The sequence below is a fragment of the Elephas maximus genome, chromosome 22 (genome assembly GCF_024166365.1).
Source record: "Elephas maximus indicus isolate mEleMax1 chromosome 22, mEleMax1 primary haplotype, whole genome shotgun sequence".
NCBI lineage: Eukaryota > Metazoa > Chordata > Mammalia > Proboscidea > Elephantidae > Elephas > Elephas maximus.
In genome coordinates, this window is record NC_064840.1 from 7,547,300 (window position 1) to 8,124,015 (window position 576,716).

Consider the following 576,716-nt stretch of genomic DNA (forward strand, 5'->3'; position numbering starts at 1 on the left):
TTAGCTTCTCTAGCACCCCTTCTCTCTTTTTTGCTTCTTCAGTCCTTTTAACACCTTTATAACCAATTTCTAGCATTAAATCCTTCTTTGGTTGAAATATCTAGAGTACGTCCTATTTTTCTGACTGGACACTGAGTGACACGCTCTGCAGCAAAAGCTATACGCATACTGACTTAGTGTTAACATTGAAAAGATTGTTATTTATATATATGGAAGAAATAGGATATAATAAGCTGCTTTTCTTGAGTGGGGAGCAAAATATTTTTGCATTTTCTTTCCTTTGTATATGGTGCAAACAGTTGACAGTCTATAGAAATTATATAAGTCACCATGGCAAAAAAAAAAAAAAAATCTGATTTATTAATTTAGGGCATGAGTTCAATATGAGACAAAATTATGCTAATACTAAGCATCTTAGTTATTGTGGGGTAACATCTAACAAACAGCTGTATAACACTGAGCACACAATTTTAAAGCCATAATAAATATGGTCAGTTAACAGTAGACTCCAGACTTCCTCTTGACCTTGAAAAAGGTTTGATGATTTACTATAATCCACTAAGAAACATCTAAATGGGAAGAAACACAGAAGAGGTTTTTATGAGTGTCACTTAGTTTTTTTAAAAATAGAAAATGGACAGATTAGTTACACTATAGAACTTAAGATTTAACTGTATTGATAAAAATCTATGTATAAAATTATTAGGCACTTTCAACAGATATGGCTAGAGGGAAAGATACATTTTAAGGGCTATGAATTTGTCTCCAGAATAAATATTATACCTTGTTGAAGAAAAGTAATTAATCATATACCATTGACTACAAGAGACTAAGCTAATGTTGGAAGTTATTAATGGAAGTTAACAAAACGTAGGCTTATTTTGGTCAGTCATAAAAGGGCAAATACTGTATGATTCGACTTATATAAATATCTAGAATATGCAAGAGCACAGAGATCAAAGTTTATTGGTTACTAAGGGTGGACAGGAGGGAAGAGGAAGGGGGACTGACTGCCTAGAAGGTACTGAGCTTCCATGACTGACAATGGAAAAATTGAGAGACAGTGTGATGGTTGTGTAACACGATGTATGTTATCAATGTCATTAATTGTACATGTAAAAAACACTGAAACGGCAAATGTTTTGTTACACATATATTTACCACACACACAAAAAATGTAGGCTTATTTTAATACACCTGATACGAACCAAAGGAGAAAAAAAAGAACAATACTTTGGTTTACTAAAACTACTAGAACATGATTAAAGTAAAAAACTTACCTGATATTTATGTCCAAAATAGGAGTAAAAGTAATGTATGTGCATATTCTATACATGAAAAACTTTGGGAGGATGCATACAACAAAATGACAACAGTGAGCCTGTCTCTGGGTAGTGAGATGTCAAGAAATTAGTTTCTTTTTTTGCCCTTCCATATTTCTCTTTTTTCTAGAGTGAACATGTATGTCTCAGGTCATTAGGAAGAAGAAGAAATAAAAGTAATTTATACCCAAGGAAGACAGTAATTAATGCCTTTTAAAATTTAGTTTTTCACTTGCTTCAGTATCAAGAACAACACTTTAAAATAGAGAATGGAGGGAAGGAGTGTGCTGTCTCATTAGAGGGAGAGCAGCTGGGGGTATATAGCAAGGTGCGTCTAAGTTTTTGTATGAGAGACTGCCTTGAATTGTAAACTTTCATTTAAAGCGCAAAAAAAAAAAAAAAAAAAAATGACACTTTAATGAGGAATCTGAGACCATTTCATTTACATACCTGGACCCAGGGACAGATTACCCAATAAGCAAGGTACAAGCAAGGTACGCACGGGCTTAATTGGGCTTACTTACTAATCTCTGGTGCACAATTTTCATTAGTTTTTCATCATATCAAAGAGGTGGCAACACCTACATGAAATCAGGCACTAATTAGTAAGTAAACACAAGTAAGCCTGTGCGGGCCTTGCTTACTGTAAGCCAGTGTGTACCCTGCTTACTGGTTAATCCATCCCTGCGTCCCAGGTATGTAAATGAAACCCCACATAAGTTAAATGACCTGCCTGAGGCCACATGACCTGCCCAAGGGCACGCTGCTGCTTAGCAGCAGAGCTGAGATTTGAACCATGGTCTCGATCTGGTCTAGGCCTCTCTTACACAACAAGGAAAAATTTTAAGCGTGCACTCACACATTGAAAACCACATTCACCTCCAGAATACTAGAAAAGGCTGGGCCACTTTCAAGACCCTTGAAATATAAGTCATGTCAGCCAAGTTTACCTTTATAATTTCACAGGGAGCAGCGTCTGGGGGCACAGGTTTCCCACAATGCTTTGAGTATTCCATTATAAAGACTGAAGCTTCATCTAAACTATGAAATCAAAGAGAAAAAGAGAGGGACATGGAAATGTTGGGGGTGACAAAATTTGTTCACCTCCTTAACTATGGTGATGGCTTCACAGTGTATACATTCTTACCAACTTGTACACTTAAATAGTACATGCAGCTTATTACGTAAATATCGATTACACCTCAAAAACAATACTGGTTCATCAACAACAGTAGGTAATTATGGTTGGATCACAGATGAGAGCCAAGAAGGAAGAAATCCATGGCACAGAGGTCAATACAGTCAGACCAAAGGTAGGGATGGGTCAAGAATATCCTTTAGTCCTCACTGAGATTTTCTCTCTTAGGGCTGGCCTGTTTCTTCCTTTTCCTTATCACTTTCCATATCCACCCTTCCAGCCCCATCCCATGAAGCTTACTGCTTCTAAAGTAGGGGTGCTGGAAAATTAGATAACCAAGCTCAGCAAACACTGTACGTTACATAAAGCCATCGATTCTCTCAGCAGGCGCCTAAGGAATAAAGCAATAATTTAGGATATTAGAGCAGGACTGTGAGACACCTATTTTGGGGGCTCAGACAGTTTGTCTGTTTCTAACTTCATTTTCCAAGAGCTGAATTACAAAACAATGAACCTCTGGGTACAGGCCGTGTTACAGCTTCACATTTACAGACTTTGATTACAACTGAATTGTTTGATATTCCCCCCCTCCCAAAAAAGATAAATTTTTAGGAAATTCTATAGCAGTTAAGTTTTTTTTTTTAAATTAACTTACCTTAACTCTTTTGCCAAGTAGTTGACTAGCTCAGTAATATCGTTAGTGTTCATCACGTGCAGTTTCAATGCTTGAAAGTGTTTTGTCTTCGCCAAAATCCCAAACTCCTTCTTATTTATGATGTTATTCAGAATCAAACTTCTAATCTACAGAACGACAGATATCATTATATTAAAAACGGGTTCAACTCTAGCTCTATTCAATACCGAAACATTTCTGATAACCAGAAGCTAAATTATCATTGCATTGTGGCTAGGCATCCTTCTTATGAGGGTGGGCATAGCAGAAGGGGAACTGCTCTGGCCCATTTTAGGATACAGTAAAGAAATAAAAAGCAGTTATTGTCGTGCACACTGGGACTTTTTATGAGGAATAAAATCTGTTTATAATCATAAGCATTTAAGCCTACAAATTTTCTGCCGAGCACAATTTAAAATGTATTCCCTAAATTCTGGTATGTAATGCTGTCATTAATCTTCTAGGTAGTTTGCAGTTAGGATTTTGATTTCTCTAAGAGCTGATTAGCAGATAATTTAAAGATATCCTGATGACTGGATGTTTTGGAAACGGGTTGCCCTTTCTGCTATTAATTTCCAGTTTTCTGGCACTGTGGTTAGAGTGTGGCTGTTGTACCATCCAAACTTAACCATCCAAACAACACGCACTCACCAAGTGTCTTTATATACCAGGCATAACGCTGGGCCCTGACGATACAGCAGTGAACAAAACAGCCAGCATTCCTGCCTTCTGAAAAATTTACTGAGGTTTTAAAAAAGCAAAATAATTTTATAAATTAACAAACAGCTAGAGATACTAACTTTCAACAAGGAGTACGGACCAGCTTATTCTTGATTTGGGGAAAGTTATTACCTGCCAATACAAAATTTTTCTTAGCAAAAAGGAGATGAAGTTGCCTCTTACTTGATGTGAGAATCCTGCTAACTGGCCGGTATTCATATGCTCCTCTAATTGCTGTAAAATGATCTGAGGATCGCAGGAGCCCAGAAAGTTCTGGAGAAAAGGGAGGCCATGTTTAATGGAAAAGTATTATTACTACTAATTTTTTACGTTTGTAAGAATTTCATTTTAAAATATCTTAAGAATTCCTAATAGAGAAAAAACACCTATATCAACAGAAATCAGTGAAATAAGGAAAAGAGCATTTTATAAATACTTATTCCAACCATAAAAGCTGTATATCAGGCATGTTGACGTTCTAAGGGCCAAAGTGAATCTATTTAAATACTGAAACCATCTCTGGAAACTACCAATGAATGAGTTCACGCATAGTCAAGGACAAAAGTGAGTCAAAGACAAGCATAGATGGGTTTGAAATAAATGCAAGAGACAAAAAGCCAAATACACAAATTTGAACCAAAAAACCAAACCCCATAGGGTTTCTAAGGAGTGGCTGGTGGATTTGAACTGCCGACCTTTTGGTTAGCAGCCGAACGCCTAACCACTGTGCCACCAGAGCTCACCACTTATAAAACCCCACTCTGCCCCCACCCCGTTCTCTCTCACAGCCAGTCACTAAGTCAAGCTCCCTTCCTTTGTAGTCTTATCCACCTAGACCATTGGCATTGCCACCACCCTACTTTAGATACTTATCTCTTCCAGGTTTCCCCTTCCCATCCACAAGGTTGGTATGTATGGATCAGGTGAGAGCAAATCCTATTCAAATGAAATAGCTCCCCAACAGGTTTCCCTTCTTGCCATCTCTCTCCTCAGATCCTACATGGCTTATTCTTCCTAAATACTACCTTGATCATTTCACTTGACTCTTCAAAGAATATCTATCGCTTTCCACTGATAAAAAAATCAAGCTCCAACCTCTCTTAAGGCATCCCTTGGTGACCTTAATGTACCTTTCAGTTTCAACTCCCATTAAACTCCTACGCCCACCTTCCACCCACCCATAATGTGCTCCTGCTTTATGGGCCCGGTGAAAAGAAAAGACTGCTTCTGCAAACCAAAACCAAACCCGTTGCCGTCAAGTCGATTCCAACCCACAGTGACCCTACAGGACAGAATAGAACTGCCCCATAGAGTTTCCAAAGAGCGGCTACTGGATTGGAACTGCCATATTTTTGCTTAGCAGCCATAGCACTTAACCACTGCACCACCAGGAGTCCAATATGAAGCCTTCCGTTTCTTTGGCAGCCCAGGAGGAATAATTTACAAGATACCTTAATTTGCTGGTGTCTTTTTTCCGAGTGGGGCATGAGCATGAGACAGGCCAACGCAAAAGCTGGAAGCTCTAGCTGGACATACTGCCTGGCAACACTGATCATGTCGAGGTCATCTGAAACTGGACATCTTCAAGAGAGCACATTAGCTAGTTAAGAACCTGACAGGATCACCAGATTATACTGGCCTTTATAGCTTGCCACAGTTGTTACCTTTCTAGGCTTCCAACAATTTTAAATACTAAAGTGCTAAAAAAAAGTGCTAGAGCCCAGCATATGCTTAAAGAGTAAATCAAGTCCTTCCGGGCATTCTTCATGGAATAATGGTCTACCTACAGGAACATAGGTACTATATGCTATCATGATTATGCCTGAAAGCCTCTGTGCCACAGAGTTAGTTCTGAACCATAGCAGCCTTGTACATAACAGAACATTGCCTGGTTGCGCTCCATCCTCACAATCGTTATGATTGAGCCCAGTGTTGCAGCCACTGTGTCAATCCATCTCATTTAGAGTTTTCCTCTTTTTTTATGGACCCTCTACTTTATAAGCACGACGTCCTTCTTCAGGGACTGGTCCTTCCTGATAACGTGTCCAAAGCTCCTGAGACAGTCTCGCCAGCCTCCCTTCTAAGGAGCATTCTGGCTGTATTTCTTCCAAGACAGATGTATTTGTTCTTCTGGAAGTCCATGGTGTGTTCAATATTCTTTACCAACCAACACCATAATTCAAAGGCATCAATTCCTCTTCAGTCTTCCGTATTCACTGTCCAGCTTTCGCATGCATATGAGGCGACTGAAAAATCTATACACTGAAAGCCTACACATGCCTAAAGATAAATTCTCAGAAGACTCAAATCAAAATCATGCGATTTAGGGTAGTCACAAAGGGTACCCTATGCTTACATTAAAATTCAGTACTAATTTTAGACAACGCTTATTAAATATGTTTACTAATTATACTGTACTTGGAAAACAGACATTGTAAAAACAACAGATATTTTATTATAAAAACAAGTGGGATGCTTAGCTTCCCCAAAAAATTGCTCATAAGAGATGTGTATTAGAAAGGATTTTTATAAGCAACACATTTTATATTTTTTTGGTAGAAAAACAAGTCTTTTACTTACTCTAAGACGGCGATGAGACTCTCACAGCAATCTGATAACTGATTCGGACTTAAAGGGCAAGAGGCTGAAGATAAAAACAACAGTGATATATACACACTTACACAGTATTAAATGATACTGTCAGCGTTTCATAGGACAAAAAAAAAAAAAAATACCTGAAAGCAGTGGTATCTGTATCACGCGCTGCCACGCTTTGCTAAAGTAAGGAACCTGTGGAGATCAAGGTATTCAGGAATTCATGTCTGAGAGATTAAGAACTCTCTTCATTTTCCAGGCACAGAACTGTATACTTAAAGCTCACATTCTGGATGCTAAGACCAAAGTCGTAAATTGGTATTGCCTTCTTTGAGGCCATTAAGATGCTAGGTCGATTTTCCTTATAATTTTATAGCTCAGGATCTTACTCTAAAATTCTGGCTGATTCATTATTGTTTCATTTGGCAAAAAGGGCTAGAACTCAACTTAGAAACCAAAATTTACACAAGCCTGTTATGTGCCAGACTCTGTACTAGGACTACAAGAAGGGGAAAGAGGGCAAGAGAAAGAATTTGAATAAGATGAATAAGTTAACATACATTTCCAGCAATCAGAGGAGTGGTTAAATAAACTACAGTACATCTATATTATGGGGGTTAATGTAAGAGTTAAAAATAATGAGATACTTCCAAAGAGTTACCATATTCTCTGCAATTCCCACTGCTAGGTATACACTCAAGTGAGAACATGTCCACACAAACACTTGTACACAAACGTTCAGAGCCAGTGAGTGGTTCTTATTCACAATAGCCCAAATGTGAAAACAACTCAATGTCTACTAACTGACGAACAGATAAAGAAAATATGGTACATCCATAAAATATTATTCAACCATCAAAGGACACGCCACGACATGACTGAACCTTGAAAACACGATGCTGAGTGAAGAAGCTAGTCATAAAAGGCCACACGTTGTATGATTACATTTCCATGAAATGTCCAGAATAGGCAAATACACACAGATTACTCGTCGCCAGGGGCTGGGAGTAGGGAGGGACGGGGAGCGACTGCTAACAGGTATGAAGTTTCTTTTTGGGGTGATGAAAATGTTCCCAAATCAACTGTGGTGATGGTTGAACAACCATGTGAGTCGACTAAAAACCAATGAACTGTACACTTTAAAAGGGTGAATTTTATAATATGCGAATTATACCTCAATTAACAAAAAGAGAGATAGATCTATATGTGCAGATATGAAACTATCTCCAAGATACTATTATATGAAAAACATTTTGTTTAGAACATGACTGCATTTATATATACAAAAGTGTGTGTGTGTGTGTGTGTGTGTGTGCCTTTATGCATATACAAGCATATATGCTTGTATGTTAATAGGAAAACTCTAGAAGGATTCATAAGAAATTGTAAACAGTGGTTACCCCTCTGGGGAGATTTTCATGTTTTATGCCATATACTTCCATACTGTTGTAATTTATTTAACTGAAGATAAATCAAGCATTTAAATATAATACATATTACAATGATGACTGTATGTGTAGCTTGTGAAAGTTAAAGTCTCGAAGGTCCCTGACTTTAAAGATCTTCAAAATCTAAGACGAGCAGTCTAACATGCAATTAAAATAAATCACGCTGTGACAAATGTTGTCGTTGTGGAGACATAGCATTTTGAGAGTGCAGGTGAAGCTGTGATCTTTGAGGCCTGGAGACTTGGGGAGGCGATGCTGTCAAGGAGGCGACATCGGAGCTGGGTGTTCAGGGCCCAGCACCACTCTAATGGAACATCAACCACCTGGAGCAGGTCATGCTGCTCTTTAATAAGAAGCCGGTTACTTAGGCCCTCTGTGCCCCCCAGTCACAAGGCCAGAGAGTGTGAAGGTTAAATTCAATACATTTGCTTTAAAACTCACATACCTGCCATAAAGAATGGATGCCAGAGATGGCTGTTAAGACCTTTCTCAGATAGGGAATCTGCAAAAAATAAAATGAAGAAGTGGCGAAAACCACAAAAACAGAAACCTTGATACAAAGTATCAGGTTCCTAAAGTCACAAAAGAAGGTATCGGTAAAATTAATCTCTGGTGAGAAGTGCCAGAGAAGTTTTGCTTACAAATTCTCAAATGTCAAAAAAGGCCAGGGAGCCTCCGTTTTTCACAAGCGACGGACGCCATTTTTTGCATGTGCACTTTCTCTGGCCTGACACCAAGTTCTTTTAGGTTTGGCCTGAAGCCCACGAGAGTGACTGTGTTTTCAGCATACATCTGGTTCAATAAGCAGCAGCAACGAAAGCGCCTGGGGAGTGCTGTGCGAGAGCCAGGGAACAGACTGCGGTCTAGGGCACTGAGTCTCCTTACCATGCTGAAGCCAAGGAGCTTCTGCAGAAGCCCGTTCCAAAGCTGCAGGTCATAGACGCTGTATTCTAAACAAAGCTCTGCCACCAACCGCACCGCCTGAAGCCAAGCAGAAAAACATCACACCACTGTGAGACGTGAGTCATTCAAACCCACACTGAGAAAGGGAGGGCAGCTTAACATAAAATGTGCTGGTAATCTAGGTGTCTCTACTGCCTAACATCCAAGAAGGCCCCCAACTCTCTAACGGGAGAAAAAAAAAGGGGGATTATTTTTTTCTTGTCATCGTGGACTCCCCAGTCAGCATCTCAGACCTTCCCCTTTATCTTCCTTTTATCCAAGTAGAATTTGCCCTTTGAGTCCACACATCCTCCCCACAGAAGGCTGAATTTCCACAGGTGGCCGGGAGGAAGGAAAACCACACTCCTCTCTGTGCAGAACCACCACCACCGCTACTGGCTGCTGTGCAATCAGTTCCGACTCATGGCAACCCCAAGTACGTCAGAGTAGAGCTGTGCTCCGTAGGCTGTTTGATGGCTGATTTTTTGGAAGCAGATTGCCAGGTCTTTCTTCCAGTGCACCTCCGTGTGGACTCAAACCTCCTACCTTTTGGTTAGCAGCTGAGCGCTTAACCATTTGCAGTACCCAGGGACTCCCCACATAGGACAGCCAACCTCTTCTCCCTGTCTAGATTATGGCACGCCAGGCCCCGGGGAAGGAATTATCAAAGTGCTCTCCCTTGTTCGTGAGGATGACTTTTGGCCTTGGGCTTTAAGGAAGAGGGGTAAGGGACCTTCCAAGTTGCCTTATTCACCCTCCAGGACAGTAAAGTAGACTTGTTCAGGAACAATGAGTTTCTCTTGTTGTGTCTTTCAGAAATCTGAGCATTGAGGTGGGCAAATGAATAAATACAATGGTGTCTGCCAAGATGGCAGCCACTGTGAGGTTGCTCGGGGTACATACCATGGATTCGTGGCTATGGTTTTTCCACAGACCCTTAATCATTCCTTCTTTGGGGCTGTTGCAAAATAATTCATATGTGATGGGGATATTCAAAGTCTCAAATGATGCCAGAAAGGTTATACACTTCAGATACGACCTGGAAAACAACAGGCATTTATAGGAATCATTCTTACAGGTCATATTTATATTTAAGATAAAAGCTACCAGGTGGAGATATTAGGCCAGTTTGTTCTTCAAAGTTTACTTTGGGTTTCCAAATATTGAATACTAAAATTAATTTGAGCAAGATGAAGGAAACATTCAGCTTTTAAATGTCCCTAAGAAACATTGAAAACAAGATGTTTTCAGTGGTCTGTTTCCCCTTTGCCAAAAACTCAAGGATATTCTAGGCAACAAAACTATAGACACACACTCTCCAATGCCTCTTACGAATTAAGGGGCTTCAAAGTTACAGTTCTCTAAAATGATCTGTTTCCTATTTCTTAATATGAGTTTTTAAAATAATTTTTATTGTGCTTTAAGTGAAAGTTTACAAATCAAGTCAGTCTCTCACACAAAAACCCATATACACCTTGCTACACACTCCCAATTACTCTCCTCCTAATGAGACAGCCCACTCTCTCCCTCCACTCTCTCTTTTCGTGTCCATTTCGCCAGCTTCTAACCCCCTCCACCCTCTCATCTCCCCTCCAGGCAGGAGATGCCAACATAATCTCAAGTGTCCACCTGATCCAAGAAGCTCACTCCTCACCAGCATCCCTCTCCAACCCATTGTCCAGTCCAATCCCTGTCTGAAGAGTTGGCTTTGGGAATGGTTCCTGTCCTGGGCCAACAGAAGGTCTGGGGGCCATGACCACCGGGGTCCTTCTAGTCTCAGTCAGGCCATTAAGTTTGGTCTTATGAGAATTTGGGGTCTGCATGCCACTGCTCTCCTGCTCCCTCAGGGGTTCTCTGTTGTGTCCCCTGTCAGGGCAGTCATCGGTTGTAGCCAGGCACCATCTAGTTCTCCTGGTCTCAGGATGATGTAGTTGCTGGTTCATGTGGCCCTTTCTGTCTCTTGGGCTCGTAATCGCCTTGTGTCCTTGGTGTTCTTCATTCTCCTTTGATCCAGATGGGTTGAGACCAATTTATGCATCTTAGATGGCTCCTTGCTGGCATTTAAGACCCCAGATGCCACTCTTCAAAGTGGGATGCAGAATGCTTTCTTAATAGATTTTATTATGCCAATTGACTTAGATGTCCCCTGAAACCATGGTCCCCAGACCCCTGCCCCTGCTACGCTGGCCTTTGAAGCATTCAGTTTATTCAGGAAGCTTCTTTGCTTTTGGTTTAGTCCAATTGTGCTGACCTCCCCTGTATTGTGTACTGTCTTTCCCTTCACCTAAAGTAGTTCTTATGTACTTTCTAATTAGTGAGTGCCCCCTCCCACCCTCCCTCCCTCCCCCGTCGCGTAACCACAAAAGAATGTTTTCTTCTCAGTTTAAGCTATTTCTCAAGTTCTTATAATAGTGGTCTTAATCAGCATAATGCCTTTCAGGTTCCTCCATGTTATGAAATGTTTCACAGATTCCTCACTGTTCTTTATCGATGTGTAGTATTGCCTTGTGTGAATATACCATAATTTATCCATTCATCTGTTGATGGGCACCTTGGTTGCTTCCATCTTTTTGCTATTGTAAACAGTGCTGCAATAAACATGAGTGTGCATATATCTTTTCTTGTAAAGGCTCTTATTTCTCTAGGATATATTCCAAGGAGTGGGATTGCTGGATCATATGGTAGTTCTATTTCTAGCTTTTTAAGGAAGCACCAAATCAATTTCCAAAGTGGTTGTACCATTTTACATTCCCACCAGCAGTGTAGAAGTATTCCAGTCTCTCTACAGCCTCTCCAACATTTATTATTTTGTGTTTTTTGGATTAATGCCAGCCTTGTTGGAGTGAGATGAAATCTCATTGTAGTTTTGATCTGCATTTCTCTAATGGCTAATGATCGTGAACATTTCCTCGTATATCTGTTAGCTACCTGAATGTCTTCTTTAGTGAAGTGTCTATTCATATCTTTTGCCCATTTTTTAATTGGGTTATTTGTCTTTTTGCAGTTGAGTTTTTGCCGTATCATGTAGATTTTAGAGATCAGGTGCTGATCAGAAATGTCATAGCTAAAAACTTTTTCCTAGTCTATAGGGAGTCTTTTTACTCTTTTGGTGAAGTCTTTGTATGAGCATAGGTGTTTGATTTTTAATATGATTTTTTTAAAAACTCCAATGATTTCAGTTTTATTGTTCACAGTACCACATAGTTACAGTGAGCACTTTATATGCATCTCAATAAAGTTTGAAAATTTTACTTACTTTACTTCTTCGATTGGTTTTTTGAAGAGAGACTCTACAGTTTGCTTGTCAGCCAAATACAGGAGACACTGAAGAGCCCGTGTTCTGTGGGCAAAAGTTAACTGACGTGTCCCCAAAGTCTGTAAAAGCAGAAAGGTTTGGAGTTACACGCCTGTGATGGGGGTGGGTACACAAGTTTCCCCTTAAGTAACGCAGCATGAAATCTGAATGGAGACCTTTTTTTTAAAACTAAAGTCAGTTTCTGCCCTCAAGGAACCCACAATACAGAACAGCAGTTCTCAAGGTGGGGTCCACGGATCCCTCTGAAGGGGGAACAGGTATCCCTATGGCCCTTTGAGGGGGAGGGGTCAAAATTATTTTCATCATCATAGTAATAAAACCACCAGTTGCCCTCAAGTCGATTCCGACTCATGGCAACTCAACGTGTATCAGATAGAACTGTGCTCCATGGGGTTTTTAGTCGTTGATTTTTAGGAAGTAGGTCACCAGGCCTTTCTTCCAAGGTGCCTCTGGATGGACTCAAACCTCCAACCGTTTTGGTTAGCAGCTGAACATGTCAACCATTTGTACCACCCAGGGACTCCTCCATAATAATACTAAGATGTATCTTCCTTTTTCACTGTGTTAGTATCTGCACTGATGGTGCAACAGCAATGGCAGGTGAGACTGCCGGCACCTTAGCATGAATCAAGACGGGGCAGCAAACTGTGCAGTCTTCACCAGCATGCATGCACAATATTAAAAACAAAAGACACTTTTCACTTAAGAATGTTCTTGATGAAGCAGTGATCATTAACTTTATTAAATCTCAACTCTTGAATGTATATAATATTAATATAAATTCACATTTGAATATATATTTGGATGTATGTTAATATTAATTCACTGAAGTGTATTTATTAATAGGGAGCCCTGGTGGCACGGTGGTTAAGCACTTGGCTGTGATTCTAGTCCACAAGCTGTTCCTTGGGAGAAAGATGTAGCAGTCTGCTTCTGTAAAGATTACAGACTTGGAAACCCTATGGGTAGTTCTACTCTGTTCTATGGGGTTGCTATGAATATGAGCTATAGACATTACAGTCTTGGAAACCCTATGGGGCAGATCTACTCTGTCCTATAGGTTCCCTATGAGTTGGAATCGACTCCATGGCAATGGATTATATTTATTAACATTCTGGATGACAAAATGGGGTACACATACGAAGCACGTATGTTGCATACTACAGAACAATGGTTTTCTCAAGAAAAAGCACTTGTAGGATTTTTTGAGTTGTGAATTGAACCAGCCACTTTTCATGAAACACCAGTTTTACTTGCAAGAATGACTCACAGAAAAACTAAGGCTGTTTGGAAATGAGTATTTGGCAGACTTTTTCTGGAAAATGAACAAAGTGAGCCTGTCACATTAAGAAAAACAATTGACGGTGCTTGTAGCCAATGATAACATTTGCGTTTTCCGGTGAAAATTATAATTTTGGAAAACTTGTATCCTCCCCTGTAAGCTTCACAGCTTTTCCTTACAAACTTTCCTGATAAGGCCAGCGGTGAGGGTAATGAACATGCTTTTTTGATACTTTATAGTGAAATATATCAATATTTGGGAGATGTGCCTAACTCAGCAAACCAATATCTTCCAAAATCAGGCATGGGTAACAAATTCATTTAAAACACAAAATAAAGCTAGAGATTTTAGTTTAACGGATTACTAAGAATTCATTTATATCATTTCAGATTTTGATTTGCGGCTTTTTTTTTTTTTTTAAACAGAACTTTCACTCATCAAGTCGTGATAGAATATGAAAGAATATCCATAGTTATCTGAAAAGGCTATTAAAATACTTCTCCCTCTCCCAACTACGTATCTGTATGGAGCTGGCTATTCTTCATATCCTTCAACCAAAACAGAAGCCAATGTGAGAACTTGCTTTCTTCCACAAGACAGATATAAAAGACGTTTGCGAAAACATAAATCAATGTCATTTTCTTATCACATCTTTTAATTTTGGAAAATATAGCTATTTTTCATAAAAAATGTTAGTATGTAATAGGTTTGGTATTTTTATTTTTAAATGGACTAACAGTTTTTTTAATTCTCAGTTTTACTTTCTAATATGGTAAATACTGGTAGATATAACCACATCAACAAAAGCTTCCGGCGGCGGGGTAGGGGGCCAGTAATGCTGAAGAGTCTAAGGGGTTCCCGAGACCAGAAACTATGAGAACTGCTGGTTTGGAGGCAACCACAGAGGTTCAGATAAATAGGTAAACCACTCACTTTTTATGAAACACCAGTTTTACTTGAAAGAATGACTGACAGATGAACTAAAGCTGTTTGGACATGAGTATTTGGCAGACATTTTCTAGAAAATGAACAAAAGCAGCCCTCAGGAGCTGAGAGAGCAGAGAGAGTCATCTAACTCAGTGTGGCCACACAAGAAGTGCCTCCAGCAGGAAGTGAATGGAATCCGGAATGAAGAGTAATTATTAGCTACCGGAGAGGAAGGAGGGAGAGAATCTGCAAGACAGAACCCCAGGCAATGTGAACAACACATGCAAAAGCCTGAAGGGCAAAGGGGTCACTGCCTTTAGAGGAAACTGAAGGTGCAGTGTAGCTAGTTTAGAGGGTGGGGAAGGTGGTGTGAGAGCAGTCTGTCTGGCCCCACAGTATTAGGAACGTTGACTAACCTTATACCATGGGGAGGTAATACCTGTGAATGCAGACAACCCGTGGGAATTGTCAGTAGGTGGACTATTCCGTTTGCTAAGCAGGATGCCACGGGAGCCAGCACGAAACTGAACATGGCACGTGACAATCCTTGCCTATGAAGGAAGGTATGCTTTGAATAAGTATGAGAGTGAGCGTTGTTATCTTAATCGTATGCTAAGGAAATCAGGCACGGTAGGCATGCAGGGAAAAGAATGAAAGTTGCGATGCAAAGATGAGCTTTGGCCACGTTTCTAGGACTCACAGTTGTAGCAGATGTTGCAAACACAAACAGCATCCTTGAGCTGTAATCAATAGGGCGAGACAGAAGGAGATACAGGACTCTGGAAAAGACATGTTATAAACATTACATTTACTCCGTTAAGGGTGGCGGAGAAATTCAGGGATGGTTAACGGAAAGGGTCTGAATGTATTTCATGCCACTGAACTGAGCACGTGAAGTTTGTTGAAGTGGTAAATGTCTTGTTACCTATGCATTTAAAAAAAAAAAATTTTTTTTTTTTACCACAATAAAAATCATAGTAACAATAACAAAGTTACATTCATATTTTAATGTGGCGATAGATTACCAGAACAACAGACCTGTTTTACTGTCCATAGAAAAAGTCATTAGACACACCAAATGTGGTCCTGAAGGATTGTGGGTGACATTTTTGCTTTCCCCTTTAAGGGATGCTTCATATTTTCTTAGGAGCCCTGCTGGTGTAACAGCTAAACTCTCAGCTGCTAACCCCCCCAGCCACTCTGTGAGAGAAAGATCTGGCAATTCACGTCCACGAAAAATTACATCCAAGAAAACCCTATGGGGCAGTTCTGCTCTGTTACATGGGGTCTCTATGAGTTGAGATCGACTTGATGTCACCTAACAACAAAAATCTTTTCTAGAGTTCCTTCGTAGCTTAAAAAAAGAGTCAAACCTGTTCCCGTCAAGTCGATTCCAACTCATAGCAACCCTACAAGACAGAGTAGAACTGCCCCATAGGGTTTCCAAGGAACAGCTGGTGGATTCGAACTGCCAGACTCTTGGTTAGCAGCCAAATCCTTAACCACTTGCACCACTAGCACCCCTTCATAGTTAAAGAGAACAATAAATACAATAAACGCAGGTTTCAGTCTCCTTAATCAATCTCTGATTATTTAAAATTCCATTTAGGAAATTAATATACAGCATTGCTATAAAGTACACTGAATACTCCACATGGGGAATTCTGCATTTTAGTACACAGGACCTCGTGGCTAGCAGCACATTTCAACCTCCAGACTCAGGATGCTTGACTCCTCCCAGAGGCATGCAAGATAAATCAGGCATACTGGAGAAGTGGGTGAGCCTTCGGCGGGAAAGGGCAGGAAGGTAGGAGCTTGGCATGAAATACTCTTTTGAGATTTCCTTCTTGGAATTTTTTTTTTTTCCTCTCTGAATTGCTACTAAGATTTCCCATGTGGCTGGTTCAGTTAGACACTCAAGGAACTACCTCTTGCTTGGACAAAGGTGACCCTGCCCTTAACAGCAGGACCAGGTGGGGGGAAAGGAAAGTATGCAGTGAGTGGCTCGGCTAGGGTGCCAGAGCCAGCAGTTCTGCTCTAAACCAGGAAATACCATTTTCTTGAATTTGTCTTTCCATGGTTCTTCTCACCATCAGATCTCCAGGGCCAAGAAAGGGTAGAGGCCGTCTTGACCTACTTTTGATCTAGGCCAGGAATGGCAAAACATTGGCCTGCATGCCTCCTCCACTCCCCCCATCTGTGCCTATGCCAAGCATCATTAGTGGATTCCCACACTCTCTGATTTGGGCCCAGATAGACCCTTCTCATCAGAACAAGCCCTGACCAATCAGACTTGGCACATTAGAGAAAACCAAATTGCCTTTTTTGGTCTTAGTCTTAGATTTGAAGGGCAAAAGGAATCCTAGTGGCCCATATCTGAACCGGCCCAGGTCAGCAGGGTTAGTGACCATTTAGGGGTCTGGGGCCAAAGTCCTAGCTAATAAAAGAGTTTTACTTTGATTGAGGTGTAGTCTCTGCTAACAGTGTTCTAGGGGCCTTCAACATTAGTGGCAGCTTGTTGAGCCTTCAGAAATTCTGGATCTTGGCTGTCTCTTTATTTTTTCCATTTAAGATATTTATACTCATAGCCATATATCAAAGAATCAATTCTTCTGAGACTCTGAACCAAGTTATACCAAGAGAGTCTTTTCAAAACCAGCCTGATGAATTTATTAATTTATGAAGATTCCTACTGAGCATCAACTTATAGGCAAATACAAGAAAAGGAAAGAGTACCTTCGAAGTGCTTCATCTTCTTGAAGTTCAAATAATTCTGAAGGTTTCTTTGAAAAAGTAAAAAACAAAGTAAAAAACTGAAGAAAGTTTATGACTATGTAAGCTTATGAAAATATCAGATGAAAAACCCAATGTATAAAAACTAGGGTTACGTAGAAGAAATTACAATGTAATTAATTACTTTATGAAAAGATTTTTTTGCTTCAGATGGGTTTCCTCACATTCGTTAACTTAAAAAATATTTACTGAGCCCCTAACTATGTACCAGGCACAATTCTAGGCACATGGGTTGCCTGAGTGAACAAAACAAATATTCCTTTGCTCATGGAGCTTACATTCATCGAATGACTTTTAGAAGGAAAGGACTCCACGAATGGAAATGAGTCATTCACTAATTCAGTACATAGTTATTGAAAGTTATGAAAGTACTGTGCTATATATAGACTAAACCTCAGTGAACTTTCAGTTTAGTACTCAAAATTTATGTATAAGTTAAAAGTCTCTATAAATCCTGGTTTCTAAGAACAAGCTACATATTCTGTGTGGCCCAGATATACTACTAACCCCTCTGTCCCCACTGAAGCACAGTCTTTGCTCTCAGTAAATACTTAAAAATACTTGCAGAATCAAAAGCCAAGTGATAAAAAGTACTCATTAAAAACCTAATGTCATGTTAGTTATACCATTTCTTTAAAAACAGGTTTTTTTTAAAGGTATCTGCCTAGGTGGATATAAGAAATATAGACCACCAACTAAGTTCTACGTGAAAACTTGGAAGAAGCAGTGCAGAAAATTCTATTTTTGGACTGTTAAATTCTATCGTAAATTTTCAACATTAATGATACTTTTTTAAAAAACTGACTTTATGTGCCTCCTGACGTGATACACTGAAAAGAACATATCATCATAAGCTGAAAAGAACATATCATTGATGTCATATTCTTGCCAAAAATATATAATCTGAGTTGAATCACAGGAAACATCAGGAAAACCCAAAATTCAACAATTTACAAACCAATGGCCTGTATCCTTCCTCCTCTCACAGGTAAATAGGTTCAAATAAGAATTATCAATTGATGCGAAATGGGTGGGAAGGGGAGTGTGAAGAGGAAGGGATATTACTCCCCTAATCAATTACAAAAGGAAAAATGTTAAGTTTGTAGTGGAGATAAGGACAATACCTTAACCAAGTTATCTAAATTAGCATCGCCCATTAGGAGCCCTGGTGACGCAGCAGTTAAGAGCTAGGGCTGCTAACCAAAAAGTCAGCAGTTCAAATCCACCAGCCACTCCTTTGCAACCCTACGGGGTAGTTCTACCCTGTCCTACAGGGTCGCTATGAGTCAAAATCGACTTGATGGTAATGGGTATTAGGGGTAAAATAGGGGTAAACTGAGGACAGAGTATCGCTTATGTCAAATTCTAGCCCAAAATGCTTAATATGAATCTTATTATGAGGAAGTATCCCAACCCATTGCCAAACCCATTGCTGTCAAGTCGATGCTGACTCATAGCGACGCTATAGGACAGAGGAGAACTGCCCCATAGAGTTTCCAAGGAGCACCTGGTGGACTTGACCTGCCAACCTTCGGTTAGCAGCCATAGCACTTAACCACTGCGCCACCAGCGTTTCCAAGAGGAAGCATCAGGCAAACCCAAGTTGTGGGACAGTTCATAAAATAACTGGCCTGTACTCTTAAAAACACCAATGTTGTGAAAGACAGGAAAAGCTGAGGAACTGTTTTAGATGAAAGATATTAGACACACGGCAAATCAATGCGACATTTAATCCTCGACTAGAGCCGGGACCCAGGTGAAAAAAACACTAGGAAGTACAGTATTGGGCAATTGGTTAAAATGTAGCATAGTCAATAGATTCAAGCATTGAATTAACATTAAATTCCTGGTGTTGATAACTATACTGTGGTTAAGGAAGAGAAAGTCCTTGTTCTTAGGAATATTAAGGGGCACAAGGGTATGATGCATGCAATTTGCCCCCAAATGGTTCAGAAAAAAAGTTATGAGTATGTACATTATGACATATTTGAGTTATGATGACTCACACGTACGACCGTCTGTTTTTGGAGGTTTTTTTTGGTACATCTTATCATTAGTAATATGTACTACATACAACGTTGCAGCGCATGATTGCTGTTATCATTCTCATGTTAACCTCCAAAGACAAATAAAGATGAGATTTATAAAGATACTGATAATAAAAAGGAATAATAATGAAAACTAAAAAAAATGAGATGTCCGTCTTACGTCACAACTGACCTAACAACGGAGCTGTTAGAAGAGAACCCCGTTTTAAGTCGGGGACTATCTATACATAGAGAGGGACAAAGCAAGTATGACAAATGTTAAAAGTTGGTGAATCTGGGCAAAAAGGAAAAAAAATAATATCATTAAAACTCATCAGATAACAGAGGCATTAAGATGAATAAAATGCCTTCTTTTAAGATTCTGTTTTCTAATTAAAAGGGTGTATTTAAGCCCTGGTGATGAAGTGTTTAAACTGCTGGGCTGCTAACTGAAAGGTCAGTGGTTGGGGCCCACTAGCTGCTATGTGGAAGAGATGTGGCAGTCGGCGGCCGTAAAGATTTACAGTCTTAGAAAACTTCTGGAGAAATCTACCGTCCTAAAGGGTCACTATAAATTGGAACCAACTCAATGGCAATGGGTTGGGTTTTATTTAATCTTTGAGAAGGGCATTGACTCACACTTAGCAGACACCCTCAGGCAGTGAGCACTTACTTCACCAGGTTTTGTTGTAGGGCACAGCCATTTTTCCAACAACATGTCCCAGACTTTTTCCAAGTTCAGTTCATTGACTTCAGCTATTTCTTTAGCTGCTGCATGAATATCTAAGATATTCAAGGCAAAGAATCAAAAAAAAGAAAAATGCAAGCTTTCAATGTAAGATAACTAGGAATCCTAATGATAGATTCCCTTTGACAAAAATAAGAGTTTTGTCCTCACCGGGGTAATCTCTGCCTGATGAGTTCTGAATCCTCTGACTTACGCTGGGGTGCTCATACAGACTGACAATGAGGTGGGCTGGCTTCCCGATCGCGCGCAAATACTCGGCGGTGTTCAGCTTGTGGGCAATCAGCACGGCTTCGGTGCCTGATCGCCGGTACTGGATATGAAGCTTCTTCAGTAGAGCCTCGGCTTTGTCGCGGGTTTCGTCCTTTAAAAAATTCCAAGGCAAAAGAAAACTCCATTTTCTGAGTCTCAGCTGAGGCTAAGAATCCATGCTAACCAGTGAAGGTCCCTCCCTACTTTTTATACACCAAGCCTCCACCTTCATTCTCCCCACAGGCATGCAGCCCTTGAAAAGGCCAATCACTAGGGCATGGTGAAAGAGTGTGTGAAGCAAACACAATTTAAAGGGAAAAGCCAGAAAAAAGAAGCCCTCCCTCTAGCCCTGACATACCTGAGCCGGGATATTCTGTAGCCATCTCTCAGCTAAATAAAGGCAGAATTTCAAACTAGACATTTTGAAGGAACCTAAAATAAATATTCATAAGCAGATCTTAATCCTTTCAAAATAATATATTTTAGCCAGGTTAGCAAGTTTATTTTTAAATTACAAAAATACAAACTCATAGTACAAAACACTATAAACACCATAGGACATAAAGGAGAAAAAGCTCACGGAGGCCCCCCTCTCCCAGCCTCCGTTCCTATTCCCTGTTGTTGTTGTTAGGTGCCATTGAGTTGGTTCTGACTTATAGCAACTCTGTGTACAACAGCAGGAAACACTACCCAGTCCTGTGCCATCCTTACAGTTGATACGCTTTTTTTTAGATTTCTTCCAGAACTTTTCTGTGTGTGTGTGTGTACACACATTTGCGTGTGTATTTAAAAAAACACATTAAAAAACCAAAACCCAAACCCAGTGCCGTCGAGTCGATTCCGACTCAGCGATTCTATAGGACAGAGTAGAACTGCCCCCATACAGTTTCCAAGGAGCGCCTGGTGGATTCGAACTGCCGACCCTTTGGTTAGCAGGCATAGCACTTAACCACTACGCCACCAGGGTTTCAAAAAAAAAAAAAAAACCACATTATTGTGGTAAAATACATACAAGAAAAAATTTGCCATTTTAACCATTTTTAAGTGATATTAATTACATTTACCATGTTGTGTAACCACCACCACTATCCATTTCCAGAAGTTTTTCAACACCCCAAACGGAAACTCTGTACCCCTTAAACGAATTCCCCCATTTCCCTCTCCTTCCCGTCCCTGGTGGCCACCAATAAACTTTGATGTCTATACACTTGCCTATTTTATATATTTCACATAAGTGGGATCATACACTATTTATCCTTTTGTGACTGACTTATTTCACTCAGTATGTTTTCAAGGTTCACCCATGTAACGGTGTGTATCGGAATTTCATTTCTCTCTATAGCTGAATAATTATTCCATTGTATGGACAGACCACATTCGGCTTATCCATTCAGCTGATGATGGACACTTGGGTTGTTTCTACCTTCTGGCTGTGACTAGTGCTGCAATGAACACTGGTGTACAAGTGTCTGTTTGTGTCTCTGCTTTCAGTTCTGTCGGGTATATATCTAGGAGTAGAGCTGCTGGATCATATGGTAACTCTGTGTTTAACTTTTTGAGGAAGCATCCAACTGTTTGGTGCACAATTTTACATTCCCACCAGCAATGGACAAGGGTTCTAAATTTTCCACATCTTCACCGACGCTTGCTACTTTCCGTCTTTTTGATCACAGCCATCCTCGTGAGCGTGAACTGCTGTCAGTGGTTTTGATTTGGCACGTGCGTTTTAACCCCAATGGGATTATACCATACATACTGTTGTACAACTTGCTGTTCTCACATTATATTTTTCTTGGATCACTTTCAAAATCAACTACATGGTATTCCAGTCTATGAGTACGCCCTCTTTTTTAAACTGGTTCCTGACTGACAAACAGCTTTTTAAATAGTTGTTTTCAACTTTCGTTAAAACTAAAAATACGGCAACAAATGCCTGGATTTGTGCACTTGTTTGATTATGTGAGAATATCTAAGGATTCACTATTCAAAGTAGCATAAAAGGACATTAGGAAATATGTACCCATTTTATATTCCCACCAACAGCCTGTAGCCCTTGCACAAACGTTGGGAGTCTTGCTTATTTCATCTGAGCCTTTTTAACCTTCGGCAATGCCACAAGTGAACAAAGAGGGCAAATCCATTTTACTACTGTCGTACTACTTTTCCTTAAATATACAGAAACCAGCTGCCATCGAGTTGACTTCGACCCACATGTATCAGAGTAGAACTGTGCTCCAAGGGGCTTTCTGAGGCACCTCTGGGTGGATTCAAATCACCAACCTTTGGTTGGAAGCCAAGAGTTTAACCATTTTTCATCACCCAGGGACTCTAGTACACTTTTTTATTATTATTTCAAAATACAAAACAACCAGCCATTTTGAGCCCATTAACGGAAGAATCCATACCTTCTGGAATATCCTGGGCAATACTGATAGCAATAGCGACAGCCCACTCAGGATTAACTATAGACAATAAGTAGGATTCGATGGTTTGAGTGATCTTGGTTACTTCCTTGGTCATCAGAGTTGAGGATTTAGCTTGTGATAACTTCAGGAGCTTTGGCTTCAGTTTTTTCTCAAAAACATGTTTGGCTGTTGACACGTATAGAGTGTCCAAAGAAAACTTTGAAGAGAGGAAAAGGTAAGGCTGATTTATAAGGGTTTTACATGAAAGGAGCATAAAGTTTTTCTACCGGGGTCAGAATTAATTATAAGATAAAGATGGGCCGTACTGACTTTTAACCCTAAAATTACCTTCATTAATTTAGAAATTAAGAGCAATGTTGGGAATGATTCTTCACTGAGTTCTGTGGCTAGAAAGGAAACAAGGAGAGTATGATTTGCTTAAGAAAAAAAATTTGTCTATTTAATAAAATACATAAGAAGTTAATGAACATACAGAGAATTTTCCAGAAGTTCTGTGCTGTGCCAAAGAAGATTAAGTGAAAAGGAAGTCTGTTTTGGGCAGCTGATGGCAAAGTTATTACATGCTCCAACATATACTGATATTCTAGGTCCACTGGAGGAGAAATCCTTTTGTATGACTTCAAATGTTTCAGAAGGCTCAGTGCCTGTATTAAAAGAAAGAGTATTTTCCTGTAAGATTAACCCATATTATAACTATTTTAAAACTGTCCTAACTCCACACCATCACAGGATGCCGTTCTGAGGCAGTTTGGTTTTCACTAAAATAATCAGAACCTTTTCCAGTTTCCCTTTAATGTTATCCTTCTAAACCATAATTTATAGGCTCATTAAAGAAATCATACTAGGAGAAACTAGTGATGGTGTCTGTTGTTGGTAGGATGTTTGGTAGTTTTCCATACTCTTCATATAGCTTAAGACTTACCTCAAAAAGACTTAATTTCATTTTAAACAGGCAGTACAACTAAAATTAACTCTCTAGACTCTTTAGCTCTCTTATGCATATATTTTACATGTGGGGACTTGTCTAACCTTTTGAATCAATCCATTTTCTTTAAATATTTTATCGTGTTTTTGGTGAAAGTTTACACAGCAAATTATATAGGTTCCCATTTAACAATTTCTTTACATAGTTTGGTGACATTGGTTACATTTTCTACATTGTGTAAATAGTCTCATTATTCCCATTCTGGTTGTTCCGTTTCCATTATTCTAGCTTCCCTGCCCACCTGACCTTCTCCTCTTTGCTTTAGGGTAAATGTTGACCGTTTGGTATCATGCAGATTTTTTTTTTAAAAGGAGCACAGTACTCATGGGTGGTATTATTTATTTCATGAGCCAATCTGTTATTTAGCTGAAAGCTATCCTCCAGGGGTGGTTTCAGTTCAAAGTTTAAAGGGTATCTCAGGGCGATGGTCTTGGGTATTCCTCTAGTCTCTACTGGCCCAGTAAGTCTGGCTCTTTTTTTAGGAAATTGAGTTTTGTTCTACAATTTTCTCCTATTCTATCCAGGACCATCTATTGTGTCACTGGTCAGAACAGTCAGTAGTGGTCCCTGGGCACCACCTAGTTTTTCTGGTAACAAGATAGATGAGGCTGTGATTCACATAGGCACTTAGTTCTGGAGCCTAGCTTCTTCTTTGAGTCTTTGGTTTCCTTCTTTCTTTTTTGTTCAGACAAGTGGAGACCAACAGCTGTATCTTAGGTGGCTGCTTGCAAGCTTTTAAGACCCCAGATGCTCCTTATCAAACTATGATGCAGAAAAAATAAACTTTATTAACTATGTTGTACCAATTGACTGAGCTGTCCCATAAGACTGTGGTCCTAAGACTTCAAAGCCATCACACCAATCCTGCGAGGTGTTTGGTTACGTCTAGGAAGCATCTGTGACTGTGCCCCTATGTGCTTTATTATATATATGAATATATATGCAGCACATACATGGATACGCATGTGCCTGCAGGTACACATATAAACTTTCCTATATACTTTGGAAACCCTGGTGGCACAGTGGTTAAGAGCTATGGCTGCTGACCAAAAGGTCGGCAGTTCAAATCCACTAGGTGCTCCTTGGAAACTCTATGGGGCAGTTCTACTTTGTCCTGTAGGGTCACTATGAGTCGGAATCCACTCAACGGCAATGGGTTTGGGTTTTGGTTTATACACATATGCACACATATCTAACTACGTAACCACTCACGTGTTGTTTGGTTGTTACTGTTGTTGTTTCAGAATTGTATGTGTTATACTATTTACCAATAACATTCTTTATTCTAGTGAGCTTAAGGTCATAATCGGCCTTGGTCAAGTTGTGCAAAATTCATCCATTTTATTTTTAAAACAATAAGAAAGGGATATAAAAGCTACTCTGACCAAAATCCAGAAATGACGGAGAAGTTACTAAAAGTTCTGAGATAGGATTGACTGAGTCCTGGACCTGCCTGTTAATACACGAAATGGAATCTACCTCTGGTCCCCATGTATTTTTTTCTCTCTTTTTTTTTTGGTCCAATGGCTAATAGTTTTGCTTTCTCTCCTCCGAATCAGTCCTTTAATGATGTCATACTCTAGGACAGCAAATTTAAATCACACCAATACAACAAAATTGAAAATATGATCAATGATGCCACATGCGTATCTTTTCACTTGTGCATACAGTTTAAAGAAAGGGATTGAGAATAAACTGTAGAGTTTGAAGGGAGCTGAAAGGATAGCACAGAAAGACACTGGATAACTGTAACTTTTATGATCCAGATAAGAGCATAAAGATGGTTCTCTGATTTTTAATATATTCCTTATACCTGATTAATATTAATGTTGGTTATCTTCTCATCAGCTCTTTCTATAACTTTCAGGACAACTTCAATCATTTCATAGTCATAAGGATCCAACTGTATAAAAACAAAAATATTTCAAAACTTGAGAAGACATTTCCATGATGGTAGGTGGTTTTATTCAGTTATGTTCCTTAGTACAGATTACAAATATAAGCTCTCAATGCACTGTGATATTAATTTATTTTTTTTAAATGAACTAAAATTTTCCTCTAAATTAGTTCTATCAGGATAAACATACATGCTTAAAAATTTCTCAGAGTATAAAAAAAGCTACACAGGGCAGTAGTGCTTTGACAAAGAAAGATTTCCTCAGGGTACTTGTTACTGCGTGATGTCGAGTCGGTTCTGACTCACAGCAACCCAGCAGGACGGAGTAGGACTGACCCAGAGGGTTTCCTAGGCTGTAATCTTTATGGGAGCAAATCACCATGTCTTTTCTCCCGCCAAGCTGCTGACGGGTTTGAACTGCCAACCTTTAATAGACAAGCACTTAACCAGGCTCCTTCTTAGGGTACTACAAAGTTGGAAATAATAAACATGATCAAAATTTAATTATTTCATACCATTTTTCTTAAAATTCTATTTCTTCCATTTATACTAGGAAAATCAGAAAAGGAGGGAACTGACCTTTCCTTGGAAAAGGTATAGCTAAAATTGTGGGCTTCCAAGCAAAAATCCCTCACAGGTTTTCATTCTAGCTCTAAGCATATGTTACAAGAGAAGAATTAATTGGGTGGCATTTATGTACACTTATAAAAGAAAGGAAGCATTCACTTTGTTCTTTACTTCTGCCCACATACCATTACCTTGTTCTACTTTTATGCCAACCAGAGTCATGCTAGTAACAACACTGAACAAAACGGAAAGGTCATCTGTAGTACCCAGAAATTCTGAGTAAAGCTTTATGATTTATGGCTGAGTTACAGGTGAAATATAAAACCAAAGTATTTCTTACAGTCTTATAATCCTATTTGCAGCAACCATTTGTAATATTTAAAAACTGGAAATAATCACCCATTGGTCAGGGGCTGGTTAAATAACTTATCCTTACAAAGGATTATCACAGAGCCAGTAAATATGAAGAAGATCTATATAGACTAATGATGACAGAGGTATTGCTAATTAATCTTCCACCCACCCTCATCCCACCAACCAAACGACCCTTTATCCTAAAAATACCAATTCTTAGAAGTTCCTTGAAAAAAAATCATACAAGAGTGTAAGAATGTATGCACAAAGATGATCACTCTATAAATTTAAAATAATGAAATTTACAAACAACTTAAGCGTCCATCCATAAAGAGTTGGTTAAACACAGTACGTCTCAAGCATACAGTGGAATAAACATGCATCTGTTCAAAATGGGATAGATGTATACATGCTGACATGTAATGACATCCATGGAGCAGCATGTTCAGTCTAGGGTCTTTGCCAAATTGACATTTCTATCTCAGGGGAGTGGGAATATAGGAAATTTTTACTTTTGATTTATACCTTTTTCCTTTCTAGCTTGATCCTTTTTCAAAGAATAGGTGCTACTTCCAGAAATAAAAAAAGGGGGGAGGGGTGGGCTATTTTTATTTTGGGAGGAAAAAAAGCAAGACAGGAAAATCGCTGCATTAAAAACATAGAAGTCTAAAATTATTTCAAAATTAAAGTTATAAAAAATACAGGAGTTAGGTTTTCAGTACGTTAGCACGTGTATCTAATTCAGCATGGGAGGAACGTTCATAATGACTGGTGTGTTCATATACCATTCACCTACCTTGTGCAGGATTCCACTGAGGCTGATGACCAAATCTTTCGTGCTCGTCAGTAAAGGGACCATTTCGATGGCTTTGGCCAGGAGTTTGGGGTGCTGCTGCTTTGTGAGCTCCACAGCCGCATCCCCCTGGCCTTGGCTGGCGTTAGTCTGGTGCAGCAGAGTCTCGATGAACAGCTTGAGCGCTGCATCGCAGTCCAGCTGGAAGGCACTGCGCCAAGTACTCAGTTACACACATCACCCCACACTCCCGAGCGTCCAACTGAACACTAGGCATGTGCTCCCATTCCTGAAGTTTAACCCCTGCCCCGTCCACTCTCATAACCTGCCTGTCATTACAGCTAATTGTTACCTTTTAAAAATCAGATATTATCATTGATATACATGTGAACTGGGACACTATTGGGGGGAAATGGGTCATAAAATAATATTCGTATCCCTTGGTATAGCAATTCTATTTTCAGGAATTTCACAAACGTAGACTAAGATACACTCATGTCCACAGCAGCAACTATGTGTGATACAACCATTTTGAAGCCATTCTCTGATATTCTAATAGGTCCTCTAAATGAATTGCCAAGGAGGGGCCCGGGAATGTGCATTTTTAATTGAGTGCCCTAGGTGATACTTCTTATCAGGCAAGTTTGAGAAACACTAAACAGTAAACAAAAAAGGTGGTATCAGAAGACAGTTAACAGGGCTTTGGATTTACTTATTTTAGAGGTTAGCAAAAGAAAACATCAGAAGTCTATGGGGCCACATGTAATTATCATTTTTATTATGATGTCCTTGCTGTAAAGGTTACCGGTTTATTAAGCTAATAATAAAAATACCGCTGAAGTTTTGAGAATTACCTGCAATACTCCAGAATGAGGCTTGTGTCCATATCTATATTCTCCACAAGAGCTTTAATGAGGTCTTTCTTGGTTAAAAAGTGTTGCCTGAAAGCTGGCTGAAAAGAAATCTAGAAATAAAAAGAGCAGGGGGAAAAAAAAACCCCACAAATAACCTATCAAACGGAATGTATGAGGGTAAATAAAGACACCATTGTGACTTGTCTTTTATTACTACCTTTTTTTTTTTAATAAAGAAAACATTTTTCTATAGCTTATCCAACTTTAGTTTTACCACACTCTCCAACTCGATCAGCATTGTGAGATTTCAGGAATATTTGGTTGTGGGTCAAAAAAATCCCTCTCAGCCACCCTCAGCCCTTGACTCTTCATCTGTCAAGTGTGGTTGTTAAAGAGAGTGGGGCACCAGTCCCCTTACTGCACAGGAACTAGGCTTCAAAGTACACACCATTTCCACAATGGTTACATTCCTGATAAGTCAATGTTTACGGTCATGATAAGGGCCAAAGAAAACAGAGGGGTTTTTTGCCTTTTTTTTTTTTTTGCAAAGTAAAAAATAAGGATCACTCGCTTTTCTGTAATGCAAGTTTTTAAAGTTTGGTATACCTGTCTAAATGTGTTAATATTATCTCTAGCCAAACAACCGTAGCAGAAAACAAAAGTGTGAGGCTAAAGGCTAGGCCTAAAATAGCACGACTGTCAATTAACACTCTATACGTATCTGCCACCCATTGTCAGTGCGTCACACTCTGAAAGCTTGCTGGAAATTATGCCACTGGTACTTCCAATACCAGCTGGGTCACCCATGGTGGGGGAACAAAAAAAAAGGAACTTGAACAATATAGGCCAAATGTTTTCAAATGGAGAATCCAGATTAAGACAGAGTAGGAAGAAAGGCCTGGTGATCTACTTCCAAAAATTAGCCAATTAGCTCGATGAAAACCCTACGGATCACAACAGAATACTGTCTGCTCCAGTGCAGGGAAGATGGGCCCTCGAAGTCAGAAAGCACTCAAGACACACTGTGGCTCCAACAGTGGACTCAGACGTACCAGCGACCACAAAGCTGGCAGAGAACCAGGCGACATCTCGTTCTATTGAATGCTGGGTTGCCACGAGTCAGAGCCAATTCAGTGGCAACTAACAACAACATATGTGTGTATGTATATATGTTTGTGTGTGTGTGTTACGAGAAAGCTAAGCAGGCGAAAAACGTCAAGCCTCTTTTTATTTCCTTAAAAATAAAGGGTCTTTATCTCTGTGAAAACACCAGCTATGGATTTAACATAGCTATAATTTATGAGGAAACCCTGGTGGCATAGTGGTTCAGAGCTATGTCTGCTAACGAAAAGGTGAGCAGTTTGAATACACCAGGCATTCCTCGGAAACTACGTGGCAGTTCTTCTCCGTCCTATAGGGTCGCTATGAGTTTGGAGTTGGCTAGATGGCAGAAGGTTACAGTTATACTTCGTGAGTTCAGGATATATACATCCTCTCTCCAAAAGTAAGGAAAATGAGATCTTTGTTTTAAATTTTCCAAATGGGTAGTTATCAGAATGGATGAAACCTCACAGCAGCATGAAGAATACTCACACCAAGCTTGCTGAGACGGACACCCCACTGGGCATCAGTACTGAGTTCACAGAACTGAAGTTCCATTTCTTTGTCCTGATAGAGCCTGGCCAGCTGAGAGCCCACCAGAGATATCGCCTACAAAATTAAAATAGAATGAACTTCCAATTGCAAGTCGAATAAGTTCTTCTAACTAACACCTTTTAGGTGAAACCCAATGACAAAAATCATAACCTTTCTTTGAGATAGAAGTGTAGACTTCTACGTATAGCTTTGTACACAGTCATTACTGCTTACACAATACCCAGGTAAGTCAGCTTTTCATAGGGTACCAGAAGTATGATCTGGCTTCCCTTCCTAAGAAAAGGCCGAGTTTTAATTATCTTGCAAAACTCTCACAAAAGGCAAAATTTTAAATAAGCAATATGCAAAAACAAGTTTCTCTGCCCCTTTCAACTTGTTCTGCCAAAAAGAACTGGCTCCTGGGTCTAGGATTTCAAATGCACGAGAATGAATCAGGTTTTATGGCCATGCACATGCAGATTTTAAAAAATAAAAAGCACCAGTAATTCTTTGGGGCAAGCAAAGCTTATGACAGGCTGTACATTCATCACGACACCACCAGTCAGGGAAAAGCTGGTAGAAATCACGGGAGTCAGCCAAACATTTTTCCACTAAATCTTGAAGACCTAATGGCAAAGCTAACTTCATTTCTTGCCCAAAATCTTTTGTATTTTGTGTTCAAGAACCGAAGATGCGTTTCCTTTGGTCATACCAAAATTTTGTCGTAATTCTGCCATGCTTTGTCTACGAGCTTCCAGAGGTTTTCAAACACTTCTTTTTGGGGTAAGAGAGTGCAGTAACCCAAGGCCAAGTCCAGGTCCACCAGGCGACAATTGAATACCTACAGGAGCAAAGCAGCACAAGAAGCCAGTTCTTCACAATCAAAACAGATTTAAGTATCTATAGGATTATTCGTCAGTAAACTTAATTAAGACCCATACGGACTGAATTGTGCCCCTCAAAGATATGTGTTTTAAATCCCAAACCCCTATACTGGTGGACACTATCCAATCTTGGAAGAGGAGTTTCTTTGTTGTGTTAATGAGATCATGATCACTATATTAAAAAAAAAAAAAACCAAATCCATTGCCTTCAAGTAACCCTATAGGACAGAGTAAGCTGCCCCATAGTGTTCCCAAGGAGCTGCTGGTGGACTCATACTGCTGACTTTTTTCAGCAGTCTAGCTCTTAAACACTAAGCTACCAGGGCTTCGTTATCAGTATAGGGCGTGTCTTAAGCCAATTGCCTTTGAGATATAAAAGAGCAGATTAGGTACAGAGAAGCGCAAAATCAGGGGAAGACACACAACACATGCAAGTTACCAAGGAACTGAGGAACAGAAAAGAGACAAGGACTTTCCCCCAGAGCTGACAAAGTAAGAAAGCCGTCCCCTAGAGCTAGTGCCCTGAATTCTGACTTCAAGCCTCCTAAGCTGTGGAAAAATAAATTTCTGTTCATGAAAGCCGCCCATTTCTGTGTTATTTCTGTTACAGCAGCACTAAGAAATAAAGACAAGGTCCTAGGAATGCACAAGTGTTGAGTGAAAAGGTATGTGTAGTAACATAGTTCTGAGTTGCACACTTTTTGATTAATTTTGCTTGAATTGCTGTTGAGAATATACACAGCAGAACATACACCAATTCAACTGTTTCTACATGTACCACTCGGTGACACTGATTACGTTCTTCAAGTTGTGCAACCATTCTCGCCCTCCTTTTCTGAGCTGTTCCTCCCATTAACATAAACCTACTGCCACCTGAGCTTCTTATCTAATCTTTCTGAGTTGCTGTTGTCAATTTGACCCCATATAGATCTCCAAACAGCATAATGCTCGAAGCAGACATTTTTTATTAGTTAAACTAAACTTCAGCTTCAATATTGAACTTGTCAAGGATTTCATTTTGCTTGGATCCACAATCAACACCCATGGAAACAGCAGTTAAGAAATCAAACAACGTACTGCATTGAGCAAATCTGCCGCAAAAGACCTCTTTAAAGTGTTAAAAAAACAAAGATATCCCTTTGAGGACTAAGGTGTGCCTGAGCCAAGCCATGGTATTTTCAATCATCTCATATGCGTGTGAAAACTGGACGATGAATAAGAAAAACCACAAAGAATAGTGAATATACCACAGACTACCAGAGGAACAAACAAATCTGTCTGGGAAGAAGTACAGCCAGAATGCTCCAACTGCATCACTTACTGTACCCTCTTACCCTACTTCACTTTCTCCACAGCACCTATCACTCACTATGTGAGATGTTATCTATTGGTCTGTGTTTCTGTTTACTACAGAATGTAAGGTCCGTGAAGAAAGGACCTTTGTCTTACTCACTACTATATACTAAGGGCTAAGAACAATCCCTGACACACAACAGTTGCTTGTTGAATGAATAAATTTAACATCTAGGGCTTAACAATAACTGAACTAAGAATAGAGCAGTGACCTGTCTGACGCGAGACTCATGATTAAGACAGTTTTCTGATGCGAGTGGGCATCTGAAAGCAAAATGTGGCATCTTAGTCAAAGTCAGTATTCTCTAAAAAAAAACACACTGAAAATACAAGAAGAAATAGAAGAAACTTCTGGGAAATCTGCACATAATGCTAAAGACTTCTCATGGAGCATAGGAAAAGTGACAAGCTCTAGAAAACTATAAAGAAAGAGCACAGTGCTATCACCAGGCACTGACATCATTTTTCAACTTGCATAGTAAAGATTGTTCTGGATCAAAACTGACTAAGAGATGTTTGCTAAATGTAATATGTCAGGAGTCAACAAACCTTTCCTTAAATGGCCAAATAGTAAAGATTTTAGGCTTGCAGGCCATGTAGTCTCTGTCACAGTACTCATCTTTGTCCTTGCAGTGTGAAAGCAGTCATATACAGTATGTAAATGAATGGGTGTGGCCATGTGCCAATAAAACTTTATTTACAAAAACCAGTGGCTGGCTGGTTTGCTGGCCCCTGCAATACATGATCCTCAGACTGGATCTTGTACTGAAAGGGAAAACATGCTAGAAAGGACATTATCCGGTTGGTAGACAAAATTGGAACATGGGTAGCAAATTAACACAAGTTTTGTATCATGGTTAAATTTAACGAAGCTGATAACTGTACTGTGGAAAGATAATACTCCTATCCTTAGGGAACAAACAGTGAAGCATTTGGGGTAAAGACCCAAAATGGTACGCCACTTCTTCCTAAATGATCTGAAAAGCATAATACAGAATACAAAATTATGGGAAAGAGAGAGAAGGCATGTGGCAGCAAATGATAACGCTATCAGTGAGCCTCGGTAATGGGGGTACAGGAGGTTTTTGTACTATTCTTACAGATTTTCTGAAACCTGGAAATTATTACCAAACAGTAAGTAAGAAAAAAAAAAAGTGACTTGACAAATGGAAACTAAAATGCCCAATGCAACCAAAAGCCTATTACCGTTATTACTGTGTACCATTGAGTCAATTTTGACTCATAGTGACCCCATGTGATAAAGGAGAACTGCCCCACTGAATTTCCTAGGCTGTAATCTTTACAGGATCACCAGGGCTTCGCTTCCATGAGGCCGCTGCTCAGTTCACATGGTCAACTTTTCAGTTAGCAGCTGAGCATTCAACCATTGTGTTGCCAGGGCTCTTTAAAAGTATACTAGAACCTTTTTAAAAATATTAACTATTGGAAAAACAGCATTTCTGGATTAGAAATCCTGGAATATAAATAAATTACAGCTAGGATCACTGAAATGCTTTAATCCGTAGAATAAAATCTGGGGGTGGAAGTGAAAAAGGTTGATTACCATTTTAATAAACTGCTCAACAGAGTGTCAATGACCATAATGAAACAACACAAAAAAACAATGATTAGCCATTACACAGGTTCTCGAAGTTGTTAATAGCAGATCATCATGGTATTGGATAATACGATGCACTGTTGACAGGTAAAAAGCAAAAGAAAGTTCACCAAGAACAAATACTCACTTTGTGTAAGAGTGTTGTAGCATTTGCCCTGATAAACATAACGGCTTTTTCCTTCAATTCCATAACGACATTCCTTGATTTAACCAATGTGGTTTCTCCAAACAACTTTTGAAAAAGAACAAAAGAATCTTTAGGGTTACTTCTCCGTGTCAGTCTGGAAATATTAAGGAACTTTTAAAATATATCACTGTATGCAAAAACGACTGGCATTTAACCTACAGTGCTAGGAAGCGGGGGCCAAGAAAAATTTACTGGGAAGGAGCAAAAAGGAACCTTTTAAAATATCTGCATCTTGAATGTAGGGGTGGTGATAAGCTGTATACACTGGTAAACGAAAAAACAAACCCACTGCTGTTGAGGCGACACTAGAAGACAGAGTAGAACTGCTCCAGTTTCCAAGGAGCACCCAGTGGATTCAAACTGCCGACCTTTTGGTTAGCAGTCGTAGCTCTTAACCACTACGCCACCAGAGTTTCCAATATACATTGGTAGGTACACTTAAAACGTGTGTAATTTATATCTGAAAGGTATACCTCAATAAAGTTGATTAAAAAAAAAGAGATTTAATAAATATAAACAGAGTTATAGAAATGAAGGTAACCCCCCTTGCAACCCAGCTCCCTAATCAGTGACACTGATCACCTTCTTTGAGTTGTGCAACCTTCTTTTTCTGAATTGTTCCTCCCTCATTAACACTGCACCCTAAGTTTCCCATCTAATCTTTCAAGCTACTTTTGCCAGTTTGATCCCATACAGATAGTTCTTCAAAGAGCACAATGCTCAAGACAGACATTTTTTACTAGTTAAGTTAAACTATTCTTTGGTTTTAAGAAGACTTGAGGGGATATTTTTGGTTTACTTCTGGAGTATTTTAAATGATGTTGTCAATGAAGAAATAATTATAGTACTTTGGGCTACAATGAAACAAAGAGCAAACACATATATTTGATTTAATGTGGCATTCTCAAAATTACTCCGCACTGGAGTCCCACTCAACCCACTGCCATGGAGACAATTCTGACTCATAGCGACCCTATAGGACAGAGTAGAACTGCCCCATAGAGTTTTCAAGGAGTGGCTGGTGGATTCAAACTGCCAACCTTTTTGCTTAGCAGCTGTAGCTCTTAACTACCACGCCACCAGCGTTTCCACTGAAGTCCCAAGACCCGGGTTAATATTTCAGCTCTACCACTTGAGATCTGAATCCTTGTGTAACTGCCTCCCCAATCTAAGTCTCCTAACTTGCAATACGGAGACTCTCGGTTGTAAGGATTTGAGAGAGAAAATGTGCGTAAGCGCCTTGGACCACACCTGAATCTTAGTAGATGCTCAAAAGGGATTTGTTAAAATCTGACGAATTATTGATTTCCTTGTTACACGGCCCAGATATTAAAAGGTGGACTTCAAAATCCTTAGTTTGGCAGCTCTTCTGTATCAGTATCTATCCAAAGTCAAAGTATTTGTTCTCGAAACCGTACCTTTTCACTCAAACTGTCATTCATGAAGTTTGACACCGAGTGCTGAAGACAGGTGCCAAAGGAACCGATTACGAATCGGAGGGCCAGCTCCCACTGGCTAGATTCCTGGAGGTTCTGAAGCAGGGCAGAGATGGAACTTATAATTGGTAAAATGAGGCTCTCTCCTGTGAAATGATAAAAGTGCACTGAGTAAAAGTATTTCAATATTCAGATTTTTTTCTTAAACAAAGAAAGATCTTACTACTAGAAATTGTTTCGGGGCACCATACTTCTTCAATGCAAGTAATCATAGGATTTATTTCAAGGTTAGTTAATAAGGGAGCTAACACAGGTTTGATTTAAATCACAAAATAACTAAATCCACTAGATAATGAGGTACTTCTATTGTACTCTGCCTATTTTAAATGAGCGGTTTAAGTCGTCACTGTTGTTAGTTGCCATCGAGTTGACTCTGACTTGTGTGCAGAATAGAACTGCTTTATGGGGTTTCCAAGGCTGTGTCATTTTGGAAGCAGATTGCCAGGCCTGTCTTCCGAGTCTAACTTCAGTTAGTAGTCGAGCGTTTCACCATTTGTACCACCTAGGGACTCCCTTAAATAATTGGCTGACGGAAACCATTTCTCCATCTGAACAACCAAAATTTACGAACAGGCTCATAAATGTTAAATGCTTTAAGCCAAATGACACAATCTTCTGATGCTTTGTAAGTATAACAATGTACTAAGGATTAAAAAAGGATTACAGTAGGGATATTAAGTCAGATTCGTATTCAGGATGTTAGCGAATTTCTATATTTGTATATTTATAAGATCTAAATACAATCTGTACAGTTCTGATGTTAAATACCGTCACTAGATGAGCAGTATGGCAAACTTGCAGAATCCAAGGGATGTTTCTTGCTTTCTGCAAAACAGAATAGCAAATTACAAAACACTAAGTAAAATAACTCTCTTAGAAAATATGTATATGCAGTGATATTCAAGTATTGTGCTATTATCGAATAACGTTGTAAGGCAAACTGCTACTTGAAAAAAAAAATTATTTTCAGCTGAGTGAGTTAACCTTTGCACCACCCAGGGACTCCAAGTAAGCTATACACAAGGAAAAATGTGCATTGAAACATACAACTTGGCACATTTTTACAAGCTGACTATATGCAAATGGCAACATTCAGATCACAAGACAGAGTATGAGCAGCAACCCAGAAGCCCCCTTCTTACCCCCTCCAGTCCATGCCCATGACCTATCCCCAAGGGTAACCGTGCCCTATCTTTCACCAGCACGGCTTAGTTTAGCCTGCTTTTGTACTTAATGTAAATAGGATTAGCTAGTACACATTCTTTTGTGTCTAGCTTTTTTTGCTCAATATTATGTCCGTGAGATTCATCTATGTTATTGTGTGCAGTTCTAGTTCCAAGACTCTACATTTTAAACTTCCGTACTGAAGAAATACACATAAAATAATGACAAAAACAGGATTTACCAGTTAGAGGCACAAGTGATGAAATCAATTCATAAATAACAGGTAGCACCATCTGTGACTCAAGGACAATTCCATCTTCATTGAAGAAGTCGCTATAAGACCACTCTTCATAAGGATCTTTATGTGTTCCAAAAGAAGTCTAAATACCAGACATACAGAAAAGATACAAATTAAAACAGCGCAAAACAGGCACCACCTTCACCAAGCGAACCAGAGCTAGCGTGTCAGTGCCAAACGCAGTTTTGATGGTCAAATACAACTGTGTAGCTGGCTTCTTCCGGTTTAAAGCTTATAATAACGCCATCTTAAATTAAACTGCTAATCTAAGTTAAGGACCCAGGGCAGCAAGGCCTTACCGAAGGCCCAGTGTTTCAAAGGATAGTGCAAACCAAAGCCAATAACTATGACCAGAAAAGCTAAAAACGAGAAGAGTCCTCTTGCCTGTCAGCTGTTTTTCAGTTGGAACAAGAAAATACAACAGAAGTAGACTCAGTATTTCTGTAGATTTTGCAAGTGATTTTACATTGACACACGATGGATTTTGCAGGGGTTTTGCCAGAGGAAAAGAAATGCAAAAGTGACTTACTTTCATTAGAATTCCACAGTCATCCATCTGGCACTGTCTGGAAAGTTCCACTGCTGTTAAAGTATATTTACATAGTTCTAAAGCATCCAGTAAAAAATCTAAAAAGAAAAAAAAATAATTAGACTAATATTTCGTATGTTTACAATGATACAAACAACCTTCTAATAGTTTTAGCGTTTAAAATTCTAAGGAAGGCCAAAAAACAGACAGAAAGGTTTGTGTATAGTTTTCACTACCCTAGGCAACACAGGTCAACATTTTTCTTATGCTTGGCTTGAAAGTAAAATCAGATATGGGGAGGAAAGGAATTTCACAATTCTATGGAAGTCAGTATTGTTAACAGTCGACAGTTACATTACAATCCCCCAAAGTGCGTGAGTTATATTGTCCCTTTGTAAAATGGAGAGACCACCTACTCTGTAGTTGCTGTACTTTTCAAATGTAAAGACACAGCACTTGGGAGGCAAGTACGAAATGAACCGCAGAACATAAAACTTCGCATTACAAATCTTGTCACCTGGGCTACAGATGGTGGCAGCTTGGCAGGCTAAGTCATGTATCTCTGAAGGAAGATTTATTCCCACAGGTATTATCATTGGGACGTCGTTAGCCAACATATGACAAAGCTTCTGGCATGTCAAAAACAGCAACTTCCCAGTGTCCGCATTGCAGTGATACTTAAACAAGTCTCTTTGGAGGAAAGGAAGTGTCAGCAGTTAGAATACACGTATTGGAAACAAACGCATTTGCTTTTTTGGATTAACACATAGCCATCACCACCAACACTTAAAATGTCTTTAAAATGATTTCGTGGTATCAAAAAAAGAAAAAAACAAACTCATTGCTCTCGAATCAATTCCGATTCATAGCGACCCTATAGGACAGAGCAGAACTGCCCCATAGGGTTTCCAAGGAGTGGCTGGTGGATTTGAATTGCAGACCTTTTTGGTTAGCAGCCAAGCTCTTAACCACTGCACCACCATGGTATAGAGTACCATTAAATGTCAAAGGATACAGGAACTGAAATTCAATGATTATGTTACTGTTATGGATTGAATTGTGTTCCTCAAAACATATGTTAAAATCCTAACCCCTGTACCTGTAAATAGGACCCTGTTTACAGAAAAGAGACATTTTCTTTTGTTATATTAGAGACCATACCAGGGTAGGGTGGGTCCTAAACCTAATCCCTTCTGAGTGGTGTCATATAAAAAGAACAGAATAGATGTGGACACACATACAGGGGAAAGACAGATGCTATGGGAGGACCTGTGTACAAGTAAAGGAACACCAAGAATCAATGGCAGATACCAGAAACTAGAGGAGAAGCCCAGAGAAAGAACTGATATGTCCAGATAAATTTATGTTCTTTAAAGCCACTCACTTTTGATATGTTTTGTTACAGCAGCACTAGGTAACTAAGACGGTTACTTAACTACGCCGTTATCAGCTATTTGCCTTCTATGCTACTACTTTCCCACGGAGCGGCTGAAAACAGGTTCTCAGGACAAGAAACGAAGAATAGCCTCTGTGATTATGTTACTGTTACGGATAAAGTGTTCCTGGCACCACCCCTGCTACTGAAGAAATAAAGGAAGCACACGGCAATGGAAGGTAAACTGTGCAAGGCAGGGAGCTGGAACATCACCTGCATTTTTTCAGCACTGTTTCGACTTGCCCATCATTTAGGGCCCTCAGGGTCAGCTTTGCCTCCAGCTCTTGTTCTGACACCTGCAGCGCCAGCGCCTGTCTGTGCAGCTTTGATTCTGCGTGCAGGCTCTGTGTCCCAGCAGCTGAGGGCTCTGGGGACCTCCTGGGTTTGTGCTTAGCCTGAGCAACTTCATAAGCTTGAATGTGCTGTTCGTGGAGATTTGCCACCAGGGAACTACTGCTGTAATCTTCAAATGAAAGGAAGATATCAAAGTTCTCCTGTAGCAAAGGTAAGCAAGACAAAGTCATAAGTCTCTCTGACTTATCCTTTGTTAAAAATCATGATCTTTCCAATCTTTCCAACAAAGAGTTATTACCTCTCCTCAAAGGCTATTTCCCATAAAGTAAGAATTTAAGGTCTTATTTTTCAAGTTACAAAAGTTACAATATTATTAAAAAGTTTGGAAAATAAGAAAACATCACTTTAACCCAGGGTTTCTCAATGTCATCACTACTGACATTTGGGGCCTGATGAGTCTTTTTTGGGCGGAGGGGCTGGTCCTGTGCATTATACGACGTTGAGCAGCATCGTTTAACATCACAGACTTTGACCATTTTCCTGGTATTTCCTTTCACCTGCATTTGACGGCTACATGCATAACCTCATGTTACTTTTTCCAGTTAACATTATGTAATTTCCCTTTTTCTTTGTCCTTACACAGACTTCATAAATATTATTTTTAAATGGTTACATATACATAATCTATGGTGGAGCCAATATTTACATAATACTACAAAATTTTGAAACCAATGTTTTCCCCCAAAAAATATTAGTGATCTTTCCCTGAAGAAGCTGCATCATGCAGAAACAGTAACGTACCGAAATAAACCTAAGAACTCACTGCTGGTGTTGACTATAGGTGTGCTGCTGAAGACTTTATTCATCATATCTCATTGCACCCTCTTTAGGAACCATGAAAGAAATTTTCCTCGTGTTTCAATGTTAGGACAACTGTTTTATTTCTTTTTGTATGACTGGTTCCTTTTATATTGATTATTGGAAACCTCAGAGTAAAAGTGAATTGCAAAGTACATAAAACCCTGAAGAAATAAATTTAAAAATACACATATATATATACACACACAAACACACACACATACATATACCTGTTGCTATTGAGTCGATTACAGCTCATAGTGACCCTACAGGACACAAGAGAACTGCCCCATAGAGTTTCCAAGGAACAGTTGGTAGATTTGAACTGCTGACATTTGGGTTATCAGCTGAGCTCTTCACTCTTGCACCACCAGGGCTCACACACACACACGCTTGTATAAGGAGGCCTGGTGGCACAATGGTAAAGTGCCTGGTTGCTAACTGTAAGGTTGGCAGTTCGAAGTCACTCAGTGGCTCTGCAGGAGAAAGACCTGACAATCTGCTCCCATAACAGCCTAGGAAATCCAGTGGGGCAGTTCAACTCTGTCGCATGGGGTCACCATGAGTCAAGTCACCTCAGTGGTACCTAACAACCACAAACATACGTTTGTAGAACCACAGAAACCTCTGGAAAGACATGTAAGAAACTGGTAAGAATGGCTGCACCTGACATGTGAAACCAGGTGGCCGGGCAGCCAGGGTAGGAGCGAGACTTATTTTTCACCGTACACTCTTTCAAACCTTTTGAATTCTGCATCATCATAAACTTATATAACTCTTTTAAAAATAAAATGTAAGAATAAAGAAATAATTTCTTTGTAAAGCATTAGTCACCAAGAAGTTTCTCTTCTTCTAATGTGCATCATATCCGAAGGAGTGCATTTCTGGGTATAGTCAATAAATTTCATGACTTTTAAAGGATTTTTTTTTTAAATCTTGTTTTAACTGTTTGATGTAGATGAGACAGTATGAGACAGAGTAACAAGTAAGGGCGGTGATATCAGACACGCTGGGGTCTGAATGGCGGCTGCAGGGATCAGCAGCAGCGTCTTGGACAAGCTGCAGGAGCTTGCTGAGGTTCCGTTTTCCCACGCACAGAGGGAATGGAGACAGGGGCTACCTTGCAAGGTGATGTGAAGACTGCAGATACACATCAGACCTGGCCAACAAATGTTCAATAAATAGTAGCTTGATCAACAGACATGAGTTTGCCAAGAACAAAATCATTGTCTAAAAATACTCTAATTTTCCAGTTTAAGAAAAAATGCAGAGAGGTTAATTTATGCTGACACCCCAGATGTTTTTCAAGAAGATATCTATTGTCTAATTCAGTGGGTCTCATGCTTTTTGGTCAAATGACCCTTCTACACTCTGAAAAATTTCTGAGGACTCAAAAACTTTCGTTTACGGGATTATACCTATCAACATTTGCCGTATTAAAAATTAAAGTGAGAAATTCTTAAAACACAAGAATATACAAAAGTATACATCCCATTAGTCCTCAGAGCAATGATGTCATCACGTCACAAAGCCTCTGAAAGGCTCCACTGTATAGTTGTCAGAGAACAAGAATGATAATGCAGATAAGGTTTTAGTTTTGTTACGAAAATATTTCTGACCTCACGAACCCCCTGAATAAGGTCTTAGGGACCCTCAGGATTCCACGGACCATACTTTGGGAAACACTGGTCTAATAAGCTATAGTAAAGATTTCATCTTTACATACTTTGAGATAATACAGCTGAGGGTTAGATCTGCCCGTGTTCATTAGAAATATTCATGAAGAGGTTCTCGAATTTACCCAATTTTATATTTGATGAAACTTACTAGTTAACTTCAAAAGCCCTTTTCTTTATAAACCATTTTCACATTGGGAAGGATTTTGAGCCAAAATATAATAAATTTCAAATATCAAATTTTAATAGTGGATCAACTCAAAGTTAACAGAAATTAATTTTTAAGAAAAATGGAACCATCTAGAATGAAAAAAAAAAGGATGAAGCTACATAGAAAAAAAATCTAAGCCATTTTGAAGTAGTAGATGGTAATTTTTTGGGCCAGTGTTTACAGAGAGTTCATAATACTTCACGATACCTCAAGACAGTATGCCCTAGTGGTTAAAAGAACTTACTAGTTTTGTGGCTAAAAACAAAATGAAACAAAAATCCATTACTCCCAAGTTGATTCTGACTCATAGTGACCCCATAGGACAGAGGAGAACAGCCCCATAGTGTTTCTGAGGCTGTAATCTTTACAGAAGCAGACTGCCACATCGTTCTCCCACAGAATGGCTGGTGGGTTCCAACTGCTGACCTGTTGGTTAGCGGCCAGGCATTTAATCACTGCACCACCAGGGCTCTTGCTTTGTGGCTAGTGAGCTATTTAGCCTCCCTGTGCCTCAGCTTCCTCATTGGTAAAAAGGGAATTACAGTAGCGCTTACTGCAGAGGGCTACTGTGACAATTAAATAACATACGTGAATCCCTTGGAATGGTACCTGGCACAAAGTAAGCAGGCAAGAAATGGTACCTATTGTTAGTCATTATTCAGGCCCATCTGACATAAGTAAAACTAGTCTATACAGGCCACTTAAGTAAATGCCAAATACTTTAAAATGAAGCATTAACTAGGATACAACTTTAAAAAGGGAGAGAGGGAAAGCCAGGCGTATCTAAAGACCCTGAAGAACTACTACAAAACATTCTAAGGAGGGATTGCTTATCTATGTCAAAGGCACTGACTGGTCCAGTAATGACTTTCAACATCTTTACCTGCAAGCTGGCAACAGCTTTAAACAGGTTTAAGACTTCCTCACTTTCATCCTTCTTCGGCAGATTGTCTGTAATTAAAAATTTTTTAAAGTTATAGCAGAGATGCAAATTCCCATATTACCAGAACTTAAATATGCTGAAATTTTAGATTTGGTGCTCATATCTGAAGCCTTTAGTAGTCCCTTACGGATACTGAAATAAGAGAATTTCAGTTCAGAAAGAAATCTAACTCTTCTTTCTGAAGGCAGAAAAGAGGCATTTACGGAGGCAGGAGGAACAGCAATTACCTTGAAATAAACTGTAGCTGTTTTTTTCCTCCCCAGAAAGTTACATTCAGAATTGTTTGGCTTAAACTCAAGTTTAAATGTGTTTTCATTCCTTGATCATAGCCACCTGGTAAGTGAGGAAAACGGGCAAGAAGAGCAAGGCATGAGAGAAACCTAGCCTAGCAGACGTGTACCAACACAGGTGAATACATGCTGTTGATTTTAGATACTGTGTCTTATAGTATGCTAGTGAGCCAAAGAATGAGGCAAGAAGAGCTTTTCATGAAGAAAAATGGTAGCATCAATAAAGGCGGAGCCAGGAAAATAGTAGGTACAGGCGGGAGCCACTGATGCTTCCTTCTGAAAAGGACAAGCTTTAGAACAAAACTAAGATCAGGGAGCACAGGGAGAAATTACCTTTCTGAATGTCGCAAAGTGTTTTAAGAATGTCTACTGACGTCTTCGCTACAGACATTCTCCAGGTCTTGTCCTGAAAAGAAAAATATAAAATGAAATCTACCTCTCTTACTGGCCACTTCACATGGAAGGAAACACATAAAAACCATGGCATCAGAAAAACTGAATAAAAATGCTGAAAAATGAGAAGTCCATGTTAGGGGAGGTTGAGCAGCAAAGAATGGAGTCAAAAGTGAACACAAGCTAAACATTAAAAACACAAGTATACACTCTCGGGTATATGGTTTAGAAATACCATAGAATATGGAAATACCCCAAATAATCTTTCAGCTACACTATGATTAAGAGAAGTCATCCCTTTTTCATAGTTTATTTACTATTTGAAAAAACATTTGGAAAAGTTCTCTGGGAAAGTTAAGGACTTAACTGAACTTGTTTAGCCTAGAGAACAGCAGTCTACGAAATAACTACTATCTTCAAGACAAAAACAGATTTGAAAAACGGGGTAGGGGAAGAGACAGACAAGAAAAACAAAGGGGCAGAAGCTTTAATTAAGAGCGACAACGTAGGTAAAATGCTTACTAAGGGTAAAAACCCATTGCCGTCGAGTCAATTCTGACTCACAGCGACCCTATAGGATAGAGTAGAACTGCCCCATAGAGTTTCCAAGGAGCGCCTGGCAGATTCGAACTGCTGACCCTTTGGTTAGCAGCCGTAGCACTTAGCCACTACGCCACCAGGGTTTCCCTTAGTAAGGGTATGGCCCATAAAAAGTACTCAACATGTACAACAGTTCATTGCAAAACTATTCTTAACGGCCAAATGGTGGAAGCAACCCAAGTGTCCATCAACAGATAATGGATAAACAAAATGTGTTTTATCCATACAATGGAATATTACTCAGCCATAAAGAGAAATGAAGTTCTGATACCTGCTATGACATGAATGAACCTTGATTAACAGTATGCTGAATGATACAAGCTAGTTGCAGAAGGACAAATATTGTATGATTCCACTTATATGAAGAAGGCAAATGTACAAAAAAAAATAAACAAAACCTGTTGCCATCAAGTTGATTCCAACTCATAGTGACCCTGCAGAACAAAGTAGAACTGACCCATTGAGTTTCCAAGGAGCGTCTGGTGGATTTGAACTGCCAACCTTTTGCTTAGCAGCCGTAGCTCTTAACCACTACGCCACCAGGGTTTCCAGGCAAATGTATAAAAAAACCAAAATTTATTAGGAGTCCCCAGGGCTGGGTGGGAGGGGGAAAAGTGGAGTCACTGCTTAGGGGGCACTGAGTTTCCATTAATCTTGGTGAAAAAATTTGGAAAAGGGTAGTGGTGATGGTTACACAACATGATGAGTGCAATTAAGTCACTGAACTGCGTATGTGAAAACTGCCGCATCAGCAAATGTTTTGTTATATACACTTTTACTACACACACGCACTAAAGTACTCAACAAATATTCTCACCACAGGATGCAGTACAGCAAGCGGTGAAGAACAGACTATGGTATCAGACAGAGTTTGAGTAGAAGCTCTGCTACTTTGTAATAACCTTGGACAATTCATTTAAATTACAATTTCAGTTTCTGAATTTCACCAACAAGGAGCTAATGACAAGATGCAATGGTTAGTTGATTTAAAGCATTTGGCCTACTGCATACAGCATAATAAGAGCATAATAAATATTGTTATGTGCCATCGAGTCCATTTTCAAAGCACAGAGATCCCAGGTGACAGAGTAGAACTGCTCCATAGGGCTTTCTAGGCTGTAATCTCTAATCTCTAGGCATTGGTAAAAACTCATTTCCCTAGAGGTAAAAAATGATTAAAATGTACTGCTGAGAGAGATTGGGAGGTTATCTATTACCAAAGGTTTTTAAAAAACCAACTATCCTGGATAAATTATTCAATTCTTTATTACTGAAAAAGTGTATTGGCTCTCTTCAAACTGTTTCCAAGTTTCAATGTTCTCACATTATTGAGATTAACACTGGGTCTGTGGCGGGCGTTACTATTTGACAGCAATTACTCTTTCCCATCCAACACGAAACCCTGGTGGCGTAGTGGTTAAGAGCTACAGCTGCTAACCAAAAGGTCAGCAGTTCAAATCCACCAGATGTTCCTTGGAAACTATGGCGCAGTTCTACTCTGTCCTGTAGGGTCACTAGGAGTTGGAACCAACTTGACAGCAACTGGTTTGGCTTTGGTTTATACAACACGAAGCATTATTAACATTGCAAGGCTTTACTGGAAAACCCTTTATCCACAACAGCTACTTCAATTAATCCTTCTAGCTGCCAGATCCTAGATTATTCAGTGTCGGCTCAAACCACCGCTCCGAAGCAACCATATTTGGGTTTTTTTTTCTACATAACAAATTTACACAAAAAATTTACCCAGCAGTAGGAACAGTAGATCTTATTTGTACTCCATCTTTTCTATGCTATTGATTAACATCCATAAAGATTAGATTTATTTATATTGACTGTTTAGTAATGAAAATCTCACCTCTTTGGAATCATCTGGTTCTTCCTGTAATGCCAAACGTGCCCATATGATCACTCTCTCTGCAGTTTTCTCAGCTTCTGCAGGGGGCAAAGACCTCAGTAGATGGAGACATTCTTCACCCTACACACAGTGTTTGGGAGGAAGAAAAGCGGCAGCATATGCAAAGAACAGTGTGGACTCAGCTCTTTGTTTTCCGTTTAAAAATGAAAAGGCATCATTATAAAAATTACACTACAGCCCAAATTTTTTAAGAATCTGAAAATTTTGTTTTTGACGGCAGCAAACATTAAAATAAAAGTAAATTACAACCCTATGTAGTAAAGAGTAGTTTCAGCATTAGGTAAGCCTCTGGCTGGAGTTCCACAAAAATAAAGACACTTGGGGATTACTGAGGCGTCACTGAGTTTTTGTTAATGGTTGTGGAACAATTTGGAAAAGAATAGTTCTTCCATATCATGACGAACGTAATGCATGTCGCTGAGTTCTGTAGGCAAGCTGCAGCATTGACAAATGTTTTGTTATATATATATCTACCCCAGTAAAAAAATATATAAAATAAAAACACTTAAAAATACAGAAAAGAAAACCCACGTCCTCTGTTGGAATCAAAGGGTCATACAACATACATGAAACTTAAGTCTGAGTTTTGTTAAGTACCAAAGAATATGGAAACCCATTCGCTGCACACAAAATACTTTTAAAGAATCGACAGATATGAAAAAAAAAAAAAAAAGTGGTCAATCTTACAACTTTATTTTGTGCGTATCTATTTGGACAATGTGATTGCTTTGAGTTTTTAAGGGTTTGGGAAACAAAGAAACCATTAAGAAAGAGCAATGTAAATCCTGCATACCTGTTCTCTATCAATCAAGTCGATTATCCTTAGACTGTAGATTTCATCATCAGACAACATGTATGCTTGTGCCACCTTCAAAGCATCCTCCAGAGAAGAGGGGACATCCTGCTTGAGAATGTACCTGACCACCCTCTGGAACAGAGACAGTACATACGTTTTCTTGACTGATGAAATCTCAGAGAACCCAGGGATCATGTGCTCATAAGGGCAAAGTAGCCTTCAAATTAAAATAACGCAGTAAGAAACTAAACTGAATGAATAATGAAAACCTGATTTATAGCCTTAGTTTAGACAGTCTGTTTTCTTCCTCCTTTAGGTTCTCAATTTATTATTTGTGGTCCTTACCGCTCTACAAAACAACTGAAAGCCCTATTTTAGAATAGAAAGCCTCCTGAAATGTGCCACAATGAGCAGAAACGGAATGAAGGGGGGAAAGAGTCTTCAGCTGTAATACTTGCCATGATTTCCTTGTTTAAGAGATTCAGCTCCCTTATTCCATAGCCTCGTAAAAGTTTCTTCATCTCCATTAGTTTGTAACTTTCCTGTAATAACTTGACTCTAAAAGTAAATTTATTGATATTAACATGGACTGTCCTTTTTATGAGATACTGTGTAACAAGTAAATGGATTAACCACAGAAATGAATGTCAGCTGAAAACATGAGGCTTATCCAACACACACACACACACACACACACACACACACACACACACACACACACACACACACACACACACACACACACACACACACACACACACACACACACACACACACACACACACACACACACACACACACACACACACACACACACACACACACACACACACACACACACACACACACACACACACACACACACACACACACACACACACACACACACACACACACACACACACACACACACACACACACACACACACACACACACAGAGTGTCTGGCAGACTTTCGTCTTACTTGGGATGGTCCATTTCGAAGTGCTGTTTCACCAGCTGCTCTACAGCGGCACTCCAAGGAACCACAGCCGCGTACATTATCTTAAGGACAGCATCGAATATGAGCTACAAAGAGACAAAACATGCTGATGAAGGATGTGGCCCCAGTTACCATCTCATGTAAATTAATAGCACCGTCTAACCTACAGCAGAGGTTTTATTTGAAAATATTTCATCTCCTGCCCACAAAGGCATATGTTTCTTTCAATGCTCACTCATAAAGAGCAATTCCATTATTTTAAAAATTTAAGTATGTCCACTGCTAAAACCTAAGCCACGCAGATTTATTACTTTCTGCAGACTCATGATTTTATTCATATTTTATTATGGTAACTAATAATAGTGTAAAGTCAAAATAAAGGTATATTTCAATATATAAAATGTCCCCAGGCTTGCATAAATATAAAAAAACTTGAAAAGATATGCATCCAATTCTCCCTGGTGGTTCCACTTTTTAATTTCCATTATTAAAGAGAATCATGAGTAGTTTTTTTCTTTTTCTCTCTCATACTACACAAATTTTTAGCAAATGCAGGTTGTCTCTGTGAACAGAAAAAAGCTTTAAGAACTATGTTAGTCAGGGAGGAACAATTTGGGAAAAAGAAAATGAGAATGGTCACACAACTTGAAGAATGTGATAAATGTAACTGGATTGTCTGTAGAAACTGTTGAATTGGTTTATGTTCTGCTGTGCATATTCTCAACAACACAGAATAAAATTAATCTAAAAAAAAAAAAGCTTTAAGAAAAGATTCAAAGCTCAAAAGTAAAGCCCAATGGTCACGATTTACTTACATCTGTGTCAGATAAACAACCTATTACTGCCATGGCTTTTGCTTCCCATGCCGTTTCAAAGAGTGACGTAGACTTTGAGCTACATCTCTCCAATAAATCCTAAAAAGGGATGAACACATATATTTAAAAAAAAAAATTTTTTTTTTTTTAACTCTAACTTAAAAAACACACACAGAGAGATAGGTAGGTAGTTAGGTAAGTAGACAGGTAGATAGAATGATAAAATGATAGATTAGATAGATAGGTAGCTCTTATGGACATGTAAAAAAAAAAATTCTAATTGTCATGAAGGTTGAATAATTGTCAAAGAATACAAAACTGCCAAAACTTTAGCCTTCAGTTTTACATGGTACAGAAAACTTAAGAAGGAAGCATTCTTGAACAATCTATAAATAAGACTAATGCAGCTTACTAACGTCTACAAAAAGTAACTGCCAATATTTATTGAGCTCATATTTCCATAATCTCACAATAAACCTTTGGAGAAAGTACTAATATTATCCTATTTTATAGATGAAAGTTTCGAAGGTTAAATAACTTTCTCAAGGTTCCAGTCAATTAGTAGTAGAATTAACCCACATTCTCAGCCAACACAACCCGTTGCATCAATCCCAATGGTAAAGCATGACACTGCTTAAAGAGTGAAACATTCAGTACGACAGCATGTCCATATATCCAGGAAACGCGACTGCACTGAGAGACAACGTTACCTCTATGTACAGGAGGAGAAGCTCCTCCTCCTGCAAGTCATGTTCTCTCATGTAAACTCTTATAAACTTCTCTAAGGTGGAAGGAATAAGCTCTGGGGCCAACACTTTATCAAACATTCGGAACACTATGGTTGTTGTATTCTCCTGGATGCCAAAAGAAAGACTGCGTGAATGCAAACTCTGGCCATAACTGGACACAATAAACAAAATAATTCCCTTGAGACCGGGCTTTTACCTTCTCAAAATCAGAGAGGGCCAATTTGCAGTTGTATTTCCTGTGCAACGTGATCAGCTCTCGTAAGTTATTTACCAAAGTCCTTAACTGGCATACTTCCTCTGTGTTTTGATAATCCTTCTAAAACAAAAGCATTAAAAGTTGTTTACAATACAAGCCCAAATGGTCAACAATCACTTTAAAATGATGATGAGATGGTAAGGGGTCAGGGAAACCACAATAATGAAAATGAAACAACCAGGACGGAAATGATGGGAACGCTCACACATCAGGAAGAATGTAAACAATGTCACTGAACACTTTGTGTAGAAATTGTTGAATGAGAACCTAAACTGCTGTGTAAACCTTCACCGAAAGCACAATAAAATATTACTAAAATTAAAAAAAAGTAGACTTAATTGATAATAGCCTTCAAAAACTAATCTTAATGCGTTATTAAGCCTTGTTCTTTTAGAGGCATTCTGAAGCACCGCTAACGCAGAAAATACCAGTTACGCTACTCAGAAGTATGTTTACATATTGCTTTTTGGCTGCCTCGATAGAAAAATGCAGTGCAATGAAATGGACGAGGTTGTAACGGGAACACCAGGAATGCAAAGAGAACATTTTCCTTTTCGCTGATTTGAAAAGTAGACAATAAAAGAAAACAAAGCAAAGCAGAAAATTTAAGAAACAGACATATTTCCAGAAATTTTTCTCTATATACATGCAGACAAATCCTTTAAAATAAATTGAATGTTTCATCACTAAAAATACATTCCACATATCATACCAAGGAAATCCAATGCCAAGAAGACACCAATCCCAACTCATTTGGTTTTTCTGCTGTAAAAAATACCTCTGCCAGTTGGAGTCCATTTTCTGGCCAGTTTGCCTTTAAAAAAATATTAGAGACCATTAAAAACAATGATTTATGCAGTTGGGAGTGTGGGAACTGTCTTTTCAGTGTTAATTATGTCAATATTACCTTATCAGTTAATTCGAGGTTCCTGGCTGCTTGCTCCAACCATTTCGCAAGAATTTTCTGAAACACATACAGCATTTGAAAATAAAATACTCAACAGACAATCACTGAAATAATGACAAACCTCAATAACAATCTTTTAAAATAGACCCTTAAAAGAAGGAGCTGATGTTAACATGACTTAATTTTCAAGGATCTAAAGTAAAAAAATAAAATTAAATCATAAGGACTAGAAATACTCAAAACGACTCACCTGTCCTTCTGGTACCGTCTTTTGCACAAATGGAATGACATCATTTTTAAACCACAGACAAAGGTTTTGCAAAGAGACTGGAGTAGAAATTGAGTTGAGCAACCTCTCAAGCATTTTCACGTCAAACCTGCTTTCGAAGTTGGCCTAAGTTACAGAGTGAGAAATTGAGATTTATTCAACAAATTTAAGCTAAGTGACGGCCTCTCAAAAGGGAAAAAAATCTATTATGAAATAATTTCAAGACATATCTTACTGATCTAATAATGAGCTCTATATACAAGTGATTCAAGAAGGAAGACACGAATCCCGTTATTTCCATAACGGCCATGACCTCATGTCCAAAAAAAGCCCAGTGCTGTCAAATCGATTGACTCATAGCGACCCCATGGGAAAGAGTAAAACTGCCCCATAGGGTTTCCAAGGAACAGCTGGTGGATTCAAACTGCTGAGCTTTTGGTTAGCAGCTATACCTCTTAACCACTATGCCACGAGGGCTCCAAACCCATGGCAGTAAGTGTCAAATAATAAGTTATGCAACAGAGGAGCTGGCAAAAATGCCACTCTAAGGAAAACTGAACTGGAGGTGATAGTATAAATCCTAACAGTGCATCTGTTAACAGCATCACAACAAGATATTACTTTTTGGGCCTAACGCTACAGCCAACACCAGCCAACACTAAGGAGGTTTAGAGGGCAATCCTTGGCCACAGTCTGAGCTGCAGCAGGAACAACCTCCTCCCTGGTAATAGAAAGCCCAACAATATATCACTTAATAAAATGTTGCCTTTTAAGCAAAGTTGGGGTTTTAATTAGAGTCTTAATAAAGAGTTAAAAATCAGGTACTACTGTATCATTACAATAGTTCTTCTGATTTAATATCATCAGAGGACAGTTTTCTCTGGGAGAGGTCATATTTTATCAAGCAATCTGAAATGAGTCCATTACCCAGTCATACTTGTCACCACCTGTTGGTCCCAACACTGATTCAATCGCCTATAAAGCCATTATGAATAAAAAAAGCAAAACGCATTACCCGATGTCTGAGCCAAAGGTACTGTGCGCAAACAAGGTTTCCTTCTCGTAGCTGTAAAAAAATATCCTTAAGATCATCTTCATTTTTCAGAAATTCAATCCAAGAACTACCACTGTAAAATTGAGAGGAAAATAGTAGTTAAAAAAAAAAATTAAGGTTATACCTTACAAGGGGTATCAAGATGTCTTTTAATGAATTTTTTTTTTTTTTACTTAGAAGGTTAAAAAGCAAAACAGTTTCAAAAAAGTAAGTTTCTTTCTTCTCTAGATCCATAAACCAAAAAACCCCAACTCATACCAACCACATAGACCCCAACTCATACCAACCACATAGGACAGAGTAGTATCGCTCCATAGGATTTCCAAGGCTGTAATCTTTACATAAACAGACTGCCACATCTTTCTCCCAGAGTCGCTGGTGAGTTCAAACCGTTGACTTTTCGGTTAGCAGCTGTGCACTTAACCACTGTGTCACCCAGTGCTTCATTTCAGACCTATAGGGCTCCAATAAAGAGCCCTGGTGGCGCAGTGATGAAGTGCTCGCCTACGACCCACAAAGTCAGCGGTTTGAACCCATGAGCCACTCTGTGGGAGAAAGATGTTTCCATAAAAATTACAGCCTTGGAAACCTAAGGGGCAGTTCTACTCTGTCCTGTAGGGTCAGTGTAAGTCAGAATCGACCTGACGGGCAACGGGTCAGGACTCTAATCTCTTCTCGCAAGTCCTTCCTGAGCCAACCACTACATATACAAGCAACTTTTTTACAGTGAGAGTTTTCTATATATATTGTTTTGTACTTTAGTAAAAATTAATTTTTTCTTATCTTGATGCTTACACAAACCAGCACATATGAACAACACTGTTTTTAGGAACTAGTATCCCACGTGGATTATAATTAATGGCATGGATTTACTATAATTTATTTATCTCCCATAGGTCTTTTCCTATAACCAAACAATGCTGCAAGAAACATTCAGTCCTGATTACAGCTCAGAAATAGATGATGTATATGTCCTTAATATGATTAAAAACAAAACAAACAAAACCTGTACCACGATTGAATGATAAAACAAAAGAAGCACTTCTAAAGTCAGAAGCAAGAGAAAAAAAATACAAGAAAATTTATTTATAATCTTAAGAGTGGGCAATGCCTTTTCAAACAAATATAAAAATTCTGAATTTTTTTTTTGTGTGTGTGGTAAAAAACACCAATAACAAAATAAAAAGATAAACACTAAACTGGGGGAAAATTCAGAATCCTGACAAAGGCCTTGTACAAATCAAATTAAAAAAAAAAAACAAAAAACCACAAGAGAAACCTGCCCCAAGGATGTAAAAAGAAAAACAATGTGGCTTTTCATCTCAAGAATAAATGTCTCAACCAAAATTGAGAATCAAAAACCAAAGGAACGCAGTTGTCTATTTTTGTACTACCTTTTTTCACATATCAGATTAACAAAAACTAAAACTATTACAGTGTTGCTGAGTGAGTGAGAAAACAGGCACTCTTCTACACCATCCACGGGAATGGATACATTTGAAAGTCAAATGTGAATGCATGTATCTGTTGCCGTAGCAATTTTACTTCCAGAAACTGATCCTATAGGTATATTCACAAGTGCACAAAAAAAGATCATTACTTACAAATATGAAATATAATCACCTTAAAGATAGGACAAGTCTATTTATCTGGATGAATTAACAGTGAAGGAATGTGAACCACTAGAAGATATCACAGGAATATAACTATAGACAAAGGCGGCAGATTTGTGTAACACAAATGACAACTAGCAGACTTAGCCAATCATGGTTTTCCATAATTCAACCCCCCAGAAGCAAATGTAGTCAAAGAAATCCTCTATCTTTTATGTCATTCAAAATGAGAAATGTACAAACCTGAATTTCTCTGGTCCAAATGCTCCATAAAAAGTAGTCAACTTCGCATGAGCCTTTAGTACCTAATCGGACAAAACAAAAAGGTTATAATCTCGAAGTTGTGAGAAACAAGAGTAAAATTAAAAAAATATAAAAAATTAGGCATCTGTTTGACAAGTCTTGTAGAAAATCTCATTTTATCCCTTATTTCAGCTCAACTCCCATAAACATGACTGACCTTATTTATCACAAAACATAACAAAAACTTGGAATAATGAAAGCATTTCCAGTCACATTCAATGCAATAAAACACTGTAGGTGTCCTTCAAAACCAATCCATTGCCCCACTGGTTCATAACGGTCCTTCTGGCAAAATTTAGCTGGGTTACACCAAACATTTACTGTGAGATAACAATTTAAAAACTACATGCGCACACAAACATGTATTTTTGGGACCATCAAAATCACCATCACAGTTTACATTTATTTGAAGCTTAACAGGTGCCAGACACTATGCAAAATGGTTTTTGGGAATTATTTTATTTGACCTCAAAATGACCCTACAAGTACTATTATTATTCCCATTCTACAGATAAGGAAAGTGACGTATTCAGATGATAACTTGCTCTTGGAAAAATACAGACTTACCTTGAATAGAAAAAAACACATTATGAAGGTACAAAAAAACAAACTCTCTGCCATCGAGTTGATTCCAACTCATAGCGACCCTACAGGACAGAGTAGAACCCCACAGGGTTTCCAAGGCTATCTTTACGGAAGCGGACTGCCACATCTTTCCTCCTTGGAGTGGTTGGTAGTTTCAAAACGTAGACCTTTCAGTTAGCAGCCAAGTGCTTAACCACTGCACCACCAGGGCTCCTTTCTGAAGGTGTATTTGCCCCAAATTAACCTATAAATATAATGTAATTACCTCTTTCAGGCCATCGGAATAGGCAGTAACAGCTTTATCTTCTTTCTTCAGAAGCTAAGATGAACCATAAAAAATAGAATGTTTTGCATAAAAGAAAATAAATTTTCTGTGAATTTTCCTTTACAAAAAAAAAAAAAACTTCAAAAGTGAAATGGCATTTAAATCTGAAATCAACAGTGAATAATAAAGAAATGACATATTTTTTTAAAGATGCATTTCATGAAAACAGCAACGGCACTCATTAGAGGGGAATGACGTACAGCAAAAACAGCATTACTTGCATATGTTTGTTAAACGAGGTCTATGACAGAAAAATAATTCATTTCTTGGAAATGATTTTGTTTGCATAAGACAAACCAACACTTACAAACATTATAAAAGCTTACCCTGGTTTTGGCATAATTTAGCATCTCCTGGGTTGTTTCATAGGTTATCCACTGCGCCTTCAAGCAGTAATTCACCACGAATTCATCGTCCTGTTTCACAAATGCCAGACATGGTAAAGCACTGTGACGCTGATCACATCAATCTGAATACCACAGACGGGAAAACGTACCTTGATTTTGTGCAGATTTTCTTTAGCTTCATCTACAAGCGCTTGCCATTCGGTCCGCTCACTGGTGTCCACGGAACTCAAAGCTAGCTTCTCCAGCATATCGTTTGATTTTACCTTGTAAACAAGCTGTAATACAAATGTGCCAAATCAAGTAATTCGAAACACAATGATATCTGAGGAAGACTTTTTAGTTTTATACAGCGAGCTGCATGAAAGACTCTATTATGCAAAAGGGTCAACTCTCATGTGGTCCGGGAATAAGCTTTTAAGACCGTAATACCTAGATAAATGAAAGATAATTCAGTTGATTAAGAGTTACAGAAACCATTTCTATTAGTCAAGCAATGTACTAACTGCTTTATATGTCTTATCAAAGAAGTAACCATTTACACCTCATCACACAATCCTCCCATTTTATAAAGGAGAAAACGACCACTCAAAGGATGTTAAGTGATGTGTCTGAAATTACACAGTTCAAAAGCAATGGAGCTGGTTTTTAACAGATGACTACACAATTAACGTTTCATGTTTAATTTCTTAAGGCTACCAAAGGTTCTTTCAAAAACCAAAGCCAAACCCACTGCTGTCGAGTGGATTCTAATAGCGACTCTGTAGGACAGAGTAGAACTGCCCCGTAGGGGTTCCAAGGCTGTAAGTCTTTACGGAAGCAGATTGACACATATTTCTCCCACAGAGCAGCTGGTAGGTTCGAACTGCCAACCTTTTGGTTAGCAGCCAAACGCTTTAACCACTGCACCAAAGGGCTCCTTAAAGATTCTTTAGTGGCTAAAAATACCATGAGTTAGAAATACCCAAAATTTCGCATTCCTCTTCCTATGGATAAAATACCATCTTTGACACGGGCTTTCTGGTTCTGAAAAATACAAATTATAAGAATTGTTTCTCTACTTCTTTTCTCCATTCCCTGTCATCTCTTTCGTTAGACTGCTGATTTTTTTCTTCTATTCACTATTTTTAAATATCAGTTACTATGAGATCTTTCAGATGTTCACATAAAAATTCTCATGTCCTTCTCATATAATCTAAGAAATAAAGCACCTTATCAATACACTTTAAGCCCCCTTTATCTTCTTCTCTGGAAACCCTGGTGGCATAGCAGTTAAGTACTACGGCTGCTAACCAAAGGGTCGGCAGTTCGAATCTACCAGGTGCTCCTTGGAAACTCTATGAGGCAGTTCTACTTTGTCCTATAGGGTGGCTATGAGTCAGAATTGACTCAACGGCACTGGGTTTTTGGTTTTATCTTCTTCTCTAATGTATTATCCTCCCTTTAACAACCAGCAGTATCCATTATCCCAAATGTAATGCTTATCATTCCATTAATTTCTTTATTTTTTACTCACACGAAGTTTCTAAACACAGAGAATTATTTGACATGTCTTAAAACTGCATATTTTTAAAACAACAAACACATTGGTACCCACCACCCATTTAGGATATATTCATTCTTTAATCAACTACAATCAGGCTTTCTGCTCATGACACCCCAGGAAACAGGCTTCTCAAGGATTATCAATGCCCTCTTCATTGCCAAATCCAACAGACATGTTTCAGTTTCTACACTTGATCTTCTCTACAGTATTTGAAACTGCTGATCACACCCCACTTAACAGTTTCTCCTTCCTTAGCTTCTGTAATCGTACATTCTTGGGGTTTTTCTCCTGTGGCTTCTTCCCTAGTATCTTTTTATGGCTCTTCATCCTCTGTGTGTCTCCTATACGTAGGTGTTTCCTAGAGCTCAGTTCTCTGCTTACTCTGCACATTGCCCTTTACTGGTCTGAGCCATTCCCCTGGTCTCATCTACCTCTAGATTGAGCTCAAAAGGAGCCCTGGAGATGCAAAAGAAGTCTTCAGCTGCTAACTGAAAGGCTGGCGGTTGGAACCCACTCAGCAGCTCTGGGAGAAAGATTTGTGATCTGCTCCTATAAAGATTACAGCCTAGATAACTCTTTGGGGCATTTCTACCATGTTACACGGGGCACTATGAATAGAAAATCGATTCGACAGCACCTAACAACAGATTTAGTTCAGATCACTCTGCAATTTCCTATCAGACATCCCGTCATCTTACCACAGATCCCTCACATCGAATTTTTATAAAGCAGAACTCATCGTCTTTCCCCCCTAACTTGCACTTTCACGCACTTTCTTCATTTTAGATAATGTCACCATCGTCCATGGGTCAAGTCCTCTCTGCCCCCTGCTGACATCTGGTCGCTAAACCCCACCAATTCCACCTCCTATGTGCTACTCTTCTCAGGCCCTTTCTCCTGTACCTCTCCACTTCACTGCACTACTTCAGGTCTCCCATAGAGGGCTGCTTAGTTTTCCCATTGGTCTTTGCACCTCTAGGCTTGGCCTTTTCCAAACAATTATCCATCTTTCTAAAATGACAACCTAATTAAAGATACCTGTCATGGATTGAGCTGTGTCCCCCAAAAATATCTATCAACTTGGCTAGGTCATGATTCCCAATACTGTATGATGGTCTACCATTTTGTCATCTGATGTGATTTCCCTATGTATTGTAAATCCTCTCACTATCATGTCATGAGATGGATTAGTGCAGTTATATTGATGAGATCTACAAGATTAGATATTGTCTTAAGCCAATCTCTTTTGAGATACAAAAAAGAGAAGTGAGCAGAGACACGAGGGGGACCTCATACCATCAAGAATGTATAGCAGGAGCATGTGTCCTTTGGCCTGGGGTCCCTCTGCTGAGAAACTCCTCAACCAGGGGAAGATTGATGACAAAGAACTTCCTCCAGAGGCAAGAAAAGAAAGGCTTCCCTTGGAGCCAATGCCCTGAATTTAGACTTGTAGCCCAGTAGACTGTTAAAGAGAATAAATTTCTCTCTGTTGAAGCCATCCACTTGCGGTATTTCTGCTATGGCAGCACAAGATGACTAAGACAATACCCCTCTGCTTACAACTTTCAGTAGCTCCCCATTACTAACAGAATAAACCTGGATCCACTGTGATTGTGGGGCTAACTAACTTCAGGAAGGGAGGGGGCCTATTGCAGCCATGCATATTCATTGATGGAATCAATCATAACTATGCATTAAACCTGAGTCATGCATATTCATCGAGGTCCCAACAACTAGGGGACTCCAGAGCAGAAGCACCACATCCCTGGGGACAATGGAGGTCCCATGTAGGGAACTCTCCCAGACCTAGCCTAATGCATCTCTTCGCTTGTATCCCTTCTAGTTATAATAAATGGGTAACTGTAAGTATAGGTCACAATCTCCACGAATTTTGTGAGCTGTTAGAATTAACGAACCCACAGGGTCAATGAGCCAGCAGAGGCTAGCAGTACAGAGTCGATTTGTATAGGGCCAGCTCTGGGCAGCTGGGTGATGGAGAAAGGCTACATGGGCAGATGACGAAGAAAGATAGAGTCCTTCTAGCTTGTGCCTAGTCCCAGGTGATTGGAGAGAAAAAGAGAGAGAGAGGGAGGCCAGCTAGTGTGAAGTACAGGGAGTTGTGCAGACTCCTGAGTCTATTGCTGTTCCCCGATGACTTGGCCTCGGGGGGTCAGGGATGTTTTGACCTGTCTCAGTATAGCCAGAGATGTGGTCTGATTTAACTCTGGATGGTTAGGGTCAGATAGAGAGAGCGGAATTGCAAGGGAAGTGATTGGCGACAGAGTATAAAGATGTGGGAAGGTAAGGCCTGGGTCCGTTTCCAGCTGGGAACTAGATTCATGCTGATCCTTACCACACGGTGATAAACGTGGGGTTTCCCCACCTCGCCCTTTTTATACTGCAGTTAGTAACAGTGTCCTCCTCGCAGTTGGTGATGAGGATGGGATAGAGGTAGAGTTTGCCCACCTTGCCCCTTTTATAGTGCAGATGGTAGCATTGTCCAGACAGCGATCCATACAAGTCTGCTTCCTGCTTCTCCATCGTCATCTCCTTCTGCTCCTTAGCCCATATAACCTACACTGGAGCCCTGGTGGTACAGTGGTTAAGAGCTCAACTGCTAACCAAAGGGCTGGCAGCTCAAATTCACCAGCCGCTCCTTGGAAACCCTATGGGACAGCTCTACTCTGTCCCATACGGTCACTGGGAGTCAGAATCAACTCAACGGCAATGGGTTTGGTCTTGGTTTGGTAGTCCTATCTATTCACCATGAGTTCCTGGAAGCATCATAAGCGTCCCTGACTATTCGTGGTGTCCTTATACCTAGAATTCTCTTCGTCTCCCTGCAGTACCTGGAACTTCTTCAAGACATGACACAAAAGTTTTCTCCTTAATGAAGTCTTTCCTTCCCACTACAGAATCTCTGCTATATACTTTGGGTATATATATAGGCCCTAGCACACTAAATTGCAATCAGGATATACATGGCTGTCTCCCCAGCCTCTAGTACCTAATGAAATGTTTGTTCAATGAAGGGATGGATACATGAATGATTACCTCAACATCTAGTCCAAACTGAATGGCAAAGTTCTCAGCTTCAGCAAATCTGTGTTTGTGGAGTAACCGGCTCAATCTGACAAAGCAGAAAAGACATTTCAAGGAAATGATTAGTAAACTTAAGTTTTTCACTAAGGGTAAAGGCTTAAAAGAAAAGAAGAAGTTACCTGTTTTCTGGTAAAGCTTCCGTAAGACACCGAAGTACTAAGACAGAGGCTGACTCTTCAGATAGTCTGAAAAGTTTTTTTCAGTGTAAATGCACTTGTCACTTAATATTAATCAGTCAATTTTAACACCACTGTGATTTAACAACTTATCTGGTAAAAGAAAACATGACCTACTTGGGATCATTTTTGCAAATTCCCTCCAGAAGGTATATGGTATCCTACAACAAAAACAAAAACATAATTAAAGTTCAAATATAAAAGCAATGCATTTTATAATTATTAGAGTAACAACTGGTGCAGCCAAGAATATCAATCAATGGATTCTAAGCAGCTGGAAAAAAATTTGTTAAGGGTAAAGGATATTCCCATAGTTTCAAAATATCACCATATAGATTACTTACTAATTACAAAGGTGAAAATGTATGTTTGCAATGGAGAAATCTGGCAGAACTGCCTTCACCAAGAGCTCAGATTTAATATCACCAATAGCAGGACAAATGGTCACCGTGAGCCCCTTCATGTGCTGCACTTAGCAAACACCATTATCTATGTAGTATTCTTGTCAAAAAAACTCAACACAAATCTAACTAGAATGAAACAATCAGACAAATCCAAACTAGAGGGACATTCGATGGAACAACGGGCTCAAACTCTTCAAAAATGTCAACGTCTTAAAACACACAAAAAAGAGGACCTGTTCTAGATGAATGTAGACTACAGTGACAGGAAGGAGCCCTGGTGGCGCAATGGTTAAACACTCAGCAGCTAACTGGAAGGTCTGTGGTTAGAGCCCATAGGCAGCTCTACAGGGAGAAAAGCCCTGGCAATCTGTTCCCGTAAAGACTACAGCCTGGGAAACCCTAATGGGCAGTTTTACTCTGTCACATACAGCCACCATGAGCTGGAATTGACAAGATGGCCCCAATAACATCAGTGACATGACAAGTAAATGCAATGTGATCCTTGACTGGATCCTGGATCAGGAGAAAAACAGCTTTAAAGTAACTAGTAAAATGTGAGTATGGATGATACATTTCCTAATCCGTTGCTGTCAACTATATTCTGACTCACAGCGATGCTACAGGACAGAGCGGAACTGCCCCATAGGGTTTCTGGGGAGAACCTGGTGGATTCGAACTGCCGACATTTTGGTTAACAGCCAAGTTCTTAACCACTGCACCACCGGGGCTCTGCATATTTTATAACAGTTATGCATTAACGTTAAATTTTCTGAGTGTGATACCAGCAAAACCAAATCCACACCGTCATGTCAAGTCCACCTCGTAGTGACCCCGTAGTACGGAGTAGAGCTGCCCTATAGGGTTTCCAAGGCTGTAATCTTTAAAGAAGCAGACCACCACATCTTTCCCCCCAGGAGCAGCTGGTGGGTTGGAACCACCAACCTTTTAGTTAGCAGCCAAGCGCTTAACTACTGCGACACCAGGGTTCCTTCTGAGGGTGATAACTACTATAAAAGAATGCCCTTATTCTTAGAGATACCCACTGAAGTATTTAAGGATAACATGTCATGTCTGTAAGTAATTCTCAAAGGGACCCAAAAAATATGCCTGTGTGTTAAAAAAAAAAAAAGATGAAGCAAATGTAGCAAAACTTTCTTTTTAAAGATCAGAATTAAAATATAAATAAAGCAATGCCTCCCAAATTAACTTTTAATTTATAGTTCCAGTAATGATACCCATTGCCACTGAGTCGATTCTGACTCATAGCTGCCCTACAGGACAGAGTAGAACTGTCCCATAAGGTTTCTAAGGAGCAGCTGGTGGATTTGAACTGCCGACCTTATGGTTAGCAGCCCAATGCTTAACCACTGTATCACCAGGCCTCCAGTAGAGACATAAGGAAGTTGAATAAGCAGATGACTGATGTTTCGCTTAATCAATTTCCTGTTTTTTATTTTTTAACACGAAGAATGACCTTGTGTAAGTGTATCTGAGGACTTTCTGGGAATGATAAATACAGTTATAAAGCTAAACTCTATTTAGGTATTCCACTAGGTTTCATTCATACTTAGCTTAGTTAACATTTTTTATTATAATGTGTTTTTAAAACATGTGTAAACTTACTGTGCTAATTCCAGTTTGGACCAGTGAAGAAACACTAGATACTTCCAAAGAATATAGTATTTCCATTGTAGGTAATGTATAAACTGCAAGATTTTTCATCTAAGAAAAACAGTAGAGCAGTAAATTTAGTACATCAGCATAAGCCCACTAGTACCAAACGGCACTTCACTACTGGGGGTAGAGATTTGCACATGGACAAAGTTAAATGCAAAAAAATCATTTTATAATATAAATCTGTTACTGTGTGACTTAAATGTTGCAGATAAAATTATGCCTATCCTTCCTTCCAAAACTGTTGAATGAAAAACCACATACCCAAACCCACCGTACAATTTGTATTGAAGGTGAGTGTTAATCCCCAGTGCCAGAACTATAAAACTCTAATAAACACCTTTTCGATTCTTGAAATGCTGCCTAGAATGTGGAACTGAGCATACTGACGGAAGTTAATCAGCGGTTACCGGGACAGGTCGGGGGGAGAAATGGGGAATTATTGTTTCAGGGGTCCGCAGTTTAACAGTGATGGAAAAACGTGGAGGTAAACAGTGCCAATGTTTGTAGGATATGGCGATCATAATGTCACTGAATAGTACACGTAGAAATGGTTGAAACAACAAATGTCTCGTTACATATATTCTACCACAATAAAGTTTAAAAAATTAAATTTCAAATGTAGAGCTGAGATTCATATCCATTTTTTTTTAAAAGAAGAAAAAAGAGTTGTTTTTCATTTGTCAAGCATTTGAGTGAACATAACTCTAATATGCTATGAGCATTACTTAGTACCTACTTCTGAATAGTTAATGCTGTTCTCTAAAACATTATACAGACAAACATACAAGAAAATTTTCTAATACCTTCTTATTCGTAGTAGTTGTCAGAGCTACTAGTTTGAGATTTGTGATCCCTTGCCTAAAAGACAAAAGAAGCTTCAAGTAAATCAAATAATCTTTGTCAATGGCCAAGATACAAGTCAATGTGATATTCGTGCATAAACCTTGAAGCTGGTTCACACAGAAGACATCAAATTCTATTTCTGCACGTTTAGGGCTCAGACAGACAGTTTCTAACACAATTGCTTGGAAGTTCACATTGCCACATTCTTAATGAACTTGACAAACAATTACTCAGTCTTGACTCTTGTCAGAATGTTCACAGTGTGATTTAGAACTCAATACATAAAGAACAATATGGACATAACCAGACAACAAACCTGTTTGTAAGAGAAGTTACGACTAGGGTCATAACATACCACGTGACTGAAGAGGGAGAATCTGCTTCTGTAGTAAGGAGAAACTCTTCGATGTGAAGAGAGGGCCAGTTCCACACGGGAGTTAGAGTGTAAAGATCCCATAAGCTTAGCACATTCTGCAAAACAGACACACATCTCATTCATACATCTTCTTAATGTTTAAAATACGTACGTCTCAGGATACATATTTTTTTTGATCTGTATATGAAAATAAAGCACAACACATAAGATAGTACTCTACCCCGTCCAAGTCCTTGTCTTTGTAAATCTGACCACGTTTTTGTTGTAAACCATAATAACCAAATGAAAACATTTAAGAAATATCATGAACATACTTGTGTATCAAGAACAAAAAGTAGATTGTCTATGAGCTGGAACTTCTTTGCACCTACAAAAGAGAAAGCAACAAATCCAAGGATTGTATCTCACTGTTAACATTGCTGTCTTTAAACAGGAAACTCACAAATCTATGGAAAGGCAGAACTACAAATAAAAAGTTTCCACTGTCACAAACAAAAAAGTTCACATTCTCATTTATTTCTGCCTCTATTTCCCTGTTTGTTTGTTTTTTTTTTTAGGTAATCACTAAAATGTAAAACCAAACTATACCCACTGCTGTCGAGTTGATTCCTACTCATAGCGACCATACAGGACAGAGTAGATCTGCCCCACAGGGTTTAAAAGGCTGTAATCTTTATGCAAACCCACTGCCACATCTTTCTTCCACAGAGTGACTGGTGGGTTTGAACCACCAACCTTTCAGTTGGCACCTAAGCGCTTTAACCACTGCACCACCAGTGGGTAAAACCTCCCAAAATGAAGAGTGACAACTGTTACATACCAAGATCAGTCACCTATGTGGACAACTATCAGCCTAATCTGGCTTGTTTCAGAATGATACAGCAAAACGGCTCATGCCAGACTCAGTAGTCTGACATGAAAATTAAAAATCACTAATAATGATCGAAGTAGTTTCATTAATTTATTACATAAAAAATTACTTTTAATACATAAGAATTATATATATATAACAGTGAAATACATGTAATTATATAAGGAGCCCTGGTGGCACAGTGGTTAAGTGCTCAGCTGCTAACTGAAAGGTCAGCAGTTCGAACTCATCAGCAGCTCCATTGGAAAACGATGTGGCAGTCTGCTTGTGAAAAGACTGACAGCCCTGGAAACCCTATGGACAGTTCAACTCTCTGCTATAGGGTCACTATGAGTTGGAATCAACTGGATGACAACGGGTTATACGTAATAGGTCATGTATATGTATAATAAAACTTATATAAAATAAAGATTACTTTACCTTTAATAATCTCTGAATCAACAAGATTCTTGACAACCATTCCTTTCTTGGAAGAATCCGGTGCCCATTTTGTGAACGCACAATTACCAGTTCCCTAGAAAAGTGAAAACAGTACACCAACTGCAGATTCAGTTCTTAGACCCGAACTTTCCCCAAAGTAAAAACACCAGAGTTGTGCACAATGTTAATTTCAAAATGTAATTATATATTCATGTCCAATTAGCTTTTATATCCCAGTTTCTGTCTTAGTTCGTTTCCAAAAGAAAAGAATGAAAGAACATTGACCTGCTGTTGTCGGCTATAACATGAGTATTGAATGGCAGGCATCTTCAGGCTACTCACCAGGAAGACGTGGGGAGGGGGGTGGACGCTAAGACTTCCTCCAGTATTATGAGGTAAATGTAATCTCTGTTTGTTAAATATGTTCATTAAAATAGCCACAAACATTTGAAAAGCATTTTCTAAATATTAATTTTAAATTATTAAACACGATACACACAATGTGGAAATGTGAATACTCCTTAATAAATAATGTCAGTTTGGCTAGTAAAAATGTCATATCTGCTATAATTACATTGAATTTCTGCCTGCTCCACCTTGAATATTAGATGTTTTCTCCCCAAATTCAAAGAAATTATGACCACAGCAGAAATTTCACATATATGGTAAAATGTTACCTTTCATGTATCCATCATTAAGGAGCCCTGGTGGCACAAGGTTAAGTACTTGGCTGCTAACCAAAAAGGTCAGCGGTTCAAACTCACCAGCCACTCCACAGAAGAAAGACCTCACGATCTGCCCCCATAAAAATTAAAACCCTCCAAAAAGCAAACCCACTGCTATCAAGTCAATTCCAACTCACAGGAACCCCACACGACTGAGTAAAATTGCCCCGTAGGGTTTCCAAGGCTGTAAATCTTTAAGGAAGCAGGTTGCCACTTCTTTCTCCTGCAGAGGAGCTGGTGGGGTCAAACCAGCAAGCTTTTGGTGAGCAGCTGAATGCTTTAACTACTACAGCAGCCTAAGAAGCCCGACAGAGCAGCTCTACTCTGTCACATGCCTGGCTATGAGTTAGAACCAACTAGATGGCAACTAACAACAGCAATATCATGGACATTATACGAGAAGGTATGCATTTTAAGTTTTCTCTGCAGTGATGGTGAATTGCGCTTCTTTATACTCTGGCCCAGTTTTCTATTTTATTAACACAAATATTTGCAAGTAGCTTGGCTGCGAAACTAGCTAAGAATAATGTGGAATCACTTAACATGCAGGTACTAAAGCAAAGACCTTGTGTCAGTAGGATCATCCTCCATCTAGAAGTTCTGGTATATTTCAAGAATTCAAGGAATCTGTCTACTTGGATGGGGAAAAAATTACATACTAATCTCTATCTGAAATTTACCATTACTTTCAATTCTAAAGATAGGCCACAAAAACAAACAAAAAACCACAGCAGAATTAGCAGTGCCCATGACTTCATTTCTATGTACTATAATTTTAAACTAGTATGGAGTGTAAACAATATTTTGAGACAGCTGCAACAATCTGAATTTTTAAAAAGACCTGTGACTTCAGTTGCTGACAAAGCGACAGACATTACTAATTATATTGTGGGTTTTTATTTTCCTTTCTTTTTTGCCTACCTTCATAATTGAATGAAATTCTAAATTTCAGATAGTATTTATGGAAAACAAAGATGTATCTTTTTTTCCAAAATAGAAACTTAGGCTTACTTATTGAATTAATTTTATATGAGCTTAATTTTACCATTTCCCTGATGCTGTGATATGTTACATATTAATCTGTAGCTTAACCAAAACTACGATGTTTTACTGAAGAAACACTCTGGTTACAAAAAAACAAAGTTTTATCAAAAGAATTACCCCAATTATCACAGGGATTTCACTCGCTAAATCTCCAACCACAAGACTGAGACAACCAAGAGCATGAAGATTTTCAGTTGATATAAAGGTGGACTTGATTTGTCCTTGTAACTGCAAAATTCAAAACAAAAAAACAAAAAATTATACATATATACGTTCATGCTCTACACTCCAAATAACTTGATGAGATCAACAAAAATCCGTTTCAATCAATCCGTTACAGGTGTGTTTTTAAATAGAAGCGTTACTAAAATACTGTATCATAGCAATTCCTAAAACATGAACCCGTAGGTCAACTATATCCAGAAACACTCTCCAATATTTACATTAATTTGAAGTTTAAAGATGGCAACATGGTTTGATTTCCTTACCTTTTTTGCTGTATTGAAGTCTACATTCTCAATTGCTGCATTTAAAAAAAAAAAAAAGGCAAGCTAAATTTAGAGTGTTAATCTATAAAACTCGTAGAAGTCAGCCCTTCTGTGTCAAGGAAGTGAAACTATATACAATCTAGTGAAAAGAACACTGGTCAGAATTTAATGAAGCAGTGCTGACTGTTTAGTTTTGCTCTTGGCCAATGATACGAACCGTGACTATATTCATATTCAAGGCACCAGCCAGGCTGCCTGAGGGCCCCAAGGTATCTTTCCTTAGCACGCTTCTTCCTGCTAAGAGGGTCTTCTCCCAGCTCTCCAATGCCCCACCTCCTATTCAAGCTCTCAAGTCCTGTTCCGTCAAGTTCTCAGCACTCGTCACTCTGTTTTGGAATAGCTCTCCATTTGCCCAGCTCCTTCACTGAATTATAGAGAACTATGTGGTTCTCTATAGTGGCATAGTGGTTAAGTGCTACAGCTGCTAATCAAAGGGTCAGCAGTTTGAATCCGCCAGGCACTCCTTGGAAACTCTATGGGGCAGTTCTACTCTGTCTATAGGGTCGCTATGAGTCGGAATCCACTCGACGGCACTGGGTCTGGGTTTATGTAGCTTAGAAGGAGCCCTGGTGGTTAAGTGCTCCACTGCTAATCAAAAGGTCAGCAGTTAGAACCCACCAGCTGCTTCGCAGAAAAAAGATGTGGCAGTCTCCTTCCATAAAGATTTACAGCCCTGGAAACCCTATGGGGCAGTTCTTCTCTGTCCTATAGGGTCACTGTGAGTCAGAATTGGCTCGATGGTAATGGGTTTGATTATTTTTTTGATGTGGCTGAGGAGTTTCTAGGTGGTGCAACCAGTTAACATGCTTGGCTAACCAAATGGGTGGAGGTTAAATCTACCCAGAGGAGCCTCAGAAGAAAAGCCTATGGATCTACTTCCTAAAAATCGGCCACTGAAAACTCTACGGAGCACAGTGCTACTCTGACACACGTGCAGTCTCCGTGAATCGGAGCCGACTGGGCTGCAACTGGTTTTTTGTAACCTATCTTAATCCTTGTCATATCCTCTGGACTTAGAACAGGCTTGGCACATAGCAGGTGCTTTAAAAACGTTCGCTGAATACATGCCCTGAATCGATTCCTCACTCTCCCAGCTCAGAGGGATGTATATTATCCATACCACTCACTCAGCACATATCGTAGATTATTGCTCTGCATTAGTAACACTTAGTCATTTCAGCTTTTAGGTTCATTTATTCCAGCAAAAATCATTTATTATTGCGCTAGTGTGTACTTTTTTTTTTTTTTATTGTGCTTTAACTGAAAGTTTATAAATCAAGTCAGGCTCTCATACAAAAATTTATACACACCTTGCTATATACTCCTAGCTACACTCCCCGTAAGGAGACAGCACACTCCTTCTCTCACTCTCTATTTTCGTGTCCATTTGGCCAGCTTCTGACCCCCTCTACCCTCTCATCTCCCCTCAAGACAGGAGCTGCCCACATAGTCTCATGTGTCTGCTTGATCCAAGAAGCTCACTCCTTACCAGCATCCCTCTCCAATACACTGTCCAGCACAATCCCTGTCTGAAGAGTTGGCTTCGGGAATGGATCCTGTCCTGTGCCAACAGAAGGTCTGGGGGCCATGACCTCCGGGGTCCTTCTAGTCTCAGCCAGACCATTAAGTCTGGTCTTATGAGAATTTGGGGTCTGCATCCCACTGCTCTCCTGCTCCTTCAGGGGTTCTCTGTTGTGTTCCCTGTCAGGACAGTCATCAGTTGTAGCCGGGCACGTCTAGTTCTTCTGGTCTCAAGCTGATGTAGTCTCTGGTTTATGTGGCCCTTTCTATCTCTTGCGCTCATAATTACCTTGTGTCTTTGGTGTTCTTCATTCTCCTTTGCTCCAGGGAGGTTAAGGCCAATTGATGCATCTTAGATGGCCGTTTACTAGCGTTTAAGACCCCAGACGCCACTCTCCAAAGTGGGATGCAGAATGTTTTCTTAACAGATTTTATTACGCCGATTGACTTAGATGTCCCCTGAAACCATGGTCCCCAAACTCCCACCCCTGCTATGGTGGCCTTCGAAGCATTCAGTTTATTCCAGAAATTTCTTTGCTTTTGGTTTAGTCCAGTTGTAATGACATCTTCTGTATTGTGTTGTCTTTCCCTTCACCTAAAATAGTTCTTGTCTACTATCTAATTAGTGAGCACCCCTCTCCCTCCCTCCCTCCCCACTCTCGTAACCAACAAAGAATGTTTTCTTCTCTGTTTAAACTATTTCTTGGGTTCTTATGATAGTGGTCTCATACAATATTTGTCCTTTTGCAACTGACTAATTTCACTCAGCATAATGCCTTCCAGATTCCTCCATGTTATGAAACGTTTCACTGATTCCTCACTGTCCTTTATCGATGGGTAGTATTCCATTGTGTGACTATACCATAATTTATTTATCCATTCACCAGTTGATGGGCACCTCGGTTGCTTCCATAGTTTTGTTATTGTAAACAGTGTTGCGATGAACATGGGTGTGCATATATCTGTTCATGTAAAGGCTCTTATTTCTTTAGGATATATTCCAAGGAGTGGGATTCCTGGATCATATGGCAGTTCTATTTCTGCTTTTTAAGGAAGCGCCATATCGATTTCCAAAATGGTGTGTGTGTACACTTCTTGATGGCCATAACCCACAATCCATTGCCAGTGAGTTGATTTCAACTCATGGCAACCCTGCAGGTGAGAACAGAACTGTCCCATAGGGTTTCCAAGGCTGTAATCTTTACAGATGCAGACTGCCACATCTTTTTCCCATAGAGTGGCTAGTGGGTTTGAACTGCTGACCTTTTGGTTAGCAGCCAAGCACTTAACCACCAAGCCACCAGGGCTCCCTTGATGGCAATAAACAAATTCTAGTTCTTCAGATTTTGTTACAGCCCCAATAGTGGAAAATCAGTATACTCTGAGTACTCAAAAGTATACTCGGTGTCACAGAATATAGTTAAACTAAACTAATACTCATCAGGAGAATATGTAAAAATTTATCTGAAAAAACAGAAATATTCCTGCAAATCAATAATAAGAAAATAATGAGTGACTTACCGTGCTGAACTTTTCCAAGCTGAAGGTTCGTAACATAAAAAAATCCATTGTTTGTAAGGAGCAGCATATAATAGGTACCTGTTAAAATAAAGTCAAAATTAATGTCTCTAAAAAGGAACACAGACATAAAATCTAAACCAATATCCTGAACTGGCTTAAAATATGCCAGCGTGTTCATTTAAATTCTAATCATCAAATAATAATTATACAGATAAAGCTTATTTATAAACAAAATGACAAGTTAATAAGCTTATTTATAAAGAAAAAGATAATAAGTTACTTGTTAAAAATAATGCCAACTTCTTTCAAACTTCTATAAAAAAAACAACTTCACTTGCCAGGAAAAAAAAACAAAACTCAGATACATCAAAATAAAGGAAGATCTGGTCAACATTTGTTGAAATCGAAATATGATAAATACGCTGAAACCTATAAAAACCTCTTAAAGAACATAATGCCTCCTTTGTAACTTACGGAACTTTCAAAACTGGAAAAACGTGTTTAGAATATTACGTGTGAAATTTTACACATTTAAACTTCTAAAAAGAGCTAAAATGAAAAACTTGTTATGTACCGTGGTGGTATTTACAGCATCAATAGAAAATGTTGGTGATCTACAGGTAGCATAACAACATACAATGTATTGTTAACCAGAAATTCGATTATTTTTTGTTTGATTATTAGTCAGAAATTACCATCTCAGTGAAATTCAAGAAAACTCACCTTCATTTGAACCATCATTCTCAATAACAAGACTCTGGTAAGTACGCTTATTTTCATCGTTAGCCTTCTGAACAAAAGCCTAATTGCAAATTAATTTCAAAGGATAAGATTAAACTCAGAAAAATGCAATCAAAGATTATATTCTTTAAACCCTAGAGTCATCAATTACCATTAGCAGTAATTCTGCCTATATAGCAAGGCGTTTTGTTTTAAAATGGAAAAATATTTTCAATAAGCATACTCAGAATATTTCTAAAGCTTCCTTTTTCATTTTTGCATTCATTTAATCAATGTTTCTGTGATAACGTCTTTAATTTAATAAAACAGACTTTTTTTTTTAAAGTAATGGTTTGCTAGGTGTCTGAGAGATTACTTAGAAAGTAGATAATGAAAATGAAAAATAAAACAAAGTCTTACATTAGTGAGTAACGTTTGCTTTGATGTTACATGAATAAGGTGCACATTGCCATTTCTCTCACCAACCAAAAGAAAATTTCCTTTTTGACAGAGGCCAACCACATCCACATCAGTATCTGAAAATTACAAATCAGAGTTACAGGCTTCCTTCAAGAAAGTTTGTTCTTACCAAAAAAACCAAATTCTGTCATTAAGAGTCAAACTTTCAAGCTTCTGAATATTGCAAAAAAGTTGTGATGAAAGTAAAGAAGAACACTACTGATGTGTTTACCGAGCTCTTAGTATATGCCCAGTGTTGTTCTAGGCCCTACAGCTGTATCTCAGAATAACAAGATTCCCAACCTCAAGGAGCTCAAATTCTAAGGCAGAAATAGATGACAGACAATCAGCATGACAAGTAAGTAAAAGATATGGCACGTACAAAGGTGATCCTACGGAAGAAAAGAAAAAGTAGAGCACAGTAAGAGAGACCAAATGAGCTGTGTGGGACACAGTATTAAATAGTGGTCAACACAGACTTAATAGTCTGACTGAGACTAGAAGGACCCCAGAGATCATGGTCCCCAGACCTTCTGCTAGCCAGAGACAGGAACTGCTACCAAAGCCAGAGAGGGATTGGACTGGACTATGGGATAGAAAATGATACTGGTGAAGAGTGAGTTTCTTGGATCAAGTAGACACATGATACTATGTTGGCAGCTCCTGTCTGGAGAAGAGATGAGAGGGCAGAGGGGGTCAAAAGCTGGCCGAATGGACACGAAAAGAGAGAGTGCAGGGAAGAAGTAGGCTGTCTCAATAGGGGGAGAGCAACTAGGAGTATACACTAAGGTGTATGTAAATTTTTGTATGAGAGACTGACTTGATTTGTAAACTTTCACTTAAAGCACAATAAAAATTAAAAAAAAAAAAAATAGTGGTTGACAAGGGCGGATTAACCAGTAAGCAAAGTACATGTGGGCTTATTTGTGCTTACCTACTAATCCGTAGTGCACAATTTCCCATAGCATACACATCTCAGATGTGGTGAAAAACGAATTAGTAAGTGAGTACAAGCAAGCCCGTGCGTACCTTGCTTGTTGGGTAACCCACCCCTGTTGTTCAGGATAGGTCTCTTTGAGAAGGTGAGATGTGAAGGAAGACTTGATGGAAATGAAGAAATTAGGCAAACGGAGGCTGGGGGAAGGCCATTCCTGGGAGAGCAAGGACTCCAAAGCAGAGGATGCCTGATGTGCACGCAGCAGAGTGAGAAGGCCACCGCAAAAACCACTTGCCATCAAGTCAGTTCTGACCCATGGTGACACCATTCATGTCAGAGTAGAACTGTGCCCCATAGGGTTTTCAATGGCTGTGTTCTTTCGGAAGTGCTTTACTGTCTGCACCACCCAAGGACTCAGCAAGGCCAGAAGGGCTGAAATGGAGGCAGAGAGAGGAAAGGTGGAGATAAAAGCCAATAGTATACAAATGGCTTGTGAACTAAAATTACTCAACAGCAGTATCTTTATACAAATCTGTAACAGGTTAACATAACCCACTATTTCATTAGTGAAACTGTGAATCTTGTGGACCAATCAGTGAGATACATTAAGATCCTATAAAATATTAGTTTCTAGCCCCCATATTGCAATCAAAATTGTGTTCTCAAATGTATGCCTCCTGATTCCTTTTCAGTCGTCTAAATTCTTACATGAATATTTCAACAACCATTTTTCCCTCAAAATTTCTACTAAAGATCCAGAAAGAAACTTTCATGTTTTCCCCATTTTCTAATACAATCACTGACTTATTCCTTAATTCACTGTTAAGTACTTATCTCCATGTACTAAAAGTCCTCTCACTCAAAGAACTACTTCAAAAGTATTTCAGTGGCTGTTTCAATGGTATACATTCGTGTTGTTGTGTGCCATTGGGTTGATACTGACTCACAGTGACCCTATGAGTCAGAGTAGAGCTGTCCCATGGGGCTTCCTTGGCTGTAATCTTTACAGGAACAGATCAGCAGGTCTTTTCTCCCAGAGTAGCTGGTGGGTTCAAACCATTGACCTTTCGGTTAGCAGCCAAGAGCTTAACCATTGTACCACCAGGGCTCTTTTGTTGTTATTGTTGTTAGCTGTTGTCAAGTCGATTCCAACTCATGGCGACCCCACATGGGCAGAGTAAGGCTGTTCGGAAGCAGGTCACCAGGCCTGTCTTCTGAAGTGCCTATAGGTGGGTTCAAACCATCAGCCTTACAGTGAGTAGCCCAGTGCTTAACCGTCTGTGCCGCCCAGGGATGGTATACACTGTAAAAGTATTTAAATGTTTGATGATGATACCAAAATTACGTACAAGATTCAGGTACGTGAATACTATGGGGCTGAGCTGCTTTCTACAGCATTCTAACACAAACTTTAAGCAATACAAGTTAATTAGCTTGTTGCTTTACATGTATGTTTTCCCTTAGAATTATTGGGAGAAGGTATCATTTCAGCATCCTTTGAACCTAGTATCCAGCACATAATAGGCACTCAAGATTAATTTATTGAAATTAGTCTAATTTTGATTCTTAGAAATAACGGAATAAAGAAAATGCAAGGAGGTAGAAACTGAAAGCTCATTTGCAAGATATATTTGGCTTCCAATTTATGTGATTTCATTACATCAGACTTACCAAATATGAGATGCAACTGAAGTGATCTACAGAAGCTGTCAAGCAGAATCACTGACTGGTCTGCTGTAATGATAAACCCATCACTTAAGCTGCATGCTTGTATCTTAGGGTTTAATGAGGCCTGCGGCAGGGGGAAGCAATGATTAACAACTGAAACATTTTTATACATGTTTAATAATACTTATGAATAGTGTCGTCACAGTTCCAAACACCGAAATTTACTGCACTCGATCAAGCGGCTAACGAACACATGAAGAGACGCTCCCGATCATTAGCCGTTACCCACTGCCGTCAAGTCGATCCCGACTCATAGCAACCCTATAGGACAGGGTAGAACTGCCCCATAATGGTTTCCAAGGAGCGCCCGGTGGATCTGAACCGTTGACCTTTTGGTTAGCAGCTGTAGCCCTTAACCACTGTGTCACCAGCGTTTCCCATTAGCCATTAAAAACCAAACCCATTTCCATGGAGTCATTTCTGACTCATACAGGGTAGAAGTGCCCCATAGAGTTTCCAAGGAGCGCCCGGTGGATCTGAACTGCCAACCTATTGGTTAGCAGCCATAGCACTTAACCACTACACCACCAGGGTTTCCCATAGAGACGCAAATCAAAACCACAATGAGATACCATCTCATCCCTGCAAAAATGGCACTCATCAAAAAAAAACCAGAAAACAACAAATGCTGGTGAGGTAGTGGGGGGACTGGAACTCTTATACACTGTTGGTGGGACTGTAAAATGGTACATTCACTTTGGAAAATGGTATGGTGCTTCCTCAAAAAGCTAGAAATAAAAATACCATATGATCCAGCAATCCCACTCCTACGTCTATATCCTACCTAGAAAAATGAGCACTGACACGAATTAGATACATGCACATTTCCACCAGGGCGTTACTCTGAATTATTCAGAATAATTGCAGCATTATTCAGAATAGCAAAAAGATGGAAACAACCTAAGTGTCCATCAACAGACGAATGGATAAACAAATTGTTGTATATACATACAATGGAAAACTAAGCAATGATAAAGAATAATCATGACTCTGCGCAACATAATAAGGATAAATCCAGAGGTTATTACTCTGAGTGAAATAAATCAATCACAAAAGGCTAAATATTGTATGATATCACTTTTATAAAGCCAGGAATCAAAAATAGGTTTGCACACAGAAAGCAACCTTCCCAGATGGTTACCAGGGATGGGAGGGGGAGAGAGGGAGAATCACTTACTAGATAGCACGCATATGTTAATTCCAGTGAAGGGAAAGGCAAATGGTTCCAATGCATAAACCTGTGTTTTCTAAGGGTTGGTCTTTTCCCATAGCATCCATGCATTAACATAAATGAAGGAAGTAAGACCGGCATAGTGACTCAGTGTATGGAATACAACAGGGAGGGGGCCAGTAGTGAACCATAAACTGCAGGGTACAGGGTATAAACTAGAGAGCAGAATCTACTGAACACCAGCCAGAGCAAAGCCCCACGGAAATGCAACCCTGGCCAGTGTCCTGATTATCAGGAAAAGCTGGGTCTTTCTATGAAATGTTCTAATTTTTAAAGCACTAGCATCTAAGTCAATATTTTTTAAAAACACTATGCATGCCAAATAGGAGCCTGCAGTTTTTAACTTCTGTTATAACTGCCTTATTTCACTCAGCATAAAGTTTTCAAGGTTCCTCTGTGTTGCAACATGTATCCGGACTTCATTTCTCTTTATGGCAGAGTAGCACTCCATCATATGTATCGTCCTATCTTTTTATAGACGCGTCCTAAACGCCTGAAAGAAAGCTATGAAGAGGTGGACTTTAGAAATATTGAATCTAAGGTGATGTAGGGAGAATTCTCATGGAAATTTCCAGTAATATGACACTGAATCTGGATCCTCTGACAAAGTGCTATATTCATTCGTAAAATATTTAACGTGTGGCCAATAGGTCGACTAAGCACTCAGTACAATTCTGCAGATGAAAACCGTTGGCATCAGAATGATTACCTTCTTGGAGGAGATCTTCGCTAGCAGATCTACTTGGTATAAAGCAGTTCCATGTTCTTTTCTTGAGCCAACGCTTAGGTACCCACTTCCTGTGTCATCGTTTGTTAACAGTTCAATATCATTCCACATGTTTCTAAGACTGTCTTCCTGAGTCAGGAACAACTGCTTTCCTGGTGACGACATGCAAAATTAGAGAGCAAATCATCTTGTATAGCATCCACTTCCTTGGGAAATGAAAGTGCTTACCAAAAAAAAAAAAAACCCAAACTAATAAAAGCATTATTGACGAAGACTTTTTTGTCTTCGTGTTACTTCTGTGGTCACTAGACCAATAAGATAAATGGAACTAGAGCTATGATTATCAACAGAACACCACATTGGCTTAGACATGCAATCAATTCTGATCTTACCAACGTATCCCAAGGGTTCTAATACTTTGCCTAACTTGAAATTATACCAAGGGTTTCTTTAAAATAAACTTTTAATCAGCATAGCAATATAGAACATAGGCTCCAAAGTCAGACTGTCGAGGATATCTTAGGGTTGTAAGATTCCAGATGAACTTCAAAAAAAAGTACGTTAACGTTTCCACAGTATTGTCATACAATAAATTAAAAAAAGGGGAGGAAGAAAAAACTCCCTTAGGTTTTGGACTAGTCAAGCAGTACGTACACTAACCTTAGGAAAGTCACTTAACCGTTTAATCTCCAAAGACTTATATAACTCATTATCTGTGGTCTATGTTGGAATGCGAAAATGAAAAACAATCTCTGGATCAAATCTGAGTTACCCTGGGTGATGCAAATGATTAAGCACTCGATTATTAACTCAAAGACTGAGGGTTGGAATCCACTCAGAGGCACTTCAGAAGAAAGGCCTGGCAATGTGCTTCCCAAAGGTCACAGCCTTGAAAACCCTATGGAGCGCAGTTCTACTCTGCAACACACAGGGTCACCATGAGTTAGAATCGACTCCATGGCAAGCGGTTTGGTTTTGGATCAAATCTGGTGGGCAACAATAAACAAATAATTATAATTGGTCTGATAAGTGCTAGCAGAAGTATGAGGAGCCCCGGTGGCACAGTGGTTAAGTGCTCAGCAGCTAACCCAAAGGTTGGTGGTTGAACCTACACATCAGCTCCAAAGGTGGAAGACCTGGCAATCTGCTCCCGTAAAGATCACAGCCTAAGAAACCCTATGGGGCAGTTCTACTCTGACTACGGGGTCACCATTAAGTCAGAATCCACTCCGTGGCACACAACAACAGCAGAAGTATGTTGTATGTTGAAAAGCTTTGGAGACGCAGCTCAGAGAAGGAGTGATTTTTGACTTAGTGCTCTTCACATTTGCTAGCCAGTTGTTCTTGGACAAGTAACTGAAAGTTTTTGTCCTCAATTCTCTAATTTATAATGTAAGGATAAAACTGTACCTAATTGAAAAGGTTATGAGCTTTAAATGTTCACACCTAGAACCATGGTTGGTTCAAAGCAAGCACTCAATTTAAGTATTAGCTAATTTAGTTGTTATTCTTAGTGGCAGGTAATATTTAGGTTGGGAATTTCAGGTTGTAGGACCTTTTAAATTAGAGGAAAACAGTTCTTTTTAAGAGAAGAGCATAAGCAAGAGCACAGACACAAAACATGTGGGAGAATACAGACCAGTTTTTTAAATGGCTGGTGTTTGATTGCGAGTTGGGAGGAAATTAAGACAGGAGGAACAGGTTAGAGTTAATACCTTTCTGGGTCTCAGTTTGCCACAGTTATAAAATAGAAAAATATTATTACCAACGACCAGGGCTTCCATATTCATTCACCCGACAGATGTTTACTGAGTGCTCAGTATGTGCGAGGTGCTGTTCTAGGAGCTGGGAATACGGCTGTGAACAAGGCAGAAATAGTCCTTGCCATTATTAAGTTTATAGTCTTGTGGAAAGCTCGGACAAAAAGAAAACAATAGTTCACACGTATTGAGTGTTTCTTGCAGGCCAGGAACAGTTTTGAACGTTTTCCTTACTTAATCTTCACAATAGGAAAAAAGAGCCAGGGATTAAATAAAAGGCCAAGGTCACCCACAGCTCCTAACAACTGTTATACAGCTTCCCTACGAAAAATGCACAAATAGAGGTCTCACGTGGAAGAAGAGGAAGGCGGGCGCTTAAGAAGGGCGTGTATTTGGGAGCGGAAGGAGGTGACATTGAGCAAAGACCTGAATGACAAGAAGCCAACCATGCAAAGCTCCCGGGGAACACAGCCGCAGGCAGAGGACACCGATCGCAAAGGCTGGGAGGCTGGGGGTTTGATGGGGTGCGCGGGCCTTAGCCGAGTGGAAGACAGCTTAGAAGGGTGGGCCCAAACGTAGCGGCAGCTGGGTTTTACTCAGCGCAAAGTGGGTGACCTGATTTCATTAGCATTTTCAGAACACTTTGGCTGCGGAGTGGAGATTAACGAATACGCAATAATAAGCGACATAAAACCAAGTGTCAGTTAGGCCTCCACTCAAAAAAGCTCCCAGCTGGACACCAACCTCTCCCGCCAACGTCTTGAGGGAAAATCACCCCGACCTGAACTGCAGCAGCTAATACTTGGAGCTGAACTCACACACCCCCAACTCCCTACAGTCGTACGGCTCCCCCTCCTCACCTGCAATTGAAGAAACTAAAGAGGAACACTCGACCTACTCCGCCCTCTTTCCGACTCACACAACCGCCCTAATCTTAGGTTCCATCCCTCGGGTTTAAATTGGCGGGAAAACGCCAAGCCCCACCCCCCCTTACGGCGGCTGAAGGAAGCCAAGAATGTTTTAGAACCGAAACAGGGCGTTGATCACCCTAATTCCCACCCCCATGGCGACCCTAAGGCTGCGCGCTCTAAGGCGTATTCTTGGCCCTGCCCTCTGTTCCGGCCTTGCACGCTCGCTTCGAAAGAACAACCAATCACCGCCTCGAGCCGCGTTGCTATAGAAGCCCTTTTCTCCACCCCTTTTCCCCCCAGCATGCTCTGCGACACGCGAGGCCTCGTCGCCTTTGTGCCATCCGGGTCTCTCGCGCGAGTGATTTAGTCTGTGGCGAAGCTTCGGGAAAGGCGGTACTGTTGATAAGCGGCAAGCTGAGGTGCCGCCTTAGCGGCCGGGACTCTAGACTATGGCGGTACGTGCTGAATTTGAATTTAAGACCAGGGATATTTTTCTGCTACTCTCCAAGGAGTGGGTGAACGGCTCCCAGAGCGGTTGTCTGCGCGTGTGTGTGGACAAAATGGCGCCGCGGCCTTCTTCTGTGCCTGCCGTCATGGCTGCTTGCTGTCGGGAGGGGGAAGTAAGGCGGTGCCGGTGGGGGTGGGGAACCGCTGGGAGTATCTTATTTTCCAGAACTTTCCTCGTCCTTTTCGGCCCATAGACCTCCCTCCAATTTCGCTAACTCACCCGGGCTACAGTGGATTCGGATCTTCCTCAGGCATTGGGAATTTATGATGTTCCTGGTGGAAAGGGACTGGGGAAGAGAAAAAAAGGATCCGGATTCGTCTGTGAAAAATATTGGGTCAAAGAACGATGCAATGTGAAAACAGCAATCTTGTAGAGTTTTTTTTTTTGCCTGCGTTCAATGAGATTATTTTAGTTGCGTAATTTTAACTAGTTTTTCGTCTATGTAAATCTTAATTTATGTCTTCATAAGGAGCTGAGGGGTAGGTACTGTTGAAAGGGAGTAAAAATTCTACTTAGGTTTTGAAACCACTGATTCTGACCGGTGGATCGGTTTCCGAAGCGACTGGTGATGTAATCAGATTTTGAAGTCTTTGAGAAACATGTAATCAAGTCCTGTCATTGGTGTCTTTTCTTTAGTTTTAAGAACAATTTCGTTGATCCAAATCAGAATTATAGTTCTAAATTGCCTCTACTGAAGAGTAAGCCTGCCTTGTGTATAATGTCCCCGATCTGATAGGCGGTCGCATTGTTGTGTGATTACTTCATTTTTATTTATCCTCTTAGAAGAAAAATATAAGCATTTTGCATTCTTTCCCACTGACCAAAAACGTTCCATCTTCTCATTTTCGAAAATAAATTGGACAATTAAAATTAATGAAAATTTTTAAGTTTATCTTTCCTAATAATTGGGATATATGGTCTTAGAAATGGTTGGATGCCTTTTTGATTCCCCTTCCTTCACCCCAACCCCCCCCACACATCTAATTGATTGAATTTTGGACTTTTTTTTTTTTAATACAATTTCAAACAGTTGGTAAACTGAAATATGTGGAACTAAAGGGTTTAATGCTTTCCTTTGAGCTGTGTTTTAGGCCTTTTAATATACTTTAAAAAATAGTTATACTTGGGTGCGAATATTTTAAAGAGGGAAATCAATTCCAACGTTTATTTTTGTTTCTGCAGTACCTTTCTTCGGTAAAGACATGATGCCTTGGAGAAGTGACCTAGTATTGAATCCTTATCTTCTTTGGCCGGAAAAAAGATTTGTATTCATGAGCATCCTTAGGGTTTTCAGCAAGTTGTAAATTCAAAGAAATGAGAGTGGGTTTCTGATAGAGCAGATACTAGAAGACAGTTCTGCAGTTGGTGATTAAGATTTATCCATAGATCAGTATTAATTTGAAATAAAGCCACACTCAAAAATTTTAAAAGAAACTTTAATATTCAATTGGTATTTCTTCTGAATACCTCCATTGTGCTATCATAATCTGCTTAGGTATGATTTAGACTGAAAGTGGCCATTTAGTGTAAATTTCTAGCCTGTCTTCCCTATTGCCTCCAAGCATGTTTTCTGATTGACAGAAAACAATTGCCAGTGCTAAGCTCTGGCTTTTCCATGGAAAGGTGGTTTTCAACTCTAGTCATGCTTGTGCTCTGTAGAAGTGTGCCTGTGATCCAGGAATTCAGTCCCTTTGGCTGAAAAGTGGCATGTACTAAGAGAAGTGATGCCACTGCTGAAAGTTTCTGAGATGGCATTTATTTTACCAAGTAAAAGCTGTACTCATGCTTAGACATCATATACATGTCTGAAATGGTCCTTAAGGGTTGTGAGAAGAACAAGAATAAAAGTAAATAACATTGGTTATGAGAGTCAGAATCACTCTTAATTGTCTGATACAGTATCACTTATTAATACTAGACACAGCAGAGAAATACAGATACAGTATCAGCTTAGATAATCAGTTAGTGTTGCAGGATCTCATCTGTAAAATGAGAAGGTCAAACTCAGTGGTTCTAAGGAACTGAAAACTGTTCAGCTTAAAAACTCTGTTTCCAGAAATCACCTACCTATACTTAGAAAACTGGAGAAGGACAAATAAACATAGGACCGCTCTCCAGTTGCTGTTTCTTAATGCACTTTTTGTACCTTTGTAAAGAGGCTTAACACACAATTGATCTATTTTTCCCCCAAACCAAACCAAACCAGTCGCTGAGGAGTTGATGATGACCCTATAGGACAGAGTAGAACTGCCCCATAGAGTTGCCAAGGAATGCCTGGTAGATTCGAACTGCTGACCTTTCAGTTAGCATTTAACCACTGCACCACCAGGGTTTCCTTCTAAACTGTGAATTTTGTACCTTTTATTATTCCCAGAGGCTAGCATGGAGTGTGGCACATTTTCTGATCCTCAGTGAAGAGTTGTTGGATTAATGCAATCTCTCACACCTCCTTTGTTAAAAGTAGACCCTGTTTAATTTACTTGAGATGAGTTTTCCTGACTAATCTTTCTAAGGGAGGGGGCAGTTCATTATCAATGTGATTCCTCTCGCAGGAGAAGGTATAGCAGTTCCCTGTTTATCCAAACCAGGTTCATTTACTTCTGATTTCAGAAGTTCTTAAACTTGCTGTAAAGGGCCAGGTGGTTAATAATTTAGACTTTGTGGGTTGCAAAGTGTCTGTGTTACTTTGCTTGCTTGCTTGTTTTTATCCGCCTTTTTTTAAAAAATGTAAAACCATTCTTAGCTGAAGGGCCCTACAGAAACAGTAAGTTTGCAAACCCACCCTAAGTAGTCAGCTCCCCCACTTTCCACATATTGCTGAAACTTTTTCCCCTGCCTTTTGTCAAAATCTAATTCCAGGTAACTTTGAGGTTCTAATTTCTCCACGAGGCTTGAAGCTTTTTGTATGACTCCAACCTAAATCAGTTTTTTCGTCTATGGTACTCCTGTTTTAATTAGGCCACACAGTTCAGCAGAGCCACAGAGATCTGTTTTTAATGAAAAATAATAACTGGAATTCTTCAAATATTTGATTGATTTCTGTGCTGTATACTGTTAGGAGGGGAAAAAAAAAAACATTGCCTTCAAGTCAATTCTGGAATTCTTCAAAGATATGCTTTCTGTACTGTATACTGTGTTAGGAAACCTTGGTGGTGTGGTGGTTAAGTGCTATGGCTGCTAACCAAAGGGTAGGCAGTTTGAATCCGCCAGGCGCTCCTTGGAAACTCTATGGGGCAGTTCTACTCTGTCCTTTAGGGTCGCGCTGAGTTGGAATCGACTTGACGGCACTAGGTTTGGTTTGATTTTGGTTTATACTATGTTAGGAGAAAAAAAAGAAGAAACGTCATCAAGTCAATTCTAACTCATAGCAACCCTGTAGGACAGAGTAGAACCACCCCACGGGGCTTCAAGGGGTGGCTGGTGAATTTGAACTGCCTACCTTTTGGTTTTTACCTTTTGGTTTTGGTTAGCAGCCATAGTTCTCAACCATTGTGCCATCAGGGCTCCATATTAGGAGCAAGGTAGATTAACTTGCTCTCTATGAACTGGAAAACAACTGATATTTAGATGAAGGAACTTAGTCTTAGGTAAATCAAGTCTCTGGAAAGAGTGTTACATTTTTTTTTTAAGCGCTTTAAAACAAAAATAACTTTGTTTCCATAGCCCAGAGCATATGTGAGGAGAAGCAGGCCATGTTTTGCAGCAGCACTGTGCCAGGGGACTGTTTTCATTAAAGAGGGTTAATGAAATTAAGATGGGTACTCAGGTTGGTAATTTAATTTAATGTTCATTCTCTTAAGATATTCTAGAAGCATTATCATGCACTTTTTTTTAAGATCTTATATACTTAAGTGTTTTAAATCTAACAGCTCATTAAAAATGCTTTTTTAATGTATACTAGTTTAAGATAAAGGGATTGTTTTGTAAAGTCATCTAAAAGAATTTAAGGAAAAAGACTTGGATGTTTATTGGAAATATTTACAGTACTTACCATCCCCTCCCAATCATCTTAAAAGCTGTTTTTAAAAATTATGATTAAAAACTTAAAGGACACATCAGTCTGAGTATATACGTTTCTTTTTGGTATCAGGTTAGTCATAGCACATCATTTGAGTCTTATTTCACTGTAGAAGTCTTAATTAGCTATTGGGAAATTTTTTTAACTCAAGGATGACCATCTTCCCCCACTTTTCTATTTTAAGAAGTTGGAAACATTTTAAATGCATAAGAATTTGAATCATTTTCCTCTTAAACTTTTAGGCTAGTGATACAGAACGAGACGGACTAGCCCCAGAAAAGACTTCCCCAGATAGAGACAAGAAAAAAGAGCAGTCAGATGTCTCTGTTTCTCCTAGAGCCTCAAAGCACCATTATTCAAGGTCAAGATCGAGGTCAAGAGAAAGAAAACGAAAGTCAGGTATGAATTGTTGGAAATGCAGTAATTATCATCATTTCTTATAGTAATACTTTAAAATGCATATTCCAGATAGTGGTGTATTATTCCGAATTTCCTTAACACCCTGTGGAATAAGCTACTGTTTTTATACGAGAACATTTTTTGATCTTGTCTTTCTTTTTAGCTTAATGTTACGATATTTCTGAAGCAAGAGAGGTTTGGAGTTTCAGAATGCTCCACAGAAAACATGACTGCTATGCTATTGAAAAAAATGGCATTGCTATTGAATGAAGAGGTTAAGTGAGAAGTACAATAGTATTTAGTTTCAAAGTTGTAATTTTCTCTCACATTCAGTATTTTTATTTTTCTGACTTATTTCCAGTAAGCCCCTTGTTAAATTTGCTGTGGACTAGGAAACAAGATGGGCTAGTCAGAGTATTTTGTAAAATACTACGAATCTGTGACTGCCTGAAGACAACGCTTGTTGATTCCTCAGGAAACGTTTTTGCTTACTTCCTGCCCTTGATTATGTTCTGGATTGTTTAGATTGCTGATTTGTTTCATATGTGTGTGTGAGATAGTCCAGCCCCACCATCAAAAAATAGTTATTGGACAATGACCAGTAGAGTCTGCAGTTAGCTAAATGGAGTGGAAATTGTTCTTTACAGAAGTATGAGAATTTGTTTACTAAGGTGAGATGTTCTTGTATTTTTGCTTATAGTGAATGGTGAATTTTTTTGTGTGCTTACAGAAAATGAAGGAAGAAAACACAGGAGCCGGAGCAGAAGCAAAGAGGTAATTAATACTTTGTAGTGAATAGGTGCTTTAAAATACTTGTAAAGTATCTGGTAGAAATGTTTGTGTGAATATATGGTATTGTCAAGGTAAGTACCAAAACTTGAAATTTAAAAGGTTAATTGGGTTATAAAATAAGCATGATTCATCATTTTTTTCAAGAAGATAGTTGTTTTATGAAAAGTACATTCAGAAACTATTAATTTTATTATGCTGTGAAAGTATTCACAATAAAATTTTCATATGAAGAATATAATTGGTTTTTTAGGCCTGTCACAGAGCTTCCATTAATTTGAGGTCCCAAGTCTTCTCGTGCCTGACCACTGCTCAGGATTTTTAAATAACTATCTTAATCTTTAAGTAGCATTACTCTAGATATCTATGGGCTACTTTTTCTTTATGGCAGATAGAGTCCTCTTTTCTTTAGTAACTAGTTTGATTTCCCAGATAGTAGTATTGTATCAGTGAGGGACAGCTAAAAAGGTGGTGGTGACAGCAGAAGTTGAGGAAAAAAAAGGTATCAGCTGCATTGCAGAGGAGATGACTTGCTCACTCACCTGAGAAGATGAGAAACAACAAGGAAGAGCAGAAGTAACCAAAAAGGGAGGAAGAGAGTTATGGGGGCTGGGCGAGGGACTCCTGAAACAGATGTGGGCAGGAACTTCCTCTTCCCCTAATGGAAGCTCTGTTAAATTTTTAATTTAGGAGAGTTTTTGTGAAAATGACTATTTTGTTTAGCTCACATGATAACATTTCTATAATAAATCATACTCAGCGTGCTAATGCGCGAAGAGACTGAACTGAAGACGCTGCAGACTCAGATAGCAAAATAATAAGCCTACTTCATGATAAGGTAACTATTAGTCATTCAAACTCCTATTTCCCTTAAGTATATCTTAAATCAGTTAAGGGTTTTAATAATGTTTTTGATGGTTTTGTTTTTTAATTATCAGTAGTAATGTTATGTTTGGAAAACTGGTTTGGAATAAACTCTAAAACCTTTGGAAGTTAACTACTTAATGCTTTTCCAGTTTGCCATTTTATTCTGCAAACTCAAGACACTTAAAAGATCATTTTACAGAGAACTGGCAATGAAACTAAAATTTAGCTGTGTCTCCAGGTCTCTTGTTTTTCTGCAAAATAATAACTTACTATGATTGTTTTCATAGATATCATCATGCATGTTCCAAAATGATTGGCCAGATTATTTTTAAGAAAAGTTAATCCAGAGCGGAAAGAAATATACTATGGCCTATTTTGGGAAACATGAACTAAGTGTCCTGTATTATGGTGAAAAGCAGTGGCGTAGGAATCACAGGAACCTAGGGCCTAGGTCCAGCCTTACCTGCTGTGTAGCTCTCTGACCTTAGGTCTTTGTAGAATCACATGTAAAATAAGGCAGCTGAGTTAGAGAGTCTGAGTTTCCTTCCGCCTGTAAAATTCAGTTATTACAAGAATGTCCAGGATTTTAAACTTTGACTACGAACACAATTTGACAAATCTGCGTGTGGGGAAATCTAATATTTAGCACTTCCTTTGGGCTCATTATGAGTCTGAATCTACTCGACGGTGATTGGTTTTTTGAGTGGTAGGGTGGGGACTTACATAGTTTGTTTTCGCTGAGTCTCTGCATATTGTTGTGAAAGCCTTTGTTACTATTTTTCAGACAGCAAATGATGGCAGGCCATTGTTAACCTAGTTTGAAAACAGATTCAGCTACTGTTTTCTCTACCCTAGGTACCTGAGCCAGAATAGAACTCCAGACCTGTTGGGATAGTGCAAGATGAGAAGTGATTGCTTCAGTTTAGACATGGGGAGAAAATCAAGAGCTCTTTTAGAGGGGATGTGGCAGTATAGCTATAAAAGGGACATTGCAACTCTGCGCAAAGTAATTTGAAACTGCAGAAGATAATTGATGGTTAATACGATTAATTTTACTTAGCTTTACTTAATTTAAAATGCATTTTCTGGTGCATTTCTTTGTGTCCTTATTATTTCCGTCCTTTACTTTTTAAACTTAATGTGTGTACTCTGGATTAAGAAATGGATGTGTCTCCATGATCTTTCTCTGAGAGGTTTGTTGGGAAAACTTTAAGGTTTAAATACATGTCTATGCTTCCTTGTTCTTTTAGATAAAGGAGACATCAGGGTTTTCTCTTTGTCTGATATGGTTTCTCATTATTACAACACTGGAAATTATTCACTGTTTTTATTGTTGTATTGAAAATAGTATTTGGGGGAGGAAACTGCATTTTGGGGGGTTATAAAGGAAAAAGTGAACTTAGTAATATACATCTGCAACATTCGGGTGATGTGAAACTAGATCGTTTTTTTACTTGAACCACACACTCCTAAGGTTACTAATGTTGCATCACAACATTTTTGTCTGCTGATACCCATACTAACTCTCTTTGTTGCACTATTTTCCTGAAAGAACCAACTTCTTCTTAAAACAGGCAAGAAGACATGAATCCAAAGATAAATCCTCTAAGAAACACAAGTGTGAGGAACATAATGACAAAGAACATTCTTCTGATAAAGGAAGAGAGCGACTTAATTCATCTGAGAATGGTGAGGACAGACACAAACGCAAAGAAAGAAAGTCATCGAGAGGCAGAAGTCACTCCAGATCCAGATCCCGGGAAAGGTAAGTGATTCGGGTGTTATTACTCAGTGCCTTCTAACGAGCTCTAAGTTAACGTAAAGCTTCTGATTAACCCAGCAGTACCCAAACCAAACCTACTGTGGGCAAGTCGATTCCGACTCATAGTGACCCTGCCTCATAGGGTTTCCAAGGCTGTCAACTTTTATGGAAGCAGACTGCCACATCTTTCTCCCATGGAGCAGCTGGTGGGTTCAAACCATGGACCTCTTGGTTGCCACACGAGCGCTGTAACCACTGCGCCACAGGGCTCATTTTCCAGCAGTACCAAAATAATCATAATTAGGAAGTTGACGTTTTTGCTTGCTTTGCCCACCGGTACCCATTAATATCTGAAGCCTTTTAGGCTCTGCTTTTTGAAAACTGTTAAAATGGTTTCCAAAACTGTAGGGTAAGGGGTAATTATGATTAGCATGCTCAGTTAGTGGCTCCAGTTCTTCTAACTCTTGATTGATCTGTCTCCTACAGTGAAAAAATGATACATTGTTGAATTAATATTGATTTCATTTAAGCTAATTCAACAATCCTTTATGTTGATTATAGTAGCAAGAATGATATAGTTAGAATGTATCTAATCTAGATTTTTTTTTTTTGTGGTGTACAAATTTTTTAAACTGAGTCATGGCTCAAATATGTAGGGTTTTTTTTTTTTTGCTTCATTTTGTTTTTTTAAGAAGCTAGCGTTTAACGTATTTGGGGACTCTGGGGAGTATACATGTGGTATCAGAAGCAAAATTTTTCAGTAACTTGATTAAATATCCTTAAGCTTTGTAAATACTTAAGTAAAGCGATAGATTTTACAATATTAAACAGTTTTTTGCATAAGGAGCACTGGTGGCAGAGTGATGACCAAAAGGTTGGTGGTTTGAGCCTACCAGCCGCTCTGCTGGAGAAAGCAGTCTGCTTTCGTACAGATTACAGCCATGGAAACCCTATAGGGCAGTTTTACTCTGTCTTGTAGGGCTACTGTGAGTGGGAATCTACGTGATAGCATACAACAGCAACAGCACCACAAACTACAGAGGTTTATTGGCTGTTTTAATTGTATACGTTAAAGATAATGAACTCATTGTATAATTGAAAAGGGACAGCTCTTAGTGACTACAAATTTATGTACTTTAATTTCAGGCGTCATCGTAGTAGAAGCAGGGAGCGGAAGAAGTCTCGGTCCAGGAGTAGGGAGCGGAAGAAGTCACGATCCAGAAGCAGAGAGAGGAAGAAGTCACGATCCAGAAGCAGGGAAAGGAAACGGCGAGCCAGATCGCGTTCCCGCTCAAGATCAAGACACCGGCATAGGAGTAGAAGCAGAAGCAGGACAAGGAGCAGAAGTCGGTAGGTGCTTGTCATCCTGAACAGAATTGACGCTATGAAGTTTCTCTTGATTTAGTGCATGATCTATATGGCCTGCCGTGTGCTAGGAATAGGCCCCTTACAGGATCTGTTTATCTTTTGTCAATCTGAGGATATTAAAATTTGGAATCAGAATTGTAGTTTAGACTTATATTTTTATCATATCTCGACCGGTAAAGAATGTAGTAAATACCTGTGTAGCATTCTCACATATCTCTGTTTGATCATTAGAATTCCTCTATAGTACAAATAGTCCTATTAAAATTACTTCAGTTGTTTTGAACACTTGAATTCCTAGCATTTATAATCACAGTAGCTAACGTCGGGTGCCTATTATGTGTCATATATATTTGTGTGTGTATATATGTAATGCCAAAGCTCTTCACATGTATTAACTCATCGAATCGCTAAAGCAACCCTGTTCTTACAGAAGTCTGTCACGCTTAGATTAAGAAATTGCCCAAAAAGCCCAAAATTATACAGTTATTAAGTGGTACAACCAGGACTGGATCCCACATTCTGAATGCAAAGTCCATAGATGTACTTCACCCAGTACACAATATATCATCTCAGGTGTTTAATGAATTAGTTTAATTCAAATCTTGATTGGGAAAAGGCTATAATTGGTTGACATAGGGCATACAGTAAAGCATGTGAGAAAATTTTTCACTATATACTTCAGGAATATTTTCATTTTCACATACTACAGTTATTCGTAATGTATTACGGATACTCACCTATACTAATGTTAAAGTAGTACAAATGCATTTTTGTTAATTGTTGTGTAAGTCAAGCAGTGTACACAAAGATTAAAATGTAGGTAAAAACAGTTTATCAATTTTTAGTCAGTTTTGGCTTATAATAGTATAAACTCATTTTCAGGTTGAGATTAGTGAATCTAAAGTGAATGAGTCATTCATTAGTTTTTTATTTTGCTAATTTCGTTTAGTGGTAAATACTTTGCATTTTTATAAAGTGTCTATGAATTCATTGTAGATAAAACACTAGGAACATTGACCTGTCAGTCCCACTTGTGGAAATATATCCTACATACTTAACTACACAAGTACAGAATGGTTTACATACAAGGGTAGACTCTGCAACCTTGGTTGTAATACTCGAAAAGGTTGGAAGCAGCCTAAGTATTCGTCTGTAATGGGAGTGGTTAAGTGAACTTCTAGAAATATTGACCATATACAAAAGAAACTTGTCATACTGGTCGAAGATGTGAAACAGGTGAAAGGGAGGAAAATGGCTGAAACTCTGTCTTATTGTCCCATTTTTATTTGGTGTGTAATGAAAATAAAGGTAACAAAATATTTGCCATCTCAACGTTTTTACATGTATAATTCCACGACATTAAGTACATCCATCATGTGAAACCACCACATGTGCCTTTCAATTTTTAAACCATGTAAATATGATTGATTTTGATTCAGAAAGTTCTTGTTATTACTTGGCCCTAATGAGCGATGTAAAATATGATTTATTGCAGAGATAGAAAGAAGAGAATTGAGAAACCAAGAAGATTTAGCAGAAGTTTAAGCCGGACTCCTAGTCCACCTCCATTTAGAGGCAGAAACACAGCAATGGATGCACAGGAAGCCTTAGCTAGGAGGTACGTACATTTTTTCCTTACTGCTACTCACTTTTTTTGCTAATTAAAAAACAGTTGCAGCAGTTCGTCTACAGGGAACTGCCAGAAATTCAAGCTGAATTCAGAAGAGAAGGTGAAACGAGGGATATATCATTGCTGATGTCAGATGTATCGTGGCTAAAAACAATACCAGAAAGATGTTCACCTGTTGGTTTTTTTTTATTGACTACGAAAAGGCATTCGACTGTGCGGATCATGACAAATTATGGAAAACATTGCAAAGAGTGGGAATTTCAGGACACTTAATTGTGCTCATGTGGAACCTGTACATAGACCAAGAGGCAATCATTTGAACAGAACAAGGGGATACTGCGTGGTTTAAAATTGGGAAAGATGTGTGTCGGAGTTCTATTGTTTTACCATATTTAATCTGTATGCTGAGCAAGTAATCTGAGAAGCTGGACTATCTGAAGTAGAACAGGGCTTTAGGTTTGGAGGAAGATTCATTAATAATCTGCGTTATGCAGATGACATGACCTTGCTTGCTGGAAGTGAAGAGGACTTGAACCACTTACTGATGAAGATCAAAGAATACAGCCTTCAGTGTGGATTACATCTCAACATAAAACGAAAATCTTCGCAACCGGACCAATATACAGCATGATAAACGGAGAAAAGTTTGAAGTTGTTATAATTTCATTTTACCGGGATCCACAGTCAGCACCCATGGAAGCAGCAGTCAAGAAATCAAACAACATGTTGCCTTGGGTAAACCTACTAAAGACCCCTTTCAAGTGTTAAAAAGCAGCTTCTGAGGACGAAGATGGCGCCTAACCCAACCCCGGGTGTTTGTAGTCACCTCCTTAGGCGTGTGAAAACTAGACAGTGAATAAAGGAGACTGTGAAGGATTGATGTCTTTGAGTTCTTGTGTTGGCAAAGAATATTGACTAACGTGGACTGCCAGAAGAAGAAACAAATCTGCCTTGGAGGTACAGCCAGAGTGCTCCTTACAAGTAAGGATGGCGAGACTTCATCTCACGTACTTTGAGCATGTTATCAGGCAGGACCATTCCCTGGAGAAGGACATCGTGCTTGGTAAAGTAGAGGGTCAAGAAAAAACTGGAAGGCCTTCAACAAGATGGTTTGACACAATGGCTGAAAGGATGAGCTCAGACATAGCAGTGATTGTTGAGAGGATGGCACAGGCCCGGGCTGTGTTTCATTCTGTTGTACACAGGATTGCTACGAGTTGCAACCGACTTGACGGCACCTGACATTTTTGCCTTTGCCATTTGAAGTGGATAAAACTTAGAGTGGACAAAATGAATGCTTTCAGTCAGACGATAATACAAATAAAAAAACAATTGAATCTAGCCGTAAGCACTTTAACAACTTTGTGACCTAGTGCTAAGTGGTTTATTAATTCTCATCTTAAATTTTCACTTGAGACTTGCACAAGTGGAAAGATTGAGGTATTACCAACAGTTCTGTATTTCCCTCATGGTTAACTGTTGATTTTTGTTTTCTCATTTTTTTCTTTTCAAGAAATCTATTCCCAGCTGTTTCAATTTTTGATGAAATTTTTTAAGTCTTAAATTTGATTCAAAGAACTCTAGTTTTGCCTCTGAAAAAGGCTTTTTGTCTGTATTTTTTCTTTCTTTGTCTCAGGAATACAGAGTATCTTCAATGATACTTAAATAGAATTCTGTCAACAGTTTCCATGTTTTGAAAGTAGCAAATATGAAATATATGTTGTAAGCCAACATTGTATTTTTTTTTTTTTTTTTTTTTTTAATTCTCTAGTGGTTCAAAGGTGTTTGTGGAACCACACGCGATAGCGGGTGTCTGACTGTTATCTGCATAACTGTAAGAACTGCCTCGTATGGAGAGGCAAGAAGTAAAATAACACCCGAGCAACTTGTTTGCAGGCTTTCTTACTTTCTGAAAATTACACTCTGGATGTTGTTTTTTTTCTTTATGAAATTTTGTTTTGTGTTTTTATTACTATTATAAAACTACAGTTATCGCGGTGTAAGCTGATGTGCTGCTGTGCTGAAATCAAGCCTGGTAGGGACTTCAGCTAAGCAGCCGCAGCCGCAGAGGTGCAGGCGCCCCCTTTGTCATTCCATTCACCCAAGTCAGTGGTGTTAATTCCAAACCTGCACGGCATTGTAATACAGGCAGTAGTGGTCACTTATTTTTTCTTTCTGAAACACAAACAGAATTAGGAAATAATTTATTGCAGAATCTGAACTAAGGTGTAATTAATGGTTCATTAATTCTGACAGTATTTTTTAAACCACAGAGTTTACTCTTACGTAGTAGCATAATGGAAATGCTGGTGGCTAGTGCTGCAGCTGCTAACCAATGGGTCGGCAGTTCGAATCCGCCAGATGCTCCTTGGAAACTATGGGGCAGTTCTACTCTGTCCTATAGGGTCGCTATGAGTCAGAATCAACTCGACAGCGCTGGGTTTGGTTTTGGGGGCTTTTTCTAGTAGCGTAATATAAATTCTATTTTAATTTTTGGGTTTTATTAAGGTTGAAGGTGTTATTAGCATTTAAAACTTTCTTGACTTAAAAATAATCTAATTAATGATTTTTCAGATGACAGGTTTGCATGAAATCTAATTTCAGCATACCAGGTTATTCCTTGGCTACCTCGAAATTTGAAGGAAAGTTTTTCGTTAATAAGAATCTACAATATGTAAACCGTTTTGTTGTTTTGTTTATTTCAAGTAGCAGAATTTTATGTATTTGAATCTTATATTTTAATGTTAGTCCCAATTATAAGTTGTATTCCCAAATGCATGATCAGATCTATACTGTCTTACTTGCATGTGCGCTCAGTAAGAGGGAATAAATTGTAGGTGGTTATGTTACTTTTATTTAAATGTCAGCGATTGATAAATTCCAATTCACCACCAGTATATTGTACTTTAGGTGAAAGCTTACAGAGCAAATTAGTCTCTGATTAAACAGTTAACACACGTTTTTTGTGACCTTGGCTGCCTGTGCTGCTGTGTGTCCGCTCTGACTTTCTCCACCCCAGGTTCCCTGTTTCCACTCATCCAGTTTTCCTGTCCCATTCTGCCTTCTCGTCTTTGCCCTTGTGCTGGTGTGCCCGTTAGTGTTGCGTACATATGTGTTATTGTTGGCCCTGTAGACCTGTTTAATCTTTGGCTGAAAGGTAAACCTCAGTAGTGACTTCAGTACTGACTTAAAAGGGTTTTCCAGGGGACCACTGTATTTTATTATCCATAGCCCATTGTTCTGTTTACATCACATTAAAGGGAGAGATGACCTTTACCTTAGAATTGTTAAATCAGGGCTCCTTAGGAAGAGAAGGAATTTCTCTTTCAGGAGCTCATTATGAAGATAATATAATACTCTTCTCTGAATAGAAAGTAGATACTGATTTGGCAACATGCTTAATCCCTGAGTGGAGCATATGGTTTAGTGCTCAACTACTAACCAAAAGGCTTGTGGTTTGAATCCACCCCAGAGGCACCTCTGGAGAAAGGCCTGGTGATCTTCCAAAAGGCCGCAGCCTTGAAAACCCTGTAGAGCGCAGTTCTACTCTGCACACACGGGATTGCCATGAGTCGGAATCGACTTGCAGGCAACTGGTAACAGACTTGGCAGCACATTGAGGACGCATATTCGTTAGTGAATTTAGGGTGAGCTGGAATTTGTTTTTATTGGAGATAAATTTATATTTCATGTTTTTAGTTGTTAATGATAAATTTTTTGAATTGCTAGAAATAATTTCTTCCTAATCTAGAGGGCTCCTTCTGTCTTTCTCTCATACACACATAGAGAATGGTAGTTAGGATTTGCTTGCTCTTTTATATTTGGCTATTTTCTTAAATTTATTTGAAAAACCGTAATAAAGGCTAAGTACAAAAGTCAGTATCTGAATATTTTGATTGGCCACATTTTGGCTCAGCCTCCTCCAGGAAGCATTTGTGTAGTTCTGTGGACTTATATTTGTTTACTACTCAACAAACCTAAGATTTTCTCAACTCTCATTATGTTGTTTGCAAGATTTAATTTTATCCTTCCTCTTGTAACCAGCACTGATAAAGATTGAATAATTTTTAGTTCTTTGTTCTGTGGAAGCTGCATAGAAAAACTGTTCCAGTTTTTTGCCTATTGAGTCAGTTTCAGAATCTTTAAAATTGATACTGAAATGTTCATTAACTGTGTGGCTGGTACCATCTTAAGAATGATTGCATTTCACCACCTGCAGATGTCAATTTCAGAGAGTGGTAAATTTTTGTCTTAACATATACAGAGAAATATAAAGATATACTTTTTATGTATTTTATATTAAGTGTTATGTTTATTTAAATTGTCATTGACAGGCTGGAAAGGGCCAAGAAATTACAAGAACAGCGAGAAAAGGAAATGGTTGAAAAACAAAAACAACAAGAAATAGCTGCAGGTAATATATTTTTTCTTTATTATGAAAGGAAGGCATATTCTTAGAAAATTTGGAAAATCCAGAAAAACAGTAAATCATCTGTGATCCTGCTGCCCATCAATACATTGTAAACATTGTTAGTATGTTAGTTTCCAGCTTCATAAAATCTGTTAATTTTTTTGTGCTTTAGGTGAAAGCTTACAGCTCAAGTTAATTTCTCATTCAAAAATTTATATACATATTGTTTTGTGACGTTGGTTGCAATCCCACAGTGTGACAGCACGCTCCCCATTTCCATACTGTTCCCTGTGTCAATTCATCCAGTTCCTGTCTCTTCTTGCCTTCTCGTCCTGCTTTTGGACAGGAGCAGCCCATTTGGTATTGTATATTTGATTGAACTAAGAAGCACGTTCCTCACGTGTATTTTTTGTTTTATAGGCCTGTCTAATCTTTGTCTAAAAAGTGGTCTTCGGGAATGCTTTGAGTTCTGGGCTAGAGCAAAGGGGCCATAGTTTCAGAGTTCCTCCAGTCTCTTTGAGATCATTAAGTCTGGTTTCACCAAATCTGTATGCCTACATATTTCTGATTTGATCCATGCAGAGAAATTTTTTTTACAAGTAAATGGTGACTTCTTTTCATGAGGTACTTTAGCCTTCACTTCAGATATTTTTTAGTTGAAATTTTGGAAAAAGTTTATTAAAAGTTGGTGAATTGATATGGAGTAGTATATTACTTTCTGTTATTTTAAGAAATCAAGTTTTTAGATATTATGCAAACATCGCCTGTGGGTGGTTGAAGGTGATCAGAGCAAACTTAATATGGAATTCATATGGAATGAATCTAGAAGGTGTTTTGTTTTTTGCCATTCACACTAAATAATCAGGGTTTTTTTTGTTGTTAAACTCCAGATTTTTACAAAAACAACTTTTGTAGCTGGGTTCCTATAATGTTACTAATTTTGAAACTTTTCAAGGTTATATTCTGAACTGTTAAATGTATAATCAGTATATGGGTCAAATTCCTGACTGTGCCACTTAACAGTGGAAATCCCAGGCTTGTCACTTACCCTTATGGGCCTGGGTTTTTTGATCTGTTAAATCTGCTTAACAGCTTTAAATGTTTATGAGTTTCAAGTTACGTCTGTGAAATCATTTTGTAAAGAGCCATGCAAATATAAGATTTTACTGTATTTCAGTATGTTTACACGTACTACAGTTCATTCCAGTGAAATCATAGACCTTATTATTTGCAGAACTCTGTTCTTTCTCAGAAGTAAATAAGGTTTTCATGTATGTATTTATTATTGGGTATATATTTAGTATATACCTTAGGGATAAATTTTTCTAAAATACTATTGTTTTGTAAGCTAAGACTCAACCATTTCCTTGTTTGGCGGAAATAATCCTACCTTTTGCAGATGAGTAGCTTTTCAGTGTGAATAATGAATTTATTGCTATGCATCTGGAGATCATTGATGTGTTAATCGTCGTACTTGTCTTCAGCAGCTGCAGCTACTGGAGGTTCTGTTCTCAATGTCGCTGCCCTTTTGGCATCAGGAACGCAAGTAACTCCTCAGATAGCTATGGCAGCTCAAATGGCGGCCTTGCAAGCTAAAGCTTTGGCAGAGACGGGAATAGCTGTACCTAGCTATTACAATCCAGCAGCTGTGAATCCAATGAAATTTGCTGAACAAGAGAAAAAAAGGAAAATGCTTTGGCAAGGCAAGAAAGAAGGGGTAAGTTCTTTTATCACCTCTTCATAACACCAAAGAAAACCGAGCTTTAGCTCGGCTGCTAACCAAAAGATTGTCAGTTCAAATCCACCAGCTGCTCCTTGGAAACCGTATAGAGCAGTTCTACTCTGTCTTATTAGAGTCGCTATGAGTCAGAATCAACTCATTGGCAACAGGTAAAATGGAGGGAAAAAAGTACTTAGATGATTCATGAGGTACTTGCATTTATTTTTTTGCTTTATTATTACATAACAGAAATCTTTAATTACAAACCCCACTGATAGAATGTCATAAATGCTGCTGCTGTTTTTGTTGCTTAGACTGTATTATGGGAAGATTTTATATTCTCATAAAACATGTTAAATTATTACAGATTCTAAAATGTCTTATTTCTTAATAGGACAAATCCCAGTCTGCTGAAATCTGGGAAAAATTGAATTTTGGGAATAAGGACCAAAATGTCAAATTTAGAAAATTAATGGGTATTAAGGTGAGTTATACTTTGTATTAAACTTCATATTAACTTCTATTTTCAGGATAACATTATTATATTTTTACAGAGATAGCACACGTTATACTTTTTTGCCAGCCAGGTCCTTGTGTGTGATTTTCCTGTGCCGGCTGTACACGTTATTTGTGAAAAATAAGGTAGTTCACAATTTAAAGATAATTTCAGTGATGTGTCAGCTCTGGATACTTTCTGGTGCTTTTCTGGTTATGATCTCAGGATTAATTGCACAGAATTAACAACCTGTTGTTTTCACTGGTTGACAATATAAATTGTTCGATTTAAGTCAGAATATTTGTTGATTATTACTAAGTTTATACCTTAGATGAACTGGATTCAGCATCATGAACTTCTCAGTAAATAAAAATAAAATCCTAAGAAAGAGTTAATGATTTTAAATAAGAGTTGGGGTTCTTTTTTCTTTTAGGATTAAGTGTACCTAGAGGGGTGGAACCGTCTTAATTTTTAAAGGTTCATTGAAGCTTATTTTAAACATGTAGAAAAGAGGCTTTTATTGATTGAAGTGTGCGTATACTGTATTAGATTTCTACCAGCAGCCCCACGGGAGAAAGATGTGGCAGTACGCTTCCGTATAGATTTACAGCCTTGGAAACCCTGTGGGGTCGCTGTGAGTCAGAATTGACTCAGCGGCAGTGGTTGTTGGGTTTTGGATGTTAGGCTTAATACAAGCACTTGGAAGGGTCCACAAATGCTCAGACTTTGGTTATTACTTAGAGGGTTGGTTTTTATTGACGGGATTCTTGGCCTAAATGAAGTACTTACAGAAGAATAGACACTGCACTAAGCTTGCTTTTCCTCTTGCCTGTTTGCCAGAGGACCTTTGCACTTGCTATATTCCACTCTGGAACATTCTGCCTTCTGATGCCTGCCCGACTCTTTCTTCATTTTGGTTTCTGCTCAGATGTCACCATTTTATAGTCCTTTACCACCAACCTTTTTTAAATAGCTGGCATCCGCACCCTTGGAACACTCCATCGTCATTCTCTTTTTTTCCATGGCACTTATATACTATATAACATGCTCTACATTTTTATATGTTTTTTGCCTCCACCGCTATAATATAGTGGATTTTTTGTTAACATCCTGCTGTGTCCTCATACCTAGAAAGAGCATTGCCTTGTGCCCTATAGGCACTTAGTGACTGAATGGAAGCTAAGTAATTGAGGTCAAATAGGAATCCAGAAATTTTGATTTGTCAAGTTGGAAAATCTTTTTATCTTCACCTGAGTTCTTCATTTTAATTATTTTATATATGATATCTAGAGTGAAGATGAAGCTGGATGTAGCTCAGTTGATGAAGAAAGTTACAAGACTTTGAAGCAACAGGAAGAAGTATTTAGAAATCTCGATGCTCAGTATGAAATGGCAAGATCACAAACCCACACACAAAGAGGAATGGGGTTGGGTTTCACATCTTCAATGCGAGGAATGGATGCAGTTTGAAAAAGATCACACTTGTAGAAGCTGGGGACTTTATAGACTTTTCTTGTTCTGATGTCAGGTCCTTGTTCACCAACAGCTAGCATTCTAGCTTGCATGGGTGTTGCATTGACTTTAATTTATTGAAAAATACGATTTTTTGTAAATATCAGATCAGTGATACTGGTGTTAGTGTTGTAATCAGGTTAAACCCGCTTCCATTAAACTTGACAGGTCTATAGAAGGACAATATTTTTTAGTCATGAATTCTACTTTTCAAATATATAAAAGCTGCCGGTGGGATAAAAATCTTGTACATGGGTTTTTCGTGTCCACTGTCTTGTGTACTTTTGTACTTAACCTTGTACAGTTCTTTTCATCTCTTGAAACATGAAAGAAATGTAGATGTTCTTTAGATGATCTGGCCATTTGGTACATAATCCAGCATAAATAAGCTGGGTGGTGATGATAATAAAAATGGTTTTCTCAAAACTGGTGTTAATTTAAATTACCTAAAATTCTTGTTTGAATTTATTTTATGGTTTCTGTAGCATTTGCAATTGCTATTAGAAAATACTGACTAGAAATCCCTCCCCCCCCCTTTTTTTTTAAGAACAATTAACTATGCTATAGGCAATACCATAGTGAGCAAAAATGTACAAGGAATGTGGGAAGAACAAGCAAAAGAAAACTATTAAAATACTGTTTCCTACTATCATAAGGGACAGAATTGGTGTATAGTATTTGTTAACTATTCAGTGTTATTCAAGAAATAGATTAATGCATTAAAGGGATATGTAAGCACTTTTATTTTAATAAAGTGCCTTATAACAAGTCCTTTGTATGCCCTTTGCTCATTATCCTGTTGAAGTCTTCTCCTACATAATAAACTAGTCTGAAATACTAAAGCAAACTACGTTGTCACTAAATTGAATAGGGTATAAATTTTGTGGTGTAAGGGAAACTACAAAACTGGTACTTCCATTACAACAAAGTAGTAATTTTTTTTTTTTCATGTTCTTGCCTAAAGCAATTACAAGTGTATTTCACTGATATAAATACATTCCAAATGAATAGTACAGTTTTTCTATGCATAGAACACAATCCATTAACATTTACTAAAAAATTCTTTGGAAAACATCTCCACGATGTAGTAGCACATACAAGGGAGGACTGCTTATAGAGTCAAAACTTACACCCTTATTTGAAGAACTGGAATTAGTAAGTCTTACCAACTTGCTTGTTAGGTTTGTCTTTGTGACACATGAAAATCAAGTGATCAGATTTTTAATGTATTTTGTTAAATGTTCAGAATTAATTTTCTCAGAACAAATTCTCTGAAAATATCTATGCTTCAGTGTCACACCGAAGCTTTCTGGGGAAATGACACCATGGGTTCTTTTGGGGTCACCACAAACTCATTTCTCAGTTGAGGTCAACCTTCTGAAAATTTGTTGAAAGATTTCATGCATCTGCAAGTCACTGGGTGCAAAATTGCACAAGAACTGGTGCTGATGTCTCAAAAATATTTTAGGAGCAGGCCATATATGCATAATGAATAGTGTGGTCTCTCCCATGTTCATGTATGGTAGCATTGTCCAAAAAAGTACAATGTAACCCACAGAATTTAAAATTTTTTAGTAGCCAAATTTTAAAAATTCAAAGTGATGAACTTTAGTTCAACATACCAAAATATTTCAACATGTAATCATTTTTAATGTGAAGAGGACATTTGCCTATTTAACAATTTCTGCATGTATAATTCAGTGACATTACAGACATCATGTTGTTCCACCATTATTTGTTTTGAAATTATACCACAACATAAATTCAGTTTTCCCTAAGCAAAAGCCCCTTTACCCCTCCCTTGCATCTCTGGTAACCACTAATAATCTTTGGTTTCTGTATATTTCATATAAGTGAGATCTTACAGTATTTGTCCTTTTGGAACTGACTGACTTTGCTCGGCATAATGTCTATTGACTGTAAGAATTAAGTTGCCTGAGGATACCGCATGACCGAAATTGAACTCCTTTGCTCGCAAACCTTGTCCATATCTGTTGTAATCTATCTCAAATGGGCATTTATTCGACCAGTTCCTTAAAATCCTGGAGAACGATCTTTTTCTCATTCCCCATATCCAACCCATCAATTGGATCTGCTGCTTCAATTTTATCTTTTAAATACCTTCTACCCTGAAGGAGCAGGAAAGCAGTGGGATGCAGACTTTGAATTCTCCTAAAACGGTCTGACGTAATGGTCTGAGACTAGAAGGACTCTGGAGGTCATGGTCCACAGACTTTCTGTTAGCCCAAGACAGGAACCATTCCCAAAGCCAACTCTCCAGACAGGAATTGGACAGGAAAAATGATACTGGTGAGGAGTGGGCTTCTTGGCTCAAGCAGACACATGAGACTGGGCAGCTCCTGTCTGGAGGGGAGATGAGAAGGCAGAGGGAGACAGAAGCTGGCCGAATGGACACGGAAATAGAGGGGGGTGGAGAGGAGTGTCCTTTCTCCTGAGGGGGAGAGCAATTAGGAGTATAGAACAAGGTGTATGTAAGTTTTTGTATAAGAAACTGACTTGATTTGTACACTTTCACTTAAAGCACAATAAAAATTTTAAAATAAGGTCCCTGGGCAGCACAAACGGTATGCAATTGACCAATAATCAAAAGGTTGAAATTTGAACCCTCTTAGTGGTGCTGTGGAAGAAAGGCCTTCCGTGAAGATTACAGCCAAGAAAACTGAATGGAGCAGTCTGCTATGTAACACGTACGGTTGCCTGAGTTGGATTTGGGTTTTTTCTACTTTTCTCCTATTCACTATTACTACTGTCTTAAACCTAACGCTCCTTGATACAACTACTACAATAATCTCTATTGTCAATCTTCACTAGCCTCAAATAATTTTGCTCCACCTCTAATCCTTTCTCTACCCTGCAATAAGTACCATCTTATCAAAATGAAAACTTGTTGATCACAAACACTTCCCGTTTAAAGTGTTAAAGTGATTACCCAATGTGGATGCGAGGGAATCACTAACGTGGTCGGCAAGTGTTTGCCTAATGTTCCAGGTTAAGGTTGTTCCATTCTCTGCCTTTTTATTCCACGAATGCGTTCTTCAGCCTAGAATGCTATTCGTTCCATCCTCCATGCTGTGACCACCAACTTTGCGGTCCTAATCCTTCATATTTCAGTTCAAACCTCATTTCATCACTTCCCTGACTACCACAGACCGTCAGGCTTTTCTGTCACATATCCATAGCTTCCTGTGTTATTTCGCACATTTATTTGATATGATGAATACCCATCAACACCTCACTCGACCCAAGAGCGGCGACATAAAAACTATAGTTATTATTTCTCTTGCTAAACTGTAGCCTTCATGAGAGCAGGAGTTTGTCTATTTTTCTCACTTTAATATCCTCAGGTCCTAGAATAGTGCCTGGGGCATTGAAGGTGGTGAATAATATTGGTTGAATGAATGAGTGATTGAATGAGAGAAATCCCAGGAAACCGCAACAGATAAATCTAAAATAGTCTAATGATATAGCTAACTTCACATGAAAAAAAGTGAAAGAAGCCAAATAATCTGACGTAGTTTGTCTAAGATCACAAATGTAGTCTGTGGCAAAACTGGAGTTCTTTATTCCCTTGCGGCTGTTTGGCACACACCACAATCCGTGATAAGGCATTCGCCGGGCTCTGATTTTCAGCCTTAGATGCACATGGACAACCCATATTGTTAAATACATTCCGATCCAGTCACCCTTTCTTCGCGTTTAAAAAGGACCAATCCCAGTATGCAATGCGAACAATGCGTTAACTGTCGCATAGAAACCACAAGTCCCGGCATGCCCTGCTCCCGAGCACTCTCGGAAGTAGCGCTAGAGACGCCATTGCATTCTGGGAGTTGTAGTCTCTCGGACTGGCCCGCCCCCTTGTGCAGCCTCGGCGGCCTACGTTTGGAAAAGCCCTACAGGGTGGCTTAGCGTGGCCCGAGCGCTAGTAAGCGGTGCCGCCCTACAACCTTCGCCCGGGCCCGGTGGCCGGCTCCGCCTCATCTGGAATCTTTTCGCCAGCCCAAAATGGCGGCGGAGGTGGATTTTGGCGACCTGGAGCTGTTCGAGGCGTTTGAGCACCCCGAGGAATCGATTCCAAAGCCCGTTCACACCCGTTTCAAGGACGACGACGACGAGGAGGAGGAAGAGGAAGAGAATGGAGTCGGCGACGCGACGCTGCGGGAGCGGCTTCGGCAGTGCGAGGACACCATCGAGCAGCTCCGCGCCGAGAATATCCTTCCCGCTTGCTGGGCCGTGTCAGAGCGGGCGTACGGTCGGGCCTTTCCTCGGGGAATGGGACGGCGGAAATTCCAACAGGGCCAGAATTCCAAGTAATTCCCCTCACCCCGCAGGCGGACTGCGAATCTGGGGTTCGTGTGCCGTAAACTGCTCCCGGGCCTCGGCGCCACTGCCCCTTCTGGGTACCCCAATCCTGGACTGGGTTCGCTCCTCCCGCCTCCTGACTTGTATTTTAGGGTTACGGTAGACTGTTCCGACTGTTAGATTGTTGAATACTCACCAGTGTTCACCACTTGTCCCCCGCGCTGTGGGCCATTATCCGGTTGCATTTCTTTTGCCCCCAAGCTAAAGTTGTCTAGCCATCAAACGTTACAGTTTATAGGAGGAGATACCTACCGGGCTCTTGGACCTTGTCCCAGATCTGTGTTTAGGGTGGGGCAAAAAGCTAGTCGTCCTAAATATGCAGAGTTGAGGGATTTAAGGGTTCCGGGCATGCAAAGAAAAATGGTTAAATGCTGGATGAAGATTGGGATTCGCCCACTTTGCGCTAGCTTCTCTGATGAAGATAGATCGCAACGCTGTAGGAAAAACGCGCCAAATAAGCTTTCGTATTCCTTTAGTTACATGATGGCAACTTTCCAACAAGATTTGCTAGTATCTGTTTTTACATTCTTAGAGTTTGTCTTTCACTGTGCATGCAGATAATTTTGGTTCAGGTAGTTTTCCTTTTGAAATTTGAAAAGAACCCTGAGAGCAGTTTAGGAGACTGAAGTTTTTCAAAGTCGCATTTTTTTTTTTTTTTTAGTGATTCCTTTATTCTCAACAGGAGACCCTGGTGGTGTGTAGTAGTTAAGTGCTACGGCTGCTAACCAAAAAGTTGGCAGTTCGAATCCGCCAGGTGCTCTTTGGAAATTCTATGGGGCAGTTCTGCTCTGTCCTGTAGGGTCGCCATGAGTCGGAATCGACTCGACGGCAGTGGGCTTGGGTTTTTTATTATTATTATTATCCTCAACATTTTATGGAAAATTTCAAAACACAGGAAAGTTTAAAGGATTGTACAGGGAACATCATAGGTTCCACCTTAGATTCTTCAGTTAACATTTTGCTAGATTTTATTTGCTTAATTTCACATCTCTTGATGCTTTGACTTGGAGATTTTTCTTTCAATGAATAGTTGTTGGCCATTTAACTTTTGACTGGAATACCATTATTCGCATAACATTTCTGGTTCCTTCTCTTAGTCTCTTTTGAACCACGTGCCCATGTTGTAGAATATATGTTCAGAAGAATGAAAATTGAAATGCCTAGATCTATATGCCTACCGGAAGGAAACCCTGGTGACGTAGTGGTTAAGTGCTACGCGGCTGCAAACCAAAGGGTTGGCAGTTTGAGTCCACCAGGCGCACCTTGGAAACTCTGTCGGGCAGTTTTCTGTTCTATAGGGTCGCTATGAGTCGCAATCGACTCGACGGCACTGGGTTTTTCTGGGTATATGCCTACCAGCAGAACAGCTCAGTAAATGAGTTCTTCGGGAAATATGTGTGGGCCTTTTAATGTTTACAATGTTTTGACATCAAAAGTGAAAGTAGTTGAATTTTAACAATATTTGCAATTCTTTACATTTTAACGATAGTTTATATTCCTTGGAGCCCTGGTGACGCACTGGTTAAGAGCTAGGCTGCTAATGGCAGTTCACATCCACCAGCTGCTCCTTGGAAACCCTATGGGGCAGTTCTACTCTGTCCTCTAGGGTGGCTGTGAGTCAGAATTGACTCAACTGCAACAAGCTTGGTTTTCGCTTTTGGTTATATTCCTTAACAAGTAATAACATCAAGAACTTAAAAGAAAACTGAACATTCTGACTCGACCAAGGTATGAGGCATTGAAATTATACCATAGTTGTTCCTTATTATTTGTCCTGATATTTCTATTTAATCACTTTCTTTGTAAAAAGAGTGTTTAGAATTTTTGTATCATGTTTATTTGTTCAGCATACTTTTTTTTGAGAAGTCAGAGTAATGATCCTTCCATTTTAATTTGTAGGGATAAAAATTTGAGTTCTCATAACTGCACGCTGAGGTTTGAAACTGATTTATTGGGTGAAAATATTTGTGAAATACAATCCAGAACTTTTTGACTTAATGTTCAGAGCAGGCAAGTTGTCAGCCCATATGTTCCTATACTATAAACGTTTCCCTGGAAGTTAGAATTGAAATTACAGTTTTACTGTAGCTGAAGGCTTACACAATGAAGATGTGTACCTGAGGTTGTTCATAAGTAGAAACAATGTAAGATATGGCATTTTAGAAGAAGAAAAATAGTAGGCTTTTGACAAAATTAGAAGAAGTAGATTTGCATTCAGGCATCCAGTTTTAACAGAAAATTAAATGCTGGTGTCCATTAATATAAACTTATTTAACAGGTCACTAAATTTAAAAATATGTTAAAGTACAAGTTCATTATGTAGAACCGTGTTCTCAAGCTTACAGAATTTGAGACTGCCGTGATGTAGTTTCATACACTTTTTTAGGAGCCCTGGTGGCGCAGTGGTTAAGAGCTCAGCTGTCAACCAGAAAGTCAGCAGTTCGAATCCACCAGCTGCTCCTTGAAAACCCTATGGCACAGTTCTGCTCTGTCCTATAGGGTCACTATGAGTCGGAATCAACTTGACGGCAACGGGTTTGGTTTTGTTTTGTGGTTTTTTTTTTTTTGTCTTTAGTACCAGCTGGGATAATCAGCTATATTGGTGACTAACAGTTTAAACTTAGAAATTTAGAAGTATTTCCAAATAACTTCCCCATGCCCTGTCCCTCCTTTGTCTGTCTGAGCACACTTTGTGGCTATAAATTCGTTTTTGGTTACGTATTGAATGTATTAATTACAGCTAGGACTCCTTGTAAAAGTCATAATTTTTGTGGATTTAAAAATATTTTATGTCGATTAGCACAAATTTTCTAATGGAATTGATTGTTTACACGTGAGGCATATACTAGAAAGGGGTGCTGGTCGTCTGGGTTCAAATGATTATGGCGTCATAGGGTTTGGCAGTTTTCAGAAGAAAGCATCAGCATCATAAAAAAGGAAAGAAATTATTTATCTAGAATTAGTAACCCTCATTGTGTCAGAGTGATAAAGTGTTCAACAGAAAACCAAAGAAGAACGAGAAATAGAATTATTTGGAGAAAACTTTATCATAAAGCTCTTGGTTTAATCCTTACTATTCTGAACTGCCATAGTTGGAGGTGTCTCCTCTTTTTTGAAAAAAGAAACATGTATTTTTAAAAACTGAAGTTTGCACACATTGAAACAAGACCCTGAACTTTTTCATATTTTAATTTTATTGCTTTCCTTGACGTGAACAATTCCAAATACAGACTGATTCATTTCACGTGCTAGACAGGTAGAGGAATATGGGGCAGGTGAGAAGAGGAGGAATCGGAGGTTCAGGAGGCAGCTCGTTGCCACAGGGATATAGCACAGGTTTCCAAACTGCCTTCTGGTTTTATTTTCTGCAGTATTTGAAAGTCAAATCCCAAAGCAGTTTACTTTTTACAACTCTGTTCTAGAATCTTGGGTTGGAGATATTTAGTGCAGTGTCTGTTGCCCTGCAGGAGCCTAGCCATTTATAACGTGTTTCCTTCTCCTATATACTTCCTAGTGGAAACTCACTGAGATTCTTATAGAAATGTACTTACATGTTCTTGTAACCTGCTGGTCTGTCTAGATCCTGTTTGCTGTCTGAAGAAACTAATGACTAGGTGAAGAAGCTTTCTGGTCAGGAACTAAAAGATTAAGTAGTTTTTCTTTTTGGTGAAAAAAAATTTTTTAAATACGTTAAATAAAGGATACCACTGTGTAAAACAGCTTAGAATAAGTAGAGTAAAATTGAGCACTTACTTGTTCTTGACTGTATTTGTAAAAAATTAGATGATCTTTGGTACTTAAGAATTATCAAAGTTGTGTTTACAGTATATATGCAAGTTTTTCTCTTCTAAGAATATACTTTAACTTCTGTTTTAGTGGAATATTGGTGAACAATACTAAGTTAGATGGACCTTTATTACAGATTCTGTTTATGAACAATGCTATCTCAAAGTAAGTGATTTTTTTCTTTCTTACATATAAGTTAATGTGTTTGTGTATGTCTTTATAAAATTGCTGTTTTCATTTGCCCTAAAATTACTCTTTTACCAAAATGTCCTTAGTGTTAAAATTTATAGAATAATGATTAAAGCAAGGACATTGGAGTCAATATAGACCTGAATTTGAATCTGAATTCCTACTTTCTACATCTGTGAACCTGGACAAGCCCCTGGACCTCTCTGTATATCAGTTTCTGCACTGAAAACAGGATATGAATCTTAACTAAAAGCACCTGTAGGTGTTTCTGGGTGGCTCAAACGGTTAAATACTCAACTATTAGCTGAAAGGCTGGTGGTTCGAACTCACCCAGAGACACCTCAGAAGACAGGTCTGGCGATCTGCTTCCAAAAGGTCACAGTCTTGAAAACCCAGTGGAGCAGTTCTACTCTACACACATTGGGTCACCATGAGCCGGAGTCGGCTAGATGGCACCTAACAACAACGAAGAGCTCAGTAAATAAAAAACCAAAGCCGGTGCCATTGAGTCGATTCTAACTTGTAGAGACCCTATAGGACAAAGTAGAACTGGCCCATAGGGTTTTCCAAGGCTGTGATCTTTACAGAAGCAGACTGCCATATCTTTCTCCCACGGAGGGAGCAGCTGGTAGGCTTGAACTGCCAACCTTTTGGTTAGCAGCCGTGCACTTAACTGCTGCCCCATGAGGGCTCCATCTGCTCAGTAAATAGCCTCTAATAAAAATAATCACTGCAACAACAACAATAATAATGTTAGCCATTTCTCTCTCAAAATCAGGTAACTGAGTTTTCCATAATGGCTATCTTTAAAGCTTGCCCGCAAGATGATTTTTAATATCAAAACTAGAGCTTGGCAAGCCTTCCAGCATGTTTGGATCTGGGGTGACTCCTGGTATTCCTGCAGTGCTTGCCAGAGTGTTCTGAAGTGGTTTGAGACCTGGCTCCGTCCCTTGCTTAGAGCACAGCCACAGGCATTTCAGACAGTTGCTCATTCCCTCTGAATCACTTAATCAGGTTATCATCTTATGTGCTGGGCAAGGTAGAGAGAAGAATATATGTGGTGTTACTTGTGTGCCAGGCCGTTACCTGCTTCTTCTCAGCAGAAGTGGAACCTGAGGCTCTGTGAGGTAGGGAAGCTGAATGGTGGTGCGTGTAGCATCAGCAAGGTGCCGGGCACAACTGGGTCCTCATACTGCTTTCTCCATCATTCTGGAATACATATCTACTGTCACTTGTGGCAGTCCCATATCTACACCATATACGTGGCGTCTTGCCTGCAGAAATCCGAGACTGTCAGGGCTAGAAGAGACCTGAAAGATCGTGTAGTCTATGAAGGGGAAGCTAATTCTGAGAAACTGTGGCTGCCCAGTGGCAGCTCAGCAAGGCCTGGGCTCCTTTAGCACCTTCTGAACTGAGCAATAAAGAATATTTCATGAATGTGGCTTTTAACTTGGAGGAGTAGAGAAAGCAGACCTCAGTATTTTTTCTTATGTTGCTTTTTGGGTCAGTTTTTTCCAGTTTATGATTCATATGGGTGTTTCCTTATATATGCATAAAGAATCTGGGAGGAGGCTGTATAAGGACTGACTACATTGTTTGCCTTTGTATTATAGAAACAGATGGCTAGGAAACAGGGTAGGAATGAAACCTCATTACGTAACCTTTATTTCGTTTGAATTTTCAACTATTGACATGTATTATCTATTTGTAAATTAAATAGATTTCGTAGTTTTAAAATAAAATCATTTTGCTTTTTGAACAAATATTTGGCAATCATTATATGCCAAGCACTTTGCCAGGTTGTCATAATCATTTCTTTAACTCGGCAACAATGTATATCTTTTCCTAAGGAGTAGGTTCCTGAATGTTACAAAGAATCAGTGATTTGATAAACTTTGAAAAAAACAATTTACATATGGCCTCTTATAACATGCATAAGATTTGAACCTGTTAAATGTTTTTCTGTGTTTGAGTTCTGACCGTTTTGTCCTCCTCTGCAGGCAATATCATCAAGAAATAGAGGAATTTGTATCAAATTTAGTAAAAAGATTTGAGGAACAGCAGAAAAATGATGTGGAAAAGACCTCCTTTAATCTTTTGCCCCAGGTATTTCAAACTTAAGAGACTTTAAGATTAGTAGGTTATCCTGTTCACTGGCAATTAAACCAGAATGTTTGTTGAAATTGTCTGTGCACCTCACATCCTGGAACTGGCATCCAGGCACCCTGGTTCACAGTCTGGCCAGTGCAGCCATCTGGCTTTCTTTTGGACTGTGGCTCCTTTGGCCAGGGGAGCCCTATGCAGGTCTGCTACACTCCGAAGTAAAGCTTGAGCACATGGTTTTGGGGTCAGAAAATTAATTTCAGGCCAGAAAAGAAAAAAGACTATATTTCTGGAGTTTGTAACAGATAGATTCTTTTATAAATTTTTGTAAAACTTTGTAATTCTTCTATCTAAAACTGACAGACTCCTGTGATAAAACAGTTACGGTCCTTTTTTTCTTTCGCTTGTTTAAAAGAAAATTGATAGTGTGCCCCAAAAGGTCTTGAAAATTTTATTCATGGGAATATTAGCAAGTGAATATCTGTAAAAAAGAATCAGAATTGTGTTTTCTGTTTTTGTTTTTTTAATTAAAAGTAAGTAGAGTCTCTGAAATAAACTAAAAGACTTTTTGGTTATTTATCATCAGAGGTTGGAAAATGAAGTGTTCTGATTAAATTTTTTGCTTATCACTTATCGTTTTTACCTATCAAATACAATTTTTAGAGAATCAAGGAACAAAATACACTTGACAGTATAAAAATCATAATGAATGTTATTAATTTTCGATTCAGACACCTCAGAATATTATAGTGCCTTGAGGGTTACTGTGAACATTGGTATTGACCAGTGAAGTGAAATTATATATGTTTTCATCTTTCTGGTCGTCTGATCTCAAGATAAACTAAAGTCTCTGGTCAGTGTAAGTTGAAGTTCCGTCACTGGTGCTCATGAACACAAGAGGCATAGTCTGTGCAGTTGCTTCAGAAGAGGCTGTCTTTGTAGACCTTCTTTAATTTTCTAAAATTTCCCACTTGTGACATTTCTTTTGTAGACGTCCCTAGCTTAACTTCGAAACTCACTCTAATTATGACAGTGATAGGTCCAAAATATTATATATCCTATTGGTATCTATTAGAAAATAAAAGAAGTGTGTTCAGATCTCTAAGTTTTGAAATTTAAAGTAAAAAATCGATAACCCTTTGTAACATGTGTTTTTTCTTTGTATTAGGCATCCAGTATCGTACTAGAAGAGGACCACAAAGTAGAAGGACCCTCTGCCATTACAAAGAACCAGGAAGCGTTTAGCGTAAGTTTGGACATGTTGGTTTTGAATTCTGCAGATCGATGTTTCCCATCCTGTGGTGGTTGGGTGGCATTTAACTAATGAAGTGGTATGGTCATGTGTCATCGAGGATCACAACGTTCTTTGGTTGAAGTAATTATAAACAACAGCGTAGCCTTCAGACTCTTAGTATTAGAGCCTGCTTTTTAACAGCTATTGCGCTGTCTGCTGGAAGCCCAGCAAGCATACTCTGGAGGACTTTGTTTTTGTCCTGACCTCTTTGCGTTTGTTTCCAAGGGCACGGATGAAGATACAGAAAGCACGCTTGTTGAATTTACAAGTGGCTGAAGCTGAGGGATAGCAAGCTGATATGACAGCTGGCAGATTTGAAACGCAGAAATTGTAACAGACTAGAATAGTGGGTGCAGACTGAGGGAAACCGAAGAGGGATGAACCTACGAGTACACGCGAGGTTCAGTAGTGTCAGTGCAACCTAGGGATGTCACTCTGCAGCTTACTGTTTTCTTAAAAAGATCAGGTACTCTTAGATTTTATTAAAGGAACAATAGATTTCATGCCTATGTATTATGCCCCGCTGGTATACCATAATTTTAAAAACATTGGGTTGCTGAGTTGATGAAGAGCCCACAAACCTTATTGAAAAGCAAATTAACTAGAGATGTAAAATATCTGCAGATATCATAAAGGTTGTTCTTTGGAAAAGGTATCGTTTTCAATCATCCTTTATAGTGCCAGGCGACGGAATTAGGACCAGTGATTAAAGTGGGTAGAAGGAGACACATTTCAACTCAACTCTTAGAAAACTAACATTTCTTATAATAAGAGATATGAAAAATGTAGTGATACGTCTCCTTAAAAAAAAAAAAAAATTTTAAGTGAACTTCCTGTATTCTGCAGAGAGTCAGACTGAGATGCTGTCAGGGTATTGTAAAGAAAGATTTCTGCATTTGAACTAGGTAACTTTTCACTTACCTTCTAACTCAAAGGTTCTGGGATTTAAAGTGGCACTTGCCTAGAAATTGAGGATTTCATTTATTGATTTAGTTATTTAGCAAATACTAATAAAAATTTCCTGAATGTTGCTCTGTAGCGGGGACTGTTCTAGGATCCAGCAACACAGCAATAGAAGAAAACTACGTAAAGCCCCTGTTCTCTTTGAATTACATTCTAGTGGGAGAGGAGGTGCTCTAAAGCAGAATAAAACAGGGCAAGGAGTTAGGGGTAACTGTGTGGTAGGTGCTTTTTATAGAGACTGGTTAGTGACAGCCTTGCCGAGCCAAGACCTGAGTGAATTGAGTGAGTCTGTTGCCGTTTGAGTGAAGAGTATTCTAGACAGTAGGAAATGTAAATTGGAAAGCCTTGAGGCAGAGGCCAACACTTCAGTCTTGATTATTGTGTACCAGATTCTGTTCTAAGCTTAACATACAACTCATGAAAGTACTGTTATTCACCTTTTACAGATGAGGAAGCAGACACACAGGCAGCCCCCACATTACGAAACTCCTGACTTACGGGACTGCCTGTAGAAAGCTAAGGGGCAGAGCCAGGGTTTGAATTCAGGCCATGCGATTCTAGGGTCTATGTTCGGAATCCCTAGGCTGTCTTATAGCCCATAGTGAGGACTTTGGATTTTAGTCTGAGTGAGATGAGAAGACATTGGAGGGTTGTAAGTAAAGATGTGTCATGATATGACTTGAACTTTTAGAAGAACTGGCTTCTGTGTGAAAAATAGTCCACATGTAGTTAAGTGTGAAAACTGAAAACGAATTAGGAAGAGAAAATGTTGGCTTTGACTAGAATGTTGGTAGTGGTGATGAGAAGTCATTAGAACTTAGATATACTTTGAAAGCAGAGCTAATCAAATTTATTAATGAATTGAATGTAGAATCTGAGAGAAAAAGAGTAGTCAGAATGACTCGGGTGTTTGGCCTGAGCACCTGGAAGAATGGAGTTGCCTTTTACTGTGATGGGGAAGACTGGAGGAGGAACAGGTTTGGAGGAGGTCAAAAGCCAGTTTGGTGTAAGTTTAAAATGCTTGTTACACATCCAGGTAGAGCTGTTAAATCAGCCCTTGGATACATAGGAATGGAATTTAGAAGGGCCAGGATTGGACATTTGGGGGTTGTTGGTGTATAAATTATATTTCATTCCATGGATATGGGTAAATCACCTAGGGAGTGAAAGAAGAGAGGAGATGTAAGGACTGAGCCCTAGGGCACTCCAGTATATAGAAAGATCTAGCAAAGGAGACTGAGAAGGAGTGGTCAGCAAGGCAGCAAGAGAACCGAGAGAACGGAGTCCTAGAAGGCAAGGAAAGAAATGTTTGCCATTGGTGAACTCATCATCAAGAAGCTTAGTGTGATAACAGGAACAAAAGCCTTTCTGGAGAAGTTCAAGGGAGAATGGCAGTGTCATTTGGGAAAAAAAAAGTGACATGGGGGGTCTGTTCTAGATTAAAAGAGACTAAAAAGGTGTAACATCTAAATGGAATGTGTAAACTGTAATCAAATCCTAGTCTGGGTGCGAAAGCTATCAAAAGCATTTTGGGGACAACTGGGAAAACTGAATATGGGTTGGATATTAGTTGACATTGGAGAATATCATTGTCTTAGGTGTGACAACAGTATTGTGGTTTATAAGAGAGTGTTCTTAGAAGATAACACATGGAAGTGTTTAGGGGTGAAGTGTAATGATGGCTGCAACTTTCAAATTGTTCAGTAAAAAAGCATGTGTGCATGATACATGGAGAGAGACATGCACAAAAATGTGACAAACTATTAACAATGGTTGACTGTGGGTAGGGAGTGCATGGGTGTTATTCACTGTATCAGTCTTTCAAGTTTTCTCTATGGTGTTTTTTCAAAAAAAAAAAAAATTGGGGGCAAAAGAGAGAATGGGAGGAAGGGAAATGGAAACACTAAATATAGACAACTCTCCTAAATGTCTTGCTGTAAAAGGGATGCAGGGAAATGGGAAGTTGGAGGGAAATGTGAAGGTCAAGGTTTTTCTCTTGTTTGTTCTTGTTCTAAGTCTGACGGAAGTGCAGCAGATAGTAGTGATCCAGTGGAGGGAAAACTTGATGATCTAGGAGAGAGAGGGGAATTTGAAGGTGTAGCTTTTACTTACACGTCAAAATCTGGCTCGTGTAATTAGGGAGTTCATTATTTCTAATAATTTCATCCAAAAATAAATTGTTAAGGCAATTAATCATAGTCTTACATTATTCAATGTCTTTTTCCTTGCTTAAATAGCAATATCTTTTGACTTGTTTTCTGCAGGTTGTAGGAAGTGTCCTGTATTTTACTAATTTTTGCCTTGATAAATTGGGGCAACCGCTACTAAATGAAAACCCTCAGCTTACGGAAGGATGGGAAATACCCAAGTATCCTACATAGTGAATGAAGATCTCTTGTACAGCTTGCCATTAAGTTCACCTTAAAAAATTTGTTACCAAATTTTGCAGACTATGATAACTATTCCTTAATACAATTCACTAAAGGTACCAGCAAGTCTTCAGCCAGATTGTTTCTCTAGAAGGGCAAGAAATACAAGTAAAGGCAAAAAGGTTTGTGTGGGGAGTTGTTTTTGTTTTATCCTTGTGTTTTTTTGTTTTTGTTTTTAACCAAAACCTTTAAACTTGAAAAGTAAATGCTCTTTATTGCTGGCTTACTATAAAGTAAATTACAGATTAAGAAAGAATTTTAATATGTATATTTAAATCGATCATCTCTTTATTGGAACTTATTGGTTTGCGCCTAATGTGCCTGGGTGGGTGGAAAGGTAACTTCTGCTGTCAGTTTGAGTGCTGTCTTATAACCGTCTGCCTCTTTCCATGTTACCTAAAGGAATCTGTTATCTGTTTGCCTCAATTCTTCTGTTATTAACCACTGTAAAAACCCAAAGAGGTAACAGATTCCATCAGAAACGTAAGGGTTCTTGGGTAAAAGACCATACCCCGCACTGTGAAGTAGGGGAGGTGTAGGTTAGTAAGGGCATTTTATCACTGCAGATCTTAGTAGTCTGTGATCTATTTGCTTTCTTGTCTCTCTGGTACAATTTGCTGTCATAGGGAATTTTATTGATTTGCTTTTACATTTTCATTTACGTCTTGAAAATCTTTGTCTTTTGACCAAATAGGCCAAAGTCTCACTGTTTCAATTGTGGTTCGGAAGATCACCAAATGAAAGATTGCCCAATGGTAATTTTTTCTCATATAAAAAAATGTCTTTGAACTGGAGCTTTCTATTGTTCTCAACTCCTTTATAGAACTGCGCAACATGAAGACGCTTTCTCTGTTACTTTCCTGTGATCCTTTCATTTGAAATCTTTTCACATTTCAAATCTTTATATTTTAAGACATCCGTTCTTTAGTTTTTTACTGAAATTGTTTATTACAGTGCTCTCTCTGTGTAAGATGTGTGCAGCAATTTTGAGAGTTGGTTTTTAGACAGTTTACTCAGAAAAGTTAATTTTTTAGATGCATGACAAAAGCACGTGTTTATGTTATAGTAATACTGAGGAAATAAGAAGTTGAAGGAACTGCTTTTCTTCCTTGCTTGTTCTCTGAAATATTCATTCTTTTTTACATGTCGTTCCTTACACATTGCTTGACTTAAAAAACTGTGCTTATTTTTATTTAATTTCTGGAATATTTCTAAAGTACTCTTTCAAATGTATTATGATACCATTCTTTTCAAACATACTCTGATCTAGCCTCGGAATACTGCTCGAATAAATGAAAAGAGAAAGGAGTACCTGGATGCCTGTGGTGAGGCAAACAGTCAGAATTTTCAGCAGCGGTACCACGCAGAGGAAGTAGAAGAAAGATTTGGAAGATTCAAACCAGGAGTTATTAGGTACCCCCGTCATGTCCCCAGTATTTGAAACATCCCATGTGTCTTCAGGGTAATTGTCAGTATGTAGATAGGCGGTAGTGAAGCCCTGAGTAAATACATCAGTTCATTCAGAAACATTCATGGACATCCCTAAATGTGCGTTCGCATGCTGTATATAACGTAAGACCCAGAAGTGTTTTAAAGTAGCAAAATGGTATATCTTCATCTGAACAAGAATTTGTATTTTTTCTTCCTCTTTTATTTTTACTTAGTGAGGAGCTTCAAGACGCACTTGGTGTGTCGGGCAAGAGTCTTCCGCCTTTTATATATCGAATGCGACAGCTGGGATACCCTCCAGGTTGGCTCAAAGAGGCTGAATTGGAAAATTCAGGGCTCGCACTCTATGATGGAAAAGGTATATATAGTTTGTCAGGTTAGATAAGTCAGCTTAAGTGTTAACTTTTTTTTCCTCATTAAATAGAAAGAACCACATCAAAATGTAATAGGGACCTCTGGCTTATTTAACATGTGCTTCGTAACTGAAAATATCAAAATGATGTTTCCTCTGTTTTGCAAGGAAGTAACTAAAACTTCAGTGAGCAATTAGAATGACTAGATGGTTCTCTGGGCTTGCTCAGTGACTCCAGCTCGTACTCAAGGTCTCTTGTCTTTCTTAGTAATTGCCTTTCCCGGCAATGGCAGCAGACATGTATCTGTCAATGTCAGGGGATCTATACAATTTAAGACTGCATAAATCCTCAATTCTAAAATTCCTCTTATGCAGCTAGATCTGTATGCTCACATGTGTACACAAGGAAATACATACTAGGATATTTCTGTAGCGTTGAATATGAGAGTGAAAAATTAGAAAGAACTAAAAAGCTGTAAAGAGGAATGGCCACATAAACTAGTTGATCTGGGCTGCAGAATACCTATAGCATTTAAAAAGAGTGAAGGATAAATTCCTCTGAGCTGACATGGCAAAATCTCTGAAATACAGAGTAAAAAAAAGTAAGCTTCTGAACAGCTTACATATGATTCCGCTTATCTTTTAAAAAAAAAAAAAAAAGACAAACCTACGTGGATGAAACAGTACTGTATTTTCTCACAGACTTGTGTATTTTAAAAGTATTATTAAAAGGTTTGGGCCAATGTAGGCAAACTCAACAGTGGTCTCCACTGAGAAAGGGAAAGAGTATTGGACTAAGAACTTTAATTTTATGTCTAATGCTGTGCGTTTTTTAAAATGAGAATGTGTCTATGTGTTACTTTGGTAATTAAAAATGTAAAAACAAAAATTTTTACCAATTCCACTCTGTCCCCCAAATAGCACTAAAAAGATACTTGGCGTGGCCCTCTTAATGAGTCCCAAAGTCTCACTAACTTTTGGACTATCCTATATTGGCATCTAGCAATAGTAACACCTTTGATGGTCTGTGATAGATGGTGCTGATGGGGAAGCCGAAGCTGGCGAAGTACAGCAGAACAAAAGCGTGACTTACGATCTCACCAAATTGGTAAACTATCCAGGTTTTAATATCTCTACTCCCAGAGGAATTCCAGATGTAAGTATATTGTTTGTTAGTTTCTTTCTTCTGGGATGTAACATTGTTAAAGATTGTTCAGCGTGTTAGCTTATGTAGCAATTACTGTTACATAAAGAAGTAGATACAGTGGTAGATAGGCTAAATCTGATGATGAGATTTATCTTCCTAATTTTGTGATATTAGCTTTTCAAATTTTAGGAAAATGTATAAACTCTTAAATGTGTATTTTTTAAAACTAAATCAGAAAAAGCTAATACTTTAAAATCTGGGATGAGTATAAAATGTTAACAATGAGGGAAGCTACGTGTGGAGAACACAGGAATTCTGTACGATCTTTGCAACTTTTCTATAAATCTTAAAGCTTTTCTAAAATAAAAAATGGGGTGTTGTTGGTGTTGTTTCATTTTTAAGTCTGGGATGGTTCTGAGGCAGTATCACGAATTTTACAGAATTACCTAGGAAGTTAATTCTGTAATAAACCTGTAGTATACTCTAACTCTTTTCCTATTCTTTCTTCCCTCAAAGTAAAATTTCTCATTCTGTACGAGAATAGTTTCCAGAGAGGAGTGGAGAGTTAATACTTAAGGGGTGCTGAGTTTCTATTAGGGGTGATGAAAAACTTTGGGAACAGATAGTGGTAGCAGTTGTACAATATGGTGACTGTAATTAATGTCACTGAGTTGTGCACATGGCACTGGTTGAAATGGCAAATGTTTAGTTACTTTTTTCTCCACAATTAAAAAAAGTAAGGAGGAAAAATAAGAATAGTTTTCTCTACTTAATCATTTTGAAATCTGACAATCATATGGTCTACTGTGCCGGAACTGACAATTGAAGAGGAATGGCATCAAAAAGAACATTTCAAGATCTATCCTGAAGTACAACACAGTCAGTGACAGGATAATATCCATATGCCTACAAGGAAGACCAGTTAATACAACTGCTGTTCAAATTTACGCCACAACCACTAATGCCAAAGATAAGGAAACAAGATTTTTACCAACTTCTGCAGCCTAAAATTCATCAAACACACAATCGAGATGCATTGATAATTACTGGTGATTGGTATGTGAAAGTTGGAAACAAAAAAGAAGGATCAGTAGTTAGAAAATTTGGCCTTGGCGATAGAAACCACGTCAGAGATCGCATGATAGAATTTTGCAAGACCAGTGATTTATTCATTGCAAATACCTTTTTTCAACAACATAAATGGTGACTATACATGTGGACCTCACCAGATGGAATGCACTGGAATCAAGTCGACTACATCTGTGGAAAGAGATGATGGAGAAGTTTAGTATCATCAGTCAGAACAAGGGCAGGGGCCAACTGATAAACAGACCGTCAGTTGCTCATATGGCAAGTTCAATTTGAAACTGAATAAAATTAGAGCAAGTCCACAAGAGCCAAAGTACAACCTTGAGTATATCCCACCTGAATTTAGAGACCATCTCAAGAATAGATTTGATACATTGAACACTAGTGACCAAGGACCAGGTGAGTTGTGGGAAGACATCAAGAACTCATTCTTGAAGAAAGCAAAAGGTCATTAAAAGAACAAGGGAGGAAGGACCCAAATGGATGTCAGAAGAGACTCTGAAACTTGCTGTTGAACATAGAGTAGCAAAAGTGAACAGAAGAAATGATGAAGTAAAAAAGCTGAGCAAGAGATTTCAAAAGGCAGCGCAAGAAGACAAAGTAAAGTATTATAATGAAATGTGCAAAGACCTGGAGTTAGAAAACCAAAAGGGAATAACACACTTGGCATTTCTCAAGCTGAAAGAACTGAGGGAAAAATTCAGGCCTCAAGTAGCAATATTGAAGGATTCTGTGGGCACCAAAGTCACTGTACCAAAAACAATTGGTCGATGTTCACCAATTTCAGGAGGTAGCATATGATCAAGAACCAATGGAATTGTAGGAAGAAGCCCAAGCTGCACTGAAGGCATTGGCAAAAAACAAGGCTCCAGGAACTGACAGGATACCAGTTGAGATGTTTCGACAAATGGATGCAGTGCTGGAGGCGCTCACTCGTCTGTGCCAAGAAATTTGGAAGATAGCTACTCTTCCAACTGACCAGAAGAGATCCATATTTGTACCTATTCCAAAGAAAGGTGGTCCAACAGAATACAGAAATTATCAAATAATATTATTAATATCACACCAAGTAAAATTTTGCTGAAGATAATTAAAAAAACAGTTGTAGCAGTACATCGACGGGGAACTGCCAAAAGTTCAAGCTGGATTCAGAAGAGAATGTGGAATGGGGGATATCATTGCTGATGTCAAATGGATCTTAGCTGAAAGCAGAGAATACCAGAAAGATGTTTAGCTGTGTTTTATTGGCTATGCAAAGCCATTCGGCTGTGTGGATCATAACAAGTTATGGATAACATTGTGAAGAATAAGAATTCATAATACTTAATTGTGCACATGGACCAAGAGGCAGTCATTCAAACAGAATGAGGGGGTATTGCGTGGTTATAAAATCAGGAAAGGTGTGCGTCATGGTCGTATCCTTTCACCATACTTAAACAATCTGTATGCTGAGCAAATAGCCTAAGAAGCTGGACTATATAAAAAAGAAAGCAGCATCAGCATTGGAGGAAGGCTCATCAGCAACCTGCGTTATACAGATGACACAACCTTGCTTGCTGAAAGTGAAGAGGACTTGAAGTACTTACTGGTGAAATCAAAGACTGCAGCCTTCAGTATGGGTTATACCTCAACATAAAACAAAAATTCTCATAACTGGACCAATAAGCAACATCACGATAAGTGGAGAAAAGATTAAAGTTGTCAAGGATTTCATTTTACGTGAATCCACAATCAACATCCATGGAAGCAGCAGCCAAGAAGTCAAATGATGTATTTCATTGGACAAATCTGCTGCAAAAGACCTCTTTCAGGTGTTAAAAAGCAAAGATGTCACTTTGAGAACTAAGGTGCACCTGACCCAGGCCATTGTATTTTCAATTGCCTTGTGTGCAGCTGGGCAGTGAATAAGGAAGACTGAAAAAGAATTGATGCCTTTGAATTATGGTGTTGGTGAAGAATATCGAATATACAATGGACTGTCAGAAGAACGAACAAATCTGTTTTGGAAAAAGTAGAAGCAATATGCTCTTTAAAAGCGAGGATGGCCAGACTTTGTCTCATGTCCTTTGGACATGTCCCTGGAGAAGGACATCATGGTTGGTAAAGTAGAGGTCAACAAAAAAGAGGAAGACCCTCAACAAGGTGGATTGACACAGTGGCTGCAACAATGGGCTCAAACATAGCAATGGTTGTGAGAATGGCGCAGGACCAGGCAATGTTTCATTCTGTTTTACATAGGGTCGCTGTGAGTCAGAACTGACTCTCTGGCACCTATCAATACAAAAACACTTATTCTTTTCTACCTTGAATCTTGTGTCTCAAGATTTAGTAAATTGTTGTGAACGTTGGTGTCGTTTTAATAAAAAATGCTCTATGCATTTTTGGGAAGCAAGTGTAGAGAAGAAACCTAAAATCTGAACTTAACAGTATAGTGAAGAAACAAAGTAATTCATACAAGACAGTACCATTAAGGGCTCAATTGCATGAAACAGACCGTCAGTGCTAGAAGCACCAGCCGTGTCTCAGGGTGCTCACTTCAAATGGACATCCTTGAGCTCCCCGCCCCCAACAGACTTAACTGACCCAGACCCCAGAATCTTTGACAAGAGAACCACTGTTGAATGTGCTATTGGAGCTGAGAGAGAAATGGGCATTGTTGAACCTTAAAGGTTAGTACTCAATTTGGAAAGAACAGAAGATAGGGTTTTCAGCATGAGTAAATGTGTAAGGAGAAATAGGCAGTGAGCAGTCAGTTAGCAGTACCATTGCATGATGGGAGAGAGACTGGAGCCAGGGAGGCCCTATAGGAGGCTATGTCATCACTGCCTAGAACTTCTGCTTGTAGTAGGTAGAACCTTTGTGGGCCAGGTGATTTTTTCAGGTAGTCTTTTCATAGCCAGGTCTGATCAGTCTGCTAAGATTTCTCGGCGTTTTTTTCTCCCCTTCAAAGCACCATTACTTTCCTTAATTTCCGATAAAGGAAGAGTCATATGAAACAGAAGTGTGATGTGAGACTTCCCCTTTACCCCTGTTGAGTAGAATCTCAAAGCATGAGATTTTCAAAATGCACACTTGTTTCCTTCTCCTTTCCCCTTTAGGAATGGAGGATGTTTGGTTCCATACCCATGCAGGCATCCCAGCAGAAGGATGTGTTTGCCCACTTCCTGAGTTCTACCTTCCAAGCGGTAAAGCGGTTTTCAGGGTGTGGCTTATAAAAGGTTTTTTCATAATTCTGGGAGAATTTCATTAGTATTTTACTGCACTTTCTTGTTTTGTGTCTAAAGAGTTCTGTGTTATCTGGGGAATCAGAAGGAATGGGTAGCTAGATTCACCAGTGACCTAGACTTAGCCCCAGATTGGTTTTCTGTAGCATATTTAAGTGAAGGGATGGGGCTTAATTCTTAGGCTACCCCACCTAATTGGTGTTTGGTGTGGTCCCTGCATGCAGCCAAATGTGAGATCCAGCAGTAAGAGGTCTTCATCTCAGTCAAGCCCTTGTAGTCCAAAGAAGGAGAAGAAGGAAAGCAGCTCAGAAGCATCCCCCGCCGACATGGACCTCGACTCGGGTAGGTTTCGCCCTGTGGTTTTGATTTCATTGAGAAGGTCGGATGGATTTGTATGCTCCCAGGTTCCACAAGAAGGGGAAGCTCTTTATGAAACATAACATGATGTGAGCACTGACTAAATATTAAGTCTTTTATTTATTTTTGGAGACCAGGTCATTGCTATTATTACTGATTAAAGCTGAACTGAAAGACACAGCCTGGTGGGAGAACCTCCTGGGCCAGGCACCTGAATTCCTGAATTAGGGAGACCTATCAGAATATATTCTATCCCTCACCCAAGCAGTGCTCAATCTGTACTGACCCCCTCGAGTGGTGCTCTGGGGTGGGCAGTGGAAAGTGCAGGCCCTTCCGGCAGCTGGGTCCTAAGAGGAAGGAGGACAGAGCTGATTCAGGCTTTCCCAGTTATTCTTCCCACTTGTATTAATCCAACAAACCAGTCCTCTTCCCCCAAAAAAGAGAGACCGTGAAGTAAACCTGTCCTCCTGGAAACCCAAAATGGGACAGAGGCGTTGCCGTCTGACACTCCCTTAGCTGTTTCTCTTCACTGTCTGGGCTTATCCACGGAACCTATGGCCGGCCAGAATTGTGATGCTTCTTTTTTAGCCAGTCAGGAGTGTATCAGGACAGACTTCCTCCCGCCTTTTTGAGGTTCCTCACTAACAACCACTGTTTCTGCGGCTTTCCTTGGGACTCTTGATGGGCAATTTAGATTTTGCCCCTAGAAGGCTCTGAAGTGAATCAGAACTTTGTGATAATTGTATAAATTTCAAGGCTGAAAATTCACTCATTGTTCTCTTGCCCATCCCAAATCCGGCCCAGCCTCTTGGTCCCACATCGCATGTCAGAGTTCTGAAGTGAGATTAAATTTCAGCATTAAGATAAATGGCATGAAGATACTCTGACAATAAATAAAAAGCCAACAATTTAAGTTGCCCCAAATTTGAATGTGGACCCCTCCTCCCATTTTCACATTCCCAGGAAAGTTGTAAATGTCGAGGATTAAATCCTCTTAAAGGCCAAGGAATTAATACCCAAAATTGTATTATTCTGCACAGGGGACTTCAAAGTCCCAAATTAAAGCTTCCAAATCACCTTCTCAGATTTCTTACTCTGCTTGGTCTCGGCCACAGAGGCTCCCGATGCCTGGGATGAGTTCACAGCCTGGCCGGACGGACCCTTACTACAGTATTCAGCCTTGCTTTCAACAAGGCCGAAGAGTTAGTGGGAAACAGAATTATCACAGCCCTTGCTACATCTCCATGAAATTGGGAAACAGCCAATTCCTAAAGCCGTTGTCCCAGACAAAATTCCATTCCATGAGTCCAGCACTTCAGTGTTATCAAAGCCCTCAGCAGAGAGTCAGTGTTTTCTGAGTGTAAGCAAAAACCATGGTTTCGGTCTCCAGGGTGCTAGTCAGTTGGTGCCAGTTATCTGAATCCACTACTTGGGAACCTCAGTTCAGTTGGAAGTAATCACCGGTAAGAAGTTAAATTTGGTCTTACCCGTTTACTTTATCTGTGGAAGAAAGCCACCTGAGCTTGCTGTTTTGAGCCATTTAAGACATAGTTGCCATCTCTCAAAGTTTAGGGATTTTCAGTGGTGGCTCCCCATCCCCAGGTCCACACTCTATGTGCAGGCACGTCCAGCCTGTGCACTTATGGAAGTGTAGTTCAAGGTCCCAAGGCCACTTACTGAAGACCCTCTGGGCCCAGCCACCTGCAAAGGTGGTTTTATTTACTCTCTGCCTGCCTCTTGGCTAGCACCCTCGGAGCTGAAGCCTCTGCATCTGGAAACAGCCACACCAGTAAATGAAGCCACCATAAGGGGCAATCACCTGCTGAGATCAAAGCCACAGGAGTCGCTGGGTGGTGCAAGAGGTTAATACCTTCAGCTGCTAACCTTAAGGTTGGAGGTTTGAGTCCACCCATAGGCTCCTTGGAAGAAAGGCCTGGTGGTCTCCTTTTGAAAAATCAGCCATTGAAAACCCTGTGAACACAGTTATACTCTGACACACATGGACTCACCACGAGTCAAAATCAACACAGTAGCAGCTGGTTTTTTGCTGAGGCCACAGACTTAAAAGATTGACCAGCATGAGCCTTATAAAGTACCCAGATCAGAACACTGACCGCACACTAAAGGCCAAGGCTGGCAGCTGCATGTCTTGTCCCCACTGTGTGTGTGTACCTCGCCACCCCCAGGACACCCTTCTGTTTTTACTTCTCAGTGTTCCCAGCCACACACCAGATGTCAGGGTCTCTGAGAGGGGTTAATAGCACCCCTGTTCCCCACCTATGTAACAGATCAAATTATCAAGGCCAAGTGTTAGACCTGACTAGTGAAAGAGCCAGGGGGACTGACTGAAGTAGGTTAGCTCATCAGCACTCAAGTAAGATAGTCCTGAGTCAAGGCAGGCCCTTCCCACCCACGTGCCACCCAGCCACCCTCCTACCCAGCTTCTTCCTGCCCTGCAGGGCACAGCTCCGTAAGGAATAGCAGTGTGAGTGGTGCCTGTGGGCAGCTCACTCGCAAGAGGAAGAAGAAAGATGAGTCAGTCTAATTTAGAGTCAGTGTGATTTTCACTTTCCTGTAGAAAACTTTATTAGTAGCGAATAATTAATGTGCCATAAGCACGTCACAAACCTGTGGGTGTAATGTTTCAGTTTGGAGCTATGAAATATAGCTACCTGAATTTTTTCCTTCCCTTTTCACAATCTTATATTATTTTGATAGTTTGTATAAATTGAACAGGTTAAGCTATTTGGCCACAGTTTATCCTTAAAAGCATAATATGGATGTGTTATAAAAGAAATAACTTATTAATTCTGTGTTCTCTGCTCTCCTGCCAACTGGCTCCTCTTTTTTTTTTTTTTTTTTTTAATTGTGCTTTAGGTGAAGAGTTACAGAGCAGATTACTGTCTCACTAAACAATGAGTACACGTATTGTTTTGTGACATTGGTTGCCAACTCCACAACAAGTCAGCTTTCACCTTCTCGAACTTGGGCTTCCTGTTATCAGCTTCTTTTCTCTCCCCTCCTGCCTTCTCATCCTTGTCCCTGGGCTGGTGTGTCCATTTAGTCTCGTTTTGTTTTGTTGGCCTGTCTGATCTTTGGCTGAAGTCCTCTTTTTCTTTTTATGTACTTTTTGTTGTAGTCAGTAGTACAGTGTTCCAACTGCATCGACATTGAAATTTCATTCGTTTTCAACTCCCTCCACCCTTAACTTCTACCCTCCGTTTCTAACCAGTTACCAAATCCTAACAGTATCTCAGTAATTGCCTCTTACTTCAGCCCTTTCTCTTGTTTGATTGCTCCTGTGGTTTTTTGTTTTTTTTTTTTTAATCCTTCCTTGCACCTCTCATCCATTCTTTGCCCTTCAGAGGGACTTAACTTCTCAAAACCTAAGTGACAGTACACTAGTCTCGTCACAAACCTTACTGCCTGTGTGGTGAAGTTCAGACCGCTTTTGCGTAGCCTTTCAGTTTCTCCATTCCTCACTTCAATTTTCTAAACTTTTAAACATGTGCTGTGTTTCAAAGCTCTGTAGTAGACCCTGAGATGAATGAGACACAGCTCCTGCCCTTAGCTAACCACTCACTGTCACCTCCGGGTGGCAGAGACATAAATATCACTTTATCGGAGTGTGGGGCCTCTAGTGGTGCAGATAGAGCGATGGCAGAGCGAGCTGCCACCAAGTGATCGTACAGTGGAAGGGCGGCACACGAGAAGAACTGAGCTGCTCTGTCAGAGGAAGTCGCAGACCCTCACCAGGGATGCCTTGAGCTGCATCTTGAAGGGGGAATCTAAGCATTTGCCAGGTAGCTGAGGAGGACGAGGACATTTGAAACAGGGAAGTGCAAATGTGGAAGCGTGAGACATCACACACATCGGGCAGACAGCTGCAGTAAGATGACACGGTGGAAAGAGGCAAAGTTTTGGTTGGAGACCAAACCAAACCCATTGCCGTCCAGTCGATTGCAACTCATAGCGGCACTATAGCACACAGTAGAACTGCCCCATGGGGTTTCCAAGGCTGTAATCTTTACAGAAGCAGGCTGCCATGTCTTTCATTCATGGAGCTGCTGGTGCCTTCGAGCTGCCAACCTTTGTATTAGCAGCTGAGTGCTTTGCCACTGCACTACCAGGGCTCTCCTTGGTGGGAGAGGGCCCTAGAAAGAATGCAGGGGTTTGAACTTCATCCTCTAGGCAGTGGCGAGGCATCAAAGTGTTTTTAATTGCATCAGGCAGGTTAATAGAATCAGATTTGTGCTTTAGAAAGACTAATCTGGTGACAGGATGGATACAATAAAACCTGAGAAAGCTGGGACCTGTGTAAAGTGGAAACCTGTCAGGGAAGGGCAAATGTAAATAATTTCCACTAAAGTGAACGATAGAGAAGTGGTAAGACTCCACCCTGTCAAAGGTGGAAAACTTGCAAGGACCAGAAAAACAAGGCAGTCCCGGTGAGTTCCAGCTCTCACAGGTTTCACTGTGTAAAGAGGGTAAGTTCAGAGGCAGAAACTACTCTTAACCATCCTGGCAAATGGTAACGGGCCTGCAAGAAGGCCGTGGCTGTGGCCGGGTACAGGAGCGTGGACTCAAAAGGGTCAGGGTGTGGGCCAGGAGGGAAAGGAAGGAGTCTTACGTGACTGGCACACTGCATTAGAGCCTCCAACCAGATCCCACTGGCCGTGCCGTTCACTGGAAGAGCACATAAGATAATCAGATTTTAGGAAAAGACGCTTAGTTTTGGATAGGCTGATCTGCTGTGTGAACAGGCCATGTAGGTGGTGATGACAGTGAGCACTGGGTCTGTGAGCCCACAGTTCAGGCGAGCAGGCTAGACTAGAGGCACAGGACTGGGGAATCGTTGGTCTAATTCGTGTCTTGGCCCTTCAACCTCAGCCCCTTCAACCTCCCCACTCTGTCATGGAGCCACCTGCATTTCCAGGCACAGTTCCTACTCTGGTCTCCTATGAGCCTCTTTCTCACTGGCGGAAACCACTCTTTCTATCTCCGTGCCATTGTCATGGCTCCTCAGTCTAAAATGACAGAAACTGGTTTCCCAGGGTTAGGTTGAGTTTCTAGTGCCGGAAGGTCCTGCATTGAAAAGATGTGCTTTTCAAGTGGATTGAGGAAATTAGATAATTGGTAGTTATGGTAGGCGAGTCGCCATAGAGTTTCCCCCTTCTCCAGCCGTTGAGTCTCCGATCACGCTTTGTTTAGTTCCAACAATAAATGTTAGTGCAACCGAGTATGATTACACCTTCTAACCTGTCTCTCCACTTCCTTGTTTTCAGATGTGGAGGTGCCGCACGGTTCTCAGGGCAGTGAGGCTTTTCAGTTCCAACCCCCACTGCCTCCTGGCACCCCTCCCATCTTCACGCCACCTCTCCCCAAAGGTACCCCACCAGTGACGCCCAGTGACTCACCCCAGACCCGAGCAGCATCTGCAGCTATGGACGAGGATGCCCTGACCCTGGAGGAGCTTGAAGAACAGCAGAGGCGGATATGGGCGGCTCTGGAGCAGGCCGAGAGTGTCAACAGTGATTCTGATATCCCCGTTGACACACCTTTAACTGGGAATTCTGTTGCCTCTTCACCTTGTCCAAATGAACCAGACCTCTCTGTTCCTGAGGGAAAACCATCAGAAAAACAGATGCCAGTTGAAGCCGAGGTGCCACTTGAAGCCGAAGTGCCACTTGAAGCCGAGATGCCACTTGAAGCCGAGGTGCCACTTGAAGCTGAGGTACTGCTTAAAGCCGAGGCGCCCAACACTTGTATAGAGAAATCTCAAGTTGAACATTCCCCAGCGAGTCCAGATGCAGAGGCTACGTTGCTTTGTCCGAAGGAAAAGGAAGAGCCTGCTCAGGTTGACTCTGAAGGTGTCCTTCTCAATAATGGCAGTGTTGTATCAAACTCGGACATTAGCAATGGGGGCAGCCAGAAGCTGCTCCATCCGGGCACCAGTCCTTCTACAACCACTAAAACTCATAGTCCCATACCTGACATGAGCAAGTTTGCAACAGGAATAACTCCATTTGAATTTGAGAATATGGCAGAATCTACTGGAATGTATCTCAGGATAAGAAACTTGTTAAAAAACTCTCCCCGAAACCAGCAAAAAAACAAAAAGGCTTCCGAGTAAGGCTTGCTGGAACACCAACAACTATTTAATTAATTGTCTCTCACTTTTTTTGTTCTGTCAATTAATTCTAAGTGGACAGATAAAATTGTTTTCCTATTTGTCCCTCTCGTGTTTAAAAATCTATCCCAGGCTTAATTGTGGTCTACAGCCAAGCCTGTTTTTAAGACTAGGCCTGCTAGTTTACTATATTTTATTCCCTCCAGCAAAAACTTGGGTTAGGAGCAGGTTTAGAGATAGTTTGTTAAGGTTTATACTATTTTTGGATTGTGAGTTTCGTCAGAGTGATGGTTTTTATCTGTCTTTTGTACGTTGTTTTCCGTTTCTACGTTTTGCTAACTATCCTGTACATAAGTTTAATATATCACTTTTTAAAAGAAAAAAAAAAAAACTCTAACCATTTTAAAGTCACATTTCAACTCCAGCAACCAAATGAGTAAAATCAGGGAGGAGCAGCTTTGTCTTATTTGGGGTATTTTTGTAAGTGATTTACATGCATCAATTTTAATGACACTTTTACTTTTTTGTAACCTCATTCTTCACATAAGCCTGCGATACAGGTATGTTCATGTTTGTGGACAGAGGTTTAATAAATTAGCTTTCTTAAACGTAATCTAAGACTTTGAATATGAAAAAAAGTGATTCACAGTGAAGTTAGTATATACAACCATAAATCTGAAAGTAGATTATGTGGTTGTAAAAATACGAAGCAAATATAGTTCTAAGAAATTACAAATTTGGGTGTTTTTAGTGGATTTCAGCCTTAAATCTAAAAACAGTACAATCTTTCAAAGTAATCATTTCAAAAAAAAAAAAAAAATGGAGGCAGCTAGCCCTTGTACAGCAGTCTTTTCTACATTTGAACCCTAAGATAATTGATAGTTAAAAATATATTTAAACAACTGTCTCAATTGACAGATGAATAAGACAGACTGAAACTTTGGCTTTCGTCTTGTGTGGGATTTCTTCACACCTTTATACTAGGTCAAGTCCCTGAAAATAAACGTTTAGATTATTTTGAATTACTAGTCTCCCATAGTGTAATCCAGCTCTCTGGCCAGCAGAGGGAGCAAAAGGAAACCACTCTGAAGTTAGTGTTTAAGAATTTCTGTAATCAAATGTATGGTTCTACAAACCATATACGGAAGGAAAACAATAGGAAAAGGGCAAGTTGCATTTGAAAGCCCTCACAGAATATGCTAGAAATAGAACAAAATGTTACTTTTGGCATCTTTCTGTGTTTAAGTACGTGGTAAAAATGATCTTTTACATTCGTTTACATTGTGTTCTTACATACATTATATTACGTACCCAACATTTTTGTCAGGTAAATATCACCACATTGTGGAAATAACATAAGAGAACCAATGCATAGAAAGGTTCACGGACTTGTCAACGTTCAAGAAGTAGTTATGGAGAGATGTCAAATCTTCAGTTAAAGACTTGAGTATTCCTGCTATCAGAAGTGGTCTTAAAAAGAAAACTCTGCTGCTGCTGATTCGATTCCGATTCAGCCACCCTGTAGCACAGAGTAGAACTGCTCCATAGGGTTTCCAAGAAGAGGCTGGTGGATTTGAACTGCCAGCCTTTTGGTTAGCAGCCGTAATATACTGTAGCTCTTAACCACTGTAACCTCAGGGCTCCATAAAAGCAATGGTTTCTCAAAAAAAAAAAAAAAAAAAAAATTTCCTGTTTCTTCGTTTGTTCACTTAGTTATTAAGAGCACACTTGTAATAAGTGTTGTTCAACCCCCTCAGTTACGATGAGATCCAGTAAAGAACTTGGGCCATTTGGTGGGAGAATCACCTAGGGAGGAAGTAGCTTCAGATTAGAGAACCACTGGTTTAAGTATTCGTTCGGAAGGTATTTGAAGACTTTTGGAGAGAGATTACCCTTGAGCTAAACCTTAAAGACTAGGTAGGTAAAAGGAAACCCAAGACACATTGAAGAAACTCATCTACAGGATCAACTGTCTGCATGAGCCGTGGCCTCATCTACTGTGAGACCAGAAGAACTAGATGGTGCCCGACTACCACTACCAGTCATTCTCATCACAGCCACAATAGATGGATCCTGACAGAATGGGAGAAAAATGTGGAACAGACCTCAAAATCTTAAAAAAAAGTCCAGCGTTATCGTATTGATTGATAGTGGAGGACTCCCCAAGACTAATTCCGTAAGATGACACTCTTTAAACCTTGAAATGAAACTCCCCAGAGATCATCTTTTAGCTGTATAACAGATTGCCTCACAAAATAAAGAATATCACCCGTGAGTACTGCATTTCTTTAAGAAATCATATATATGAAACCAAAAGGTCAGTTTTTTTTTTTTTTTTTAAATGAGCAGGTTAAAAAAAAAAAAACCCAGTGCCGTCAAGTTGATTCCGACTCATAGCAACCCTATAGGACAGTAGAACTGCCCCACAGAGGTTCCAAGGAGCGCCTGGCGGATTCGAACTGCCGACCCTTTGGTTGGCAGCTGTAGGAGGCAGGAAAACTAGATGACTGGAAACAACATCCAGAATGGAAATAATGAGAATGTTCATACATTGTGAGGAATATAACCAATGTCACTGAAATATATGTGTGGAAATTGTTGAATGGGAACCTAATCTGCTGTGTAAACTTGTACCGAAAACACAATAAAATATCATCTAAAAGAACAAGGCTAGGTAGAATTGCCATAGACAAAATGAGCATTGAAATGGGCAGGAAATGGCATGAGTCAAACAGTATAGGATGGTATCAATTACTCTTTGATAATAACTCTTGATTGCTTTGTTATGGGGTTTGAATTTTAATAGGGAAAAGGATGGTAAAGATGGTTAAGTGGGGAGATGACCTGATCTTAGTGGTATTTCGGGAAGATGAATCCTAACACAGAATTCAGAATGAGTTAAAGAGAGGAGACAGTTTATAGAAGGGAGCCCAGAAAAATAGGCATAGTTGCCTTGAAGAGATGCCCCATTATAAAAAGTTACTCAATGTGCTGTGTTTGAGTATTGTGGTGACAGTGTTGGGTGGAGGAACGAGTTCTTGTTTGGACTTGCCTGTGCTGGGACAGGTCTCCAGGTGTGGATAGGTGAGATCATAAACAAACACCTATACTTCTAGTTGGACTTGGAGCTTGGGTGGGGACCTGTTTCTTGCTTTGCCTTATGTCAAAAGGAATGTGGATTGTAACACAGGTTGCTCAAACAAGGACGGCTCTGACATCTCCTTGGCCAGGTACGTGGGAAGAAGATACTGCCCTTACTAAAATACCAAATGAACTTTTTTTTTTTTTACTTATTTCAAAAGTTTACATTTCCTTAAGTGATCAAAAAAGAACAACCTGCTTTCTACCAATAAGAGGCTTCCTAAAATCCTAGTTGATTTTATTGTTCAAGTTCTCTGCTAGAATCCTCTTGCCCTTCTGTCTTGTACTTTGTATCATTAGCAGGTAAAACCAACAAGGATGTCTTAACAATTTGAGTAGCCAAGTTACTTTTAAGGCATGACTCAATTCCCAAGAACCCAATGGTGTCTTCACACAATCTGTAGGATTTAGGAAAATTCCTTTTCCTTCACCTTAATATATTTGTTTGATTTAATGATATAAATTCGCTTCAAAATGTTTAGGGTTAAATTACTGTTTTTAAACGGAACCAAAAAAAAAAAAAAAACCTGTTGCTATTGATCAATTCCAACTCCAGAGGACAGAGTAGAACTACCCCATAGGGTTTCCAAGGAGTGGTTGGTGGATTCAAACTGCCAACCTTTTGGTTAGCAGCCATAGCTTTTAACCACTACACCACAAGGGTTTCCTTTGAAAGGGAAGTGTTTATAAATAATCCTTAAATTCAGAGCCATTTCTATATTCTTAGTAAATTAGAAGCCTCTGAGCGGGCGTGTTTTATAAGTCACCAACAATATAGATAGAATTTTTATATGGGGGTGGAGGGAAGAAAAGTGACAGCTATCTAAAAAAAGGAAAAAACATTTTTTTGGTCTTCTAAAGAAATAACTACATTTTGAGGGAAAAAATGGAGTGAGGCTGAAAGATTTAATTAAAGTGAGTGACCTCCCTCCCTTTCATATAGTTGCAGAACTTGTCTTTTTCATCCACGTTTAGGTTTTGAAATTGTGGGTTTTATGATTTAAGAAATAGCCCCTCTGTAAAATTCACACCCTTACACTTCTGTTAGCTGAGGTTGTCTACATACAAGATACAATTTCTAGTATACTAGCATTTGCAATTAAATTATACCCTTTCATAACCATTTAAGGAATAAAATGTGATACTGGATTTTTCTTTGTTTAAAATGTTTACTTTTTATATCGTAAGCAGAAGGAATAATAAAGCCATAAATATGAAGGAAAATAACCCATCAAGGAAGGCCCACGCATTTTTCTTCATACAGTACAAAGAAGTTAGTTTTATCACTAGGCATTTTTTCTAAACCCAAAGCCTTTTTTTTTTTTTTTCCAAAATGGAAATTCTCGATTTTGTTTCTGATTACAAACAGTACATGTTTAGTGTATAAAATTCTAATAGAAAAGAATACTATAAAGATCCTTAAATGTACGTTTTAACAAAATTCAGATTATGTTATACTTTTCATGTTGGTATTTGAAATGTAATTATTCTTAATGGCTAGATAGTTGTATACCATATTTTATTTATTATTGTTTACAGGATTTTGCTAGCAGTGTGCAATGAATATTCCTAAAGAGAAGTTGTTACATATTTGTGGAAATATGTGCATTGAATGTATTCCTGGATTATAAATCAGATTGGATATGTTATGTTTATTAGCAATTTGTATTTCTTCTATGAATTTTTATATCCTTTGCTTGTTATTCTATTGGGTTACTTAATTATATACACCAACTCATTATTAAAAATTACGTAGCTTTTGTTAGATAAGCTATGGAATTATTCTTTCAATTTGTCATATCTGTTTTAACTTGTTTATGCTATTTTTGGTAGTATAGAAGTTTCAAGTTCTTACAAGTCAAATCTTTGACTCTTTTATGAATTTTCAATTTTGGTGCAATATTCTATTTTCAAAAAGGCTTTTTGTTTTGAAAGTTCACCATCTGATATCCAATAATGTAGTTTCTTGTATTCTTCCTTACAGTGCTCCAAGTTCATTTTCATGTAGATGATTTTACGAATTGTTGTCCAGATCTGGCTGGTACAAATGATGAATGCCCTTGGCTGCTAACCAAAAGGTTAGAGGTTCTAGTCCACCCAGAGGTGCCTTGGAAGAAAGGCCTGGTGATCTACTTCCAAAAAATCAGCCATTGAAAACCCTACATAGCACAGTTCTGCTCTTTCTGACACACATGGGATCCCTATGAGTCAGAAATGATTGGACATCAACTGGTATGCTTGAGTATATCACTGTAGTTACGTATTTACGGTTTCTTTCTGAATAAACTGGAAAGAATGTCATTTTCTTTTGTTGAATGATTTTTTACATACAGATTAAATGGACATCTATAAAGAATGACTATAGCAGAATGTCAAAAATATTTTATAACCTAACAAAAATATATATATGCATATACATGTATGCTTATATATGTACATATGTGTTTGTGTGTATATATATTCACATATATGTGTGTATGTATATATATACATTATACGTATATAGCTTCTAATCTTTTTATTAAGGAGCCCTGGCGGTGCGGGGGTTAAGAACTTGGCTGCTAACGAAAGGTTGGTGGTTCGAACTCACCAGCAGTTCCGAGTGAGAAAGATGTGGCTGGCTGCTTGCCTAGAGATAACAGCCTTGGAAACCCTATGGGGCAGTTCTACTCTGTCCTTTTATTGTATTTATTATAATTTCCCATGATAATTGGCAATACAGTATTTGAGAAATTCTAGATATCAGAAATACAGTTTTTAAATTAAATTCACTGTCTGTCTACATTTGGAATTTTTGCAATACAAGGAATTATTGAAAATGCAAGGGGTGTGATGCTTACTCAGCTCTCTGCCATTCCTGACAGCTGAGATTGTTTCTCTGCAGTGGGTGACATCATACCAGACGGAGTTCTTAGTATTTCCAGTCCTGGAGACAGGCTCATTAGTCACAACTGAGAATGACAAATGAAACTGGATTAGGACAGGTTGTGAGATTAGAGCAGGGCAAATTTCTCACGAGCTTCTAACAAGTTTCTCTCTGTTCCTTCCAGATATCTGTTATGCTAGTCCTGATCTTAGACTCCAAAGGAATTTCTATGTTGTTTGTTGTCTCAATCCAGTTTAGTTTTAAAATGGTCATATATGAATATGTGGGGAAATATCAAGCCCTAAACCGGAGCTTAAGAAATAGGTCCATTTGAAAGCTAAAATATTCCATGGTACAGTGTAGCAAGTATGAATATTAATATGTTTTAGTACTCTTTTGAAACGCACCTATTTTGGCAATATCTGAGATTAAAAATAGGTAATTCCAGAATAGGGAAAAATATGAAGTGGGATAAAGTAGTGTTTAAAATCAGAAAGTACTGGGATAAGAAGGTCAAAGAGTAATATTAACAAACCAACCTAATTTTAGTGCAGGAAAAGAAAAAAACACTCTAAACTTATCCATTTGGCCTGCAAGAATGGGTTGCTCTTCCAAAGAAGTGTTTGTTTTGTGACTGGCCCAGAGGACCACGTTAAAGTTTAAAGTCAGATGTTTGAAGTCACTGAGGACTGATACGAGCCCTGGTGATAACAGCGGCTAACAGCTTCGCTGCTAACAAAATGTCAGCCTGGAACCTGGAAACCCTATGGGGCAGTTCTACTTTGTCCTATAGGGCCATTATGAGTCAGAATAGACTCGACTGCAACAGGTTTGGTTTTGTTTTTAAGGACTAACAAGGGGCCAGTGGTTGCTCCGAGGTAGAATTCTTATCTTCTTTATGGAAGACCTGGGTTCCATTGTGGCCAATGCACCTTATAAGCAACCACCACCAATCTGTCAGTGGATGCTTGCATGTTGGTATGATGCTGAACAGGTTTCAACGGAGCTTCCAGATTTAGATGGACTAGGAAGAAAGGCCTGGTGATCTCCTTCTGGAAATCAATCAATTAATACCCTATGGATCACAGCGGTCCAGTGCACAAGCAATTGTGGGGATGGTGCAGGTCTGGGCAGCATTTTATTCCATTGTGTATGGGGTTGCCATGAGTTGGTGGACAACTAAGCGAGAGCTGCTAATGAGGATTGCTAATAAGTAATAGACGTCAGTTTGATAAAATTTAAAGTTGCCCCAAATTGAATCCTATCCATATAAATACGATAGTAGATGGCACAAATATTTAAGCACCTACCATAGGCAGTACGCTTTCCTGAGGCCCCTTGGCTTATACAGAGAGGAATAAGACCTCTAGTCCTGGTAGGAGATAGAAAGAACACGGTAAGCATCATATGCATACTACGAAGTCCTATGGAAAGTTCAGAGCAGACTGAGAATTCTACCACTCGTCAAGGTCCATTTGATGTTAGTCAAATAGAGGTGAGAGGCACAAGAATAACTTCAGAGAAAGATTAAACTTGTTGAAGCCATAATATAATGGAAAACATAGAAATAGATGACTTTAACAGTTAGAATTGGTCCTTAGAAATAGGTTAGAGGTACTGTGTGCTGGGCTGTGTTTCTGTACAATATCCTGAGAGGGGGATACACAAAGTTGGTACCAGAATCAGAGCCAGTTTGAAGACGTGACCACTGGAGCATCTGGTATCACCCAGTAAGTGAACTGATTAGCCTGCTCATATTGTTATGTTGTCAGGTGCCATCGAATTGATTCCACTCATACCAACCCCACGCAACACAGTAGAACTGCCCCATAGGGTTTCATAGGCTGTAATCTTTATGGGGGCAGATTGCCAGGTCTTTTCTCCCATGGAGCCGCTGGTGGGTTCAAACCACTGACCTTTAGGTTAGCAGCCAAGCACTTAACCTTGTGCTACCAGGGCACTTAGCGTGCTTATAGACAGGCTGAAATCTGTTCCATTTTCATCCTCTGTGGTTTTCCACCATCTCTGAGTGTTCAGAGACTTCCAGAGAGCGACAAGCATCTCGTAGCCAACATTTTGACAGTCCATACCTTTCCAGGTATTGAACGTGGCCAGCCCTGCAACAAGCCCTGGGGCCTATACCATAGCAAAGGTTCTCAAATTAGAATGAAGCACAAATTTTCTCTAAGGGGTCAACAAGTTCTCTACGAGAATTTTTCCATTTTGTAGCAATCATTTCTAGGATAATCCAAAAACCAGATAATATAAGCCTATTCCTGGTCATCTTGATGAGTTACCTTATAACCAAGCACTGCTGTGCAGTGTCAGTGCCCACGTTTCTGTTTGTTTGCTGTCATGTTGCTGCAAAAGTAATTCCTAAAGCACCTTCTAAATGAAGTGCTTCTCAAGCACAAACCACAGTCTCAGGGGTCTATGAGCTTTTCAGTGTAAGAAATACTAGCGTGGTGTATTTCACACTAGTGTTAAACAATAAATTTCCTTTTTCTTTCAACTAGTCTGAGTGAGGCTACCTGCTAAAATCATCCTGACTGATATAAACCCAAAACCAAACCCACCACAAGTGAGTCAATTTCAACTCATAGTGACCCCCGAGGGTTTCCAGATTGCCACAGGTGGCTTAGCAGTTGGTTGCTTTAACTACTGTGCCACCAGGGCGCCTTCCTAACTGATACAAACACTATTAAAATGTAAGAGGATTTTTGGCTAGCAGACCATGAACCTCAACATCTAACTGGCACGGCAAATGTAGGCACCCTTATATCTCCTTTTAGCTTTTGGAATTTCCCTTAAGACTCAAAGAGCTTTATCTGGCAGGAAGATATGCTTAGTTATTTCCAGGTAGCCTCTGGTTACCAGTCTTCGATGGGGTAATACTGGTTTTGCATTTAGGAGTATAAAGTGGTTCAATCTTTTTTGGAAGGCAATTTAAAAAAATTTAAACGTGCATGCTTTTTATTCAGCAGATATAATCTAAGAGTTAATCCTACAAACATATTGTATAAGCACACAACAAACATGCATATAAAGCTTTTTATTGAAGGAGTACTTGCATTAGCAAATGCTGAAAATAACCTAAATGTCTGTCAATAACAGCCTGGTTAAATCAGTATATACATAACCCTTTAGTGCAATAATTAACAACAAAATAAAAAAACAGTAGTTTACATCTTATGACAGGAATAAGGATCTATTTATTCCCTTGATAATATGTGTTAACTAAATAGTGTGTGTGTCCTACTAAGTTAATATGTATTATGTAATACGTTGGAAACCCTGGTGGCGTAGTGGTTAAGTGCTACGGCTGCTAACCAAAAGGTTGGCGCTTCAAATCCACCTGGTGCTCCCTGGAAACCCTGTAGAGCAGTTCTACTCTGTCCTATAGGGTTGCTACGAGTTGGGATTGACCCAAGGGCAATGGGTTTGGTTTTTTATATAATATATAAATTAATGTATATTACCATACATTATATATTAACTTTTATAACAATATACATGTTAACTAAATTATACATATTGAATTTATATGGTTAAGAAAATATGTATCGTATTGTTAGAAGATTATATATGTGTATATATATATTTATATTTATATACACAATTTTGATTTACAGCCTCAATATATATATTTATAAACCATTTTGATCCCCTACTTCATACCATACACAAAAATTCATTCTAGAATAAAAGATTTAATGTATAAAACAAGACTTTAGAATTTTTATGAGAAAATATAGGGAATGCTTTGTGACCTTGAGTTTTAAAAAACTGTTAATTGAAAAACACCATTAAAAAAAGGAAATAGGCTTCAGACTGGGAAAATATATATATATATATGTGTGTGTGTGTTTGTGTTTATATATATATGTATTTTATGTATAGAATCAATTTTTTTTAAAGAAACAGAATAATGAGCAAAGGGTATGAGAAGGCAATTTACATAAGAGGAGGTACTGAATGGCCAAATGAATAGATGCTCAAGCTCATTAGTTATCAGGAAAATGCAAGTTAAAACCACAATGAGAGATTATTTCAAATCTTTTAGATAATGTTTATTGTTTTAAATCATTAAATTTGGGGGCAACTTGTTACACAGCAGTAGGTAATACAGAGGGCAGTGGTTCCATGTATAATGCACATAATCTCAATTTAGGAGTTAAACCGGATTGTCAAGGACCTTCGTCTTGGATGCCGTTGCAAAGAGATGAAATACATTGGTTTGGGATTGACACTGGCACAATCCTACAATAAATGTGAACAGACGATTAAGTTGATCCATATGAAGTTGCCATTTTGTGGACAAAAACAACCGCATACCAGTCATTCCATGTGGTTCAATCTAAAAGTTGCCAAGAGTCTGAACGCAGACAAGCACACTGGTCAATTTTGTAGGAAGCCGGCAAACTCTGAGTTTATATCTCGATTGACTTTTACCTAGCCTCGAGCATTTAATTTACTTGGTCTCAGTTCTTTAATCTGTGAAATGGGGATAACACTTTACTTCCTGTTCTCAGAAGGATATAGTATTGTAACAAGTTATTAGCCTTTCCTTGCTACTCAGATTCTGAGATCTGAAGCAGCACATTATTGCTTGTTATTCACTATGGATGTATTTTTAGCTTGAAGACAGGGAAAAAATATCTGTGGCTGGCTTTCTCTGCCAGGCAGTGTGTTTTATGCAGTTTTTTTTTTTTTTTTTACAGGTAGATTAGCCTACACTTGGAAAGTTAGCTTTTTTTGGCAAGGAAAACATTGTATTTTTTCTAGCCCTTGAGCAATACCGTTTTGTCCATCGTCATATGCTCTGCTTTCTGACAGATATACCATACGTGAATAAATTCACTCAGATGAAATCTATTGTGTGACTGCATTTAGCCTTAAGGTACATGTACACGTATATTTGTTTGCTCATTGTTTATTTTTTAGTGCTAAACCAGAAGTAATGTATAAAGATTATATCATAAGAAAAAAATACAAACTGTTTTTCTCTTGCTCTTAAGCTCCTTGAAGTAAAACAGAGAAAGGAGACTTAACTTTAGCAAACTGAAGTCTTGTCATGTGGTGACTAAAGGAAGATGTCGTTATTCTTAGGTGCTACTGAGTTGATTCAGACTCACAGTGACCTCATGTGACAGAGTAGATCTGCCCCACAGGGTTTTCTAGATTGTAACCTTTCCAGGAGCAGATCTCCAGGTCTTTCTCCTTTGGAGCCGCCGGGTGGTTTCAAACCACCAACCTTTCAGTAAGCAGTTGAGTGCTTAGCCATTGAGCCACCAGGAATCCTTAAGGTAGCATAAAAAAGTTAGCTTCCTCACCAGAGGTGACAATTTTTGCTTTTCATCACTATATTTTTCACATAGTTACGAAGTGAAAATGCACTGTGGTACAACTCATTAGAAAATGGATTTAAGATGCCAAGATTCTCAGGTCTTAGGGGCTGATGGATGAACAGTGAAATGGAAGATTGAGATGATGAGTTCTAATACCAACTTGTGATTTTTTATAGGATAATGACAATTTTTTTTTGGTGTAAAAATATCTGTAACACAACTGTTTTAGTTATCTAGTACTTGCTATAACAGAAAATACCACAAGTGGATTGCTTTAATAAACAGAAGTTTATTCCGTCACAGTTTAGCAAGCTAGAAGTTCGAATTCAGGGTGTTAGCTCCACGGGAAGGCATTCTCTCTCTCTCTGTTGGCTCTGGAGGAAGGTATTTTGATCAACCTTCCCCTAGTCGAGGAGCTTCTCAGCTCCAAAGGATGTATGTGCTCTTCTGACTCTTCTTGCTTGGTGGTAATGAGGTCCCTCTCCTCTCTGCTAAAAAGAGATTGACTCAAAATATAACCTAATGGTGTAGATTGAATCCTGCCTCATTAACATAACTGCCTTTAATCCTGCCTTATTAACATCAAAGAGGTTAGGATTTACAACACATAGGATAATTCCATAGAACACAAAATGGAGGACAGCCACACAATACTGGGAATCATGGCCTAGCCAGGTTGACACACATATTGGGGGAACACAATTCAATCCATGACAATATTTGCCAATTTAAGTTTTTCATGTCTACCATTTAGTGGTAGTCTGCTTCTGTAAAGATTTACAGCCATGGTGTGTGAAGTGTTGCAAGCGGATTTTGTTTTGTTTCATTTAGATTTTAAGAAAGAGGATCTTGAATGTATTTACATACAAATAAGGGATCAGGAGAGGGGGAAGGGTGGAAGATACTGGAGAAAGATGGGTAATTAATGCATATGGTTGGCGTCGTTGTTCAACCTGAGACCTGCCCAGGTGTGCAGAAAGTTAAATTACCTTATCTGGGACAGAGGCCAGAACAATGAGATAATTTCTGTGTGAAAGTACCATTCCTGCTTGCATTCATAGGTGGTTTACAGGCATTATTAATCCAAGTGTTGTTTGAGGATTCTCCACTGAAGTTGAACTCCTATAACCAGCCTTAGTTCTCCCCTGAACCAATGCCCACCTTGGAGCAGGATACAGGACTACATAGCAGCCCCCAAAAGCATGTTCAAATTCACAAAGCATTCATAAGTGAGGTACATTTTCTGAAAATTTTGGACTAAAGCCCAGAAAGATGTTACACGTGTAGTACTAAAATAATACAAATCTTTACTAGCAGTTTCGGTTTTCTTCACGAAGTTCCTTTTCAACTAGCCTCTTAACCATTGATATTTATTTAATTCTTCCAGTTTCGGTTCTTATCAGGGTCTTTGCTCAGATAAATAGGTCTCTCCCTGTTGTTGTTGTGTGTTATCGAATCAATTCCAACTCCCAGTGCCCCTGACATAACAGAGACCTGCCCCATAGGGTTTCCTAGGCTGTAATGCTTACACAGAGCTCATTCCAAGTCTTTTCTCCATCAGGGTGTCTTTTCTACCAAGAGCAGCTGATGAGTTCGAACCACTGACCTTTTGGTGAGCAGCCAACCGCTTTAACTGCTACCCCACCAGGGCTCCTTAAGTCTCACCTCTCTGCTCTGCCATCCTTGGCCTCTTGGTTTTGTCTTCCTGATCATGACCTCAGAATAACAGCATTGCTACATCAGCTTCAGAGAGTGCGTTTGTGGCCATCCCCACCTACCAGGGAAGCAAAAGCTTTCCCAGAAGTGCCTCTAGGAGACTTTCCTAAGGAAACTCATAGGAAGTGAGCAAAAATTGTTGGGCAAGTTGCCATGCCAAAGATAATCAGGATTTGTTCAATAAACAGAGAGAAATGGATATTGGGACTTGGGTGGGCAATTAGCGATGTCAGCCACCTCTGACTCCTTTTAAGTGTGGTTGTCCTGGTTCTGGGTGTTTGGTTGGAGTTTGCTGCTAACATATGGTGTTTCTTGGCCCGGTCAGAGCTCAGTGGCCTCCTCCCTGCTGACTCAGCCTTGCCTGCTCTTGCTGGCAAAGCAAACACCTCTGAGTCTCTGCCATGCTGCTGCCACAATGGGCCCCAGAGCAGGTACACAAAGCTCTCACTGAGGCATTCATGCCTCTGATTATCTGAGACAGGCCGAGGAGCACAACTGGATCTTCCTGATGCCTGACCATACCACACCATCTTAACAATGTTGGCATAGAGACACCACCCTACAGATGAGTGGACTCCTTCCAGAGTTTCAAATGTGGAGTGGGGACAAAGGCTTCCTCTCCTAGATCTCAACCTACATACTTGTCTCCCTCATCTTTCTCTCTTCTTCCTCTCTCTCTATCACTTCCCAGGCCTAGAAGGGCAGCACTTTCTCTTATTTCTTCGATGTCATATCCTGCTTCCGCCCGTCTCCAGTCCCCTGGCTGAGACACAAGAGTGTCTTCCATTGGATTTCCACATGTAGAAAATGAAACAGGATCCATGCCCAGGGGCGGACCATCCAATAAGCGAGATAAACATACTTTCTAGTGTGTAGTAAACAATTTCACATGGGTTTCACCACATCTTTGGTGAAATTGTTCCCTGAAGACTAGTAAGTAAGCACAAGTGAGCCCATGCTTATCTCTTGATTTTTTATTTTTAGTATCTATTTTATTTATTTATTTTTATTGAGGTGAGATTCACATAACAAAATGAACCATTTTAAAGTGAATAAAAAGACGAAATAAAGTGAACAATTCACTGGCGTTTACTGCATTCACAATATGGCACGACCTCCACCTCTGTCTAGTTCCAGAACATTCTCCTTATGCAAAAAGTTACTTTCCATCCTCTCCATCTCTCCAACTCCCCCAGCCCCTGGCAACCAATATTCATCTGTCTCTATGGATTTGCCTACTCTGGGCTTTTCATATAAATGGAATCCTACAATATGTGGTCTTTTGTGAATGGCTTCTTTCACTTAGCATAATGCTTTTGAGGTTCTTCCACGTTGTAGGCTGGATCAGAACTTCATTCCTTTTTATTGCTGAATAATATTCCGTTGTATGGATAGACCACATTTTGTTTACCCATTCTTCCTTCGATGGACATTTGGGCTGTTTCCCCCTTTTGACTATTGTGAATAGTGCTACAATGTACAGTCATCTATGCATATTTGTTTGAGTCTTGCTTGACTTTTGCTGAAGATAAGCTCAACTCTTCATGCATCCAACAAATGTTGAGTTAGAACTGCTGCCTTAATCCCTGATTTGACTAGTGTTTTGCTTTTACTGGATAAGAGTCACAGGATCTCAAAAATTTTTGTGATGGGAACCTTAGAAGCCGCAGCGTTGAACCATCATGAAACTACACACACTCAAAGCACTAGAAGGCCTTAAATACAGTTCACATCAGGATGTGCGGCCTCACTGGCATTGTTCTTTGTTAACCAAACGTGTACAATTTGGCTTTTGTTTTCACAAGATGGTTTTCTTTGACCAGGCGATCGTTATGAATGCAAATGTTGTAGCTTGTCATTCTCTCATCGTTTAGTTTTTTTTTTTTAATTCCACGAAACCACTATCATCAGCGTTGTTTGTATAAAGTAGATACAGCAGACAGTCTTATTTGGATTCAGTCCAAAATTAATTTTCCATCCAGATAATGAATGCTTCGTTATGTGTTTCGGGATTTATTTTTGTTGTTGTTGGTTCCTTTCTTTGTACTTCAAGGCTGCTTTACTCTGGTTTAGTCACTTTTGGATTTAATGAACCAGCACTAGCTCCTTAGCTTTGCAAGGAAATGGTAATATTCCCCAAAATTTCAGACACAATTAAACATTCCTCTTGTAAGGGTTTTTATAAATCTCTTCCTAAATTTTTGTTGTTGTTGTTGTATGCCGTCTACTCAATTCTGAATCACAGAGACCCTATAAGACAGAGCAGAACTGCCCCATAGGATTTCCTAGGCTGTCATCTTTAAGGGAGCAGGTCACCTGGTCTTTTCTCCTCTGGAGCAATTTGTGGGCTCCAACTACTTACCTTCTGGTTAGCAGCCGAGCGCTTAACCATTGCACCACCAGGGCTCCTTCCCTAAATTTTTAGCAGAGCTGAAATAAATTCGACAAGTGGTGTGGTCTATTGTGAACATAAATCCAGTGGAATTCACAGACCAGTGATCATTACCCACCCACCCCTTCCCTGGTTCAGTAAACCAGGTAGCAGAAGTCAGCGGTTGGAGAGCAGGGGACTTGATCTTCACTGCTGTCTCCTCCGCCTTCCCAGTATCTGGAGCAGTGCCTGGGACACAGCAGGAATTCAATAAATATTTGTTGAATGAGTGCACGAAATTAATTTGACTCTCATTTTTGAAACAACGCTAATAGAAGTTGATGTAATTTTAAAATATACAACACATCTGTTGCTGTCAAGTGGATTCCAACTCATAGGGATCCTACAGGACAGAGTAGAAGTGCCCCATAGGGTTTCCAAGGCTGTCATCTTTACAGAAGCAGACCGCCATGTCTTTCTCCCATATAATGGCTCGTAGGTTCTAACTGCTGACCTTTCGCTTAGCAGTGGAGCACTTAACCCCTGCACTACCAGGGCTCCTTTTTTAAAAATAGCATACTTAAATAAATTTCTATGCCTTTTCATAAAGACTATTTTAATCATAGACTATTTCTTAGGAGTTAAATTTTGAATTGTTTCCTACCTATCATGGTTCAGGAACCTCACCAAAAAAAGAAAGAAAAAGATTATTTTTAATTTAAAAATTGTTTTTGTCCTTGTTTTGACAGCTTTTTTTTTTAACTTTATAAATCCTCACATCTTTATAAAAAAAAAGCAGTTTACAATTTACAAAGTACTTTCCACACACTATTTTATACTGAATGTTGTTCTTGAATGGTCAGAAGACTTATTAGTGTCTTAGTGGGAGGTTTAAAAATCTTTCTAAACGGTAATGAATTATTTTTAAAACATTGTTTACAGTAATCGTCCCTGGAAGTGTGGTATTACAAATGTTATGTAATGAACATCTACGGTTCTTTAAAAAAAATTTTTTTTGAGTTTTCAGAATAACTAATGCATTTTATTTTAATTTTGTACTGCACTTTAGATGAAGGTTTACACAGCAAATTAGTTCCTCACTAAACAATACACACATTGTGTTGTGACATTTGTTGCCCACCCCATGACATGTCAACACTCTTCCCTCCTTGATCTTGGGCTCCCCATTAACCAGCTTTCCTGTCCCCTCCTACCTTCTCACCCTTGCCCCTGGGCTGCTGTGAAAAAACATTTTTTTTAAGGAATAAACACAAAGTACAGGGAAAAAGTCCCCAGTTATGTAGAAATGGAAGTCTTACAATCCATCTCTTTTTAAACTACTATGGACCAATCATTATTTTTTATGGACCAATCATTATTCTAGTAGGCCTGAGAATACAACAGTGAATAAGAGTCGACAACCTCAGCCTCTGTGGAATTTACATTTGTGTGTGTGTGTGATAGCCAATAAACAAAACAAATTTGTATGTACTGCAGAAAACTGTCAGAGAAAGAATTCATGCTACAGAGCTGCACAGAAACAAACCCCGGATGCCTACCATTTTGTGGAGGCAATTCTCTACCTATTTTGATTGAGGACCTTAAATACTTTTATTCAATTTGTTCTTATTGTTGTTGGATGTATACACAGCAAAACATACACCAGTTCAACAGTTTCTACATGTACAATTCAGTGACATTGATTCCGTTCTTCGAGTTGTGCGACCATTCTCACCCTCCTCTTCTGAGTTATCTCTCTCCCATTAAAATAAACTCACTGCCCCCCAAGCTTCTTATCTGACCTTTCCAGATGCTGTTGTCAAATTGCTCCTGTATAGGTAGTTCTTCAGAGGAGCACAGTGTTCAAGGCAAACATTCTCAACTAAATTAACTAACTTACTGATTGGTTTAAAGATGACTTCACGGGATATTTTTGACTTAAGGTTTAAAGATTACCTCAGGGCAACAGTTTTGGGGCTTTATTTACATCAATGGCTCCAGGAAATCTGGACTCCATGATGAGAACTTTAAAATCATGGCTTCAAACCGGTTCCGAAAGGTTCAGTAATTGCCAAGGTAAACATGGGCAGCTTAAGTGTTGCACAGAGTCACTACGAGTCTGAATGGACTTGAAGACATGGCTTCTGCCACTTCCCTTCCATCTTCCAAAGTCCTTTCAGTTGAGCTGTTCTAATACTTTTATAGAAGACATTCATATAAAAATGCACAGTGGCTTGATCTAAAAACAGAATCTGAATGTTTATTTAGAGGTAGGACTGAGCAACTTCTGTGGTTCTAACACTGGCCACTCTGAGACTCAGCACAGCAGTGCTCAGTATAGCAGGGCTGAGGCTAGGCCTAGGAACAAAATTTAAGGGGGTGCTAAAAAGTCAGTCCTCCTGAGAAACCCTATTTCAATGCAATATTTTAAAAATATCAAAGTTAGTGCAAAATAATCCACGACGGACAAATTACCAACATTTTAAATAAAGACAAGCTCAACAGAGTAAGTAGAGTCCAAAAGATAAAAACATTATTGTTCGTCACACCCCACCATGAACGGCAATCTCTAGATGCCGCAGGTTACAGACTAGAGCTGCAAAGATTGTCTAGATGAGGGGGTGAGATGTGTCTCCCAGATCAGGAATATGGGTGCTGGATTTCAGGGGTACGCCACCACCTGATCTTGCAGCTTGTAAATTAGTGTGATGCTGAATTAGGAAGCACGAAGGGAGGAGGGGAGGGGAGGGGCCGTCAGATAAATGGACTTTGTTCACAACTTCTGCACTCCCTTTCCCTGCTCTGTGCACGCCTGTCGGTTCAGGGAGTACGGTGCTTTGAAAAAAGGTCAGGAAGGAGGTCACCCTCTTGATTATTCTCCCCTACCCTGGAGGAGGAGGGAGCCCCGGTTCCCCCTCCCCACCACTGAGTCGTTGCAGAGCCTGGGGTCCCCCGACAGCTGCAGATTCCCCGGCAGAGCGGCCCATCTGGGGTTGCCGTGGTCCACGGGAGTGCAATGCTGGCCGCTCTCTGCTGCACCAGCCCGAGCGGGCTGTTTGCTGCCGCCCTGCCAGTCGCTTTCAAAAGCTTTTAAAGGAGATCCCTGGGGCGGAGGAAGGACGACGGGACAAGAACCAGGGCTTCGGTCCAAGCGGCTGGGGCGAATAAAAGAGGCTTTTCTCAAACTCACGGAGCCAGTCTGGGTGCTAAACCCTCGGTTTTTCCCTGGAGGGGCGGGGAGGGCAGATGGCCCTTCCCAAGCCTAACCTGCTCTGGGCAGCTCCTTCCAGTTTGTTTCAAAGGATTTCTCACCCTGGGAAAAGGGCTCCGTCCTTAACTAAGAGACTGTGGTCAAGATCGCACGGAGCTATGGGGTGTGACTTGCAAATTCTAGGAACACTTCCAGAAAACGGGGAATTAGCCGAAATGATGGGAAGCGCCTGAGTGCAGGCCTCTAAGGTTTCCCTCACACCTCCCGCCCTGGGAGGAGAATCTGAGGGGCGGGCTGCGGGCGCGGGGGTCGGGGTCGCGGCTCCCCGGCCGCCGAGGCGGGGGCAGAGGGCGGCCGGTGGGGGCGCGGGGGGCGCGGGGCGCGGGGCGCGGGCCGGGGCCTGAGGCGCGCGCGGGGAGGGGCCGCCGCGGCGTCTTCTCCCGGCGGCGAGCGCCCGCCCTGCCGGCGCGTCACGCTCCTCCACGCCCCTAGCCGACGAGCCGGGAGGCGGGAGGCGGCGGCCTCGGCGGCGGCTGCTGCTGCGGTGGGGCAGGTGGCGGCGAGCGGCGGCGGCGGCGGCGGGAGGCGGCGGCCGGCCAGCGGTGAGCGGGCGCTGCGCGGACCCTCTCCCCTTCCCCGTCCCCCTCGCGTCCCGCCTCCCCGGGCCTCTCCTGCCGGCGGCTCGGGGCTCATGGCCCGGCCCGGCGTCTGTGAGGGGCCGAGTCCCGCGCGCTGGGGCGCTCCCGAGGGGACCCCGAGACCTTCAGGGGGCGGCCCCGGAGGAGCCAGGGGGTCCCGGTCCTCCCTGCCGAGCCGGAAAAGTGGCCGGCCCTGTCGGCGCGCAGCCGGGCCTTCCCTTCCTGCGCCCGCCTCAAGATGGAGCTTGGACTCCTTGCCCCCGCGCCGCTCGGGCGCCGCTCCGCCCGGCCGCCCCGCTCGCTCCCCTTCCCGGGGCCGGGCGGAGTCGGGGTCGGCGGCCCCCGGGATCCGAGGCCCGCAGGACCTGTTGCCCCGGGAGCGCCCCGTCACCTGGGCAGTCCCCGGGCCCTGGGCACCGGTGCCGGCGAGCCGGGACGGAGGCACCGTGGCCGCCCTGGCGTGGCCGCCTGGCCCCGTGGCCTCCGGCCTGGCTGCCGTGGCTTTTGTTTTCCTCCCGAGTGGGGCTGTGGTTCTCGGAGAAGGTGGATGGGAAGAGGTGGGCACACAGCTCCCGGATTTCTGAAATAACTGGCCAGTAACCCTAGCCTCCTGCCTCGGCAGGACATGGGCTCAGAAGACAGATGACACTTATCCAGACGTTATGGTGAAAGCCGAGCCTTCTGATGTCCCTAATTTTGCGATCCCGTGCTTCAGAAAATGTGATTTTGGTTTGGGGTCGATCCTGAACGCGGCTGTGTCTCCACAGCATGTGGCTTTTCCATTTGGCAGGATGGGTGCACTCTCCCCTCCCCCCTCGCAGCCCCACCTCTTCGGTAGGAAGAAATTATACTTTAAGCCTGTCATCGTTTTAGATACCTGTTTTTAGCAAAACTTGGGCGCCCATTATTGTGTTTAAAAAGGAGGGTGGAGAAGATTCTACTTTTTAAAATTCTGATTCAGCTGTCTCGCCTTCTCCTTTCTCTTTAGGGTTAGGACCCTTCCTGGCCTCTAAAGAGCCCCGGAAATACTAGCGTTGTTGCTGCTCTCTTTCAGGTTATGGTTCTGATTGTTTTATTATTGTGATTATTATTACCTGTAGGATCCATAAGTCAGAAGCCTGAATGTGTTTGACTTTTGTGTTTAATGATAACCTTTTGCAAGCATCCTCAGGCATGTTGTTCCTCAGCCTTGGGGCATTTTTCTTTGGAAATAATAGCAATTAGCATTTATTGAGGGCTTTCTGTGGCCAGACTCTGGGCAAGTCTGTGTTTTATCTCATTTCATCTCCCCAGCCCAATGAGGTAGGTGCTATCACCATCCTCATTTTATAGAGGAGACGTAGGTCAAGTAACTTGCCCAGGGTCACATGGCTAGTAAGTGGTGTCTGGATTTGAACTCAAGCATTCTGAGTCCAGTTGCCTTATTATTCAATTAGTATAGTGAGTATCTGGCAAAGAGCAAAGGTGGCTTTTATTAAAGCGAAGAAACTGGGTGATGGCTTGTACAAGTGCTTGTGTTGGCTTTTTTAGGTTCAGAGAATGCTGTGAAGTATGCCTTAGGCTTCCTATAGGCCTGGTTGGAAGAGGTAAAATAGCACAACTGGGCAGGATCTGGCCTAGGTATTCTGAATGATAATTAAGACCTTGCCCTTCCCTACTTTTTCAATGATTGCTGTTGGTCCAACTTGAGGAGCACAGCATAAGCCGATCTGATTTCTGTCTTTTAGGAGTTTAGAATTCAGTGCTCTTCTGATTTATCCTTTTTTTTTGGTCAGTCACATCCCATGTTGTCATCATTGTTAAGTGCTGTCGAGTCGCTTCCGACTGATAGCGACCCTGTGTACAACAGAATGAAACACTGCCTGGTCCTGTGCCATCCTCACAGTTGTTGCTGTGTGAGCCCCTTGTTGTAGTCACTGTGTCAATCCATCCTGAGGGTCTTCCTGTCTTGCACGGACCCTCTACTTTGCCAAGCATGATGTCCTCCTCCAGGAGCTGGTCCAACGTACGTGAGACAAAGTCTCTCCAACCTCGCTTCTAAGGAACATTCTGACTCTACTTCTTACAAAACAGATTTGTTTGTTCTTCTGGCAGTCCATGGTATATTCAGTATTCTTTGCCAACACATAATTCAAAAGCATCAATTCTTCTTCGGTCTTCGTTATTCATTGTTCAGCTTTCGCATGCATGTGAGGCGATTGAAAATACCATGGCTTGTGTCAGGTGCACCTTGGTCTTCAAAGTGGCATCTTTGCTTTTTAACACTTTAAAGAGGTCTTTTACAGCAGATTTGCCCAATCCAATACATCATTTCATTTCTTGACTGCTGCTTCCATGGGTGTTGATCTCATATGACCCACAAAAGAGTGTGAACTTAGTAAGGATTGACTCTAGTACTGCCTCTGTTGGGGTTTTAAATCCAGTGGATGGTGTGTAACGGATGAATTGGTCTCCTCTTATACCCCGTACACAGGGAGGCCTGGTGGCGCAGTTGTTAAGTGTTCAGCCACTCTCCGAAAGGCTGGTGGCTGCAACCCACTAGCTTCTCCACGGGAAAAAGATGTGGTAGCCTGCTTCCGTAAAGATTAAAGCTTCGGAAACCCTATGGGGCAATTCTACTCTGTCCTATAGGGTTACTAGTAGTCAGAATCAACTTGACAGCAGTGAGTTTGGGTATATCCCATACAAAGGTAATCCCATTGCTGTCAAGTCGATTCCAACTCCTAGTGACCCTATAGGTCTGAGTAGAACTGCCCCATAAGGTTTCCAAGGAGTAGCTGTTGGATTTGAACTGCTGACCTTTTGATTATCAGCCTGAGCTTCTAACCACTGCACCGCCAGGGCTGCATACAAAGGTAGGTACCTTTGAATTTGTCACATATTGGCTGCGTAATGTTCATTATTATTCATAGATATATTTCTGGTCTTCCAGACAAGGGCAGGGACCTTGTCTTTCACTTTATAGCAGGATTTCTACAGGGTTCTACAGTCCCATGTGCTCAGTAAATGTTTATTACTTAGATAATTGAAAATATGAGGTCCATAAGTTTCAGGGCCAGTTTTATAGAAGTAAAAGCTAAAGAAAAAAAGGAAACTAGTGTAGTAAAGCCACAGGAAGATGAGTTTATTATTTGTTAACATTAAAAGAAAACTTTGTGGAAACTCCCTGAAGGACTAGATTACTGGGCTGAGGGCTATGGGGACCATGGTCTCAGGGGACATCTAACTCAATTGGTATAACAGAATTTATAAAGCAAATGTTCTACATTCTACTTTGGTGAGTAGTGTCTGTGGTCTTAAAAGCTCATGAGTGGCCATCTAAGATGCTCCACTCTTAACTCATCTCACCCTGCCTGGAGCAAGGGAGATTGAAGAAAACCAAAGACATAAGGCAAAGATTAGTCCAAAGGACTAATGGACCACAACTACCATAGCCTCCACCAGGCTGAGTTGAGCACAACTAGATCGTGCCCAACTACCACCACCAATTACTCTGACAGAGATCACAATAGAGGGTCCCAGACAGAGCTGGAAAAAATGTAGAACAAAATTCTGGCTCACAAAAAAAGATCAGACTTACTGGTCTGACAGAGACTGGAGAAACCCGGAGAGTGTGGCCCCCGAACACCCTTTTAGCTCAGTAATGAAGTCACTGCTGAGGTTTACCGTTCAGCCAAAGATTAGACACAAAAACCCAGTGCCTTTGAATTGATGCCAACTCATAGCGAGCATAAAATATAACAAGACCAAAGGGGTGCAGCAGCCCAGGGGCAAGGAGGAGAAGGCAGGAGGGGACAGGAAAGCTGGTAATGTGGAACCCAAGGTTGAGAAGGAGAGAGTGTTGACATGTTGCGGGGTTGGCAACCAGTGTCACAAAACAATATGCATATTGTTTAATGAGAAACTAGTTTGCCCTGTAAACGTTCATCTAAAGTACAATAAAAAAAAAGTCACGTTGTCAGTGAGGTCTCCTCTTATCACCCCATCTAAAATTTCCACAGCCCCAACCCTATTCCCAGAACTTTATATTCTCCCTTCCCTGATTTTTTTTTTCCCTTATCTTTTATCACTTTCTAACATACTACCTATCCAGTAGCTCCATGGGAGAAAAACCTGGCGATCTCTTGTAAAGATTATAGCTTAGAAAACTCTGGGGCTGTTCTATTCTATGAGTCAAAATCAACTGAACATCACCTAACAAAAAAACAACATACTAATATACATTTTATTTACTTAATTTATTGCCTGCCTCCTCTTCTTGAAGAAAGTTCTAAGTGAGCAGGGATTCTTGTGTTTTATTCACTCTGTACCTCCAGCACCTAGAACAGCATTTGGCACAGAGTGGCTGCTCAATAAATATTTGTTGAAAGAGTATGAAATGAGACCAAATTATAGCCCATAGCTTCCAATATCACAACACTTCAACAATACTGCAAAGAACTGTAGGCTCGCCATGACTAATGAACAACATTGTCCTCTCTTTATATCAGAAAAAAACACACTCAACCTCAGACCTCATGTGTGCAAGGAGGGGAGAGAAAAAGCCCATAACTTGGATAAAGTGGAAAGTTAAGTGAGGTAAAAAGACTCATGTTTGTTAACATTGTGTTGACAAAGTTTTATTATGTTTTTATTGTACTTTAGATGAAGGTTTACAGGGCAAACAAGTTTCTCATTAAATAATACACATAATGTTTTGTGACACTGGTTGCCAACCCCATGACATGTCAACACACTCCCCTTCTTGACCTCGGGTTCCCCATTACCATACTCTCAGGGTTTCTCCAATTTCTGTCAGACCAGTAAGTCTGGTCTTTTTTTGTGAGTTAGAATTTTGTTCTACATTTTTCTGCTGCTCTGTCCAGGACCCCCTATTGTGATCCCTGTCATAGCAGTTGGTGGTGGTAGCTGGGCACCATCCAGTTATGCCGAACTCAAGTCTGGTGAAGGCTATGGAGAATGTGACTTTTGAGTAGAGACCTAAAGGAGGTAAAGAAATCTAGATCCTAGAAGGAAGAACATTCTAGGAAGAGGCAGCAGCAAGTACAAAGTTACTGAGGTGGGAGCCTTGGGTGGAGTTGGGGTAGATAATTTAAGGCCTTGTAGGTTTGGAGCCCTGGTGGTGAAGTGGTTAAGAGCTCAGACTGCTAACCAAAAGGTCAGCAGTTTGAATCCACCAGCTGCTCTTTGAAAACCCTATGGGGCAGTTCTGCTCTGACCCATAGGGTCCTTAACAAATGTATGTGTTAAATTATTTAAACGTAGTAAAAGATACATAATAATTGTATACCATGTTATTAATTATTTTGGTAATGACAATAATGATGGTACCATTTATCAACTGGCCTAGTTGTGGGCTGACAACTTGTCTACCTTCTCTTTCTTAGTCCTCACGATAATGCTGTTGTCGTTTTTGTTGAGTTGGACTTCTAAAGAACCAGTGTGTCAGAGTAGAACTGCCTCATAGGGTTTCCTGGGCTATAATTTTTATGGAAGCAGATCACCAGGTCTTGCTCCCACAGAGTCCCACTGGGTGGGTTTTAAACCACCATAATGTAGTACAGTGAAATCTGTGAGAGCCTTAATTCACAGGCACTGCCTTGTTTTTCCTGGTCTTGCAAGTTTTCTCCCTTTGACAGGGTGCAGTCTTACCACCTTTAAAAAAAAAATTTTATTGTGCTTTGGGTGAAAATTTACAGAGCAAATTAGTTTCTTGTTCAAACATTTATGTACAAATTGTTTTGTGGCATTGGTTTCAATCCCTCCATTGTGTTAACACTCACCCCCTTTCCATCCTGGGTTCCCCGTGTCCATTCATCCAGTTTCCCTGTCCCTTCCTCCCATCTCGTCTTTGCTTTTGGGCAGATGTTGCCCAATTTGGTCTCACATACTTGATTGATCTAAGAAGTGTGTTCCTCACGTGTTTTATTGATTTATAACCTAAAAAAAAAACCTAGTGCTGTTGGTTGAAAGGTGAACTTAAGAGAGCGGCTTCAATTATGAGTTAGAAGGGTGTTCAGGGGCTACAGTCTCAGGGGTTCCTCTGGCCTGTGTCAGATCAGTAAGTCTGGCCCTTTTTGTGTGTGTGTGAATTTGAATTTTGTTCTACATTTCTCTTGTTCTATCCAGCACCCTCTATTGTGATTCCTGTCAGAGCAGTTGGTAGTGGTAACTGAGCACCATGCAGATTGTTTTTTTTGTGTGGGTAAAACTTTTCTTGGGTTTTCATAATAGTCGTCTCAGTATTTGTCCTTTTGTGATGGACTTATTTCACTCAGCATAATGCTCTCTAGATTCATCCATGTTGTGAGATAGTTCACAGATCCATCATTGTTCTTTACTTTCGCGTAGTATTCCATTGTGTGTGTGTACCATAATTTATCTGTTTATCTGTTGATGGACACTAAGGGTGTTTCCATCTTTCTGCTCTTGTGAACAGTGCTGCAGTGAACATGGGTGTGCACTTACCACTTTTCTATGGCTAGTTTCAGTGGAAAATAAAAATTTGGGTTTTCCTTGTCTGACAGGGTTCCGCCTTACATAGGTTCTGGCTTTTGCGGATATTACTGCAAAATGATTACTGCTAATGATGGGGGCATTGAAGCTCAAAGAATTTCAGTAACTTGCCCGAAAGGCCAACAGTTAGTGAATGCAGAGCTACATGTTGAACGCTGGCTTGCGTTCCTTTACATGTTACACAGAATAAGCTAACGGTGGCACCTAAATAAGTGTCCAACAGAAACGTCAGCCACAGTACTTGATGTGCAGACTTTCAGTTGAATGTATGCTTTCCTGTTTGTATGCATCTGTTCAGCATTTTTGCTCAACCCTGGGAGTCCTTGTAACTGACATCTGCATGTATAGCCTTATCCTGGAATTGTCCTCCTGACAGCAAAACCCTGGGTCCTTTTTAGTTAAAAGTTTCCTGGTTCAAAATCTGTTTGATACAACCTTTAGGTAAGTCCTCTCAGTGTTAAATGACATGCAGTGTCTGTACTACCCTGGATATGAATTTTTTACATAGCCATTTAGGGAGGCTCTAAACTATTATAGAGTCTTACGTATTGTTAATATACACAGTGTGTTTCCCATCTGGGTGGAACTCACTTCGCGTGCTGTTTGAGTTATGCGTGCTTTTAGGGGAAACTCAGTGCAGAAGTTATGACTGATGATGGTCATGAAATTGTGACAACAATTTCAGGGAAGAACGACCTCTTCAGATTTCAGTCACCGTAACAAAGGCAGGCTTTTTTTTGTGGGGTCGGGGGGAGGATGGGAGAGGCGTACATTGGCAGGCTGTAATTAGCCAACCTTGAATTTGGCTAGGACATCTGGGTTCATATAATATCCTGGCCCTGGCACCAAGTACCAAGGAATCTTGGCCACGATTCATAAGGACTTTTTTTTTTCGAAATCTCCATCTGGCACTTCCAGAAGGATAGATTCCACTAGCCCTGACTCAGTGGGTGGGTCTGTTTTTCCTAATTGTTGATCTTACTGTGGTCCAGCAACAAAATCTTAATTCTTTGAAAAATCTTTCCTGACCTTGGAATGCGAAGAGGAAGTAGTCCTATTACAGAATCCCTGTTGGGAACCCTCTGAGTATCGCTCTCCCTGGGGAAATGTGCTCTCATTTACCTCTTCTCAGGAATCCTAATGAGACTACAGACGGACATTTTGCTGGCATAAGGCTTTATATAAGGATAAGATCTAATATACTTCCAACTTGAATTAAGTAGTTTGATATTTGTATTCTCCTCTGCTTACTTATGTCTAAATATGCCTTGGCTCCCATCCCAGTGTAACTCTGCCCATTTTTCACACTTAAGATTGCCAAGCCCTTGGTTTACTATTCCTTCTCCGAAGTTAAGGGCTTGAGGATCCAGATGGTCAGGACGTGCGAATCTTCCAAAACTTGAGTTCAATGTATAAAGGGAAGGCAACTTTAATGAGATTTTTTTCCCCCTGATTCTACATATCCCTTCTTACAATTAAGTAGTGACATTTGGCATGTTTTTCTCCTTTTTTTTCAGGCAACGTAAGAGATTATTTGGGATGTTTTCCTGAAAGTCTTTTAATTGAAACTTCTGATCTTCTGGCCTCTCTTTTTTTCCTGATTTATCCCATAAAATGACTTCTTATTGGAGATGTTATGTTCTCACTCCTTACAGTAGGAAGGGGCCAGTTTAGACATTTCCTATTTAGACTGTAGAATAAATGTACTTTACAGGCAGGGTAATTTTTTTTACAGCTTAAGTGAAAAAGCTTTTAGCACTGTTTCTTTCTTATGTGGATGACTAGAAAAAAGGTGTGTGTCTTTATCACATGAAACTATATTACCAATTTCTGTTGTAAGTATACGAATCTAGTAGTAGAGTCAAGTTTAGGTTTTAGAGAATGTTTTCCAATGAAATTATTTTTTGATGTTCTTGTGTTTCTTTTTTCTCTTTATGTACCAGGTTTACAATGGCCCTTTTTTTTTTTTTTTTTGCTAAAAAATTTTTTTTTTAATCCATTTTATTACATCACAGTGATAGGATTTACAACACATAGGGAAATCACATCAGATGGTAAAATGGTGGACAGTTATACAGTCATACAAGGGAATCTAGACCTAGCCAAGTTGACAGATATTTTTTTGGGACACGATTCAATCCATGACACCTTGCTTGGCACCCTCACCCGCAGGGACACCTGACAGTATTCTAGAGGCAGCAAAGAGCTTGGCTTACAGAAGGCACCAGAATCCTCCAAACTGTTGACCAGACACAAGACTGCTTAGGGCTCAAGCATCAACCCTGAGAGAGAAGAAGAAAATACCTGCCAGATTCCCATATCTTCTTCAGACAGGGTGGGAAACTTCTCAGAAATATTTCAGCCAAACCACACATCATGGATACCATTAGCTCCATCAGTGAGAACCCATCTGTTATATTCAATATGCTAAATAACGAGCCCCACTTTCGCCAGTGGAAACCCATTTGGAACCTCCATTGAGGTCATTAGCAAAGTCTGTTGACCTGAGCTCAGAGATAAAGACACATGAAGAAGCCCGTGAGGGGACCGCCTCAGGAGTGGGCTTTTTCTAAGTAAATGCTGGGATCCACTCCCAGAGTATAGATTCCAGATCAGGACAAATGTGCCCCTAGAGTGGGACATAGATATAATGTCAACCTCTTTATACTGCAGGGTTTGAAATTAAATAATCTCAGTTAAAGTAGGCAGGGGCAGAGTTCCTCTGTCTTGGGAGGGGTGAGAGAGAAAGGAGGCTGGCAAATTTAATAATCTGATTAACCAAGAGTGATCTTATGCTTCATATCAGGACTGCCAATGTCCTATCAAATATATGTTAGCCTTTTATACTCAAGATTGCTTCAGCCTTTTTAGGGAAGACACCCAGACAGACTTTCAGCTTGGCTTGGGGATCTCAGTGTGCAGCTACAAATTAGCAGTTTCCTACCTTTTCCAGTGAGACGTCCCCAAATTTCAATAACCTCCCCTAGATGGGAAGCCCGAGTGGCACAGTGCTTAAGAGCTCAGCCACTAACCAAAAGGTCAGCAGTTCAAATCCACCTGCTGCTCCTTAGAAACCCTGTGGGGCAGTTCTACTTTGTCCTACAGTGTTGCTACATACTTTGTTGTTGTTAGGTGTTGTCGAGTCAGTTCCAACTCATGGCGACCCTGTGTACAACAGAACGAAACACTGCCCGGTCCTGCCCCATCTTCACAATCGTTGTTAAGCTCGAGCCCATTGTTGCAGCCACGGTGTTAATCCATCTCGTTGAGGGTCTTCCTCTTTTTCGCTGACCCTCCACTTTACCAAGCATGATGTCCTTCTCCACGGACTGGTCCCTCCTGATAACATGTCCAAAGTATGTGAGACGTAGTCTCGCCACCCTTGCTTCTAAGGAGAATTCTGGCCGTTACATTTTAATAACATGTATTAGTTTTGTTCTTATACTATGTGTGCTTAATGCGTAGTTATAAAACAGCCACCCATTGCCACTGAGTTGAATCTGATTCATGGTGACCCAATGTGTTACAGAGTAGAACTGTCCATAGGACTTTCTGGGCTGTGATCTCTATGGAAACAGCTCTTCAGGGCTTTCGTCCGCTGAGCCGCTGGGTAGGTTTGAACCGCCATCCTTTAAGTTAGCAGACATCGCAAACCACTTGTGCTACCCAGGCTCCTTATATAAAACACACACATATACAAAAACACTAATTACCCATACAACTGAAAAAAGCTAATTACCCATACTTCTACTGCTCCCTGAAAATAATTTTAATATTTTAGATGTGCCCTTCCAGTCCTTTTTTAATGCTTTTTTTATAGTCGTGTCTGAATTTTTAATTAAAATTTTTTAAGTAATTAAAAATTACTTTTCACTGGAGCGTTTTCAGCAGAAGTATTGTCAGTAAACCATCAGTCTGTCATGAGACAGATGAGAAGTTTGAGGAGCTGGATTTGTCGTAGCTCCACCTCTGCTAGTCCTGTGGCCTTGGGCACACGCTTTACCCCCCCTCAGTCTGCTTCTTGCTCTGTAAAATGGGGTAGCACCTGCCCTGCCTACCCCATGGGGCTGTTGTATGGATGAAAGGCGGGCGAAGGGTGGGCCTTGATGAACTGTGGGCCTCTAGATAGCACTGTCAGGTGGCAATAATGTGCAGGGAGTCCTAAAGGCTTTCCAGTACCAGGGAGGCTGAGGAAGACGAAGACTGAGGAGAGGCCAGTCCTGTATCACTGGTTGTCTTTGAGTCACCTGTGTTTATTTCATGCATGGCTAGTTGTTTTTTTATTTTGTTTTTAACATCTTTTTAAATTTTCCTTTAGAACTGCCCCCTAGAGTTTCCTAGGCTGTAATCTTTTTTTTTTTTTCTACTGTAGGTGAAGGTTTAGAGAACAAACTAGCTTCTCATTAAACACTTAGTACCCATATTGTTTTATAACATTGGTTACCAACCCCATGACGTATCAACACTCTCCCCTTCTCAACCTTGGGTTCTCTATTACCAGCTTTCCTGTCCCCTCCTGCCTTCTATTCCTTGCCCTGTTTTTAACAGCTTCATTGAGCTATAAGGAGCCCTGGTTGGAATCCCTGGTGGTGTAGTGGTTAAGAGCTACATCTGCTAAGCAAAAGGTTGGCAGTTCAAATCCACTGGTGCTCCTTGGAAACTCTGTGGGGCAGTTCTACTCTGTCAGAGTCAACTCGACTACAGCGCGTTTTGGTTTTGGTGGCACAGTGGTTAAGAGCTTGGCTGCTGACCAAAAGGTTGGCAGTTCAAATCTACCAGGCATTCCTTGGAAACCCTTTGGGGCAGTTCTGCGCTTTCCTATAGGGTCGCTATGAGTTGGAGTCGACTCGACTGCAAAAGCAACGGGTTTTGATTTGGTGGATGGTGTGGTAATCAGGCACTCAGCTACTAGTCTAATAGTTGGCAGTTTGGACTCATCCAGCAACTCTGTGGGAGAAAAGACCTGGCGATCTGCTCCTGTAAAGATTACAGCCCAGGAAACCCTATGGGAGAGCTGTACTGTGAGTCAGAATCAACTTGATGGCACCCAACAACAACATTGGGATATAATTCATATACCCTACAATTCATCCATTTAAAGTACACAGTTCAGTGGCTTTTGGTATTGTATGGATAAATTTACAGTAGGGCTTTTCAGATGAGTGTGACTAACAAAAGTGTCCTGAAAACCCCCCAGAAATGCCAGTTTATCCAGGGTTTGTTGGGTCTGTGAAGGCCTTGTGCTGGGTACAAGAACCTCTCTGCCTCTCAAAGTGAGACAACCTACCCTAGATAGATATGGGCTAAAGCTGAGGTGATGGGGCCACGAAGATGACCGTTTCATTTTACTTGGGTATGTAGGAACTAACACTTGTCTTTGGCTTTGATGGAGATGTAGGGATTCTAGGCAGGGATAGGTAAGGTGAGACATTCTAGGCTAGAGTGAGCAAATGGGGCATAGAAGTAGCATGCTGAGGTAATCGCAGAGAGCTGACTCTTCCACGGTTTGATGGCAGGTGATGGGAGATAAAACTGGGAAAAGATGTTTGGGGTTTTCTCAAGGAGAAGCTTGCATGCCCTGATCAGAAGTCCATCTTTTTTTGTAGCATCTCATCATCTTTGAGTTTTCGGCAAGTCTTTTTCTGATGCTTGGTCAAAATATTGGGTTATAGGTGGTAAGCATGAGTGCTGCTGGATGTACCAAGGATCTTTTGTTTAATAAAATATGTCAAAATATATTTCACATATCATACAGCTTACCCACTTAAAGTGTACACTTCAGAGGTTTTTAGTATATTCATAGTTGTGTAACCGTAATCAATTTTAGAACATTTTTGTCACCCCCAAAAGAAATGCCATACCCATTACCAGTCATTCCTCGTTTCCTCCCCCAGCCCCTGAGCCCTAGGCAACCACTAATCTACTTTATACGTCTGTGGATTTGCCTCTTCTGGACATTTCTCATGTAATATATTGGCCTTTTGTATCTGGCTTCTTTCATTTAACATAGTATTTTCAAGGTTCATTCATGTCGTAGCGTATATCAGTACTTCATTCCTTTTTATGGCTGAATGATACGGTATGAGTATACCACATTTTATTTATTCATTAATCAGTTGATAGACATTTGGGCTGGCTCCACTTCTGGCTATTATGAATAATGCTACTACAAGCTTTCATGTACAAGTTTTTGTGTGGTCATATGTTTTCAGTTCCCTTGGATATATACCAAGGAGTGAAGTTGATGGATCGTATGATAACTCTATGCTTAACCTAGAGGAACTAACTGTAAAACTGTTTTCCAAAGTGGCTGTACAATTTTCCAGTCCTACTAGGAATGATGAGAGTTCCAATTTCTCTGCATCCTTGTCAACACTAATTATTATCTGTATTTTTTATAATAGCCATCCTGGTGGGCCTGAGGTGGTAGTTCATGGTGGCTGTGATTTGTGTTTCCCTGCTGGCTAATGATGTTGAGCATCTTTTCATGTGATTAGTGGTCATTTGTATAGCTTCTTTGGAAAAATGTGCCAATTAACCTTTTAACTCCGTTTATACATCGGACATTTATTGAGCACTTACTGTAGGGAGGCACTAACCTAGATGTTGGGGGTACAAAGATGGGTAAAACAGGCACGCACCCTGCTGTTGGGGAACCTGTAGCTGTTAACCTAAGGCAGGGAGAGAGCAAGATTTCAGTCCTTCACCTAATAGCAAATCACAATTCTGTCACTTTATAGAAGACTTTGAGCAGATTGTTTAGCCTTTTGGCACTCAGTTTTCTCATCTGTAAATTGGGGGCAGTATCTCCTTCATATGGTGATTGTAAGGTTTAAATGAATTAACGTATGTAAAGCATTTTAAATGATAGATCTCTTCCTTCTTTTCATTCCCAGGCTTTCTCTCCCACTGCCAAAGGAAGTCAGATTTCAGCTCCTCAACCTCTACCTTTGATTTAAGTCAGAATGGAGGAAAAAACCCACTTTTACTAGTGTGGGACACGAAGACCTCTTTTCTTGCCATGTTTTAGAAAGTTAATTTGAGCGTATTTAATGAACAGTTGTCACTGAAGGGCTCGTGTTATGAGGGGTTAAATATTCGCGTAGAAAAGCAACTCTTGCTTCTCATGTCAGAGCTTGTGCTTTGCCCAATTTCAGGCTCTTCTGTATGTTTGTCATTTTTTATTTCTCACAGTTTAATTAAGGGTGGAATGTGTCTATCTAAGCTCTGGTAGAACTCCCTGTGTATCTGTGTAGAAGCTACCTAAACAGGTAAAAATGGCCAACATTGCAGTTGGGTTTTAAGATCCAAATGAAGCTAATTCCTACTTCGCACTCACAGCTTCTAGGGTGGTTGTACAAAAAAAAAAAAAAGCAACGGACTTGTGGGTACATTTAGTGGAGCAGTGTCTTCTCTTTGAAATAGCTAGGGGCCCTGCAGTTTTGTGAAAATAGAAGCCTGGTTATTTTTTCCATTGTATATAAAGAGCTATGGCAACTATTAAATTTGTTCATTTGCCAAGCAAAGATGAGAAAGCTTCTATAAAGAGAAAAAAAGGAAAAAGCAATAAGGGAGTCATAATCCCTCTGTGAGTTGTCTTAGTGCCCTTTTCTTGTTCCGAACAGACAGCTGATGTGCTGTTTGCTTTTAGCATGGCCAGTGTCTGACTGTTTCACTAAAGGGCAAGCAACAATATGCCTAGTTTTCTTCCTTTGTGAAGATGGAAAGGGAAGCCAGTTTTAACTGGCCTATTCATCTCAGTGCTGTACACAACAGGTCAGAAACTTTTATACATCAGCATGCTTTCGGGTTAGCAGTCTTTAATCTGGAGATTGGGGTTTAAGCCCTAGATGGTTAAGTAGCTGTGACCTTGAGCAGTGATTTCACTTTTTAGAATCTGTTTCCTCTGGTAAAATGAGGAAGTTGAACTAGATTGCTCAGGTTACTTCTGATTCTAAAATTTTATGATGCTATATTTAAGCACATTTGCTCCTTTTTACACATTAGTATAATTGGTTGCTGTGGACCTAATAAGTAAGTTCTTCTGGGAGATATTAACCAGGCCTCGTATTTTCAGCCCCTTTTAAGGCCTTCTCTAAGAGTGACATACATCAGAGTCACAGGAATTTTGTAGAAGCTTTGCGTAAGTGAATGAAATAACTCTAAATTATTCAGCTTCCGTGTTCCCATTTGCTTTTAAAATTGTTTCGCAGAAGTAGGAACTTTGGAAGGCTGTTTATTTTCTGCTTACCTAAGTTGTTGGAACGTAAAATAAATCTTCACTCAAACTGATCTGTACAGAGACATTCATTATTGCAGCCAGTTGCATCATGGCCCGGAGTTCCATCTTTAAAAAAAAATTGTCAGATGCCCCAGGTCTCTTTGCCTTGTTTTTTAGCCACCTCCGCCTCTTTTTTTTTTTTTAACTCTGGGTACAGCTTGTATCCTGTACTATGTCATTGCACACTTAACGTTTAAAAAACATGTAATTTGCAAGCACAAAATACTTTTTCAAAGGGTTATGACTGTCTATTAATGTTCTATCCTGACTTCATTCAGTAAACACTCTAGACTGAGTGTTTTATCACCTAGAGCTCTACTTCTCACTTTGATGGAAAGGTATTGTAAAACTTTCTATTTGCTTTCTGCGGGTTATTGTATGATACTCTCAAACCAACACTTAACTTTGATAGACTGATTTTGATAAATTGCCCTGTAAGTGTTCTACCAGTTAGAAATCAGAGGTAAAATTCCCTTGTAGCATTGTTTCAGTTAAGGAGCCGGTTAATTTTCTGGCCCTTCCTGGCTGGTGTCAGTCCTTTGGTGTCTAAATGGGCTTTTCACATTGATCTTTTAAGCAAATAGCAACTACGTTATTTACTTATGTTTCATCTTTTGTACTTTCTCCTTGCAAGATGTAGGCAGTTTCCTTTTTTTTTTTTTAATCTTGCGTTGATTTTAAAGCTGTTTGTGTCAGGCCTATTTAAAAAAGTCACAGACTGCAGTGTGTATGAAACATACATAAATATATATGTAGATAAATATCAGTGAAAATAGATCTAGTGGTCCTCTGATCCAGTAAGGCACCACGAGCTTAAAAAAGACCTAGAATCATGACTCCTGGATTCTTGAAAAACTTTTTGGACTAGGTATTATGGATTGAATTGTGCCACCCAAAAATAGTATTGTAAACTCAAACCCCTATACCTGTGGTTATGATTCCATTTGGGAATGGGTTTTCTTTGTTATGTTTATGAGACAGCACCAGTTTAGGGTGTGTCTTAAATCAGTCTCTTTTGAGATATGAAAGAGAGTAAGCAAGAAATTAAGCAGAGCTGGGGGAAGATAGATGCCACGCCACATGAAGATCACCAAGGAGCCAGGGAACAGGGACCCAACCCCCCGCCCAGAGCTGACAGAGAGAGAAATCCTTCCCCTAGAGTCGGAGCCATGAATTTGAACTTCTAGCCTCCTAAACTGTGAGAAAATTAATTTGTTTGTTAAAGCCACCCACTTGTGGTATTCTGTTATAATAGTACTAGATAACTGAGACACTAGGATACTTATGAAATCGGGGTGATGACAGCGACAGAATCTGTAGAGATGCGTTAGAACACTTGGTGGGGTTATTCAGGGGCTGAAAGTCTTTGAAGGATTATTGATGCTTATGAATACTCCTAATGACGGAATGATAAAAGGGATAGGTTGCATGACTTTAATATTCAATAAACATTTAAGAAGGAGCCCTGCTGGTGCAGTGGTTAAGCACTTGGCTGCTAACCAAAAAGTCGGCGGTTCAAACCAACTGTCCTTTCTACGGGGGAAAGATGTAGCTGCCTGCTTCTGCAAAGATTAAAAAACAAATGAACCTACCCATTGCTGTGGAGTCAATCCTGATTCATAGCGACGACCCTGTAAATATTATACTCTTGGAAACTCTGTGGGGCAGTTCTGCCCTGCCCCGTAGGGTCACTATAGTTGGGATCACCTGGATGACAAAGCATTTGGTTTTAATGGGAAGCATTTAAGTAATCTACATATGAAAGAGACACCAGTTGGAAACTAACAAGGAAAAAAAAAAATTTCCCTTTTTGCGAGTGGAGACAGTGAGGACCATGTATTGAAGGATAGCTATGAGTGCTATGGGGCAGTTCTACTCGGACATACAGGGTTGCTATGAATCGGAATCGACTCGACGGCAGTGGACTTTTGGTATGAGTGCTCTTATCCTGGCACGTAACTCTGTAGAGTTAGTATAAGTAAGTCCTGTAAAAAGAAGGTAATTTATTCTAATACACTTGTTAGAGATATGGAGCTAAATGGAAGTGTTGACAAGCGGCACTGTAGTTAAGTTGGTAATTTTTACTTTTTAATTCCACCTGCATCTTCCATGTCTTCTTTTCCCTTTAATTTATTATTTTGCAATGTACTCTATAGTAATTATTGAAATGTATAAACTTAGCAGTACACAAATAAAAATTGTTACCAGCCCAGTCTTCATCTTCAGCTTGTGGATTAACTGCAAGTTTGTCAAAAGCAGTACAAAAATAACTTGAATGAGCTGAGAGAGAGGTATAAGACAACTTTCAATCCTTTTAAGGTCCTGTTTCTTCAGCCCAGTGGTCTTTGCAGAATGCTGGTGACCTTCAACCTAGACTAAAATGCTGCTTTTTCCACTTTATATGAAACATTAAGTAGTGGTTTTCTTAATTTCATTTTTCACTTTATATAAGTGTTTGGAAACCCTGGTGCCATGGTGGTTAAGTACTGTGGCTGCTAACCAAGAAGTCGGCAGTTCAAATCCACCAGGCGCTTCTTGGAAACTCTATGTGACAGTTCTACTCTGTCCTGTAGGGTTGCTACCAGTCGGAATCGACTCGACGGGCAGTAGGCTTGGCTTTTGATTTTTATAAGTGTTTTTAGTTTGTTTGTTTTAAGTCTCAGGCCCCTGCTTCTGTATAGTTAGAAATTTTAGACCTTGTACTGTATCTCATTACTTTATGGTATTCCATTAAGGAGACCACTATTTCCAGATGCCTTGGCTGTTGGATAGATTAGAGAAGCAATGCTGCATCCTTTCAGGCATACGTGCCCCTTGGGAGGGCAGAGCTAGCTCTCTGAAAGGAGATTCTGATTCTGTCCCTTTCCACTTTGATGGGGAAACTGTTATATTCCACTTCCCTGCATATGCTTATTTTTGACCAGAAAAAAACAAAACCAAACCCACTGCCATCCAGTTGATTCCAACTCACAGCGACCCAATAGGACAGAGTAGAACTGCGCCATAGAGTTTCCAAGGAGTGCCTGGCGGATTTGAACTGCCGACCTCTTGGTTGGTTAGCAGCCGTGGCACTTAACCACTACGCCACCAGGGTTTCCTTATTTTTGACAGGGCCGGCTAATCTCTTCATTATTTTTCAGCCTTAGAATGCCCTGCTGGAGAGGGTGGGGTAGAGGAACGGGGGAATTAGGAATGCCATCTTTACTCTTTCATCATCATAGGCATCCACGTTAGTGAACTCACCATTCCATAGATGAGATTTTATTCTATTCAAATCAACCACTTAATTGTTGCTCAAACCGAAAGGCTTCTGTCCTCTGCTTTATCTTCTCTAGTTTATCTCACATATAACAGTGACTTGAAGCAGTGACTCTTCTGTGGCCAGTGCTCTAAACTGTGTTTGGTGACATCATACACATCTTCTCTGTGTTCACGTGGCAAGCTTCCGGGAGGCCAGAACAAACGATGGCCTTAGGGCACTTTGTGTCATTCATTGTCAGTTAACATCGACCATTCCTGTGCTTACCAGATACCCTACCTAGGAATAGATGCTCCCCTTCCTATTGCCCCTGGTTTTACTTTCTGGGTCACAGGATTGTGAGGGCAAATATTCTGACCAAGTCCACAATGTTATCATGTCACCTGACCACACTCTGCTTAATGTGCACAAGGAGTCTCTGTGTCTTCATTCAGAAGACTAACACGTTTCCCAGATGTTAAAATGTGGGACAATGAAGCGGTTCTGCTTTTTCTTACCTGGGCCTTACATTTTAAATTATCACTACTAGACAGCAGCGGGCTGTCCTAAATCAGAGATAATTTACTAGAGTTAGGAAACAAAAATGCAGGTAAGTAAAAAATGAAAAACTATACTAGATGGCAGTTCACAACAATAGACTGTATCTAAATCAAAGGCAGTTTACTAGTTTAGGGACCAACAACAGACTGTTTCTAAGTCAAAGGCAATTTAGAGTTTGTTGTTGTTGTGAGCCTTCCAGTCCAACTCATCGTGACCCTGTAGGGCAGAGTAGAACTGCCCCATAAGGTTTCCAAGGCTGTAAATCCTTACGGAAGCAGACTGCCTCATCTTTCTCCCACGGAGCAGCTGGTGGGTTTGAACTGCCCACCTTTTGGTTAGAAGCCAAGCACTTTAACCTCTATTCCACCGAGGGTCCTTTTACTAGAGTTCAGGGACCACAGTATCAGATAAGGGAGAAGTGAGTAAGCAATGCTGCAGTCACAGTTACATCCTTGACCTTTTCCTCCTGCAGTTTTCCTTCCGGGCCCCCGAGCCTATCTTTTCCACCTGCTCTTCCCGCTCCATCCCGTGACCCTGCGTCCCTATCCTGAGATCAGAAAGCAGCATCCTGTGACCCTGCGTCCGTGTCCTGAGAACAGAAGGCAGCAGCTGACCGTGATGCTGCTTCGCTAGACTGGTGCTCTGCTCCCCTTTTGTACTTGAAATGCTGCCTCCTGCCGTTCTGGCCGTATGTCTGTCAGCCGCTAACTCTTCTGGCTCCTTTGTTGTGTCTTGAAATGCACTTTCTAAATATTTCATCTGTAATTCAATCTCTCACCCGTGCTTTGAGCTCTGTGTAGGTGTGTTTCCAAACTCTCACTGTCGAACTGTCAGTTTGAGGGGGCAGTGCCTTGTGCCACAAGCAGGGCTTCTTTATGCATTTATGCACTCCTGTTAAATAGGTATTTTAAGATTCCTTCTTTTTCCTTTTATTATTCTAAGAGGAATTAGTAAGTTTTATATTCAAGAGTTTAGATTTCTCTGTCTTTCACTCACACATGTGTTCTAATAGAGTAGAAAAAATGAGTGTTGCATACCCAGCAGCATTTGGGATATCTGACTGGCAGCTTTATTATCAGTGCCAAGAGGAGAGCTACTTTATATTCAGTCTTAAAGGTAATGTCTAGACAGGCACTGTCCAGTACCGTAGCCACTAGCCACATGTGGCTGTCGAGCACTTGAAATGTAGTTAGTCCAAATTGAGATATGCTATAAATATAAAATACACAATGGATTTCAAAAATCTAGTATTAAAAAAAGGTGAAATAGCATAATAATTTTTACATTGATTACATTTTGAAATAGTATTTTGGATATATTGGGTTAAATAAAATATATTACTGAAATTAAATCCACCTGTTTCTTTTAGATTTTTATAATATGATAATTGGAAAATTCAAAATTACGTTTGTCTCATGTTATATTTCTGTTGAGCAGTGCTGTTCTCGAAAGTATAAGGCCTCTACAAATCTAATTATCTAATTTGACACTTAAGCTCTTGTTATTATCACTCACTGGAGGTAGCAGTTGAACAGTTTGCCCATAATCTCATTGGCCAAATTCTTTTTTTATTAACGTAAATAGTTTTTAAAAATCAAATAGCTCCATAAAATTTACAGTTTAAAAACATAGTCCTAACCTTACCCCTATTTGCCCTCAAATCCCACTCTTTAGAGGACAACCGGAAACCGTGGTGGCATAGTGGTTAAGTGCTACGGCTGCTAACCAAAAGGTCAGCAGTTTAAATTCACCAGGTACACCTTGGAAACTCTATGGGGCAGTTCTACTCTGTCCTGTAGGGTCACTGTGACTCAGAATGGACTTGACAGCAGTGGGGTTTGTTTTTTTTAGAGGACTACCACTTGCTATTTTTATATCTGTTTCTTCTGGTATTTGCTCTGTTTTTTCTAAATGGCACGCTTGTCTTAGTTTACTAGGGCTTCTATCACAAAATACCACAAAGGGTGTGGCCTTAAAGAACAGAAATTAATTTTCTCACAGTTCTGGAGGCGAGAAGTTTGAATTCAGGCCTTGGCAGGGCTGTGCTCTTCCTCAAGGCTATGTGGCCTAATTTTTTAAGAGACCTGTGAGGGCGGGAAACCCTCTAATACTGTCCTCTTCACCAAGTGCTTAGAGACTGAGATACAGTTCCGTAATGATTTAGTTGAAAATCACAGTATTGCATCATTTTATGGGTTCCTGTTTTGATGTTGAGTCACTTCCGCAAACTTTTTTGCACTCTTACTGTGTACCAAATCCTTTTTTTCCCTCTAAATTGTATTTATTTTGTTGTTGAGAGTATACACAGCAAAACACACCAGTTCAACAGTTTATACATGTCCAGTTCAGTGACCTCGATTATTCTTCTGATTCCACAACCATTTTTACCCTCCTTTCCTGAGTTGTTCTTCCCCCATCAACATAAACTTACCGCTCCCTAAGTTTCCTATCTGATTTTTTGAGTTGCTGTTGTCAGTTTGATCCTATATAGATAGTTCTTAAAGAGCATAATGCTCAAGGCAGAACTTTTTTACTAGTTAAGCTAAACTGTTGTTCTGTTTGAAGATGACTTCAGGGGATATTTTTGATTTAAGGTTTAAAGATTTTCTCAAGGCAGTAGTTTCAGGGGTTCATCCACCCTCCACGGCTTCAGAAAGTCCAGACTCTACGAGAACTTGAAATTCTGTTCTGCATTTTCTCCCTTTTGATCAGGATAGTCTTCTGTGGAATCTTTGATCAAAATGTTCAGTAATGGTAGCCGGGCACCATCCGTCCTTCTGGTCTCATGGCAGAGGAGGCAGTTGTTCGTGGAGGCAATGAGCCACACATTTTCATATTCTCCTCCTGTTCTTCACTTCTTCCTCAGTTGTTCCAGGTGAATAAAGACCAGTTGTTGTGCCTTGCCTGGCCACTTGCAAGCTTTTAAGACCCTAGGCACTATGCAACAAACTAGGAGGTAAAACAGAAGCACTAAACATGTTATTAGGTCATTTAACTGGGATGGGATGTCCCATGAAACCAGGACCCTAAACCTCCAAACCAAGGAACCAAATCCCTCCAAACCAAGGTGTTTGGCTGTACATAAGCAGCCTCAGCAGTTACTCTTTTTTTTTTTTTTGTCATAGTTGTAAGAATATCAGTCACACAACTTTTGCCAATTCAACTATTTACAGGTATAGAACTTATTGACATGATTATAATCAATGACTGTGCAACCCTACCCTTAATCAATGTGATTTTTCTATCGCTGTTCACCCCTTCCCCCTGACCCCTTCCAGCCCCAGGTACCACTGATAAACTGTGTTCTTTCTGCATTTGCCTTTTTAAATAAGTGAAGTCATGTAATATTTGTCCTTTTGTGATTGGCTTATTTCACTCAGCATAATGTCTTCAAATTCCATCCATACTGTAGCGTGTATCAAGACATCATTTCTCCTGCTGACTAAGTAGTATTCATTGTGTGTATGTCCCACATTTTGTTTATCCATTCATCTGTTGTTGGGCGTTTAGGTTGTTTCCACCTTTTGGCTATTATGAGTAGTGCTGGAGTGAACATTGGTGTACAAGTCTCTTTTTGAGTCTCTGCTTTCAAGTCTTTTGGATATATACCTAGGAGTGGAATTGCTGGGTCCAACACCAAATACTTATTTGGGTCATTTGGACGCAAAGACAAGTCAGATATTATCCCTGACCACGAGGAACTTAGTCACAGCAAGATATGCAGACAAGACAGCAGGAGTGTGATTCATCACTCTGTAATGGAAGGTCACACAGTAGCAGGCGTGGCCCCGGGAAGGGAGAGAGAGGGCAGGAAAGCTCCTCTGAAGAGCCCCTTCCAGGAGGTGAAGCTGCTGCTTTTATTCCTGCAGAGTCATTGCCTGTGTCCCCAGGAACGTGCTGGATGTAGCTGTAGAGTGATGGGGCTTTGTTGTATAAACAGTGGGAGTGAGGCATGAGAGGGGACAGCTCCCACCCAGGGACCTCAGGTTCGTTTCAGCTGGGGTACAAGATGTTTTTAAATTGGCCCCAGCCGGCCTGTCCACTTACTTTTTTAGTCTGCTGTGAAGGCAAACTACTTCACCAGCCTTGTTTTACTCAGGAGTGAAAAAAATATGCAAATGTTCTTCCATTTTATTCAGACCAGCCTTTTCCAGCCTCTTCTGTGTAGACAGAAATAGTAATGTGAATGAAATTGAAAGAGGAACAACAACAACAACAAGAAAAATCGAGTAACTCGCCTTCCTTTAGTGGAAATAGAAGTCAGTTTGGAAAGCTACCGGAGTGTTGTGTAAGTGTTTTCAGCGGCTGCCGACAGGCGCTCAGGTTACACTGCACCTCCTGGGTTTGGGGGTGGGGAGTAAGGAGCTAGTGACACAGCATACAGCTGACACTTACGTAACGGTGACTTCAGGGGACAGGACTGAGCTGTGAATGAACCATCCGAACCCAGATGTGTGATACTAGAACACAGCCTGTGAATTCTCCTCTCAAGCTTGACTTGAAAATCATCTTCGAAAACAGCTTTTTCTAAAACCAGCCTTTCCATTCCTCTCAGAATTTCTTCCCCTTTCCATTCTCTTATTAAGTTCACAGGTACATAACATTTAGAATTAGAAAGGAGCTCAGAAGTCTCAGAGTGCAGCTGTCTGCAGGTAAGTCGCTTAACCTGCCTGGTGTGGAATTTCCTCAAGGTCACCTGGTAGGGCCGAGTTGAAGCCTAGGTTTCCAGATACCCAGCCTGGTTTCTAGGGGCTCAGTGTTAAACTCTCTGCTGGCAGATTATATTCCCTGCAAATTCTTCAACTCTCCTTTGCTTCCCAACAGAATTTTCAGATTTTAGTAAATAAAGAAGTATTTTCATTTTGCTGATGGGGCGAAATGGACTAGAAAGGGACCAGGCGAGGTGTAGATCTGTGGTTTGCATAGGGCAATATAATGGCACTCGGGAGACTGCCAGCAGACACCGAACTTGCTGGAAGCTGATCTTATCAGATTTGGGCTCTGTCTTCACTAATGGCAGGGAAGTCTTACTTTGGCAGAGTTACAGCCACAATCACTTTGCTTTCGCTTTTGAATCCTTGTCCTTTGGCTTATAGAGTATTTGAAATCCAGAATGGTTAATGGAGCCACAGAAAGATGGAGCTAGAAACTTACTTAGTCAGTTTAATCTTATTTCATCAGCATCCTCAGGTTATAAATGGGGATACTGAGGTCCGGCAAGGGTTAAGTAAGCTGTTCAGGGTTATCTAGAGGGGACAGAATCCAGGTGTCTCAGTTCCCAGTATAGCCCTCTTTTCACACTGCTTTTATTTTCTTAAGCTACAGTATCATTTTTTTAAAAATAAGAATAAGCAAAGTCTTAAGAAATCAGATAAGCCATAGGAAGGCCCCTATTCCTTTTCCTTGGAACATAATTTGCATTGTGCTTGTTTTTGGGAACTGCTTGCTTTGAGGAACCTTTCGTTTCTGTAGATTGCTTAAGCTTTTTTTTTTTTTTTTAGAGCTTCAGGGGTTAGGGAGAAGGGCAAGACTGGATTTAACTAAAATAACTTCTGTAATAAAACTTTTGTCTATTACAGGAATTTCAAACATACGTACCAGTAGAGAGAGGAGTATAATGAGCCCCCCTTTTTTTTTTTAAGTACCATCACTCACCTTGAACCATTACCAAGTCATGATCAATCCTGGCTTATATAAATTTTATTATGCTGTAATGGAACCTACATTTTTTAAAACATTTTTTGCCCTTGTGAGTAAAATACCTTTTACTTTTGAAAGAATATAATACTTTCATTTATTATTCATAGTATTATGCTTTTTTTTTTTTTTGTATGAAGCATTTCTATCTCACAGGCTTTTTCTAAAATCAAATTTTTGAGCAGTTTACTTAGCCCAGATGATTCCAAAGCTCTTAGCAAAGTTTTTCTGTCTTTGCTTACGGTATTAGGGAAGATAAGCTAGCTGCTATAACAAATAACCTCACCATCTTCCACCAATTTTAGTGACTTAAACCTATAAAAGTTTATTTTCAGTTATGGCAAAGTCCAGGGTGGGTATTTCCTGACTGAGGAGCCCCCCCAAGAAGTGATTCAGGGATGCAGGCTTATTCCACGTGTGACTCTGTCATCTGCAACACGCTGTCAAGGTTGCCAAGCCCAGCTTGTCAATCCAGCGGAAGGGCGGAGAGTCGGGAGAATCACACATGGAGGTTTGTATGGAGCAGGCCTAGAAGTGGCACACGCCCCACCTGCTGCTCTCATCCATTGGCTAGCGCTCGGCCACATGGTCACACCAAGCTGCAAGGGAGCTGGGAGACATGGGGTAACTGTGACTCCAGGAAGAGGAGCAAATGGGTTTGGTGAGCAGCTAGCCTCTCTCGGCATCTCCGCTTCTCGTACTGGCTATGCTGGGCTGGATTTTTGTGCCTGTGTAGAAAGGAACCAAGAATGTTTCCTTACTCTCTCAGCTACAGCCACCTTACTGTGGCTCAAAAGTAATTAATTTTTTTTCCTGCTTGTGAAATTATACCTGCTCATTAAATAAACTTTGAGAAGCTCAAGAAAACACAAAGAAGATATAAAAATTACCTATAACCTCATCATCTGGAGATTACTATTATTAATCCTTTGTTAGATTTCTTTCTAATTTAAGAATCAGTTTTAACCACTTAGAAATAATAAAATTTCACTTCTTTATTCTCTCCGGCTTTCAAACTCCAAAACTGGTAAGAGGTGGGGAAAGCTCCTACCACCAGCAACCTGGCAATTTTGCCTTTTCGTATCAACTCGATGGCACTGGGTTTGGTTTTTTTTTTGTTTAGCAAAGATATACTATTCCAGAGCTGCGATGAGGCCCTGCGCTTTTAACACTCTCACAGTGAACTTTTTCCTTACGTATCTTAATCTTCTCTCTTGGTAAGTAGAGGACTAAGTATTGGATGTGGGTGATGTTAACAGCATATAGCATGCCCGGGATCATTAAGGCAAGGTAAGTTTTCAGTTTATGATTTATTTCCTACTCAATGTTCAGAATTTTTATATAGCTTAATTTTCCAGGAGAGAATACTAAGAAAAGCTGTATGAAACCAAACCGAAATAAGTACTTGTAAACTTGAAACCTGTTTGCATACGTTACCCGCATTGAGCTGAACACGTAGGTGGATGTAATTTTCTCTGCTTAACTTGCTGTGTTGCTTATGCCGGTCGGCAGTGGAGGAAGAGGCCGCTAATCTTAAGTGTGAGGGCAGTTTCTGGGGAGAAGGTACACCCTTTAATCATCAGCTCCAGATCTGGGGAGTCAGAGCCCTCTGCCTTTCCCTTAAAGTGGTGAGGGTGTAGCTAGAGGCAAACCAACATCAGAATTCTGGTTTGTGATATCGTCGTCATGACCTCACAGCCAGGTTTGCTCAGAGTGTTTGCCCAAGCTTCTGTCAGAACATGGGCTTCTGAGGCCTGGCCCGATTCCACAGACATCATGAGGTATCAGTTTCTCTTCTTTTGCTAGATTTTGGCCAACTTTTTGGTAACTTTCTATAAATATAAGTAAAGAAATTGACATTAGGCCCGCTCTGTTTTACTGAAAAACACTGTGTAATAATAAAATCATTTCTTAAGTATCTTCTGGCAGAATGTTTAAAAGCAGAAAACTTGGTAGTAATAGTAGAACCACAGAAGTATTTCTGCCGAGGGGGGCGGCGGGGGGTGGTTCCTCAGTGCCTGTAGTTGCTATGTAATTTGCTGTCATGTTTCCCTGGTCTCTGAAAGTAAGCATACCGTTTTTGTTCTGTGGAAATCTGTCAACACTACCGGACAGGCAACCATTTGCAATGCTTAGACTCAGTTATCCGTGTAATAAATTATTTATGACCCAGAGGCCTAAATCCAGACACATCACAAGTGGGATGTTGTCACCACTTAGTTTTGAATATGTTACTTTGCTGTTTGTACCTGTTTCAGTTGGATTTGGGAGAAAAAGTGTAGGTTGATAGCAAATATCCAGAAATCTAGTCACTGAGGGTTAATACAGTTTTCTCAAGGCTTGTCCTCCTACAAAGAAGCAACCAATCGAATTTCAGAACCCTGTGTTCCTGTGTGCTGGGTGCTTGTAGGTGATCAATTATCCCCTCTCATCTTTTATGTAAGTAACACAGTAGATATTAGACCCTTCTTCTAAGTTTGGTTCTATGAGCTTAAATCGAGAGATTATGTGGCAAAAATATTTTGTTACTGCTTTTTCCTCCACAAAGTGTGTCAGCATCAGAGAGCTTAAAACCAAAACCAAACCCACTGCCCTCGAGTCGCTTCCAACTCATAGCGACCCTATAGGACAGAGCAGAACTGCCCCGTAGAGTTTCCAGGGAGCGCCTGGCAGATTAGAACTGCTGACCTCTTGGTTAGCAGCTGTAGCACTTAACCACCATGCCACCAGGGTTTCCTCAGAGAGCTTAATCATCTGATTTTCTGAAGTAGACTGCTCTTTTTTTTTTTTTTAAATATATTTTGTTGTTGCTGAGAATATACACAGCAGAACATCCACCAATTCAGCAGTTTCCACATGTACAGTTCAGTGACATTCATTACATTCTTCTAATTCCACAACCATGCTCACCCTCCTTTTCTGAGTTGTTCCTCCCCCATTAGCACAAGCTCACTGCCCCCTAAGCCTCTTATCTCACCTTTTGAGTTGTTGTCAATTTGATCGCATATAGATAGATCTTAAAAGACCACAATGCTCAAGGCAGACATTCTTTACTAGCTAAGCTAAACTATTGTTTGGTTTTAAGAAGACTTCAGGGGGGTAGTTTTGGTTTAAGGTTTAAAGATTATCGCAGGGTAATAGTTTAATCAGGAGTTTATCTAGCCTCATGGGTCCAGGAAGTCTGGAGTTCATAGGAATTAGAAATTCTGTTGTGCATTTTCCCCCTTTTGATCAGGATTCTTCTATAGAATCTTTGACCAAAACGGTCAGCAATGGCATAAACGGTTAAGCACTTGACTACTAGCTGAAAGGTTGGTAGTTCGAAATCACCCAGAGGCACCTCAGAAGACAGCCTGGCAGTCTGCTTCCAAAAGGTCACAGCCTTGAAAACCCTATGAAGCAATTCTGTTCTGTAGACATGGGGTAACCAGGAGTCAGAATCGACTTCACGGCAGGTAACAACAACAAAAAGTATGTTCCGTTTCAAATGTGCCTTTAACTTGAATGTCTTTAAGATGGCTTTTTAGAAAGGTATCCTGTACAGATTGGCAAACTTGATATTGCCGATTCAAAGTGAATTTTAGCTGTGGGTACCATATTTAACTGATTTGGATACATTTTTATTATTAAAAACATCTCTGCTTTCAGCATATATACACACATATGTGTGTATGTGTGTACATACATATATATATATATAAACAAAAAAAAACTAAACCTATTGCCATCGAGTCCATTCTGACTCACAGCAACCCTATGGGACAGAGTAGAACTGCCCCTTAGGGTTTCCAAGGAGCGGCTGGTGGATTTGAACTGCCGACCTTTTGGTTAGCAGCTGTAGCTCTTAACCACTGCACAACCAGGACTCGTGTATGTGTGTGTGTGTGTGTGTGTGTGTGTGTGTGTGTGTGTATGTATATACACACACGTATATGTTTATATGTAGGTGGAATAGAGCTGAATCTTTAGCTTTTGAATTCTCATTCCCTTTACTGGGTCTCTTTCATGGAAGGGTAGTTGTTGAAATGGGGTCTCAATGGTAGGGGGTGTTGGCAAGGGGGTGATCCCAGAGGCACTTTGATGTGGTATTCTGCAAGTTTCTGGGGCAGCTGGAACAGTTATGGCTTCTTTGTGCTTTGTGTAATTTCTGTGTTAGCTGGTACTAACTTCACCTCCAAACTTTAGCATTAGTTACTGGGGTCATGTTTGTTTCTGTCTTTTTTTCCCTTCAAGGTCCTGTTAAGTAATCCACTCTTTTCTACTGCTAATACATTTTTTCTTTGTTCAGATATTTTGAATATTCTTACCTTTATGAGACAGTTTTATAGGTGATTGCTTATTAAAAGGAGTAATATGTTTTGAGAAGGCTGTAGCCTTGAACTGTTTACCCAACCTCTGGAATTTTGTTTGTTTAAAATGGAAGACAGATTTTTTTGTCATTTTTTTTTTAGATAGTAGGGAGTGAGAAAGGTTGTATCTGAGAGGAAATGGGGAGCCTTGGATCTTTAGAAGTAATCGTAGCTCACATCTGTGACGCTCATTGTGTGCTAGAATTGTTCTGAGCACTGAAAACATACCCCAGATGCTGATATTTCCCAGGCCTTAAGACTCTGCAGTATCTAACACAGTATCTAACCTTGACTTTGTAGAGGATAGAACACATTTTTTTCCCCTTGGGTGAAAGGAGAATAGTGTTCTTTCTCAGAATCCTAACTTTGGTAAGGCTGACATCCTCAAGAAGTAAAGAGCACTTTTTTCCTTGCAAAGACCAAGAAGGGTAGATCTTCTAGGGTTATTTCCTTCCCTGAAATCTTACCCTTTCACCTGTGCTATTTAGATCAGTTCTCAGGATTAAATCGCAAGCTCAGGATATTGAGTTCAAAATTCTTGTTTATTTCAGGCCTGGCTTCTTTGTCTCCTGAAATAAACCTGTTGGTCATACACAAAAAAATGGTTCCTCTAGTGCTGATGTTTAGCACCAAAGGTTCCTGTTTTCAGATGGAAACATAAGCCTTTTAATGAGAAGAGAGAGCCAGAAGGGACTGTAAATGATCCATGTTGGGGAACCCTTTTGCCCTGGTGTGTAACTCTTTCTCGTTTATTGAAGTTGGTGCTTGAGAATTGAACTCCTTCTGTGAGTCTCCCATTTGTGAGAGTAAGGCACAAACACAAGCAAAATAGTAGCTTTTTTTTTTTTTTTTTAAAAGAGAGGACTCTTGGTAAATGTATAGGTAGCAAAACATTTGCCATTTCTGCCATCTTCACATGTACGGTTCAGGAATGTTTATCATGTTCACCTACTGCCATTAACCTTTCCGAATTTTTCCATCACCCTTAACAGAAGCATAGAAGCTATTTTTGACTTTTCAGGGTGAGTTGTCAAGTTCTAGAGATAAACATTTTGCAAGTGGGCTTTCAGTATAGATAGATAGAGGCTTAAAAATAGAGTCCGTGTTGTAAGTATAGGATTCTGAGGGTTTATGTATAGGTAAATGTTGCAATATTATAGTTTAGAAAGCAAAATTATAAAGCAATGTGACTGACATTAAAAAATAAATGGACTTATACATTCACATGCACGTTTTCATTATTTATTACAGTAATGAAACCAAACACATTGCCGTCGAGTCGATTCCGACTCATAGCGACCCTATAGGACAGAGTAGAACTGCCCCATAGAGTTTCCGAGGAGCGCCTGGTGGATTCAAACTGCTGACCCTTTGGTTAGCAGCGTAGCTCTTAACCACTGCACCATCAGGGTTTCCATTACAGTTATTAAAAAAAAAAAGTTATAGTCATTAATAATTTTTGGAATAATTTTGGAATCGCCTTATAAGCCTTGGATACATTTTTGCCACATTCAGTGGTTGCAAATCTTTATATTTTTGAGGGCTTTTGATTCAGATTTTGGAAACAGTCAGCCATGTTTTAGAGCCGCATCAAATGAGGCACCTTAAGAGATTGAGGTGTCTATTATTATTTCTGATTGCCAATAAAGTGCAACTTACAAACTGTCTCAGAAGTTACTTCTAAAACAGGCGTTAAAAAACATTTTGACCACAGGAGAAAAGTGGGGTGCAGAACTCAAATTCTAGTAAAAAGACCAGGCGTAATGGTCTGACTAAGACTGGAGGGACCCTGGAAGACAAGGACCCTGGCCACTCTGTTGACTCCGAACTGACTCGACTATAAGACATAAAATGACACTGGTGAAGAGAGTGCTTCTTAGCTCAGGTAGATACATGAGACTAAAGGGGCAGCTCCTGTCCGGAGGTGAGATGGCAAGGGAGAAAGGGACAGGAGCTGGTTGAATGCACACGGGAAATCCGGAGTGGAAAGAAGTGTGCTGTCATATTATAGGGAGAGCATCTAGGGTCACATAACAATGTCTGTATAAATTTTTATATGAGAAACTAACTTGAACTGTAAACTTTCACTTAAAGCACAATAAAAAAAAATTCTTAACTACAAAAAAATTTTTTTGACCAAAGAGGTATCATATAAAATGACATAATTTCCTCGGATGACCACTTTGAAGGACATCATTCATTGGGGAAGTGTGGATGGAAGAGATTGTACAACACTGCTCTCCAGTGGAACTTTCTGGGATGATGGATATTGTTCTATATGTTGCACTGTAGCTATTAAGCCCTTGAAATATGACTCGTGTGACTGAGGAACTGAATTTTAAATTTCATTTAATTTTAAAAGAATTTAAAAGTTAAGCTATGCATATGTGGCTAGTGGCTACCATATTGGACAGTGCAGATCTAGAACATGTAGCTTTCAGTCCAATTTATGATTGAGGCAAGCAGCTTATGGTGAGCTACCACAAGGTATCAAGGGCAAGGTAGGTTGTAGAATATCTGGCCCCCTTGCAGAGTAGTGGAAAAGGCTGGGCTTTGTCTTTTGTAGTCAGGAGTATTTAATCTTTAGAGCTTTGCCAGTTGATCCTTGCTAAGGTGTTCTCCAAAGAGTTTAAGAGGAGACACAGACTCTTCTCTTGTATTTGAATTTTAATCAACCTTTGATGCTCCTGGCTCTTCTTCCTGAAATTTAAGACCTGCCCTGGCAGCCCCCACCTGTTACCTGCACCCATGGTTGGAGTGAATGAAGGCTTGGGCTGCTACTAGAATAAAGCCACCAACCCTTGGCTTAAGCCTTCCCTTGATAGTGCTAGTTAGGTTAAGATACCTGAAATGAATAAATGGAATGAATATAGAGCTTAAGGGGAAACTCTAGACATTGTTCATGTTGTAACAGTAGAATCTTGAAGAGGCTTTTCATTTGAAGTGTGAAGTAAGTAAAGCTGGTCAGAGTAAATGCCTTAAATTGCTCTCTAAGGCTATTTAGAGTCTTCACTTAATCTTTGTAACTTGATTTCTTACAACTCCTCTGTTCACCACACTGAGCTTCTCCCTGTCTCTGTCACATGCTTCATGTATTTCTTCCTTCTTCCTTTGTCAGGAGCCCTGGTGGTGCAGTGGTTAAGAGCTCAGCTGCGCACCAAAAAGTCAGCAGCTCAAACCTACCAGCCTCTCCTTGGAAACCCTACGGGGCAGTTCTGCTCTGTCCTATAGGGTTGCTATGAGTCTGAGTCAACTAAATGGCAACAGGTTTTTCCTTTGTTCTGGCCTACCTCCTTTTCTGAAAATTTTTCCCTCTGCCTTTTTAAAAACCCTGACTGCCAACATCTATAAAATATTGTTTGTTTTTTTTTTTTTTATACTTTAGGCTCCCATGAAGCATTTTCTTTCTGTCCTAGTCTACTCGGTCCTCTGATCTTCTAAAACACTTCCAGGATTATCCCATGGTTTGGTATTTCTTATATATTCCATTTTATTCTCAGGTGTTTTTCATATATGTGGGTCTTCTCTCCCCGCCTACATTACAAATTCCTTAAGCTTAAGTCTGTCATATATTTTTCCATTACCTCTAGCAAGCACCGGCTGTAATTTTTTATTATTAGTTTTTAAATAGTAGATACTCCTTAACTGGTTTGAAGAATCATTTTAGAAACTATTTTCTCATTTGAGTCTTAAAAAAATACTGTGCACATTTGTTTTGTTTAGTAAGCACTGTGGGAAGTATAAAGATGACTAAAATACCATCCCTGTCCTCAAGGAATTTATGGTCTAGTGAGATCCATAGTCTACCACACACACAGCTGAGTGCAGTAGGTGCTGTGAGACAGCGATGCAGGATGAACAAATTAATGTCATTGGTGAGGCCTGGAGGCGGTTCTGTGCAGCAGTGAATGCCTGAGCTTGCCCTTGAATAAAGTTTCAGCAGGTGAAAACAACTAGACTTGCAAAGGACATTCAAGGCCGAGTGGACATCCAAAGACAGAAAGGAGTGAGAGCTTCGTAGTGGTATTTGGGAAATCTGTTTCCGGGATGATTCATGGGCACTTCATTGTGACCCTCAGGTTACTTTTCTTGACCAGTAGTTTAGCAGTGGTTTTAAACTTTACAGTTTCCTGGAGGGCTTGTTGAAATGCCGATTGCTGGGCCTACTCCCAGAGTTTCTGGTTCAGTAGGTTTGGGAAGGGGCCCTGTGTTTTGTATTTCTAACAAGTTGCCCGATGTTGCCCAAGCTGCTCGCTCTTGAGGAAATTGTGAGAACCAGTGATTTAGAAGACCAATGCCTCTGATAACTGCCTATATAAAGGTCTGTTTTACACATAAAAATACCCAAATGTTAATACATGATGTTTTCTTGTTGCCTCATGTGCATACGTCTGGTTTTCCCATAGATTGTAAATTCTGCGTGCATACGTCTGGTTTTCCCATAGATTGTAAATTCTGCATGCATACGTCTGGTTTTCCCATAGATTGTAAATTCTGCGTGCATACGTCTGGTTTTCCCATAGATTGTAAATTCTGCGTGCATACGTCTGGTTTTCCCATAGATTGTAAATTCAGGCTTGTATCACTCAACCCCTAACACAATGTTGTAGCCGTAGCAATGTAGTAGTGAATGCTAGAACTGCTAACTTGGCATCCAAGTTTATACATATCCAGACCAGAGGCATAAGGGAAATGCTGGTGGCATAGTGGTTAAGTGCTACGGCTGCTAACCGATGGGCCAGCAGTTTGAACCCGCCAGGTGCTCCTTGGAAACTCTACGGGGCGGTTCTACTCTGTCCTATAGGGTTGCTATGAGTCGAAATGGATTCGACGGCACTGGGTTTGGTTTTTGGTTAGAAGCACAAGCTTTTGGAAATCCTTATGGAATGGGAGTTTTAAACCTTTGTGAGCTAGAATATAAAGCAAGAATGAATATAGCAGCAGTCCTGAAACTTTTTTTTCCCCCTCAGGATCCCATTATAGTCTTAAAAATTATTGAAGTCTCTAAATAGCTTTTGTTTATGTGGGTTATATCTGTTGATATTTACTACTTTAGAAATTAAAACTGAATATTTAAAAATATTTATTAATTCATTAAAAATAACAGTAATAAACCCACTACATGTTATATAATTTTTATGAAGAGTAACTGTTTTCTAGAACAAAAAAATTAATAAGACAGCATCGTTTTACATTTTTGTCTCTTTGATGTCTGACTTAATAGAAGGCAACTTGATTCTCATATTTGCTTCTGCCTTTAATGTGTAGTAATAGGTTGTTTTGATTGAAATATAGGAAGAAAATTGGCCTCACACAGATGTGTAAGAAAAGAGTATTTTTAAATTTTTTTTGGATAATTATCTATTTTCTTCTTTGATACTACTCCAAGAACTTGGAAGTTATAATTTCTTAAAGGTGGAATCTAAAACGATATGAATGAACTTTTCTAATTATTAGGTAAGATTCCATTGGTCTGCCTTGCCTTTTGAAGGGACCCTTTACCCATGAATGATTCTGTAACATCATACCGTTTAGAAAATATTGATTCACTGAGTTAGAGTTCTTCCAAATGTTGACACGTTTCATTAAACAGTATCAAAAATTATATTTGTTAATGTTATCAGTCTCATCAGAGAAGTCTTTCGTATTGGAAATTTTCTAGCTCACAGTGGATGATACAAATTTTCTAAAAGTCTAACTTCTCTTGAAGGCTTAAACAAATATTGTTAGTTGTTTTCCATGAAGTGACAGGCTCACATAATTTATTTTCAAGAAAATGTCTGCAAACACCCAAGTGTGAGTAACAATAATTTGTCATTTTTTCAAGTAAAAATAGTGTGCCATGATAAAAGTGGTTAGTTTTGCTTGAACCTTAAACAGCTGCACAAGTACCTTTCTCTGAGACGGCCATACACCGGTGAACAGCAGAAGTGCTCTGTATGTACTTCCTGTTTCATTACAGAGTGTTAAAAACCCATGCATTCAAGGTGGAGATTTAATTAAATTAACCATTTTTTACTGCGTCATCAAGGATGTTCTTCAGTGAAAGTGCTTTTTTTTTTTTTCTGCACGTGCTGGTGGTGAAGAATACGATGACTACCTGTACAGTTTGATTTCATTACCTTTAAAAGAGTTTTTATCCACAATTGCTTTTGAACAGTCGGTGTAAATGTCAACATAATGAAAACAGCAAATAACGTCTTGTTATTAGGAAAACAGTTTTGACCCCCTGGAAGGGTCTGTGGGTGCCCTGAGAGTCCAGGACCACACTCGGAGAGCCTCTGTATTATAGTAATGAAAGTCCGTGTTGGCAGGGTAGCATATCTCACTGTCAGGACTACCTAAGAGATCTACCCTCAGCTCTGTAAACTCAGAAACTCGTTTTTGTATCTATTTACTCAGAGATTAGACTCTCAAATCACACTAACAAATTTACATACTGTAGTTTATAAAATATAACTTTGTGTATTTATAATGTGAGAAATGCCAAAAAGACATCATTCCCCTTGGTCGTTGTGTTTCAGAGTAAAACTGCCCCAGAGGGTTTTCATAGCTGATTTTCAGGAGCAGATCACCAGGCCTCTCTTCTGAGGCATCTTTGGGTGGACCTTGAACCTCTAGCCTTTTGGTTAGCGGCCAGCCCAGGGACTTCAGACCTGCTATCACCACCACTGAAATCTGTTTCATGCGTTTCGCTCTGGCCACCACCTTTTACCTCTTGTTACTCAAAGTACAGTCCTCAGAATGGGAGGGGATTAGTGTCCCTTGGGAGTGTTAGCAAAGCAGAATCGGAGGACCCAGCTGAGTTTAACCAGCTCCAAGGAGATCTGTGTGCAGTTTTTGAGTATCCACTGCCCTCAGAGTAACAGCTCATCACCCTGCTGAGAACTCTGATCTATTGGCCTTACCCCTTTTTCACTGTCACCCCCATCCTGTCATTTCCCCTTTGCCCAGCTGGATTCCCTGTTCTATTATAATCACTCTTTTACCATCACCATCAACTCTCTTGCTTCTGCCTTCCTTTTAAAGATTACTGGCAATTTTTTTTATTATAGTTGAACCCAACTCTCTACCTTCTTTATACCTGTGCCTGAACAGGTACAGAAGCTTCTTATTAGAAGCAGTGAAAAGGGATTTCACCTTAAATTCACGACCACAAACCTGAAGTGATGGTGCTCTTTGGGAATGTTACTGAGTTTCCCTAGTAAGCTCCCCTTTCTTTGTTCAAAGACAAACATTTTGTGGGTTCATTACTGCCGCCAAACCTCCCACAGGTTTCTCCCCTCCCGCTCACGTCACCAGCCGATGAGAAAATAGAAAAACGTCTTTTGCATAGCAGTTTCTCAGGAAATACTTGTTGAATGAGTGGGTGACCATCTTGTAGGAAGATTTCCTTCAGAGCTAATCTATCAAGAGGCAACACACCAGGTTCCAGGGTTCCACTCATTTAGTTGTGTGACCTGGGGAAAATCACTGAACTTCTCAGACCCTCCGTTATCTATAAGTGGGGATAATTGCTCGCCTGCCCTCACAGAGTTGCTGTGAGACAGAAAAAAGGCATTTTGATATTTGCACTTTGTGACCTCTTTGATGCTATACATCTATAGGTCATTTTAGTAATAAAAACCAAACCCTTTGTCATTGAGTCGATTCCAACTCATAGCGACCCTATGTGACACAGTAGTACTGTCCAAAGGGTTTCCAAAGCTGTAATCTTTATGGGAGCAGATTGCCAGGTCTTTTCACCTGTGGACTGGCTGGTGGGTTTGAACCCCCGACCTTTCAGTTAGCCGCCAAGTGCTTAACCGCCGTGCCACCGGGCTCCTAGTAGTAATATTTTTAATCTTGGCATATGGTATCTCCTCAGTTTGAGTGCTAGGTTTAACAAAAAGAACTTGGACTTTGGAATCGCATACCTGTGTCCAAGTCTGTGCTGCTCAGCTGAGTGACTTGAGGTGGCAGGCCATTAACAGATGAGGAAATAAATCCGTTAGTTTCTTCACTTGTTCGGAAGGGATAATAATAACAGTAACAGCAACTAATACGTAGTATTGTAAGGCTCAAACGGGATAATAATATCTATAAAAATGATTCCTAAATCTAAGGCTCTGTGTTTTATGGTCTTTACATGTTGGGAGGGAGGGGTAGAAGGGTGGTTTGTTGCATTTTGGGCCCAAAGCCCTTGATTCAGTGCATCAGAAATTCAAATATGCTCACTGTATTAGTGAAGCAGCTTTCTTTTTTTTTCGTCGTGTCTTTTTTGGAATTGATTAGTTTCAACATGACTTTAACTGACCTTGAAACATTATGCAGAGATGCTGCTTCCTGGTCGTTACGTTTTGTGGGTATCATGACTAAGACTTTGATCTTTTGTTTCTCAGTGAATTGATTTTTTAAGCAAGCCTGACATGCCATCCATTAATAATGCATGAAGAAGAAAATTAAATTGGAAAATTAAAAAAAAAAAAAAAAAAAAACAACATTGGTGTTGTGACTCCTATTTCTGTTATTGAAACAGACTAGATTCTTCTCCTTCATTAAATCTTGGTCACAGTTCCCTGCTTTGGGATTCAAGTAACTCAGATGGACCAAGACCAGAGGAATGAAGATTAAAAGACAAAAGTCACAGAATTTGAGTGTGTGCTTACTCTTAGGTTCATAATAACCACATACTCTTGGCATCTTAGGCATCTTAGGTTTTTAGATGATCAGATTTTTGTGAGTTTATGATGTTGGGCTGCAAGGTTTGAAACTGGTTGAGGCTTGCCTTGTGAGTTAGCCTCATTGTTTATCATGGTGGTTTTCAGAATTTACTTTAGGGAATACTTGACCTAAGCCTAAGAATTCGATGTTTTGCCCAAGCGAATTATTTTAAAGGGAACTTCATTATGTCTTCTTGCCACCATAATAGCCTTTCTAACACCATTATATCTTCCCCTGTCTGTTCTTACTTCCTTGGCCCATGATACTTTAAGATGCTGGACCAGGATGAAGATAAGGGAAGATATAACAAGGCCCAAGGGTCATTTCTGCACTTAGCCTATCCCCATTTGCCTCAAAATTTTTGGACCCATATAACCTTTCTCGGCTTTATCTGGTGGAGAGCATCCAGACCATCTGTGTAGGGCAGTAGCAGGAGCAATAACTCAGCTGGAAACTTACTAGCAGTGGGTGGTGAGGGGCTGACAGTCCAGCAGTGATTTCCAACCAGACTCAGAAAGAGAACCTGCTGACCTGGCACGCAGATCCCATCCCACCCCACTTCCCTCGTCCTTCTCGGCAGTGATGGTGATGGTGGAGGTAGTGAGGTGCCTAGGAGGTTGTATTTGTAGTCAGAATTGTCAACCACCGTCTTCAAGTACATAGCGGTCCTTCCTCTGTTGATTAGAATCTCTCCCAGACCACACGGTTTACTTTGGACATTTATTTAAAAGCCTTTTGTACCATTTGGTATCCTCCCAAGAACCATGGAAATCTACAGAGTGAGGCTAATGAAGCAAGTGCCTTGGCTTGATTTCTATTCAGTCTGAGTATCTTCAGACAGAAAAGCTTACAAGGCCAGATTTTCTGCCAGCACTTGCCCTTGCTTGTAAGACAGGATGAGAGGGTGAGGTCCCTGCTTCGTTTTGCAAGCTCTCGTTGTTGTTGTTGTTAGGTGTCATCGAGTCGGTTCTGACTCATAGCGACCGTACGTACAACAGAACGAAACACCACCCGGTCCTGCACCATGCCCACAGTTGTTGTTATGCTTGAACCCATTGTTGTAGCCACTGTGTCAATCCGTCTCGGTGAGGGCTGCCTTCTTTTTCGTCGACTCTGTACTCTACCAACCATGATGTCCTTCTCCAGGGGCTGATCTCCCCTGATAACACGTCCGAAGTATATAAGATGTAGCTTGACCATCCTTGCTTCTAAGGAGTGTTCTGGTTGTACTTCTTCCATGACAGATTTGTTCATTCTTTTGGCAGTCCATGGTATTCAGTTATTCTTCACCAACACCACAATTCAAAGGCGTTAATTCTTCTTCAGCCTTCCTTATTCATTGTCCAGCTGTCACATGCATATGATGTGATTGAAAATACCATGGCTTCAGTCAGGCGTACCTTAGTCTTCAAGGTGACATCTTTGCTTTTAAACACTTTAAAGAGGTCTTTTGCAGCAGATTTACCCAGTGCAGTGCGTCTTTTGATTTCTTAACTGCTGCTTCCATGGGTGTTGATTGTGAATCCAAGTAGGATGAAGTCCTTGAGAAGTTCAATCTTTTCTCCGTTTATCGTGATGTTGCTTATTCATCCAGTTGTGAGGATTTTTGTTTTCTTTATGTTGAGGTGCAATCCATACTGAAGGCTGTGGTCTTTGATCTTCATCAGTAAGTGCTTCAAGTCCTCTTCACTTTCAGCAAGCAAGGTTGTGTCATCTGCATAACACAGGTTGTTAATGAGTCTTCCTCCAATCCTGATGCCCCGTTCTTCTTCATATAGTCCAGCTTCTCAGATTATTTGTGCAGCGTACAGACTGAATAGGTAGGGTGAAAGGACACAACCCTGACGTACGTCTTTCCTGACTTTAAACCAATCAGTATCCCCTTGTTCTGTCCGAACAACTGCCTCTTGATCTATGTAAAGGTTCCTCATGAGCACAATTAAGTGTCCTGGAATTCCCATTCTTCGCAGTGTTATCCATAGTTTGTTATGATCCACACAGTCGAATGCCTTTGCATAGTCAATAAAACACAGGTAAACATCCTTCTGGTGTTCTCTGCTTTCAGCCAGGATCCAGCTGACATGAGCAGTGATATCCCCGATTCCACGTCCTCTTCTGAAACTGGCCTGAATTTCTGGCAGTTCCCTGTTGATATACTGCTGCAGCCGTTTTTGAGTGATCTTCAGCAAAATTTTGCTTGTGTGTGATATTAATGATATTGTTCTATAATTTCCACGTTCAGTTGGATCACCTTTCTTGGGGACAGGCATAGGTTTGAACCTTGCTCTTGCTTAAACCAGGCCTGTCTTATCTGCTCACATAAAGATTACAGCCTAGAAAACCCTGTGGGGCAGTGTCAATGGAGTCTCTGTGAGTTGAAATTGACATGACGGCATCTAACAACAACAACTTGTTTAAGGTATCCATGGTTTTATACAGTGAATTGCATAATTCTTCGGATTTTTAAAAATCTGTATTCAAAAGAAAAAAATAACAGGCACAATTAATACAAGTTTGTGGTAATAAAAATTCAGCAATATAGCAGTGAATAATGTAAAAAATGAAGGCTCTCTCTCCCTCCCGCGTTAAGTTTGGTGCAAATCTTTCTGAGCCTTCTTCTGTGGGCCCTGCGGTTTCAGGCGCTGTGCTGACTTGTAATGTCACACACCTTAAAAGGAGAGCGCGTATGTTGTTATCCCTCCTACTTGTTTTTAGGGTAATAAACTGCCTTTAAAGCCATCTCAGCAGCATCTTCTTGTTTTTAATATCCAGATCATTTCAGATTTCTGGATTCAGTGTGGTTTCCTATCACATATAAGGAAAAATTTAGACCGTGAAAGTTATTTTAATAATAACTGCTGTTTCTCCTTTTTCCTCCTGTAGATTCTAAAATCGTTTCATGTTTTTCTCTCTGCAGATTTAACCCGGAAACTGACTTCAGTATAGAAACAGCCACGGTTGTATCAATGTTTGGGAGAAGATAGTGGCAACCGGCAAAGGGAGACCAGCTCTGACGTAGCAAGGACAATGAGTATGCTCAAACCAAGCGGGCTCAAGGCCCCAACCAAGATCCTTAAGCCTGGAAGTACAGCCTTGAAGGCAACTGTTGCTGGTAATGCTTTGTGCTCACCCTGCTGAAATAGCAAGTCAGTCATCCTCATACATGAACGCTCCAATCTGAAAGTTTTGCTTATAAAAAATTGTCTTCTTGAAAACAGTTGAAAAAGGTTTTAATTAAAAGACATAGAATTTTATATACCAATGTCTTAATCAGTGAAGAGTTTACTTTTTTGTAGATTATCTTTTTATTGAATTTAGTTGATTTAGTGCAAGGTGCTACCACCAGATTTCAAGTTAAGCACTTCAGTGTTCAACCTTTAAAGTGTTAAGGTATTTCTTTAGTGTTTTTTTCTGTCATATATCTCCCTGAACTCATCAGGACTTTCCCTTCCGGTGGATTCCAACTCATAGCGACCCTATAGGACAGAGTAGAACTGCCTCGTAAGATTCCAGGGAATGGCTGGTGGATTCCAACTGCCGACCTTTTGGTTACCAGCTGAGCTCTTAACCACTACACAACCAGGACCCTCCCTTCTTCAGGTTTAGAGATAGAGAAAACAAAGACTACTCTGGCTTTAAAGATTTATGACACTAATTGATCTGAAGTTGGCCATTGGTGTCCAGGCAGCTGGCAGTACGGTGTCTCAAGTCTAAGTCAACGAGGGAAACCTATGCCAAATGTTTTATATGTGAAGCCCTGCCTTTTATTGTTATTAGCCATCTATTCGTCATGTGTCCTCTACCTTCTCATCAATCATTTCAGTTTACATCCCATAATGAACACCTAAGGTCTTTAATAACAGAGACAGGAGGGAGGGCATCTTTTATGGACCCTTAGGTGATTTATATACTATTAGATATCTTCCTGATGTTTCTAGCCATTCCAGACATTCGGGTACCCTCCATAATATATTAAATCCAACATTGTTTCTTCAGGTTCTTCCATAGAGATGCTCATTGGTGCTACATGAGGCCAGGGATCTATTTTTTCCCACTGCTGCTATATCCCACATACCTAGAACATTGCCTGACAGACAGCAAAAGCTCCGTAAATGTTTGTTGAATAACTGGGGGTCCCAAGTTAATGTATGTTTTATGTATCGGGATAAAACTGGGCTTTTATCAAAGAAACGTCTTAGATGAGGGGAAAGGTTTACTGATAAAAGACTATCTGGAAGTGGATTTGTTTCCAGGCCTTGGGGAAATCAGGGCAAAACTGGTGTTGCTTATTCTCCTTCCCCTTTTTGAGACTCCTTCCAATGCCAGTTCTTCTGTCAAGCCTTCTATTGTTATAATCCACCCCCATTTGAGAATTGTCCCTTTTTCATTTTCAGCATTTTTTATGCACCCTCCTTAGCATATAAAGTAGTTGAGTCCAGGGATCATGAGTAGTTCAACTCAGTGTCCCTAACAGCTCTTAGCACACACTAGATATTTTTTAAAGAGTAAAGCAGCTTATTCGTATGAAAAGTTACATGCTTAGGTCCTTCTTAGATCATTGCCAAGGAATTCAAGGCACTTTTGTAAGGATTGTTTTTCAGAGATCCATGCTTACAGCAGCCTGTGAAGGAGAATTGTAGATGAACAAAACTAGAACTGACTCTGAAACTCTGACTGGCTGGCCTCTGGCTTTGGCAGATTAGTATCTGTTCTGAGAGCCTCTATTCTCTTCTAAAAAATCCTCCGCAGATGGGAACTCCGCAATCTCTCTTTCTGTGTTGGTTAAAGAGCTGTTTGTCTCCTGGTCTAAGCCTGCCGGACTGTCTTCCCCCCATCTTTGCATGGTTCACTCCTTTTTGTCAGTCAGGCCTCAGGCCAGATGTCACTTCCTCCAGGAAGCCTTCCTTGACTGCTCTGTCTCCTCCGTAGCACTTAGACCTGAAATTACGTGGTGTGTTGCTGTACCGTGTATCCCCTACTTCTAGACGCTAAGCTCTATGAGGGCATGGACTGTGCTGTCTTGCTTTGTCCCCTTGTCCAGAGCAATGCCTGGGACTAGCTCAGTAAACACATGCAGAGTGAATACATACAGTATTTTATTTAATCTTCGTTTTAAAAACCCTCAAGATATTTTTATTCCCTTACAGATGAAGAAATTAAACTCAGATCGATCATGTAACATTCTAAGATCACAATATGCCTAATAAATGGTAGAGTGGTTAAGAATGGGGGCTTTGCAAATTTATACTGAATTTTTAGTACATGTTAGATGAATGCATAAATGAATTTCCAGTGTAAATATCACTTTCCTGGCAAAATACAACTTATGTCTTTACCATAGGGTAGAGATCGCTCAAAGTTAAGTTGCTTTAACAGGAAATTTGGCCAGATGCTGCCTTTTCTTCTTTGCTGCAATTTCCACTTCTGCTAACAAAGGAGTAGGGTTTCTTTGGCTTTCTTGGAGTAATGATGACAGGGGCTGCAGCACCCAGTCCCCTCCTTCATTAAGCCTGACTGTGGATCCCTGTGCTCACATGGTCATAGTTTGTCAGCTTTAGTTGACTGCTCACATAGAGGACTAGAGCCCATAAAAGGCGAATGGCGATTTGCTCGTGATGGTCTGGGTGGGAGTGGAGTGAAGAATGAGATCAGGCCTATACTATGAACTCAGGGAAGAGGACTAATTTCGTCTTGCTTTGACTTCTTCCCATCTTAATTGCAAATAAGGAATAAACCTTGCCATTTCAATGATTTATAACAACATTGAATGTACTCTTTGCCTTCTTGCTAAAAGAGAAAAAAAAAACACAAAGAAAATGAAAACCCCTTTAGAAGAGTTGTGGGCTACTCCTGGCACTATTGGCTTCCTCTAGTTCCTTTTATTTTATTTTTCTAGGTCTTTTTTTTTTATTTCATTATGTTTAGGTGAAAGTTTACAGAGCAAATTAGTTTCTTATTAAACAAAATACACAAATCATTTTGTGATACTGGTTGCCACCCCTACGATGTGTCAACATTCTCCCCTTCTAGTTTATTTTTTAAGCTATGGATTGTCTCCTCGAATATGAAATTGAATCTTTTCTGATCCTTTCTTCTGTTTTTCAGTTGTAGTTCCGGTAGACAAAACGATATCCAGTGAAAAAGCATCAGGCGCCCCCTCCTCTGAGACACAAGAGGAATTTGTGGATGACTTCCGAGTTGGGGAACGAGTTTGGGTGAATGGGAATAAGCCTGGATTTATCCAGTTTCTTGGAGAAACACAGTTTGCACCAGGCCAGTGGGCCGGGATTGTTTTAGATGAACCTATAGGCAAAAATGATGGCTCAGTGGCAGGAGTCCGGTATTTCCAGTGTGAACCTTTAAAGGGCATATTTACCCGACCTTCAAAGTTATCAAGGAACATACAAGCAGGAGATGAAGCTAATGGCCTGCAGACGACTCATGCTTCCAGAGCTACTTCACCTCAGTCCACTTCTGCAGCCAGCGTGGTATCTTCCTCCCCAGCAACCCCCTCAAATATTCCTCATAAATCATCCCATCCTACAGCAAAGGAACCTTCAACTACGCCGCAGATCAGCAACCTTACAAAAACTGCCAGCGAATCTATCTCCAACCTTTCAGAAGCTGGCTCAATCAAGAAAGGAGAGAGAGAGCTCAAAATCGGAGACAGAGTATTGGTGAGTGCGGACACATTCCAGGTCATTGTGTAGCACTGAGGCCTAATCGCTGGTGAGGGGTTGAAATGCACACGGAGGGTGCTCTTTGGCTCAGGGTCTCTTCTGGAAGGATGACCACACATTTCTAGAGAATTTAATCAGCTTTTCTAGTTATTCAGTTTATGCATAAACACGCAACAAAATAGGAACCAGCTACATAGTGTGTGCGTGGTGTAAGTATAGGTTTGCAATGACGGACTCTGGTTTTATCTACCACCTTATCCAAGTTGAGTGTAGAATTTGTCAATATTAAGGCAACCATACTTGACAAAACATGCTTAGAGGTGGACTTAGGTATGTTTGTGAAAGTTTTTTTCTACTTTTTTTAATGGGGTGTTTTATTATTTTTTAGTTTTATTTATTTTGTTGTTGTTAAGAATATACACAGCAAAACATACACCAGTTCAACTGTTTCTACGTGTATAATTCAGTGACACTGATTACATTCTGAGAGCTGAGCAACCATTCCCACTCCCCTTTCCTGAGTTGTTCCTCCCCCTTTAACATAAACCCACCACCTCCTGTTTCCTATCTAGTCTTTCAAGTTGCTGTTTTCAGTTTGATCCCGTGTAGATAGTTCTTAAAAGAGCACAGTGCTCAAGGCAGACATTCTTTACTGCTTAAGCTAAACTATTGTTTGGTTTTAAGAAGTCTTCAGGGGATATTTTTGATTTAAGTTTTAAAGATTATCTCATAGCAATAGTTTTGGGGGTTCATCCAGCCTCCATGGATCTAGGAAGTCTGGATTCCATGACCGTTTGAATTTCTATTCTCTATTGTCCCCCTTTTGCATAGGATTCTTCTGCAGAATCTTTGATCACATTTTTCTAATTTTCAGTCGTTGCTTTAGGGAGAATGTGTGGGTATATGTAAGATCCTGCTTCGTTAAACGCCCTGGCAACACTCACCTGCGCATTTCAGTGGAGGGTGTTATTTCAGAATTTCTGGTCCTTTTAAATGATCAGATTTAGATCCAGGAAGAGAAGGAAATGTACAGTGTTTTTGTTCTACTAATAAACAGGAGAAACGAGATACTAAGTCTACATGCTATACCCTGGGAACTTCTGAATTACAACGTAGTGATTGGTTTGCCTGCTTTTGTGTGTAAGAAAACAAGAGGCAGTGTACACGGTGCTGAAGAACACAGCTTGAGTCCCAGCTTCCCCATTGCGGCCTTCTTAGTTTCCCCCAGGGCTTTGAACCAGTTCAAACCAGTTCAGTAATGGCCTACGAAGCAAAATTGGAATAGATCTAAATTTTAAAAATTTGGGTGAAGCAGAACGATAACCAGAATTGGAAAATTAAAGATTGAAGCCCTGGAATGGGAGACTCAGAAGAGGCCTAGTGAACCCTTCCAGGAGCCTTGATGTGGGAGACTGGATAATTGCTAGGACGGGGGAGAGCCACACACATTGAAAACGGCTTGCGTTGCCACTAGCTTTGAATGAGGCACTTCTGTTCCCAACTCTGCAGGTTAAAAGATTTGGTTGCTGTGGAACGCATGCGCTGCTCTTGTTTTGTAAGAAGGAGATTAAGTTTCTAGCAGGGCTTCAACTCATAATTTTTCCCATTCCGCTTATCCTTCTGCTTCACCCAAATTTTAAAAATTTGGGTCTGTTCGAGTTTGCTTTGTTGGCCATGATGGAACAGGGCAGAACTGGTTAGAAGCCATGATTTCATCATCTGTAAAAGTGAGGTTAATACTAGTACTGATGTCATAGCATTGTTGTGATGATTACCTTAGATCATATGTATAAAATTCAGAGCAGAGTGCCTGGCGCACAGCAAACAGTCAAGAAATAGTAGCTGTTTTTCTCACTGTTGGAAGATGCCATTTTTTTTCTTTATTTATTATTGTACTTTAGATGAAGAGCTACAGAACAAATTAGCTTCTCATTAAACAATTAATACACATATCATTTTGTGACATTGTTACCAACCCCACGACATGTCAACACTCTCCCTTCTTGACCTTGGGTTCTGTATTACCAGCTTTCCTGTCCCCTCCTGCCTTCTAGTCCTTGCCCCTGGGCTGGTGTGCCCCTTTAGTCTTGTTTTTTGTTTTTTTAAATTGTGCTTTAAGTTAAAGTTTACAAAGCAAGGCAGTCTCTCATACAAAAACTTATATACACCTTGTTATGTACTCCTGGCTGCTCTCCCCCTAATGAGTCAGCATACCTCTCCTCTGCATCCTGTATTCCCTGTGTCCATTCAACCAGCTCCTGTCCCCCTCTGCCTTCTCATCTCACCTCCAGACAGGAGCCGCCCACGTAGTCTCATGTGTCTACTTGAGCCAAGAAGCTCAAACTTCTCACCAGTATGGAAGATACCATTTTAATGAAATATTTAAAGCTTCACTATTTCACTCTTTTCAACATTTTCATCAATTCAGTTCAGGGCATGCATGACATTTATCAAATATCTTTAACCCTGTTCTCTTTCAATTTCCTTTTATTTATTCATTTGCTTTAATACACCTCAGGGCCTGATGACTATCAGTGATCTGATGGGAAAACAAGAATGATCACTAGTCCTTTGAGTGTACCGTGTGTCTCATTTAATGTTTGACTACTGGTGTAGAGTGCTCCCATGACATTGACAAGGAAACTGAGGCTCCGAGAAGTGAACTCTCTTATCCAAGGTCTCACAGCCAGAGAGGGGTATCTGCAATCTAAACTTAGATATTTTTACCCCACAGCCTACCATGCAGAGTCGTTGATTGATGGTATGATTTTGAAATTGGAAGTATTCTTCGTAATTTTTTTGGCTTATGAATAACTGTAAGCCTAGAAAAACGTAGTGACTGCTCACAGCCATATAATGAGTTCTTGGAGAATTTTAGGACTGGAACTCAGGCTTCTGTCTCCTGGTCCTGTAGCATCTCAAATCCAGGAGTCCTCAGACACCTATTGTTGTTAGGTGCTGTCAAGTCAGTTCTGGCTCGTAGCGACCCTGTGTACAATAGAACTAAATGATGCCTGGTCCTGCACCGTCCTCACATTCGTTGTTATGTTTAAGCCCACTTTTGCAGCCACTGCGTCAATCCATCTAGTTAAGGGTCTTCCTCTTTTTTGCTGACCCTCATTTACCAAGCATGATGTCCTTCTCTAGAAACTGGTCCCTCTAGATGATATGTCTAAGATAAACGAGACAGAGTCTCTCCGTCCTCACTTTTAAGGAGCATTCTGGTTGTACTTCTTCCAAGTCAGATTTGTTCATTCTTCTGGTAGTCCATGGTGTATTTGGTATTCTTCCCCAACATCATAATTCAAATACATCGGTGGTTCTTCTTATTTGGATCCGCAATTAACGCCCTAGAAGCAGTAGTCAAGAAGTCAAACAACGTATTGCATTGGGCAAATCTGCTGCAAAAGACCTCTTTAAAGTATTAAAAAGCAAAGATGTCACTTTGAGGTCTAAGATTCCCCTGACCCAAGCCATGGCATTTTCATTTGCCTCACACACCTGTGGAAGCTGTTTAATACCCGGTAAGGTATTAGGGATCCCTTAGTTTCAAAGTCAGTAGTTTCCCTTTTCCAATTACAATGATCATAAATTTCAGAGAACGATGCTTCAGGACTTAGCACATCCTAAAACATAGTATTTCAGTGCTGTGCAGCTAGCTCAGCCTCTCCTGTTTGTTCAGCTGGTGCTCACTGCACCAATTTTGATTTTGGTACAGCTACTTTTCTTTTGGAAACCCTGGTGGCATACTGATTAAGAGCTATGGCTGCTAACCAAAAGGTCAGAAGTTCGAATCCACCAGGCGCTCCTTGGAAACTCTATGGGGCAGCTCTGCTCTGTCCATAGGGTTGCTATGAGTCGGAATCGACTCGATGGCCGTGGGTACTCTTTTGTTACCACAGAGATTCTTTGCTGTTTTATTCCCCCCTCATTTTTACTGTGTAAGTATTGCTGCCATGAATGCTTTTTTTAAAAATTTTTTGTATCAATGACTAGGTGAAAGGATATAAATATTTTTAAGGCTTACGGTACATATTTGCTAGTAAGCTTGGGTTAATTCAGAGACCTGTTAGATCGCAGGTTATATGCAAGACCATTCCGGTGGCTGAGCTGTAAGCTCCTTTCTTTCCCGTTCACTAAAGCGCTGAGCCTATTTTCAGATCAAGAACTGCTTCGCCTCAGCCAGGTTGAGAAATAGCTGATTAAAGGCTATTCAGGTAACATGCCGCTGGGCCCCGGAAAGACGTGAAATGACACGCTCAGGATAGCTCGACTTATAACAGAAGCCTTCCATGAGGAAGTCACGACTAAAGTGAGACCTGAAGAGGAATAGGAAGTGGCCCGTCAGAAGAAAGTGGTGGCGCTGAGAGGGAATGTTCTAGAAGAGGGAAGAGCAGGCGCCAACTCCCTGAGGTGCACAGGAGTTTGAGGGTGAGGCTAGTGTCCTTCCCCAAGTGCCATGTAGTGGGAGGCGATGAGACTCGCTAAGCAGGTGGGGTCTGCAGGGACTGGTGACACGGGACACGAGGAGAGTTCATGTTAAGGATTTCAATTTTGACCTTCAGAGCAATGAGAGTGAGGAGTGATGTGATTGGATTTGTATTTTGAAAGGATCACTCAGACCGCTGTATAAGGAGTGGATTAGAGGTGGGTGGGATGGATTTGGGGTAACTAGTCTTTTAAGAAGATGGATTTTGAAGCTGAGTAGAGCGATCAGGCTGCTGCTGGAGAGAATGTTGGGTCTAGGGAAGGTTGTTTCTCTTTCAAATGGCAAAGTGCAGAGTCTTCCTATCCTGGCTGAGATGGTCTAGATTGAGGCGGAGGTTGAAGCAATCGGCAGCAGATCACCGATGGAATGAGGATCCCAGGGAGGGGGGAGGAGGTGACACCCTCAACACACACAGGGAGGCTTCCTCTATTTTTTTAGGAAGGCAGAAGGAGAGTGGAATCCCTGGGTAGTGCAAATGGTTAACATGCTCAGCTGCTGACTGAAAGTTTGAGTCCACCCAGGGGTGCCTCGGAAGAAAGACCTGGCCATCTACTTTTGGAAAATCAGCCATTGAAAACCCTGTGCAGGATAGCACTACTCTGATGCCCATGGGGTCGCCATGAGTCAGAATCAACTTGAGGTTAACAGTTCTTTTTAGAAGGAGAATCTGAGATGCAGTCTGGTTTATAGAGGTTTGAACAGCATATTTGTAGGAAATTTTGAAATACTTTTTTTTTTTAAGCAAAAAGAAAGTTTTATTCAGCATATATTCAAAAAGGCAAAAGTGGGAAGCAGACAACCCTGCTGCCAGAGCCATGTCTGCCCAAGTCCAAGGAAGTATTATAGAATAAGAATGCAAAAACGGACAAGCGCGCTGCCACAGCTGTGTCTTGAATCACATGTTTAAAACTAATTTATTTGGAACAGCATTTAAATTAATTTGAATCTGAAAAATAACAGTAGCGTGTTATTGAGGCAATAAAATTATTTACTGCCTTTAGTTAGTATTTCTAGGAAAAATTACAAGAGTACCTTAGAATCACAGCATGTTAGAGCTGGAAGGGATCTTTTGAGGTCTCAGATGCCTCAGACTGCTTAGTATACTGCGGCTCAGAGAAGAACAGAGACCTGCCGGGTCACAGAGCTGGTTAACCCGTACTTGTCACGTGTCCTCTTGTGCCTCTGCTGTTTTGTTTGTTTGTTTCATTTCTCCTTTAACATGCTGCCCTGTTGAGTAGAAATCTTTGAATCAGAAATAGAAAGCGTTTTGACTTCAAAATTACTTAAAGAAATTTGATTTACAAATCTAAAATACCCGATTTGGGATTTTCCTGATTAAAAAAAAAAAGCCTCTTGATAAAAATGCTTAGGGAACTAAGTTCTGTGAGGATTGGTCCAGAGTTTTCCCAGCCCTGCCCACGGCCCTGGTGGTTCCTGGCCCTGCTGACAAGTGTAGAGCAGGCAGGAGCCCAGACTTCTGTGCTACTGCTTGCGGGAGGGGAGGAAAGGGGATTCCTGCAGCAGGAATGATGTTGAGCCAGATGCCCTCTCTAAGACCCAAATAGGAGCCCCTGAGTCATGGGCCTGTAAGGTTTTTGAGGAAGCGGTCAGGGAACTTGGGGAAGTTCCCCCTTGTCACCATCCCCCTCCCCCACCCTATGCTCATTGTCCTCAGTGGGAAAGGGGAATGACAGAAATTATGGGAGTGTTTTCATAACAAAATGTTATAGATTAGGTCGACCCCTAAAGAATTAGACGTAAAGTGAGTTGTGCTGATTTGGGTAGTATCTGGAGATCCAAGGAGCATCAGAAGAGCTGTTTGTAATAAACCCATCTGTGTCCGCACATCTCTCAGGCCTCCCGTTTTTCCATTTGTTCTCATAAATACTGCATGGCTCTTAATAGTTGAAGATTGCTTCCGCCTGTCGTATGTGATGAGTTTCTTTGTGGTTGGTTTGCCTCTCAGATACCCGTTTCCAGACCGGGACCCCTGGGGTAACTAATTACTCCGGATGTTTTTTGAGATGGTCTTGCTGCTTTCCTGTTATCTCCTATACATTTTCGGGTATATTGGTATTTCACGGGTGTGATTTCAGACTTTTAAGAAACTCAACAGATGTCCAGCTGTTGTGTTTCAGCGTGTTTGTGTCTGTGTCTGGACCTTGGTGTTCTACCCTGAATCCTTAGCTTCTGACCATATATAAGGAGGAGGGCTTTTTAGCGTTTAATTTTAAAGTGACGGCTGCATCTCACGATGAGCCGTTCCCAGGGCTCTCTCGCTATGACTCTTAGAGCGTTTTCTTTTGTTCTCAACACTTTTCCCACAGGTCTTTTTAGGACTGTGAATGGGGGAAAAAAATCTTCCTGAGATTTAAAGCCAATCTTTATTCACACACATACGTACAGGGAAGCCGACAAAAGTGCACTGCTGGGTGAAGCTTTACAAAATGAGCACGCCTTGTCTGAGTACCTAGATCAAGAGATAGCACGGTACCAGCAGCCCGGAAGTCCCCCCCAGTGTCACCTCCTGCAGACAGACATCCCTCTCACCTCAAGGGTAACCAGCGTCCTGTCTTGTAACTCTCAGATTCATCTCGCTTAAACCTTAAAAAACTACAGTTCATCCGGCATGCCCTTCTTTGGTGTATTTGTCACAAACATGATGTTCGTGAGAGTGATCCGTAACATGTAAATTTCAAACCCCCACACAGTGGGGTTTTATCATGTTTATATACCATTTCACAATATACTTTTATATGCTTTGCACATTTCTGTGCTAGTAAATACAGCTTTTCATTAAAAAAATAAACTGCTGTTTGGCATGACACAGCTTGTAGTCATTTCCCACTTCCAGCCCCAGCCAATCACTGATCTGACGTTTTCTGTAAACGGAGAAATCATACAGTATGTAGATTTTTTGCGTTTGCAACTTTCACTTAACGTAACGTTGTCAAGGTTCCTCATGTAGTAGCATGGGTCAGTACTTAATTGCTTTGTATGGTTGAATATATTCCATGTTATGATACAGTGAAACCTGTGAGAGCTGGAACTCAATCCCCCGCCCGTTCTCACTCCACTCCACTGGCCTCCTTGCTGTTTCTTAAACACCCCGGATTAATTCCCACCTTAGGATCTTTTCTTCCTTCTGCTGGAATGTCCTGCCCCCGGGTCTTCTCATGACTGGAGCCTTGTAGTCATTGAGTCTTGGCTCCAATAGCACCTCCTCAGGCATCCTTTCCCTGGCCCCCCAGCTGAAGACACCCCCCACTGAACTATCACATTCCCCCCTTTTGTTTTCTTTTTAGCCCTCTTCACTATTTGAAATGACCTTTTCATTTATTTATGTGCTCGTTTCCATTTCTCCCTGCCCAGAATTTAAGCTGCCTGAAAGTATGGAAACCTCACTGTCTTGTTCCTTATTGTATCCCCAGCACTTAGGACAGTGCCTGGCACATAGTAGCTACTCAATAAAACGTAGACGGTGCTCATGAAAGAATTGGAAGGTTTTGAATACAGCTGTCATGTTATTTACCATTGATGAGGAGGAGTAAAATTGTAAAGTGTAACAGGAGGTAGAAGTAGGACCAATGAGTAAAAACTGGGGAATGAAGATTTTTACCTTTCTCTATGACAGTTGTGTATGACAGTTGCCTGGTAACTAGTTAAGGTAATATAAAGTATTGATGCTGGGCCCTTCATTTCACAGGTGATTAAATTTTAAGTCAGGGCTAAATTTATATTTAGTAAACACCAATTAGCCATATTTACCTGTTTTAATAAGCTCCTTAGAATATGGCAGATAAGAAGTCACTTAGCAAATTCTTGTTGCTCGCAAAGTCCCTGTGACACCATCCCCATTACCACTCATTGGTCATTTTATAGCTTTATAAACCAGGGCACCATGAGATTCAGTGGCTTGCTTAGGTCTTGATAATGAATAGATGGGAGAGTCCAGGCGGAATTTGATGTTTCCTATTTCCTGTTTTTGGACCCATTCATTAGGCTTGCACAATTTCTCGGTGTTCTTATTTTTACCAGAAGGATATTTGTTTCTGTTCTCACAGAACCCTCTTGAAGCACTTAATCACTTTTTATTGTAATTATTTGAATCTCTTTCTCCCTCAGTGGCCAACACTGTATTCTATTTATCTTCATACCCTAAGGGCCCAGGCACTCAAGAAATGTATGTTGAATGAATGAACGAGAAGTTAAAAGTCTGAGATTTCCTAAAGCATGAAAATAGTGGCTAGGTTTTCCTTTTGTTGAGCTTGTAGTTTAAATTGATTTCGTGTCCAGTAGTGACTTGTAATTTTGACCTTGTTGACCACAATGTCAGGAGTTTTTTGCTTGTATTTTTAAAGAGAATGAATGGTAGTTATTTCTGTTTGCCATGGGAATCTACCTGTCTATCTGTCTGTCTGTTTTTTGCTTTAGTATACTTTTTTCTTTTCTTTTTTTGAGATTTATTTTTGTTGTTGAGAGTATACACAGCAGACCATACCTCAATTCAACAATTTTTAGAAGAAGTGTGAGAAAACTGCCTAGTAAATCATGTATTTCAAATAAACTTGATGGCATAGTGTATTTTTTCTCAGGGTGAATGTATATTGCATTTACCTGCATTTAGAGCAAGAGCTGCTAATCTGTTATTTGTGGTTATTTTTTTATAAAGCTGCTGATTTGAATAAAGCCCGTGGTTTGCTTGGAGAATTCCTGACCACAGCCTGTTAGACGCCTTTGGAAAAAGTGTTCATGACAGCGATTTAGACTCACCCCCCAAGAACCCAGAGGGTTATGTGAACAGATTGCATCATCTCTCACTAATGTGCTGTGTTCTGCTCATGTGATGTTGCTGCTGAGAGGGGTGGGGGGCAGGAGGAAGGAGAAAACCCAGGCGTTTTTTACGGGTGACTTCGTGGATTCCATGAGTATTACCAAGCATATGAAAACGTCACACTTGCCAAATCTAGAACTAGTAGTCTTGTCAGCATGCGCAAACTAGCCGTGAACACATATACACTGTCAGACCCTGTGCTAAGCAGTTTTATGTGGATTGTCTCATTTAATCCTCAAAGCAGCCCTTTAATTATCCCCATTTTACTAACGAGGAAACAGATTTAGAGATTCAGAAAACTGACCTGTTAATAGCCAGCGCTTGCAGTTGACCTTGCCCCTCCTTAAGCCCATGCTCTTTGTTAGCAGATCTTCCTTAACTTGTTCCAGAGAAATCAAATTCATCCTCAGCCAGGGGGATATCTTTTTTTGTTCTAACTGGTTAAATTTTAAGAACGTGGAAAAGTGGCCTTTTTTCTGTAGGTCCCAACTGAGGTGGTTGCCTTTCATTCATTCAGCAAATTGTTTGTGGTGTGACTGTCCTGTGCTCCACTGGGCATTGCGGGTTGTAGTGATGGACACAGCAAAGTCCTTGCCCGTGGACTTTCCCCCAAACTACAACTTGATGTGTCCCAGTGACACCTGTCATGTCCCTGGGACGTTTCTTTATTATCCCTGTCTAACCCTCACGTGCCCTTCCTCCCTACTTGTTGTTGTTAGTTGCCTTCAAGTTGATTTTGACTCATGGCAACCCCATGTGTGCAGAGTAGAACTGCTCCTTAAGGTTATCAAGGCTGTGACCTTTTGGAAGCCGATCGCCAGGCCTTTCTTCCAGGGTGCCTCTGGGTGGGTTTGAACCACTGACCTTTCCCTTAACAGCTGAGTGTTTTAACCACTCTGCCAACCGGACTCCCTCTTCCTACCTAGAGTACCTTGATATTACAAGTCCTTTGGTTCCTTAAATCAGTTTCACAAAAAATTCTTTCAGAGAAATAGTAGCCTTGGGGCTTTAACATGTTTCGTCTTTAACAAGAGGGTAAAACAAAACTGAAAAAAAAAAAAAAAAGGTGTTGTTTCAAAACCCACAGAAAGCTTTATTGGAGAAAAAGTATAAACAAATACCTTAAGTATTAAAAAGAAAGACTAAAAATAAACTTAGTATTGGTCTTAAGAAATTAAGACGAAAAGAATAAGCTACAACAAAGGAAAAGGGAAATAATAAAGATAAAAAGTAAAATGAACACAACATAAAAAGGGAAAGTTTAAAAGCTGGCTCCTTGTAAAGATAAATAGGTAGTAACTTCCCAAGGTAATCTGAATTTAATATGATCTCATTAGACTTTTTTTTAGCATTTACCAAAATTACTTTACGATTCTTAAAAAAAAAAAAAAACAGAAAACAAAACCTGTTTACTCTCAATGTCTGTCAGCAGGGGACTGATTGAATAACCTATAATGCATTTATATAGTGGAATAACATGTAATGGTAAAATCAGGTAACTTCTCATTTTTAAAACCTAGCTTCGAAGACTTCATGTGAATGGGAATTTTAATTAAAAAAACAAAAAAAAACCTGTCGCTGCTGAGTCGATTCCAACTCAGAACAACCCTCTAAAACCCACTGCCGTCGAGTCTATTCCGACTCATAGCGACCCTATAGGACAGAGTAGGACTGCCCCATAGAGTTTCCAAGGAGTGCCTGGCGGATTCAAACTGCTGACCTTTTGGTTAGTAGCCATAGCGCTTAACCACTACGCCACCAGGGTTTCCAGAACAACCCTATAAGACAGAGTAAAACTGCCCCATAGGGTGTCCATAGAGTGGCTGGTGGATTCTAACTGCTGACCTCTTGGTTAGCAGCCAGACTCTTAACCGTTCTGTCACCAGAACCCAAAACCAACCCAGTGCCGTCGAGTCGATTCTGGTAATTTTAATAGTTGTGAGGAAACAGAGCATCACAGTGGGAAATATCAGTAGTCATTTATTTAAAAGTATTTAAGTCTTTATGTAATACATGATTAGAGAGACCAAAAACAAATGTGTGTGTGTGTGTGTGTGTGTGTGTATTTGCCCTTGATATGTATATCACTTTCTGTGGATAAAGATGTGAAAATAAACACACCAATTGTTAAAGCATAGGGATTACGGGTGAATTTTGTTTCCTTTTAATGATGTGAGAGTTTTACTTTTGTGTTGTTGTTAGGTTAGGTGCCGTTGAGTTGGTTCCGACTCATAGTGACCCTTTGCACAACAGAACAAAACGCTGCCCGGTCCTGTAGCAAATATTTATTTTGAAGCAAGAAAATCCGTCTGCAGTAATAAGAGTATTTTTTTAAGGACGGGAATAATTAATTTGGCGGATGATCTTAATCCCCACGTATTACTTAGGCATTTTTGTTGTTAGGCTGTATCAGGTATGGAATCACTCTGGTGACATAAATCAGCCAGCTGCCTGCCAGCCTTTCTTCAAGAGAACTCTCAAGGGGTGGAAAAAATGGTAAAGATAGAACAGGCCACTGATGGAAATGATGGGATACCCTCCTCAGCTGCTGGTCAGATCCACAAAAGATTGAACTCTAGCATTATGTTCGTCTCTTTTCATTTTGACGTTTTCTTCTTTCAGGTTGGTGGGACCAAGGCTGGTGTCGTCCGGTTTCTTGGGGAGACGGACTTCGCCAAGGGGGAGTGGTGCGGCGTGGAGTTAGATGAACCTCTGGGGAAGAATGACGGGGCTGTTGCCGGAACAAGGTTTGTCTGGGATCGTGCAGCGTCTTGTCTCCCCCCTGCACATAAAGGTGCTCAGGCAGGTCTCACCAGGTGTGGAATACCGTGGAGATAAGTGCTTCTAAGCACTGCCCCTTTTTTTCCCTAAGACCCAGAAGTCGTTGCTGTATAGTCGAAGACCCAGCTACTTTTTCTTCCCCCACTAGAACTGGGGTTGTTCTTTTGACTGCCTCTTTAGTAACACGTATAATACATCTGAGTAGATCCTGAAAAAGCGTTCAGTTTATTTTCCAACATAGAAAGGAAATATTATGTCATCCTTTTGGCTTCTCTCCGTTTTGATAACAGTCAATCTCTGACTGAGTTCCTGGGTGTCAGGGTCGGGGGGACAAAGAGCAGGAAGCTACCGTTGTTAGGAGAGGAAGGTAAAATGTGTCTTCGTGTCTGACGATAGGAATTCCATCCTATGTAAGGGAGCAGACAGCAGGCATACTTCTTTTAGAAAGATAACCCAGCTCTCTCCTCCCAGAGGTAGGATGGCCATTAAAGAATAGAAATGAATGCAAGGAGGAATTTTCCACCCTCCTTTTCAAAAGGTTTTGAAGGCACTGAGGACAGGCATGGTATATGATAACATTAGTAGTCCCCGTTGCCATCGAGTCGATTCTGACTCATGGTGACCCTATAGGACAGAGTAGAACTGCCCCATAGAGTTTCCAAGGAGCGGCTAGGTGGAGTAGTATATATTAATGGATTGCTTTGAATATTAAAATGTTATTGTTCATGTATTACTTATAAAACATATTGAAATTGAGTATAAGCATATGGGCTTTATCTACCAAATACAATAATAGTGCCTCATAGGTAGGTATCAAAATCTCTTGATGCTACAATGATTATGAAGCCATCCCTTCTTGATATTAAAACATTATAATTCTCTAGAGTCATAAGGTCTCCAGCTAGGGAGTTTCCAACCTGCTGTTAGCTGATATTACAGGTTAATATTCTCCCCGTTGACTTTAATGGATCTGCCAGAGATAGGTGCCTGCTTGATTTTCTTTCCCTTTGTTGGGCATGGTTTTTTTGACTAGGTTGCTATATTGTTGACCTTCTCTCCGTTACATTGATCAGATGGTGGAAGTATTTATTCCTTTTGCATGGAGCCTTAGTAACAGACGAGTAACCCTGTCTCTGGGTATCCCATTGTAATTTATTACTATGTTTTATAAAACATCACCGGGAGTTCTTTATCAGTCTGCATGCATGTGAATGCTGCACACTAGTGTATAACCCCAGCTTTGTTGTTAGGTGCCCTGAAGTCGGTGCTGACTCATAGCCACCCTGTGTACAACAGAACGAAATACTGCCCGGTCTTGCACCATCCTCACAGTCCTTGCTATGCTTGAGCCCGTTGTTGCAGCCACTGTGTCAGTACATCACGTTGAGGGTCTTTCTCTTTTTTCTTGACCCTCTACTTTACCAAGCGTGACGTCTTTCTCCAGGGACTGATCCTTCCTGATAATATGTCCAAAGCATGTGAGACAAAGCCTTACCATTCTTGCCTCCAAGGAACATTCTGGCCGTACTTCTTACAAGTCTTTTTGGTCTTTTGACAGTTCTTGATATATTCAGTATTCTTCACCAGCGTAATTCAAAGGTGTGAATTCTTCTTAGGTCTTCCTTATTCGTTGCCTAGCTTTCACATGCATGTGAGGCAATTGAAAGCACCATCCTTGAGTCAGGTGCACCTTAGTCCTTAAAGTAACATCTTTACTTTTTAACACATTTGCAGCAGATTTGCCCAATGCAATGCATTATTTGATTTCTTGGTAGCAGTCAAGAAATCAAACCCCAGCTTAATGGTACAGTTCACAGCCAATCAATCATGAGTTATGAGTTTGGAGAGCTTTTTGGTAGTAGTTGTTATTTCTTGTAATTAAGTTGGCTTTTTTGTTAACCGTTTTTATTGTTGTACTCTAAAGGTATTTTCAGTGTCAACCCAAATATGGCTTGTTTGCTCCTGTCCACAAAGTCACCAGAATTGGTTTCCCTTCCACGACACCAGCCAAAGCCAAGGCCGCAGCTGTGAGGCGAGTGATGGCGAGCACACCTGCCAGCCTGAAGCGCAGCCCTTCGGTCTCCTCGCTCAGCTCCATGAGCTCCGTGGCCTCCTCCGTGAGCAGCAAGCCCAGCCGGACAGGATTAGTAAGGCTCCCTTTTCTTACCGCGTGCCTCCTACTTCCCAGGCACGACGAATGCCCACTGCCCGTGCACCTGCTTTGCTTTAAAAAAATATTAATCCCCCCTGTCTTTGTGCTGAATGTTAGCTGTAGCTTGCTTGAACTTCCCTGTAAGTAAGTTTCAAAAAAATGTAACTCCAGGCAGAATATAATTTTTGAAACAGAAAAAGTGTTTAACAGCCTCTTTCAGATTCTTAAGACTTTAAAATGTACTATTTCTCGATAAGTCTGTAGTAACTGCCCCTTAGGCTGACATATGAGATGTCTTTTTCTGAAGTTGTTTTGGGCATGTCAAGAAAGACAGGAAAATTGGAAGGTTCCTTTTCCTCAAGTACATAGGCCTCTTTCTCTTCGACTTTAAACAATTTAGGAACTAAAGTATTTTGAGAAAAGGTGTATTCTTAGAATCCTGATCTTAAATTAATACATTCTAACCCACTGAAAGCATTAATGTGTGGAGTGTTCCTGATTTGGGCCAGAGAATGCAGAGGGAAACTTCTAGAACTTCAAAGAAGCTAGGAAAGGCCATGTTTTTTTTCGTTTCCTGTTCTGTTCTCTCTTCTCCGTTTTCCCTCTTCCCCTCCCCTCACCTCCCCTCCGCTTTTTATCCCATTTAGTGCAGTAAACATAGAAACAACAGAATTAAAATAGGCAGTACCTCATTCTGTTCATTAATGTGGTGTTGTATTAGGATCGAAAACAATAGCTTTTTGGCCTCATGCCCTGCCCTTAAGTTTATTACTTGACGTGAGGCAAATACTGTTTTATATTTGAAAAGGCAGCATAAGATTCTACCCAACTGAATGTAAGACCTGTGCTTTATGGTGGTGAATGACAGACCAGAGCTAGACTGTGGAGTGGTGTGACCAGGGAAGTCAGGGTGTTTGCCCGTGGTCTCCTTTTGCCTTAGCTTCTCGTGTAGCCGGCAGGGAAAGGAGAGGTGGTGGAATCTTTCTTCTATGTGGGGGTCTTGCTCCTTTGCCAACCCACTGGATTTTCTTCCTCTTACCATTTAAGCAAAATAAATACCTGCCCAGACTATTCAGTTTGCACATGAAAGAGAAGATCTGCATATTCATCAGAAAAGTCAGAAGTGGACTTTTATGAGAAAAACACAACAAGAACATGCAGGTGAAGAAACACCTTTGTTTGGACAAAGCTTTGTTCAGAGTGGGTCAGCAAATGCTAATGTGGACATCTGGTCTACTTTGCTAATCTAGGAACAAATCCATGGCAGTATCTCATTTGGATTGGAAATCTCACTTGAGTAATTTTTCTTGCCTTATAATACAAAAAAATTAAAAATGTCCTTTTCTTTGGAAAACATCAAGCTCTCCCTGCTCCCCCTAATATTTCCTCTTTCTTTTCAGACCAGTTCTTAGCTCATCTCATTCAGTGATGAATATTGACAGAAGACAGATGAGTCTCTCTCCCTTTTAAGACTGCTTAGTTTTGTCTGTCTTGGTATAGGGTAGCTGTAGTTTTTAAGCAAGGAGTTACCAGAAAAATGATACGACAGGGACATAGAATAATTGAAATCCTGACTTTCCAGAAATACATCTCCGAACATGTCATTGTTGTTGTTGTGTGCCATTGAGTTGATTCTGACTCATAGTGACCTCATGTGACAGAGTAGAACTGCCCCCTGGGGTTTCCTAGACTGTAATCTTTATAGGAGCAGATTGCAAAGTCTTTTCTCCTGAGGAGCAACTGGTGGGTTAGCAGCTAAGCTCTCAACCATTGTACCACCAGGGCTCCTCTGAACAGTATAGTCCCAGGCATATATGGAAAAGTCTAAAGATTCTCTAATGCAAAATGATTTTCTGAAAGTATTGAGCACAGAGGTTCCCAGACTTTCTGGATTCATGAACCTTTTTATTTTTCATCTTGCCCCGGGTTGGAAGAAATAGCTAAGTTCTGTTTATTAAGTAATTAGGTTCAAACAACTTAATATTTATGCCCCAAGGAGCCATGGTGGCCCAACAGTTAAGCACTTGGCTGCTACTAAAAGGTGGCTGTTAGAACCCACCCAGCAGCTATGCAGGAGAATGACCCGGCAATCTGCTCTCATAAAGATTACAGCCTAGGAAACCCTATGTGGCAGCTCTACTCTGTCACATGACGTCACTAGGAGTAGAAAATTGACCTGACAGCACCTAACAACAACAAAAAAAGTAGCCATTTGAAGAGAAATGATACACATAAGTTGAAAGAAAAAAAATTAATATTTTTATTTCAAAATAATCACAATTACTGACTATTGGGTATAAGTGCCTGTTGGGCACTGCAGATCTTCTCAAACCTTGAAATCATATTGAAAAATGCTACCCTCCTTGTCCAAAGTGAAAGAGAAGGAAACCAAAGACTCAAAGAATAAACTAGTCTGCAGGACAGATAGTCTACATGAATAGCAGTCTCATCTATCCTGAGACCAGAAGAACTAGATGGAGCCCGTATACCACTACCAGCAATTCTAATCAAGGCCGCAGTAGATGGACCCTGACAGAATGGGAGAAGAATATGAACAGAACCTCAAAATCCTAAAAAAAAAATAAACATACACATACACAAAACCAGAGTTTCTGGAGGACTCCCTGAGACTCTTGCCCTGAGATGCTTTTCAAACCTTGAACCAAAACGAACCCCTGAGGTCACCTCATAGCTAAATAACAGGTTGGCTCTCCGAATAATGAATATCAACTGTAACTACTGTGCTCCTTTAAAAAAAAATCACCTGTATGAGACCAAACAGTTAACAGTTTCTTTAAAACAAAGATGAGACTGTAAGGAGGCAGGGAAACTAGATTAATGGAAACGGAACAACTAGATTGGAAATACGAGGATGCTCACACATTGTGAAGAATGTCACTGAACATGTGTAGAAATTGTTGAATGGGAACCTAAACTGCTGTGTAAACCTTCACTGAACACACAATAAAATATTATTTAAAAAAAAAAAGACATAAATATTAAAGGTAAACTAGAAAGCTAAAGAAAACTGCTGCCCTCATTTCCTGTGCCACATTGATTTTTGCAAAGTACGTTTTGATCATAGCAATAGCCAAAACCCAGCTTCGCAAAGATATGACGCTGTCGAAAGAAGTGTAGTACCAATCTCATGCTGAAACTGAACTGCCTTGAGGTCTAGTTTGCATGGTGTCCAGCAGGTGTCAACTGTGTTTTCCTTGAAAATTTAAAATATCCCACAGTCCCCCTGCTTGGTGCGGTGCCCTAGGGGATCTCTGTACCTCGTTTGGGAACCTTGGATTTAGTATTTTCAGGTATAAATGTTACTTACTAAGAGAAAGTCTAATTTAACCACATAATGAAATTGGAAATTGAAGGTCAGGTGGTTAAAAGAGAGAACAGGAATTTCCCCCCAATCCGTGTAAGTAATTAAACTTCACCAAGGACAATGTAGATTTGATTGGATTCCTTCACTGTCGTAGTTATCAAGCTTCTTAATTATTAATTGATGAAAGAGACTTGCTGTAATCTGCGTCCTGCCACGGGGGCTCAGATGCTTGGTTGGACTGATTAAGAGAAGACCATTCAGGCGACAAACGGGCTGCGATTGCTGATGATGGCGTCGGGGCTGAATTGATGTAGAGCCAGCTGCTGCTAAGTGAATGGCCTGGAACAAATGCTGCCAAGGGCTGAGGCCTTTTCTGAGCCACCTACCACCTTCTGGAGTCAAACGTGGAGGAAATGTCATTCAACTCGACGGATTGCCTGCTAACATTTCACAGGATGTTAAGTGTTTTTTAACACTTACTTCCCTCTGCGTTGTAAAATGACCATTAGTCTTAAGATGGAGGAATCAAGCTTGTGAAGCAGCAAAGATCAACAGATGGACACACAGAAACTTTCTTTCTCCACCTGCACCCCCGCCCCGTCTCTTTCCATCCCTCCATTTTGTTTTCCCAGTCCTCTCTCCATTATTTCTCTTCCTCCTTCCCCGCCCCTATTTCTCTCTTTCTTCCCAAACTTCTTTTTTCTCCCTTCTCCCTGTATCTGTTTTCCTTCCTTTCTCTTGTGTGTTCATGTCCAGAGATACAGGTGCTCGTGGACTCCCCCGCTCAGCCATACTCTTAATCTTATCTATATAAACCTTTCTGGGGATTCGGATTCAGGTCCTCAGGACTGGTTTCCTGGGTGAAAGCTCCTATGCCTTTTATGTTGAAAGAAAGATGAAGAAAATCCTGACAAAGATCCAACTATTTAATCAATCAAAGGAAGGCTTGTGACTCCAAAAGTGACCCCTTGCTTACTATCTAGAAGCTTTAGAAATTGGGAAAAAGTCTCAGCCTCAAGTTCAGGCATCAAGAAATTGGCCAGAACGTCATAACAAGAAACAAGTATGCATGAAGCTCAGGCAGAAATGGAGTTTAGGGGAGCTTGCTAAGTGAGTTCTGTGGGGTTTTTCTAGATTCCTACAAGGTCCTGCCAACTGAGCTCAGGGTGCCTTTGATTTGAGCCATGTATTCCCCCTCCAAACACCTTCCTGACTGTTCTGTGACCTCCTTACATTGTTTGATTGTTCCGTGACCTCTTTACGTTGTGTGATTGTTCCGTGACCTCTTTACTTGGGTTCTTTGTGAAAGTTACTGACAGCAGCCACGTCCCTCCTTGTGTTCTTGACGACAAGCCTTTCCTAGTAACGGGCAAGGCTGTGAGCTGGGGCAGCGCTTGTGCTTTGCTGAGGAGCCGCCTGCCATGCATGCCTCGCTGCCGCCCCGCTTCCCTGATAGCATCATGGCCCTTCACTTCTTTAACTTTCCTTTGCAGTTGACTGAAACCTCCTCCCGGTACGCCAGGAAGATCTCCGGCACCACTGCCCTCCAGGAGGCCCTGAAGGAGAAGCAGCAGCACATTGAGCAGCTGCTGGCCGAACGGGATCTAGAGAGGGCGGAGGTGGCCAAGGCCACGAGCCACGTGGGGGAGATAGAGCAGGAGCTAGCTCTGGCTCGGGATGGACACGATCAGGTGAAGTCTGGCGCTGGTCTTGTGGTGGAGATGGTGATGGTTCTTAAGTTGAGTGAGGAGGCCAAAAGGCATGCCTGGTGCTTGGAGCCAGGGAGCTAGTTTTGAGAGTACTGGAAATGAGTGTGAATTTCCCTGCTGGGCTTGTCTGAAAGCTGTGGCCCATGGTACCAGTTTCCATCATCTTAAAGATGAAGTTTTGTTCCTCTTGATTCTGTTGTAGTCTTTTGTTTTGGTCTTTACGTCCAGAGCCTCTCTATGTTAGGCCACCTTGTTTACTAGGACCTCATCTGTGATTACAAATACTGTTTTGTAGATTATCCTTTGTATGCGTTTCAGCTTGAAAAAAAGGGAGTTGTTTTAACGTTGCCCTCTGTTGCACTAATGGTATGGTTTTCATCATCTAGTTTCCAGGAAAGCTGCTGAGAGTAACCCATTAATGGTCACATAAAGCATTTGAATGTGGAAAGGTTTTAAAGTAGTGCCAGCCCACGGTGGTACCACTTAGCCGTAGTTTTTTGGAGTTGTCCCTGGGCCTGTGTCTGGATCCGAACTTGCCCCTCACTGCTGTCCCTGTCTTCCCCAGCATGTTCTGGAATTGGAGGCCAAGATGGACCAGCTGCGAACAATGGTGGAAGCGGCTGACAGGGAGAAGGTGGAGCTTCTCAACCAACTCGAAGAGGAGAAAAGGTGATCCCAAACTGTTTCCTGGTGCAAGTACAGCCTTTTCCCTTTAAAAGATCTGAGGAAAATTTTCCCACTAACAACCTCATTGGTGTCAATCCATAGAGCCAGACAAATAACTCTGTGTAGCAGAAATCCAACCCTTCCTACTGTGTGAGGAGGGTTTGCTTTGTTTCTTCTCAAGAAATGTGGAATCATCCAGACATGGCCTGATTTATTGAGCACGTGTTTATTGAGTGTCTGCTGTGTGCCAGACATCCTTTTGAGCATGGCCGAAGTGTTTTAAGTTCATGCAAACCCACTTCCACCCAGATCTGTTTGCCGTGAGAGTATGTTCCAGGCCTAAGTGACCTAGTGTTTATAAAACACCTTCCATGTAGCATATAAAAGTGTACTGTCTAGTGAATGATGCAAGGTCCCTGTCCTTGAGAAACTCTGTCCGTTATTATGAAAACAAAACTCTCACATGAGAAATAGAGAATTTTTCCCAGTCAGTACAAAATCAAGGGCTAAATTGTGTGAGACAGCGAAGGCAAGGTGGGTTCTTCCAAAAGGGAGGCTTCTTGGAGCAACGTAAAACGTGTCTGCACAGAAATCATTGAAATGTCCCTGGAGAATGGGAAGCTTGTGTGCTGTAGCATTTAATGCCGTCTTTTGTCATTTCTGAGAGCAGCAGCATACTTCAGTAATAATCTGGTGTTACTGTGTGCTCGGGATGCTCATAACAACTGTGGTGGTAAGGGGGTACGGTGGAGGTATAACACTGCCTCTCACCAGGAGGAGGGAGAAGTACCTACGTGGGAAATTCACCTAGTAGCCAGAAAATGGCTTCATGTAAATGAGAAATAGTGAAGGATTCTTCTAGGCCCTTCTGAATGCCCAGGGACCAGTATTGTTTGCTTCTGTTCTTAAGCCAGCTGTTATTCTACAGACTTCTGGGCAGTAAAAATGTTGCTCAGCTCTGCAGTGAGCTTGCAGATGACATTTCTGACTAACCTGAGTAGGGTTTTTTAATTCCTGATTTTGCTAGAAGTGCTGGTGACCTGAAAGGATTTTTTTTTTTTTTTTGCGTGCATGTTATGAACTTTGTCCCTCTTTTATTCTTCTCTTACACCCAATTTTGTAAAGATTTGTAATGTGGATGTTACCTAGATTGTGTGACTCTTCAGAATATCATATTTCATCTACTCTGACGGCCTTGTGGAAATCACACGTTACAATATCAGACATTTTTAAATGTAAAAATGATGTGCATTTTAGAATCAAGGAAATGGGATCCTTGATTGTATCTCCCTCAAGTCCAACCCCAGTGTCCCATTCTGGGAGCAGAGACTGGTATTGTCATACAGGGTTAAGACTGGGGGTCTCTTGCTGAGGCAGCTTGTGGCCTGGGTTCTGTACATAACGGGTACTCCGTGCATGTTTGGTGAATATATGTGTTCTTTTTACCCCAAAATACCTGATATGTCGTGATATAAAGAGAGATTTATTTTCTATACCATTTTTCCCTATCTGCTCTTACTAGAAAGAAGCAATTGTTGACTTGAAATCTCAAACCTAATTCTGGGGTAATCAGAACTTTTCTTTCAGGCCGATCTTGTCTCAGTTAGATCTCTCTGGTATCTGTGACCAAGGGGACCAGTTGATATTTCGTAAGTCTTACCTCGTGATAAAACTTGGGAATTTCCTAAATAACTAGAGTAGAGCTCTTAGATTTATAAATTGGAGGACTGTTTTCTTTGTCTTCAAAGCATTTCTTTCTACTTTACTTTCTTCTGATCGTGAACTGAATTCACCAGGTTGTTGAGTGTAGTTTTTCTTTGTTTTGTTAAGTAGGCAGATGTGGCCCTCAGTTACTTCTCCTAAACACTTCATTTGGGTTTCAATCCACAGGAAGGTTGAGGATCTTCAGTTCCGGGTTGAGGAAGAATCCATTACCAAAGGTGACCTTGAGGTAAAACCCCTCCAGCTCTCTGAAGCTTTCCTGGTGCGGGTATTCAGACGTGCGGGGGAAGCAGCTATGCCAACGGAGACGCATGGCCAGCGCAGCAGGCAGAGGGCGTGGTGGCGGAGCCCCAGCCCCTGTGGCCCAGTGGGTTACCAGCATGGCTGTGGTCTAGGGGAACGTGTCAGCCCTTGAGCCTGTCACTGTGGTGGCCCAATTCCTCTGCAGAAGAAAATTGTCACTACTTTCTTCTCCTGCTTCAAAAGTTCAGAACCATGAATTGGATTCAGTTCAGTCATACACCTGGCAGTGTGCCTCCCTGTAAAGCAGTCCTCTGTAAGAACACGTATGCTCCTCTGATTATTAGAAATCACATTTTAAAATTTCCTCGTAATAACCCATAACAAAACTTTTGGCTTTATCTCAGTTTTGCTTTTCAAATGAGCGGGTTAATTCTATTATAACCCTGTAAAAGAGATAAATATACGCTCTAGTAGTTGAATTTTTTTTAAGTCATCACCACAGCAAAAAACAAGAATAATTTAGATTTCAGTTTCTTTTACTTCTATGGCATGTTTTGAATTCATAGAGATTTTCCTTTGACGTAAGTATTCTCAACAATTAGTCACATTAATTTTTGAATTAGACTCCAGAATTACATGGTTTTGATGCTTTTGAACCACTGCTAGGTGTATGACAAACGTAAATTATTTAACTTTTCCAAATTCTGAAGACTTTCGGTTCTTTACTCCGTAATGTTTTAGTAATAATTATTCTTATTTGTACAGTTCTCAGAGTACACATTTTTGCTATCCTTACAATTTTAGAGACTATTGGTTGCCCACACAGTGCTTACATTTCAGGGGCCCTTCCAAAACAGGAGCTCTTATTTCTTTGGAAATAAATACGTTTTTATGGTTAACAGAGAGTAAAGGGAACATTTTCTGAATTCTATAGGACCCAGAATTTAATAGATGATTAGCGATTTAGTACCTTCTTTGCTCATTTCATATACAGTCACATTCCTTTAAATTACTTTTGTTTTGTTCTCATCCATTAAAAAACACCAAAGACTCGTTAGAAGTTTCACATCATCATCTAATTCATATAAGATATAGCCTACAGTGTTGGGGGACAGGGGCAAATTAAAATATTTACATCAGCACCGGGCGAGTATAGTCTGTCTGGTAAACATACTTGCAGTGAATCAACTGAAGTTATCTGGAAACCCTAACACATAGGGAAACTTTAGTTGAATCTCTTGTTTTTATTCTTTAATTTTTTTATTTTTTTACTGATAGCAAAAGAGCCAGATTTCTGAAGATCCCGAGAATGTAAGAGGGCACTTAACTGTGTGGATATTTCCCTTGTTAACACACATCGATTACAGATTAAAATGCTTATTGATAAATACTAACTGCATAAGCTGACCTTGGAACGTTGGCCTTAATGTTTCTGTGCATGTGGCTTTCAAAGCAATTACATCTGTACCCTGAAGAAACTGTATGTAATGACTAAACCAAAAAAACAACAACAAAATAACCAAACCCATTGCCGTCCAGTTGATTCCGACTCATAGTAACGCCATAGGACAGAGCAGAACTGCCCCATAGGGTTCCCAAGGAGCCGCTGGTGGATCCCAAGTAATGACTAAGCTCGTTAAACTCATTTGTTTAACAAATAGGCAAACGTTTGCTTCATAAAAAATTTTGTCGAAAAAGAAAAAAGAATTTTAACTAGGAGCCTGGCCTTCTTCAGCTAGTTTATAATGTATTCTGATCTTAGAGCTATTCAAAAAGAAATGGTAGCTGACTGAACCATAAAAGATGTTTGATGAAGGAGTCGTAGAAATTCAGGGGAGAAATCCCAAGTTCTCTGATTTTATTTCCCATGTGGCCAGAGGGAACTGTGAAATTCCCGGGATTCATTGCCTTTTGTGTGAGCTCCCCCTCCTGGGCAATGCTTGCCATGTACCTGACAAGAAATTCAAACTTTCCTTTGTTGGCACAGCTGTGCTGTCAAGTTGATCCCGCCTCATGGCAACCCTATGTGACAGAGTAAACTGCCCCGCAGGGTTTCCTAGGCCGTAATCTTTACGAGAGCAGATTGCTAGGTCTTTTCTCCCACGGAGCCGCTGGGTGGGTTCGAATCGCCGACCTACCTGGTTAACAGCAGAGCTTTTAACCACTGCACCACCAGGGCTCCTTCCTGTAAAACGTGAAAAAAGAGGCAAGTGTTCTTCAGTGAAGACGCTATGTCTTTTATTACATTTGAAGCGAGATTTTTTCCTAGTAGCTGTGCTGCTAGGCATGGAGGTCTTTTTTATTTTCCTTCCTCCCTCTGCTCAACACCGAACAACCTTTCCAAAGTGGTCTGCAAAGCATTGCTTCACAGTAGACCCCACCAGCTGTGATGCTGTTTGAAAAGAATCCAAAAATTGCTTGCTTTGATTTACCACCACAAGAGAACAAAATTTAAACGAGGAACTACTCTTCCTACCACCTCCTGGCAGCTGCAGTAGATAACTCAAGACTGAACTTAAAAAAACAAAAGACTGTGGTCAGAGGGTTCGTATTTTGGGAAGCTCCTTCAGTGATCTGGGTCTCTTCTCGCCTTCCAGAACAGGCTCCTGCTGCCCGGTGTCAGTCTGCATGGGCCTGCCCTCCTGCCTCTTTGTGCGCTTCCCGCAGAACCTCTGCTTTTCTTCTTCTCAGTTCCTGCCCTGGGACTTTCCTCCCTGAAGACCCCACATTTTATTCTAAGAAGTTTAAAAGGAGGGTTGTCCTATTCACGCATGGTGTTTTTACTTCATGCTATGACCCCCAGAGCTTTGTAGGCATAGCCATCAGTCGTTGGGAAGATCTCTGAATGGGGAGATGATCTCAGTGAATGGATAGTTGCGTTTTCTCTGGAAATACTGACCTAACTCGGTGTCCAGAGGAGAAGAAAGGTTCTCTTGGCTTTTTCTTTGTCCTGTTGGTCTTGAATTTCAGTCCCTAAGGCCGTGACCCCAGTTATGTAGAGCTGGATTAGATTCTCTTCTTGTCCAAGCAGCTGAATTGAAGGACGTATGTTTAAGGCACATACGGACCGAGGCACTATCTGGACAATTAGGTTTGGAATTTTATTTCGTTATTTTTGTTAAGTGTAAAGAGCTGAAGCAGGTGAAGAGTTTTCTTTTTTTTCGGTTCACTTTTTAAATATCCCATGGGAGTTTATACCTGGTTCACAAGCAAAGTGATCACTGGAATGCTCTGAAATCCTCAGAGTACCACTGGAATGAGCAAAGATGTTCACAATCTTTATGTTTACGTTCCACCTTCTACTGAAGCTCTGCACTACTTTCTTTTGAGTTTGTTGTCATTTTTCCTAAATGTGCAGACTTGATAGGTCAGAGCTGTTAATGCCACGTGATATTTAAATTAGTACGAGTCGCTGGCAGCTGCTAAGAGCAGCTGGGTCATTAGGTCTCATCAGTTCATTATACTGGTCAGACCCTCTTGGGTAGGAGAGGTAGGTGGGGGAAGAGCTACTTTTGGACTAATGTCTAGATTATTTCCAATTATTAAGATCCTGCTGCACTTCTACCTGTTAGAGAATATCTTTTGAGTTTCCCTCCAGATCACCCCTGAGTACATGATGGTGGGTGCTAGAGAGTACCTTGAGACCTCGGAGGTTCTGAACCACATTAGACTATCACCACCTCTTGCTGTGATTCACACTCATGCCATTGTCACCGTTTCTCACCTCTGAGCTGTAAGAACTACTTCATCTTAGGAGAAAAATAATAAGCCCCTCACCAGTTCCAGCTGAGCTTTTATCCTGCTGAGGCTCTAATTAGCTTCAGAAGTGAGGGATGTGAAGGAAAATTGTTATGGAATTTTCTCTTTGTAAATCTGATTTTTTTTCCTTCCCCTGATGACAAAATAATAGCCTTCGAAAAATCGGCCTGCCATAGATGAGAAGTTTGTTAAGACTCTCAGACCCTTCTCTGAGAATATCTTCCCGTATCTGCAAAGGCACTGATGTGATTTTCCTCAGCTCTAGTCTTGGGATTCCCTCCATCAGGTTTCATGGTCGACCCGTGTTCATGTCACGTTGTATGCCAGAGGGCAAGGCCCCTTGTCCAAGGATGTATTGAGCACTTTTAAGATTTTTGAAGCTGTCTTTTTCATGTTAGGTGATAGTGATTATCGTTTTGGGGGACATTCTACTTTTTGTAAAGTCACTGAGTCAGTTACATACACATTAATGTCAAACAGCCACTGTGGGAGGAGGGAAGATGATAGTTTAGAGGAATATTAACGAGTCTAATTTGTGCTGATCAACTTCACTTATCAATATAACTTATATTTGGTTGCATGCATCTGACACCGTTCATCTTGCCTCATGTGTTCTTCATGTTGCTCTCTCAATAGACTAGCCCATCTCCCTGCCCACCATCGTCCTTGTGTCCATAGTGTTCATCCTCACCCCCAGCCTCCTCATCTCATCTCCATCCTCTTCCTCTCTCCATTATCCCTTTTGTTCATCCTCTGGCGAAAGGTACTGGTGGCTCAGCCTGCATGCCGCTCTCTTTCCTCTTGTGCTGGCACGTGATGGTGGCACTGTTGTGTTCTCTTCCTCTTCCTTTTTACTAACAGACGCAGACCAAACTGGAGCATGCCCGCATTAAGGAGCTTGAACAGAGCCTGCTCTTTGAAAAGACCAAAGCTGACAAACTCCAGAGGGAGTTAGAAGACACTAGGGTAATGGTTTTCACTATTTAACGATGAAGACCCATGTGTGTGAGTGGTGGACACCTTGAGTGATATGCCACGCTGTTGGCCCGACCCTTGACCCAGTGGTTCCACCTGAGTTCTGGTCTTGGTGCCGTTCAGGTGTTCATGAGCGTAGGCTGATGGGTAGACTGATTTGTTCTCTATCAAATCTCTCATGAATTATAAAGGCTCAATTCCTTGGTTAACCAAAATTGGGAGCAGAAACTTTCCAACTGTATAGATGACATGGAGCTCCACAACTGCATTCAAGGTTCTTTGTATTAATACCTTGAAATGCACTTCTCCAGTTTGCCACACACAGCCAATTGTCCTCTTGTTCTCATATTCCTAACTGTTGGGTTTTCTGAGTTATTCTTTGTTATCATTGTTTTACTTTAGCTCTCTTTTCCTGCCTTCTTCCCTGACCTCTTGGGAGAAGAGAATTGAAGCACTGGCTCTTTTTATTGAGAGTTAAAGACTCTGTTCCCAGTAATCTTTTTTCTTTTACCTGCTCCCTCTTTGCATCTCCCACCTTTGTCCCCCGGGAGGTTGAAATCTCAGCGGTCAGGAAGGAAGAGTGTGTTGGAACCAGAGCGACTTGTTACCACCATAAGCTCACTCTGTGGCCCTTAGAGCCAGTGTGTTACCAATGTTTTTGTGTGTTTATATATTAAAGCACTGATGGAGCACTTGCTTCATGCCAGGCACTGTTCTGAGCACTTTACAAGCATTAACTCATTCAGTCTGTATACAACACTAGGGGTAGGTAGTATTATTGACTCCATTTTACAGATGAGGTCACTGAGGCACCAAAAACCCATTGCCATAGAATCAATTCTGACTCATAGCGACCCTAGACAGAGTAGAAATGCCCAGACTGCCACAACCTGGCGGAGTGGCTGGTAAGTTTGAACTGCCAACCTTTTGGTTAGCAACCAAGCTCTTAACCACTGTGCCACCAGGACTCCCACTGAGGCACAGAGAGGTTAAATAATTTGCTAAAGGCTGCACAACTAATAGTCAAGATTTTCATCCAGGCCATTTGGCTCCAGAGGCTGTGCTCTTAACCACTACAGGATGGAGTCTATTATGGACATAGATTTGTGCCAAAAGCTTTAAGAATCATGACTCTGAGTACTTTACATATGAGAAAATATATACGCATGTACGTATTTTAAATCACAAAGTTGACTGTCAGTTGCTGAATTGCCCAGATCTTAACTTTTAAAATTTGAAAAATTACTGTCTCTGACCAGATTTAGTATCTTGATTTTTTATTTTTCTCTTGAGTTATTAGTGTTTTTAGAAATTACTCCTGGTGAGAAATCAATGACTAATCTAAAAATCTAGACAATTGAGTAACTTTTCTCAATCAGTTTTATTTTTTAAGAAAGAAAGGAAGTGTTCTCAGTCAGCCTCAAAACAAAGATTTCTCTGGTGTCCTTGGTAAGAAAAAAAGAAAGGGGTGGGGCGGGGGGGGCAGCTTGGTCCTGTCTCTTCATTACCTGAGAGCCGAAGACTTGATCTGGGAAGTAAAAGGAACTGATGAGTTTGAGCTCCTTTAGTGTTAACTGGCTGTTGAAATAAGGATTTTTTTTTTTTTTTCTGAACCCTTCTTCCAATCAAAGCTTTGTGAGCAAGTATCTTTGATGTTTTCTTTTTGCTGTGAATAAAAAGATATCGTTTACAGCATGGCTTATCCAAGTAGTTCATGTTCAGCAGCTGTCTTTCTGTAAGAAGTGTCCTCTCTAGACCCTTACCTTGGTGTCCCAAGTGGCAAATCAACTGAAAACTAACCAGCAACTACATGAGTTTCATATCACCCACATTCCTTTCTAGGAAGTGCTTTAGAATTCCTTTAAGGAGCCCTGATGGGTCAGTGGTTAAAGCTTGGCTGCTAACTGAAAGGTTGGCAGTTCAAACCTACCAGCCGCTCTGTGGGAGAAAGATGTGGCAGGCTGCTTCCAAAAAGAAAACCACCTTGGAAACTCTATGGGGCAGTTCTACTCTGTCCTATAGGGTCGCTATGAGTTGGAATTGACTCGACAGCAATGGGTTTTTTTTTTTTTTAGAATTCCTTTAGGCCAATAAATTCAGTTTGTTAACAGTGTGCTTGGTGCTGTAGAGATATTAGCAAGAATACGAAATGATTCCTGCCTTTTGGGAGGCAGACCTATAGGTAGTTTCTATTGAGGGCAAACTCGGGAAATGAGAAAAAAAGTAAAAGTTCTGTGAAAATGCTATGCAAAGTAGAATTGTATTATTTTTACTTACTTTCTACTTGGCATTTTCTTAATTTGACTGTTTTGTGACTGGTTAAGAACTGTTGCCTTACTGGGTTTAATTTTTTTCTCTGTATTGTAGACCTTGCAGCAATGGGTTTTTTTTTTTTTTTTAATGTTTTGTATCTTATTTTGTGGTAACAAATTCTCAGACTCCCCTTCCCTAGAAAAAAATTGGATAAGTGAATCAGCATCTTTAAACAACAGTGCACAACAGTTGTAGTCAGCTCTGAAATACTGAGTGACTTGGTTATGCAGTTTTGGAGATCCAAGTGCTTTCTTCTCCTCTTCTCTTGTGGACATTTCCATCTTCATCAGTATCACAGCCTGTAGATGGACAGAGGAAATGAAAGCCATACACATTGGTTATTTTCTGTCTCGATAAAAGGCAGTGGTGTTTTTAAATTATTCATGTTTCCTTCTATTCCTCAGGTTAGTCAAATAATTAATTTTGATGTCTGAAGCTACCATGTTTCATGTATTCTGTGTACCGTACTGACTGCCTAACAGATAGCAGAGGGAAATATTTTTATTCAAATGGTTGGACACAGATCAGGAAAGAGTTCCTCCTAGCTCGGAGGTGTCTGTTGAAAAAAACACCAGATTCCTAGGCCCTACTCCACAAGCTCAAATAGGATGAAAATACCTGGGGGTAACTGGGAATCTGCATTTTGAACATACATCCCAAGCGATTAACGCACCCACTGAAGTCTGAGAACCACTGGGTTAGGGGGACAAGATGTGTACATCGGAATGTGGATAGAATTAGAAGGGGGGTTCTGTGTGAGAGTCTTATGTACAATTGCAGGTAAGTAATCATTCTTAAACTTTGTTCTCTCTTTAAAAGGTAATGAATTATTTCTCCATCATCTACTTGAGGCTCTTATCCTATAGTTGCTGTGTTATTTACTGAAACATCCCATAGGTCATTTTAGGCTTTTTATACCAGCATGATCCCGTGGAAGTATAATGTGAGCCACAGATCTATAATTTGAATTTTTCTGGTATCTACATTAAAATCTTTAATAAGTAAAAAGAAACAGGTGAAATTAATTTTAATAATATATTCTGTTGAAACCAGTATATCCAAAATATTATTACATTATGTAATCAATATAAAAATTTTTAATGAGACACTTCATGTTCTTTTTTTTCCTAAGTCTTCAAAATATGATGTGTATTTTACACTCACTGCACCTCTCACTTCAGGCTAGCCTCATTTTAAGTATGTGGCTCGCGGCCTCTGTACTGGCCAGCACGGCTCTGTCAGATCACCTCCACCAGATGGAGAAACATTTATGCATCCCGGTGTGGGCAGGTGACAACAGCGCAAAATAAGGAGAGTTCTTCCTTCCGGGAGGCAGCTACCTCTAAGAACTTGGAGTTTTATTGTTTCTGTTAACTTACTATCAGTTAAGGGATCCTTCCATGATTTAAGCTTTTTAGAGGAAAAAGAAGTATTTGTGCTTTTTAAGGTTCCTTTAGCATCTCAAAACGGTGGAGCTTTGCCAAAGATTATAGTTTGAGTTCGAGCAGCCAGAATTGGACTTCAGACATTATTGCGGTTATAGATATACTAAGATGTAGTCATTTCTAGTAGTTTAACTGCTGCCTGTGATGGGGTCATCATTAAGATCTTTGGGGTTAAAGAAAGCCATCAGTGATGTGTTATTTAAATGCTGTCTTTTTCTTTGGACTGTCGTCAATAGGTGGCTACAGTGTCAGAAAAGTCTCGTATCATGGAACTAGAAAAAGACCTAGCATTGAGAGTGCAGGAGGTAGCTGAGCTCCGAAGAAGGCTTGAGTCCAATAAGCCTGCTGGTGATGTGGACATGTCACTTTCCCTTTTGCAAGAGATAAGTTCTTTGCAAGAAAAGTTAGAAGCCATTCGTACTGACCACCAGAGAGAAATAACTTCTCTGAAGGAGCATTTTGGGGCCCGTGAAGAAACGCACCAGAAGGAGATAAAGGCCCTCCACACAGCAACGGAGAAGCTTTCCAAAGAGAACGAGTCATTGAGAAGCAAGCTCAGTCACGCCAACAAGGAGAATTCGGATGTGATAGCTCTTTGGAAGTCAAAGCTGGAGACTGCCATTGCATCCCATCAGCAGGCGATGGAAGAGCTGAAGGTGTCCTTTAGCAAGGGGGTCGGAATGGAGACAGAAGAATTGGCAGAGTTAAAAACACAAATAGAGAAAGTGAGACTAGATTACCAACATGAGATAGAAAATTTGCAGAATAGACAAGATTCTGAACGGTCTGCTCATGCTAAAGAGATAGAAGCCCTAAGGGCTAAACTGATGAAAGTCATTAAAGAAAAGGAGAATAGTCTGGAAACCATCCAGTCGAAGCTGGACAAAGCAGAAGACCAACATCTAGTTGAAATGGAAGACACGTTAAACAAATTGCAGGAAGCGGAAATAAAGGTAAAGGAGCTAGAGGTACTGCAAGCCAAATGCAATGAACAAACCAAGGTTATTGATAATTTTGCATCACAGCTCAAGGCTGCTGAGGAGAAGCTCTTGGATCTTGATGCACTTCGGAAAGCCAGTTCCGAAGGTAAATCGGAAATTGAGAAACTTAGACAGCAGCTTGAGGCAGCCAAGAATCAGATTAAAAATTTAGAGATTGAAAAGAGTGCTGAGAGTGGCAAGGTTTGTATTGACATCTTCCATCTTTTTGTTTTCCATTTGGTGTTCTTATTTTGCATTGTTTGTTACTTTTGAGTTGAAATAGTCCATCTTCCAAATTCCTGATTAAATGAAAAGAAATTGTTTGGTGTTAACTAATTTCCCAGTTGAGTATAATATCTTCTGAATGTCTTGAGTATGGTTTCATTCAAGGAGATTAGAGAAAATGATATCTCAACTATAAGAATTGATTTTAAATGTTGGTTTTTCTATTTGGTTACTTTATTACTTTATCCCTGGGCTATGTTCTGATCTCCTGTTGGAGCTTGGTTCCAGTCTAAAATCTATTTTTTTAAAATAGAGAACTCCCTAAATTGATGGTATTGAGTTAAAGTAAATGAATGAATGAATAAGATAGAAAGTTACGAGATCAACTCCACCTACACAATTGCCTTGTCTATAGGGTTATAGATAAAAGCAGAATGTGAAATCTGAGTTCTACTTAACATTCTATGACAGATAATATTCACAGCAGAAGTCCAGTTAAGCGCCTGGAGCCCTTTGAGTTGCTCCTTCTTCTATCTCATAGGGGTTTTTACTATCCCACAATGAGAACACCATCTATTCCCCACTTCTTTGAGGAAAGACTGGTTAAGTGTGCTTTGTTCAAGGCATAAAAATTATGGGAAATATGAACTAGCTACATTGCTTGCTTACTAACCAGCCTTGTTAAATGTCATCTTCATTTTAAAAGCTTGTTTGAGGAGTGAGAACCCTTTCCCAGTCCTCCTGCCACTGGTTAAAGAGCTGGTATTGATGCTGAATGTTCTGAGTGTTTTTCTAGAGCATCTGCTCTTTTGACAAAGAAGGAAGGGTTGTGGTGGTTAAATGGGGAGAAATGAGGACGGACAAATGGCGAAACATTGCTAAGTAACTATCATTGAAGGTGACAACCTGGTTACGGGAAATTTTTCTCCAGTCTCCTCACGTGGTTCCAAAACACAAAGCCTAACTGAAGAGACTGTGTAGCTAATGGTTGGGCCATCTTTTTTATTTACATAAAGATTTAGTGAAAGCCAAGTTCTGCCTTTCATTTTTTACCTCAGGGATTTCTCAAATTTACTGAAATACTTCAAGCCTACCAGAAAATACAGATAATAGTAACACAGGCAACTTGTACCCACCATCTGTATCTTAAAAATTTTAAGACCCAGAAAATGAAAATTGCTCAAGTAGCTCATTTAAAAAGTAAGTGTCTGTACTTCCTGCTTTGGATCATCTCGATAGCCTAAATATTGGGGTAGATCAATAATCTATTTTGGCTGTTTTAAAATAGCCATTAGGCAACTGTATCTAGAACTGATAGTTTGAAAAGTCATAGTTTAATAACAGCAACTTAAAAACAAAGAACAACTTTTACCCATGCCTTTATTGTTTTCAGTTTTGTTATGTTTGTTTCTCATGAATTTTTTACATTTGTTTTATTTTTTCCTTCTCATTCATTTTTGTTTCCCTTTTGTTCATTTGCCTCTATACCATGTAACTCTGTATGTTAGGCTAGTAGCATTACCAAAGAGCTCCAGGGAAAAGAGATAACGCTTACTAACCTTCAGGAAAATTTGAGTGAAGTCAGTCAAGTGAAAGAGGCTTTGGAAAAGGAGCTTCAGATTTTGGTAAGTACCTCTCAGAAATGTGAATCTCAGGGTTCATGGCCAATTGTTCCTGTTTAAAAACAAATATCTCCACAAAGAAATATTGCAGCCATTTCCTTTCTCCTTCAAAGTATTGATTTAAATTTAGTCTGTTAGTTACTGGCTGATAAACACCTTGAAGGGAATCATATCAAACTGAAACTGGCAATAAAGGTAGGTATTACTTTTTTTTTAATCTGTCCTTTGTCTCTGGGAGTACACTGCTTCGGAATGTTATTGAATTCCGCTTCCCTTCGAGTCAATTCCAACTTATAGCGACCCTGTGGGACAGAATAGAACTACTCCATAAGGGTTTTCAAGGCTGTAATCTATACAGAAGCAGACTGCCACATCTTTCTCCTGCAGAGCAGCTGCTGGGTTCGAACCACCAATCTTTTGATTAGTAACCTAGCACTTAACCGCTGTGCCACCAGGGCTCCTTTAAGACCAATTTATACACGATTTAGTTTAGTGTTAATCACAAGAACCTTCCAGATTACACATCCAATACAATTGTGTGTCATCTATGACAAGGACATGTCTGTGTGCCTTCTCCTTGCTTCAGGACTGTGTGGGGTAGCAAGCCAGCAAGCTGTCCTGGGTCACCAGCGCCTTCTCTTAGTGAGGCAGGCTACTGTCTAATTCAGTGAATTCAAAGAATTCTTTCTTATAAGTTTATCCCATCTTGGGAGATTACTTTTCCTTTTGTGTATGTCCTCTTTCCTTAATCCCAAGTGGTAACAAATATTTTCTTTCTTACCTTTTCTTAACTTTTTTCTTTCCTGCCTTGCTTCCTGCACCAAAAGACAAGCTTCGTCAAGGCTGATAAACATGAGCAGTACCAGTGGTACTCACATATCATAGAGAAGGAAAATCGTAGGTTCACGGAGGAACCAGATAAGATGAACAGTACCTACAAGGGATGAAACCAAAAAACCCATAGCCGTTGAGTCGATTCTGACTCATAGCAACCATATAGGACAGAGTAGAACTGGCCCATAGGGTTTCCAAGAAGCGGCTGGTGGAGTTGAACTGCTGACTTTTTGGTTAACAGCTGTAGCTCTCAGCCACTGTGCCAACAGGGCTACTTACAAAAGATCAGTAGTCTCAGATTCCCCAGGTACCTAGTTCTGTGCTAACACCAGGGGTGAATAAAAGTGTTTTTGTTTTTTTTTTTTCCTTATTTAAAGGCTAATATTACAAGTTTCTTTTTTTTTTTTTATGGTAAGGGTATCGCCACACGGTCGAATATGGCACCCATTATCCACACATGACTATGTAATTTTAAATTAATACAATTAAATAAAATTTAAAATTTAGTTCCTCAGTTACGCTAGCCGTGGTTTTAGTGCGCAGTAGTCTTATGTACCTAGTGGCTACCATATTGGATAGTGCAATATAGAACATTTCCATCATTGTGGGAAGTTCCATTGGACAATTTTGAGATATAGTTTTTCAGCTACAGTCTGAGTAAAAGTTGGTCTGGGAATCACCGTTTTGTAGTGTGGTTTTCTCTCAGAAAGTGTTTTTTGAGTTCCAGATCATTCCTCTGCCCTCCTTCCCAAACTTTGAGAATGCCTTAGAGTATCCCTTTTTGTAGTCTGAAGAGAAAGCACGACACCTGAAGTCTGGTTCTGGGCATAACATAGGTGGTGAACCTCCGGGTGGACTTTTGGCATGTACACCCATCTTTTTATAACCCTAGTTAGAAATAGCCATTAAAAAATTCTCTTGGTATCACTAGCCCAAAGTTCATCTCAGGGCAACCAGGAGAGTGGTTTTCTCATGTTTAGAAAAGAAGACTCGCAGCAGACAGTAGGCAAGCAAAGGACCCTCTCACTTTAAAAGGGTACCCGACACAGACCCAGATTCACGATATTAGGCTCGGGTTACTCTCAGATATAGAAGATTTCAGAACTCTGTTCACTGTCTCAAACAGATTTCTAAAGAGAAGGTTTGCTCCGTGAGGGTAGCAACGTGAGGAAAAAGGACACACATGAACCCCACGCATACTAACACATACACATGAACAGCATGGGCACACACACGTATACTTACACACGTGCGTATCCCTACACATGCACACTTACATGTGTACCCACGCATGCACAGTAGCTTGCACGTGCATATGCAAGCCTCATTCACACGTTCCCATACACGCACGTGTGCACAATATACGGATGGTAGTAATTGATGCCTACATGTGTGGAGCGTACATTCATTTTAATGAAACAAAGTCAGCAACAAAAAACATATAGTAGTCCCCCTGATCCGCGGGGGATATACTCCAAGACCCCCCATGGGTGCCTGAGCCGCAGAGAGTATGTTTTGTCCTATATGTACATACCTGTGATGAAATCTAATTTATAAATTAGGCACAGTAAGATGTTAACAACCATAACTAATAATAAAATAGAACGATTATAACAACATACCGTAATAAAAGTTATGTGAATGATGGAGCGTGATGGCGTGAGATTTCATCGTGCTGCTTACTCATTTCACGTTTTCGAACGGCAGTTGACCGTGGGTAACTGAAACCGCAGAAAGGGAAACCAGGGGCAAGAGGGGACTACAGTAGTGACTGTAGTGTTGTAGGGATAACTGATAGGAACTTTTTGTCTTCATACTTTGAAATGTTGAATTCTTTCTTTTCTGAATATCCCACTCTTTAGAAAGAAAAGTTTGCTGAAGCTTCGGAGGAGGCAGTCACTGTTCAGAGAAGTATGCAAGGTATGTCTTAGTGTTTAAAGTATGAGCAGATGGCTTTAGAGGATGTCGCGTTCTCAAGCTGGACCTGTCCCTGAAAACACAAAATAGATGCTACCTTTAGTCTAATTTCATATCCTGGAAGTTCCCACAGCTCGAAGGAATACGGGGTTCCATTGGCTTCCTGAAGCCTCAGGCTCCTCATTAATGCTTTCTTCTTTTGACTTAAGGCTTGTCCCACATTAAAATGTGAGTGCACTTGGGAAAAGTATTACCATATTTAAGCTGTAGTCGTTGGTAGCTTTACTGACTTGTAGTTGGAAGGAGGAAAGAGATGACTGGCTAAGGGGATACCTGGCACCTGCTTGATCTACGGGCTCAGGGAGGCAATGGAGAGATGCCTGCCTGCCCCTTTTTAATCTTTTTTGGATTACCATACCGTGATTTGATTTTTAAGGGGACTTTTTAGGTCCTGGCACCTCACTCTCATAAGCACATGATTAGATTTGGCTGTAAGATAGCCAAGCTGTCGCTGGCTTATTAAATACGAAATATATTAAACTTGCTACTTTATTCTAAATAGAAACTGTAAATAAATTACACCAAAAAGAAGAAGAGTTTAACTCGCTGTCCTCTGAATTGGAGAAGTTGAGAGAAAACTTAGCAGGTAAGAAGACATCCCTGATGACTATGCATTAGATATAGTAGGCGTCCTAGGATTTGAGATAGTTGTAGGATGTTACAATAGCATATTGGCTTTTCAAGCTTAACCTCTTCGCTTATTATTGTGATATAATGTGATAAAATGCTTGTTTGAGATCTGTGACCTTCAGCAAGTCCTATTTGCTCTATCTTCAAAATGTAGCCAGAATTCAAGTGCTTCTCATGCTCCCACTGCTATCCTTGGAGCAAGTCAGCCGTCATCTTCATCTGCATCGGTGTAATAGCTGACCTGCTGGTCTACCTGCTTTTGTTCTTGTCCACTTCAGTCAGTTCTCTACACCACAGCCAGAGCAGTCCTTTTAAAGTGAAGCCAGATCATGTCACCTCTCTGCTCAAAAACCTCCCGTGGCTCCTCATCTCACTGAGAGTAAGAGCCACGCTCCTTACCCAGTTAGGTGTCTGACTTCACCTGTTCCCCTTGTTCATTCTGCTCCAGCTGTGTGGCCCTCCTTGCCGGGCTGGAATGTGTCAGGCTGATTCCTGCCTCACCGCCTTTGCCCCGGCTTTTCCTTTTGCCAGCAGCCCTCTCCCCAGACACCCACACACTTCACTCCCTCTCTGCCTTCAGGTCTTGACGAATTCAACCCCCACCGTGTATTTATTTTTTCCCTTCTTTATGTTACTTTCTTGTCTCTTTACTTTTTAAAATTTACCTTGTTTACTGTCTGCCTTCCTTGGTAGGATATAAGCTTCATGAGGGCAGGGATTGCTATGTGCAGATATTGTAGAACAAGGTTGGCATTTAGGAGGCCCTTGGTAAATTTTAGTTGATCCCCTGAAGTCACCTTTTAACTAACAGGTTAGCTCAAACATTAAAGAATGATACCCTTGAGTGCAGTGCTTTTAAAGAAGTATCTATATGAGACCAAATGGTCAACTGTTACTCTAAAGCATGGGTGAGACAGTTGAGACACAGTGAGACTAAGTTAATGGAAATAGACTATCTAGAACAGAATTAATGAGAATGTTGACACAATGTGAAGGATGTAACCAATGTCACTGAAAACTGTGTGTAGAAATTGTTGACTAGGAACATGTTTTTCTGTGTATACTTTCACCAAAAATACAATAAAATATTTTTTAAAAATCTCTTGGTTATAACACAACAGTGCGATTTTTTTTTCTTCCCCCTATATATAATCAGACATGGAGGCAAAATTTAGAGAGAGAGATGAAAGAGAAACGCAGTTAATAAAGGCGAAGGAAAAATTGGAAAACGACATTGCAGAAATAATGAAGATGTCGGGAGATAATTCTTCTCAGCTGACAAAAATGAATGATGAATTACGTCTGAAAGAAAAGTACGTATGAATGTGTCCATGGTAGTGCCTGCCTTAGATTAGGCCCCAGAGCAAGATCTAGATGGGAAGGGAGCCAGTACCTTCAGGATTGTTATGTGTTAAAGTTTCCTGTCTCTTTTCCTTTCTCTTACTAGCTCCATGTGTCCTTAAGTAAACTAGTTAACCTTCTAAAATGGGTTTTTACCTGTTCCACTAGTCAAGAAGGATAGACCTTTTATTTAGAAACCTTTTGATGACTTGTAAAGAAAAGTTAGTGGTTTATCAATGCCATTGCCATCTTTTACATGCTGTTAAAAATATTTTTAAAATTTAATGGTACACGCATACCCATTGCAATCAAGTTGATTCCGACTCATAACAACTCTATAGAAAAGAGTAGACCTGCCCCATAGGTTTCCAAGGCTGTAATCTTTATGGAAGCAGACTGCCACATCTTTGTCCCACGGAATGGCTTATAGGTTTGAACCGCTGACCTTTTGGTTAGCAGCCAAGTGCTTAACCACTGCACCACCAGGGCTCTTCAAATGTGATGATAGGAACATTTATTTCGGCCTCACTAAGTGCTATGCGGAAACCTGGTGGCGTAGTGGTTAAGAGCTACAGCTACTAACCAAAAGGTCGGCAATTCAAATCCACTGGGCGCTCCTTGGAAACTCTGTGGGGCAGCTCTACTCTGACCTATAGGGTCGCTATGAGTTGGAATCGACTCGATGGCAGTGGGTTTTTGGTAAGTGCTATGCATTGTACTAACTATGTGGATTATGTTTTCTAATTCTCACAATAATCATATGAGATGAATACATTATTATAACCATTTTAAAGAAAAAGGAACTGGGGTTTGCTGAGGTGTTCAGTGACTTGCCTGAGGTCCTGCAGCGTGAAATGGCAGAGCCAGGTTTCCATCTAGACAGTCCGATTCCAGAGCCCTTGCTACACTGAACCCCTGCATTTGACTTCTTCAGCACTGAAGCATCTTGTATCTTAGCACCTACCTGTTCCAGCCTTTGTTCTGAGGTTCCCTTTGCTTTGATTTTCTTTAAATAGTTGTTCTATTAAAAAAAAAAATGTTTTATATTATTTTGTAAGGCAAAACATTTCCAAGGACATTTTAGGACCGTTGGAATTCTGGCAGAGTTATATTCAGCCCACACACAATTCGGAGCCAGTGGGCGATGGGTGACTAGACCTTGGTTGGGCGACTTTGTTCAGACCAGCTGTGAGGCAGGCGCACCCTGCACAGGTAGCTGTGGCAGAGTGTCTTTGAGAAGTTCCATTTTGGTAGGTGTTTTGTGGGTATAAAACCTAGAGGTACCACTCTAGTTTCCCTCCTGCGTTCTCGTATTCATTTAATAACCCATTCTCTAGATGGCTGTTCCATGTTCTCTGAACATCTTTGTTGACCTCATGGTTATCTTTAACTAGAACTTTAAATTATGTATTGTCATTTTTATGTCTCTGGTTCTCAGAAGGCACTAGAATGATTTTTGATAATTGGGTCTGCTACAATTTTGAAACTTTCTAAATACTCATTTCCTTTAATATGCTAACCTTTTCACTAATTTTCTCCTTACTGATCTATTGATTGCAAAATAATAAACCTTCATAATTACAGTGGTTGTTATCCTAAATATTGTATTTATAACTAATCAAAATCATTCAAATTATTCTTCAGGGCAAGTCTTTTTTTTTTTTTTTTGACTATTTTGGATATTAATTACTCATAACTTTTATAATCAGCATATTTCTAAAGTGTAACTCAAGAAGTTAAAGTGTGCTTAGGAAAAATTTGGCATCTTGTATTGAAACCTGTTCTAGATATGTAGAAGAATTACAGCAAAGACTCACAAAGGCAAACGATAATGCCAGTGTCCTGCAGAAAAGTATTGGGGAAGTAACTCTCCAAGCTGAACAGAGCCAGGAAGAAGCAGCTAAAAAGCATGACGAAGAAAAGAAAGAACTGCAGAAGCAATTGTTGGACCTGGTAAGGAAAGAAGGAACGGGACTGTGTGCGGGCAGGGCAGGAGGGGGCAGTAGAAGCATGCTAGATGACTTCTTCTTTTCCTTCACGTGGGCTCTCTGCAGGAGAAGAGGATGGAAGCCAGCCACAACCAGTGTCAGGATTTGAAGGCCAGGTACGAACAAGCCAGTTCTGAGACAAAAACAAAGCATGAAGAAGTCCTGCAGAGCCTCCAGAAGACGCTGTTGGCTACAGAGCAGAAGCTGAAGGCAGCTCAGGAGCAGAACAATGACTTGTTGCTGGAGATGGAGGAACTGAAAAAACAAGCTGACAAAGCCAAAGTATGTTCTTGGCAGGGGGAGGGTCATCATGTTATTTTGTTTCTGCTCACCCAGCTCTGCACCAAGGCCGTAAAGGGGCTTAGAAAGCAGAAACCAATGGGATGGGAGAGCCTGGCCTTTAAAAATGTTAACCCTTTGGATATTATTAATTACTCATGACTTTTATAATATTAGCATAACTGCTATTAATAGCATATTTCTAAAGTGTAACTCAAGAAGTTAAAGTGTAAAAATAAAATTTTTTTTTTTTTTTTTTTAAAGTGTAACTCAAGAAGTTAACGTGTGCTTAGGAAAAATTTGGCATCTTGTATTGAAACCTATTCTAGATATGTAGAAGAATTACAGCAAAGACTCACACAAAGGCAAACCTGACAGGACGGTGAATTACCTTTCTGACTGCTTCAAGTGTTTCGTCCAAACTGCCAGTCCTTCCCAGGGTTGATGATGGCTACAGGCCCTCTTCCCCTAGACCGTACCGTGTACCTGTCACCCCCTCCGCTGCTTGTTTCCCAGCTGCCACAAAGACCCTTCCTTTGCTGAGCTTTCTCTGTCTGCTTGCGATAGAGCCTGTTGTGTGGAGACGCACGCTCCTCTAGTCCTGGCCATTACTGCTGCTGCCTTGCACCAGGGTTACCAGAGACATGTAGCAGACAGGCACCAGCGAGAAGCCAAGCAAAGCCAGGGAGCAGGGAACAGAGAACTGGAGAGGGAGCCTAGATGGGGGAGCAGAGCTCTCCCAGGAAGAATTAGAATACTCTAGAAAGGGCTTATCTATATTCCCAGGAGGGTACTATAAGCTTATTAGCTGGGTTCGAGGGCAGTGAGGAAACCACATACTACTAAATCAAGTAGAAGTTGATATATTGAATTTCGTTTTATGGTGTCATGATTGTATCTGTGCCCCAGTATGCATTTTGACTCTGGTGACTAGATGAGGTTCAGCCTTCCTGCTACAATTTAACTTTTTTCCATTCAAAGAAAATACTTGTCTTTAATTCTTTTTACGGGTTAGAGAAGTGTTTATATAGAAATTTAATAGAAAGAAAGTATAAAAGAGCAGCGTAGGCCTTGAAACAAATGCCATTTAAAACCTCCTGTTAGGTGGACTATGACACACACACACACAAAGTAGCCCCTATTTGTGAACTGGCTCATGTCCTTCAATGTCAGCTGATGAATGGATTCTATATTTATGTTATTTATACAGAATTTACTCCAGAGTTCAGCAGACTTCTTCTAGATAGTAAATATTTTAGGCTTTGTAAGCCATAAGGTCTCTGTCACAACTGCCCAGCTCTGTTATTGTCCTATGAAAGCAGCCACAGACAGTTTGTAAGTGAATGTGCGTGACAGTGTTCCAATACTTTATTTTAAAAAAAAGGGTCCGCCATTATTTGCCAACCCCTGAGCAGTTTATGATTGGCTGCTAACCTCAAGGTTGTTGGTTTGAGCCCACCCAACCTCTCTGCAGAAGAAAGACCTGGTAAACTGCTTTCATAAAGATTACAGCCAAGGAAACCCTATGAAACTCTATTCTACTCTGTAGTGCATGGGATAACCATGAGTTGGAAGCCAACGCTGCGGCAGCTAGCAACAGTGATGTACTCCGTGCCAAGCACTGTGCTAGGCTCTGGGGAGATGGTAGTGCACAGGATATAGTTCTTGCCTTCAAGGAGCTTACAGTCTAGTGAGCCAGTCTGGCCAGTAAACAGTTGTTCTAGTCGGGGTAAACAGAAGGCACTGTGGAAATAGGAGGTGCACCTACCCTGGTCTGGGGAAGTAGTGTTGGTGTGGTCAAACAGGGTCTTTTCAGAGAGGTCTTAAATGTTTTAACATGGTTAGAACATTCTGATTTTGGTGATGATTGACTGGTCCCTTAGACCAGCTAAACATAAACATTAACCCTTGTTAATTAGGTTTCTCCTTATCCCCACTCCTCACTTATCAACTGTCTTGTTACCCAACACTTCACATTTATGACAATAGTAAGACATCTACTACCTGACTGCTTTGAACATTAACAATGTATGTCTGGCAGTAACCGTGTCATGACTAGTGGGGCATATGGTGCCCACCTATATTTGCTCCTCATCCACATTATATTTTGTGATCTGCAGGGGTCATCCTCCACTTTCGCACAATGCCAATTTTCATATAACAACCAGGTCTTTGGAACATTGCCAAGTGAGGAGTGGGTATATTTTGGAATGCATTTCAGATGGAAACCTTAAATATACTTAGCATAGCCCATTATGGGTTATTGTTCTTAGAGTTAACTTATTAAACATTCAAGGTTTGTTCTAAAATTTTTATTTTTGTCAATTCCATATAATTCAAATATAGACATTTTCCTTCTTCACATTTTATGTCAGTAAATTTTATTACCCACTTAGTACAGCTGTATGATATCAGGAATGTTGTTTTTTACAGCTGTATAGTATCAGGAATGTAACAGAAAAACCTTAATGAACAACACTAGTTTCCCGTTTTCCTCCTTGCTTTCAAAGGAAAAAATCTTAGCATTTAAAACTGATTTTGCTGCTGTTGTGCGCCATGGAGTTGATTCTGACTCATAGTAACCCTATATGACAGAACGGAACTGTCCTGTAGGGTTTTCAGAAGAGGTTGCAGAACCAGGGATATCATTGCTGATGTCAGATGGATCCTGGCTGAAAGCAGAGAATACCACAAAGATGTTTACCAGTGTTTTATTGACTATGCAAAGACATTTGACTGTGTGGATCATAACAAATTATGGATAATGCTGTGAAGAATAAGAATTCTGGAACACTTAATTAGGCTCATGAGGAACTTGTACATAGACCAAGAGACAGTCGTTCAAACAGAGCAAGGGGATACTGCATAAAGTCAGGAATGGTGTGTGTCAGGGTTGTGTCCTTTCACCATACCTATTCAATCTGTATACTGAGCAAATAGTCCGAAAAGCTGAATGATATGAAGAAGAACGGGGCATCAAGATTGGAGGAAGACTCATTAACACCCTGCGTTATGCAGATGACACAACCTTGCTTGCTGAAAGTGAAGAGGACCTGAAACACTTACTGATGAAGATCAAAGACCACAGCCTTCAGTATGGATTACACCTCAACATAAAGAAAACAAAAATCCTCACAACTGGACCAATGAGCAACATCATGATAAGCAGAAAAAATATTGAAGTTGTCAAGGATTTCATTTTACTTGGATCCACAATCAACAGCCACGGAAGCAGCAGTCAAGAAATCAAAAGATACATTGCACTGGGTAAATCTGCTGCAAAGGACCTCTTTAAAGTGTTGAAGAGCAGAGATATCACCTTGAAGACTAAGGTGTGCCTGACCCAAGCCATGCCATTTCAATTGCCTCATATGCATGCAAAAGCTGGACGATGAATAAGGAAGACAGAAGAAGAAGCGACACCTTCAAATTGTGGTGTAGGCAAAGAAGCCTGAATATACCATGGACCGCCAAAAGAACAAACAAATCTGTCTTGGAAGAAGTAAAACCATAATGCTCCTTAGAAGCCAGGGTGGCGAGACGACATCTCACATACTTTGGACATGTTGTCATGAAGGATGGGTCCCTGGAGAAGGACATCATGCCTGGTAAAGTAGAGGGTCAGCCAAAAAGAGGAAGATCCTCAATGAGATGGATTGACACAGTGGTTGCAACAATGGGCTCAAGCATAACAACTATTGTGAGAATGGCACAGGAACAGGCAGTGTTTCATTCTGTTGTACATAGGGTCACTATGAGTTGGAACTGACTTAATGGCACCTAACAACAACAACATAGAGTTATTGGCTATAATCTTTACAGGATCAGATAGCCAGGTCTTTTCTCCCATGGAGCCGCTGGTAGGTTTGAACTACTAACCTTTTGGTTACCAGCTTAGTGGCTACCTGTTGTGCCACCAGAGCTCCTTAAAAGTGATCCCAACAAATTTAGAAATCTCTTGTATAATAGTGTAGAGCCCACATCCATGAAACCTCTGCTTCAGCCCGGCTGTAGGAGGCTCTCATGACCTCAGTAACATGATCCAGTTTTGGGAAATTTTTAATTTGTAAAAATATTTTCATTGCATCCAGTCGAAATCTGCTTCTCATCTTGTATATAAAAGATGCCTACATTTTCCCTCTTACACATGCTGGCTGTCAAAACTTTCTCTTCTCCATGTAAAATCCCTCTAGTTTTCTGAGCCGTTCAACATGGGATATCATTTCCAGGTAAACTTTTGCCTATGTGGTCCTTTTTCTGGACAGACTCCCATTTTTCAGTGTTTCCCATAAAATGGGTGAGCCTGACCACACTACAGCATTCTAGTAGTTTGTGAAAAGTTATGTTAATTTTGTTGATTTTTTTTTTTTAAAGGGTCATTGGCTGAAATGACCAGGATTGTTCTCCCTCCATTGATGTCTGGATTTCAATGGATTTCAGTTTGTCAGCAGCACTGGCTCCCAGACTCTTTTGAGAATCTGATGAAAGCTACAGATACTTTCCCCAGAAAAGTTACATTCTACTCCAGTCTCCAACTTTAGGAGGTTCATGGGACCCATGAAGTGTCCATCTTCCTTAGTTTAACAGCCGAAGGTCTATAGCTGCGTTGTCCAATACAGTAGTCACTAACCATGTGTGGCTGCTCACATTTAAATTAGTTCAATAAACGTTAGTTAAAATTTAATGAAAGTACAAATTCATTTCCTCAGTTGCACTGGCCACATTTCAAGTCACATGTGGCTGGTGGCTACCATATTGGACAGTGCTGATATAGAATATATCCATCATTGTAGAAAGCTCTGTTGGACAGTGATTAGGCGTAATGGTCAAATCATTTTATAAATCAGTACGTTTGTCGAAGTCCATTTTAGCCACCAAAGGCTAGCAAATTAGACTGCGGTTTAATCAGTCATATGTGCTATTGGGACTACATCAGTCTTGGGCCAGTGGTTCTCCTTAGCAAGTAAGATCCTGCAGCTAATTTGAAAATACAACTGTTTCTCTTCCCTTGCCCCTATTTTTGGCTAAAAAAATCCTCATTTTTTCTGTAGCCCTTTGAATTGTGTTTTAAAAAATAATTATGAATCATTTCTATGCTGGAAATAATGAGAATAGCAGAAAAGAATCTTATGACTGTATGTCAAAATCAACCTACTGTTTTTATCTAATACCTCCAGCTATCAGGAATAATTTTCCAAGTTGTTTTGAAGACAAAGTAAGCTAGTAGATACGTAAGCACTTTGCAAAGATAACCTTACTTTGTGTTACCCTTTTATGGGTTCTGTTCTTCCCCTAGTTATTGAAATAGTTTCGGTGACGCTTATTGTAAAAAAAAATAATAATAACCTTTTATGATTTAGTTTGCATTAAGTTATTTGAGCTTGCATTTGTCTGCTTGATTTCATTTTTGTTTCCATTCTTTCCATCTTTTGTTTCTGTAGTCGCTAACCTATTTGTTAACATCAGCCAAAAAAGAGATTGAACTAATGTCAGAAGAGCTGAGGGGTCTGAAATCAGAGAAACAGCTTCTTGCACAGGAGGGAAATGCTTTAAAATTAGAGAAAGGCTCACTTTTATCAAAGCTCATAGAGGTGGAGGCCAAAATAACTTTGCTTCAGGAAGACCAGCAGGAACTGTGGTCAGTAAATGAAACTCTTAATTTAGAAAAGGAGAGAGTCTTAGAAGAAAAGCAAGATGCTGAGAAGCTGTATCGGCAGGAACATCTCAGTAAAGAAGCTCTGGTCGTTGAGAGAGAGAAATTGCTTGAAGAAATCAACCTTGCACAGGAAGAACTCTTGAAGATAAATATGGAAAATGACTCTTTGCAAACTTCGAAGACGAGCATGCAGGCACTCATAGAAGAGCTTCAGTTCAGCCATGAAAGTTTGATTGCTGTATCTAAGAAAGACCAGGAAGAGAAAAGACACCTGGAGGATCAGATCAAGAGGCTTGCCGCTGAGAACCTTCTCTTGGCTAAAGATAAGGATGAAATTATTCAGAAGCTTCAGAGCTCTTATGAGGAGCTTGTCAAAGACCAGAAAGCCTTGGTACAAGAGATTGGAGATCTCACAGCAGAGAAAAAGTCAGCTTTAGAGAAACAGTCAGATCTTGATGCCATGTGCCTGGCCCTAAAGATAGAAAGAGATAATCTCCTTCAGAACAACAGAGATCTACAATGTGAGAAGGACATGCTGCTTCAAGGTCAGGAAAAGCTGAATGCCAACTTGGAGGCCACCCTCCAGGCCAAGCAGCAGCTCAGCACAGAGGCCAGGGAGCTACGTACACAGCTGGACAACACAAGCAAAGCTCTGAGAAAGGCTGAGCTGGAAATCCTGCAACTTCAGGCCACAAACACACGCCTCACAAAACTCCTGGAAGAAATTAAGGCCAGCCGGGAGATCACAGACTCTGAGTGCATCCAACTTCTGCATGAGAAAGAAACCCTGGCCTCATCCGAGAGAAGGCTCTTGGCTGAAAAAGAAGAGCTTTTAAGTGAAAATAGAACCCTCACAGAAAAACTCAACAAATGCTCAAAAGAGACTGTCCGTATCGAGATGAGCCTGAGTGAGAAGATCACATACCTAACTTCTGAGAAGGAGACGGCTTGTCAGAAAATTACGAAGCTCAAAAAGCAGCATGAGAGTCTCTTAAGGGAAAAATCCACACTGGAAATGCAAAATGGGGATTTACTTGCAGAGAGAGAAAATTCCATCAAGGCCATTGGAGACCTTAAAAGGAAGTATGATCAAGAGTCCGAGAACAAAAGAATAATCGTGCATGAGAAGATGAAACTACTCGGTAACCTGGATGCCCTGAAGAAGGAGCTTCAAGAAAGAAAAAAGGAAAACCAAGAACTAGTGGCTAACAAGTGTGATCTCTCCTTGATGCTGAAAGAAGCTCAAAATGCCAGAGAGAATCTAGAAAAAGAACACAGTAGCATATTGCAGGCCAAGGAGAGTTTGGATGTTGAACTTAAGAGTTGTTGTTCTGAAAAGAACATTTTGCTGAGGGATGGGCTGAACTTGCAAAACGAGTGTCAGAAATTAAATGAGGACATCCGTGCAATGCAGCAGTCCTTGCTCCTGGAGAGAGAAGCCAGAGCAAAGGAAAACGAATCATCCCTGTATGAAAACAATAAGCTCCATGGGACAATTGTGCTCCTGGAGCAGGAGGTGCAAGAGCTAACAGAGTGTACTAAAGAGCTTCAGTCTGAGAAGTTTGTGCTAATCCAAGAGAAGACCAAATCGGAGCAAAAAGTCACAGAGATAATTAAGGAAAAGGAACTCTTGAGTGCAGAAACTGCTCAACTCGCCACCAACATTGAGACTCTGAAAAGCGATTTTGCCACCTTGTCCAAATCCAAGTTAGAGTTGCAGGAACTGCACAGCTACGTCACCAAGATCCTGGAAGACCTCCGCCTGAAGCACGAGGTGACCCTGGCTGAGAAAGCCAAGGTGGTGCAGGACAACGAGGACCTCCGGACCGAGAAGAGAGAATTGATGCTGGAGAAGGACGAGCTCCTGAAGGAGAAGGAGAAGCTGGCAGAGAGCTACTTCGTCCTCCAGAAAGAGATTAGCCAGTTGGCCAAAGCCAACAGCCATATCTCAGCCAACCTCCTGGAATCTCAAAACGAAAACCGTACTTTGAGGAAAGACAAGAGCAAGCTTACTCTTAAAATTAGAGAGCTCGAGACTCTTCAGACATTCACGGTAAAGTGAGAGGTTCAAATATCACGCACCTGGTTGTACTAACACTGGGCACTAACGTTAGTGGCTTAGGGGATTTTTCTTCATTTCCACATACGTAAATCCACCCCATCAAGTCAGTTGCTTCTATGTGTCAAGCCGTGTATTATAATATGAAAGGGCGGTTCTTTACTAAATGTCTAATTGCAGTAGTCCCTACCTTTTTGAAAACATTTTAAATTGTGAATAAAAAAGGATTTATATTTTAAGTGAAGGAGAAGTTTTCATGAAAGAGTTAACTGTAGTTCTTAAAGGCTTAAGAACAACAGCCTAATGGGCACATGTTGAAATAGTATTTTCTGTTTGGCTATTATTGTATTTATCCATTTGGAGGTGGAAGATTCCAGTGAAATCTCCATGGCTGATAATAGAGAGGGTATAACGCAGTATTCCCATAAACTTTATCAGACCAAATGAAATTGTAAGCAAGTGCCTAACAAGATTTGATTTTTATTACCATTTTTGATACTGAACAGCTCAAGCTCTGCCTCCATATGCTATTATATTTTTTTATTCACAGCCATGTTTATATTCCTTACCCACAGCCTGTCTCATGGATTTGTCCATTCTGTACTTCTCATTAAACACATGAGCCTTTTGTTATAATTGCCCCAATAATTTTTAGTTGAAAGATTCCCAGCCTAAACTGTGAGTGATTTCAAAAGCCCCACATTTGAAGTAGCAACAGTAGTATTTTAAACTTAACAGCAATGAATATTGTTAGGAGCAGCTCAGGAGAAAGTTCAGCTATGTAGAGGCTACTCTGTTATCGCTGGACAATTTCTCAGACATAAGTTATAGAAGTGAGCATAACTATCAGTATAACTTAGAACTAGCAGGTTTTGGGAGGTCTGAAAATACACAAATCTCATAGGACAATTGACTGATGGAAAAATGGCGTGGGAAGGGCCTGTAACTTTGTTCTGCTTCCAAGTAAAGACCTTCCATGTCTTGGTCTATTTGTTTTAGCCTTGGATTGGGGCCTGCCTCACATTGTTGGGACTCCCTTAACCACACAGACACTGAATGAGGAACAGGCTGTCTGAGAGAGTAGCCTGACTGTCCCCGGCGGTGTGGACGAGGAGTGTCCTGGTTTCTCATAGCTCTTTTTTGTGTTTAGGCCGCCCAAACTGCGGAAGATACCATGCACATCGTGGAGCAGATGACCAAAGAGAAGACCGAGACTCTGGCCTCCTTGGAAGATACCAAGCAAACAAACGAAAAACTCCAGAATGAAGTAATCAGATTTAAATGGCTTTTTGTACAAAGAACAGCTTACCGACTTCACGGGAGTATTTGATCCCTGGCCGTATGTTTTGAAGTGTGGCCTTGTACAGGTTTGACGTATGTTAGTGGAGTTGAACGGACGCTGGAGCCCTGATAATATCTAATAAACTCTATTACTTCATTACTTATTTGGTAGGATCAACCTTAAAACGCTGAGGAGAAGCCCCCAATAGCATGGCTTTCTAGGATAACTGCTGCATGATAGAACTAACGAGAGGAGCTCCAGGTGGCCTTCCCTAGTTTTCGTATCCTTTATCTTGAATCACACATATTTTTTCCGCCACCTTCTCTCCAGCTTTGAACCACTAAATTCCATGCTTCAGCCCGAGTTTAACATGGGTCTTTTCTGGGCCTAATCCAATATGGATTCCCTTTGCATCATCTTGAATTAGTCACTCCTGGGGCTGTGACAGATTTGTGGCATCAAGATATTTTGATTCTGTCCGCAATTAGCATTTCTCATTCTTTTACCTGTCATTGATTCCTCTCCTCCACCTTCTCAACTCATACCAACCCTTTCTTTTTTAGAAAGTTATTACTATTACCTAAATCCTAAGCAGATTGATTCACTAAAACAGTTGTATGAAGTTCTGCTGAACTTCAGATACTTTTTTAAGTGACAGGCAGGTCAGACATTAAGGAGTGAAAGCGGGGCAAAAACCAAACCAAACCCAGTGCCGTGGAGTCTATTCCGACTCATAATAACCCTATAGGACAGAGTAGAACTGCCTCATAGGGTTTCTAAGGAGTGGATGGTGGATTCAAGCTGCCAGCCTTTTGGTTAGCAGCCAAACGCTTAACCACTGCCCTACCAGGGCCCCTAAAGGAGGGCGGGGGTGGCCAAATTGAATAGCTGCTGTTAAAGACTAGGCCTTCCCATATGAATGGCCAGAGATTGTATTCTGTGAAGACATGACTATTTTGAGGTAATTATAGGGCAAATAAACAAAACTTCACATAGAAGAAAGTACATTCATAGAACTGACAATCCAAAGACTTAAGCTAAAAATATAAAAACATTTTAAAAATCATAGATGATAATTAGAAGCTAAAGTAAATGAGAATATTTTGGGGCATGTCCCTGACCTTTGAGGGTGGAATCAGGGAGAATCGTGTCCTTCCGTAACATACCCTTTGGTGTCTTTGTTGTAGCCAAAACACAAGGCTGGACGAGTCATCTTTTGGACCCATTATATTTTGTTTTCCTTTTTCTGTCATTTTGGAACGTTAGAAGGCCTCAGAAGGAAGGCAGTGGTAGTAAAATGAGCAAGACACCCTCTGAAACTCCTGAGCGGTGGTCTGTGACATGGCAAGAGTTTCTCTGGCTGTAGGAGACAACTACACAGCCCCAGAAGCCAGGATGCCCTAGGAGCACATTCTGTAGTAGAAGGTCCATAATGAGCCCCTCATCCGGAGTCAGGGCCGCACACCTAGATGCCAGCCACCTGAGGAAGCGTGTGGGCAGTCACTCTTGTTCCAGTAGCATGTCTGGCTTTTCTACCAGGTGCCAGGCCCTAAGCTGTCTGTGTCCCACATGGGCAGGTGGTGGACCTGAGTATGTGAATTCCTGTCGGTCTCACCTCATGGCCTTTTGTCGTTTCCACAGATCACTCAATCTTTTTCCATCTGCGAATATTTTGAGCCAAAGGAATAGTTTATTTAGTGAGGACTATGTTAATTTATGTTAATTTGGTACTGACACTGAAAAATGCCCTATTCAAAATGACTAATCTATAGGGAAGGAAAGAAATTTTGTTTCATTGCAAAGAATAACCCTTGCTGATGTCAAGCCTTTGCATTTCATTTTGTGATTTATTTTTTTTAAGATGAATTGCAATTTCAGTGACAAAAAAAAAAACCAAGACCTGTATACGAAGCAAAATAACATTGTGGTTTTAATTTAGCTAGCAATTTAATTTGGTGTATTGGTCAAGTACAGGAAATGCCTGACTAAGGAGGAGATTTGCCGATATAATAGACTTGGTCATTTTAATGTCTTCACCTTGGTGATTCCCTTCTGCTTTTTCCAAGTGACTAATCTTAAACATGTCTTTTTGCTACGAGTTTTCATGAGTAATTTGTCTATCTGGACATGTCATCGGAAAACGAAGTCATTTCATGAAGTTTTTTTTCTCTTGGTCTTTAAGTTGGACACACTTAAAGAAAACAACTTGAGAAATGTGGAAGAGCTGAACAAATCAAAAGAACTTCTGACCGTAGAGAATCAAAAAATGGAAGAATTCAGGAAAGAAATGTAAGTTTATCCCCTTTGAGGGAACTCATGGTACTTTCTTTACATTGCAAAAGTGAAAACAATGGTAATTATTTAAAAGAATCCTTGAAAAGTATATAAAGTAAAAAGTAATTGTCACCCACCTCCCCTGCACCCCAAACTCCATTGGATACCCCAGAAGTAACGATTATAACCACTGTTAAGTCAGAACTACAGCTAAGGTAAGGGATTGGAATGAAAGTGGTACAAGCGGGTGAGTTAGGACATTTGGGATTCAAAAGGCTTTATTAAGTCTTAGAAAAATACGAGTGGAATCAGAGTTTTAAAATACTATGTTTACAAGGTAACCAATCTTAACATTTGGAATCACCAGACCCTTTATTGATAAATCCCTTAAAACTCTACAAAAAAAGCATCAAGGCACTTTCGGGCTTATTGGTAATCCTGATTTTAAGAGTAATCAAATCTTCTGGCTCGGTCATTAAGTGACCAGGATTTTGGAAGACTCTTTGTAACTAAGATTTACGCATCAGTCTGCTACTAGATTTTGAGCATATTGATGGTTCACGGTTCCTTTGCAGAAGACTCCACTTAGTCCTTGCCATTCGCGTTTGATGACTGTGATAATTGGAGATTGGTATTTATCTGGCTTATTAAATGATGGTGACCCTGTAGATTTCATCTTCCTCTTCTGTTTTGATAATTAGGTTATCAGTTGTGTGATATTAAAAATTTAAAAGTTAGCTAATCTGGTTGTTATTGAGTATGTCCTTTGTGCTGAGCACAGTTAAGCTAGGAAGGACACAAAGATGATTTACACGTGGTCCTGTCTTCCAAGAGTTTATATTATTTATCTCTAGTTCTAGTAAAACAAATAGATGAGATTCAAACAAAAACAAAGGCATCACCCAGAAGAACTAGATGGTGTCAGGCTACTACCAACAACCTTCCGACAGGAGTCACTATAGAGGGTTCTGGACAGAGCAGGAGAAAAATATAGAACAAAATTCAAATTCACAAAAAAAGACAAGATGTACTAGTCTGACAGAGAGTGGAGGAGCCCCCGAGACTGTGGCCCCTGGACACCCTGCTAACTCAGAACTGAAACCACTCCTGAACTTCACCTTTCAGGCAAAGATCCGACAGGCCTATAAAACAAACAGCACACATGAGGAACACGCTTCTCCATTCAGTCAAGTATTCAAGACCAAATGGGCAACACCTGCCCAAAAGCAAAGATTAGAAAGCAGGAAGGGGCAGGAAAACTAGAGGAGTGGACACAGAGAACCCAGGGTGGAAAGGGAAAGAATGAGAGTGCTGACACATTGCAGAGATTGCAACCAATGTCACAAAACAATTTATGTATAAATTTTTTAATAAGAAATGAACTTGTGCTGTAAACTTTCACCTAAAACACAACAGAATTAAAAATAAGGAGAAGCACCAGTTCCAAACTGCTGCTCTTCAATAGCCGTCCTCAATGCTATTGTTCATCAAGCTTAGATTAAAAGAGTGTTTGTCTAGTTCTTCTGAGAGGCGGTTCTTAAGACCCTCCTAGAAATAATATGGTATCTGAGCCCCTCACCTGAGGAGATGCACAGATCCTGATACTAAATGCTTGATCCCTTCCTCAGTCTTAGTCTGAATGATACGCATCTAGATTAGGTTTAAGAATCCCTGGTGGCACTGTTGTTAAAGCGTGCAGCTGCTAACTGAAACCTCTGCAGGAGAAAGATGTGGCAGTCTGCTTCCGTAAAGATGATAGCTTTGGAAACAATATGGGACAATTCTACTCTGTCCTGTAGGGTTGCTATGAGTTGGAATCAACTCGACTGGAACGGGTTTAGATTAGGTTTAATCAGTTCCCAGGAATCCATTTACATAGATTTATATTGTTGTGATCATGGCCTTTGGGAGATCCTTAAAGCTCTTTGCCTGCCAGAGCCAGATATTGCAAATAGATAATGGGTCACTGTGACGGAAAACCAATCAGGTATCCACTGAGTTACGTTCAGAGAGGGCGGGTGCACTTAGGTTAGGAGTGTTCCGCCGTGACCCAAGTGGTTGTGGTAACTTGGCGCGTTCTGGAACACTGAGCTGACTGTAGTTCATTTGTGTCATACAGGCAGCTGGTGAGGGAGGAACTGAGCGGCAGGAGGCGGCTCCCCCACCAATTTCCCACTGCCATAATCCCACCTCTGAGCTCTTGGGGCCACACTAGGTAACTGGAAGGGGCAACCCAAGTGGTGCTAGTCAGGAGAGCTCCTGGGAAGTAGATATGAAACTCTTCTTTCCTGCAGTACTACTTAGAAGTGTTTTAAAAATTTTGTATTTTATTGTGGTAAAATGTATGTAACATCCATTTTGCCATTTCAGCCATTTTTAAGTGTTCACTGGTATTAGTGACCTTTATCATGTTGTGCAACCTTCACCATCTAACTTCTAAAACTTTTTCTTCGCCCCAAACAGAAATTCTGTACTCATTCAACAATAACTCCACATGCCCCTCTCCCTCCAGCCCCTGGTAACCTAGAAGTCTTTAGTAATGGTCATTATATGGGTCTAGTATTTAATTAAGTGGGGTCACCATTTAATGTTCAAAATCCACACTAAATCCTTATGTAGTTAATTGCCCACCCTAATTAGTGTGGGATTCTTTTCACCACTATTAACAGTTAAGTTATTTTTTGTCCCTCCTTCTTTGACTTGTTCCATAATAACATATTTAGCTCGTTAATTAATAGACTGACCCAAGTCATGGTATTTCAGTCACCTCATGCGCATGCGAAAGCTGGACAACTAATAAGGAAGACCGAAGAAGAATTGATGGCTGTGAATTGTGGTGTTGGTGAAGAATATTGAATATACGATGGACTGCCAGAAGAGTGAACAAATCAGTCTTGGAAGAAGTACAGCCAGAATGTTCCTTAGAAGCAAGGATGGCAAGACTTCATCTCATGTACTTTGGATATGTTACCAGGAGGGACCAGTCCCTAGAGAAGGATATCGTGGTTGATAGAGAGTCCGCGAAAGAGGGGAAGACCCTCAGTGAGATGGATTGACACAGTGGCTGCAACGATGGGCTCAAACATAGCAACAATTGTGAGGATGCACAGGACCGGGCAGTGTTTCATTCTATTGTACATTCTATGAGTCGGAACTGATTCGATGGCACCTAGCAACAACAAATTAAGACAGGCTGGATTGACAAGGAGGATGTTTGGAAATTAATATAAATAATAAAGTGTTAGTTTCATGCCTATGGAAGCAAAGAATTGACAGCAGAAGATTTTGACCCCAGCTGCTGTTGCTCTTGCTTGGCCTGTCCTCCTCTATGGTGCTGCACTTTCCTCTGACCCCTGAGAGAAGCCACCCAGGTGAGGAGGAATAGACTGCAGAGCAGACAGAGTGGGCTGGCGGCTTCGGATGCTATACTGTTCTGCCCATCACACCTTGGCCTCCCGCGGCAGGGTTCTCAGCAGGAAGGAGGCACGTGGGAGACACAGCAGTAGCAAGTATCAGAAGCAGATGGGGAGACAGCAGGGAGTACCGGGAGGAAGGAGCACAGAGCTTGGGTTTAAAAAGCTCTGGCACCCGTGAGCTCTAGACTGGGTCAGATTGTAATGACCATCTGACATAAAAGGAGCAGTGCATCTCAAAAAAACAAACAAAAACGCAACAAACAAGAAAGTCATTTTGGTGTTCCTCAGTCCTCAAAGCCGGAGAACGAGCAGGTATTTGGTTTTTCTGTGGTTTAGCCTGTCTGTGAGGTTCTTCGTGTCCTCCAGAGCTTTCTTAGTATCTTCACCTAGCAGGACTGAGGTTCCTGGAGGAAAAAGTAACACCAGTGTAGACATAGGGCTTCTAACAGGAACTATCGCCTATAGAATATGGCACTGGACACCTGTCCCTTGTAACTGTTCCTTTTCTTCTAAACTGCATACTAGACTGGCTTTAGGAAAACGCTTGAGTTTTGTTAACGAGCTCTTATTTTCAGTTAGAGAAAATAAAATGGTTTCTCTCTGGGGTATAATTAGGGAAAATGGCATAAGCAGTCTAATTTTTGCCTTTGATTGCTCACCTGGCACAGTAATAAATCTAGAACATATTTAGTGTGGTAATGAAGAAACTTCAGACAGATTGACAAGTAGAGTGTTTGGAAATCAATATTAACAATATTTGTTTTGCCTTTCGGTTTTAAAACTGACAGTTTCTTCATTTCTGTTTCAAGATGGCTTGTTATATAAAAAGAGACCAAAAAAAAAAAAGCCTAAACCCATTGCTCTCAAGTCAATTCCAACTTATATCAACCCTGTAGGACAGAGTAGAACTTCCCCATAGGGTTTCAAAGGAGCACCTGATGGATTCGAACTGCTGACCTTTTGGTTAGCGGCTGTAGCTCTTAACCACTACGCCACCAGGGTTTCCATAGAAAGAGAAGTAGTTTTAAAAATTGTTAGAAATATTTTTTTTGTAGGTGTTTTCAGAATTATTCATTAGACTCTTCCAGAAATTTGATCGTTGAGCCTCATTCCTCTGTGAAATATGTGTACCCACTACCCGCCCACTAGAGAAAAATGGAAAGGTGTTCTTATATTTGAGTCATATGAGTCCCATCTGCCGGTTGTAACCCCAGTTCTCCTGGTCTTACTACTTACCGGTTCTCTCTGTGATTGGGAGCAAATCTTTCACTTCCCTGAGCTTCAGTTTTCTCATCTTTTCTAGTGTAAATAATAACGTTAGCCTTAGCCTCCCTGGGCTTTGGTGAGGCTTAAATGAGAAAATGCACGTGAAAGCATTTTGTAAGTTTTTAAACGTTGAACAAATACCGTTTTTATAGATCAATACCTTAGGACATTTTACCCATTTTTATACTTTTCAACATGATTGTTTCTTTGGTTCCTCATGTTAATTTTCTTTTCTGTGAGCTTTTATTATAAAGCAAACATGTACAAAAGTTTAAAAGATGAGAACTTAAGCGAGAAGGAACAAGAGCACAGACTTACCACTTTGTCTGGCCACACAAATGCCGAGACCGACCAGCCCCAATGACGGGCAGTGACCACCTGGGAATAAAATAGTTGTCTGACAACAGAAGTTTCACCTTAAGTAAGATCTGATTGGTCAAGGATTGATGGCCTTTGGCCCGAAGATGAACTTAAGCTGTATGTGTGTGCGTGCGCGTGTGTTTTTTCCATGATTAAAATCAGGCCTCCCAGTTTTTGAATGACTCATTACCTGAAGCTAAAATTCCCCCTTAGTTTTCTTCACTGGCTGAATAAGCGTCTCCGTAAAAAGCCTAATTTAACGTGTGAGGAGAATTTAGATTTAGGAGATCTATTCTCCTGAATCTTGATGAGGTCATGCTGGCGTGTATATTATAAGTAGATGACTATCCGCAAAACTAAAGCGGCCAAACACCGCCACCCATTAGACAATCGAAGTTAAGAATAGATGTTCTCATGCTGCAGCAGATGGTCACACCCGGATGGCTTGATTCAGAACTCACCAAGCCACAGCTGACTAAGCGGAGTTCAGCCAGCACAGACTCCCTGAAAAGGCATAACTGCATCACAGCCTTCTATGGCGTAAAACTCAAATCCAGTGACCAAATAAGTTACCCTGAATGTCCATCTGTAATTTAGAATGTGTATTTTGGAGTAATTTTAATACCGGAGAGATGTTTAATAATTATACCTACCCCGTGGTTATTTTATATGCTGACGTTCCTTCAATATGTTAGGCTGTATGATATTCTTATTTGCTTCTTTTAATTACAAATTAACATGGGAGAGAGAATCCAATAAAAATGAAACACCTGTTATATAATTAGAAAACAGCATTTCCTGTGGGCATTTCGCTTCCAGTTGCCCTAAAAATATGCTCAGATTCATGTCACCACTTGACTCCGGCAGATACTGACAAATGGGACCACTGGGTTTTTATTTTTGTCACAAAAAAAAAAAACAGATTACAGATCTGTGCAGTTAAAAGAGTGCCTTGGCAGCAAATTCAGTAACTTTATCAACGTTTCAGTGTCGTCTGATGGAAATACTCCTAAAGACAGGAGGGCTGCGCTGACCGTTCGTTTGCTGTTTATTTTGTGGTGAAATTCCTTTTTGCATGGGGAGTGGGGGCAGTAAGTGTAGATGGTGGAAGTGTGGGTGTAGTGTTTATTAGGTTTTTAAAAAAAAGTAATAATTGTGGGCAGCAGTCCTCCTTCTGAGAGGTTGCAGCCGTTTCGCCCCTCCCGCAAGCAGATCCTCCTCAGTCTCCTGTTATTATAGATCCTATCAGGCACGTGACCCAAATGTATTTTCCTCAGTGCTGTGAGGCTGGTTGTCTCCCACAGTTTCCTTGCCTGTCTTGTTTCTATGGTAACCCTGCACTCACTGTCCTTGCAGAGAAACCCTAAAGCAGGCGGCAGCACAGAAGTCCCAGCAGCTCTCAGCGTTGCAGGAAGAGAACGTCAAACTTGCTGAGGAGCTGGGGCGGAGCAGGGACGAAGTCACAAGTCATCAAAAGGTCAGTGGGCCTTCGCTGGGGCTGCCTGGCTCTGCCAGGCTGATGTCTGCACTGGGAGGTTGGGTCCTTCCCGATGGGATTTTAGGTTTCCTGCGTTATGTGTCTCCTTGTTCTCAGACATGCTGAATTGACAGGTCTTTAAAACACACACACAGACACACACAAGACACTGAGAACTTGCAAGAAAGTAGAAAATAAGATCTTTATTAGACATTGTTATAGCCATGCATTTAACTGGAAAAGAAAAACAGTATCTTCTCTCCACTACTGCTTGGATTTCAAAAATCTCCAAGATTTTTTTTTTTTCTCAATCTCTCATCAGAATCGTTTTTAAGGCAACAGATTTGAAGAGTGTGGATTTGGTGCGAGGGTTGGCAGCTGTTTTTAAATAGAACTCTCCTCTTTAAAATTAAAAAAAAAAAAAATGTTTTCAGCATTTTCTTATGGAGCTATGTACGTGAGTATGCGCGTGTGCACCGATAGATGGAATGTGTGTTACAACTGGGATGAAAGTACAGAGACTTCAGACAGCTTACCAAACACTGAAACATAACTGATTGTAAAGAAATCTGTATTCTGCTTTTTATTCTCTTCCAACATCTGAATCAAAGTGTTAGACTGTTAGTTCATCTGCCCTCAAAGCAGCAGCTCAAAATTATATTTTTTTAGAAGAATTTTGCTGTGTAGCCATTAATTTTTGAGCTTTACATTCCAGTGGGAAGGCATTTTCCCCCCAATATACTTTGCAAACATTGCTTTACTCACTTGGGATGGAGTACTTTTGGGTAATTTCATCAAGTCCTCACTGACCTGGTGCAGTTTGTGCTGAAAATACTTTTTGGAGCATTGATTTTAGGCTTTAGAATCTTCATTGCAGCTTTCCATACTTTTCTTATTTCATCAAAGATATGCCACGTTTTCTCCAGTCTTCCAAGATGACGATGGTGCTACTAGTGATAATAAAGCTAACGTGAATTGACCCTTACTGTGTATCTCACTGAACCCTTACATTAAGTCTGTGAGAGGGCACTATTACTACCCCTGTTTGTAAAGGAGGAGACAGAAGCACAGAGAAGATCATAACTTGCTCAGCATCGTTCAGCTTGCAGGTATCAGGAGATATGTCATCTACTGATTTTGGTGAGGAAACAAATTAAAATGTCCTGTCATGATTAGGATTGCCACACTCGGCTTTGATCAGAATGTGAGAAGTTGGAATTCACGGCAAACAGAAACCCTTTCACCAAACTAGGTTCCTTTTTTTTTTTTTTTTTTTCTGGCGCAAACTAAAGCATCTAAAACATCCTGCAGCTCCAACATCACTGTGTCTGTAAGGACTCCCAACAGAAGGATCTCGGCTAAGTGCTGAGTCTGTTCCCAACTCATGTTATCTCGTTTCGCTGACTGTGTTAGAGACAGTGGGAACCGTCACCCCGAGTCTGGATCCCAGAAACAGAAGGGACACAGCTGTCGCTGACTTGTTTGATCTTAGGACCTTTGCTGGGCTGATGGTCACACTTCTTCTTCCTACCACTTGGGTAGAATTGGGGAGGGCTCTGAGGAAGCATCGTACTCCCTTGGACACAGGTCTTCAGGGCTCCTTGCCGTCCCAGCAGCTCTGCCCTCTTTGCAGATTGAGATTTGAATCCCCTTCCTTTTGAAAAGGTTTTGTGACCAAAAATTTGACAATCAGTGACTTTCAAGAGTGTTAGAAAATAGCACTCACAGGGAACAGCTAAGGAAGTGACTTGTCTTGAAGAAGGGGATAGCACGATGTGGGCTTTATAGTTTTCCGTGTTTTACTCACAAGAGAGAAACAAGTGGGTGGGAACTAAACCGCGAAAGGCTCTGCTGACAAAGCATATTAAAAAGGAAATAGGCACCGAGAGATGCCAAGCAATTCTCCCCTTGATAGCTTTAAAATGGAGAGATTACCCATTTAAAATATCTTAGAAGCAACCACAGTTTAACGAAGACTTTGATTAACTCATTGGGCTTCATTACCGCTCTATAATCGCCAAGAGTCTGGAAAACTTCAAGTTGTGACTTTGTTACTTTGTATACCCAGACACACTATTGATCAACTGTGTTCAGGAATATACTACAAAGCTACAGCGTTCAACAGAACCTCTATTTTTTAAAATAATTTATTTTATTTTGTTATTGTTGAAAATATATACACCAGAACATACACCATTTCAAGTTTCTACGTGTATCGTTCAGTGACATTGATTACCTTCTTCCAGTTGTGCAACCATCCTCACCCTCCTTTTCTGAGTTGTTCCGCCATTAACATAAACTCACTTCCTCCTAAAGTTCCTATCTAATCTTTCAAGTTGCTGTTGGTAATTTGACTCCATCTAGATAGTTCTTAAAAGAGCGTAATGCTCAAGGCAGACATTCTTTCCTATTTAAACTAAGCTATTTTTTATTGTTTGCTTTTAAGAAGTCTTCAGGGGGAAACTGCAGAAGGGAATTTCAGATTCTTATGGACTGCAGACCCGGAAACTGTTGCCCTGAGATAATCTTAAAACTTATCTTTTCTGGATGATGAAAAATTTATGATGATTGTTGTTATAATTGCTGTTTGTTCTTATTCAGTCAGTGTCCTGATTGATGCCCTCACTGGTTTCCTGTTGCTTCAGGTAGTTGTTTGCTTGTTTGTTTGTTTTCTGGTCAAATACATATAGCATTAAAATTTGCCTTTGTAATCATTTTACAGTGGCATTTAGTACATCCACAGTGTTGTGCGACCATCAGCGCTATTTAATTCCAGAACAATTTTATCCCCCCCACCAGGAACCTTGTACCTGTTAGCAGTCACTCCTCATTCACCCGGGCCTCCCCTCCTCAGTCCCTGGCAACCACTAATCTAATTCCTGTCTCTATGGATTTCCCTCTTCTAGGCATTTCATACTAATAGACTCATACATATGTGGCCTTTTGTGGCTGGCTTCTTTCACTCAGTGTAAACTTGCCGAGGTTCATTCGAGTGTCAGAACTTCATTCCTTCCCATGGGGAGAATAGTATTGCCATTGTATGGGTGGACTACATTGTGTTCACCCATTTGCTTCCTGTGTTTCATGTCTCCTTTCTCCAGTCAGGCTGTCACCTGTGCCTCCTGACCCAGTGTCCTGCCTACAGCAGCTCCCTCTAATCTCCGCACTGGGGTCTTCTGTGGGCCGGGAATCCTCATTTCTTTAACAGCAGTTCTGTTCATACTTACAACCCTATCTTTTCCTTTTCTTTACTTCCACACTTTTAAGAAGGCTACTCTCTTTTGTGCCTTTATTCCTCACCTCCCATTTGCTTCTCAGCCCCCTCTGGTCTGCTCTTTGCCTCTATCAGTGAGCCATGAAATGACTCTTGCTGAAGTCCCCACCTCCCTAGTAATTGCAAAACTCTGTGCCTTCCTCTCCACTCTCTCTGAACACACATCACTGACCGCCTGTGTTCTGCACATTCTTCCTTGGCTTTTTCATCCCTGTTTTTTCACATTTCTCCATCTCTCGCTGTGCCTGGTTACTTACCATCCACATGTCTGCTTTTCATCCTTTCCTCTGCCCTCCCCATTTGGTGAACTTTTCCTTATCGTTAGAGGCCCACACTAAATCTAATGCAGAGTTCATAGCTGCCTTCTCTACGTTCACAGAGCATTGTCCATAGCTCTCTGTCTGGGTTCGGGCTTCTCCCCACGCAGACTGTGAGGTAGCTCGTATGTAGGGTTCACAGAGCATCATCCACAGCTCTCTGTCCAGGCTCGGGCTTCTCCCCACACAGACTGCGAGGTAGCTCCTGCATGGGGCTCACAGAGCATTGTCCACAGCTCTCTGTCCAGGCTCGGGCTTCTCCCCACACAGACTGCGAGGTAGCTCCTGCATGGGGCTCACAGAGCATTGTCCACAGCTCTTTGTCCAGGCTCAGGCTTCTCCCCACACAGACTGCAAGGTAGCTCCTGCATGGGGCTCTCAGAGCATTGTCCACAGCTCTCTGTCCAGGCTCGGGCTTCTCCCCACGCAGACTGTGAGGTAGCTCCTGCATGGGGCTCACAGAGCATTGTCCACAGCTCTCTGTCCAGGCTCGGGCTTCTCCCCACGCAGACTGCGAGGTAGCTCCTGCATGGGGCTCACAGAGCATTGTCCACAGCTCTCTGTCCAGGCTCGGGCTTCTCCCCACGCAGACTGCGAGGTAGCTCCTGCATGGGGCTCACAGAGCATCGTCCACAGCTCTCTGTCCAGGCTCGGGCTTCTCCCCACGCAGACTGCGAGGTAGCTCCTGCATGGGGCTCACAGAGCATCATCCACAGCTCTCTGTCCAGGCTCGGGCTTCTCCCCACGCAGACTGCGAGGTAGCTCCTGCATGGGGCTCACAGAGCATTGTCCACAGCTCTCTGTCCAGGCTCGGGCTTCTCCCCACGCAGACTGTGAGGTAGCTCCTGCATGGGGCTCACAGAACACAATGCGCAGGTGGGAGTGAGTGTGTGCACAGGTGTTGAAAGTTCTCACTTTCAGTGAGGAGTCTTGTTTTAAGGAATAAGACACAGAGATTGGTGACTACTGTATCTGCTTTTTTACATGATTCCTGTTACTTCCACTTTCATAGCTTTGTTGCAGAGAGTTGTGGTTGCCAAAAGCCCGATTACCAAGTTAGTGGGGCATTTGCAGTGCGTGGATGGCAGAAGCAATACAGCATATGCAGGGTCTTTCAAGGTCAAGGTGAATGGAAATCATACATAGCATTATTCTCCTCTCATAGAGAATGCTAGAAATAACCATAATGTGAGTTCTTCTATAGAAGGCGTCTTGTCTGGTAGTCATTTTTGAAATGTCTGATTTGTCATTCCGAAACCTCACATGTTCCACCTTGTAGGGATTGGAAATTACACTGAGCTGTCACTATGGGAACAATACCGATCTCCCCCTCTGGCTATTTGCAAAACGAGCTTACAGTTTGCATGTGGAAACTGGACAGGGATTAGATGACTCAATAACTGTATTTCATCAACATCTTTTCCTGACAGAGGTTACAGCCATGCAGTAGACAGAAACCGGGGTCATCATCTAAATTGATCCATGATCGCCTGCCTCTTAAATAAGGCCAAATTCCCAGACAAGAACTTTAAAAAGAGAAAGGTGTTTTTATCTTGTCGTATTTTATTTTGGAAAGATGGTGACCATCAGCCATCATGATTTTAATCTGAACTTGGGGGACTTCTGGTTTAATAGGGCCGAGTGAAGCTGCACCAGAGAATCTGTCTCCCACAACACTTAATGAAATGAATAGAATCTTTTAAATATTAACAAATGTCGCCAGGAGTAGCCAGCAAAGCTAGTCACCTTCATGCTCTAAACTTCATAGTTGGCAACCAGGAGAAGGAACAAAATTGTCATTTGGCTGTATTTGGCACTGTGTTCCCAGTGGTAGGAGAAAGGAAGACAAGTAGCACAATCTGCAGGATTCTCACTCTCGTTTTCCCATCCACATGCCCAATCCAGTTTGGAGAAAATTAGACTGAAGAAATGAGCAGGCAACCCAGAGAAAAAGCCACCCACGGGGGAATCTTTGAGACTACCTGCCCTTTTCTGCCTCTTCGGGATTTTATCAGAGGCAGGAAAACTGGGAGTAGTCATTTTTCCAAAGTTAGCCTAGCCAGCAACAGTGGGTTAAGTAAATGGGAGGGGGCCTTTTTCTCAAATGATGATAAGTCCCAAGGTAAACAGTCCAGGGTGGGCGTAGTCACTCAAGAATGTCCCCCAGGACCTGGCTCACTTGTTCTGTAGTCCTTACCCTATAGTTTCCATCTTGATCATCAGATGGCTGCTGTACCTCTAGCCCTTGCAAAGCTTCCCAGGAGGAAGCTGGAAAGAGAAAGTGGGAAAGGCAAAAGAAACTTCGCACGTGGTTTTGCCTTCTTTATTTTTGGAGGAAAGTTTAGGTCTCTACAATGGTGTTACCTAATTACCTCCAACCACAAACGAAGCTAGGATCCCCTTATGGGAAGGGAAGGCAACATAGAAGGAGGTGAGAGCCAACCCATAGTATCTGCCTTAAGGCAGAAGCCTGAGGACATTCTCCTGCGGGAGTAGAATTGCCTCTGGTGGAGTCAGTAAGATACAGGACATTCAAAGAAAAGTCTCAGAAGAGAGACCTCTAACAGAGTCTGCACATAGCCCCAGTGGCACTGTCCTGGTCCTTCCTGCTCTCCCCAGGGCCCTCTGGCTACAGAAATGTATTATTTACAGTGCCTACCTTTTCACCTGTAGCCAGGAGATGAAGGTGAAAGCACCAGGAGAAATTCACTTACATTAAAAAAAAATAGTTGCCTATAATAAGGTAGACAGTTGATGTATATTTTGCCAAAAAAGAAAAGGAATATAGGAATCCGGTAAAAGACGAGGAAGTCAGGCTGTGAGAAAACATTACTCAAAACAAAAAAAAAGTGCTTTGCCTTATGTAAAAACTTAGGCTATTTGAATAAAACAAGCGTTCAAAGATAAGAGGATAAAATGATACAGTAAGTTGGAAAGAGAGATCAAAGAGTTAAGGAAACAAATTGAAGACCAAAACCACACCATATCAAAACTACTGAATACGCCTGAAACAGGAAGAAACCTAACGAACATTTGTAAAGGTAGAAAGGGAAGGCTTGAAGTAGTCATAATAAATACAGAGGAAAGAAAAGATAAAAAGCAATTAGAGGAAAGATAATAAATAATGGAAGACAAAGAGAATCCAAATGAATGTGATTAGCATCCCTAAAGTAGAGAGCAAATGTAGTAGAAAAAGTATTAGGAGATACAATAAGGACATTTGCCCCAGAGGAAGGAAGAACAGTATAGAATTTAAGGGCATACTGACTTTCATGAACACAGGTACACAAACCCAGCAGGGGAAATTGGCCCAAAACAGTCAACACCAAGAAATACCCTGGCTACTATTGAAATTCAAAAATGTGGAAATAATTCTTGAGATGTCCAGGCAGAAAAAAACAAATCCTTGATTAAAAGGTTAAAAAAAAAAAAAGATCCACCAGAGCCACATTCAATGTCAGAAAACTGTGGTGCGGTAATTTCCAGAGCCCTGAGGGACAGAAAATATGACCAAGAACATCATATTGAGCCTTATTCAAATAGGAAGACAGGCAGATGGTTTTAAATATGAAAGGACTTCAAAACTGTAGCGTCTCTGAGTCCTTCTGGAAAATAGCCACTTAATGAAATCTAGCCAAGCAAGACATGAATCGAAGTAAAGGACTTAGCCAAGGAGGATCTATGGCAGAAACACTGGTGGTGAGTACTGAAGCCACGTCAGTGGAGAGCCAAGCTCACAGCTGTGGGGATTGTGGATGCAGAGGAAAATGGTTTTCTTCGCTTTTTACTTGGAAATTCCAAACTTTCTGAAAAGTTGTAAGAACAGAACAAAGAATGCTCATATACCCTAAGGACTTGTTTTTACATAGCTACAGTGCAGTTATCTAATTCAGGAAGTTTAACCTTGATAGAACATGATGATAAATGGAGAGGAAATTGAAGTTGATGACGATTTCATTCTACTTGGATCAACAATTGACATATCCCCAGAAGCAGCAGTTGAGAAATCAAACGACGTGTTGCATTGGGCACATCTGCTGCAAGACCTCTTGAGGTTTTAGAAAGCAAAGAGGCCACTTTGATGACTAAGATATCATTTAACAAAAATAATAAAGCTCTTACTCTTTAAAAAAATCATAATAACTTAACCCACAACTTAGAGACTCACTGAAGCCAAATCCTGTGATGATACAGGGAATCCTTTCACCCAGTCAGGCACGTTCAGGCCATGTAGGCAACGGCCAGGGACATGTTCAGAACATCCTACATGTTCTCTTTCTGCATCCTTTATTTTAAATTTCTTGCTTGACGCCTCCTAGACTTCCCCAGAGCCCTCTTCATCTCTCCAGCTTTTGAGAGGGTTCATAGAAAGCTGTGGTCTAGCTCTGAGGCACCATACGTCTGTAACTGACTGCCCGAGTCTCTAGGGCAGCGGATGCTGTCTCCTGCTGCTGCCTCTGCGTAGTTGAGGGTGTATGCGGCCGGCCGCAGAGAGGACAGGCTTGTATGATGCTAGAGACAAGCTGTTTTAAATGAAGAGGAGCTGCTGTCTTTTCAGCACCCTGAGGTAAAAAACTAAAGAACAAGGCGACACGTGTGCACTGTGTAAAGAATGACGTCAGGGGTATTTGTCTCACTCAGTCACAGGCTTCCCACTCTATGGTCATGCCATCGACAGCATCCCCTGATGAAGGACCGTGATACCTGTGTGTGTGTATGTGAGGATGTGAATATATTTATATATATACCCATGCACACACGTTTGTGCCCACACTCATATATTCACACATACATATTTGTGTATTTAATATACATACTCATATGAATGCAAACCAGTCTCCAAGACATGAGATCTTCCTGTGTGTTTTAAAAATGAACATCGGTAACTTAATGTATCCTGTTGCAGGTGAGGCTCCCTGGGAAGCAGGCTGAGAGTGTTCAGTGTGGGTGATGTTTATTAGTGATGTTTATTAAGGTGTGCCCTTGGGGCAGACCTGTGAAATGGAGGAGAAGGAAGCAGGATTGGGCAGAGGGAGGAGCTGAACCATGATGCAGTCCCAGTGCCAGTCTTGTCCGAACCCACAGGGAGCTTGGAGCTAGAGTGGCCTTCAGATTTACCTTAATTTGAACTGAGATGCCCAGCCTTTTGTATTTTCTCACTGATCAGTTGTTGGGTATGATCCACCCTGGGGTGCGGCATGACCCTGGGAAGGGAACTGTGTGCACTGAAAGGGCTGACAGCTGGGCAGCAAGGCCTCCCTTGAAGGAGTCTAGACAGCGCATCACTGCGTCCGCTCCTCTTTCCTTCTTCCGCTCCTCTTTCTTTCTTCCGCTCCTCTTTCCTTCTTTCTTCTCTGGAAGGGCTTTACCACAAAAATGAGTGAATCTTCCTCTTCCTCCCCCTCCCCCCACTACCTTTGCGTTTTCCAAGAGCAGAAGTCTGTCTGTCTGTGTGTGGGAGGTGAGACTAGAAAGCCTCAGACACAAGAATGTGTTTTGTGCTGTCAAGGTAGAGCTGCTATTTTGGACCTCAGAACGCTTCTCAGAGAGGAGACGAGAATAGCCCAAATGCGAAGCACCTCATGGGGGAGATGGATGAGGAAAGAGTCAGCTTCACAGTGACTTGACTAGACTGGTGCAGCAGGCATAGCTCCTCATTCTGTGAGAACCCTGGCTTCTAAGTGCCACTGCTAATTCATCCCCATTGAAAGCGCTAGTTTACTGACAAATGACACATTTACCCACTCAACACATAGTTATTGAGTGCCTACTGTGTGCCTGGTGTGTTCTAGAAGTAGAGGAGACAGCAGTGAACAAAACAGATATGAGAATGGTTACTCCTCCCTGAAGACTTTTATCCAAGTGGTTTTACTGAATCCACAAAAGCAGGAAGTTCCTGAGTGCTACAAATGGTAAAGGCCACCCAGATGCTAACTGAAATGTTGGGGTTCGAGCCCACCCAGTGGCACCTCTGAAGAAAGGGCTGGTGATCTACTTCTGAAAAATCAGCCATTGGAAACCCTACGGAGTCCTACTCTGACACACATGAGGTTACCGTGACTCGGAATCAACTTGATGGCAACCAATTTAACTGGACATTTGTGGCTCCATCACAGTTTGTTTATCCATTTGGTCATTTGGGTTGTTCCAGCTGATGGCTTTTGTGAGTAAAGCAGCTTAGAACATTCATGAACCGACCTGGGCAAGTGTTTTCATTTGTTTTGGGTGAACACCTAGGAGTAGGATCTCTGGATCTGAGGGTATGTGTCTGCTCAGGGGTTTTCCAAATGATTACCTTTTATATTCCTGTCAGCAATTGATGAGATTTCCAGCTACTTCACATACTTGTCAGCACTTAATGTTGTTGCCTTTTTATGGTTATGCATTTTATTCATGTGTCGACTAGGGGGCCATTGGGGTGGACCCTCAAGTGCCTCCAAGTGGCATTTGGAGTGATATCTCAGTGTGGTTTTAGTTTGAATTTCCCTGATGGCTAATGATGTTGAGTATCTTTTTATCAGCTTATCAGCCATTTGTGTTTCTCTGGTGAAGTATCTGTTCAGATCTTTCCCCCATTTTAAAAAATTTTGTTGTTGGTCTTATTGAGTTGTGAAAGTTCTTATTATGTTCTGGATACAGGTTCTTTATCACATGTGTGTTTTGCAAATGTTGTCCCCCAGTTGTGGTTTATCTTTACACTTTCTTACCAATGTCTTTTGAAGAGCAGATGTGTTAAATTTTGATGAATCCCATGGAGAGGGTTTAGAAGCAATGACACCCTGTTGACTATGAGCACATCTAGCACCCAGATGTTAGTTTCTAAATCCTCTTCTCCACTAAAATGAACGAGGGCCTCTTAGAGAAATGGCTGATTCGGGGGTGGAATGGAGAGAGTATAAGATGAACCTGGAGCGTCTTATACCAGAAGGCAAGGAAGTGCTCAAAGAATAATGGGGATTTGTCAAAAGGACATCTGAGCCATCCTGCAGGGGCTTCCACTGGCCAAATCGGGGGAAATTTGAACATCAAAAGAAATAATGATAGTAACCAATTATAACTTATTGAATAAAATAGGAAACCATGAGTCTATACAGATAAAAATAAATAAGTGGAGGAAAATGAAAGCCTTCCTTACAGTAAAATGCCAATTAATACATAGAATGATGGAATTAGAAAATCACCATTTGGTAGCCATTATGGTGATAACTTATTCAGGCAAGAATTTTCAATCACCATAAAAACCAGTGGGTGAAAGTTTCTTCAGGAACAGGATATTTACATAGTTTCAAAGTATCTCCCCCACAAAAGACATATTAATTACAAAGAAAAAAAAAAAATGATACCTCTAAAGTGGGAAAACATGAAAGATACTTCCTTAACGAACTGATCAAAAATGGAACAAATCGACAGTGTGTGCGTCCTGATACCATGTTCTGTAGAGACCCAGGATCGCTTCTGTGGTGACTCTAACCACGTGGAATCATCAGGTGAATACAAATAGACGGACTTTCTACAGAATAACGGGGCTACTCTTCAAAAGTGTCAGGCCCACAAAAACAAGAGTCAAGAGCTATTCAGATTAAAGAGATGTGACTACCAAATGCAATTTTTTATTCTGGGTTGTACTGTGGACCTGAGAAAGAAAAGAAAAATTGTTTTCTGTGAGGAATCAGTACACACTAATTATCCCAAACTTCTGTTCCTTTGATGTTCAGACACAGTAGATCTGCCAAGAGAGAGGAAGAGTGTCTGCATGCTGCTTTTTGCAGAGGTTGAATGATTTTTCAAATGTTTACTAGTAATTTATACTTTCTGTTTTGAGTTATCTGCCATATCCTTCCTTTATCCATTCATGTATTCATTGTAGACACTTCCCAGTCTTTATCCATTCATATATTCATTGTAGACACTTCTCAGTCTTTGTTGATTTTCTTTCTTTTGTTTAATTTTTTTAATTACAAAAGTAAAACAGGTTGCTTGTTTAAAAAAATAAATATAAACCATATAAAAGGGCATAGAGGAAAAAATGGAAGCCCCTCACATCTCCACATCCCACTCTCCAGCTGTTCTCTCTGTTTCTTTTTTAAAGTTTGCCTCCCACTCTTTTTGCTTCCTTTCACTCTTTAAAGATTTCTAACTATTTCTGTGAATTACTCATGTGGCAAGAGCGTATATCTTAATGGACCAGGAATGTAGAGTCAACAGTAAAAACAAAAAAACTATATATTGATCTCTATAGATTTCATGATAAATGTATTTTAAAACATATGTGTCTGTGTACATTTAAGAATGTTTTTAAATATGAAACCCATAGAGTAAAGCATGTACATGACTGTGATGACACAGAGTCAGTCAGTATCTTGAATTCTGGGTAATTGGAGGCCTTTACATAGTCTCTGGTATTACCCTTGATTTATAAAAACACATGAAAGAGTTGAAATTGGTACTTGCTTAAACACTTTGTATTGCAGGTTAGGGGTAGAGATGAATCTTTTCTCATAAGATCAACTAACTGAACCTTTTTATTTCACTTATTATTTTTTAATCCTTCATGGAATAATAGAATTTTGGAGCTATTGGGCCCCTGGAAATTCTTTTGTAACCTTTTTTTTTTTTTTCAGATGAGAAACAAATGCCTAGAATGTAGTGGCCATTTGTCTCAGTCTGGGTTCTCTAGAGGAGCAAAACCAGTGAGGGGTATACAGATATTTATATATAGAGAGAAAGTGACTTCAAGGAAATTACTTACGCAGTCATGGATCAGGCAACACACCGAAGACCTCTGCTGGCTCACATGGTTGCAGGGGCTGATGAACCCAAAATCCTCAGGCCAGGCAGCAGGCCAGAGACTCAGGCTTACATCCCAAGGACTGGAGGTCAGGGAACAAGAAGAGTGCAGGGTCAAGAAAGAGAGTGAGCGTTGCCAGAATATTCATTTATATACTGGAGACAAGCCACACCCTCCAAGGAAACTCCCCTTTCAGCTGATTGGCTGTTCACATCAGATCACAAAAATGGAAAGTAATTACATCGTATCTGCCAAACCACTGAGAATCATAATCCAGCCAAGTTGATACATAACATTAACCATCACACTATTCAGTAAATATTTGTTGAGTTAATGGGTGAGTAAAATGAGGCCCTTATAGGTTAAATGACCTGTTCTCAGCCCTCCGTGAGTAGGTGACACTTGACATCTGTTAATATCAAAGCTTTCCCTCATTCACTCATTCAACAGACATTTAGTGATGCCTAAGATATGGGTCAAAGAGCTGCTGTTTGATTTTTTTTTTAACTCCAGGCCCAGGAAGAAGGGGTATCATTGAGGGCATAAATGATTTGTAAATTAATAGTGGAATGCCCTATGATGCAGTGGCTATTTGGCCATTTTCGTTGCCTGCAAGGAAAGCGAATTGCTTTTGCTGCCCTGGAGCTCGGGAATGTGACATGCAGAATGAGAAACTGTCCTTTTTGTGGGCTTGTTATAAACTGAACTTTTCTGTTTTTATTTATTTATTTTTTTTTGTCTCCCCAGCTGGAAGAAGAGAGATCTGTGCTCAATAATCAGTTGTTAGAAATGAAAAAGAGGTAGGCTTTCTTTTTTTTGTTTATTGGTGTGTGTGTGTGTGTATGTGTGTTTCATAAGGAAAATGCCAGAACACGATGTGGACAGTGACTCAGAAAACAAGAGACCTTGTATTCAGAAAATTGCATTGTGGTAGTTTGATGTACTCATAAATGGATAAATTATGAAAAAATTATTTACAAAATTTTTACTATTACTAAAAGAATAGTCGAATTTTTAAGTCATGTCCAGTTTCTATTTATTTTCTCGAAAAAGACTTTTGTTATTTATTATTCTTTTATAGTAAGATTGTTCAAACAGAAACCTATTTTTATTTCTCCAGTACTTTTGAGTAAAGATGAAAGTGGCCCTCAGGAATCATGGTTTTCGAAGCCTGATGCTTGTGCATCCTGACGGCCCCTGCCTGCTCTTTTGAGTCGTGCAGCTTGTGTCTAGGGAAGCTCTGGCTTCACATAACTGCAGTGTGTACCGTGGCTGAGGAGCCACACCCTGTACAGCCCACCCACTGCCGTACAGTCTGCGGTAAAATACTGAACAGTGCGTATCACAACAGTGGCGTGCTTTATTTATTTATTAAAAAAAAAAAAAAACCTTTAAAAGTAGCATAACCAAGAATTCCTCTATGCTCTTAAAAACCAAAATCAAAGCCGTTCCTGTCGAGTTGATTCTGGCTTATGGTGACCCTATAGGAAGAGTAGAACTGCCCCACAGAGTTTCTAGGAAGCAGCTGGTGGATTCAAACTGTCGACATTTTGGTTAGCAGCCGAGCTCTTCACCACGGTGCCACCAGGGCTCTGTGCTCTTGCAAAATATTTTTTCTCTTACTTGTCAGGACATAAGAACATTTCCCACTGACATACAGGCAACATGTTTTCCATGGGCAGTGTTCTTCCTGCCAGCGTGGCAGTTGCTTAGGGATTTGGGGCTTTATTTAGCCCACGAAGCTGTGTGAGTTCCATAAGCTGTATTCTGAAGGACATTAGGCTCGTCCCCAAACCCATTGCTGTCAAGTCACCTCCAACTCATAGGCTTGGGCCAGGGCGGCTTTTCTTGACGAAGAAATGCTTAGATTCAGCAACTAATATCACAAAACAATTTATGTATAAATTTTTTTGTGTGAGAATTAACTTGAGCTGTAAACTTCCACCGAAAGCACAATTTAAAAAAAAAAAAATAGATGCATTAAGATCCCACCAGGGTGGTGGTCATATTCTGGAACGCATGTGTACCTCACCTCTGCTGCGCCCCTGGTCTAGCCAGGTGTCCTCCAGGTGACCAGGAGGTGTGACCGGCCTGCTGTGCTGCACCTAGTTCCTGCGTACAGGCACAGCTCTGCCCCAGGGCAGGCCCAGGGTATTTAATTTTACATAAATAAGGCTACGTCATCAGTTGGCACTGGGGTTTTTTTTTTATCAGTTACTAAGGACAAGTGAAAAAATAAACACGGCTTCTTCCTATGGCATTCCAGCCAGGAGACATGTAAAAATGGCTGGTGTGTACGGGCACTCCCCTTACATTTGTGTGGTGCTAGATGACTCACAAATTCATCTACTCTCTAAACGACCCATGAAATATATGGTGGCCTTGCATTTTAAAACAATGAAACTAAAGCCCAAAAAGTTAGGTAACTCGGCCAAGGACTCAGGTCTTCAGATCTTTATGTGGGTTCTCTTCTCACTATACTTTCAAGATTCTCATTTATTAATTAGTTAAACTTTTTAAAGAAGGATACTGTCCTTCTTTAGAACTTACTGTGTGACCTTAGCTAAATCACGTGCCTTCCAAAATGTGGTTAGGCATGCCACTTTTTTCATGGCTTAAAAAAATGGAACCAATCTGGGTACTGTGAAATGCTCTCTCCTTACCTGATGCCCTGTGGAAGCCCTGGTGGCATAGTGGTTAAGTGCTACGGCTGCTAACCAAAAGGTCAGCAGTTTGAATCCACCACGTGCTCCTTGGAAACTCTATGGGGCAGTTCTATTCTGTCCTATAGGGTCTCTATGAGTTGGAATTGACTTGATGGCAATGGGTTTTTTGGTTTTACCTGACCATCTACTCTTGTTTTAAGTCCTGGATATGTTTGGTTATTTTGTTCGGTAAATGAAGATAAAGATGACTTTTTGTTTGTTTGTTTGTTTGTTTTCCTTTTTGGAGTGATAATTTTTAAAACCTCCTGGTTTCTCGTATTTAGAGCTGATTTTTTGCTTGTTTATGTGTTAATTAACCCCTATGGAAAAATATTCCTGTTTTAGAAATCTGAACATAAATGTATTTTAGCTAATCATTTGGGCCCTAGAAAGTCAGTTTGGTAAAGGATTTATATATAGGTCTATGTGTGTGATGGTTAAGTAAATTTATCTAGCAAAGAGTGCTAAAAACAATTTATAGTATCTTCATTTGAAAGTCTGGAAAATACGTAGATCAGGAAGGTATTTGAAATGTTGTTCATGTAAGAATTGAGAGCCTGGTCTGCAGTGTAGCTCAGAAGTGATCATTGGACGGTCAGAGCCAGGGCAGTGTACGGTCACTGCATCCAGATGGTCAGGTTACACCTTCATTGCCTCTCTTTAACTTGTAGGGCCTCTGACTATAGGATGAAACTTGTGATCATTAAGGAGTTAGTTGCCTACTCCAGTATTTGCTGTGGTTTTTCAGAAACTGCCAACATTGGGTAGCAAGCCATATGTAGTAAAGATTTTTCTCTGAATTTAAAAATGTAATCATTTCTTTGGAAAATTGGTCTCCCGAGCTAGGCAGACTTCCTTCAAAACAGGTTCCAAGATGTCTAATAGATAAAGCAGAGGAACCCTTGGATGGCTTAAATTGATAGAACCGGAGAGGTTCATCCCTCGTTCCACTCAAGCCTAAAGCAGAGTTGGGAACCTGTCTGGCTTCCCTCCCCTCTCTGGGCTTTTTGATGCCAAGGAAGAGACTCCAAAATCAAAATCTTAGATGTGGAATTTTGGGGATCAGAGTTAATTCTGCTAGTGCAGGCACCCAAGTTCTGCCAGGTACAAAAGCCAGTTGACACCACCGTTTCCCACTTGTGTAGAGGCCGTGTGCTAGTCCTGCTCATGAGGCGCTCTGTGGGTTGCTGACTGTCTGACTGTCTCCGAGCTGGCGCTACTTACCAATGCTCATTCCACTCCTCTCTCTTCCCTTGCCTACTCTTGCTTCCTTTGCTATATCTGTGTGTCTTTAATGGTAAGACTAAAGAAAGTCTATCCACGTTATAATAAATAAACTTCATATATTTTTAGTAAACCAAGTTGTTGTACATATTTTTTGGCTGCCTTTGTCCCTCTGTGTCTTGCTTTTGTTTTGTAAAATAGTCTCAGCAGTATACACACACATATACACACACACACACACACACATTCCTTTTTTATATCTAAATATAGCAAAGAACTTCAGTGCAAATTTAGTTCTCCTTACTGTATTGGCATTTCTCTTCATGTTTTTAATATTTGGTTCTCGTTATCTTGCATTTTTAAAGCTTGCCCAGTAACACTGTGAGGTACTTGCTTCATTACTGGAATTTATTTCTGATTGAAGTAGTAAGCAAAGAATCTGAGTAATATGTTCCCTTGGGGTTTGGGGCGAGAAAAGGATTTCTGGCCCCTGTAGCCCTTCTTTCACATTATGAGTCTCTTTGCTTCTTGATCTTTTCAACAATGCCAAGTCAACACCTGGGCAACATAAAGTCATAGGGGCTCCCTATCAGTCTGATTTGTGACTCAGAGGGTGGTAACTTTGGCATAAATGGTTTGATTTTGCCCCTCCTGGTGTGTGCAGTGGGATTAGGGCTTAGATGTGGCCTGAGAAGCCATCGGTGGAGATCTGATGAGCCTCTGAGGTCTATTTGTCATGTCTTTGGCAGAGAAACCGCAAGTCAGGTCTCTTTCTCAACCATGCAGCTATTGATAACTTGTATAGGAAACCTTTTGCTCACCATCTTCTCAGAAAGCAGCCTCGCTTAGATTAGAGGTTGTGTGTGTACGTGATTGTGAGCAGAGTGTCTGGCTGGTGGCACCAGAGAATGACATTCATTCCCATTTCCTTCTGCCAGCTGTGTTTACTCCACCCCAACACAAAGAATCTGCAGGATTTTGGCTAATTTGAGTCCTGATTCTAGGAGAATGGAAATCTGTTAAGCAACCACCAAATCCTGATTTTTTTTTTTCCTGTAAAAATACGTCAAATTACATTTTTCAAAGACCAGGTGGATTTATAACAAGGGTAGCCTTCGAAATATTTTCACGATAGAATAAACTGTCAAATAAGTTTAACAGAAGCGTAAGAATCCTAGGATTTGTCAGATCTGTGGATGACACCAGATGTTTACTTTGCAGGTGGCAAAAGGTACTGTACACTCCTTCCGTTAAAATTTTTGCTTTGTTTTCACCAAAACAAGATCCTATTTCCCAGCAAGGTGTGTGTCACTCACTTAGTAATTTCACAGCACTGATGTCCACCCCTTTCCAGTGTACATAGAAAGCTTGGGTGTGGGATTCAAGAAATTCCTATAAGCCTCAGATTCTTTTCTTACTACTTATCATACTGGAGCGTTAAATGTAAGCCACACGATGAGATAAATACAACACTTTTCATCTTTGTGTAGAATTTCCATTTACCATGAATCATGAGAATTCTGTAATTCGTGTGCCGGATATCTTGGGTCTCACTAACCAGACATACATCCTGCCATTTCTAACCTGGGCCTCAGTCTCCTCTTCTTCCAGTTAGTTGTAAAATGGGCGGAACCATTCCATGCTCTGCATTCACCCAGTTACTTCCAGTAAAACTAAGAGTAATTTGACTTGTTAAAGTTACGAACACTCCCTGAAGATGAACCATTGCATCAGCGCGCTGTCAGAGGTGTGGGACGGTAAAGGTGGGATGGCCAGAGGACTAGCTGGGACATTTTTCTCCAGTTTCATTTTTCCCCACTATTTTTGTGATACAGGGTCTTTTTCCTCCAGTGTTTCATACTGCATGTAATTATTTTAAATGCCTTTTTTTGTTTTACAGAAGAGTTGAAAAGTTGCACAAAGAGTTACCCTATATCCTTCACCCCACTTCCCCGAGTGTTAACTTCTCACATAATCGTGGTACATTTATCAGTACTAAGAAATTAACACTGGGACACTCCTAAACTCTAGACTTCATTTGGATTTTCCCAGCTCTTCCATCCAAGTCATTTTTCTCTTCTAGGATCCAATCCAGAAAGCCACATCGCACTGAACTGCTGTAGCTCCTTAGTGTCCTCCAGTCTGTCTCAGCGCGCAGTCTTTCCTCGTCTCTCTAAACTGGGCGCTTTTGCATGCATGTAGCTTTCACAACCCAAACATGACTATAAATAGAACACAGGTACTAGCCCGACCTTTTGAGTTGGGCCTCTTGTGTCTCGCCCTCCCTCCCCTTCTTTCCCTCAGCCTTGCCTGTCTTCCCCCACGCCCTTGGATCGTAGATAAATATTTCCGTCATTAAAGGCCTCACCCCTGCCCCCTGTTACACTGCTAGCCAGTGCTGAAGGGGTGCCCCTGAGCCAGCACCCACTCAGGTGGGTCAGCTGAAAACATAAACCCAGGTCCCCAACTCTGTCCCTCCAGGCTCCCATGCGTTCATTCTACACCTGAAAACCCGTTTTAACATCTTCTGTTCTAGCCTTTACGTAATTACCTTTAATTTCTATGAGCAACTGAATGTCTTCTTCAGGTTCTAGGGTTGATAAGCAGTAATCCTTCAGTTTGAATAGCAGTAATAATCTTTGCTACTGTTTTGGCCCATAATATCTCAAAACCACATTTTTGGAACTTGCTAAAAGTTACTGAAATTAGTGAGAACCAACGGATACTTCCAGCATAAACCGCTCTGCATGACATCATACACAGTTGCTTTGCATGTGAGCTTTTTCTTAATTGTTGTAAGTGCTTGGTAATAATTTATTCCAGAAGTAACAGGATTCCACTTGGGGCTAGATTTTAGTGGCATTTTGGTGGGGGAGGGTGCAACAGTTTTTTTTTAATTCTGCGTCTTCCAAATTAATAACTGTTTCTTTAAATTCGAATGGATACAATGATACGCAGATTCTGGCTTGTCTATGCATAGGTACACTTTTCTCCCCTCACGGTAAGTAAAATTTTGTAAGCATAGTAGTCTTAACCCCTATAAAACTTGCCTGTTACACGTTTTTTGTTTCTGGGTTTTTTTTTTTTTTACATTAACTAAATGTAATTGTGTGGTTTTTTGTTTTTTGAGTTTTTATTTTTAATTTTTTTTTTAAGCACAGTTGTATACTGACCACTCTCCTGGCTGATTTCTGGAACTTTTAACTCTTTGGTCTTCTAGAGAATCCAAGTACAAGAAAGACACAGATGAAGAAAAAGCTGCCCTGCAGAAATCCATCAGCTTCACCAGTGCCTTACTCACAGAGAAGGACGCGGAGCTGGAGAAGCTGAGAAATGAGGTAGAGTGCCCCCTGGGGGGGCACGCCCGCCGCCTCCCCCTGCGTACGCTCGGCACCTAAGCCCATGCCTGCGTTTCAGGTCACAGTGCTCAGGGGGGAGAACGCCTCTGCCAAGGCCTTGCACTCAGTGGTTCAGTCTCTGGAGTCTGACAAGGTGAAGCTTGAGCTAAAGGTCAAGAACCTGGAGCTTCAACTCAAAGAAAACAAGCGGCAGCTCAGCAGCTCCTCAGGTAAAATGTCAGCTGCGGGCCCTCCCCGGCACAGTGCCTCCTGCAGAGGCGCGGTTCCCAGGAGCCTTGAGCTGTAAGGCAGTGGTGGGCTGCCCCCGGCCTGCACCACCTGCCCGCGGTGCTCCATCGTTGAATCAGATGAGGGCCGGTCACGACCCAGGTCCAGCTTCTGGGGGAGCCTGCTGTTGTCCCTGTGCTTTCCCGAGTGTAGCCACAGTATTTGGCAGGTGATAGCTGCCATCATAGCAGCAACCATGGTCCTGGTGGTGCACTAAGTGGAGGGAGACAGAGACGGGCCCTTTGTTAGAGTCCTCCTAGTTGGCCAGCGTGCAGAGAGAACACCCAGGTGGGCAGGGCCAGGTACTCTGGGACCCTTCACGGTCCAGATGGGGGATGGGAGCTCAGCGCCACGTTCTGTAAGAGGCACCTGGGAAATTCCACGTGAAAATGGGTTTCAAACAATGGCCCTTTAGCTTCAATAGCAAGGAAAACAGATTGTAACTCGTTTTCTAATCCCCCCCCCCCCCAATTATTTGTGTGTGTGTGTGTTTGTTTTATTTAATATAAGGTAATACTGACACTCAGGCAGAAGAGGAAGAAAGAGCCCAGGAGAGTCAGGTAATCTTCCTTCCTTACTGCTATGCTTTATTGCAATTTTAAAAATCATTTAACCTTTTAAAATGGTAATACATTCATATGGTCCAAACATTACATAGTATTAAAAAAAAGTACAGAAAAAAGTCCCTCTCGAAACCCTGTTTCTCTTCCCAGTTCCCACCCCCCAAACAGGTAATCACTGTTAATAGTCTTTCCTTTATCTTTCCAGAGACTAAAAAGAATGTATATGTAAGCCCATTCTAATAGCATCTGTTCCTCCTTTTTTCTTCTACAAAGTACTGACATACTACATAAACTATTCTGCCTTTATTCTTTAGTACAGCTGTGTAGTATTCCCTTATATGGATGTACCGTAATTTATTTAATAAGCCCCCTATTGGTTGGCATGACATTTGGGATATTTCTGATCTTTTGGGTCTGTTATAAGCAACGCTGCAATGAATTCCCTTGGACATCTTAAATGTGTACTGGAATTTCTGTAGGATAAACTTCTTGAAGTAGAATTGACCTGTCAAAGGGTTCCATGTTTATCTTTACCTTAAAAAGACAGGCTCTAAGAAACTCAGTTTCTTAAAACCAAGATTAACAAAACAGTCTTAGTTTTAAAAATAGGATCATATGTAGGGAAATTATTTTATATTTGGAATGTAAAGCAACAGACTTCATCTTTTATTCCTAATACCTTCAATTTATTTATACTCTTCAAAACTGAAAGGTACAAAAGCCAACTCTCATTTTTAATTAAAAGGAAAACTTAAATGCATCTGAGAGTAGTTTTATCCGAAGACTTTTTTGAGAGGATCCAACGAATGTACTAACACCCTGGAATTTAGCATTGTTAGCTTACTTTGTATGTCTAGTAGGCATAATACTTATCTAACAGTGTTTCCTCTTTCCCCCTTTCCTTTTTGCTTCCGTTTGTTTCTGCTGCTGACAACACTTTTCTTCCATCAGCAAATGGTTCGTTTTATGTTTCCTAACTTGTGTGTGTATGGTTCCCCACTACACTTACATCCATTTTGTGGCTTTTTCTTCTTCCTGAAATGGAGCTCTTAACAGGATAATGACTTCTAAATATCCAAAACGCAGTTGGAGAAGTGAAAATCGATTCAGTGGCTCTGCCTTCACAGCTGGCCTCATTGGTGCTGGAGGGTGGTATTCTGGAGGGAGAGGCCTCAGTGGTGGAGAGCTTTGTCTCATCACTTGCACCAGCAGGAGGAGGAAAAAGCCAAATACATATTTCTTTAGAAAGTGAATGTGTGTGTGTCTGGTTTTAATATTGTTAAGCGGGTCTTTCAGTGGACGCTTAGAGAAATGAGGCCATTTTAGTATTTGCAGAAGGGGAAAGAAGGGCCCTTGACTTGAGATCAAGAGCAGTTCCTCCTGACAGTCCTCGAACTGCCCCATTGCCCAGTGAGTCTTGGCACAGGGCTCTCCCTCTGTCCATGTGGCATTCTGAACACAGCCCCGGCAGCATGTGCCAACGCATTTCTCCTCTTGATTCCGACTCATAGCAACCCGAGTAATTCCAACTCATAGTGACCCTATAGGACAGGGTAGAACTGTCCCATAGGGTTTCCAAGGAGCGCCTAGTGGATTCAGACTGCTTTGGTTAGCAGCCGAACTCTTAACCACTACACCACCAGAGTTTCCAGTTAGTTCCCAGTAGATTTTAAATGGTGATCTGATGTGAATTTCCATGTACTTTTTTCAAATCCTCAGAACAGAAAAGTTCTGGATTGGTTCTAAAGTTTAGTGGAATAACTAACTGGTTATGCTTCTTTGCAAAATTGTGCATGTAGTTTCTATGTGGTAGAGGGAAAAAACAATTTAGGCTTACAGCATGCCATATACCAGAAATATAAAATTACGACTTTCGGAGAATTTTCGGTTTTTTTTCCTATTGAAATAAATGTTTTTTACAGTTTCCCGTGAATCCGTAGCACTCCATCAGCCCACAACTTAGGTAGTTAAGTGTCATTCCATTTGCCGCAGTAACAAACAAAGCTTCTTCACTTACAGTCAAAAAACATCCGATGAAATGTAATTTAAAACTTTTTTTTAACAAAAAAATAGCATTTAGTCCATAAAGAAAATTTGAAGGATAGGAAAGAAAGGGAAGACAAAAACTCCGTCGCCCCATCACCTAGACATGGCTCTAGCTCTTTAGTCAAACCAGTCCCAACACTCCTATTCCTCGTGAAGCTTGAAAACATGATTCCGTGATGGCTGCTCTGGGCCCCTGCTAGGACATCTCCCGCTCTTGGTAGCCGTAGCACGAGAGTAGGCTCTCACGACTGCTTGATACTCCAGCTTACGTGTGTTTAAACATTCTACACATCTCATTGTTGCTTTTTTTTTTTCCCCCTGAACAAATAGATTGATTTCCTAAATTCAGTCATAGTGGACCTTCAGAGGAAGAATCAAGATCTCAAGATGAAGGTAGAGATGATGTCAGAAGCAGCCCTCAATGGCAATGGGGAAGACCTGAACAATTATGACAGGTATTTCACACTAAGCGATAACTGATTCGGACCTTAGTTCCACTGGGGAAGAAAAAAAGGGCCCAATTGCTTTGTGGTTACTTGGCCGTAAATGTTGTCGTCAGCTGCCATCAACATGGTGACCCCATGCACAACAGAACGAAGTGCTGCCTGGTCGGTCCTGCGCCATCCCCATGATCAGTTGCAGATTGGATTGTTGTGATCTATAGGGTTTTCAGTGGCTGATGTTTGGACGTAGAGTGCCAGGCCTTTCTTCCTAGTCTGTCTTAACCTGGAAGCTCTGCAACATCATAGCAACAGGCAAGTTTCCACTGACAGCAGGTGGTGGCTGCATACGAGGTGCATTGGCCATAAATAGATTTTTGATCTCAAAGAGAGCAATAGACTACAGATGGTTGGACAGAAAAAGAAAAAATAGGGATACTTAATACTTGAGGCTCACAGACTTGGCCATAACTAGTTCTTGCTTATTGTTTTACTCTTTGCAAGTGTTACTGTCTCTTAAATTTCTTCCAAGATGAGTTCCTGATTATGCATGTTAACATTCGTAGTGATGACCAGGAGAAGCAGTCCAAGAAGAAACCTCGCCTCTTCTGTGACATTTGTGACTGCTTTGATCTCCACGACACAGAGGATTGTCCTACCCAGGCGCAGATGTCCGAGGACCCTCCCCATTCTACACACCACGGCAGTCGGAGCGAGGAGCGCCCATACTGTGATATCTGTGAGATGTTTGGGCACTGGGCAACCAACTGCAATGACGACGAGACCTTCTGATGAAGCCGGAAGTCGAGGGCTGAGCTTTGCCAGACGCACTTAGATCTTGCAATTTAACACCAGCATTGTGTGTGCAGACTTCAGGAGAACTCACGTTATTTTTGATGCCCCCGTCAACAAATCTAAGAAAATATTTTGATCTTCAACAAATAGCCATTTTAGTTTCCCTTTATTATAAGTTAGAATAATAAATACTTAAGTAGGTGAGTTTTCACCTCTCATTTTGCTGTCTTGATTTTTAAAAGTTTGAACAAGACATTTGCACCAGATGCCATTACGTTTATTGTCCTTGGTAGAACAATCCCTATCCTTACCTTATTTAAATAACTTTAAATTATGCTGTTACTTTTCATATTTGCACTAAAATATTTCCAGGCTGCATTTGTATATTTAGATTTTTTTTTTTTTTTGGTTAAGCTTTGACACTGGAAGGAGTTGAAAAAATGTGCCATTTTGCATTTCCATCTACTCATTTAAAGTATTTTACTCCTAATCAAACAAGTATCTGAGCTCTTTGCACTACCTGATGTCAGTAGTGCCTTTGTTTTAGGCTTGATAACACTTAGGTGTGATTATAAAATCATGAAATAGGTAAAGGGAGGGGGAAGCCCCAGAACTGCTGTGGGGATGATTGATTGTCTGTATGCTGCACCCACTCACTCTACTGTGGTCTTTTGTTTATTGGTTTTGCATAATTTCAGCTTCTATATATTATATGTATATATTTTTTAAAAATCTATATTTTGGGAAAAAAATACACAATGTGTCTTTCTTTCAGATTTTTACCTTTATGGAAAAAAAATTAAAACGTTCATCAAGGCCTAACCGCCTAGGTCAGAAATAGCATCATGTAGCTTTGCCACTATTTTCTGTTTGTTTGTTTTCATTTTGTTTCTTTACCAGAATTAAATAACTGGGAGAATGGTCTCTGAATTTTTTTTTTTCTTTCTCTATCAGATATTCCCAGCAGTCAACGAATTAGATAATAAGCCACTATAAAACATCCAGATTAACCAATATACAGTCTTCCTTTTTTAAGTATTTATTTTCTGTGTTTTTAGATGAATGTACGATGAGAAATTCAACATTGATAATTTTGGATTTTCTTATCACAAAAAATAAAGTGAAGGACCTCAACAACCAGAACAGTTAATCGGTCAATTAGAATCTATTTATCTTCACTTGAATGTCTTCTAGAATATGTAAAAAGTAATAATAAAATGTATCTTCCATGCTCCATGTATTATAAGAATTTCTGTAATTGTACATATTCCTTTGATGTCTCTCCCCACAAGATGATCAACTGTGCGTTTGACAAGTGAATATTAAATAAATCTGTAATCAGTTGAAATTTTTGGTTATACACATAATAGGAGTTGTTTCACAAACAGAAAACATGTAAAGCAGTATTAAAATTTGAACAAACAAGTGTTCTGTATCTAATAAATGGTTATTCTTTTTTGCCAGTGGTACTAAATCATATTATTCTGAAGTTTATTTGTCATAATGGCTTTTCTTCAAACAAGCAAGCACAATAGACCCAAATAACAATTCCTAGTACAGTCTTTTTCCTAAACAACTTTTCAGAAATTGGCATGTCCTTCTTATCTCAAAGAGTTCTGTGATCCATTAGCATAAATTACTTAAATACCTCAGGTATTCACTGCTATATCACACCATATTATCTAACAGAAATATAGGTGGCACCATGTAGTACCACAAAGTTGCTGTGATATTTACAAAAAGGATTATTGAACCAATTGTGGGCTAGGTTTTTGAACATCTATTTTTAGATATTTAGGTAGATATTTCCAAAGCAGAGTTACTAGTCAAGCAAAGCATATTGCTTTTACCTAAATAATACCCTACGATAGTAGTTCTCAGGTTTGCTGTTGAACTTGGGGGACTGAGAAACTAAGGGTAAACAAGTGTGCAGTATTTATAGGTCAACTACAGCAGTACAGCAATGTCTTCCATGATCTATGAAAGCACCCCTGTTACCTGATCACCTTCTAGCAGCCTGGTGCTGTTTGAGGAGGAGGATTTATCATCCTAGTCTTATTTACACTCATTCATGCTTGAGATTTCAGTAGCTTTAGGCCTTTTACCTCTTCCAGTGAATTGTATATCGTTGAACACACGACATGGCCTGCTGTGTTTAACATTTATTCTCACAGACGGTGCTAGAATAATACACATTCTCAGCTGAGCAAGCCCCCACCACCACGTGTGAGAAGTTTGACACAGATTGAGAATCACTGTGAAAACCTGGTTGAGAACTAGGGTGTGGAACTAGTGTACGTGTGTGATTTATTTTTAAGTTATTTTAAAATCTAAATGGTTTTGATAGGATTAAGAAATTAAAAGTGGGTGTAAGTAGGTACTTAATTTTTTTTAATTTTTATACTCTTCATATATTTAAAGTATTAATTTTTGGTTTTTCCGCATCATCCCCAAATTCCATTCTGTGCTTACTCAAACTCCATGGTATTTAGCTGGTGGCGTAGTGGTTAAGTGCTACGGCTGCTAACCAAAGGGTCAGCAGTTCGAATCCGGCAGGTGCTCCTTGGAAACTCTATAGGGCAGTTCTACTCCGTCCTATAGGGTCGCTATGAGTCGGAATAGACTCCATGGCACTGGGTTTGGTTTTCTGGTTTTCTTCATAATAAGTATATAAAGAATATTGAGGGGAGCCACGCGATTAACGGGTACTCTTATCAGCCTAACGGCGATCGTTATCATTTATTGCGCTCTTAGGTGCCAGGCACCCTGCTCATAAATCTTTTAGGTGAATTACATGAAAGTCTACATCCCCTTTGATCCTCACAACAGCACATGAGGTAACATGCAAATTCTACTGATAAAGCAAGTGGTGGGACCCTAGATTCCAGCTCGGATAGTACAAGCGTAAATACCAGGACCCTGTAAAAACCAGGGCTAAAAACGGAAAAGGGACCCAAGATCCCCTCGGCCCCTGGATATTTTTGTAAAATCTTAGCCCACAAACTAAAAAAGCCTTCATGAATGCAAAGTGGAGGACCTTCTGATTGCTACACTGTAAACGATTTCAAGATTAGCCTCATTCCATTTTACAGGGCGTACCCTTGCTAAATAATAATAATAAATTTTTTTTTTTTTTTTTTTACCCTTGCTAAAAGGGAAGTTGCGATTTTTAATGGGGACGAGAGATCTAGTCTCCATCTTCAAATTTAATCCGACTACTCCTGGACTGACGGGGCATCTGAAGAGCCGGGAGGTAGAAGAACAAGCTGACGCCAGGGCCAGAGAAGGGATGAACAGAACCTGACCGGTTCCGGTTTCCGGGTTTGTCGTAGTCAGCGGCCCGGGTCACGTGGAAGGGCCGTCACGTGACTACCCCGCGGCCCTTGCATAAAACGAAAGCGGAAGTGGTTGGGCTGGACAAAAGGGGCGGCAGGGCAATATGGCGGCGCACCTGTCCTACGGGCGAGTGAACCTGAACGTTCTGCGCGAGGCGGTGCGTCGCGAGCTGCGCGAGTTCCTGGACAAGTGTGCTGGAAGCAAGGTGAGGGACGGTCCGGCCTGGCCTAGTCCGGTGCCTGACCGCCTGAGCTGCAGGTGTACCAGGTCGTCCCTGGGTAGGCGGCAGCGATGAGGCGGGGACAGGGGCCTGCCCGTGGGTCCTGGAACTTACAGCCCGTAGCTGGCGTGGCATCGCCGTTGTTTTGTGGCAGCAGAACAAAGCGCCGTGAGATTCCAGCTCTTAGTGAGCTCATTTACGAGAGGTGCGCTCCAGTCGCCGCGGGACAGAGCTGGTTGAGGCATGGAACAGATGGGTGTGCTCGGCCCAAGGATGTAGATGTAAATTCATTAGGACGAGCATCCGTGTCATTCCAAACCATACGTTCGAAAGTCTGAAGTACCAACATCTTACTACTTACTGCTCAGATTATGAAACAAGTTGTAGTTATTTGGGGTTTAAACCTGGCACTCCTAAAAAATAGTGTTGTTTCTCCTGTTAGATTTTTACTAGCATTCAGCTCACAAGGGTGTCAGAACCAGAAGACCAGGGACCTTATAGGATGTTTTCAAGCACTGTAATGACCTCTCTTCCTTCGGATTTATCGAGAGCTGGGGGAGACTCGGAAACCAGTCTTGGGGTGTTTAAAACACCAAAGAGGTAGAGTGGGTACTAAAAGCCATTGAGAGAAGAAGAAACGTAGACAGAGTCCTAGGAGCTCGGTTTAGGCTCATGAAATAGCACTGAAATTGTATTAAGATTATGAGATTGTATCCTTGTTGTGATACTGTACATACTAAAGCTTTTCAAAATGTTACCATTGGAGGAAACTGGGCAGAGTGTACAACGGATCTCTATTATTTATTTTTTACTGTGGTGAAAATACACATAACAAAACACTGTCAATTCAAGTCTCCACATGGACAATTCAGTGACATTGATTACATTTTTCATGTTACTCAAGCTTTATCACAACCCTTTTCTAAATTATTCCAGCACCTTTAACATAAACTCAATACTTCTTAAACAAAACTCCCCTTTTCCCCGCTTCTTCCCACGCTGGGTAACCACTAATAAACTTTGATTTTCATGTGTTTGTTTATTTTATATAAGTGAGATCGTACAGCCTCTGTCCTTTTGTGACCAACTTACTTCACTCAACGTAATGTTTCAAGGTTCATCCACGTTGTGTCATGCATTAGAACTTCATTTCTCTTTATTGCTGGGTAATATTCCATTGTATGGATAGACCACATTTTGTTTATCCATTTGTCTGTTGATGGACGTTTAGGTTGTTTCCACCTTTCGGCTTTTGTGAATAGTGCTACAGTGAACACTGGTGTGCAAGTTTCTGTTTGAATTCCTACTGTCAGTCCTTCCGGGTATATACCTAGCATTGGGATTGCTGGATCATAGAGTAGTTCTCTCTTCGACTTTTTGAGGAACCATCAAACTGTTCTCCACAGTGGCTGCACCATTTTACATTCCCGCCAACAATGGATGAGCGCTCCAGTTTCTCCACAACCTCACTGAAACCTGTTGTTTCCCGTTTTTGGTCCAAGCTAATCTAATGAGGGTGAGGTGATATCTTATTGAGGTTTTGATTTGCATCTTCCTAATGGCTAATGGGCAACCCTGGTGGCATGGTGGTCAGCAGTTCAAATCCGTCAGGCTTTCCTTGGAAACTCTATGGGGCAGTTCTGCTCTGTCCTATAAGGTTGCTATGAGTCAGAATTGACTCGACGGCAGTGGGCTTGGCTTTCTTTTTTTTTTTTTTGGTTTAATGGCTAATGATGTTGAGCATCTTTTCACGTACTTGTTGGCCATTTGGATATCCTTTTTAGTGAAATGCATAGTCAAGTTTTCTGCCATTTTTTGATTAAGTTGTTTGTCTTTTTGTTCTCTATTATTTCTTACAACAATCTTCTACAATTGTTTCAACAAAAATTTTAATTAAGACAAAAGAAATGATGGAGTTTAGCAAGAGGAATATCCATAGGAGCCCAGAGCATTGACCTGCATAGTAATCCTTACTCCCTTCCACACGTGTTATATGGCCTTGGATGTACTAACATTTCTGAGCCATTTTTATTACCTCTTCTGTGCTAACCAAAAGGTTGGTGATTCGAGTCCATCCAGAGTCACCTCAAAAGAAAGGCCTGATGACCTGCTTCCAAAAAATGAGCCACTGAAAACCCTGTGGAGCACAGTTCTAGTCGGCCACACGAGTCGCCATAAGTCAGAATCAATTCAACGGCATCTATTTTTTTTCAAATAAGATTTGTAATATCTATATCAGAGGTTTTAATTTTATATAATTGGATCATACGATATATATATAAAATACTACTTTGAACCATATGGAACGTGCCATGGTGATTTCATATGGTTCAGTCTAATCCTTAATACCATGACACATAGATACACAGCTATCTATAGTTTTATAGTTCCTTCTTTTTTTTCCAGGATAGCGACTAACTCTTAAGTTTCCTGTGATCAACAGTATCATCCCTTGCACCTGGTGGTATTTTTCTTTAGCCCCTTAGGATATTAATGTGGTCACAGAGCCAATTAAAATTTTTATTAATTCAGAGTTTGAAGCGAGTGTTAGTATTGTGTGCGACTGCTGTTTTCTGCTGATACTGTTGAAATTCCTGATATTAGCTATAATAAGAGAATCTTTCTCTCCTCCTTCAGGCAATAGTTTGGGATGAGTACCTAACAGGACCGTTTGGGCTGATTGCACAGTACTCGCTACTGAAGGTAAATGAGCTGTTTGGGGACTGTTGATTCATTAATTTCACAAGGATGATAGGGTTTTACATATCTTCCAAGTAACTGGCTTGCAATGAAAGCCACTGTTTGTTCCTTGTAAGCATTGATACTAAGGTGTTGTTAATACTTTGTGGATGATTCTGTAGGGAGCTTGATTCTCGCGGAATTGCTGGTGTTACATTACCTGATGATTACCCAGTATCTTTGATAGCTTATCCCCTGAGAGCCCTTTGAATGCGGATACAGTAGCAGTGGCTTTATCCTGATACTTGGTCCTTTACACATTGGGCTATGAGGGACCTAATTTGATGATAAAGTATTAATGTGCATTGGATTGTCTGGGAGTCTTTGTGTCTCAGTCTGGAAGTGAAAGGTACATTCCAGGTTTATGTTCACCTGTTGTGTCTCTGTTTCCCTAGGAACATGAAGTGGAAAAAATGTTCACACTTAAAGGAAGCCGTTTGCCGGCAGCTGATGTCAAGAACATTATTTTTTTTGTCAGACCCAGGCTAGAATTGATGGATATAATTGCAGAAAATGTGCTCAGGTATCTCCGAGCTTCTGTTTGGTTCCAGAAAGACTGGTCCTTCTGTTGCAAACCCTTCCCCACCACCCAGTGCACTGGAAGGTGACCTTTTGGAAAACTGGGCCAGGAATGGAAGAATGGAAGACAGGAGATGGTAGATCTGAGAAGTCCAAGCAGTTGGAGGGGGATCATCATATAACCCCATTCTTTTAGGACTTGTATCATTAGAAACCAGTTACCATTGAGGTGACTCATTGGCAGCCCCGTATGTGTAAGAGTAGAACTGCACTCCATAGGGTTTTCATGGCTGTGACCTTTTAGAAGTAGATTGTACGGTCTTTTTTCTGAGGCACCTCTGTGTGGGTTCAAATCACCAACTTTTTGGTTAGTAGCCAAGCACATAACCATTTGCACCACCCAGGTACTCTGACAGTAGAAAAGATGCTTGTTAAAAAAAAAAAAAAAAAAAACAAGCATGACATAGTTTATGAAGAAAATGTTCTACATCCTACTTTGGTGAGTAGCATCTGGGGTCTTAAAAGGTTGTGAGTGGCCATCTGAGATACTCCACTGGTCTCAACCTGTTGGGAACAAGGGAGAATAAAGAAAACCAAAGACACAAGAGAAAGACTAATAACTACAACTACCACAGCCTCCACCAGACTGAGCCTAGTATAACTAGATGGTGCCCAACTACCACCACCAACTACTATGACAGGGATCACAACAGAGGGTCCCAGACAGAGCTGGAGAAAAATGTAGAACAAAATGCTAACTCACAAAAAAAGACCAGACTTACTGGTTTGGCAGAGACTGGAGAAACCCCGAGAGTATGGCCTCCAGACAACCTTTTAGCTCAGTAATGAAGTCATTCCTGAGGTTCACCTTTCAGCCAAAGATTAGACAAGCCCATAAAACAAAATGAAACTAAAGGGACACACCAGCCCAGGGGCAAGGAGGAGAGGCAGGAGGGGACAGGAAAGCTGGTAATGGGGAACCCAAGGTCGAGAAGGGGAGACTGTTGACATGTCGTGGAGTTGGTAACCAGTGTCACAAAACATGTATACTAATTGTTTACTATGAAACTAGTTTGTTCTGTAAACCTTCACCCAAAATACAATAGTAAAAAATAAAGCAAGAAAACAAAAAAAAAAAAACAAGCAAACAAGCAAAAAACCTATAATCATTATTTTTTAATATGTCGAACATAGTGTGCTTGAATTTCATAAGCAAAATAAGCAAGGACTGATTAAAATTTAATGTAGCCTCCAATCTATAGAGGAAGTACTCACAGCCCAGATTGCACTCATGGTCCCATTGATTGATCTGGCCCCTAAAACTCCACAAGCTTGTGGGTTATTTGGGGAAATCCACTGTCCAGGAGAGTAGAAATGGGAGGACACGGTGACCTTGTGTTTTAACTTAGGGCTCCATGTTGCTATATTGGTTTGGCCAAAGAACCATTTGTTTTCAACAAGACACGGATAACCTGCCTCAACGAACCTGAGAGCTTTAATGTGTCATAAATAGTTTAAGAGAAAGCCAGAAGATGCATCACAAAACACTGGCTATGAATTAGTGCTGCTTTCCTGCCAGAAAAGCAAACCAACAAACATGACAGCAAGTGGAACCATAGGGTCCTGGCAGTCAGTGTGTTTATGTAACCAGCATTTGCTTAGTACCTGCTTATGCCAGGCAGAGGGTTAGGCCTGGGGGTAAAGTGAGCAAAATTGTCTCTGACTCTATGGAGCTCATAAGCTAATGTGTTCCTTCCTTTCTAGCGAAGACAGACGTGGCCCAGCGAGAGATTTCCATATTCTGTTTGTGCCACGCCGCAGCTTACTGTGTGAACAGCGGCTGAAGGATCTGGGTGTTTTGGGATCCTTTATTCACAGGGAGGAATATAGCCTCGATCTCATTCCCTTTGATGGGGATCTCTTGTCCATGGAATCGGAGAGTGCGTTCAAAGTAAGTTTGGCATTTCTTTTCAACATCAGACTTTAATTTTAGCCCAATCCATGAGTATGAAATAGTGTCACCACATTGCTGCCCTTTGTACTTCCATGATTTCGAGTGAAGCTCTGCCTCTCTTCACGTGTTGACGTTTAAGATTTTCTCTTCAGCAAATTGCTTGTCCATTTTCTTGCCCATATTTTTTTCCTTTTTAAGGAATTCCTTTTATATGCTGTTGTTAGGTGCCCTCGAGTAGATTTTGACTTATAATGGCTCCATGTGACAATGTAGAACTGCCCCAAAGGGTTTTCTTGGCTGCCAACAGAAAGGTTGGTGGTTCAAACCCGCCATCTGCTCTATGAGAGAAAGATGTTGGAGTTTGGTCCCATAAAGATTTACAGCCATGGAAACCCTACGGAGCAGTTCTACTCTGTCCTATAGGGTTGCTATGAGTAGGAATCGACTCGACAGCCATGGGTTTGGTTTTAATCTTTGCAGGAACAAATCAGATACAAGTTCCTAAAACAGACATGATTTGCAAATATTTTCTCTCATTCTGTGGGTTGTCGCTTCATTTTTCCTGATAGTCTCCTTGGAAGCACAAAAGTTTTTAATTCTGATATGTCCAATTTTTTTTTTTTTTTCAATTGTGCTTTTATTGTCATTTCTGAGAAACTTTTGCCTAATCCAAGGTTATAAAGGTTTACTGTTTTGTTTTTGTCTAAGAATTTACATTTAGGTCTCTGATCCATTTTGATTAATTTTTGTGTATGGTGTGAAGTAAGGGTCCAACTTCATTCTTTTACGTGTGGATGTCTGGTTTCCCAGCGCCATTTGTTGAGAAGGCTCTTTTCCTCATTGAATTTTCTTGGTACCCTTGTCAAAAATCAGTTAACCATGTATGGAAGGGTTTATTTCTGGATTCTCAATCCTAGTCCATTGATCTGTATAACTGTCCTTATGCCTATATCACATTGTCTTGATTACTGTATCTTTTTATTAAGTTTTAAAATTGCAGAGTGTGAGTTCTCCAACTTAAAGTATTTAAATGTATCAATTTGTTTTCTTTCAGCTTGTGCTTCTTGAATCTTAGTAAATCCTTCTCCACCCTGAAGGCATAGAAAATCTTATATTTTCTCTTAAAAGTTGTCAAGTTTTGCTTTTCATACTCAGGTCTTTCATCCAGCCTAATGGTGTGTTTGTGTGTGGAGTATGTTTGTGTGGTGTGATGTAAGGAGCTAATTTTTTCTCCATATAGATAGCTAGTTTTTCCAGCACTATTCTTTCCCCAGTGATTTTCTTTCCAGTATATACACCATATTTTTACGCAAATAATGCACGTATTATATGTTTTTTTCCAACAGCGATATATGCACGCAATATTAATTTTTTTTACAGCAACACATAAAAAAATTAGCATATGGCATTTATGAAAATACCTCGCAGGTGGGAGGGCACCGTTGGCAAAAAAAGTATCACATGGGTGTTATCTGAGTAAAAATACTGTACTTATTAACAAATGTGCATATCTCTGGCCTCCGGTTCTGAAAGATTTTTTACAAATGTAATTTTACATATTTGTTGTAGGTACCATCTTTATTTCAAGAAACACTGTCTCTTGTAAGAGTGTTACTTTGTCTTTAAAAAGAATAATTTAAAAATGGTTTGTAAAAGTACTCCACGCACATGGTAAGTTCTTGCAGTAGAAAGGGAGGGAGACCCCAGTCCTGTTCACCAGTTCCCTCCCAGAAGCAATGACAACTACCGACACACTTATTTTTTCAGAGATGCTTGGTGCAGGTACAGCACGTGTATATATGTACATAAAACCCTTCCCGCTTTTATGTCAATGGTTGTTACAGTTGGCTGCTGTCAAGTCGATTCCAACTCATGGCAGCCCGGTGTGAGGGAGTAGAACTATCCCATAAGGTTTTTCGGGCTGTAATCTTTACAGAAGTAAATCACCAGGTCCTTTTCTCTCGGCATCGCTGGCTGGTTTGAACCGTCAACCTTTTGGTTAGCAGTTGAGAGCTTAACCATTGCACCACCAGGGCTCCTTATACAAATGTTAGCACATGCTGTATGCTTTATTCTCTTAATACTATATCATATGAAAATGCTTCCTTATTCTCATTTAAGACTACATAGCACACCATTGTTGGGATGAACCCACCATACTTTATTAAACCAGCCCCCTTTGAAGGGCATTTCAGCGTTTCTAATCCTATATTGTTTGAAGCAGCGCTACCGTGATTAGCCTCACACGGAGATCACTTTGCACGTGAGCAAGTGTATCCATAGGCTGTTTTTCACTCTCCTTGTCCATTTACCTTTTGACTTTGCTAATGGTGGTTTTTGTTGTTGTTGTGTTTGTGTGTTTAGTGTAATCAAATTTATCAGTATTTCCTTTTTTGATTTGCGGTTTTGTGACACTGAACTTGCTGGCCTGGAACTCTCGAGATCCACTAGCATAGTATGTAACATTATTTGATACCTTTTCTTCCCCGATACGCTGTTACACTGATTGCCACCTTAAAAAAGTTGTTTTGGGGTTCCCACTGCCTAATAGTATAAGTGAGAGAGCTTCTCCACCATTCTTTTGTGTTCTGAGTTTTTGGTTTCCTTGTATTACATCTCATCCAATAATGTACAGATTTCTCCCCAGCATTTTCTATGAAGAATTTCAAACACAGAGAAGATGAAAGAATTATGCCATGAACATCCATATACCCACCGCTTAGATCCTGTAATTAACATTTTGCTCTGCTTGCTTGATCACACATCTTTCTATGACGGTGCACTTATATATAATTAATCCACATCTGTGTAATTAATGTGAATTGGTAACAGCAGAGGGAAACTTGTCCTGGCATGGTAAAACCTGTCCAGAGGAGAGACTTCCCTATTTATTTTACTCATCATTTGCAAAGAAATGCAGTGTTATTTTCTGTGGAGAATTTCAAGGCTTTAGCTTTGTACATTTGCTTAAGATTAAATTTAGAAATCAAGAATTTTGCCTGAATGGTAAAGCTAAGAGCTCTAACCTTATGTTAATTGCAACCCCAGTTTATGATGGAGTTGAGGCAATTTTACTTCTTCGTGTATTTTTTTTTTTAAATGAAAAATTTTGGGGGGTAAAAATATACCCAACAAAACATAACACCACTTCGGCAATTTCTTTGTGTACAATTCAGTGACACTGGTTACACTTTTCAAGTTGTGCCATCTTTCTCAACCTTTTCCCAATGATTTCACCATCACTGACACAAACTTACTGTCCCTCTAAGCTTCTCATCTATCCTTTTGAGTTCCTGTGGTCAATTAGATGACATAGATAATTCTTTAAAAAAGTATACTGCTTAATGCAGACATTCTTTTCTTATTAGGTAAACTATTACTTGGTTCAAAGATGACTTCAGGGGATAGTTTCGGTTCAAGGTTTCAAGACTTCTTCGGGGTAATAGTTCCAGGGGTGGGTTATTTGTGTGTTTTTAAATGATGGGCATAATGTCGTGTTTCTTGGTACCAGTCGGCACATCTGGACCTTGCTGTGCCTTCAGGGCATGAATGTGACCATCTCCGTCATCTTACTGTACAAAATGTGTATCTTAGTTATCTCGTGCTGCTGTAGGAGAAATACCACAAGTGGATGGCTTTAACAAACAGAAACGTATTCTTTCACAATTTAGGAGGCTAGAAGTCCGAATTCAGGGCACCACCTCTAGGGGAAGGTTTTCTGTCTCTCCGTCTGCCCTAGGGGAAGGTCTTTGTCTCCTTTCATCATCTGTAGGGCCAGTGTTCCTTGGAGATCTCCATGTGTCTTGGCATGGAGTCTTCCCCAGGGTGTAGGAGCTTCTTAGCATAGGGACCCCGGGTCCAAAGGATGCGCTCCACTCCTGGCTCTTCTTTCGTGGTGGTAATGAGGTCCCTCTCTCTGCTTGCTTCACTCTCCTTTTATCTCTTGTAAGATAAAAGGTGATGCAGGCCACTCCTCTTACATTGGGAAACTCCCCTTACACTGAATCAGGGCTGTGACCCAATTAAGGGTGTTACATCCCACCCTAATCCTCTTTAACATAGCCTGATCTTGCCTCATCAACCACAGGCAGAGATTAGGATTTACAATACGTAGGATGATTGCATCAGATCACAAAATGGAGGACAAGCACACAACACTGGAAATCATGGCCTAGCCAAGTTGATACTTATTTGGTGGGGAGGGTGGGGCACAATTCAATCCATGACAATGTGAAAATTAGGCTTCTGCTCAGCTGAATGTTCAATAGCAGTGCTCAGTATATTGGGGACCTCATTCGTATATATAAAATTCAGCATATGTAACATCCATTTCATCCTTTGTACAAGGTGTGGTTGTGTGGTTGAGTGATACGATGGAGTCAAAAATATAAGTGCATTTCCATGTTAGTGGATATTAGCATTTGTCCTACCCAAGTTTACACTCACCACCATGAATGAGAGACCCCATTCCCCAAAGTAAGTCTTTATTAATCAGTGTTTTAGTCAAAAGCTGATGAACTGAGCTGGCATAATGGGTGAGCACCTTCCTCTGAGAGTCCCCAGCTCTGAGTTCCCCAGAGTCCCCAGCTCTGCTCCAGGAGAGTCGATGGCTCCCCGCACTGCACCTGACTGCAGAGCTGTGTCTTAGACAAACAGCTGTGTAAATGGATTCGAGGCCCAGCTTCCCACCTCCCAGCGCTGGGAGCCGAGGCAGGCCCCTTGCAGGCACCAGGCATTGGCTATCCACTGACCTGTGGGTAACCTGCCTTTCCTCTGCAGGAGTGCTACCTGGAGAGTGACCAGACGAGCCTCTACCACGCGGCAAAGGGGCTGATGACCCTGCAGGCCCTGTACGGGACCATCCCCCAGATCTTCGGGAAGGGGGAGTGTGCACGGGTGAGAAGGACAGGCATCTTCTGGGGGTCAAGGAAGGGCCCCTTGTCCCCCAGAAGGGGGAGGGAGTGGGAAACCATTTATGAACCAACACCTGATTTTATGGCTTGTTGGGAAATGGTGGCTGCCCTTGGCTAGAGTGTAAGTGTTGGGATGGGTGACCAGCAGCAAATGCTTTCCAGTCACTGTTTATTCCTTGTCAGTCATTCCACGGCTTTTCTCCTTTTTTTTACTTTTTGAATTGTCTTTCTGTTTTTAGCCGAATCTTAAAATCTGCTAGTTCCCAGGAGGGCCCCACCTGATCCAATGTTTTGTTTCCAGCAAGTGGCCAATATGATGATCAGGATGAAGAGAGAGTTTACAGGAAGCCAAAATTCAATATTTCCTGTGTTTGATAATCTCTTGTTGCTCGATCGAAATGTGGACTTATTGACACCTCTGGCTACTCAGCTTACGTACGAAGGGCTCATTGACGAAATTTATGGCATTCAGAACAGTAAGTAAAAAACCAAACCAAACCCATTGCCGTCGAGTCAATTCCAACTCATAGCAACCCTATAGGACAGGGTAGAGCTGCCCCATAGGGTTTCCAAGGAGCGGCTGGTGGATTCGAACAGCTGACCTTTTGATTAGCAGCCAAGCTCTTAACCACTGCGCCACCAGGGCTCCGTTTTTATGTTGCATACTTAAGCATTATTTAAAGATTGATTTTCTAATGATGATTTCAAAGTATAGGTTAATAGAAATGCTTTAAAAAGCAATTTGGCAACACACAGAACTTTTCTGACTCTTGGTTGCTAGACCTTTATGAGGTATGTGATTTGCCAGTATTTTCTCTCATTCTATGGATTCTTTCCCCTGTCTTGATACAGTGTCCTTTGAAGCACAAACGTTTTTAATTTTGATGAATCCAATTTATTTCTTTCTTTTGTGAAAACAAAAAGTTTAATTAAAAAAAAACACCCACGCAGGCTTCATGTGATGTACTTTGGTGTTTTCCATTCTATTTTTGCTGTCGTTTTTGTTCTGTTTTATTTGTAATGTTGACTGCAACCCACCAGATTCATTTCATGGTCCCTTAACCAGACATGGCCGACAGTTTGAAAATCACTGGAGGGCAGTGGGGAGACCTTTGTAGTTCTTTGAGTGGAAAAGTGACCCAGTCCCTGAGTAAGTTTAGGAATTGGGCATTGCTGAGTGATCTATACAAGTGCCTCATGAGAAAATAGTTTTTGTTGTTGTTAGCTGCCATCCAGTTGACCTCCACCTCAGGTGACCTCATGCACAACAGAATTAAATGTTGCCCAGTTCTGGGCTATCTCCATGATCAGTTGCAAATCTGGCCCTTGTGATCCGTAGGGTTTTTGTTGGCTGAGGTTCCGGAAGCAGACTGCCAGGCTTTTCTTCCTACATAAGAAAATTAGAATAATGATACTAATATTACGCAGGCATTGCATTCTATACTTCGACTATGGGAAAATCAAAAGCTCGGTGCCATACACAGTATTTTGTTTTGTTTCTAGCCCATCTGAGATTCACTTCTGAGCTGGCCAGTTCTGCTCTGTGCCTGCCTGGGCCTTTTCTTGATTAGTTCTCCCAGTAATCACACGCAGAACTTTTTTCCCTCCCACTGTCGTTCAGGTTATGTGAAGTTACCTCCGGAGAAATTCACACCAAAGAAGCAGGGTGATAGCGGTAAGGATCTTCCCACCGAAGCCAAGAAGCTGCAGCTGAATTCTGCAGAGGAACTCTACGCCGAGATCCGAGATAAAAACTTCAACGCAGTGGGCTCCGTGCTGAGCAAGAAGGCAAAGGTCATCTCAGCAGCCTTTGAGGTGAGACACGGGGTGGTCGTCAAGGTGGGACTGCCCACCCTGCGAGGAAAACGAGAGCCCCACAGCGTACAGGCAGGAAGTGGGACTTCAGTGTAGCCGCCCCTTTCCCATCTTACCAAACCAAGCCAGTTGCTGTTGCACCCGCTCCAACCTATGGCGACCTCATGTGTGTCGGAGTAGAACTGAGCCCTAGAGGGTTTTCAATAAAGTGGTCTTCATGGAAGCAGATCACCAGGGCTTTCTTCTGTGGGTTCGAAACACTAACCTTTAGGTTAGCAGTGAAGCACAGGCCTTTTGCATCACCCAGGAACCTTTCTCATCCTGTATTTGTCCACCATCAAGTCAATTCCACCTCATAATGACCCTAGACAACACAGTAGAACTCCCGCATACGGTTTTCTAGGCTGAAATCTTCTTAGGAGCAGATCACTAGCTCTTCTCCCGCAGAGCGGTTGGTGGGTTTGAACCACTGACCTTGCACTTAGCAATCAAGAGCTTAACCATTGCACCACCAGGGCTCCTTTTCTCATCCTAAGTAATTGCAAATTCAGTTACTGGAGGCTGCAAGGTTTTCTTTTCAAACTTTTTCCTAGAGCAATGACAAAAAAGTGTGTTAAGTTTTTCTCCCCCGCCCCCTTTTTTAAAAAAGTATTTGCTGTTTACAAGCTTTCATCATAAATTTTTGTTTTGCCTCCCTTTAAACTATTTCCTGCCTCACTGCAGAGGAAGCCAGCTGTGCTGTAAATAAACTGTCCTCTGTAACAGACTTTGCCATTCAGTGTGAAAGCACCAAGTTTAGACAGCATGACCGTGGCCGGGAACCCTGCTGCTGCGGCCGGTGATAATGAGCTTGAAATCCCCAGCAGGACAGCTTTTACATTCGTGTCTTCATTATCACCTCCCCGCCTCTTCCTGCCTGTTCATGGACTGTATTCCTGGGGGAGCTCATTTCTGAAACGAGGGAATTCAATACCGTGGTAAACTCTGCATATCTCATCTTTGGAAGGAAACAGAGGGAGGTTTTGAAAACTTAACTTTCTGCTGAGTATGTACTTCACAATTTTACCTTTCTTGGGAATCACATTCATTGATTAATGTTGCCTGTTTCTGAAGTTACTTTTGGCTTAACTCATCAAATTTTGCAATAAGAAAAAAATGTTTTCTCATCACTCAGCGAGGTTCACTTTGTTTACAGACAGTAGTTAAAGCTTTCGATGCAGCAGCGAGACTGGATTTGTGTGTTACAGAGAAAGAAACTTTCTGCTGTTCCGTGATCCCCTCTTACAGTATTGTTTTCTTTTTAGTTTTTTTATTGAGAAGTTTTCTTTATTTACCTATTACTGTCCTTCACCAAAGGAGCCCTGGTGGCACAGTGGTTACATGCTTGGCTGCTAACCAAAAGGTTGGCAGTTGGAACCCACCAGCCGCTCCCCGGGAGAAAGTTGCGGCTCTCTGCTTCCGTAAAGATTTACAGCCTTGGAAACCCTATGGGCAGCTTCTCCTCTGACTGATAGGGTCGCTGTGAGTCAGAAGCTGCTGGACTGCAACGGGTTTGGTTTTGATCGGCCCTCCATAAATACTCAGATGGCCACAAGGTATACTGATCACAAGATACGAGCTGGTGGCTAGGAAAGGAAAGTTGGCCTCAGGCTTTGCTCTCTGAAACACAGTGTGGTAGACCAGCTCTCTACTTTTAGGGATATGCTTATTTTGACTTTTTTCTGTGTAATGTTGGAACTGGATTTGGCCTGATTTATTAGTATTCCATTCTTCTTTTCACCTTAACATACATGAAATGTACACATTCCCTGAACAATAGAAATAGCCAGGCACTCTGAAATAAAATCTCTTTGCTACTTGACGGTTCTGCTGTTTTATCCCTTTCAGGAGAGGCACAACGCGAAAACTGTCGGGGAGATTAAGCAGTTTGTTTCACAGTTGCCCCACATGCAGGCAGCAAGGGGCTCCCTGGCAAACCACACCTCGATCGCAGAGTTAATCAAAGATGTGACCAGTGAGTATCCCCCGGAGTGGTTCTCTCCTTCCGGGGTTGGACATACAGTGTCCAGCACCTCGCGCGTGGGCACCGTGACGCCGCCTTGGGAAAGCGTGTTCCATCTCAGTAAGGTATATCATTCTTAGCGGTAACGAAATACACACACGTTCGTAGTTTAAGAAGTTGCATTTTGAGTTACCTCAGTCTCTTCGTTATTAAAATAATTTAACCGTATGGCAAAGTACTTGGAACGTAGATCAGAAAATTCATCCGTAAGTCTACCACCATAATACGGTGTGGTTACTTTACTTACTCTAGCTTTTTTTCTTTTTTTTTTTTCGTTGTTAAAGCCAGGCGCTGTGGAGTTGACTCTGACTGCTGACGCCCCCGTGTGTGTCAGAGTAGAACTCTGCCCCTAAGGTTCCCCAGGCCCCATGAGATTGTCAGTGGCCGACTTTTCTGAAGTAGATCACCACACCTTTCTTCTGGGGCACCTGTGGGTGGACTTGAACCTCCAGCCTTAACAGCCAGGATGTTCCCTGTTTACACCACCCAGGGTGCGATGCGATGTTTCTGGGTTGTTTGGGGATTTTTTTCCATTTGACACCTTTTTGCAGAATTGTTACAGAGAACATGTGTTGAGTTTTTGGAAGGAGCTCGGAATGTATATGCGAAACCAGATGCCAGCTCGTTAAAACAGGAGACTGTAAGAGCTGAGGAGACCGTTCAGGGCCCAGTTCTGTGAGGTGTACTTTACATCTTAGCTGGAGCACAGTGTGGGGAACTCAGTCCTCGGGTTGCACATGAATAGAAGGAGAAATTGAGACGAGATTGAATCTGATGACAGAAATGAAATGCTCTTGGGAAATGAGCTTGCACTAATACTGAGGCTCATTTTGCCAATTTCTGAGACCTGACAGCACGGCAGAGGGCTATAGCCATTGGCCGTACCTGAACGTCACCTAGGAGTTCAGGGCTTATGGGCTGTTCACGCTTCCTGGAAAATTCTCTGCAGGTGATGGTTTGAACTTTTGCTTGCTTGCTTTTCTGCATGTTTTGTTTCTGAATCACATTCTTGTGTATAATAGTGTATGAATAAGCACCCCACTCAGGTAAATCCACATTGATTTAATGTCTAACTTGCAAATTTGCTAATTGGATTTTAGCTTCTGAAGACTTCTTTGATAAGTTAACAGTGGAGCAAGAGTTTATGTCTGGAATAGACACCGATAAGGTATGTGAACGGTAGAGCTGTTACAACAAATAACACTGGTTTAGCAAATGTAAGATTGTAACCCAAAGCAGTTGCTTTGGTTCCCGTGCCTTGCCTAAATATTTTTCAGAGCAAATATAAAATGTGAAAATAGAGACTTTTATCAAGTAACAAGTATATATATAACTTATGTCGGAATCGACTCAATGGCACTGGCACTGGGTATGTATAGGTATAATATAACTTTCTGCAAGGTAATTCCTGTGATAGCACAGAGACAGGAGCCAGCCCTGATACCAAAGATCTTTAAGGACTATAATAGATTAATTCAGGTATTTGCTTGTTGAGAGAGTTTGTCATATAACCCTTTGAAACTCTAATAATACATTTAAAATCATTAAATTTATAAAAATTCCCAACTTCTGAAAAAAAGCCCTGTAACTTTATGTTAGAGAAATTGCTGAGATTATTAGAATATGCTGGGTCACCCAAGCCCAGAACATGTGGGAGCCGTTCGGGAGGTTTCCCATAGAGACAGACATGTCGGGGCAGCCACTGGCTTGCCTCGCTGGCCGCATGCTCCTGTGGCCTGGCCCGATTGCTGGTGTGTTTGTGTGGGGGGATCGAGACTAGGGGGTAGGCTGGAGGAGCTCCCTGTTCAGGACGGGGTTGTTGTTGTTGTGTGCCATCACTTCAATTGACGTGATTCATAGTGGCCCCATGTGACAGGGTAGAACCGCCCCACAGGGCTTTCTAGGCTGTAATCTTCACGGGAGCAGATCGCCAGGTCTTTTCTCCAGCGGAGCTGCTGGGTGAGTTTGAACTGCCCACCTTTCTGTCCGTAGCGAAGCGCTTAACCCTTGTATCACCAGCACCAGAGCTCAGAAAATGAAAAAAGCATGAGCCATTTTCCCACACGTGGCCTTCATTTGACTTTGAAAAATAATAGTAACTATAAAGTGTTGCCTTTCAGTCCCCAAACCAGACACTTAGCACAAGTCTATTCTTTGTTTCTAGGTCAACAATTACATTGAGGATTGTATTGCCCAAAAGCACCCCTTGATCAAGGTATTGAGGCTCGTTTGCCTCCAGTCCGTGTGTAACAGTGGACTCAAACAGAAAGTTTTGGACTATTACAAAAGAGAAATTCTCCAGGTCAGTATATTTTCAAATTACTAATTTGCCAAGGAGGACACATCTTTTTGCTTGTTTTCTTTTCCTTTTTAATACCTGCCTCTCTCCCACCCCAGGTAACCACTAATGTACTTTGGTCTCGATGCTTTTGCCTCTTCTGGATATTTCATACAAGTGGGATCATACAACGTGTGTCTTTTTTTGTCTGCCTTCTTCTGCACGGCGTAATATTTTCAAGGTTCATCCGTGTCATGGCATGTATCACAACTTCACTTCTCTTCATGGCTGAGAAGTATTCCATTCTGTGGGTACACTGCATTGTGTTCATCCCTTCATCTGTTGATGGACATTTAGGTTGTTCCTACCTTTTGGCTATTGTAAAAAGTGGTGCCATGGAGGACATCTTTTTTAAAAGTACTTCACGAAGCTACTGTTTTGATATATTGTTACTGCCGTCATTTTAGTCTTTAAACACCTGGAGGAATTGTTCTTGGAATTTATCCTTGTTGACTGTGTCTCTCATTCTGTGTAATGATAACAGTAGCTAATGTTTACTGAGCTTTCTGTCTGTGTCAGGCTCTGTGGGAAGGAGCTGTAGGGGTATCGCATTTATTTCGTCCTCACAGCTCTCCTGTACTTAGGTGCTGGTGTGATCCCTGTTTCATGGATGAAAACACTGAGGCCAGGGTAGTTATATAATGTGCCCACGGTCACCCTGCTAGTAAGGGGTAGCGCCAGGGGTAAAATCCAGGTAGTTTGGGATTAGCACTTAGCCAGATGCTAGGCGAGAGAAAAAGAGAACTTTTTGCAAATTTGGAAAAAAAATGGAAATGATAGTGTAACCTGTCTCAGGGGTTGTATGAGAGTTTCTGAGTTAATGTGTGTAAAGTGCTTAGAGCAGTATCCAGGACACAGATGGTGTTATATATACAGGTGGTGGCTATTGTCATGTACCTTATCTTCTGTTATTTCTTAACAGAAATAAAATTCTATTCTACATCAGAGCACGAAAACCTGTTGCTGTCCAGTCCATTCCTACTGATAGTAACCCTACGAGACAGAGTAGAGCTGCCCCATAGAGTTTCCAAGGAGCGCCTGGTGGATTTGAACTGCCGACCTTTTGGTCAGCAGCCGTAGCACTTAACCACTATGCCACCAGGGTTTCCATCTACTCTACATAGCGTTCTGTAATTACTTTCCTCTTGCCCTTAAGACTATATCCGGAAGATTTTTCTTAGCAGGATGCATAAATCTGCCTCATTCTTTTTTTATGATTATGTCCCATATATGACTATAATATAACTTACTTGGAGCTATGGTGGTCCATTGTAAGAGCTCTGCTGCTAACCAAAAGGTCGGCAGTTCGATTCCACCAGCTGCTCCTCAGAAACCCGATGGGACAGTTCTACTGAGTCCTATAGAGTTGCTATGACTTGGAATCAACTCAATGGCAACAGGAAGATTTACTTGATGTTCACTCATGTTGGTTCCATAAATTCTGATTTAAATGACATTTTAAAGTCTCTTTGAATCGCTGAGCTGGATTAATTGTAACGGGCAAGCAATTTTTACATAACTTTCGCCCTTCTTCTTGTCCCCTGTGCCCATCACAGCCATTGCCTGGACTTTGGCAACCTGCCCTGGAGAAAAAACCAAATGGATTTGTTGGAAGTGCTCTTTATAGAAAATAGCGGAAACCCTCTTCCTGATCTGACATCAAGGCCATTGTCTTGCAGACCTACGGCTATGAACACATATTGACCTTGTACAACCTAGAGAAGGCGGGACTGCTGAGACCACAGACGGGGGGCAGGAACAACTACCCGACTATTCGGAAAACGTTACGGCTCTGGATGGATGATGTTAATGAACAAGTAAGACACTCTCCACCCCTTCAACTCAGTTTAATTACTGATTAATGGTTTTATATGACAACATAAAGGAGCCCTGGTGGCTCAGTAGTCAAGCACTTGGCTGCTAACCGAATGGTTGGTGGGTCAAACCCACCAGCCACTCCTCTCAAAAAAGATTTCAGCCTAGAAAACCCTACGGGGCAGTTCTACTCTGTTCTGTAGGGTCGCTATGAGTTGGAATCAGCCAAACGACACAACCTCAATGACAAAATAGGGCCAGACCCTAGGAGGTGCAAACGGTTAAGCATTCTACTACTGGCTGAAAGGTTGGCAGCTCAAACTAGAGGTGCCTTGGAAGACAGAGCTGGCGATCTGTTTCTAAAAGGTCACAGCCTCAAAACTGCAATGGAGCAGCCGTACTCTCCACACTGGGCCTTACTTTCTATAGATAATTTCTGATGTTTTTGGAAAAGCGTTGTCTTCGTGTGTTGTTTCCGGCAGGAAGCAGACGGCGCCTTCAGACTGGGTAGTTTGAGGAGAGTTCAATAAAGATGTGGGCAGGGGTGGGGAGCCTAGAAGTCGTAGTTCCGGGGGGAGGCCTTACCACCTGAAGGCAAGGAGCCTGTTCAGGAGCCTGGAGAGAAGAGCTATGTGTGAGGCCATCTCTTCAGATGAGGGACACAGGTAGCTTCTATCGATGTCTCAGGGAGAAAAACAGGGCTATAGAAACCTGGCCCTCATGCTGCTACCCACCCTCCAGTTTCCCTCTGGGGCCTTCCACTGGCCAAACCCAAACTGAGGCACAGGACCATGATGGAATAGAGCCTTCAGGTCTGCCCCCTGGGCACAGGGCACTGTGGAGAAGGGCAGGAGTGTCGGGCGGGGCGAGGGGGGAGGGAGCAGGCAGGGCTTCCCGCCTGTGTGGTAAAAAGTCAAGTATGTTTCCTTCCACATCTTAGCCGTTTTGCCCCAGAGGCAAACCTTGTAATCAGTTTCTCTTCTGTCCTCCTAGAAGGGTTCTCTGTATATACAAACATTTGACACTATGTGGCTGTACTTCCGCCACACCCCCCCACCTGCCTTTTTTACACAAATGGTATCTATTCTGTACCGTTGGTCTCCATAGTAGGGCACACGTAGCTTTACATTTATTGTCTGTTTTAATCTTTCTAAAGTTATTTTTGAATTCTTTTTTTAGTATTTCATAGAGGACTTTATTAGGCTTTTTCTTGCAACAAAAGCTCGTAACTGAACAATGTCCTCTACCGGTAGCAAAAATGGATTTTTCTCCCCAATGGGAAAATGTTGGTTAGCTGCCATCGAGGTGGCCCCTGACTTACAGTGATCCCATGTACGGCAGACCAAACACTGCCCAGTCCTGTACCATCCCCGTGATGGGTTGTGGATCGTACCGTTGTGCTCCGCAGGGTTTTTGTTGGCTGATTCTGGAAATAGGTCACCAGGACTTCATTTCTGTGTCGTATAATGTACATGATAGTAGAGCTCTCCTCACTGTGCCAGTCTTCCATCTGACCTTCCTGTCCCCACCACTGAATACCGCATCTCCCGGACCCTTCTGGGATACCACACTCTTTTCACTTGCTTCATAGTGGTCTGTTTTGAGGATGTACCTATTTTATTTTTTTGTATGTATTTTGTGATGTAACAGATTCCTCTTGAAGGAAATTCAGGTTGTTTCAAGTCTTTTGCTGTTACGTATAGTGTTGCAGTTCATATGTTTGTGCTTTGGTCTCCAAGCACCTCTGTAGGATAAATACCTAAAAGTAGAATTACTGGGTTCAAAGGTTATGTGCATTGTTACTCAGCTAGAGAATGCCAGCTTACCCTCTAAGAAGTTTCCTGTAGTTTATACGTCCCATAATACCTGATAGATCCTGGGTGGTGTAAACAGTTAGCACACTCAGCTGCTAACCTAAAGTTGGAAGTTCAAGTCTACCCAGAGGCACCTTGGAAGAAAGGCCTGGTGATCGGTTTCTGAAAAATCAGTCATCGAAAACCCTGTGGAGCACAGTTCTACTCCAGCACACAGGGTCATCATGAGTTGGAATCAACTTCTATGGCTTCTATAACAGAAAAAGCACAAGGCTTTAACAAAGAGAAGTTTATTCTCTCATAAATTCAGGGTGTCAGCTCCAGGGGAGGGCTTTCTCCCTCTGTTGGCTCTGAAGGACGGCCCTTGTCATCGATCTTCCCCTGGTCTAGGAGCTTCTCAGGCACAGGGACCCCGGGTCCAAAGGACACGCGCTGCTTTCTTAGTGATATGAGGTTCCCCTACCTACTCTCTCTGCTCGTTTCTCTTTTTTATATCTTAAAAGAGATTGGCTTAAGACATTATCTAATTTTGTAGATCTCATCAACACAACTGCCGGAAATCCATCTCATTAACATCATAGTAATACGATTTACAACACACACAGGAAATCACATCAGATGACAAAATGGTGGAAATCACACAATGCTGGGAATCATGGCCTAGTCAAATTGGTACACATTTTGGGGACACAATTCAATCCTCGACAAATGGCAGCTGTTTTTTTTGTTGTTGGTTTTTAATATGTGATACTTTGATACTTTTTGCCAAACCAAGTAACAATTTTTCATCTTCAGAACCTGGAAAAACTTCAGGTGGCTTTTATTGGCCACTAAAAATCAAGCCCAGCTGGGGTGGATTAGAGGAGGACATTGGGGGTCTGTGTTTCTACCTTTCAAAGCCAAACCAAATGATTTTAGCGTACGCAAAAGGCCGCGATGAGGTGGCGCTGTGTCCCTTTATCCCAGGCCTTCGTCCTCTCCTTATGTGACAGAATCCCACGGACATATCCTACGTGTACAGCGGCTATGCCCCTCTCAGCGTGCGGCTGGCCCAGCTGCTCTCCCGGCCCGGCTGGCGGAGCATCGAGGAGGTGCTCCGCATCCTCCCAGGACCCCACTTTGAGGAGCGGCAGCCACTGCCCACTGGACTGCAAAAGAAACGTGAGTCTCGCCGGGATCTGCAGATAAGGCTGGCTTGCATATCTTAGGCAGTTGCTTTGTAGAATACATTTGTAAAGCTCTTAGGAGTCCTAGGCCAGTATACCTCTTCTGTTACGTGCCTGTGTGTATTGTGAGCACTCGAACCGTATCACTCCCCCAGGAGTAGCAGCTTTCAGCCTCTGGGTTGAGGATTTCAGTAGTTAGAAGACACAGGAGATCGACTGAGTTTCCAGTGAAATGATGTCTGCCCCAAGACGCTTCTTTTTATTGGTTTTTTTTTTTTAATGAAAAGATTTTTTAAGAAGTGGGAAGAAAATCACCAACCATAAACGATGTTGAAATCTGAAAGGTTTCCTTCCATTTCAGGTCAACCAGGAGAAAACCGAGTCACTCTGATCTTTTTCCTCGGGGGTGTGACCTATGCGGAAATTGCCGCTCTGCGGTTTCTCTCCCAGCTGGAGGATGGAGGGACCGAGTATGTAATCGCCACCACGAAACTAATGAATGGAACCAGTTGGGTAGAGTCGCTAATGGAAAAGCCCATCTAGAGTGTTCCAAGCAGACTTAACAAGTGAGCTGCAGAATAAGCCAGCGCTTTGAAGAAGTTGCTGAAAGGAAGTGAAGCAAGCCACATGGGAGAAAAACGGAAGAATACAGAGTTTACTTTGGGGTCAGCTTCTTAAATTATACTGCTATTTTCTCCTTTCTGTTTCTCTTTTCTGTTCCTAATATTTTGGAGAAAGAAGCATAGAGGAGACTCAAGTTGGGTAGAAGAAGCACCAGTTTTGAATTTTCTTAATTCAGGACCCTCATTAGAAGTCTCTGGAAATGCATTGAGGACAGCGGGGATATAGCCCACAGGGCCACGTAAGTTGGGCCAGTTCTTAAGACGGCAAGGACTGAGGCACTAAGAATGAAAATAGATGTGAAAAGTCTCACCCCCGATAAAGAGTGCTGTATTTCTACAAGGTATGTCTTACTCAACGACAATAACAGGTGTCCCTGGGGCTAGGGCTAATGTTATCATTGGGCTGAGATCCTTTTTCTTCCCTGCAGAGCTATGGGACTTTATATTTCGTGTCTCCAGTCTCTGTCTTACCTGCTCTTTAAGGCAAGTTTTGTTTTCTCTTGCTTCTTATGAAGCAAGAGTTTTGGGGGAGCTTTTCTAATAAAAACAAAGTTTGTGATCTCATAAGGTAAATCTGTGTAGTTCCATACCTGTTAAAGGTGTTTTACATTGAAACCAAAAACCAAACCAAACTCATTGCCATCGAGTCATTCCAACTCATAGCAACCCTATAGGACAGAGTAGAACTGCCCCCACAGGGTTTACAAGGTTGTAGATCTTTGCAGGAGCAGACTGCCACAGCTTTCCCCCTCAGAGCAGCTGGTGGGTTAGAACTGCTGACCTGTCAGTTAGCAGCTGAGCACTAACCACTGCACCACCAGGGCTCTTTCATTGGGGAGCTACTTTCTGGTAATTTAACCATTCAAAGACTGTTAGCGCACACATTATCAACTTGAAGCAGTTTCTGTGGTAGGTGCCTCTGTTGAGGTTTCAGTATCCCTCTCTGCCTGTCGTGGGTCCCAGCCCCCAGCCAGGCCCACTTCGGGCAGCAGTGACTCTTGCTTCTTCGGCTTCTTGACGTTCTGTCTCTGTGGTAATTGCCCACATGGGCTTCTCTAGCAGTCTGCGGCCGTTCATACTCAACTTCATGGATCTGTTTTGCTTGAAAACACCCAGCTCTGTTTTAGTCCCTAGTAACCTTGGCCCCCCAGCACAGCTAGCCAATGATCTTGGTATCCAGTGCCACTGTTAGGCTGTGGCGGAGAGGAGCAGGGTGTTGATCAAGAAGTTGGAGATGTGTGCATCTTCCCTGTCTGCCTTCTATCCCGCATCCCATTGTCGGGAGCAGTCAAGGGTCCTTCCCTAGGTCTCCAGCTAAATTAGTGCTGGGCAAGGGACTGAGGTTCCCCGCTTTGCTAGGAGACCAAGTCAGTGTCCTTTCTTAGGTGCAGTTCCTCTTATTAATTAGTAACCACTAGTTTTTTTTCCTCAGTGGATTTCTGTTGGGTACAGAAAGGTGCAGGGCTGGGCAATGTTTTGTTCTGTTGTACACAAGGTCACTGTGTGTGAGAACATACTCGACGGTATACCTAACAACAACATTGTGTTACGTGTGAAACAGAAATCCTGTTATTTAAAAATCTCTTTAGCAGGTCTCTGGGCTGCATAAGTGATTTGCACTCAACTACTAACCTAAAGGTTGGCAGTTTGAACCCTCCAGTGGCACTGTGGAAGAAAGGCCTGACAACCCGCTTCCATAAAGATTATAGCCAAAAAATCCTATGAAGCAATTCTGCTCTGTAATGCATGGGGTTGCCATGAGTTGGAATGGACTTGACAGCAATGAGTTTTAATATATGAATGAAGAGTGGAAGAGGTAATATTTAAAAGCTTTGTCTCTCATGGAATTAATTTGCTTGCTTGACATTCAATATTTGAAAATGTCTTAAAGAAAACTATTCCTGTTATAGAAAATCCTTTCTCTGGTACTTGTTATCCCAGGGAGATTAGTTTATACCTTCCAGCCCCAGCAGTTGTCAGCCACAGCTGCCTTAGAGAATGAAATCCAACTTTTTCTTCAATGTTTTTGGCTCCTGGGATTCAGTTCAAGTCTGGTCAAGTCTCCTTGGCTGGGGCTTTTGTCCTGTGAACAGACATGCAGTTGTAGTCTCATGTGTCTGCATTCACTTGTGACTCTATGCTTGCTTGCTCAGAGCATAGCAAGGTCAGCTCGTAAAAATGGGTTCAGCAGAAGACTTGAAAACATCAATTGCTTGGTTGGTATGCAAACAGAAACCTTTGGATAATTAAACATTACACTCCATTGTGTAAGTTCATTTAATACTTGAAGCGCTCTTTGTCTCGGGAGTATACTCTTACTGAGAGAGGATATGTGAATGGTATATTTATTCTTGGAGAAGGCGGATTGTTTACATCTTGTCTGGCCTTTTGTCTGGTTGGGTAGACAGTTCTACTATACCCACAGTCCCCTTAATAAAGATGTCTACATGGACAATGTTTTGTGTCTTACTATATCGTTTGAAATTTTAGCCAACAGAGAATAAGTATCTGAACTGTAGTTTTAACTGGGTTAAAAGCAAGAGAGTAATGGTTAAAAGAGGAAGGATTGAAAACAGCACATTAACTGGTGGCGAGCTTGGTGTCTTCCTCTTCCTTTCTAGCCCTGTCCTCACTGGAAGTATGATTAATATGACCTGCTGGCCTGTCTCCTGTTGTTCTTGATTGTGCATTAAAGATAAGCCTGTTACCAGGAGGATGCATTTGTATTCAGCAGAGCTGCATAGAAGAAGAAAATACTTTTTTAAAAAATACCGAAATGAACTGGGTGTCTAAAGCAGACAGGAAGAGGTGCTGTGATAAAGACGGCAAGGCAGAGAAATGTAGAAGTCATGTAGACCATCTTCTTCAGACTGTGAATGACGCTCGGAGCCTGATATATTCAGTCAGGGCATTTATTTCCTAGGGCTGCCATAACAAATTACCACAAACTGGGTGGCTTAAAACAGAAATTTATTCTCTCATACTTTTGGAGGCTACAGTTGTTATATGTCGTTGAGTCAATTCCAACTCATAGCGACCCTGTAGGACAGAGTAGAACAGTTCCGTAGGGTTTCCAAGGCTGTAACCTTTACAGGAGCAGATCGCCAGGCCTTTTCTCCCTCGGAGCCACTGGTGGGTTCAAACTGCCAACCTTTCGGTTTGCAGCTGAATGCTTTAACCGTTGTACCACCAGATCTCTTTGGGGGCAAGTCTGAAATCAAGGTGTTGGTAGGGTGGTTTCTACTGGAGACTCTGAGGAATAATCTGTGTCATGCGTCTCTCTTAGCTTCAGGTCATTGCCAGCAATCCTCAGCGTCCCTGGACTTACACGTGTATAACTGCAGTCTCTGCCTCCATCATTACGTGGTGTTCTCCTCTGAGCCTTCTTCACGTGCGTTCTCTCTGTGTCTTATAAGGACACCAGTGGTTGGACTTAGGGCCCACCCTAATCTAGTGTCTTAACTGGAACCCAACTTAACTTACATCTGCAAAGACCCTATTTCCAAATAAGGTTGCATTCACAGATATTAGGGTTAGGGCTTTAACATGTATTTTGTGGGACACAATTCAACCTCCGACAGCATAGCTTAAAGATGATGTAGAAAATAGAGGATACCTTTTTGTCAGGCAACAATCGATGAAAAAAGCAGTAATGGAAAATTTCTCTGATCCTCTTACTTCAAAATGGATTCATTTGAACTTCACGCCACATAGTGTAGTTTCAGTTACTCCGCTGTTACAGAATGACCCAGACTGGGTGGTGACTAGAGGCTGCAAAGGCTAGAACCCATACCTGCCTTGGGATACACATTTGAAGGGTACAAGAGTGAAGAGGGCACAGAATCAGGCCTATTGTAACAGGTGTTTTTTCTTTGTTAGCTGTGGAGTCGGATGAGGTATAAAGGTATACAGCTCATCCTCACTTTCTTCCCTGTGACTGCAGGACACAGAGGCCCCTTGGATGACCGGTTCTCTAGGGGAGCAATTACTCCAGCAGGCTTCCTGAGCAGCTGGGTAATGCTCTGCTCCTGTTTTCAGCCAGGCTGCGGCTGAGGCAGTGATTTGATAATGAGAGAGCCTGATCGGATTAGGGAGCCATTTGCTTCTGGATGATGATGTTGATAAAAGGGTTGATGTCCACGCTGCCTGCTTTTTTAAAGGGTCAGAAAAGTATTCTTTAACTATTACAAAAAGCAAAATAGCCAGAAGCAGCATAAAGTTTGTGCTTTCTTTCCGTTGTTACATCTGTGAAACAGGCTTTTTGTTTGCTGAAATCTTGACTGGCACCACTTGCCTCCTATTTGGAGAAGGTGAAGTAGGTATATTGGGAAGATGCTTGTATCATGAGTCTCTGAACTGCTAAACTGTACAAATTAGACTCAAGCACTCTGGAGCTTGTGGCTCTCACACGCATGCTCGCTGTTGCAGGCTTTTTAAGACAGCAGCTTTTGCTATACTTGGACAGTCATAAGTGAATGTTGTTCAGTGATTCTTCTGGTCCCCAGACTCCGAGTAGGAGGGGGCTGCTCTCAGTGTGAACTTGTTAGGGAAAGAACTATTTGGTGATATTCCATCTGCAGTGCTTAGAAAAGCAAGACAAGAAGGGGCTTGAATACCCCCTAGTGTACTGCTTTCTCAGCCCACCTAAGTCAAGGGCTTTGACAACAACCGCAGAGCCTGTGAGCTGTGGCAGAGACACCAGCGAGGGTGGGCAGGGTTGCCAATGCCTCGCCTGGCCTGGGATCGCCTGTGCGCAGCTCCCTAATAGCCCAGGGACCACGCGGAGGTTGTAATTGGTCTCTGGACCACACCTAGTTGGCAAGCGCAGCTGCTGCTTGAAAACCCCACAGCTCTACCCGATTGCTGGAGCGTGCACAAGCCTGCCTTCGAGCACCAGACGGAGACGAGCCCAGGAGCTGTGGCGGTGGAGGAGTTCTGGAAACTTTGCCGAGTGAGTGAACGGGGGACAGAGGGAAGCTAATGGCGGTCACTAAGGGGAGCTGCTGGGCAGGGCAGCGATGGAGGTAAAGAGCTGGTTTCTGATCTCTACCATCTGAGTCCATCTGTTGTGCAAGGCAGCAGGGCTGGGACGGATGCAGAAGAGTGAGGTAAGGACAGAGGTAAGGACAGAGAGGAGCCCAAGATCCAGGGGATGGCCACCACTTGGCACCCTAGCAGTCTTAGCTGGTCCAGAAGGGCAAAACCCATGGACCCCAAGCGAAGATCCTTAAACTGCGTATTAACAGGCCTTGGGGCCAGGGGGATCGCAGAGGGTCTCCAATAAGAGCTGCTGCCTTCCCCCTGCCCTAGTGGGTCTTTCCTTTCTCTTACCGTCCCCAGCAGGGCCGACAGCGGGGGCTGCAGCCTGACTGATGGGAAAGCTTCCCTCCAGCCTGGAGCCAACAGCCCATTAGCAGCACTCACAGCATTAAAAATGCAGGAGTTGGGTGGAGGAGAGGGACGGGGGCTGAAACTAATGCAGAGGCCAGGTGGAGCAGCCAGCCCAGCCCCAGTGCTGATCTGGCACCGAAGGATGAGTAGAACTTTTGCTTTAAAGGAAATTCTACAGCATAAATGCAAAGAGAGCATCCAGATGGCTGTTAAGGAGAAAAACAGCACTCTGGGCTTCCTCAGCTTTCCTAGCGTGTCCGCTATTTTGAGGCCAGGACCTGGTCTGCAGCTGCTGACAACAGTCCGCGCGGCAGCGCTCCGCTGATGGCCGATGCACGGCCTGTGGGTGGGAGGACGCGCTCCCGGTCCGTGCTCAGGGCCTCTCCGCGCCGCCCGCAGGTCCTCGGCCCTCGGCCCTCGGCCCTCGGCCCTGCGCTGGCGATGCCGGCCCCGTCCGCCATCCATGTGCTGCAGTTGCTACGGGAGCTGCTGGCCTTCGTGCTGCTCAGCTACACGGTGCTCATCGGGGCGCTGCTGCTGGCCGGCTGGACTACCTACTTCCTGGTGCTGAAGTGACAGCGCCCCGGCCGCTCGGACCCCGCCCCTCACAGCTGCAGGGCCTGCACGTGAACTACCCCCTCTCGAGGCGTGGTGCTCCCGGGCTCAGTTCCACCCCACCCCTCACGGCGCCGGACTCCGCTCCGCCGGCTCGCGCCCTCAGGCCCAGGGTCCCGCCCACCCATCCGGGGCGGAAGCTCCAGCGGTTGGACGCGGGGCGCGGCCGTTACAGCCGTTACCCTAAGCCACACCCTCTTCCTCCCCGTCTGGCCAATCCCGACTGTTCCCCCAGGGGGCGTGGCCATGGGGCGAGGCCTTCTCCGCTGGAGGCGGCCTCGCCCCGCCCCCGCCTTGCTGCGTGGCGTCATTTCCGGCGTCTGCGTCCGGCGTTCACCTGTCGCGGGATGGCGGCTCTGAGGAGTTGGCTGTCGCGGAGCGTCACCTCCTTCTTCAGGTATCGCTGCGGGCTTATAGGAGGGCAGGGACAGAGGGAGGCGGCGCAGAGAGCGCTGCAGCCCCGAGCGCGGCCCCGCCCGTGCTCGCGCGGTCTTCCTTCGTCGGCCGAGCGGTCCGCGGCATCCCGCCGCCCTGAGGAGAAGTCTGGCTTCGCCGCTCCTGCCCGAGGCCGGACGCTTCCCGCCATCATGGTCCGGCCGCAGGTTCCTTTTCCACGGGCAGTTTTTCAGGGATTCTGTCTACTACAAGCGCGTCACCCAGACCTCGGGCTGTCTTCTCGGGTCCCGTTGGCTCATGGAAGTCTCGGAGGAGAGTGCGGGGAGGGGAAAGAGGACGCGGCCAGGTGGGGGGCGGCCCGGAAGGTAGCGGCCTGTCGGAGGCCCTTTGTCCTAAGAGCGGAAGAGGCCCCAGGAAATGGGGGGTCATCTCTCGCACCCTGCTTGCTCCGCTCGGGGCGCCTCCAGGGGCAGGGCTCCAGGTGTTCTCTAGCGGGAGTATTAGAGACACCCCAAACCTTAGGTAGATCCTTCCTGCAGAAGCGTTAGTTTGGATATTAGGTTTTTGGAAGGCTTTGAGACAACATTTAAACTTCCTCGTCTGGCATCTGCTGAAAATTCTGAATCCACTGTGCCCGCATTCCTGCATGGGGACGGCTCGCTGGAGCTAAGTAGTGGTTGCCCCTTTGAGCATCACACTCTCTATCCTGCCCTGGCATCCCAAAGTTGACCCTACATGTCACTTAGGGTTCTGCTTGGCCCGAATTTGAGTTTCCAACCTCTGCAAATAAATTGAAGAGAGTTTTACATATTCGTGATTCAGCCTTGTTAAATTTGTTTTCTGTTTCTAGGTACAGACAACTTGTACCTGTCATGGCTAACTTTAAGAAGCGCTGTTTCTCAGAATTGATAAGACCCTGGCACAAAACTGTGGCAGTTGGATTTGGTGTGACCCTGTGTGCAGTCCCTATTGCACAGGTAAGTTAATGTAGTATGGATCAGTATCTCTTGTCTTAGGGTACTGTGTGCTCTTGAAGTCTCAAGTAGGCAATGAAGCATCAGATAAGCTATCACAGTTTTACCCAGTGCTTACACCCAAACCCCTCCACCAAATGACAGTATGCTTTTTACTGTACTGGCAGCTTTTCTTTTTCTTGTTTAATTTTATTGTGCTTTGGGTGAAAATTTACAGCTCAAGTTAATTTCTCATTCAAAAGCTTATACACGTATTTTGTGGCATTGGTTGCAGTCCCCAGAGTGTGACAGCATGCTCCCCCTTTCCACCCTGGGTTCCCTGTGTCCATTCATCCAGCTCCAGTCCATTCCTACCTTCTCAGGCACGGATGGAGCGCTGCTGCCGTCAGCTGTTGTCAGCAGCTGCAGACTAGGTCCTGGCCCTCTTGACTTTGGACAGGAGTTGCCCATTTGGTCTCATATATCTGTTTGAACTAAGAAGCATGTTCCTCACGTGTGTTATTTTTTGTTTTGTAGGTCTGTCTAATCTTTGTTTGAAAAGTGGGCTTTGAGAATGGTTTCATTTTTGAGTTAGCAGAGTGTCAGGGGACCATAGTCTCGGGGGTTCCTCCAGTCTTTGTTAGACCAGTAAGTCTGGTCTTTTTTTATGAATTTGAATTCTGTTTTCATTTTTCTCCCATTCTGTCTGGGACTCTCTGTTGTGATCCCTGTCAGAGCAGTAATTGGTGGTAGCCGGGCACCGTCTAGTTCTTCTGGTCTCAGGCTGGTAAAGTCTTGGTTCATGTGGTCCTTTAGTCCTTTTGGCTAATCTTTTTCCTTGTGTCTTTGGTTTTCTTCTCCTTTGTTTCAAAAGGATGGGAGCAATAGATATCTTAGATGGCCGCTCACAAGCTTTTAAGACCCCAGATGCTACTTACCAAAATTAGATGTAGAACATTTTCTTTATGAACTATGTTATGCCAATTGACCTAGCTATGTCCTGAGACTATGGTCCCCAGGCCCCAGCCCCTCTGTCCGTCAGAAGAATTTGGATGTGTCTAGGAAACTTCTGTGCTTTTGCTTTGGTCCATTTGTGGTGATTTCCCCTTTATTGTGTGGTGTTTTTCCCTGTACCAAAGTTGACACTTCTCTACTATCTAGTTAGTGATTTCCCCTTCTCACCCTCGTAACCATCAAAGAATGTTTTTTTCTGTGTATAAACTTTTTCTTGAATTCTTACAATAGTGGTCTCATACGATATTTGTCTTTTTGTGACTGACTGACTTCACTCAGCATAATGTTCCCCAGATTCTTCCGTGTTGTGAGATGTTTTGCAGATTCATCTTCCTTTATCGTTGCTTAGTATTCCATTGTGTGTATGGACCATAATTTGTTTATCCAAGCATCTTCTTTTCATAGTCAAGTACATATATTCCCATTTTTATTGTCTTGTTTGGTAGGAGCAGCATGTCATGTATAAAGAGGGGAAGAGAGGAATAAGAAGAGCATGTTATAGTCCCTCAACAAAATAGTTTTTTATTTAACTAAAATTTGTTGAGTGGTGTTTATGTGCCACACACTGGGAATGCAAGAGTGAGCAAAACAATTCCTGCTCACATAGAATTTGTATTTTGGCAGGGTGAAAGGAGAGAAAATAAATACATCAGGTGATGATAAGTGCTATGACAAAAACTGAAATAGGATAAGCAAATACGGAGTGGTTTTATTTTGGAAAGGATGGTGAAGGAGGGCTTCTCTGAATGACCTGGGAGAGTGAGCCATGGTAATATCTGGGGGAAGAGCTTTCCAGACAGAAGGCCCAGAAACAAGTATGTCTGATACGTTTGAGGAACATCAAGGAGGTCAGTGTGACTGGAGTAGAATGAGGAAGGGAGAGTACGAGTTGAGGCCAGAGAGTTAGCTGAGGATCAAATCATGTACTGTATATTTTGTGGGCTATTGTAAGGCTCTAGATTTTATTATGAAAAGGAAATCATAGAAGACATTAACACAGGGCTGTTATGATCTGGAAGGAGCCCTGGTGGTCCAGTGGTTAAGTCCTTGATTGTTAACCGGAAGGTCGATGGTTCCAACCTACCAGCCTCTAGGCTGGAGAAAGATGTGGCAGTCTGCTTCTGTAAAGATTTACAGCCTTGGAAACCTTATATAGGGTCACTATGGGTCTTGGGTTTTTTTTTTTTTTTTTTTTTTTTGGTGTATTATGATCTCCCATAAGTTTAAAAGGTTTAAGCATTTTAAGAAGTTGCTGCATGGAACTAGGAAGACCAATAGGCTACTCCTCTAATCTAGGCTTTCGATGATAGTGACTTGGGCTAGCATGGCAGTAGTGTAGATGGGGGAAGGGAACCTAATCTGATGGGCAGGAGTTGCCGATGGGTTGGATGTGGGGTATACAACTTAGATCCCAAAGTTTTTAAAAAGCTGAAGGTTCCTGAGTGGCACAACGGTGTGTACTTGGCTGGTAATCGAAAGGTTGGCAATTTGAATCCACCAAGATGTAGGATAACTGCTCCACAGAATGTTTTTAATCATTATAATTTTTAAAAACTTATTTTGTTGCTGCTGAGAATATACACAGCAAAACAAATACCAATTCAACCATCTCCAGTGTACAATTCAGTGACACTGATTATATTCTTTGAGTTGTACAACCATTCTCATCCTCCTTTGCCATAGGGTTTTCTTGGCTATAATCTTTAGGGAAGCACATCACCAGGCCTTTATTCTACATCTTGAGTAAAATAAGTCAGTGCTCCCTAAGAAATGGCCCCCCCGTTTTGCTTCCCTTCTGCCTCTAGTAACCACTAATAAACTTCGGTCTGTATACCTCTGCCTGTTCTAGATATTTCATGTAAGTGGGATCATGCAATATTTGTCCTTTCGTGACTGATTTTACATAGCATAATATTTTCATGGTTCATCCATGTTGTAGTATGAATCAGGATTTCATTTCTCTTTATGGCTGAGTAATTACCCATTTATCTGTTGCCGGACATTTGCGTTATTTCTGCCTTTTGGCTTGTGAATAGTGCTGTAGTGAACACTGGTGTACAAGTATCTGTTTGTGTTCCTACTGTCAGCTGTTTTGGGTTAAGACCTAAGAGTGGAATTGCTGAATTATCTAGTATTTCTGTTTCACTTTTTGAAGAACTGCCAAACTGTTTTCCACAGTGGTTGTACCATTTTAAAACCCCACAAGCAACAGACAAGGGTTCCAGATTTCTGCACATCCTCACCAACACTTGTTTTGTTTTTCTGATCATATCCTTCCTAGTGTGAGTGAAATAGTATCTCATTGTGGTTTCAATTTCTCTAATTAAGTTGAGCATCTTTTCATCTTCTTTGATGAAATGTCTCTTCACATTCTTTGCTCAGTTTTTGATTGGGTTATTTGTCTTTTTGTTGTTAAGTTGTAGAAGATCCGTATTTATTCTGGAAAATAAAGCCTTATTCAATATATGGTGTCTCTAAATTTTCTCTCAGCTGGTAAACAAAGTCCTTTGATTCTATTTTGTCTTTTGTTGCTCTTGCTTTTGGTGTCATATCTGAGAATCCTAAGAATCCATTGTCAAAAGCTAGATCCAAAAGCATTATTTCTCTGTTTCCTTCTAAGAGTTTTATGGCTCTTACATTCAGGCCCCTGATCCATTTTGAGTTATTTGTTTATATGGCATGAACGTTATTCTTCTGCGTGTGGAAATCCAGCACCACTTGTTAAAGAGACTGTTCTTTTCCCTGCTGAATGGGCTTAGCACTCTTGTCGAAAAATCTAGATTCCTATTTTATTGCATTCATTTTTCTAATTCTCTTTGATCCCCTGTCATCCTCCTCTCCTTGCCCCTCCCCTTTCACCTTTCTGAAATCTTAGTGGGCAGAGACTGTATATTATCTTTATATCCCAAACATCCAGTACTATGGTGATGAATGAATTATAATTTCATGAATTTGTAAGTTATAATCACTAATGTTTATTTTATATAAAGAAATATTTAACTCTTTAGAGTACAGGGAGCATGAAGAAAAATTTAACATAATTTTACTAAAAGTTAATCCTTGAGTTAAAGCTTGATCTTTAGGTTAGAAGTTGAATGACAGTGTTTGTGTCTTTCAGAAATCGGAGCCTCATTCTCTTAGTAACGATGCATTAATGAGGAGGGCAGTGTCTTTGGTGACAGATAGCACCTCTACCTTTCTCTCTCAGACCACATATGCATTGATTGAAGCAATCACCGAGTATACTAAGGTAAGTGTTCTCTTGTTAAGTCTTCTCTAAAAGGGAAACAGTTTTGATTATCTAAACCAGAAGTTAGCCAGCGATGACCCATAGGCCACATCCGGCCTGCTGCCTGTTTTTGTAGTTTCACTGGAGCATGGCCAGGCTTATTGTTTACACATAGTTTCTGGCTGCTTTTGTACTACAGCAGCAGAGGTGAGTAGTTGTGACAGAGTCTGTAGGGCCCACAGTGCCGAAGCTATTTACTCGCTGACCCTTTACAAGAAAGGTCTCAGAGCTCCAGTGTAAACCACTGGTTTTTTAGACTTTCTCCAGGAACCCATTTTTAGGGCAAAATCTTATCTAAGGCAGCCCAGTATATCAAAACAGGGGAGCCAGGCTGGTTCAGTTAAAACTAAAGGGGTCCAGAGACCACCACCAGCAACCTTCTCTGTGAGATCAATTCGAGAACCACTGATCTAACCTAATGGGAGAAGAGGAGAATATACATATAATCAAAATTATTTAAAAATCTCACTTTTACATTTATTTTACCTCTATTTTACAGTTTTTTTCTCAGCCTGTTGAGTTTTCCCTCTGCATCATGTTCTCTTTCTATGCCTGAATTGCTGACAAGCCTTTAAAAATACAAGAGTTGACAAGTGGAGATGCTGTCTGTACTTCATACAATAATAGTGCAGTTTCAGTGAGGCAATAGGGACTTCATCTCCTTGAGGTGTGAGTCTCAGTAATTCTCCTAGTAAGTTCCACTTATTTTACTCAGACCTGTTTATTCTACATTTGTAGGCTGTTTATACCTTAATCTCACTGTACCGACAATACACAAGTTTACTTGGGAAAATGAATTCACAGGAGGAAGATGAAGTGTGGCAGGTGATCATAGGAGCCAGGGTTGAGGTAAGCAAAAAGTTATCAGACATTTCTGTACTAGTGCTCCTCCCACATTGTGGTATCTGCATTATTCAATCATATCTAACCCCTAACTATTCTCTAAATATACAGTTTTGAATAAATCCATTCAAGTGTTTAATCTCTTCATGTCATCTGAAGTACTTTGCTTAATTTACAGATGACTTCGAAACAACAAGAATACTTGAAGTTGGAAACAACTTGGATGACTGCAGTTGGTCTTTCAGAGATGGCAGCAGAAGCTGCATACCAAACTGGTAGGTTAAATTTTTCAATAGGGAGGCATCGTTTGAGTTTTTATTTAGCTGTAAAAACGGATTTAGAGAGGAGAGAGAGAGGAATGAGGGAAAGAGATGGAGCTGAGGAGGATATGAACAGAAGGAAAAGACACGGAGAGGCATATAGAGGAGAAAGAGATGGAGGGAGAAAAAGGAGAGATGGAGGACTAGAAAAGATAAACAAAAGAGACATGGAGAGGCACAGGAGAGTAATGGAAAGAAATAGATGGGCGAAGATAGATGGAGCTGAGTGGGAAAGAGGGGAAGAGAGAGAGGAGATATGGAGAGGCACAGAGGAGAAAGATGGACAGGGAGAGATAGGAAGAGAGAGAGGGAAAGATAGAGAAGAGGGATGGGGAGGGAGGGGATAGAGGAGAGGGCTGGGGGGGAGAGTGAGATGTAGAGGAGGAGGTAGATGGAGAGAGGGATGAAGGAGAGACATGGAGAAACAGAAGGAGTGAGGGAGAGATGGCGAGGAGACAGAGAGAGACAGATGGTAGAGATGGAGAGAGCATGGTGGAGGTAGAGATGGAGCTGAGGAAGAGATAAATGAAGAGGAGGGCAATGGAAAGAGACAGATGGAGATAGACAAATGGAGAAGGGGGAGAAGATGGAGTTGAGTGGGATGGAGAAGGGGAGAGAGAAGAGATACAGAGAAACACAGAGGAGAGAGATGGAGAAATAGGCATGGGGAGATGGAGACAGAAGAGAGGGGTGGAAAGGGGGAATAGATGGAGAGACGGAGGAAGAGATGGAAGGAGGAAGACGGATGGAGGGAGAGGAGAGATGGATAGAGAAGAGACAGACAGTGGAGAGATAGTATGATGGAGGGGAGAGATAGAAGAGAGAAGATGGAGAAAAAGAGATGGACAAAGGAAGAGATAGGAGAAAGAGAAAGACGACATGGAGAGACACATAAAGGAGAAAGATGGAGAGGGAGAGACATGTAGAGGGGGAAACAGGGAGAGATGTAGAGAGGGGAAAGGTGGAGGAGAAGGGGTGAGAGATGGAGAGAGAGAAAAAAGGACAAATAGAGGGAGAGAGGTAACTTACTCAAAAATTGGGCCCTGGTGGTATAGTGGTTAAGAGCCTGGCTGCTAACCAAAATCCACCAGCTGCTCCTTGGAAACCATATGGGGCAGTTATGCTCTGTCTTGTACGGTTGCTATGAGTCAGAATTGATTCAATGGCTATAGGTTTTGTTTTGTTTGATATGTATGTTCATGTATGTGTGTATATAGAGAAAGATTTAAGGAATTGGCTCATGCGAATGTGTAGGGCTGGCAAGTTCAAAACACATAAGACACATTGCGACTCCTACAGGCTTGTGTCCCAAGTTCCTTAGGTCAGGCGATAGAAAAAGTGAAGAGCAAGCATTTTGCCAGAATAACTATTCATAGTCTGGAGCCAGAACACACCCTAAGGAAACTCCATTTTCAACTGCTTGATTACATTATGGAAGGACATCACGTCACCATATCAACTAGTGTTTGGCTAAACCAAACATGATCTAGCCAAGTTGACACATAAAATGAACCATCATATCACTTTACCTTTCTGACCCTTGGTTTAATCACATGATAATACTTACCTAGCAGAGCTGTTATGAGGTCCGGGGAAGCATAGCCCACAATGTAAGGCACATGATAAAAAAGCAATCAGCAGTAATAATGGAGCCAGGAGTGGTATGAATCTGCAACATTGTTGACAAGGATATCGGCAAGGATGTGGCAGAATAGAGGTGGTGTTCCGTTTTGGGGGTTAATTTTCTTCACGTCTAGGTATGATTCTGTTACATACAAGCAGAGATGGTCTAAAGGACTGTTACAATACTTTTGTTTTCTGATTTCAGAATGACAGACTAGGGACTCTAGCACCAAACTTAAAAAGGTAATTGAATACTTAGCCATACTGTAAACAAAAAAGAATTCTTAGTGGACCAAAACTGGAGGAATCAGAGATTCCGAAAACAGACAAGAATGGAATGAAGAGTGATTACCTATGTAGAAGCAGCGTTATAGTCATAGTACACCAGAGGTGGTAGCAGGGTTCCCAGGTGTGGTGAACAGGGAGAAGTGCTATGGCACTGCATCAGGAACATCCCATCAGACCACCTTAGCCACTCCCCAAGCAAGCTTAGAAGAGAAGGGAGAGTGTCGTGTAAGTGTTCTCTTAATTAGTTTCTCCAAACTGATTGAAAAGGATCACCAATGTCCAGAGCAAAATTCTTTTTTAAAACAAGCAAAGAACATACAGCAGAAAAGATTCAGAATATAAAGTACACAGAGAAAAATTCTAAAAGCTAACAAATTAAAAACCTACAAGCGAAATCAGTCAATTGCAAAAGGACAAATATAAGACCAACTATTATAAGAACTAGAGAAGCAGTTTAACAGAGAAGAAAATATTCTTTGATGGTTACAAGAGCGGGGAGGGAGGGAAAGAGGGGTATTCACTAATTAGATAGTAGATAAGTTTCATTTTAGGTGAAGGGAAAGGCAATACACAATACAGGAGAGGTCAACACAAATGGACTAAACCAAAAACAAAGGCGTTTCCTTAATAAACTGAACACTTCAAAGGCCAGCGTAGCAGGGCCAGGGATTTGAGGACCATGGTTTCAGGGGACATTTAAGTCAATTGGCATAATAAAATCTATTAAGAAAACATTCTGCATCCCACTTTCGAGAGTGGCGCCTGAGGTCTTAAACGCTAGTAAGCAGCCATCTAAGATCCATCAATTGGTCTCAACCCATGTGGAGCAAGGAAGAATGAAGAACACCAAAGACACAAGGTAATTATGAGCCTAAGAGACAGAAAGGACCACATAAACCAGAGACTGCATTAGCCTGGGACCAGAAGAGCTAGATGGTGCCCGGCCACCATGACTGCCCTGACAGGAAACTCAACAGAGAAACCATGAGGGAGCAGGAGAGCAGTGGGATGCAAACCCCAAATTTCCATTAAAAAGACCAGACTTAATGGTCAGACGGGGACTGGAGGGACCCCGGAGGCCATGGACCCCAGGGCAGGAACCATTCCCAAAGCCAGCTCTTCAGACAAGGATTGGACTGGAATAGGGGATGGAAAATGATACTGGTGAAGAACGAGCTTCTTGGATCAAGTGGACACATGAGGCTGTGTTGGCATCTCCTGTCTAGAGGGGAGATGTGAGGGCAGAGGGGGCCAGCAGCTGGCTAAATGGACATTAGGAGAGAAAGTGGAGGGAAGGACTGTGCTATCTTATTAGAGGGAGAGCCATTAGGAGTGTATAGCAAGGTGTATGTAATTTTTGTATGAGAGACTGACCTGATTTGTAAACTTTCACTTAAAGCACAGTAAAAATTAAAAAATAAATAACCTACAAAGGAACTAGACTCAGACATCACTTTTCTTAGCAGCAACATTAGGTGCAGGATGACAATGAATTAATAACCTAGAATTTTGTAGCCAGCTAACTGTCATTCAATGTGAGAGTGAGGTATTTTCAGAGATATAAAGACTCAGAAAGTTTATCACCCTCATGCCCTTTCTGAGAAAACTACTTCAGGAGGAAGGAAAAATTATTTTAGAAAGAAGCAATTGAGATACAAGAATAATAAAATAATTTAGTAAAACTTGTCAGAAGCTCTGATTTTTAAACAAATTTTAAAATAATTAAACCAGTTTGAGGGAAAAGTGAAATAGGCTTAGTTTTTTAGGAGGAGGAGATAGACGTTGGTTTAACATTAGACCTTTGTAAGCACTACAGTACAAAAAGAATTAGTAGAAAGGGGACAAATAAAACTTGATAAATTCGATTAAAGCAGGAAAGGTTTAAAAAGAAATAAAGCCTATTAGAAAATACAGATAAGATATAAGAACAAATTCACACACATCAGTAATCACAACAGCTAAGAAGAGATTAAATCTTATTTAGTAAATGACACTTTTAGATTGTGATCAGAAAATAATTCTAGTTAAAATTGTTTGAAAAAGGCACATCTAAAATGATACAGAAAGTTTGAAAACTAAGCGATAGAAAAAGACGAACTGAACAGTTATTAACAAAAGAAAGCTTTGAAAAGAATCTGGTAGAGAGGACTCTGGAACAAAATAGTGACATAAGCAGCTGCACGCTCCTACCCCCTCCACAAAACACCAAAAACCCTCAAGCAGAAGTAAGCAGAATCCAGGGTGTCAGAACTGTGGAAAACAGTCAGAGTGGTACAGCAACTAAGCAAATGGTGAGACTTCAATGCGCTACTTTGGATGGAATATCTAGACAGAAGATCAGTAACGAACTAGAGGACTTTGACAACACTATAAACCAACTAGACCTAACAGACATACATAGAACATGCTACCCTGTTCTATGACAGCAGAATACACATTCATCTCCAGTGTATATGGATTATTCTCCAGGACAGACCATATATTAGGTCACAATAAGTTTTAAAAGATTGAAGTTATACAAAGTATCTAAACCAACCACAATGGAATGAAACTAGAAGTAAAAAAAAAAAAAAACTCGAAATTCCACAAACATATAGAACTTATAACAACACACTTTTAAACAACCAGTGGGTCAAAGAAGAAATCCCAAGGGAAATTAGATAGTACTTTAGAGGTTAATTAAAATTAAAGCACAATATACGAAAGTTTATGGAATTCAACAAAGGCAGTGTTCAGAGAGAAATTTATGGCTATAAACACCTGCATTAAAAAAAAATTGACATAGATTCTTAGATATGGTGCCAAAAACATGAGCAACAAAAGACAAAATAGATAAACTAAAATTCATCAAAGTTAAAAACTTTCGTGCAGAGGACTTTGTCAACAAAGCGAAGAGACAGCCTACAGATTGGGAGAAAATTTTGTGGAACCACATACTGGATAAGGGTTTAATTTTCAAAATATATAAAAAGAAACAACAAAAAGACTGCAATAAAAAAATGGGCAAAGAACTTGAATAGATATTTCTCCAAAGAAGATAAACAAGTGGCCAACAAGCACATAAAGAGATGCTCAAGGTCATTAAAAAAACCCAAAACCTACTGCCGTGGAGTAGATTCCGACTCATAGCGACCCTATAGGACAGAGTAGAACTGCCCCATAGAGTTTCCAAGGCACGCCTGGTGGATTTGAACTGCCAGCCTCTTGGTTTGCAGCTGTAGCACTTAACCACTACGCCACCAGGGTTTCCTCAAGGTCATTAGGGAAATACAAATCAAAACCACAATGGGATACCATTTCACTCCCACTAGGACAGTTATGATGAAAAAGAGAAAAGAACAGGTGTTGAAGAAATTGGATCCCGCATCCTCTGCTGGTTGGAATGTGAAATGATACAGCCACTGGAAGACAGTTTGGCTGTTGCTCAAAAAGTTAAACATAAAATTACTATATGAACCAGAAATTCCACTTGTAGGTATGTGCACTAGAGAGCTGGAACACAAACAGATCATTGTACACTAGTGTTTGTTGTAACACTATTCACAGTAGCCAAGAAGTAGAAACAGCCTAAATGTCTATCAGCAGATGAATGGATAAACAAAATTGGTATGTACATACAGTGGCGTATCATCCAGAGACAGAAATGAAGTCGTGATTCCTGCATTGACATGGATAAACCTTGAAAACATTATGCTAAGTCAGTCACAAACAGACAAATAGTGTATGATCCCTCTTGATACGCAATATCTAGAATAGGCAGAGGTATAGAGACCAAAGCTTATTGGTAGCTACCAAGGGTAGGAGGGAGGGGAACAGGGGGACTCAATGCTTAGGGGACCAACCAAACCAAACCCAGTGCCGTTGAGTCGATTCCAACTCATAGCGACCCTATAGGACAGAGTAGAACTGCCCCATAGGGTTTCCAAAGAGCGCCTGGCAGATTCAAACTGCCGACCCTTTGGTTAGCAGCCGTAGCACTTAACCACTATGCCACCAGGGTTTCCTGCTTAGGGGACACCAAGCATCTATTAAAGGTGATTTGGAAACAAGGGCAATAGTTGTACAACATGCTGAACATAACTAATGTCACCAAAGATTGTTAAAATGTCAGATGTTATATATGTATGTACCACAATAAACAAAAGAAAGTTAAGCATAGAATTACCATGCCATACCCATTGCTGGCAAGTCGATTCCAACTCATAGAGACCTTATAGGACAGAGTAGAACTCCCCCATAGGGTTTCCAAGGCTGTAATCTTTACGGAAGCAGACCGCCACATCTTTCTCCTGTGGAGCCGCTAATGGGTTCAAACCATCGACCTTTTGGTTAGCAACCTAGCGCTTAATCACTGTGCCACATGAGCTTCTAGAATTACCATATGACCCCGTAATTTCACTCCTAGGTATATACCCAAAATAATTGAAAGCAGGAATGCAAACATTCTTGTACACCAGTGTTCACTGTAGCACTACTCACAATAGCCAAAAGGTGCAAACAACCTAAATGTCCACCGGCAGATGGTAAACAAAATGTTTATACATATAATGGAATATTACTCAGAAAGAGAAATGAATTTCTGATACATGCCACGACATAGCTGAACCTTGAAAACATCGTGCTAAGTGAAACAAGGCAGTTATAGAAGGACAAGTATTGTATGATCCCACTTATGTGAAATATTAGTATAAGTAAATGTATAGAGACCAAAGTTTATTAGTGGTTACCAAGGGCAGAAAGAAGGGGAAGGGTGCAGTTGTTGCTTAGGGAACACTTTGTTTCTGTTAAGGGTGATGGAAAAGTTTGGAAACAGATAGTGGTAATGGTTACACATGATGAATGTAATTAATGTCATTGAATTGTATGTGTAAAATATGTTGCTATGGCAAATGTTTTATTTTTTATTACAATAATTAAAAAATGTGGTACTGGCATAAGGATAAACATGCACCAATAGATTAGAATTCAGTGACCAAAAATAAACTCATACATCTATGGTCAGATGATCTTTCACAAGGCCACCAAGTCCATTGAATTCGGAATGAATAGCCTCTTCAAAAATGGTGCTGGATCACTGGGTCTTCACATGCAAAGGGATGAAGTTGGACCCACACCTCATACCATATACAAAAAATTAACTCCAAATGGCTCAATGACCTAAATATAAGAACTAAACCATAAAACTCTTAGAAGAACACACATGGGTAAAGCTTTCAGACCTTGTTTTTGACAGTTGATTCTTAAATGTGACAACAAAAGCATGACCAAAAGACAAAATAGATAAATTGGACTTCATCAAAATTAAAAATTTCTGTACATGAAAAACTATCGACAAAATGAAGAAACCAAACCACCTAGAGATTGGAATAAAAATATTTGGAAGCCATAGATCTAATAAGGGTTTACTATCCAGTATATATAAACAACTTCTGTAACTCAACAAAAATACCAACAACCCAACTAAAATGTCTATTTTGGAGAAAAAGACATATATCCAAAGAAGACAAATGGTCAACAAGCACATGAAAAGACGCTCAAATTATTAGTCACTATACCATTTCACCTCCACTTCACCTCCACTAGGACAGCTATGATCAGAAAACAAGGCAGGGATATGGAGAAATTGGAACCCTCATCTATTGCTGGCGGGAATATAAAATGGTATAAAAGAAAAAAACAGTTTAGCAGTTCCTCAAGTATAAAAGAAAAAAACAGTTTAGCAGTTCCTCAAAAAGTTGAACATGGAATGACCATATAACCGAGCAGTTCTACTCCTAGGTATGCATTTAAGAGAATTGTAGGCAGAGACTCAAATAGATAATTGTACCCCAACGTTCAATGCAGGAGTATCCATAAGACAAAAGGTGGGAACAGCCTAGCCAGTCATCAACAGTGAATGGATAAACAAACTGTGGTACATCCATACCATGGAGTAATACTCAGCCATAAAGTGAAATGTCCTGATTCATGCAACAACATAGATGAACCTTGAAACCATGCTTTGTGAAATAAGTCACAAAAGGACAAATACTGTATGATCCCACTTATATGAAATATCTAGAATAGGCAGAGGTATACAGACCAAAGTTTATTGGTGGTTACCAGGGGTGAAAGGGAGGGGAAAAGAGGGAGCCATTCCTTAGGGACTACTCAATTTCTCTTAAGTGTGATGGAAAAAATTCTAAACAGATAATTGGTTGTACAGCACAATGAAGGCAGTTCATGTTACTAAATGGTACATGTAAAAAATGTTGAAATGGGAAAAGTTTTGTATATATTTCTACCATGAAAAAGAAAAAGCCTCTGAGGGGAACTGGTCTGAGATTAAAAGTCACCAGGTGTGCTGACAATTTGTGTATGTATAATTATTAAAAGGAGGCTTGTAAATAAATATCAGTCATAGGAACTGTGGTAGCAGTCTGTATAGGCTACATACAGTGGGGGCACACATAAGGAAGCAATAAGTTCTATGTTGAGTGGTGATAGCTTAGAAAAGGTTTCAGAGAGCTGAGGATTAAGCTGAGTGTAAGAAACTCAGTGGGTGAGTGGGAAAGGGCAGTTCTGAGCAGAATGAGCAGTACAATCACAGTCTTGGGTTGAGGGGGGATGCTTTACTCTGACCTCAGCTATATTATATATGTATTCTTTTTAAAAGTCAATATGCCAACCTCAAAATTTAATGGAATGTGAAAAACCAATTTGAAATGGATCGAGGTCTAAATGTGAGAACTAAGATCATAAAATTCTTAGAAGAAAACAGAGAGTCATGGCTACAGGACCTAGTTTTGAACAGTGGATTTTCAGAGATGACACCAAAAGCCCGAGCAGCAAAAGACAAAACAGATTATTTAAATGAGACCTCATAAAAATTAAAAACTGTTGTTCATCAAAAGACTATCAACAAAGTGAAAAGACAACCTACAGCTGGGAGAACGTTTTTGGGAACCATATATCTGATAAGGGTCTAATATCAAAAATGTATTAAAAAATTCTACAACCTAACAACAAAAAGACAAACAACACAATCAAAAAATACACAAAGGACTTAAAGAGACATTTCACCAAAGAGGATATACAAATGAATGGCCAACAAGCACATAAAAATATACTCAATATCATAAGCCATTAAAAACCAAACCTGTTGCTGTCCAGTCGATTACAACTCATAGCAACCCTATACAGAGATGGAAGTCAAAACCACAACGAGATATCACTGCACCCCTACTAGAATGGCTACAATTTATTTTTTAAAACAACAGGTGTTAGTGAAAATGCAGAAATTGGAACCTTGATCCACAGCTGGTGGAATACAAAATGGTACAGCCACTGTAGAAAATAATTCGGCAGTTCCTTAAAAAGTTGAACATTGAACTGCTATACGACCCGGCAATCCCAATTCTCAAATCCACTCCTGGATATATACCCAGAAGATTTGAAAGCAGGAACACAAACAAACTTTTACAATGTCATTAAAAAAAAAAAAAAACCACCACTGCCGTCAAGCTGATTCTGACTCATGGCAACACCATGTGTTAGAGTGGAACTGCTCTGTAGGACTTTCTTGGCTATAATCTTTAGGGAAGCAGATCACAAGGCCTTTCTGCATGGTAAATGGGTGAGTTTGAACCACCAACCTGTAGGTTTATAGTTGAGTGCAAACTTTTCACCACGCAAGGACCTGATTTAGCCATTTGAAAAAAAACCCACTGCTGTCGAGTTGAATCCAACTCAGCAACCCTATAGGATAAGGTAGGTCTGCCCCATAGGGTTTCCAGGGCTGTAATCTACCGAAGCAGACTGCCGCATCTTTATCCCGTGAAACGGCTGGTAGGATTGAACCGCCAACCTTGCGGTTAGCAGCCGAGTGCTTCACTACCTTGCCACCAGTGCTCCTTCCATTAGCCATTAGGGAGATGCAAATCAAAACAACAGTGAGATACCACCTCACTTCCATTAGAATGGCTATGAGGTAAAAAAAAAAAAAAAGGAAAACAAGTGTTAGCGAGGATGTGGAGAAATTGAAACCCTCATCCATTGCTGCTTGGAATGCAAAATGGTACAGCCACTGTGGAAAATCATCTGCCATTTCCTCAAAAAAGTGAACATAGAACCAACTACCATATGACCCAGCAATCCCAATCCTCGGTGTATACCCAGAAGTGAAGACAAACAGAAACCTGCTTACCAGTGTTGGTGGCAGCACTATTCAAGATCGCCAAAGTCCCTCAGCAGGTGAATGGATAAGCAGAATGTGGTGTATACGTGTAGTGGAATAGTACTCAGCCATAAAGAGAGGTCAGTCCTGGATGAACCTTGAAAACAGTACGCTGATACTGTATGATCTCGTTTATATGAAATAAGCAAATATATAGAAACCACAGATAAGTGGTTACCAGGGGTGAGAGGGAGGGGAAAGTTGGAGTTAGTGTTTAGGGGGGCACCGAATATATGTTAAGGAGCTCTGGTGGCACAGTGGTTAAGCACTCAGCCGCTAACCAAAATGTAGGTGGTTGGAACCCACCAGCAGCTCCATGGGAGAAGGATGTGGCAGCCTGCTTCCACAAAGATGATAGCCTTGGAAACCCTATGTTTTCCTCTGTATCCTAGAGGGTTGCTGAGTCAGAAGGGATTCCACAGCAGTGGGTTTCAGAATTTATGTTAATGGTGGTGGAATAAGTCAAAAAAGGATAGTGACAGTGGTATAGCACGAAGAGTGTGATCAGTGTCACTGAATTAGACATGTAAAAATCATTGAATCGGGAAATGTTTTCTATTTTACCACAGTTTTTAAAAGCTGGCAGAACAATAATAGAATCAGAAAAAGAACTCAAGGGACAGAACAACTCATCAAGAAGATACCAAGTATGAAATGTGTACCTAACGAGGCAAAAACTGGTAGCATTACAAGAAGTTGAGCTTTATATATACATCTTGGAAAGTCACTGATCAAGAAGACCAGAAAATTAAAGCTGTTAAGTAAGGGTTGGGAAAGAGTGGTTTTAACAAGCTTGAAAATAAATGTGTTTCATTTTGCTCTATATATACTTAAGAGATTGAAAAAAAAAAAAGAAATGACACCATATATATGACACTATATATTTATATGTAATATATGGTATGTTTTATATATATAAATTATATATAAAGATATAAAAAATACATATTATATATGTATATACTTTATCCCTCAAAAGAAAATACATTCTTTCAAACACAGAATGTGTACAGAAATTGATTTTGCACCATGTGACAAAGGAAGACTCAGCAAATTGCACGAGAAGGTTGATAGGCCACATTCGCTAACCTTCAGTCCCCACCAAAAGAAATTCCTTACATCTATAAAATTTTAAAACATGCTTGAAGAAAACCACAGGCTAAAAAAGAAACCAAAATGGAAATTTAAAAATATTTTCATTTTTAAATAAAAATGTAGAACAGTGATGGCAAACAGTGCATAGCAGATGGGAGTGGAGGGGGTAGCCAAAGTAGTATTTAAACCCAGTGAACCCAGTGCCCTCGAGTCAATTCCGACTCATAGGGACCCTATAGGATGGAGTAGAACTGCCCCATAGAGTTTCCAAGGAGCGCTTAGAGCTTTACATTTTTAACGGCATTTCTCTTAAATACAAAGAACAGCAGCCACGGATGACAGGTACGGGCCACTGTTAACGTGAAGTACAGAAAGTAAACTTTTAATTCGATAAGTTAGAGAAAGTAGAGTCATGATAATAATAGTATAAGAAGAAATTAAGTAGAAATAGTTGATTATAAAAGGCAAGCTCTAGTTTTTTTGTTTTTTTTTTTAAAGATTGAAAAATAGGCAAAGATTTGTCAAATACGACTTTTTAAAGAATAAAAGTAGCATCAGGAAGGGGTGTTTTAGATACGGAGTGGTCTTTTAATTATGAGAATATTATCTGTATGTAAATCCTAAATTTGGCCAAGTAGTGGAGAAGAATCTAAGTAAGACCAGTACACATAAACAGGTTGAAATAGGGTTCAGAGTTTGTGCCCCAAAAATGGACACCAGGCTAAGGTTGTTTTGTGGGAGAGTTTAACAAATATCCAGGAAAGATAATTCCTGTGTAATAGAAAGTATACTAGTATATAGAAAATGACAAGCCTTGCAACTATTATAATTTTATAAAACAAGCATAGCCCTGATCCCAAAGTGGGCTAGAGCACCACCCCGCCCCAAAAAAAAAACAAACTGTAGTTCAGCATCACTTACAGATGTAAATCAAATGTTATGTGCCCTAAAAATGCCATGATGATCAACACTGAAAAAGAAAGCATTAACATAATTCACTGTTTGAGATCCTCTCTACAATGGACTAAAGGAGAAGCGCCATGTAATCAAATGAATATATGCTGCAGACTCTTCAATAAAATGCCCTACCCATTTCTGATTTAAATCTGAGTGCAATTATGAATAGAGGGATTTTTCTTAGCATGGTCAGTTCTGCATACTAGTGAACATTATACGAGTCAGAAATACGAGGTGAGTGCTGTTCTCTTGCAGTCCCTTTCAGCATTGTACTGAAGGCCCTCCTTGGTACAGTAAGACAGAAAACAACACCCCAGACGTTCTATAGATAAATTGAAAAATAAGCTTATCCGTATGATGAAATACACTAAAAGGCCCTCCTTGGTACAGTAAGACAGAAAACAACACCCCAGACGTTCTATAGATAAATTGAAAAATAAGCTTATCCGTATGATGAAATACACTAGCAGCAGGTAAATGGAATAATAGAGCTAAGAAACATTTTTAAATGAAAAAAGCAATTCCAAAGTAAGTTCAATGATTAACTTTTATGTCATTATGTAAATTTATAGGAACAAAATATTTGCATCTCTTTGCATTCCATATATAAATTTTTAAAAGGAGGGAAAGACACTCTCGAAACTCCCAGCAGAGGTGATCTCTGAAGATTGGGTAGGGCAATCAAAAGAGCTTCGATAATTAGTGAGCTTTTTTCAAAAAGAGATGTATAGTTAAAACTTTAATAAAACATCTGTACTAAGCTGTGTAGCTATAAAAATGATTGGGGGCATTGCATTCAACAACTGTAATAATGATAGCTGCTGATAAGAAAAATACTGGGGGTTTTGACAGTGAGCACTGATGACTGGCTGCAGGCCTGAGCGGGGATGGATGTGGAGGGGGCGGAGCCGGGCGCTGGGCCCAGACGACGCGCACAGAGTCCCAGGCTCCACGTGTCCACTCGGGCCCGCTCGTCGAGCTGAACCGTCCCCTCTTTTGGCAGGAGCAGACCAGGCCTCGATCACGGCCCGAAACCACATCCAGCTGCTGAAGTCGCAGGTGCAGGAGGTGCGCCAGCTCTCCCAGAAGGCAGAGATCAAGTTGGCAGAGGCACAGACAGAGGAACTCCGGCAGAAAACTCAAGAGGACAGAGAGGAGAGGGCCGGGCCGCAGCAGGAGGCCTACCTGCGCGAGGATTGAGGGCCTGCACCACTGCCGTATCTGCTCACTGGAGTTAGGGGAGCCCGGGGCCCCGCAGTTTACCCTGCAGAGGAGAGGCGGCAGGTCCTGGCCCCTCAGGCCAGAGGCATCTGTGAGTTGAGTGCCTGCCCCTTCCCCTGGGGTCTCAGGCCTGTACTGGGCCTGGTTTCTGGCCTTTGGGCTCTGTACCCTGTTTAACAGTTCACCCCACTTGGCACAGCTGCCCTCTCACCCACTGGTCTTGTTACCTCACCCCCAAAAGCATCTCACCAACTTGGCCCGGGGGAGGGGAAAGGGGGCTTTTTGTCATGCCTGTAAGTTCAGTAGCTGTTTAACCTCAGTTTTCGATCTTATTCACGTTTTCAAATATGTAGTATTTGCACCCTCCAGAGGGATGTGAGTTTGGAGCAGGCTGTCCTGTTTCTAAGCTTTCTTTTTAAGTGTTTCTAATGCCTTCTCTGATCTGGCCCCACTGCCTAGTAAGGACAGCTCAGGCCGAAAGTGACAAGCTCATCTTGGAAGGAATGAGTGGTGTGAGCCGGTGCTCTCAGCAGGACCTATTCTACCACATGCCTCGGTTTCTTTCTTTACTGTGAGTCTCCCTGTTGTATCCAAAGGAGAAAAAGATTTTTTTTTTCCATTTAAAAAAGTGTGTGTCTCTCTCTTAGCCTCCCTCCTCCAGCCCCAGAATGGCAGAGCCCCAACTTGCTCCAGGATTCCTCCCATTCAGCATACACCATACAAGTCAGCCAGCTTTCAGTGATTTTAATCCAAGTTAGCAGGGTTGGGAGGAGGGGTTACAGAAACGGTTGCTTCCTACAGACCAGCAAGGGTCAATTTTCAAGGTGCTCCGTTTCCCATCGTGATAGAAAATCAACACAGTCCACTCTGAGGCTGCTGTTCAACTCGTCCCTCGGGGCTGGGGCAGGGGAGCGGCACAGCTGAGCCCCTCATCTGTCACCAGCGCCCACATGGTCCGCATCTCCAGGGGGCTGAGGTGGTGTACCAGCAGGAGCCCTCTGTACAGGCGGGGGTCCAGGGGCCGCTGTATCCCAAATGTCTTGAAGCCAGCGTGGTGTGTGGGGCTGACACCCAACTTCCTCAGGCACATGCCCACGAAGACGTCGTCAATGGGAAAGAGTTCAGCTTCCTCCACGGCTGCTCGCAGGCGCCACACAGTGGCTCTGGACATGACGTAGCCTCCGCCCCCAGCATAGGGCGGGTAGTGGCGGGCTCTGTACGTGGAGGGTGGGATGAAGTATTTGACCTTGGTGTTCCTGTTGGGCAGAGCCTGGCAGATGACATCTCCCACCAGGAGGTCCTGGGCTGGGTCCCAGCCGTCCAGGAACTCCAGCACATTGGGGATATGGACAAAGATACCGTCATCTCCCTTTAGCACCAAGTGGGCCTGGGGGCAGGCTGCCGCCACCCAGCGCTGCAGGTGCAGCTCCTTGAGCGTCAGGTTGAAGAAGTCCTGCACAAAGTCCCACTGCAGGATGTCATCAAACTCCCGGCTCTCATAGGCCAGCAGCTGGGCCGGGGGCGTAGGTCCCGCCACTCCTAGGAGGAACACCAGCTTCAGCCGCCGGCCTCCAGCCCGACCCCATGTGCTTCGAATGGCTGCCCGCCGCTCCACATGGCCAGGCTGCGACTTGATGGCCAGGAGCAGGAAGGTGTCCTGGGCACAGCCCGAAGGCTCCAGCAGGATGGAGAAGTTGCGGCAGTGGCGGTAGGTCAAGAAGAGGCGGTGGCGACTGGGCAGGGACAGGGAGGCGTTAGCCACCGTGTGGTTGGGCAGACACTGGCTGTGGCGGTGTCCTGGGGGGGCCCAGAAGGGCTGGCTGGCCACAGGGCCCCCCGCCAGCATAGCCTCCTTCTTGAAGAAGAGCAGGCAGCTGAGCAGCGGCACCGCCAGGCTGTAGAGGACCAGCCAGCCCAGCCTGCGCAGCATGACTGTCCTGCAAGGAGAGAGCAGTGAGCACAACCCCACGCCCTCCTACCCCCTGGCATGACCACATCTATGTCCCTCCTGCCTCTTGGACTTCCTTCTGTTTATTCTTCCCAGTGTGTCTTCTGGCTCTTTCCAGAGCCCTGTTCCCGGAGGGCGGGGGGTGGGGGGTGGGGGCACAAGCACACAGCTAAGCTTCCCCTCCCTTCTGCCACATCTGGGATCTTGGGACAGCTGTTTCTACAGAAGCGCTTGCAGCTGCTCTAACACTGAGGCCCACAAGAGCCCTCAGCGTTTCCCAGGAAACTCTAGTACCTTACAAGTTGTAGTGAAAATGCAGAGCTTAGTTTTTCATTCTAAGCATGAAACCTGACATCTGATCTTCAGGGCTCTCAAGCCTAAACTTAAACCCCTTCTGAACTGCTTCTGCCTGTGTGGCAGTGACCACCCGAGAGCATAGCCCTTCACAGCTGCCTGAGCCTTAGCGGTCTGAGTTTCCTTGTGGGACCAGTGGAGTTGGGCTTTCACGGCATGAAAGGAAAAGCTGGAGACTGTACCAGCTGGGCTCCTCTGAGGCTCCTCTTCACCTCTCTTCCCTCCACTTCTGCATTCTGATTTTCTCAAGTCTCAGCAATCCACAGAGAAGGACCAAGAAGCAGCAACTATAGAGTAACCTGCCCAAGGTCCACAGTAGCAAAGCAGGCCTCGAGTTCCCATCCTGTCCTTTTCGTCCCCCCTGCCCTAGATCGGCTCCTGCTCATGTCCACTCCCAGGTCCTGGCCCAGCAGGCCTTCCTCACTAGTAGCCAGTGCACTTGCATTAGCCTCACCCCTGGTGTCCCTGCCGCCACTGCCAGAAAGTGACTCTTCTGGCTGCTAGGGATGTGGAAGGGTGTGACAGGATCCCTGCCCTCACAGAGAAAAAAGCCCCAAAGAAATGCTGCTGAAAAACAACTGCTGGTGCTGAGAAGTGTAAGGGTACAAAGTGGCGGGGAGGGGTACTTTAGTCCAGGGTGGCTAAGAAAGGCCTCCTTGATAAAGGGACATCTGAGCAAGAGCTGAGTGAAATGAGGGAATGACGCGTGCCAACACCTGGGGGAAGACGGTGCCAGGCAGAGAGAAAAGTTAGTGAAGGGCTCCTGAAGCGGCCCGCGGACACACTGGAGGACAGAACCGTTGAGTGTGGTTAGCACTTGGCTGCAACAGTGGACTCTGAGCGTTCCAACAATTGTGAGGATGGCCCAGGAAGGCAACGTTTCCCTGGTTTACAAGGTCTCCGTGAGTCCCAGCTGAATGGGAGGCAACTGACAACCACAGGGTATAATGAGCAAGGAGGAAAGTGAGGTTGAAGCAACAACAGCAGGGCCAATCATGAAGAGCCGGAATGGTCAGGATGTGACAATAACACTGGGGGCTTTAGCAGAGGAGGTAAAAGAATGTGCATTTTCTAAAGGTCACTGCTGCTGCTGAGATCACGGATTGTGGAGGGGCAAGGGTGGAAATAGACCGGCTAAAACACCGTTCCGTCAGTCTAGAGGACAGACGGACTCAGGGCCGTGAGGAGGGAAGGGCTAAATGGGTTTCAGGTGTGAGGTCCGTGGCTGTGGGAGGGGGGCCCAGGTGAACATGGTGCCATTTACTGAGAAGGGCCAACAGCAGGTGGTTCGGTTCGGGAGGCTTTAGAGGCGGCTGCGCAGATCTGATCGCCCCAACCTGGGGCTCGCACCCCCCACCCCCGGCGCTCCAGCCACATGAGACCTAATCCCTGCCCCCCAGGCCCGGACCTAGCCAGCAAGTCCCTTTCACAGGGACTTGGGACCCAGCCTTCCTTAACTCCGCAAGTCCGTTCCCGGGCCATCCCTCGGGCCCCCCAAGGCCTGGTTCCTGGCCCGGCTGCAGGGGGTGCGCGCAACCGTCCAACGGGAGTTCCCAAGTCCTCACAGGACTCGGGGACACAAAGAGGGCTCAGAAGCCGCTGAGGCAAGGAGAAGGGCCGAGGAAGCTGCATTTCATTCCCCGCGACAGTCTCTACAGGGCTCCTGGGGGCGCACGTCAGCGGGCACCCGGGATCCCCACAGTGGGGTCGCCCTTGTGGCCGGCGCAGCGCTGCCGACCGGGCGTCCGGGGAAAGCGGTCCCCGGGTCGGCCAGGGCACGACGCCCGCGGGGCGAGCTGAGCAAGAAGCCGCGAGCCGTGAACTGGGGCGCCCCTGAGTCCAGGTGTGCGCGGTCTCCCAGGGTGGCCACGGCAACGCGGTGGCAAGGGCTGGGTGCGCCGGCCGCGGAAGCTCAGGGCGACTCCGGTGCAGATCCTCGCGCACAAGTGAGATACTACCCCGGCTCGGGGCCCCGGACGCGCGTTCGCGGGCCTACCTGAGCTGTGACGAGGGGCCAGCACAGGCCAGGAGCCTCGCGGCTGACCTGGGACCCGACGCCCAGGTGCACAGAGCTCGGGCGCGAGGGGCGGGGCTACTGGGGGCGGGGCTACTGGGGGCGGCCGGGCGGCTCGAGTGATGGGGCGGGGCTCCGATGAGTGGGCGGGGCTATGAAAAGGGGGCTCCGAGGAGGGGCGGGGCTCTGGTGACTGGGCGGGGCTATGAGGAGGGGGTGCTTGGGGCGGGGCTCTGATGGGCGGGGCTCTGAAGACTGGGCGGGGCTATGGGGAGGGCGGGGCTATGTGAGGGCCCGCCCCCCGCCCCGTCCTGGCCGCCCCGCGCGCGCACCTGCAAGCGGACCAGCCCCACCTGCCCGCGCCCCCGCTCGACCCGCGGCAGCGGCCAGACAGACACCGAGGCCCCAATGTCGGAACAGACTTTAAGACCCGCCCTAAATGGAGAAGGCCTTGAGCGCCTCCTCGGCCGTGCGGCACTGGTTCAGCTGGATCTGCACCTCCACCGTGAGCGGCTCGGGCTGGTGGTTGTCTTCGCTCGGCAGGACGTCGGTTTTCTTAGCGTCTAAGGAAGAGACAGAGACTGAGGGCCCGGGAGGCGCCCCGGCCGCCCTCGCCGCGCCCCAACCCCAGCCGGGTCCCCCCGCCGGCCCCCCGCCGCCAGTCGCCTTGGGTCTCGATCACTGTTAAATCCCGTTCAGTTAGATGCGCCTAATAAATCACCGTTATTAACAAAAAACACCGACTTCCGATTAAGTCCGGTTTATCCTAGAAAATCAGGGTCACTAACTGCAGAGAAAAGAAACTGTCAGAAGGCTGAGGCCGCTCCTCTTTCTAACCTTTTGTCTTGGGAAATCTAATACACATCTGCATGACCACGGAAGTCCAGCTCAATGAATGGTGAAGTTAATGCCATTTCAGCCACTCCCCGGGTCAAGAACACTGTCCGCACCCCAGAATCTACATCCCCCCTTGCACGCTTTGATGGGAATCCTTTCCTGGCTTAACTGTATAATACCAAAACACACAAACCAAACCCACTGCCCTCCAGTCCATTCCAGCTCGTAGGGACTGTATGGGACAGAGTAGAACTGCCCCATTTGGTTTCCACGCAGCAGCCGGTGGATTCGAACTGCCGACCTTTTGGTTAGCAGCCGAGCTGTTAACCACTGCAGCGGCCAAGGCTCCGACTGTGTAATATAACTGCCTAAATGCACATTTTTCTCTCTCTCTCACTTTGAACTTCATGTAAATTGGATCATTTGTACTATTGTAAAGCTTCTGTGCTTTACCTTTTTTTTTTTAAGATTTATATACATTGTTTCTCTTAACTAGTGTTTGATCATGTTTATTGCTGACAAAGTAAAATTTTGCTGAAGATCATTCAAAAACGGCTGCAGCAGTGTATCGACAGGGAACTTCCAGAAATTCAGGCCAGTTTCAGAAGAGGACATGGAACCAAGGATATCATTGCTGATGTCAGATGGATCCTGGCTGAAAGCAGAGAATACCAGAAGGATGTTTACCTGTGTTTTATTGACCATGCAAAGGCATTCGACTGTGTGGATCATATAACAAACTATGGATAACATTGCAAAGAATGGGAATTCCAGAACACTTAATTGTGCTCATGAGGAACCTTTACATAGATCAAGAGGCAGTTGTTCGGACAGAACAAGGGGATACTGATGGGTTTAAAGTCAGGGAAGGTGTGCGTCAGGGTTGTATTCTTTCACCATACCTGTTCAATCTGTATGCTGAGCAAATAATCCAAGAAGCTGGACTATATGAAGAAGAACAGGGCATCAGGATTGGAGGAAGACGCATTAACAACCTGCGTTATGCAGATGCCACAACCTTGCTTGCTGAAAGTGAAGAGGACTTGAAGCACTTACTAATGAAGATCAAAGACCATGGCCTTCAGTATGGATTACACCTCAACATAAAGAAAACAAAAATCCTCACAACTGGGCCAATGAGCAACATCATGACAAACGGAGAGAAGATTGAAGTTGTCAAGGATTTCATTTTACTTGGATCCACAGTCAACACCCATGGAACCAGCAGTTAAGAAATCAAATGACGTATTACATTGAGCAAATCTGCTGCAAAAGACCTCTTTAAAGTGTTAAAAAGCAAAGATGTCACCCTGAAAACTAAGGTGTACCTGACCCAAACCACAGTACTTTCAATGGCCTCACATACATGCAAAAACTGGACGAGGAATAAGAAAGACCAAAGAAGAACTGATGCCTTTGAATTGTGGTATTGGCAAAGAATATTGAATATACCATGAACTGCTAGAGGAACGAACAAATCTGTCTCAGAAGAAGTACAGCCAGAATGCTCCTTAGAAGCAAGGATGGCGAAATTACGTCTCACATATTTTGGACATGTTATCAGGAGGGACCAGTCCCCGATGAAAGACGTCATGCTTGGTAAAGTGGAGGGTCAACAAAAAAGAGGAGGATCCTCAATGAGATGAACTGACACAGTGGCTGCAACAATGGGCTCAAGCATAACAACAATTGTGAGGATGGCGCAGGACTGGGCAGTGTTTCGTTCTGTTCTACATAAAGTCACTATGAGTTGGAATCGACTCAATGGCACCTAACAACAATATTCCATTGTTTAATGCTATTTATTCATTCCATTAAAGGTGGGCTTCCGGTATTTTACTATTGTGAACAACATTCCCATAAATACTTTTACACATTTCCTAGTACATCTGTGGGGGATAAGCCTAAGAGCAGAACTGCTAGCTCGTGTGTGTACCTTCAGCTTTTTCAAATAGTTGTACCAGTTTACATTCCCACCAGCAGTATACGAGAGTTCCAGTTATTCCATGTTTGTTATTCTTTTGAATGATATCCATTCTAGTGGGTATGTGGGAGCCCCTGGATGGTGCAAATGGTTAACACACTCCGCTGCCAACAGAAAGGTTAGCGGTTGGGGTCCACTCAGAGGCACCTCGGAAGAAAGGCCTGGTGATCTATTTGCAAAAAAGCAGCTATTGAAAATCCTATGCACGCAGTTCCACTCTGACACACATGGGGTCAGCATGAGCCAGGATCAGTTTGAAGACAACTGGTCTTACTGGTTTTTGCTGGCTGTGTAGTCTCATCTCATTGTGGTTTTGGTTTGACTTCCGACGAGGTTAAACACATCTTCGAGTGTTCATTTCCTTTCGGTTTTCCTCTTTTGTAAAATGCCTGTACAAGTTCCTGTCCATTATTCTACAAGCTGCTTGTTCTTGATTTCTTGAGATTCTTTGTGTATTGCAGACCTCAGCCCTTTGCGGCTAGCACGTGTTGCAAATATCTTCTGCCATTCTCTGGCTTGCTCTTTCATTCTTTGTTTTTTAATTGTATTTTTTTTTTAATTGGGGTAAAATATACATTAACATAAAAAGTCAGCATTCATCCTTGTCTTAGCATGTATCAGAACTTCCTTTCTCTCCATAGCTGAGTTAGTCTTCCGTTGTGTGCACAGGCCACACTTGGGTATCCATCCACTCACCATTTGCTGGGCTTCTGGGTTGCTGACACTTTTGAATAGTGTTGCTGTGATTTTGCTTCATACTTGTGCGACCGCCTCCAGCTGGTCTCCCAGTCTCCAATCTCTTCCCCCAAACCAGAGTGATCTTTCTAACACTCAAATCTAAAATTTACCTATTTCACACACTTCCGAAACGGCCCACTGCCCACAGACAAACCCAAGCTCCTCACTGGGCAGACAAGGGCTAACGATGGAAGCCTGGGCCAGACCACGGTGCACCAGAAAGGCCCTGGCCTGTCCCCACTCTGCACCCTGCCCCACCTGCTCCTGGCTCCAACCCTGGACCACCTTTTCCTACCCCTTCAACCTCAAGCAGGCAGTTGCGTCCACTGGGGGCTGTGGGGCAGATACAAATGTGGGTCCTAAGGGTGGGCATGGTCTGTCCATGGGCGGGCAGATTGAGCCACCGTCCCTCTATCCCTTTGGCCCCAATCAGAGCTGACCCCTCGGTTGCCATCGTTGACTCTCACCTCTTTTTACCGCTTTCTTACTCTTACTTTTCTTCAGGTCCTGGAGAAAGAGTCATGAACAAGCCACTCACTGGAGAGTGGGGTGCTGGGAAGGGGCGGGTGCAGAGTCGATGCTGCCTCTGTGGGGGGCTCCTCCCCTTTCCCAGGAGGCTGGGCTGAGTCTTCCACAGGGCATGGACCTAACCTACTCCACCTGAAACCCTCCTCACACCTGAGGACAGGCTGCCACCTGGGCCAGGAACCCTGGCTGGGAGCCCCACCGACCTCACCGTGTGACCCGGAGAAAGGCCCTCTCCCTGCTGGCCTTCTGGTGTGTCTGAGGCTGCCAAGCCTGGGCTCCCGGAGCTGGTGCGGGGGCTCAGAGCCCTCCCTCGCCTCCCTGTCTCCCATGAGCTGGCCCACTGCTCTCCCTTGCTCAGCTGAGGTTTCTGGGGGGAGGAAGAGGGAAGTGGCGACCCCCCCGCCCCATACCCTGGCAAACGTCAGCTTGTCCGATTCGATGGTGCGGACCACACCAAAGTTGCACACAGTGGACACCAGTGACTCCCCGGCCAGCAGGGACTCCAGGGCCACCAGGCCTCTGCCCAGCACCGTCAGAATGGGCGGGTCTTGCCGGAGCTCCTTAGGAAGCTCCTTCTTCTTCTTGGGCCCCTTCTGTTCCTGGGGGGTGAGGCAGGTGGGGCAGAGCAGGGCAGGGCAGGGGCTGGTCCCCAGGCTCTCCAGGCAGCCCACCACCACCACAGGGGCAGGGAGCAGGCAGCCCACTCATGCCAACTACCTTACTAGCCTCTTTCTCTCCTTTCCCTTTCTTGTCATCTTTGCCCTTCTTGTCATCTTTGCCCTTCTTGTCATCTTTGCCTTTCTTGTCGTCTTTGCCCTTCTTGTCTTTCTCCGGCTTTCCTTTCTTGGTTGCTGAGGGACTCTCGGAGGGAGGAGCGACAAGCGGCCAGGAGAGAATCTAGGAACAGTCACGGGCGTGTGGACAGAGCCAGGGATGGGCCGGGGGACTGCCATGTCAAGCTTCCTTTTCCCCACCCTCTGGAAAGGCCCGAGACCACTCCCGATAAGGCAGAGGAGGGGAAGAGGAGGAAGTGACCGTGTGGATTCCGCAGAAGCAAGTGGAGGGATGGCAGTCGGCAGCCCACCTTTTCCTGCACAATGGTCACCGTGGTCCCTGCCAGCAGAAAGGCCTTGAGTGGCACCAGGTCCCGCAGGGTGTGCTGCATCTCGTAGTCGCAGGCAATGACGTCGCTCCAGGGCTTGCGGACCGTGCTGAAGAGAACTGTCCTGCGGGGAGATGAAGAGATGGGCACCGTTCCCAGGGCCGGGGTGCCTGAGACTCACACCCAGGCCTATGTATACACTGCCTACCACCCACCAACCACTGTCCACTGACCATCATCCACTTTTAAATTTTCTTAAACGCTAGCAAGCAGCCACCTAAGATGCATCCATTGGTCCCAGCCCACCTGAAGCAAAGGAGAATGAAGAACACCAAAGACACAAGGAAAATGCAAGCCCAAGAGAAAGAAAGGGCCACATAAGCCAGAGTCTTCATCAGCCTGAGACCCGAAGAACTAGATGGGGCCTGGCTACCACCAATGACCACCCCAACAGGGAATACAACAGAGAGTCCCTGATGGAGTAGGAGAAAAGTGGGGTGCAGAACTCAAATTCTAGTAAAGAGACCAGACTAAATGGTCTCACTGAGACTGGAGGGAACACAGAGGTCATGGCCCCTGGATCTCTGTTAGCCCAAAACTAAAGCCATTCTCAATGCCAACTCTTCAGACAAAGATTAGACGGGATTATAAGACATAAAATGATACTGGTGAGCAATGAGCTTCTTAGCTCAAGTAGACACATGAGACTATGGTGGGCAGCTCCTGCCTGGAGGCAAGATGAGAAGGCAGAGGGGGACAGGAACTGGTTGAAAGGACACGGGGAATACAAAGTGGAGAGAAGGAGTGTGCTGTCACATTGTAGGGAGAGCAACTAGGGTCACAGAACAATGTGTGTATAAGTTTTTGTATGAGAAACTGACTTGAACTGTAAACTTTCACTTAAAGCACACTAAAAAAAAATTAGCAAAAAAAAGAGTGGTAAATTATTTTATATGTAGAATTGATACAGATGTATAAAGGTTAACCCTCAAAATCGCCCAGGGAAGGGGTTGATAGGGTGACACCATCTGTCCTCAGAACGTCATCTCCACTGCAGTCATCTTCCTAAAATGCAAATCCAAATTTGTTACTCCCTTGCTTAACTTTTTAGTAGTTTCCACTTTGGAGAAAACAGGCTCTGTCTACCTGTCCAGGCCTATGTCTTGCTAATCCCCACCTTCCTCCATATTTTTCCCAAGTCTAGACTGAGGCACAGACAACCCGTGTGTTTCTCCTAACGTAGCAATTAGTACACGTGGTGCAATGAGATGACTGTCTGTCTGTCTCCCTCAAGAGCAGGTAAGGGCCCCAGTTTCCAGGTGCTCTTGAGTCACTTCTAACTCACAGAGGCCCCATCTGTATCAGAGGAGAACTGTACCCCACAAAGTTTTCAACAGCTGATTTTTCAGAAGTAGATCAGCAGGCCTTTCTTCTGAGGCACCTACAGGTAAGCTTGATCCTCCAACCTTTTGGTTAGTAGCCACGTGCCTTAACTGTTAGCACCAAAACGTGGCAAACATGAAACCCGTGGGATGGACCAGACAGGACGCGTTCAGGCAAGAAAGAACCTGATGTATAGGTTACAATATCCTTACCGCATGTTATATTCCCAAATCAATTCTAGATAGAACAGAAAGTTAAAGAAAAGGTTTTCAACTGTGAAAGCTGAAATGAAGGGGGTTTCCCATTTGCCATCTCCCAGTTGACTGAAGAAACTCAATTGCTCAGAGAACCTGGAAATGGGATTTGGCTGCATTTGGCCCAGACTCAGGGGAAGGGTGGAGAGTGAGGTTCTGCTACTGCTCGCTGGGGCAGCCCCGTCACACCGCAGTGTCGGGCGGTCCTCGGGGCTGGGACAGAGGTGGGGCTGAGACAGCTCCATGCACTGGAGTGGGCACCCCCCGTGTCCCGGCAGAAGGAACACTGAGCCTGCACGCCGCACACGCGCATGCACGCTCGGCTACCAGCCCCTGACAGCCGGGCGCGGAGTCACTCAGGATCTGACCCCAGGGGACGGCTCTGCCCCTAGCCAGAGCAGGGGAGGCTGCAGGTGGGCTGGTGGCTGGCTGCGACCCTTGTGCCCCTGGGACCCCCGCGGGTTTGCACCCTTACCCTGGGGAGGGGCAGAGCCGGGGATCAATGCGAGGCCGCAGCTTTGCCAGCTCCTCCACTGAGTCAACCGACCTCGGCAGGACAGCCGAGCCTCCCACGGAGACCGACCCCTCCAGCTCCCCAGACTCGGTCATCCCGCCTGACTCCACAGACTCCTCGGCCTCTTCAATGTCCTCCTCGGGAGACTCCTCGGGCAGGATCTCTGTGCTGGACGAGGGCTTGACGATCTGCAGGGGGGACACATGCCCAGAAGGTTCTCCCCTGAGGGCTCCCGCCTCCCGAGTGTCTGCTTAAACAGACAGCAGTGAACGTTTGGATAAGTCAAGCCAGGGGTGGCACAATGACTTAGAAGGCAGGAAGGTTAAGCAAGTGCCAGTGTTGTTGCTTCTGGAAGTTCTCCATCAAGAGAACAAGCTGAGGCTTACTGGCGGAGTGGGGTGCCGCTGGGTACTTGCCCGCAGAGGTAAAAGAGCTTTGTAACACTTGCCTGAGCAGGACAGAGGCCAGGCCGAGGGGCCAAGGGTCAGAGAGAGCACTGACTACAACAACCAGTTCCCAGTGAGACAGGTCGTCCTCAGGGTTCTCCCAGGCAGGTGGTAAGCATCCCTGGGCTTTCACTGATGTAGAAGGAGACCAGGTGGGGGAGTGGGGAGGGGCTGGGCAGTCGCCCCAGCTGAGGGTCTGTGTGGCTCCTGTGACAGGCCATTTGCTCAGATTCCGAGGGGAAGGGGAGTGGGCACAGCTGAGAGTTACTCCAGCTGCAGGACGGGCTGAGCCGAAGCCACTTCAGGCTCAGAGTACAGGTATGGATCAGAAGGTCCTACATTTGCGGTCTTCCTCTGCCCCAAGAAGCTGCTCTGCCTTCCAAAGAGCCCCACGGGCCCGACAGCAGACCCCTGCCCCTGCCCCCAGGAATGGCCGGACACTCACACACCTCCGCCAGCACCCCGGCGTATTCACTTCCTCCACCTTCTTCATCTTCCACAAAGTCGTAGGTCACATAATAGCTGTATGCGATAAAAGGTCCTTCGGGCCCTGGTTCCGGGTCCAACACAGAGGAGTCCAGGACCCCTCTGACATTCCCAATGGTCACCACAAGCTGTGCCTCATGGGCCAAGAGATCTGCAAGGGGGACAGAAGGACTCAGGGAAGCCGTGGGCCTGAGACGTGGAAGACAGGGCTCCAGAGAGGGAGGAAAGTGTGGACCATCAGTCATCTCCCCCACTGAGGGCTGGGCGTTAGAGTCCGGTGGGCTCAGGTTCAAATCCTGGCTCGGCAGACTTCAAACGAGCCCTCTTAAGCCTTGCTTAAAATTTGTACGGTGGGAACAAGTGGTGAAGGCCCCAAATTAATATCATGTGCTGCTGTGACATCTGAATCCAGGATGACCTTGAACAGCCTCTCTGCAAGTTCCCCCCCCCCTCCACTCTTCTCCCAAAGGTAAGGTCCCCTCTACAAACAAGCCTCCTTATCAAAGGGACAGGGAGCAGTTCCTGCTTATCTCTGAGTAGCAAGCTTCAGGTCCCTGCCTGTGTGCAATTAATCAACAAGCCAATCACATCCTTCCATGGGAACCAAGGGGCACCCCACCCTCTTGATACTACAAAGCCTGCCTCCCACAGCCTCCGGTTGTTCACTCTGCCCTGAGCACCACCCTGCATGGCCCTGCGTGGCGCAGTGTCCTCCTCCCCTGGTCTATGAGTGCATGTGACCAGTACACTGCTGTCACTCTCATCTGTCCAGTGTTGGGTGTCATGTGTCCAGCCATCCCCACAACCCTAGGGTGGGAATTCCTCCCTCACCAACTGAGTGAAGAGGATATGATCAAAACAGGATAATCAGAACAATAATCAAAAACAGGGATGGGTGCAGTGAGGGTTAGCCTTCAAGAACATCCGTCACCTTTGCCAGTGCTTGGGCACACGGTAGGTGAACCCTTACTACTGGTATTTTATCACCCTGACCTTGAGGAGGCCCTGGTGCAGCTTGCAGCACCATCCACCGGGGGGGGGACCTCAAGCCACCATGGAGGTTAAGAAACTGGTTTAAGACAAGGGTTTCCCTGTCACCTAGGACTGCAGGGGATGTGACACACTGCCTGCCTGCCACGCCTTTGCCCAAATCCAAACCGCAGGCATGAAAATTGGGGTGAAACCTCTGGCTGCGATGATGATAATGTACCTGACTGGAGTTTGGGTCCGGGGGAGTGGCCAGCGATGCATGGGTACACACCTCCAGGAGGGTGGGTGGGCAGGTGAAGCAGGGCTCTGGGGTCAGACCCCCTCCACCACACACACAGTGTCCTCACCCCCATTGATGCTGAGCCCCCGGAACTGATGCTTCTCGTTGGGAGACACAGTGATGTCGTCGAGCACGCAGAGTCGAGACAGGGTGTCGACGGTGAGGCCTCGGTAGTAGGGCACCAGGGCCAACGGGTTCCCCTGCAGCACCAGCAGCCGCAGCTGCCGGAGGGTGTGCAGGCTGTCCACCATGCTCTGCAGGTCCGTCAGGTCATTGAAGCCCAGGTCCAGGGAGACAAGGTTGGGCCTGCAAGGGGTGCAAGGCCACCCAGGGTCAGGAAGCTGGGAGCTCCTCCTACCCAGAATCCCAAGAGGCGCATGGCTGCCTAGAGTCAGAAATTCAGGGCACCTGCCCTGCCCAGCACCCCGAGGGGCGCATGGTCACCTGGAGTCAGGAAGCCAGGTGCTTCCCTACCTAGCACCTAGCAACTTGTGTCTGGGGCAGACTGAAGGCTGAAGGCTGGACATCAGAGCAGGAGCCTCTGCCCACCCTGCACACCTGTCTGCCCTCTACCCCAATGAGCCCCCATCTGGAAGGGCCTCCTGGTTTTCCGTCCCCTTTCCCAATCTCTCCCTAATGCTCCGCATCCTCACAGACTGTCACAGAGCCCTTCCTACTTCTGCCTAACTTCTAATTACACGGACGTTCCGTTCTGGGCTATACATCTTGGTGTCTCCCATCAAGCCTGACCCAAACTATTACATCCAGAAAGTTCTCCACAAATGTTTACCGACAGATGGAAGAGGGAGGCAGAGGGAGGGCCCTGTGGGAGAGCAGTGAGGGGGTAAGAGAGACGTCTACACAGGAGTGTCTAGGGCCCTGGGAACAGGTGTGTGAGGCTATGGGGTGGAAGGTCTAGAAGCTGGCGAAGGCTTTGCCGAGCCAGGCTGGCACATGATCACAGGGAGCCATGTGGCTGGCTTCCCGGGTAATCCTCCAGTGAGGGTACAGGAGGTGTGCACCCCAGCCTGGAAAGGAGGACCCAGAAAGGGGGAGAAGACTGGTCTTCAGGCCCAGGAAGGACCCACTGCCACAGACTAGAAAGCAGACTGATTTCCGCTCTGAGGAGACAGACAAAAAAAACACAGAGGCCACCTCGCTGGCACAGTCTCACACAGTCAGGCCGACAATTTCCCTCTGATTAAACTCAGCTACTTCACTTCCTTTCACGGCCGTCCTGCCTGTGAGGTGCACCAGCCAGGCAACGGGAAGTACACGAGAAAAACACATCGTGGGGACTGGCGTGATGATTTCACCCACCACACACCTTCTCCAGGACTACCGTGGCAACGTCAGCCAAATCTCTTCGTAAGGAGCAAACCCTCCTTTTAAATTCCGAAACAGTGAAAATGGCGGTTCCGGATATATGTTTCTATGAAGCCCACACTCTGCGCTAAGCAGGTTGCCCAGGTTGATGGTTAGTGTGTTTTCTGAAAAAAAATCAGAACACCTGGGACTCTGCTGACGGACTGAGAGTCTGAAGTCAGCTGTCCCAGGAAGATCACGTTGTACGGTATGGCTTCCGTGCGATGCCACCCTTCCTGCCCAAAACCAGTTGTCGTCAAGTCAGTTCTGACTCGTGGTGACCCCACATGTGTCAGAATAGAACTGTGCTCCATGGGACTTTCAATAGCTGGTTTTTCAGAAGTAGATTGCCAGGCCTTTCTTCCAAGGCACCTCCAGGTGGACTCAAACCTCCAGCCTTTCAGTTAGCAGCCAAGCGTGAGAATTATCTGCACTACCCAGGGAATCCACATTCCCTGACAGCTGTGGTCAAAGGGAGAAAGGAATGCTGAATCGTCTGTGGCCAAGACTGTAGCGAGGCAGCTTGGCTGGGAGTAGACTAGACGGGGGAGGAAAAAGGAAATTACGGACAGAGAGAGGAACTCCCCCGTACTCACTAAGTCTTCTCCCTCCAAGAGCTTACACAAGATGGGCCACGTGAGAGACGGCTTTCCAGGCTACCTGGGGGGAGGAGGAGAAGAGATGCTAACCCACACTTTTTGCTCTTTCAGCCACAATCAACCAAGCCCATGGAAATGCTACGCAGGATGCTGAAATCCTGGGGATTTTCCCAGCATGCTTTGAGAAGCTCTCCTGGCCCAGTTGCCTTTGATGGCCTTTCACTGGTGGTCACTGATCCTGCCATACGTCTCGGATGCCAGAGCTCCAACTTTTCTACTCCTGACCCACCAAGGCCTCCACCCGTCTGTCAGTGTGTCACATTGTGGTGGCCTGTGTGTTGCTGTGATGCTGGAAGCTATTCCACCGGTATCCCAAACACCAGCAGGGTCACCCACGGTGGAGAGGTTTCAGCAAATCTTCCAGACTAAGACAGATTGGGAAGAAAGACCAGGCAACCTACTTCCAAAGATTAGCCAGCGAAAACCCTATGGATCGCAACAGAGTAGTGTCTGACAGTGCTGGAAGGTGAGCCCCCTAGGTTGGAAGGCATTGAAAATACACAGTGGCTGCAGAAATGGACTCAAGTGTCCAACGATCATGAAGACGCCACAGGATCAGCCAACGTTTTGTTCTGTTGCCCATGGGGTTGCCATGAGTTGGAGTCCACTCAAGGGCAGCAAACAACACAGCCAGCACCAGCCAAGGAGACAGAGTCAAGCGCAAATAACGGGGAGGACTATCACGCATAACCCCTAAAGCACACGGAACTTCCAACAACAACGAAACCTCCAGATGGAGCCGAGAGTTGTCTCTCAGGAAGTTCTCATCTAGGGGGCAATTCTACCCCCAAGGGACACTCAGGGAAGCCCTGGTGGCGTAGTGGTTAGGCGCTACCGCTGTTAACCAAGAGGTTGGCAGTTCGAATCCACCAGGCGCTCCTTGGAAGCTCTATGGGGCAGTTCTATTCAGTCCTCCAGGGTCGCTGTGAGTCAGAATTGACTCGACGGCAGTGGGTAGTAGGTAGGGACACTCAGAGATGCCTGGAGAGCTTTTTAGTTGTCACAAGTGGTGCCACTGTCATCTGCTGGGTGGAGACCAGGGATGCTGCTAAACATCCTACCGTGTACAGGACAGGCCCACCACAGAGACTCATCCCGTCCAAGATGTCAGTGCTGCCAAAGTCCAGAATCCCTGCTGTAAGGCATGGCATCCAACCAAGGGTCTGACTCACTCCACCACCAAGTATCCTTCCCTGGGGCTCAGTGGGATTTCTTTATGGGGTCACGGACATAAATCCTGAGTCTGGATTTAACAGCCAACCAGGAGTTATTACAGAAAAAAGTAGAGCTGAGTTCTTCAAGCCACCAGGTTAGAATTGCCCAAACCTAACACTTCACCCATCCCTCTCCCTTGCCATCCGGGGCTCCCACGTTACCAGTGATTAGCGGTGACGTATAGGCTTTCCAGGGCTCCCAGGAGTTTGTTGTGGCCTAAACCCAAGTGCTGGAGGCCTGGGGGCGGGTGGGCGCACAGACACTCCACACTGGTGATCTCGTTGCCATAGAGCTCTAGCACCTGGGGAGGACAGCGGACAGTGACCCCCAAGACAAGCAACGTCAAGACCAAGGGCAGCGCCCTTCCTTCCTCCTGCTCTGGAACCGTGGGAAAGGAATGACAACCTATGGAGGGCAGGCTTCCCGGTGTCCAGCTGGGCTCCCTTTTGAAAATCCAAGAAGGGAATCTTCTGCAGCAGCTTTGGGAAGTTTCTTTTCCTTTCGGGAAGGAAACTTGGAAGTTTGGAATGACAGTGACGTTTGTGTAGGGTGGGAGGGGAGATGTATGACACTGTGACAGCTTCTCAGCCCATGGGACGTCTCTGGGGGCATCGAAGGGGGCCTTGGTGGGATAAGGAATGAAACCCAAGGATGGCAGAGCATTCTTTTCCTCTCTTGTGTTTCTCCTCCAAAGCCTCACCTGGTTTTTCCTTGAGCATAGGAGACGGCCATGTTTCTGAGTTCCTTCTGTCACCAAGTCAACTCTTGTCAGCATTTAATTTTAAAATGGAGACCGTTTTTGATATGCTCAGCTGGAAGTTCATAATAAAGCCCAGCCTACATTTTACAGGAGTCCCTGGGAGTTATAAGTGGTTAAGCTCTTGGCTGCTAACTGAAAGGTTGACGGTTCACGCCCACCTAGAGGTGCCTGGGAAGAAAGTCTGGTGATTTGCCTCCAAAAGTCATCCCTTAAGAACCCATGGGACACAGTTCTACTCTGACACACATGGGGTTGCCATGAGTCAGCGGGGTCGACTTCATGGCAACTGGTCAAGCTTTTGGAAGCCTGGCCCTTACCATGCAGCCCCAGCCACACTGGCCAAAACTTCCATCTGTGGAGCAGGGAGGGCAGGGCCTCTGGGCAGCCCCGGCTCGAAGGCCCTAACGGAAGCTCACCTTAAGAGTTGGGGGCAGATTGCTGGCTTTCACCTCGTTGATTCGGTTGGCACTCAATACCAACTCTTCAAGCTTCAGAAATTTCAGGAGGCCTTTGTCCACCATGCTCACCTGGAAGGAAGGAAGGTAGGGGCTCTCGTGAGCAAGGTGCGATCGGAGCAGAAACTGTCTAGGTTAGGAAAACAACAGCATATCCATCTTCAGGAAGGAGCCCTGATGGCACAGTGGTTAAGCGCTCAGCTGCTAACTGAGAGGTCGGTGGTTCGAACTCACCAGCCGCCATGGGAGGAAGATGTGGCAGTCTGCTTCCGTAAAGATTACAGCCTTGGAAACCCTACAGGGCAGTTCTATGCTGTCCTATAGGGTCGTTACTCCCTGACAGTCCCATCATTGCCCCAGTGTCCCCCAACACTGCCCCCTTCAGGCTTTCCTGCATTGTTTGGCCTGAATCCAAGTTCTCAGCCCTCCCAGTGACCCTCTGCTCCCAGCCCTCATCCGTCCTCTGACTATAGAATTTTGTGATTGTCAGGCCAGTGTCCCATGTTCCTCATCAGACTGTGTGCTCCCACAGGCAGGAATCCTGTGTTCTGTTCTCCCCGACCCCCAGCCCCGTGAGCCCTAGGCCCAACTGACCGACTGGCATTGAAGTGGGCAGGCCCTAGGGATCAGTGTGGTTTACACAGAGTGGGGTCAGGCCAGAAGCCTCAGGCCTACCCATGAACACTCTGTTCCCTCTATGTGTCCTCTAAGGCATCGGGGGTCCTTCCTGGCTGGGCCTTTTGTCCCTAGGGTGGCCACCTATCCTGGGTTACCCAAGTTTGAGGGGGTTCCCGGGACACGAGACTTTCAGTGCTAAAAACGGGAAAGTCCCAGTCACAGTGGCAGGAGCTGGCCATCCTACTCGCCCCCCAGGACTACTGCGCAGGTTAATCATATCCCTGGGGAGGGGGAAGCAATGGCTCAGGATGGCAGAGACCTAGTCTCCGTGCAAGTTTTGGGTTCTATTATAAGCAAAGAAGGCCTTTTAATCACAGAAATTAATGAAGTACTATGCCAATCGCCCCTGCCCCGCCTTTACAGTTTAAATGGAATAAAACCAATATGGGCTCTTTGGAAGGTTTTTACTAGAAGCCACAAGGATAGCCACAGACCAGCTGTAGAAGGAACACAGTGGACTCCTTCCAAGGTGAAGGAAGCAAGGTACCTAACCAAGAATCACCTGGCTGTGGCCCTGCTTGGTAGACAATCTGGGGAGGTGAGTGCGGCTCAGGGCACAGTTGACCTCGTATCCACGCCCCAAAGCCCATCTCCTGAGGGGCTGTGGAGAGGGTCCCCTCTTCCCCACCCCATCCCCCACTACGCCTGGGTCTTACCAACAACTACTGTACAAAGATTAGACAGGAGCCTTAGGGGGCAGTGAGTTTACATTAATGGGGGAGGAACAACTCGGAAAAAGAGGGTGAGAACGGTCACACAGCTTGAAGGGTGGAATCAATGTCACTGAATTGTACATGTAGAATCTGTAGAATTGGTGTATGTCCTGCTGTGTACATTTTCAACAACAACTAAAATAAAAAAGAAAAGAAAACCCTATGGAGCACAGTTCTACTCTGATACATGTGGGGTTGCCATGAGTCGGAACCCACTTGGTGGCAACTGGCATTAAGGTAGCAGTTTGGAATCTTCCATAATGCTAAAATTCGAGCCTGTTTGGGTGTTTCAGAATGCCAGAGAGGTGAGTGCCTGTTGAAGCATTGTCTCCTAACAAAAAGTCAGTCCCATATGTTGGCCATAACAATAATTTAAAAACCAGTGAGTGTTTTTAGAGTTTACAGAGCGCTTCCATCATATGGAAGTTTCTTTACCCCGTCCTACGGATGAAGGAAATGAGGATCAAAGGGCTAAGAAAGTGAGTTACCCTGGTCGACATTTTGTAGTTAGCAAACCCAGAACTTGACTATTTTTAGCAGAAAGAAAACACCGTTTACCTATCCTTGTAAGAGGAGAAGCCAGAATTTGTTCTCCTGCTGTGACTCGGCCTCAGACACTACGTAGAGGAGCTCAAGTAATATTAAAAGTTAAATTAAACAGCTTTTAAAATCGTATCCTAAAAATAATAATAATAATAACCACTATGAGGGGAGAGGCCACCATGACGTAATGCCCTGGGGTCTGGTCCCTTCCCGGCACTCACGCCCTTATTCACTAGGCGCAGGGACCGGAAGTAGGAGTAGAAGAAGGCATCTTTGATCATCAGAGGATTCTGGATGGCCAGCTCTCTCAGGAAGCAGTCTTCCTCACTGGAGTCCCTCGGCAGAGCCCAGGGTGAGTGGGGGCTGCGGACCAGGCCCAGCAGGGCCTCCACCGTCTCCTCCCCGGCGCTCACCGCCTCTTCCTCTTTGGGCACCAGCTCCCGCCATGTTCGCCAAGTTTGTGGGAGGAAGCGAGACTTATTCTGCAGGGGTGGAGGTGGAGAATTTCTCTGTAAGACTTAGCCATTGCTATGGGTTGAATTAAAAGGAGCCCTGGTGGCACACTGGTTAAGCGCTTGGCTGCTAACCACAAGGGAAAGGTCAGCAGTTGGAACTCCTCAGCAGAAAGATGTGGCAGTTTGCTTCTGTAAAGATTACAGAATTGGAAACCCTATGGGGCAGCTCTACTCTGTCCTATAAGGTCGCCGTGAGTCAGAATCAACTTGATTGCTATGGGTTTTGGGTATGGGTTGAATTGTGTCCCCCACAAACAGATACGTTGAAGTCCTAACCCTTGTATCTTTGAGTGTGGCCTTATTTGGAAATAGGGTCCTTGCAAGTGTAATCAAGGCAAAATGAGGTTGTTAGGGTGGGCTCTAATCTACCAGAGCTGGTGTCCTTATAAGAAGACAGACAGACAGACATAGGGAGAAGGCCATGTGACAACTGATGCAGAAACTGGAGCAATGAGTCTGCAAGCCAAGGAACACCAAGGATTGCGGGCAACACCAGAAGCTAAGAGAAAGGCACGGAACAGATTCTGCCCTGGAGCCTTCAAAGAGAGCACAGCCCTGCTGACACCTTGATTTTAGGCCTCTGACTTCCAGAGCTGGGAGAGGATAAGTTTCTGTTGTTTTAAGCTCCCCCAAAACCAAAACCAAGCCTGTTGCCATTGAGTTGATTCCAACGGATAGCAACCCTGTAGAACAGAGTAGAACTGCCCCATAGGGTTTCCAAGGAGAGCCTGGTGGATTCGAACTGCTGACCTTTTGGTTAGCAGCCAACTCTTAATCACTATGCCACCAGGGTTTCCTGAAGCCCTCCAGTTTGTGGTAATTTGTTACCGCAGCCTTAGGAAGCTAATATGAGTCATCTGAAGGATTTGAAACTCTCAAAATTCAATAGCTTATAAAATAGGACAATTAGGGATAGAGAGTTAGAAATTTAGACAATAGGAAATCAATAATTTTGACTGATTATTTACCATGGATATAACCACAGATGAGGGAAATACAGAATCCCCAAAAGGCCCAATTCCTTTCTTCACTTTAGTTGGAAACCTTGAACATACAAGTATAAGTGATCAGACAGTACCTAAAGCAACATGTCGGTGTAGTGGTTAAGAGTTCAGCTGCTAACCCAAAGGCGGGCAGTTCAAATCCACCAGCACTCCTTGGAAACCCTATGGAGCTGTTCTACTCTGTCCTATAGGCTCACTATGAGTTGGAATTGACTTGATAGCAATTTTTGTTTGTTTGTTTGTTTTTTTTAAAGCAACACGGGGGAGTCCCTGGGTGGTGAATGAGCTCAGCTGCTAACCAAAAGGTTGGAGGTTCGAGTGTGCCTCTGAAGAAAGACCTGGAGATCTATTTTCAAAAATCAGCCATTGAAAACCCTACGAAGCACAGTTCTACCCTGACACACATGGAGTCACCATGTGTCAGAATGGACTCGACAGCAACTATTTATTTTTTCTTTTTAAGGCAACAGACCCACTGCCGTCGAGTCAATTCCAACTCATAGTGACCCTATAGGACAGAGTAGAACTACCCTGTAGAGTTTCCAAGGAGCGCCTGGTGGATTTGAACTGCCGACCTCTTGGTTAGCAGCCGTAGCACTTAACCACTAAGGCACCAGGGTTTCCAAGGCAACAAAGAGGTGCAAAATTTACAGGCTACGAGCCAGAAGGTACAAAAGGCAACACGTGGGATATAATTAATCAGGGAGGGGTTTTTGAGGAAGAGATGGTAAGACTGAAAATGTAAATTCAGAACTTTTACACAAAAGGAAGGAGCCCTGGTGGAGCAGTGGTTAAGTGAGCTCGGCTGTTCACTTAAAAGTTCAATGGTTTGGACCCACCAGCTGCTCCCGGGCAGAAAGACGTGGCATTCTGCTTCCATAAAGATTTCAGCCTAGAAAACTCTATGGGGCAGTTCTACTCTGTCCTATAGTGTCTCCACAGCACACAACAACAACAACACTCGATAGTAGATGAGGAAATGGAAGGCGAAGGATTCGTTCAGGGACTTTACTCTCTCTTAAGCCTCTTCCAACAGCCTCTGGAGATACATCTTTGAAACCCTACAGCCTAGCACAACACCCGGCACATGGCAGATGCTCAATCAATACCTGCCGATTAAACAAATAAATGAAGAATTTCCCTCATGGGTGTCTCCGTTTTCTCTATAAAAATTTAACACCAGCTGCTCTGAATTCCTGAATGCTGGCAAGTGTGCGTGTGCCCCACATCCAGCCAGTTTCCCTGGAACACTCGAGACTCTCAGGACATCTGGCAGGCACTTGAGGAGCCTACAGTTCTAAGGTGCTGCTCCTCCCCGCCCCCTGTGCAGCCAGCTAAGGAGGACGCCCCCCGCCCACACCCGTGGCAGGGTCCTATGGCAGGCACTACTCCCAGGACTGCAGTGGAGTAAGGGGGAGAAGGACCCTTTTGGGCAGCAAAACCACAATTTCCTTCTGCAAGCTGTCACAACTACGCCCGACACTGAATTTCCTTCAGTCTCCCCACAGCCCCATATGTGGGGGGCAGGCGCACCTGCTCTTGCCTTGCTGAACATCATGGTCCCTGGGGTAAAGCCCTAGGGGGAAGGGTCTGGACTTCAGGGACAGAGACAGGAAGGGGGGTGGGAGTCGCTCCCTCAGGCCCTGAGAGGTGGAAGGCCAGACCCACCAACCTGGGGAAGCTTAGGCCAGGGCCTGTTCAGGACTGTCCCACACAAATGGCTCCATGGAGTGGTTTAGGGCTCCTTGTGGATTCGAAGCTTTTCACCCAGCAGAAAGCTTTTAATCCAAAAAGGAACCCGGAGTCTGGGGTGTGTCTTTAAAAGAGTGAAAGACCCTTCCCCAGGGCAGCCTCAGGCTGTGGGTCTGGCCGGCTTGGGCCTGAGCAGGGCCCCTGCCCTCCAGCCTGGGTCATGTGGGGGGCCTATTCCATTCACTCCTTCAGTGTCCCCCACCCACCCCCGGTCATGCCGCTCTCTAAATGCCCCGATGCAAACCTCCTGTCATTCTTCTCCAGGATCAGACCGCCCCTCAGCTCCCAGGCCAGTCCTGACCTGACCCCTCGGTCCTTCCCCTCGGCCAGTCCCCCAGGTCCCCGCTCCCCGGCGTCCCTCGCCGCCCGCACCCAGCTGCCAGTGCCGCACGGGAACTCCTTGAGACACAGCTGCCGCAGATGCTCCCGGACCGCGGCGCTCACGGTCCCCGGGGGCGCCTGCATGTCCACGCGGTCTCGGCGCCCAGCCGGTTGCTAGGCAGCCGGGGACGCGTGCGCGCTGCCGTCACGCAAGCGTGCGCGCGACCGGGCGGGACTCGTGCTCGACGCCGGCGGAGGCGTGCGGTGGCCCACGGGCTCCCGGAGTCCCGGCTTTCATGGTGTGCAAACCTGCCCCGGAGGAACATGTTATGGGGTGACAGTGCCCTTGCCCCGGTCACCCGACGGGAGGCTGTAACTGCTGTGGCTCCCCGCAGGTACCGAGCGCGCCCGCCCCTACACCAGCCTGTTGCTGTTGCCCCTCCCGGCCACCCTCGGAGACAGACCTGGGAAGGGGGAACGCGCCCAAGGTCAAAGGAGCGCTGGACTCGGTCAGCGGATTCCAGTGTAGAGCTCTCCGACCCCGTGTCGCGGGTTTCATCACCATCACGGATATAACCGTTGTAGACTGGGGTCTACAGGGCACTTAGACTGCTCCAGCCTTACTCATCTCTCCGCCCAGCACAGCGTCTCACCCGCTGCCGGCCAGTAGGGGCTCCTGGGCAATGGTTTGTGAAATTAATGGAATGAGCTGGTTCTGGGTCCTATAAATTGGAAATGCAACATCGTATTGAGATAAAATTTATATACCATAAAATTCACCCATTTCAAGTATACAGTTCTGTGGTTTCCAATATATTCACAGTTCAACTATATTCATTAGGCAACTATCACTATGACCTAATTTTAGAACATTTTCATCATCCCAAAAAGAAACCCGTTAGCAGTCACTGCCCATCCCCTCACCTACCTACCCCCTGCCCCTGGCAACCACTAATCTACTTTCTGTCTCTATGGATCCAATTATTCTGGCCATTTCACATAAGCTGAATCATTACAATACATATTCTTTAGTGACTGGCTTCCTTCACTTAGCGTACTTTCAAGCTTCATTCATGTTGTCCTCCATTCCTTTTTATGGTTTGATAATATTCCATTGTGTGGATAGATAGAGCTCGTTTTGTTTATCCATTCGTCTGTCGATGGACACTCGGGTTGTTTCCACCATTTGGCCATTATGAATAGTGTTGCCAGGCACATTCATTTACAAGGTTTTGGGAGGACATGTTTTCATTTTTCTTGGGGAGACATCTAGGGGTGGCATTGCTGGGTCATATGGCAGGTATATTTCACATTTTGAGGAACTGCCAGACTGTTTCCCAAAGCTGGCAAAGGTATATTTTACAGTACAAATCCTATTAACCAAAACAGGGAGTAGATCTCATTGCCATCAAGTTGATTCCGACTCATAACAACCCTAGATAGTGGACCAATATTAAGGTTATCTAGTTAAAATGTCACTGCAAATATTAAACATTAAATATTCCTTACGGGTCAGGCATGGTTTAAAATCAAGAAAGATGTATGTCAGGGTTATATCCTTTCACCATATATATTTGATGTGTGTGCTGAACAAATAATCCAAGAAGCTGGACTATATGAAGAAGAATGTGACATCGTGACTGGTGGAAGACTCATTAACAACGTGCGATACGCAGGTGACACCAGGTTCCTTGCTGAAAGTGAAGAGGACTTAAAGAACTTATTGATGAAGATGAGAGACTACTGCCTTCAGTATGGATTGCACCTCAACATAAAACAAAAATCCTACAACTGGTCCAACAAGCAACATCATGATAAACGGAGAAAAAAGGAAGCAGCAGTCAGGAAATCAAATGACATATTGCATTGGGCAAATCTGGTGCAAAAGACCTCTTTAAAATGTTAAAAACCAAAGCTGTCACTTTGAGGACTAAGGTGTGTCTGACCCAAGCCATGGTATTTTCAATCGCCTCATATGCATGCGAAAGCTGGACAGTGAATAAGGAGGATCGAAGAAGACTTGACAGCTTTGAATTATGGTGCTGGTGAAGAATATTGAATATACTGCGGACTGCCAAAAGAACAAACAAATCTTTCTTGGAAGAAGTACAGCCAGAATGCTCATTAGAGCAGTCTCACGTAGTTTGGACATGTTATCAAGAGGGACCTTTCCCTGGAGAAGGACATCATGCTTGGTAAAGTAGAGGGTCAGTGGAAAAAGTGGAAGACCCTCAATAGAATGGATCCATACAGTGGCTGCAACACCGGGCTCAAACATAGCAACAATTGTGAGGATGGCCCACAGTCAGGCAGTGTTTTGTTCTGTTGTACACAAGGTTGCTATGAGTCAAAACCAACTCGATGGCACCTAACAACCATAACAACATGGGTCAGGAGCTGACTGAGAAGTGAAAAATACTACAGACCCTACCTTCAGGGCACCTGCTGCCCAGTGAGTCTGGAAAGCAAGGGCTAACCTGGAAAACTCCTCGTGGTTCCAGACTTTCTTAGAAATCCGTTCTCTCGGGACACATGCCCATGGAGTGCAGAGCTGCCATGTGCAACGTCTGACTGCCCTGAAGCTGCACTGCTGGAGAGACCCATAGACAGAGGAGAGACAGAGGGCTGAAGAGCCCCGCATGAGCCTCCCTGGACTATTTGAGTCTTCCTAGCCCAGCACATGGGAGTGAGGGAGCTTTCAGACGACTCGAGCCCCAGCCACCACTGATGGCAACCGTGTGGAGACCTGGTGAGAACTGCCCAGCTGAGCCCAGAGGTGAGAGACAGAATGCTAGAGTGGTGGCTGTTGTCTTAGACCACTGTTTTGGTGTGGCTTGTCAGAGGAGGAGTCTGGCTCTCTGGGCTGCACCAGCCCCTCTGGCAGCACACCATCACTCTCAGAAGTCGATGAAGTGGAGATTGGGCTGACAAAGGCCTGAAGTTGCTTTTTGGTGAAATCAGCTTGCTTTGCCTGCGCTTGCCCCATAAGATTTTCTGTTCATTTCTTTTGTTCTTTCTTGCCACAAAAAATGGAGGGGTGACCAGCATCACCCCTCTCCTAGGACAAATGCTCTGCCTTCCCCAAGGCCAAGAAGCCCCCTCTGTGATACAGGGAAAGAATGGTGGGGCAAGGGGGAGGCTGACTGCCTCCCACAAAGCTGAGATTAAAAAAAAAAAAAAAATTCCAATTCTCTTTTACTTAGCAGGAGACCAATATGGGTCTCCTACTGTATGCTAGACACCGTGCCGGGTTTGGGCAAACAGATGCCTTGCTCGTAAAACGTTTATTCGTTACCAACATATTTACTGAGTACCTCCTGTGTGGGAGGCACCATGTGGGGAACACAGTGACTGTGACATACTTGGTCCCTAGCTTCACCTTCCTAGTGGGGGACACAGAGAAGCAATTACAAAGCAGTGATGCGTGAGGCCGGGAGGCACAGAAGAAGCACTTGGTCTGAGTTAGGGGAGTATGAGGAGGGGCTTCCTGGAAGAAGAGGTTTCAAGCTGAGACTTAAGGGATGAGTGTAAGCTATGCAAGTGAGAGAGGTAGGGGGAAGGGTGATCCAGCAAAGCTCCAGGTGCCCTGGGAGAACCAATGAGTCAATGGGTAAAAATAGAGCCATGAAACAGAATCAAAAAGCCCAGACCTATTGGACTGGTGGAGACTGGACGACTCCCTAAGACTGTTGCCCTAAGATGCTCTTCAAACCTTGAACCAGAACTTAACCCCTGAGGTCACCTTGTAGCTAAATAACAAATTGGTTCAACAAATAATGAATATCACCCATAAGTACTCTGCTCCTTTAAAAAAAGTCACCTACATGACACCAAACAGTCAACCATGACTTTAAAACGAAGATGAGAATGTAAGGGGGTAGGGAAACTGGATTAATGGAAACGGAACAACCAGAACAGAAATAATGAGAATGTTGATGCGTTGTGAAGAATGTAACCAAGGTCACTGAACAACTTGTGTAGACATTGTTGAATGGGGACCTAAACTGCTGTGTAAACCTTCACCAAAAACACAATAAAATATAATTCAAAAAAAAAAAAGCCATGACAGCACTGTGATTTTCGAAGGGTAGAGCTGGAGAGACACGTGTGTGCACAGGCGTGTACGATAGCGGATAGCACCGTAAGAAAACACAAGACCTTGTGGGATTTTAGAAGACTGTGCAGAGTTCTACAGGGCAGTGGAGAGCATCAAAAATTTGTTCTCTTCCTCCACATTCCAAACAAAATACTTTCCCTCTCCCCTATCTTGCCCCCTTTCAATCCATCCACCATGCTGCAGCCTGAAAGATTTGTTTAAATAGAGGTCATTCGTGGACCCTGTCCATCTTAAGCATCTCAGTCAGTAGTGTGTTTGGAAGGACGTTCTCATCCCCGTTAGCAAATGGATGGTCCCTCCTTCTCCCAGGAGGAGGCACAGTCTACCCCTTCTCATCAACCCTCCCCTGGGGGACAACGGTATCAAGGCTTCAGTTGTCTCAACTTCCAGATCCTGTAACTGCTGAACTTTTCGACGGCAGCTGCACCATTGGTATATGTACACCAGCAAGGCACAAGCGTTCTAGTTTCTCCACATCCTTGAAAACTCCTATTATTTTCCAGGTGTTTTGCTATAGCCATCCTAGAGGTAGTCAGTGGTGTCTCATGGTGGTTTTGATTTGCATTTGCCTGATGACCAATGATGTCATGTATCTTTTCATGTGCTTTTTGGCCATTTGTATATCTTCTTGGGAGAAACGTCTATTCAAATTCTTTGCCGTTTTCAAATTCAGTCATTTGTCTTTTTATTATTGAGTTGTGTTCTTTATATATTCTGAATACTAGCCCTTATCACCCCTTCCAAATATTTTCTCCATTTCTTTGGGTTGTTTTTTTTTTTTACTTTCTTTCTTTTTTTAAATTTTTTTCACTTTCTTGATAAATCTTTGATGTACAAAAGTTTTTAATTTTGATGAAGTCCAGTTTATCAAATTTTTCTTTGGTCGCTTGTGCTTTTGGTGGCATATTTAAGAAACATTGGCCAAATCCATTACATAGAGTTTTGAGAGTTCTCCATATATTCTGCTCACAAGTCCTTCGTCAGATATATGATTTGCAAATATCTTCCTCCCAGTCTGGGCTTGTCTTTTCATTCTCTTAACAGGATCTTTAGAAGTTTTTAGTTTTGAGGAGGTCCAATTTATTGGTAGTTTTCATTTATGGATTGTGCCTATGCTGTAGTATCTAAGAAATCTTTGCCTAATATAAGACACAAGGTCATAAAGATTTCTCTCATATTTTCTTCTAAAAGTTTTATAGTTTTAGGTTTTACATTTAGATACATGATTCATTTTGAGTTACTTTTTGTATATGTTGTTATTTTTCTTGTTGTTAGGTGCCGTCGAGTCGGTTCCTACTCATAGCAACCCTATGCACAACAGAACGAAATACTGCCCGGTCCTGCGCCATCCTCACAATCGTTGCTATGTTTGAGCTCATTGTTGCAGCCACTGTGTCAATCCACCTCATTGAGGTGGATTTTTCTTTTTATGTATGAATATTCAATTTTATATATGAATAGTCAATTGTTCCACTATCATTTGTTGAAAAGACTATCCTTTCCCCCACTAAATTGCCTTTGTACTTTTGTCAGAAATCAGTTGCTCATATATGTCAGTCTATTTTGAACTCCTTTTTCTGCTCCATTGATCTAGTCATCTCTCTGATACAATACCTCACTGTATTGACTACGGTAGCTTTATAAGAAGTCTTGAAGTCAGGTTGTGTGTGTCTTAGAGTGTTCTTCTGTTTTAAAGTTGTTTGAGTTAGTTTAGGCCCTTTGCATTTCTATATGAAATTTGTAATCAGCTTGTCCATTTCTACCAAGAAGCCTGCTTGCATTTTGATTGGGATTTCACTAAATCCATATATCAATTTGGGGACAGTTGACATTTGTCTTAGTCATCTAGTGCTGCTATAACAGAAATACCACAAATGAATGGCTTTAACAAAGAGAAATTTGTTTTCTCACAGTCTAGTAGGCTAGAAGTCCAAATTCAGGGCATCGGCTCTAAGGGAAGCCTTTCTCTCTCTGTCGGCTCTGGAGGAAAGTCTTTCTCATCAGTCTTCCCCAGGACTAGGAGCTTCTCTGTGCAGGAACCCTGGGTCCAAAGGACGCACTTTGCTCCAGGTGCTTCTTTCTTGGTGGTGTGAGGTCCCCACTCTCTGCTTGCTTCCCTTTACTTTTATCTCTTGTGAGATAAAAGGTGATGCAGGCCACACCCCAGGGAAACTCCCTTTACATTGGATCAGGGATGTGACCTTAATAAGGGTGTTACAATCTCACCCTAATCCTCTTTAACATAAAACTACAATCACAAAATAGAGGACAATCACACAATACTGGGAATCATGGCCTAACCAAGTTGACATGTATTTTTCAGGGACACAATTCAATCCATGACAACATCTGAATAATATTGACTCATCTGATCAATGAACATGATTTATTTAGATCTTCATTAACTTCTCTCAGCAATATTTTATAGATTTCAGTGTTCAAGTATTACACCTTTTGTCAGATTTATTCCTAAGTATTTCTTATATTTTGATGCTACTATAAATGATGTTTTTTAAAATTTTAATTTCTGATTATTCGTTGCTAGTATATAGAAACACAATTCATTTTAATATATTGACCAAGTATCTTGAAACATGGCTAAACTCACTAGCTCTAGTAGCTTTTTTGATAGAGTGCATAGTATTTTCTATGTAGACGATCATGTGTACTGCAAATAAAGACAAATTCAACTACTATTTGCTAACCACCAGGATGGGCCAGGAGATCTAGTGGTAAACAAGACAGATATGATCTCTGCTCCTCAAGGACCTTACGTTTCAGCAGGGAATACTGATATTTAATAAAATATCAGGTAGTGAAAAGTGCTTGAAGACAGTAATAGATGGGATAGAGAGTGACGGGTGAGATACTTTAGGTCAGGTGAAAACACATTGCCACGGCATGAGAGGAAAAGTGGTTTTCAAGGAGGAAGAAATAACTGGCATCATCATAGGCCGCAGAGAGGTCATATAAGATAAGGGCTGAAGACAATTACTAAGTTAGGCAGTGAGGTCACTGGGAACTTTGCTGGGGGGAATTTGAATAAATTGCTGGGGTGGAAGCCATATTGTGGTGGCTCGGAGAGTGAGGAAAACATGAGTGTAGCCACTCTGTCAAGAACCTTTGATGAGAAAGGAAGAGACAGCAGTAGATGGAGGGAGACTTGGGATTAAAGGTGTGTCTTAGGCTGGGTTCTCTAGAGAACCAAAACCAGTAAACCATATATAGATATAACCAAAACCAAAACCAAACCCACTGCCGTCGAGTCAATTTCAACTCATAGCGACCCTACAGGGCAGAGTAGAACTGCCTCATAGAGTTTCCAAGGAGCGCTTGGTGGATTTGAACTGCCAGCCTCTTGGTTAACAGCCGTAGCACTTAACCACTACACCACCAGAGTTTCCGGCATATATATAAAAAAAAAAATTGGATAAACCAAACTCGTTGTTGTAGAGTCAGTTCCAACTCATAGCAACCCTATAGGGACAGAGCAGAACAGCCCCATTGAGTTTCCAAAGAGCAACTGGTGGATTTGAACTGCCAACCTTTTTGGTTAGCAGCCTGAGCTCTTAAACACTGCGCCACCAGGGCTCCATATGTACGTATACATACATATATATATATACACATATACATATATATATGTATATATATGCTCAAATAGGGCAGTTCTGCTCTGTCCTATGGGGTCGCTATGAGTCAGAATCAACTCAATGACAACAGGTTTGGGTTTTTGTATATATATATAAATATATATAAATATATATATGTGTGTGTGTGTGTGTGTGTATGGAGAGAGATTTACATCAAGGAAATGGCTCACACGGTTGTAGAGGCTGGCAAGTCCAAAGTCCATGGGTCAGGCATCAGGCTAGAGGCTTCTCCTGACTCACATAGCTGAAGAGTCTGATGAACCCAAGATCAGCAGGTCAGACGGCACTCTGCTGGCTCACAGGCTGCAAAGGCTGACAAATTCCAAGATTGGTGGGCAATACAGCAGGCCGCTGGCTCAGGCCCCAAGAATCGGAGGTCAGATGATGATGAGCTGGATGCAGGATCCAGAGCGAGCAAAAAACAGTGAGCTTTGCCAGAATTTCCACATATATTGGATACAGACCACACCCCCAAGGAAACTCCCCTTACAACTGCTTGGCTGATCACATCAGATCACATCATGGAGGTGATTACATTTTATCAAAAAATGGAGGATAACTACCTCATTACATAACTGCCAAACCACTGAGAATCATGGCCCAGCCAAGTTGACACACAACCTTAACCTTTATAGGGTGGAAGGAGGTTCCTGGCTGTGTTTCTTCTTGTGCATCTAGGGTTGAACAAACTTCTCCAGACCTGACCTTATCCCTGAGCTCTTGACTGATATTCAACTGCCGACTTTACATCTGGACATCTTGAACTTAACATGTTGAAAACGGGACTCATGCTTTCCCCTGTCCAGACTTCTCTTCCTTCACTGCATATCATTCGCCCAGTTTCTTCATCAAAACCCAGGAGTCACCTTTGGTTGATCTCTCTGATTCATGTCCCACCTCCAGCCCATCAGCTAGTTCTGTGGACTCCATCTCCGTCCACTTCCACCTGGGTCCAAGCCACCATCGTCATCTTTCACTTGCAGAGCTGCTAGAGCCTGCCACTTCCAGCTTAAATTGCCACAGCCTACTCAACAGCACGTCTTTCTCTCTTTTTTAAAGTACACCAGAGCCTATACTTCTCTGCCTTAAGCCCTCCAGTGGTGTTTCATCATACGGGAACAAAACCTAAGCTTGTGGTCATGGCCTAAAAAGCCTGCCACTGTCTGACCTTTACCGACCTTTGCAGCACTCTCCCCTCTCACTTCACTCCAGCCGCCATGACCTTCTTCCTGTTCCTTGGGCACACCAAGCTCACGTGGCCTGAGGACTTTTGTACTAGTGTCCCCTCTCCTTGGAACACTCTTTCCCCAGATCTTCCCAGGGCCAACTCCTTTCTCATCCTCAGGTCTCAGCTTAAATGTCACCTCAGAGTGACTTTTCCTGATCCTCTGACCTAAAGGATCTCACCTGACACTTTCTATCCCATGATCTTATTTTATCTATTTTTTAATGTATCAAGTTCTTATCATTGCCTGATACTTTTGTGGCCTCTTGCCTGCTAGAATTTTGGCTTCATGAGGTCAGGGACCTTATCTGATTTATACGTCGCCACTCCTGAGACCCTAGAACAGTGCCTGGTCAAAGGTACCACTCAGAAAAATGAGTAAGTGATTTCAACAAAGTGCTCTGGGCACGATTCTGGTTCTAAGACCTGGGGTTCCAAAGACACAGTTGAGAATCCAATGGTGTTCAAGTTCAAGTAGAATGGGGACAAAGCCTTTGACTCATCACATTCACAGTGGTTACCAGGGCCATCCCCACACCTTGCATACTTCAGAAATTTCCAAAGATAACACATTGTGCAAACCCCACACCAGCTTTATGCTTAGGCACACTCACCGTGACCCTCCCTAGAAATTTCCTGTGGGTCACGGGCCCTCAGCCCCTGTAAGTCAGCTGTTGCCTCGTGGTTGTGTCTGTCAACGCAGGTTAGATCACTGAGCTCTTTCCAAGAAGAAATGGCAAAGATGTGTGCCTTCCTCTGTACTAAGTCAAGCATCTGCCTATCTTGAGGGTAACATCAGTACTTCCTTCCCCCAGCACTGCTTTCATCCAACCTTGGGTGGCAGAATTTAAAAGTATTTTCTGGAGAAAAGCTGAGCAATGATTTTGCCATGGGCGGGACATTGGTTGTTCTTCCTTCCCACGACTGGCCCTTTATATACCCTGACGACCAAGGTGAGCACGCTGGTCTTGTTGCTGAAGCTGTTGCTGAATCAGGCCTTGCTCTCATTCACCATGGTCTCCCATTCAGGTACCACTACCCTGGGTATAGTCTCTTCTCACCAGACAGAGAGGAAGGCCCTGGAGGGGACTGGCCTGTTGGTCAATGGCTCCCATGACTGCAGCTAGAGTGGGCTGGGGGGTCTGACCCATGTTACTTACAGTGTTGCTCTCTTTCTCCAGGACCCAAGAAATTTGCTCTGTTCCTGCTCTGTTGTATGGGAAACTTGCTCTCCTCCCATATGTTATCCATCCTTCGGCCAGATGCAAAAGACCAACAAAAAATAATCAAGGAATTACAATACTTATCTAAGATACTTTTGGAGGAATATGTAAGTGCCCTAGAGATTTCTTTTGTAAACTATTTTTTTTTAATGCTCTCAATTGCCCCTTTCCAGATCTGAAGATAGCGTTGTGCATGGGCCAGGGAGAGGTTCCTAGGACCTTGGCAGCCCTTCAGACAAACACAAAACCCCACTCTGTAAGTGAATGTGTGGCTGTAAGACAGGCCCACAAAGAGCAAGGAGCTGGCCTGGAAACCCAGGTGCTCTCCTTCGCCAGCGTCCTGAGCCATGGAGCTCCTAAGAGCAGATTCCAGAAGGCTCTGGAGACCTCAGCAGGATAGGCAGAGGAGGCAGGATAAAGCAGTGGTTAGAGGCTTTGGCATCACTGGCCAGACCTGGGTGGAATCCTGGGTCTGCCACTTGATCTTTGCTCAGCTTCCTAAACAGATTGGGATACTGCTGGTCACAGACACACGGGGTTGTTGTGCCAAGAAGGAGCTGGTCAGGGTGATGCATTTAGCACAGGCCAGCCACAGATGAAGCACTCAGGTGTTAGCTGTTGGGGTTTTAGCTGCCATTGCAAACGTAATGTTCACCAGTTTCTCCCTTCGCCCCACAGCGGGAAGCAGAGAAAGGAGTGCCGGAAAGCACAAAGTACACACTGCCTTGTTCGACCTCTGACCCCCACCCATCAAACAACATCAACAGCTCAGCCATCCTGCCATACTTCCAGGGGATCAAACAGCATATAAATAACAAAAGTGTTGTTGATGAAATCACAGGACAGCTGAAGAAACTCGTATCTCAAGACACATCAGAAATAAATGTCTCGGTGCCTACAGATCCCTTTGAACGTAAATGCTTCATCTTGGCAATTTTACAACAGTTTGCAAAGTGCGTGGATGGCAAAGCAATGAACTCTGAGGACCAAAAGGCCAGTTAAGGCCATCTTGGTCAACTGTTCCTTTTGGAATGGCAGAAAGAAACTTCTGGAGCCTTTAAAAAAAGTGACCAATGGTTAAGTGTAAGAACTCTCCTGTGAGTTACTCATTATTCCAATGAATCCACAGATGGGCCATTCCTGAGAGGACGGAGATTTTAAATTATTAATTAACCCGAGAAAAGATTTCAATTGATGTCATTGTTATAATTTGGTATTTATAGGGTGTTTTTCTTCTGTGGACTTAAATCTAAGTTATTCCCACTGTACCCTTCCAAGGGGTGGACGTGGCAGCTATGTGAATTTGTTGATGTTTTTTGTCCCCAGACTTGTTAATGCTCCTTGGGAGAGCCCTCGAGACCTATTTAATAAATTAAATTGACTTTTTCTCATGAGCTGCTTTGGGTTTTTTGAGGGGGGCTGAAGTTAGCGAATGGGAATCCAGGCTGGGTGGGGTGTGGCCTGAGGAACGGTGGGGGCTTCTGTGGAAACAGATACTAGTCCTGTCACTGCTGTCTCCCCAACTGCACAAACTCAATAGCAAATGATACAAAACTAGCAGCAACGGCCATCTATTAAACATTTCTTTTTTGTGTGGTCCTGTAAGTACCATTCTTAACCCCCTTTTACAGTTAGGAAAACTGAGACCCAAAGACATTTAGTCTCTTACCCAAGGCCACACAGCTGTTAAGTGGTGGAAACAGATTCAAGCTTGCTCTTCAACAGTCAACCCAACCTTTGTCCCTGTTTTCGGTAGATCACCCTCCCTGGGCAGTGACTGGGTCTCATTGTGTGCCGTCGAGTTGATTCCAACTCATAGAGACCTTATAGGACAGAGTAGAACTGCCCCATAGGGTTTCCTAGACTGTAGTTTTTAAGGGAGCAGATCACTGGATCGTTTCTTCCGTGGAGCCACTGGTGGATTAGAACTGCTGACCTTTTGGTTAACAGCCGAGCGCTTTAGCATTGTGCCACCAGGGCTCCTTTGACTGAGTCTTAGTGCCTTAATGCTTTGCCTGGCACAAAGTACTCAAGTGTCCAAGCGTGACTCCCTGAATTCCCAGTGGTTCTGTGTCTGCAAAGGCCTCTTCCATCCTTTCACCAGTGACAAGTGACAACAGCCAAAGTTTTTATCATTGGGCTGAACCTGGAGTCCAAAGCTAAGAGATCATCTAGACTAATGGTTCTCGGAGTGTGGTCCCTGGACCAGCATCATCTAGGAACATGTTAGAAATACAATGTCTTAGGTCCCAACCCCAGACCTACTGAATCAGACACTTTGGCAGTACAGCCAGCAACCTGAGTTTAACAAGCCCTCCAGGTGACTCTGGAGCCCTGGTGGTACAGTGGTTAAGAGCTTGGCTGGTAACCAAAAGGTCGGCAGTTTGAAACCACCAGCTGCTTCTTGGAAATCTTATGGGGCAGTTCTACTCTGTCCTATAAGGCTGCTATGAGTCAGAATCAACTCAACAGCAATGGGCTTTTTGGTTTCCAGGTGATTCTGATGCATGAACAAGCCTGAGACCAGGAATCTAGAGTTGACAGGCACCTTCATCTTATCTTGGGGAAACCGAGGCCCCAAAGGAGAATGTGTGATTTGCACAAGTTCACATACTGTGTGTGTTTAGGACTCTGAGATGTGCGGTTCAGTCTGGGGTTTCTCCTCATTCCTAATCTTTTGGGTATTTCTACTCTAGTCCCACATCTGATTTTTTTTTTTTTTTTTTGGTGCTTTAGGTGAAAGTTTACAGCACAAAGTAGTTTCTCATTCAAGAATTTATACACAAGTTGTTTTGTGATGTTGGTTGCAGGCCCCACAATGTGTCAGCACTCTTCCTCCTTCCATCTCGGGTTCCCTGTTTCCACTCATCCAGGTTTCCTGTCCCTTTCTGCCTTCTTGTCTTTGCTTTTGGGTGTGTGTTGCCTGTTTGATCTCGTACATTTGATTGAACTAAGAAGCACATTCCTCATGTGTGTTATTTTATAGGCCTGTCTTATCTTTGGCTGAAAGATGGACTTTGGAACTGGCTTCAGTTCTGATTTAGCAGGGTGTCCAAGGGCCATAGTCTTGGGGGTTCCTCCAGTCTCTGTCACACCAGTAAGCCTTGTGCCACACCTGATTTTTAAGACCCCAAATACTGGTCTCCAATGACAATGTTTTGGGTGATCCTTCTAAAAAAACCAATATGGTGGGCAGATGTCATTCTTTTGATTGTCCTGTATCAGACCACCTCTACTATTGTTAGAGAAATTATCTAAAACTGGGAAATAAAGCAAAAAGATGACCATCTATCTTTCCAAAGAATGAAAAAAAAAAATTCATGAGTCCACACTGACATGAATAAATGACTGGCTAAAATAAATGGGGGAAAAGGAACAAATCTTACAGAATTCCAATGAAGAAACACAGAAGGAGTGAGGGAAAGAGAAAACCACCATTACAGCACCACAGGAATCATGATGATGGGCAAGATCCACAAACCAATGTGAAAATTAGGGAGGGCAACTTTGAAGAGAAACAGGTAACCTGCATAGCCTCAAAGTATCACCCTCAAAATATTTGTTAGTCACTGTGGGGGCTTTAAGACATGTTCTCAAATCCTATGATATTCCTCCCTTCAGGTGATGCTGAGCTCCCCTCCCCGTGAGTCTGGTGGACTTGGTTACTCACTTCTCAGGAGAGGAGGACAGAAATGAAAAATAGCAACCTGAGAGTGGAGAAATACGGCAGACTCCACGCTCCCATGGGATCAAGGTCGGTCTCACCAGTGCTGAGTGGCACTGGCGTTACATGTACCACTGGACACTTGAGCTCTGCGATGTTCTTCCCCAAACCCATAAAAAAAAAAAATTTTTTTTTTTTTTTTTTTAAGCCCAGTCTAATCACGAGGGAATAGCAGACAAACCCAAACTGGAGAACATTCTACGAAATTCCTGACCAGTGCTCTTCAAAAGTGTCAGGATCGTGAAAACAAGATGGAGAACTGTCACAGATTGGAGGAGACTAAGGAGGCAGAACAACCGGATTAAATCCTAGGAGAGAAAAAAGATACTAGATACCATGGGAAATCTAAATTAAGCCTTTTTTCCAACTCATAGCAACCCTATAGGACAGAGTAGAACTGCCTCATCGGGATTCCAAGGGGTGGCTAGTGGATTTGAACTGCCAAGTCTCTTAACCACGGTGCTACCAGGGCTCCAAATTCAGCCTAGAGTTTATTTAGTAATGTTTTACCAATGTTAACTTCTCAGTTTTGATAAACGTACTTTGATAATGTAAGGTGTTAACATTAGGGGAAGCTTGGGGAAGGGTACTATCTTTACAACTTTCCATAAATCTAAAATTATTTCACACTAAAACCTTTTTTTAAATTCCATTTCTCAGTGATACGAGCCACATTTCAAGGGCTTTACAGCTGCATGCGCCCATACCGGACAGATACAGAACATTTCATCAGTGCAGATAGTTCCTTCAGACAGCACAGCTCTAAGGGAATGTAACTTTGACATATTATTGATTATTGATTAGATCCCAGAGTCTGTGGACTCGTAGAAAACTGATAGGATGAAAATGATGTCTACTGAGTAGAGACAGTAACCTCCAAGGTTTTGGTTTTACTGCCTGTAGGATGTTAACCAGTCAAGCATCTAACTTAGCCATTAGTCTAGCATCTGTTCTCTTCCCTGAGGATGGATAGATAGATGAACAGGTATATACAGATACTAGTTTCTCATATCCTCCTCTGAATTGGTTGCATTGTTGGGCTGATTTCTCCTTAATGAGTAAACAGAACCTGGACACGTGCCCGCCGTGTCTTTGCACAAGGAGACTTCTGTTTGGTGGACAGCAGAGCCTGCTTCCTGCTACAGAGGCTGAAATGCCAGCAGTTTGCTTCCCTCGTGGCTCGGATGTGGGCCTGTGCTGCCGCTGTACATCAGATTTTGAATCAGGGGCTAGTGACATGAAGCAGCGGGGAAGGTGGAGAGTGGGTCCTTGCTGGCTGGGGGATTCCGCCACTGCCTGATGACTAAAACCACCTCCCTACTTTCGCAGGGAGAGGCTTTTTGGAGGTTTTGATTTCTCCGTTCCTGCTTCCAGCTCCTCCACCTACGGCTTCCCTGACGTAGAGGCAAACCTGATAACCAAACTCCCCTTCCTTCCTTACTTGGGACAACCCAAACTTCAGACGGGGGTGCAGGGTTGGCTTCGTGGGCCTGTGAGTGGTGCAGCTGCTCTGCGCTCAGAAGGGCCCTCACTCAGTTAACTGCTCTGGTGTTCCTGTCTTGAAATTCTTTTTTTTTTTTTTAAACTTTATATTGTTGATGTTGTTGTTGAGAATATACACAGCAAAACATACACCAATCCAATCATTTCTACATGTACAATTCAGCGACACAGGTTACATTTTTCGAGTTGTGCAACCATTCTCATCCTCCCTTTCTGAGTTGTTCTTCCTCCATTAACATAAGCTCACCGCCTCCTAAGGTTCCTATCTAATCTTTTGAGTTACTGTTATCAATTTGGAAACCCTGGTGGCAAAGTGGGTAAGTGCTACGGCTGCTAACCAAAGGGTCGTCAGTTCGAATCTGCCAGTCACTCCTTGGAAACTCTACGGGGGCAGTTCTACTCTGTCTTATAGGGTCGCTATGAGTCGGAATTGACTTGACAGCACTGGGTTTGGGTTATCAATTTGATTCATATAGATATCTCTTAAGAGACCATAATGCGATATTTACGATCAGCATCTGATCTCTAAAATCTACATAATACTGCAAAAACTCAACTACAAAAAGCCAATAACCAAATTAAAAAATGAGCAAAGGATATGAACAGACACTTCACTAAAGAAGGCATTCAGGCTGCTAACAGATACATGAGGAAATGCTCATGACCATTAGCCATGAGAGAAATGCAAATCAAAACTACAATGAGATTTCATCTCACTCCAACAAGGCTGGCATTAATCCAAAAAACACAAAATAATGTTGGAGAGGTTGTGGAGAGACTGGAACACTTATACACTGCTGATGGCATTGTAAAATGGTACAACCACTTTGGAAATCAATTTGGCACTTCCTTTTAAAAAACTAGAAATAGAACTACCACAGGATCCTGCAGTCCCACTCCTTAGAATATATCCTAGAGAAATAAGCCTTTACAAAAACAGATATATGCACACTCATGTTTATTGCAGCACTGTTTACAATAGCAAAAAGATGGAAGCAACCAAGGTGCCCATCAATAGATGAATGGATAAATTATGGTATATTCACACAATGGAATATTATGCATCGATAAAGAACAATGATGAATCTGTGAAACATTTCATAACATGGAGGAATCTGGAAGGCATTATGCTGAGCGAAATTAGTCAGCTGCAAAGGGAAAAATATAGTAGAAGACCACTACTATAGGAACTCAAGAAATAGCTTAAACAGAGAAGAAAATATTCTTTGATGGTTACAAGAGAGGGGAGGGAGGGAGAGAAGGAAAGAGGTTTTCACTAACTGGATAGTAGATAAGAACTATTTTAGGTGAAGGGAAAGACAGCACACAGTACAGGCGAGGTCAGCACAACTGGACTAAACCAAAAGCAAAGACGTTTCCTGAATAAACTGAATGCTTCGAAGGCCAGCGTAGCAGGGGCAGGGGTTTGGGGACCATGGTTTCAGGGGACGTCTAGGTCAATTGGCATAATAAAATCTATTAAGGAAACATTCTCCATTCCACTTTGGAGAGTGGCGTTTGGGGTCTTATATGCTAGCAAGCAGCCATCTAAGATGCATCAATTTGTCTCAACCCACCTGGAGCAAAGGAGAATGAAGAACACCAAAGACACAAGGTGATTACGAGGCCAAGAGACAGAAAGGGCCACATAAACCAGAGACGACATCAGCCTGAGACCAGAAGAACTGGATGGTGCCCGGCTATAACCGATGACTACCCTGAGAGGGAACACAACAGAGAACCCCTGAGGGAACAGGAAAACAGTGGGATGCAGACCCCAAATTCTTGTAAAAAGGCCAGACTTAATGGTCTGACTGAGACTAGAAAGACCCCGGAGGTCATGGTCCCAGACCTTCTGTTAGCCCAAGACAGGAACCATTCCCAAAGCCAACTCTTCAGACAGGAATTGGACTGGACTATGGGATAGACAATGACACTGGTGAAGAATGAGCTTCTTGGAACAAGTAGACACTTGAGACTATGTTGCTGTCTCCTATCTGGAGGGGAGATGAGAGGGCAGAGGGGGTCAGAAGCTGGCCGAATGGACATGAAAAGAGAGAGTGGAGGGCAGGAGTGTGCTGGTGTCTCATTAGGCGGAGAGCAATTAGGACCATATTTTTGAGAGCAAGGTGTTTATAAATTTTTGTATGAGAGTCCGACTTGATTTGTAAACTTTCACTTAAAGCACAATAAAAATTAAAAAAAAAAAAGCATATTGCTCAAGACAAACGTTCTTTACTAGGTAGGCTAAACTGTCGTTTGCTTTTAAGAAGACTTCAAGGGATATTTCTGGTTTAAGGTTTAAAGATTATCTCAGGACAGTAGTTTCAGGGGTTCATCCACCGCCTTTGGCTCCAGAAAGTCTGGATTCCATGAGAATTTTAAAATGTGTTCTTCTGCATTTCCCACCTTTTGGTCTGGATTCTTCTACAGAATGTTGGATCAAAATGTTCAGTAATAGTAGCCAGGCACCATCCAGAGTCAGTTGTCCCTGGAGACAACTAGCCACACGTCATTCCATACCCTCCTCCTCTTCCTCCTTTTTCCTCTGTTGCCCCAGAGACCAACTGTCATGCCTTGGACGACCACTTGCAAGCTTTTAAGACCCCAGGCACCATGCAATGAACCAGGAGGTAGAACAGAAGCACTAAACATGTTATTAAGCCAGTTAACTGGGATGTCCCATGAAACCATGATCCTAAACCTCCAAACCAAGGAATCAAATCCCATGAGGTGTTTGGTAGTACATAAGCAGCCTCAGCAGCTACCCTTTTCTTTTTTGTCATTGTTGTAAATATATCTATCACATAACTTAGGACAGTTCAACTTTTTACAGGTGTACAACTTTTATTGACAGCAATTACAGTAATCGGCTGTGCAACCTTACCCTTACTTAAGCAATATGATTTTTCTATCACCTTTAACCCACCTTCTCCCCTTGCCTCCTGCCCCTGGTAACCACTAACAAACTTTGGTCTCTATCACGTTTGCCTTTTCTTGTCTTTTTATGTGTGAGGTCATATAATATTTGTCCTTCTATAACAGACTTATTTCACTCAGCATAATGTCTTCAAGTCCCCTCCATATTGTAGCATGTATCAAAAGACTTTGTCTCTCCTACTGGCTGAGTGGTATTCCATTGTATGTATGGACCACATTTTGTTAATCCATTCATCTGTTGATGGGCTTTTAGCTTGTTTCCACCTTTTGGTTCTTCTGAATAGTGCTACAATGAACATTGGTGTACAAATCTCTTTTTGAGTCTCTGCTTTCCAGTCTTTTGGGTATGTACGTAGGAGTGGAATTGCTGGGTCATATGGTAGTTTGTTTTTTTTTTTGGTATGGTAGTTCTATTTTTAATTTTTTGAGGAACTGCCACACTGTTTTCCACAATGGCTGTACCATTTTGCATTCCCACCAGCAATGGATAAGGGTTCTAATTTCCCCACATCTTTGCCAACATTTGTTATTTTCTTTTTTTTAATTTTAGCCATCCTAGTGGGAGCGACATGGTATTTCATTGTGGTTTTGATTTGCATCTCTCTGATGGCTGATGACGTTGAACATTTTTTCATGTGTTTGGAGACAATTTGAATGTCTTCTTTAGTAAAATATCTATTCAAGTCCTTTGCCCATTTTATGATTGAATTATATGTCTTTTTGTTGTTAAGTTGTCCAAGTTCAACACATATTTTTGTTATTATATTCTTATTGGATATATAGTTTCTGAAGGTACTCTCCCAGGCAGTAACTTGTCTTTTCACTTTTTTGGTAAAGTCTTTTGATGAACAAAAATTTTTAACTTTTGTGAGGTCCCATTTATTTATTTTGTCTTTTGCAGTTTGTGCTTTTGTTATTATATTAGATAATTCATTGTTAGCAGCTAGGCCTGACTTCGCCATCTTGAAATTCTTTATAATTTTTCAAAAAGGGGCTGCACGTTTTTATTTTGCACTAAGCTCCACAAATTATGGAGCTGGGCCTGTTGAGGTGTTTGGGTACAATGCAGATTCCTGGGTTTCATACCCTGAGGCGCTGATTTAATAGGATTGGGCTGGGCCCTGGGATCAGGATTTTTTTTTAAAAAGGATTTTTTAATATACCATGATTTATAGACCATAAAGCTCACCTGTTTAAAGTGTATAATTCTGTGGCTTTTAGTATATTCAGAGTTGTGCAACCATTACCACTACATAATTTTAGAACATTTTCATCACCCCCAAAAGAAACCCTGTGCCCATTAAGCAGTCACTCCCCACCTCCTGCTCTCCACAGCTCCTGGCAAGCACTAATCTGCTTTCTGTCTCTATGGGTTTGCCTATTCTGGACACTTCATGGAAACCTTGGTGACGTAGTGGTTAAGCGTTCAGCTGCTAACCAAAAGATCGGCAAAAATCTACCAGGTGCTCCTTGGAAACTCTATGGGGCAGTTCTACTCTGTCCTATGTGGTCGCTTTGAGTCAGAATTGACTCGGTGGCAACGGGTTTGGGTTTTTTTTTTTTTTGGAATCATACAAAACATGGTCTTTATGACTGGCTTCTTTCACTTAGCATAGTGTCTTCAAGATCTGTCCAGGTTGAAATGTGTATCTGTACTTCACTCCTTGTTATTTTCAATAACATACGCAGAACCCAGTGCCATCGAGTCGATTCCGTCTCATAGCGGCTCTATAGGACAGGGTAGATCTCCCCTGTATAGTTTCCAAAGAGCGCCTGGCGGATTTGAACCGCTGACCCTTTGGTTAGCAGCCGTGGCACTCAACCACTATGCCACCAGGGTTTCCTCAATAACATAGAATCAGTATTTTAAAACAAGTTTCTGATGCGGACACCAGGACAGTGACATTTGGAGAAACTATGCCTTGAATTCCCCACAGATTCTCAGGAACAAGAATAATTTGTGGGGGGAGATGAGGGAGGAGATTAGGGGCAGAAATTCACCTCTAAATCAATCCAGACCACCTCTCACAGCGTAAGGCAAGAGGAAGAGCCCAATTCATACTTGCCTTGCCTGAAGCAGCTACATGGGACAGAGCAGACCCTGGGTAATGAGGGTGGCAAATCCTGAGTTCCCTGGAAGTCAACTAATAAGAATTCTCGAATAATTAGAATTTCTTCTGATAACAATCTGCCAAAATTTAAGAAGAGGAAAAAAGATAAACATTCTCTGATAAACTCAGTATCTCCTCCACCAAACAATTTCCACGATGTGTCTTGTGGTCAATATGCTCCTAAATAACGAGTTTAAATCAAGCACCTACTGACTCAGAAGAAAGGAAAACAAACAAAACAATCAAAGTTCACACAGGGGCGAAAAGTAACACGATCGTAGGATTTCTTCATTTCAGGAGAAACTTTCCGAGACAGAGTAAAACTTCAACTTGCCCAATTTATAAAGCAAGAAAAAGGGGATGTAGAGTCGTGGGAAAAAAAATTTAAATAATGGCATTTTCTTATTCTGGAGAATGAAGAGGTAAGAACAAAAATAAAGAGGAAATCAGATAATGAGAGAGAAAGCACCTACATGTAAAAAGAAATCAAATAGCCAGTAAATGCGAAACTATGTTCAACCTTAGTAAGCAAGAAAGGCAAATGAGCAGAAGGCCCCATTTTTTGCCCTCAAATGGGCAGACTTTACAAGCGATAAGGATTGATGAGGAGGTTGTGGTGAGAAAGGCCGGCTCAGACGCTTCTGGAAACATGTATCAGAGTCTTATAAATGGGTTATAACCCTCATCCAGCAACCCCTCTCCTGGTATTCTGCCCTGACACAGTTTCCCTAGGAGATAGCCGTGGATTTGGGCAAGATTATACTCGAGCGTGTTCAGAGCATTAAAGAACATCAAAGCCAAATGAGCACACAGAACTGGAAACAGCCCCTGTGTAGTCCAGTGGCATTGCTAGGGAGGTGCCGGGGTGCGGACCCCACTCCCTGAAACTGTCAGAGGGGGTGTTATGGATTAAATTGTGTCCCCGCAAAATACGCATCAACTTGGCTAGGCCATGATTCCCAGTATTGCGTGATTGTCCACCATTTTGTCATCTGATGTGATTTTCCTACTCATTGTAAATCCTACCTCTATGATGTTAATGAAGCAGGGTGATAGGCAGTTATATTAATGAGGCAGGACTCAATTTACAAGATTAGGTTGTGTCTTAAGCCAATCTCTTTTGAGATATAAAAGAGAGAAGCTAGCAGAGAGATAGGAGGACCTCATACCACCAAGAAACAAGAGCCGGGAGAATAGCGTGCCCTTTGGACCTGGGGTGCTTGTGCTGAGAAGCATCTTGACCAGGGATTGATGACAAGGACCTTCCCCCAGAGCTGACAGAGACAAAAAGCCTTCCTCTGGAGCTGGCACCCTGAATTTGGACTTTTAGCCTCCTAGACTGTGAGTGGATAAATTTCTCTTTGTTAAATCCATCCACTTGTGGTATTTCTGTTATAGCAGCACTAGATAACTAAGACGCAACCCAAATGACCTCAGGGTTCACGGAAGGTGCAGTAGGGGGGCTGGCGCTGCTGGGGGAGAGGCCACCAAGGCAGGGGTGTCACTAGGGTTGGTGTCACCCAGTGCGGTAACTCATTATACCTGCCCTTCTTCCCCCCATAGCCACTAGTCCAGGTGTGGGAGGCCAGGCCGTGGCAGGTGCCACTGGTTGGACAGGAGGGTCTCTGCCTTGGCCAGTAGGAGAGAGGAGAAGTTGCAGGGAGCCATGGAGGGTGGGAGCAGAAAGGGGGAGGCCAGCAGTGCCTGCATTGGGGCAGGATGGGCTGTTCTACCCACCCAAATGTGGGGTTGTGTGAGACACCATGAGTTACTGCACTGGGTGACACCAACCCTAGTAATGCCACTGATGTAGTCTGGTCCTCCAACAGGCAGACACCAAGATGGAATTAGCCACTCTGAGCCTGTGATGGAAAGTGGGAGGGAGTGGGAAGAGGAAGAGGCTGGCAGGACAGTGCAGGTAGGACCCCTGATATAGAAGAAAGAGAAGGAAGGAAGGTTGGTGGATGCATCTTACAGTGCAGGGCAGCACTAAGAGCGTTCAGCAAGGCCACTGGGAAACATTCAAGTCAAGGCCACTTGTCAGAGCAGCCTGCACCTCCCAGGAATGGGCCAGTATCACTGTTGTACTGTCATTGGTTCTACCTTTTGAGACTGAGGCAGCTCTCCTTCCTGTGCTCCTTGTCTCTTCAGCTTCTGCTTCCTGGTTCCTTGGCCTCTCAGCCCCTCAGCCCCTAGGCCCCTTGGACTGGCTGGTCTCTGCCTTGCTCGGGCAAGTGCTACAAAGCTCTTTAGCTCTACCGATCAGTGCCTGGAAACACTCCACTCCACCAGTAAACCTCAGCCAGAAGACACTCAGCTCTCTTGCTCTGTGGGTCAGCAAGCTAGCTCCACTAATAAGTGCTGGGAGGCACCCCACTTTGCCCAGAAGCCTCCTGTGAAAAGGCACTCAACTCTCTAGCTCCATGGGTTGGCTCCAGCACTGTGTCCCAACAGTCTCCTGGTTCTGCTGCCCTCATGGTGGGCAGTGGGTTTCAGAGCATGGAGATACAGACTCATTCAATGACACTTCCTGAAGTAGATTTTCACAGCCACCACACAACCCAAATGAAAACAGATATAATGTTATTTTATAAAAGCAGGTTAAAAATTATATTATAGTTATATAAATTATGTAAATATATAATACAAAAAACCCCTTTACCATTGAATCGATTCTGACTCATAGCAACCCTATAGGGCAGAATGGAACTGCCCCATACAGTTTCCAAGGCTGTAATCTCTACAGAAGCAGACTGCCACGTCTTTCTGCTGCACAACAGCTGGTGGGTTCGAACAGCTGAGCACTTAACCACTGCACCACCAGGACTTCTTAATACATAATATTTATTGTTATCTTGTCCTTAGGTGCCGTCGACTCTATTCCGACTCATTGCGACCCTATGTACAACAGAACAAAACACTGCCCCGGTCCTGTGCCACCCTCACAATCATTGCTATGTTTGAGCGTATTGTTGCAGTCACTGTGTCGATCCATCTTATTGAGGGTATTCCTTTTTCGATGACTGTCTACTTTACCAAACACGATGTCCTTCTCCAGGGACTGGTCCCTCCTGATTACATGTTCAAAGTATGTGAGACTGTTTTGCCATCCTCACGTCTAAAAGAGCATTCCGGCTGTACTTCTGGAACAGATTTGTTCATTCTTCTGGAAGTCCACAGTATATTCAATACTCTTTGCCAACACCATAATTCAAAGGCATCGATTCTTCTTCGGTCTTCCTTGTTCATTGTCTACCTTTTGCATGCATATGAGGCGATTGAAAAATACCATGGCTTGGGTCAAGTGCACCTTAGTCCTCAAAGTGACATCTTTGCTTTTCAAGACTTTAAAGAGGTCTTTTGGAGTAGATTTGCCCAGTGCCATACGTCATTTGATTTCTTGACTGCTGCTTCCATGGCTGTCCATTGCGGATCCATGTAAAATGAAATCTTTGACTTTGGTTCAGTTATGAGGATTTTTGTTTTCTTTCTGTTGAGGTGTAATCCATACTGAAGGCTGTGGTCTTTGATCTTCATCAATAAGCTCTTCCATGTCCTCTTCACTTCCAGCAAGCAAGGTTGTGTCATCTGCATATTGCAGGTTGTTAATGAGCCTTCCTCCCATCCTGATGCCCCATTCTTCTTCATATAGTCCAGCTTCTCAAATTATTTGCTTAGCGTACAGATTGAATAAGTATGGTGAAAGGATACAACTGTGACGCATACCCTTCCTGGTTTTTAACCATGCAGCATCCCCTTGTTCTCTCTGAACGACAGCGTATTGGTCTATGCACAGGTTCCTCATGAGCACAATGAAGTGTTCTGGCGTTCCCATTTGTTGCAATGTTATTTATTAATTTATGATCCACACAGTCAAATGCCTTTACATAGTCAGTAAAACACAGGTAAACATCTTTCTGGTATTCTCTGCTTTCAGCCAGGATACATCTGACATCAGCAATATCTCTCATTCCATATCCTCTTCTGAATCTGGCTTGAACTTCGGGCAGTTCCCTGTCGATGTGCTCCTGGAACTGTTTTTGAATTATGTTCAGCAAAATTTTACTTGCATGTGATATTAATAATATTGTTTGATAATTTCTGCATTCTGTTGGATCACCTTTCTTTAGAATGCACACAAATATGGATTTCTTCCAGTTGGTTGGTCAGGTGGTGGTCTTCCAAATTTCTTGCCATAGATGAATGGTTCCAGCATTGCATCCATTTGTTATATACTGTATTATATAAAAAATATTGTCTCAGTCATCTAGGCTGCTATAACAAAAATACCACAAATGGAATGGCTTTAACGATGAAAAATGTATTCTCTCATAGTCTAGGAGGCTAGAAGTCTGAATTCAGGGTGCTGGATCCAGGGGAAGGCTTTCTCTCTCTCTGTCAGCTCTGAAAAAAGGTCCTTGTCATCAATCTTCCCCTGGTCTAGGAGCTTTTCAGCACAGGGACCCCAGGCCCAACGGACTCACACTCCTGGCTCTTCTTGCTTGTGGTAATGAGGTCCTCTTGTTTCTGCTGGCTTCTCTCTTTTATATCTCAAAAGAGATTGACTAAAAACACAACCTAATCTTGTAGACAGAGTCCTGCCTCATTAACATAACTGCCTCTAATCCTGCTTCATTAACATCACAGAGGTAGGATTTACAATGGGTAGGAAAATCACATCAGATGACAAAATGGTGGACAATCACACAGTATTGGGAATCAGGGCTTAGCCAAATTGATACACACATTTTTGGGGGACACAATTCACGACAGAGACCATTTAGACAATGGCCCTGCCCTCCAGACTCTGGGTGTTGGCCATACTTTCTGGATTCTGGGTGGAGTTCTCTTGGCCCTGGGCTTCAGCGCCACCTTCCAGGCCCACTGGAACAGCAACTCTGCTCCCTGGGTTTTGAGCACCCCAATTGTCCTAGCTGATCTGAGTGGCAACTCCACCCTTTGAGACCCCAGAGGTTATGGTCCTACCTTTGTGACTGAGCTCTGCTTCCTGTGTTCCTTGTCTCTTCAGCTTCTGATTTCTGGTTCCTTTGCCTCTTGGCCCCTCGGGCCTCACCACTGGCATCTGTCCTGCTTGGGCAAGTGTTCCAAAGCTCTGTAGCTCCACCATTAAATGCCTGAAGGAACCCCACTCTGCCAGTAAACTTTGGCCGGAAGGCATTCAGCTCTCTCGCTCCGTGCGTCAGCTCCAGTGCTGTTTAGCACTGGTCTTCTGGTTCTGCTGCTGCCTCTCGCCATCTGCGCTGTCTCCAGTGTAACAGCTTTCCTCAGTTCTTTCTGAGTCCTTACCAGAATTGTCTTTCACGTCCATAATTGCACTGACAGTCTCTTCAAGGTGATCTAGGCTTTTACTATTAGGCACTTTAAAATTCTTCCAGCCTCTAACCATTCACTTTTTAAGTATCTGTTAGAGCAGCATCCCACTCTTCCAGTACCAAATTCTGTCTTAGTCACCTAGTGCTGCTGTAACAGAAATACAAGTGGATGCTTTAACAAAGAGAAATTTACTCTCTCACAGTCTAGGAGGCTAGAAGTTCAAATTCAGGCTGCCAGCTCCAGGGGAAGGCTTCTTCTGTCAGCTCTGGCAGAAAGTCCTTGTCATCAATCTTCCCTAGTCGAGGAGCTTCTCAGCACAGGGATCGCAGGTCCAAAGGATGTGCTATTCTCCTGGCTCTTGTTTTTTGGTGGTATGAGGTCACCTTGTCTCTGCTCGCTTCTTTTATATCTCAAAAGAGATTGGCTTAAGACACAAGGTAACCCTGTAAACTGAGTCCTGCCTCATTAACATTACAGAGGTAGAATTTACAACAAGTAGGAAAATCACATCAGATGAGAAAATGTTGGACAATCGCACAATACTGGGAATCATGGCCTGGCCAAGTCGACACATTTTGGGGGGACACAATTCAATCCCATCCATGACATGTATTTATAGTGATTCCCACTGAGATACATGTGCATATGAGGCAACATCTTGATAAATGGAGAAAAGACTGAAGTTGTCAAGGATTTCATTTTACTTGGATCCACAATGGACACCACGGAAGCAGAAGTCAAGAAATCAAATGATGTATTGCATTGTGCAAATCTGCTACAAAAGACCTCTTTGAAGTCTTGAAAAGCAAAGACATCACTTTGAGGACTAAGGTGCACCTGACTCAAGCCATGGTATTTTCAATCGCCTCATATGCATGCAAAAGCTGGACAATGAGTAAGGAAGACCAAAGAAGAATTGATGCCTTTGAATTACGGTGTTGACGAAAAGTATTGAATATACTGTGGACTGCCAGAAGAATGAATAAATCTGTCTTGGAAATACAGCCAGAATGCTCTTTGGAAGCAAGTACAGCAAAACTTAGTCTCATGTATTTTGGACATGTTATCAGGAGGAGCCAGTCCTTGGAGGAGGACATAGCGTTTGGCAGAGAGTCATCGAAAAAGAGGAAGACCCTCAATGAAATGGACTGAAACAGTGACTGCAACAACGTGCTCAAACATAGCAATGATTATGAGGGTGGCACAGGACCAGACGGTGTTTTGTTCTGTTGTACACAGCATCGCTATGAGTTGGAATAGACTCGATGGCACCTAACAACAACATATATATATATATACACACACATACATACATATATTTATCGTCAGCATGTTTGGTGTCATATCTGAAAACATGTGCCCAGTCCAAGGTTGCAGATATTCACATCTATTTCCTTTTTTGGGGGCAGGGGGGGTTTATTTCCTTTTAAGAGTTGTGTAATTTTAGCTGATTACATGTAGATCTATGGTCCACTTTGAGTTAATTTTGTATATGGTCTGAGACAGAGGTCCAACTTCATTCTTCCGCATGTTGTCCCAGCACCATTTGCTGAAAAGACTACTGTTTCCCCATTGAATGGTCTTGGCACCTTTGTTGAAAATCGTGTGACCATAGATGTATGGGTTTATTTCTGGACTCTCAATTCTATTCCATTGGTTTATATGTCCATCCTTATGCCAGTACCACACTGTCTTCATTACTGGATCTTTCCAGTAAGTTTTAAAATCAGGAGTGTGAGCCCTGCAACTTAGTTTTTTTTTTTTTTTTTTTTCAAGGTTCTTTTGGCTATTATGGGTCCCTTGCAATTCCATATGAATTTTAGTGTCAGCTTGTTCATGTCTGCAAAAAAAAAAAAAGCCAGTTGGAATTTGAATAGGGATTACATTGACTCTCTAGATCAATTTGGGAAGTATTTCTGTTTTAGCAGTATTAAGTCTTCCAATTCATGAACACGGGATGTCCTTATATTTAATCTTCTTTAATTTCTTTCAAGAATTTTTAGTTAAGGTGAAATTCACATAAAATTAACCATTTTAAAGTGTACAATTCAGTGGCATTTAGTACATTCACAATGTTGTGCAACCATCACCCATGTCAAGTTCCAAAACATTTTCATCACCCAAAATAAAACCCTGTATCTATTAAGCAGTTCTTTTTTCCCCTGTTCTTCCTGTCTTTAGGCCTGACAGCCACCAACCTGCTGGTTGTCTCTATGGATTTATCTATTTGGGAATTTCATATATTTTGTGTCCAGCTTCTTTCACCTAGAGTAATGTTTTTGAGGTTATTTACACGGTAGCATGTATCAGTATTTTATTGCTTTGTATGGCTGAATGGTATTCCTTAATGTTTTGTAGGTTTCAGTGTACAAATCTTGCACTTCCTTATTCTTAGGTATTTTATCTTTTTTGATGTTACTGTAAATGGAACTGTTTTCTTCATTTTTGAGTTGTTTGTTACTACTGTATAGAAATATAACTGATTTTCATACATCGACCTTGTGTCCTGGAACCTGGATGAACTTGCTAATTCACTGTAATAGTAATTTAGTGGGCTTTTAAAGGTTTTCTATAGACAGGAGCATGTCATCTGCAAACAGAGATAGTTTTAGTTCTTCCTTTCCAATCTGGATGCCCAATTTCTCTGGCTAGAACCTGCAGTATAATGTTGAATAGAAGTGGTAAAGGCAGACATCTTTGTCTTGTTCTTGATCTTGAGGGGCAAGCTGTTAGGTTTGGGTTTTTGGTAAATACACTTTGTCAGGCTGAGGAAATTCCCTTCTATTCCTATTCTGTCGAGTGTTTTTATCATGAAAGCCAAGCCTCAGTTTTCTCGTCTGTAAAATGAAGACGATAATCCTTACTATCTAAGGTTCTTTGAACAGCGAAACTGTGAAAATGTAAGTGAAATGTCTAGCATGGAAGCTGACATATGTCAGCTGCTATTTTGTGGGAGGGGCTCGGCCCTTGATTCAGACACACCTTGGTCTACAGCTCAGCTCCACACTTGGCAGTGGTGAGGCTGGGCCAGTTATGTAGCCTCTTTAAGCCCCATTTCCTTATCTTTAAAAGAGGATAATAACAGTACCCACTTCACAGGGTTGTCGCAAGGATTCAGTCACTTATCATTGTCCCTGGCAGGTAGTGGTAGATACGGTTTACGTCACTAGCTTACTAAGTGCCCAGGACATAGATGCTAAGTGCTATGGTAGATGACTGATAAAATGAGATGCAGTCCTTGTTCTGAAGATGGGTGATGCTCTGAATGCAGTGACATTGCCAAGTAGAAAGTGCCATGTGACAAAAGTGACAGACGTGGAACACTGGTGGGAGTTCAGTCCAAAATGGGGTGGGCCAGGTCAGGGAGGAGAAAGATTAGCAAAGACACAGAGGTAAGAAAGCATGGGGCATGTCTAAGTAACCACGCGAGTTCCCTTTGCCTGCAGTTGAGGCTCTGTAATCAGGGAGTAAGGGCAGATGAAGCCAGCGTCTTAGCGAATGCCAAGCTAAGGCCTGGGGGCTATAGAGAGGAGCAGTGAGCTCTCGAGTATGCCTGCTGGGGCACAGTTCTGAAAAAAGGATGGATGCGTGTTAGGAAGCTTGAATGCTATTTCCTCACCTTTTCTGGATCACAGCTGGGGGAGTTTCGTTAAAAGATAATTCAACTCTGATCTGTGATAGCTGTGTTCATGGCACAGACTGGGACCACGGTTAGTGACATTTTGAAGAAAGAATTCACTGCACAAGATGTGGTGAGTGACAAGGGGGAGGTATCAACATCACTGTCATTAGGGAATTGCAAATTAAAACAGCCATGAGATGCCACCACACACCTATTACAATGGGTAAAACCCAAAACAATGACATCAAGTATTGGAAAGGAAGTGGAGAGCAGGAACCCTGATTCATTGCTGGTGGGTATATATAACGGTACAGTCACCTTGGATGACAGCTGCGTCGTCTTCTTACGAAGCCAAATTTGTCGTCTTACCATACGATGAAGCAATCACGCTTCTAGGTATTTACCCAAATGAACTGAAAACTTATGTCCACAAAAAACCTGCACATGAATATTTACAGCAGCTTCATTCATAATTGCCCAAAATTGGAAGCAACCTTCAATAGCTGAATGAATAAACTGTGGCAATCCATACAATGGAATATCATCCGGCGATAAAAACAAAGGGGTCATCAAGTTACAGAAGAACATGGAGAAACCTGAAATGCACACTGCTAAGTGAAAGAAGACAGTCTGAAAAGGCTACTTACTGCATGATTTCAACTATATGGCATTCCGGAAAAGGCTAAACTATAGAGACGGTACAAAATCAGTGGTTGCCACGAGTCCTGGGGCTGAGAGAAAGGACGAATAGGTGCAGCACAGGGTATTCTTCAGGGCAGGAAACTTTCCGTATGATATTATAATGGCAGGTATATGACATGATGTGGCTTTTAAAACCCACAGAGCGAATTCTAATGTAAGCTATGCGCTTCAAGGAATAATAAGGTATCCACACTGGTTCATTGATTGCAACAAAAGGACCAACCATGTCAGTGCAAGATGTTAGTAAGACAGGGAGCTGCAGGGAGGAGAGGAGGAAGAGGGGATACGTGGGCACTCTGTACTTTCTGCACAATGTTTCTGTAAAACTACAAGTGCTATAAAAAATGTCTATTAAAAAAAATAAAAAGGAGGGGCAAGACACTGAGGAGGAGGAAGAATTCACAAGGACTCCAGGATCTTAGGAGCCCTGGGGTCACAGCGGTTAAGAGCTCGGCTGCTAACCAAAAGGTCAGCAGTTTGAATCCACCAGCTGATCCTTGGAAACCCTATGGGGCAGTTCTACCCTGTCCTATAGGGTTGCTAGGAGTTGGAAATCAACTCGAAGGCAACGAGTTTGTTTTCTGGTTCCAGGATATTAGAAGGGCTTAGGAAGATGGCCTTCGTGACAGAATTAATAAAAACTGAAAAAGTTGGAGAAGGATAAGATTTGTTGCAGATGGGGAAGAAAGCAGGGCAAGAGAGACTAACACAAAAAAGCTAACATCATAGGAGCTTCCTATATACCTGGCACGTGGGGTAGGTGTAATTATTATTCACATATCATAAATGAAGAATTTCAGGTACAAGAAGGCTGTCACTTGCCAAGGGCAGTCAGAAATCAGGTCACATTGGGTCTAGTAGGTCCTGACAAGGAGCCCCTGGAAGTTTGAGCAGGCGAGGGACTTGATCTACTAGCCTCTGCTTCTTTAAAATCATCATTCTAGCTGCATGGAGAACAGATGGAAGAGCAGGGAGAGGTGAAATACGGACAATATTATGGTCATCCAGGCAAGAAATGACAGTGGTTTGGGGAATTGCAATGGTAGTGGGGATGGGGAGAAGTGGTTGGAAGTGCAGTTTACTCAGTCAGTATAAATGGTAGGACCTACTAACAGACTGAGTGTGGCAAGTGAGGGCAAGGAAGAACCAAGGATGACATCTCAATGTTTAGTCTGAGCAACTGGGTGGGTGACAAGGCCACTGACTATGATGTGGGAGATGTGAGCATAAACGAGTTTTGGGCAGGGGAAATCCTAAGTTCAGAGAAACAGAGAGGTTTGAGAAACTTGAGAGCAGTGAGGAAAAGAAGGAGAAAATTGTGAGAAGAGATAAGTGACAAGAACTCCCAGGGTGGGAGAAAGGGAGTAGGTTCCAGGGATCTAAGACACACATAGAGATGATATAGTTGACTGAATTTCCTCTGACATTTGCCCTTTCCTCTGGGTTTCTGCATCTGAGGGTCCTTGAGCGTATTCCCACCCCGCCCCACTTCGCCTGGACAACCTCTCTTGTCCTTCTGTTCTGAGCTCAGATGCCACCAGCCACAGGGCACACACCCTCGCGGGATCCTCCATGATTTCACAGCCAGCGTCTACTTCCACCACTCGGTGTCAGGACAGATTTTACCGTCTCTCTGACAGTCACTGTTCTGTACCCTGAACCTAGTTCAAATGAGACTGCAGGAAGAAGGAAAAGGTGGGTAAACATACAGCAATCACCTACGTGCTCTGCATGTAAGGGGTCATCACCATTGACACTGATGGGTGGGAAGATGAGGGAGCCTGGCCGGACTGATACCCAGGCTCACTCGTGCCCCACCCCCACCTCGATCTGTAATGGAATCAACTAGCCCCGTTGGGGCACTTCCCCCAGGAGCCAGAATCAGTCAGACTAGATAAAGAGATTAGACTGCCTGCTCTATCATACCCTTTAAGGCAGGAGAGTAGACTTTTAGAAAGCTTTTCCCCTCACTAAACAATCAGGGTTTTCTAGTGATTGATTCGGCGAAACAGAAAAACTCCCCACTTCCAGGCCTTATCATTAACCGGGGCTTTGTCACTTTTCACGAAGACTCCGGGAGCTTTTGAATGACCAACACTGCAATTACATGTACGATTCTTAAAATGTATAAACACATTTTCAGTATTACAGATGAAACCCATGTGGTGTCTGTGGTTTGCTTCAAAATGAGGGCAGGAGAGATATAAGGCAAAAGTGGCCACGAGTTGATGGGTACATGGGGGTCCAGGATACGATTAGCTCTTAGGTCTGTGGGTATTGGAAGCTTTCTAAGAGTAAAAAGTCAAACTTGCCTTAAAAAAGCATATTTATTAAAATCTAAGACAAATGCTATCACAAACCCTACACCAGTCTAAATTTATACCTTATGGCATTCAAAAAAAGAGCTTCTAAAAAGAAGTAGGTAAAATGTTCTATAGAATCATATCCAAGATGAAATGCTTTCAAATGCCATTTGGGTTACACTTATTGTATCTACGATCTAAATTACTAAAGAAAAAGTTTTAAAATGAAATACGTAATCTTAGGAGTCAGCCTATAAGCCTTGTGCAACACCTACTTGAGCCTGACATTAACTATCAGTCCATGTCCGCCCGCTAATTCCGACCTTCCCTCCCTGAAGTCTCACTCAGAATTCCCACCGCCTCCACCCTCTTGGACTGGATGGGCTGGAATGCGCACAGGCTCACAGCTCACTCACGAATCATCTGGGTGAGTGCTGTGGGTAGTTTTGTGCTGGGCACAGCAGTGACTGTGACATCAGGTCTTTACCCCAACGGGCCATGTAGTCTCCTGGGGAGGATCAGCTGCATTGTCAAAACAGGGATGGGGTTTTGAGGAAACATAGGATGTTCTGAGGCCTACCTTTGTGTCCATACAGTGGAGCAGACGCTTCTTAGGAGGTGACATTTGAGGAAAGCCCTGAAGGAAGAGCTAGCCAGGAAAAAGAGCAGAGACGAGGAACGGGTTTGGGGCTGAGGAAACAGACCTTGGGAAAACGTTATGGGGGGAAAACAAAACATAACACGGTATATTCACAGAACTGAAGAAAGCAAAAATGAGGCGGGAAAGGCATGTTGGGGCAAGAAGGGCCAGATGAGGTGAGGGCCTTACATTACTGGTTTTGGTCTTTAATCTGGAAAGCCCTTGAAGGATTTTGAGGACAGCGTTGTGATTAGACTTGGTCTTTTTAAAGCTCACACTCACTGTGCAGTAGAGTGGGCCAGGGGACGCCATTATGTGAACTGGTTGAGAGATGATGGTGGCTTGGACTTGATAATGGCAGTGGGGATGGAGAAAATGGATGATGTATTTGGAAGAAATATGGGAGACAGACTGACAGGACTTGGTGCTGGAGGGTGAAGCAGGGAGGGACGTACATCAGGATTGTCACTTGACAACTGGTGGAGAGACAATTTTACAATAAATGACGCTTTTACATTCTCTGACCCATGCAGCCTGTTACCTTGGAAATGACAAGTTTCTTCATCTATAAAATGGGAATAACCATACCACCAACTTGGGAGAACTGTGTGGAGGGCTCTAGGAACTAGTGGGAGCCTGTGAATGGCCCCAACACAGAACACCAGCCCAATATCCACCTGAGGGACAGGCATCTCTAGTGCATCACCTTGCTCCTTCTACATTCGGTTCCTGGCCTGCATGCTTCAATTGTTACTCCCTCCCTAGTCTATTCAAACTCGACCTTCTCCGAACTACGCCCCTAGCATCTTCTAACATTACATACACAGCATGGAGCAGGCTCAAGAAATGGAAACCAACAAAACATACATGTGTTGCTCAGCTTGATGAAAACCAAGTTCCTTCTAGCCAAAAGGAGCCCACGAATTGCATACCTTTCTCTCTAGGTCCCGGGTTCTCCAGGTCCAAAGTCCTGCTTTGTGTCATGAAGGTTTTTTTACTTGGGTGAGGCATAGGAGTTTGATCAGACATGAGCCTATGTCAACCCACTGCAATTTAAGTCAAGAGATACAGATCTGGGTGTCGTTTGGTGAAACAAGCTGGCAGCCTGCACAGGGCCAGCACAGCCTCGGAGGGGCACCCCGGGTCTTCTCACTGGATCACCCTGCCTAGGCCCAAAGGCAGGGAGAAGGGAGAATGGGGTACAGGCAGATGGCATGGAAAAGAGAAAAGCTTCTATGTTAAACAGAGATGACCAGATTCTCCTCAGCACCTGAAAGAGGGAGACACCTCTACTGGTCAACAGTCATCAGGGAGGCTACAGTCTCATGGTGTCATCACCATGACCAGAAGCCTTTCAGAGCTGGGGCCAGAGGCTCGCTGTCCTTATAACCTACGCTTTCTTAGGACAACGTTTCATGGCTTCCTGATCATCTGATGATTTTACACCTCACAACCACCTTGTAAAACGTGCAGTGCAGGTACTATCTGCCTAAGTTCCAGAGAAGGAATGGGGGCTTTGGACAAGCCCCGTGAGCCCCCCGTTCTCCCTTTGCCCACCTGTGAAAGCCCAGGAGAAGCCGCTGGCCCATGAGGCCCTGGTGAGTTTGTGGTGGAATCTCTGATCTTGGGCCTGCCAGTGGGGGGCTCTCTTTACGACCACACCTTTCAGGACCCACCCATGACCTCCACTGCAGACTGAACCAACACCACGCAGGGCGGAAGCAGTCTACTGGCTGAGGACACCACCTCTATCTGACCTAACCATCTTACCGTCTCTCTAGAGCTCAAAAGGGTAGCATTTAAGGTCACACAGCACAAGCATTTCAAAAAAATAAGGTTTTTATTGTCCTGGATGCAAACATTTTTAAAAAATGCATTGTAGTGTTGAACACAGCTGGTGGAAACGTGCTTCTCAACAGCAGAGTATCAGAGGGTGACGCTCAGGGTGACACATGCCAGAGGGGGCCCCTGACCAGACAAGGCTCTTCTCTGGGTGATTTTTTGTTTTTCGGAGTGCAAGGTGTAACTGTTTCCTCAAAGGAACCCTGAAACAGTCACCAAAACTCATGACAGAAAAAATGAACCATTTAAACAATAAACTGAAACCTGAAAAAGGCAAAGAGCACAGTGTTCCAGCGGTGGTGCTACAAAACAAGCAGATTAATACACTTTCCTTTCACAGCTGGGTGACAAAGGTCCGGCTACAGAAACAACATGGGCGTGGGGAGGAGAGCTGTACTTCTGCCCACCGTGGGAAACAGCCTGGGAACCGAGCATCCCAGGGCTGAGCCCTTCATACCTTTTTAATTGCAGGATGTAAACTCTGTGGAAATGTAGAAAACTTCCGATTCTCCCAGCCCTCCACCATCTCCTGAAACCACCAGGTCTCTCTGAAGAAACCCAGAAGAGAATTCTTCCCGTCATCACCGCTCAGGGCTAAGGCTGTGGTACCAGAGCTTTGACTGGGAGCTGGAGTTGCGTTTTGCTACATAATTGGAAAGGAATTTTACAAACATAAAATTCCATGAAGTAAACACACACATGCAGGCATGTGTAAGTGCGCGCGCGCACACACACACACACACACACACAATCCAACATTCAACATCCCAATTTCCCTTTTCCTTCTCAAAGGTTGGTTTTCACAAGCTCCAACAAGGAAGCAGTCCCTCATTTGGTAAACCGAGCCTGTCACATCCTCAGAATGAAAAGCCAGTAGCCGACCTGTCTGTCCGCCCTCTCCCAGGCCAGCCCGGGCAGAGGCCCACGGGAGGCCTGGACGCTTCTTCCACATTCCTGGAGCCTCTGCCCCACTTCCCAGGGCTTCCAGGGGCGTGGATTACAGAAGCTTGCCCGACAGATCACGGTGTCTACTGCATAGTACACGTAAGCAGCTGAGCTTCATGACTTCAAGCCCCAGCCTCTCTGTCCCCTCTCCTCAGACCCAAGCTCTTTAACACCAGGAGGCACCAAGGGCTCCCGCCAATACCACGTCTCAAGGGCTCACACACACCTCCCAGCTTCTTCCCAAAAGAGACCATGTCCCGGAAAGGGAAGTTCCACCACGTGGTGGGTGGGTTTCACCTATGGCAAAGAGTGCGATGGGAAGCAGGTATCTCTAGGGAAAGGCAATTTTCCCCACCACAGAAAAACCGAGCAGCCCAGCTCACACACAGGTTTGTCAGGAACCACAGGCAGGGGAGCCCCAGCACACAGGCAAAGGCCACTGGGAGCTGGGTGACAACCGCAAGAGAAAAGGACTTCTGAGGGTGGGGAGGGTGGTAAGAGGTGACTGTTCAAACCGGGCAAGGCCAGTCAGGGCAGGGATGAGGGCTCAGCACCCACACCAAGGGAGACAGCGGCCGCGGGACCGAAAGACCCACGGGGCAGACCCAGCTCCACTTCTGATGGGTGCTGAAAACACAGTCTTTTTCAGCTTGCAGTCTCTAAATTATCAACAAGAAGCCTGCCACTTATGGTGCTAGCCTCAGGATTTCTTCCAGCTAGAAAGCCAGGGCCTTCAAAGAAGGGGCACCCTCCAACCTCTCCTTGGACACCCATAACTGGGCCCAGGCAGCTGAGGGGGAAGCCAGCTGCACCACACAGTGACAGGCAGAGCTGGGCGAGTTCTCCACAGCCAGATCTGGGGTGGGGGTGCAGGGGGTAGGCAGAATCAAGCAAGGGTAGCGCCAGCCAGTGCATGTACCACCACACCCCTCACCTAGGGCAGGATGAAGGTCCTCAGCACCTCCCTCGGGTTTGGGGAGCCATGTCCTCTAAGAATCCACATTTACATTTCTACCAGCTAGAGCAGAAAAAGCCTGAGGACCGACCTCTAGAAAGGGAGGTATGGACCAGGTCACAGGACAGGTAATGAGGAAATCTGGAGCACAAGCTCATGAGTGCACAGTGGGGCGGCAGATGACATCCTTGCCCCTCTCTGGTCCTCCTGCCGGGGTGGGAACCCAACCGCACTAGGAACTGTGGGGGACCCCCCCTTTCTCCTCCACAAGACCCAGTGCTGGGCCTGCTTCCCTTGTGCCTGCTAAGCATCCTCAGGCAGGCACCCCAGTTCTGTAAACAGTCTGTGACAGAGGGACCAGCCAGCCTTCAGAAAGCCCGTGTGGTGCCAGCTTTCTGTCCTTGCACTTCCCACTCATTATGAAAAAGCCGCAGCATGCAGAGAGCTCTGATGGCACAAAAAGATTGCACAGAAACACCCTTCCAGAGATTTCTGTGCCTCAGAGGCTTGTTTTTTTTCTTTTCAGATTGATTTTCTTTTTTCCAAACTGTTGGTATTTAAACTTTTCTCTATGGATGTAGTGGCCAGAATGGGGGTGAAAATGAGTGTAAACAAACCAGAGTGGCTTCCGCCCAGGGTGAAAATCAAGGCCCAGCCTCTCTGACTGGAGTCCTCAGACAAGTTAACTGCAGGGCCAAGAAACAATCAGCTTTGCAGCAAGAGGCACAGCTTTGTGGCCTGACAGCCACGGTGGCCATCGGGAGCACCAAGAGAAAAGAACTGAAGTAGATCTCTACCAAATAAAAGCAGGCATCTCCTTAGCAGTCTGCTGGGACACACACACTCAAGTCTCACACAACCTAATAGACTGAAATATCTGACGGAACGTGGAATCACAGACGTTAATTCAGCCAAAGGGAGAGGTAGGCCAAAGAAGCAAAAGGCCAATTTTATATCCCACAGAGTTTTAAAAAAAGAAAATTATTCCCCAGCAAGTGGTGAGGAGAAAGCTATTGACGTAGGAGAGTCCTTGGCTTGGCCCCCACACTGGCCAGTTAGTCGGTGGTCTGCATGTTTCACCAAGAAGGCACAGGAGTTGGGGGAGGGGCTGAGCTGACAGCCCCCTCGAGGCCCTCACAGATATATGCTTGTTGTGTTTTTTTTTCCCTTTTGACCTTCAAGGAATTCTTACCAAGGTCTTCACCTTTTGAAGAGTGACCTCATGGTTCCTCCTGGGGTAGAAGGAGAGTTCTGTTACCATTTCCCAGAGAACTGCTGAGGACCAGTCCACTGTCTGGGGCTCAGCCCTCAGGAAGGTTCTAGAACTCTCAGGAAGGTTCTAAAAGCCTGAAGACACAGTCTCTGGGAGGCTGAGGTGGGAGCTCCACACTGATCTCTCTTGTGCAGGGCTGAACCACAGACAAGGGAGTGGGAGAGACAGTGCCTGATTGATGGTGGACAGAGAAAACCCTTCTCTGTCTCCCACGACCCCAGACAAAGCGAGCAGCTGTGCCCCTCTGAGCAGAAGCCTCTGGGAACCAGAGGGAACTGTGAACACTACTGAACTTTAGGAAGCCCCCACAGCGCCCCCTTGTCCCGTGGCTCCAGGCTCCTCAAAGCCACCCTAGATTCCTGTGCCACCGACAATGGCAATGCCTACTGCTGCTCTGGATGCCCCAGCAGGAGGTTAAATCAGTCTCCAGAGAGGAGGTGCCATGTTGGGCTTCCTGAGCTTCACAGCGGGCGTCCTGCCATTCAGAGGGGGAGGACGGCTAGGACTGGGCCTCCTGCAGCTCCTCCATCCATCCTTTCCTCCCTTCTGATTGCAACACACACTCCAGAATGGCCCACAATCCTTTGCAATTCCCTACTTTGAGCAGACTTGACGCTAACGCTTGACAGTCTGACCTGTGACCCCAGGTACGATGCAAGGGTTAACCCCTCAGAGTGCTGCCAGTCCACGTTCAATTTCTTCATCAAAACAAAAGGCAAGGCTGACTTTGGGCTTGATGACATCTTTGGTCCAGAAACTGCTATGGTTTGTGGTTCCAGCTGAGTGATGGCAGAGAGTGGTCAGGCCGAGGGCAGCGAGGTGGAGCCCAGACTTCAGAGGCTACAGCTTGAGGGTGGGAGCTTCCATCCAGCACCACTCAGGGGTGGTAGAGAACCTGGGCAGTAGGGCCATGCGTGAGGTGACCCTGAGAGGGCCCTGGGTGGAATCCTGCCCGTGGCTCCCAAGTCAGCGAGGCTATGCACGTTCAGTGTCAAAGGAACCAGACTCTGGTAAACAAGTACACCACTCAAGTGTCCAGGCCAGAGCACAGCCGTGTTGCTCACACTTCCGTTCCACCCACGTGCATTCGTGGTCTCAGCCCACTGTGCCTGAGCCTGAACTCAAGTCCAGATTTACTTACGAGGTTCAGCCTGTGACAGCTCATCAGGAGGACAGGACAGGAACGTGAACCACCCAGCAGGAGGGGAGAACTGCAGCTCAGATGGAGCTGGGAGGTGCCTCAGAGTCACCTAACCTGAAGAGCAGGCTGTCTTCTCCCATCCAGATACTCCATTCACAACTGCAGGGGCCTCCCCCTGGCAAACCACCGCGGCAGGACAGGACAGAGAGAGCAGGTGTGTCCCTTTGTCCGGGCTCCCTGAGGGCAGAGGGACTGGTGACTGAGGTCGCTGAGTGAGAGAGTTCACAGCAAAGGGTCCCCAGATCTGGGCTATTGCTGTTGGCAGGACCCAAACCTGCTGCAGACCTGAGCGTGGTATTTGGGATGGCCCGGGGGACCGTCAGTGTGGGAGGGGTCCTGAAGCTCTGCGTCAGAACAGCTGGGGGCGCAGCCCCCCCTCCACAGGCAAGAGTCTCCATGGCGTCTCATGCAGCCGCATGCCAGCTAAGCGCTAAGACTCGCCTGTTCTCTTGCCAATTCTGGTGACAGCCTCAGAGGCCTGCTTGGGCAGCTGGGCTGGGTCTGTCAGAACGGAGGTGGTGGTACTCAGGTGGCGGAGAGTGTTCAGCACCACTGCAAGACAGGAGTGGGGTGAGCGGGAGATGAGTACACGCCCCTGTAAGCCCCACGTCTGGGGCAAGTGTCCTGTGTACACGCCCCGTGTGGTGACCCTCCTGCACTGCAGCGTGGGGACCACTGAGCTAGACTGAAGGAGGGAGAGATGGAAGCCCTGGGCTGACGCCTGGGCACTGCATCTTTCTGCCTTTAGGATACTCCAAAGCTCTAGTGGGAACTGCAGACAGGTGAAGAACCCTAAATTTTTCCTGCTTGCCACAGGTTTTTCTCCACTTGTTTCCATATTAAGCTTCCATAACCCTAATTTGGAACCCCTGGGTGATGCAAATGGTTAAGGCACTTGGCTGCTAACCAAAAGGTTGGAGATTTGAGTTCCAGCTGGAGGCACCTCAGAAGAAAGGCCCGGTAATCTACTTCTGAAAACTCGGCCACTGAAAGCCCCATGGAACAAAGTTCTACTCTGACACACGTGGGCTGCCATGAGTTGGAACTGACTCCGTGGCAACTGGTATTGCCTTAATATACGGAAATAGCTTTGTTAATTATCACAAGAATCAAACAAGTACCTGAGAGCGCCTGACACAGGGCCTGGCAGATAGGAGGTGCTCGATATAAGGAGGCTGAATTTGGTCAGGGACACACACCCTGACCATAGGAAGCCAAGGTGAGGACCTCAGAGACCTGCTTACCGCTCCTCCTCCAAGTGGCCTTTCTGGCTCAGGGCCACCTGACTAGCACCATCCTCCAGTCCTGGGCATTGTTCACGGGGCTCCTTACAGGGGCGGGCTAGGTTTTCTTAGGTCCTGCCTTCAGCTAAGGGCCTCCAGGATCAGCATCCAGGGTTTGCTAGGCCCCGGCCCCCGGCCCCCGGGCCCCGGCCCCGGCCCAACCCCGCCGCACTCACTTGGCCTGAGGATGGGCAAGGAGCAGCGCTGGTCGAGCCAGGACAGCGCTGTCCGGTGGAGCTCCTCCAGACTGCTGGTGGACACCATCCCCTTGAATGACTCAAACAGTGGCTTGATGATGATACTGAACTGCACGACGCTTGGTTAAAGAAAAGGTCTTTGTGGGGAGGCCTGGGACGTGTACCCAATTCCGGTTATGAGCCAGTCACACCATTAATGGTTTCCCTCAGGACTGGCTGGTAATTGTCCACAGAAAATTAAGAAAAAGAGAGGGTGAGAAAGTGCTCTAGATGAGGTCAGGGTGCCCTCACACTGGCTGGCATGTTTGCATCTGATCGGTCCTAACCCCGGAGCAGGAAGGAAGCAGGGACAGGGCGGGTCCTTGAGAGGACTGGGTGGTCGTACAGTGCTGTGAGCAGGGCAGGAACGTGGCAGGCACAGAGGGAGACAAGGGCACCTGTCTAGACATGCCAGCCTCCTGTTAAATGTGGCAGCTCTTGATCATACTCTGCTCAGTCTCCCAAACCCCCTGAGAAAACAGGCTCAGTGAAAGCATGAGGCCCATGTCCTCATCGATTCACCCTGACCCGAGAGCACGTCCACAGTCCCCACTCTGCAGCCATTTTACCAGGATGCACCTGACTCATGCCATGAATGGCAAGGGCTCAGGAGCAAACAGAGTAAAGGCAGGTCGGGGCACTAGGGCTGGTGGCAGTCGCCCCTTCCTGCAGTCGCCCACCAGTGTGCACACATCCCACCTGCCCTGCCACCATCGATGGTGGTAACGGTTCTCTCCTCCTGCACGACTGTCCCCTCAGACCCTCAGACCCGAGGCCCCTGAGGCGGTAGCTGACCCACCAGGTGTGCAGGGCACAGGGTAGCCTTGGCCCCAGAGACAGACCTGGCACTCCTTACCAGTCAGACCCTGCGGCTTGGACAGAGAGTGGCGTGAGGGAATGGGCTCCAAACCCAGGCTCTGCCCTTCTTGGTCCCCCCCCCAAAGCCATCTGTCCCAGCAGGGTGGCACCCTCCTTGTGCTGCCAGGATCACTGAGCCTGCTGCCAGCTCATGGGGTCCCTCCCTCTCCCACTTTGCTGCTCTGAAGTGGCTGAGCACTGTCTTTATTTTTCAAGGACCCGTTCTGCCTCCCTGCCCTTCCGGCAAGGTGCCCAGGAAGCCCCAACCCTGATGTAGTTGACGACAACAGCCCCATTCCACACACCAGACCAGGCCTGCTCTCTCTTCTGAGACAGAGAGAGACACAGGGACTCAGTGCTCCTGTCTAAAGATAATCTTTCTCAAGAGAAGAGAGGCTCAATGTCTGCTCTTTCGCTGCACTGGCTGGGGGTGGGAGAAGCCAAGAAAACCAAAGATACAATCCAGAACTTCCAATTCTGCAGGGTTCGGCTCTTCACATATTCGTCAAACATGTCTTTCATGTGATCAAACTGGCGCCGGGTGACAGGGACACCGGTGGCAGGGAGCAGCTGCTGGCAGGAGCTGAAACAACAAGTGGCAGGCTATGGAACAGCTGGGGGCTTGTCGGGCTGGCTGCCGGGGGCTGCAGTGTGTAGGAGGGGAGGACCCTCGCCTGGCCCGGCACTGCCCACAGCCTCACATGATGGTAGCATTCAGGGCCTCAATCTCCTCCCGCAGCCGCCGGGCCTCCTCCTGCAGCTGGCTCCTTTCCTGCTGCAGCTTGGTGATGTACTCCACCGTCTTCTGCAGGGTGATGGCGTGGCTGGTCTGTGGGAGGCAGCCGAGTCAGGGGCAGCACCCCGAGGGAGCCTGGGTTCCCGGCACCAGCAGTAGCTCAGCGCAGGGCAGAAGGCATTCTGGCCAGTTCCCCAGCCACCTCCACACACTCAGTCAGCCTACCAGTTTGGAATTATTAGAAATCAGACTATTCAGGGTGTCAAAGCCGATCTTGATGTTGAAGCGCCTCTTCTGCTCGGCTGAAATGTGCTTCATCTGCCGGTTCTGCTGAGGAAAATGGCCGTCACTGGTGACATGGGTGAGGCAGGCCGGTCACACACTAGGCCCAGCCCTGCACACGTCCTGACCCCATGCGAGGCTGTGGGGCAGGTTAGGACCGAGGGGCGCCCACCAGGCCAGGCTACAGAGGGGTGTGGAGGGAGGGAGGAAGCTGACAAAGAACTAGGCTGTTCCCAAGAGGAGCCAGGAGGGGGCAGGACAGGGAACACTGGAACACCATCACTGCCAAGTGCAACAAGCAAGCCGGTAAGCGGCTGTCGAATAAATGTGCTGACTGGGCCTTTGGACTCAATGTCCAATCATCCCTCTCCTGGTCCCGTTTTTTCCAATGTTCCCTCCCCCTTACAACAGATGATGGTCAGAGGCGATTACCAGCGCTGCACGGGGACTACGCCGTTGGCTCTGGGCTCAAGCCCATGCAGAGGTCTCCGACATGTCCAGCACCCCCACTGGGCTGATTGTGGGGAAGCCAGCTACTGGGTGGGGAATGGAGGGGCCAATGTAATCCCAAGATTAAAGCAGCAACCCCCAATGTGCCTGACACGCCCTAGACTGCTGCAGCCGGTCATTCTGTGCCTCTCCTTTCCAGCATGTCCCCAGTAAGGGTACAGCTGACCCAAAGCCTCCACAGTCTTCTCCCCACCCTCCCGAGGGAATCCAGCCACAAGAGATACCTTTAACACAGCCACATTCTTGGGGTCTGCAGGAGATTTCCCTGAGCAGTTGTTCTGGGGAGACTGAGGACTGGGGCTCTGCTCAGATGCACATGGAGAGGCCTGCCCGGAACTGGGGCAGTCACGACCTGAGAACACCGGAGACTCACCTCAGGAACAGAGCCTGGGAAGTGTACGTGGCAAACCAGGCGAGAAGGGCCACCCCACCAGCAGTCTTCACAGACCAGGGAAACCTGACAAGTCCCAATACTTGGAACCTTGCTTATAACTCCCAGAGGGGCCCCCAAGAAAAAATACACACTCTGGCCTAGATAAAGTGGTGCCCAGCTGCCCTGGGGTGTGTGGCTTGGCTGAGGCAGGATCCAGCCTTCAGAGGAGGAGCAGACGTGCCCTGGGCTTGGCCTGTTAAGACTCAGAATACCGCCTCCAGGCACCCAGGGTACCTGTGGTGTCTGTAAGGCTCTTGCCCTGTGCAGCAAGGAGATGGGTGTATTTTCATTCTTTAAACTGTATGCATATGTCTTCTTACTCGTTTTACCATACCTGCCCCCCAGACGTTTTCTCATTAGAAAAACAAAAGCATCCTTTCGCCCACACAGAGAGTGACAGAAAGGCCCTGTGGCTGGGGCAGCCACGTTCCCGTCTCTGTCTCTGGGGTCTGGGTAAGGGACGCTCTCTAGGAGGATGTGGTGGCTCCCTCAATGTAGCAAAGCACCTGAAGTTCGTCATTCTCTACCATGTGATTTTTCCCAAATGACTTCCATCCAGTGTCACAGCCTCCCTCTGAATACCATGGACGAGGCACTGCTCACCCCTGCCTCTCCCTGATGACTATGCCGTGTTTTTATCTTCCAGACTGAAAGTCCTGACCTCTCGATCCCTGCTTGGGCAGGTCCCCCCATCCACTCCTTTCAAGTTAGAGACCTTTCCTCATTGGGCCTTCTTGACACGGAAGGAAGACAACTGTTTGCGTGAAGTTTCAGAACAGCAGTCCAGGGCACCACCTGGCCCTGCCGTCTTTCCAGATGTAAACTGGGCAGTCGGTCCTGTCCTGAGCACCTCATCAAGGCTAAAATGGGCTGGCTGACGTGGACTGCTTTCCTCACCGTGAGGCTGGTGCCGAGAAAAGGCTGGGAGCCTCTGGGGCCACAGTGGCTTCGCAAGTCCTTTCTGGGATCAGAACTGGCTGCTGAGGGGCAGTCATTTCTGAAGCAGAGTTTAAGAGTACTTTCCCAAGGGTGCCAGCTGCCTACATCTAGAGGCTCCTCTCCTGCCTCAGTCAGTCCGACTGCTGCCTATGCGGATGCTGCGGAGCACCAGCCTGAGGTCTCACTGATCAACCTGAGGGCTCCCATGCCAGACCTCACAGCCTAGTGGCGGGATGCCCACTGCACCCCACGCTGGACTTCACAGCCCGGGGGAGAACACCCACTGCACCCACACCAGACCTCACGGCCTGGTGGGGGGACACCCACTGCACCCCACGCTGGACTTCACTGCCTGGGGGGGAACAGCCACTGCACCCACACTAGACCTCACAGCCTGTGGGGGGGACACCCACTGTACCCACACTGGACCTCAGCCTGGCGGGGCAGCTCCTGTGCTCTGACAGAGCCCCACCATCCCAGTGGAGTGAATACTCACTGGGACCTGCAGTGGGGAGCTGGGGGCCGCCCCCATGCACCAGGCCCTGCTCGCCCTTCACCAGGGTGTCTGGCACGGTGCCCGGGGAGAAGAGGCGGGAGACAGGACGCTGGCTGCCTGGGCTATGGCCGAGGTCTGCCACTAAGATGCTGCTGTGGAACTCCGTGACTCCAGGAGCCTACAGTGACATGGAGAGAGTGGTCACCTGACAAAAGACACGTGGCAGAGCAGGAGACCAGTCATGTTACAAGGGCATGGAGGGTCTGCCCAGGGCCCCAGCCCCTCCCCATGACAAGCGAGCTGGCGTTTCTCACCCTGGCAATGGCAGCGGGTGCGATGACCACGTTTGACTGGGACATGGTGGAAGCCAACATCCCTTCTCTCTTCAGAGGGCCTGATGTCATAATCACTGCTTGTGGTTGTCCTGGAAAGGCAGCTGACAGAGCAGGGAAGGGTGAGGGCCCCAGGTCATGCGGTGGTCAGCCTGGTTCTGCAGACTGCATTCCGGTTACCACTGAGCAGCAGGGCTGCCCAGGACCAGGTGACCCCTCCCGCCACCGAAACACCTGACCCTCAGTGCAGGGAAAGAAAAAGCCACCCAGGCAGCAAAAACACTCCTGCAACTTGTGCCTGAAGGGGACAGATTACAGACCCAGGAAGGAACAAGATGGTCAGGGCCATGAGTTTTCAAACCATGGGTGAGACCAACGTACAGGAAAAAAAAAAAATCAACTAGAATAGACAACACATCTGTATTATTTCATGAAACTTGCGTTTCACTCACATGTGGGCATGGGGGTAGGGTACACGGCCCCCTGCCTGGCTTGTAAGACCTGGGAATGCAGTCAGCCTCAGGTGCAGCTCCACTTGACTCACCTGGGGTGATGCAAGCGTTCTTCAACACCAACGACACAGGCTCTGGTTTGGGAGCAGGCACTATTTTGGGAGGCTGCTTGGGCCTCCCCCCAGTCAAGGATACAGGTTTGGGGGGCACAAAAGTTAAACGGGGTTGGGGGGGTCCAACCATTGGTGGCTGGATGACAGGAGACAGGGCCAGGCCACAGGAGGAGACCGAGGGGGTGGGGGGACAGGCGGTGATCACCAGGCCCTGGCTGTGGCTGAAGGTGGTGGCAAAAGCGTCATGAGTGAGGGTGGCAGAGGCTGTGTGGGTGATGACAGAGGGGGGTTTACTGACTCCAAACTTCTGTGCCTGCAGGAAGGCAGAGGGGGCTGGAGGGCTCAGGGCAGTGGCGGGAACCGGAACCAGTGGTAACGTGGGTGAAGCAGGTGTAGGGGCAGGGCTGGGAGAGAGTAAGGGCATGGTAAAGACGGGCAGGAAGGGCTGGGGCACACTCAGTGCGGGCTCAGTGGGGCCAAAGTCTGTGGGCTGGACGAAGGGGTCCCCGGTACGGGGGCCATGGTCACAGCTCTGCTGCTCTGAGGGGTCCAGGGAAGCAGTCGCAGCGGGGGCAATGAAGTTGTCTGTGAGGCTCACAGTGGGGAGAGCGGTGGCTGGCAGGATGCTCTCCTGAGAAAGTAGGTAGAGGAGGAGAGAACAAAGGCTGGAGTCAGACGTTCGCTTTTACTTTCTAGAGCTACACACCACCAGGACAACAACGTGCTCCAGGCGCCAGATGATTCCTGGACAGGGGGACCAAGGAACTGCCTTCCCCCATCACACTGATCTCTGGGCACAGATCTGCATTTCCCTGGGTATCTGCAGGCTCCAGTTTCCACCAGGAACCAACGCTAGCACGGAGCTCAGATGGCAATTGCTCCATAGCTGGATGCCAGCCAAGGACTATCCGGTTTCTGAAGTCCAGCAGGGTCTCCCCAGGGCCTCTGCCATCTCCCATTACAGGACAGACGCAGCATGGATCACAGCTGCTCATGGGGTCCCCCAGGACCATTTCATGTGTCAACTTCTAGAGAGGTCACCTCTTCCTCAACAGGAGAGGCTATGAGGACTCAACTGTTTCAACCCCAGTCTCCACAGAAGACATTCTTCCCAGAGCCAGATGGAAGAGGACAGTGCCAGGTTACTGGAGTCTCACTGGATATGAGTGCCAGCCCGAGAGCTCCTTACGGATAGGGAACCATGCCTCACTCAGCCCTGCGGCCTAGAACTTGGGAACCAACTTTTGCTAATTGAGGAGCAAAAAGGGAAAGAGATATGCAGAACTTGGTTTTATTAATGGCCTGTGTTTTCTGTCTAGCTAATCCCATCTTAACTGGTCAGAACAGGAGTGCACACGGAATACAGGGAGCCCTGGGCAGGCACACGTTTCCCGGCAGAGCTTCCATTGTCATGGACACTGAAGGGCGCTCTCAGGTCAGGAGAACTTCATCATACATTACATGTGGGTCAGCACGCGACGGAGCAACCCCGAGAGCGCTGCTTCCAGCCGCGTGGTCCTGCCCTGAGCGGAGCCCTGGTGTACGGCTCTGAGGACGAGCCTCATACCTGAGCAGGGGGGCTGCTGGGATCGGGTGCAGGGGCAGGGGTGGAGGCAGGCAGCATGGAGCCAAAGATGGAGCGGCTGGAGGAGAAGAGGTCTGAAAGACAAAGTTGGGGGACTTGTGAGCTTCTCGTGCCCACCATTCCCAAGGTCCAGACTAAGCAGTGACCCCGCCTTACCCAGAGGAATGCCATGTCCCGCTGTAGAGAACTCTGCAGAGGCCCTCTCGTCAGAACTACACATGCTGGCAACTAGCCTGGGCTCTCAAAGACTCCCAGGCCGGATCTTACAGCCATCTCTAAGGTGCACAACTGCTGCATGTTGGCTGTAGCATGAGCGCCCCCTCCTGCCTAGAGGGGGAACTGCTTATACCCAGAGCCAAGCCTGAACCTTGGGGGACAGAAAGCAGATTTCTTAGAGAACACTGTTCCAGAAAAACTTCCCAGGCTGTGCAGCTACTATAGAAGAAAGGTTTAGTTTTCACTAAATCCTAAGTCTGTGCCTTGCCCATTCTACCCAATTCTCTCGGAAAGGGAGGCTCCTATATGCTTTGTCCTGGCAAAGGGAGATCCAGGTAGTGGCTGTGTTCTCTGCCCCAGTGCTCACCCTGAAAAGGCTCAAACGTGTCCATGAAGTCCAGGTTGGGCTGCAGAGGAATCAGCCCTGGCTGGATCATGTCTGCGTTTCCCAGATGTGCTGTGGGAATCAGACAGTAGAAAGGTGTCATTCTGCCTTCTCAGGTGGCGTGGTAGGAACACAGAAAGAGGCTGGAACAGAGCTTCCTGGCCCTGCTACATTCTAGATCCTTTCCAGGGGAACTGGTGAGAATTTCTACCTCTGCAGGTTCATGGCCATTCCCCCACTCAGAAGGCAGGAGAGAAAGGTCAATGGAGTATCCAGGAATAGACACCCCCAAGAAGCCGTGAGCAGCTAAGCAGAGATCCCTGTGGCTCGGTGGCTCTTCCCTCAGGGTTAACCTCTCAGACCTCATGCCACCAAACTAGGGGCCATGCCCAGGAATGCTTCTGATTTCTATAGTGAGTCACGCCCCCAGCCAGGGGCCAGTGTTAGAAACATGTCTGTTCTCACAGTGGGACCGAGGGACTGACAGCTGTCTTGGCAAGGTTCCTCTGCAGCCCCCACCCCATCAAGTGCACGTAGCCTCATGTAAAATGGCGCTGGCCACTCCTTCACCTCCTCACATGCCTGCCCTAAGCAAGGGACCTGCAGCAGGCCAGAGCTGGGCCTGAAATGAAGCCTGGCCCAGGGGCCTGGAGGGGAAGCAAAAGCACAGGGTCTTCAAGTTCAAAGGGCTTAGGTATGGTTACCTATTTCCCGTGGGTTAGGCCAGGCCACAGGCTGGTGTGAAGACAGTGTGGAGAAGAGGGTGTCGCTGAACTCAGACATGAGCATGTCAGTGTCCAGCAGTGGGTCCTCCTCCATGGGGACTGGGGTCTTCCATCCATCCCCATGTTTGTGCCAATAGAGCAAGTCATCATCCTACCTCACAGAGGGGGAGGAAAGGTGAGAGGGGAAATACGGTGCTTGGGTTTCCCAACCTTGTGGCGCTGGGGAAGGCGCAACAAGGGCTGTGCTGTTGAAAAAGGTGAGTGGTGAAAGCTTAGTCCAGCCCCTGAGATGGTGAGGACTGGGCTATCCTGGGCCCTATAATAGACCTTCCCATGAGGAGGGAGGCAGCCCCTTCTCTAGCCTGAAGGGGAGTCCAGGTGCCCCCACCCCACCCACTGCAGAGCTCATGGCTCTGTGCAGGCAGTGGAGGCTCCCATGAGGGGTGCCCCAGCCTCTCTGAAGCATACTCACCTGCGCAAGGCTGGACAGGTCTTCATCCTTGTGCTGCTGTAGCTGCAGGGGCGGGAGAGCAGACGAGGTGGTCCCCTCAGGCCCTGAGCAGGGTCAGGCCCTCAGCCCCACCTCCCTGGGAGTGAGGGACCTCTCTGGACATAATCTGGGGCCCTGGGAGACAAGCAGGGAGAGGGAGCCTGCCTCTGTTATCCCCAGGCCAGTGCCTGGCCCAAAGGAGATTCTCAACCAGCGTGGAGTCAGTAGCCCCAGTCCACAGCTGGGGAAACTGAGAGCAAAGGGGGCGTGACCGTGGCAGGCCCATCATTTGGGCTGAGACCAGAGCCTTGGATCCTGCCTTCTCCTTGACTCTCCAGCCCCAGGTGGGGAGCTCGAAGCCTCTGGCACCTGGGAACAGTGGCTTCTCTTCCTTCCCTCCCCTGCAGGGCCTTCCTGAACATGCTCTTTAGGAGCCAATGCCGGAAATACCCTTTTCTTGAAGTAGGTTCTCCACTTGTGATATTCCCTGATGACAATCTCAATGCGGCTCTTCCAGTACTTCCCTTCCGTGGTGATGGCCTGCAACAGGGACAGAGGGTAGGAACACAGCAGTTTCTTGGTTGATTACCAAAACTCAGTGTGTGAAAGCAGAAGAGTCAGACACTGGAAGTCCTCCTGGGTGCCAGCTCAGAACGTATTTACAACGTCACTCACAAAGGTGTCCCATCTTGTCTGTGCTACAACCAGCCCTCCAACTGAAACTGCACTTTCATCTCGAGACCTAAGGTACCCCAGGTGCCTCGGCGGACTGGTCCTGGGAATTCGGGTTGGAAGTCCAGGGCAGAGCAGGATGCTTGGGCAGAGAAGCAGCCCAAAGGCTCCACTCCAGCCTTTGAGGAACTTGCAGAAACTCATAGGCAGCCCCTTCCCACTTCCAAAGGGGAGAAACTAAGGGCCAATCACAGAAGCTCAGGTGGAATGTAAACTCTGAGCATCTGGTCCAGCTTTCTGTCATGGGAGGTAGAAATCCCTTTCACAATATCCCCTAACTCATCCGCTTATAGGGTTTTCCCTCCCTCCGCCCCCCAGTTGCCGCTGATTCAGACTCGCCGCGACCCAATGTGCGTCAGAGGAGAGCGAGGCTCCGCTGGGTGTCCAGTGAGTCATTTGTCAGAAGCACGTCACCATGTCTTTCTTCTGAGGCACCCCTGGGCAGACTAGAACCACCAACCTTCTCGTCAGCAGCTGAGAGCATTAACTCTTTGACCACCCGGGGATGAATTCACCACGTCCTCAGACAGCTCCCCTTACTTTTAGATTCCTGTTTTTCCTTCTTCTTCTTCCGGCTAGGCTATTTTAAAGCCAGCTTCCCACATGAATACGTTAGTGTGTGTCTCTAACTGCGAGGAACCTTTTCTGAAGCGTGATTACAGTATTATCACCACACCTAACACAACGACATTAAGGCCAATACTGGAACATGTCCAACTGTCTCAGAACTGCCTTTCGTTAGGTTACTTTTTAGATTGGGTGTTTTTTTCCTTGTATCGTAAAAGACATGCTTGAACAAAACTACAACAACGCAAAAGAGCCTGAATGAGGGTCTCCGCTCCTCTGGCACCCCACTTGACACCACTCCCCAGAGTACCCTCTGTTAAACGAGTTCTGGGTATCCTTCTGGACGTTTCCTATGCAAGTATAATCAAAAAGATAAACACGTTTAAAAATTAACAATGAGACTAAAAACACCGTTGTGCTACTTCCTTTTTTTCATTTACTATTTCCTTGACATCCTTCCATCTCAGTACATAAGGGTCTGGAGATGAGTCACTCTTGAACTGCTAAAAACACCTGTCTTACACTGAGTCCAAACCCTCCATGTTGACTCCCAGAAGTAATACTGATCTCACATGACAGCAGAGGCTACGTCCCGATCGGAGAACCCCTCAATTTTGGGTCAGTCCAGCCTGAAAAGGGGGGAACCCCTGTGGCCCATGGGGTGTCAGAGACCACTTGCTGCTCATGTCCCTTCTCAAGGTGGTGCTGGCTGAAGAACACATAGTCCTTGGTCTCCCATCACAGAACCCAGCCCTCCCTCCTAGCCCTCTAAGTGTTTCCTCCTAGAACTAGAGTGGCTCTCCTCTCTCCACCACCATGGCCACTCGCCCAGTACCTCTGGCCGGCGATGCTCGTCCACGTCCACAGAGCCGTCAAGGGGAGTAACAAAGTGGCATACGGGATTCTTGCGCTTCTCCAAATCTGGGGGGAGGGAGGGCGAGAAACCATCACTATAGCCAAGAGCCCTGAATGAGCTCCATGCCCATCTGTCTCCACCCCTTCCCACGGTGCGGGACCCTCCAAGTGTCCTCCCTTCTCCTCCCTTGAACAACTGGGGAAGTCAGGGAAGCCAAGGAGCCAAGTTAGACGACAGGAGCCTGTCAACTATGCGTGGGTGGGAGGGGCGTCTGGCTTTTCGAGAGCACACTCATCTTCTGAGGACAGTACCAGGCCCGACAGCACTTGTACCAGCTGTGGATGGAGGAGAGGGCCTGCGCCTGCTTCTCAGTCCTGCTGCTCCCTGACCTTTCAAAGGGCACCTCTCTGCTACAGCCTTCCTGACTCCTGAGAAGAACGAGTCCCTCCCTCCTCTTCTGCCTTGACAATATGGGGCTTGTGTCTCCATCATAACTCTGAGCCCATTACACTGGGTCCTACATCAACACACCTGCCTCCTCCAAACTGAGGGCATCTGCTCGGCAGAGGCCCCTCTGCTGACGACAGTGTCTGACGGCTAGACTAGGACGTGCCTTAGCCCTCCTGCCTCCAGACTGCACGAGAGACACTGCTGCTTGGAGCGCAAGGTTCCAACGCTCGGGGCCCCCTGGGTGCTCAAGCAGCACTCACACTGCATGTACCACGCCCGCCAGATGGCGTTATTGAGCCGGATCTTGTCCCTCCACTGGAGCTTCAGGCCTTTGAAATTCTTCCACTTTGGAGACACCAGCTTCCCACTGAAAGGCAAGACAAAGAGCTTGGGAAACTCAATGACTCCTCTTAAAACAAAGTAAAATCAAGTTGTGCCGTTCCATCATTTCAGGACCCAAACTCTGGATGGATCCGTTAGAAGCCCCGGGCAGAATACATGAGTCACTCGCCAGGCTTTGTGGTCACTTCAGCATGACACCAGGTGGGAGGGGGTGGGGCGTGAGGAGTGGTGGTGGTGATGGGGTAAGATGTGGAGGGAACAGGACTGGCCATGGGTGGACAACTGTTGGAGCGGGCAGACGGTAAATGGGGTTTACTACACTATTCTGTGACTTAAAGCTTTCAAAGGCTTCCCATTACCCTTGGGATACTGTAGGGCCACTCAGGCCCTATGGTAGTCTGGCTTCTCCAGCTTGTCTACATCAGCTACTTCCCTGCCTCCACCACACTAGGTGGTGGTCACTACCTTGACCAGGCCACATTCTTGCTCACCTCAGGGCCATCCAAAGCCAGTCAGAAAGCACAGCACGGTCCTCCCTCCTCCCCTTGGCTTAGCTAGGGTTTCCTTATCCTCTAGGCCTTTACTTCAACATCACTTCCTCCAGAAAGCCTCTCCTGACTGCTCAAGCTTGGTTAGCTGTGCCTGCTGTGTGCCCCACAGCCTCTCTCTGCTCTAACACTCCGAACACAGGCTGTGTAACTTAGGCTTCAGAACACTGGGTGCTCCTCAAGGGCAGGGGTCTCGCCCCCTTCCTCAGCCCTTAGCGCGTGACGCAGGGCAGTCTCTTCACACTTGTAGACCGAGTAAATGTGGCCCAGGCTCTGCCTTCCGAGAGTAATGGGAGCAAAGAGGCAGGCAGGGCACCAAAAGTGGGCGCCTTGGGTGTAAGCTTTTCCTCCTGAGGAGGAGGGGCCAAATGACAACAATGGGGCAAATACAGAAGAAAGGAAATGAATTACAGGCCAGGAGGTCGTGTTAAAGGTCAGGTCTCTTGGTAATAACTTAAACCTAGATAATCAAGGTAGATTAATAGCTCACATTTCTATTGTTTTAGGGTTTGCTGTGTGTGTGTGAGAGAGTGTGTGTATACATTCATTTAATCCCTATTAAAACTCTCTGGGCATGGTGCTGTTATCTTGATTTTAACCTAGGAAACTAGAGTGCCAGAAAAGTGAAGTGGCTGCCCAAAGGTGCACAGCTCATATGCAGTTACACACAAAAACTCTAAACCCCACACTGCTGGCAGGTGAAGCTAGGCAAAGCTGATGAACATGGAGGCAGGTTAGAAGTGCCCTTGGACTGGGGACAGAAGTGTCCACTGAGAAGGGAAGGAATTTTGTACATTTGAGTTTTATCTATTCAAAAAATAAACAAAAATGTTATGATCAGAAATTTTAGTTTTCTGTATCTACTCGTGCACAAAGGGGGGAGAACTACACATTTTAAATTGTATTAGTTATTATGTGTAATAGTAAAAAACTGAAAATAATGTAAACGCTCATCAATAGGGAAACAGTTAAATAAGCTACGGTATGATCATACCATGAAAAACTGTGCAGCGATTTAAAAACAGAGAGACAGATCTACGTGTTCTCACACAGACAAAACTCCAGGACATGGTGTTAAAAAAAAAATTAATTAATGTGTAAAATATATATACATATGTGTGTGTGTATTTATATATATAAAACCAAACTCGTTGCCTTCGAGTCAATTCCGACTCATAACAACCCTACAGGACAGAGCAGAATTGCCCTAGAGGGTGTCCAAGAAGCTGCTGGTGGATTCAAACATGCTGACCTTTAACAGACAAGCTCTTAGGCACTGCACCACCAGGGCTCCATATATACATACATATACACATACACACACACACAAACGAATATATAAAGAGAGACCACTCCTTGCTGCCTTATGGAAAATGGACCAGAAAGGCGGTGCAGGAGTGCCTGTGCGCCCTGTTAGGAGGCTGCAGCATCTTGGTGTCACCCCTCCTGGCTCTTCACACAAATCGTGTCACTAGCTGTAGCCCCAAAGCATATCAGGTCCCACTTCTGGACAGAGCCAACCCTCTTTCCCCTCCTCTACAAGATCTTCCAGCAACCTGATGTCTAGCCAGGCAGGTAGTTCCTAGGGGTAGGGTGGGGAGTACTGTCCTTAGTTTTTTATTTTCTTAAGGAAAAAACCCATAAACTTTATATCAGCACACCTTCCTCATGTTGACACCCAGAATTCAGTGGCCCTTCCTCTGTGTGTAAGACAGAACCAGATCCTGACCAAGCACTTTTCACCAGCAAAGACAGTGGGAGACGACAAGAGCAGAAGTGAAACAATGGGAAGTAAGGGCACCTGGGAAGAGACCACTTTGGTGTCTTGCAGTGATCTGTGAAGAACTAACTTTTGGGCTTATAATATAAAGCCAACCACCTCTGCTTTGTTACTTAAGAAAAGCGAAGAGCATGTAAACAGTAAGAGCACCTTCTCAGAGAAGCCAGGTCACACAACAGTTCAAATACAGCAAAGGGGCGGGAAAACACAGCAACAGAGAAATTAACCCTACAGCTGAGAAACCAAATCTGATGAGTTTAGTTTTGGGATTTTCCTCTTCTTCTTCTCCCCTCGCTGAAATGTTTCATTTTTCCTTGATGTTTATGTCAAATACGGTCAAACTTCAGCATGAATACACATTATTTCATAATGTCCAACTGGTACCCCACTATCACCCCCAGGCTACTGTAATATCTCAATAGCCAACAGGTGGCGCTGAATAAACACAAAAAACAACAAAACCTAAACCATTCAACAGAAGAGAGTCAAAGACCAGTGTCAGAGATGTTTTAACGGCGACTGACCTTCCTCCCCAAACCCAGTAAGAAGCACCCATGGTGGGTGCTCCTCTACTTCCCTCCCAGCCCTTCCCCAACCTACTCCTCTCCCAGACACCGTGACTGGGACGCTCCTTAGTCTGAACTCAGAATCACAGCGTATTCCTTCTGTAGAGCCACTAGAAGCACATCAAGGGCATTTCTGTAGAAACAATGGCTGACTTCTTCCTGCCTTAACCTCTCAGACCTACGTCCTTGTAGCTTGGGGCTCCCCACTGTGAGCAAGGACTACCCTGGAACACACTGGTCCATTTACCTAACCCCTTTTGACTATGGACCGCCAAAGTCTAGCCTGACTCATCTCAGTGTCGCAAGCACAGTGCTCAGTATACACTGTTGTTTGTTAGTTACTATCGAGTCGGTTCTGACTCACAGTGACCCTATAGGACAGAGTAGAACTGCCCCATAGGGTTTCTTAGGCTGTAATCTTCATGAAGCGGATGGCCAGGTCTTTTCTCCTGCTGAGTGGCTGCTGGGTCCAGGCTGCCGACCTCTGGGTTAGCCACCGAGCGCTTAACTGTTGTGCCAGCAGCGCTCCTTGCCTGGCACATGGTAGGTGCTGAATAGGAAGTTACTAAGTGAGCGCTGAACTCTTCCAGAAAGCAAGTTCTTCACACTCCCCTGCCGTGGCTACCCTTCATCGAGGCAGGTTTGTGAAGCGAAACAGGAAATTCAGCACAAAAGAGGTCTTCTATAGGGTCCCTCCGAGTTAGAACCGACTCAACAGCACACAGCAACAACAACAATTTTAATGCTGGCCTAACCGTTTAAAATTTCTGAGCCTTCAGATCCTTTCTCACTAAACAGGGGCTAAAAGAAATCTTTTATTTAATTCCCAGAGATATTTAAGGTTTAAACAAGAAATATGTATGAAAGGATATGTAACTCACTGCCATTATTGCTTATATTTTCCATTAAAATAAAAACTTAATAAATACACATACACACACAAAGGTCTCTCTCACAGCTTCTGTTGGAAAGAAGTAGAAAACCAGGAATTCTTCAGAGGTCTAGCAAGAGACTGCTCTGGGGTGGAAATTAAATGGCAAGCCTCCCACAGACAGGGGCTGAAGAGCGAGCCGGGAGAGCCCAGAAGTGGGGTAAGGCAGGACTGAGCCAGGCCTTGGGATTCTGTCCGTCCCAGGCTGGATTCTGCTGACTCCCAGTTAGACCATTCTGCCCAGAAGAAAGCGGCCTGAGAGGACTCTGGGGTCCTGTGTTATAGCTATCAGTACACGGTAGGGTCAGTTCAGTTATTACTCATCCAGCCACCTATGTTTGTTATGGGCCAACATTTCTTCCCCATTCCTGAGGCTTCCTGGAGGAACATTCAGGAGCATTCCTGGCCTTGCCCTCAGGCCCTGCCACAGATCAGTAGAGAGGATGAGGAGAAACCAGCATGGGTAGCCCAGGCGCGTCCCCTCCTCTTCCAGGAGCTGGTTCCTAGTCCAGTACTGCCGCGCCTGGGCAAAAGGTACTTTGGGGCTCACTTATAAGCCCCCTCCTCCAATATCAGCTATATCGACAATAAAGGTAGTAGTACTGTGGCCACCCTCCGCTGTTTCCTTTATCTCTCAATCAGTTGAGAGCTGAGGCAGAGAAGACAGGCCTTATCACTGAGTTGGCACTGAGGCAGAAACAACTGTGAAGCTTGTTGGAGGGCAAGGTGATGACTGCCTATCAACATCTGGAAGGCACATCCCTTTGGCCCACAATTCTGCTTCAAGGGATTGAATCTATAGACCCACTTGTGCAGGGGCATAGGACATTAAACCGTGGCACTGTTAGTGGGAGCAAAAGGCTGCAAACAACCGGGATGTTCACCAAAGGGCACAGGCTAAAGGAAGGGTTGTACCTCCACACAGGGGAAGACTATGGGGCAATGAAAGAAAATAACATATATTGATACATGCTGATACTGTACAAAACAAGATCTCCAAAATGCATTGTTAGGGGAAAAAACAAAACAAACAAGGTACAAGATATGGCTGCCATTTGTATTTTTAACAGGGAGACACACACTGAATGACTCAGGAACGACACACAAGAAACAACACCGACACAGGAATTTCCTTCTAGAGAGAAATGGAGAATGAAGGGACCCAGGGAGATGGAGACAAAGAGACTTACGTTTTCATTGTTCATCCTTTTGTACTATTTAACTATAAAAATGCATTACACACACACATACTTTCCTTCCCCAAATAAACAAGGAAAAAGCCCAGGCATGGTCCAAGACCTTATAGGGCTTCAGTTCATTGGAGAAGGCAATTAATCACACGAACAGATATGAAAGTTATGAACGAGGTTTTTCTGTGCCCCAAATCCAAACATGAGGACTCTAGTTATTGAGAAGTTTCTTCAAGGCATGACTGGAAGAACGGATGCTCACACTGGTCTCCCTTCCAGGGCTCCAACTATTTTTCTTCAAGAGTACGCTCTCTGATGGCTTTTCCTGGGGATCTGGGCCTGGTCTACAGGCTGCTCGGAGCCAAAACTAACAGGCCGCAGAAGACAAAGGTTCATTGAGGAGCCCAGACGTGGGGAGTGGCTACAGCCAGAAGACTGGCAGGACGAGGACAGCGTGGGTAAGAGAATCCCCCTGAGCCAAGGGCCCTCCTCTCCTGGGCCACCCCTAGACAGGAAGGCTGAGGGCTCCAGGCCCTGCTCCCATGCCCACATGGTGTATTTATCTCTTCTTACATCCAAAGAAAGGCCTGAGGAGAAGCTCATCTGAGGGCTGTGGCAGCAAGACAGGAACACGGCTCTTGAGGCCTTCGTTCCAGCTCTGTCCTACTTACATGAGTGTGAGAGACAGTACACGTGGGCACCTTAGTGCATGGAGATGTGTAGCTGCAGACATGTGAGTTTGTCTGTGAAGGTTTGTGTCTGTTTCATTTAAAAAGCAGGCAGGAATCCTGTCCATGACCATAAAAAACAGAGCAACTTATGGGAGTTGAAACCAGCCAAAATCTGACTAGCTACACTGGTGACTTCTCCTTCATCCTGACCGTGAACTCCGGTGACCCATGTCCTTGCTGAAAGTGTGTCCCTCCTGTGTCCTGGTCTCCTACTCAGGGAGCGACACCACCACACAGACACCATTTCTAAGCAAATGAAGAAAGCGGAGTGGCTTCCACTTGTGGACTAAGACGCCTGCCCAAGCCTCGTCCCTGTGAAATGTGACCACGTCCACCTCACAGGAGAGCAGCAAGAGCGGACCGAGTCCACGGGCTGGCAGAGAGGAAGTGCCAGGCGGATCTGGTCTACGTTTCTGAATTTTAGTTGCCTTTTGGTTGATTCCTGGGCATGTTTCTGAGTTTTAAAGTACTGAGTTTCCTGTTGGATTCCAGCCATAAGCAGACTTTCAGGCAGGAGCAGGGCCACTGGGCAGGGCACCAGTTAAAGCCATATTCTTGTGTTTACCTGCCAGGAGATTAAATACTGAATCCAGAGCCCTGGGTGGCACCTGACTCCTCTGCACTGGGGCTGGGACCAGACTTAGATAAAAAGTGATTTCTCACTTCAGTTTGCACTGTTGTTGTGTGCCTTGGGGTTGGGATGGTTCCCATTCCCAGCACCATGTGACAGAGAAGAACTGCCTATAGCAGATCAGGGTTCAGATCACGAGGTCTTCTCACTGGAGCTGCTGATGGGTTCAAACCACCAACCTTTTGGTTACCAGCCGAGGACTTAACCACTATGCCACAAATACTTTTAAGAATTCGTATCGTTAACCATTTGTTTCTCTTATTTTATAAACTGTTTATGCCCTTTGTCTTTTTTTAAAAAACATTTTATTTTGAAATAATTACAGGCTCAGGAAATCACCAAAGTAGTACAGAGTCCCATGTACCCTCGGCCCTGCTTTCCCAAAGGTGACGTAGCTGTAGTAGGGAAGGATCAAAAACAGCAAACTGGCCCTGGTTCGTGACTGTTAAGTGGACTTCAGATCTTACTCACTTTTCACCATCCATTGAAATGTTAGTTTTTTTTTCTTGCTATGTTATATTTGTGATATGATATTAATATCACAAATATAAAATGTTTGTGAGGATGGCACAGGGCCGGTCAGTGTTTCGCTCTGTTGTACACAGGGTTGCTATCTTCAGAACCGACTCAACAGCACCTAACAACAACATAATACTAATGACATTAAACCTGTGTCGTTTTTGCAAATGCTTCCCTAGCTTTTTGATTATCTTTCACTTCTTTTTATAACATGTCTTTGAATAAGAAGGTATCTATTTGTGTAGTCACGTCTACTGGTCTTTTTTAATAATTTATTTTATTGCTTCCTGACTGCCCACCTACTCCATCCAGAGAATTTATTTTCACTGGCTTTTTTAGTTTTGTTGATTTTTTAAAAGAATTATATACCAGCATTGGAAGAAAATTCAAGTGATACAGAGCAGTACAAGGAATAAAAGCAAAGTTATCTGCAACTCCATCACCTAGAAGTGACCACTGTTTGAATTTTGGTGATAATATTGTGTCCCTTACCCCAAGAAAGGTTTGGCCTTTGCACTCAGCTACTGGGAAGTAGTCTCTAGACCCCTGGAATGTCCTGCCGGGTAAAAACGTCTTTGCTTGCCTGAGGGCTTTGGCCACCCAACAGTCTAACAATGTGATTTATTTTAGGAGCTGTGAGCCATGTGGTGTCAATTCCGATCTCCAAATGCATCCTCAGACTAAAGGTATTAGCCTGACCTCCAGGAGAGGCTGGGAACTAAAGGTCATCCATGTGGACAGTATGAGATCGAGCCCCAGTAAAAACTCTCAATACCCAACAATCAGGAGGGCTTTCCTGGTTGGCAATATTCTGTGTGTGTTGTCACATATTGCAGCCAGGAGGTACCGCTGTCCAGGACTCCACCGTGAGAGGATGACCACAAGCTCCACACGTGGACCACTCCTGGACTCTGCCCTACGCACCTCTGCCCTTGGCTGATTTTAATTTGTATTCTTTCCCTATAATAAACTATAACCATAACTATAACTGTTTTCAGCGAGTTCTGTGAGTCCTTCTAGTTGTGTTGGAAACCTTCAGAACTGGCAGTTAGTGTCTGTCATGAGTGAGGGCAGTCTTATGGACCATTTAACTTTGTAATTGGGCAGTAACTTCGTGTAATGTATACTGATGTGATTATGCATATACACAGATGAAGATATAAATACATAAATGTAACACTTAAATATGTGAGACTGTACCATTATTATTTTGTAAACCACTTTTCACTGATATATTACAGACATCTTATTATGCCAATAAACATAGTTTTATGTTATTTTATTGGCTATAGACTATTCCACTATATATGTTTACCGTAACAGAGACCTACATTTACATCAATGGACATATGTTGCTTCTATTTTTCACTATTATAAACAATGTTGTGATAAACATCCTGGTACTTACATCTTCATGCGACTGCATGACTGTGTTTGTAGGGTAAATTCCTAGAAACGGAAAAGCTGAATCAGAGGGTATGTGTACATTCACGATTTTGTCACAGTCAAATCTTTCAAAGTTTATACTAATTTACACTCCCTCCAGCAGAGAATAAGTACCTGTTTTCTCAAACCATCACCCGTATTGAACCAAAAAACATTAATAATGTTCACTAACCCGACAAGCAAAAATTTAGTCCACTAATATTTTTATTCCCATTTATATGTTTATTAGCCACTGGACTTATTATGTTAATTGCATCTCTTTTGCTCACTTCCTGTTTATTTCTCTTGCTGGTTTATGAGAGCTGTTAATCTGGAGAAGTTATCTGCCGTACCTATGGCAGAGTTAATACGCCGTTTCCACTATTTGTGCTGTTTTGTTTTATGCTACATTTAACTTTTTAATGTATGGTGAGGTTTTGTTGTTATTTTCAGTAGAAATTTTTCATTAATTTAGTCAAATTTTAAAATGTTCATTTTATTGTCATACTTAAAAAGCCCTTCCCTACTCCAAGACTGTGAAAACACTTATGTGTATTTCCTTGTACCTTCACAGTGGCATATTTTACACTCACATCTCTGCTCCATCTGGAATTTATTTCAGTGTAATGAGTGATATAGGGATCCTTCTTCAGTCAGGAGTTCTATTTATTTACTAAAAAATTGTTAGTAAATGTGTGATGGGTTCCTTTTATATGGCCTTTCTCACCGTGGTCTTTTAACTCCCATCAAATGACTGGGTGGGACGATACAAATATGGTGCTTTGTGGCCCAACAAGGGGATTGGACAGCTTGCTAATAATGCAAATAAGGCACAGGGCACCCTCTGGGGGGGCGGGTGGGACCATGCAAATAAGGTGTACAGAACCCTAAAAAGGGGATTGGTCAGTTTTGCCATCCTGCTAGGTTTAAAATAAGCCATCCCAGAGGCGGGAAAGGGGACCTAACTACTTCCAAGTAGAAGAGACATGAGTGGGACATGTCCTTTGGACCCGGGATTCCTGAGCCGAGAACCTCATAGACCCAGGAGACAGAGAGAGAGCAAGCTGTAACACAGGAGACAGCGAGAAGCAGAAGCAGAGAAATGGCATCAACAGAGGTGGCAGAACCAATGGGCTTCCTGGTGGAGTGGGGTGCCCCCAGGCACTTACAGGTGGAGCTAAAGAGCTTTTTTTAACACTTACCTGGGCAGGGCAGAGGCCTGGCCAAGAGGCCAAGGGCCAGGGAGAGACTTGCCTGCAGGCACGGCTGAGAAGAAGCTGTCCTGATGGCAGAACTGTATCCTGAGTAGTTTCTGATCCTGGATTGTAACCTGTTACTTCCCCAATAAACCCTATAATCGTGAGTATTGTCTGTGAGTTCTGTGTGGCCACTGCAACAAATTATCGAACCTAGCAGAGAAGTAGAGAGTGCCGTGGGAGGGACAGACAGCTATGTTAGATTTAGTAAAAAAAGGTTGGAGAGAGGAGGCATGTTTGACCTTCGCCTCAAAGGAATCTGCCTTGGGCTGTTGATTTTGATTCTCCTTCCTTGGTGATGCAGTAGTTAAAACCTATGGCTGCTAAGCAAAAAGTTGGCAGTTCGAATCCATCTAGGCGTCCCTTGGAAACTCTATAGGGCAGTTCTACTCTGTCCTTCAGGGTCGCTACGAGTCGGAATCGACTCGACGGCAATGGGTTCCCCCTTGTGAAGTTAGAGGAGGTGAGATGCGCCACCACACCATTTGTACATAGACTAAAATACCATCTTCATCACATATCATATTCCCATATATATACACTTGGAACCACTTCTGAGCTCCTATTTCTTTTGGTGTTCTGTGTACATTGTTTTTAATGGTTTTATTTGTTACATTCAACTGGGTGGTAATCAGTTTAGTTCTTTAGACAGCCCCCTAAAAGAAATTCCAAGTAGCTACTGATTGTCTTAACTCCCCCTCTCCCACTAATTTATGGCACTGCTATTAACATATATTATTAAACTATAGCTTACACTACGGACTATTCTTAAACTATGTTCCACCGATTTGTGTCCAGACGTGTGCTACCATCTATCACACTGACTCAATAATTACAATGCTATGATAGGTTTTACTTCTGGGTAAGGTTAGTTCCTATCGTTACTTTTTTTTTTTTTTAAAACAAATTTTAGAATTCTTGTCTATTTATTCTGCCATGTAAATCTTACAATCATGTTGTTAAACTGCTGAACTATTCTGGCATTCTGACTGAGGCTGCACTTACCTTATAAGTTAATGTGGGCACCACTGATCATTATCATTTGTTCATCTCCACCCTAGATCAGGGAGTTGTGGTGGAGCAGTGGTTAAGAGCTTAGCTGCTAACCAAAAGGTCAGCAGTTCAAATCCACCAGCCGCTCCTTGGAAACACTAATGAATAGTTCTAATTTCTCCTACAGGGTCACGATGTGTCAGAATCAACTCACAGCAACGGGTTTTTGGTATCCAAGATCATGATACGTTTCTTCACTTACTCAAGCTACTTAACCTGCTTAAATAAGAGAAACCTGAAGCTGTCTCGTGTTCTACCATTTTCTTCATATATGTCCTTCACGTTTCTGATCATAATACTTTTATAACATTATAAAATCATGTAGAAAGAATATTTAGAAAGAGAAACCAGTAAAAAAAATTACATAGTTACACCACCCAGACATAAGCACTGCCACATTTTATTGTATTGAACACAGCCCCATCTAGCTAATATGGCAACTGGACCTCGCCCAGACCAAAGTAACTGTGCCATTATATATTCAGTGTTAGGAATAACTACTCCCTCAAAATAGAGCCCTTTTCTAGCACCTTCATCCATGTGCCTATGTGAAAAGGCAATTAGTAGGTTAAATATTCCCAAGGTGAGGTTTATAGAGAAAGAATTAAAAGCCCCACCCAATTGCAGACATCTGGCTTACACAGGAAGTAAATCAACAGTTTCCCAGCCAGAGTACATACCAGAAGTCAAGAGTACAAACTGGCTACCAACGATGTGACAAGAATAGATCATGCTTGCAAATGTTTCTGAGTTCTTTTGAAGACTGGCAAGAAACAAATTTGTTATTACCGTCACTATTTCTCAGTTTCAAGGCACTGCAGGCTACATAACCTATTTAGCAGCCAGGGAAACCTGAAGCTGTCTGATGTCCTGAGAGGATAAGGTAACACTCCCCAGGCAGCCAAAACCTATAAAGAGGCTTTGCAGGCACTGGCTCCTTTTCTCTAAGTCTGCTTCACCACAAAAGAAAACCCATCAACCTGTCCTCTATTGAATTTGAAAGCCCAAATCTTGGCTTTGACAATAACTAGGGTCACAGAGCCATTACAGTAAATGTGGGTACATCTATGAAAATCTAATCTTTCTAGGGACAGGAGCTGAAGCTAGCAGTTAATATGATGTAGCACCTATTACAATGTCCTATGCAATATGGTGCTTAAAAAAGAAATGGATTGACAATGATAAGAACTGAGACCCTCCCCAGTTGCACGTGGGCTACACACAGCATGAATACTAGAGCGAGATTAATCTGGCTGAAACATCACTTTCCTCAGCATACTTCCTGATTCACCCACTGAATGAATCTCCTTAGCATTGTTCTAGATGCTAAGGGTAGACGGCGACAAAAGAAGGCCCCTAGCCTCGTGGCATTCACATTCTGTGGAGAAAGACAGGCAGCCAAGTCACATATGTGCTGTGTCGGGAGGAAGAAGTACTAGGGAGCACTCACTTAGGGCTGAGGGAGCTGGGGTGCTATTTGTGTTGAGGGGATTTGTGAAGGTGACACTTAAGCAGACATGAAGATGGGCAGCAAGGAGCACAGCTGTGTGGCAGATCCGGGCCGGCTTCAACCTCAAGATGCCCACGGAACTCTCTTGCTGAGGATGCTGATAACCTCCACGGGGTCAAATCTCAACGGTCACTTTTCAGACCTCCTCTGATGTCTGGCCCCTCCTTCTGCACGGCCACATGCTCACTGCTCTCTCCTCATCTTGTCCTGCCTCCCCTTTGCCAGCTCCTCCTCCTCCTCCTCTCAGCCCCTAAGGCTGGTGTCTTCAGGCCTTAGTTCTGACTCTTCCACCTCCACTCTCTTCCTCTTCTCCCTCCACACTGGTTCTCCACGCTCCCACACCAGCTCTGCCAATGCTTCCCCCAACTGGTATCAGCAGTCAGACTCCCTCCTGCACTCAGGATGCAAAGGCCAACTCCCCTGGTGCTCCACAGGCCCCTCAGGCTACGCAGCCTCCTCTCTAGGCTCTTCCCTCTCTCGCCCTCTCTACCAGAGACTGCCACCAGAATGCCCTTGGCCATACACTTCTGCTCCCACCTCTCCCTTGCCTAGACTCCCTCAGGGCTGACACCCACTTGTAAGGCAGAATAACCAAAAAGCCAACTGCCATTGTCTCAACTCCAACTCATAGCGACCCTACAGGACAGAGTTGAACTGCCCCACAGGGTTTCCAAGGAGTGGCTGGTGGATTCGAACTGCCAACCTTTTGGTTAGCAGCCAAGCTCTTAACCACTGTGCCACCAGGGCTCCCTGTAAGGCAGAATAAAAAAACAAAACCCAACCCCGTTGCCATCAAGTAGATTCCCACTCACGGCGACCACTATGCCAGCAGGGTTTCCAAGGCAGAATAAGAATCCCTAAATACTAACCAAAGTGGAACCCCACCCAGCTGCCTACATCTAGTTTAAATAAGACCTCATTTACCTGTCTCATTCCTTCATCTTCCGGATATTAAAACCAGTTGCCATTGAGTCCACTGCGACTCATGGTGACCCCATGTGTGTCAGAACAGAATTGTGCTCCATAGGGTTTTCAATAGCTGGTTTCGCAGAAGTAGACTACCAGGCATTTCTTCTGAGGCACCTCTGGTGGACTGGAACTTCCAACCTTTCAGGTAGCAGTTGAGTGCGTTAACCATTTACATCACACAGGGACTCCTACCAGGTATTAGCTTCTTAAGGAAAACTTCCTGGATCATCCTCTATCTAAATTAGCATATTGGCTAGGCTCTCTCACAACACCTGCACCCACCACAAATATGCAAAGACACGGTATGTGTCTGTCTGTTCACTGTGGGTCTCCACAACCAGCCACCTTAACATGAGGGCAAATAACCCAAATAACCTGCCTGCTGTGTCCACCACACGTATCCGGCACCCAGCACAGCGCCTACCACACACTGGGCCCTCAGGTACTGGGTGACTGAATGCCAGCAGGGTGGACTTTCTTCTGCATTTTTTCCCTACTGCCTACAGGCCTTCACTTGATTGGCACTGCCCTACCCCTCCCATCCTCTTTACTGGCTGGGTGCAGCAGTGGTCCCAGCCCTCCCCGGGGTCCCCTATACTTCACTCACACTCTCCTTCCTGTGAACTCACACATGCTCACATGTTCACTATCCACTTATTCTTGGTTTATGGTTTCCTCCCATTTCACCTATCTTCTCTTCCTACCACTATCTAAAATCACATACATAGCTTTGTACATTAACTGACAGTAACCTTTTCCAGGCTTGCTTTGTTTTAGAAAATACTCCCCAATGAAAAGGAGTCCTATGCTACAAAGAGAAGGAGACCTGACCAGGAGTCAAGATGCTGCTGAGTTCTAGTCCCAGTTTTCATGCTCAATGGCAGTGTGGCCTTAAATGGGGTACTCTCTCTGCCTGACACGTACTTCTCCTTGGCCTGCAGTTTCCCTTTTTTAGATAAGAGACGACTAGATCACCTTATTTCCAAGTTCTAAGGGTCTAGAATTGCACCCCACTCCAGAAAGGGAGATGCTCTCCCTAAAGAACACAAATGAGAAGTACCCCAAGTAGGAAGATGTGCTCTGCAAATACCAGCTACCATCAGGCCAAAGAAAATAGGGTCTGTAACCCCACAACCACAGACTTCTGGCTTATCTCTGAGGAAGGGGATTTTAAAAAGCATACATGCAAACAAAAAACACCGTACTGCCTGCCTCACATAATGGAAATTCCAAAATAGAATCTGTCTACCTGTGCCAGCTAAAGATAACTTCCCTTCCACCTGCCACTGAGCATCCTCAGTCTCTGCCTCTTTCCATCCTCCTCCCACATAAGTTTCTTACTCAACATGTTAACGTCTCAAGTAGCAGGAGTTTGGGATGGACAGGAGAGTCCATCTAAGAAGCTACAGGCTCCCAGTCAGCCTGGTGTTGGATTCAAACACCCTAAATCTGCACCTGGGACCCAGGAGAGACGGAACAGCCCTTCTGCTGGCTGAGACAGGAAGGTATTACATCTTCATCAGCTTTCAAAATGCTTCCATTTTTTCTTTCGTGATACACTCATATTCACTATGTCCTTTCTGTCAAAAGCAATAGATTTCTTATTCACAAAATCAAACTGAAAAACAGCGGTGGAAGGTAAGATGAAGCTTCCATTTATTATGACATTCCAGTTTTAACCCCAAACCTTTATGCATTGTTAACCCTTCTGCAGCTATTTTCCATCTTCACTGCTAATGCAAATGGTTAACAGGAAGAGTATTTTATAGCTCCCTACGAGGGTGAACACACCTTTAGTTACTGCAGTGCTATAAAAACCAAGGTCGGGTAACTTATCTTTCATTTTCTCCTGCTTCAAGGCCTCCTGGGAAAATACACCAAAATAAAATGAAGATGCCTAAGGCCTGAATAATTTCAGAAAACAAACTACAGAGCAGGAGAAAAGCCAACACGGAAAGCAATGTAGATTTATTTTCTCAAAACTGAGGTCCTCACGTGCTGACTTTTCCCTCCACACTCACAAAGCAAACCAACAAATAGGCCCTGCAGGAGCTCACGGTGAAATGAAAGACTCGGACCCACTGGAAAGAGATGCTGTGCTTTCTTATTCCTGCTGACTTCGACTTCGGGGAACAGTGTGCACTTTGAGGGGCGGGGGAGGAGGCAAGAAGGGAGGAATATGCACGCAAACTGCAGCCAGCCATTCACACTTCCTTCCTGACTCTAAAGTTTCTGAGTCTTCATATGATCGCAGGGGCCTGGTCCTCAGGGCCTGCTAGGCTCTCCTGGCACAAGGCCAAAGGATAATGTCTGATTCCTCTGAAGTCGAAATCCCTGGTTTTCTGGAGGAAATCTGATCCTGCCCACTGGGGCTGTCCTAGAGCAAGGCAATTCATTTTTTTTTTTTTTTTTATCAGCAGAATCTTCATAACAATTCATCTCCTCTCTCAGCAGACTACCAGGCAAGTGCCCTCCATGAGGGACACACAGTGTACCTTCCTGTAAGGGTGGCCCTGAAGTGCAAGAGTAGCTTGTCTAATCAGAAAGCCTTGTAGTGGCGTACCAGGGTGCTTTCATAACCATCCCGCTACCTGCCAGCCACAGAAGGTGAGGGGACAGTGTATAGCCCAACTAGGTGGTCCTGGGCACACCTGATCTTTCAGAACTTCACTTTCTTTGGGCAACAACCTACTTCACAGTAAGTATTAAATGGAGGAGGGTATTCAGAATAGATGAACATGTCCAGAACACAGAATTTCTCAATAAATAATTTTACGTATTCAGCGACATTTCCCTCGTTGTGCAGAAATGCTGTGACCAGTTGTGCTGTGGTAAAGCACAGTTAGAGGCCTCTAGGCCTAATGCTGCCAGGCTTCCCAGCTACTCTGGAGACAGAAGAGACAGGCTGACTGGGGGTAAGGGGAATGAGCAAGGGCAAGGTGATCATGAGAGAACTCTCTCACTCAGAGAGGAGTTACCAGGCTCTTGAGTGAAAATGCAGGAGAACGTCATCAGAATGGCAGCACAGACAGACTTGTCTTTTCCCCTTCCCTCTCTGACCACCACAGAAGAGAATCTGTGTGGTAGAGAAGCCTATAGCTTCCAACAGGAACGAAGTTGGGGGTTCCAGCCATCCCGCCACCTGTACCGCCAGCACCCCTCCTACTGCTGACAGACTCCTTGCTCCCCTTCAACATCAGCTCTAAGGTGTCCTTCACTGCAATTTCCTTCATCGAGCACCACTTAGCGGGACAGAGCATGGAGAACCTAGGAGAGGGAGGGAGGGAAAAAGGAAAACGCAAGGAGAGATGCTAGTGATGTCCAAATGCTGCAAGTGCTCTCAGAAACAGGGCAGGCCCTAGTGGATGCATACATTGGTTGTGCAGCTGATTACCAGTCTCTTTCAGCTCAGAGTCCTCAATTCTAACACTGCGGGAATAAATAATGAACGGTACTGCAGTGCGATGGATCGCTTTTATACGGCCTTTCTAGCCATGGTCTTGTAACTTCTACCAAACTCTATTCCTCTGCTAGGTTTGATACTTTGTTGCAATGGCCACACAGAACTCTCAAACAATACTCATGATTATTGGGTTGGACTATGCAAATAAGGTGCTTGTGGCCCACCAAGGGGATCAGACAGCTTGCTAATAATGCAAATAAGGTGCATGGCACCCTTGTGGATGTGAACCACACAAGTAAGGTGTGTGGAACCCTAACAAGGGGATTGGTCAGCTTTGTCATTCCACTAGGCTTAAAATGAACCATCACAGAGGGAGAAAGAGGGGGCCAAGAAAGAAGAGCAGGGAGCAAAGCACATCCTTTGGACCCGGGGTCCCTGCGCTGAGAACTCCTAGAGCCAGAAGGCAGAGGAAGCACGCTCTAACACTGGAGATGGCTCGAGATGGCGAGAAGCCACAGCAAGCATTGCAGAGAGCAAGCAGCAGCAGAACCAGGAGAACGGCAGGAGATGGTATGGTGGGCTTTCCAGACCACAGAGCAAGAAAGCTTAGTGCCTTCAGGCAGGTGGCTTGCCAGTGGAGTGGGGTGCCTCTGCACACTTGGCAGAGCTAGGATCACCAACCCAGGGAGCTAAAGAGCTGAGCACCTTCGGGCCGAGGCTTACTGGTAGAGTTACAGAGCTTTGTAACACTTGCCGGAGTAGAGCCAAAGGCCAGGGAGAAGCCTGCCTCTGGGCACGGCTGAGAAGCTGTCCTGACCAAAGAACTGTATCCTAATTCCTGAGCCTGAAGTGTAACCTGGTACTTCCCTAATAAAACCCATAATCGTTGAGTATTGTCTGTGAGCTCTGTGTGGCCACTGCAACAAATTATCGAACGCAGCAGAGGAACAGAGTGCCATGGGAGGGATGGTTGGAGTAGGAATTAGTAAACAGGTTGCAGAGAGGAGATATGTCTGACCTCTGCCTCACCCACAGGGCTGCTGATGCTGATGACTCTCTCCCCCTCCCCTTGTGAAGTTGGCTGAGAAGGTCTGCCACCCCGCCACACCATCTTTACATGTGCCGAATAGGACCGATACCCTAGGTTATGCAGCATAGTGAACACAATGTCACTGAACTGTACATGTAAAAAATGTTGAAATGGCAAATGTTTTGGTACATGTATACTATCAAAAAAAAAAAAATCAAATACAGGCAATGGAAACCCAAACCAAACTTGTTGCTATCGAGTTGATTCTGACTCACAGTGACCCTAGAGGACAGAGGAGAACTGCCCCATAGGGTTTCCAAGGCTGTAATTTTTACAAAAGCAGACTGCCACATCTTTCTCCCATGGAGTAGCTGGTGGATTTGAACTGCTGACCTTTCGATTAGCAGCCGAGCACTTAATCACTGCATCACCAGGGCTCCTCAGGCAATAGAACAGAGAAAGAAAGAAACAATTACCCTAGAATGCTGAGAAGCCAGCTTTAGGGCAGCAGCAACAGTTACAAAGGGAAAGACTAAAGAGCTTTAAATTCCTCAACTGCTCCTAAGTATACAGATAAAGGCATGTTTTGCTAAAGAGTCAGCAATTTAGTCACGATTTCTCCACTGGGAATCAAAAGCAACCACACCTTATGGAAGAAATCAATGAAGAAATGACTTGCTGGCAGGAAATGAACTACTGCAGCAACATTTACGACGTGCGTGCGGGCGGGGCTCTGCACTGAGGACAGGTGACACAGCCCCTACCCCGCCCTCAGGACCTCACAAGCTAATGGAGCAGAGGGCTGTCTTCCAGGGAGTGTGGGAAGGCTTGCAGGAGCGTCTGGAGACTCACCCGCAGGGCATTCAATGGAGTCTGTGGGTCCAGGACATCTTCCTCAAGTACAACACCTAAGAGGGACCTCCAGGCATGAGCAGGGGTTAGCCAGGGAAAGGGAATGCAGAGAAAAGGCTCTCAGGCAGAAGGAGTACAGGAGGCCTTTCTCAAAAGAGGAGTCCCTGGCTGGTGCAAACGGCTGGCTGATCGTACACAGGTGCTAACCAAAAGCTTGGAGGTTCGAGTCTACCCAGAGGCACTGCGGAGGATATACTTCAGAAAAATAAGCCAAGGAGACCCAATGGAGCACAGTGGGGTCACCACAAGTTGCAGTCAACTTGACAGCAACTAGTTTTTTGGTTTTTCAAGATATTAGCAGTTTGAGCTTCTGCTTCCTCTCCCCCACCTCCAGTGCCATAAGTAGGCCCCAGCCTTGAAGAGAGTAGAAACTAAGCCCAGTGATTGTTTGGGGCCTTAGGATCAAGGTCCCAACCCTGCTGCTGATGTCCCCTTTGCCAGCAAGATGGCACCAGCAACAATAGAGGCAAGTTTTTGGAAAAGGAGGAGAGAGCTAGGAGAAAGTCAGTAGGCCCACAGCTCACCTCTGGTTGAAGCAGAATTTTGTGAATCCACAGTCCAAAAAGAGAACAGAAAAGTTAGCTTGGCATACCGGTTTCCTCCTTTTGAGGTTTAAAGTAAAGCAGAACAAGAAAGAAGAGCGAAAGACAGGGAGAGAGGAAGGAAAGAAGGGGAAAGAAGAGTTTGGAAAAGGGAAGTTATTTTAGGGATCACTTTTGTACTCTTGGCGGTTTGACTATATAAAAGTGAAGACTCTCCTCTAAATAAAAAACTCCATAACAAACTTAGACGATGTGTCAAATGGCAGGATTGTGAAAAAAATTTAATGTCTTTAATATATATTTTTAAGAAACCCGTTGCTGTCAAGTCGATTCCAACTCAAAGCAACCCTATAGGACAGAACAGAACCACCCCTGTGGTTTCCAAGGAGCGGGTGGTGCATTCGAAATGCCCACCTTCTGGTTAGCAGTCTGAGCTCTTAACCACTGTGCCACCAGGGCTCCTAAGGAGCTCTATAAAGAACAGCTACGGGTTGCTGCCCCGTCAATTCCGACTCATAGCAACCCTTTAGGGAAGAGTAGGGTTTCCAAGGAGCAGCTGGTAGATTTGAACTGTTGATCTTTTGGTTAGCAGATGAGCTCTTAACCCCTGCGCCACCAGGGCTCCACAAAAACCAGCTAAACTCCCCAAATTATTCCCTAATTGCCGAGAGAAAAACATACCTTTACAACAGAAACCTGTCAGTCAATACCTTAATGAGCCAAATGACTCAATTAGCATCATTAACATAATGTACCTTGTGATGTGAGCACCTGTGAAGGACTTTCACCAAAAACATTTAACCTAAACTGAATCAAGCCTTTTGTGGTGTGCAGGAAATACAGGCACAGAGGTCCATGTTACAGGCCACAATGAGAAAACAAACCCAGAAGGTAGGGCAATCTTCAAGGCAACTGACAGTCTCTTCAAATAGTCAGTGTCTTGGGGGAAAGAGGTAGGGCGGAGGAAGACTATTAAAAGAGATGAAAGAGACACGAAAACATTTGAGTCAGACACAAAGGACAAATCTTATATGATTCCATTTATATAAAATACCTGGAGTACGCAAATGCATACACACCAAAGTTTATGACCATATTTTTTCGCAACAGGCATATTACACATTTTTGACAGCCACGCAATTCCTTCCCCATGTTATTTTCATAAGTGTGCTATGCCGATTTTTTTTTTTTTCACATGCTGCTGAATTCAATTTTTCATTTCTGATCACAGAGAAACTTCATTCAGACTGTGGTTGTTAGGTGTTGTCGAGCCGGTTCCAACTCACAGCGAGCCCATGCACAACAGAAGGAAACACTGCCTGGTCCTGCATCATCCTCACCATCGTTGTTATGCTGGAGCCCCTCGTTGCAGCCACTGCGTCAGTCCATCTCGTTGAGGGTCTTCTTCTTTTTCACTGACCCTCTACTTTACTGAGCATGATGTCCTGCTCCAGGGACTTGTCCCTCCTGACAACACGTCCAAAGTATGTGAGATGAAGTGTTGCCATCATTGCTTCTAAGGAGCATTCTGGCTGTACTTCTTCCAAGACAAATTTGTTCATCCTTCTGGCAGTTCGTGGTATATTCAGTATTCTTTGCCAACATCATGATTCAAAGGTGTCAATTCTACCTCAGTCTTCCTTATTCATTGCCCAGATTTCACACACATATGAGGCTATTGAAAACACCATGGCTTGGGTCAGGCGCACCTTAGTCCTTAAAGCGGCATCTTTGCTTTTTAACACTTCAGGTATTATTACTCGAAATTTAAGAGAAAAGCATTTACCTGTAGATCGAAAGTGATATACAAAATTTTACTTCGGTAATTTCCTGATAAAATAGCATCATCATTCTCATGAATGGAGCAGTGGGACACCATGTAGAAACCAAAAAGTGTGAATGCACCAAGAACTACAGATTAGTAGGTAAGAAATGATCCTAGGCCTAGAGCAAAACGAACAAGATGTCTGTATTTCATCGCTTTCATAAATCTTAAACTGAAACATAATTATGATCAAAAGTAACATTTTTGCACTATTTTTATACACATAAGCAGGAGATCAAAGAAAATGAACACAATGAAAGAAAATGACCAGAATGGTCTGATTTACCTATAATATGGGAGGAAGGGTGAATAAGGCCGAAATTCACTTCTGGAAAATGTCACAAGGCACAGGAGGTATATGCATGGGCATGCTATGCCATAATTGTTTTACTTATTTTCATCATTTCTGCACGCTGTATGTGGGGGCATGTTATTTATGTGGGCACGTTATTTACATTATTACAACAGTGGTTACCAGGGGTGGGTGCCCAGGAAAGTTATTTATTGCATGAGGACACTGAGTTTCTATTAAGGGTGACAGAAAAATTTGAAAATGGATAGTGGTAACGTATTTCATGTCACTGAACTGTGCACATAAAAATGGCTGAAATGGCAAATGTTTTTTATATATTTTACCGCAATTAAAAAATGCAAAGTACAAGCCTTGATTGAGTCATGATTCATAAAAACTAGTCACAAAAGGCATTTTGGGGAAAATGGGAGAAATTTTTACATGGTCTGCATATTATATCATATTATAGAATATTAACTTTGATATGAAAACAATGATTATGTATGGGAATATTCTTCTTTTTAGAAATAAACTGTCATGATGTAAGCAAGATTTTCCTGAGTCACTGAAGAGAGACAGCTACATAAGCCAAGTATGGCAAAAGTTAACAAATGCTGGCTGTATGTGATGGCTGTAAGGGTGACAACTGCATTATTTCAACTGTTCCATTAAAATTTTTATAATAAAAAGTTGGAAAAAGATACACACATCCCAACTAAGAAAAAAAAGCAAAACAGAAGAACTGAAAGGAAATTCACAAATATAAATTGTCACACTTAGGAAACAAAAGTTCGAGCTCATCAGAGATCAAAGAAATTCATACTAAAACACTAGAGATGCCATTTTTTTGCCTAATAGACTGGCAAAGATTTTTTTAAAGGCACAGTAATACTGGCACAGCCATTTAAAAAAAAAAAATATATATATATATATATATATATCTCACCCTGAGTACTGTGCTCCTTTCATTTAGAAAAAAAAAAAAAATACATTTGAGACCAAACGGTCAACATTTACCCTAAAGCAAAGATGAGAAAAGGGGTGCTGGGGAGGGACAGGGAAGCAAGAATAATAGAAGTGGAACAACCAGAGGGGAACAATAAGAATGTTGACATAATGTAGAAAATGTAACCAATGTCACTGAACAATATATATAGAAAAATGTAGCCAGTGTCACTGAACAATATGTATAGAAATTGCTAAATGGAACTCTAATCTGCTGTGTAAACTTTCACAAAAAAATTCAATAAAATATCTTACAAAAGAAATCTAGTTTTAAAAACAAATGAACCGTGCAAAGTGAAAACAAAACAAAGATTCGGAAAATCCTGGTACAGTCATTTTTGGAAAACAATTCGGCAGTTTCTTATGAACCTAAACATACACTTAGCATGTAACCCTACAATTTCACTCCTGTACATTTATTTACCCAAGAGAAATGAAAACACGGGGTCCACACCAAGACTTGTACGCAAAAGTTCATACCAGTTTTATTCACAATATAACTGAAAACAACAAAACTGAAGACAAAACAAACGTCTATCAACAGGGGAATGGATAAAACAAATTGTGGTACTTCCATAAAATGGCACATTAACTGATACATGCAGCAATATTAAAAAGTCTGCTGTTTCACCACAATTAAAAAATTTATAGGTAAAAACAAAAACGATTATGCTGACCAAAAGAAAGCAGACAACAGGGGTACAAACTGTATAATTCCATTTCCACAAACACAAGGGAAGACAAACCCTCAGGGCAGATGGGGAGGGCAGAGGCACGCCTAGGAAGGGGTAGCGGGAGCCTTCTGGGGTGAAGAAAACGCTCTGTATTGTGATTGTGGTGGTTACACGTGGACGTACATTTGTCTGTCTGACTATAAATCGTACTCCTAAAAGGGTGAATTTTATTGTTTATACATTATACCTCAATAAAGCTGATATAAAACTTAAAAACCAAAACCCATTCCAACTCATAGCGACCCTATAGGACTGGGTGGAACTGCCCCAGAGGGTTTCCAAGGAGTGGCTGGTGCATTTGACCTGCTGACATTTTGGTCAGCAGCCATAACTCACTGTACCTCTTAATCACTGCTCCACCAGGGCTCCATAAAACTTAAAAGTATAGTAAAAATACCCAGTGTTGGGAAGGATGTAGGCGAATAGACCCTCTAACGGGAATATTACTTCGTACGACTTTTTTGTTAGGATGTAATTCAAAACCACACCATTCACCCATTTAAACAGTACAATTCAATGGTGTACTCACAGAGCTGTGCAACTACCACCACACCCAATTTCAGAACATTTTCATTATCTCAGAAAGAAACCCTGCATCCCTGTGCTATTACCTGCAATGCTCCCACCTCCCTCCCCAAGCTCTAAGCAACCACTAATCTACTTTCTTTCTCTCTATGCCTGCCCACTCTGGACAGTCCATGTAACTGGAATCATACAATATGTGTGTTTTTGTGTGTGTGTGTCCGTCTGTCTTCTTTAACTTAGCATAACATTTTCAAGGTTCATCCATGTCACAGCACGCATCAGGACTTCATTCCTTTTTGCAGCCGAATACTATTCCACCATATGGATAAACCAATTTTGTTTATCCATTGATCAATTAATGGACATGGGGTTGTTTCTACTTTTGGCTATTATGAGTAATACTGCTATGAACGCTTGTCTATAATGTTTTGTGTAGACATGTTTTTGATTACCTTGGATATATATACCTAGAAGTGGAACTGCTGGGTCATGTGGTAATTCTGGAAACCCTGGTGGCATAATGGTTAAGTGCTATAGCTGCTAACCAAAATGTCGGCAGTTCGAATCTGCCAGGTGCGCCTTGGAAACCCTGTGGGGCAGTTCTACTCTGTCCTGTAGGGTTGCTATGAGTCAGAATTGACTCCATAGCAGTGGGTTTGGTATTTTTTTTATGGTAGACCTAAATTCAACTTTTTGAAAGACCGCTAGACTGTTTTCCAAAGTGGCCACACCATTTTACATTCCACTAGCAGTATCTGAGGGTTCCAATTTCTCCATATCCATACTAATACTTACTATCTGACTTTTTAATTACAGCCACCTCAGGGGGCTAATGGTTAATCGCACAGCTACTAGCCAAAAGATTGGCAGCTCGATTCCACCAAGAGGCACCTCAGAAAAAAGGCTTCACAATCTACTTCCAAAAGGTCACAGCCATTAAAATCCCTTTGGAGTGCAGTTCTACCCTGACGCACTTTTGTCTGTTTTAATAGTGGGTATAAAGTAGTATCTCACTGTGGTTTTGATAACCAATAACATCGGCACCTTCTCATGTGTTTATTGGTCATTTGTATACGTTCTTTGGAGAAATATCTACTCAGATCTTTTGCCCATTTTTCAGTTGGGTCATACATCTTTTTATTATTGAATTGTAAGAGTTTTTTATTTAATATAGACGCAAATCCCTTATCAGATATATGATTTGTAAATATTCTCTCCCATTTTGTGAGTTGTCTTTTCTAATTGATGCAACTTCTAATTGATACAATCAGTCTAGCAATTTATCAAAAATTTCAGCATGGAAGCCCTTTGATCTTGCAGTTTCATTTTTAAAAATTTATCTTAAAGAAATAAAGAAGTGGAATGAGAGAACTTTCAACAAGGATACTTATCAACATACCACTAAAAATGAATCTTAACCCTTACCGCACACCATACACAAAAATTAACCCAAAATGGTGTGAGAGACTGACTTGATTTGTAAACTTTCACTTAAAGCACAATAAAAATTATTAAAATAAATAACCCAAAATGGATGATGGTGCTAAATGTAAGAACTAAAACTATAAAACTTCCTGAACAGGAGAAAATCTTACAGGCCTTGGGTTTGGCAAACCTTTTGTAAATAAGACACAAAAGCATGAAGTATAAAAGAAAACAAACAGATAAATTGGATCATTAAAATTAAAAACTTTTCATTCTGCACCCCACTTTGAAGAGTGGCATCTGGGGTCTTAAACGCTAGCAAGCAGCCATCTAAGATGCATCAATTGGTCTCAACCCACATGGATCAAAGGAGAATGAAGAACAACAAGGACATAAGGTGATTAGGAGCCCAAGAGACAGAAAGGATCACATGAACCAGCGACTACATCATCCTGAGACCAGAAGAACTAGATGGTGCCCGGCTACAACCGATGACTGCCCTGACAGGGAACACAACAGAGAACCTCTGAGGGAGCAGGAGAGCAGTGGCATGCAGACCCCAAATTCTCTTAAGACCAGGCTTAATGGTCTGACTGAGACTGGAAAGACCCCGGTGGTCATGGCCCCCAGACCTTCTGTTGCCCCAGGACAGAAACCATTCCTGAAGCCAACTCTTCAGACATGGATTGGACTGGATGCTGGTGAGGAGTGAGCTTCTTGGATCAGGTGGACACTTGAGACTATGCTGGCATCTCCTGCCTGGAGGGGAGATGAGAGGGTGGAGGGGGTTAGAAGCTGGCGAAAAGGACACGAAAAGAGAGAGCGGAGGGAGAGAGCAGGCTGTCTCATTAGGGGGAGAGTAATTGGGAGTGTGTAGCAAGGTATATATGGGTTTTTGTGTGAGAGGCTGACTTGATTTGTAAACTTTCACTTAAAGCACAATAAAAATCATTAAAAAAAAATTTTTAACTTTTGGTCTTCAAAAGACAATTGGAAATGACAGTACAGGTCTATTTTTTCCTATATGGGCAAAGGAAAAAGTAAAAAGGACACAGTGCCTATCATGGATTGAACTGTGTCCCCAAAAATATGTGTCAACTTGACTAGGCCACGATTCCCAGCACTGTGTGGTTGTCCTCCATTTTGTGATCTGATTATCCTCCAATTTGTGATATGCTATAAATCCTACACACTATACCTGTAGTTATCGTCCCATTTGGGAGGGAGCTGTCCAATATGTTAATGAGGCAGAATTCGATCATGTTAATGAAGATTAGGGTGGGATGTAACACCCTTACTCAGATTACAGCCCTGATGTGACATAATGCAAGTTTCCCTGAGCTATAGCCTGCATCACCTTTTATCTGATGACTGATAAAAGGAGAGAGAATCCAGTAGAGAGGGAGGGACATCCTGTTACAAAGCAAGAAGAGCCAGGAGGGCAACACCTCCTTTGGACCAGAAGTCCCAGTGCCGAGAAACTCCTAGGCCCAGAGGAGAGTGATGACAAAGACCTTCCCCTAGAACCCACAAAGGAAGAAAGACTTCCCCTGGAGCTGGTGTCCTGACTTCAGACTTCTAGCCTCCTAACCTGAGAGAATAAATTTCTGTTTGTTAAAGCCACCCACTTGTGGCATTTCTTTTACAGCAGCACTAGATAACTAAGATAGTGCCCAGAACCAGGGTGCGCCCATAAGTCCAAGAGGAGTGTTTCAAAGGATGTGGCTTGCTTCTATCTTTCTGAAATGTCTGAATTCCCCACTTGCTGAGTATGCATTTCTACATAATGGGGCAGGGGAACCTCCACAGAACGATTTCCATTCTGAAAAGGGGGGAAATTAGATTTTCCCCTAACACTCAATAGAAAATAAAGTTCAGTTAGCCTGGGAAACTGTTTACCAGCTTGTTTGGAAGTATTCTTTATTTGCCACATTTTAGAAATAAGAATACAATGTTATTTGTTACAAGTTTAATATCTTCACCCCTTTATGCCATTTGTAGATAATTTCTCATATCTACAAATCAATCTGGTCAACAAATCTGACTCAGTGGTGTTCCTGGACAATAATGGCTTACAACTATTCTAGAAAAGTAGTTTATACATACAGTATTATTTTACAAGTAGCCCTGGTGACAGTGGTCAGGCACTCAGCTGTTAATTGAAAGGTAGGTGGCTCAAACCTGCCGACTGCTCCATGGGAGAAAGATGTGGCAGTCTGCTTCCATGAAGATTCCATAAAGAGACCTTACGGGGCAAAGTTCTACCCCGTCCTATAGTGTTGCTGTGAGTCAGAATTGACTCGATGGCAACGGGTTTAGTTTTTTTTTTTTAATCTCACAACTATCTGGATCTTAGCCATCTTGAAGTAAAAAAATTAATTCAAAATAGTAAACGTCTATGAACTTGACTCAGAGGAGATCTCTAAACCCTACTAAATTTAATTACTCTTATTTTAAACTCAATTTAACAAGTGATGCAAGCCCACAGGAAATGGGAAGCGTTCTTTGAAATGGGATGGTAAGTGACAAACTGGGAGCAGAGAAAGTGGCAACTAACAGCCTGGAGGAGACACTCCACCATTAGTGATCTGAAAACCTAACTCCCAAGAGAGCCTGGGCCTGTTGAGTAGAGAAGCAAAAATGCATTAATGGTGTAAGAATATCACGAAATTACTACACTAATGTAATAAATAATGTCCAGAAGTAGGCCTCTAAGTAACTAAAAGTTATATTATACTCTTTATGGTCAAAAAAACAGCAAATGTGGTGATGGTTGAACAACATGATGATGTAATTAATGTCACTGAGCTGCACCTGTAAGAATGTTGAAATGGCAAATGTTTTGTTAAATATGTACTTATCATAACAATAACTTATTTATATATATAATATATACAAAAAAAAGCAGTGAATATTATCATGCGTTTAAGAAGAACAAAGTAGGAGGACTTACACTCCCTAATCTTATTATAAAAAAATAAAAAAAATACAGCCAAAGAAATCAAAACAGCCTGGTACTGGTTCAATAACAAACACATAGACCAATGGAATAGGATTGAGAACCCAGAAATAAATCCATCCATGGGCAGCTGATTTTCGACAAGGGGTCAAAGTCCATTCAATGGGAAAGAGGCAGTCTCTTTAACAAATGGTGCTGGCAAAACGGGATAGTTATTTGCAGAAAAATGAAACAGAATCCACACCTAACATCACACACAAAAACTAACTAAAAATGGATCAAAGATCTAAATGTTAAAGGCAAAACTATAAAGTTCCTAGAAGATAATATAAGGACAAAACTAGGGGACCTAATTTTTTTCAGTAATACATTACCAAACACAACTACAAAGGAACGAGCAACAGAAGACAAGTTAGACAACTGCGACCTCCCGAAAAATTAAATACTTACGCTCGTCAAAAAACTTTATCAAAGGAGTAAAAAGGGGACCTACAGATTGGGAAAAGATCTTTGGAATGATATATGTGATAAGGGCCTAATCTCTAAAATATATAGAAACTTCAACAGCAAAAAGGCAAAGAACCCAATTAAAAAATGGGCAAAGGACATGAACAAACACTGCCACCAAAGAAGACATTCAAGGGGACAACAAACACATGAAAAGATGCTCATGACCATTAGCCATCAAAGGAATACAAATCAAAACTACAAAATGAGGTATCATCCCGCCCTGCAAAAATGGCAATTAAAAAAAAAAGCAAAAAACAAATGCTGGCAAGGGTACAGGGAGGTTGGATCTCTGCTTCACTGCTGGTGGGACTCTAAACTGGTTCAACCTCTATGGAAAATGGCGCTGTCTCACAAAAGCTAAAAACAGAAATACTCTATGATATACTCCTAGGATTAACAACCTGCGTTATGCAGATGGCACCACCTTACTTGCTGAAAGTGAAGAGGACTTGAAGCACTTACTGATGAAGGTCAAAGACCACAGCCTTCAGTATGGATTGCACCTCAACATAAAGAAAACAAAAATCCTCACAACTGGACCAATGAGCAACATCATGATAAACGGAGAAAAGATTGGAAGCAGCAGTCAAGAAATCAAAAGATGCATTGCATTGGGCAAATCTGCTGCAAAGGACCTCTTTAAAGTGTTGAAGAGCAAAGATGTCACCTTGAAGACTAAGGTGCGCCTGACCCAAGCCATGGTATTTTCAATCGCATCATACGCGTGTGAAAGCTGGACAATGAATAAGGAAGATGGAAGAAGAATTGATGCCTTTGAATTGTGGTGTTGGCGAAGAATATTGAATATACCATGGACTGCCAAAAGAACGAACAAATCTGTCTTGGAAGAAGTACAACCAGAATGCTCCTTAGAAGCAAGGATGGCGAGACTGCGTCTTACATACTTTGGACATGTTGTCAGGAGGGATCAGTCCCTGGAGAAGGACATCATGCTTGGCAGAGTACAGGGTCAGCGGAAAACAGGAAGAACCTCAACAAGGTGAATTGACACAGTGGCGGCAACAATGAGCTCAAGCCTAGCAATGATTGTAAGGATGGCGCAGGACTAGGCAGTGTTTCGTTCTGTTGTGCACAGTGTCGCTATGATTTGGAACCGACTCAACAGCACCTAATAACAACAACATACTCTTAGGCATATACTCTAGAGAACTAAAGCTACTGACACAGACAGACAGGTGCACACCTATGTTCACTGCACCATTATTCACAACAGCAAAAAGATGGAAACAACCTACCTGCCCATCAACAGGTGAGCAGGTAAACAAGCTGTGGCACATGCACACAACGGAATACTATGCAGCCACGAAGGATACTGATGAGTTCTCAAAATGTACTGTAATGTGGATCATTCTGGAGGATATTACGCTGAGTGAAATAAAGCAATCACGGAAGGACAAATGCCGTACGATCTCACTATTTTAAAAAGACAAGAATCAGCACACGTAAAGAAACCAACATTTTTGGGTAGTTACCGGAGATGGGAGGGAGAGGGAGGAGGGATCACTTTCTAGACAGTAGACACCTGTTAGTTTTGGTTATGAGGAAGGCAATACCCAGTAAGACTGAAGTCAGCACAACACGACCAAGGTAAAAGAAAACACCGAGAAGTATTCAAGAATAAGGGACAATTTTGGTAAAATCCACCCAAACCCAGATCAAATCCATTGCCGTCGAGGTGATTCTGACTCATAGCACCACAGGATAAAGTAGAACTGCCCCACAGGGTTTCCACAGCTGTAAATACTTATGAAAGCAGGCTGCCACGTCTTTCTCCCACACAGCGGCTATCAGGTTCGCATCGCTGACTGTTCAGTTAGCAGCTGAGCGCTTTAGCCGCCGCACCACCAGAACTCCTTATAAAAGCCACAACACATACAATCTTGCAAGAATAATAACAACCAAAAACACTGTGTATGGTTACATAGATATGTACGCTTATATATGTATGGCATTGTTGGGTGTCATCGAGTAGGTTCCAACTCATAGCAACCCTATGTACAAGAGAACAAAACACTGCCCAGTCATGCCATCCTCACAATCGCTGCTGTGCTTGAGCCCATCATTGTAGCCCCTGTGTCAACCCATCTCATCCTCTTTTTCACTGATCCTCTGCTTTACCTTCATGATGTCCTTCTCCAGGGACTGGTCCCTACTGATAACATGTCCAAAGTGCACAAGGCTGAGTCTCGCCAACCTTGGTTCTAAGGAGCATACAGGCTGTACTTCTTCCAAAACAGATTTGTTCATTCTTCTGGCAGTCTGTGCTATATTCAATATTCTTCACCAACACCATAATTCAAAGGCATCAATTCTTTGGTCTTCTTTATTCACTGTCCAGCTTTCTCATGCATATGAGGCAATTGAAAATACCATCACTTGGGTCAGGTATACCTTAGTTCTCAAAGTGATATCTTTGCTTTTTAACATTTTACAAAGGTCTTTTGCAGCAGATTTGCCCAACAAAATACAGGCATACCTCATTTTATTGTGCTTCACAGATACTGCATTTTTACAAATTAAAGGTTTGTGGCAATTCTGCATCCAGTAAGTCTATCAGCGCCATTTTTCCAATAGCATGCGCTCAATTCGTGTCTGTGTCACATTTTGGTAATTCTCGCAAATATTTCAAACTTTTTCATTATTATTATGGCTATTATGGTGATCTGTGATCTCTGACGTTACTGCTGTAATTGTATAGGGGCACCATGAATTGAGCCCATAAAAAATGGTGAACAATTCATAGACGTTGTGTGTTCTAACTGTTCCACCAACTGGCTGTTCCCTGTCCCTCTCCCTCTCCTCGGGCCTTCGACACGACAATATCAAAATTAGACCAATTAATGACTCTGCAATGGCCTGTAAGTGCTGAGGTGAAAGAAAGAGTCACAAGTCTCTCACTTCAATTCAAAAGCTAGAAATGATTAAGCTTAGTGAGGAAGGCATATCAAAAGCCATGACAGGCCGAAAGCTAGGCCTCTTGTGCCAAACGGCCAAGTTGCGAATGCGTGGGAAAACTTGAAGGAAATTAAGTGCTACTCCAGCGAACACATGAATGATAGTAAGTCGAAACAGTCTTATTGCTAATAAGGAGAAAGTTTTAGTGGTACAGATAGAAGATCAAATCAGCCAGGACATTCCCTTAACCCAAAGCCTAATCCATGATGGCTGAGAGAGGTGGAGAACCTGCAGAAGAAAAGTTTGAAGCTAGCAGAGGTTGGTTCATGAGGTTTAAGGAAAGAAACTGTCTCCATAATGTGAAAGTGCAAGGTAAAGCTGCAAGTGCTGATGTAGAAGCTACAGCAAGCTACCCAGAAGATCTGGCTGAGATAACTGATGGAGCTAGCTCCTGAACTACAGATTTCCAACATAGACAAAACAGCCTTGTACTGGAAGAAGACGCCATCTAGGACTTTCACAGCTACAGAGGAGAAGTCAATGCCTAGCTTCAAAGGACAGGCTGACTCTCTTGTTAGGGACTAAGGCAGACGGTGACTTTAAGTTGAAGCCAATGCTCATTTATCATTTTGAAAATCCTAGGGCCCTTAAGAATTATGCTAACCCAACTGTGCCTGTGCTCTATATATGGAAAAACAACATCTGAATGATAACACATCTGTTTACAACACAGTTTACTGAATATTTTAAGCCCACTGTCGAGACCTACTATTCAGAAAAAAAGATTCCTTTCAAAATATTATTGCTCATTGACAATGTACCTGGTCACCCAAGAGCTCTGATGGAGATGTATGAAGAGATTAACGTTGTTTTCATGCCTGCTGACACTATATCCATTCTACAGCCCATGGACCAAGGAGTAATTTCAGCTTTCAAATCTTATTATTTAAGACACATTTTATAAGACCATAGCTGCCATAGATTGTGATTCTTCTGATGGATCTGGGCAAAGTAAATTGAAAACCTTCTGGAAATGATTCAGCACTCTAGATGCCATTAAGAACATTCATGATTCATGGGAGGAGGTCAAAATATCAAGATTAACAGGAATTTGGAAGAAGTTTGTTCCAACCCTCATAGATGACTTTAAGGGGTTCAAAACTTAGTGGAGGAAGTGACTGCAGATGTGGTAGAAAAAACGGGAGAGCCAGAATTAGAAGTGAAACCTGAAGATGTGAGTGGACTGCTGCAATCTCATCACAAAACTTTAATGGATGAGGAGTTGCTTCTTATAGGTGAGCAAAGAAAGTGGTTTCTTGAGATAGAATCTACTCCTGGTGAAGATGCTATGAACCCTATTGAAATGACAACAAAGGAATTACAATATTACATATAATTAGTTGATAAAGCAGCAGCAGGGTTTGAGAGCACTAACTCCAATTTTGAAAACAGTTCTACCATGGGTAAAATGCTATCAAACAGTACAGCATGCTATAGAGAAATCTTTCATGAAAGGAAGAGTCAATTGATGAGGCAAGCTTCATCGCAGTCTTATTTTAAGAAATTGCCACAGCCACCCCAACCTTCAGCAACCACCACCCTGATCAGTCAGCAGCCATCAACGTCGAGGCAACACCTTCCACCAGCAAAAAGATTATGGCTTGCTGAAGGCTCAGGTGATGGTCAGCATTTTTAGCAATAAAGTATTTTTTAGGTAGGTACATTATGTTTTTAGACATAATGCTATTATCATACACTTTATAGACTACCATACAGTATAAACATAACTTCTCTAAGTAGCGGGAAACCAAAAAATCTGTGTGGCTTGCTTTATTGCAGTGGTATGAAACCAAACCCACAATATCTCCGAGGTATGCCTGTACATAGTTGGTTTTCTTGACTGCTGCTTCCATGGGCATTCGCTATGGATCCAAGTAAAACGAAATCCTTGACAACTTCAATATTTTCTCCATTTATCATGATGTGGCCTATTGGTCCAGTTGTGAGAATTTTTGTTTTCTTTACATTGAGGTATAATCCATACTTAAGGCTGTAGTCTTTGAGTGCTTCAAGTCCTCTTTGCTTTCAGCAAGCAAGGTTGTGTCGTCTGCGTATCACAGGTTTTTAGTGAGTCTTCCAATCCTGTCTGGATGACTCTGCATTTTCTCCTTCCGAGGTCTTCCAACGTCAATCCGTAACCACAGTGCATCTGGAAAGCTATCGCTTCAAATGTGAGAAACTAAGTTCCCGACTTTGGGAAGAAACGAAGTCTCAATCTTCTCACTATAAACACCTTCCTGTGTGAGCAACCTCCATTCCAAATAAGTCCTGAAGTCCTTGCTCCATGAGGACTGGGAGTTTCACAAAGACATCCAAATGTGACTAATCTGACCACACAAATATGACGCTTAGCTGGGGGGAGAAGTCAAACAAAGCCACCTAAGTCAGCAGTAGACAGACCCAAACCCTGAGTCTCTGTGGCCATCTTGAGGGCCTGAGTCTGGGAGTTCAGCCAGAGGCGTTATTCTCTGTTGCCGATTAACTACAGCTGGAAACGTCGTGCACAGCTAGGGACAGATGCCAGGCCAAAAAGGTCAGCGGGAAGGTAGGCTGGGGCAGCAGCGGCAGCAGGAGCGAACCTGGCCAGAGCAGGTGGTCTCATGTACGGAGCAGGCAAATGCCAAGTGAGGCCGAGGTCATGGCAGCAGCGTCATCTGCAGACACGCAATGCTCCCAGGGCATTACCAAGAGGCCAGGGTGGCTGCAACCTGGCTGGGGCCCAGCCCACCGGGATGCCCACTGAACCAGGAGCCAGCTGTTTCCTGGAGTGGTGGCTAATCCCCCTAAGTTGCTGGGGCTGCAGCTGAGAAGGGAGGGAAAGGGGAGGTAGTTTATTCTCCGGAACTGGCCATCCTCCTCCCAGCCACCCCCCAGGAATGGTGGGTGAGGCTGAAGAAAGGGAGCCAGTTTCAGAGCACCGGAGCGGAGCGATTCAAACCAAACCGACTGAGCTTTATTCAAAACAATGATCGCTTTGTAAAGAGATTGCAACAGCCCAACCAGGGCTGGTTGAAAAACTCACCATCCTAATTTCTACCTTCCAGTCCCCATGACTTTGAGAAATCACGCTGAAAGGGGGGGAAAAGTTCCATACATAAGCCAACAGCAGCCAGCCCATGTGACCTGAGAGAAGGCAGGCCAGCTGCCCTTGGAGACAGAGAGCGTTCAGCCCTCTATACCAGGAGTGGATTATCCAATAGGCCAGGTGAGCATAGTGCTTACTTTGCTACCAGACCATCTGCAGTGGACAATTTCACATTTTGTCACCACATCAAAGACTCTGCTTCTAGGTACGGCTGGCAGCTGTTTCTCGCCCAACCCCCAGGACCCTCCTACAGAATCAAAGCCTCTTTTCAAATTTACAGTCCCTGACAGGGATGGATTACCCAGTGCGCAAGGTAAGCACGGACTTACTTGTGCTTACTTCCTAATCTGTAGTGAACAATTTCACATGCTTTTCACCAAAAGCCATGTGAAACTGTTCACTACAGATTAGGAAGTAAGCACAAGTAAGTCCATGCTTACCTTGCTTATTGGGTAATCCACCCCTGCTCTCCATGATGACACAATGATCCTTGGGGCCAACTAGCCAGGGTCTTCCCAACCAGGAGCTGACATTCCCAGCGCGCATACTGAGTCTCACTTATTGACAAATTCGCAGTGATCCTACCCGACAAAGAACAATGGGCTGAAATGTTGCATTTTCTACAACGTTCCTGTGTTTTGGGTTGGGCAGCTACCTGGATGGAGTGGCTGAGCTCCTAAGTTTTACCAGCCTGTATGTGGCTACCCCGGGTCCCCTAGGGCACGAACCAGAAAGAAATTATCCCTGCAGGGAAGGACTAGGGGGAAGGGGGAAAAAATTACAATATTGCTCACACCACACCCTGCCCTGCTCACTACATCCATATTTTACCAATCAGCAGCAATTATCTCCAATACTACACAAACACACCCATAACTCCAAGGAGCCAGCAACAAGAGCAAAACAGAAATAAGCAAACAGAAACTTGGCAAAAATCAGCTGGCTGCATACAGGCCAGGCCAGCCCAACTGTAGTCAACAGGTCTTTGGTAAGGCTGGCCCCAGAAGCACCTGCAGGAGGCCGGCACACTGAAGGTGAATTCCCCAGCACCACCTGGCTGCTGGCTCCCACTACCACACAAGGGCAACACCAAGGACAAGCCAGAGGCTGAGCTGATAACTGGCTTCTTTGCTTTTGTGAGTGCAGGCTTTTGTATGGGACATCGCCTTCTGCCAAGGTTTCTCACAGGGGGTAAAAAGAAATCATGGGACTTCAAAGTTAAAGGGAACTGGAGATAGAACAGCCTGAGAATGATGAAGGAGGCTGGGAGCCAGGCCTCTGCTGAACTAAGACATGGAGCACTCAGTAAGAGAACCGAATTGTGAGCAAGAAGGCAGCAGGTGGACAGCCAAGGCCCAAGGGGGCAGCCTAACCCCTACACTGGGCGTTAGGGAGTCAGGTCAGGCCTGATCCAATCCTTAAGACAGAGCCCAAGTCCTTGTGTCTTCGATCAACAGCTCCTCATCCCTGCACTCTTCAATGGTGAAGACGGTGAGACAGATGGAACCACAAAAAGCCTCAACTGATCAAACTGACTGGTAAGGCTGCCAAAGCAGAAGAGATCAGCATCTCAAGACACGATTTGACAAAAAGTATTTACATAGTTTTTGAGTCAGCTTTTCCTTCCACACATCAAGTCGTATCTCAATTTTGCAACTCACAGAAACATGCACACACACACTTTGCCATCACAGGTGAGTTCACCACAGCTGAGCTGACTCCCACTTGGAATCAGATCCTCTCATGAAGCTCTGTGGCTCTCCCTACCTCTGAAACAACAAAAAAGCCCAGGGGCACCATTCACCTGCCACCATCCCCACAGAGCATCCAGTGCCTCAAGGGTCTGCCTGTCAGCCAGCCAAAACCAAACCCACTGCCGTCCAATGGATTCCGACTCATAGCGACCTCATAGGACAGAGCAGAACTGCCCCATAGGGTTACCAAGGCTGTAAATCTTTGTGGAAGTAAACTGCTACATCTTTCTCCCACGGAGCAGCTCGCGGGTTCGAACTGCCCGCCGACCTTTCTGTTAGCAGCCAAGTGCTTTAACCACTACACGACCAGGGCTCCCCGTCTGTTGGCCAGAAGGACCAAGACATGGACATGCAGGCTCAGGCTTCAGTCGAGACACTCCAGTAGCACCTGCTCTAATCCCACCGGCACACAGCTGACATGAAGGTAGAAGACCATCCATTCTGTCCTCTGCCCCTTAGATAGGCTATTGGGACACATGTATCTTTCAAATCAGCACCCCTGAACACCAGAACAAAGGCCACTTTTCAACTGGGTACCTGCTAGCCATCATTCCTCCCCAGAACTTTATCAGTGTGGGTGGAAGGGCACACAAGCAGGAGGTGGTACTTAATTTTGCAACATGAATTTCTGCCTTCCTTGAAGAGTCCTAAAAGTTTCCAGGGTAAAGGATTCTTCTGTCAGGAAGTATAAGGAAGACGACAAACATTTTCAGGGAATGTAGCCAACCTGGGGTACGGTAACAGAGATGAACGGAACAAGGGCCCAGAAATACCTTATAGGTTACAAAATGATATCATGGAAATAAATATTCTCAACAGTCAACAGACAGAGATTAATAATAGTACATCCACACAATGAAATGCTGTTATCACAGATGACTGTTTTGGTGCTTGGAAAGATGTTCACAACCTCTTAAATGGGGGAAAAATATACCAACCATGCCACCCCCCAAAAAAGTCTGGGAGAACAAATACTAATGAATCAACAGTGGTTATCTCCGGGTGTTGGGATTTTTATTTCTTGTTTTAGCTTTATCTAGATTTTCGAAAGGTGCCCTCGTGGTGCAATGGTTAAAGCACTTGGCTGCTAACCAAACGGCCAGCAATTTGAATCCACCTGCCACTCGGCAGGAGACACATGTGGCAATCTGCTTCTGTAAAGATTTACAGCCTTCGAAACCCTACGGGGCAGTTCTGCCCTGCTGCTATGAGTTGGAATCAACTCGATGGCAAGAGTTTTTTGTTTTGTTTTGTTTTATGTTTTCTGATTTTTGTATGATAATATAAAAATAATTTAATTCTGAAATGGAAAAGACATACTATGGGACATGGAGGAAGGATCAATGATAAACAATAAAAATTGGAAGGTCTGGAAAATGAGGTCAAATTCCAAAAATGTCCTAAATTTTGAAGACTAATTTCCAAACTTTTCAGTGAACATGTCTCAGCAGAGGATACACAGCTCATCTGATAAACATGAATTCTATTTTAATCTGGCTCAGAAGCAGAACTTGTGGCATTTAAGAACCATAAAACAATTTGCCAGCACTTTTATAAATCAGATCAAAAACAGAGACACAGAGCTAAGGAGCCTGTTCAGGTTGGCTGCACAAGCTGTACTTTCTGTGTATGGGGGAATGTGTACATGAGGGAGAAAGCTCCAGGGCACGTCCGTGCCTTTCTCACCACACCAAACACACACACGTACACACTGAGGAAACGAAGCCAGAGGTAGAGGTACACGTGCATGTTTACAACTTTAAACAGGACAATCTTCAAATTCATATGGAACTGCAAGCCTAAACAATCCTGGAACCAAAGCTGGAGGGCTCATACTTCCTGATTTAAAAGCTTACTACAAAGCAACAGAAATCAATACTGCGTGGTACGGGCCTAAGGACGGACATGTAAACCAGTGGAATAAAATGTGAGCCCAGAAATAGAAGAATACATCTTCATGGTCTTAGGTTTGGCAAAGGATTCTTAGATATAACACCAAAAGCACAAGAAACAAAAGGAAAAATATAAAAATTGGACTTCAACAAAATTAAAGACTTTTGTGCAAAGGCCATTATTAAGAAAGTGAAAGCACAATAAAAATTAAAAAAAAAAAAAAGTGAAAAACAACCTAAACCTACAGAATAGGAGGACATACTTAAAAATCATACATCTGATAAGAATCTTGTACCCAGGATATATAAAGTATTCTTACAACCCAACAACAAAAACACAACCCAATTAAGAAATGGGCAAAGGACTTGAATAGTATATGAATATGCATGTTCATACCAGCACTATTCACACCATCTAGTAGAATCAGCCCCAGTGAACCTAAACTGTGGTATAGGTAATGCAATAGAATATTATTCAGTTACAAAAAGGGATGAAGGACTGATACCTGCTACAGTGTGCATGAAACTTTAAAACACCATGCTAAGTGAAAGAGGCCAGGCACAAAAGGTCACACATATTGTACGATTCCATTTACATGAAATGTTCAGAATAGGCAGATCCACAGAGAGAGGCCCCCACGCATCTGTCAGTCTGTCAGACTGTGGGGACTCGGGTGCTGCCGCGGTACTTGTGTGAAGCTATGCCACTGTGTTCAAACACCAACAGGATCACCCATGGTGGACAGGTTTCAGCTGAGCTTCCAGACTAAGAGACACTAGAAAGAAGGACCTGGTGGTCTACAACACATGACACAACCTTGCCTGAGGAAAGTAAAGAGGACGCGAACGAAGCCTTACGGATAAAAATCAAAGACCACAGCCTTCAATATGGATTACACTTCAACAGAAGGAAAACAAAAGTCCTCACAACTAGATCAATAAGCAATAGCACAATAAGCGGACAAAAGACTGAAGTTGTCAAGGATTTCATTTTATTTGGATCTACAATCAACACCCATGGAAGCAGCAGTCAAGAAATCAAATGATGCATTCCATTGGGCAAATCTTCTATAAAAGACCTCTTTAAAGTGTTAATAAAGCAAAGATGTTACCTTGAAGACTAAGGTGTGCCTGACGCAAGCCGTGGTGTTTTCAATCGCCTTATATGTGTGCAAAAGCTGGGCAATGAATAAGGAAGACCAAAGAAGAATTCAGGCCTGTGAACTGTTGTACTGGCGACGAACATCGAGTATACCATGGACTGCCAAAAGAGCGAACAAATCTGTCTCGGGAAAAGTACAGCCAGAATGCTCCTTAGAAGAAAAGATGGTGAGACTTTGTCTCACATACTTTGGACATGTTATCAGGAAGGACTGGTTAGTGGAAAAGGACATCATGCTTGGTAAAGTAGAGGGTCAGCGAAAAAGAAGAGACCCTCAACAAGATGGACTGACAACAGTGGCTGCAACAATGGGCTCAAGCGCAACAACTGTGAAGATGGCAAAGGACCCAGCAGTGTTTCATTCTGTTGTACATAGGGTCGCTATGAGTCAGAAACTGACTCAACGGCACCTAACAACGACAACAACATAGAGACAGAACAGAACGTAGATTGGTGGTTGCTGGGGGCTGGAAGAAGGGAACAACCTCTTAATGAGTACAGGTTTCCTTTAAGAGCGATGACAATGTTTTGTAACTGGAAAGTGGTAGTGGTTGCCCAGCACTGTGAATGAACTAGATGCCACTGGATTGTTCACTTTAAAATGGTCCCATTTTATGTTATGTACATCTCACCTCAACTAAAAACAAAAATGAACCAAAAGAAGCCTCCTCTGCTAACTTAAAGTTATAATTTTGTCTCGATGGTAACTGAATCATTATAGAGTTAAGCAAAAAGGACCTCTCTCCCCTGCCCCACTATCACCCTACTAAAACAGCCCTGCCCCTGTTAAGTATGGTGAAGAAGTTGAGGGGTAGTTCTCCAAAACGGACCTTCCATTCCCGAGACAAGATGATTTAAAATAATTGCCCTAGCTCCTCTTTAATGTGGACTGTTCACTATGAGCACGCAAACCTGTGAGGTTTACCAGACAGACAGCTCTAAATTTTGTATTCACAAGATTATGGTCCTGTGACTCAATAAGAGCACAGGCTTGATGCTGTGTGTTGTGGAGTTGATTCCAACTCATAACGACCCTATAGGACAGAGTAGAACTGCCTCAGTTTTTTTCCTAGGCTGAAATATTTATGGGAGCACATTGCCAGGTCTTTTCTCCTGCCGAGCCGCTGGTAGGTTCAAAATGTCGACCTCTCAGTTAGCAGCCCAGCACTTAATCATTGTGCAACAAGGTCTCCTGAGAGCAGGGGCAGGAAGGTATATATAGGAGTGAGAACACCTAAAAAATGTTTCCTGTAGTAAAGTGCAGAACACTCTTTCGTATCTTAGGCCATACTCACATCTAAACTAAATTCAACCTAGATTAAACTCATTCCCCCAGAGTATCTCAATTCAGACCTTAGATTAAATTGAACCAAAATTTAAAAGTTCAACACACATAAGCAACGTATTTCTTAATTCAACCAAGTATATGAGACCAAATGGAAAAAACCTGCCCAAAAGCAAAGAAGAGAAGGCAGGAAGGGACAGGAAAACAGAATGAATGGACACTGAGAACCCAGGGTGCTAAGGTAGAGAGTGCTGACATACTGCAGGGTAACTAACGTCACAAAACAATGTGTGTATAAAATTTTTGAACAAAAAACTAATTTGTGCTGTAAACTTTCCCCTAAAATACAATAAAATTTTTAAAAAGTAGAGTTCACATAAAAATCCAGATTTCTTCCAATTTTTCAAACATGCCAGATATAGTAATACTGGGCTTACATTCCCAACTACCAAGAAGCAGCTGGAAGTGAGTGATGGCTGCCCCTTTAGACCAGGCAAAGGCTCTAGTTCATCACAGTGCCCACCGCTCCCCACTGCTCTTCAACACTGAGACCCAGAAGACCAGGGATTATGCTGGCAGTTTCCATAACAAAGAAACCTTTCTCTGCAGCCAAGGCTCTATCAAAGGAAGGAAAATCAAAGCTGCAAAAGGTCCTCTTAGTCTTACAGGTGGCCCACTTTCCTGATTTCCTGGCCCTTCAGGGCATTTGAGCTTGTGACCTCTGAGCCAGGATAATCTTAGAGAGGGTGATTCAGCAGGCCGGCTGTGCTACAAGATGGAGAGGCCAGTCCCCCCAGTCATTGTTGATTCAGGGAAGGTGACTTTTCCCACCAGGCCCTCATTCACTACACACAGAAGAGACAGATGAGGTGGCATCATGGAATTTCTAGACATTGACACAGTCAGGGTCTTTAACATCATTTGGCCCACTGCTTCCTAAGTCAGATTCCCTAAAGATAATATGGAAAACCTAAACTGTTCTAGTATTTTTTAAATAACGGCTTTATTGACATATAAAGTCCACTCTTTATGGTATGTTCAGTGGTTTTCAGCACTTTCACAGAGTTGTATGACCATCACCATTACCTAATTTTAAAATATTTTCATCACCCCTCCGCCTCCTCAAAAAAAAACCCACACCCATTAGCAGCGGCTCCCTCTCTCCAGCCGCAGGCAACCACTAATCTGATTTCTGTTCTAAGCATTTGCCCAATCTGGACAATTCATATATAACGGGCTCATGCAACATGATAAACAAAATGTGGTACATCCATACAATGGAATGCTAATCATCGATAAAAAGGAACAAAATACTGCTACGACATGGATGAAACTCAAAAACATGCTAAGTAAAAGAAACCAAACACAAAAAGCCACATACTGTATGATCCATTTACATAAAATGTCCAAAAAAGGCACATCTATAGAAACAGAAAGTAGATTAGTGGTTGCCTGGGGCTGAGGCTGGAACTCAATGGGCTGAGGGACTATTCTAAAACTGGAAGGTGACAGTGGCTGCACAAAGCAGTAAATTCACCAGAAGATCAGTGATCTGTACTTAAAATGGATGCATTTTATAGTACGTAAATTATAACACATTAAAACTGCTTTTTTAAAAAACTCATCTATCTACAAGTAGACGAACCAGTAGTGATCCAAGGCTCAGAAAGACCTGCTGGATAATTTAAAAAACAAAGGTGGCAATTAAAAAAAAAAAAAACCCTGCTATTTAATTGGAAAAGAATTGTTTAATACAGTGAACTAATATAATAATGTACTGTCTTAAGAATTCATTGAAAATGTTTCATTTTAATAAAGTAAAGATTTATAAATTTACTTTCTCTAAATAGCTTAGGATCAAGCTACTCTGGGCAGGTCCCAAGCGCCAATCATGACAGGTGGTCTGTTTGCAAACGGGCTAGTTACCACATGAGCAGATGAAGAACTTCTTTAGGATTTTTCTTTTTAAAAAAAACTAGAGTACTGGGTATCTATCTAAAAACTAGGTTAATTCTCCTACTTTCTACACGACAAGCTGTTTTTTTTGCTTCGATGACTGGTGACAGACCAATAAAGGCTGTCTTAGTCATCTAGTGCTGCTATAACAGAAAGACCACAAGTGGATGGCTTTAACAAAGAGAAGTTTATTTTCTCACAGTAAAGTAGGTTAAAGTCCAAATTCAGGGCGTCAACTCCAGGGGAAGGTTTCTCTCTCTGTCAGCCTTCTCATCAACTTCCCCTGGACTAGGAGCTTCTTCGCACAGGGACACAGGATCCAAAGGACACGCGCTCTGCTCCCAGCATTGCCTTCTTGGTGGTCCCCAACGCTCTGCTTGCTTCCCTTTCCTTTTATCTCTTGAGAGATAAAAGGTATTGCAGGCCACACCCCAGAGAAACTCCCTTTACACTGGATCAGGGATGTGACCTTGTTAAAAAAAAAAAAAAACCATTGCTGTTGAGTCAATTCTGACTCATAGCAACCCTATAGGACAGAGTAGAGTAGAACTGCCCTGTGGAGTTTCCAAGGAGTGCCTGATGGATTCGAACTGCCAACCTTTTGGTTAGCAGCTGTAGGTCTTAACCACTATACCACCAGGGTTTCCTGTAACCTGGTAAGGGTATTACAATGCCACCCTAGTCCTCTTTAACATAAAATTATAATCACAAAATGGAGGACAACCACAGAATATTGGGAATCATGGCCTACCCAAGTTGATATGCACATTTTTGGGGGGACATAATTCAATCCATGACAAAGGTCATCATCTTCCCTATGCCCAAAAACCTCAAAAGGAAGGAATCATTGCTAGCTTTCAAAACTGATTCTCCTGCTCTCTCGGACTATTCCTCAACAGTGAGGCTGTGCTCCCTAAATCCCCATGGTTTCCTTTCTCCAATGCAATTAAAATCCTCCAAAATCTTTCTTTCTACCAATAGCCTGATCGCCTCAACTATCCCTTTTTATGAGCTCTTAATCCTTGGCTTTTATTTTTCACTATTGCCTGATACAGATTCTTTAGGTTCACTTCCGAGAGCCAAAAGCTATTGACTAGAACCCTGTTTCTGGAATTATTTCTCCAGTTGGTGGCCCTCTTCTACCCTACCTCCTTCTAGAGGTTTCTGATGTTGCAGTCTGACCCCAAATACATGGAGAATGCTAGATTTAAAGCAGCTTTATTAGGGCGTCCAAGACCAGACAGCACTCCTCCAACCACAACCAGACCCACACCAGTAGAAATACCACTCAGGATGTATGATAGTGTATGTTCACAGGGGGGAAAAAAAAACAAACAAGACTATTCAGAAGGCAAGTTGGAGCAGCAAACTGAAGAAAGAACCCCGGCTGCCTGAATTGGTCAGGGCTAGGCGGAAAATTGCTCTGGAGCTAGCCAGGACCTCCCTGGGCTCTCCCCCAACCCCACACTGACAGCCCCTTCCAGGGAAGCTGCCCTGTCCATGGCTCTGGCTGTCAGGGCAGCACAAGGCAGCCACGTTTTATGTGCAACTGTGTCCTCAGTACAACCTATACCAGCCACACAGTTGGCTGGTCCTTTCCTAGGCCTCCTCAGTTCAGCAGTGCACCCACTTGCTCAGGCCAGAAATCCTAGAGTCGTGGTTGATTCCTTTCTTTCTTTCATCCCCCGGGTCCAATCCATTAGCAAGTCCAAAAACCACCTTGCATCTGCCCACTTCTCATCACCTCCATTGCTACCATCCTAGTCTGCAAATGCTACTCAACAGCCCTCCAACTGGTATCCTTGCTTCTACTCTTGCCCGCCTATAGACTAGTCTCCCCAGAGCAGCCACAAGCACCTCTTTAAGAAGATAAATCCATATTTCCCAATGCAATGAGAATAATATGCTAACTTTCTACATGGCCAACAAGGCCCCTCGCCTCTTCAACCTTATCTCCTACCATTTGCCCCGTCCTCAACATTTCAGCATGCTGCCCTTCTTTCTAGCCCCAAATGTGCCAAGCTCATTCCACCCCGGTGCCTTTGCCTCACCCTCCTCCACTGCTTGGAACAGTATCCACACCTGGCTTCCACTCGCCACTGAGGTTTCAGTTCAATCTGAAATGTCACCTCCTCAGAGGACTTCTCTGATTAGCCTAGATACAGTATCTACCCCACCTCCATCACTTTTGACCCCGTTATCCTGTTTTATGTTCTTCATTGCACTAACTATACAAAATCTTGGTTGCTAGTGGATTCTCCCCACCCCAGTCGCCAGACTGTTGGCTCCATGAGAGATAACGTATCTATCTTATTCACTAGTGTATCCCCAAGGGCTAAAACAGTGCCTCACACATAACAGAGGCATCATTCATATTTTCTGAGTGAAGGAGCACTTGTGCTAAGGGCAGCCAATCCAACACCCATTGTCGGACTCAGGGTCTGAAGCCCATGCGGTTCTGCTCAGAGTGGGAGAGGCCAGGCCAGTTTTACTCTCAAATGTTGGAAATGGGGAAGTGGGGCCAATTAGACAACTGGCAAAGAGCACTGAGCAGGTCCTTACATGAAACATAGGCTACAGGCAAACTCAAGCCAGCTGGGTGCAAGAGCTCCCCAAAATTAGAAGCTTTAAAGTAGCAGAAGAAACAGAGTAGGAGAGAGAGCCAGCTGTCAGGGCAAGAAGTAAGACCATGAAGAAGGTAGAGCTTGAGAGTGGAGCCAAACCAGCAAGCGCATAGTAAAGAAAGGTAAACTTCCACTGCTGCGAACCTAGAGCTGTCTGGACCCCAGTTCCAGTCTCCACTAAGGTCTGGTAGTCCTAGGAATTCTGTGATTATCCTGAGATTACCAGCACCCTTCCTGATCCTTGCCACGAACCCCCATTTCTTGGCTCCTGGCTCCTTCCTCCATCTTCAAAGCCTGCATCTTTGGCTAAGTCCTTCTCACACTGCCATCTCTCTGGTTCTCTCTTCCAATTCCTTCTTCTACTTTCAAGGACACTTGTGATCACACTGGGTCCATCCAGATAATCCAGGATGAACTCTCTACCTTTAAATCAGCTGATTAGCAACCTTAATTCCACCTGCAACTCTAACGTCCCTTTACCATGTGGCCTAACATTCACAGGTTCCAGAGATTAGGACATGGACACTGGGAGGAGGTGGGGGCATTCATCCGCTAGCACACCCAACAAAAGTGTGTATCCCGTTCTCCCACTCCAGACCAGTATTCCCTAAAGCACTATTCCACAGAGGCTGCATCTGTCTCTGCAGAGCTGAAGATAATCAAGGTTTGCCAAAGGCAAAATTAGGAAATTGGCTTCCAGGTTCCTGAGCTTTTCTTTTCCATTCAAAGAATGTTTATTAAATAGGTTCTGTGGGGAAGCCAAAGGTGAAGGCAACTGGAATCCTGGTAAACCTGGTCTACACAGCAATGACATAAAAACTGAAGCAATTCCAACTCATGGTGACCCCATGTGTGTCAGATGAGCACCGTGCTCCACAGTTTTCAGTGACTGATTTTTCTGAGGCACCTCTGGGTAACTCGAACCTCTCACCTTTTGGTTAGCAGCTACGGGCATTACCCATCTGCACCACCCAGGGACTCCAACAATGATACAAGGCAAAAGCAAATAAGGGCCCTGCACTTAGAAGCAGCATGGTGTCAGACTCTTGGGAAAGGGAGGCAGCCTAAAGGCATCCATTTCCTCCAGCAGGAGAGGAACTGGCACCCCACCTCCTCCAAACAGAATTTCAGGCTTCAGTGAGTAGACGAGGAAGGTAACCTTTCAGCTCAAGACATTCCTTAAGCAAGTTACCTAAACTCTGGGAGAAAGACCAAATTAACTTCTGGGGCTGGGCTTCCTCTTTTTTACCTTTTTTTTTAATTTGAAAAATGAGGATTCTACCACCACCTACCTGACAGGGTAATTATGAGAATTACTTAAAACAACATAGAGACTCTGAAAACAGTAGGTGTTCAGTTAATGTGAATTCTCTTCTTCCACCCTCGCAAACAACCTCCCTCCAACTTCTCCCCTATCCTCTTTTCCCAGACACCCTGTTCCTGATTCTATCAACCTTCCCTGTTCTTTCATCAGGCCGGCAATTTGCCAGTCAGCCTCTATATAAAGTGGAAATTTGGTCCTGGACTACTGGTGGAGAGAAGACAGGTAGAAGCAACGCTGGGCTTCCTGTTGAGGAATGCAATCCCTGGTATTTTACAGTTAACATAACACGGGGAAGAGAAAATATGCGGTAAGTTGATGTCAGGGGGAACTGTCCACACTGATACTAGTTATGGAAACACACACACGCACACACATACTCTCTCTCTATCTGGTTTAGGTACCCTTCCTCAATAAGGCCATTCCACCTGGTACACATTTTTATCACAGCCCTTACTGTTCTATAACTCTCTGTTTATCTATCCCTTGCCCCAAGTTTGTGAGTTCTTAGGGACAGAGATTGTTTCATCTCTGTAGCTCAACCCCCACCTTAGTGCTCACTATGTAAGGATTAAAGACCAAAGAGAGCACAAGAGAAGAAAAACTACTTCTCTTTGGCAGGGCTGTAGAAGAGTAAAACTAATTTAGTCATTCATGTAAATGGTTTCCCTTTACAACTAGTGATCATTACAATGTTCCTCCAGTGAAAAATTAAAAAAATCGGAGGACATGCTGCTGTAAACCTTCAGCCCATGCTATTCCTCAGCACAGATCCCACCTTGGGTCATTAATAGGAGGTAACTACACAGAGCTACATCCAGGAAACTTCTTTTCCCAGTCTACCTTACAGGCCCTAGTTAAAAAGTCTCCTCAAATATCCACTTAAGCAGAAACCCACTTTCCAGGAAAAAAAAGCTACTGCTTATCTCTAAATACATAAAAAGATGACCCCCCTAAGACATTTCACACCAAGACTTCCAGATGAGACGTTACTTAAAAAGGTAGAGAAGTGAAACCAAAACCAACCACAAAAAGCTATACGCTAGATGTGTCCAGAATCTGTGTGGGTGATTTTCATGTGTGGCATTCCTTAAAATGTTAGGAGGGCAAGAATCATGAACTATGTTCTACAGCACATAGCTCCATTGTGGAGTTGTGGAAAGGATCCGGCCAAGCCAAGAATGCTTCTATTTAGTATTTGTGAAGCAGGCATTTGAACTCGACACAAAAAGACCCCAGTCAGATAAATCATTTTCTTCAGTGTATACATGAGAAACTTGGGTTCCTAATAAATGTCAGCTGAATGAAGATGGAGACCTGAAATTCTGTCATCACCAACCTGCTACATTCAGCCTATTAAATCTTTTCATGCCTACTATTTGCCAGGTACTAGCCACATTCAAAAGGGTGGTGGAATGGTTAAATACTCGGCCGCTAACTGAAAGGCCAGAGGTTCAAACCCACCAGCAGCTCCATGGAAGAAAGACCTGGCAATCTGTTCCCATAGATTCCCAAAAAGCCCACTGCCAGCGAGTGGATTCCAATTCATAAAGTGACCCTATAGGACAGAGTAGAACTGCCCCATAGAATTTCCAAGGCTGTAAATCCTTACAGAAGCAGACTGCCACATCTTTCTCCTGCAGAATGGCTGGTGAGTTCCAACTGCCGACCTTTTGGTTAGCAGCCAAACATTGTAACCACTGCGCCACCAGGGCTCCCTCCATAAAGATTACACCCTAGGCAGCCCTATGAGGCAGTTTTACTCTGTCCTACAGGGCCACTATGAGTTGGAATCAACTTGATGGCATGCAACAAGAACAGCCACATTCAAAAGGAGCCCTGGTGGCACAAATGGCTAGGTGAAAAGTAGGCACTTCCAACCCACTCAGAGGCTTCTGGGGAGAAAGACGTAGCCATCTGCTTCTGTAAAGATTACAGCCAAGAAAACCCTAAGGGGCAACAGTTCTACTCTGTCACATGGGGTCACTATGGCTCGAGATACTCAACAGCACCTAGTAACAACAAACTACGTTCACAGACATTACCTTAGCCAACCCTCACATCCACCCTGTAGAGTTTTATCCTCCCTTTATAGTGGCAGACAGGAAGGTTCAGAGAACTTAAGCCACGGGCTTTTTTTGCCCTGTCATCTACCCCCAAGTTTTACTTTGGGGAAAGACAACTTCTTCCTCTCCACAACAATGCCACTGGAACCCCTTCTGCCATTACTTACCCACAGCCCCTAGAGGCAGACCCCTGGGCACAGAATCCCTAGGCCACGTCATAAAACCCTTTGCCCTGGAGTTGATTCTGACTCATAGTGACCCTATGGGACAGAGTAAAACTGCCCCATAGGAGTGGCTGGTAGATTCGAATTGCCCAGCTTATGGCTGGCAGCCGAGCTCTTAACCACTGCATGACCAGGGCTCCAACTCATAGGAAGGGGAAAAAAGTGACCACAACTTCCCCTATACTTGGTTCCTCCCCAAATAGCTGTTGAACCTCATCTGGAAACAGCTGGGAGGCAGTAGCAGTTAACAGGAAACCAAACCAAAAAAAGTACAGAGCGTACCAGGGAGAGTTAGGCAGCTAGAACGCAGAGGCCAGGGGACAGACAGGAAGTTTGAAGTTAGAAAGAACCTGCGCCAGAAACTTAAGAGGAGGAGACCCAGCTGGCCTTCCTCTCAGCTCAAGTAGAAGAAAAACCTGGAAAGCCGGCGGTGAAGGCTCGAATCCTATGGACATGGAGGACAAACCATCTCTGCAGTCTTCACTGAGGTCAAACACTTCTGTTCGCTCTCTTTCTGTGCCAGAGGCCACAGCTGAGACAACTGGTTTTGAGTCATTTCTGTCAATCCGTACTACACTGCCAACTACGCTCAGGGGTCTGCCAGGCTGGCCTCACAGAGAGACAAAAGCACCTTCATGTGAGATTACTAGGCAATACCCATCCCAAGACCTGCAGCACCAGTAATAATATGAGAAGGGCCAGCAGGGCTGATGCCTGGAGGGGCAAGGTAAGCTTCTCGCACCAAACTAATAGAGCATTTTGCAATCTAGAAAGTTATGTGAGCAATGAATGGCCAGCCGCCAAAAAATTCTTGAAACAAATGGAAAACAAAAAATGCCATTAGTAAAATTCTTTGGTGTTATTTAATAGTAAGCCTTTAGGTTATCCAAACTGAGGGCAAAGGGGAGACTGGTTTATTTTGCCTTTAGCAGAACTTAGGTGAGACCTTTCTCACCCAGGCCTCCTGGGATTCAATCATCCACCTTCTCTGTACATCTACAAGTTTATACTAAAACAAAGAACAGGGTTTTGCTCTCTTAATAAAACGCATTCCTGTCTGTCACCTCTCAAAGTGTAGCATATGCTGTAACCTGGCAGGGTTTGATTCCAAAGGGACTCAAAATTTGAGGCTGAGTAAACAGAGCGACAGAAACCTTGGTGGAGCAGTGGTTAAGTGCTCAGCTGCTAACTGAAGGGTTGGCAGTTTGAACCCACCAGCTGCTCTGCAGGAGAAAGATGTGGCAATCTGCTTCGGTAAAGATCACAGCCTTGGAAACCCCGTGGGGACAGTTCTACTTTTTCCTATAGGGTTGCTGTGAGTCGGAATCAAATCAATGGCAATGGATTTTTTCTTTTAAGCAGGTGTGATGAGTGGGCGCAGGGCTATGTCCTCAATACGATTTATCCTTATTAAAAAACAGAACATTCTCCCAGGCTCAGAGCCAGCTCAAACCGGCAAGACCAGAGAACCAGAGCAGAGCCTGACCAAGCAGCACGGAAGGAGGACGGACGGAAGGGAGAGCTCTGGGTGATGTGTTGCAGCCATGTGGCAAAGAAATCATCAGGGAAACCTCCGCGAAAGGAAACGGGGCGGGGGCAGGGGGTGGATTTCAGGAACATAACAAAGGAACAAGTTGACGAATCACTTATTCCAGAGGGAGATATGCCCTCCAGAGCCAAGTATCTAGCGTTTTAATGGCAGGCAGTGAGGAATGTTTTAACTTGGATATAGGGCTCACAGAGATCCCCAAGAAATAAATAAGTAAATAAAGGGAAGAGGGAAATATCCTCGCTTTTCCTTACACTGCTTTTGGAGTCTCCCAGGAAACTGCCTGTGCGGCTGCCTGTGGAGCCACTCCTGTCACTCAGGCAATAACCCTGCTCAGCAGAGATCCTATCGCCAGCCTGAGCAGGGCTGCTTAAGCTGCTGCAGCCAGCCCCAAAAGCGCTGGTGCTGAGCAGAAACGTTCCTAGCTACCTGGAGAAAACGCCTAATTGAAGCACAGGAGAATGAAGAGAGACTGGAATGCCATTTTAGCACTTAAGGGCCAGGCATTTCTGTGACTTGGAGAAAAGAGATCTCCAGTCGGAGCTGGTCCACTCACATGTGAGGCCGGTGTCCGGGACCCTTGCCGAAACCCTGATATCGTCCCCATATCCTGTTTCAAGCCTGCTGGGGCACCCTCCAACTTGCCAGGGCAGACTGCACCTCCAACAGCTGTGGCTCTAGAAGGCTTCCGAGGAGGCACCCAGGGTCCCCTCTCAAGATGGTGAAGGGCCTCCCAGGAAGCGTGACAGGAGGGGACGCCTGCCTCTGCTGGGACAGTCAGGAAAGCAGCCAATGTTTATCAGACATGGAAGGATGTGCTAAGTCTCCGGAATACGCATTCCACCTATCTCATTCCATCCTGCAGGACAGCCCCAAGTGGCAGACGCAACTGTCATCCTCTGTATAAAGGAGGAAATTGGGGCTTCAAGATGTTACACAACCACGAAATAGCGCAGCCAGGACTTAAGCCAACGGTGACAGGTGGTCGTGCCCCCTCCCCAACACTGCTGGGGACACACAATGTGTTTGGGGAAGGTGTCAACAGGGTCAGGGGACACAGTGTAGGCCTGTCTCTACCCCTCTTTCCGAAATCCGTGGCCCCGGGGAGGGTGGGGGAAATATCCACATGGAGGGGGTCCCGAACGGGAAAGGCAGGGCCAAACGGACCCAAGCCCAGCTGACAGGGGGACAGCCGGGTCCCCACCCTCCTCCGGGGACCCCAGACCTTAAAACCCTCCTGAACGAGGTGGACCCAAGGAGAACACGCGAAGCCCGGGAGTCCCCAGCGGCCCGGCCCTCCTCGCTTTTCCGTCCGAGGAGGAGGCCCTGCTGGCGCGGTGGGGCCGGCCGGGGTCGAAAGCCCTACCTGTAGGCCAGGGTCATGCACTCGAAGAGCTTGGTGAGCGAGGCGTCGATGGACAGGTGGCAGGAACTGGTCTTGCCGAAGCTGTAGGTCTGGCACGTCTGCTTGTTGACCGTGTCGAAGTCGTAGCCCTTCTTGGGCGGGTGCTCGCGGTGCGGCGACGACACCATGAAGTGGCCGCTGTGGATGATCTGCTGGCGGCGCGGAGGCTCCTCGCGGCCCGGGACGGCCCGGGGCGGCGGCGGGGCGGCGCTCGCGTGGGACCGGGCCGCGGCGGCCGCCCCTGAGGCGGGCGGCGGGGACGGCTCATCCGTGTCCGAGTCGTCATCGTCCTCGGGCACCTGGGGCTTGAGCAGCACCGGGCGGCCCCGGCCGTGCGGCCGGCGCGGCGAGCACGTGAAGACGTCGGCGGCCATGAGGGGGGCGCGGCTGGGGGCATCCCCCGGGCCCGAGGCGACGCGGCGAGCGAGCCTGAGGGACGCCGGCCCGGGCCGCGCGCCGAGTGTCCGCAAGCGCCGCGGCGGGGGAGGGGCAGGCCCGCGGGCGCCTCGGTGCCGGCCCCGGCGTGACGTCACGAGAGCCTCGGCCAATCGGCTGCCCGCGTCGGCCTCTTAAAGGCGCAGGGGATCCTCTCCGGATCTAGGCGGACAAAAAAAAAAAAAAAAAAAGGGGAACAGGAGGCCACGCCTCCCTGCCCCGGCCCTCTCCACCGCCGCTCGTCCTCGCTGCCAAGGTGGCGGCGCGACGCCGTGTCCGGGCCCCCGCTCGCGTGTCGTGCCCTGAGTGGCGTTGGCCGAGCAGGCACTGCTGACCCCACCCGGGTGCACCCCGCGCCCCCCTTGAAATCGCCCTGCGACCTCGCTGAGGCCCGGATAGCGCTCCACGTGGTGGGTGGGGGTGGGGCTCCTTCCCCCTCCCAGGCCTGCTGTCCCCTGCAGGGCCAGGAACTTCCCTCGTTTTTCTGAACCTTGCGGCTATTATCCCCATTTTGTTGGTGAGAAGACTGAGTAGCAGAATGCCAAAGTGTCCAACGCGAGAACAAGAAGACTTCTCCCTGGCACCTCCCATCTGCAGAGGTGAAAAAATGGCTCTGCCAAGTTAAGGAACTTTCTTAGATTTGAACCCAACTGGGTTTTGTCTGCCTGCAGACCCCAGCTCCTCTAACTACCCGGACCGGGCGGGTAGTTAAAATATTGTCGTGATTGTGGTCAAAATCTTCAGTGAGCAGGAGAACCAGCCCATAAACAATGCCAAAGGGAAAATTTTCACCACTGTCAAAATGGGAAACAATTGCCTAAGCCTCAGAGAGTGACAACTGAAAACAGTGGCTTAGCACGCACGGTTCCTGGCACAGAGGAAGTGCTCAGTAAATGTACAAGAGGCTGAAGGAATTGACTTCTCCAAGGAGTCAAACCAGTTGTTGAATGCTGCCCAGGAGATTTTTACCCCATGTGACAGAGTAGCGCTGCCCCAATAGAGTTTTCTTGGCTGTGATCTTCACAGAAGCAGATCACCAGGTGATTCTCCCACAGAACCGCTGGGTGAGTTTGGACTACCAACCTTTTAAGACAGGGAGCAAAGGCCCTGAGATTGGAGGGTGCATGTTTGAGGAATAGCAAAGAGACTGCTGAAGTGGTTAGAGGAGAAGCAAGTAAAAGAGAGATAGGCTATACTACCAGGGAGGTAATAGGGGGTTGGGTATGGAACCTAGGGACTTACTAAGGCAGAGAACAGATGGCCCCCCATATCTGCAAACAAAGTAACAAGAAATGGGCCAGGGCACAAAAACAAAGCCATTCCCCAGAACAATGGGGCAGGGTATCAAAAAATAGCCAGCAAACTTCTTTAAAGTTGTCTTTCAGAAGCAGCTGGAGAAAACCAGCCCTAGGGACTGGGCAGAATACCCACCTGTGACCGCTGTGTGACCTTCCACCAGGGGTAGTGAGGGGCTGCAGCAGCAGCAGGGAGACTGTGCAGGTGCGACACCCCGTAATAAGTCCTGCTGTGAATCCCAGAGGCCTCCGGGACAGGAGCCATCTTGAAAAGCTGCTGTGCGAGGCACTGTAGGTAACATATCCCCACCTGTGCCTATGAATAAACATGAATCTTTTCCTGCCCAAGAACTTTTAAAAACCCAGGCCCACCTTTTGTTCAGTGAGATGGGGGTATGTGTTGCTCTAGGCCCTCCTCGTCTCCACTTGCAAGCCTCTTCGATAAACCTTTGCTCATGTGGAAAACTACATGCTTTACCTGCTCATTCTTGACCAGTGAGAGGCAAGAACCTTATTCTGGTAACACTTTTGGTTATGCGCCGAGCACTTAACGGTCACACTACCAGACCTAGAAATTGCCAATTCCAGTTGCCATCGAGTCATGGCAACCCATGTGTGTCAGAGTAAACCGTGCTGCACAGGGTTTCAGTAGCTGATTTTTTGAAAGTAGATCACCCACCCTTTCTTCCAAGAATGGACCTGAACTCGCAACCTTTCCATTAGCAGCCTAGCGTGTTAACCATTTGCACCAACTCAGGGACTCCAGAAAATGCCAATACCCAGAGTACTCAACCATTTTTTGACCCGTAGAAACAGCAATTTCATACGGTTCAACTTAATGGTTGACACTTTAGGAAACCTGTCCAGGTTTCAGGAGGGCCAGCATGAGATTAGAGTTGGGGGACCAGGAGGGCAGGTGAGACGGCTAGGCTAACAGCACCCACCGTATCCCAACCGGGCCTCTGAGTCCTCTGCAGCCGCTCTGAGTGTAGCTTTGGAGCAGTTTCACTTCCAGATTTGAGTGGGGCTTGAGTGCCAGCCCCACCCTCTTCCTGATAAGGGCCTCCACATGGTGGGGGGGTGGAGTGACAGACAAAGGGCTCTTACCAAAATGGATTTGCTCACTCCTTCCATAGATGGCTGCAGGAAAGGATGGGCTAGAGAGACTGGAAGCTTCCGGGTGAGTTTGAGACTTCCTCCTTTGCCCAAACCACCTCTCCGAACTCTGGTTGTGACTGTCTGAAAGTTCACCTTTTGAGTTGCCTTTCTCTGAAGACTTTTCTCTTTGGTAAAATCTTAAATGCCCAACCATATTCGATACAGCAATTCCACTTCCAGATATATGTATAAGCATGATAATTGTAGCATCCCTCGTAATAGGTAGGAGCCCTGGCAGCACGGTGGTTAAGAGCTTGGCTGCTAACCAAAAGGTGAGCAGTTAGAATCCACCAGCTGCTCCTTGGAAACACTGTGGGGCAGTTCTACTCTGTTCTATAGGGTTGCTATGAGTCGGAAACAACTTGAAGGGAACAGGTGGTTTGGATATAATAGATAAACTCATTGTTATCGTTAGCTGCCGTTGAGTAGGCACTGACTCATGGTGACCCCATGCACAACAGAAGGAAACGTCCAGTACTGCGCCATCTTCACGTTCATTGGAATGTTCAAGTCCGTTGTTGCGGCCATAGTGTATTCTGAGTTCCCTCCAGTCTCTGGGGCTCAGCTTCTAGCACTATGTCGGACAATATGCTGGGTGTTCCTTGGCTAATTTTTGGAAGTGTGATCACCAGGCCTTTCTTCCTAGCCTGTCTTAGTGTGAAAGCTCCACTAAAACCTGTCTCCCGTGGGTGACCCTGCTGGTATTTGAAATATTGGTGACATAGCTTCTAGCATCATAGTAACACATCACCCACAGTATGTCAAACTGACAAAAGGGTGATGGGATAAACTCATCAGAAACAATATAATGTCTAATGAGAGAAGATTCATTAAATATATTATAGCCCCAAATATAATGGAACACTATGCCAGATATTTTAAAAGATGTAAATGTATATATGTTGACGTGGAAAGATGTCCCTGACATACTGTTGAGTGCAGAGACAACTTTTTAAAAGCATCAGTAGTATAATACCAATTTCACAAAAATACATTTATATATTACACATATGTGTGTGTGTGTGTAAAAATGTCAGAAAGCACACCGTAATGTTAACATTGGTTATCTCTGGGTGGGGTGGTTTTTGTTTTCTTCTTTTTGCTTCTTTATATTTTATTTTTCCAAAACAAATATGTACTCAGTGGCATCACTAGGGTTGGTGTCACGTAGTACAATGGTAACTCATGGTGTCACCCCCCCCATGGACCTCCTTCTTAACCAGACCATACAGAACCCCTAGTAATGTTTATTATCAATTTTAATCAGAGGATAATACATAATAAATATAGTTGTAAATTGCTTAAATGTAATATTTCTTAGATTATATGAATACTAACAACAAAATTTTGTAAAATCTTTCTACGTTGAATTACAACATTATGAGTGACTGAGTGGAAGCCTGTTTTGATTTTTCTCCTTTTCTTTTAATTACTACTTCATTCTCAAAAAATTTATTGATATAGGTTCACAAATACTAATTAGCACAATATTGTAGCTACAAAAAAAAATTTTTTTTTTTTTTTAGCTGCAACACCAGAAAACTTGACAAAATTAGCAACTATAAAAACACTGGCAACAAACAACAGTGTGTGCTTGTGGCCCATGCAGACCAAACGGCATGATCCCAAGAGTCATTGTAACCGGGTAACAATGACAGCTCTGACCAGAGCGCATTAGAAATTCAACAAGTAAATTAGCACACGGTTTTAACCTTGTTGGTATATTGATTGGAGCCCTGGTGATGCCGTGGTTAAGAGCCTGGCTGCTAACCGAAAGGCTGGCAGCACGAATCCACCAGCTGCACCTTGGCAACCCTATGGGGCAGCTCTGCTCTGTCCTGGAGAGTCGCTGTGAGTTGGAATTGACCCGACAGCAATACGATTAGTTTTTCTTTGGTTTAGGAATATTGATACATATAAGCTAGGCTTACGAAAAATGTTTTTGTTGTTGTAACTAACTACAGGGATATTTTTATAAAAAATGATAAGAATTCTGCTGAAACAGTGCACAAAAGTTTTATAGACAGTCACTTTGGTGCCACCCCCTCTGACAGCGGTCTGCACCCCCCTACACCACCCTCGTGATACCACTGATGCGTTATTTGTATACATATGTTTTAAGTTTTTACAAATAAACATCAGTTCCCTAGAAGGAGGTAACTCCTGAAGGCTGAAGTTGCAAACTGGCAGCTCCTGCGCCATGTTCAGTGCACAGACATGCCTTGTTTAATCCTCACCAGAAATTTCTAGAAGACTGTGTTAGGGAAGAAACAAGAGTTGAGGGAAATCACAGTTAAAAATGCAAAACAGAGAGGGCCACTGAGACGGAGCTCAGTTACGGAGGGGGTTCCAAGCTCACAGTCAGCGGCTGGAGGGAGAAGGCGAAGGCCTCAGGGGCAGTTTTCAGGGAAATGTGAAAACCTTGCAGAGCATCTAGACTGACGTCCCCTCCTCCCCTCCTAATGAGTAAAAAAAAAAAAAATAATGAGTAGTGGGCAGCAATAGCAAATAGTGAACAGGCAGGGCAGTGCCCCTGGTAGCTAACAGCTCTTCCGAGGAAGGACAAAGAGCTCCCAGGCCCAGAAGACAAACCACAAGAAAACAGAACCTGGTAGGACTGACGTCTCCTCTCCCCAAATCCAAGAAAAAATGCTTCGTTATAATCAAATCAGCAATCAGGCAAATAGGAGTTCCCAAACACAAAGGATTCCAGACAAACCAAAGTCAGCAACTGAGGAGAGTTAACATCCTGTAAGAAAGAAAGAAAAAAAAGGCACGCCAGTTGCTTCAAGGCCATTCGGACTCATGGAGACCCCATTGGCTGCAGAGTAGAACTGCCCTCCATAGTTTTTAGGGCTGTGAACTTTGGAAGCAGATCACCACATCTTTCTTCCGAGGCCCCACTGGGTGAGTTCAAACTGACTACCTTTCGGTTTTCACCACAAGAAAACCACCTACATAGGTGAGCTAAGCAGACCCTGGCTGGTGCAGACAGTTAACGCTCTTGGCTGCTAACCAAAAGGTTGGAGGTTCAAGTTCACTCAGAGTTGTCTCAGAAAGAAAGGTCTGGCAATCTACTTTTGAAATATTAGCCATTGAAAATCTTGTGGAGCACAGGTCTCTTTGGACACACATTGGGTCATCGTGAGTTGGAACTGACTCGATGGCGTTAACTGGAGAACTAACAAGTCAGGTTAGGGGGAGGGGAGCAGGGGAAGTTAACAGAACAAGCAGAAGACTTTAAAAATAATTCATTGTACTAAATGCTATAAATGCTATACAGTGGTTAATTTCACGTTATCTGAATTTCACCTCAATTAACTGGGGCTACAGATGTAGCCTTATTTCACTAAATGTGGGTTTTCTGCCTCTCCTTCTCTTGTACTATGGGGATGACTTTGGAGAAAAAGGACAGGTAAAAGTATCTTTACCATAGTAAAAACTAGCATCTAAATAGTTTTTTGTTTTGTTTTTTTTAATTTGACATGTTAGTTTTCTAACCAGTTGTTGTGTAGTCGTTTCTGATTCGTAGCAACTCGTGTGTTTCAGAGTACAACTGTTCTTCATAGGATTTTCAGGGCTGTGACCTTTTGGAAGCAGATTGCCAGGGCTTTTTTCCAAGGTGCCTCTGGGTGGGTTCCAACCACTAACCTTTTGGTTAGTACCCCAGTGCTTGACAGTTTGAGCCACCCAGGGACTCCTATTAGTTTCCTAGGGTTGCCCTAATAAATGACCACAAACTAGGATCAAGAAGCAATATCATGATAAATGGAGAAAAGATTGATGTTCTCAAGGATTTCATTTTACTTGGATCCACCATTAACACCCATGGAAGCAGCAGTCAGGCAGTCAAACAACGTACTGCACTCAGCGAATCTGCTGCAGAAGACCTCTTTAAAGTGTTGAAAGGCAAAGATGTCACCTTGAGGAGTGAAGTGCACCTGACCCAAGCCATGGTGTTTTCAGTGGCCTCATATGCATGTGAAATGAACAATGATAAGGAAGACTGAAGGACTGATGCCTTTGAATTATGGTGTTGGCGAAGAATATTGAGTATACCACGGACTGCCAGAAGAACAAACAAATCTGTCTTGGAAAAAATACAGCCAGAGTGCTCCTTGGAAGCGAGCCTTCGTCTCACATACTTTGGACATATTATCAGGACAGACCAGTCCCTGGAGAAGGACATCATGCTTGGTAAAGTAGAGGGTCAGAGAAAGAGAGGAAGACCCTCGATGAGATAGATTACAACAATGGGCTGAAACATAATAAAGATTGTGAGGACGGCACAGGACCAGGCAGTGTGTTCTGTTGTGTATAAGGTCACTATGAGTCGGAGTCGACTTGATGGCATCGAATAACAACAACAGGTGACTTAAAACAACAGAAATTCATTCTATCAGTTCTGGAGGCTGGAAGTTTGAAATCAAAGTGTCAGTAGGCCCATGGTCCCTTTGAAGGCTCAAGGGAAGAATCCTTCCTTGCCTCTTGGTGATTCCTAGCAATCCTTGGCATTCATTGGTTTGTAGCTGCTTCACTCCAGTCTCTGCCTTCCTCATCATACATGTGTCTGTGTCTCTTCTCCACTTCTTATAAGGCCTCCAGTCATAGGATTTAGGACCCATCTTAATCCAGTATGACCTCATCTTAACTAATTACATCTGTAAATATTCTATTTCCAAATAAGATCACATTTGAGGTTTTGAGTGGACATGAATAATTTCTTTGGAGGGGAACAGTATTCAACCCACTGTATTTGCTAACATTTAAAAAAATCATGACATTTCCTATAAACACTAGAATGTTAGGATTTTTTTGAAATACCATAAGGTCTGACACTATGGAGCCCTTATTTCCACATGGCAGCAGCTGGAGCTAAGGAGCAACTGTCCTGTTTGACACAGCATGTGCACCCCAGTTTCCCACAATCCCCACCACTCCCTATTGCCCCAGTCTGTTTTGTTCATTTACATTACCTGCCAGTTTCCTGCAGGCATTTAAGTTTACAATCTCTGCTAAGGCTTATTATCAGCTCTGTGCCCCTCAGTGGAACAAGTTAATGGAGACTTTTCCTACTCTGGGCTGTGGGAGAGAGGAGAGGATAGCCACAGGAGAGGTGAGGGTTACAGAAGGAAGAGGACACATTGGGGACCAGACCTTGGGGTGGGATGATTGAAGAAGGTGAGAGGACTCAGGGGACAAAACTTTCATAATCTGAAGAAAATTAATACTTACTTCATAGAGTTGTGGTGAGGACTGTGTTAATATGCATGTCAAGTACTTAAAACAGTGTCTGGCACCTATAGTGAGTGGTACCGTTCGCTGTTGGTGTTTTTATTTGTTCGGTTTTATTGCAGTGTGCTTTACATACTGAGTCCCTGGTTGGTGCAAGCTGCGAACACACTTAGCTGCTAACCAAAAGTTGCGGATGTTTGAGTCACGTGGGGTCGCCAGACTCGACAGCAACTGGTGATACTCAAGTCTGTCCTGAGCAGAACTGCCCCATAGGGTTGGTTTCCGAGGCTGTAATCTTTCCGCAGACTGGCGCGTCTTTCTCCCGCAGAGCGGTTGGTGGGTTTCGAACCACAGACAGACCTTTCAGTTACCAGCTGAGCACTTAACCACTACGCCACCAACTTACTTAATGTAAAGTTCTCTCTTTTTAGTGTAGTTTCACAAGTTTCAGCAAATACATACAGTTATGTAACCACCATGACAACCAAGAAATCAGACAGTTCCAACCCTCCCTCCCAAATTCCCTGTTGCCCCTCCCTCTCTCCACTCCCAGCCCCTGGCAGCTACTGTTCTGTTGCTTGTTCCTATTTTTTCTGCCTTTTCCAGGATATCATATAATGGAATCATTCAATAAATAGCCTTGAGTCTCTCTTCTTTCATTGAGGGTAACGCATCTGTGATCCTTCTGTGGTGTCGCAGGTATCCGTACTTCATTCCCTTTAAAGCCACTATAAACATTCCCACAGTAGTTTTTGCTGAACATACATTTGGGTGTGTGAACATATATTTTAACTAGTTTTTTTTGTGTATGTGTGAACATACATTTTAATTTATCTTGGGTACCTAGGAGCAGAATTGCTGGATTGTATGGTAAGTTTATGTTTAATTTTATGAGAACCTGCCAAACTCTTTTCCAAAGTGGCTCCTACCAGGAGAGTATGAGAATTTCGGTTGCTCCACACCCTTGCCAACACTTGGTGTGGTCAGTCTTCTTAGACTTTGCAGCTGGGGTGGTGTAGTGGTTAAGAACTTGGCTGCTAACCAAAAGGCTGGCAGTTCCAAATCAGTCCTTGGAAACCCAATGGGGCAGTTCTACTCTGTCCTATATAGGTTGCTATGATTCCGACTATGAGTCAACAACAATGGGTTTGGTTTTTTGGTTTAGTGGGGGTGAAGTGTATCTCATTATGGTTTTCATTTACATTTCCCTAATGACTAATGATCAGCACCTTTCATGTGCTTTTTTACCATTCATATATTTCCTTTGATGAAGTGTCTATTCAGATAGTTTGCTAGGCTTTTTTATTGGGTGGGGGTGTTAATTTTCTTATTATTGAGTTTTGAGAGATATTTATATATTCTGGATATGTGTCCTTTATCAGATACAGGTTTTGCAAATATTGCCTGCCAGTCTGTGGCTTGTTTTTTCATTCTCTTGGTACCTTCAGCAGAGCAGAAGTTTTTAATTTTGATGAAGTCCAATTGACGAATTTTATTCTTTTATGGGTACTGCTTTAATGTCAGATCTAAGAAATATTTGACTGACCCAAGGTCACTGAAATTTTCTCATGTGTTTTCTTCTAGAATTTTTGAGAGTTTTAGGTTTTGCATTTAGATCTCTAATCCATTTTGAGTAAATTTTAGTATAAGATGCAAGGTATAGGTTGAGGTTCTTTTTTTGCTCATGAATGTCCAATTGTTCCAGCACCATTTGTGAAATATTCGCAATTATTACCAACATTATCGTTATTCCATTGTTCTTGGGGGTTAGGGGCCAGCAAGGGGGCCTCCTGGCCTCATCTTGTAATTTAATCAGCGGCCAGACATCCTTCAAACCTAACAGCTGGGACCATTGCAGTTCTTTGCTGGCAGAATTGGTCTCAGGTTGCTTCCCCTCCTCTCTTCCTGAAATCCTCTGTATAAAACAAACCATGAAAGGCCAGGGGTGGCCTAGCGGTCTGGCAACGTCCCTTTGAAAATAAACATGTGCAGAATCTGAAAGGCAGTGGCCACCTCTGGGGACTACTTGAAGAAACAGTTCAGGACCGGTACATCCGCCACGCGTGGCTCTCTTGCCCCTGTCGCGCGTCAGGTCGGACGCGGCAAAGCCAAACAGGATCCCAATGGCTTCAGATCACCTCTGGCCAGGGAAACCCCCCAGGCCTTGGCAAGGAGAGGCCACCTGGTGGAGAACATCTATACATGGGGGCAGCCGGAAGAATTCTGTGGCTGAAGAGCCCTTCACACTTTTCACAGCCCTCCTCACATGTTCTGGTCTTATTGGCCCCACACAAGCCTGCGGTGGCCAGGGCGGGGACCCGTTTCATAAACACGGAAATTGAGGCATGGAAAAGGGCTCCGTGAAGAAATAGGTAAGAGCAGGTTTGGAAATGTTTTTAATAGCTTTATTGAGGTATAACTGACATGCCTTAAAAAGTCACCCATCTTAAAAAAAAAAGTCACCCATCTTAAGGGTACAATTCAAAGAGGAAGTTTACACAATTGTGTAATCAGCCCCACAATTCAGTTTTAAGAATATTTCCATCACCTGGAAACACCCCCTTGTACCCCTTTCCAGGCATTACCTTCTCCCAGCCCCAGGCAACCACTGATCTGCTTTGTCTCCACAGTCCTGCCTTTTCTACAAATTTTATATAAATGGAATCATACAGAATGTAGTCAAGGTGAGACTTCAAGTCAGAATCTATCAGGGAAGCCAGAGAGCTAGGAGTCACTTTCTTTGAGCCTCAGTTTTCATGTCTTTAAAACGAGGCTATGAATTCAATCCCCCTCTTAGGACTGAAAACCAAAAAGCAAGCCAGCTGCTGGGCAGTCGACTCTGACGCGTGGTGGCCCCCTATATGCCAGAGTAGAGTATGCTCCACAGGGTTTTCAAGGATTGATTTTTCAGAAGTAGATTGCCAGGCCTTTCTTCCAAGGTGCCTCTGGGTGGACCGAACCTCCAGTCTGTGAGTTTGCAGCTGACTGCATTAACCACCTGCAGCCTGTAGGGGCGCCCTCAGGGTTGAAGCCTGGGTGAAATGAGATAATGGAGGTCTGAAATCTTGCATGGCACATTCATAATTTTCCCAAACTGGAAAGATCCTAAATGGCCAGCAACAGGAGAATGGATAAGTGAGCACACAGTGGTATAGTCTACCTCATGGGATATTCTCCCGCAGTGAGAACGCATGAACTATGATATTCGACAATATTGACAGGTTTCACTGACATCGTATTGAGTCAAAGGAAGACACAAAAGTGCGCACACTGTGTAATACCCTGAATATGAAGTTCAAAAACAGGCAAAACGAATCTGAGCAAGCAGAAGTCAGGTAGTGGTTACCCTCAGGCAGGCAACGACTGGACGGGGATGCGAGGGAGACTTCCGGGGGGTTGGTAAGGTTCTCCTTCTTTATCTGGATACTGGTTATATAGTTACACATAGTCATATATAGTTCAGTGTGAGACAATTCGTTGACCTGGCTGGCCTTTATGTGTACACTTCTCCGTGTGTAGGTAATATGTCAATAAACAGTTCAGAAAAGTCTTACATGGTGCCTGGTACATAGTAAAACCAGTTCCCATCAAGTTGACTCTGACTCAAGGTGACCTTGTGTGTCTGAGCAGAACTGTGTTCCACAGGGTTTTCATAGCTGATTTTTCAGAAGCCAGGCCTTTCTTCTAAGGCACATACGGATGGACTTAAACCTCCGACCTTTTGGTTACCAGCTGAGCATATTAACTGTTGGCACCACCCAGGATTCCCTGGCACACTGTAGGCAATTATTATTATTCTTTCTACTACAAGTTTCAACAGAGGTGTGTGGTCTAGTGCAGGGCCAGATGGCAAAGGTTTTAGACTTTGTAGGCCATATGGTCTCTGTTGCACCTATTCGACTCTGCTGTTGTAGTGCGAAAGCCCCCATGAACAGTAAGTGAATAAATGGGCATGGCTGTGTTCCCGTAAGACTTTAGTTACAGAAACAGGTGGAGGGCTGGATTTCCTGACTCCTCATCAGGGTGGAGCCCTGATGACACAGTAGTTAAGAGCTTGGCTGCTAACCAAAAGGTCAGCAGTTCGAATCCACCAGCTGCTCCTTGGAAACCCTGTGGGACAGTCCTATTCTGTCCTATAGGGTCTCTATGAGTCGCAGTTGACTAGATGGCAATGGTTGCTTGATGGTCTAGTGGGAGACAGGCTGGGTTCCAAAGCCTTCTTTACTGAGTCCTTATAGGACTCTGGGTCAGTCACTTCCCTGGCCTCAATTTTACCATTTGTTTAAAAAAGATTTTTCCTTTTTTTTTATAATGGGGAGGCTGATCCTTGCTCCAAGCTACCATTCAGGGTTGTGAGGAGGTCAAATGAGCTCGTAACTGAGTGAGCCCTGAAGGAGAAAAAAGCAGGATTCAGTCTCTTGAGGTTCTCTGATGTAAAGTCTAGAGAGTCATTGACCCCACGTCACCGGTGCATCCATGGTTACCGGCGTCCCAGGGGTGTCCCAGAGGGAGACAGAACCCACAGGCCTGGCCTGATTCTGGCCCTTGCCTCCTGGAGGTCTTTCCCCAAAGAGCCTGTGGAGAGAGAACCGTGGGGAAGGAGAGAGACTGGAAAAATGAGTCCCCACTGGCCTGTTCCTCTGAGGCCCAGGGCCCTGAAGCTCCTGCCTGGACCTGCTTTTCTGAATAGCTGATGCTGCAGGCAAGGATGTGCTGACAAACCTCCGGCCTTTGCTCAGGCCATTCCCTTAGCTGGAATATCTTACTTTCTGGTGCTTCCTGGTGGGCTTCTAGGCACCCTGCATTGCTTGACTCAGGTGGTGGATCATCTGGGGCATGCTGAGTGGATAACCCCCGTGTCAATCATCTGGGGACGGGGAGGGTCTTCAGAGGCCAAGTCCAAGGCAGCTGGTTGTGGGTCATTCTTGCCTCTCTCTCTAGGCCCCTGGGAGCTGGACTTACAGGAGTCTTGACGTGCTTGGTCCCTGGGTGGTGAAAATGGCTAACATACTCGGCTTCTAACCGAAAGGTTGAAGGTCTAAGCCCACCCAGAGGCACCTCAGAAGAAAGGCCTGGCAATCTACTTCTGAAAAATCAGCCACTGAAAACCCTGTGGAGCACAGTTCTACTCTGACACATATGGGGTCGCCATGAGTCAGCTGACTCAATGGCAGCTAAAAACAGACACGCTTGAGGACAGTAATTAAAATAGAAGTAACAATAACAGCTAACAATTATTGAATTTATTATGCGCCAGGACCCGTCCTGAGCACCTTATGTGGATTAATTCATTTAATCCTCACAGCCCTGTTGTTGCTGTTCGTAGGTGCCGTCAAGTTGGTTCTGTTGTACATAGGGCACCCTGTGTACAACAGAACAAAACGCCGTCTGTTCCTGCACCGTCCTCATAAATGATATGTTTGAGCCCATTGTTGCAGCCGCTATGTCAATCTGTCTTGTCGAGAATCTTCCTCTTTTTTGCTGACCCTCTACTTTACCAAGCAAGATGTCCTTCTCCAGGGACTGGTCCTCCTGATAACATGTCCAAAGTATGTGAGAGGAAATCTCATCATCCTCGCTTCTAATGAACATTCTGGCTGTACTTCTTCCAAGACAGATTTGTTCGTTCTTCTGGCAGTCCGTGGTATATTCTCCACCAATACCACAACTCAAAGGCATCAGTTCTTCAGTCTTCCTTATTCCCTGTCCAGCTTTCGCATGCACATGAGGCAACTGAAAACACCATGGCTTGGGTCGGGTTCACCTTAGTCCTCGAAGTGACACCTTCGCTTTTTAACACTTTAAAGAGGTCCATGGCAGATTTGCCCAATGCAATATGTCGTTTGATTTCTTGACTGCTGCTTCCATGAGATTTCACTGTGGATCCAAGTAAAATGAAATTCTTGACAACTTCAATCATTTCTCCATTTATCATGATGTTGTTTATTGGTCCAGTTGTAACGACTTTTGTTTTATGCTGAGGCGTAATCCATACTGAAGGCTGTGGTCTCTGATCTTCATCAGTAGGTGCTTCAAGTCCTCTTCACTTTCAGCAAGCAAGGTTGTGTCATCTGCATACTGCAAGTTGCTAATGAGTCTTCCTCTAATCCTGAAGTCCACTTCTTCTTCATATAGTCTGGTTTCTCAGATTATTTGCTCAGGATGCAGATTGACATCCCTCCCTGATTTTATTAAACCATGCAGTATCCCCTTGCTCTGTTCAAACAGCTGCCTCTTGCTCCATGTACAGGTTCTGCATGAGCACAACTAAGTATTCTGGAATTCCCATTCTCCACAATGTTATCCATAATTTGTTATGATCCACACAGTCGAATGCCTTTGCATAGTCAATAAAACACAGGTAAACATCTTTCTGGTATCCTCCGCTTTCAGCCAGGATCCATCTGACATCAGCAATGATATCCCTTGTTCCATGTCCTCTTCTGAATCTGGTTTGAACTTCTGGTAGTTACCTGTCAATGTACCGCTATAACTGCTTTTAAATTATCTCCAGCAAAATTTTACTTGTGTGTGTGGTATTAATGATATTGTTCAATAATTTCTACATTCTGTTGGATCACCTTTCTTTGGAATGGGCACAAACATGGGTCTCTTCCAGTTGGCTGGCCAGGTTAACTGCCTTCCCAATTTCTTGGCACAACCTCCCATGCTGCATCAGTTTGTTGGAACATGTAAATTAGTATTCTGTCAACTCCTGGAGCCTTGTTTTCGCCAATGCCTTCGATGCAGCTTGGACTTCTTCCTTCAGTACCATCGGTTCTTGATCATATGCTACCTCCTGAAATGGTTGAGTGTCAAATAGTTCTTTTTGGTACAGTGACTATGTATTCCCTCCATCTGCTTTTGATGCTTCCAGTGCCATTCAATATCTTGCCCATAGAATCCTTCAATACTGCCAACAACCCTAGTTAGAACTATTATTCCCATTTTATAGATGAGGACACTGTGGCCCAGAAAGATTAAAATACTTGCCTGAGGTCACACAGCTCTGAGGTAGTGGAGCCCTGGCTGCTCAGGCTCATAGAAGGGGCTGCCTCAGAGGTCCAGAGTACGTCCACGTTATTCTTGGTTTATTTTTCACAAAGTTTTAGAAAAGTTCAGGGGGAGAGCTGGCTTCAGGGCTGTCTGGGGCCAAGTGCTCAAATGCTGCTCTCAGGACTCTCACACTGACCATCTTTCAAGGCTTTCCAGTGTTGGCTTCATTCTCAGGCAGGCCTCTCCCCAGTCCAGCCTACAGAGGGTGCCCCTTTCAGAGCAGTCCCTAGGCAATCCCAGGTCTGACTCATTGGGCCACTTTGGACCATGTGACCATCCCTGAACCAATTGCTGTGGCCAGGAGGGACCATACTGATTGGACAGGCCCAGATCACATGGCCACTCCTAGGCACAGCACCAACCCAAACCCTTTGCTGTCCAGTAGATTCTGACTTATAGGAACCCTATAGGACAGAGTAGAACTGCCCCATAGAGTTTCCAAGGAGCACATGGTGGATTCCAACTGCTGACCTTTTGATTAGCAGCCATAGCTTTTAACCACTAGGCCACCAGCCGTTTCCTGAGCAGAGCACCAGCTTCGTTTAATTAAGGACTGAGAATGAGACCCCTACTGGAAGAAGGGGGTAATGCACTGGATAGGCAAAGCCCACGTCCATGGTGAGGGTCTGGAAGAAAGTATCTATTGGTCACCCAGGCCTGGAGCCAGGGAGGGAAGTTAGACTTGATCTTTGAGTTCTGCAGTCCCTCCTCAACCTTGACCCTGGACCTCCATGACACTTATTGGCATGGCCTGGCCTCAGAGCTGTACCTGAGATTTCTCTGCCTGCCTCCTCAGCCCACCTGTCCCCTCCCCACCCGACCTCACCAAGAGCCTTTGTATCCCCGAGGACCACAAAGGCCCTCTTGCCAACTCTGCGCCTCCTGCTTGGCGTCTGTCCCAGTTCCCTAACTGCCACCCCCACCTCCAGCTGGCCTTTCCCTACATTGAAGTTCTTCAGCACAGACCAAACTTCTGTAAACAGCTCAGCAGAGCCGTTGTCAACAAAGATAAACAAGCTTGTTGGCCCCAAACCTGGGTTCCTCCACCATTCTAGGAGTCTCCCCAAGCTAGGCATCAGAACTCGCCCTCCCTTAAGTCCAAACAGCATCAAGCATCTTCCTTAGGTACTGGCTCAGGGGTCAAGTTTGAATCATTCTGCCCAGCACAGATGGTGCTCAGTAAATGCCTGTTGATTCTAAATTAAGGAGCTCTGGTGCCACAACAGTGAAGTACTCAGCTGCTAACAGAAGGTTGGTGGTTTGAACTCACGCAATGGCTCTGTGGGAGAAAGACCTGGCAATCTGCTTCCCTAAAGATTACAGCCTAGGAAGCCCTACCGGGCAGTTCTACTCTGTCCTATAAGGTCACTGTGAGTCAGAATTGACTTCCTGGCGCCTAACAACAACCAGCCTAAATTGCCAGTTCCTGTGTACTATGTCTGCTGGATGAAGGGAGAAAGGAGAGGAAGTCAGCTCCACAGAGACAGACAGGATGTGGGAGAGCTAGAGAACCCAAGAGAGAGGTACAGAGGTGAAACGGCAAACAGTGGGGAGCCAGAAATGGCGGGGGGGGGGGGGGCGGTGAAGATGAGAATGGCAGAAAGGGGCAAGCTATTGAGAGAGCCTGGAAGGGACATTCAACAAGAGGCAACCCCCACACATAGGAAGACAAAAGGATGAGTGAAAGCAGGCAGGCTAGGGTGTTTTTTTGTTAAGAAAACAAGGAGTCTAAGATCTGTGTTTTGTCAAGCTGAACTTTCCATATCAGGAGTTTATTTAGCTGAGCGACCAATTCTGGTAAAAACATTGGAACATGTTAAAGAGGAAGAGGGTGGGGAGGAGAGAGTCAGACAAAACAGAGAGAACATTTGTCTCCAGGGCTGTCGACAGGGGAGACCTGGGCCAGGCCACACTACAGCAATGTTCCCGTCCCTCGCACAGGCCCCGGTTCCAGGTGGAGGAGGAACAAGAGTGACTGGGTAAAGAAAAAGCCAACTTTGAGCTGAGAGGGTAAGATGTGCCACAGGAACAGGGTGGGGGGGAGGCCCTGGGAAAGTCCTGATTCAGGCCTGACCACAAATCACTAGAGTTAAGACAAATCAGGACAAGGTTGCCAACCAGCTACCAGTTGACCCTCCAGATCCCTGCAGAAGGCCAGAGCCTCCCCACGTTGGGGAGCTGCAAACGGGTGTCCCCGGCCAGGAACCCACGCCGGAAGTCAGGCCCACACAAGGGCCGGTCCCCACTTCCTCAGTTGCACGTGCACGCGGGTGCGCGTGCACACACACACACACCCACACACACACACAAACCATGGCAACCCCATGTGTTGCAGAGTAGACAGCACTCCATAGGATTTCCAAGGCTGTGATCTTTCAGAAGCAGATCGCCAGGCTTTTCTTTCAAGACACCTCTGGATGTGCTCGAACCACCAACCTTACAGTGAATTGTCTCGTGCTTAACCGTTTGTGCCAACCAGGGACTCCTCACCTGTGCAAGGTGGCCAATAATACCCACCCTTAGGGAGGAGTATCTATCGGCTTGCCTGGTGCCCAGTTGGTGTTTAATAATGGCAGCTATCATTACTGTGAAGTCAACAGTTTGCTGTGTGCAAGGAGCTTCCAGTCTACTGGAGACAGTGCAAACACTCAGCAAGTGGTTTCAGCTACTTCCTCCTGCATAGCCAGAGCCATACAGAGAAAAACCATTGATGTCAAGGCAATTCCAACTCACAGTGACCCTACGGCAAAGAGTGGAACTGCCCATAGGGTTTCCAAGGCTGTAAATCTTTATGGGAGCAGACTGCTACGTCTTTCTCCCGCGGCACGGCTGGTGGGTTCCAGCTGCCGACCTTTAGCCCCGAGTGCTTAACGACTGCATCACCAGGGTTCCTAGTGTCACACAGCTGGGTGCAAAAGAGGCTTCACCCTCTGAGTTTACCCTTTATTTTAATGCTACAAAATCACATAGTATTGATGATTTGATTTTTTTTTATTTTCTGAAATGGAACCATTGTACATTGTACAAACCATATCTACTGATGGAATAAATAAGTGAAAAATTATACTGCTGTACAACACGCCAAAAAAAAAAAAAATCATAAGGGGGAAAAAATTAGGAAACGGTGAAAAAAGGTCTTTATACCTCTATCAGGTCCTTCGCGATAATGAACATTCCAAACCATTCCACCGTGTGATCATGGGAGGTCTCCACCCCTCTAGGAGCCGGTCAACTGCCTTCCGGATTGTGGGTGTAAGTGCCAGCACTTTGTGGAATGTGTAGCCGCAGCTTCTCCCGACTTGGAGTTTGGCAGGGAATAAGTTAGCCCTGGGAGCCCTTTAGGCCGTGGGGCCTGGTGTCCGTGGAAGGCAGGTGTTCGCTTTGGGCCCCCGCCCGTGGCTTGGCCAGTGAGAGCTTGGATTCTGCGGCGGGGAGGGGGGCGAGGGGTGCAGGGTGGGTGAGGGCATCGGCTCTGAGGAGCGGACCTCGCCGGGGAAGGAAGCACGTCTGGATTTTTGCCTTCTGATCATTCTGCATGGGAGGCCTTCTTGGCCAGCATTGCGTGTGGGGCGGCTGGCGCTTTGCCGGCATGGCCGTGGTGGGGTCCAACTGGTTCTGACCCCGAGCCCGTTCCTACCTTCAGGCACTTCAGAGAAAAATGGATGACAGCCATGGTACTGTAGGCGGTGTCTTTACCTTCAACTTTGTCAACTCCCCTGGCCTGTCCCGAGGACACCACAGGTGAGGGGCACAGGCGACCCTCGCCGACTTCCCGTTTCCATGGATGTGTGTTTGATTCTCCTTCAGTACTCCAAGGTTGCGACCTCTGGTTTCCCACAAAGAAAAGGAAATCAATCTCCAATTCCTCTTTCATCAAAACGTGGAGTTTTGCTGCAAAGAAAAACATTAGCTTTACAGGATCTGGAGGTAAAGCCACCTCGAGACGCGTTGGCAGCTGATGCACCTGGTTGTTTCTGCGTGGAGATGCAGAACACACCTCTCCACAGAACTGACTGCCTGAGGGGGAGATCCAGAAGTACCAGGATTTTATTTCTTTTTTTTTTTTTTTAAGACAGAAACTTTTCGGCATTGCGAACTTCAACATTAAGATTTTCAAAAGTTTTTTTCCCTTATTTCAGGAGACACTTTGCATGAGGTATTTGAAATTCAGGAACATTTTGATTCTTCTTGAAGTGCAGGAAATAGATCGGCTCCCTTAAAAAAGAAAAAAAAAAAAAAGGAAGAGCCTCACCCCCAGAAACGCTTAGAAAACGGATTCTGGCAGACACTTCCCGTGGTGTCGTGAGAAGGATCCACACGACGAAGGTGGTACCTGAATAATGCACCATTTAGCAAAAACAAAACAAAACAAAAAACTAACCAACCAAACCCGCAGCCCCCCACCCCGAGTAACACACAACTTAAAGGGACTTGGAACTCCAGTGCAGTGAAGAATGCTCAGGAAAAGGTTTAAGGTCCGAGGAGTCCGTAGATTAGTTAAGAGGAAACCATGCCTCAGAACCACAGTTGGGCAGTTCGTTCAAGGGGCAGCTCCATTTTTGTGAGAAGCAGCTGTTCCCAGGCAGGCGGGACAGAGATGGTGGCAGGGGGGATTCGGTCACTCCTTTCTAGAGAGAGTGCAAATCTTTTCGATTGCTTGGTGCCTTGTTTGTGGCCTTTGAGGCCTGTCTACCAAGGCCCACTCCCTGCTGGAGGTCCTTCAGCACGTTCTGGGAACAACCCCTTTGTTCACTCTGAGGAACAGGAACAAGAAGCAGAAGCGAGCCGTTTCGGCCACCTGCCAGGGGGAGGGCAGGGTGAAGGGGAACAGAGGGCAGCGGGTTACTCTGGGTTTGAAACCCAAACAATGTCCTATGAGAAAGTTCAGCACCAGCTAGTCCTGCACTCTGTCCCCAGCCTGGGGTCACTGGAAGAAGACACTCTTGCAGCCAGTCAGAGAAGCCATCTCATCTTCGGAGGTCTGGGAGGAAGTGGTGATGGTGGGGGACGTAGGGTCCAAGTGCCAGAAAATCTAGGGGCTCTGCATGTCAGTCTGGCCAAAGAGGGGCTTGGAAACCCCGACCTCAACTGCCCCAAGCAAGGGAGAGCAACTCATGTGCCCAGCCTGCACCGAGGAGGCCAGACCTTGGGGACTGTGTCCTGACACCTGCAACCTTCAGGGCCTTGGAGGCTGGTGCTGCCCCACCCCAGGCTCGGGGCTCACCGAAGGCCTCGCACTTGGAAATGAGCAGGCCAGGAGCTTCCTGCTCCTCCCCAGCCTCAGTTTCCCCGTCTCCTCTCCTCTCTGCCTGCTCTGCTCCGTTCGAAGTCCTAAAGCAGGCGGGTAAGAGATGTGAGAACGGTGGCCGCCGCCATCACTGCAACAAAACCAAGAGGGCACTTTGCAAAAGGAGATGCAAAAACAACCAGGAAACAGGCCAGAGGTCACCTCAAGGGCACAAGGCACGAAAAACGAAAGCAGACAGAACTGGCTGGACAGTGAAAAGCCCCGACGAGAAGGGGCTTCCTGACCAGCACCCCCTCCAACAGCTTATATCGTTAAATAGAGAGGTCGGCGGGGGCGGGGGGGGGGATACAGCAGCAACACAAATGGAGTCTTGGCTTCGGAGACAGTGTGCAGACAGACAGACGGACACTCCTGAGCAGTCGGCTCCCCTTCCCAAGGACAGCAACTCAAAAAGTTCGAGTGTTTTACTTCACAGCAGAGTTCTTCAGTGTCCGAGAAGTGACGCCGTTCCAGGTCTTCTGGGATTTACTCTTGGTAAACTTGAAGAGTTAGTAGTTCTGTTCGCACCCACGAGGAACCGCTTGGGTGCAGGGGTTCTAGAATTAAGCCTGCCGACGTAGCTTCCGTGAGCGTGGGTCCCAGCGTTTCATCTAATGTCTACATCTCCTCGGAGTTTTGTTGGGAAGCCTCCAGTTTCATCTTTTTCGAGGGTGGCACTCCTTCCAAATCCTTAAGGGAGGAAGGAAGAAAGGAGAAACACCGTTTAGAACGGACGCCGCGCAGGAAGGAACCAAGAGTTTGGATCATGCAGCCTACATGTGGACCTCTAGGGCTCATGGGAGCTACAGCGGCTTCACCCCCAAACTCCGTCTTGTGGCTGTGAAGCCCCGTACGCCCTGGTCCAGCCACCCCAGCTTTCTTCCAGGTCTTCCGATACACCAAGGCTGTTGTCACCCACACTGCTTCCTCTGCCTCTAAACTGGGCCCCCCAAGCCTCCTAGTCTGCATCAGGTGTTCCTACTATCAATCTCCCAATTTGTAATTAATTACAGGGTCGCTATTTGTACACAGAGTCCCTGCGTGGTGCAAATGGTTAACACTCTCAGCTGCTAACTGAAAGGCTGGCGGTTTGAATCCACCCAGAGGTGCCTCAGGAGAAGGTCGTGGCAATCTGCTTCCAAAGCAGCAGCCACGGAAAACCCTGTGGAGCACAGTTCTACGGTGACACACCTGTGGCAACCCACCTGTGGCCGCCCTGAGTTGGATTCAGTTCGAAGGGGACTCTTTTTTTTTTTTTTTAATTTGTGCACAGTCCACCTGTCCCAGCTCTAGTACCACCTCCCCAGGGACCCTGACTGAATTTGTTCTGTGGACTGCAGCTCCTCCAGGGCCCAACCCAGGTGCCCAGCATGGGGCAGGCCCTTGGCTTTGCTGATGGAATAAATGTAATTTTATATGTTAACCCATTGCCATCAAGTTGATTCCAATTCATAGTGACCCTACAGGACAGAGAAGAACTGCCCCATAGGGTTTCCAAGGCTGTAAATCTTTATAGAAGCAGACTGTCACATCTTTCTCTTGTGGAGCGGTTGATGGATTAGAACCACAGACCTTTCGGTTAGCAGCTGAGCGCTTAACCATTGCCCCACCAGGGTTCCTTGTATATATGTTATTCTGGGGAAAAAGCTGTCAACAAATTCCCAGAAAGTCCCATAACCCAAAAGAGGTTAAGCACTCACTCAGCCACCTCCTCCTTGACTTCCCCACGTGGTTATCTCAGGCAGCGCAAACCTGACCTGTCACCCAACACTGAACTCTTGATTTTACTCACACTAACGGGTCCTTGGACAGTACCCTGAGTCCTCCCTCTCTCTCCATCACCCCCAACATCCAACCTACTAGCCAGTCCTATCAACTCCATCTCCAGAATAACCCTGATCTGCCCACTCCTCTCCCCACCCACAGCCACCTTCCACCATCTCCACCTCCACCATCTCCGCCTCCCCACTGCCACTCGGCCCCCCTCTACACCACTCAATGCAGCCGAAACCATCTTCTTACAACACAAAACCAAAAAACCAAGTCCACTGCTGTCGAGTCAATTTCGACTCATAACAACCCTATAGGACAGGGTAGAACTGCCCGACAGAGTTTCCAAGGAGCACCTGGCAGATTCGAACTGCCGACCTCTTGGTTAGCAGCCGTAGCACTTAACCACTGTGTCACCAGGCTTTCCTTACAACACAAATTGTACAGAAAATACAAAACCCTCCCGGTACTTTCCTAAGAAGGATCCCTGGTAGCAAAGGGTTAATTTCTTGACTACTAACCTAAAGGTTGGAGGTTCAAACCCACCAAGTGGCTACACAGGAGAAAGATCTGGCAATCTGCTCCCGTAAAGATTACAGCCAAGAAAACCCTATGGGGGCAGTTCTGCTCTGTCACATGGGGTCGCCATGAGTTGGAACTGACTTGACGGCACCGAACAACAACAGTTTCCCACTGAATTCAGAACAGAACCCACACTCCTTACCCTGGCCAGCCAGGCCCGGGTGACTGTAATCTAGCCCGTGCCTACTCTGCACCCCCTCCGTATTGCTATTCTCTTCCGTGCCCGCTATGGTCCAGCTGCACCGTTTGCTCTTTTGGTTCCTCCTGTTCGTGCCTGTCTCAAGGCCTTTGCACCTTAGCTTCCCACTGCCTAGAAAGCAGCCTTCCCTGCCCGAACGTCTCATCCCTCAAATCCCTGCCCATACCAGTTCCTCTAGGCCCAAGCTCTCCAGAACCATGCCCCAACCCGTCACACAGCTCAACGGCCACCTGTTCCTCTCTCTGGAAGCACTAACTGCAATGTGTAATTTGTGATATGTGTGTGTGTTTGCTGGGTACTGGCTGGCCCCCCTGGCTCCCATCACAAGCCCATGAAAGTAACGAGGGACGTGTCTGCCTGTCTCACCCTCTACCCCTACTGCCCAGCCGAGTGCCTGGTACACAGTGGGTGCTCAATCAGTGCTCAGCAGAGCTCACTGGGCCATGGTGTAGGACGGTGCGCAGGAGCCAGACTCTTGGCTGAGCCTGAGAGCAGGCGGTGCAGGGAGGCAGGGACGCTGCTGCTTTCTCTCTTCTCGCCCCTCTCTTCTTTATCAGGCAGTGGCCACTGTGCATCCCGAGGAAGGTGGATTGTGTCCTTTGTTCTGGGAGTGCTTGGATTTGGACAGAGACAAATGGGTGTGGAACCTGGAGCAGTGACCAGCTCTGCCTTACAGGAGAAGAACTCCTACCTCCCTGGGCAACCCAGGAATGGGGAGGGAGGGAGGCGAGGGGTGGGAGGGATGGAGGAGAGAAGCGGGAGCTGGAGCCAGAGGAATCTGGGGGGGAAGGGGGTAAACAGGAATGTCTGACCTTCAATGTCAAATTTTTTGCTTTACTGAAATGCATCCTCCATCTTGTTCACAAACCTAGAAACTGTGCAGGTGAGTGTATGCCTGTGTTTGCATGTATGTATGTATGTGTGTCTATGTGAATGTGTGCACACTGGTACGTGCATGCGTGTGCACACGTGTGCTCATATGCGTGTCTGTATACGTTTGTGTACACACGTATGTGTGTGCACGTCTGTAGGTGCATCTATACATGTGTGCCTCTATGTGCACGTATATGTACATCTGTGTGCATGTCTGTGTTTGCGTGTGTGTGTATGTACATGTGGGTCTCCGTATGTATCTGTGTCTGTACATCTGTGTGCATGTGTATCTGCATGTGTGTGCATGTATGTACACGTGGGTTTCTGTATGTGTCTGTATATCTGTGTTTTCATGTGTCTGTGGACGTGTATGTACATCTTGTGTGTGCACACTGGTGTGTGTCAAGTGTGTGCATGTGTGTATCTGTGTAAGTGTCTGTGTGTATGTGCATCTGTGCACACATATGTCTGTGTGTGCATCTGTGTTAAAATGGTGGAGGAGGCCCAATTTCAGGTCTGGGGCCTGGGGAAGCGGGAATGGCGGGGGTTGCTAGCACTTAAGGCCCTGGGCTTCTCAGACATCAGGGCGGCGCACTAGGCCCCCATGTATGGGTCAAAGTTCCAAGCTGACTTTCTCTTCACTGAGCTCCAGAGGCCAGGACCCTCCACTGGCACCTCGGTTGTATATACCATACGTGAGACTCTATTTTTATTCTTTTTAACCAAATGGGCCCCAGCTATACCTTCTGTTCCATGACTTGCTTTTTTCCATTTCACACCACAAGAATGCTTATCAGTACCTGGAAGGGCCACCCACACTTTTTCTAACAGCTACATATTAAACTGTTTTATCCACGGCCCAACATTGATTTAAGCAGCCCCCTTGCACGAGCTTGGGTTGTGGCCAAGCTTCTACCACCCACTGCGAACAAGTCTGCGCTCAAGGCTCCGTCTGTGTCTGTGGGCATCTGGAGGAGGCTCCCGAGGGATGGGTTCCTAGAAGTGAAACTGCAGATCAAAGGGTTGTTGTTGAGTTGTTGGGTGCCATCCAGTAAATTCTGACTCATAGCGACCCCATGTGACAGAGTAAAAGTGCCCAAGAAGGTTTTCTAGGCTGTAATCTAATGGAAGCAGATGGCTAGGCCTTTCTCCTGCGGAGCTGCTGGGTGGGTTCAAACTGCCAACTTTTTGGTTAGCCACTGAGCAGTTAACTATTGCACCAACAGGTCTCCTTAGGAAGTTGTGAAATTCTAAAGCTCTTCCTCTTTGGGGCGGGCCCAGTTCAAGGTCCACGAACTGCAACAATCCTGCTGGGTCCCCTCCCTCCCTTCTGCCACTACTTGGTGGCTGTTTCTCCTGAGGTGCCTGGAAATACTTGGCAAAATGGTGACAGTGCACGAGTTGACTTTTTGATGCCTCTGCGTCCCCACTACCCTGGACAAGCATGTAGGGCTCACAAAGGAAAGTCGTCACAGTGGCCACTCTTCCTGTGTCAGGCTGTGCTAAATGTGTCACCCACATTCTCTCACCTGACCCTCAGCCTGGCCCGAAGACAGAGCACCGTGATCCCCATTTTACAGCTGGATATACTAAGGCTTGGAGACGCTAACTGCCCAGCTACTAAGTGATGGGGCTGGGATTCAAAGCCAGGCCCAAACTCAGGGTGTGTGCCCCTAACCACCAGGCCACCATGCTCCTGCACTGCCTGGTTCAGACCCCAGCTGACCAATCGTTATGACCCAGAAGGGACTCCAAGCAGGGGGAACATGGCCAGTCGCAAAATTCCAATGGATGAACCAGGATTTTGATTTCTGAAGCCTTATCTTCCCAGCACCAAGCAAGCCACTTTGGGTCTCTGAGGCCAGGCAATGCTTTAGTGTTCCCGAGTAAACACAGCTGAGATCAGGGTAAAGGACAGGTCCTCTCCCTATACCAGGAGCTCCCCAAGACAGGGCCTGTGTGTTGTCCATCACCTTAGCCTGGGTACCCAGGGTGGACACAGGACAGACGCTCACCAATACCACTCAGAGTAAATAATGTCCCAACGAAACCCTAATGATCCTGCATCAACTGTGGACAAGAAACAGAACAACGAAACTCCTTTCAACGTACCCCCAACACCCCAACAGGCTCCGGGCCGGGCTGGCTGCCCCTCTGTGGCCTCAATCGAGGTACCTGAGAGATGGCTGATGTGTCTGTGGCAAGACCCGCATCACCAGATGGCTGCCTTTCCACTTTCTCTGAACTGTTGGAGTTTTCCATCGAAGACTGTGAGTTCTGCTCGTCAGAGGCATCTGCGGGAGAAGGAAGATGACAGAAGCTGTTTTCAGACACATGAGAACTGGAGTCAGATGGGCCACGTACTGAAAATGCCTGGAAGTGGGAAGTTTTGGGGCTGGCAGTCTTTCAGGACCTGCAACGGGCGAGGCTTGGGAAGCCTCTTATTATTATTATTATTATTTTTTGATTATTCTATCGTATATATAAATATAAAATCAAAACATTTGTCAATTCAACAATTTCTTTACATGGGTGGAGTTCCTTAGTGATCCAAACATTTAAGTGCCTGACCACAAGCAAAAATGTTGGTGGTTCAAACCTACCTAGAGGAGCCTCAGAAGATAGGCCTGGTGATCTGCTTACAAGAGGTCACAGCCTTGAAAACTCTATAGAGCAGTTCTATTCTGCACACATGGGGTCACCCTGAGTCAGAGTCGACTCAATGGGAACTATCATGCTAAGCAATCATCACCTCTATCCATTTCCAAGTTATTCCATCACCATTATCAGAAACTCAGTACCCGCAAAGCTAAGACTCACTCCCCGCCCCCTACCTTCCGGTTCTAGTAACCACGAATAAACTTTGGTCTCTATAACCAAAACTCAAACCAAACCTGTTGCTGTTGGGTTGATACCGACTCATGGCAACCCCCCGTGTTACAGGGTAGAACTGCTCTATAGGATTTTCTTGCCTATTCTGTAAATATTATCTTCCTCTTATTTTTTAGCGAAGCCTTTGTAAGCAGCCACGCCACACGCTGAGCTAGGGGCCTCCCGTTCTCTGATGCACACCCATTACTTGCCTCAAGAGAACGAAGAAGGCATCAGCCTCCTGTGCTCCTTGCCTGCAGCGCCCTCTGGTGGCCCCAATGCACTCCAACCATCATGGCCACCGGGTTTCCTCTGGCTGTTTCTTGAAAGAGCCTGCCTTTTCCTTGGGAAGATGTCAAGGGTAACTGGCTGACCCTTTGTAATCTTTTTTCTTAATAACGTGAGTCTTTTTATGAGTGTTACAGCAATGACTAATCATTGCAGGCAACAGAAAACACGGGAAAAATTTTTTTAAATCACCTATTATCTGGCGGTACAACAGTTAAGAGCTTGGCTGCAGTGGCTCTGCAGGAGAAAAGGCCCAGTGATCTGCTTTCGTAAAGACTACAGCCTAGAAAACCTATGGAGCAGTTCTACTCTGTCACGTGGGGTCGCTATGAGTTGGAATCGACTTGACACACAACAACACACCATCATTTCACACCTCCCATAGATACCACCCCATGAACATTTTAGCGAATATTCCCAACATCTTTCCAGATATCCCCCCTACACACATATTATTCTCTTCTCTCCCCAGATGGGGATCATCCGATATTTTGCAAGACTTTCTCGTGTCTTTAAAAAGTCTCTAAATACAAGAGCACGCAAGATAGCCACGTAACATCCTATGGAGCCATCCCTTACTGAGCCAACCCTTTAATACAATCACTTGGGCTGGTTCTTCAGCCTCAGTTTCTTTAGAAGGAAGGTGCGGGCTGCAGGAGGGGGTGCAGCTTGAGTGGAGGCAGAAGTAATGATGGTTTTACCTGAAACTTCTTGGGTATAAAGCCAGTCAGCTCACAAAGAGAACAGCAAAACCCCTGAAGGCACTCAAGGCCTCAAGAGCACATATTAGCCTGAGTTTTTAAAAGTCCACTAAAATAATACTCCACCACCTGTCTGTCAGTTTGTCAAACTGTGGTGGGCTTTCACATTGCTATCAAACTAGAAGCTAGGCCACCGGTATTTCAAATACCAGCAGGGTGACTCATGGTGAACAGGTTTCGGCGGAGCCTCCTAACTAAGACAGACTGGAAAGAAAGGCCTGGCAATTCTAAAAATTAGCCAACAAAAACCCTATGGATCACAAGAAAATTTTTTAGTGCTGGATGAGTACCCTAGGTTGGAAGGCAACAATGGACTCAAGCATGCCAGTGATCATGAGGATGGCACAGGACCAGGCAATGTTTTGTTCCATTGTACAAGCGGCTGCCATGAGTCAGAATCAGCTCAACGGCCACTAACCACAACAACAATACCGAAGAATACCCAAGAAACCAGGACTTACATTCGAGGGCTTCTGAAAAGAGAAATAATATGGGGAAAACCTGTGGGGCAGTTCTCCTCTGTCCTATAGGGTTGCTACGCGTTAGAATCGACTTGGCAGCACACAACAACAATATGGGGGAAACCAGTTGCTGTCAAGTGGACTCCTACGAGGAGAACTGGGCTCCGTAGGGTTTTCAGTGGCTGATTTTTCAGAAGTAGATCATCAGGCCTTTCTTCCGAGGTGCCTCTGGGTGGACTCAAACCTCCAACCCTGGGTAGTGCAAAAGATTATTAACACGCTAGGCTACTAAGTGAAAGCTTGGCAGTTCAAGTCCACCTAGAGATGCCTCAGAAGAAAGTCCTGCCAATCTGTTTCCAAAAATTCAGCCCTGAAAGCCCCATGGTGCACAGCTCCACTCTGACACACATGGGGTCACCATCAGCCAGAGTCGATTCAACGGCTACTGGTTTAATATGGGAGAGAATGAGCAGCTCTCCAGGGCCTGAGGAGACATGGGTAGCAGAAAGACGGCTGGGGGACAGGGCAGGTAGGAGCTGCAAGAAACCCTTCCCAAGGAGCTGGACTTTCCAGCACATCCTCTAGCTTAGCCCTTGTAACAAGTACCTGTCATTCCTCAGACCTGCACCCACTGACCCCACGTCATCACTACCAGGAGATACCACCTGCCCTGTTCTAGTGCAGGGCTCTGAGCTGGGCTTTCCTGCCACCATGGGGAGGGTAGTGGTCCATCCTGCCCTGCAGTGAAGGGCGGCTGGCCTCGCCAGGCCTGTGGGAGCAACGGGAGGAGGCAGATCTGGGCTGGAATCCCGCTTCCATCACACAAGTCCTCGGTCTCAGATTCCTCCTCTGCAAAAACAAGGCTGACCCAGGGTTTCCTTCTGGGGTGATGAAAACGGAGCTACATGGTGGCTGCACAACACTGCCAATATACTAAATGCCACTGATGTGTTCCCTTTAAACTGGCTGATTTTATGTCATATGGGTTTTGCCTCAATTTAAAAATGACAAAAAAATAAAAATACAAGGTTGGAATTCCATGCTGTAGGGTGGCTGAGGGTTAAATGGAATGGCATGAAAAGCACCCAAATGGCAAAATACCCCCAGGTAGAGTAACCCATCGCCATCGAGTCAATTCCAACTCATAGCGACCTTATAGGACAGAGCAGAACTGCCCCATAGGGTTTCCAAAGCTGTAATCTTTACAGAAGCAGGCCGCCATCTTTCATCCTCGGGGCAGCTGGTGAGTTCAAATCGCTGACCTTTTAGTTAGCAGCTGAGCACTTAACCACTGCACCACCAGCGCTCCTCAGAAAAGGAATAATGAGGGGTTATCTGGGACATCGCCCCAAACACCCCATAAGCCAGAAATTTCTTTGACGTTTTAGTTTTATCTTTAAAAGCCCATGTTAACATCGTATTCTACTTTAGAACATATGTGTTTGCTTTAATGTCAGCATTTAGAAAGTTAATAGGCTTTCCAGAACATGTGTCACACCTGTGGCTTAGCATCCCTGGGGACCCCAGCTCCTTTTCTAGCCCATGGAGGGGGCTCTACAAAGCAGAGAGAGAGGTAGGAGTCCCAGATGGGGGCTTAAAACTCATGAAGGCACTAATCACCGGGAGAGTCACACTGACCTTTGCTGGCCAGAGAAACCCCAGCCGGGGCCTCTCCCGATAGCTCAGTGGGAACCAACCTTGGAGCCCACATAGCCGAGGGCTCGGGGGACACCCAGCGCTCTTAGCGTAACGGTGCTGGAACTCACCCAAGGAAAATGCCTAAATTTAGTCCCGGGAACTTGGATGTTATGTCACTCCCTGAACTCACACTGCAGTAAACAAGTTCAAGGCAAGGTCAACAGCTGGTGGCTGATCCGCCTGCCCCAGCAGTCCAGGTGCATCCACCTGGGCAGGCTGTGTGGGTCTGTCCACAGTCTCTTCCCTCGAGGACTTGGGCAGCCTGGCAGAGGGGGTGGGCCTGTCCCACTGTGATGGCCCTGCCTGGGAAATGCCAGGTACCCACACAGGGTCTGGGGTGGTGGGAAGAAGCCCCTAGGGTGGCTCCCACCTGGACCTCAGGGTTGGGGGTGACAGTTAGCAAAGTGTGCCAGTTATGGCTGCATTCACCCCAAGCGTAATTCCTGCAGCTTAGCTTTTCCTGTCGCTTTAGGGCAAAGGAGACCCAGATCCCAAACATGGGAGAACGAGGTCATGGGCAGAATGCGATGAGGATGGACAGAAACGGGACGCGGCCTTGTAAGGCCTCTGCCATCCACACACGCGGGCCAAGCCCCTTTGGGGCCCCTTCCCACAAGCCAAGCTCTGCCGAGCCCCCTGCTTCATCTACCCCATGTGACAACCTGACAAAGGAAGCTGTTTGTGGATCCGTCACAGAGGAAACGGGGGCTCCAGGACGGCGAGGCTGCCTGCCCAGGAAGAAGGGGGTCAGGCTGGGTGTGAGGTCCTGCCTGTGTCCACAGCCCCTGCCCCACCTTCTCTGCTCCAGTGCCTTCCACCTGCAGAGCCTCCTCACCAGGAAGGAAGCTGGGAAGCCTGGTGGGTGGGCCATGGCTGTGGGCCACCGTGGGGTCACAGTGGGTGCTCACACCCTGTACGTGATGGAAAAGCTGTATCAAAGCTGCTAGGTCAGAGGTTCTCAACCAGGGGTGAATGTGCCCCCAGGGGACACACGGCAACGTCTGGAACCATATTTTGGTTGTCACAACTGGGTGCTACTGTCATCTAGTGGGTGGAGGCCAGGGGTGCTGCTCAACATCCTACACAGGGTGGCTCCATGACGGACGATGACCCAGCCCACGCCATCCCCCCTGCCAAGGCTGAGACACTGTGCGAGAGGAAGGTCACTCTGCCACAGCTTCCCTGGAGGGAAACCAAGGTAGCAGGAGCCACTGACATTGTCAAGGCATGCACCCTCTGCTTCCGGAAATTTATCCCAGGTCCACCCACAACTACGCAAAGACACAGAGATGTGTGTGCAAGGATCGTAGGCATAAAATAAAAAAGACCGGAAATAACCCCAAGCCCATCAGCAGGAAGACAGAGCCTGGCCCGGGGCGGGAGGCAGCGAAGTGTGTAGGGAGAACCGGACGGAGGCAGACAGACCCTGTGGTGTGGGACAGCCTTTCTCCCACAGCACTCGGACCCCCGACTGGGGCCAGCTGCCTCCTCCTGCAGGGCAGGCAACGCACCAACAAGCCAAACCTACATCCCCAGCCTGGGCCTTCATCCTGCCCCTCCAACTCCAGACTCTACATTCAGCTGAGCCTGGGACAGCTGCACCCGGAGCCTGAAATCACTCGGACGTTTGTCACGGGCCCACACAGACCCTCCTTCCGCTGTCTCTTCCAGGTGCTCAAAGCCACCCTTGATCCCCCATGGACAATCCATCCATACACACTCTCACCTCTACCTGCAAAATAGGCCTGGATACCAGACAATCGAAATTATCGTTCATTTTCTTAGGTGTGCTGCTGGTATTTACGGTCGTGTAAGAGAATGCCCTTATTTTTAAAAGATGCAGAATGACACATCACACCATCTACAACTTACTTTTCAAATGGTTCTAGAAAAAAATAGAGACAAAGCAAAAAATACACATATTAACAATTGCTCAATCTGGTTTATGGGCATATGGAAGAGTATTATTATACCATTTTTTAGATTTTCTACATATTTGAAATTTTTCATTTAAAGAGTCTCTCCAACCCACTACCATTGGGTTGATTCCAACTCACAGTTCACCCACAGGGTTTCCAAGACAGTAAATCTCTGCGGAAGCAGACTGCCACATCTTTCTCCCGTGGAGCTGCTGGTGGTTTCAAACTGCCTACCTTTTGGTTAGCAGCCAATCACTTTACCACTGCACCACCATGGCTTCTCAAAAAGAGTCTAGAGACCTCAAAATAAATACCACATACATCCTCCACAGTCTGACCACTTCTTACTGTCTCCTTGCTCCCATCTTGATTCAAGCTGTCATCCTCTCTCCCCTAGGCAATTCTAGCAGCCTCCACTGGTCTCCCTGCTTCTGCCATGGCCCCCCCATTTTCTGTTCTCAACCAAAGCAACCAGATTTGATCCCTCAGATGTCACTCCAATCTCCGGTGGCATCCACTTCAGTGTAAAAGCTCAAGTCCTTCCCGTGGCCTTATGAGCTCCCCGACTCCAGGCCTTGTCTCCTCTCTGACCTCATCTTACTCTTTAAGCCCTTCTCTCACCTTTCTTCAACCGCACCGAGCACACTCTTGTCTCAGGGCCTTTGCACTGCCTATCCTCTCTGGGTACAATGCTCTTCTCCCAGATCTCCACATGCTTCCTCACCTAACTTGAGCCTTGTTTATTCCAATGTCACCATCCCTGACCACCCTACTTAAAACTACAATCAACCAAGTAAACCAGCAAGACTTCCCATCCCCTTTCCCTATTTTGTAACTCTCCATATCAATCATTTTCCAGATACTAGATTACAGGAATCTTAATGGCCACCACGAGAACATGAGCTCCAAGGGTTATCTTTCTTCTACTGTCATCTTCCTGGGGCCGTAACAGGGCTGGACCTCCATTAGCACCGGTACAGCGGCTGGTTGAAGCGACTGGCAAAGGCTTAGGGTGGAGGGAGCCCCTTTGAGCCTAACCCGGAAGGGCATGTACCTTCAGCCCCGAGGTGCTCCTTCCCATCAGCCTGGGTCTCATCCACCTTGGCTTCTGCACCATCACCGGGCACGGCCGAGTTGGGCTCTGGAGCAGGGCTGGAGTTGCTGCTGTTCTCCTGTTTGATGGGGGAGGCATCTGCTATGGAGCTCTGGTTGCTGTTGTCATCTGCGTGGGGGGAACAGAACCAAAAGTGAAATCCTACGATATGCTTCAGGAACATGGGTGGGGTGCTCAGCTTCCCTGCACCTCAGCGGCTAGAGCCCCACAGGAGGTTCTCCTTGGAGAGGTCTGGACAATTCCTCCACTTGAGACTTCTAAGCTGACCACACCCAGGGCCTTATACACCCCACAAGACTGAGGGTTCTGGCATCTGGACCTGACCTCTCCCATGTGGCTCATGAGAAGAACTCAGTGCAGCCACCCAAGAGGGTCCTGTGTTTGGAGGCAGCTGGGACGGTGGCCTCTTGGGCCCAGAATCTTTTGAGGGTACTTGAGGCATATTCTGAGTAAGGAAACTAGACACCATGTATATCTGGCTGTGAAGAAACAGGAAGGACTTAGTAGTGCCAAAACATTTCACCTGAACCTAGTCAAGCCTCCAGACAGACTTTCACATTACAAGAAATAAAAGGGAGAGAGGAACAAGTTAACCACAGAAGGTAGACCATTCCATAGGCCAACCAGCCCAGTATCTTCAACAAATCAATGTCACCAAAAAAAAAAAAAGGGCGGGGGGAGGGAAGACTACTGTAAATTAACAGAAACGTAAGATATCTAACAACTAAATACGATGCGCAGACTTTGTTTAGATCATTTTGAATACACCAGCTGCAAGAAACATTTTGAGACAATTGGGGAATTTGAACATGGTCTGGATCTTAAAAGGAGCTAGGTAGTACCAATGGTTAATCGTGTGGCTACTAACCAAAAGGCTGGTAGTTCGAACCCACTGAGAGGGACCTGGGAAGACGAGCCTGGCGATCGGCTTCCAAAAGGTCACAGCCTTGAAAACTGTATGGAGCACAGTTCTGCTCTGAAGTGCATGATGTTGTCATGAGTTAGAGTCAACTTGACGGCACCCGACAACAACAGTCAGATTACAGGAACAGAACTTCATACTCAAGAGCAGGGCATGTTCTTATACGTATTCTTCAATTAAAAAGCTTCACACACTTAGAAAGCAGATGAAGCAATATAGCATCACGTTAATTAAAACCTAGGAGGCCTGGTGGCACAGTGGTTCAGAGCTCAGCTGCTAACCAAAAGGGTAGTGCGAATCCACCAGCTGCTTCTTGGAAACACTATGGGGCAGTTCTACTCTGTCCTAAAGGGTCACTGTGAGTTGGAATCGACTTGATGGCGATGGGTTTTTTTTTTTTTTTTCATTTGAGTGGGCATATGGGGGGGTCATTATACTATTCTCTCTGCTGTTCTGCCTGGCTGGAATTTTTCATAATAAAAAGAAGAAAAGGAAGGACATTAATTGGACAATGGCATTAGTGGTCAAGCTCATCTAAAAGAACTAGTCAGACAGGGGCACGTATCCCCTCACCTAGGGTCTTCTTTCTTAGATGCAAAGACCCATTTTTAATGGCAGATGCCCAAGCAACAAGTTCAAAATCACAGTCTCTGGCTGCCTTTCTGGGTCACGCTGCGCCTGGGACCAAGGTCATTTTGATAAAAATGGGTGAGAGAAAGACACTAACCAGCATGTTCCTGAGTACCTACTATGCGCCAGGCTGCCAGCTTACCAGGCTAGGCTGAGGCAGTTAACTTAGTAAACATTAGTGCTGTCAGTCATTCATTAACATCACTTCATTTGTTGTTGGCAGCTGCCATTGCGTCTGCCCCCGATGCCTGATGACCCCACGCACAACACAAGACTCCTGCCCAGGCCTGTGCCTCCCCCAGGATCAGATGTGGTTCTGTTATGCTCACAGGATTTTCACTGGCTGATTTTCAAAAGTAGATCACCAGGCCTTTCTTCTCAATCTTAGTCTGGAAGCTCTGCTGAAACATGTTCGGCATCCTAGCAACACTCAAGGCTCTACTGACAAATGGGTGATGGCTGCCTATGAGGTGCCCTGGCTGGGAATCGAAGCTGGGTCTCTCATAACGGGCCCCACGTTAGTGTCCCAGGGCTGCCAGGACAAGATATCATAAGCTGGGTCGCTTATAAGAACGTATGTTCATGGTCTCACAGTTCTGGAGGCCAGAAGTCCGAGGGTCAGGTACTGAGCAAGAACATTTGCAGAGGCCTCTGTTAATCCTCCCAAGAACCGACTGGATAGGTGCTGTTACCACCCTCACTTTACGGGGTTGGGGGCAGGGGGACTAAGGCCCAGAGCCCTAGAGCCCCTTGCTCAGGCTGGTCTGCCCCACTCTGAACACGAGTTTTTCCTCTATCTCAGCCTGTCAAGGGAGCGTCACGCAGCCAGAATCGGGTAAATTGGATCTTATTTTAAGTATACTCTGGGCACTCATTACACAGAAGCATTCTCTTGTGAATTCTGGAACTCAAAAAGAAAAAAAAAAAGATGTGTGTGCTCTTGATCTACCTTTCAAGAAAGTCTAAACTCTTCTATGTCAAGGTGTGTGTGCGTGTGTGCCCACACTTGTGCACGCGCACGTGTGCGTAAGGATGTCCGGCAGGCGGTAGAAGGCTCAGCCCTGTGGATCCTGTTATAGATTGAACAGCGTCCCCCCAAAATGATGCCGAAATCCTAACCCCTGTGCCTGTGAACATGACCCTGCATGGAAAGAGGGTCTTTAAAGATGCTATCGGTTCGGTGAAATTAGGTCATACTGGACTAGGTTGGGCCCTAATTCTCTATAACTGGTGTCCTTATAGAAGAGAAGAAGAGACAGACAGACAGACTGAGAAAGGACGCCATGTGAAGAAGCATCTACATACCAAGCACACCTGGGTTGACCACAAGCTAGGAGAGAGGCATGGAACAGATCCACCCTCAGAAGGAATCGACACAGCTGACACCCTGACTCAGACTTCCATCCTTCAGATCTGTGAGACCATAAATATGCTGTTTGAAGCCACCTACTTAGTGGTACTTTGCTGTGGCAGCCCTGGGAGACTAAGGTTATGTTAATGAATGATAGGAAGTGCTAATGTTTACCAAGTTAACTGCCCCAGCCTAGACTGGTAAGCTGTAACAGTATGACCCCAATACTTGGGCTAACCCCTGCTGCATCCTGTAGACTGACGAGCCGACGCAGAGGCCCCTTCCTTCACCTCCACTGTGCCCATCCTCCTACCTGCAGCCTTTCCAGATACCTCTAGTCAGGTAAACCTCTTTCCCGGCACTTCCTCACTTACACACCCTGTGGTCTGACTTGGTCTTGGCTGCACATATTCCAAAACGGAACTGATAAGGAGATTGAGATCAGCACGGCTCCTGTGTGAGGGACCTGGTTGGCTCCGTGTTCTCTATTTTTCTGGAGGGTTCCTCTGGGTTCCCGGCCACAAACCTGAGTTCTGCCTCCAAAGGCGCTCCAGGGCCAGAGCTGCCATTTAGTAACTTCCTAACCCTAAGCAGGTTACATTACCTTTTGCCTCAGCGTCCACATCTGTACAGTGGGGCTTGTTATTAGGATTAAATACAGTAAGGCATGATACGTACTTAGCACGACGCTTAGCACTCTGTCATGGCTTAGTAAACTCTCCCTACTAATATTACCAAGCCTTTCCAGGCAGTATCTTATTTAACACTCACAAGGATCTTATGAAGTAGACACTACCAACCCCATTCTATAGATTAAAAAATAATAAGTAAAACGAGGCTGCTGTTGTTGTTGGATGCTGTCAAGTTGGTTCCGACCAACTGTCAGAGCAGAACTGCCCCATAGAGTTTTCTAGACTGTAATCTTTATGGGAGCAGATCACCAGGCCTTTCTTCCAAGGAGCAAATGGGTGGGTTTGAACTGCCAACCTTTTGGTTAGTAGTTATGTGCTTAACCATTATACCACCAGAGCTCCTTAAAGCAAGGTCAGAAGCTAAACAATTAACCCTAGGTAGGAAGAGATCCTGAGAGAGTCAGGATTTGAACTCTGGGGAGTCTGACGCAAGAAGCCCTGTTGGTACAGTGGTTAGGGTGCTCGGCTGCCGACCTGGGGGTCAGCAGTTTTAGCCCACCAGCTATTCTGCAGGAGAAAGATGTGGCAATACATTTCTGTAAAGATTTATAGCCTTGGAAACCCTACAGGGCAGTTCTACGCTGTCCTACAAGGTTGCTAAGAGTCAGAATCAACTCAACGGCAATGGGTTTGGTTTTGGGTTTTGGGTGTGATGCCACGCCTGTGATCCTGACCTCTGCCCTAAGCCCTCAGATGCAGCTCTATGATCCAGTCAGGACTGGGGTCACCTCATCCCCCAGAGAGAAGTCATGAGACGTTCATGTCCCACCCACATATCTATTTCTGGAGATAAATGAATCCCAACTATGCTTCCCAGACCAGTGGGGGCTTTCCTGGCATGATCAACCACCAGCAAAACCCCAGTGTGGTATTCTGAGGCCAGTTCAGCACCAAGGGACACTCCCTGACCTTGAAGTGGTGACTTGTTTAGACAAGTTCATTTGAACCGATGGGGACATCTGCTGGCCTCCCTTCCTCAGAACAAGACAGCCCAAGGTCTGGAGACATCTGAAACTCAAGCAAAGCAACAGTCCTTTTTTATTTACTTATTTATCTGATATCAGCTTGCTATACGAAAGGTTTGGGGTGGTTAAAAAGACAAAGACACTAAGGTCCCTGGGTGGCGCAAACAGTCTGCACTTGGCTGGTAACCAAAAGGTTGGTGGTTTGAACCCACCCAGAAGCACCATGGAAGAAAAGGCCTGGCGATTTGCTTCTGTAAGGATTACAGCCAAGAAAACCCTATGGAGCAGTTCTATTCTGTAACACACAGGGCCTCCATAAGTTGTAAAAACAACAACTGCAAAAGGACAAAGACATTAAGATTGGGATCAAGAGCTGGAAAAAGACAGGGGTGCGAACTCTTATACCAGCCAACCAGGCAGATGACAGAAATGGGGATACTGAGCCGGGGGGAGAGGGAGGTCAGAGAGCACATCCCCACCCCCAGTGAACAACTGCTTCTACCTCTGTCGGCAGTTGCCTCGAGAGTGTGCACACCTAGCACTGCCAGACCTGATTTCTCGAAGGACACAGAAATGTTGAGTTTCTCATTTACAAATACTGGAAAGTAAATCAATTTTTAACAAACTTCAAGTTTGAATCTAGGAGGTTAGAAGTGGTGGTTTTCCTTGGAGGGTTGGGGACAACAAGAAAGGGACCTGAGGGGCCCACTGGGGGCTGGGAACATTCTGTGACTTGATCTGGGTGCTGGTTACCTGGATGTGTTCGGTTGGTAACCGTTACACCAAGTTGCACATTTATGATCTGCGCCTTTCCTCTCCAAGAAAAGTAAACACCTACAACGTCAAAACAACTGGGGACTGGCTAGAGCACGTCTCTACCCGGATTCCATCTGTAGGTCACTGGTTACAACTTTTGAAATAAGAGAGCAAAAGAAGTTCAGCTGTCAACATGGACAGGCAGATACCAGGAACTGAGAGCAATTAAGGCAGCGTCAGAAATCCAGTTTGGAGCTTCCCAGCAGCCAAAGCAAAATGGGCAACAGAAAATACAATCACATATATACTATGCGGAAGTTCCTGGATGGTGCAAATAGATATTGTACTCAGCTGCTAACCAAAAGGTTAGAGGTTAAAGTTCACTCAGAGGCACCTTGGAAGAAAGGCCTGGTGGTCTAGTTCCCAAAAAATCAGCCATCAAAAACCCTATGGATTAAAAAGTCATCTATACGAAGGCCAAATGGTCAGTAATTCTCTAGAGCAAAGATGACAGGGAAACCAGAGTATTGGAAACGAAACATCCAGAGGGAATTAATGAGGAAGTCAAAATATTTCGAAAAATGTAACCAATGTCTCTGAACAACTTGTGCAGTAATTATTAAATGGAAACCTAATTTGCAGTGTAAACCTTCACTGAAAAACACAATACTATTAAAACAAAACATAAAAAAACAAACCCTATGGAGCACAGTTCTACTCTGACAGAAATGAGGTGCCATGAGTTGGAGTTGGCTCCATGGTAGCTAGTTTATATGCTACGTGAGGCCTATATGAGAGAAACAGAAACATATACCAAACAAAATGTCCTGAGTTCTCAGAAAGCTCTCCAAAAGGCTTCTGCCTGCGGGTGGCAGAGGGTCTTATTGTCTGTCTCGGGCTGGGCACAGGCTGCTCTCTCGGCTCACTGAGCTGAGAAAAGAAATGTCCTCTCTCCCCAGCTGAGCCTTCTCCTTGGCACCAAGGCCTCCTGGTCCTGCCCGGCCCTCCTACCCTTCGCCTGGAATGTGAACCAACCTGCTAATGAAACAAAGCCACAGCTGCGAGCGCCAGGCCGGCCAGCGTCCGTGCGGAGGCCACCTAGCGTCCGCGGGGAGCTCACCGTGCATGTCCATCATCCCTGGGGAGGAGCTGTTCTCTGGAGTGGTCACCTCTGAGCCACACTTCTCGTCCTTGCCCTTCTTCTTGTTTTTGTTTTTCTGGAGGAGAAAATGGAACAGAAACTGAGTCACCCAATCACATGTGCGTGAGACCAGGGAGCGGTGTTTTATTCTACTGATTCATCCTGGACCCCCAAGTCTCTGGCAGGTTCCTTGGCCTGTGTGTGCCCATGTCCCATTAGGGCCGTGCTCTAAGCCTCACCCACTTTGGGGTCAAAGGGCCCACGGAGGGGAGGATCACAGGGCTGTGCTGGGCAACTGGGCAGCTCTGCGCCCTGGGAAGGATCCTGACTTGATTTGGGGTGCCGCCCTAGCAGGTGTGCAAAACCACTGGCTAGGGGAATTTCCTCATCCTCAAAGGAGAGCATCGGGGAAAAAGGCCACTTGGTCCCCTGGAGCAGGTACAAACCAAGGCCAGGTGAGTGGATTGGAGCAGAGGTCACAGCTCACCATCTCTAGGCTCCTGGGCTGTGTTTCTCTAAGTGTGGACAGCGGACTTGCAGCTTCATGCTGGAAGGCTAGATGGAGGGAAACTCCAGGGAACAGGGAGGGGCCCTTGATTTTTGTGGACGGTTCTAGTTTTTACAGTAAGAACAGAGTCAAGTTGGAAATAACCTAACTTGCCCATCGGTAAAAAGGCACAATAAATAAATTATGTAGTACAATGCAACGGTGACAAAGAATGAGGCAATGGTTCATGTGCTCACATGGGATGGTCTGCCAAAACATGAAAGTATTTCCGTATCTCCAGATGCATACAAGAAAGGTACAGAACATGTGAACAGAATACCAGGAGTAGTAAAGAAAAAGATATGCATGTATGTATTCATATGTGTATATATGTATCTGTGCCCGTGTATCTGTCTGGGTCTGTGTGTCTATCAGTGTCTGCCTATGCCTGTCTGTCTGTGTCTGCCTGTGCACTCACACTATCCGGAATGATAAATAGAAACTAACACTGGTTACCTCTAGGAAAGAGAAGAGGGTGGCAGTGGGTGAGAGCAGAGGTACAGTGAGGGGGGCCACAGGTGGGCACCTGCCCCTGGCACAAGTCAAAGCAGGTGCCAGACAAGGCCTCAGTGGCGTCACTCGAGGGGTGAGGGGGTGCAGACCACACCGAGTGACAATGTCATAGGAGGTGATGCCACACGGTCCAGAGATACGTCCAAGACCAAACTATGTGGGACTTGAGCTGCTCCAAAAAGCCCACTGCCCACTTCAGCCATGTTTCGGCACTGCTGTCTGCTGCCTGGCTCTTGGTGTCTGCCGGAATATTCCCGGGCATGGTTCGTTGGCCTAAAGGCGCTGCCACTGCCAAGGCCCGGGGCCCCAGGAGCTGCCTGTCAGCCTGACAGCCCCCCGGGACGCGGGTGCCTACCACGCAGGCCATGAGCCTCGGGCATGACTGCCTTCTTTTCGTCACTGCTATCAATGTCTATTCATCTTGAAATTTTGGGGGGGGGGGCATGACTTAGAGACTGCCCCTGGGCACTCGTTACCCTCGCTACACCCCTGGGTGGGTGGCGGGGGAGGCAGACTTACACAAAGATTTACAGTAAAAAAAATGTTTGAAGAATAGGCAAATCCATGGTGACGGAAAGTAGATACGTGGTTGCTAGGGATGGGGACGGAGAGAGGATGAGAGCTGCTAATGGGGATGGGGTTTATTTTGGGGTGATGAAATAATTCTAAATGAATAGCAGTGAGGAGTCGTACAGCCGAAAATACTAAAAACCCCTGGACTGTACACTCACAAAAAGGTGAATTTTCTGGTACGTGAATTACATGTTAATTAAAAAAAAAATTTTTTTTTAGGTAGCATTTGAATTTTATAAGCTGTTTTACCCGTTTAAATGAATAAAACCTTCAAAAGATTTCTGAAAAAAGAAAGTGTAACCGCTTATTAATCGAGTGCTTAAAAACACAAAAAGCTGTCCACCTGCAACACAGGTTCCTGGCCGCAAGGACCAGACATTCGCAATCAGTGGTCTGGGGCTGGCCTGGAAATCTGCATTTTATCAGGATTTTCAGGGGGGGCCTAGCTTCTGACAGTGGGTTATCTAATATAATAAGAAGAGCACAAACAGCAAAAGACAGAGTAAATAAATGGGACCTCATAAAAATTAAAAACTTCTGTTCATCAAATGACTTTACCAAAAAAGTGAAAAGACAACCCCTCCCTCTCCCAGAATATCTTCAGAAACTATATGTGTCTGGTAAGAATCTAATAACAAAAACATATATAAAATTTCAACAACTTAACAACAAAAAGACAACCCAATCATAAAATGGGCAAAGGACATAAATAAACATTTCACCAAAGAGGACATTCAAATGGCCACCAAACACATGAAAAGACGCTCAGCCTCATTAGCTATCAAAGAGATGCAAATCAAAACCACAATGAGATACCATTTCACTCCCACTAGGAGGGTATAGCGGTTAAGTGGTACAGCTGCTAACCAAAAGGTCGGTGGTTCGAATCCACCAGGAGTTCCTTGGAAACTCTATGGAGCAGTTCTGCTGTGTCCTATACAGTCGGTATGAGTTGAAATCGACTCGGCAGCAATGGGTCGGTTTTTTTTTTGTTCAGGATGGCCAAGATAAAAAACACAACACAAAATAACAAATGCTGGTGAGGATATGGGGAAAACGGAACCCTTATCCATTGCTCACAGCAATGCAAAATGGCATAACCGTTGTGGAAAACTGTGATAGTTCCTCAAAAAACTAAAATTAGAAATACCACATGACCCAACAATTCCACTCCTTGGTATACACCCAGAACACTTGAAAGAAGAGACTCAGAAAGAGATGTGTACATCAGTATTCATTGTGGCACTAGTCACAACAACCAAAAGGTAGAAACAACCTAACTCAACTGCCCGGCAACAACAAAATAAAGTTTAAAAAATAAAAAAAGATTCTCAGGGGATGGGATGCTGAACCAGGCATGGAACTATCACCTTTTTAAATTTTATTTATTTTGTTGTTGTTGAGAGCATACACGGCAAAACCTACACCAATTGCACAGTTTCTACACGTACAATTTACTACACTGGTTACATTCCTCGAGTCGTGCGGCCATCCTCACCCTCCTTTTCTGCACTGTCCCGCCTCCGTTAACGTGAACTCACTGCCCCCGGAGGTTCCCATCTAGCCTTTTCAGTTGCTATAGTGTGAGTTTGAGCCCACAGAGGCAGATCTTAAAAGAGCATAATACTCAAGGCAGACCTAGTTTAGCTAAATTATTTTTCTGTTTTAAGGCTTCGGGGGATATTTTTGGTTTAAGGTTTAAAGATTATCTCAGGGCAATAGCTTCAGGGGTTCATCCAGCCTCCATGGCTGCAGACGGGAACTATCACCCTCAAGGGAGAGAGGGTAGTGAACGGCATGGGGGTCAGAGCCAGGGAGAGAATGAGCATCCCTCGAGCACTAAGTATTAAACATCCTATACTGTGTAGCCTTTGTCCTGTCTCAAAAACCCCAGGAGCTCAGTTTTACTGCCCCACCGCACAGAAGAGGGAGCGAAGCCCCCTCCACGTGGGGCCACCTCTCTACCAGCACAGGTTAATCAGGGTGGTCTGCCCGACTGCAAATCCACGCTCTCTGCCCAGCCACAGCGGCCTGTCCTTCCCAACAGCCCATGGATTCCGCGTTCTCCTTGATCGCATTCCATTTGGCACTTCCCTGATGTCTGTTTCATGCTATTCTATAATTATCTTCCCCCAACGAGATTATAAATTCCTTGAGAGCAGGGACCATGTCTTTCTGAACGTACCCGGCGTTTACGCAGCACCTGATAATGTGCAAAGCGCAGCCGTGGGCAGGAGCCAGACGTGCCTTCCAGGAGTGTGGCGCTCTGTCCTCTTTCCTGGAGGGCCGGCACCAAGCAAGGACAGGGATCAAGACTTCAGGGAACAGCCTCGTGCCTCCATGAGTCTGGGCCAGACTAGAAGGGGCTACAAGTGCCCAGTTGTCAGCCCAGCAGACACAAACACATGGGAGAGGTCACGGAACCAGGGGAGGAGACTGGGCCCCCATGGCACTCACCTATGATGCCTACACTGACCTGGTCCCAGGAGTGACTGGAGCCACGTGGGCTCAGCTTGAGCCATCTCCCTGAAGGAGAGGACTGAGGCTGGCGGGTGAAGAAGGCAGTCCAGGCAGGAGGACTGGTTCTGGGTGAGACTGCTCTGCGTTTTAAGACTAGAAATGAGAGCAGCTGACCAGCATATTTGGGGGTCACAGGCCCGGGAGCCACAAGGTTAAAAACCTGTCTGTCATGTGGGGCCACTGGCTGCCACCACGAAGCCCTCTGGAGACCAAGCACAGCTGCTGGAGCTCCCTCTAGTGGTCGTGGAAGGGATGGCGCCAGCCCTCCTGTGGCACCCTTGGGACCCCCACCGGGGTCCAGGAATTCCTGCACAATCCTACTCCTGTCACCAGTGGCTCCAACCACCAGAGGACTCTCTTAGGGTAGAAAGAGCACACACTTTGGAGTCAGTCATCCTGAGCTCAGCTCTGACACCCGCTGTGTGCCTCTAGGGAAGTGGCTTCACCTCTCTGAGCCCATCTCCTCGTTTGTACCGAGAGGCTAAAGAGATCAACGCCACAGAGTCAGTATGAGACATAAATGAGATAATGCAGTAATGCATTCAGCAGGTGCCTGAAAAGGATATGGTGCCCAAGAACAAGAGCTACAATGATGGGGAAGGGGCAATCTGTCAGTACCACTACACTGCCCCCCAAACCACCATGCTCAGGGTGCTGGGGGGCACCTCTGTTCTCCAGGTGTGTCCCCAGTGGCAAACCACAGGCACTCAGCCCAGAGGAAATGGCATGCAGGTGACACTGTCCACCTCTCTGAGGGTCAAACTCTGTGGCTGCACTAAGGGCAGGGGTAGGGACCCTAAGTTGGGTCCTTCTGCTTCCCAGCTGGTCCCATGGTGGCAGGCAGTGAACACCCCAGGTGGGACCACCCCGCATACTCACCTCGTCAACCTTGGGCTCCGTCACAGGGACCCACTTGTAGATTCGTAGGGACGTATCACCCACGGTCACCCACTTCTTCTCCCTGTGGAGGATGAGAAAGAGCCTGTGACCAGGACATGGGGTTTAGGGCCCAGGGTCAGGAGCATACGCAGAAGCCATACAGGGGTGGGTGTGAATCCCAGCTCTGTTGCTCATGAGCCAGGGGCCCTGGAGCAAGTTGCATCACCACCACACGCCTTAGTTTCCCCATCTGTTAAAACACAAGGTGGCCTGTCTCTCGGGGCTGTCAGGAGGAATATGTGAGACCACACATGTCAAGTGGCGCCCACAGTGCCTGGCTTGTGGGAAATACTGATGGGGGGCTGCCACTGTGGTCATTCCTGGAGACAAGGGCAATGAGGCCCAGGTGCCTTGGCTTTCACCCCACATCACCGCCAGCTCCTCGGAGCCAGCCCACGCACCCTGGGCAACGGAGGGCCACAGATCAGCCTGGCCTCTTCCTGGGACTGATGCGGGGGTCCCCACCAGGGCTACTTAAAACTTGTCCTGCCTTCCTGGCCATGCTTCTGAGGTCTGGGTAGGAGAAGCGGGAGCAGAAAAGGTGCACGACTACCCGTTCTTCTGGGCAAGCATCCTTTGGAAGCAGCCAACGGGAGTACGAGGCAGGCTACAACCCTGGTGCTCAGTGACCTCAGTCCCCAGGGGGGTGACTCTGTGAAAGGGAAGTACTACCCAGACCTGGGGCAGCAGCCTGAGGCTGAGACAGGCCAGCAGAGCACTCCGTGACCCCCACTCAATTCTGCAAATGGCAGGGGGTCCATGATCTATGATCTCAGCCATGCCCATGTCTGACAGCTGGTCCACCCCGCCCCACCCCCCCCCACCACCTCAGTTCTCAATTCTTGGAGGACCAAGCCCTGGTGGCCCCCATTCACTGCCAGGGGCAGGTTTATGGAAGAGAAGATGAGTTACCACCTATAGGAAGAAAAGGGGTGAATGGCTTTCATGAAAGATAATAACTACTGCCACCCCCTTCACCACCTCTCTGGATGAAGCCTTGTCACACCATACATTACTGCTACTGCACCGAACTTCCGTCCTTGACCCCATACATAAGCCATGTCACTTCCTGCCGCAGACACTCCAGTGGCTCTGTATCCCACTGGGAGGGAACACCAGAGTCCCACACGAGACACTGACGCTCAGAGAGACACAGCTGGGATTTGAATCCAGGATGTGTGGGCTCGAGTCCATGCTCTGGACACAAGCCCCTGCAGTCTCAGGAGTCCTGGGAGACCACGAAGTACCTATGCAACCCTCCATGAGGAAACTGGCCAATTCGAGAGACCCACAATGGGTGTCAGGCCCAGACGTGCACCTAGTACAGGTGGGACCTCGGCAGCATGACTCACGGGTTGCCTGGCACCTCCTCCAGCCTCCAGGCCCAGACTCGACCGTGACTTCCCCCTCTGTGGTGTGTGGCTCTCATGTGCCAGCCCACCCAGCACCATTCCCCAGAGGGCTCTAGGTACACGCACACACTCCAAACCAGCTAAGCCCAACCACAGACACCTCCACCCCCAAAACTCTCTCTGCCTACTCCGATACCTGTACTTGCTGGAGGAAGCTAGGGCCTGGCTTCTATTATTATCATTGTTAATACCAGTGACCATTTCAATTGGAGCCCCTGTTGGCGGTTTGAACCTACCCAGCAGCTCTTTGGGAGAAAGACCTGGCGATTTGCTGCCATAAAGATTACAGCCTAGAAAATCCTACGGGGCAGTTCTACTCTATTACATGGGGTCACGAGTCAAAAACTGACTTGATGGCACCTAGCAACAACAGTGACCGTTTCTAGTACCTTTCACATGTTAAGCTCTGTACATAAACCAAAAGAACACAAACCTGTTGCCGTTGACTCCGACTCATGGCGACCCCACGTGTTTCAGAGTAGAATTGTGCTCCACAAGGTTTTCAACGGCTGTGACTGTTTGGAAATAGATTGCCGGGCCTTTCTTCCAAGATGCCTCTGGGCAGATTCAAATCACCAACCTTTTGGTTAGCAGGTGAGCACTTAACCATTTGTACCACCCAGAGACTCCATAAGCAATGGATACACTGTTTCTCTAATCTTTGCTTCACTTTGCATGATAGGAAACATTATCTTTCCCACTGGACAGATAGAAAAACTGAGGCATGGGGAGATGAAGGTTTTTCCCGAGTCGGTATTCAAACCCTTGAAGCCTTACTGCTTTTAGGAGAAGCCTCCCCTGCCCCCACTTCCATCAGGCCAGAAAGGGTAAGTGCGGGGACCTGGCTAAGTTACAACCTGCCCAGCTTCTACCTCGGACAGGCAGCATGGATAATCCACTCCCAACCTTTTACCACCTCCACTGCTAATGATCAGAAGGGTGCCTGGAAGGGATAGGAAAGTCCTAGGAATAGCCTCAATGACAAGGAAAGCAACAATTATAAAAGCCACTTTATTCTAGGGGACAGGCTTTGTGCTAATGTTTTGTTTATATGCCACCCAAGAGACCCAACATGCAATGCAAGGGGGCCCACTGTTATTTTATATCTAGAGAAACAGAAGACCCAGAGAGATTAGGTCGCTTACTTGCGGTCACACAGCTACCAAGTGGCAGAACAAGGATCGGGCACAGACTGTTGGGCCAATCCCAGAGTCCATCTTTGGCACCATCATGCAATTCTGTCCCCTGTGAAAACTAAGAACCCATTCCACAGAACAGTCTTTGATGTGGAGCTGGACAAAGAAGCACAAATTGCTAGAATCCCCAGCAAATAGCCAAAGCCACTCACTGCTCACAAGCCCTCAACCGGCAGCCTGGGCTGCAGTAAGTCCAAAGTATGATTGTGTTTAAAAAAAAAAAAAGGAAAAAGTAATTGGTTTGCAATACACAGGACACCTTTCAGAGCAGGAAGTGTGCCCAAGAGCAGGGTTTTTCAGGCCACACATGAGCCGGGGTTAATGTTTTCAGTTGCCATTGTTGTCCACGGAGTTTTCAGGCCACGGCAGGTCAGGAGAGGACAGCGGTCAAGCTCTCAGTCCGGCCTCCCTTTACCCCAGTTGGCGACTCTTTCGGCCAAGTCCCCAAAGTCACTCAGAATTTAAAAATCATTTTGTACCTGCGTTTCCAAGTGTGGATGGTGAGGTGGCTACAGAACTGACCTTCAGACTAACGCCAGGACAGCAGCCACCCAGAGGGATGGGGGCCGGGGGCTCAGGTGTGAGTCCAGAGGGGACTAAGGGGTTTCACGGCAAGTTTGGCAGAGCCCCAGGAAACGCCACACAAACCCAGTGGCACAGCTGAAGTTTGTCACCTGCCCCCAAACCCGTCTCTCCAGAACACCCCCCACAAGGGCATGAAGCTCTACCCGTGACCTCACACCACAGGGCGAACAAGCGGCCCATAGGCAGGTTTTGTTTGACCTGAACAGAACTTCTTTAAAAATTTGAATTGATTGGCAAAAAAAATCAGACTCCACATGAAAATCCACATTCCTGGCTCCTCTTGAAGTTCACGGATCTGGCCCCACATTCCCCAAGGAGAGAGAACTACTCTAGATGGGGCCTGTGGCTCCCTCAGATCCCCCACTGGGAGCACAGGCCTGGACCCCATGGGCACCGGGCCAGATTCATGCCTACCAGGCCACACCTGACATTGCCAACCTTCCCACAAAGCTGCCCCTTGGATAAGCCCAGAGCCTTTCTGCTCTGAAGGCCTCTAGTAGCCTAACCAAAACCCACTGCTGTCGAGTTGATTCTGACTCATAGCGACCCTATAAGACAGAGTAGAACTGCCCCATAGAGTTTCCAAGGAGCGCCTGGCGGATTTAAACTGATGACCTCTTGGGTAGCAGCTGTAGCTCTTAACCACTACGCCACCAGGGTTTCCTTTGGTAGCCTACCAGACTTAATTACCTCTCTGTCCCCACCAGACTTGGGCTCCTAAGACAAAATGGGCTAAATGGGCTCCAGCTGTATAGTAATACCCAAACAACCCAGTGCCGTCGAGTCGAATACAGCCCCCCAAAAGCTCCTCCCCAACACGGACTCCTGTGTAAACTGCACCCGTCCAGAAGCTCCTCCTCAGCACAAGCTCCTATAGAAACTACACATACCCATCCCAGGTATTCCTGGCAAGGCCAGTTTCCAACGTCAGGTCTAAGAGCCAGCCATCTTGGTGCCACCTTCCCTCCATGGGGACTCTACTGTCTCCCTCGGAGTTCTAAGTCCCTCACATGGTAGTCACCTCCAGGGCTCATCCTTGTCACCTGAGGAGGTCTGGCCTGTGGCTCGCCCAGGCCCATTTGACCCACCTCTGCCTGGCAGGAGGGTCCCTCTGATGAGACCCGCCCTGAGGTGCTTGGGGGAGGCCCATGGCACGGTCAAACCTCCCCCTCCCCCAGGGACGGCTGGGAAGTCCTCAGGGAACAGGCTTCCCAGTCCTCACCGCATGTCCCCAAGGGAACCTTCAGACCCTGTGCCTGGGCGTCTCGGGCTAAGCTAGAGCCATTGCCTCCTATCTAATGATTCCGGCTTCCCTTCTCCACACACACTGGGCCTCACAACCTTGGCCCAGTTACTCAAAAGGGGGCCCACCATTTTGTTTTTCCTTCTGCCATTTTCTGGCTGGGGGCTCATACGCCACCTCCAGCTTTGCTGGAGCACCACACAGAAAGGAGAGGAGAAAGGGACAGAAGCTACAGACAGGGAGGCCAGGGCTCCTGGCTTTTTCCTGGAGTTGGGGGGTCAGGCTGGCAGAGGGGGAGAGGGCTTTAGGGGTCACCGAAACTGAGGAGAAACATCACCCTAGGTTTATAGGGAAAACGGTACCTCAGACACCTCAGTCTTCCTCTAGATAAAATACAGGGCACCCAATTAAATTTGAATTTCAGATCAACAATGAATGATCTTTTAGTGTAAGTATGTCCCAAATATTGCATGAAGCATAATTACACTAAAAAAAAAATTGTTGTTTATCTGAAATTCAAATTTAACTGGGTGGCCTGTATTTTTACTTGCTAAATCTGGCAGCCCGAAGTCTCAGCCGTGGTGAAATGCATGGTTAACAGCCACGCAGTTAATAAACAACTCAAAGCCTCAACCTCCAACTGGAAGGCCCATTCTAAAGGTACAGTGAAGGTGAGATACAGCTACTAAACCCAAGCAGTGAAGAAAAGAAGCCTTTTTTTTTTTTTTTGAGCTCAGAGGTGGCAAAAAAAAAAAATCCGCAAGACTTTTACAAAGTCCACCTTATATCAACAACATTTAATGAGTGCTCCTACGTGAAAGGTTGGTGGTTCGAACCTACCCAGAAGTACCTCAGAAGACAGGCCCGGCGATCTGCTTTCGAAACATCACAGCCTCGAAAACCCTATGGAGCGGTTCTCTGCACACAAGGGGTCGCCATGAGTCAAAACTGACAACTAAAAACAATGTACCAGGAGTTCCCAGGTGGTGAAAACAGTTAACGCACTTGGCTGCTAACCCAAAGGCTGGAGGTTTAACTCCACCCACAGATGCCTCGGAAGAAAGGCCTGGCGATCTACGTCCAAAAAATCAGCAGTCAAAAACCCTATGGAGCACAATTCTACACATGGGGTTGCCATGAGTCGAAGCTGACTGGAGGGCAACTGGTAATTGGCCCACGTGCTAGGACAGGTGCTTTTGGAGACCTGACTGTATTTGGTCCTCATCCACCCTAAGGGGCAAGGAGCACAGGACTTCTTTTTTACAATGGCTTTGACAAGTTGCATGGTAAGGTCACAGCAAGGGAGTGGGCTGGGAGCCCATCTGTTAGTTCCCACAGCCTGCCTGACATCTTTAAAGGACAAGACATGTTTCCCAAAACACAGGGAGGGAGAGAGACTCCCTCTACCCAAACACGCCTGGCTGTCCTGTGCAGGCTTCCGGGGCTGTCTGGTTCTGGGGCTTGCTGGGTAGAAAACCCCATCTCTCCATCTGCCTTCTGTGTGGAGCAGCTGGTGGGCCTGCAGGAGCAGCTGTCAGGGTGCAGGGCCTCAGCCAGGCTCCCACCCTGGGGCAGGAGGCCCCACCAAGCCTTCTCCAGCAGAGAAAGGCCGCCTGTTCCGGCTCCTTCCTAGCCTCCAGGATGGCCACAGAAGGGGCTCAGGCCCAGACACCAGTCCATTCTTTGCAACAGGACAACTCCAGCCTTCCCACCTGGGAATCCTACAGAAGACGGAGTTGGCAGGGCTTGTTTTCCAGTGGCTGCGTTTTAGCCTGCAGCTGTTTCTGCCATTTTTAAAAGGCTCCATTCCGGCCACTGTGTGCGCACAGGCCAGGGAAGCTACCGAAGCACCGGCGACTCGGATCTCAACTTTGAATAGCCTCCCTTCTCACGGTTCTGAAAATTCTTTGTCCCGTTGGAGCCAAACCCAGCCCACGGCCGGGCATCCGGCCATCCACAGACAGCTCTTTCCATAGGAGGCCCCGGAGCACGTGGACTTTATTGATTTTTCTCTTGCTTTTTTTGTTGGGTTTGACTCAGAAAGGACAGCGAACTTGTGACACTGCCGGACCTAGAGGCTCGGCCCCCCGTGATTTTTAGAGATGGAGGCGCGACTCAAGAAATGACACCCCAAAACGTAAATATACCCTGCCACCGGGCCTGCCCACCTTCAGAGCTTTAAATAAAGGGGCAGGGCGAGACCGTGGGTGCTGACACTCGGGGACAGCGTTGCGGCCGTTCCTCTCCCTCCCGTACCCTGGTGAAGCCGTGGGAGGAAAAAAAAATAAAGTTGAAACCCGGGAGCCTGGAGTTCTCTGAAAGTCTACCCCAACCTGGATCGGCTCAGCCTCGGGCCTGGCCTGGGGCCGATCAGGGTCAGACCCGCCGAGACCGGGGAAGGCTCTTAACACAATGATTACGAGGGCCACACCAGCCAGGAGCTCATTTGAGCTTGAAAACCACGCGCCCCCGACCCCAAATGTTCCTTTTGCCCCCGAGTAGAGAACAAAAACAACGGCTCTCCCTGCAAAACACACACGAGCTTCTGTTTTGGGGAAGGCAGGCGCGGCCCAGGAGCACTTTTGCTGCCTCCAAATCTCCTCCAGCCGTACCCCGCGCCCCGCAGCCGGTGCGGGTGGGCGGTGGGAGTGGGTGCCCGGCGCCCCGGCCGCCCCACCGGCATCGCTTCCTCCCGGCGCTCGCCCCCGTCTTTCTTCCTCGCCAAAAGCCCTCTCTCCAGGCAGCCCAAAGCGCTAAATTTAAACGGCTGGCGCTCTGCAAACTCCACAGACTCGAGGGCGCCGGGCCTGGGAGGCGGGAGCCGGCGGCGGAGACGCCGTGCGGGCAGGGCGCGGGGCCGGCGCTGCGCTCGCCGCCCGAGGCGCGCGGGGAGGAGACGCGGCCCGCTCCGAGCCTGCACAATGGAGCTCGCGCTCTCCGCTCCGCCGGCATCACGGCCCGGCGCGCGGGAAGCCGCTTTCATGTGACTTGCACAAAACGAAATGGCTTCTGGGCCGGCCCCGAGTCCCCTCCCGGCCGCGCGCCGTGCCTGGGCCGCCGCCGGTCCCGCCGCCGGTCCCGCCGCCCCGCGCGCCCGCCGCCTCCGAGCCGCCGCCGCCGCCGCGGCGCCAGGTGGGCGCCGGGCGAGCGCACCTGGGCAGCGGCCGCGGTCCCGGCTCGCGCAGGTGACCCGGCCCGCCCGCCACCCGCGCCAACTCTGGGCCCGCGGCCCGGGCGAGGGGCGCGGGCGGACCCTTGGGGCCGCGGAGACCGGGCGTCCGGGTTTTGTGCGGCCGCGGCACCCGGCGAGGAGGCGCCTCAGCTCACCATTTGCGCACTTTCTCGATAGCCGCCATGACCCTCTTGATATCATCTTTGGCCCGGCTCCTGGTCTCGGCTCGAACCGACCTGCCCGACATGGTGCTGGCGGCGACAGAGGCTGGGGCCGCGCCGCCGGTCCTGCTCGCGCTCCGCGGCGGCCACACTCGCTCGCTCGCGGCTCACTCACACAGACACTCACACACGCATTCACACACTCACACACACATACACACAAAGCCTGTGCCGCCGCGCGCCGGGCCCAGTGCGCAAGCGCCGGGCGGCAGCTGCACCGAGCGGGGGAGCAGCGCCGCCGCCGCCGCCAGTGCGGCCTCCGGGCCCGGCAGCGCCCCAGGCTCGGGCCGCGCGCCGCGACCCCGGCTTCTGCCCGGGGAAGGCGCCCGGGACCCCCACCCCGGGCGGCGAGGGGGCGCGGCGACCCGGGCCCCCGCGGCCGAGAGGGCACGTGGAGGGGGAGGCGTGGGCCGCGCGCGCGGACAAGTCCTCGGAGGCCGCAGGTGCTGGGGGTCCCTTGGGGAGGGCAGGCTGGCGGGACAGCCAGCCTGGCAGGGCGCGCGTTCTTTGGGAGCCAGCTCGGCTGCCTGTCTCCGGGCCCGGGTTCGTTGTAGCGGTTGCAATAATGCAAGTTTCCTGTGGGGCTCTTGACTTCTCAGAGTTGAAGGCGGCGATTCGGGACGCGAGTTGCTCTTGGAGAGAGTTGAGAAATACGGATCGCTGTTCGTTCGCCCTCTTCCCCGTTTCAACACGCGGGCTGACACCTCGCCGCCCCGACGCTGGGCCCTTTGGCTAAACTAGGATGGAAGGAAGGGGGCCTGTGGCAGATCCCGGGAAAACAGTTGGCCGTGCTTTTTAAACAGCTTTCTGCGTAGGAAAAGCTCAGTGACCCTCAGCCTTTTACTAGGTGCCCTTACCTTAAGATCAGGTGCCCTCGCCATAATTAAGATGAGGGGTATGCTGGGGTTTCCGTCAGAGAACTACAATTTAAACTGAAGCTGTTGATGGCACTCCGGATAAGTGCCAGGCTCCGGGAAGGTGAAAAGGACTGGCCAGCCCACGGAGAGGGCTTTTGACAGCAGTTTTCTTCCCATTAGACCTCAGGACAGCCCTGTGGAGGAATAGACGATTATCAGGACAGCCCAGGTGCCCCCACCTTTATGTTTGGCTGCAGCTGTTTAGATCTGACCAGCACCCAGTCGTGCCCCATGAGTGCTCAGGAAAATGAGAGGGGCAGCCTTAGCAATTCCAACGCCAGTCACTTCCAGGTGCGAAACTGAGTCCCGAGGAGTTATGTCCAAGGTCTTAGGCATAACCTACATCTCCAATTCTCACTCATCCTAATCTCAAGCAATTTCCCCCGAGGTTTGGTTTTTTTTGTAGAAGCTCTAAGGGGGAAGTGGAGAGGGAGACTGCGCGTGTCTTTCCCAGGCATGTCGTTTTACTTTTCTGAAACTCAAATTCCTGATGTGAAAATTAAGATTACAGCACTAACCTCAGTGACCCAGCAATTCCAGCCCTAGGTATATACACTCACAAGAATTAAAAGCAGGGACTTAAACAGAAACCTGCACATCAACGTTCATTGCAGCACTTTTCACACCAGCCAAAAGGCAGAAGCTTATCAACAGATGACTGGATAAACAAAATGTGGCGCATCCATGCAGTGGGGTATTAAGCAGCCATAAAGAGAAATGAAGTCCAGATTCGCTACAGCATGGACGAGCCTTGAGAATATTATGCTGAGTGGAGTAAGTCACAAAAGGACAAATGTTACATGATCCCACTTATATGAAATAGACTGTAAATGTACAGAGACCAGAGTTTATTAGTGGTTACCAGAGGTACAGAGAGAGGGAGAGTGGGGAGTCATTGCTTAGGGGGACACTGAGTTTCTGTTAATGGTGGTGGAATAATCTGGAAACGGACAGTGATGATGGTTGTACAACATGATGAACATGATGCCACTGAATTGTACATGTAAAAACTGTTGAATTGGCAAATGTTTTGTTAATATGTTTTTACCACAATAAAAATAAATTTTTAAAAAAGAAAGGCACTTAGAGAATTATCCTGAAGATTATATGGGAAACCATGGAGCAGCAGGCCATAAAACAGACGTCTGACTAGATCTAGCCAGCAGATATGTACTTTGGGCTGTGCAGGACTTTTAAAAATATTTTAATTGAAAATAGATATCATGTCAAAACCCCCAATTGCAATTGGTGAATAGATAAACGAAAATCCTCACGATAGAATATTATTTGGCCATAAAACAAAAGAAGTACAGACATATGCCCCAACATGGATGAATGCTGGAAGGCAGTGGAAGGCAGACACAGAAGGAAAAACACTGTCTGATTCCACTTAAATGAAATACCCACAATAGGCCAATCCATAGAACCAGAAAGCAGATTAGTGGTTGCCAGAGGCTGAGGAGCAGTGGGGATGGGGAGAGACTGCTAATAGGCATGGGGTTTCCTTCTGAAGTGACAAAAAAGTTCTGAAACTAGACAGAGGACGTGGTCGTACAACATTGTGGTTACACTTAATGCCACTGGATTGTAAACGTTAAAATGACTAAAATGGTCAGTTTTATGTTATTTGTATTTTACCAAAAGGAAAACCCAAATATCCAGCCTATTCAGAAATAGCAGTAGATCTGGCAACACTGGGCCCCCACTGTCCCCATCAAGGGACCACGCTGTGCCCTTCAGACGACGTCCCCCAGTTCACGAGTGTGCTCATCCAACCGCTTTACTCATTTGTGTTACCTGTCTGGCCCCTGAAGGTATTTGTGTTTTCGATCCCTGATTAAACTGTAAAACTCTACAAATGTTCTTTACAAATCTAGTATGTCACTTTTTATAGTTTCTTGTCCCCTGAAGATATTTTAGGACTCCTTTATTTTCTTCAACAAAGCGCAGTTGTTTTATAGCCTGTGTCTGATAATTCTAACATTTGAAGTATCTGAGGGTCTGTTTCTGCTAGTTCTTGCTCATGGTATCGTATTTCCTTGTGGTATGCCTGCTTCTTTTTGACCAGGCCAGACATTGTATTTTAAACGTGATTTATAGGAATAATTTGAGGCCTAGGATGAAGTAACTTTCCTTTAGGGATGGTTTATATTTGCTTCTCCCAGGATCCTGAAGGAACTGATGGTCCAGGGCTACCTCAATCCAAGTTCAGGGCTTGTGGTTCCTGGACCACCCGGGCCATGTAAATACAGGCTGCAGGGTGTATAAGTCGAATTTGCTTATTATAACCTATGGGTGGGGTCAGTGATGTACTGCAGCTGGCTCACAGGCTTGCGTTTCCCTCTTCTGTGTTTAGTGACCTCATGTTAATAGCTTGAAGTCAGCCATGGTGAGAATATTTACACTACCAAACCAAAAAACCAAACCCAGTGCTGTCGGGTCGATTCTGACTCATAGCGACCCTATAGGACAGAGTAGAACTGCCCCATAGAGTTTCCAAGGAGCGCCTGGTGGATTCAAACTGCCAACCCTTTGGTTAGCAGCTGTAGCACTTAACCACTATGCCACCGGAGTTTCCATTTACACTACAGCCATGGGCAAATGCTATAAATCAGGATCCTCCTTCCCCTTCCCCACCCAGAGCTGTCTGTTAAACATTTGCCAGTGTACCACCCCACTAGTGTCCACTGGGGCCCCAGGTTATTGTGGGGAGAGTCTCCCTCATCACTGCAGCCACCGTGTCAGTCCATCTTGTTAAGGGTCTCCCTCTCTTTTGCTGACCCTGTTCTTTATCAAGCATGATGTCCTTCTCCAGGGACTGGTCCCTCCTGATAACATGTCTGAAGTACTTGAGACGATGTCTCCCCATCCTCGCTTCCAAGGACCACTCTGGCTATATTTCTTCCAAGACAGACTTGTTCATTCTTCTGGCAGTCCATGGTGTATTCAACATTCGTCACCAACACAATAATTTAAAGGCATCAATTCTACATCTGTCTAACTTATTCGTCATTCAGCTCTCGCGTGCTGAAAACATAGTGGCTTGGGTCAGGAGCAACTTAGTCCTCAAAGTGACATCTTTGCTTTTTAACACTTAAAAGAAGTCTTCTGCAGCAGATTTGCCCAATGCAATACATCATTTGATTCCCTGACTGCTGTTTCCATGGGCACTGATTATGGACACAAGTAAAATGAAATCCTTGACAACTTCAGTATTTTCTCCATTTATCATGATGTTACTTGTTGGTCCAGTTGAGAGGATTTTTGTTTTCTTTTATGTTGAAGTGTAATCCATACTGAAGGCTGTGGTCTTTGATCTTCATCAGTAAGTGCTTCAAGTCCTCTTCACTTTCAGCAAGCAAGGCTGTGTCAGATTACCAGGTGCTTCTAACTAGTTTTAGTCTGGAAGCTCTTGCAAGAGCTGAAACCTGTCCACCAATTTCCTCCTCTTGCTATCTCATATACCAGCAGGGTCACCCTAGGTGGACGGGTTTCAGCTGAACTTTCAGACTAAGACAGACTAGGATGAAGGACCTACTTCTGAAAAAACCAGCCAGTGAAAACCTTATGAATAGCAGCTGAACATCGTCTGATACGGCGCTGGAAGACGAGCCCCTCAGGTGGGAAGAGCTGCCTCCTCAAAGTAGAGTCCACCTTTAATGACGTGGATGGAGCCAAGCTTTCTGCACCTTCATTTACTGATGTGGTACCGCTGGAAACGAGGAGATACAGCTGCAAACATCCCTTAATAACCAAAACGTGGCACGTACAAAGTATGAATCCAGGAAAATTGGCAGTCGTCAAAAGTGAAATGGAATGCATAAAGATCCATATCCTAGGCATTAGTGAGCTGAAATGGACTGGTATTGGCCATTTTGAATCAGACAATCGTATGGTCTGCTATGCCAGGAATGACAAATTGAAGAGGAATGGTGTTGCATTCATCGTCAAAAAGAACATTTCAAGATCTATCCTGAAGTATAACGCTGTCTGTGATAGGATAATATCCATACGCCTACAAGGAAGACCAGTTAATACAACCATTATTGAAATATGCTAGGATTTGCAAATATCTGTGAGGTGAGAGTGGCCTCTTTGCTGGAGTCTCTTTCGGGGTTCTCTTTTCCCTTCAGTTTCAGCCTGATAATTCCTCACTATCTTTTCAGCACATTGTGGCTTTTCAGATGTTTTTCAATACCTTTTTTTTTTTTTTCCTAGCCTTCTTAGTTGTTTGAGAGTTAGCCTGAATAACCATTACCAGAGACTGGAAGTTAAGCTCTCTACAAATGTTAGTTATGATTAGACATGGTAGATGAGTGGTCGTAGGGTTACAGAAGCGAGTTACTTAGTTGTGGCTTGTGTCAAATGTCCCAACCTCTCTGTGCTCCCCCTATAACATGGGGATAATGATCACAACTATCTCACAGGCTTGTTATGAGGGTTACACACATTAATATTTGTCAAGCACTTTGAACAGGGCCTGGCACATGTATCCAGGGAAAACCATTCGTTAAATAGGGGACTTGGCCTCTTTATGTCCATTCTAAAACCTGAAATCAAACTGCTCCTGTCTCCTGGGTTGTTCAGGTCAAGTCTAATCCACTCCTGCTGTTAAACATTCCCTGGGATGGAGGTTTGTTTGCCACCGTGGGGTGGAGGAGGCTTCTGTCTCCGGAACGGAGATGTGAAACATGAGGAAAGGACAGTCCCTGCGCTGGTGCTTCTCTGCTGCTCTGGTCTTCACCTGCGACAGCAGCAGGCAAGCATGTGTTCGCATAAACGGAGGTGCTCAGGTCATTAGCAAGGTCTAGCAAAGGGGGAAAGAAGCCCTGGTAGTGCAGTGGTGAAGCGCTCAGTCAGCAGTCGAACCCACCAGCGGCTCTGCAGGAGAAACGACGTGGTGAACCTGGTGAAACCCTGTGGGGCAGTTCTACTCTCTCATATAGGGTCACTGTGAGTTGGAGTCAGCTTGACGGCATACAAAAACAGCAGCAAAGAGGGAAGGGCACGTTGGTGGTTCAGTGGTAGCTTTCTAGCCTTCCATGAAGTAGACCCGGGCTCAATTCCTGGCCGATGCACCTCATATGCAACCAGCACCCATCTGTTAGTGGTAGCTTGCATGTTGGTATGACACTGAACATGTTTCAGTGGAGTTTCCAGATTAAGACAGACTAGGAACAAAGTCCTGGTGATTACATGCAGAAATGATCGCGCATATGGTGCTGCTGTGTTCCCCTCTGCACGGGGCTGCCAGGGCCGATTCGATGGCAGCTACAACAAGCAAAGGGAGAAACCTTGAAGACAAAGCTCCAACCACAGCAGGCGATCTAGTCCGTTCAGAAGGAAACTTTCGGGCACGCTGCAGGAAGGGTGTGCATCTAGAACCAAGCATCTGGTCCCCGGCCTCCTTTCATGGAAAAGGAAGCTACAGTCCGGCCAGGCCACAGCCAGTGTGCAGAGTTGGGACCAGAACCCAGTTCTCCCGACTGCAGGCATTGGGCTTCCCCACTCCACTCTGGCTCTTCATGCTGAGTTTCAGACAGGAGGGAGGCCTTGGAATTTTCTGTTGTTGGAAGGAGCCCTGCTGGGGCCAGTAGCTAAAGTGCTCACATGCTAACTGAAAGTTCAGCAGTTCAAACCCACCAGCGGCTCCCCAGGAGAAAGATGTGGCAGTCTGCTTCTGTAAAGATTACAACTTTAGAAATCCTATGGGGCAGTTCTACTTTGTCCTGACTCTTCACTATGAGTCAGAATCGACCCAGTAGTGGGGGGGAGGCAGCCTCCCCACTAAAGAAACAAAAAGGGGCCAGTCTCCTTTCCTCTAGGTAGGTAGGTTCAGGGCATGGGTCCCAAACCTTAGCCAGTTCGTGGATGGTTCCAGCCATAACTGTGCTTTTTTAAAAATAATATTTATTGAGATATGATTCACATACCATAAAATTCACCCTTTTATAGTATACACTTCGGTGGTTTTTAGTATATTCACAGAGTTGTACAACGGTCACCACAATCAATTTAAGAACATTTTTATCATCTGAAAAAGAAACCCCATATCCATTTGCAGTAATTCCCCCTTCCCTCTCCTCCCAGCCCTCGGCAACCACTAATCTACTTTGTATTTCTAGGAATTTGCTTATTTTGGACATTGCGTATAAATGGAGTCATACAATATATGTCGTCCTTTGTGCCTGGCTTCTTTCGCCTAGCATAACGCTTTCAAGGTTCATCCACGTTGTAACATATATCAGAACTTCATTCCTTTTTGTGGCTGAGTGACGTTCTATTGTGGGAATAGACCACATTTTATCATTCGTCATTTGACTGACGTTGAGTCGTTTCCACTTTTTGGCTATCACCAATAATGCTATGAGTATTTGTGTACGAGTTTTTGTGTTTTCATTTCTCTTGGGTACATACCTAGGAGTGGAACTGCTGGATCATATGGTAACTATTTTTGAAGACTTGCCAAATCATTTCCCACGGCAGCTGCACCATTTTACATCCCACTGGCAATGGTTCAGGGGCCTGATTTTTCCACACCCTCGCCAACACTTGTTAGTGTCTGTCTCTTATTTTTGCCATCCTAGTGGGAGGATCAACTCAATGGCAAAGAGTTTTTTTTTAGTGGGAGTTGTGTAGTATCTCACTGATTTTGAATTTGACCTTGATTTTTGAAGGAGTGGTGTGGGGTGATGCAGAAATGCTTCACAGCAGAAGTGGTCTTGGGGAGCCTCGGGGTACTGGAGGCATTGAGTGTGCCCAGTGGTAGCAGTGCCAGTGGCGTCCTGGCCTTCTTTAGTTCCTGCTCATTTTCAGAGCTTGCTTCTCCAGTCTTTCCACTGATTCTGTGAGTTACCTGGTAAATAAAGTCCCTTTTCTCTTAAGCTAATCAAAGCCACTGTCTATTGCTACAAACCAAAGATCCTAGTTGATACCGTACCCAAGCAGTCCTACTTCCAGGATGCCTCTTCTCCTGCCACAGTTCTTCCCTTCTCTTCTCCCCGCACAACTGGAGTCCTCTCCTCACTGCGCCACCCAATCCCATGCCTCTAAGATAACCCAATCTGATCCTAACTCTCCCTCTTCACTTTAAGCATCCAGTTTAAGCTGGTTGATGTGGCATTCAAGAACATTCATAATGTGGCCGCTGCCCTCTCTGGGCTGACCTCCTGCCCCCACACCTCAGACACCCTTCAGAATCGTTTGGGATTCCTCAGAGGTCTCATGCCATCTCCCGCCTTTAGAAATGCTGGTCCCTCTGCCTAGATGTCTTTTTTTCATTTACATGATTTCTATTCCACCCTCCCTGACCTCCTCCCCCTGCCCACCCATCTGTTGTGGGTGCTCCCATTGCCCATCACATGATGCTATAGTTGCTGTTGGCTTGTCTCTTTACCTCACTGCAGTACAGCTGTCTTAAGGGCAAGCACCACGCCACGTGCCACGCTGCCTGGCACACACAGTTGGCCTTGAGGTCACTTCTAGGGAGACTCCTTGTGGGCCACAAGCTACTGCCATTCTGCCATCTATCCCAGAGAAGTGTAAGAGGCAGAGGTGACCAACGGGGCATGGAGGAAGGGGTAAGCAGTACTGACTGAAGCTTTGCTCTATTCCGGGCTGCCCGTGGCAATCCCCACGGACTCTGTTGGGTATAGATTTAAATACGATTTCGCAGGAAGGAACGTGGAGTCCCTGGCTGGCTCAGATGGCTAAGCCCTCCACTATGAGCCAAAAGGCTGCCGATTAGAACCCACCCAACAGTGCCTGGGAAGACAGGCCTGGGAATCAGCTCCCAGAAGGTCGCAGCCTTGAAAACCCTGTACAGCACAGTTCTACTCTGCACACATAGGGTCACCATGAGTCGGAACTGACTCGATGGCAACTAACAACAACAGGAAAGGACAGTAAGATCACTGTGAAAATGACATGGTTGATTACCTTTTTTAAAAATGTTGAAATCCCTGGGAACCTTAGAAAGATGAAAAGATGCTGCCTCAAGGCATTAAGATTTTGGGGGCTGACACCTGCTGTCACGGATGGGTCACCCAATGAGCAAGGAACACACAGGCTTCCTTGTGCTTACTTACTAATCTGTAGCACACAATTCCACCTGTTTTTCACGCGTACTTTGCTCACTGGTTAAGCCACCCCTGGAACTTCCTTCCACTGTGAACTTTTACTTTTGGGTAGCGTCATGAACACACCAAGTTCAGGGCTGACCACACACGACTTCTTTATGGTCTTCCCTGGAATCCTCTGAATGATGGCCCGTCCCACGTTTCTTTGGATATGAAGACGTGAGAATGGCCTGGTCCTCCACTGGGAAAACTTGGCTGGCCTCCATCACGCCTGCCCATTTCTCACATGAAAACGTTCCTATTCAGAGTCCTGGGGAAGGATCATAGAATTACGTAGCGCTGTAGGGATGCTAGAGAGCATGCTAGACTCCTGCCGACCTCGTCTGGAGCCTACAGTGCCCCCTGTGGTCCCACCACACAATCTTGCAGCAGCTCTAGGCTCTGGTGCAGGCCGTCTCCTTCGTCTGGAAATTCCAAGCTCTCTCTTGGCGTGGCTGGCTCCTCATCGTTCAGGTCTGAAATGTCTCATCTTCCGAGATGGTCTCTGACCACCTTTCTAAAACATATTCCCCTCTTGTCATTCCCTCTCATGCGGCCCTGGCCTCTCCCTGTGACTTTGGGCAAATTTGCAATGACAGGTTATGTGTTTAACACGAGCTCCCTGAAGACACGTACCGTGCTGTCTTGTTCCTCCTGAACACCCAGCCCTCACACAGAGCCAGCACACAGTAAAGATGTGCTCAATCCAGGAGTAGATAAATGAACGAAGTCCATCTCTCTCAGATTCTAAATGGAGACTGGAGCCACTGGGCAGCGGCCATGTCCCTACGCTCTCCTTTCACCACTGCCCGGCCTCCCCTTGTCCTCTCGCGTGGAGTGGGCCCAGGCCCGGTGCGCTGGAGGTGTTATCTCAGCTTTGGGTCTTTGGTCCAGAGTTCCGCCCACTGCTCTGGGCTGCTCCTTGGGGAAGGCACCCTGAACGATACTCTAATTACGGTGAAAATATACATAACGTTTGCCATTTCGGCATTTTTTCCATGCACAATTCAGTGACATTGATTACATTCATCATGTTGTACAACCATCACCACTATCCGTTTCCAATTTTTTCCACCACCCTTAAGAGGAACTCAGTGCACCCTAAGTAATGAGTTCCCCTTTTCCCTTCCCTCCTGCTCCTGGTAATCACTAATAAGCTTTGGTCTCCATACTTCTGCCTATTCTAGATATTTCATGTAAGTAGAACCATATAACATTTGTCTTTCCGTAACTGACTTATTTCGCTCTGCATAATCTTTTCAAGGTTTATTCGTGTCGTGGCATGTGTGGGGACTTCATCTCTCTTCATGGCTGAACCAGGTTCCATCGGATGGATATGCCACAGTTTGTTTATCCGTTCATCTGCTGATGGACATTTAGGCCGTTCCCACCTTGTGGTTACTGTGACTAATGCCGCAATGAACACTGCTGTTTGCTTTTTTAGTATTCGTTCAAGCTCAGTTTACAGAGGGAGGTTAGATGATACTTGAGTAGGGTGGCATGCCTCCCGGTGCCCTGTGTCTATTTATGATAGACAGTTTCCATACAGTTGCCTGCTGGGTAACTGCTGGCCGAATCCCTTCAGCACATACTCAAGCCGAGAACCCCAGTGGCCTAGGGCAGCAATGGCTTGAGGACACAGAGTTTTAACAGAAGGCCCTCCTGCTCTGCATTACCCTGAAGCACAGCAGAGGGCCCGTACTGACGAAGGACAGTCAGAGGACCCCAGAGCAGTGGGCACTGACTGGCTTCAGGAGAGTTTGCTCGAGGATTCAGAGGGGGAGGCATGGAAAGAATCCAGGGGTGATAGAGTCAGAGAGGAGGTACGAGTTTCATTTTTTTAAACCACACTTAATTGTGTTTTTGGTGATGGTTTACACAGCAGTTTAGGTTTCCATTCAACCAGTTCTACAGAAATTGTTCAGTGAACTTGGTTATATTCTTCACAACGCATGAACATTCTCATTATTTCTGTTCTCATTGTTCTGTTTCCATTAATCTTGTTTCCCTGCCCTCTTACCTTCTCATCTTTGTTTTAAAGTAATTGTTGACTATTTGTTCTCATATATATGTTTTTTTTTTTTTTTTTAAGAGCACAGTACTCACAGGTTATAGTCATCATTTTTTGAGCCAATTTGTTATTCAGCTACAAGGTGACCTCAGAGGTTTGTTTCAGTTCAGGGTTTGAAGAGTACCTCAGGGCAATAGTCCCAGGGAGTCCTCCAGTCTCAAACAGTCCCGTCCTCCAGTCTCAAACAGTCCCGTAGGTCTGGGTTTTTTTTTTTTCCTAACTTTTTAATTTTGAAATCATTTTAGATTTACAGAAGAGCTGTAAAATAGTACACAGAGAGTTCCCGTATACGCCTCACCCAGCTTCCCCTGAGGCTAGCTGCCATCCAGTCGGCTCTGACTCATGGCAACCTTACATATAACGGAACGAAATGTTGCCTGGCCCCGCACCATCTCCACCATCACTGGTATGTTTGAGTCCATCGTTGTGGCTGTTGTGTCAATCCATCTCATTAAAGGCTTCCCTTGTTTTCACTGACCCTCTACTTTACCAACCATGATGTCCTTTCCCCTAATGCTAACATCTTACATAATTGTGGTGTGTTTATCAAAACTAAGGAATTAATGTCGGTGCAACACTATTGACCAAACTTCAGACCGCATTCGAATTTCCCCAGTTTTTTCACTAACATCTTTCTCTGTTCCAGGGTCCCACCCAGGATCCCACGTTGCATTTTGTCATCACATCTCCTTCATCTCCTCTGATCTGGGACCGTTTCTCAATCTTTCCTTGTTTGTTATGACCCTGACATTTCTGAAGAGCATTCATCAGATATTTTGTGCAAATTCTTTTTATTTGTAAAAGTCTGTTGGAATGAGTAGCCATAGCCTGTGGTCTAGAGCAGGGGTCGGCAAACTATAGCCAGTGGCGCCAAATCTCTGCTGTTTTGGTATAGCTCGTGAGCAAAGAATGGCTTTTACTTTTGAGTGGTTGGAAACAATCAAAAGAATAATATTTCATGATACCTGAAAATTATTATGAAATCCAAATCAAACGTCCATAAATAAAGTTTGACTGGAACACGTCCATGCTCATTCGTTTGCATGTAGTCATACAGCTTTTTTGCTCTATTAACATCAGCCTTGGGGAGCTGCAACCAAGGCCGTATGGCCGGCAACGTCTGAAATGTTTACTCTCCAGCCCTCTACCGAGAAGGTTTGCAGACCCTGGAGGTAGAGGGCCTGTGAGGACCTGGCGTTCACTACTATTCAAAAGCGAAGTCAGCTATTAAAGGAGCATTGAAGTTTCAAGTTCATTCATTTGATCATTCAACAAATATCTACCGAGGGCCCAAACTAGGAGAGACTCCTCTTTTAAAAATTTATTTTATTTTGGTGAAACTATAGGCCCTTATTTGAGTAAATGTTAACTGAGACTAAGTCCCTGGAATGGAAAGAAGTTTCTTCTCCTGAAATGTCTCCCAGCTCTCAGGCACAGTTTCTGCCTTCTGCTGGTAATAACAGTAGCTGCTGTCATATTTTAGGAGCTATGGTGGCACAGTGGTTAAGAGCTCAGCTGTTAACCAAAAGGTCAGCAGTTCGAATCCACCAGCTGCTCCTTGGAAACTCTATGGGGCAGTTCTATTCTGTCCTGTAGGGTCGCTAAGAGTCCGAATTGACTCGATTGCAATGGGTTTGGTTTTTTCGGTCATATTTTGAGTGGTACCCCATGCCAGCCAGCACTGTTTTACTTGTGCTCTCTCTTTTAATCCTCATGACCACATTAGGGGAGTTCCCGGAGGAAATTGAGGCTTATTAGCCACACCCAAGGTTACACAGGTAGCTATTGGACGGCAGAAGCAGAAAAGGAGACCGGCCAAGGCCATCGGCTTCCAGAGCAGGCACCATGCTGAGAAGGAATCGGGTTGGGGGTCTGGGTTAGGGAGGTGGGGTGGGGGAGGTCCCTAGAAGAACCCTTATTCTCCATGTTCCTGAAAACTAGAAGCAAGAAATCTGGACATATTAGGTCAACTCGTCAGAGGCCCCATCTGAAATCATATTCTTTTTTTCACAGGGACCTCACAACATGCTTTTTGGTGTTGAGAATTTTGTCCAAAAGTCCTGATGTACAAGCCTCTTCTTCCTCTCTTGCTGTTGTCGCTGCATTGCCATCCCCCTGATGAGCTCTGGGCAGGAAGGCTGCTCCCACGTCTGTGTCTGGGCCGGGGCACTGACACCCTACCTCTCCACCACCCTCCTGGGGCTGACAGGTGCATCTTTTTTCCTCTGTGCCCTTGTCAAACAGGTCAAGAGACCCTAAAACAAAAGCACCTCTGGGACAGGGTCCCCAGGGTGAGAAGGGGCCCCATGAGCCACGTCAGGCTAGGAAGGGAAGTGTGGTTGCCACCAATCCCGCTGCCTGTGGCTATCTTGGCCTTGGTGAATGAGTGTCCATAGCTCAGGACAGAGAGAGATCTCAGCCTGGGTTTGACAGCGGTCCCAGGCCCTGATCAGCCATGGTGGGTCCAGTCGGTCACCGGTTGGTTCTGTCAGAATATGATTATTCCAACGTGTGTCACAGATAAGCACATCAGAACGTGCCAGACCTCGTGAACGAAACCCCAGGTTGGTGTTCAGACTGCATCCAATTCCGAGTCATTTCTTGAGAGAACAACAAGTCATTCGAGAATTTCCTGTTCCCTAATGTGTCCCCAGAATCTTTTTAAATGTCTCGGTAATAAAGCTCCCAAGCCCTAAGCAGCTGCAAAATTGCTTCACAAAGCTTATCTTCCTTTTCTTTTTGTATTTTTAAAAAAGAACAAGATGTAAACGAGGTTACCAAGCCCGCGACACACTCCAGTGAGCGCCTGTGGAGCCCTGGCTGGGGTGTCTGGCTGAGGTCACGGTGACACAGACCTGTCTGGAGTAGGTGGCTCTGTTCCCTGCTCCATGGTGTTCCAAAGACTCTCGCCATGCCAGATGCCGACTGGACACTGTGGTGGGTTAATTACTTTTGTGCGTGGCCTTTCTAGCCATGGTCTTATAACTCCCACCCAGGTGATTGTGTGATAGGGTAATGGTGGGTTACCAAGGGGATTGGTCAGTTTCGCCTTAAAAGAGAGCCAATGCCAGAGCAAAGGGAGGAGCCCGCCACCACCAAGGAAGGAGAGACCTGGCAGCAGGAGACGGTGCGGTGGGCTTCCCAGCCAATAGAGAGAAAGCCGAGTGCCTTTGGTCAGAGACTGAGGGCCAGGGAGAGGCTGCCTGTGAGCACAGGTGGGGAGAGGCTATCCTGATGGAAGAACTGTATCCTCAGTATTCTTGAGCCTGAGCTGTAATTGTTACTTCACTAATAAACCCCATAATCGTGAGTATGGTCTGTGAGCTGAACCCAATAGAGAGTGCTATGGGAGGGACGGTTGGTGTCAGAATTAGTAAAGATGGCAGAGAGAGGAGGCTTGTCTGGCCTCCACCTCATGGGCATCAGCCTTGCACTGTTGATCTTGGCTCTCCTTCCCCCTTGTGGGGTTGGAGGAGGTCAGGCACCTCCCCTACACCATTTTCTACAGGTACCATGCCACAGGAGCACTGTGCATGAACCGTTTCTCTTACACAGGTCTCTGCTCCTTAGAAAAATAACTTTAAGTGGATCAGAACCGTCATCTCAAATGGGAGCTTCTCTGCGGAAGAGCCTGGCTTGGGTGCGAGGGTGCGTCAGAGTGAGCATGTGTGAAGAATAACATTTGAATAACATTGCCTGAACGAGACACCGTAACTGATGACAAAACTCTGAAATCAGACTATGATTTCCATCTGTTTACACTAAAATGGTACTCTACTTTCAAGGCCAAAATACTGCTATAAACTTGGATATCATGTCCCCTAAATGTCCCAAAAGGAACCCTGATGGTGCAGTGGTTAAGAGCTTGGCTGCTAACCAAAAAGTGTGCAGTCTGAACCCACCAGCCACTCCCACAGGAGAAAAGACCTGGCAGCCTGCTCTCGTAAAGATCACGGCCTGGGAAACCCCGTGGAACAGTTTTACTTTGTCCTGTAGGTCGCTATGATTTGAATTCGACTCCACAGCAACGGATGTTTTTGTTTTTTAAATGTCCTGAGAGTGGGGAGCTGGCCCCTGTTTAGGCCTACTATGTGTTTCTATGCTCAGTGGAGTGTGTGGTATGTGTGTACAGGTGAATCCTACCCAGCGGGCGCACAGTGTGGTTTCTGGTCCAGGTGCAGTGCAGCCAGGGCCTATGGGTGCTTTCTGTGTTCTTGTTTGCAGTTGCCACCGGCGTTAAGCATGGTCGGCGATGCTCTTCGTAACGGCTGCACACAGCTGCTTAGGTGTTTTGCTAATGAGAAGGCACAACCAGGGGCTTTCAGGAGCCCAGCACCCCTTGCACCCCCTCCCCAGCTAACAACTGGCAATGAGGACTCACGTTTGGCCACATTAGGCCAAGCTGTGGGAGGTACTTCCAGAGAAGGGAAGGGAATAGGCTAAATAACCGTCACTTCCAGGCTTCTGGCTGAGGCTGTCTCTGTCCCCAGAGACCACACCACCCTCTGGGTCCAGAGGCAGATGGACCAGGGTATCCAGCCACACCGACATCAGCTGCCAGTGTTTTTCTTGCCTCTACCCACTTTTCTGTCTCAGAAACAGTAGAACGTACAGCTTTGTGAATTCCATGGCTTACCATTTTAATGCCTACAAATTCAAAGATTATAGAGTAAGGATACGGAAGTATAAGGAAAGCAGCGCCTCTTGGGGGGAAAAAGACAAAACACAAAGTCCTTTGTGCTACCAATATTCCTTATACTTCACTGACCATATGATCTTGTCCGGAATCTTCTGAAATGGTTAAGCCAAGAATTTGAGTCGTGAATACTTCTGCTGTGATTTCGTCCGGGAGTGCTTCTTCAAGGCAAATTTCTGCACCTAGACAAACAGGACAAGAAAACCAAATGCCTTCACAACCATTAGCTTTCTAACTCAGACACACTTTCTAAAAACACAAGGAAATAATACTAAAAGAGTGAAAGGTGTTTTGTGCTATTGTTTGGTTTTGACGCCTTACAAACCCTTGGATGGAAATCGGTTAAAATCCTTCCTTCACTGAATTGAGGCCATTAACCAAATCTTTGCAAACCGCGTTGGAAAGTTTTTGCTGTTGCTGTTGTCAGCTGCCATCAAGTTGGCCCCTGGCTCACAGTGTCCCGGTGCACAAAGGAACAAAATGCCGCCCTGTCCTCCACCATCCCCATGATCGGCTGCATATTGGACTGCTGCGATCCATTTGGTTTTCAAGATTTTCACAAGTCAATCACCAGGCCTTTCTTCCTAGTCTGTCTCAATCTGGAAGCTCTCCTGAAACCTGTTCAACATCATAGCAACACGCAAGCCTCTGCCGATGGACAGTGCACTGGCCGAGAACTGAACCTGGGTCTCCCACGTGGAAGGTGAGAATTCTACCACTGCACCACCACTGCCCTCATCAGCCTTAACTACACGGTATCATTGATTTTGCTGCCATGAGATAGTTAAGAACATTAACCAAAAACCCACTGCCATCAAGTCGATTCTGACTCATAGCAACCCTATAGGACAGAATAGAGCTGCCCCATAGAGTTTCCAAGGAGCGCCTGGTGGATTTGAAATGCCGACCTCTTGGTTAACAGCCGTAGCACTTAACCACTACGCCAACACGGTTTCCCAAGAACATTAAATATATACCAGTCTGGAAAGTTAAACACCTGAAGGACGTAAGGGGATAGGTTGGGGATCTTGAACCAGATACAAGGTTGGAAATGACCCATCAGGTAGCAGAGTCTAGATCCACTGGAGTCTTGGACTTTTGTTTAGGCTGAAATTGGAAAAGGACAGTAAAAGGAGAGGGAGAAGGCCAACTGGGGAGGAATCTCTGCTCCTCCCTACACACTCAGGCCTGGGGTCACTGGGCAGCGCCCCCTGGCTGGGCAGTGGAGATGCCCCAGTACAAGCTAGCCCCAAGAGCTGTTTGGGGTGGTTCCTTCTGAGCCTCAGTTCATAACCCTAACTTCTGGCCCATTTTTTCACTCTCCAGTGACTAAGGAAGAAGGTGGGAGTGCTCAGGCTCCAGCCAGACAAGAGAGGAGGAGGATCTCTAAAACCTTTACAGTTCTGACACTGTCCTTGTGCAGCCACCATGTTTCCTTATCCAGGTCCCTCTGGACCTATGTCTTCTTCTGAAACAACTTCCATATGGTATCCTCTGATTGGGCCGATATTCACCCACCCAAACTGGAAAGATGAAGACCAGGTCAGTGGACAAAAGGGAAAAGCAAGGCCGGAAGACACAAAGGAGGCAGTGAGCCTGGGAACAAAAGCTTTCGTCTCTCCGATGTGACCACTGCTCCCTTGGTCTTTTCATAACTCATTCATGTAGGATTCTGTCGTGCACATGGGATTGAGGACAGCATCTTGCACCCGTCAAGAGAGAGAAACGCACTTAAGTCTACAACAAAGGAGTGAGTCACGGCTACATGCCCGGACAAAGCAGGCCACAGTACCTTTGAAAGAGGTAGTTGCAGGCTCCGATTTCCAGCCCTCTGGGTTCATGCCAAACAGCGTGGCAAAGCAATCCAACATCTCCTCCTGCGTCATGTGTTCACCTGGGTATCAGAAAGGAGAAGGGGGCAGCTGAGCTCCGGGGGCTCAGCGTGAGGTCAGAGCTTAATAGTATCATTCCAAGGTCTTAGAATTATTTTGCTCCTTCCTTTTCTTTAGACCCAGAGACAATCTAGAGAGTTCCAGGTTACTGTCACATAGGCATCCTTGTTGTTGTTAGCTGCCATTAAGTCGGTCCTCGACTCCGAGTGACCCCATATGCAATGGAACTAAACGCTGGCCAGTCCTACACCATCCCCTTGACTGGCTACAGATCAGACTGGTGTGATTCTTAGGTTTTCACTGGCTGGTTTTCAGAAAGAGATTGCCAGGCCTTTCTTTCTAGTCAGTCTGAATCTAGAATTTCCAGTGAAACCTATTCAGCATCATAGCAACATGCAAGCCTCTACTGACATGTGGCTATACATGAGGTGCCCTGGCCAGGAATCGAACCCAGATCTCCCTCTCGGAAGGTGAGAATTCTACCACTGAACCACTAATGCCCCTTAGGCATCCTTAGAAAAAAAACAAGCTCGTTGCCATGGAGTCAATTCCGACTCATAGTGACCCTACAGGCCAGAGGAGAACTGCCCCATATGGTTTCCAAGAAGCAGCTGGTGGATTCAAACTGCCAACCTTTTGGTTAGCAGATGGATCCTTAACCACTGTGCTACCAGGGCTCCTATGCTTCCTTATGTGGTACTAAAAGTGGGAAAATTAAACCAAGGAAAATACATTAAGCCTGGGATAATACGTGGAGGCTTGTATATAGAAATAAAAAAAAGCAGCCAATAAATGCTCAGTTTGACAAGATGAAAATATCACCCACAGAGGAAGTCCACCCGACATCCTCGTGTGAAATAAGGAGGAAAATCTTCGGGAAAAATATAAAACTATACTTTGGTGTGGTCTTCTCTCACAACTGCATCCTGATCTTATAATGGCCCTGAGGGGTCAATGGGCTGGCGTTTTTATTCCCATTTCACGAATGAGGATGCTGAGTCTTGCAGAGCTTTAGGGACGTGGGACCTACGTGGCATTCTTCTGAGTCCCAGTCTGCATCCTTCCCTTTGCCCACGGCTGCCAGATTTGTGGTCAGCAAGCCGCATCCCTCACACAGGAAACCTGGTCAGGTTTCATGGCACACGGAGGCCCCTGGGAGCCTGTCTCCCCAGCTCTGCTCTCCAGCGGGAACGGCCCAATGATGTCACCAGATACCGGTATTTATGTACTTACCTTTTGTTAGAAGCAGTCTCAAGAAATCCTCTCTTTGAATAACCTTCTTTCCTTCTGAATTGGTGTAACCCAGGACCTCAAAGCTGTGCCGGATACCACTCATGGTGTTACCAAAAGGTGGCCGGTGATTAATGTAAACTTTAAGGAAATCTGGTAAGTTTATTTTATCGACAAGCTTTCCAGTGTCTACATACTCTCCAAATTTGATTTCGTTAAACATATCGTCAATCTAGGGAAGAGGTTAAAAAAAGAGACCATGGTAAACAGAAAAGGCAATTTGATAAACTTCTAAAAATTGGAGAGGAACAGACCTACGTTCACGGTTAGCTTACTATGTGCCCAATTTGTCAGTACTATTAGAACTAGCACAAATAATGATATCATTTTATCACCTTTCACCTGAGCACCTCACAGCATATCAACTACTTCACTGAAATTAAACCCTTTTGTGCTTCAAGAAAGTAAAAAGACAACCCACAGAATGTGAGAAAATATTTGTAGATCATTTATCTAATAAGGGATTTGTATCCAGGATATATAAAGAACTCTTACAACTCAATAATAAAATGACAAATAAATCAGTTTAAAAAATGGGCAAGCCGTGTGGAGCAAGGGAGAATGAAGAAAACCAAAGATACAAGACAAAGTTTAGTCCAAAGGACTAATGGACCACAACTACTACAGCCTCCACCAGACTGAGTCCAGCACTAAATGATGCCCAGCTACCACCACCAACTGCTCTGACAGGGATCAAAATAGAGGGTCCCGGACAGAGGTGGAGAAAAATGTAGAACAAAATTCTAACTCACATACACACACACAAAAAAAGACCAGACTTACTGGTCTAACAGAGACTGGAGAAACCCAAAGAGTATGGCCTCTGGACACCCTTTTAGCTCAGTAATGAAGTCACTGCTGAGATTCACCCTTCAGCCAAAGATTAGACAGGCCCATAAAACAAAACAAAAGTAAATGGGCATGCCAGTCTGGGGGCAGGGATGAGAAGGCAGGACAGGACAGGAAAGCTGGTTACCGGGAACCCAAGGTTGAGAAGTAGAGAGTGTTAACATGTGGGGTTGGCAACCAATGTCAAAAACAATAAATGTATTAAATTGTTTAATGAGAAACTAGTCTGCTCTGTACGCCTTCATGTAAAGTACAATTAAAAAAAATTTTTTTTAATGGGCAAAGGATTTGTATAGGTATTTCTTCAAAGAAGACATACGTATGGCCAATAAGCACATGAAAGAATGCTCAGTATCTTTAGCCATCAGAGAAATGGCAATCAAGCCACAATGAGATACCACTTCACACTCACTAGGATGGCTATCATAAAAAGACAGACAGTAACAAGTGTAGACAAGGATGTAGAGAAACTGGAACTCTCATACATTGCTGGTGGGAATATAAAATGGTACAGCCACTTTGGAAAACAGCTTGGCAGGGCCTCAAAAGGTTAAACATAGTTACCATATAATCCAGCAATTCTACTCCTAGCTATATACCCAAGAAAAATAAAAACATACATCCACACAAAAACTTATACACAAATATTCATAGCACCATTATTCATGATGCTATGAAGTAGAAACAACTCACAGTCCATCAACTGATGAATGGGTAAATAAAATATAGTACATCCAAACAATGGGATATTATTCAACCATAAAAAGGAATGAAGTTCTGATGCATGCTACAGCATGAATGAACCTTGAAAACCTCATGCTAAAGTGAAGGAAGCCAGCCACAAAAGACCACATATTGTATGACTCCATTTATATGAGATGTTCAGAATAGGGAAACCTGTAGACAAAGGAAGTAGATGAGCAGTTTCCAAGGGTTGGGGAGAAGGGGCTGGGGGAGACAGGAAGTGACTGCTAAGGGGTACAGGGCTTTTTTGTTACTGGGTGGAAACCCCAGGTTCCTGCCTGGCATGACTTGTATTGGCCAATAAATGAGAGACCAAGGTGAGAGAACAAAAAGGCACATTTATCTCATACAAGGAAATGGAGTCAGTCGGTGCTTAGTGCTGCCAAGACTGGAAGGGGTTTACAAGTAGAGAGTTCATACAAGTTACGTCAGCAGCAGTGTTAGTCATACTACGCAGGTGCAATGGGGTTTACATATAACCTCCAAGAAAAGCAGGATTCAGATGCAAAGCTGGGGATGGGGAGCCAGCAAAGGAAATGATTTTGCAATAAAACATAGTAGGGGAGGAAGCCAGGCAAAGAATACGGCACTGTGGGGGCTCTGTCTCACTTTTCTCAGGTGATGGAAATGTTCCAACCGTTCTAAAATCAATCTAAAGTTGATTATGGTGATGATCACACAACTCTGAATATACTATAATGCACTAAGTCGTACACTTTAAATAAGTGAATTATATGGTATGTGAATTATATCTCAAAAAATCTTTTTTTTTTAATTTTTATTGTGCTTTAAGTGAAAGTTAACAAATGAAGTCGGACTCTCATACAAAAAGTTATAAACACCTTGCTGTATACTCCTAATTGCTCTCCCCCTAATGAGACAGCACACTCCTGCCCTCCTCTGTTTCTTTTCGAGTCCATTTGGCCAGCTTCTGACCATCTCTACCCTCTTATCTCCCCTTCAGACAGGAGCTGCTCACATAGGCTCATGTGTCTACTTGATCCAAGAAGCTCACTCTATACCAGTATCATTGTCTATCCCAAAGTCTAGTCCAATCCTTGTCTGAAGAGTTAGCTTTAGGAATGGTTCCTGTCTTGGGCTAACAGAAGGTCTGGGGACCATGACCTCTGAGGTCATTTTAGCCTCAGTCAGGCCATTAAGTCTGGTCTTCATCCCACAGATCCTCTGCTCCCTCAGGGGTTCTTTGTTGTCTATTTTTAAATAAATAATAATAATAAAAAAACCATTACCCAACTAAATAAGAAAATGACTAATACCTTAGCTTCTGCTGATGTGCTCCTTCCCTATGCCCCTCGTCACACCCCCTGTGTCACCACGATCTGAATTTTCTATTTCTCACCCCTCCACTATTTCATAGTTTTATTGTAGGTGTATGTATCCATAGCCCATATAGTTTATTCTTGTTTTAAAGACACTTAAAAGGAGGTAAATAATTTTAAACCTAGTCACTTGTTGGTCTAGTACTCAAGTTATAGGGTCACCCACACAGTTACAGCATACTTGTTGTTATTGTTGTTGTTAGGTGCTGTTGAGTCGGTTCCAACTCATAGCGACCCTATGTAAAACAGAATGAAACACTGACCAGTCCTTCACCATCCTCACAATCGTTGTATGCTTGAGCCCATTGTTGCAGGCACTGTGTCAGTTCATCTTGTTGAGGGTCTTCCTCTCCTTCGCTGACCCTCTACCTGACCAAGCATGATGTCCTTTTCCCGGGACTGGTCCCTCCTGATAACATGTCCAAAGTATGTGTGACGTAGTCTAATCATCCTTGCTTCTAAGGAACATTCTGGTTGTACTTCTTCCAAGGCAGATCTGTTCATACTTCAGGTGGTCCATGGTATACTCAGTATTCTTTGCCAACACCACAATTCGAAGGCGTCAATTCTTCGGTCTTCCTTATCCATAGTCCAGCTTTTGCATGCATATGAGGCTATTGAAAACATCATGGCTCGGGTAAGTTGCACCTTAGCCTTCAAGGTGACATCTTCGCTTTACAACACTTTAAAGAGGTCTTTTGCAGCAAATTTGCCCAATGTGTCTTTTGATTTCTTGACTGCTGCTTCCATGGGTATTGATCTCATATGACCCGCAAATGAGTGTTGATCGTGGATCCAAGTAAAATGAAATCCTTGACAACTTCAATCTTTTATCCATTTATCATGATGTTGCTTATACTGTAAGCTCATTTAATTTTTATTTCTGTTCATTTTCAGACTTTTGTTGCTTATACCCATGTGCCTATATGAATCAAATAGAAAATGGGATAATTTTTGACTCCATCTAAGTAAGAACAGAACTGTTAGATGTTGGCTCTCTGATTCCAAGAATGTTAAAATAATCTAAAGCTGAGCTGTATCAGGCCACCTCACTGAGACACCAGCCTCTGGGTACCATTACCAACCCCCAGCTTGTAAGTAGAGTAGCATGAGCCACCTCCTTTTCTAACTGGTTCCTCCAGATGTTTTTAAGGCAATTAGCCAACTTCCTGTCCAAGATAAGAAAAACAAGAGGCTGGGGTGTGCAGACCACAGAACCAGTTAAGACCAATCTGGCCCATGTGACATGTCCAGAACCATTAACCCCATCCTCTGGGTGACCCCGGAGCTTTTCTCCTGCTGGATGGAACCAAACTTTAGCGGCCCAAGACTGGGAGAAGACATACAGAAGTGAGGAGTCTGGGCCTAAGATCCGGTTTGAGAGAGCCCCCCAGCCTTTTGGACTGAGCAAATGCAGATGAGGGAACTGCCCCAGGAACATCCTTTTCAGGCCAGACCAATCAACGACCTTGCTTGTTTCCCCAGGGCCCTTCCCCTAATAAATACTGTTTCAGCCATTATTCAGGGAGCCATCTCAGCGACGCAAGTTCCAGTGTGCTCCTTTGCTTGGCCAACCAAATAAAGCTGCTGCTTCTGCTTTCACTCATTTTGTATCTCTATGGCCAACCCAAGAGGACCTGGAACAGTCCAGTAACATCATCTCTGATCGTGTACACCTCATCACCAAACCAAAGCTGTAATCCAGGCTCCTAAATACCATTATGGTAACAGTCTCCTTCCCACCATTCGCAGAAGACCCAGGTGATGGTGCTACTGCCACCAGCCCCCAAAGAACTGGGGCCCATGAAGTTTCTACGTGCTCATTCTTTGCATTTTTTAAAAATAATAATTTTAATAATTTTTTTCCTCTTGATTTTGAGTGTCATCCACATTTTCTAGGATGAGCGAAGACTGTAAAGAGAGTTTGATTACAGGGCAGGCCAGCCCAGAAGGCTCCTGGAGGGCTGGTCTGGTCAGGGGGCTGACCTGTCCAGATTCCTGTGGAAAACTGGTGCTGGCTAACGCAGGGCTCCACGTGGGACTCCCTGTGTAACTGGCAAAAAGCAAGAGAGAGAGAAATATAATACAAATTAAAAAATAAAAAGACACTCCTCATGCCGTCAGCCTTTCCCTGCGCGGTATTTCTGTACCATGCACATTGGCGTCGGCTGAGATTCAGAAGCCTGAATTATGCGTGGGAAACACTAGGAGTAATTTATTTTAGCATCTCCATTTGAAACTTCTTAATATGTCTCCCAGTAAAGTATGGGGTTCGGAATGTTATGAAGAGAGAGAATAAGAGCCATAGAAAAGTGGGAAATAATTTGCCCTTTTTTTTTTCCTCAGAACATGAATTGTATTTTGGTTTCTGGTAGTATCAGAAAGTGAATCTATATTGGTGCAGTATTATCAGTAGGTAACCCATTTCTGGATTGGCACATTAGCCACAAGCATGGACTTGAACATGCTGGAGACTGTGAGGCTGCTGCAGGACTTGGCAACGTTTCATTCTATTGTACATAGTGTTGCCATGAGTCGGAGCTGACTCCACGGCACCTATCTATCTATCTCTGTCTAACCAATTTCTCCCTGGGTAGAACAAAAATGTAAAGAGCACCGGTATGAAGCAAAGCAAAGTGTCAGCCTGTCTAGGCACCCTGGTGTCTTGATCTGCTTCCAATTATTAAGAAGAAAATACAAAGCTCTTGCAATCCAGCCATACATTTGGTGAAAGTTTTGGTTCATCTTCTTCCCGTTTCTTTCCATGCATATAAAATGTATGTGCATATTTCTGCAAAATTGGTATCATATGTACACAGAGTTTTGTATCCTGGCTTTTTCCTTTAGCACTGTATCATAGGAATCACCCAGCATTTTCAAAGAAGCCACATATTCTGAAGGCAATAGTCAAGCCTTTTGACAAATGAACTGTAAATGATACTACAGAAGTAGCCTTAGGTGGTAACACTGCCCAATTGTCAACAGTGACTCTAAAGCCAAGATGACAGGGTAAGGGGACAGGGAAACCAGATTACTGAAAGCAAAACATCCAGAAGGGAATTAAAAGAGAAAGTTAAAACAGTGAAAAACGTAACCAATGTCTCTGAACAATTTGTGTAGTAATTGTTAAATGGGAGCCTAATTTGCTGTGTAAACTTTCACTGAAAACACTATGTATATATGTACATATATACACATACATATTTTAAAGTGGTAACACTGTTTCATATGTAACATTTATTGAGTTTATATATTATGTACAATTGCACGTTAACACATAAATAAACCACTTCCTAGTAGCATGTTATTTATATACTGTAATATATAATTTTCATAGTATTATTATATACATATGCTACTATTTTTACTCTAGCCAATAGAGACTGTGGCTAAAAGGATGATCTTTGATGGCAGACCTAGGTTCACATGCTGGCTCTGCCATTTTCTAGCTGTGTGACCTTGAGTGAGTTACTTACATTCCTTATCCTCAGTTTCCTCATCTTGAAAATAGGAGTAATACGGTAACATGTATACATTGGACTAGTTTATTTACATATTTATTTTATTGTGGTAAAATATCTATAACACAAAATTTTGCATTTTAGTCATTTTTAAGTGTACAATTCAGTGGCATTAATTACATTCACAATGGAAATAATTTGGAAAAGGCTGTCAAGAATGGTGGCACAACTTGAAGAACGTTAACAAATGTCACTGAATTGTACATGTAGAAATTACCGAAGCAGCTTATGTTTTGTTGTGTGTATTTTCACACATGCAAAAAAATTGCACTCACGATGTTGTGCAAACATCACTACTATCTATTTCCAGAATTTTTTCATCACTACCAACAGAAACCCTGTACCCATTAAGCAATAACTCCCAATTCCTCCCTCTTCCCAGCTCCTGGTAACCTCTAATCTACTGTCTGTCTCTATTCTTTTGCCTATTCTAGATATTCTGTGTAAGGGGAATCATACCACGTTTGTCATTTTCTGCCTGACTTCTTTCACTCAGCATAATGTCATCAAGGTTCACCTAGGCTGTAGCCTGTATCTGAATTTCGTTCTTTATGGCTGCATAATATTCCATTATATGGCTAGACCACATTTTGTTTATCCGTTCATCCGGAGATGACCACTTGGTCGTTTCCAGCTTTTGGCTATTATGAATAATACTGCAATGAACACTGATGTACAGGATCTGTTTTGAGTCCCTGTTTTCAATTCTTTCGGGACACAGGACAATTCTGAAGCTTATTATGACAATGTATGTAAAGTGCTTACCTATAGGTTCCCTATACTCTACAAGCAGCAACTATTTTTGTGGTTTTTATAATTCCTGTATTCTTGCTAATTATAATACATGTCAGCATAATATAACATAAAACATTAGTTATAATATATAATTATAAATTATATCTAAATTTATATACGATAAATTTATATAATTAGACTATAAATTATAAATATACTATTTAACTCAACTCAGAAACAGGAGATGAAGCCAGAGATGACAAATGAAAAGGAACCCAAAAGCACTCAGGTTACTCATACCCAGAGCCTTCCAAAGATGGTGGTGAACAGTCTCAGCACGAACCCTCAGCGGTGAGTCACCTCCTACCCTGCTTTCCCAGATGACTCTTCAAGAGTCACTGCTTCGCCAGCGTTGAGCTGGTGGCTTTAGGCATCACTGACGTTCCTCTCCTGAGCCTACTTTCCAACCATTGATTAGAAAGGCAGGTTTGGCTACATGGCTAAACACAGCTCATGCTCGGGAGAGGGGCCTCGGCCACGGACTGGAGCACTGAGTGATGGCAATGCCATGGAAGGAAGCCGGCTCTGGAAATGGGGCGGCCCAGCCCACCTGCCCTGTGTCCACCGACTGGCCGGGCTTTTTATCACATAGTCACACTGGCCATCACCCACAGGACAGCGGTTCATCCGATTCACCTGAGGAGCCTTCAAAATTCTGAGGCTCAGGCCCTCTTCCCAGAGATCCTGATTTCACTGGTCTGGGGTGGGGTCTGAGCATTCATACTTTTTAAAAGCTCCCTGGGTGACTGGAATGCGCTCTAAGGCAGTGTGGTTCTCAAGCTCCATTCTGTGTCCGAATCTTCAGGAAGGCTCCTTCAAACATAGACTGCTGCCCACCCACACCTCTGAGTGTCTCTGATTCAGTGGGTCCAGGGTGGGGGCCGAGAATCTGCATCTGGCCTGGGCACCCTACCCCGAGAAGCACTGCTCAGAGACCAGAGGAGTTACAGAGGTGGCACCTATGCCTGCAAAATCAGTACCAGGCTTATGATTTTCAGTAGCGTAATCATGGTGGCGGAAACCCTGGTGGTGTGGTGGTTAAGTGCTACGGCTGCTAACCAAGAGGTCAGCAGTTCGAATCCGCCAGGCGCTCCTTGGAAACTCTATCGGGCAGTTCTACTCTGTCCTACAGGGTCGCTACGAGTCGGAATCGAGTCGATGGCAGTGGGTTTTTTTTGTTTTTGTAACGGTGGTGGCGGCTGTGGTGCAAGGTCTAATTCTCTGGGCCATATCTGTGCCCCCATGAAGCTGCACCTATAACTATCACTGCTGTTTCCTCAGCAGCTTAGTATGGGCCTAGCACAGTATATATTATAGAGGCTTGGAAGAGGGTTTACTGAATGAATGAATGAATGAATGAATGAATGAATGAATAAACAACGTGGGCACAAGTGAGGCCACGGAAGAATTTCTTCACAACTCACATAAGGCTCAGGTAAGTGTTTAGAGCAATCACTGCCCCCAGTTAATTTAGATCAATTTACTACTATTTACTGAGCATTTGATGAAGGTCAAAGACTATAGCCTTTTATATGGATTATGTCTGAACATGATGAAAATGAAAATCCTTACAAGTGGATCAATGAACAGTATCACGATAAACGGAGAAAAAACTGAAGTTGTCAGCTAGTTCATTTTACTTGGATCAACAACCAAAGCCCAGCAGTCAAGAAATTGGGCAAATCTGCTCCGAAAGACCTCTTGAAGGTTTTGAAAAGCAAAGATGTCACTTTGGTGGCAAAGGTGCCTCTGACCCAAGTCATGGTTTTTTCAGTTGCTTCATAGGCAATGAAAAAAGAAGAATTGATGCATTTGAATTATGGTGTTGAAGAATACGGAACATACCGCTGACTGCCAGAAGTACGAACAACTCAGCCTCAGAGGAAATACATCCAGAGTGCTCCTTAGCAGCAAGGATGGCGAGACGACGTCTCACATACTTGGGACACATCATCAGGAAAGATCAATCGCTAGAGAAGGACATCACGTTCAATAAGGTAGAGGGTCGGCGAAAACAAGGGAAACCCTCAATGAGATGGTTTGACACAAAGGCCAAAACAATGGACTCACACATAGCAATTATCATGAGGATGGTGAAGGACCAGGCAAGGTTTCGTTCTGTTGGTCACCATGAACTAGAGCCAACTTGATGGCAACTAATAACAACTGAGCATTTGATTTTGCGTAGGCAAATGAAGGGCAAGTCACTTAACAACACTAGAGTAGCCCTGTTCTCAGCAGGTCAGTCAAGAAATATCCATTAAGCACCTACTAAGTGCCAGGCCCTGCTCTGGGCCTTGTGAATAGACTATCAAGACAAGCGCACACAAAGAGCAAACTAACAGCAATGTTCCATAACCATGGTTCTCAATGCTGGTTACCCTGTCCAGGCTCCACTCCCAGCTTCAGCTGGTCTAAGGTGAGGCCCAGGCATCAGTATTTTCTAAGTACCCTCAAGTGATGTGAACCTGTAGCCAGGGTTGGAACCTACTGGGTAGGTTGTTGTGTGAGGGGAACAACATCAAGGACTGGAGAAGCTGAGTCCAGGTGAGCCAGTGAGCCATGGGCAGACTTTGCAGAAGAGGAGGGTCTGCATGGAGCCTCAAAAGAGCAGTCTGAGGTGAAGGGAAGGCACCGCCAGCTGGGAAAGAGCCTGGGCCAGTGCGGGTCGGAAGAGATGGATGCAAGGGAGGGGTGTGGACAGAACATCCCCCAAGTATCTTCTCTACTGGTTTCCCACTGCTGCCGTAACAAAATACCACAAACTCAGGGGCTTAAAACAACACAGATTTGTCCTCTTACGGTTCTGGAGGTTGGAATTCTGAAATGGGTCTCAATGGGTTAAAATCAAGGTGCCATTAGGGCTGCATTCCTAGTGGGGGTTCTAGGGAAGAATCCGTTTCTTTCCTTTTCCAGCTCTGAAAGGACACCCACATTCCTTAGCTCATGGTCCCTTCTATTTTCAAAGCCAGCAATCACATCACAAATGCTGCCTCTGTGGTCATATCTCCTTCTCTGACTCTGGCCTTCCTGCCTCCCTCTTATAAGGACCCTTGAGCTTGCTTACACTGGGCCCACCTGGACAATCCAGGATTGTCTCCCCATCTCAAGATCCTTAATCACATCTGTGAAGTCCCTTTTGCCACGTGAGGTAACCTATTCACAGGTTCCAGGGGTTAGGACGTGGACATCTTTGGGGCCAGCATTCTGCTGACTGCACCATCTGTCTGTGATGAGCGCCGGAGGAGGGCTGCAGGGCTGGGGTCTCATCAGGATGCAAGGGTGTTGGTGCCAGGCTGAGGAGTTGGGTTGTCATCTGCAGGTCTAAGAATGCAGACAGGGGCCCACAGCAGAAACTGGCAGAGTGCTGTGTTCGTTCCTGTGCTTTTCTAAAAATTAGGAGATTTCATATAAAAATCTGGAGTTCAGACGTCTCTGGAAAAATCAGAGGAGTCTGGTGAAGGTGGGCCACATTTCTACAAGGTAGAAGTTGTGAGAAAAAACTGTCCACTTTAGAGAGGTGTTCACTGGCCGCGATGCCCTCACACCCAGCCAGGAGGGGGCGCTGTGTGGGCCCAGGACTTTTGAGGCCCCCTCCTGCTATACCATTCTCAGAGGGCCTGGGGGTCCAAGGGGAGGTGTGGGCTGGAACTGATCCCCCCATTCTGGGTCCCTGAGCCTGAGGATTCCCCAGCAAACAACCCACGCCCATGTCTAGAGCCTGTGGGGTCTCTCCAAAGTCAGCCTCTCAGAAGCGCCCTGCACCCCTGCTGGGCCTACCCTAGGCCTGAAGGTGGCCAACAGGTGGCTGTTTGAGCTGCCTCCTCACCAGTGCCAGGCACACTGGTCTGGGCTGGAGTTGAGGAATAGGAGTGGGCTAAACGCTCTGAGCGGGATCCAGTCTCCCAGCCCATGTAGAAGGCACAGCTGTCAAGGGACGATACTGATGAGCAGCTCGGAGTGGGGTTTACGATGTTCAGCTCTTTAGACACAGGGCATCTGGGCTGCCTTGGTCCCAATGCTGGGCCCCCCAGGAGGCTGGGCTGCTCCTGTGGATAAGGCCCCTGGTGCGGGACAATTTCAGTTCTGCCTGTTGTTGACCCACGCAGGTCTTGGGTTTGTGATCCCAACTGTTGGCCTCTGGAAGCCCTTGATGGCCTCAGAGTTATGTTTTATAATTAAGTTTTATATAAACCAAAAAACTCGTTGCCGTCAAGTCGATTCTGACTCATAGTGACCCTATAGGACAGAGCAGAACTGCGCCCTATGGTTTCCAAGGAGTAGGTGGTACATTTGAACTGCTGACCTTCTCTTAATCACTGAACCACCAGCGCTCCAAGTTTCATACACTCCCTATTAAGTGTAGAGGAACCTGACACATACGAGCTAAGCCCATTCCTCGTTGTTATATAAAGGCTCCCAGTCTGAGCCAATTTTCTTTTGTAATTATTTCATGGACTAACGGGGCAGGGAGGACCCTCTACCCCTTCCGCAGCCCCAGCTGTCTCTACTCTAACACTATTCTCCAGAATGTTCTGGACAAACAGGGAGACGTCTTTCTCAAAGTTCCTCCTCCTCACCCCATGCCTGCTCCTGGGTGACCCTTCCAGTGTCTCCACACTGACCGGAGAAGGGCGGGCTGGAGGGCAGCTTTCGTGCTGGGCAGTTGCACAGTATGGTCACATCGGGAGCCCCTCTGTACCCCTCTGCTAGTTACATGTCATTCCATGATGGCATAATAGCTAAACACTCGGCTGCTAACACAAATGTTGGCAGTTAGAATTCACCCAGTGACTCCTCATGAGAAATACCTGGTAATCTGCTCCCATAAAGATTACAGCCTAGGAAAACCTACGGGACAGTTCTACTCTGTCCCATGGGGTCACCATGAGTTGGAATGCACTCAATGGCACACAACAACAATAAGAAATCTCTTTGAGGGAACCTCACAGTTTGCTGGTTTAGGGGCCGGGCCCAAGAGTCACTTGTCTCACCCGCAGGATGGAATGTTGTTGTTAGGCGCTGTTGAGTTGATTCCGACTCAGAGACCCTAAGTACAACAGAACAAAACACTGCCCGGTCCTGTGCCATCCTCACAGTCACTGTTAGGCTCAAACCCATTGTTGGAGCCACTGTGTTAGTCCATCTCGTTGAGGGTCTTCCTTTTTTTGCTGACCTCCACTTTATCAAGCCTAATGTCCCTTTGCAGGGACTGGTCCCTCCTGATAACATGACCAAAGTACGTGAGACGAAGCCTCGCCATCCTTGCTTCCAAGGAGCATTCTAGCTGTATTTCCTCCAAGACAGATTTGTTTGTTCTCCTGGCAGTCCAAGGTATATTCAATATGCTTTGCCAACACCATAATTCAAAGGCATCAATTCTTCTTCGGTCTTCCTTATTCCTTGTCCAGCTTTCACATGCATATGAGGTAACCGAAAGTACTATGGTTTGGGTCAGGCTCACTTAGTCCTCAAAGTGACATCTTGGCTTTTTAACACTTTAAAGAGATCTTTTACAGCAGATTTGCCCAGTACAATGTGTCATTTGATTTCCTGACTGCTGCTTCCAGGGGCGTTGATTGCAGATTCAAGTAAAATGAAATCCTTGACAACTTCCATTTTTCCTCCATTTATCATGATGTCGCTTATTGGTCCAGTTTTGAGGATTTTTGTTCTCTTTAGGCTGAGGTGTAATCCATACTGAAGGTTGTAGTCTTTGTTCTTCATCAGTAAGTGCTTCAAGTCCTCTTCACTTTCAGCAAGCAAGGTTGTGTCATCTGCATATAGCAGGTTGTTAATGAGTCTTCCTCCAATCCTGATGCCTCATTCTTCTTCATAGAGTCCAGCTTCTAGGATTACTTGCTCAGCATACAGATTGAATAAGGATGATAAAAGGATACAACTCTGACACACACCGTTCCTGATTTTAAACCACAAAGTACCCCCTTGTTCTGTTCAAAGACCGCCTCTTGATCTATGTAAAGGTTCCTCATGAGCACAATTAAGTGTTCTGGAATTCCCATTCTTTGCAATGTTATCCATAATTTCTTATGATCCACACAGTCGAATGCCTTTGCATAGTCAATAAAACACAGGTAAACATCGTTTCTGGTATTCTCTGCTTTCAGCCAGAAGCCATCTGACATCAGCAATGATATCCTTGGTTCCACATCCTCTTCTGAATCTGGCTTGAATTTCTGGCAGTTCCCTGTCGATGTACTGCTGCAACCTTTTTTGAATACTGCCTGATATTTATGTTTCAGAAAAAGACCCAGCATACTGAGGGCCGCTCTTCAAGGTGCCCTTTCATTCTCTCTCTCTTCAAATTTCCCAATTCCCACGGGGTCGTCATTGGAGCAGAAACTGTGCACGTGATCCTTGGCTCGGATTTCCCCTCCTCCTGTGGGTACGGCTGTACCACTTGGCTGCAGTCCCTCCATCCCAGTTGGGACTCCACTTTAGCCAGGAAGATTAGTGCACAGAGCTTTGGGAGGAGATATTTGTTTATCTATCTTGTTTTTGTTCTGAATACAAGAGTAACACGTGCTACATGCTTGTAGCTAAGAAAAACGAACTAAAACAGAAACGTATGTGTGTCCCTCTCCCCCCTCCATTTGTAACTGCTACTGCTTTCTAAGGAGGGTGGATGCCACTGAATGGAAAGTTCTTTCGTTTGGACCCCCTGATGGTGTCAGCTGCCGTGGAGTTGACTGTGGTACATGGCAACCTTATGTACAACAGAAGGAAACACTGTCCAGTCCTGCACCATCTTCACAATCACAGGCCTATTTGACCCCCTGTTGTTAGTTGCTGTCAAGTCGATTCCGACTCGGGGCAACCCAATGTGTGCACAGTACAACTGTGCTCCATACAGTTTTCAAGGCTGCAACCTTTCAAAGCGGATTGCCAGGCCTGTCTTCTGAGGCATTTCTGAGTGGATTTGAACCACCCTTTCTGCCAGTAGTTCAGCGCTTAACTGTCTGCACACCCAAGGCTGACCCCTGTTGTTGTACTGTTAGGGGCTGTCAAGTCGATTCCAACTCGTAGTGACCCTACATACAACAGAATGAAACTCTGCCTGGTCCTGTGCCATCCTCACAGTCATTGCGATGTTTGAGCCCACTGTTGCAGCCACTATGTCAATCCTTCTCCTTGAGGGTCTTTGTCTTTTCACTGACCCTCCTCTACGTCATAAAGCATGATGTCCTTCTCCAAGGGCTGCTCCCTCCTGATAACATGTCCAAAGTAAGTGAGATGAAGTCTCACCATCATCCCTTCTAAGGAGCATTCTGGCTGTACTTCCTCCAAGCCAGATTTGTTCATTCTTCTGCTGACCCCCTATATAATGCAAGTTTGATGATAGAAGCTCGGAAGAGTGAGTCTGCTGGGGCTAGCAGAGGGGAAAATGTGGCAGCCCTGGGGGAGTGGGAGGAGCTGTGTGGGGTGAAGGCCAGCAAGGAAGCCCAGTGCAGGGAGGTCACCAGGACAGGAAGAAGGTCTAAGAGCAGTTTTAAGTAACCTGCTGTGAACTGTGTGATGTGCGACCCTTTCTGGTGATGCCAGGCTTTCAAGGAAGTCCACTCTCATCTAGGGTGAGCAAGCTTAAAGTTTTTCTGAAAAGTGAGGAAGGGGCTGAGTGGTGGTCTGCAGTGATGGGGATAGACAGAGTCTGCACCCGCACAAGGGGGACCCCATGGAGCGGCCACAACACCCGCAGGCTGTGGGTAAAATAGGGTTCCAGCTGGCCCGGGAGGCCCCTGCTGACATCCGGTTATGTGCGTAAAGCTGAAAGTAAAAACATTCCCAAATCCCAGCCCCAGAGGGCAATATCATCAAGAGTTTGGGTCATGTTGTTTCAGACTTTTGCTAGACATATAAGACTATGCATGTTATTATTAAAGAAATGACACCATCCTTTACACACTGCTTTGCAACTTGTCTTTCTTCCTGAGGCAACAAATTCTGCACATTCCTCTTGACTCGGCAGACACAGGCCTATCTCACTTTTTAACGGCCGCTCAGTGTGCGTGTGCTCATTTTATTTGTCCTGTTTCCCGCTGATGGGCACTGGGTTGTTTTCTCCTTTCTCCACTCTGAGCTATGCTACGATAACCCTCCCCCTTCCATACATACGTGCTCTTCTGTCGGATACACTCTTACGAGTAGATTTGCTGGGTCAAAAACCAGTTGCCATCAGATCAGTTCTAACCCATGGCGACTCTGTGTGTGTCACGGTAGAACTGTGCTCCATAGAGTTTCCTTTTTTTTTTAATTATATTCATTTTGTTTTTGTTGTTGAGAATATATACAGCAAAACACACACCGATTCAACCATGTCTACACACACAGTTCAGTGACATTGATTACATTCTTTGAGTTGTGCAACCATTCTCACTCTCCTTTTCTGAGTTGTTTCTCCCCATTAACATACACTCACTGCCCGCTAAGGTTCCCATTAGTCAATTTGATCCCACATAGAACCAGAAAAATCAAACCCGTTGCCGTCAAGTTGATTCTGACTCAAAGTGACCTTATAGGACAGACTAGGACTGCCCCACAGAGTTTCCAAGGAGTGCCTGGTGAACTCCAACCGCTGACCTTTTGGTTGGCAGCCTGTAGCTCTTAACCACTGCGCCACCAGGGTTTCCTTGATCCCGTATAGATAGATGTTGAAAGAGCACAGTGCTCAAGGCAGACACTTTTTACTAGTTAAGCTAGACTATTGTTTGGTTTTTTAAGAGGACTTCAGGGATATTTTTGGTTAAGGTGAAAGATTATCTCAGGGCAATAGTTTTGGGGGTTTATCCAGTCTCCATGGCTCCAGAAAGTCTGGAGTCCATGAGAATTTGAAATTTTATTCTGCTTTTTCCCCCTTTTGATCAGGATTCTTCCATAGAATCCTTGATCAAAATGTTCGGTAATGATAGCCGGGCACCATCCAATTTTTCTGGTTTACGGCAAAGGAAGCAGATGTTCCTGGAGGCAATTAGCCACACGCTCCATTTCCTCTCCACAGGGTTTTCAGTGGCTGATTTTTTGGAAGAAGATCGCCAGACATTTTTTCCAAGGCACCTCTGTGTGGGTTCAAACTGCCAACCTTTCATTTAGTAGTCATACTGCCTAATTGTTTGCACCACCCAGGTACCTCCCACCTCCTGCAGGACACTAGGTCAAAAGACATGCACATTTAAAAGGTTAACTATTTGCTTCCTCTCTAAACATTCCAAACAATGTCGAAGGCCCTGAGTACACCAAACACTGTAGGGTCACTGCTAACTCCTCATCATCTCTGCTCTCACTACGGCTATTTAACAGCATTCAGTCATTCACTCATTCAATTGACATTTGCAGAGCCTACACGTCCCGGCCAGCACTGGCCTTCAACTTACAGGACTAACTGGCTGCAGTGACAAAAACCCGTCAATATTAAGAAAGGCTCTGTCAGCTAGATAGAAACATAACCACAAGCGCCCAGGGAACACATGTGATGTATGGGCCCTGCTCCAGCATGATATTCCCGTGTCCCCAAGGAAAACGTAAAGTGTAAACACAGAGGAGGAAATCTTGTTGTACGTGAAATCAGCTGTAGACTCCGCTCCCTTCTCTAACATTATGCACATTGTAAACCTGTCATTAGAAAAATGAAGATTTTTAAGAGCGGCCTACGAGGATGGCCGGCTGTGCCCACCCTTACACTGGGTAGTTAGTGTCCCACAGAAGGTGGGAGCCATGGGGAATTCTTTGGGGAGGGTTATATTCTTGTATAATTTGGCTTCAACTTGCCACACTGACTAGATTCAAATCCCCAAGGCAGTTATAATGACGTAAGAAAAACACAAATAATGTAGTCTTTGGGGGCTGTTTCGAATTTCTGTGTCTGCCTCTTTTATGTACCCAAGTATTAAAATACTATATGAGCCAGGCATAGGCCTCCAAGCACCTCCAGGGGGCAGGGGGAATGGCTACACCTTAATAGGAAGTGTTTCATTGACCACAGCAAAGCCTGCTTTTAAAAGTTGCAAAGCCCTGCAAACATTTTTATTAGGAACTGCCATAAATCTGACGTGGAAACAAATGATCAGAGAGTTCTCCTGTGCAGCTTCAGATATAAATTAACTCGTCAACCTGCAAAGTTTGTGCACTGATGTGGGACACATCTGGTTCCCAGGGACTTCACAAAATGTCTCCAAACAGCAAATTTTTTTTTTTTAAGTGGATTAAAAACCCTGGAGTCCATATGATTTATAAAGACGTCGATTCAGGCATTGAAAATCCCCTTTCTGACAGTGGGGGGAGAATTGTATAACAGCCAACGAAAACCTAACCACCACTATTTTTCTTTTTGTTTTTACCTTTATAAATAATTGTCAATGCCACTTTATACATTTCTTACAGACTGACACTCTTCCTAGATACTTTTTATTTCATCAGTAAGACTTGGATGGGTTGTTAAACTTTATTATATCCTACCAATGACATAAGTGAGGAAGCCTTCAATGACTGTTGTTGGTAGGTGCCATCAAGTTGGTTCCGATTCATAGCGACCCTATGTGCAACGGAATGAAACACTGCCCGGTCCTGCACCATCAATGACTAGACTTCTTTTTATTTAATTAAAAAAAAAAAAAAAATGGCCTCACAACTTGAAGAATGTAATCATTATCACTGAATTGTACAGGTAGCAATTGTTAAATTGGTGTATGTTCTGCCGTGTATATTCTCAATAACAACAATAAAATAAATTAATAAGAAAATAACAGTTTTTTTTTCCCAATGGCTGATTTTTCAGAAGTAGATCTCCAGGCCTTTCTTCCAAGGTGCCTCTGGTGGACTCCAACCTCCAACCTTTCAGTTAGCAGTTGAATGCATTAACTGTTTGCACCCCTCAGGGACTCCTTCTTACTTCTGTAGGGAGCAAAAAAAGACTGATTGCTCCCCACCCTGCCACTGTCTTTGGTGCTTTGGATGGCAGGCAGTGACCGTGGCAAGGGCTCCGTGTCCAGAACTCCCCTGTCAATGGAGCAGCCCTGCAGGGAAGGATACGTTACATGAGCCCAGGGTTGAAAACCAAGAACCATGGATGAGAAAATTGTCATCAATCTAACTGATGGTGTTTATGTACAGTAACTGTACCAGCTGAATCAAGAAAATTAAAAAACTGGTTTTAGAAAGGGCATTGTGAATGAAGAGCCGTGAGGTCAGAGAAGCATTCACCTAAGATCTTTTCTAATCGCACACCCGGAGACGAGAGTATGAGGAGCAAGATGATAACACGTGCAACTTTTTTTTTCACATTTGATATGTGTCACGTGCTGTACTAAATAGATAATCTAATTTAATTTTCACAGTAATTCCAGGAAGTAGGTATTATTATTATCCCCATTTTATAGATGAGAAAAGAGTCTCTCGGTGGTACAAACAGTTAATGTGTTTCGCTGCTAACCAAAAGGCTGGAAGTTCAAGTCCCCCAGAGGTACCTTGGAAGGAAGTCCTGTTGATCTGCTTCTAGAAAACCCTATAGAGCACAGTTCTACTCTGACATGCATGGGGTCACCATGAGTCAGAGTCAACTCAGTGGCAACTGTTTTTTTTATAGATGAGGAAACTGAGGCTTGAAGAAGTTCACTGACAGGTGGCCACTGTCAAGATCACACTCAGGGCCTGACATAGGCACCTGTGTCCTGGCCCCTCAGCCACTGCCTCCCTGGTAGGATGGCTGTGATCTGCAGCAGTTCCTAAACCACCAGAGAGGTGCCCAAAAGCGTACCCACAGGAAATGTAAGATGAGGGTCCACCAATGGCTTCTGCTGACTTTCACATGAACATGAGCCTCAGACCCTCAGGTACCACACCTTGACAGAAGGCCCTCTCCACAGCTGGATTACAGATGGAGGCACCTCACATCGAAAGACCTCCCCATCAGGTGACGATGCCTGGGGTCTGCTTCCCAATAACCAGGGAGCAGGAGAAAATCAGGTGGTGTGGACAGAACAGGAGTTGATAACGGCTGAGGTTGAGAGATGGGTACATGAAGTTCATGATGCTGTCTTCTCTGCTTTGGTGACTGCTTGTGATTTCCCACAATAAAACATTAAAAACAAGAAAGACGAAGCAAAGCAGGATGAAGGTCCTAGGCTAGAAGACAAAGGACCATAGGCTCAGGGGACATCTACATCAATTGGCACAACATAGTACCTAAGTCAATGTTTTGCATCCTAGTTTGGTGAGTAGCATCTGGGGTCTTAAAAGCTTGCGTGCAGCCACCTAAGTTACAACTATTGGTCTCTTTCCGTCCGAGCAGAGGAGAGTGAAGGAGACCAAAGACTCAAAGGAGCAATTACGGGCCACGTGAACCATAGCCTACGCAACCCTGAGACCAGAAGGACTAGATGGTGCTCAGCTACCACTACCAACTGCTCTGACTAGGATCACAACAGAGGGTCCTGGACAGAGTAGGAGAAAATTGTAGAACAAAAAAATGAAATTCAGAAAAAAGTCCAGGCTTGCTGGCCTGACAGAGACTGGAGGAAATCCCAAGACTCGGCCCTATAGCACACCCTTCTGACCTGGAAATGAAGCCATTCCCGGAGACCAACTCCCAGCCAAACAGTGGACAAGCACATAAGATAAGGAGTAACACCTGAGAGGAAGGTACTTCTTAGAACAATCAATTAGGAGATGAGAAGACAGGAAGGGATAGATAATCAGGGCGTAGGAAAATGGGGAAACCAGGGCACATCATGGGGGGATGAAATCAAGGTCATGAAACACATTACATACAAAGTATGGAATGGGAAACTAATTTGCTCTGTAAAGTACAATAAAAAAGAAAGAAGTAGCCCATCAATCCCTTAAGAAAGACATGTCGTCGTTGTGACAGGAAATTCCGAGGGAAGAAGAACGGTTTCTGTTTATGAGGCACCTGCCCTGGGCAGCGTGTGCTGGGCGCGCCACAAACCTTCGTCCTCACAGTGCCCTAGGAGGTAGGAACCTTGTCCAGCCTCGAGGAAGCAGTAACTCACAGGAGAGAATGACTTGCCAAGTGGTCCGCCTGATTTGGAGACCCTGCACTTCCCATCGCGGTGTACTTTTCCCTTCCTAGGTCTGGAACTCGTAGATGCTCTGCCAGCCCAATCACCCAGAGAAGACAGGCATTCGCTTACGATAAATGTCAACAAAAGAGAAAGAGCCATAGATACAACAATGAAGGAAAATGCAGCAGAAACTTCTATAGAGAGAATGTACTGTCTTTTGAGGCAGAAAGTAAAACTAATCAATTGCACTTTCAACAACAGTTCATATGACGACCATTTTCCCCGGAGTACTTCTTGTCCCTGTGGGGAGCGCCTCACAGCTGGAGTTTTTGTGACATCACCACGAGGGGTGATTCCATCTTCTGAGCTCCATGGCCCAGCTCCCAAAGGCACCTCCATTAATATGTGCGAGGCTAACAGCCATTCTGTGGTCAGAAACTGTCTCGGTGACCACCAGCACTGGGTACTGAGCTCTCACTCTGCGCCCTGGCTGGGCTGCATGCTCACTCGCCTCCAGGAGGCTGGTTCTGGGCAGCGACGGGCAGGGCTGGAACCCTGGGCCTTCCGATTCCAAAACCCATGCTCTTAGCCCCCGCGTTCACACCAACATCAAAGTCCAGTAAGGAATGCACCTTTCAGGAATAGCACACACCACTTCGGTGAGTCCGCTTCTCAGGAGTACATCTGAAATGCTCAGGCCCCTCTTGATGATCTACTCAGGTAACAATAACGTGGACCCTTTACTCTGACCTACAGTGAACGTTCCTGTTTTATTATAAACAACGCATCCCACTGCTGTTCCTGTTTTCATTCCACCTACCTTCTCTTCGGAGGGGTAAAAGCCAATGGCTCTCATGACATAGGGAAGCTCCGACAGGCAGATGTGCTCTGACACCTCTCTGGTCTCCATGGTGTCTATGCCTTGACTGCGGAGCTGGGAATAGTAAAAATAGTCTTCCAGCTCCTGCATGGAAAGGAAACGGAAACACAGGTTTTGGTCAAAGTCAGAACCATCCTTTAAGACTTCAAGATGTTTTCTAGAAAGTTCGTTCTGAGCTCAGTGGGGGAAAAGAAAGAGCTTTGGAAAAAAGGGTACAGCCCGGCACGTTTGTTTTACACACTGAATTAGGTGTTCCCAGGAAGTGTTTTCTCTGAGGACAATTACCCTGTAGAACTGTCCTTCCCGGCCACCAGACACCAGACCGTAGAACGGGGTCAAGTCTTCACCCCCAAGGGAAACAGCTGCCTCCAGGGCACTACAACAGAAACAGCACTGTTAGAAAGCGACCAGGCGAGGGGCGTCAGGGGGCGGCCACGGCACCTTGGCCCAAGGACTGGGACCACGGAACAGATACAATTAGAGTCTCTCTGTAAGCTGGGTGAGAAAAATCCCTCCAAAATGAAGGTGAACATGAACACTCAATTTCCAGTGTGGGACCTGGTGGTACAGGGCACCTGCTTTAATGACAGGGTTCTTCTCTCACTGATGACACAGCGGGGCTGGGCCGTTTGTCTGTGATCTTTGGGGAGCCGAGTTCTCCTAAGGGATTGGGACGGAGGGAGGAGGGCTCCTGTGTCCTGAAAGCACAACCCTCCCGAGCTGAGCAGCTTTGTAACTTTAGAGCCGCATAGGACCAGCGCCAAAAGAACAGGACGTCGTACAGGTGGACTGCCAGCACTAATTGCTTCCACAAAAACCTGGAGCCACAAGGGACCCATGCCAGTCAGACAAAAATAACCCTCTGCTCTCTAACACAGGGTCAGAGTTGCCAAAAATAGGCCCTTTAAGTGATAAGAAAACCTACTTTTGTATGAGGCCAGCTTTGCCTCATGCAAAATGTTAATAATATGAAATCAAGACGATAATCCAATAAATGGATTTCTGTTAATCAGGAGATTAGTCCTGTGCCGGGATGTTAAAACACACTGAAGCAGGAGATCATAGTGGGTAAGTTGTGAAGCGTCCAGAATCTGGAGTCAGAGGTGCACTGGGGCCCGGGCTCTGCCACTTGCAAGTTGCACTCTTGTGGGCAAGTAACTTCAACTCCCGGTGCCTCGGTTTGCTTATCTGTGAAATGGGGATAATGACAGAACCTGCCTCCCCAGGTGGTTTGAGAATTCAGAAAGGGAATGCACACAAAGAATTTTTATTTTTCTCGGGGAATGAATGTTTGCTGAGGTGTGGTAGAATCAGGAAGGCCTGAGGTGAACCCCAGCTCCACCACTTACTCCATCACTTGGGTGTTCCTGATCTGAACAATGGGATAATCACAGTCCCTCCCTCACAGGATGGCTGTGAGGAAGGAATCAGACAATACCCGTGTCTTAGTTATCCAGTGCTTCTATAACAGAAATACCATAAGTGGATGGCTTTAACAAACAGAAGTTTATTCTCTCACAGCCTAGGAGGCTAAAAGTCCAAATTCAGGGCACCAGCTCCAGGAGAAGGTCCTTGTCATTGATCTTCTCAGCACAGGGACCCTAGGTCCAAACGACGTGCTCTGCACTAGGTGCTACTTTCTTGGTAGTATGAGGTCCCCTCTCTGCTTGTTTCTCTCTCTTTTATCTCTTGTAAGATAAAAGGTGACTCAGGCCACACCCCAGGGAAACTGCCCTTACAATAGGATCAGGGCTGTGATCTGAGTAAGAGTGTTGCATCCCACCCTAATCCTCTCTAACATAACCTAAACTTGCCTCATTAACCACAGGCAGAGGTTAAGATTTAGAACACATAGTAAAATCACATCAGATGACAAAATGGTGGACAACCACACAATACTGGGAATCATGGCCTAGCCAAGTTGACACACATTTTTTGGGGAAACACAACTCACTCTGTAACAATCTGGCACAGAAAAAGGCTCAGCAAAGAGTAGTTACAATCATTATGACAACTGAAACAGCACTGATATGTACCTACACCTCCTTACAGAGAGGGAGCCACAAACCTGCCCTTGGTCCCTTGGTCCGCCTGTCGGCCCCAGGTCAGGGGCTGGGGGATGCAGCCTGGTGCGCTGCAGGTAGACAAGGGCCCAGGAGCCCCAGGTTCCCCCCAGCAGGGCCCTGTCTGCACCTCACTGCTGGGTTCTGTTTGAAGGCCATAGAGGCCGACGTCCAGCTGAAGGGCTGCGTCTCTGCAGCCTCCAGGCTGGGCCCAGACCCCACCCGACAGGTATGTGGGCCAGGTGCAGGACCAGGTATCCCAGAAGTGACATGGAGGAGCCCCTCATCCCCAGGAACCCCTGAGGGGAAGGCTCACAAGAGTTCCTGGTTTTCTTGGACCAGTCCAATATAGGGCTCTGGTGGTCGGGCCTACGCTGTGTGCCGGGCTTCCTGGCCACTACCAACTGACTGGGAGGGACTGAAAGGACTGGAGTGGGACTTTTCCAGCCAGAGCCAGGAAAGAGATTTGCACCCTCTGAGGTAAGCGCTACCATTTGTGAAATCGGGGAACTGCCAGTGGCCATGTCCTGCTGAGAGCAGAAATCCAGTTGCATGGTAGAGGATGCCAAGAGCAGAGTCAGGTGGAGAGAAGGCAGCAGGCACCCAAGGGAACCATGTCTCTGCCACGTGGCCATGAGGTGCCAAATGACCATGTCAGAAAGTCCATTTGGAGCCTACATTGGGTTTCCAATGCTTCTAACAGCTACAACAACAAAGGAGGTCACTGGGGCAGCACAAAAGGGAAGTGACATTTATTGAGAACCTACTCTGTGCCCGGCTATGCGTACACTACTTCTGTGAAATGAGAAAGCTCGAGAAGCCGCGAGCACTGTGACTGGGACGTAGTGAGTGCTCAGTAAACGCTCCCAAGAGGAGGAGGGAGAAGAGCTATAGTGGTGGTTACATCACCCTCAAAGAGCCCTCTGGACTGGGCGATTACATTCCCATTTAACAGATGGAGAAACTGAGACTCAGAGAAGTCCAGGGACCTGCCTGTGGTGATGGAGCTTGCAGGGGAGTGGAGGTAGGATATGAATTCAGGTCTCTGCTCCTGTCTGAGCAGGGTGGCATGATGGCAGATGGGAGGGTGAGCATAAAAACGTGACGGGAGATTTTAAAACAGATGCCAGACAAAGAGATAAAAAGGGCTAGCAAAGATGGGGAGAAGGGAGAGGGTGTGGGTGAACCACAGGAAGAGAAAGGGGATGGGAAGGAGGTCTCCCAGGGAAGAAATCGGATCTGCTGCAATGACAGTATTCTGGCCCTAGAAGTTGTTGTTGTGTGTCATCGAGTCGATTCCAACTCATAGTGGCCCTAAAGGACAGAGTAGAACTGCCCCATAGGGTTTCTAAGGCTGTAATCTTCACGGGTTTCTGGGTTTAATCTTCACGGAAGCAGACTGTCACATCTTTCTTCCGCGGAGCAGCTGGTGGGTTCAAACAGCTGACATTTTAGTGGTTTTGAGCCCCGTGCTCTGATGAAAAGCATTGGCATGTAAGTGGATTTAGCATCTTCTTCATTTAGTCCCACAACTTGTCAACAGTAAATCTAGTAGGAATTTTGTTTGTTTACTATTTACAGTTTTTGCATTTCTTTCCATTAGTGAAGCAATGAACATATTAAGACACCAGAAGCAGCAACGAAGTGCTAATTAGGTTATAATGATCCTTTGTCCCCGCAACAAATTAAACTGAAATTCTCAGAAGTCTGGACTCTGGCCAGGCACAGGGAAGTGACTGGAAAGAAGCTGATGCCTTTTTTTGTTGTTGTTAATTTCTACCATCCCAGATCCCAAGCTGATGGAGAAGAGGAAAAACAATGAAAATATGGGGAGACTCACCCCAGGTCTCACTTCCCCCAGGGTTCCAGGGAGCAGGCAGGTCTTGGGAGCCCAGCAGCCCTCTGCTGCAGGCAGGATCAGGGCGGGCTTTGCAATGAGGGAACTCCCCGCCTGTGCCTGAATCCCCTAATTCCCAAGATCCAATTGTTGAGGTCTCAGAGTCAGAGTTGCAACTGTGATCTGAGTGGGTCCAACACGAACTCCACCGGCTATTTGCTCATAAAGTAGCAAAAGAGGAGACGCTTCCATGTTCGCCAGGAGTGAAAGAAGTGCCCTCGGCTTTGACTGGGAGCCATGCATCACATTTGCTCTGTAGGAAACCAGGCGGCTCCTAGCTGTGTGCGTACCACTTCCTAGGTGAGAGTGTTGGGCTGAGTGGCCCGGCAGATGGACCGACCGAGCAGGGCTGGGAGCAGGGATCAGGACCAGGAGCTGGCTGCCTGGTGGCTCCACTCTGGCCTGTGGCAGCTCAGGTGGACTGAGGTAGATGAGAAGAGCATCTAAGCATCCACTCCCTCTTTTAGCAGTGAAGATCCTGAGCTCCTAAGCAATGCCTTTATGAGGAAGAAGACAAGGAAGGAACACCTAGCTCTGTGCTGGGTGCTTTCTTTGCATGTATTAACCAACCTAATCTTTACAAGGATCCTATAAAAGTCCCCATTATTATCGCCATTTCACAGTCAAGGAATCTAAAGATCAGAGATGTTAAGAAAACTGCCCTAGGTCCCACGGCCAGCAGCACAGATAAACTGTGTCAATCTAACTTCAGAGTCCATGTACTTGCCCATGTTCGACTACAGAATTCTCCAACCTGACTTTAGGTGGTGCGGTGGGTCAGTGGTAGAATTCTTATCTTCCATGCAGGAGACCAGGGTTCAATTCCCAGCCAATGCAACTGAGGAACAGCAACCACTCGTCTGCCAGCAAGAGGCTTGTGTGTTGCTATGATGCTGAAGAGGTTTCGCTGGAGTTTCTAGACTAAGGTGGCAATCTACTTCTGGAAATCAGTCAGTGAAAACCCTGTGGGTCACAACAATCCGATCTGCAACTGATCATGGGAATGGCACAGGGCTGGGCAGCATTTAGTGTCGTTGGGCACAGGGTCGCCCTGAGTCAGGGGCCAACTTGATGGCAGCTAACCACCACCACCACCTCGGACAGAGATTCTCACCTGAGGACAGCTGGGGTGAGAAGCGTAGGCCAGAGCACATGTCTACAGTAACACTCCTGCACTTTCAGTCATTTGCACTGCAGAGACTCGGGCTGGGACTCCAGCTGGTGTGGCGGGAGAAAGGATTTCAGGGGCGGGTGAACCTAGGAGGCAGCACACGGCCTTAACCACAAGTGCCATCGGTCCATGTAGCTCACGGACGTGGTGGCGCTGCTCCGTGTGACCACCTGCCCACAGCAGGTGCTCTTGCTGGGCGGGGATCCACAGAAGGGGTTCAGTAAATCCCTGTGGGGGGAACAGGATCACCTCTCCGGCTCTCTCAGAAGTGGCAGGGGAACTCAAGAGCTTCCAGGGGTGACCACATTCTGCCCAATGTCACCGTTAAATCTCTCTCATCTTCTGCTCGCCTCCTCCCAATGACGATGATGGTGGGTCCCTTCGCTGCCTCCCTGGCCCCCACCACTCTGTCCTCCACACATCTGAGGGGTTTCCCGAAACGCAAACTTGACCAAGTAATTCCTCAAGGGCCACCTGAGCTCACAGGCAGAGGTTCAAGACCACCTTGCCCAATCTTCCAGATGCTTGCTGTTTCTTAAACCCAGCACCACGTGCTTCCCTGCCCTGTGCTTGTGACACACGTGGTGTCTTCCATCTGGGTTGTCTTTTCCTTTCTTCTCCACCTGGCAAATCCCTAAAGATTTTTCCAGACTTAGCTCAGGCTTTCTTCAAGTAGCAACATGATTTTAGGTGGTACTAGTCACAGATGAACTTTTTAAATTTTCACAAGGTCAGTATTTAAGGAATCCTCATGGCACAATCATTCAACACTTGACTGCTAACCAAAAGGCCGGCAGTTCAAACCCACCCAGAGAGGCCCAGCAATCTTCCTGTCTAAAGATTACAGCCTTGGAAACCCTACTCTGTCACATGGGGTTGCTATGAGTTGGAATCAACTTGACAGCACACATCAACAACAGATACTTGTTTTCTTGTGCATTACAATATATATAACAAAAATACAAAATATATACGTAACAAGCTTATCAAATCAATGACTGCCCTGAGAAAATCTTTAAACATTGAGCCAAAATTATCCCAAGGTCTTCTTAAAACCAACAGTAGTTTAACTTAACAAGTAAAAAATGTCTGCCTTGACCATTATGTCGGCAGTTCGAACCCACCAGGTGCTCCTTGGAAACTCTGTGGGGCAGTTCTACTCTGTCCTATAGGGTCGCTATGAGTCGGAATCGACTCGACGGCACTGGGTTTTTTTGGTGGGTTTGACCATTATACTCTTTTAAGAAATACCTATATGGGGTCAAACTGACAACACCAACTCAAAGGAGCAAATACGAAGTTTAGGGGGCAGTCAGTTTCTGTCACAGGGGAGGAGCAACTCAGAAAAGGAGGGTAGGAATGGTCGTTCAACTCAAAGAACGTAATCAGTGCCACTAAATTGTGCATAGAGAAACAGCTGAACTGGTATATGTTTTCCTGTGCATATTCTCAACAACAAAATAAAAAAAAACAAAATGTTGAGTTAAAAAAAGTCAATTAAGAAAAACACAGTGAATAAAAAAGTCGATTAAGAAAAACGGTAAACAGTTCGGATGATAATATGAATGTGACAATGGGCTGGGAGGCGAGGCCTGGTTGCAGCCCCCTTTCTCTCGAGAATCCATCTCTTCACATGTGGCCCCCCTGCCCCCAACCCGCCTGGCTTGTGAGATGTGCCCTGGAGTTCTCCTGCAGCCCCACCTCATGCTTCTCTCAAACCTCCCAATCCCTCACTTTGGCTCACCTCTGTGTCTCCCACACCAACATGTGAGCACCCTGAAGACCAGGCCTGGGTCCTGGCCACATGTACCTGAAGGCCTTGCACACTGCCTGGCATTTCACAGGTGTTCCACACCTGCCTCCTGTAGCTGAGTGAAGAGATGGGGTCTACACTTGACACCTGTCTTGTAGGGCCGAGCTTCCATCCCCCTCACATACCTTAAGTTAATTTCCCACTGCACGACCGAGCGGTCATGTCCTCCTGCCGTGAAGGCGTAGCAGCCATCATAGGAAAGAGTCATCCCAGCTACCCCATTCGGGTGGCAAATGATAGCAGACGTCTTATGTGGATTGCCATCAACAGGTAAGATCTGCAGTCCAACCTAGAGACAAAGATGTAACAAGACTCGGACTCAGATGACTAGATCCCCCACTGTGCCTGGAGTTTTCCCCTATCACCCCCAGAGCTGTTTGAAGGAAGGACCTGTGTATCTGAAACCCTTTCAGTGGCTGAACACCATGTCTAACTTGGCTGGGCTCCTACATGCGGAATGTCCCGTAGAGACAACACCATGCTGCAGCAGGGAGGACCCCCTCCGTGCAAGTTCAATAGCTACACAGAAGTGAAGTTTTCTTCCATGTCTTCATGGTCAGATGTCCAGGGCTTTTCAGGATAATTCTAACATTGTATGATTTTATGCTTTTTAATATAAAAACCAACCCCATTGCTGTCGAGTCGGTTCCAACTCATAGGGACCCTATAGGACAGAGGAGAGCTGCCCCCATAGGGTTTTCCAAGGAGTGGCTGGTGGATTCGAACTGCTGACCTTTTAGTTAGGAGCTAAGCTCTTAACAACTGTACCGTCAGGGCTCCTTTCAATACAGATTATTCTTTAATGTATAATTAAGCATGACTGATTTGTATGTCTTTATATGATTTTTCTAAGGAGCCCTGGTGGAATAATGTTTAAGCACTTGGCTGCTAAATGAAGGGTTGGTGGTTCAAACTCACCCAGTGGCCCTGAGGGAGAAAGCCCTGGTGACCTGCGCCCATAAAGATTACAGCCTAGAAAACCTCACGGGGTAGTTCTACTCTGTCACGTGGGGTTGCTATGAGTCAAAATCAGCTTGATGGCACCAAGCAATAACAAAATATAATTTTCACATGGAAATAAATCAGAAATAAAAAAAAAAAAAATCTTTGGTGGACCATGTATCCTCATTTGGGGTGCAGAAAATATAAACATTCTGCCAAGAAAGGTTTCCCAGGAGTCATCCAAACTAATCTGTGGTGATTTTTCGCTTCACTATTGACTCAGGTGGAAGTACTTAGACTTGGATATGGAGCGAAGCGTCCTGAGTCTTACCATACTTGGGACTGGTTGCTTCCTCATAACATGTGGGGTCAGCCTATAGAACCAAAGAGCAGAAGGGTGGGTACCTTGTCTCTGTTAATAAACACCAGGTAGCGTTTCTGGAGTTCACTAGCGGTTTTCACTGGCAGGAGCTGGATTTGTTCAATGGGGGAACCATAAGTTGGCCCAAGAAGTGTCTTTCTGCATGATAAAAAAAATTAATTCCACAAATCTGAACGTAGGTTTTACGACTTTTTGGTCATTGTCTTAATCCTCTAGTGCTGCTATAACAGAAATACCACAAGTGGATGGCTTTAGTAAAGAGAAATTTATTCTGTCACAGTCTAGGAGGCTAGAAGTCTGAATTCAGGGTGCCAGCTCCAGGGGAAGGGTTGCTCTCTGTCGGCTCTGGGTTAAGGTCCTTGTCATCAATCTTCCCCTGGCCTAGGTGCTTCTCAGTGCAGGGACCCTGGGTCTAAAGGCTCTTGTTTCTTGGTGGCATGAGGTCCCCATATCTCTTTGCTCCCTTTTCTCTTTTATCTCAAAAGAGACTGATTTAAGACACAACCTAATCTTGTAGTTTGAGTCCTGCCTCATTAACATAACTGCCTCTAATTCTGACTCATTAACATCAAAGGGGCAGGATTTACAAAGCATAGGAAAATGACATCAGATGACAAAATGGTGGACAATCCCACAATGCTGGGAATCATGGCCTAGCCAAGTTGATACACATTTTTGGAGGACACAATTCAAGCCATAACAGTCATGACACCCTCAAACAAGAGGGCCCTTAAAACTGAACAAGCTTCAGGCCCTACAAAACCCGGATTTGCCTGTGTGAGCCCAGCAGCTACTTCTCTTCCTCTACTATGAGGCCCTGGGCATGTGGGTGGGTTTTCTCCCTGCACCCGGCATGTCTGACAGCACGTACTGGGTCTGTGAGTGTGGAATAAAGAAGGAGCAAATTCCACTCAACAAGCATTTCCTGGGCACCTCTTCTGGGCCAGGCATTGAGTTAGGTGCTCAGGAGACAGGAAGAAGAAAGATGTGTTTCTGGCCACTGAGATGTTCACAGTCCAGCAGGGAGAGCGTGTATGGGAACAATATGAGAGGAGAAGGGTAATAATACAGCAAACCCAAGATGCACAGAAAGCCCTGAGGAGGAATGGTGAGCTCCTAGGCAATGGTCAGGCGAAGTTCTGAATGTGAGTCGGAGAGAGGCTCCGAGACTCGAGACTCGGGGACCCTGGTCAGTACAGAAAAGCATCGAGAAAGCAGGAAGTGCAGAAGGATGGAACATGGCGTATGGAGTTCAACCCACAGAAACATATGATGAAAGGGCAGTGGCAGGAGGGAGGGTGACGAGGTGAACAGGGGCCAGGTTAGGAAGCTAGGCTTCATCTGCTGGGTTATGGGATGCCCTTGAAGGGTGTGAAGCTGGGATGGTCCATGGTCAGGCTTACATGCAAGCAGATTGGGTGAAGGTCAAAAATGCTAAAATGGCAAAATGGGCAGATAATGCATCAGTTAATTATAAATCACCCTTATCTATCATTCCAGTAGAAAATGTTTAAGGCCCTTCCCGAATAGCTTCGAGTGCACAGAGCTAGGGTAGAGCTTGGTTAAGAGCACAGACTCTGAGCCCTATTGGCACAGTGGTTAACGTACTCGGCTGCTAACTGAAAGGTCTGTGGATGGAACCCACTAGCTGCTCCGCAGGAGAAAGATATGGTAGTCTGTTTCAGTAAAGATTACAGCCTTGGAAATCTTATGGGGCACTTCTACTTTGTCCCATCGGGTCACTAAGTGTTGGAATCGACTCAACAGCGATGGGGGTTTGACCCTTAAAACTTACGGGAGGTTGTAGAGAAACCAAAGCGCCCCTGCATTGTTGTTGGATGTAAAATGGTACAGTCACCTGGTAAAACAGTCTGGCAGTTCCTCAAATGGTTGACCCAACAACTCTACCCCTAGGAGTAGACCGCAGAGAAATGAAAACATGCTTCCACACAAAAACTTTTAGACAAATGTTCACAGCAGTGTTATTCATGACAGCCAAAAAGTGGAAACAACTCAAATGACTATTAACTGATGAATAATGAACAAAATGTGATCCACCCCTATAATGAATATTATTCAGTCATAAAAAGCAATGAAGTTCTGATTCATGCTACAGTGTGGATGAACCTTGAAACATCATGCTGAGTGAAAGAAGCCAGACACAGAAGGCCATAGGGTGTATGATTCCATTTATATGAAATGTCCAGAAGAGGTAAACCCATTGAGGCAAAAAGCAGATTAGTGGTTGCCAGGAGCTGGGGGAGAGGAGGGAAGAATGGGGACTGACTGCTAATGGATACGAGGTTTCTCCTAAGGTGATGAGAATGTTCTGGAATTAGGTAATGGTGATGGCTGAACAACTCCGAATATACTACAAACCACTAAATTTTACACTTTAAAAGGGTAAATTTTATATGTAAAGGATATCCCAATTTTTTTTAATATTAAGAGGAAAAAAAAAGCCCGACAAGTTGACAAATTACTGAACCTCTCTGCGCCTCAGTTTCCCCATCTGTAAAATAGCAACAGTGACAGCACTTTTCCCATAAGACTGTGGTGAGCTTTTAAATGAGCTAATATACACAAAGCACCAAGAACAGTTTCTAGAACCTGGTACAGGATATATGTTACCAAGCGTTCTTAATTGTACCTAACAATTTTATAAAATTAGTATCTTTTTCTTCTGATTGCAAAAGTATTAAATTTTCCACTGTACTCTTTTAAAATCTATCTATGTGGGATCAAATGGACCACAGTGACACAAAAGATTAGGCAGGAAACTTAGCGGGCAGTGAGTTTATGTTAATGGGGGAGGAACAACTCAGAAAAGGAAGGTGAGAACGGTTGCACAACTCGAAGAAGGTATTCAACGTCACTAAATTGCACATGCAGAAACCCTTGAATTGGTGAATGCTCTGCCGCGTATATTCTCAACATCAAAAATAAAATTAAAAAGTATTAAATATTCATTTTTCAAATTTTTCAAACATGTAGACACACAAAAAGTAGAAAATCTACCTATAAGTCCACATTGCTGCACTCCTTACCCCAAGATAATCATAGGCAATGGTTTGGTATACTCGAGAATTTCTTTTACATGTTCTCACATATATTCTAACCTGTATCATTATAGCGAGTTCTGATGGCACAGTGGTTAAGAGCTAAGGCTGCCAACCAAAAGGTCAGCAGTTCGAATCCACTAGGCACTCCATGGAAACCATATGGGGCAGTTCTACTCTGTTCTATAGGGTTGCTGTGAGTTGGAATCCGCTCAGCAGCAGTGGGTTTGGTTTTTTGGTATATCATTATAATTTTTATGTGAAAATGGAGTCCTTCCATTCATTCTTACTTGGCACTTGCTTGATCTCACAATATGTCTTGGAGACATTTCCATGTTACTACACAGAGAGCTACCGCATCCTTTTTTTTTTTTTTTCCTTTTATAAAAGCAGCATAGTGTCCCAGTGGTCTGACAAACATCCTTTAACTAATCCCCTATTAATGGACATTTGGATTGTTTCCATTTTTTTTAATATTTTTAGACAAGACATCCTTGTACTTATGTCTTGGCATACTCACCTCTGTGCTTCCCTGGGCAGTATTCCTAGAAGTCAGAAGATAGGATAAAATTTAATAGAGGGTGACAAATGGCTCTCCCAAAAGGTTGCGCCAATTCACACAGCCCCTCCCAGGGCCTGAGACTTGCCTACACCCTTGCCAACATCAAGTACTATCAATCATTTTTATCTTTGCTAATCTGACTTGTGAAAAATGGTATCTGGATTCTATTTGCATCTTTGACAGAGTAGTGAGAAGCTGCTCAGAGGTTTATTGGCTTTTTTTTTTTTTCCTTGTGAACTGCGTTTTCATGTTCTTTTATATATATTTTTAAATGTATTTTTAAATCTTTTGGATTTACCATGGAAAGGCGATTCCTTCCCAATGAAGCTTTGGTTAGGAGGCTTTATTATTCCTGTAATTTAAAAGATGCTTTATGCCTGGGGGCTGACTTTGGAGTGGCGGAAATGTTCTGGCTGCACAACACTGTGAATGGACTAAACGCTGCAGAATTGCTCACTTTAAAACGGTTAATTTTATGGTATGTGAATTTCACCTCAGTAAGTTTTTTTTTTTTTAATAATTCTTTTCCATTTTACTTTTTTTTAATAAAGCAAAAAAAAAGTTTTATTCTGCGTATACTCAAAAAGACAAAAGTGGGAAGCAGACACGCATGCTGCCAGAGCTAATGTCTGCCCAAGTCCAAGGAAATATTAGAGTAAGTAAGAACGCGAAAACGGACAAGTGTGCTGCCACAGCCACGTCTGCCCAAGTCCAAGGAAGGTTACAGAGTCATCGGTATATATTAACATTACAAATGGACGAAACCATTGAAAGCTTTTACCTTCTCACAGGTTGGCTAGAAACTGTGGTCCTACATTTTGAATTGCCTTTCTTAACAACCACTGGTACAGGTTTCAGTAACCGACAGTCAGGAGGGTCTTCATTGGTCCAGCAAATTTCTATTCACATTTAGTGAATGTTAATAGAAAAAGACAAGAGTGGAAAGTCTTCTGTGTTCTGGCTTATATGAAAGGTTTCCCTAAAAGATATTTTCCAAGATTATTCTATCTATTGTCTTTATCTCAGGGCCCAGTTGATGTGTCCTTGTGAGTCCTTGTGAGCCCTTGTGAGGCCAGCTTCAGCTGGGTCACATTCTCTATGCTCTATGCTCAAGGACAGGGAATAATCACTCCAATATTATTTCCTAAATAAGTAGCTAGGCTTGATACACCATCATTAGGGCTGAACTCAGCAGCCCTGGTGGTGTAGTGGTTAAGAGCTACAGCTGCTAACCAAAAGGCCTATGGGGCAGTTCTACTTGTCCCATAGGGTCACTATGAGTTGGAATCAACTGGATGGCAATTGGTTGTTTTTTTTGGGGGGGTTTAGGGCTGATTCATGGGCATTCAACCTGTGCAGTCACATGAAGCCCCATGCATAGAAGGGCCCTGTGCTTGGTTTAATCCTCTATTGTAGCTGTCTTGAAATTTTGCACTGGGTGTTGTAAAGGATGGAGCCATATTAATAATCATAATCATAAGTAGAAAAATTTCAAAATCTACTAGTCTTTCCCCAGTCTTTTACATATTACAGTTTTTTTTTTCTAATTCTTTTATTTCTCTGTCAACAGAATTAGAATACGCTGATAGAGAGATGGGAACCCTGGTGGTGTAGCGGTTAAGCAGTACGGCTGCCAACCAAAAGGGTGGCAGTTTGAATCCCACCAGGCACTCCTTGGAAACCCTGTGGGGCAGTTCTACTCCATCCTATAGGGTTGCTATGAGTCAGAATTGACTCGACAGCAATGTTTTTTTTTTTTTTTAAATAATTTTTATTGTGATTTAAGTGAAAGTTTACAAATCAAGTCAGTCTCTCACACAAAAACCCATATACACCTTGCTACACACTCCCAGTTACTCTCCCCCTAATGAGACAGCCCACTCTCTCCCTCCACTCTCTCTTTTCGTGTCCATTTCGCCAACTTCTAACCCCCTCCACCCTCTCATCTCCCCTCCAGGCAGGAGATGACAACATAGTCTCAAGTGTCCACCTGATCCAAGAAGCTCACTCCTCACCCGCATCCCTCTCCAACCCATTGTCCAGTCTGATTCATGTCTGATGAGTTGGCTTCGGGAATGGTTCCTGTCCTGGGGCAACAAAAGGTCTGGGGGCCATGACCACCAGGGCCATTTTACTTTTTTTATTATTGTACTTTAGATGAAGGTTTACAGAACAAGCTTCTCATTAAACAGTTAGTACACGTATTGTTTTGTGAAGCTGGTTACTGACCCCACAACATGTCAACACTCTCCCTTCTAGACCTTGGGTTCTCTGTTACCAGCTTTCCTGTCCCCTCCTGCCTTCTCGTCCTTGCCCCTGGGCTGGTGTGCCCCTTTAGTCCCATTTTGTTTTATGGGCCTGTCTAATCTTTGGATGAAGGGTGAGCCTCAGGAGTGAATTTATTACTGAGCTAAAAGGTGTCTGGGGCCATACTCTCAGGGTTTCTTCAATCTCTGTCAGGCCAGTAAGTCTGGTCATTTTTTGTGAGTTAGAATTTTGCTCTATATTTTTCTCCAGCTCTGTCTGGGACCCTCTACTGTGATCCCTGTCAGTGCAGTCAGTGGTGGTAGCCAGGCAACATCTAGTTGTGTTGGACTCAGTCTGGTGGAGGCTGTGGTCGTGGTAGCCCATTAGTCCTTTGGACTAATCTTTCCCTTGTGTCTTCAGTTTTCTTCATTCTCAGTAAGTTATTTTTTTTAATTTTTTTATTGTGGTAAAAATATATATAACAAAACATTTGCCAATTCAACATTTTTTTTACATGTACAATTCAGTAACATTAATTACAGTCACCATGTCGTACAAACCATTACCCGTTTCCAAATTGTTCCACCACCATTAAGTCAGTACCCCTAAGCAATGACTCCCCCGACCTGTCCTTCCAACCCTTGGTGACCACTAAGAAACTTTTGTCTCTGTTACAGCAGCACTAGCCGGGAGAGGGGCGCTGCTCTAACAAATATCTGAAACGTGGAAGTGGTTTTGGAACTGGGTAATGGGTAGAGCCTGGAAGAGTTTTAAGGTGTCTAAAAGCCTATATTCCCTTGCAGAGACTGGTGGTAGAATTATGGACATCAAAGGCAATTTTGAGAGGACTCAGAAGGAAATGAAGAGAGCTATAGAGAAAGTTTCTGTCGTGTTAGAGGACACATATGGTGCCAGGCACAGAATATTGCTACAAATGTGAACGATAAATGTGCTTCTGGGGAGGCTTTAAAAGAAAATGATGAACATGTGATCAGACGATGGAAGAAGGGCGATGCTTTCTATGCAGTGACAAAGGACTTGTCTGAATTATGTTCCAATATTCCGTGGAAGGTAGAACTTGGATATCTGGCCGATGAGATTTCTAAGCAAGGTCTTAAAGGGGCCACTTGTTTTCTCCTTGCTGCTTACAGTAAAATGTGAGAGGAAAGACATGGACTGTGTAAAATGAAAAGTAAACGTAAAGATCCGGGAAATTCTGTTGTACAAACTAAGGACGTGTCCTAGAATGTTCACCAAGGAGGTGGCTACACAATCTTTTGTTAAAGCAATTAAACCCGTGACTGACGGTCTAACCAACTACCACAGAAAAAACCCATCAGCTTAGACTGAAGAGGACAGAGAAAGAGCGAAAGGAAGGAATGCTATGTGCCTCTTAGAATTCTACAGGCAGGAAACAGGCCAGAGGAGCTACATCTGTTGTCCCCCAAGAAAAGAAAACAACCATCCCTGGAGCAGCTTGGAGATCAGCGAACTGTTGGGAGGAGCGTGAGAAGCAGAGCTGCCTTGGTCTCAAATGGTGGGGCCATGGCCTCTGGGGTCTCAAAGGGTAGAGCCATGGCATCCTAGGTTACAAAAGTCAGATTTTCACCAACGTGGTTCCAGGGTGTGGGACTGCCATTCAGTGTGGCCAAGAGGATGGGGCCACTGCCCAAAGCTGAAGGGGCAGGACCGCCATGCCCAAGGGGCAGAAGAACGGGGCCTGCTGGTGCTGAGGGGGTGGGGTTGCTATTCTGATGGACTAGAAGAATGGGACCACCCAAAGCTGAGGAAGCAGAGTCGCCATCCCAGTGGGCCTGGAAGGCAGAGTGGAAGCCCATGGCTGAAGGGCCTCCACCCAGAGTCTGAAGTGCAAAGCCCTTGCCCAGATGGTCCCAAAGAACACAGGAATTATTTTCAAGCCTTGAGAGCTAATGTAAAATTTTCTCTTGGGTTCTGGGCTTGCTTGGTGCCAGTTATCCCTTCTCTCCCTCCAATTTCTCCCATCTGTAATGAAAATGTCTACCTTGTACCTATTCTACCGTTATACTTTGGAAACAGGTAATTTGTAGTCTAGATTTCACAGGTTCACAGATAAAAAGGAATTTTGCCCCAGGATGGGATATGCCTAAAGTCTCACCCGTATGTGATTTAGAAAATGAGATTTTAGACTTGAAGTTAATTTAAGACTTTTGGGATGATATGATGGAGTGAATGTTTTACATGTGGCAAGGACAAAAATTTTGGGGGGCCAGAGGATAGAATGTCATGGATTTGAATTGTGTCCCCCCAAAATGTGAGTCAATCTGGTTAGGCCATAATTCCCAGTATTGTGTGATTGCCCTTCATTTTGCGATCTGATATAATTATTCTCCATCTTGTGATGTGTTGTAAATCCTAACCTCTATATGTTATGAGGCAGGATCAGTGTGGGGTATACCTTGAGTCACAGCCTTACAAGAAGGCTGTGACTCAAGTCACACTCTTACTCAAGTCATACCCTTGCTTGAGTCACACCTTTTATCTTACAAGAGATAAAAGGACAAAGAAGAGAGCAGAGAAGGGAGGGACTTCGCTACCACCAAGAAGGAAAGGTCAGAAGTGGAGCATGTCCTTTGAACCATGGGTCCCTACAATAAGAACCTCCTAGACCAAGGGGAAGATTGATAACAACACACATAGATATCTCTAAGGAACAGCGGGCCCACAGATGTTAAAAGGAGACAAGGACTTTCCCCTGGAGCCGACAGAAAGAGAAAGTCTTCTCCTAGAGCTGGAGCCCTGAATTCAGACTTATAGCCTCCTAAACTGTGACAGAGTAAATTTCTGTTTGTCAAAGTGATCCGATTATGGTATTTCTGTTATAGCAGCACTAGATAAAAAAAAAAAATACAGTTAAGACAATCTCTATACATTTACCTATTTCATATAAGTGGGATCGTACAATATTTATCCTTTTATGACTGACTTCTTCCACTCAGCATAATGTTCTCAAGGGACATTCATGTCGTAACATGTATCAGAACTTCATTTCTCTTTACAGCTGTATAATATTCCATTGTATGAATGCACCACATTTTACTTATCCATTCATCTGTTGACGGACAGTTGGGATGTCGACCTTTTGGCTATTGTGAATACTGCTGCAGTCAACATTGGTGTACGAGTTCTCAGTAAGTTTTTTTTTTAAAGACACTTTATGCTAATTTCAGAAACCCTGGCGGCGGCTTTATGCTAATTTCAGAAACCCTGGTGGCATAGTGGTTAAGAGCTACGGCTGCTAACCGAAAGGTTGGCAGTTCGAATCTAACAGGCGCTCCTTGGAAACCCTATGGGACGGTTCTACTCTGTCCTCTAGGGTTATTAGGAGTCCGAACCAACTTGATGGCAGCGGGTTATGCTCATTTAAGGTTGCTATGAATGGTCAGAGACTCCTAATTGTGGCCCTAAGTCCCTCCCACCTCATCCCAGTTAACAACTTTACTTAAAGCCTGAGGCACCCTACCCCTAATTCATCTGCTCTGTAAATTCAGATTTCTTTCAGGGCTGGGCATATCCGCGGGGTGTTCTTTGTTCAAAAAGTTTGTGTCCACTAAAAACAGTGTACAAAAATTCTGAGATCTTCCTAAAACTCCTTTTTGCATTTTGCCTTCAAACTTCTCCTTCCCAGTGCTTTAATAGTTTAAAGAAAAAAGTTGTGTTAGAGTTCTCTCTTGAGCCTGCTATATGACAGCCATTTCTCAGTCATTGTCCCCTGCGCCCACCTGGAAAAGAACTTAAGAAACAAGATTCTGGGTGATTCTCCCTTTTGAAGACTGAGTCCTTTAGCACGGGCCAGCCGCTGTTGGCCAGTTCCCCAACTTCCTTCTCCGGGGCGGGGTCACACTAGCAACTCAGTTCTTGCTGCTTCTCCTTCCTTGGTGCCTCCACTTTTCCTAGTCATGCCCAAGAGGCAGAGAAAAGAGCTCAGGGCCAGGATGGGCCCCAAGCTAGGGCTGCAGGAGGACCTGGGGCTGCCCAGTGGAGGACCGAGTCAGACAGAGCCAGTTCAAGACCTTCCCTGGCCCTGCCTAGTTGCTTGGCCCTGGGCAAGCAACGTGGCCTCTCTGAGCCTCTGTGGGACAACATCTTGCAGGGCTGTTGGAGAAGAAATAGGATAGCAACATAGGGCGTCTGGAGCAGGGATGCTGCTCAATAATCAGGATTTATCACGAGGCGCGAACTCGGGGGCCACCAGCACAGAGGCCAGCTCCAGTCACAGAGGAGCTGCTGCTCGGAGATGCTCTGCACGCCCTGGGCCTGGTCCTTCAACCTTTTCTCTATCTACCCTCGCCTCTGGAATCTTCTCCTGTCTTGTGGCTTTAAACCACCACATGCTCTTGACCTCAAATTTGCAACTCCAGCCCAGCCTCTCCCATGAACTCCATCCTCCAGAACCTAATGCCTGCATTTCCACTTGGACGACAAACAGGCACCTCAACTTAACCTGTCCACAGTCTGACTCTGGATTGGCCTCTCTCAAATCTACCCCCCCCCGCCCCCGTGTCTGCCTTATCTCAGTAAAGGTTGGTTCCCTTCTTCTGATTGCTTGTGCAAAGACGCTGAGGTAAGTGAGAAAGTCCCTTATCATTCTATCTGCAAATCCTGTCGACCTCCCCACAGTGGGCCCCCTGCCTCGCCCCACCCAAGCCATCCTCCTCTCTCACGAAGCCCCCAAGCGTGGCTTCCACCTTTGCTCCCAGAGTCTAGTCTCCGTACAGAAGCGGGAGTCATCTTAAACATAAATCAGAGCCCATCACTCTGCTCAAGCCCTCTGACAGCACCCATCTCCACAGAGAAAAGCCCCACCCTAAAGCAGCTGCCTCCCTCACTTGCTCTCCCACCTTCTCCCCCAGCGCCTTCTCACTCTTTCCCAGACCCCCAAACACTCTCCACCTCAGCTCCTTTGCGCTTGCTGGCATTTTTCCCTCTGGGTCCCTGGCTCCCTCCTTAACATCCCTCAAGTCTTCCTTCACAGGTCCCCACTCTCTGAGGCCCCCCCACCACCCTCCATCAAGTAGCAGCCCCTCTACCTCCAGAACTCCCCATCTTGTTATCCTGCCCCCGGTTTTTTGCAGAGCCCTGATGACCATATTTTTTTACCCAGTACCCAGTGCCACCCATCGAGTCGATTCTGACTCATAGCGACCCTACAGGACGGAGTAGAACTGCCCTACAGGGCTTCCAAGGAGCACCTGGCAGATTCAAACTGCTGACCCTTTGGTTAGCAGTCGTAGCACTTAACCACTACGCCACCAGGGTTTCCACCTACTATCTAGCGACTTGTTATTTGTCTCTGTCCTTATCCCTCCCCATGGAGAGGTTGGTTCCATGAGGACAGACGCGCTGTTGTGTTGTCATCCCTGTCTCCAGCACCTGGAACAGCACTGGCTCTCACAGACTCAGTAAATATTCAGCAAATGAGGCGATGAAAATCCTTGGAGAGCCACAACTAAGAAACATCCAGCAATGGGCAGTATTCAGATGAAAACACCTATCTTTATACCCTGAGAGAAGACTGGGAGTTTTTAGGGGGCATTTGTGACCTTTCTGGGGCCCCCAGATCCTAAGAGGTGCCCGCCACTGGGCTCTGGGCCCCTTCTCCAGTATAGTGCTGGGTTTAGGAGCGAGGGTTCTGGGTTTGAATCCTGCCCATGGCACTTCCCAGCCACGTGGCCTTGGTGGAGAATTGCATGCTCTGTTCCTGGGTCTCCTCCTCTGCCAAACAAGGAGGGTCACAATAGTAGCCCAGCTGCCCTCAGGTACGTCAGCTGGGACTTTCAGGCGGAGGCCAAGACGCCGACTTACAGAGACATCGGGGGAAGCTCTGGTACTTACCTGCACATTTTTGTGGTGGAATTAAAGAGCTTCACTTTGTAGCCGCTGTTGCAGATGAGCAGGAAGAGTTCCTTGGTGAGTGGCGGATACCAGACCATGCAGGTGGGGTAGCAGCCCTGGTCGGTTCGGTGAATGTCCAGGACTTCCAGGTGGTCTTTGCAGGTCCTGAGGAGATTATACTCAATCTGTGGAGGAACCCAGATGGACATGTGTGAGGACTAAGCAGAGTGAAAAGCTCAGCTAAGGGGCCCCAAGGTCACAGTGATGGCCTTTATAATGATCGGCTCCCTCGTCCTAGCCTTGGCTAGGCCCAAAAGCTCCCGTTTCTGGATGCTCACCAGGAGTCAATGGCTGAAGCACATTGAAACAGCCTGCATTTAATCCTCACGACTCCCCTGCAAAGCTGTACTGAATTATGCCCATTTTACAGATGAGAAAGCACATGTTCAGAGAGGTTCCGTGACATGCCCATGGTCACACAGCTACAAAATGCCAGAGCAAGATTCCAAATTTAGGTCCAACTGACCCCAAGGCCTGAACTCTCAGTCTGTTAGGCCGCTTCCCTGACCGCTCTCTTGGGAGCATTCTAGGGTCAGAACGAATTCATGTGTCACTCCCAGCACTGGGCAGTCACAGACTAGCGGCCTGCTGAATTTGGCCTGTAGGGATGTTCTGGTGGCCAGGCCAGGATGAATGAGTGGATGGATGGTAGGAAAGAAGGACAGACATGGTGACAGACTGATCGATGACTCATCAAGAATCCTTTTGGCTTTATCACGTCATCTCCTGTTGCCACTGCCTTCCCCTTCTGTCCCACATCTTCCACTCATGTTTACATTTAGGGAACAGCCTGGCCCCGGCCTCGGACACAATGAGAGCAGCAGCGAGTGTCGGCTTTCCAAATGCACATTGAGCAGCCAGGGTGGCTACACGGCCACACTGTGGGGAAAACCACGTCCCCTGCCCACCAACATGTCGTTTTCTCACTTAGGACATGGGCCCCTGTGCAGGTACAGCCACATTAAGGGAAAGCAACAACGTTGAGAGGTTTACACTATTACATTCTACATTCATTTTCTCCAACAGGCACACATACTACGTCCCAGGTTCTGTGCAAGATGTCAGGGGTCTGACAAGGACGAGAGAGACGCAGCCCGAGTGACCAGGCGCACGAAAACACAAGCATCTCACCAAGAGACGGTCTCTCCCGAGGCTCAGCAGTCTGGGCTCATTGCTGTCCAGGTGCACCCCAAAAAGGAGACTCCGGATGCTTTTGCGATGAGAACGAAGTCTTGCTAAGTATTCCCAGACCCTCTGTCCGTGTCTGACGACCACCCAGTAAAGTGCAACGGTATAGTTTACATCCTGAGCGTGAGCAAAAGAACAGAAGTTATTCCTTCTTTTAAATTTTGTAACTTAAAAATCATTATTAGCATGAAGGGAGGGAGGGAGAGGGGTTTTCACTAACCAGATGGTAGATAAGAACTATTTTAGGTGAAGGGAAAGACTACACACAATACAGGAGAGGTCAGCACAACTGGACCAAACCAAAACCAAAGAAGTTTCCTGAATAAACCGGACGCTTCGAAGGCCAGCGTAGCAGGGGCGGGAGTTCGGGGACCGTGGTCTCAGGGGACATCTAGGTCAATTGGCATAATAAAATCTATCAAGAAAAGATTCTGCATCCCACTTTGAAGAGTGGCTTCCAGGGTCTTAAACGCTACCAAGCAGCCATCTAAGATGCATCAATTGGTCTCAACCCACCTGGAGCAAAGGAGAATGAAGGACACCAAAGACACAAGGTAATTATGAGCCCAAGAAGCAGAAAGGGCCACATAAACCAGAGAGTACATCAGCCTGAGACCAGAAGAACTAGATGGTGCCTGGCTACAACCAATGACTGCCCTGACAGGGAACACAACAGAGGGAGCGGGAGAGCAGTGGGATGCAGACCTCAAATTCTTGTAAAAATACCAGACTTAATGGCCCAACTAAGACTAGAAGGACCCCAGAGGTCATGGTCCCCAGACCTTCTGTTAGCCCAAGACAGGAACCATTCCCAAAGCCAACTCTTCAGACAGGGATTGGACTGGACTATGTGACAGAAAATGATACTGGTGAAGAGGGAGCTCCTTGGATCAAGTAGGCACATGAGACTATGCGGGCAGCTCCTGTCTGGAGAAGAGATGAGAGGGCAGAGGGGGTCAGAAGCTGGCCAAATGGATATGAAAATAGAGAGTGGAGGGAAGAAGTGTGCTGTCTTATTAGAGGGAGAGCAACTAGGAGTATATAGCAAGGTGTACGTAAGTTTTTGTATGAGAGACTGACTTGGTTTGTAAACATTCACTTAAAGCACAATAAAAAATTTAAAAAATCATTATGTTTTTCACATACATTTGCTTTTAGAATATATTATTTAAAAAAATCCTTAGTCTATTTGAATAAGTAGTAAAATAATACCCATTTTACAGATGAGAAAATAAAGGTTAAAGGAAGATAACTTAGAAAGGTAGTGGATGTTTACAATAGCAAAAAGCTGGAAGCAACCAAGGTGTCCATCAACGGATGAATGGTTAAATAAATTGTGGTATATTCACACGATGGAATACTATGCATCGATAAAGAACAGTGACGAATCTGTGAAACATTTCATAACATGGAGGAACCTGGAAGGCATTATGCTGAGCAAAATTAGTCAGAGGCAAAAGGACAAATATTGTATAAGACCACTATTATAAGATCTTGAGAAATAGTATAAACTGAGAAGAACACATACTTCTGTGGTTACCAGGGGGGAGGGAGGGAGGGTGGGAGAGGGTTTTTTACTGATTAGTTAGTAGATAAGAACTGCTTTAGGTGAAGGGAAGGACAATACTCAATACACAGAAGGTCAGCTCAAATGGACTGGACCAAAAGCAAAGAAGTTTCCGGGATAAAATGAATGCTGCAAAGGTCAGCGAAGCAAGGGCTAGGGTTTGGGGACTATGGCTTAAGGGGACTTCTAAGTCAATTGGCAAAATAATACTATTATGAAAACATTCTGCATCCTACTTTGAAATGTGGCATCTGGGGTCGTAAATGCTAACAAGCGGCCATCTAAGATGCATCAATTGGTCTCAACCCACCTGGAGCAAAGGAAAATGAAGAACACCAAGGTCACACGACAACTATGAGCCCAAGAGACAGAAAGGACCACATGAACCAGAGACTTACATTATCCTGAGACCAGAAGAACTAGATGGTGTCCGGCCACAACTGATGACTGCCCTGACAGGGAGCACAACAGAGAATCCCTGAGGGAGCAGGAGATCAGTGGAATGCAGACCCCAAATTCTCATAAAAAGATCAGACTTAATGGTCCGACTGAGACTAGAGGAATCCCCGTGGTCATGGTCCCCAAACCTTCTGTTGCCCCAGGACAGGAACCATTCCCGAAGACAACTCATCAGACATGGAAGGGACTGGACAATGGGTTGGAGAGAGATGCTGATGAAGAGTGAGCTACTTGTATCAGGTGGACACTTGAGACTGTGTTGGCATCTCCTATCTGGAGGGGAGATGGGAGGGTAGAGAGGGTTAGAAACTGGTAAAATTGTTACGAAAGGAGAGACTGGAAGGGCTGACTCATTAGGGAGAGAGTAAGTGGGAGTATGGAATAAGGTGTGTATAAGCTTATACGTGACAGACTGACTTGATTTGTAAACGTTCACTTAAAGCTCAACAAAAATTATTAAAAAAATAAAAAATAAAAAGAAAGGTAGTGGAGGGAGAAAGGATTTATCTGACATTCTGGTCTCATCCACCTTTCCTAGTCCCCTCCCCATTCTCTGTGGAAAATCAAGAGCCCTAATCTTTGTGCCTCTCCTACCTTCTCTTTCCCCAGCTACATAAAATAAGGAAGGTCAGGTGGCTAAGAGGGAAAGGGGCTGAGGAGTGGGACAGAACGGCTGAGGGGACCTGGGATGCATGCATAGTGCCATCAGGCAGATGCTAACAAGCGGCCATCTAAGATAGTGAGGGGTACTTTGGGCCTTCAAAAGTGTTGTATACATAGTAGATGGGCCCTGATAGAATGGAAGAAAAATGAGGGACAGAACCTCAAATTCCTTAAAAAAGGAAAAACAGACTTACCGGACCGCTTGAGACTGTAGGACTCCCTGAGACTACTGCACTGAGACACTGTTTAAACCTTGAACCGAAACTAGTTCCCGAAGTCACCTTATGACTAAACAACTGAGTGCCTCACAAAATAAAGAGTATCACTCGTGAACACTGCACAGCTTTAAAAAATCATCTATGTGAGATCAAACGGTCAACAATTACTTTAAAACAAAGATGAGAACGTAAGGGGCCAGGGAAACTAGACATATTGAGAACATTAACATAGTGTGAAGAACGTAACCAATGTCACTACACAATCTGTGCAGAAATTGTTGAATGGGAACCTAAACTGCTGTGTAAACCACACCGAAACACCATAAAATATTACTAAAAACAGTATCGTGTACCAGGACAGCGCTGGCGGCTCCGTGGTAGAGTCCTCGCCTTCCGTGCACGAGATACAGGTTCTATGCCCACCGGATGCACTGCATATGCGGCCACCACCCGTCTGTCAGTGCAGGCTTGCCTGACGCTGTGATACTGAACAGGTTTCAGCAGAGCTTCCAGACTAAGAAAGACTAGGACAAAAGGCCTGGCAATCTACTTCCAAAAGTCGCCAGTGAAAACCCAATCTGTAGTCCAATCTGCAACCGATCATGGGGATGGCAGAGGAAAGGACAGCATTTAATCCCACTGTGCACGGGGTCACCAAGAGTCTGGTCTCAACAGCAGCTAACAACAACACAGAGCAGGAGAGAAAGAAGGAGAAGGAGACGGGAGCGCGTTCACGGGGCAGTGGGCTTGCCTGCAGACGCTGCTTCCTCCCAACACACCGCAAAGACAAGCTAAGCGCGTGTAGCAGACCAAGAGAAATGGCAGAGGGAGCGGACAGAGGTCTAAGGGAGTCTTCACTGAGCCTAAGAGCCCTATTCACAGGGCAGGAGGACAGAATCCAAAATCTGGGAGCAGGGCTCTGCTTTGACATAAAGGAGAACGTCACCTTGCCGACAATCAAAAGGAAAGGTGAAAGACGGGGTGCAGAGATGGGTGCACACGCTGGAAGGAGCTGCCAGGGTGGCAGGGCCCAAGTGTGGCAATTCTGAGGCCTAGTCTTGTTTTCAGGCAGGGGTCCTCCTCCTCTCCCTTCTTCCTTCTTTCTTTTTTTTTAACAGCTGTGTTGAGATCAAATGCACACACCACACAATTCACCACCCATTTACAGCGTACAATTTGATGATTTTTAGTATATTCAGAGAGTTGTACAACCTTCGCCACTCTGTAATTCCAGATATTTCACCCCAAAAAGAAACCTCTTACCCCCAGCAGTCACTCCCCGTTCCCCCCGCCCCAGCCCCCTCCATCTTAGTTTTCAATAAGGTTGCTAAGCCCCTGGCCTGCAGTCAGGGAAACTTACCGCTGTGGCCATATAGTGGGAGTCGTGGGAGAAACTTATATGAGTCACACTGCTTCTGGAGTATCTGAAAGGCTCTGCGATTTCATTTTCTAAGGACATTGCATCGAGAATGTAAACTGTCCCCTCTGTGAACCCAGCTCCAAGAATGGCTCCTGAAATCACAAGCCAGAGAGCAATGACTGAGAAGGACTTCAGTCATTGCAGGTGCCAGGTCTTGTGCAGGTGCTGAGGAGACAGCAATGAACATGGTCCTCAGGGAGAAACAGCCTACGGCAAGGTCCCTGTAGTGCGAGGCTCCAAGCGCCGTGGGATTCTGAGGGAGACCACCCTCACCTAGCTGGTCAAGGAGGCTTGCGTGCTCCTATGACACTGAACGGATTTCAGCGGTGCTTCCAGACTAAGACAGACTAGGAAGAAAGGCCTGGCAGTCTACTTCCAAAAATCTGCCAGTGAAAACCCTATGGATCCCAACAGTCCAATCTGCAATTGATCATGGGGATGGCTTAGCTGGGAAAACCTCCTGGGGTGATAGCCACGGCCAGACCCCACAGGAGGATGTTTTCGATTGGAACCTGCGACAGGCTGATAAAATGAAAATACCTTCCGGGTTGTAGGTCAGACTCTGGACACCAAGGCCCTTCTCAAAGACCCTGCTGAATAGGTACGTTTTACTCTCGTAGTCCCACACTTTGATCATCCCGCAGAAGCTCCCAATGGCCAGGAGGGGCTGGTACGGGTGGCAGGCGACTGCGCAGATGGCATCCTTGGGCTCAACGAACAGCTTCTCAAGTTTGGTCCCGTCCGCCGTTAGGTGATACACAGTGGCATCCGAGGTGCTGATGATGAAGTTCCTGTTTGCCAGGGAGCGACCAGACCGCATCAGTGCTGGCAGGGAGCGGGGCGCCCAGCCATTCTGCCTCTAATTGCACACGAGCTGCCTCTGTCGTCTGTAATTTAGTGACATTATTAACCCAGCGTCTCCAAAAATACTGCACCAATACCCAACTGCCTCCATTTGCAAGTGAAAAAGCCCCCGTTTCTACATGTAAATTGAGTCATTAAGTATGCAGATGGACGGTCAGTTGTACAATTAGCTAATCTGCGCATGCAAATATTCATTTGTGTATGCAAATACAGAGCGGGTGCACACATACAGATGTGCCTGTAAATATTGCAAGGGCAATTAGGCAGACTCGCAGACAATTCGGTTTTGAAATGTTATGGCTATTAATTATCAAGTGCCTTCCACACTATGGCTAGGACAAGCTTCTAGAAAAGAAAGGAACCCACAGTAAAGAACTCCAGGCTCAAGAGAGGTCAGGGTTCAGGGATAAAGGCCTTCAAGCTTTGAGTTACTAAAAGTCTTGCTAAGTGCCATCAAGTTGGACCGACTCTACGTACAACGAGAGGAAACATTGCCCGGTCCTGCACCATCCTCACAATCGTTGCTAAGTTTGAGCCCATTGTTGCAGCCACTGTGTCAATCCATCTCATTGAGGGCCTTCCTCTTTTTCCCTGACCCTCTTTACCAAGCCTGATATATTCTCTAGGGACAGGTCCCTCCTGATACGTGTCCAAAGTACATGAGACCAGGTACATTCTGGCTGTACTTCTTCTAAGACAGCTTTGTTCGTTTTTCTAGCATGCCATGGTATATTCAATATTCTTCGTCAACACCATGATTCAAAAGCATCAATTCTTCTTCACTCTTAGTATTACAATAACGCCTGATTAATTTTTACAAATGATTAATGACTGTGATCAGCCAAGAGAGCCTTCGGCAAGCTAGGTAAGGGATGGAGGAGGAAGGCCGGTCCCTGCCCTATCCCACACACAGCCCAAGAATCAGATGAACACTTCATTGAACGCACCCTAAAAGCGGGGATCGATAATTGGTCAATCATTCCAACGGCTGGATTCACTGACGACTTACCTTACGATAAAAAGGTCACCTTTTAAAGTGCAGTCTGGAGGATAGTTTGATTTTTCGGTAGAAGGAGATGGCGGGGTCTTTGAAAAGGACAGCGTTCGTATGGGGCTCAGCTTGAAGTGGCTGTACCAGTTAACAATGGACAGGGTGTGATCATAGAACTTAATGTTACCCTTAATGTCACCTGTGACGATGTAGCTGAAACGGAGAATTGCAGCAGTTTGTTAACTAACAATAATAACAACCACTATCTACTTAACACTTATATGCCAGGCCCTGGACTCCGGGCTTCTTCAAAGCTTCACTCAGTACTGCTCTGTGAGGCTACTTTTACTGTCATGCCATTAACATCCGGAACCTAAGGCTCAGAGAGGTTGAGACCTGTGCCCAAGGCCTACAGTTGCGGAGTTTAGCAAATAAAAATACAGGACGCCAAGTTAAATTTGAATTTCGGATAAACAATGAATACTCTTGTAGTGTACACTGTCCCAAATACTGCAAGGGACAGACTTCTACCTGGCAGCACTACTGGGGCCCACTGGCGGGACAACGCAGTGAATTCAGGGGCATCTGAAGCCAAGCTTGCTGCCACCTTTCTGCTCGCCAATCTCAGCATCAGCAATGGTGGCGGAGAGTGACTACAGACGCCACCACAGACAGTCTCTCTCCCAGCCCTCGAAAATCACACAGGCCGCGTCACGGGAAGGCACTGCTGTTGTCAGAGGTTATAAAACCTTGGCCAGCCGGTCATCACAGCTGAAGGCTCTGCCGCATGACAAAATGGCTTTCCTCTCCAGTGCTCCAGTCCATCCCATATGGGACTGTTTTTTAAGAATCTGACATAATTCGGGTCCCAGGGTGGGAGGAGGAGGGGGATGAATTTTCTCTTTCATCTGCAGAGTGATTAAACGAGGCTCCTGATTAAGCAAGGCAGGTGGGCAGAGTAATTGGCTAGAACATCTTTCACTGCCCTCTGCTGGAGAGAAGCGGCAGCGCAGGTCAAATGTGTTCAGAGGCCTTTTCCTTCCCGGGCTCCTGGTCCTGGCTGGGTTTTACATGACTTGGAGAGAGGGGAACTGGAGCCTGGTCTGCACTGAGTTTCCTAACCCCCAACTAATTAAAAGTGGACTGCATTGCCAATTGCAACTCTACTTCTGTCTTTCTGCACCTCTAAGTGAGGATGATAATTTGTGTTTTTCTTTGCAAAATCATGCCTGGACCTCACTGTCACCCTGCATTAAAAGAAAGGAAAAGGAACGCAAGCAGGCTTTTGGAAAGCAGGTGGCCTGGTGACTCCAACCACATGGGCAAGGCCCTCTCCATCAGGCAATTTTCTCCATCACCTTTGGGAATTTCTCTAAGCACACTCATGACGGCTGCTATTTACCTGGAGCTTCCTCCGAGCCAGGCAGTGTGCTAGTGTTAGACACAGATTACCTCATTAAATCCTCATTAACCATGCTGAGATGGAGGGTACTGTTATGCCCATTTTACAGATGGAAAAATGGAGACTCGGCAAGGTCGAGCCCCTTGCCCCAGGTCTCTTGGTAAGTAAGGGATTCACCTAGAATGTAAACTTTGTTCTGTCTGAGGCAAAGGCCTCCACAGAGTCCCTGGGTGCAGCAAACAGTTAACGTGCTCAGCTGCTAAACAAAAGGTTGGGGGTTCGAGGCCATCCAGAGGTGCTGGAAAAAAGACCCAATGATCTGCTTCTGCAAAAGCCATAGGAAACCCTATGGAGCATAGTCCTACACTGACACACACAGGGTCACCACGAGTTGGAATCGATGCAACTGCAACCAGTTTATGAGCCCCCATAGTCTCCAGAAATCAGCTAGTGAACTACAAAGTTTTGTTGTATTCTGATCTTTTCATAGTGAGTAAATGTTATTTCGTAATTAGGAAAAAAAAAAAAAAGCTATTCAAGTTATTTTTCTAATTTAAAATATGTAAAGTTTCGGGTACAAAATAAGTCTATCCAGAGCAAAGGAATGTGAAAAAAAAGACCAAAGACCCCCAGGGAACAACTAGTCCAAAGGACTAACGGACCGCATGAACCACAGCCTACACAACCCTGAGACCAGAAGAACTAGATGGTGCCTGGCTACCACTACCTACCGCTCTGACTGGGATTACAACAGAGGGTCTCGGACAGAGTGGGAGAAAAATGTAGAACAAATTATCGAATCCACAAAAAAGACCAGACTCAGTGGTCTGATAGAGACTGGAGGAACACCCGAGACCTTGGCCTCCGGACACCCTTCTAACTCAGACTTGAAGCCAGTCCCAAAGTTCACCTTTCAGCCAAAGATTAGGCAGGCCTATAAGATAAACATACCACGCATGAGGAACGTGCTTCTTAGATCAGCCAAGTATAGGAGACTACATGGGCGACACCTGCCCAGGAACAAAGAGAAGAAGGCAGGAAGGGACAGGAAAAGAACCCGGGGTGGAAAGGGAAAGGGGGAGAGTGCTGACGCAATGGCGGATTACAGTCAACGCCATGAAATGACTTGTGTATAAACTTTTGAAGGAGAAACTATTTGTCCTGTAAACTTTCACCTAAATCACAATGTAAGACAAAACAAAATAAAATAAGTCTAGTTATTAGTGCAGACAGAAATACAATCAGTTACTTTTTTTTCCACCAACACAGAGTTTACAAAAAAGTAACATATCCCCAAGATTTTTTAAAAATCCAAGTAGTACAAATGGGACTATAAAAGAAGTACGTCCACTCCCATTCTTGATCCCAGTTTTCAGTGCATCTCCTTAAAGCCCACCCCTGTTGCCATCGAGTCGATTCTGACTCATAGTAACCCTATAGGACAGAATGCAACTGCCCCGTAGGGTTACCAAGGCTGTAATATTTACAGAAACAGACTGCCACATCTTTCTCCTGCAGAGCTGCTAGTGGGTTCGAACCGCCGACCTTCTGGTTAGCAGCTAAGCAGTTTACTCTGCCACCAGGGCTCCTGGTTCTTCTCCTTAGTGGCAACCAATGTTCCCAGTTAATTGTGACTCCCCAGAAATAATCTATGCATATACAAAATATCTGCATACATCTAAAGGGGCTTTAACACACTTTTATAATCATCTATAGCTACTTTTTAAGTGAATTACCTATCAATTGTAGTGAGCACGGTGATGCCTTCTTTCTGCAAATGAACCAGTTTACAAGGTTTGATATAGGGAAAGCCCAAAAAGGTGGCAGACGGTGGCGGTCGGTGTATGTCCCAGACAACCAGCTTTCCTTCCATTGTTGCCGAGAGTATTTGTGTTAAATTCAGGTGAAAGACGGACTGGCTAAATTTTCCCACGAGCTTGTTGAATGTCTGCATTTCAAGAGGCAGGTTATGAGTTACCGGTGATAATAAGCATAAAACAAAGCATCTATCAACACAACGTATTATAACAGTTCACTGAAATAAACACAGGAGAAAAAAGACAGAGTGACAAACCAGTCACTAAAAAACCCTCCCTCGTGGGCTACCACATTCCGGGCAGATCTGACCTCCTGAAGGTTTGCTAAGAGCAAGTGACGGGCTATGTACTGCGTTCAATTATTAAACTGTTTGCTGAAAGCAAATGAAATAGTGATTAATTACTGTGGATACCTGTTCAAATTCTCTTACCAAGGTTCCCGAGACAGATAAAGGGATTGATGTCTGTCAGGAGCCAAAGCACGCACTGGTTGTAAAATTATCGTTGAATAATTTTCCCAGCCTCCATTTGATCATAAAGTAATCTTCCCCTAAGTAGAAATTATTAAAGTACATAGAAATGCTCCTGAATGAGACGCCTTATGAAATTTGTGCTAGGTAAAATCAGGCAATAGGCTATCTTTCTTGGACAATGTCTTGGAGATAAACTATAGAAAAAACCCAGCACAGTGACTTGATTCCCCTCAGGGGATGTTTATCAAATGAAGGAAAGAAAAGGCCTTGGCAAGCTGCTGTACAACACCAGCCCATCAGGCTGCCTGACTCTCTGATTCTGGCTTTGCCTGTTCCGAGTCAAACACAGGGGGATCAGTAAAACAATACTGGGTCAAACAAGAACATCACGTTCTTTCCAAGATCAGCGCTATTTCAATCCAAGGGTGCTTTTAGAATTTCAAATGATTCTTGTTTGATACGTTGGTTCATGAAAAACAAATATGGCACACGGAATAATCTTTCTTTGTGTTCATCCTTCTCATCTTTTTTTTTTTTTTCCCTTTCTTTTTGGCATGCCCTCTTAAAAAAGAGAGATTATCTACAAATTACACTGAGAGTGAGAAAAGGGAGCAGGAAAAAATCACCATAAGGTGCTTCCCAAGAGCAGACTACGTGGGAATCAAGTGCAGAAAATTGTGCAGGACACAAAGCATGACATCCACCTCAAATGCAGTGTCTTGAGGTAAATGGGGAAAATAAAATGTTTTTTCCAACACCTGTTCCACCACCTCCCTATTGGCTCTTAAGCATCTAAATAACCAATGTCATTTTTTTTTTTTTGCTGATGTTGTTGAGAATATATACACAGCAAGATATAGACCAATTCAACAGTTTCTACATGTACAATTCGGTGACAATGATTACATTCTTTGAGTCGTGCAACCATTCTCACCCTCCTTTTCCGATCTGACCCTTCTCTATTAACATAAATTCACTGCCCCTAAAGTTCTTATCTAATCTTTCAAGTTGCTGCTGTCAATTTGATTCTCTATAGTTAAATCTTAGAAAGCACAGTGCTCAACGCAGACATTCTTTACTAGTTAAGCTAAACTATTGTTTGGTTTTAAGAAGACTTCAGGGGATATTTTTGGTTTAAGGTTTAAAGATTATCTCAACCAATGTCATTTTTTTATTAGTCTGAAACTGAGCAGCTTTATAAGGGATCCATCCATGTTCAACTACTCTATTTACATAACTCCAAGTTAACTTTGATTGTTTGTCAATCTGCGCACATACATTATAAAACCTGTCACCTTTCTGGGGAAAATTTTCTCATGATAGTAACTTTTTTCTCTATAATACTTTATTTTTAGCAATACTTCCATTATTCTCGACCAACAATTCAATATGGATAAAGAACCCAAGTGAAATCTTTCAAATTTCTTTCCCAATGGTTTAATAAGAAGATGTATAAATAATAGCCCAAGCCAACTAAGTTTACAACAAACAAACAAACAAAACCCATTGCTCTTAAGTCAATTCTGACTCATAGTGACCCTATAGTAGAGAGTAGAACTGCCTCCCAGGGTTTCCAAGGCTTTAATCTTTACGAAAGCAGACTGCCCTATCTTTCTCCCGCAAAGCAGCTGGTGAGTTCGAACCGCTGACCTTTCGGTTAACAGCTGGGTGGTTAACCACTGCACCACCAGGGCTCCCCACTAAGCTTACATGCATATATTTAGTCTTCACAGAATCCGATATATAAAAATCCAAAAGATATACTCACTTTTTCTGTTAAAAGTGGGGCACTGTGAGCAAGGGTATTTTTCTCTTCATACTGAGAAGGACAGAAAAAAAATCATCACTACTCAAAAAAGACCTGGTTTCCAGAAGAGGAGCTACATAACAACAAAATCCAAACAAAGGTGGCTACACAGGGCCAGGGCTTTGCAATTCCTACAGGTAAGAGAAGCTGCTGCCTCTGGGAACATCCAAAAACATTCTGAGGGAAGAGCAAATACATAAAAACAGCCACAAGTGATTGTGACTTTAAACGGTAGTTAATCCAAATTTGAATTCTATACAAATTAGGCTCTACGATCAGTAATACCCGAAGTAATAAACATCACTGAAAACCGGGAGTCAATGTTTTTTTTTTATCTCATGATCTTGCCTG

The 576,716-nt window shown here is 43.8% G+C and overlaps 11 protein-coding genes, 2 long non-coding RNA genes and 1 other non-coding gene across 44 annotated transcripts in view; 9 read left to right on the forward strand and 5 right to left on the reverse strand.

Annotated features, from left to right (window-relative positions):
• Window positions 1-377: 377 nt before the first annotated feature.
• Window positions 378-77,240, reverse strand: KNTC1 (kinetochore associated 1). Its single transcript, XM_049866486.1, has 64 exons — window positions 77,177-77,240; window positions 75,394-75,563; window positions 73,397-73,517; window positions 70,750-70,865; window positions 70,333-70,411; window positions 69,610-69,687; window positions 66,508-66,542; window positions 66,137-66,247; window positions 64,251-64,344; window positions 63,274-63,326; window positions 62,939-63,054; window positions 62,544-62,598; window positions 61,687-61,785; window positions 59,777-59,820; window positions 59,603-59,668; window positions 59,436-59,511; window positions 54,988-55,113; window positions 54,818-54,907; window positions 54,432-54,485; window positions 53,522-53,583; window positions 51,627-51,738; window positions 50,594-50,737; window positions 50,344-50,400; window positions 50,149-50,250; window positions 49,377-49,496; window positions 49,142-49,285; window positions 48,432-48,530; window positions 47,599-47,702; window positions 47,093-47,192; window positions 46,632-46,766; window positions 45,779-45,898; window positions 43,261-43,333; window positions 42,578-42,645; window positions 38,869-39,149; window positions 37,738-37,910; window positions 37,221-37,318; window positions 36,635-36,773; window positions 35,998-36,054; window positions 35,152-35,315; window positions 33,674-33,778; window positions 30,404-30,532; window positions 29,650-29,766; window positions 28,057-28,166; window positions 27,206-27,413; window positions 25,405-25,494; window positions 23,079-23,250; window positions 22,934-22,992; window positions 22,586-22,802; window positions 20,539-20,612; window positions 20,082-20,292; window positions 19,857-19,966; window positions 17,100-17,146; window positions 15,064-15,142; window positions 12,095-12,213; window positions 9,742-9,877; window positions 8,782-8,877; window positions 8,342-8,398; window positions 6,589-6,643; window positions 6,434-6,497; window positions 5,305-5,434; window positions 4,037-4,126; window positions 3,116-3,261; window positions 2,273-2,363; window positions 378-569 (listed from the first exon to the last, which is right to left on the reverse strand). Exons 1-64 carry the CDS (start codon window positions 77,199-77,201, stop codon window positions 549-551), a joined length of 6,693 nt encoding a protein of 2,230 aa, XP_049722443.1. The 5' UTR covers window positions 77,202-77,240; the 3' UTR covers window positions 378-548.
• Window positions 77,241-78,445: 1,205 nt separating this feature from the next.
• On the forward strand, window positions 78,446-98,106 carry RSRC2 (arginine and serine rich coiled-coil 2). Of its 6 annotated transcripts, none has more exons than XM_049866059.1 (10): window positions 78,446-78,537; window positions 82,851-83,007; window positions 83,738-83,781; window positions 86,238-86,428; window positions 87,572-87,775; window positions 89,289-89,411; window positions 93,758-93,837; window positions 95,319-95,551; window positions 95,949-96,038; window positions 97,341-98,106. In XM_049866059.1, the coding sequence occupies exons 1-10, from the start codon at window positions 78,532-78,534 to the stop codon at window positions 97,518-97,520; spliced, it is 1,308 nt and encodes a 435-aa protein (XP_049722016.1). In that variant the 5' UTR covers window positions 78,446-78,531; the 3' UTR covers window positions 97,521-98,106. The 6 variants fall into 6 exon arrangements, with proteins under 6 accessions (XP_049722016.1, XP_049722017.1, XP_049722018.1 ...); XM_049866060.1 differs by having other exon boundaries at window positions 95,322-95,551; XM_049866061.1 differs by having other exon boundaries at window positions 78,448-78,537; window positions 86,216-86,428.
• A 3,325-nt stretch (window positions 98,107-101,431) lies between these two features.
• On the forward strand, window positions 101,432-131,889 carry ZCCHC8 (zinc finger CCHC-type containing 8). 3 transcript variants are annotated; one of them, XR_007514887.1, is made up of 15 exons: window positions 101,432-101,790; window positions 103,628-103,670; window positions 105,819-105,893; window positions 107,918-108,023; window positions 109,189-109,266; window positions 112,542-112,645; window positions 112,763-112,828; window positions 113,401-113,461; window positions 113,977-114,119; window positions 114,371-114,513; window positions 115,542-115,663; window positions 119,842-119,928; window positions 120,192-120,309; window positions 125,610-129,684; window positions 131,580-131,889. XR_007514887.1 is itself a non-coding variant. In XM_049865879.1 (14 exons), exons 1-14 carry the CDS (start codon window positions 101,586-101,588, stop codon window positions 126,455-126,457), a joined length of 2,199 nt encoding a protein of 732 aa, XP_049721836.1. In that variant the 5' UTR covers window positions 101,432-101,585; the 3' UTR covers window positions 126,458-131,331. The 3 variants fall into 3 exon arrangements, 2 of the variants coding, with proteins under 2 accessions (XP_049721836.1, XP_049721837.1); XM_049865879.1 differs by lacking the exon at window positions 131,580-131,889 and having other exon boundaries at window positions 125,610-131,331; XM_049865880.1 differs by lacking the exons at window positions 101,432-101,790; window positions 103,628-103,670; window positions 105,819-105,893; ... (2 more) ...; window positions 112,763-112,828; window positions 131,580-131,889 and having other exon boundaries at window positions 109,190-109,266; window positions 125,610-131,332.
• Window positions 106,769-106,903, forward strand: LOC126066184 (small nucleolar RNA SNORA9). Its single transcript, XR_007515036.1, has one exon. It is a non-coding gene; the product is annotated as a small nucleolar RNA SNORA9 (small nucleolar RNA).
• A 13,715-nt stretch (window positions 131,890-145,604) lies between the features above and the next one.
• CLIP1 (CAP-Gly domain containing linker protein 1) lies at window positions 145,605-273,086 on the forward strand. 8 transcript variants are annotated; one of them, XM_049865120.1, is made up of 26 exons: window positions 145,605-145,709; window positions 186,008-186,202; window positions 189,196-189,767; window positions 201,716-201,840; window positions 203,799-204,021; window positions 208,845-209,042; window positions 209,626-209,729; window positions 211,617-211,677; window positions 212,970-213,002; window positions 216,312-216,416; window positions 220,420-221,364; window positions 222,897-223,013; window positions 225,707-225,764; window positions 226,324-226,407; window positions 227,608-227,764; window positions 229,580-229,745; window positions 229,847-230,062; window positions 238,925-239,041; window positions 241,239-241,345; window positions 247,729-247,849; window positions 260,976-261,028; window positions 267,378-267,495; window positions 267,575-267,725; window positions 268,294-268,343; window positions 270,723-270,847; window positions 271,399-273,086. In XM_049865120.1, exons 2-26 carry the CDS (start codon window positions 186,118-186,120, stop codon window positions 271,622-271,624), a joined length of 4,317 nt encoding a protein of 1,438 aa, XP_049721077.1. In that variant the 5' UTR covers window positions 145,605-145,709; window positions 186,008-186,117; the 3' UTR covers window positions 271,625-273,086. The 8 variants fall into 8 exon arrangements, with proteins under 8 accessions (XP_049721077.1, XP_049721082.1, XP_049721085.1 ...); XM_049865123.1 differs by lacking the exon at window positions 145,605-145,709 and adding an exon at window positions 146,615-146,799; XM_049865124.1 differs by lacking the exon at window positions 145,605-145,709 and adding an exon at window positions 167,852-168,629.
• A 1,963-nt stretch (window positions 273,087-275,049) lies between these two features.
• VPS33A (VPS33A core subunit of CORVET and HOPS complexes) lies at window positions 275,050-301,303 on the forward strand. Of its 4 annotated transcripts, XM_049865897.1 has the most exons (14): window positions 275,050-275,168; window positions 277,821-277,886; window positions 278,318-278,445; window positions 280,206-280,392; window positions 285,175-285,291; window positions 285,610-285,784; window positions 286,930-287,123; window positions 289,011-289,137; window positions 290,286-290,353; window positions 291,350-291,487; window positions 291,583-291,720; window positions 293,203-293,340; window positions 296,145-296,313; window positions 296,680-301,303. In XM_049865897.1, exons 1-14 carry the CDS (start codon window positions 275,067-275,069, stop codon window positions 296,859-296,861), a joined length of 1,929 nt encoding a protein of 642 aa, XP_049721854.1. In that variant the 5' UTR covers window positions 275,050-275,066; the 3' UTR covers window positions 296,862-301,303. The 4 variants fall into 4 exon arrangements, with proteins under 4 accessions (XP_049721854.1, XP_049721855.1, XP_049721856.1 ...); XM_049865898.1 differs by lacking the exon at window positions 291,583-291,720 and having other exon boundaries at window positions 296,680-301,300; XM_049865899.1 differs by lacking the exons at window positions 296,145-296,313; window positions 296,680-301,303 and having other exon boundaries at window positions 291,583-291,770; window positions 293,080-293,327.
• A 1,938-nt stretch (window positions 301,304-303,241) lies between these two features.
• Window positions 303,242-323,915, forward strand: DIABLO (diablo IAP-binding mitochondrial protein). Its single transcript, XM_049865902.1, has 6 exons — window positions 303,242-303,344; window positions 304,194-304,320; window positions 308,429-308,560; window positions 309,338-309,448; window positions 309,621-309,717; window positions 322,944-323,915. Exons 1-6 carry the CDS (start codon window positions 303,295-303,297, stop codon window positions 323,138-323,140), a joined length of 714 nt encoding a protein of 237 aa, XP_049721859.1. The 5' UTR covers window positions 303,242-303,294; the 3' UTR covers window positions 323,141-323,915.
• Window positions 323,898-347,147, reverse strand: LRRC43 (leucine rich repeat containing 43). 5 transcript variants are annotated; one of them, XM_049865892.1, is made up of 12 exons: window positions 347,051-347,147; window positions 343,629-343,889; window positions 341,435-341,545; window positions 340,420-340,559; window positions 337,087-337,325; window positions 335,713-335,900; window positions 334,779-335,005; window positions 332,649-332,790; window positions 332,282-332,461; window positions 331,975-332,163; window positions 327,976-328,040; window positions 323,898-325,098 (listed from the first exon to the last, which is right to left on the reverse strand). In XM_049865892.1, exons 1-12 carry the CDS (start codon window positions 347,141-347,143, stop codon window positions 324,042-324,044), a joined length of 2,892 nt encoding a protein of 963 aa, XP_049721849.1. In that variant the 5' UTR covers window positions 347,144-347,147; the 3' UTR covers window positions 323,898-324,041. The 5 variants fall into 5 exon arrangements, with proteins under 5 accessions (XP_049721849.1, XP_049721850.1, XP_049721851.1 ...); XM_049865895.1 differs by lacking the exon at window positions 323,898-325,098 and adding an exon at window positions 331,504-331,543 and having other exon boundaries at window positions 327,894-328,040; XM_049865893.1 differs by lacking the exon at window positions 343,629-343,889.
• A 2,284-nt stretch (window positions 347,148-349,431) lies between these two features.
• Window positions 349,432-358,219, forward strand: IL31 (interleukin 31). Its single transcript, XM_049866892.1, has 3 exons — window positions 349,432-349,775; window positions 357,176-357,324; window positions 357,896-358,219. Exons 1-3 carry the CDS (start codon window positions 349,727-349,729, stop codon window positions 358,217-358,219), a joined length of 522 nt encoding a protein of 173 aa, XP_049722849.1. The 5' UTR covers window positions 349,432-349,726.
• A 23,679-nt stretch (window positions 358,220-381,898) lies between these two features.
• MLXIP (MLX interacting protein) lies at window positions 381,899-451,438 on the reverse strand. Of its 4 annotated transcripts, XR_007514835.1 has the most exons (18): window positions 450,862-451,438; window positions 399,249-399,355; window positions 398,518-398,603; window positions 396,834-396,923; window positions 396,366-396,407; window positions 395,873-396,044; window positions 395,151-395,240; window positions 394,550-394,641; window positions 392,962-393,613; window positions 392,400-392,521; window positions 392,086-392,263; window positions 390,442-390,569; window positions 389,651-389,755; window positions 389,391-389,518; window positions 389,149-389,272; window positions 387,772-387,901; window positions 385,031-386,864; window positions 381,899-382,581 (listed from the first exon to the last, which is right to left on the reverse strand). XR_007514835.1 is itself a non-coding variant. In XM_049865161.1 (17 exons), exons 1-17 carry the CDS (start codon window positions 451,272-451,274, stop codon window positions 386,743-386,745), a joined length of 2,781 nt encoding a protein of 926 aa, XP_049721118.1. In that variant the 5' UTR covers window positions 451,275-451,438; the 3' UTR covers window positions 381,900-386,742. The 4 variants fall into 4 exon arrangements, 3 of the variants coding, with proteins under 3 accessions (XP_049721118.1, XP_049721120.1, XP_049721119.1); XM_049865161.1 differs by having other exon boundaries at window positions 381,900-386,864; XM_049865163.1 differs by lacking the exon at window positions 450,862-451,438 and adding an exon at window positions 450,052-450,855 and having other exon boundaries at window positions 381,900-386,864.
• Window positions 451,439-452,735: 1,297 nt separating this feature from the next.
• LOC126065646 (uncharacterized) lies at window positions 452,736-476,958 on the forward strand. The gene is made up of 4 exons (XR_007514891.1): window positions 452,736-452,925; window positions 453,767-453,810; window positions 468,021-468,089; window positions 476,017-476,958. It is a non-coding gene; the product is annotated as an uncharacterized LOC126065646 (long non-coding RNA).
• On the reverse strand, window positions 468,753-503,490 carry BCL7A (BAF chromatin remodeling complex subunit BCL7A). Of its 2 annotated transcripts, none has more exons than XM_049865905.1 (6): window positions 503,215-503,490; window positions 495,392-495,473; window positions 490,339-490,435; window positions 483,843-484,010; window positions 476,903-477,084; window positions 468,753-472,056 (listed from the first exon to the last, which is right to left on the reverse strand). In XM_049865905.1, the coding sequence occupies exons 1-6, from the start codon at window positions 503,304-503,306 to the stop codon at window positions 471,985-471,987; spliced, it is 693 nt and encodes a 230-aa protein (XP_049721862.1). In that variant the 5' UTR covers window positions 503,307-503,490; the 3' UTR covers window positions 468,753-471,984. The 2 variants fall into 2 exon arrangements, with proteins under 2 accessions (XP_049721862.1, XP_049721863.1); XM_049865906.1 differs by having other exon boundaries at window positions 468,754-472,056; window positions 476,966-477,084; window positions 503,215-503,489.
• Window positions 501,940-517,651, forward strand: LOC126065645 (uncharacterized). 2 transcript variants are annotated; one of them, XR_007514890.1, is made up of 4 exons: window positions 501,940-502,024; window positions 514,631-514,791; window positions 516,399-516,594; window positions 517,142-517,651. It is a non-coding gene; the product is annotated as an uncharacterized LOC126065645 (long non-coding RNA). The 2 variants fall into 2 exon arrangements; XR_007514889.1 differs by lacking the exon at window positions 501,940-502,024 and adding an exon at window positions 503,584-503,723.
• A 1,365-nt stretch (window positions 517,652-519,016) lies between these two features.
• Window positions 519,017-576,716, reverse strand: part of CFAP251 (cilia and flagella associated protein 251) — a 96,046-nt gene continuing 38,346 nt past the window's right edge. For 2 of the 5 annotated variants that reach the window (XM_049866302.1, XM_049866298.1), the window contains 14 exons: window positions 576,327-576,377; window positions 574,005-574,216; window positions 570,885-571,079; window positions 569,552-569,802; window positions 568,952-569,103; window positions 564,628-564,801; window positions 563,437-563,621; window positions 551,718-551,832; window positions 550,496-550,659; window positions 543,712-543,802; window positions 543,367-543,510; window positions 522,207-522,435; window positions 520,874-520,975; window positions 519,017-519,263 (listed from right to left, as the gene is read on the reverse strand). In XM_049866302.1, coding sequence (XP_049722259.1) covers window positions 519,139-519,263; window positions 520,874-520,975; window positions 522,207-522,435; window positions 543,367-543,510; window positions 543,712-543,802; window positions 550,496-550,659; window positions 551,718-551,832; window positions 563,437-563,621; window positions 564,628-564,801; window positions 568,952-569,103; window positions 569,552-569,802; window positions 570,885-571,079; window positions 574,005-574,216; window positions 576,327-576,377 — 2,190 coding nt within the window. In that variant the 3' untranslated portion in view covers window positions 519,017-519,138. Of the gene's footprint in view, window positions 519,264-520,873; window positions 520,976-522,206; window positions 522,436-540,196; window positions 540,540-543,366; window positions 543,511-543,711; window positions 543,803-550,495; window positions 550,660-551,717; window positions 551,833-555,273; window positions 555,299-563,436; window positions 563,622-564,627; window positions 564,802-568,951; window positions 569,104-569,551; window positions 569,803-570,884; window positions 571,080-574,004; window positions 574,217-576,326; window positions 576,378-576,716 lie in introns of those variants that run through there. The other 3 variants (XM_049866299.1, XM_049866300.1, XM_049866301.1) reach the window with 3 other exon arrangements.

Coding starts and splice junctions, on each gene's coding strand:
- BCL7A (XM_049865905.1), bottom strand. CDS start 503,306: ATGTCGGGCAGGTCGGTTCGAGCCGAGACCAGGAGCCGGGCCAAAGAT. Junction 484,011..490,338: donor AGGGATGATGGACATGCACG/GTGAGCTCCCCG, acceptor CCCCCCACGCAG/ATGACAACAGCAACCAGAGC. Junction 472,057..476,902: donor AGCCTGTTGGGGTGTTGGGG/GTACGTTGAAAG, acceptor TCCTCCCTTAAG/GATTTGGAAGGAGTGCCACC.
- LRRC43 (XM_049865892.1), bottom strand. CDS start 347,143: ATGCAGGCGCCCCCGGGGACCGTGAGCGCCGCGGTCCGGGAGCATCTG. Junction 337,326..340,419: donor TACGTCACCGCTAATCACTG/GTAACGTGGGAG, acceptor CACCCCTTGCAG/GCCCAACCTTGTCTCCCTGG. Junction 325,099..327,975: donor CCGAGCCGCTCACGGTGGAG/GTGCAGATCCAG, acceptor CTCTCCTTGCAG/GACAGTCATGCTGCGCAGGC.
- DIABLO (XM_049865902.1), top strand. CDS start 303,295: ATGGCGGCTCTGAGGAGTTGGCTGTCGCGGAGCGTCACCTCCTTCTTC. Junction 304,321..308,428: donor GTGCAGTCCCTATTGCACAG/GTAAGTTAATGT, acceptor TGTGTCTTTCAG/AAATCGGAGCCTCATTCTCT. Junction 309,718..322,943: donor AGAAGCTGCATACCAAACTG/GTAGGTTAAATT, acceptor CTCTTTTGGCAG/GAGCAGACCAGGCCTCGATC.
- KNTC1 (XM_049866486.1), bottom strand. CDS start 77,201: ATGAATATGGAAGCCCTGGTCGTTG. Junction 49,286..49,376: donor CCCTCTCTGATTTTGAGAAG/GTAAAAGCCCGG, acceptor TTTGGCATCCAG/GAGAATACAACAACCATAGT. Junction 47,193..47,598: donor TTCGAAATGGACCATCCCAA/GTAAGACGAAAG, acceptor ATTTACTTTTAG/AGTCAAGTTATTACAGGAAA.
- MLXIP (XM_049865161.1), bottom strand. CDS start 451,274: ATGGCCGCCGACGTCTTCACGTGCTCGCCGCGCCGGCCGCACGGCCGG. Junction 399,356..450,861: donor TGCATGACCCTGGCCTACAG/GTAGGGCTTTCG, acceptor CTTGCCTTTCAG/TGGGAAGCTGGTGTCTCCAA. Junction 389,756..390,441: donor AGAATGTGGCTGTGTTAAAG/GTATCTCTTGTG, acceptor CATTTTCCTCAG/CAGAACCGGCAGATGAAGCA.
- CLIP1 (XM_049865128.1), top strand. CDS start 186,118: ATGAGTATGCTCAAACCAAGCGGGCTCAAGGCCCCAACCAAGATCCTT. Junction 221,365..222,896: donor AGAGTGCTGAGAGTGGCAAG/GTTTGTATTGAC, acceptor TCTGTATGTTAG/GCTAGTAGCATTACCAAAGA. Junction 239,042..241,238: donor ACGAAAAACTCCAGAATGAA/GTAATCAGATTT, acceptor TTGGTCTTTAAG/TTGGACACACTTAAAGAAAA.
- RSRC2 (XM_049866059.1), top strand. Junction 89,412..93,757: donor CAGGAAGCCTTAGCTAGGAG/GTACGTACATTT, acceptor TGTCATTGACAG/GCTGGAAAGGGCCAAGAAAT. Junction 93,838..95,318: donor ACAACAAGAAATAGCTGCAG/GTAATATATTTT, acceptor ACTTGTCTTCAG/CAGCTGCAGCTACTGGAGGT.
- VPS33A (XM_049865897.1), top strand. CDS start 275,067: ATGGCGGCGCACCTGTCCTACGGGCGAGTGAACCTGAACGTTCTGCGC. Junction 277,887..278,317: donor CACAGTACTCGCTACTGAAG/GTAAATGAGCTG, acceptor CTGTTTCCCTAG/GAACATGAAGTGGAAAAAAT. Junction 280,393..285,174: donor AATCGGAGAGTGCGTTCAAA/GTAAGTTTGGCA, acceptor TTTCCTCTGCAG/GAGTGCTACCTGGAGAGTGA.
- IL31 (XM_049866892.1), top strand. CDS start 349,727: ATGGCAACCGTGTGGAGACCTGGTGAGAACTGCCCAGCTGAGCCCAGA. Junction 349,776..357,175: donor CTGCCCAGCTGAGCCCAGAG/GTGAGAGACAGA, acceptor CTCTTTCTCCAG/GACCCAAGAAATTTGCTCTG. Junction 357,325..357,895: donor AGATACTTTTGGAGGAATAT/GTAAGTGCCCTA, acceptor TTCGCCCCACAG/CGGGAAGCAGAGAAAGGAGT.
- ZCCHC8 (XM_049865879.1), top strand. CDS start 101,586: ATGGCGGCGGAGGTGGATTTTGGCGACCTGGAGCTGTTCGAGGCGTTT. Junction 105,894..107,917: donor ATGAACAATGCTATCTCAAA/GTAAGTGATTTT, acceptor CCTCCTCTGCAG/GCAATATCATCAAGAAATAG. Junction 112,646..112,762: donor GAAGGATGGGAAATACCCAA/GTATCCTACATA, acceptor AATTCACTAAAG/GTACCAGCAAGTCTTCAGCC.